The sequence below is a fragment of the Aythya ferina genome (genome assembly GCF_964211825.1).
Source record: "Aythya ferina genome assembly, chromosome: 5".
Taxonomy (NCBI): domain Eukaryota; kingdom Metazoa; phylum Chordata; class Aves; order Anseriformes; family Anatidae; genus Aythya; species Aythya ferina.
In genome coordinates this window covers 31,968,701-32,475,426 of record NC_140301.1, presented here as the reverse complement: position 1 = coordinate 32,475,426, position 506,726 = coordinate 31,968,701, and the positions used below count along the sequence as shown (strand labels likewise).

At 42.6% G+C, this 506,726-nt stretch overlaps 10 protein-coding genes across 36 annotated transcripts in view; 7 read left to right on the top strand and 3 right to left on the bottom strand.

The window, feature by feature from the left end:
- Positions 1–12,086, top strand: part of NUSAP1 (nucleolar and spindle associated protein 1) — a 12,698-nt gene extending 612 nt beyond the window's left edge. Inside the window, exons 2-12 of one of the 4 annotated variants that reach the window (XM_084521019.1) lie at positions 845–910; positions 1,980–2,165; positions 3,198–3,357; positions 4,956–5,045; positions 5,688–5,800; positions 6,491–6,553; positions 6,747–6,934; positions 8,807–8,982; positions 9,793–9,903; positions 10,461–10,572; positions 11,040–12,086. In XM_084521019.1, the coding sequence (XP_084377145.1) occupies positions 845–910; positions 1,980–2,165; positions 3,198–3,357; positions 4,956–5,045; positions 5,688–5,800; positions 6,491–6,553; positions 6,747–6,934; positions 8,807–8,982; positions 9,793–9,903; positions 10,461–10,572; positions 11,040–11,127 (1,353 nt within the window). In that variant the 3' untranslated portion in view covers positions 11,128–12,086. Of the gene's footprint in view, positions 1–844; positions 911–1,979; positions 2,166–3,197; positions 3,373–4,955; positions 5,046–5,687; positions 5,801–6,490; positions 6,554–6,746; positions 6,935–8,806; positions 8,983–9,792; positions 9,904–10,460; positions 10,573–11,039 lie in introns of all 4 variants that reach the window. The other 3 variants (XM_084521018.1, XM_084521021.1, XM_084521020.1) reach the window with 3 other exon arrangements.
- Positions 12,087–12,985: 899 nt separating this feature from the next.
- Positions 12,986–18,144, bottom strand: NDUFAF1 (NADH:ubiquinone oxidoreductase complex assembly factor 1). Its single transcript, XM_084521025.1, has 5 exons — positions 18,007–18,144; positions 17,176–17,797; positions 15,187–15,372; positions 14,958–15,032; positions 12,986–13,420 (listed from the first exon to the last, which is right to left on the bottom strand). The coding sequence occupies exons 2-5, from the start codon at positions 17,683–17,685 to the stop codon at positions 13,280–13,282; spliced, it is 912 nt and encodes a 303-aa protein (XP_084377151.1). The 5' UTR covers positions 17,686–17,797; positions 18,007–18,144; the 3' UTR covers positions 12,986–13,279.
- A 234-nt stretch (positions 18,145–18,378) lies between these two features.
- On the top strand, positions 18,379–47,496 carry RTF1 (RTF1 homolog, Paf1/RNA polymerase II complex component). Its single transcript, XM_084521017.1, has 18 exons — positions 18,379–18,549; positions 20,777–20,887; positions 30,111–30,258; positions 31,758–31,962; positions 34,607–34,721; positions 36,246–36,357; positions 37,211–37,346; positions 37,860–38,037; positions 38,991–39,073; positions 40,521–40,608; positions 40,694–40,801; positions 41,378–41,455; positions 42,584–42,705; positions 43,057–43,114; positions 43,689–43,766; positions 44,877–44,972; positions 45,259–45,370; positions 46,690–47,496. The coding sequence occupies exons 1-18, from the start codon at positions 18,472–18,474 to the stop codon at positions 46,794–46,796; spliced, it is 2,013 nt and encodes a 670-aa protein (XP_084377143.1). The 5' UTR covers positions 18,379–18,471; the 3' UTR covers positions 46,797–47,496.
- Positions 47,497–68,052: 20,556 nt separating this feature from the next.
- On the top strand, positions 68,053–97,087 carry LOC311437365 (carbohydrate sulfotransferase 8-like). 7 transcript variants are annotated; one of them, XM_084520535.1, is made up of 7 exons: positions 68,054–68,248; positions 73,091–73,263; positions 87,414–87,505; positions 87,757–87,812; positions 89,766–89,877; positions 92,186–92,333; positions 92,766–97,087. In XM_084520535.1, exons 6-7 carry the CDS (start codon positions 92,240–92,242, stop codon positions 93,614–93,616), a joined length of 945 nt encoding a protein of 314 aa, XP_084376661.1. In that variant the 5' UTR covers positions 68,054–68,248; positions 73,091–73,263; positions 87,414–87,505; positions 87,757–87,812; positions 89,766–89,877; positions 92,186–92,239; the 3' UTR covers positions 93,617–97,087. The 7 variants fall into 7 exon arrangements, with proteins under 7 accessions (XP_084376665.1, XP_084376661.1, XP_084376660.1 ...); XM_084520539.1 differs by lacking the exon at positions 73,091–73,263 and having other exon boundaries at positions 68,053–68,248; XM_084520534.1 differs by lacking the exon at positions 73,091–73,263 and having other exon boundaries at positions 68,054–68,244.
- An 11,994-nt stretch (positions 97,088–109,081) lies between these two features.
- On the top strand, positions 109,082–148,266 carry ITPKA (inositol-trisphosphate 3-kinase A). The gene is made up of 7 exons (XM_084520533.1): positions 109,082–109,817; positions 133,440–133,536; positions 135,423–135,636; positions 137,318–137,522; positions 142,059–142,160; positions 143,208–143,279; positions 143,966–148,266. Exons 1-7 carry the CDS (start codon positions 109,314–109,316, stop codon positions 144,167–144,169), a joined length of 1,398 nt encoding a protein of 465 aa, XP_084376659.1. The 5' UTR covers positions 109,082–109,313; the 3' UTR covers positions 144,170–148,266.
- A 2,055-nt stretch (positions 148,267–150,321) lies between these two features.
- Positions 150,322–305,982, bottom strand: LTK (leukocyte receptor tyrosine kinase). Of its 8 annotated transcripts, none has more exons than XR_014693936.1 (31): positions 305,702–305,982; positions 256,998–257,124; positions 205,730–205,843; positions 201,215–201,370; positions 200,322–200,544; positions 193,809–193,948; positions 191,733–191,870; positions 190,689–190,841; positions 189,507–189,607; positions 187,540–187,706; positions 182,725–182,819; positions 177,590–177,691; positions 175,529–175,706; positions 174,867–175,017; positions 172,636–172,767; positions 171,929–172,085; positions 170,900–171,082; positions 170,275–170,373; positions 169,595–169,747; positions 168,790–168,900; positions 167,952–168,138; positions 167,022–167,112; positions 164,361–164,425; positions 162,688–162,817; positions 160,200–160,297; positions 157,516–157,608; positions 156,807–156,908; positions 155,184–155,318; positions 154,733–154,823; positions 152,371–154,014; positions 150,322–151,930 (listed from the first exon to the last, which is right to left on the bottom strand). XR_014693936.1 is itself a non-coding variant. In XM_084522220.1 (30 exons), the coding sequence occupies exons 2-30, from the start codon at positions 257,074–257,076 to the stop codon at positions 153,238–153,240; spliced, it is 4,401 nt and encodes a 1,466-aa protein (XP_084378346.1). In that variant the 5' UTR covers positions 257,077–257,124; positions 305,702–305,982; the 3' UTR covers positions 150,322–153,237. The 8 variants fall into 8 exon arrangements, 6 of the variants coding, with proteins under 6 accessions (XP_084378346.1, XP_084378347.1, XP_084378349.1 ...); XR_014693937.1 differs by having other exon boundaries at positions 150,322–151,926; XM_084522220.1 differs by having other exon boundaries at positions 150,322–154,014.
- Positions 305,983–307,775: 1,793 nt separating this feature from the next.
- RPAP1 (RNA polymerase II associated protein 1) lies at positions 307,776–349,503 on the bottom strand. 3 transcript variants are annotated; one of them, XM_084520064.1, is made up of 25 exons: positions 349,362–349,503; positions 345,055–345,272; positions 343,974–344,116; positions 343,317–343,409; positions 341,784–341,964; positions 340,237–340,413; positions 337,734–337,940; positions 332,977–333,092; positions 332,434–332,532; positions 331,869–331,970; positions 330,156–330,323; positions 327,642–327,824; positions 325,961–326,095; positions 325,609–325,788; positions 322,792–322,949; positions 321,296–321,475; positions 320,265–320,466; positions 318,271–318,380; positions 316,663–316,858; positions 315,548–315,697; positions 314,932–315,074; positions 312,966–313,770; positions 311,234–311,410; positions 310,377–310,433; positions 307,776–309,597 (listed from the first exon to the last, which is right to left on the bottom strand). In XM_084520064.1, exons 1-25 carry the CDS (start codon positions 349,475–349,477, stop codon positions 309,442–309,444), a joined length of 4,452 nt encoding a protein of 1,483 aa, XP_084376190.1. In that variant the 5' UTR covers positions 349,478–349,503; the 3' UTR covers positions 307,776–309,441. The 3 variants fall into 3 exon arrangements, with proteins under 3 accessions (XP_084376190.1, XP_084376191.1, XP_084376192.1); XM_084520065.1 differs by having other exon boundaries at positions 341,784–341,958; XM_084520066.1 differs by lacking the exon at positions 349,362–349,503 and adding an exon at positions 345,473–345,597.
- Positions 349,504–361,043: 11,540 nt separating this feature from the next.
- On the top strand, positions 361,044–380,168 carry LOC311438222 (transmembrane protein 151B-like). 3 transcript variants are annotated; one of them, XM_084522378.1, is made up of 3 exons: positions 361,140–361,203; positions 362,022–365,250; positions 365,370–380,168. In XM_084522378.1, exon 3 carries the CDS (start codon positions 377,145–377,147, stop codon positions 378,540–378,542), a length of 1,398 nt encoding a protein of 465 aa, XP_084378504.1. In that variant the 5' UTR covers positions 361,140–361,203; positions 362,022–365,250; positions 365,370–377,144; the 3' UTR covers positions 378,543–380,168. The 3 variants fall into 3 exon arrangements, with proteins under 3 accessions (XP_084378502.1, XP_084378504.1, XP_084378503.1); XM_084522376.1 differs by lacking the exon at positions 362,022–365,250 and having other exon boundaries at positions 361,044–361,203; positions 377,112–380,168; XM_084522377.1 differs by lacking the exon at positions 361,140–361,203 and having other exon boundaries at positions 361,581–365,250.
- A 4,046-nt stretch (positions 380,169–384,214) lies between these two features.
- Positions 384,215–423,913, top strand: TYRO3 (TYRO3 protein tyrosine kinase). Of its 4 annotated transcripts, XM_084521462.1 has the most exons (20): positions 385,796–385,898; positions 386,496–386,751; positions 387,363–387,511; positions 389,687–389,787; positions 393,960–394,130; positions 397,169–397,255; positions 401,355–401,470; positions 403,953–404,130; positions 404,612–404,754; positions 406,023–406,167; positions 410,109–410,238; positions 410,382–410,482; positions 411,366–411,461; positions 413,751–413,831; positions 415,556–415,648; positions 416,057–416,178; positions 416,483–416,592; positions 417,984–418,143; positions 418,857–418,993; positions 421,487–423,913. In XM_084521462.1, exons 3-20 carry the CDS (start codon positions 387,408–387,410, stop codon positions 421,860–421,862), a joined length of 2,451 nt encoding a protein of 816 aa, XP_084377588.1. In that variant the 5' UTR covers positions 385,796–385,898; positions 386,496–386,751; positions 387,363–387,407; the 3' UTR covers positions 421,863–423,913. The 4 variants fall into 4 exon arrangements, with proteins under 4 accessions (XP_084377590.1, XP_084377587.1, XP_084377589.1 ...); XM_084521464.1 differs by lacking the exons at positions 385,796–385,898; positions 386,496–386,751 and adding an exon at positions 384,215–384,505 and having other exon boundaries at positions 387,314–387,511; XM_084521461.1 differs by lacking the exons at positions 385,796–385,898; positions 386,496–386,751 and adding an exon at positions 384,259–384,505 and having other exon boundaries at positions 387,328–387,511.
- A 7,155-nt stretch (positions 423,914–431,068) lies between these two features.
- Positions 431,069–495,032, top strand: MGA (MAX dimerization protein MGA). 4 transcript variants are annotated; one of them, XM_084521688.1, is made up of 25 exons: positions 431,069–431,398; positions 441,436–442,577; positions 448,078–449,008; positions 449,351–449,438; positions 449,581–449,676; positions 453,319–453,447; positions 454,431–454,529; positions 455,454–456,097; positions 456,597–456,954; positions 458,166–458,389; positions 459,217–459,357; positions 459,771–459,903; positions 462,449–462,969; positions 464,467–464,764; positions 466,490–467,122; positions 467,729–468,040; positions 469,488–471,160; positions 480,761–480,885; positions 482,305–482,356; positions 483,999–484,181; positions 486,039–486,150; positions 487,340–487,573; positions 488,600–488,776; positions 489,207–489,359; positions 490,425–495,032. In XM_084521688.1, the coding sequence occupies exons 2-25, from the start codon at positions 441,514–441,516 to the stop codon at positions 491,708–491,710; spliced, it is 9,666 nt and encodes a 3,221-aa protein (XP_084377814.1). In that variant the 5' UTR covers positions 431,069–431,398; positions 441,436–441,513; the 3' UTR covers positions 491,711–495,032. The 4 variants fall into 4 exon arrangements, with proteins under 4 accessions (XP_084377814.1, XP_084377813.1, XP_084377816.1 ...); XM_084521687.1 differs by having other exon boundaries at positions 483,996–484,181; XM_084521690.1 differs by lacking the exons at positions 480,761–480,885; positions 482,305–482,356.
- Positions 495,033–506,726: the final 11,694 nt, after the last annotated feature.

Genomic DNA, 506,726 nt, shown 5'->3' with positions numbered 1-506,726 from the left:
GGCTGTGAACAGTTACTTCTCCTTTTGCTCAGATGGACCAAAAGGAACCTGGCCAGGGAGACTTGTCTTTGTGCCCCCGTGGAAAATACACATTGCATGTTTACCTGGGGTCTTAAATATGCTCTTCAGTTAGAATTGTCGAATCTTAGGATATCTTGAGTTGGAAGGGACCCCAAGGAGTATTGAATTTAATTCCTGGCTGGAGGAGAACCACCCAAAAATCAGACCACGTGTCTGAGACTGTTGTCCAAACAGTTCTTGTACCTGGTGGGCGTGGTGCCATGACCACTGCTCTGGGGAGCCTGTTCTGGTGCCCAACCACCCTCCTGGTGAAGAAGATTTTCCTCATATCCACCCTGACCCTCCCCTTCCCAGCTCCATGCCGTTCCCTCGGGTCCTGTCGCTGTCATCAGAGAGGAGAGCTCAGCACCTGCCCCTCTGCTCCCTTCGTGAGGGAGCTGCAGGCTGTCAGGAAACCTCCCCTCAGCCTCCGCTGTCCTAGGTTCAACAAGCATAGTGACTTCAGCTGCTCCTTCTACGTTTTGTCATTTAGATCCTTCACCGCCTTTGTAGCCCTCCTTTGGACACTAATAGTTTCATGTCTTATATTGTGTTACTCATACATGCACACGATACTCAAAGAGAGGCTTTGAGTAGAGCCAAAGAGAGAGAGCAGAGTGAGACAGTCGCTTCCCTCCAAGCATGCCTTAATCATTCTCTTGGATTCAGCAAATATTCCATTTATTTGTTGGATTGGTTTGTAGACACTAATTGGGTTTATGCAGTTTTTGTTTGGTGACTTAATGCAATGTTTGGTTCATTTGTTGTTTTGATTTCTCTCCAGGGAGACAAACTGTTGAAAGCACTGAAGCAACACTTTCAAGGAATAAAAGAAGAAAGTGAAAATATGGTAATAGATGATAAAACAGCCATTCTTATTCAGAAAGAAAGATTTAACTTTGTAACTAGTCTAGCACAGCATGTAGTGAACATTGGTTTTAGCATGATGCAAATGGTAATAAAAAAAACACACTTCTTTTTAAATAGTGCCTTTAGTTTAATGTGCTTGCACTGCTAGAAACAGCTGTGTGAATACTTGAAGTGGCCTACTATATGGCTGAAAGCTGGCTCCCTTCCAGCTGTTAATTTAATGATGTATTTTCTAGCCCTTCCACCTGTTAAAATTAACAAGGTATTTTCAGCATGCATACAAAATTATTCTCTATGAACAGTAATGTTTACATTCCACTGAATGAATCTTAATTTTTCCTGTTTATCTCCAGACACTAGTCCCTTTCATTTAGGCATGCAAAATGAATTAAAATACGTGCTGTACTGACTAATCTCAAAGCATTTTATATATACTACAGTTTACTTACGTTGACATAACAAAAGCAATACAACTGTGATGTTTACTTTCCATGTATTGTTTTTTTTTCAAGATTTCTGTGAACTAAATTATTTCATTGCGTGTGTGTTTTTTTTTTTTTAACTTTTGATTAAAGAAGTTGGTAACCACTTCTTCTAAACCAACTATTTTTAAATATTTCGCTTATAACTTGCCTCTCTAAAAATCGCGAGGAAATGGCGTAATCTTAGCTAATTTTTAACTAGCATGGAAAAGTCTCCTTCTTACCTCACCCTCTTTCCTCTCCTTATGTGTGTACCTTTTTTATGTGATAATCTTTACAAATTTGGGAAGGGCTGCAGTGTCATTTCAGTCAGGTCTCAAATATTATTTGTTTTTATTTTTCATAGTCTCTGACTGAAAAGAAATACAGTTTCATTCTGTAGCATTTTAAGGCTGGAAAACAGCTGGTGTTAAGGAATTTAGATACTGCCGTTTTTCTAATTACAGTGCTACTTAAATGTATACTACTATGTGAAATGCCTTTTCCAATGGTAATGTTGAAGCTGTCTCTTTGGAATATCTGATATATATCAGATATGTTACAAGTCATGGTACTTATCTGATACAGGATGCTGAAAAAAGTGCATCTGCTTCCATGGACACTGAATTGAGCTGTCAGAAAGAATTTAAACCTGATCCAGTGTGTTTTGTCACAAAAAGATCTAAAGAAAAGAAAGCAACCAGAAAAAAGAAGAACTCCAGTGAGAAAATTAAAACCAATGAAGAAACTACAGGGCTCTCTGCTGAGAAAAAGGTGACTTGTATTGCATGGCTTTGTGTGTGTTTGTGTGGGAGTTCCCAGTAAATGATAAGTGAAACATGCTTGTTTCATTCTACTACCATATTAATAGGTAACACCTGAGATTTTTTATGCAGATGTACTAGTGCTATTAGACTAATTTAGTCTACTTTTACCATGTGCTATTCCATAACAAACAGAGATAATTTATTTTCTTGTACTAATGACATAAGTTAAATTCGTCAGAGAGATACCATCCCAAACACTGGAAGTAGGATTGCTTTCACTGGTTCATCATGGTTTCTGTCTGAACATTAGACTGCTTGCACAATTTATCTAAAATGAAGCAATTGGCATTTTTTGATATAGAAAAGATTCTCAGAAACTGGATGATTGCCCAAACTTTTTTTTTATTCTTGTTGCTGTCAGTGTTTTAATGCAAGTGTATGTATATATTTGTGGGTTGTATGACTGATGGAGGAGAGATTTCAGGGTGATATGGGGTTAGAATTATTTTTTCTCTATTATAATGTGCAAGTGGTGGGTGAGCTCTGAACTATGTGAAAAACATAACAGTACAGTTAGAGGGAAATGGGAAAATGAGAGGTGTTAATCTTTCAGCAGCATGTCTAAATAAGCAAAAGCGTACAGTAACCAAAGCTACAGAAATAAAAAGCAACATAGCCAGTGAATTTATTTTTACTTGCAGATAGTTGTACTTTGTCAACAGAGGCAATTTATGCTAAAATGTTAGAACTGTGTGGGTAAAAGCTTTCTAATATAGATCCGTTTGTGCAATAACAGAATAAGTATTTCCTAGGTTAATTCAGGTTGGACTTCAGAAAGCCTCTTGCTCTATCTTCCCCTGAAAGCAGGGTCAGCTATAAAGTTGGGGCTTTATCTAATCCTGTCTTGTAAACTTCTCAGGTTGGAGACTATACAACCTCTCTGTGCAGCTTATTCCACTAACCAACTGCTCTTAGAATGAAATCTTTTCCTTATATCCACTTGTAACAAACAGTTAAAATGAAGTATGCTTAACTGTAGGAATATTCTGAAATGAAAGAAAATGAAGTCCCCCATGGTGGGCAAGAAAAGGGACAGATGGTATTCCAAAATGAGGAACCAGTAATTAAAAAGAGAGCTATTGAGGATCCAGGGATGGCTACTGGAGAGAAGGAACAACCGGAGAAGACTTCTACTAAAGGTACTAGAGAGGAATGTGAGTAATAACTTCCATAAAAGTAACTTTAGTCATTCATAGTAATCCAAATACATTTGCTGGTTATTTTGTTGTCTGCGAATATATATATTTTTTGGTGACATTTCTGGTGATCTGAACCTTTTTGAGGATGCCAGAGAAGAATCTGACGTTTGGGCCTGTTTATTTAACACATCATAAATAAACTACACAAACTCTCCAGTCTGGTAGTTCTGCTAATTTTGACTTCAGAAATCTGGACCAATGAAATATTTTCAGTTAAGGTGTTCTTGATGGTCTGAGTGTATTCAATTCTTGTGCTTTGTTTAGGATCTGTGCTTTCTGGAATACCCTTAAGATGCCACTTTTTAAAGGAACTGAGTAGCAAGAAAGGGAGAGTTCCCTTCCTCGTGCTTCCTTCTTTTTCTACTCACAAATGGGTTTTATCACTTCCTTTGTGGGAGTAATACGGGTATTAAAAGGCATAAAGACAGCCCTTGTTAGTTTGTTTGCCAAACGTTATCTGTGTGTGTTATGGTGGACCACTTTTATATCTGGTAGCTTTTTTAGACCTTCAAACATGATGCTGACAAAATATGGACTTGTTTTCCCGCTCCTTTGTGCATGCAGCTGACCTAAAGAGGAAATAAGTGTCTTCCCAATTTTATTTGACATATTCACAATAAGTTTTCAGATACATGCCATTATTTTCTCCTGTTAGACTAGATGTAAATAGTCATTGAGATGTATTAAGTATAACATAATCTTGCTGTTCAATAGTACTTAAAGAACATTCTTATTGGAGGCTATTTCTAAATCAGTTTAAAAATTACAGAAATGAGAGTTTTCAATTAAGTTTCTTATAAAAGCAGATGCAATAAAATGTGTAGAGGATGCTTTGGCTGAGGCAACATTATAATGAATTTGACCCTGACATTTGGTATAGTGCCTGTCTCTTCCCATAACCATAAGTATCCATATTGCTTTGACTTTTTTTTTTTTAACAGTAATTTCAGACAGCAAGAGAGCTGTGTAACAGAAAAATACTATTGCTACATTTAGTGCAGTTTTCTGTATGTCGGCTTTATGGTGTGTTTATGCTAAAAACCAAGCTACTGGCAAGATTAAAAAAAAAATAAAAATAAAGCAGACCTGAGGGCAGAGATAATCAAAATAGCTTAGGTTCTTGTGCCTATATTTAAGGCAATGGCAGAAAAGCTGGTCAAAATTTTTACAGGTATAAAAACTTCAAGTATTAGGCTCTAAATATTTTTAGATAAAGACCTGTGGGTTGTACTTGTTTACCACAAGCAGAGTTTGCTTGTTAACTCCTTCTGTAAAATACTTTACTAATGAAAGTAATGTCAGGCTATTTTCTGTCAGACTCATTCTGGGTTTGTAGTATGTCATGACACGTTGTTACTGACATACAATTTAAAAAGCTTTTGAGAGTCTTAGGATGTACCTATTCCAATTGAGATTGTGATTTCTAAAAACCTAAAGCTGCTCTGAGGAGGTAAGGTATATTATGGAACAAAGGTTTTAAAGACATTTAAAGTATTTCCTATTAGTTCTAATCATTTTGTCTAATCTTATTGTGCCAGGTGATATTCATCCTGTGGGAGGGAAGATCCCTATACATGTAGGCCGTGCATCGAGGTCTGGGAAAACAGGAATGAAAGCTACTACACCAAGTAAGAGAATCTACCACCTTTGTAAATAGAACGTACTGCCTGTGTGAAGGGAGACTTACAGGTTTTACGAACCAGACTTCCATTTTTTGCTTGAACCAAGAGACCACCTTCTCTTTAAAAAGCGAACAAATGAAAATGCCAGAAGGTTACGTGGAGGTACAGCTTCCCACTTGTAAATTCACAGCAGTAAATGATTTAAGTATAGGTTATAAAACTGGCTTATGGAGTGCTTTGGTGTCTTCTGGATGTTATACTTGCATTCACAGTTTTCATAACAAAGAGTAGGAAGACATGCTATGACTCCTGCGTATTTAGTTCTCATTTTATAGTAATATCGCAACTGTAGTATTTATAGGTTAGCTCACTTTCATTACTTCATAAAACACGTTAACTTAAAATGGTTGGATTACTAGAAAGGCTTTGGGTTTTCTTCCTTCTTTCTAGAATTCTCTAGAGCAGGTACCATGTGACTATGTAGTTGAAGTAGATGCTGTCTGAACTGTTTAGGTACCTGTGGATACCCAGAGGGATACTTTCTGGAGAGAAGTTGTAACAATAAATGTTGCAAGCTTTTTCTGTTAGGTAGCAAGTTTCCTTAGGAGCTTGTCAGATGTATGACTTATCATTTTTGGAATTTCTTAGACTTTAAGAAGTTACATGAGGCTCACTTCAAGAAAATGGAGTCTATTGATGACTACTTTGAGAGGAAGAGAAAGAAGATTGAAAACTGCAGCAGTTCACTCAATGAAGTCAAGGTAAGTGCTAACACAGGACAGACATCCATTGTTCTTGTATTTGTTTATTTCCAGAAAACCTCTAAAAATTCCTTCAGGGTCTCTAGAGCAGTAAGAAGCTGGTTATGTATGCATGCAGTGGAATATCACAGCATCAGTGAGACTTTGAATTGGAGTCCTATATAAGTAGTTCTATAAACTTATTTGCATATAAGTTCTATAGCAATGTTTTTAATATTAAAGTGTATATTAATGGTGTATGGTTATAAATGGCTGTAGAAACCAATAAACAACTTGTCATTTTTTAAGTAAAAATAACTGCCACAATTAATTTTTTGTGAAGGATTTCCTAGAACATTTGTTAAAGTGTCTGAATTGCTGCAGAGCCAAAGGTGATGGATTGTTCTTCAAAAAGCAGGGATTAAACAGTTTGTGCCTTAAAAAGCCTTTGTCCAATGTCTCTGTACGACTCCTTTAAAATACTTGTAATGTATATTACTTTCAATGTCCCTGATTTTTGGTTCTTACATGTGAAAACTACAAAGGGGCCTCTTCCAGGATGTGGCAGATACTATAAGAGCAACTACAATGTATCAATGAATGCCAGTGTATAGATCAAAACGTAACACAAACGCCTGAAAGTTGCATTTCTCCTTTCTGTGGCATATGGTATATGCTTAATGCATGCTTCAGACAAATTATTTTTGGCAGGTGCTGGCCAAAAAATCAAATCTTCTAAGGGCATCAGAAAAAGGCCTTCCACATAACTCTAAGGTATATGTTTTCAAACCACTTTAATAATATAGAAAACTGTGTGTAAAATGTCTTTCTCTTTCCCACCCTTCCCACTTTAAAAGCATAAAAGACTGTGTGCTTCTGAGTCATTGTGTATTTTCCCTTCCTCTTAGATACATTCCTGACTAAACATTTAATGGAGTATGTTAACTTGTGATTTGCTTTTCCCTAGAAACGTACTGCTGGCAAAACATTCTTATTCAGCCCAAATCCAGAAAGAGGTAGATTGTCTGCCACCTGCACTCCCAGTAACCCGCGACGCTCACCACGTAGTTTGCTGAACACTGCAAGTCAAAGTATTTTATCTAGGAAATCTTCATTTAATGCTTCAGTCCTCTCCACAACCAAAATGAATGTCAGGTAAAAAGAACAATCCCAAGTTATCAGTGAGCAATTTCATATGATACACTTATTAAAATAATAAACATTGACTGTGATTTGACTACTATATTTTTGTTCCAAGCATGACCTACACAAGATTAATTCTGATTTCTACCTTTCGGCCTAACTTTAGGGCTGTTTTAAACTTTATTATATTGATGTTATTTTGATTCTTCATCTTGATACCTGTTAATCAGAGTAGGGCCTCATCTTGTAATCAACTAACATAAGCAGACTTGTTCCCATCTGCTAGAAGCAAACTGACACCAGAAAGTCACGAATTGCTAAATGAATGAGCTCATACTTGATGCTATTATATCTGATCTCGTTTCCTTTTAAAATGTTACACACACTTCATTATTCCTACACAGTAATCTAATACACAATTATGTTAATGTCTTCTGATTTTTTGTTATCAGTAAACTTTATTAGCTTATTACTAATAAGCTAATAAGTCTTGAACAAAAAAAAAAAAGGAATTGAAAGCATAGTCCTTAATGGTATTCTATTGAAAAATGTTCTTTTGCCCAGTTTTCTCTCAGTGAAATCATTCTATCTATTATTTTCTTTGCCAGTTACCAATTGTTGATGCTGGCTTTCCCCCATTTACCTGACTTTTCACAATAGCTGAAGTTCAGGTTTAGATATTCTAAATTTTACCCTTGTCCTTCTCACCCTGCTAATAGTATCAGGTTAATCTTGTGTCTCTGTTGCATTACTTTGCATTTTTCTGATAACACTTACTTCTTAACACTTGTGTGCCAAGTTTATAGTTGCTGGGACGCTTTTTGTCTCTGAAGAAAGGATTTTTTTTTTGGTTTCTCCCTTCTGCCCTATATGTCAGTACAACTAATAAATAACTATGAGACCTGTAATCTTTCCATGATGGTTCTTTTGCTTCTTGGAGATCAAGACTGAGAGTCCTTTGCAATAACTACTTCATTCTTGCTGGCTTTATTTCTATTTTGTATGTGACAATTTTGATTTCCGTGGTTTCCTTCTATTAATCCAATCTTGTTCTCTGTTGAAAAATGATAGTGTAATCATCAAGTGAAAATAATATTCTACCTTTTAGTAATTGCTTACTTTTTTCCACTGTAGCCCTACTTGATTCTTTAGCACTACGTAAAATGTAACAATGCTTTCAGAACTTACTTCCATTTCACTTGTCCAAAAATATGCTGTGCTAGATCTTGCAAGCTACACTTCATCCATAAACTTCCTAGCCCTCAAAATATAGGTCTTAATAATAAACTTTTGCAAGATATGGAAAAAGCAGTGCTTTCAGCTCAGTAATGTTATTGATGAGACTTATTAATTCATGCAAGCTTTTGAATTTTCTTTCACATGCTCACACATTAAGAAGTGTGTGAGTATTTACACACACAGACAGCATACGTGTGTCTTGGTATACAGGTAGCTTGTGTTTTGACTAGAATTTGTTTTCTCCTCGTGGATCTAGAGTTCTGTTATTTTTTTAACTTCTGAATTTGAAAACTCAAATTAATAATGTTTATAAATCATAGTGTTTTACTAGAGAAACTAAAGATTAAGTAAGCTGCATAGGCTGGTAAAAAGATCTAGCTTATTGCACTCAAATACTTTTTCTCTCCAAAACAACAGTTAGCTCTAATAGCTGTAAGTAATAGTAAGAATTTTAATGTTTGATCACAACCTGAGAATTGTCAGCAAAGGTATTTTTAGTGTAATTTGTGTTAGCTGTGAACATCTTATATATAGAAAAACTTCCAACGTATAAAATGCAACTTTTGCTCCTTTTGCGTTCTGTAACATGGCTTACTTTCCTTGTAGGTGACTAATTTTTGTCCTTACGCTTCTAATAACTTCCAGGTTCTCAGAAGCCACAAAAGATAATGAGCATAAGCGCTCTCTTACCAAGACTCCATCTAGAATGTCTCCATACTTAAACGAGTTCTGCACACCTGATAGCCAGAAGAGCTGCGAACGCCTAAGTATGAAAAGCAGCAAGAGGGATACAAGAAATAATGATCTGGCTGCATCAAAGGGTAAAGTGGATGGCGATTTTGTTTTTTGCATCAAGACTTATTTGTACCGAATGGTTATATAATTCTTATAACACAATATAATGTAGGTCCATGTTTTAATTTCAATCTCTAATTTATGACTGATTCTTCAGAAACTGCAGCAGTTTATTTCCTTCAGTTTCCAGTATTTCAATTTAAATGTTTAGCTGCTAAAATCTAAACAGGTAGTAAGCATAAAGACTTTGAATGCCTAGCTACCTACAGAAAAGCCTGTGGGGGATAGAAAAAGTTCTGGACCTTTATGGATCACATAGGAGAAGGTTGACATAACTCATATGGGGAGATTCCTATGGTGGGAGGTGTTTCTGATGCCTTCTCAAAGGTCTCATTCTCCTTGTGGGATGGGTTTGCACCAGTTATCTAGCTGTGTTTTAGGACAACCTGATATTATCAGCCTCAGCAACCTTAATTAGGTCAGGATTCAGAACCCTGTATGTAGGAAAGAGGAATTCTTCTGATCATTCGTACTCTGCACCACCACAGCTCTGCTAACAGTTGATATGATATCCTGGCATCACCAGGTACATCAACTCCAAGTTCTTGACCTATGCTACCTATCTTGCTATATGATAATTCTGGTATTTTTTGGGGTGGCAGGTCCAGTGAGCTGCATCTGTACAATATTGATTTCAGTGGTAGCAGAAGGTAGCATTTAATGGCTCTTTGGTCTTGAGAGTTGTACCGTGGTCCTCACTGATCTATTTACGTAGCAAGTTGTAAAGTATGTTCTTGCTACAATTAATAAGTACAACAATTCAATGTTTTTTGTAGTTGTTACCCCCTTCAAGTTTGGAGTTCACTCTGCAGAGCCTACAAGCACAAAGAAGACATTTGATCTCAAAGCAAGTCTCTCAAGGCCACTTCGTTATCAACCACATAAAGGTACAGTGATCCTTTATTGGTCATATCACTTATTAAATGCTCATAAAAATAAGGCACTGAGCTACTTTGCTACATCATGTTGTGTATTCATCTTTTATTTATTTTCCCTGTCCCTTTCTCTTGAGATTCCCAAGTAGTTTTTGGGCTGTTGTTAAATTTCTACATGATGCATGCTTTAAGAGCCTCATTACTGAAAAATAGCTCAATGAACAAAATCTCATGAATACAGAAATAAACATCCATGTATTGCACTGAATATGTGTATGCACAAGGAATTTGAGATAAAAACCTTACTGTGTAAAGGATCGTTTCTTTATTAAAAGTGCCTATTTGTGGGAGAAGCAAAGCATCTGAAATGTTCTTTGTGTGATTACTGTTACTTGGAAAACTACTCATAAGAAATGGGCTGCTGAAACTAATAATACAACTGAAGAGGCATTTTGTCTCGCAGGCAGGCAGCAAAGAACAAACTAGCTAGTATAAAATTCACAGTAAGTTAAGCACATAAGTACTAAACTGTAGTAATTCAGTAACCTGTCTTTGCCTCTGACTTGTAGGACGATTAAAACCTTGGGGAGAAAGCAAAGAAAATACTGTTATAAATAAGTCTGTCAGTAGCAACATCTCTTCACGTAAGAAAGATTACAAACAGCCACGTCTCCAGACAAGGTTAGTATAACATTAGCTCTTTATTAATAGTGTTATTTAAAATAATGTGATAGCTCACTTACTTTTTTAGTATTAACATGTACAGTTCACAAAAGAATACTTCTGTATTCACTTTGGCCTCCAGTACCTGTCCAGTAACACAAAGGCCAAGGAAGATGCAACTCTGAATCTGATAGATTTTTATTCTATGAGAGCTTCCAATTCTAGCATTTGGATACTTGCCTTCATCTCAAAAGAAAATGAATATTGACAAGCTGTGACCTTGAATGTTAGACCTGTACATCTAAGCAGAAGTACTAGTCTGGTTAGATTTGATTGAAAATGGAACTGTTCTCTCTGCACATGGTTAATGTGGCATATTGGTTAAATAGATGTCAAGCCTTGGTCACCTTCATATTCCTTGGGTTGCTTGTGTCTCTGCCTTTAACATAACTTGATGTGGTCTCATTCTTTTTTTTTTCCTTCAGGGAAGAAAGGCGGGAGAAGCATGAGCAGGAGAGAAAAAAGAAAAAGGCTCAGGTTCTTGGAAACCGTAGAGGATTATCTGTAGATTAAAAAGAATCAGAAAAAGCCAGGATCTGACTGTAAATACTGTCCCTCTCGTGTAAATATTTGTCTGTACTTTAGAGTATAGGTCAGGTTGCTTATTAGTAGAATCCAGAGAGCTTTGAATGAGACCTTACAATGCATCTGAGCATAAGGCTTTCATGATCAACTTCTCCAATGAGATGAGAGTTCTAACCTTTTAGGACCTTAGAACCTAATAATACTTTAATGTAAATAACTCTCTTAACTAAAAAAATGTTAAAGCAGAAAATATAAGTGGAAAAGAGATGCTCAAGGAGCCTCCTTGTGACTCAGTATAGACTTCTCCACCAGGATGCATTTATTACCCACTGGAGTGTATGCTTTGAATTGCAAATGTTAAAATGTTCCACTGGTAAATTGAAGGAGATATCTGCATGCCCTGTTCCCCAAATCAATCTTTAAATCCTGTAGCAACTGGAAGAGCCAGTTGTTCTGTATTCCTAACTGCAGCTCCGTGAAATAGTAGGGAACTTCCAGAAGAAAAGTATTCATGCTTTCTGGAAAGCTACAAAGCTTACAGCATAGCATAGTTGTGAAATACCCTTTTTTAAAAAAGGGTTGTAATCAAGAAGTGGCTTTACAAGTTAACAGCTCTGTGCTTTGAACAGTTAAGTTTGGTTTTGTTCCTTTCTATGGTAAATAGCAGATGTTAATTTTTTTGTTCTCTATGATGCTTAAAGGATGTGGATGTAGTGCTGAAGACTACTCAATGCCTTGTATTCAAAAACTGATGTTACTTTAAAAAAAAAAAAAAACAACAGAAAAGCTGTCTGGATTTGTTATGGATGAAACAGTGACTGGAAAGGTAATGTAGCAGTTGTAATCTCAGCTATTCTAGTGAGCAAATACTGAAATGAATTTAGTATTGTCATGCTGAAATGTCAAGCTCATTTTTTATAAATAACTATAAAGATATGTACAAAATATTTGTGATCTACTGTGTATAACTACCTCTTCCATGTAGCATGTTTTGTTCACATTTTTCTTTATTACTCAGTCTCTCTTTCTGTAAGTGACTAGTTTTCCTTACTGATTTGCCTGCCTACCCCTTCTTGAATGCATGTGTCTAATACCTTTAGAAAGGATGAATGTTACCATTCTTCTGCTCTTAAATGATCTAATTCTGTGCAAGAAGATAAAGGATAGTACAAGACAACTTCAGCTTGCATATTTGTGGTCTCTTCCATATACAATATAGCTATGTTCAGCATTTTTAAGGTACATTTAAGTAACAAGGAAACTCTGAAGGATGTCAAAGCTTTGATTGGGCTGTTTGTGACATCTAAAACAACAATTGAGCAGTTGTTCTTTAAGAGTTATTGAAAGTTACTGAAAACCAGACTTCTCAAAAATGTTTTACAATACACATCAGAAAAACATCATCTGCCTACTCCCCAGTAATGGTGCTAATTAAGCTAAGGTATGAGTTTGCAGGCACCAAACACTAACAGGGACTTCCCCTCAAACCACCACTGGAGTTTTCACTGTTGTAGAGCTAAAGGCATAAGGCTGTCATCAACAGCTCTAAAATAAGAGCTAAATCCAGTTCATAGCTACTCTTTCAATCTTGGCAGCAGCAGCAGCTTTTTCTTTTTTTAGTTATTCACAGGAGCCAAAAGCTAAAGGTTAAAATACTTTTAGTCCTGCTCTCTGTAAGTTTCAGACTGCACCATCCTTTAACCATTGTCCTTCACTGTATTAATTCCCAGCATAGTTTTTTCACTTTAAAATTATACAGTTGTAATAAACCTAGACAGTTGCAAAATACTTGGGTCTATAAACAATGCAATATAAAATTAAATTGCTGTGTACTGAGAAACAACACTGCATTCATGACATTTTTATTTCTGTGAAGGTCAGAACAGAAGTCAAAACTCAGCCAGTCAATAGTTACTACTTTGTAACCATGTATTGCAGCTCCCCTTGGGCTGTGTAGGTGCAGTCTCATGAACTCTGTATTTGGCAGCTGAAAGACACCAACAGTTTGCTACAGTCAATGCTTCGTGCACTTAACTTTTTAATGTTTCAATAGAACCTTCAAGTTGTTAGAACCCACACCTGAAGTATTCTATAAAAATTAACTAGGCAGCTGAAGAATGTTCCAAAGGACGTGAGCCGTTCAAATTTGAGGGTTCCTATCATATATTTCATAGGCAAATTCTTCTGTATGAGCTCTATCATTTATCAGGCCAATAAAATCAATTTCCAGCTGGAATGGACCATTTACTTTATCTCCCAGGGTGAATCCAAGGGTACTAACCTAGAAGATACACATATTAGAGTACTGGTTAAAATAACATTACAATTTAACAGTTATCTGCTACTTGCAGCTTTTACAGTTTGCAGCCATTCACTTCGGTATTTGCTTGAAATGCAGCAGTATTTCTTAAGCTGTGAGGGCTTTACCTATCACATTTTCAATACAGACTCCCAAGGGGAAGCTATTTCACATTTGCTTTTCTACCACCATGTTGAACTGTGCATTACAAATGGTCTGAGCCTAGAGCAACACTGTGACTTTAATCTTTTAAGATTGCATAGTGCCAGTTTTGTCACAATTAGGTGTACAAACATTTTCATCATGTCTGTTACAGTTCTAGTGTGAGCAGGAAATAAAAATGTAACAAAAGAGGGAACTTTCATTCTAGAGCAAGTCATAGACTTGGCATAATGTGAAAGTGCACCAAAACAGAAATTTTAAAACATAAGAAGCTTTGTTGCTGAGTTTTATATTTCAGTAAGTGACCTAGACACATTTTCCTGTTTAAAATAATGTTCTTAAATAGAATACCCCTCGTTCCTTCCCCACTGCTACGCTAGTAAAAACAACCAACCATCACCACTGTTTTATTCCAACTGTATTAGTAAACTCCATAAAATCCCTGGGGCTCAGGGATGTTTCCCATTAGCCTATGGCTGAAAGCTTTCTCAGCTCTTGTATGTCAACAATCATCTTTCAGAGACTCCAGCGTTATCACTTCTCAAAACAAGTTGGGTAACTAGTGAGTCACCTATTAAGCTCTCAGTACCCCTAAACTCTGCTAAAAGTGCAGCTCTGATCTGTACTCATGGTTATAAGGACTGCTGTACATGCAGAAAAATAATGCCTGGGATGTGTCAGATTAAGGGTGAATAACTGTAGGCTGAGAATTGAGGATAAACATACATTGCAAACGCATGCTATATAAGTAAAAGAGCAACGCTAAAGTGATTAAATGGATCACTTCATCACTCCTCTCAGATTGATCTAGGGTTTCAACTACTTTATCTTCCCCAGAAGCAAGCTATAAAGTCAGGCCATTGACTTGCAGAGCCTGCAAAGGTTTTAAAGCTACATCTTTCTGGTTATGGATTATTAGAGGAGTCACCTAAACTGTGCTCTGAAGAATTTATCCCTTTGTAAGCCCTAGATACATTGTTTATGATATGTTTGCTTTTAATGTTTTTGGCAGTACTGTGCCAACTTGTACACTAGATTTCTCAGCCATCACTTTGATCATTCCTCCAAAAAAAATATTTTTGAACAGCCAAGTAAGTAGTGAGCTGTTTCTTGGTTATCTAAATATCTTAAAAATATCTTTGGAGCTACTTTGAAGTAAACTGACACTGTAATCACAAAGCAGGATAATTTAAATGAAAAGGGTAAGCACACAAGAATAATTAACTTATAACAGGAAGAGACCCCTCAATTTCAAATTCACTAAAATTAAATACCTCAAGGATTTCCAAGTCATTTATAAATGACAAGTATTCATAGAAAGTAAATTGCTGACCGATTAAGCCTACAGAAAACTTGCCTTGTCTAACCAGATAGGGTGCTGGTTATCCTGGACTCTTCCTCGACTGGAGAGAAAGAATTTGGAAAATGGAATCTGACAGGAAAAAAAGAACAAAACCAACAAAAAACAGACATCAGTGTCACTAGTATATAGAATAAAAACTTAGTAAATGAAGTCACACACTACATTTGGTTCCAGCACTGTTCAGGTGCTTACAAGTGGCACAGAGAAAAGTTCATGAGCTTACCCTTATTTCCTCCCAGTATGGCCCTCCTCGGGTGAACATGAAGTAGTTGTACAGATCGTCCTTGTGATGAGAGAAGTAAGGGTCTGTATAAATGTTTACCATCCAAGGTCTGCCATCACCACGGACACGTAAATGCAGACTGTTGAAGTTCGACCAGTCGTAATACTTCTTCCTAGCAAAAGATCCCTACAAATTATTAATAAACAGAATTATTCCTCCTTCAGACTTGAAGGGAAATTTCCATTACAAAGAACAGTGCTACTGCTTTGATCGCTGCCCTTGTTCTCGCTGTAAATACTATCTCCTGTGACACGCTGGAAATGAGGTTTCTCTTTCATCATACCAGGCACTGATCTCTATGAACTTCCTTCAGCACTGTACGAGAGCCTGCAAAACCTACTATCACTGCTCTGAAGACCCAAGCTAATTATAAATCACAGCCTCATAACTATCAGAAATGAGATCTCTTTCCTCGGACCAGATTCCCTACCAGGCACACACACACATGCTACAATGGCAGATCAGGCCTGTAGCTCATTATGTTTAATATTCTGTGGTTGGTACCAGGCTACTCAGAGGAGGTTACAAGAAATTGCATATGTGGAATAATTTATCCCCTGTGGTAACTTACTTCCCTTACTAAAGACTGACATGATCACTGAAAGCATTTATATGCTTTCCAACACTTTTTGTCATTAACTGTGCATAATGATCCAGACTACAAGCATACTGAATCCTCGAGTGCATTTTTTCCAAAGATCTTAGAAGCCCCAACGTTGTGATTTGCACATGGGCTGACCAAATAACCTTCAGAGAGTTACAGAGGTCGTTGGAGCCAGAGGGGGTTGCCAGGGCTATTCGTGACCAGAACTGCTCAAACCAAGTCAAAATTAGCACCAAGAAGTAAAGGTTTCCCCTTTACTTTACAGCACCACTACGGCTACCTATTAACCTTTCTTCTACGAACTCATCTTGTAAGTCACAGGATCAGCAGATAATCAATTTATGGTTTTGCCAGTTTTGAGCATTCTTACTTATATAAAGTGGAGCCTTTGTATTTATGTTTTTACCGTCTAATCTCAACCTGTATTATAAAGATGGACTGATGGACCCTTCACTACCTCAGAATTAGGAAATGAACATTTGAACCACATTTGCACAAGTTCGTAGCAATCTTGGGAACTCCGGTAAGATTCAACCCCCTGTTCCATTCCCCTGACCTGCTGTCACCAATGTAAGCAGTGTTCCTCTGCCTCTCATTTGCCCATTGATTTGGCTTGCTTAAGTCCTCTGCTATCCAAGTTGCAAATAACAGAAGAGTCTATAAAGGGATTTTTTTTTTTTTAACACACTGACTCGAAGTGTCACTTTGCTTTTTGAAGATGTTTAAATATAAGAAATGAAAAAAGCAGTACCTATAACAAGCACATCAATTTCTGGTTCTGATTTGCTCAATTTAGATCTATCAAATATTTGTCTCACTTTTTCTGATACACAGTAGGAGTCAGGCCTTTAAAACAAACATTTCAAAGCATTATTTTCTGTACCTATAAGGAAAAAAACAATGAGCTTGTTCACCTAAACCAAGTTTGGTGAATAGGCCAATCTAAAGCCCAGAAAATTTGCCCTTACAACACATTCAATTAACTTCCAATTTAGAGAGACTCATCTATTTTAATTGTACCAATTTTAGATCTAACGGTTCATTACAGATCCTTCACTAGTAAGGAGGCAGCAAACAGGGCTGTCTTAATGACGTCCTATTGTACATTAGCAAATGATCAAACGTATTGTTCCTTTTCTAAGAAAGGAGAACAAAATCTGAGTAAAAGTTACTGCCAAGCCAAAGGACACAGCAGCAATCACATCTGAGAAGGAATGTCTAATATTCCTGAAGGCAATCAGTTACAACTGCAGTAAACCACAAATCACAGAAAAATGCTCTCTGATTAAATAACAGATGCTATGATAGCACAAAGCTGCACTTACCACTGGTGGTTTGGCTCTCATGCTACAATATCCACTGTATTTTGTCTCCCCATCACGAGGTACTTCGGTATTGAGAGTTCCATACAGCAGAGCAGCCTGGTTATTCCTACCCAGTTTTAGGTAAACTTCACTTTTCCCTCCGATCTCTACATCAGAGGAAATAACCCATTTATTTATATCTTCCTGGCTCCGAAACTCCCACAACACCTTCGTCTGTTGCAACAGGTACTGATCAAACCCACGGCCTTCGGGTCCTCTTAAGTGATCTTTGGTCTCCTTCTTCAGCAAGCTTAGCTGAGTCTTTAAGGCATCGATGCCCTTCTTAAAATTGAAATCAACCTTTTGCCAAGACGGCGTTTTCTCAGGCTGCGACCCTGGCCTCCTGTAACTGCTGTACAATTTTGACGTGGGATCAGCGAGGATTGGTCCAAGCAGGGGGTGCAGGACCTTGTGCCTGCAGCATCGGCCGCGTAAGCCAGCGCCGTTCAGCACCGTGGCAGTCAGAGCCATCGCGGTAAGGCTGCGGGATGCGCCCCCAGCGAGGCAACGAGCGGGTCTGAAATCAACTCATCAACAAAACCGGCATCCAGCGCTATCCGTAGCTACCGTAGTTTATCTTCACCTTCAGATGAAAAAGAGAAAAGGCAAAAATTAGAGTTTTACAAGCGTGATGCGTTCATTTTTAAACGAAGCTTTGAAAAAGAAATCTCCGCAGCACTGCTGGCCCGAGCAGCTGCAGCACACCGCTACCCCCTGACTCCCCGCGGGAGGCCGCCGATCACCCCCAGGCTCCCGGCAGGTCGCTCCTCTCCCTTCCCTTCCCCTCCCCACCTCCTCCTCCCCGCTCTCTATCGCGACAGCGGCCGACAGCGCAGAGCCCGTGCAGCCTCCCCGTGCTCCCGGCGCGGCCGCCTCACTCCTTCCGGGGCAGGCGGGGCGGGACCGGGGTCCCCCCGCGCTGTGCCCGGCGCTTCAGCCCCTCAGCACCGCCACCGGCAGCGAGCCCCGAGCCCCCCCCGGCGTCTCCCTCAGCCGCAGGGCCCGGGACCAGCGGCGGAGCCCGCGGCGCTGCCCCCCCCTTTCTCTCCCTCCCCCTCCGCCCCTCACCTCCCCTCAGCCGCCCCTCCCCGCTTCCCGCCCCGGCGCGCTGCGCATGCGCCGTGCCCTTTGTGTCCCGGGCGGGCGGGCGGCGCGGGGCAGGCCGGGCCGCTCGAAGCGCCGCGCCGCCGCCGCCGCCGCCGCCGCCGCCGTTGGCGGGGAGGGAGGGCGGGCGGTAGGGGGGCAGCCGGCACCGCCATGGTGAAGAAGCGGAAAGGCCGCGTCCTCATCGACTCCGACACCGAGGACAGCGGCAGCGAGGAGAACCTGGACCAGGTGCGCGGGGAGGCCCGGGCCTGGGCCCTCCGGGCCGCGCGGGGCTCGGTGCCGCCATCTCCCCCCTTCCTCCTCCTCCTCCTCAGGGCCCCGGTGAGGGGGGGCCCCTCCGGCGCTGAGGGCGGCGGGGCCGGGCCCTGTGCTGCCGGGCGGGACCGGGGGGGGCCCCTGGAGGGCCGGGGAGGTGCCCGGGGGCCTCCCGGTGAGCCCCGGCCGTGCCTCAGGCACCTCCCGGGGGTCCGGCACGGGGCTTGCAGGAGGAGGAGCCCCCCCCTCTGTGGAGAGTGCTCCCCCCCAGGGCTGCAGCTCTGGGCCGGGCAGGGGTTGGCGATGTGCTGCATGTGGTAAATGAGGGCGGCAGGGCTCTCAGGGCAGCGCCCGGGCTGTGCAGAAGTTTGTCTGGCTAACTGTGCCTGCACGGCTCAGGGGGTGTAGTGCTGGGCCTGCGGGGCGTGCAGCGGAGGAGCTGGTGCTGCGTTGCGGAAAAGTAAAAGCAAAAAGCCACCCACAAGCACTCCAAAATGTTTTTGCAACGTGGAGCCTTAGAAAACTCAAGCTGTACACTCCATTAAACCAATACAGAAATACACACAGCAGAGCATGCCCCTTGCGTCCCTCTAGGGTTGCCACCTTCCTGCCATGCATGTGTTCGGTCTGAAAACACGAGGAGCTGAGCTAGCCCCAGAGTGGTGGTGGAATAGCTGCGTGGTTCTGCATCTGTTCTGTTACATGCATGAATCACATGCATCTGCTACCCTACCTGAGTTGTTTGGGGTTGTTTGTAGCCACTGTAACATATGTATGTGCAAGGATGAAGGCTGGGTAGCAGAGCAGTGATGTTCTTGACATGTGATTTCAGGAGGAGAGCATGCTGAATGAGGCCCTTGTAGGTTAAATGTTTGACAGCTTCCCTTAGTGACCTGAGCGGGTTGAATCTAAAGGAGCAGGAGCCTTTCTCCTGTAGTGTGTTGGAAAAGAGAAAAAATGAGGGTAGAAAGAAACAAGGCAACTTGCTTGCAATAAAAGCCTTAAATATTGACACCGAGGTATCACGCAGGAAGGTAATCTGGGTTCAAGTATACTTGAAGACACTTGTGAGAGGGGGAATTTCAGAAAGTTATTGTAGAAAACATCAGGAACTTCCTAAGGAGAGCCGTTTGTTGTTCTGTTGATGTTGCATGTCGTCTTCAGAAAACGGTTTGTAAAGTGCCATTAATAACTGAAGATTTCTTTGTTGGTAAGTAGCTTAGGCCATCAGTTCCTGCAATGTTTATGTTCTCATATGAGGTACTAAATTCAAATCCCTCTGCTGTGGAGATAATCTTCCAGTTTTGAAACTAATGCAGACCAATCCAGTATTGTTTTCCCAAGACTGCAGAAGTTGGTGTGGCTTTATTTCTCTTCACAGCTAAGATTCATCAGCCCCAAAGCAATGTTTTTAAGACTAAATTATTTGTCATGGATTACGAAGACAGTAATGCAGCTTCAGAAATGATTGCTTTAAACTACTGCCTCCCTCTGTCATCTGAACAAGCTGTGAACAGCAAATGATGAGATTATTTGCAAGCCATTTAGCTCTTTCTGCTGGCCTGCGTTGCCTTTGAGGGTGATTCCACTAGAGAACAGCTCTACTTAGTTTTACAGCCTTTGAGCTTGGTGCCTGCTCTGTGTCTGTCCAAAGCTTTAAGTGCGTTCTGTGGCAAGTAGGAATGGTGAAAAGGAATTGAACGGTCTTACTAAATACATCAGCCATGATATTTTGGTGATACTCAAAGTATTTCCTTTGTAAGTGTATAGTTGCAAATGTCTTCTGAAAGAAAGGAACTGATCAAGTATTTATTGTACTAGACTCCTTAGTGGCATTTGGCTTTTTGGGTTAGTGCTACACAATGTAGTTTTCTTTTTAATTATCATCTAATTATGTTGTATATAAGTACCAAAGACCTGGAAGTAATCTGTTGTATCTTCTTTATATCAAGAAAGTGATGGCAGTAGCATTTTCTCTTTATGGCTTGTAATTTTAAAAATCCTTTCATAATATTCAGCTGTATTACGCAGAGTTTCGTGTATGTATTTATGAAACATGGTAGACTTTGTTCTCTAGGTGGTAGGGATAATTGTGTTACTGGGATGTGCTCAAATATCACAGAGAAGGTACGTATGCGTTGACCTGAAATGGTAAAACTAATAGCGATGTTTTAAAACAAACATGTTTTTTTCGCACCAGGAGCTCTTGTCATTGGCCAAACGGAAACGCAGTGACTCTGAAGAAAAGGAGCCACCTGTGAGCAAGCCTACAGCATCTTCAGACTCTGAGACGTCAGACAGTGATGATGAGGTGAGTAGGTTATGTTGTCAGTGAATTTTCTATGGGTTATTTATCTGAGTGTATCTATGTGATGGACGTATGGAAGATATGGATGTATCATACAGTATGTTTAGCTTGCTGATGTTACAAAGTGGGACGAGCTGTTGATTAAACTGATAGAGAACCATTTTGCCCAGAGGTTATGTACTCAAATTCTTCTTGGTTTCTTGTAATTAATAAGCTTAGAATTGTAACTGCACACAAAATAGTCGGTATGGCTGTAGAAAAGTTTACTGCCTGCTCGTAAGGTCTGAATCCTTACGATCCTGTGTTCATAAGGTCTGAATGATTTGGTGATCTGTCTGCTTAAAACTAGTGTTCTTCCTGTGTGAAGTTTGTGGTTGAAGTAGCAATGAAGTTGCTGAACCTGGACTCTTGAGTTCAAGGGAGTGGGTTTTGGCTTTGGGAGAGAGCTTTCCTCCTCGGAGAGGAGGAGGGTAGGTGGGACTATTAAATGTTAGAACTTCTACTTTGCTACTTTGAGTAGCAAAAGCATATTGTGAAGTAGCTTGTCTGGCCATTTGCACATAGAACAGTGTGTTTTTATTGGCGTTTCTGAAGAAAGTGAAGCAACTCAGAGTTTAGAATTACTTTTGTTCTAGGGTTTTCTCAACTTATTGCACAGGAGTGCGTATCTGCTAGATCTGTTTTTATTATTTGGTCTTGGTGCTATGTTCTAGAGCTGGTTAAAAGCCTCTGCTTCCATCTATAAGCAAAAATTGAAATTGATGTGTTAAAACAGAAGATCTGACAAACTGGTCGTGTAGCTATTTGAATAAGATGATCTTCTTGTAGTGTTGCAGAAAGCTTGCGAAGACATCTGTACTATGTAGAGGTCTCTTACTCCATTTGTTCTTAAAAACTTAGCTGTGCTGCTTCCCTCTGTTCCCTGATGCCACAGCAAGAGTTATTCATTGTGGCAACTCAAAGACGCGCAGGGTCGGCCAACGATAAACTGTTAAACTGAAGAGAATTCAAGATTCTGGCGAGAATTCTTCCAATACACATGAAGAACGCTCGCGTTCTAGTATGTTCGGTGGTTTAGTATTCTTACTGAGGTGCTTCTGGAATAAATATAGTTTGAACGCTGTTTCAAGCGCTTAGTTTTTAAAAGAGAGATAATAGCAACTGTTGTATCTAGTGTGTGCTTCAGACATAAGGGATGAGAAAATTATGAACAGACTATAGACATTACGTGTGTTATTGGGTGACCACTCAGCCTGAAACTTTGTTCTGATCTGACAGCACACTGCCTGGGGACCAACTTGTCTGGAAATGTAGACTTGAGTGTGGAGAGCACCTTGATTATAAACTCTTCCGTACTATGTTTATCTCTGAAAACAGACATATTTAGCATATGTAACTACAAATGAGGTCCACCTTTCTGTTAAATGTGGAGTATGGCAATGTGTATCTTCATGAATGCGCTAGGAAAACGTGATTTTGAAGTCAAATCTGATATTTATACCCACAGACTTGCAGATGCAGTAATATCTCTGTTGCAGGGTGTGCAATGGAAACTTTCTCATCTGTGTATCATTTCTTCCTGATACTGTTCTCTTTGGCTTCCATGTAGCAAGAGGGAAAGGTTTAGAGAAGAGGTAATTAGGACACTTGCTTCTATTCCTGTGCCTAAAATATGCATTTTGAACTGCTCCTTGTCGTAGCAGGGCGAGATGGGCTGGGTTATGACAGTTTTTCTTCCAGCCACTCGGGTGTGTGCATCCCTACACTCAACTCCCCGCCTGGTGTTCCTGCATGAGTGACTTTGGTTTTGCTCAGTATTCTTGTGGTTGGTCTCAAGTTTGCTCAATCTCAGGCGTTAGGAGCAGGGGTCTAAAAGTTGAAACAGTTTTACTGGATTTCCTGTAAGATGAGGACTTGGAGGCAACAGCATGGAAATTGTTGCCCTCGGCAAATATGCTTAATCATGCATTTGCTTCCATGCAGGTATTGTAGCGTGTGCATCCTTTGTGGTTCCTGGCAAGCACAAAATGTTCTGGGATAAGCAGTATGTTGCACGTACAGGAAAGAAGTCTAAATCTCTGCTTCGGAAGCTAAACACTGCGTTTTGTTTTTCTGTAGGGAGGAAAGTTTGGGGGAACATAGTGTAGAGAGAGACGATGCATTTTTGGAATTACAGAATAAGAACTTGTACAAATTATGCCATGTATACAATGGTGCCTAAGGGATTTCATGAGACCTTTGTCACCATTGTGTTTTTAGTGCAAATGCACTTCTGTGAAATCTCATGGCCACGTCAGGTGTTCATGGTGCAGATACTGGGCTCTATAACATTTCAAAGACCTGTGTTGTGTGAGTCAAATCACCTAGCCAAGGGACTGAAGGTGAGTTGCAGTCAGCAAAGTAGTAGGTGTGTACTGATCATCTCCTGGTGTCTGTGGAACACGCATGACCAAATTGACTGAACCAATGTTCAGACAACAGATGAGTAGCAATGACTGCAGGCCGTTGCAATAAGAAGTGCCACCTTCTCAGAGACATGGAGACAGACTGCTCCTTTATCTGTGGAGCAACATGTGGCCATGACCACCCCAGGGCCCCCTGTCCCAACTCGTTAGCTTGCGATGAGTAACCAGTTTGTGTAACCAGTTTGGTGTTAGCCAAACTGCTGCTGGGTCTACTGTGCTAGGGACGTGTGTGTCAGCAAGCTACCCTCATGGCATCTTGAAGACATTGTATGGATGGTATTCCTCAGTTGTGGTAGGCTAATTCTGGGTTCTTGCTCTTCTTTTTATCCCAGCAGTGTTGATCACAGTAAGAGGATCCTCTCTGTTGTGCAGTGAAGCCTGGATGACCGTTGAAACAGCTTTGCTAACATCAGTGTAGATTAGACAGAAAGCAGCAATACACTTTCTCCTGAAAGGTTTGTTGTTGGCAATGCTGGTATAAGACTGTGTTCTTACACACTTATTCTAACGTAGTGAAGGGTTTGTCTGTGCCTTTTAACATCTGTAGGATGACAGCGGAAGGTACCTCTGGGACATGAAAAGTTAGATCACGAATGCTTGTTACTAGGTTGGAGTTTACTGATTATCTGGTGTTAGGCCTTTATTTGCAAATGTGCAGATTCAGAAGGAGGTGGCATGGCTGAAGATTTTTCAATAGCTATGGGACAGAGGAAACAGTGCCTAGAGTTTGTGCAGGCAGTAAGTCAGTCCTGAATAGCAGTCTGCCTGGAGGAGGCTTTGTGCCTCTATTATTAGGAAAGGAGTTGAAAATGTAGATCTTCCTGCATTCAAGTTTAAGCACTTTGGTAAACCACAGATTAGCAGAAATCTACATGTATTCCTTCTGTTTTGGGGGTGTCTTTTGTGGGTTTATAGAGATTACTGTGCTAAATGTCTTCCCTGTGTGCTTTTATTTCATAACACTGCTTAATTAGGCCTCCAAGACTGAGTGGGTTCTCTAGTCTGGTGGGGTCTTTGCCATACGTACATTTTTCAAGCTTAAAGAATCTGAAGCAGTGTGTGTTTAATCTTCCTGTACACAAGTGTCCAGGCTGTGTGCTTTGTAATTTTGATTTCCTTGGAGACAGTTTTCTTTAGCTATTAACATGGAGAATAATAAAGCTTTCCTTAAAGAGGGAGTTGCTGCTGTTAGCACGCACACCCCAAAATGTGCAAGTGCAAATCTGGATCGTGCGGACTAATTGTGTGGAGGCTAACATACACACACAAGTAATGTAAACCAGCTGGGAACAAAATAGGTATAAAGTTTGGTCTGCAAGTAACTTCAAATCCCAAGCTAGTGAGGGAATAACTTCTGGGGGTGTGGATTACAGGGTATGAGAGTCTGCAAGAGCTCAGAGGTGGAGCAGGGTGCTCCAGATGCGGGCTCACATAGCTATTTGAATTGAATATGTGATTTTATTTATTTAATTTTCAGAGAAGGAACTTCTTCCTTTGTATCAAGAAAGCAAATTTTTCTGAAAACAATCCATTCATGAGGCACTGTCATATCTAGAGCAGTGATTAAGCTTTTTTTGGTCTGGATGATGGTAGCTTGGTGACAGCGGTGCAATGCTTGCTGTCCAAGTATTTTATGGCTGTCACCATCTCCAGCTGTTTGGTCCAGGTTTCTAAAATAAAACTTCCTAGTTTTTTACAGGTGGTAGCATCCCCAGGTTTGTTTTGATTACGTGTTATGTGTTTCTTCATTGGCATTTGGGATCTACTATCTCCACGCTGTTATTCAGTAGGTCTCCATGTTTCTCAATACATGGACATCTCAGAATAATTCTAGAGTAAATGGTAACTTGCAGCTTAATTTAAATTAAACCCATTAAATGTATACTTTTTTTCTTAGTTACCTTGTTGTGAGTTGATTTGAGTGCTGTTCAGACAATAGGGGAGGACCAAGCGAGTTGTGAACCCTGAAACCTTCATTCAGCCAGTTCCTGGCAAAACCTCTTCTGTGACTTGAGAACATCTTTCCTCTGCCTGCTTGTGTCTCCTTTTCCTTTTGGTGTTGACATCTCAAGTCTCCTCTCCCTGCCTAGTGCAGCCCTTTTAAGTTTCCTAATTGCCGGACTGTTGTCATTGTGGAGTTGTTTGAGGCCCCCTGAATGACAGGTGCAGGCTGAAAGGCAAGAGAAGTAATGGGGGTTTTCTATTCACTTTTTGGTTTTAACAATAGTTGCAGAGAGCATTTTCTTCCTTGTAGTTCTTGGAATTCTCCAGAGATCTCCCTGCTTTGAGAAGCCCTGAAGACAGTAACTGCTGCTGTATCGTAACATCTCAGCTGTCTGCTGTTGTCTGCAGGCTGGAAATGCAGTGTGATGGCTTGCATGGAGGACTGCCTTTTTTTTCTTCAGGTATAAATGGAGAAGAACAGATAAGAGTTCGTAAGCTGGGCTAACGCTAGGTACTTTCCCACACATAAGCTGTTGTGTTGTCATGGCGTGTAAGTTTATCTGGCCAAGAAAGGAACATGTTGGTAAGGGATCTGTTTCGTTTTGAAGTTAGGGCTTATAATTTGCCCTTTATAAAAGATGTATCTAGGAGGGAAAAATACAGCAAGGACAGGCTGGTGATATCAGTTGTGCACCTCTGCTCAGTTTGATGTAAAAAGCAGGGAGAATACCTGCTTGCAAAAGAAAACTTCAGTGGATAATACATCTGGGTACTGTGTGAATAGAAGAGAATAGTGACTATCTGAGCAGCATCAGTAAAAACACTACTGCATTCAGGCTACTGTACTGTCAGAGCTCACTTTTTTTTCCCTCACCTCGATCTCATTTCATCTCCCTAGTGGAAATGTGTTCTAGGTTTGCTGAACTATAAATGATTTTCCTCAGTCATCTTGTGTAGTTGCTTTTGTAGAAGCTAACTACTAAATCCAGTGGATTTCTAATGGCATTTTGTTATTGACAGTCCATTCTGGGTACTGTGGCTTGACTTGGACAACTTGGGGAAATATGTGAGTGATTAGCACTGTGAACCTTTGAAGCAGGAGGAGAAACTGAAATGTTTTCTGGCTGCTTCCTGCGACTGAGCCATAATGTTCTGTTGTTGAGTTGTGCTGAACAATAAGCAGAAAGCAATGTTACAGCACACTTCTGCCTAGGTTTATTGACTTGCTGTGTCTGGAACCATGGAGGGTTCCAGCTGGTGGCCGTGGAGGCAGTGGTGACCAGAGGGGCTGTGCAAAGAGGTATGGCTGTGGACAGCATGTGAGGAGCGTTGACTGGCTCTGCCTGATCAGAGCATAGAAGAAGGAGCCTGGAGAAGCTGCAGCAGAGGACAGATTTTTGGAAACTATGGTTACTGTTTGCTGTTTGAGATGGAGGGAAGAGAAGCAGAACAACCAAATGCTGCCGACTCTTAGCTGGGTGTGCATTTTTACTTGATGTTACATGTGAACGTGTGGCTGCCTTTCTGATCTCTGCAGGTGTGCCTAGAGCATGAGGAAGGGGCTCAGGACTTTGGTTTGGGCTGCAAGCTGCCAAGCAGCTCATGGCTTTCCTGTACTGCTTTTTCTTCTTATTTCCTCCTCACACCCCCTGACCTGCTAAACTTTGCTATCTCTTCCTCTGATGTAAGAAGAAACTTGGTGTTGGCTAGTCCTATGCTGAATAACACTGAGTGGCCACTCAGTATCCAAATGACAACTGATGGTTCCCGAGTCTGCAGAGCAAACTGTGAGCCTAAAAGAGCCCTTGCACCGAGTACGTCCTGGTTTAGGTGACTTATTTGTCCTCAAGTTTTGATCAATCCTTCTTTTTGTCCTGTAGTGGTTGCAGGAATAACCAGGCATTCATGAAAGACCGGGGTAGCTGAAAAGCCCCTGAAGTGTCTGAGGCAGTTGAGGAAGAACTTGGCTTTATGGCAGCACTGAAACTGGCAGGTTTTGTGACTTGTTATTGTAACTTGAAAGATGCAGTTGTCACTTGCACAGCAAGTTAGTGTAATCTCCAGGGTCTAATAGAAACCAAAGTGAAAATTCCTAGGTGAGGACAGATTTCTTGATGTTGCTCAGAAGTTGACACCCAGTTTTCTCTTCAGTTCCATCTCTTAGGCCCTGAGGTCTCTCCACAAGCCTGCTTGTGAGTCGAAGGCTGAGAACAGCACTCTGTAATGCGTGTATCTACAGCTATTAAACATTTTCTTAACTACTGAAGTCCTGCTGTTTCCATCTGATCTTAACTTCTTTCATCTCAGCATGACCTCTCAAGGTCTTGATATATCTGTGTGCGTATAATATGGCTTTCTGTGTGCTTTTATTTTTACTTGCTAAAGAGCAAACTATAAGTCAGTGTTGGAACACTAAAAAAGTGACAGAGCTCTGGGAAAGAAGCACCTCTGCATCCCTTGTTCAGAGGGCTCTGCTCCTCCCTAATGAATGCTCAGTCTCACTTTCTCACTCTTGTGTTTTCATCGGTCTGCTAACAGTAGGTGAGCTGTTGAACTAATAGTCAAAATGCACTTATCCTAGTCCTAGGAGGTGATTCCATGATGTTGGGATCTGAGCGTGTTTGCGTTGTGTACAAGCTTGGTCTTCATTGATTTACTTGGGCATGATTGACCAGGAGAATTATTGGCAATACTGGGGAAGCCAGGCAGCAGCACTGGAACACCGAACAAGTGAAACCTGAATATGGGAGCCAGTAAAGACTTAAATGCAAGCTTAGGCTGATATAAAGCCAGATGCTTTGTGATCAGAGTTTCTCACCTGTCCTGTGGAGCATAATGGATTGGGGAACAGATTGCAATCAAAGGCTCACCACTAGGTAGCTCTGCTTTTACCACAGAAAAGAGAACTGCTTGCTCTTTGGCAGATAAATTTGAATGCATGTCTGACACTTAGAGGTGATGATGACGTCTGGAGGGGAAGACGTACGAGGAACGGCTGAGGTCACTGGGCCTGTTCAGCCTGGAGAAGAGGAGGCTGAGGGGAGACCTCATCACAGTCTACAACTTCCTCGTAAGGGGGTGTCGAGAGGCAGGAGACCTTTTCTCCATTAACACCAGTGACAGGACCCGCGGGAACGGGGTTAAGCTGAGGCAGGAGAAATTTAGGCTGGACGTCAGGAGGGGGTTCTTCACAGAGAGGGTGGTTGCACACTGGAACAGGCTCCCCAGGGAAGTGGTCACTGCACCGAGCCTGTCTGAATTTAAGAAGAGATTGGACTGTGAACTAAGGCACATGGTCTGAACTTTTGGGTAGACCTGTGCGGTGTCAAGAGTTGGACTGGATGATCCTTAAGGGTCCCTTCCAACTCAGGATATTCTATGATTCTATGATGAAGTGAGCGCTAATATGGACGGTACAAAGCCAGTTGTGAGTGTAATCAAAAGCTAGGAAATTCTACGGGTGCTAAGAGATGAGGTGGTAGCTTCTGGGTTGAGTTTTATTTGGAGAACCCCAAGGTTCAAAACAATCTAAAGGTGGTGCATCTTCAGAAAATAGTAGTCAAAGGTGATGGAGCCTGAGGTTTGTATGCAACAGAGGTCAAATGTAAAGAATTTCTTTTAACTAAACTATTCTTCAGTGCAAGATTTCAGTAATGCAAAAGAATCTTTGCTTATTTAAATTATGATTTTTTTATAATTTTCTTGGGGGGGGGGGGAGTAGACTGCCTGCTTGAACAGGTGATGTGCATGAAGGGTGAGAGTAATATACAGGTATGAAGAAGATAACATTCAAAGTAGTTCACTTCAGAATAAATACCTTATCCCTGAAGAGGGAATCTAGGCTCCCCCTAGAAGAATTTCTAGAAGTAGTGAGGTGCAAAATATTGTAAAGCCTTAAAATCATGCATAAATAGTCTTTACTGCTTCTGTTCCCTTCTGGCTTTACCCAGGTGGTTAGGACAATGGAAAAATATAACTAGGAATTGCATGGTAAAGTGAATACTGCCTCCTCTCCTGGGACTCTGGTGTTTAAAGTTGATGCCTGTGCATATGTGCTGGCATAAAGTCTGAACTTGGAAATTGCAGCCTAAATTGCAGATGTGATGTTAAGACAAAATTAGAATTAAGCCTAGACTTTTTTTTTCCTAACTGTGATTCTGATTTGATTATTGACTTGTGCGCTGTACATAAGGTGCAGAAGGTGGCAGTACTGTCTGTGAATGAGTATCCTACTGGTTTGTTGCATTAAGGATTACACAGGTACTGTGAACTCCTGCCAAAACTGAGATTTATGAAAAACTCATGCAATTGGTGTGCATTCATGTAATCTAAATTTTGCCCTTCAGTGAACTAATTTTGGAAACACATTTGTTGCTTCTTCCATTTCACAGTATTTAACTGAAAATAGCCTTTACAAATACAGTTAGACTCCTATTATTTAAGTTGTTTTCTTAGGAAAACGTTTTCAGTAATTTCTTTCCCCAGTGGATATTGCAGACTGAACTCTGAAGTCTTCATTGTTTTCAAAAGGACTCTTCTGCCAACTTATGGGTTGCAGGGCTAATTTATATTAAAAAAAAAAAAAAAAAAAAAAAAACACAACAACAAAAAGCCACCATAAAATGCTTTCATTTAACAAGTTACCTGTTGGCATTTTTTTTTCCTTTTTGTGTGATTGATTTGTTGCTGTCAAGTATCAGACTGTTTTTCAGTCATTTTTACTCCAATGTTTTTGGGGAGGGAGGAAAGAGTGATAGTTCTGTCTCATGATCTCTTTCTTGTTTTTTTTTGTTTGTTTGTGTATTTTTACCTTGCAGTGGACTGTTGGAGGTTCTAAAAACAAGAAAAAGGGAAAAGCGGGTAAGGCAGAGAAGAAAGGAGCCATGAAGAAACAGACAAACAAAGCTGCCTCTTCAGGCAGCTCAGATAAAGACAGCTCAGCTGAGAGCTCAGCACCTGAAGAGGGTAAGATAACACCTCTGCACCTACTTAGAGCATAATTCCAAGTGAAGTTACCTCTTTGCACACACTGAAGAGTAAAAGTAAATGGTTATGTTAAAGACTACCCTCAGAGAGCTTTCTTTGTGTTCCTGGTAGTCTGGATGACTTGAACTTGCCACGGCTTGAAGTACGTATAATGTAATTCCACATTGCATTGCTGTAAGTGCACCATTAAAAAAGCACTGCCAAATACTGCTTCAACTGAAGAGTGTACAACATACTTGATTACTTGACTTTCTCCTGGAGAATTCTCTTCTTATTTCAAGCTTGTACCATCTGTAGTTTGGGTAGCATTTTCTTCTGATTGATGTATTTTGCCTTCCCAAAATTGTGACAGCAAGGAGAAAGGTGTATGATACATAATGCAAATAAGAGCTTATCTTACGTTTTCTCTGAATCAGAATACTTGCACGCTTATACTGAAATTGAAGAAGAGAAATCATGACAACTGTCATTTTTTTTTTTACGTGACTGCTGAATCTGTTCCTATGCTAGGCAGACTTCCTGTGTTCTTTCATGTTTTTATCGTGGCTATGACAGTTTGCAGGTGGTTAGTTACGATTTCAGTTGATACTAAAAAGTAAAGTTAAGACTGTAAGATCCTTCACATGCTTTAAGTATATTAATATTAAGCACAGTGGAGACAGACCAATGCATGATGTGACTGAACCTGTACCTATAAGCACATGTAATCAAAGCTGTTGACAGAGTAAGGTTACAAAGCGGGAAGTTTCCAGAAATACTGAGGCTTGAATGAAAGCAGAGGAAAGAATTGTAGTAACTGTTTGCTTTTGGGATTTGGTGTAATGCGGTTGATTAGGTGAGATAATCAAAGTGTTTGGACTTGGATCAAGTTTAAAGGTGGTGTTACCCAATATTGTTGGGGACTCAGCTGTTCCGTGTGTAAATGGGGAGGACTTCTTAGCGTGATGGAGCTAGCATCGTGACTTTGCCAGTTACAAGAGTAGTGTTTTTTAACTTCATCTTGTGATGTAGCAATTCATATTGTTGCAGTCTTCAAATGACAAATTTTGGCTCCTCAAGTTGTTATAAAATAAGGAATATTGGTGGTGTTTTGTACTGGCATTTGAGGTGCACATATGCACTTAAAAGTTATGGGTGTCCAAGCAACTGCTAAGTGATGTAAGTATGTAGGCATAGAACTCTAACCTCCAGACCTTAACACTAAACAAAAAAGCTCCTAGAATCTTTTTGTTCTACTAAGAGTTTTTACTTAACATTTTCTAATGTTTCTTTTTAACTACTTGTTTCATTATTTTTTGTAGCAGGTATGTCTTTCAGTACTAAAGTGTTTTGTAGGTTTAATTTTCATGATACGCATACTTTTAGGATAGAAAAAGACAAGCACAGAATTCATTCTCAATACCCTTTGCTAACATGCTGCACTGAAGTGGTTGGGCTTTGCCCCAGCTGAATTTCACTGTCTTGTGACTTTGTTTTAGGAGAGGTGTCTGACTCAGAAAGCAACAGCTCCTCATCTAGCTCGGATTCAGATTCTTCATCTGAAGATGAGGAATTCCATGATGGCTATGGAGAAGATCTTATGGGAGATGAAGAAGACCGGGCTCGATTGGAACAAATGACAGAGAAGGAGAGAGAGCAGGAACTGTTTAACCGGATAGAGAAGAGAGAAGTGCTAAAGAGAAGGTAAATTTGTCTGTCGGTATTTGATAGTAAACTCATACAGGGTGTACTGTAAACAGCTCTGAATTAAATCCTTTGCAATGTACTGCTCAGTTAAACAGCTGAAACTAAATGCAACACTAACAGTGATATATAACATATTCTGTGTATTTCATATTGTACAAAATGTGTATTTTCTCATTTCTATGAAGTAGACATGGAACTCTAACTCAAATTTCTGTTTCTGTGACTTGCAGACGGCCTATTTAAATGTTGATTGTTGTTTTTTTAACGGGGTGGGGGCAGAAAAATGGGGGAAAACAGCTAGGCAACACATCAGACTGCAAGCAGTGGAGTCTGACTAACGTTTGCATAATGTCAAATTGTAAAGCAAAGAAACTTTGTGTGTTCATGTGAAATTGCTGTTCCCCGCATTGTTTTTCATAGTTATTGCTGTATAGGAAACTGAGATGGAAGTGTCCAGTGTTCTAGGATAAATATTCTCCAGCTGAATGCTTGTTCTATTTCTCTACAGACATCTTTTCTTTATTCTTAATTTGGACTTTGCTGTATGGAGACTGTGCTGACTGGGCTCTCGTGTTTGGGGTTCAAGCATTCAGCATGCTAAAGCAAATGATGTTTCATGGTAGATTTTCATATCAATTGTCCTTAAGGCTAGTTTAGAAGTGTGTAACAGAAATCCTGCATGTTCTAGGAAATGTCTGTTTCTGGAAATTTCTTAGGTGTTGAATGGGTGCGGTTGCCAACTACTGTTCTAGCTGTGTATATACCATTTTAGACACTAGGTGTCTAAACAGAATCAGTAGGACTGCTTTCTCTTCTGTCTTTTCTGTATTGGCCATCAGATGCTGATACTTTAGAAATAGACAAAGCATAAGGCGCGTAAGAGCTTTGGCAATTTTTCAAAAGACAGTGGTGAAGCACGGAATAGTTTTAGGGTTTACCTCTTTGTGGATATGAAATTGGTTGGAAGACTAATAGAAAAGAGAGGGATGTTGGAAGAAGAGTGAGTGGTGTTGGACGTCATATTCAAGGGGTCATTTGTGGATTTCTACCATAGGTGTTGTAGTTTTATTTGTTACTATAATATTGCCCTGTCAGGCAGTTTCCTTGTAGTATTTTTTCCTCCCCATACATCTAACAAAAGATTTGGTGAAACTGGGGCAAGTCTGGGCCAATTTCTTCCCTCTTCAATGACTTCTTTCTATTAGTTGCTGAGAAATTTCCCTAGAGGACTAACATCTGTTATGTGAATCAAGCCAGTACAATTAACTACTCATTTGTCTAAACCATAGCTAAAGCACTGTCTAAATATGCTTCTAATACTACTTTCAGCTTCTTCTCTAGTCTGCTGCCCTCCTCAAAGGGATTAAAATAGGTGAAAGGTTGGACCTAAATCAGGTAAAAGGCCACCGCTTCTCTGATTCTCATTCATAGGTCCATGGTAACAGAATATTTTGGTTTTAAGATGACCACTGGAGAAAACTTGATACAAATGAGCTAAACAATTTAAGCCTGAGTTTCTGATTTAATCTTAAACAAGTTTGTCCTGTTCTGTGTAAAGGAGTTGGCAGGTAGAAATAAATGGAGGCTGGGAATGACAGCAATTTCACTTTTTATAAGTTGAATCTTTCAAAATGCTGCCTATATATATGTCTTCCTGGCAGTTTATTGGGATTACAGCAGACTTTGTATGTGGTACGATGCCTGTGCCCTGTGTGTTATGCTTCATGTTTAAGGCATAAAAGGGCAACAATCTCATCTGGCACTTCAGTTTCTTGTCTACAAAATCCAGTTGTAAAGGACTGAAAGGAATGCACCATGTAATGTGCATGTGGATAACACATTTGAAATTTCAGTTACTGGAAGATAAGTGGTTTTTGTTTGTGTTTGATTGTTTGGTTTGCTGCTTTTTTTTTTGGTGTTAGTTCACGTGCACACTTCGCTAAAGCAACATCCCATCCATGCTGCAGTAGAATCTGTCATAGGACGGTTCCAGTGGAATCACTATTTTTCTGAATACAGGGGCTGAAAATGAGATTTCAGGATGACAAGTTTAGGGAAGTTAGAAATGGAAGTGCTTAAATCACAGAAAGAAACTTCCTGAGCCTGATGGAATGTGCTGTAGCAGCTGAAGGAGTACTCACTATGACTTCTTTTTCTTATTCAGACCAAAGCCAGTAGAAAGATCAAGTTTAAACAGGAAAAAGCTAGCATAATAATGGTTTTAAAGAACCAAGTTTTTAGCTGTTAAGATTCAAGTTACATGAAATAGCCAAATGTTTTTATAGTTGGAGGCAGCATGCAGTGATCGTTCTCCTGGCAAAGATAAAGTATGGGTTGGATTCTGGGGATTCTGTTACGTGATCTTCCCAGCCCTTCAGGTTAGCTCTCGCCTTTGGTAAGCCTGCATCTTTCTGTGGTCAGCTTCTCTTTATATTATCTTGCTTGAGGAAGGGAGGAGATAGAGATGGGGAGTGGGGAACAGCATAAAAACCATCATTCCTAGCAGTGGAAGTGTTCCTTGAGGTTTACTAACCATATAAGATAGCATAAATTGTTCACATAGCATCTGAGTGGTATTTTGCTCACTCAGGGAGGGAGTGTTCTCTCATGTACTCTTTTTGTTTCAAATATCTGCTAATAGGTTTGAAATCAAGAAGAAACTAAAAACGGCAAAAAAGAAAGAAAAGAAAGAGAAAAAGAAAAAGCAAGAGGAAGAGCAGGAGAAGAAAAAACTCACACAGATACAAGAATCCCAGGTAGGAAATGAAACTGCCTGTAGTAATAAACTCTTTTTTCCCTTGGCAGCAGGGGAAGGGATGCTGCCTCTCCTTACCCCTGCCATTTTACCTTTAATGTCATACAGCAAGGTAAGCAGGTCAGAATTTGGTTCATTTAGATGCTTGAGCTATCTTTAGCCTTTCAGTTGATTTAAAGAGATTAACATCTTTGGCCTGCTGTGGAATGCACTGATAACTTAATGGAAAATGCAAAACAAAGAAGTAGTTGTGACTACATCTAAAGTTCTTGGGACGAGACCTGTTATGTGGTCTGATTTTTTTTGCATGCAGGCTTTTCTACAAGTCAAGGTTTGAGAGAGCAGGCCAGAAATTTCTCAGCTTTTTAAATGATGTGTGAAGGCAAAGCTCGAATGCTAAGGAAGTAATTATAAGAAGTAATACTAAGTAGTAATTCTATAGTTTTTCCATCTGTAGCATAAAGGGGACGATTGCTTTTTTGGGGGAGGGGCTGGGGGGTGGGTTGAGGCCTGTGTAATTGAACTATACTTTCAAATAGCTGAGTTTCTAAGTTGAGATCCCACCCTTAACTTAAAAAGTCTGGGCAGTTACACTCCCAGAATAGGATGGGATTCATCTTGCCTAACTTGCAGTCAACGAACTAGTTGTTTGCATTTGTCACTTGTCTCTGTGCAACAGAGGAGGACATCTCCAGAGGGCAATTCGGCGTACATTATTTTCTAGTGAAATAGGAGTTTAACACTTAAATAAGGTTGGATAAGATGAATTTTCCTTCAGGCACATATTAGGTAGAATGAGTCTCATCTCTGGGCACCTCTTAGCTCCACATATGTATGTGCATATATATGTACACACGTATAATCCATATATATGTATACATAGTATGTAGTGCATGTGCACACATACAGATCTAAATATAAAACCATTGTGTGCAGGGTTCTTTTACGGTGCCTTACAGAAACGACTTGACTTAAATGACTGCATCCTATACTCATTATAGAAGCTGCATTCTGTGTTACTTGCTTTTATTGACAGACCTGTAAGAAATGGAAAATATTAGAAGACTTGCATTGTTTCTGATTTTAGTACTCTTAACAGATGTTTTGTCTTCAGGAAAGACAAAAGAAGTGCATTGGCCTTGCAGAAGTAGTAGTCAGTGAGACTAACGTTTATCCAATTTTTCTTCATGATTTATTAGTTATGGAATTAGTTCAATTTCGTTTCTCTAGTCCTTTTTAATTATCTTAAGGAGGAGTTTGGGGACTAAAACTTGGTGGCAGAAATGTTGAGGAATAAATGTTTATTATTTTTGATACAAAATACAAAAAAGAAATATGCTTCAGATCAATTTCCCCTTCTCTAGACTATGAAAAAACAAACTTCAAAAAAGCCCCACAGTTTTAAAATTGAGTTTGTTGTTAGCTTCCATTTTAAGTTTTCAAGGTCTGCAAACAAGCTGTTCTAATTCATTTCAATTTATGAATTGCACTTCAATGTGGAGTGACTTTCTGTGCGTGTTTTTAGGTCATGTCACATAACAAAGAGCGGCGATCAAAGCGGGATGAGAAACTAGATAAGAAGTCTCAGGCAATGGAAGAGCTAAAAGCAGAAAGAGAGAAAAGGAAGAACAGAACAGGTATGAAGGCTTGTTGCATTAACTATTAATTTTTGAGACCTTATTACAATATTTTGAGTGCTACTATCTGTTCCTAACTAATGTAGTAATCCTGCGTCTTGGATGAATGAACTCCTTCTCTGCATCTTCCTTGGTCTTTTGACCAACGTAATTACCTAGGAAATTACTTGGCACCTTTGGCTCTTTATTCATATTGTTTTCCCCTGTGCGGAATGGTCTGAGAACAAAGCAAACTTTCTTAGTAGTCCACTGAATGGCACTTACTAAGTTATATCTAGTTCATGTGTTTGAATTGGCTGCTTAGCTTCTCTTATTTAATCTCTGAATAATCCAAACCATGTTTATTGTACTTAAGCTATTTTGTATACATTTGATTATTTTTTCACTGGCATGTCATCTTGTCCTTCTTGCCATGGACTTTTAACATGACCTATTTTGTTTTACTGCTGGGTTTTAATTGTGGTCCACCCCAAATATTATACACAGGAAAAAAGTCTCATAACAAAAATGTGTTCAATCAAGATAGTTTTAACTTGTATATATTCAATTCTTATGCCTATCTTGTATGGCACATGCAGTTGTGTTGGGAGGCAGAAGATAAATATAACTGAGATCTAAGATGCATTTAAATTATTTTAGTTTCTCAGTTTGAATATATATAATGGCATTCTTAGCCTATCAGTGACTTTAATCATGTGGCACTTAGCTGTCAGTTTTATATTTGATATATCTGTTTTACTGCTGCTTTCTAAAATTCTTTAATCAATGAGGTTTCATCTCTAAAAGAAAGCTTTCATCAAAAAAAAAAAAATCACACCTTGCTTTTCCTTGTTCTCTCTCCTCCCTTCCCCAGCTGAATTACTTGCAAAAAAACAGCCATTAAAAACTAGTGAAGTATACTCTGACGATGAAGAGGAGGAAGAGGATGACAAGTCTAGTGAGAAAAGTGATCGCTCATCCAGATCGTCATCCTCTGATGAAGAGGAAGAGTAAGTAGTAAATGCTGGACTGTGATTATTGAGTGCGTTCATTAACACAGGTAATTACCTTATGTAGGTACATACTACTGTGATACTACTTTAGAGAATTGATTGGGAGCAGATCAGTGTGTCTAAGGTGTTGCCTTGAGCCCCATTTACACTGTTTACAGATTTGTGTAGTCCTATAGTTCAGCAGCTACAGAACCCTGGCATATTAGCAGATAAGAAAGATATGCTGACTTATTTTAAAGCATTAGCTTATAAGCTGCCTTGGTGGCAGCTAATAAGTCTGTTTTGTGGTAGCAGAGGTAGTGGGTAACAAGTGTAGTCACTAGGACTTAGTATTCCTTAAGAAAAGTTTAATGCGAGATTCATATATCTATGGTCAACTAGAGTGTGGTGAATTACTTCTTTTACTAGTAATTTTATTAAGTAGAATTTACGCAGCATCTCGCTCAGGGCTCCTTTTTGAAAAAATAGAGGCATAATCATCCTTCGTCCTTCTCAACTTTACCAAATCAGGAAAGAAGAAATTCCTCCTAAATCCCAGCCAGTGTCCTTGCCTGAAGAACTGAACCGAGTACGGTTATCACGACACAAGCTGGAACGCTGGTGTCATATGCCCTTCTTTGCCAAGACAGTCACTGGTTGCTTTGTCCGAATTGGTATTGGAAATCACAACAGCAAACCTGTTTATCGGGTGAGTTCAGTTCCAAAGGATTTAGTTCTTTTTCTGTAATACAGTATTTGCAGCTTAGCATAAACTGTGGTACCTATGGTTGCTTGGGTGGTTAATGTAAAAAAAAAAAAAAAAATTAAACGTTTATAACCAGAAAGCATAATTGGTGCAGGAGTAGTGGAGACTGCATTAAAGGTAAATAAATCAATGGGACCAATGAGGCCAGTAAATTGTTTCCAAGTTTTCACCTTTAAATCAAACTAATTGATGACAAGACATATACATGTGTGTATGTACAATGAGCATGGAGCACTAACAAAGCCTGTTCTTTCAGCTTTGGTTCATGCTGTCTTATCTCTTCATTTGTATTGCAAACTAGAGTTCAGGACTCTGTTTGACTAAGTAAGGATGAGTAAGAGTCATTCCTTATTTCTGGGAATATTCCCAAGTTATTGTGTGGTCTCAGTTCTCACTTTACAAAGGGTTTCTAGTACATCAGTGAGCTGCAGAATAGAAGGTGATTTAGAACACAGTTTTGTTTTTCTGCTTCATTGCTCCAACTGCACAATCATAGGATGCAATAATATCATCTAAAATCGCATTAAAATGGTCCCCAGAAGGGCTGCATTTAGTATGTGGATAGCTATGGTGTATTTCATTTAGAACACTCAATTAACCCTAGTTTAGTTTCCTGTAAAGAAAACAGGAAGGTGCACATCATTTGGCTAGAAGTTAGACTGAAAAGATACAAAAATGCATCAAGCTTTTTATAGAGCCTTCCAACTGGAAGGTGATACATGATGAGCTGATTCAGTACCTGATAATGTACACTGAAAAGTACTGCTTTCTTTGATATAGTTAGAATTGTTGATAAGAATAAGGTTTTTGATGTCTAGTGAAAAGGCTTAAATGTGTCAGGTATGTTCTAGGAACACACACACAAAAACCTCTTGCATCCTTTCTTTTGCATCTAGGTTGCTGAAATAACTGGTGTGGTAGAGACCGCAAAGGTTTACCAACTTGGTGGTACCCGGACAAACAAAGGACTACAGTTGCGGTAAGAAACCAAAGTAACCGTCATCAGTTCATGAATCAGTGTCCTTATAGCATTCAGTGCTCCCTGGGTGGTTTGGAGATGAGAGCTAAAAAAACAAATCGGGCGGTGCAATGACTCTTACTGTTAAGATGCTTTTTTTTGTGGTTTTATTGCTTGTTTTCTAACACGTATGCATAATTAAATCATAAAAAATCTCATGCAGGGACTTGTGTTTGTGTTGACAGCCGATCAGTTTATTTGCACTAGTAACCCATGATTGCTCATATAGGCCTATTGAACTTTGCCATATTCTTTCCTATGTTTTCATATGTTTTCACCACCATTGCTATAATCAGGTTTTAGAAATATGCTTCATTCAAAAGGCATACATGATGAGGTCTGGTGTATGTGTTACGACAGAAATAGTACTTTGTAGGGAAGAAGCTGAATACAGTATAATATTTCTCAGTTGTTCTTACAGCCCTTATAAGGATTGTGTGATGAGGTTTAACAGTTCCAATACAAAACATCCTGGTAAGATAGGTCAAGAAGATATTAACCATTTGGGAGAAACATAAGTATGTGGAGAATAGATGTGGGTGCACATGTGGAGTAACAAAAAAAAGTCTTATCTAAATCCATCATGACGTAGAATAGCTTTTTAGGCTACCTCAGGAGAGAGCTCGTGTTTTGATTGAAATTTACACCATGACAACTACGTTTAGTACTGGTTAGTAGCAGTATGGTAGTTCAGCTGGTAGTGCTCCACAGAATGTAGTCTCTAAGGCTTACTGGCCCTTGATTAGCCAATGAATGAGAAACTATGCAGGGATTGGCTCCAGCAATGTATAATTCAGTACTGCTTACAGGGGATTTCTACTGGTCCAAACATGAAATAACTTTGTGTTTCCTAAGATCATGTGATAGGTCACCAAACAGGGTACTTATCGTCCAGGTGTGAGATAAGTTGAGGATGATAAAAGGGCTGGAACACCTCTCCTATGAAGACAGGTTGGAGGACTTGAGGTTCTTTTATTTGGAGAAGAGAAGGCTTTGAGGAGACTTTACAGCATCCTTCGATTACTTAAAGAGGGCCTAAAAGAAAGCAGGAGAAGGGACTTTTTGTCAGGGAGGGGGGTTGGACCTAGATGATCTTTTAAGGTCCATTCCAACCTGACGCATTCTATGATTTTAAGTCTGCTTCTCTTTACTACTGAGTGTATTACTTGCTTAACTGTTTCCTGCAAACTTGCTGTCAAGTATTCCTTTGTATTACTGTTTGGTACTAAGAGCTAACTTAGGTTCCTGAACTCTGTCAGACCTTACTGAAGTTAAGAATATATAGCACATGAGCCAAGAGTAGCCTTAAGTGTCTGTTTCAGGACTTCATGGGTCAATTTATTACTTAAAGATAAAATATCACAGCTCTGTACCATAAGAAAAGGATGTTGCATTTTTCTTGTTGCAGGCATGGCAGTGATCAGCGTGTGTTTCGTTTGGAGTTTGTCTCAAATCAGGAATTTACTGAAAGTGAGTTCATGAAGTGGAAGGAAGCGGTAAGTTTGCCAGACTTTAATTTCTTCTAAGCAGCCTTCCACCAAGGGTATTCGAAGTGAAAACTAAACTTGTTATTGTATTTAGATGTTCTCTGCTGGAATGCAGCTACCTACACTAGATGAGATAAACAAGAAGGAAGTGTCCATCAAAGAAGCCCTCAACTACAAGTTTAATGACCAGGACATTGAGGAGGTAAACAGTGTGTTGTAGTGAGGCTCTTGCAATGCTTAAAGGTGGAAAGAACGTATGGAGTAGAGCACTAGCTCTTACGAATCACAATTATCGTGGTATCTTCTTCCTAAGGAGAAAACTAAATTGCATAACTGGATAGAGTAGCTTGGTGATCCAGCTGTTGTTTGGTTCTGATTGCTGCTTTACTTCATCCTTTGTGCCCTGTTACCTTCCTCCACAACTTGTGTTGCAGAGCTTTCAACTCCTAACCCAGGTGTGGCAACTTAGTTCTCATGTTCTGGAAAGCTAATAGCATCGTCATAAATGCATTTATCACAGTTTCTGCAGCTTGATATTTGCTTCATATTGACCGAATGTGATTAGCATCAGATTTTTATAGGTTGTAAGTGTGGGGAATGGAGCTGTAACTCATTACCAACTCACAAATTAAAAACAGCAGCAAAGAAAGAGCATGAGTAAAATTCTGTGGCAGTAAGTACATTTCTTAGGTGATACTGATCTGTTGCTTCTACTGTCTAAGTATTAAAGTAGATGTTTCATACATGCATATCCTTGCTGTTTCTTCTGGTCTTACAGATTGTGAAAGAGAAGGAAAGGTTCAGAAAAGCCCCTCCAAATTATGCTATGAAGAAAACTCAGCTGTTAAAGGAGAAGGTGAGAGATGAGATGATGCCTGCAAGCTTAATGCAGTCTTTGATTTAGAAGAACTGGAGCTCATCTGGATTTTGGCAGAAGTCAGCAGTAAGCTCGACTTTAACTATGCAGTTAAGAAGCGGCTCTCAAGGTTCACTGCTGGGTTCAGAACACTTAGAATCCAGTTTAAGCTGTTGCATTCCTTCATTAAGGACAATTGCCAACGATACTAGCTGATACTAGAAGTTAAGTAGTTCTACTTCAGGATCTAATTTTAACTTTTTTGTAGGGTACTCACTAGTAACACTCAAAAGTTACTAGGCTTCAAATCTAGTGTTAAATTGTTTTTGCTCAGTGTTGACTGAGTTTTTACTTTGTTATGACCAGTAATTTGTGTTGAAAAGAATACACTGAAGGGTTTTACTTGCCCCTAAACTGTTTTATGTGTAAACTTCCTGGAATGCATAGACCTAACAGTTCTGAGAAGTCAAAGCCCAGAAGACAAGTAAACAACCAGTCTTAAGTATCTCTGAGGACAAAGATATAAAGCATTGTTTTTGTTTGTGCAGACCTTTTTCAAGACCCTTATGCTTCATGCAGAGTAAAAACAAAGAATTGTTAATCATTAGTCCTATATTCTTTGACTTAACTGTAGTGTTTGGTCATTTTTTACTCTGCATGAATTTGTAAACAGTTTGACAGTGCAGAGGAGTGCAATTGCCTCTTGTTGTCACAAGGTGGCATAATAAGCTACTGTTGGCTGGCTGATGTTTTCGTAGGGGACCCTTCAACTTGCTTAAATAAGTGGCAACTCACAATCGAAGAAATAATCGGTCTCTTCCTGGGCTGACGAACAGCAATATTAAAACTTAATCTAAATGAGTTGTCCTAGTCATGCTGAGACTAGTGTTCCTAAGTTGTCTTTACTTTCAGGGTTTTCAAAGGTTCACGGAATTCTTCAGAATGAGAGGGCCAGGTTTGCTTTAAGTTGAAAGGAAATTTTAGCTCTCCACTATATTCTTAGTATATGGGGTTAGAACATTTTCAACTGGAGTAGGGTTAGCTGGCTGATCTGTGCGTCTATCACTCATTTCTCTGACTGGCACTGTGGTAAAGAGTAGTGCCTAATGAATTATTGTTTGGTTGAAGGCCATGGCAGAAGACTTGGGGGACCAAGATAAGGCCAAACAGATTCAAGATCAGCTTAATGAACTTGAGGAAAGAGCAGAAGCCCTGGATCGTCAGCGAACAAAAAACATTTCTGCAATCAGGTAAGAAACAGTTATTGGGAATTTTCTTTCTAAAATAGTATCAGCCAACACTCACAGAGAAATCAGTTAAATCAGTAGTGATCTGGCTGTAAGGCTTTGTTTTCTTTTTTGTATAGTGTATTCATGAAGCTTATATCATGATACTTGTGAATTTTGCCTCCACTTCCTTTTATGTGTCAGTTAAAACTGTCAAAAATAAAAACTCATAACCGGGATAGCAATTGTGTTGTGTAAGCGTAATTTGTAATCGGACAGAGTTGTAAAAACACTGCTGGGCGTTTTGTTTTATAGAGGTTGATAAATGAGCCACTTTCTTTTTCTTTTTCCCCTCTTATTTTTTTTCTTCTGCAGTTACATCAACCAGAGGAATAGAGAGTGGAATATCGTTGAGTCTGAGAAGGCTCTCGTGGTAAATAATGGCAAATTAATACTTCTGTGCATAGAGAGATGAAATGACGCATAGCAAGATAATTGCATGATGAAATTACTCGTTTTTAATGATCTTATAACACCTTTTATATAGGCAAGTGATGTGATTTTTTGTTTGTTTTAAGCTAATTGCTTTATCTTTATGATCAACTCAGTCAGGAGATTACTGACTATAATAGTGACTTTGCACGTTCTGTAAGGGGGAAAAAATTGGAAAGGAGACTTCAGAGAATGAAATAGCAGACAAAATAGTCAATTCTCTGTGGTGACACTTCTATTAAGAATAGTTAAGCTTCTTAACGAATACTTAAGCCTCAGTTACCTTGCAAGTTAGGTGGCTACATTCTGTTGTATTCAGTAAGGACAGTTTTGCTCTGTGAAGTGTAGGACTGTGGGTGTTACACAATCTTTTTGGTCCGTAATGCTGTTACTATTTTTGTCTCTCTAACCTTGATATTATATATTGCTGGTGAGTACTTGCATGGGTGTGGTGCTTTGGGAGGATTTATAACCATGCAAGTAGCTAACTGCAAAACAATGTGCTTCTTCTTCAGGCTGAAAGCCACAGTATGAAAAATCAACAAATGGACCCCTTTACTAGGCGGCAGTGCAAACCCACAATAGTGTCTAATGTGAGTGCAATATTCAAGTTCAACTGAAGCAATATGCGGAAAAATGGTAACCAATGTAATGCAGGGATTAGGAAGGAAAATGTTATTTGTATTCATTCCTAACTGCCATATGCTATCAATGCTCAGGGGGTTCCAGGGTGAGATATAATTGAGTGAAATCCTAGTCTCACTATGCCCCAAAAAGGAAAAAGCAATACTTTTTTTTTCCTCCATAAAACTATAAAAGACATGAGTGATATGAGCATGTACATGGAGGTGCAACTCTGCCTTGGATTTTTGTAGCAAATTCTTATATGTAGAATTACCCATTACACGGATTTAGTTAGCTTTGGCAAGACAGCTTGCTTTAGGTGTGAGTTTTGCTTCTAGTTGGTTGAGATTTTCTTTAAAGATATGTGAAAGGAAAGAAGGGACTAGACATTTCAGGCCTGTGATGAATAAAGTAGTTTAACACAAACTTCTACTGCGGTAGTGGCAAAACCTGCTATTGTAATCCATAGCTGTATAAATGATGGATAACAAAGTTGAGTGATCAGCTCTTACTTCTAAATGATTTGACTTGAAGCATGTTCAGAAATAGTATACAGTTCTGGTATCAGTACTTCAAAAAAAAAAAAAAAAAAGTCAAGTGAGATCTTGTTGGTCTCTACAAATTAACAAGGAAATAGATTTTATTGCAGGGCCTGAAATAAATAATTATTAGAAAGAAGAATCATAGTTGTTGAGTAGATTTATTATGGTAGACAACTATTACCATGTAAAGAAAAGTCTTTTAATAATTTCATCACTAGTAGAGTGTTTCAGCCAGAACTGTAAGATAAAAGCAATGCTACCTGAGGACAGTTTTAAGACCAGTCACAGGGTCAGATCACATCAACAAGAAATGTGGTATCTTCTCAAAGAAACACTTTCTGAGGAAATTTTTAGTTTAGTAGTACCAGATGCATTACATAGGTATCAGGATGTCTTAAAATGTCTAAGATCCTGAAGACTGGGCTAACTGATCTAGATCTTCTTTTGGTTTTATATTAATGGATATGAGTGCTGTCTCAAAAAATGGCAGTATAGTTTTTCACCACTTTACATACAGTGTTTTATTTTCCCCTGCAGTCCAGAGATCCTGCTGTACAAGCTGCCATCCTTGCACAGCTAAATGCAAAATATGGATCTGGTGTACTACCAGATGCTCCAAAGGACATGAGTAAGGCAAGTTTCATTTTCTGATTCTGTTTCGTGTTCCCTCCTACCATCGCAGCTTTGCTCTAGAAGCTTATGACTAATAGTAGATGTGCATGCTTCAGCTCTAGAAATAAGTATGCTGCAAAGCATTATTATAGAACAGCTCTTTCTTCTACAGGGAAAGAAACTTAAGTTTCTCCAGCACTGTGAAAGCTAAACTAAATATGTTTGTGGTGAAAGCTGGAGTGAAAAGTATTGTCATTACCTTTGTCTAGACACATAAGGGTTGGAAATTTACTTATTTTTCTTCCAGGGTCAAGGGAAGGATAAGGATGTGAACTCTAAATCAGCCAGTGATCTCTCGGAAGATCTTTTCAAAGTACACGACTTTGATGTAAAGATTGATCTTCAGGTTCCCAGTTCTGGTACGTTTTCTAGTTGAGTTTGGGGATGTGATTGCCCAGATCATTATGGTAGAACTTGACTCTTTCAGAGTCAATGGTGGGCTTTTGAAAATGGGAGCAAAGGACCTGTGTTTGTCTTCTTTGCAAGTATCTTATTTTTGAGGAGGAGAGGTATGTGTGCTAGTGACATTCACTGAGAAAACAAGAGCAGCTGGATTGTGTTACACTGAAAGCCTGTATATACTTGTATCCTTGCTCCAAATGCCTAGGGAGAAAATGAGGTAACAAGAGTTTGTCTGATATATTCTTCCAGTATCTGTGGCTGCTGTAATCCTTGAGGAACATCTGAATGTGTTGTATTTAATAAGCTTTGATATCTGTTCTGGTACTTACTCTACAAATTTGTCTAGTCCCTTTTGAAACCAGATAAGCTATGGGTATCTGTAATGTCCTATTCTATAATCTGTGTATGCACTATGTGGATCAAGTATTGGTAAAGCAGCAGGTTCAAAAATCAAGCTGCTGTTCACTGACTTTTGTATTCCCCATAGTGTTGAAGCAAAACTTAATGGGGACCAAAATATTGGGAAAGGGAATGAAGGTGTACTTAGACATACATTTAAAATCTTATAAAGAAGGGAAAGTAGAAGATGTTGAGTCTTTCCAAACTAGATCAAGATTGGAATTCTGGATGTAAGACTAGAATTTGGTAGGGTGGCAAGAATAGGAGTGTGAATGCGAATTATAAACTTCAGGAAGCTGGCAAGCAGATAAAGGCTAAGCACAGAAGAACACTGAAAACTAGAAAGGAGGCTGAAAAGAGTATGAGAGAGAGACAATACAGATACAGGTTTAAGTATGGATGGTGTTTTTGTTTTTGACAACACTTTTATCTTGTTTAGTGCAGTCTTCTTTCATAATGGAAGAATGGGGATTATTTAAAGTGTGTGTAAGGTGTGTGTTGTAGACATCAGTAGGAAGTCTTACTTCCATCTCGTTATTTGTCTCTTTTGTGCTTGCTATTCTTATGGGATGGTGATCTATCAAAGATCTGAGCTGGAAGGCTCCGTGTGTATTGTGATTTCAATATGTTGCAGAGTAGTTTTCTTAAGAAATGAAAGTACTTTTCATGGCAGAAAGCAAGTTAACAAATGGAGTGAAATTTGCATGTGCTTTACCTTGGAAGATAAGCAACCAGATACTGGCTATGTTAACTTTTAACCTGATGCATACCAGAGAAGCCAAATGTGATTTTGTGGTGAAGTTGTCAGTAAAAACAAGAAGTAAAAATCTGTAGTTCTCATTTATTTTAGTCCTCACTCTTCTCTTATCCCCAACAGAATCTAAGGCGCTGGCCATCACCTCCAAGGCTCCACCAGCAAAAGATGGTGCCCCTCGGAGATCGTTGAATTTGGAGGACTACAAAAAGAGGCGGGGGCTTATTTGAGCATGCCCACTCTGCTGCTTCTGATCCTGCATGCTCCATGATGATGTCCTACCTTTTCTTCCTCCCTTTTCAGTTCTCCCTTCTGGGTTGGAGCAGCAATGGAGCTGGGAAGAGACTCTTTAAAACTGCCAGTCATCTGTAACATAAACCATTCAACTATTTACTGTATAGACCTCCCTTCTTGCCCTTTCCTCCTGCCCCCTCACAAATGTGGATCTGTGCTATTTGGGGTCTTCCCATTTCTTTTAGTTTGAGTTTTGTTTTTTTATTTTGTTGATGCAGCTCGTTGGTCTACTCTGTGTTCAGTATTAGCCTGAGGTCTGGATTTCCGTAGGAATCTCTTGGTGGTCGCAGAATCAGCACTTGGTGATCTCCCCTTACATACCACCACAGGCACAGTGAATAAACATTGGCGCAAGACCTTTGTGGCTGGAAGGTCATCTGCACTTTCTTCCTCCTCTTCCTCCTTCATCCTAGCTTTGGAGAAGGGAATCTTCAAAAACTGGCTTAGGTTCAAAGTGTAAATTTTTTTGGGAGGGTTGTGTGACTTTTTTTCAGGTGTTTTTTATAATTTTTAAGCTGCAGTACTATTTGTATCCGTCTGTCACAGTTTACGGCTGTTTTGAATTTCTACCAGCTGTACTTGAGCATCTGAAATTGCAAGAAAGAAACTCATTAAATGTGATTCTTCTTACTAAAACGGCTTGGCTGATATAGCTGTTTAACTTCATGTTCCCTTTTTTACTTTCACTTAATTGATGAGAGAGAGGTACACAGCTCTTGATGTGGGACTTGTCATCTGTACCACATCTGGAGTCTCCAGCTTTAGCTGAGTGGAGTAGCTCTTTCTGGGATGCCCCTGGGGTGCTCATTGGTTGGGCTTTAGTTTCTTCTCCAAGCCTTCAATATTATGCATTTGTTAAGTCATCGTGTCTTCACTGGGCTCTAGCTCATGTTTGTTTCTTGCTTTGTGAACCATTTAAACCAGGCTTCTATGAAACAAACAAAAATTTAAAAAGTAAAATCACTTTGTGTGAAAGGGGAAGGACACAGTAGAAAGGTCAGTGGGTAATGTATGAGAGGTAGCTGATGTGCATTTTTCATATCTAAACTGGTACAAGTGGAGTGCAACACTAGCACGAGAATTGTATGGCTTTATGGAATATTTGACTGGACACAAAGTGACAGCTCAATTATCACTCAGGTGTTTTAAAAAAAATTAAAAAAAAATAAAAAAAAAAAAGTGTAAATATAAGTGACATTTAAAAAGAGCTTTTCCAAACAAGATACAACTGAATATATGGAGCTAAGAACTAAATTAAAAGAGAATTAGAAGTCTAGAAGGTTAGAGGCCCTCGTTCAGGTAAGCGTGCAAGCACGTGTTTGTTCCTACTCAGGCCAGTACGAACATGCTAACTTAAGCACTGAACTGGATAGGAATGTTTCTGGGGGACCCCGAAGGAGGAAAATGCTGATGCTCTTTTTGTGTCAGAGCATTACTATTTTTCTGAAATCATACACTGGTTATGTCTGAACCTGTGTTTGATACTTTCTTGTTGGATTCTTAATGAAACTTTAATCTAGTTCTTATTTAACTTTCTCTTATTCCTTTTTTAACAGTAGCTTTAAAGAAACATCATGTAATTGTGTGCAGATTGATACTATGAACTGTGTATAAAAAGAAAATCGACCTATGAAGCAGCTATAATCTACCATGTAAACAAATTTGGGATATTTCAGTACTTATTTACTGAATAGTCCATAGTTCCAGCACACATGGATTATTCTGTAAATATGTAATCATAGACTGCTTTATTTGACGGCCTTTTTTAGCAGCTTCTCTGGAGTTGTTGTAGGCTCTCACGTATATGTACTTTTAACTTTTTTAGGAGTGGATTTATGGAATCCATGGAATACCGTGATAACTTCATAGGAGACATTGTGATTCACTGTGTAGATATGCATTTGACATGATTTCATTTTCTCAACAGTTTCAATGATGTTAAAGATTTGTAATAAAAAAAAAAAAATCAAAACTTATTTTGCAATAGCCAGTTTTCAAAATAATCACTCTCCAATGCTTTGCAGAAATAATTGCAAAATCAAGCAACTCAGAAATTGGTTTTCCCATGGCAATGCCTCAGAGCTCTGGGGTGCAGTGAACAGTGGTCTCTGAAGGTAATGTTAACTCAGATTCAGTATTTTTAATATGCTTGCCCTTGATGCATTGGTATTAGTGAACTTCTACATTTGGTAACACAAAAGTAGTCTGTACTGCTGTCAAAAATATCACTGAGACCTGACCTGTACAGTGTTGCGAGAAACTTTTAGTGGAGACAAAACAGGAGATGTAGGGAGTTAAGAATGCAGAAATGAATGATGGGCTATGTCCTATTTATCTGCAACTATCAAACTGCCACTTACCCTCTCAAAGTCTCTGGATGCTGCTGAAATGCTGTTTTTGAGAGAAGCAACAGTCAGCAAAGTATCATGCAACTCTCTTATATTGAGGATAATACATCAAGAAAGTACTCTGAATAGTTACAGAACTGTGTATGAAAGCTGTAATCTTTTTTCCTTTAAGTGCATGTAAAGGTGAGTGACTACACCTCCCGCTCATTAGGGAGAGATTTGTTTGCTTTGTTTCATTGGTGTCCTAGCATAGTTCATTACAATTGTACAGACTTCTATAAATAAACTTGGTTTGTTGGTTTAATAAGGTTGATTATGTTTATCCCTTGATCGGAGGTGCTAAGAGCTTCCTGTTTGTGGAAGTTTGATTTTTTTCAGAAACAAACATTTCACTGGAAATTTAAGAAATAAAATACTAACACTGTAAAATAACTAATGAAAAACAAGGCCTTTCTTTTGCAAGAGGGGCTGTTTACTCCTGGATCACTCCCTGATGACTGGAGTTGCTCCTTACCACTAGAATCAAACGGAGCCCGTTGGAAGGTCAGTTCACTTGCATTTCTGCTGCATCTTGTTAAATATACAAACTTTGCTTGTCTTGTAGAAATCCAAGCTATTCCTGTAATCAAAGCTGCTAAAGCATGTAACTGAGCTTAGAAAAGCTACTGATTGAGATGGAGTGAGGCTATACTCAGGACTGTAACGGAGACTTGATTAGCTAAGTGTTCCTTTGATGTACTTGAACAAAATGCATTTTGAAGTTTTCCTCCTCATGAGCTTTTTTTAAAATGAGTATGCTTTTAAGCTGCCATGCCAGGTCACAGATTTTAAAGAAATCTTGGCATAAACAGTCTTGTGGGTGGGTTGTTAATTTTTAACTGGCTTTGGAAGGAATAGTCCCTCAAAGGAAAATAAGGGATGTACTCTTATCCCTCAAAGGAAAAGGAATTAAATTTCTGTGAGGAGAAACTGCTTTAGTAGAAGGTGAGAACTGAAAATTAGGGGCTTACAGAATACTTCACTAGTTTTACGTACTGGGGAATAAACAGACGTGTAGAGGTCATCTTGGATTTTGGCTTTTTGCCTTTTGGTTTATTGGTAAGCCTCTGTCAGCTTGTTCTACAGAAAACAAAGGGTGGATAGGGTATTTAACTTACATTGCAGGTGTAGTTTTAACAACTGGGCAAGGTTACTTGTTTCAGATGATATTCGTAAGTACAACTTAATGCTAAGTAATGTACACAGAAGCAAAGAATATAGGTTATTCTCTGTCACGAGGCTGTAGTCATATAATGACCAGAATATGAGAGGTCTGCCTTTGCAGACCATATAAGTAAGATCATTGTGACTTGTTCTATGGTGCAAGGTGCAGTAAAGAAATCCTAAGACGTTCACTTAAGAGTGCAGGAGGGAGAGGGGGATTTCAACAGCTGTAAACATGCCCCAAAATCAAACAGATAAAGCTTTATCTGAAATCCCTGATTATTGTGACTTTGTGTTTTATGAAAGGACCGTTATAGAATCATTTGTTTGCTCTCCTTCATGACTGCAGATAAATGTGTAATTGCCATATGCCCCAAATGGGGACAAAAGTGTATTGGACTCCAGTGCAGCAGCATAAATATCAACTTCATCACTTCTTTGTAATTCTTGGTGGCAGGTCTGCCAACAGGTAATTCACTAGCATAATTTATCAAAGTGAAATTGCTGTATAAAAATAATATTAATAAAAAAATGAGCTCCTAAAACCAGATGCATGGCTATCAGTTTTTAGGCCTTCCACTGGAAGCTGTAGTGGAGGAGTAGAAGCTGTTGGGAAGCAGCAGCCTGAATGTGAATGACTCGGCAGCTCACATGTGGACACTGCTCGAAGGTGGCAGTTCATCCTCAGCTCCTTACCTATCCCAGGTATTTCTCATTTTATTCAAGCAACAACTGATTTATTTTGATGTTTGGTAGTATGACAGAACAAAAATGTTGCTCGCATCCCAACTATGCTTTGGAACATCATGATAGAAAATAAGATCTTATCCCAAGAGTGTCCCTAATGCAGTGATGACTTTGGCTGCAGTTAGCCCAAATACATGCTCAGCAGTTGGTGTAACACTGTAGACTCCCCTTGGTTTGGGGGAAAAATGACCTCTGTGACTAGAAAAGTAGCTTGTATGTAACATAAGCACTAAAAAAGCAAAAAGTTTTTTATTTCTTTGGCCTTGAAGGCATACCAGTCATGAAAAACAGTAGATATTTGTGTAATGAGGTTCTACACCAGGAAGTATCATAACAGGCTATAGAGGCAAATCTGTTTTTCCATTATCACGGCAAACTTGAAGATTTGAGTAAATGCATTCTTCATCTGAGAAAGAATAAATGAAGTTCAAAAACAGCAATCATTTTCAGTTTTGTATCTGGATTAGTTGATCAATTCAGTTGCTTTTTTAATTTCCATGGCAAAGTTTCATCATATTTTGTGAAGTGATCAAAGATAAGAAGCTGAGGATAGTGAAGTAAATAGAGAGAATGGAGAATATTTTCATTTGCAGGTGACCTGAATTGCAAAGTCACAGTTCAAGACTGTCCCTTGGTGCCTGTTTTGTGCTGTTTACTGGAAGCTGAGACTGAGGTCTCTGCAGACTGCCCCATGCCAAAATTTTGAATGGTGAGCAGAGACAGCCTGGGTGATTTCTCTGGTCCTGCTCTCTTCAGGAAGTGATTCATAGTGGGATCCACTGTTACCCAGCATAGAATGGGTCATAATGAACTTAGTGACGCTTGGTTGTTAACTATAAGTTATGACCTCAAATTTAGAGAGCATTTGCATTCTGAAGGCTGCTTATTGCCCCTTTGTTTTTTTCTGTTCCTCAACTTCCACCTTGAAACCAACTGTTTTATCACATCCAAAAAACTGGACTAAGGGGAGAGCCTGTCAGTAATGCAACTTTTCCAATGGTCCCCTTGTCCTGTATGCCCCTCTGTGCTGGGGCAGCGCTGGGCTCCATGAAAGCAACGTCTGTGGTGCAGGGAGCATTGATCCAGCAATACTGGGGCTGCAGTACCTGAGTCACAAGGAGAGTGATAAGCAGCGTCTCAAAGGCTGACCTGTAGAAACCTGGGAACTGTTCTTCTCTAGCTCCCTTGACTTGTTTTTCCAGTCACCTGAGTTCAGGAGGATGAGGAGTCAACTTTTGCTACTGAATATGCTGAACAACTCCCTCAGCTGAGTGGTGGTTTCTAAGCACCCCTCTCCAACTGCCTTCACAAGCTTTTTGGCACTGGTTTGTACAGAGTGCACAGCTGTACCTGATTAGATGCTGGAAAAAATGGGCTTGGATTTTCCTATTGCCTTTGGTTTCTTTATAAAACTATATGCATATTTTTGCTCTTAACTTATTACTGTAGCTGAAAATTAATCCTGGGAAAAAACCAACATGGTATTGTAGAAAATCATTCAGTATTAAAAAGAATCGATTTGTCAAGCTGAACCTGACAAATCAGAGGCAAAGCACCGCTCAGCCATGTCAGGTAGCCTTGGTAACCATCCACCTGGGCAACCACACACAAAAATGTCACTTTGAGGAGCCTGTGGGGCTTTGCAAATCTTTTTTTTTTTTTTTTTTTTTTTTTTTTTTTTTTTTTAAATGAGTAATAAATGGCTACAGCATGCACATCATCCAGGAAATCGACCACATCGCAAGCCTGTAGGTTCTTCAATAAAACAATTCACATAAAGTTGATGAAAATGTCTTAGTGTACTTGTGTCTATAAATGGAAGACAATGAAGGCTCAGTATTTAGAACATCGAGTGGCTCTGGTCCAAAAGTTCTGTGGCTGAAACTACTGCTCAAAAAATTTGAGACAATAGAGTAGGTATTAGTAAAGAGGAAACACACATGTACAAAAACAGAATCAAGGGAGGACTACTTTTTTGAAGGTGAAATGAGCCACATGATTTGACCAATCTCCTTTAAATGGATTAGCACTAGGGTTATTGTTATAAGGCAAGGTGCTTTAATGCTGACAGAGGACAGTGAATGGTCAGCTTTTGAGGGGATTTCTCTTGGTGTGGGAGGACTAAGACTGCAGTCTCTGGACGTGAGTGAAATCGTTCCATTTGCTTGCTTGGTTGTGGAAGGATCTGTTGGCTTTCTTGCTGAGTGAATTAGACTGACGCTCTAGCTTACAACCAAAGAAATGTTTAGATGTTTTATTTTTGTCTCTGTCTCGATCCTAGGCTTTACCTTCATAGATGTGAACAGACCTAAGAAAAAAACGTAATTTAATCAAATTGCCACTTCTTACATTATCAAGAAGAAAAAGAGTAGGAATGCTTATTTGTTATTGTACAACACTTACCAAAATCTAAAGATGAAATTTTTGTTTCTGGGCAATAGCGGATTGTGAAGGGAGAATGCTCTCTGCTATAGAGAGCACTGCATTCAGTTTCCACAAATTAAGCATGGAGAATCTTGAAGCTGTTAATCAGTCTGGAGGGTCAGAAGTTTTGCAGAATATTCTTTCTGGTCTTTAAATCGATCCTTGTAAGGATCTCTCTGAAAAAGTAAAGAATTCCTGTAAGGGACAGACATACAGCCATCATAAACGTCTCACCAGGCTGTAAGAGACTGATTTTTCTTTTCTATCAAGGGGCTGGATATTTCACAGGAAAATTTTGTGGTGAGGGAGAAATAGAGTAGGTTTTCTAATAGATTACCAACAGGAGGGACTTAAAATCCTGCAAATCAGTCAAGTGGAGAAAGAGAGATGCCAGATGGGGAAGGGCTCCCACAAGAAGGCAGTTACTGTCAGAAGTTTTGCCAGGGAATATTCCATCACTTTTTTTCTAGTGAGAAATAGCATTCCTCTTCTAGGTGGGGAAGGGCAGCAGAGCCACGATGCTGAGTCTAATCAAATATCCCTTCAGGCCGTTATCCTGTCTAGGGCAGTGTTATAAGAAATAGGGCACGGAGTTCTCTTTCCCCCTTAATATCTTACTCCAGCTTCTCAACATCCGCAGTTCAGGGGCATCCGGAACAAGAGGTGGTTTTGAAATGGTTTACACTTAATCCCTAATGGACCAAGCTTTTCTGGGTTTGTTCAGTCTCTTTTGGAACCAATATAAGAGCAAGTGACACAAACAACTGCAGTTTTCCAAGTGGGTAGAAGCCAAGAGATGAGAGAGGAGCACTCTAAGACTCACCAGTAAGAGCCTATGGGAGGAGGAGCAAAGTGCAACAAGAAACTGTGATGGTGTTCATTGTGTCCAACATTTGCAGAGGAATTGTGGGATGGGTTTGTAGACTTTAAAGAACCTGACTTGTTGCTAAAGATCTTGATGTTCTCTTTCTTTTGCCATGCAATAAATGCCTGAAGAGGAACTAAGAGGAACAAAGTTTCTGGTAACTGGGGGAAATGGAAGTTCAAGTATTTCTCAGTTTGGGTAGCCCGGGTATGTTTCTGGTGAGCAGATGACAGTGATAGTTTTCAAAGTCTGCACTTCTTATTGGGAACAAGACAGCAAACTGCAATGTGAGCAGCGTACGGGCTGAGCGCCTGCCTGGCCATCAACCTCAGCCTGGCTGCTTTAAGCTTAGCTGGCTGCTGGCCTGAGCTGCTTGCAGAGGTGTGAGCAGAACCAGTGCGGGGCTTTTGCTGATGTGGGAGAACGAGCACCATTCCTCTGGCAGGTAGTTGTGTTCACCAGCTCCTGTGCTGCCGGGCTGGCTGAACTGTGCTGTCTTGAGAAAAGATTGTGGGGAAATGGTTAGAGAGCCTGTCATGCTGTCTGTGTGACACTGCCAGTTTCTTTAAGACAGTTCTGTTGGGGATGTGTCATAAAATCTCATTTCTTGCAGTCAAGCTGATAATGTATGATCCCTTTTTTGTTTTGATTCCTTTTTTCTGGCATGTACTTTTCTAAGCACATCGAATGTGGGCTATATGCCTTTACTTTCAAGGCTCTCTGCCACTTATCCCCACCCCACTAATCATCTCTCATTAATGAGATGCTGACTCCTGCACCTAATCTATGGCCGGTTTAAATGTCTTTCAGACAAGCTCCTTCATGCTTTCTGCCCTGCTGCTTCTCAGGTTTCAGTGGAGCTTTGTGCAAACTCTCTCAAGGGTTCTGAAATCACCCTTTGGTTTCTTCTGCTGAGCTCGACTGCATCTTCATGCCCAGGGGCCTCAGTCCCATACCCTGCCACCTCCAGCCAAGATCTCTTCTGTTCACCTTCCAGCCTGTTGGGCCCAGCTTTCTGCCCTGCTCCACCCTGGGCAGAGCAGCTCAGTGCAGGGGCTGCAGCCATCCAGAGGAAGCAAGCAGCAGTGATTTTCCACAGTGTTCTCAAGCCTGCATTCAGCAGTGGCACTACCTGCAGAGTCAGCCCAGGCTCCTGCAGCCTTGTGTTTTACAGGCAAACCAAGTGTCAGGTTTTGATTGTTTTCATGGTTAAGCACACTGTGTTCCATTAAAATTGGAATTTTCCTGTGAAGTTTTCTTTACTTTTTTCTTGTTTTCAAGTATTGCTGTTTCCTTGCAGCGCTACTACAGTGCATGAAGGCCAGCTTCAACTATATCTTGCCTGTGTGGAAAAACTAGTATGGAGAAACCTCCAGTATTTGTTCTTTATCCTCGTTCTCTATTTGCTTTTCACTATCAGTGTTTATAAATCAAAATACAATAATATAATTAAAATGTGTAATAATTTGGTTTTAGTAGAACTATTTTAGTGATAGACACAGATGTTGTGGGCACAGTGTCAGAAATTGCAGTGCTATGGATTGTCTATCGGAAAGATATAAAAAAAAAAAAATAATACTGGCTTTAAATATTTACTTGTCCTAGGATATAGATTTATGGTTTCTTAAGGTGATATCATAACTTTTTGTCTATGGTAATAAAAAGAGTAACCATTAAGTTATTTCAGGTTGATTTGTTCTCATAAAACAGCACTACGAGCTCACCTCCTGGGAGCCATGTGGCTGTGCAGGCTGGAGAAGCATCTTTCTGCTCCACCAAAAGTGCTTGAGCAGGACCTTTCTGAATCATGTAGGAAAAGATCAAGCCCTTTCCCTCCTGAGCTACAACAGGGTTTTCTGAACAATTCTACCGAAGTGCTATTTCCTGGACATCCCCTTGAGCAGTTGGTCTCAGCTTACAAAGATGAGCTTCTGAACCCTGCAATATTCCTATGGGCCTGTGCTGGCAAATGAGAGCAAGGCTGTGGCTGAGGGGAAAAAAACAAAATATACTATGATGTGAATGCCAGGAATCTGCCGATTTCAGGATGACTCTATGCCCATACTGTTCAGCTGTTAGAAACTGATGTCCCCGTTCCATGATCACTGTAATATTCACTATGCTAACTGAGGCAAGTAGGAGGCCTTGGGACAAGATGCCAAAAGTGTGCTTCAGGCAGTCTAGGCCAAGTTTAAGGGGTTCCTCTCAGAGGAGTGAACGGAGGATTGTTATTCCCCATCACAGAGCACCATAGGCAACTGTGTTCTGCACAAATGCAGCAGGGTAAGAAAATGTTCATGAGTGGCACTTATTTATTGAACTATTTTTATTTAACTCTATGCATCCCATATTCTCTTTTCAGTCTCTTCTGGGTAACTACATGATTAATTGTAGCATTTTTCCTAAAATCTCAGGATGCTTTAAAACCAGAAATAAGAAAAATATAAGAAAAATGTCAGGATCTCATTAGCGTAGGAACTGGTGGTGTAAATTGGAAACATTTCCTTTTGTTCACATCACCCTAGGCCCCTTCCTGTGAGCACTATCACTCCTTCACTGGGCTGCTGGTAAAACTCCCCATCATAATGTGCATAACTTTCTGTGCCATCTTCTCAAATATCTTTCCTGCAGAATTGCTTGAGCCTCCTGGGAGAAGAAGAAAAATGTTATATCATATGAATGTACAATCAGGACAGAAAATTCTGTTCTCTTCTAGACTATTTATACTTACTGGAGTTTTTCTTCTCATGCTCTACAGGAAAGACTGCACAATGTGTGCAATGGTGCTACGTAAAGGTAGCTAAGAGGGATTGTCTCTTATCTTTGACACAAACGTTACAAAAGTCTATTCCAAAAACCTGAACAGCACAATACTCCTTCAGTAAAGAGAAATGGTTTGGTATGTTCACATATTTATTAATATTTCCCAATAAACTAAAAGGTCATAGAGTTCTCAAATAGTTAAACAATGGTGTACCTCAATGGTGATTTCATCATCTCTCTTTCTTCAAGTTTGAACATGCTTTCAGCTTATCCTCCTGGTCTAAATGAAGACATTAAATTTATTAGTGTTAGGACTGAATATTTTTGAGATGCACAATTTGAATTTAATGGGAAATAGTAAAAGGAATAAATAAAGCTGTTCTGTTCTCTACAGTGAATCTATCCTTTTGGATTCAAAAAGAGCCTGTTGTCCAGGTTTATGATAATAAATTTAAACTGGATAATAATTTAATCCAGAAAGAAGGAAAATGGCGTTACAGAAAGATTTAAATTTCACTGAGGAGGAACTGGTTTGCCAATGTTATAATCCGCAATAAACTAGTCTCTGTTTACTCTGGGCAAACGCTGCTGGTAAGCAGTTTCTGTCCTGCAGCCCTGCGGGTCCTTTGTCTATTCAAGGAGCGTGTCCCATGCTCCGCAGCTTGCTTCATCACCCAGCACTGTTGCCTTGTGGCTGGGCCTTCTTGCCAGCCCCACCACTGAGAAACCAGGGAAAGATGCAGAGATGGGGGGCCAGGGCTCCCCTCACTTACTAGAAGCAGAGTTTGGTTTCTGACTTTGGTTTAGGTTCAACCTCTAAAGCAGCTCTTAAAAAAGTTGCTGTATCAGAGGCAAGATATTTGTCAAAACCTACAAGCTAAGTTGAGAAAAGTCAATCAGGTGTCAAAGAATATTGTATTTCCAGAAGGAAAGAAATATAGGTACAGCCTTTAAAAATAAAAAATGAATAAAAAGATGTTGGAGGAGGGTATCTAATCCAAGAGCATTTTGCAAATGGATGTGGACATCTAAAACTGAGGAAAATATGCATGCATATTACACTTTTAAAAAAAAAAAAAAAAAGACACAAACGTACAATGAAACTGCATCAGGATGCAAAATAAAACCATTGAGGCACCACGTCTTGGAAGGGAGAAAGCCTATGTTATCCTGGATGGTATTAAACAGCAGAATCAAAACAATGAGAGTGGACAGAGGAGAATAGAAGTTAAAGGACGTTAAAGGAAGTTAAAAGACACTAAGTACATACATTTTGTACAACACAGAAGTTATTTTGAAGACAGGGAGAGCTGTTTCAGGGAGTTAGAACATCTGCTTATTGGTTGAAATCTTGACATGCATTTATCAGGTGGTGAGGCATAAAGTTCATGTGTGCTAATTAAAACAAATGAGGATAGAAAAATTTACTGCTCTTAAACACAGTTCAGAACGTAATGCAGGGAAACCGTTGCCCATGCATAAGTAATTTAGATAGAAAGGTAAAATAAAATAGAGTAAATAAATAGCTTCTGATTGTTCTAGAGATTAAAGATTGTTCTGTGCTTATAAACATGGCAGGGCGTGTCAGGAGGATGGGTAGGTAGACAGGAGTTCACAGGTGTGCTGAACAAATATTTTAAAGGTGTGAGAAGGAAATTGCTTGATATAAGATACAGTTACACTGCAAAAAAAAAAAAAATAAATTCTACAAATGTAAACCAGCATCTTTACTGCTTCAGCAAAAACTTAGAGAGGAATTTGCTAAATAGAACATTAAAGAAAAGCCTACTAAGTGGCTGAATTCTGTAGTAATTATGGAAAATGAAGGAGTAAAGGTTTGCTTAGCTTTAGCTTCAATGAAAAAAGCCATATAAAAATGGCTCAAATTGTAAACTATTGGCTTCAAATGAAGGTAGATGTAGAAGTATATCAAAGAATGTGTAACAAAAAAAAATCAGAAATGCCAAAGAAATGTTTGCCATGACAGTTGTGGAAATTTAAGATCTGCAATTTAAAATGGCCTAGATTTTCTTGCATGTGCCTGAAAGAAATTCTGTACCAGTCTGGATTGTTTTCTTTGGACATAATTCAGAGTTCAAGTACTAAATCTGTAATCTTATTAAAAAAAAATTATAGCTGGTACGTGGCATGCTAAATGTGTTAACAGCCTACCAGTTGTAACCAGTAAAGAGTGGGTTCCCCATTTCATTTGTAAGTTCAATGTTTTGCAAAAGGATATGACTATATGTATTTTCTATTGAGTATAGAGTATCCACAGTCAAATAGTCTTGGGGAATAAAGAACAAACATTTTAAAAGACTAGAGAGTTAAGCCCAAACTGTTAACTGTCATAGCTAAAAATCTTTGAAACTAGGGAGCTTTTAGTAGAAAGCTGAGAACTGAGCTTCTTTACATTAATATAGGCAGTATTAAAAATGTGAGTATTGTGATCTGTTACATACACAAGGGAAGAATAAAACTGAAAATATTCTAGGAAAAAAGGAGACCTGAGACAGTGCAACAGCAAATAAGGTAGAAAAAGACTAGGCTTTCTGTATTTTCATTGAGGTCCTACAAGATGGTTGTTTAACGTGGTCAGGTATATAAAAGGAATAGCTAATATTTCCATTCCCACATAAAAATGAGAAAAGAAAAAAAGAACTAGTTATTTCCAATTAAAACACAACATAGGCTGTTAAAATTTGAGAGTATTGGTAGGTAACTGTGAGCCAAAGACTGAAGAGAGTAAACTTTAGGAGCTGTTTTGGAGTCATGAAATGAAAAGACAACTCAGAGAAACTTTGAGGATGAGTGGTATATGCCTTATGTGACCTTTTTTTTTTTTTTTTTTTTTACTTAAGGCAGAGATGTAAATATAATTTTCCCTTTCTGAAACTGATGTGAGCAATCCAAATCAGCTGTTGATGTGGGGCAGTATTAGATACACAGGATTTCTGTCACTACTTCATTCCAACCTGAGCTCCTCTTTTACAGTCTCTTAACTTTGTTAAAAATCACTTTCCTTACTAGTTTTAGGTTCAGAGTGCAGAGGTTTCAGTGTGATAGATAAGAGGTTGCTATGTTGTATACAGAAAGTAAATTAAGGAAGACCGTCCGGAGTTTAAAATTAGACCATGTTTGTCTAATTATATTACCCAGTTACTCGTGGATTGATCGTAGCAGCTTGGTACATGCATTATTTCTGGCTTAGTTATTCACACTGTCCTTTTTTTCAGTAGAATAGTGGGAGTGAGGCATTGAACAAATAAGACAAGGAAGAAAAAAAAGATTTTAAACTTGAATTGCTAACTGAACATTTCAGAGGATTAACTAAAGGTCTGTTAGAAGCTGAATGAAAAGAAAACATGCAGTTATGGCACAGTGGCATGATTATTTCCATTCACTGTTTATCTTTCTTCAGCAAATGAGATTAAAAATACAATGGTAGATATGAAAATTTGTTGAGAACGTTGCTTTTCAAAAATGATTAACTCCAAGCACACAAGAAAAACAGAGCTGTTGGGCATTTCATTGGAAACCAACGCCTTGTTATCTCATCCGTATAATAGTTTAGCACTGCAAGGGAGATGGGTGCATGAGGTGAACATGGTGTGAAGACTGTTGCAGCCCCAGAGAATTTGCATTAACTGAGGTTTAAGTGGGAGAAATGTTCAGCTCTGATACAGATATGGGCTCTCCAGTGCCTGGACATCAGGGTATTCTCATAAAAGGAGGCCGTTCCATCACCCATCCTTTTTTTTTTCCTAGCGTAGACAGAAACAAAGAAGCATGTGGAAAAATAATGTATACTGGCAGGCTTGTACTAGGTGAAGTTGATTATTACCATCTAGTTGATAATTACCATCTAAGCTGTAAATCTATCTGGTGATAGAGGCCCCGATAAAAAAAAAAAAAAAAAAAAAAAAAAAAAAAAAAAACACGCACTTAGAGGATGAAGAAAATACCATTCCTGGAGCAATGTTGTGCCTAGAGCACAAAGACTCACTGAAGGGCTGGTACCTTATGGATGCTTCAGTTACAAGAACAGATGTAGAGGAATTACATTAGGGGAAGTAGGATGGCCAGAAGCAGGGTTTGGGAGCTGCTGGCTTTCCCCAGTGCTCATCCAGTCTCCCTCACAGCCATAGATGTGAAGAAGCTGCAGCTCCTCAGGGGAGAGCGGGAACCTACCCGCTGCCAACACCAACTGGCCTGAGTGAAAGGATCGATTTTAAAGAACTTTACTGAAAATTGTTTTTTTCACAAAGTGCAGCAAGCAATTTAAAAGATATTAAGGAAGACTGGCAGCTGGCCATATCTCAGGTCCGTAGCTTGCTGTAAACACCAGCTGAGCGCTTGCTATGGACCAGGAGTGCCAGGCCTGAGGGCAGCACCGAGCCCTGGCAAGCCTCACATGGGGCCTCCCCACAGCCATGGGCCCAAGGCCTCTGTTTAAGCTCAGCCCAGGGCCCTCAGTCCCTGCTTGGGCTGTATCGTGCTGGAGGGCTGCTGGCCCCTGGCTCAGCTGTGCCTCTGGTGCCTCTTGCTCGGGACCTCAGGACGCATCCCCATGTGGCCTGTCCCTATGGCTCTGACTGGAGCTGGCCACAGCCCCAGCCCCAGCCTTAGCCCTGTGCTGTGAGTTGTCTTTCTGGCCTGGCCTGCCCCAGCACCGTGACGCTGGGCCTGTTTGGCCTGGGCTTGTGGTGGGACATGGCCTCCATGTCTGCCAGGGGGTGGATGGGCAGGCCCTGACGACCCATGGAGCCCCTGATGGTCTGGAGGTGAGAGCTTCTCTGCAAACACAAGCTTCATGCCAGAAACGCTGGCCTGAGGAGAGGTTGCAGTTTTATTATCTAATCACCAGTGCAAAGATGTGCGGCTGTGAATAAGTAAGGGGGTGAGTAGTTGTATTTAATTGGTTCCTTGTTTCTAAGCAAGACAGATGAAAACTTTGCCTCATATTTGTTTGTGGTCACTTGAACCACCTAACTCATGTCTGGGGTGATTGCTTGCAATTCTTAAATCCCTTTCCCACATAGCTTATGCTAAAAACCTTGATTTGTAAATTCTTATATATTCTGTACTTTTAAAATATGTTTTTCTTCTGCTTTGGTGGTTCCTTGAACATTAGAGTGCTTTATCTGTAATTCTTCTTCTGTTTTGTTCTATTAAAACGTATCCTTTTCTTCCCCAAACAGAATCCAATATGTTCTAGATTAATAAGGGAAGGTTTAAATCTAACACTGCAGAATCTGTAAAAATTCCTGTCCTTGGTTGTCTTATACTAGAAGATCCAGCTCACCTTATTTATAGAAATGCCTGGCAAAATGACTGTCTGAGATCAGCGATCAGCAGAAAGCCTCACTGAAGTGTGACAACTGCTTCTCTAATTCACTGCCTTTTTAATAATAGAGTGCAGAACTTGCCAAGATCAGCGAAACACTCAGCAGAAGTCCCATTAGTCAGTTCTGACCCACCTTCATAGACAAATTCAGATGATTTAGTTACACTACAAAACTTTAAAGATATTATACTGGCTTTCTTGACTACACATAATTTTAGATTTTATAGGATAGCTAAGCCAGGAGAAACCCAGATACTACAGCTTTTGAGCACATCAAATTCAGGAATGATCCTCCCCCCTCTCCCTCTTTTTTTTTTTGTTACAGACAGATGCCAGCGTTGAAAGTTATGTAGGAGGGAGAAAAATTGGCAGAAAACGTAGATATGCAAATTGTCTAATTCTGTGCATAAAGATATCTGTCATGCATTCCTGAATAAATAAAAACTAAGATAATTTTCCATTTCACAGCTAACCTCTTCTTGGTAGGCACCTCCAGTGTTGTACTACTTTAGGATTTTCCTTAAGTGTGGGGGACCTATGTTTAGGGAAGACTTTCTCATCTCTTCGCTTCTTTTTTTTTTGGCTGCCTTCACAAAACAATATTCAGCCAACTTCCTGCCAACAGAGTCTGAAATCTCTATCAGATGTGGTTTCTGTTTTTTTCTGGCTGAAAACTTCTTGGGTGTCTGGTATCTCTCTTAAGCAGAGTACAGGGATTAAAATCAGCAATGTTTAGCCTGACTTAGAATTACTGTTCTAGAGCCTCCTTAGTATTTAGGCATGCTTAAAAATATGTGGTGATTGCTCAGATCCTCCGTATTAGTTTGTTTCTATTAACCATAGTGCTTCAAATTAGGATAGTACAGAGACAGTGCTTAATATCAGATAAGGTGATGAGTATATTATATTGGAGTATGGGGCCCAACCCTCACCTTCTAGGACAGTCTTGAGAGCAAAATAAACATGTTTTCCTCCTCTAGAAGAACAACTGGGACTAGATCTTCAATTTTTCTGAGATTTCTGACAGGAAAGCCAAGACTATCTTCTTGTAAGGGTGCCTCAGGGTGCCTTTTTCACCAGGAGTACATATGGCAATAAAAATCCAGTTATCCATGTGTGCTTGCAGTAGTGATATCAAGGAAGAAAAACAAGATAAACCAGGATCTCTTCTTGCAGTAGTCACAAAGTCCTTTCTATCAGTGCTTGATGTTGCCAACCATGTGAGGACCAGTGAAATTCCTACTGGGTTATGTGTACCAGGCTGTAGCAGGCACCCTGAGTTCAAATGCTTCTCAGCAGCATAGGTGCAGCCTTGATTTTTTTTTTCCCCCAGTCCTCCAGACATTGTGAACATGAGTAAAATGATGAATTTCTAATGAATGCCCAACAATTTGTGCTTTAGGTGAGGAAATACTAGACTTTTGGAAAGTCATATTTGCATCTCAGTATAACTGGGAGGTGTGTCTACAGGGCTGTTATTTTACCTTCTTATGTGGTGTTAATTATACAGAAATCTGAGCAAAAATAGGGCACAGGAGGAAAGAACCAGCAGTTTTTTGAGACAAGGCTCTGTTCTTGTGAAGAAAAGGGAAATTATATTGAATCAAAATGACCGAAGCAGCACAGAGCTACGGTGCCCTGCTTGCTAGCAAAGAATTTTTAGCAGGCAGTTATATTAAGCACATAAGAAAAACATGCAAACTTCTGATACTAATGGTGCTGCCTCCATAAGCCTTGAAATGATCATGCTAGCTAAAAGCTTCATCTTAGCTCTGTATTGTGTCCTAAAAGGACAATAGTTGATCTTTTAAAAAAAGGGCAAAAGAAATAGAACTGGTTCAAATGTTGCTTCCACACTATAGTCAGTGGCTAGGAACTTCTTAAGCTGAAGATGATGCCACTTGCTCCTTCAGAAGAAGAAACTTGTTTGTTGCTTCAAAGGAACAGCAGGTGACAGCCATGCTTTATTAGTTTCACTATGGGAAGGAAAGATTTATTTTTAAATACCTGAAATCACTACCATTTTCAGTTGTTTTCCGAAGTTTATTTGGGCATCTGCAAGGATGTTTTTCAGGCCATGATCTGATAGGAGTGTCTGGAAAAAACATAATACTTGCAGGGTACTTGCACTTGTTTGAGCCACGTCCCAGCTCCACTCTGCCCATTAGGCAACCTTGTTAGAGGAGATATTTGATCTTTCTGTAGGCACAAGTGTCCTGTTTTATTTAATAGGATTTTACAAGTTCGTTAATGTTTGTCGAGCATGTCAGTATGAAGTGATAAACAGTAGTAAAGGTTGTCCTAAGCATTCATATACATTGAGTAGGTAAATTGTTGTTTAGTTAAGTACTTCAACAAATTCTGAAGACCTCAGATACAATCTTTCCAAGCTGTGGGCAAAAGCACATCCTATTTTGTGTTATTGGTGTAGGAAGATACTTTTTTTTTATTTTCAGTCATATATTTTCTTTCTTTTTCCTTACTTACCCTCTTCTCCAATTTCTCAGACAATTGCTTATGTGTTATACCGCATGATACTGGTGCAAGTTCCCATTCTTCTGCAAAGGTTGAAGGCCTGTTTGTGGCAGCAGAAAAAAAGACTACTGTTGTGAAACATGGGTGATAAAAAGGAAACGTTCTCTGCATCTTTGAAGGGGTTCCTGAGCTACCTCCCTCCTTTAACACGCTGATTTCCAGGCCAGCTCTGAGGTGACAGTTCAAAGTATATTAGCTCGTCTTCTCTTCGAAAGCAGCCTGCCAAGAGCACTCTCTGTCTCCTCAGAAAGCTCCCTCCTCAGACTGTTGCCAGCTCCCATCAGGACTACTGGCTGTGCATACCCAGCCCTTGATTTCACTGCTTCTCCTCACTATCACCAATGGGATGTGGCAAACCATTCTCCTGGTAATTAAGTTGGCTTAATCAGCTTCCTGGCACTCTTGGAGGTGCCGTGTGTGGGACCAAGGCAGCCCCTCTGTCAGGCTGCAGGTACTTGATGGCTATGCTCTGTGGCACATTGGCTCACTCGTCTCAGGAGAAGGTGTAAGATGGTGAGGAAGGGCCACCCTCAATGCAAACACCAGCTGCAGAGTAGCCAAGGGACTCTATCTGGATATGGCAGGCTCGTTCAAGATGATCTGGGCTTCTCAGCACAGCCCATCAGGAAGTGTTTGTTTGGTAAAGTGCTAATGGGCCTCAGTAGTAAGCACTCTACGCTTTCAGTGCTGTTTAAGGCTATAAAACCTTATCACTGGTGCTGCACAATGTACATGCAATTTGATTTAACTCATTGGTTTGTTCTCAGACGTACAACAACCAAAAACCACCCTTCTTTTCTCTTTTGGGACAGGTGGAGGTGGTCAGGAGTAAAGGCTTGGGTGACTATTACCAGAGATACTATTGCACTGCTTTCCTCGTGTATTAGGATTATTGGCAAGACTTCACTAGGCACAATGCCTTCCTGAACTTGCCTGAATCTAGTGAGTGTGCACTGATCCCTCCTCAATGGGATAACTGACTCTAAGTGTTGGGAAAAACTTCTCATTAGCAGTTTCCAAACCCTCTTGCTGACAGCCCCATGGTCTCACTGTCTTTATTTTCATTGAAGCTGACACTTCTACTAGGAGTGAAGCCTCATCTGTGACCATTCATGAGGCTTTAACTCATAATTTGGAACAATTGTTTAGGCTGAAACAATAAGTCCAAGCAGAGCTACAGGCTGGGAGAGGAATGGTTGGAGAGCTGCCAGGCAGAGAAGGACCTGGGAGTGATGGTGGACAGTCAGCTGAATATGAGCCAGCAGTGTGCTCAGGTGGCCAAGAAGGCCAACGGCATCCTGGCTTGTATCAGGAACAGTGTGACCAGCAGGGCTAGGGAGGTGATCGTCCCCCTGTACTCAGCTCTGGTGAGGCCGCACCTCGAGTACTGTGTTCAGTTTTGGGCCCCTCACTACAAGAAGGACATCGAGGTGCTTGAGCGAGTCCAGAGAAGGGCAACAAAGCTGGTGAGGGGCCTGGAGAACAAGTCCTACGAGGAGCGGCTGAGGGAGCTGGGCTTGTTCAGCCTGGAGAAGAGGAGGCTCAGGGGCGACCTTATCGCTCTCTATAGGTACCTCAAGGGAGGCTGTAGCGAGGTGGGGGTTGGCCTTTTCTCCCACGTGCCTGGTGACAGGACGAGGGGGAATGGGCTTAAGTTGCACCAGGGGAGTTTTAAGTTAGATGTTAGGAAGAACTTCTTCACTGAAAGGGTTGTGAGGCATTGGAACAGGCTGCCCAGGGAAGTGGTGGAGTCACCATCCCTGGAAGTCTTCAAAAGACGTTTAGATGTAGAGCTTAGGGATATGGTTTAGTGGGGACTGCTAGCGTTAGGTCAGAGGTTGGACTCGATGATCTTGAGGTCTCTTCCAACCTAGAAATTCTGTGATTCTGTGATTCTGTGATTTATTACAATGAAACAGACTAAATAGCATTGTCTAATATTGCTTAACATCTTAGTACGCCTTGTTGATCATTCAACACAAATACGAACTTTGTTCTAAGATTTTATGACAGCAATGATAAGCACACAGATAATGCAAACATAAATGTAGATCCTCAAAGATGAATTTTAATTGGCAGTTCTCTTCTTCCCATCTGTTGTTTTTCTGAAGAAAGACAGTGGTAAAGTGTATGCCTTCTAAGTCAGAATAGTCTAAAGTCCTAAGTCCTATTCTCAGTAGCAGACAGTGATGCTGACATACTGGGATCACAGCCGGTATCTTGCGCAGTGGCTTGAAACACCCGTGTGCTGTAACACAGACTACGGAGTAGAAACGCCTGTGTCCAGAACAGTGTCCAAGGGCTTTTGTCTTCTTACCATTAATACTTCTTAGTGCAGTGTTCCCAGTGAGAAAGCACAAGCACTGTGAGCTGTATCGCCACTAGAAGAGAGGAGCAGCAGGAACAGGCAGGCAGCAGTTTCACACCTTAGTCTGCCCTTGTGGTGGGCGGTAGGCCAGGTACCCTCCTGCAGCACCTTCTAGCTGTCCTTAAGTTTGTAAGATCTTGGCCAGACAAAGCTGACCAGATCTGGCGTTGGTGATTTACCACTTCAAGTGGTGGGTTGGACTAGGTGATGTCCAGAGACCCCTTCTGACCAACCTTTCTGGATTTTTTCTGGTGACTGCATAGTCTTTGACTTACTGCCTATCAGCACAATGGCAGGATTTGAACAGAGAATGCAATATTCCAAGTAAATCAAACAGGCTATTGGAAAACTTTGATCTCAGTTTAGATAAAATGTTTGGATAGAGTTGGGACAATGAGAAGTTTTATTTTCTTCAAATAAAAGAGGACTGGCTTTGTGGGTAAAGAGCTATAGTGCTTGGGATCCAAGCACTGTTCACCTACACTACAATCATACTAAGTAGGTGGTAATAAAAAATCGCTCTAACTGCTGACAACCACACTACTGATTACTGCATTTGTCACAGCCTGTAGAGCACTATAAGAAGCTTTCTGATATGCCCAGCACTTTTTGCAGTTCAGCCACAGCTGGTGGAACTTCAAGTTCTCCTCCCCTCTCACTGCTGGCCAGCCAGTTCCAGAGCGGTCCAACTTACAGCAACGAGAGAAACCAAATTATAAACTAGTGCTTCACTACAGTGAGCTTCGGCTGAGCTTTTTGTGGAATTCGAAGTGGTGGCTGCAAGGCAGGTACAGATTTATTTATTCCCAAGTCTTCTGTGGCATTCACATCTTGCATATTCTGAATCTTCTGTCTTGTTAATGCATTCTCTTTACATGTTGTGTAGCACAAACTGGAGTATATTCATGTCCATAGAGTTGTGTGATGAGATAATCCTCTTGGCATGCTGACGGGTGATGTCTGAAATAAATTTAATTTATTTCATTTATAACTTAATTGGGAAAAAGTTGGGGAAAAAATCAAAGATATATTTTCTGAGAGATTAATGTGTGCCCGCCAGACTTCTGGAAGCACTCCTCTAGCAGTTGTTGGCCTCGAGGATGACAGGCATCCTTTCTGACTGTCCCTGGCCACTGCTGCACACGTGGTGCAGCATTCACTGTCAGGGGTGAAGAAGCAGCGACCCTGGGGGTGCGAGCTCTCTGCAGCAGGGCAGAGCTTTGGTCTCTGTCGTAGGTTAGGGGGCAGAACAATTCTCCGTGGGGATGTAACGAGGGTTCTCCAGACAGCTGTGCTGCAGCTATGTGGCTGCATAAGCTGTGGGGCTGAAAACAACGTGGTCTGCAAATAGAGCAGACCTAAAATTGTAGAACGTGGCAGGAAGACATGCAGGTTGACTGCCAAACTAGCTCCAGTAGACAACGGATCTGCAGCAAACTTGAACGATCTTTTGCTGGGCTTTACGAACCTCATCACTCCAAGTTTATTTCTAATATTTAACTTTTTTTTTCCTCTGTAGTTCAGACCCATAAATTTATCTTCTTTCCAAAGGTCAGCGATCTTTGTCTTGACTTGTGGAACTGCTTTTTATAGCTCTAAAGAGGCTGCTTGTTTTTTCATCTCAGTCTTGTCTTTAAGCCAAACAACCGTAACTTCTGCAAGCCTTATCAAAGGGCCTTTAGACACTTTAAATCATTTATAGTTCTCTTATGACTTCTCTTTAGCATGGTTTCTTTCTCAAAGTACTGTGTCCGATATTGAACAAACCATATCAGAACATCAGTAAATGCTGTCTTTTTGTTCAAAAACAGCTGAAGATCATGTTTCTCAGAACTTTATAATTTTCAGCCACAATGATAATTATCAGCTTGTTGTCCCATGCATCCCAATCCATGAGCATGGTGCCAGGTTCTTGTTACTATAACACAGAACCATCGGTGTATGGCCTAGTAATTCAGTACTGTACTGAACCTCCATCCTTGTTTGTTCGTGACCCAGATGTTGAACATAAAATTATTCCACAACTGAATATGGCTTCCTTGGCCTGCCTAGACCAAGGATACTTGGTCTGGAAAAAAACATTAGTGTAACATCCAGCAAATGCACTGAGCAACAGTGATTATAAGATAAGGTTAATTTTGTAATTAGTAAGAACTGTTTAGACTGTGAAATTTTGGTGGAACTGACCATTATGTCAATAGCTTCTCCCTCTGTCCTTTTCCTATGGATAATGAGCCAGGTTATTAATTTATCTGAACAACAGAGAGAACACTTGTGCTAACATTGATACACTGAAACTGCTGCTTGTTCATACGCTGCAAAATACACAATCCTAAGGACACTTGCTGTTCTTAGATTACATTTCCTTCCTTTATATGAAGCTTGTTCCTATTATAGTGTTATGGCTAAGATTTTATACGAATAGAATTCACATATATATTCCAATGAAGTTTACAGTTAGTAATGCCGTGTCTATGAATGTCCTCTGGCATAAAATCTATTCATTGTAAGTGGTGCAGAATGAACCATACTATAATGGCTTTTTTGTGACACCTAAGTTGCCTTTTTGCAGGCCTAAAATTTACCTTTGAGAAAGTGTCCCAGGGTTCCCCATGTCAGAGGTATGTCTGCAGGGCAAGAAGTGCCTATTCTAAAAAAAAGTGTCACGATAATTTTTCTAGGTGTTAGACTCAGTGTACAAAACATTTCCAGAATGATGGCCAACAGAGTGAAAACAGCCAGAAAAAAAAATCAGTAAAAACTGCTTTTTAGATTGACTAACTCTGAAACTCATCAAGCTTTATTGCTTTTATCAGCTGTGTAGTAGAAACGTTCACCTATTACTGAATAATATGGAGAGTTTATGAGAGCAGTGGCTTCTCCTTGTAATCAGTGGTGACTGACCAGAGCTCCACATGGATGCAAACGTCCTTCAGGTACACCTGAAGGATCTGTGTACAGGAACAGGAAATTATTTTTTGTGCTGAAGACGACCAACCCCATTAGTGAATAATAGAGCATTGTGTGTTGTTTCACCAGTTCAGTGAGCAATCCTGAGAAACGTAATAAAGGAATCCACAGAGTGAAATACATTAATGTAAAAACCTTTCTCACTTTTTAACTAGACCACTACAAACTTCCCATTTTGAACAAAGGGAAAGTATTAAATTATTACAAGACTGCTCTGACAAACTTTAAAGGGTTTCTGTACATTGGTACCTGGTGGTAGAATTTGGTACATGTAACGTGTGCTTTGGTCTAAATCAGGAGTCAGCAGTTAGACTCCTGTCCACGGACATAATACAGGTGGTCATTAATTGCCAGTGTTATGTGAGCTGAGTGCCTGCAGAGACATTTCTGTATTGTGTTGCTAATGCCCTCAGACAATCATATCTTGAATTTATATTATGTTTAGCTTATTTTACAACTTAAAAGTAAAGACCACTAGATTTCAGAATTTCACAGTAAAAATGTCTTGATTTCTCTGTAGAAAGTCTCTTTAATCTGTAGGACGTTTCTTGTGCCCTCTCCCCATGAGAGTGAGTAAATGAGTAAAGAAAATGTACGTTTTTTCCTTTAGAAACGTCAAAAAGTATTCTTGAACTGTATGAAAAATAATTTGAGTACACACACACATACATATAAATGTGTACATATAGCTACAAACTAACAGGAAAAACTACAAGAACAAATTTATTTCTCCTTCATTATTGCAAGTTAACATGAAAAATTCTTAAGCCTTAAAACAATGTTAGAATATAAAACAAAGGTTTTATCGAATGACTGGAAGATTAAAGTTCTCCTTGCAGAAAAAATGAGTAAAACACAGATTTGAACAAATTTTCTTAGCCTGTAAGGATTTAAGTCTGTAACTTCTTCAGACGTAACATTCCTGGACTTTTATCTGAAAAGAAAACAACCCCTAGCATATGATTAAGTTTATCTGATAGTTCCTGCTATATGCTTGGCACTATTTCTTGCTCTACCTGTTTAGTAGCTACCCTAAAATATATGACCTCTTTTACAAATTAGTTTTTTGATACATACTTAAGCTCAGAAACATTCCTGTAATACAATGGCATTAAGAATATCTTTTGAGGAATCTTAAAACATAACAGAGTTGAATAGACGGAGCTGATCAAATGGATGTTGGAAGGGTCATTTTAAAAGCACACGTCAAGCAAAATCATAATTGCCTATGGGAGCATTGTGTAAACACCTAGAAGGGCAGAAAAATGAATTTTAGACGTGAATTTCTTAGTTCTTGGGGAAGTTTATTTTCAGGATGTAAAATTTGCTATATCCAGGCTTGAACAAGGTGCTTGTACATCTACATGCCAATTAACAAATTCAGTCGATGTACAGGTAAACAAGCAAAACAGTTCATAGATGTTCTTTTGAAAATCTATGAACTTCCATCTGCGTCAGTTAATTACTGGTGCTGTTCATCAGCACATTGTAAAGGAGTAAATGGGCCACAGAGGTTACGCTTGTCCAATGTTCAGAGGGTCAGTTCTTCCAGAGAAAGAAAACACCCGTTAGGAGAGTTTTACCTCCAACTGCCAAGGCTGAAAACTTTGGTGCCATTAATTCATCTGTTAGAGCATTTCATATATTGAAAGAATGAGGTCCTCTGCCCTACCCTGTTCTGCCTCTCTCTGGGCCATAAAGAAAATGCCTGTGCCTTGTTTGCTAATTTACAGACTTTAGCCTCTATTAAGGAATAAATTCAAAACAAAGGTGAAATATCTCTACCTGATCAGATGCATGTGTTGTTCTTTCAGTATGTGTACACACGGAATGGCAGAACTGTGGATATGGGGATATTACTCCTGTGATAATCGTCATAAACACACCAAATGGTTTTAAAGATCAGCAAAGCAGAAAATTGGAAATGGAAGCTTGTATGATGGGATTTAATAGTTCAAATGAGAAGTGGATTTTTTGTTATTTTTTAATTATTTATGATTTTTTATATATTTTTTTTCAACCGAGGCAAAACACTTCAAGTATTTGAGTGTGAATCTGGGGAACACAGACTTTTTCCCACATTGAAAATACAATTTGGTGACTTGTCTTTGAAAAGCTGTGGTACTTTGGAGAATGCATTTGACTTTTTGATGTATGGAAACTGCTCGCTTTGGTCGAATAAGCGTTCGAAGAAATGCAGCTTGCTTCTCAGCAGGGTTATTTGCTACCCAGACCCTAGCGTGCGAGTTCTTCCAGTGCCTGTGGGGAATGGGTCCTGCTCAATCCACCCACTCCGGCCTGTTTCAGATCATGCCTTTACGGGACTATCAGTTACTCTTCTAGCAGATACTGTACCTGTATTCAAGAAGGGTCAGGAGTGGCAGTAAACTTGATCCAGGCAACAATGGGGCCATTAGTCTGACTCAACAGTGTGCAAAGCTTTAGCACAGATCTTAAAGGAAATAATTAAGGTGGGACAATAAAAGGGAGCACACATTTTTCTGGAGGGTAGATCATGCCGTACTGATCTGGTATCTTTGATAAGAGAAACAATCTATTTAAGAGAAATGCTGTGGTTTTAATTTCTATTTAAGAGAAATGCCATGGTTTTAATTTACCTGGACTTCAGAACAGCCTGTAATATATTATCACTCTGAAAGTCTTGCAGCTGTGAGTGCTGAGCTTCTGATGATACAAGCACGAAGACACACAAGGTCTTCAGAGCAAAGATGAGCAATTGATGTTCGGTGTGACTGAAATGTGGGATGGAAAGGAGAGGCACAGACAGAGTGGACGGGACATGACAGACTGTTGAATTAGTGACTACAGCAGGGTAAGATTGAATTTATCAAGGCCTGAGATGAAGCAGTATTAATAACTGATGTGTGAAGGGCAAGAATCTGATTAGGAGTTGTTGGGGTTTTTTTTGAGCTGTATTAACTACTCAGATAACAGCTTCTACTCTGAGTTACTGTGAAGGCTTTTCCGCATATATTATGTTTTTATTTATTTATTTGTTCTTTAATATAATTGATTTGTTTGTCTCTGGCAAGTGTATGTCACTTTTTCTCCTCTACTCTATCAGGAAAGAAAAAAAAACCAAACAGATCAGGGCATCAGAAGTTTGTTTGTTTTTAAGTCTATTGAAGGACTTTTATCAGAAATTAGCCCAAACCAAACTTTATTTTGCATTTATTATGTAAATAATCAAATATAAAGAATTTTAATTATTGAATTATTGATGGTGAATCAACCACGCAGAGACTAGCAGAGTTTATGCAGAGAACACAGCCCAGTCCCTAATCCTGCCATCTGTTTCCAGAGGTCTTTCCAGCCTTTTAGTAGGCAACCCTATCATTTCAACTGTTTGCCACGGCACTCAAACATATCAGTAACACACACAGGTATTATTGTAATTTTATTTTTTTACATGGAAAATCTTATCCCAAGATCAAGTGCTGAAGATCACCCTATGTTTGACTGTGACCAGGATTTCTCCGTGCCAAATGTTTGTTTGAGACACACCTGCACTTACAAATCTATCTCCAGTAGATTTTAAACATATATCACACATTTTCATTAGTTTAGTTTGGACAAATCATAGACCAGTTTGTTTGTAACTGATATTATTCTTCTGAACTACAGTGTGAGTGCGTACAGTAATGTTTATCCACGTATGGAGGTAAAGGGTACCATATAGAGACACTCCTGGTTTTAAATGTGTGCAACTTTTTCCATTGGTAAGAGTTTCAGTTACTTGTATTCTTTTTTCCCAAATTTTGCTGTTCAGATTGAAAATGTTTTTGATTTTTTTTTACTTAATACTTTTTGCAATTAAATGTAGTATTTGTGTAATATTTCCAAAGCAAGATCAGGGCATATTATGGTGCGGATCATTGATTTAAAAGATCAATGATAGAAGAGGCTAAAAGCTAACGCCTGCTACAAGCTCTCTTATGACAAGAGAGTGTGCAGCCAGCCCTTGAGGCACCTGTGTGTTACTTGTCTGGAAAATGCTGCATTTCAAACACTGACTTAAGAAAGCTGGATGTTTTCTCTGTGCTACTGCTATCTGTTCTTTCCTGATGCCAGCTCCGGTACAGCTGTTGGTTCTTTATGGAAGTTGTTGAAGACTTGGAGAATCATAAGAATAACCCAAATACTTGAAATGTCTTTATAATGAGTGCGTTTCAAAGTCATCCAAGCTGTTCTTGGCTTGTTTTCATTCCTGTCTTTGTCCCACTTCACAAACCTGTTCTGTTAATGACAGAACCCTGTTCAATCTGGTTGGAGAAATATTCTAACACAATTCTAGGGCTGGTGACTGAGTTTAGGGCAAATTCAATCTGGGAAAAAGGTGAAAATGTTTACTGGAGGAGATAATAAGAGTGGTGGTGAGATGAGATAGAAGAGCTGAGGAGACAGATTCTGTATCGTGTAAAAACAAAAACACTAAAGACAACTAAACAAACAAACAAACAAACAAAACAGCAACAACAAAACAAAAACCATTTTACTCAAGCTTGGCAGCCTTTCCGGAAATAGTTGATCATCCACTAGTAGATAAATAATGATGAATACAATGGGGAGTGACTTCCAGTGAACTTGGGCTGTGTTTTTTTTCTTGTTTAAACAGACAGTAGTCAACAAGTACAGAAGAAAGTGTAAATGTTATCAGGAAAACCATTTGCATTATTGTGTCCTTCACAGGTTATCATAGTGCTACACAGTGTTACAGGAGCAAAATACAGCAGGGTCATGCTGCAGACTATGTTCTTGGGATGTTGCCCTTTTCTTTGGACAGGTATCAGCCATGCAGGTCTTCCTTTGTGCTGTTCGTCGGGTCTAGTGACACAGCCTGGTTTTCATAACCCGAACTAGGAACCAAACTTCATTGCTGGCTGAGGAATCTCAGTTTTGAGGTAAAACGTGGAAAGGAATGAAAAGACAAGCATTGGCAGAGCTGCAGCTCCAGAATTACAGGGAGCTTCTGTGTCCTGAGTCACACCTAGAGCTTTTGTGAGCCCAGCGAAAGACTGAATTAGTGTCAACAGGTACTGAGTCAGGCTCAGGAAGTCCAGCTTATCTTGTACAATTTTCTTCCTGCTCATAAAAAAGATGCAGTCACAGTCTGCGGGATGCTATTGGTAGGACTGTTCATTTTCTGTTCACATCTTTATTAGAGCTGACGGGGTTGTGCTGTACATGTAGTATGCAAGGGTACACCTTCTTTTTATTTGAGCTAGGGCATTAAGTAAACAGAAGGCAAACTCAGCCAGAGCTGTGAAAGCTGTATCCGGACAGGAGGCTTCAGAGGCAGAAAATGTAGAGGTACTTTGTCTTCTTTTTTCCCTTACTCCCCTATTTCTTTAGAATATTAGTATTCTTCTCCCCTTTCCCTCCCTCCTCCCCCCGGGTGTTTTGCAAGAAAATTAGAGCAGTTGTATTCTTATTTGTGTTTTAAAACATATTTTAAAGTGAGTTCTGACTTCAGGTTTAATGAAGTCAAATGTAGTTGACTTTCAACAATATCTTCTCAGATGTTATTTTGTTATTTTTTACATTGCCTTAATTGCAATGAAAGGAAAAGCATGAATACACATGATCTTATCTAATCTCTTTGGTTTCTTCTTTGATATCCCCCCCCCCCCCCCATTTTTTTTTTTTAAACAAAGGATAGCTGTAAAACCTTTAAAAAAATACTCTTACAGCATACAAATTTTTTGCCCTTTCAAACTTCTGAAATTCTTAGCTATCAGTGGGATGTCATAAAAACATTTTTGTACTAGTGTAGGGACTTTTGTTCATGAAAGTATACAGAATACAGAAGTGCAAACAAGTTTCTTCCTTCACTGCCACTTCATTATTGCATGTATTTTCAGAATACTCTCTCCTTTTACATTCTTGCGTATCAAAACCTGAAACTGTTTTGAAAATCCTCTCACAATAAACTTCTAAACTTTTGAGTAATTTTACCTGTAGCATGGGTACGATGCAACATTCTGGAATTAGTAAGCTGCCTTAATTTTTCAGCTGTTGCGGTATTTCAAAGGGGGATGTTAAGGCTTATGGAGAATACAGATTAATTACTAGTTTGGTTTTCTATTTCTCTTTCTCTGCTTTATTATTATTTTAATTTTATATTTTGAAAAATGCCAATAGTTCTAAACATGAAACAAAGAAAATCAAATTGAAGGATTTTTTTTTCTTCCTCGCAGGCTATGTGTGTGCTAGGAGTGCTTCAGTGGCTAGAAATTTTTGTCAACTGCATTCGCAGGTTCTCAGAGTAAGCACATAAATGTAAAGCACAGACATGCTTCATACATTTAAGCATTCCTTTCCTTTGCAATCAAGCAAGAGACACTTCTAAATGTGCCATTTAACTCTGACTGAAAAGTGCGTCTGCCATTTTCCTCCCTCATTCGTACAGATATCCACCAGTCTGCTAAGGTGACTGCGCCCCAGCCCTTTGTATGCCTAGTTGCAGTTGTACAACCCATATTCTTGCTGTACAACATGATAACATGTCTCATTTTTAAAATAACTATGAATAGTCCCATTAAAGGCTCTATTTTCATTGTATTGCCACATTTTGACTGAACTGGAGTCTGTGGACAAATCAGTGAAGCATTAATAATTTCAAAACTAATAAAGTTATAACTGTTCAGTAATGACTACTGTTAGGTAAGAGAAAAAAAAATAATACTTTTGTTTGTTTGTTTGTTTGTTTGCTGACCTTTCCAGAGATTATTAATGCAGGGCTCCATGTAGATATATTTTTCCAGGGCTACGTTATTTATCTTAAACTCAGACACTGCTATTGCTTCATTTCGTTTTGGAGGAGAAGTTGTGGGGAAGCTGTGATTTATCTTAATTATTACTTAGTTTTAGATACTGTTGCTACTAATTAGAATGGTTTAAATTAATACCTCTCATCTTTGCATCCTTATAGAATACTGATATTATAAAACAGTTTACAATGTCACAAAATCTCTCTTATCTGAAAATATCATGGGCATCATTTATCCGCAAATAACCAGGACCTTCCCCTCATTATAGTAATTGTTCTGCATGCTGGAACTTAGACTTTGGAATTTTTAAGTTTCTTTATATCCAACTTACATTTTATTACACCTTAATTTCACTGGAAGATGGGCTCAGGAGCACAGCTATAATGGCACTTGTGAAGCTCAAACACTGATATTGCATGGTGAGTTTAGATGGATGCGGTTAGTTGAAAGGTCTGTGCTGAGGCAGGAACACAGACAGACTGCCGTCAGATTGAAGGGTATTCCCTCTCTGTATAAAGTTTTAAAATTATATGGAATACAGGAATGCTTTAGTTTATTTGTTCCTTTACACAGCTTCCTTCTCAGACATATCCAAGGTGCAATACGGACCAAAGTTTTGATTCAGAAAAGTCTGAAAAGTTTACCTGGTGTAAAACTGTAGGATGGTGAATTTGTGAAAACAGTATTTCCATTGCATGACTCTGGTAGTATTACATATTAGGTAAGCCTGAGCCTCATGCTAGCTTGTACATTACACCGATTTTAAAAGAACCAAATCATCCCGTGTATTTCAGACAAATGCGGTATTCAGAAGAAATTCAGAAAGTCAGAAAACAGTATCAAATATATGTTTTCTGATTCAAATATTTTATAAAATGTGAAAAACATAACTTTTCTGTTAGCCAAACTCCTTTTGGAGGCCATGTTTTTTTTTTTTTAATATAAAATCACTTGAACATGTCTACATAAGTGAATTACAGAGACGAAGCGGGTAGTGACTAACACTGGTATTTTGCTGGCAATGGAGTCCTAGAAGCTCCAGCAGTGAATCAGTACAACAAACAGCCCTCTGAGATTTGATTTCTGATGGCCATCAATATGATGTGCTTTGGCCAAGGACATCTATACATTGACAAGTTAGATCTTTGGCAGAAGACAGGCAAAAGGAATTTAATCTATTCTGCCAAGTGAATATACTTTATTAAATTAATACGAACTTGGAGTTTGATTAATATAAAGAACAAGCACGTGGAAAATTTGAGATGATAAAGCAGCAATCTGATTCTTCAGCCCTCTAACAAAGTATATCTCTATATTTTCTGCCCACATGTCACTTCACTCCATTTAGCACTCTTCCATGTCTCATCAGTCTCATCATCGTAAGTGTCCCCTGAGGCAAATGTGCTCTGTGTCTTATTAGTGGTTTGCAGCTTAGCTCACCAGAAAGGTAGACTTGAGCAGCTGAGATTATTTCTCTATGAGACTCCATTAGGAGTCCCCGTGAAAGAGATGGGCACACTTGTGACATTTGGAAAAGCTGTGCACAATCACTGAATCTCTGACGCACTCTGGAAGACAGCAGTCTTTTTGCCACAACCCTCCGCATTTCTTGAGAGCTAAAAGGATGTACTGTACAAAAAAAAATAGAGAGAGGTGGTATCACGCTAATTTTGGAAGAAGTGTTGCTGGTTCTCTGAGTCCCTATGTCAAAACACCAATCTGTCTTGCTATAATTTAGCATGAAAACTTGATAAATTTATCTAGTCTAGAGAGGTAAGATAAGGTTTCTAAATTATATAGCTGCATCAACCACACAGAAAAGGAAGCTGAAAAAGACCTCAGGACGTTATCTTGTGCATTCTGAAGCTCCAAGACAGGATCAGTTGTACCTAGGAAATGAAGGAATTATTTCATTATCTTTATTGTTAATAAGATTTTCTTGATACATAATGTAAACTTCCATACCACTGTTTTTTAAGCCCATCACTTCGTATCTACTACAGATAAAAACAATTTTATCCCCACCTCTTTATGAGTGACTTATGTAGATGAGCATTTTAATGTGTTCACTTGGCCTTTTGTTCTTTAGACCAAGAAACCTCAATTCTTTAAACCAACCTTCCTTCCATCCTTCCTTCTGTCCTCCCGTCTTCCTGTCCGTCCTTCCATCATTCCTTCCATCCTGTCCTGCCTTCAGACACCTGCCCATTTTCTTGACTTTCTGCTAGCCAGAAATATAATAGGAAGATTCCCTACTTCATCTTACAAGCAAAATAGTTTATCTTCCTAATATGCAGTTTGCATTCTTGTAGCAGTGTAACATTACATATTAATGTATTTACTACTCCTCCTTTATCCCTATTTGGCAGAATGGCTGCCTAATTGCTGGTTAGCAATCCCACATCATTACAAACTATTGTTTTGACTCAGAACGTCCCACTTGTAAAAACAAGTGCACTGCACTGTTTTTTTTCTCCTATAGTTTTTTTCTCTTGTCAAGAGCATTGTGAATTTAACATATCATGCAATGTGTGTGTTATTCATCTAGGCTTTTTAGTATCTACAAGGTTCCTTTATCCAAGTCCTTAATGAAAAAGTACCTGGTCACATTACATTTTTTTGAGTTTAAAGCTAAATTATTAAAACCTAATAATTTTTCTAAGTAGTTTTGCACTCTATCTAAAGTAATTTCACTTTTTCATAATTTACTTACAAAAATGTTAGCCTTCAATATCAATAGCATTAAAATTAAAATATATGACCTGCTTCTCCTCTACCAGTTTATGCATATTTTCTTTTGTTACTTATTCCAGTATTTTTCCAGAATTGTTCTCTCCCTGGTTCCTTGGCTTTTTAAAGATGAGCACTCTGTTCAGCTCTTCTGTTTTCTCATGTGACTTCTGTGAGTTTTCAGAGAGGAAGCTAACAGCTCTGAATTTGCTTCACTGTGTTCTCAAGGTATCCTCATGTGCACTTACTCAGGCATAGCCTTTGCTATGGATAAGATTAATTTCACCTAACTTTAACTACCTATAAAAGAGCCATCTGTATCTGTGCTGGGGTTTAGGTTCCTATCAGAGTCGAGGGAGACTTGGTCAGTACAGTCAATGACCAATAGAGAGGCCTTCTGGAGAAGTACTGTAGAGACATACCTGAGGATGAAGTGATCTGCAGTCTCAATTATTGTCAGACCTGTTATTTTCCTATTTTAGGTGGAGTCTATCTTAACTGAGTTTAGTTATATGATTACACATCACCCTTTTTTGAAAAGTGATGCAAAATGCACTTTAGCCTTCTGCAAGAGATTTATCACTAGGTTTTTCTTTTCCTTAGAGATATGTTTTCTTGCTATCCGTTATGCCCATTGTTTTTTGCAGTTAAATTCATGCTTTATCCTTTCTGACTTTTTTTCAGCATCTTGTGCTATTCTTTCATACCTGTCCTTAGCAGTTTGACCTGGTTTCCACTTTCTGTACATTTCCTTCTTGTGTTTCAGGTCATTGAAGACCGTGTTGCTTAGCCAAGTTGGTCTCTGACCATACTTCCTATCCTACTGTGTGGGATTGTTTGTGCTTGTACCCTAAGCATCATTTCTTTAAGGAACTGCCAACTCTACTGAATTCCTTCTGCCTTAGCCATGTTTCCCATGAGAACTTACCTGCCGGTTCCCAGGGTTTATTGGAGTCTACTTACAGAGAGTCTGTTGGGTTTGAGTTGCTGCTTCCTCTTGTTCCTCATCTACAGAAATACACGTTATCACATCACAGTCGCCCTCAACCAAATTACCTTTACCCTCATATTCCCAACCATCCTCCCTCTTGGTTGCTTAGCAGGCAGCCTCTTGGCAGGCTGCTGTTGAAGCACTTGGCAGGCTCCGACAGCTCCTGTAGACCATACACAGGGAGTGGTTAAATGCTGCTATTACGCTCAGAGACAGACACAGCACATTGCTTTGTGATGTGCAACAGGAGATGCCCACCTAAACATTCACAGGGAAGCACTTGCATCTTTTTGCCGGGCATTCAATCAAAAAGACAACAAATCCTGCATATGCAGAGTGTTTCAGATGCTCCCCTGGGAAGGCAACTGTGGGGATGCAAAAACACTTTGCCCAGACTTGAAGTTCAGGTAAGGAGAGGATAAAACCTTTCTGCCTTTCCTTTGCAGACCCAGCCATAAAAGGAATTAATATATCTCTTTCTTTCTCTGAATCTTTGTTTTCTATTTTTTCATTCCTCTGAGTGGTGGTAATCTCCACTGAGGTTGTCTGATTGGTAAAATTGGATTGTCAGTAGCTTTTCATGTTACCTTCATTTTCATAGTGTAGCTAAATCAAAAAGGAAGATTTATTTGATTTTTTTTGGTGTGTAGTGGTGTTTTTTTTTCATTTATGTGTTTAGAAATTGCTATTGAATCTCAAGAAATAAATTGGGACATTATTATTTAGCTTTTGAAATCATACCATGATAAAATGAATCTACAGAGGCATTTTGGCAGTCTACTTTTCATTCTTTAATCTCTCCAAAGAACAGGAGTGTTGAACACCCAGCTAAAAGTTAATGCTACAAGGGTTCTGGTGTCTGAAACTGAGAGAGAGGCTCTCATTCGATTTCTGGCTTTGCTATGGTCAATGCACATCTTGATTCATCTCATTTCAATACAGTTTACAGCTGCATAGGATTCTGTCAAATTTCAAGTGTTTAAACAGAAAATTTCCATGCTGGATATCTGCCTCAGGATATTATTTTTTACAAGCCTTTCAGCAAATATATTTTATAGATTTTTATACAGGCTGTTTTGGAAACTGTGATCTTTTTTATTTTGTCACATTGAATGGTTCTGGTGACCTTTCCCCTGAGAATTCCAGGTCCTTTGCAGGCCTTGGAAAAAACACTTGAAAATGAGGTTAAGGGGATATTGTATATTCTCAGTGAAACCTCTGCTTAATTGTGGTGGCACAGAGAAGTAAACTGAGAAGTAAGCCACCCAATTTAAATAACAAGGCAAGCATGAGCAAGATGTTTTTGGAAAGTGTAGGGGATCACTGGCAAAACAGATTGAAAGAAAGAAATCAGTGGAAAGAAACTGCCTTGATGAGCAGTGTGAAAATTGATGTGGGAGGGAATGGAAAGGAAAATGTGTCAGTGTAGTTTGAGAGGTACTAAAATTGCTAGAGGAGCTGGAGAGCAGAGCCTGGAATGAGCTAAATACGGGAGCAGCAGCAGGGCTGTGTGGGAGGCTTGGAAGAGGAAGGAAAGAGAGATCTGATGAGCAGGGCTCAGAATTGCGGTTGGTGTGGGGGGCTGTGAGACTGACTGAGGAGATGAAGGGAGGAGTTTGGCCGGGGGAGCCAGCAAAGACCTGGCTCGTGCATGGGGAAGACTGAACACCGGCATCAGGGTGAGATCTGACGGGTGTCTGGGAAGCTGGAAAACAGGATTTGCTGGGCAAACTGACAGGGAACGATACGAGGGTGCCTTTTGGAGGTGAGGATCTGCTGGAGACTGGGTTAGAAGCCTGAGGACTCGAAACAGGGTCTGGGGAAGAAGGGGGCCCCACCTGGATTGGGGGCTGATGGAGAAGCACTGGTGCCCACACCAATGCATGTCCAGTAGGAAGAGAATGCAGTGTTGGAGGGCTGCTGGGGAGTGGGGTGCAGGGAGGTGGCACTGGGGGTACTGGGAGGGGAAGACTCCAGGCAGGCCACGCTGATGGCAAGGGAAGCAGGGTCAAGCTGTGCAAGGGACCGCTCTGCACCAGTGCCAGCAGTGGCATCCAATGCCCCTGAGTCCTGCCATTTTGTTACTTGTCAGCAGACAATTCTGATGAGCTTGGGTCTCACCCTTGCCAACACCAGGTTTGTTCAGAAGATTACCTGCTGCCACTGTGTTGGTTATTCCATCAGAGTGAGTATTACAAGACTGGTCAAGGGAGCTAAATGATTCACCACTGACAATGATTTTTGTGCATGTCGTTACGATGCTGCATTAAGACATTTTTCAGTAGTTTTTCAATGCTTTTTTTTTTTTTTTTCTCCAAAGAAACAGGGTATTACACACAATGTGACACACCCAGTTCACAGGAGATGGATGTTGCTCTTGAGGTGCTATAGGGCTGTGCAATAGGATCCTTGCTATCTGCAGCAGAAAAAGGAAGTTGTGCAATGAATCAGGCAAGAGGTTTTATGATGAGAGTTTATCTGCCAGAATATTCCCATATAGTGTGAGGCAACTATCTTTTCATTGACTTTTCTCCATTTTCTCAGTACTGAAGCAGATTCCAGAAGCAGATTTGCATGTCTTTTAAGCATTCATATCTGTAACTAGATCAGAAAGACTATTTTGAACTTAGAGTGTACTGTAACGTTAAATACTTTGAAATGTAAGGTCTTTAGTTTCAAGATTGTGATGCTTAAAGCCAGTAGATACTTCATCTTATGCTTTCTGTGATTCAGCTTGCACACTACTTTAACCCTACTATTTCCTAACTTCTTAATACTTGATGCTTCGTGTGCCATAGTGTAAGATGTAGGAACAGGTTTCCTGGAAACAGACTAAAACAATCTTTCTGACAAACATCTTATCCTGCAACACAAAAGAGACCAGAAAGGAAAGGAAAAATAGGCCTAGATTCTTGTAGACAGAGACAAATGCATATACACAGTTTTGTCAGGCTATTTCAGGAGAAGAAATTCTGTTAAAGTGTAGGCACCAAACATGAATGTATGGATTTGAACATGATTCCTGTACAGGAATCTTGGGGGAAGAACAAAAAGGAAAGTTGGAGAACATGAGATTAGAGGTATGGTTTTGGTCAAAATGGTGTTGGAACCTGAAAGTGAGGATACTACACTCGAATGACAGGCACAGCTGGAAGAGATGGGAGCAAAAAAAAGAAAAATAATTTTAGCAGGGACACTTTGTATGCACTGAAGAGTAGAAAATGAGAGATCATCACTCTCATCAGTTATGGCACAGGGATACTAGTGGAGGGAATACAAGTGGGATATAACTAGATGAACAGCAACCGGGAGGTTGCCAGGGGCCCATGTGTTAAGCAACAGGAACTTGTGAATAAACTTCAGTCTGTGAGGAATGTTTTAACAATTCGTGTCAATAAAGAACAGTCCTGTCTGCCTCTGGGTCCTGCACTGGCAATTTAATTCTTGAACCACAGATGCAGTGTGTCCCAGTCTCCCCCTCATTCTAGTCAATTTATCAAGTCTTCAGAAAATACTCCTCAAATCTATGAACCTGTTTGCTTTTGTTATTCTGAACTCCTATTTCTAACAGTTACAGCCTTTTTTTTTTGTCTTCTTCGAGATTGACTTAACACTGCTATAGTGTTAAGTCTATGCTGTTAAGTCTATATAAGTCTATGCTGTTCCATGTGAAACAACTGGAAAGAGTGAATCAAGTTTACACAGGGATGTGAAAAGCAGGAAGGGAGAGGTGGGTAGACCTGAATGACAAGGAAGACATTGCTATTACTGGAAGTAATTGAGAAGATAAATATGAGAGGGAACTGTAAGACGTGCAAGAAGCCAGAAACCTAGTTAATGATACAATAAGAAAAGCAGAGGGATTCTGAGGCCCAGTGTCCATGAAACAAGAGTGCACCATGTTCTAAGCTTTTCTTGTGTACTTTTTTCTCCCTTTCTTCATCCTTAGCAAATTTCTTAGGCACATCTAAATTCCCTAGGAGAAAGAGTGGTGGAGGTTGCTCTCCCATGACTGGTATTGCAGTGGTTTCACTGGCAGTTGATATGTGTTTAGGATTTTGAATTAACGGTTTAGATAAGAAGGCCCTGCAGCCATTTCCAGGTATAACCACACAGAAGGGGTGGATTTTGTTCTCATAAAGAGAACACAAGCAGGGCCTGAGAGCACAAACGGGGCTCTGACTAACCCTGCCCACCCGCCGGGGCTCCCCAGGACCCCATGTCAGCCGCCAGGGCTGTCAGCTGCTGCCTCAGCAAGGTGCAGCAGGACCGGGCTCCAGCTCCCCACCACCCTGCCCGGCCCTATCCCCACCTGCAGGCCCATGTCACCACAGCCTGCCCTGATGATCTGGTCTCCTGGTTGAACTGGCCACCATCTCCAGGTCTTTGCTGTTCAGGGGTGGTGGGGATGTGTTCAGGCCGGTGAGGCCCTGTCATGCTGGCCATCTTGTTACTGCACCTGGCTCCCAGCTGCCCATCCTACAGAAAGAGCCATTCTTCACTGTTCCTTCACTGGAAATATCTATGGGAAGTGGCCATACTTAAATAAATAAATCAAAACCCCGTGACCTTTCTGGATACAAGTACAGGAAGTAAACAAAAGACAACTCAGGTCTATGGTAAGGTGTGTGTTCATGACCACAATGCACTTAAACTCATTCCTCTTTAAAAGTCTGTGGTAATTTATTGGATTGTTTTGCATATTCTTTTATGTACTAATTTCCTTGTATTTATTCTGAATCCTCACTGAACTATTCTTTTTGTCTCGTCCACTCCTTTTCTCAGCCTTCCTTTCCCACAGCATCATATGAGCAAGTTACACTGTGTTTCTATTTCCCATGGCCCCAGCTCCTCCGCTCGTCCTCAGGTTACAGTTCCCTGCCTCTCTGGGAGTTTTTCTGTCAGACTGTGCTGCCTTTTTGCATGTCCTCTTTTTCTCTCCTTGCTTTGGTTCTTTTCATCCCCCAAACGGCTCTTCTTTTCACTTGCTCTTTTGTGTGCCAGTTGGTAATAGTCTTAGCACATTGGCAGCCGGACTGGTGTTGGCATCTCAGAAAAGCAGAATTTTAAGGAGTGATTTTAGGTGAAAAATACACTAGATTTGTAGGCGCTTCAGAAACTCCTTCTAAAGAGGGAAGGTTGAAGGGGAAATAACAGAAGTTATTTGATCTTTAGCAGGGAGTAGCACTATGACTGATTAGAAGTTAAAGTTGAACTTTTAATACTGCATGAGAAATTACAAGTAAAGAAAAGCCTTTGAAGGCAAGACGGGCAGATGTCAGGCAGATTTCATGGGACAAAATGGAGAAGAAGCTAGAAGATAGACATAAAATTGTGACGTAATGAAAATAATGAAGAATTTAATGCTGGCTGTGAGGAAGGTAGCACTACAGTTCCTGAGGCCAGAAAGAAACCTGGTGTGGTAATGGAAGTCTGAGAATGACCATGGTGGTGAATTAAATGCCTCACTTCAATGAAATGTGCGTCTCTGTAGGATTTTCCTCTCAGACTCTTCCTCAGTAGTCCCCAGTCCAGGTCCTACGTTACTCCTCACACGTAACACAAACAAATGCTGGCTTCTGCACAAGAGATGGTGCAATTCATGAATATGCCTACAGACTGGGAGACAAGAGGCTAGAAAGCAGCCCCATGGAAAGGGATCTGGGGTTTCTGGTCAATGGCAAGTTGAATACGAGTCAGAAGTGTGCCCTGATTGCCAAAAGGACCAACAGTATCCTGGGGTGCAGCAAGAGCATGCAGCTTTGCTAACTGGTCAGGGGAAGGGATCATCCCACTCTGATCTGTGCTGGTAGAGCCTCAACTCGAGTGCTGTGTAAAGTTTCACGTGTCACAATAAGAAAAGCCTAAATCTATTAGAGATTGTCCAAAGGAGAGCAATAAAGATGGCAAAGGGTGTGGAGGGGATGATGTATGTCACTTGGTTTGCTCAGCCCAGAGCAGAGCAGGCTGAGGGAAGGCCTCATGGCGGCCTGCAGCTCCCTCACGAAGGGAGCGGAGGGGCAAGCGCTGAGCTCTGCTCTCTGGGGACAGTGACAGGACCTGAGGGAACGGCATGAAGCCGGGACAGGGGAGGGTCAGGCTGGGGGTTAGGGAAAGGTTCTTGACTGCGAGGGGGTGGTTGAGCACTGGAACAGGCTCCCCAAGGGATGTGGTCATGGCATTGAGCCTGCTGGAGTTTAAGAAGTGTTTGTACAACACTTTCATAAATGTTTTGATTTGAGGGTGGTCCTGTATGGAGCCAGGAATTGGACTCGGTGCTCCTTTGTAGGCCCCTTCCACTTTGGGATATTCTAGGATTGTAACACCTTTCGGCCCTTGCTGCTGCTGCAAGTGAGACTCTTGTCAGCAAAATGACCCAGATGATGTTGATCTTCATGCAATGAGCCCTTGGCTATCTGCAGCCTGCTGAAAGTTTCTAATCCACTAATTATTTTCCTCTTCATGGAGCAGGGAAGCCTACTTGCTGAGACTCCGGTTGCTGGCCTCTCCTTCCTTCCTGTCCATCCATGAGTTCGATGGGAATGGGAAGCCTGTGAATTTGGGTAAGCAAGTGGTGTTTCACCATGTTAAAACAGTATGCTCAGAACTTGTTTTTCCTGTTCATTTTTTATATTGGCTGTTCAGGGGGTTTCTGTACGTCATCCCCTCCTTACCTATTATGTACCCACATACGTACTGGTATGCATATATTTACAGTTGTCTTTTTGAAGGGATTAACAGAGTTTAAGTAGAGAATGTGGCCCAGCTTATGAGAATGTTATCTGTTTACAGAGATTTTCCCTGCCTTCCACAGGGCTGCCTTACTCGTACCTGTTTTCACCTCTGGCTTCAAATGTATCAGGAACACACGTAAGTATTGTTGCCATTTCATTCTTTTAATCTGTAAAGTCCAATTTATCATTGCATTGGGTAGAGTGCAGACACTCACACATATGCTCAGCTGTAACCAAGGTCTGCCTTTGCCAAAAAGGTGTCTTGAGACACACCTTTGTAAGTTTATCGCCAGGAGACTTATCAACCTACTTAGTTGGTTTACTTGGAGCAAATAATACGCCAGTATAACTGATATTAATGGATTCCTGAGCTATATGTATATATATGTGTATATATATACTTATAAACATACATATAGTTTAAAAATGCACACCTATAAATATACATGCACACACACAAATATTTGCATAGGTGTATTTCTATACTTGGGTAATTGGGGCCATACATGTTGACTTAATGTTATGCAGTATTTCTAATTATAGGACTTCTAATTGTTTGTAAAAGTACCACAGTGATGTTTTCCACACTGTTTTTTTTTGTTTTGTTTTGTTTTGTTTTTTTAAGACTGAAAAAACCCTTCAACTTTCAAAACTGCAGATTTTTCAATTAAAATGGTTCCACAGTTCCAGGAGAAGAATTAGGGAATGCTATTATAAATCAGTTTTAACAGTACAAGGATGAGACAGGATATCATTGATACCTGTTACAGGCAACAATCTACTCCTTCAGTGTCTGTACCTAGGAATAAGCCTGCGAGGCAGGAGGAAGAACTTCAACCTGTGTGCAATATGCTCTGTCAAGTATGCATATGATTATAGGCTTAAGGCCTTTGTCTTGTCCTACCTGCAAATGCCATGATTAACACTGTTTTCTACAGTAATCCGTTCCCCATGTGCTACCACTCTTCGCTTGAACAATTGCTCTGGTTGTGCTCTCATAAAGACTTTGTGTTGTGCAAACTGACTTATTTTTGTTTATTTTGGTTGTTTAAGGTGATGAAATTATTATAGTAGACTTAGAATTGTATAAAGCATTTGACTTAGCAGCATGTTTTGGCTAAGCTACAAAGTGATAAGTTAGCTGGATGTGTGTGGAAGAAATTAAATGCTGGTTAACTGACAGGCCTCAATCTCATAACCTGATAGAAATGCTTCTGAAATGGTTTTACATTAAATGGTTCTGAGGATCATTCCCCTCACTACCTTGTTTACAGTTTATTAATGTCCAAGAAAAAAAATAAATTAAAATTCTAATGAAATCTGCAGACTCCAATAAGACATGCAGAGCTCAGAACAGTAAGCAGTAGCTAGCTATGTATGGTGACTTACAATGATGTGATCTGAAGAACAAGCAAAAACCAACTGTGCAGTGTAGGGCTGTTATAAATTTTCTATCTATTATCTATATATAAAATGTTATACTTTTCATTAAAAACAAAATTAAAAAAAAAAAAACACACTACAGCATGTAACAAGGTCAAACCAGGTTAATACCCTGTTTTTATTTTTAACTATATTCTCATCTCATCTGGGATATGTTAGCTCAAAGAGGCATTTAGATCTCTGACTTCTTGTTGTTAATGTTAAGTTAGAGGACATTTCTACCTTTTTTTCAAGTCCTATAGTACTATCTTTCTGCCTCGCCTTTGGTGGCCCATCCTGCTACCCTTTGGGTACACCAAAACTAGGGTATTTGTTAAAAGATGTTGTGTTGATATATTCACCACACCTTGGCTGTGGACTGCCTTGTAATTACCCATTTACACTTAATTCAAGGCAGGATGAGGTAAAATGCAAACAAAAGTATTCATTCATTTCCTCTTACAACTACAAATGTAAAAGATGTTAAGTGAAGTAATTGGAGAAAAAGTTCATCAGATCTACTGACACTGTGAATGCATTACAAAGTTTTTTTTTGTTGTTTGTTTTGGTTTGGTTTGGTTTGTTTTTTTCCTTTTTAATTTCCAGGTTATTTATCCCTCTTCTGACAAAATGGTTCTCATAGTTTTCTTTCCTTGTTATATCTCAGGTTTTTCCTTACGTATTTTACATCATTGAAGACCTTGTGTTACACAGAACCCCATACTGGGATCCTCCATCAGAAAACACTTTGAGAAGTGGCCTTCGGACTTCACCTTCAGGTAGCAGCTTCTCTGAATTGTCACACTGACCTCACTCACTTCTTGGTGGAACATGATAGCTATTACAACTAGTCTGCATTTTGAAGATTTCCAAGTGGTCCAGACAGATTTAGTCTGTCACTTTGGAGCTCATTCTATTCATCCTTATTGTCTGGCCATTCTCCTGAATAAGGATTCTTTTGCTTCCACAAATATGCTTAAATGTCTTAGAGGAGTTGTCTACTGGGTTTGATGAGCTTCTTGCCTCAAGGAGGTCTCTCTCTCCCAGTTGCCTTTGATAACTCACTGACATGTTTCAACATGAAATGTGCCTTCTGGCAGATCCTATATTCTGTAACTGTTGCTTAACATCTATACATGATAAAAATATCTAAATATGGTAAAATTTCTGATTCCTGAGACAAGTATGATAACAACTACCCTGAGGTGACAGTATATCGGGTAACTAAAACCCAACCTTTTTCTCCTAAGCATACTCTAAGAAGGATTCCTTGTACAGAATTATTTAGTCTAATTTATTTTAGTTGCTACATGGTGTGAAATTGTAGATGTGGTCTTCCACATCTATACCACTTCTGGGAAAAAAAAAATCACTTTGTCTTGGACCTGATAAGGTCAATGACCAATCTGACTGACTTCAGCAGGCTTTCAAAACAGTGCTTGATGCATAAGAAACCAGTAGATCACATGGTAAAGGGAGAACTGACATACAGTGAAGAAAAAGTTAAAGGAAAAGATCAACACCTACATTTTCTTGTAGTCTTCACAATGGTCTTTTGCAAATAAGAAAATGCAAAAATATTGGCTAAATGCCATAGTGCGTAAAAATACTGTGTTCATTTGAATGAATATTGTAACAGTTTAATGTAGACACAAGTATAAAGTTAAAATATGCAACTGCAGATTTGTTCATGTTGATGTATACAGGTTAGAAATAGTGAGTAGTTATCCTTCTTCATTTCTAAGGTCATGCTTACACATAGAGAGAATTAATGATTAGTAATGCTGCTAAGTGTATGAGTCTGAAGATAATCCTGATATTGATGTGGGATACAATAATCACCCCTCAGCCCTGAAAGCGTCTCTGTGTGCAAGTGCATTTTCAGTGCTATAATAACCTACTATTACTAGTAGATGAGCCTACTGCTGTCTCAGAGCACACAAGGAACCCATTTCCATTTTGGCAGCTGGGGTTTATGTACATCAACACTGCAGGGGGGACCCCAAATAACTTCCAGAGTGGTCCTGTTGCATCTTTGTAAAACAAAAAAACCTGGAGTCGTAGCCTCAAGAAATCAGGTGAGGATTATTTTTTTATTGCCAGCAGCTTAAGGGTAAAAAAAATCAAAAGTCAAAAGAAAAAAAAAAAAAAAGACAATATTACTTGACTTTTTTATGATGCACTCTTTACAGGACAGAAATAAAAAGTCAAGTTTGCAAGCAGTTATGGTTTTGCACTTATTTTCGCTACTTCGAATAAAAAGTAATTAAAAACATGCAGATGAAGAGATTTGTAAGGGAGCAACACAGTAAGACTGCATGGAGAAATTTAGAGAGCTCTATCTCCAGGACGTACATGGGGACGTAACAAATGAGTAGAGTAGAGGAAATACCTTGAGTGTTGCACTGCATTGGCCTTCCCTCCTTCTACATACTTCCTGTCATGATGCACCATTTTGGGGGACTTCTGCTGCAGCAGCAACAGCAGCACATGCATACTCTGCAGTCTCTTTAGGAGAGAGAGAATGAGAGAATTAATCAATTGTTAGTAGTTAGAATTCTCTGCTGGAATGTAGAAGAGTTTCTGCTGCACTGAATATTGATTTATTTTTATGCATTGGAAGCTTCAGCGGAGAGGAAGACTCTCATCCTTAGATTTGCAGTTAGGCCTGTTGCAGGTTCCAGAAAACTGTACTCCCAGACTCTTAAAAAGCAAGGTTTTTAAAAAAATAACATTTCTAATTCTAAATTATTTTATTACTTTTGCACAGTGTGAAGGGGTAGATGAGTTTAGTTAATGGGAACACCTGCTTTAAATCATGAGAAATGAGGAGTACTTGCTCATGCACAGTCCATTGTTTTGAGAAAGGAGGAACTCTTTTTAATACTTTTAAATGGTCATGCTATTTGTTTATTAGGTTTGACTGTGTAAACATGAGTCTTTTTCTTTACAGAATGCTTACATGTTAGCAAGGCGTGCGTTAGTAGGGCATAAAGGTTCTTCTGCTGTCTTAAATTGTGTATGAAAATATCACATCATCTTTTTTATATGTCGTACAAAATATGTATTTTATTTCCTTGTTGACAGAAAGGCAGATTTCCAGTTTAGAGATTACGTCGCCCTCCTTCATCTGAAAAGAATATGAACCAGAAGGCATTAGTTTTCCTTCTCCCAAATTTTATTTTTGGGATAATTATTTTTGGATTTTTCAGTCTGAAACAAAAAAATCTAATGGGTAAGTAAAGAATTTATGAACTTAACCATTTCTAGAACCAGTTCCACCCTTCTTAAATGTGTTAGAAAGTGGCTGTGATGACCAGGTAAGAAAAACTGTTAAAATATCAAAGGCTTTGTCACTGTGGTGGCTGTCTTAGTAATGTACTAGGAGAAGAGTATTACAAAAAGCATTTGATATTACAAGTGTTTGAACATCCATCATTCTGAGAGTAATATTGCTAATGTTGACAGTTTTCATTTTAAAGAACTTTTCACTAAGCAGGACATTTTTTTGCATTTTTTCTGCAGTAGTCAGGAGACAGGAAACAAAAAATACTTACTTGTTTTGGCATGCAGGGAGATAGTTCGAGTTCTTTGGTCATCACAAAGAGAAAGAGAATTATCTAAGTCTATTTCACACAAACAGTTTAAATTTCTTCCTTGGTTGCAGATTCTTTTCATGTTCCTACTGAAGATTGGCTGGCAATTCAAAATGATCGTAAAAACACACTGGCTTCTGTCTGCCAGAAGAACAACCTTCTTAAACTAAGAAGCAAATTGGATTCTCTTGTAGCAAGCCAGCTCTTTGTGGAGCACAAACATAAACTTACCTACTGTGAGGTGCCCAAGGTAGGCTGCTCCAACTGGAAGAGAACCATTTTCATTCTCCAAGCAGGCTTGGAAGTGGAAGCTTCTGAAATTGAGCATGACCACATCCACCAGACCTCACTGATCAAAAGGATGGCTGCTTACCCTCCCCCTATACAAGAGGAATTTCTGAGCAATTACACCAAAGTGATGTTCACCAGACATCCCCTGGAACGGCTGGTTTCAGCTTACAGAGACAAGCTTCTGCACTCTGAGCCATACTATAGTACCACTGTTGCTAATGAGATTAGGGCAATGTTCAGGAAAAACAAAAATTCTTCTGAAAAAGTGAGTTTCCAGGAGTTTGTCAGCTTCATTATAGCAAAACCAATGAATGCTCTTGACATTCACTGGAAACCAATGTTTCTTCTCTGTGATCCTTGCAACATTCACTATGATATTCTGGGCAAGTATGAAACTCTTGGGTTAGATTCTGAGCACGTTCTGAAGGCAATTGGTGCACCAGAGAGCCTGCAGTACCCCAGCCTGAAGAGGTATGGCTCAGAGAAACGAACTAATGGTGATATCACCTTGGAATACCTCAGACAGTTGAACTCAGAACAAATTGAGAAGATCAAAAAATTGTATGAAATGGATTTTCTCTTGTTTAACTATACTATGAAATATGAGGATTATTTTTCTCTGAAAAGCTAATGTAGGTTAAACAAAGAAGAACATTTTCATTTGTACAAAATGGGCTGAACTTGTCCTCATGGGTACTTAATAGATGGGTTTACTGCTGCTGAGATTTTACTGGCATTTGAAAACATGGTTTTATTCATCCTAAGCGCTCTTGTAACAAATCCCTGCCATGATCCATAGTACAGTGATTCACCTATATGAAGAGATTTTTGTTCTGTTAATCATTATTGGGATATGTTTGCTTCATGAAGACTGCTTATAAATGATAGACTTTGGTCTGTTGGTAAGAGAAAGGAGAAGAATGAAGAAAGTTATTTTTCATATTGAGAAATTTACAACATCATTTTTATATACATGGTTTAAATTTTTTATTAGAAAAAGACATATAAAGCAATATATAATCTGATTTATCATCAAACCACTCTTTGCCTATAAAATCCTCAAACATGAATCCTGTAGGAAAGAAGTAAATAACTTCAAATGTTTGGAGCTGCATTACACAGAACTTAATGCCTGATTCCATTCCTCTCTGGCAGTTCTCTCATCATAGCTCACCAGCCTCTTCCCTCAAGCAAACATAATTAGCAGCAATGCAGCCAGGGTTTCCCTTAGGTCTCTCCAAAATTTTCTGATTCTTTTTACCACCTTTGTAAGTATTGTGGTCTGATCGAAGAGGGAAGTTCTCAAAAAATATCTTTCTTAGAGAAGTAATTAGAGATATCTTCTAGACTGTACAATGGGTTTGGTGCAGGTTCTAAAATTGTAGTGGAAATGTAGCTCTTACCTATTTTCCAGAAGCACTTACAACTGACTGACTGGCTTGGGCTTTTCTCATTTGTGCCTGTTGACGGCCAGGAGCCTTGGGGACTTACCTGAGTGTGGTACTTAGGTGGAAGTGAGTAACCTCAGGTAACAAATTTGTTCTACCTGTTGCTTTCTCAACTCACTGGAGGATGAATGCAAATTAATTGCAAAATTATGGTGAGGGAAACAAGGAGGCATGTGGGAGAAGCCATTCAAACCATAATCCTTCTCTTCTATTCTGAGTTGGCTTTGGTTTTAGATCACAGAGGTAGTCTATAATTGCTACAATGTTAAGTAGTTTTGCCCCAGTTTTTTAAAAATAATCTATGGCCTGGTCCCATTGAAAAGTATTTACTACCACTTTAATTGTAGCAGTTTTTAGAAACTATCCATTAATATTAACACCACCTTTAGGGGATGTCAGTCTCTCAGGAGCTAACTTGCTGTCTCTCAAATCCCACTGTCAAATGCAGCTAACTCCTATCAGCTGTACTTGCAGAGCATAAGGCTGGCAGGCTAGTCCTGGATCCAGAGTTGGCTCACAGCTTCTCATTACATAGAAAAAGATGAGGACAAAAATAATTTAATTGCACTGCAGCCAACTACCTGTATAGCCATTCCTGCCAGCAGCATGGTCAAAGAACAGGGAAAAAGAGATTGGGGAAATTGGATGAAATGGAATTTGAGTCAGAGGATTGCGGGGAAAGCTCCCTGTGTACACAGTAGGATTCAGGGATGATCTACCCCAGAGGGAAGAAGTGATATATAACCATCAGCTGGAAAGAATGAGTCCATGGTGACAGGTGGAGCCAGAAGAAACTGTGTGCATCCCTCCTTGATGGCAAATGGTACATGAAGCCAGGTTTACCTTTCAGTACATCTGGCAACTCTTGTGTAGATGAGTATTCCGTAAATGAGACAGGAAGGGATCCAAAGTGAAAAGACCAAGCAAACACAGCAAACTTGTATTATTATTTTTTAATTATTATTTTTTAAAAATAACTTGTGATTTTCTTCAGAGTGAATCATTGTTCTAGATCACCATATTTGGTGTCCCCACAGTTCTTCTGTCCGCCAACACTGGATTGCTCATGCCTCCCTGGAAACCCTGTGCTCCACATGGATTTTTTTTTAAAAAAAACTTGAGCTGAGGCAGAGGAAGCTGGAAATGATTCCCATCAAAATGAAGGCTATGCAGAGGAATGTCATCTCTATCTCTTTCCTGAATTAGAATCAGTGCCATCTGCAGCTATGTGCTTCTTCTATCTTTTGCCAGATCATACAGAGAAAGAAGAGGGAGAATAAGATTTGCTTGATAACTTGCTTCTGTATAATAGATCCCTATGGAGCTGTAAGCTTCAGCAAAGGTTCTTTAATTTTCTGGCACCATCAGCCTGACTACGAAAGGTCTGAAGAAGTGATACTGACCATGTTTGATGTGTCTTTACTTGTCCGTACTCTAGTGTTAACATTCCCCACCAGTTTCTTGCTGTTATGTGGGAGTGGCTTTCTATTCTTATTTTCTCTTTCACACAGGATCAAATGTTCTTCCTGCAGTGGTGACAGAAAGTTGATGGCTAATTCATTCATCACAAACACTGATATTCTGTCAGTAACAGAAGGCTATCTGTTGATACAGGAAAAACCTCTGTAGTTATTCATGGCAGACTTTCAGAGTTCACATTTACCTATAGGAAACTGTATGCAGCACACTTCCATGAACCACTGGCTGCTGTAATGCTATTTAGCTGGTGTGATTCTCAACAGCAAAGGAAAAAACGTGAAGGACATACACATGCAACATCAGATGTTTTAGAAGTAGTAGCATACAAGAAGTATAGGTTGTGTATTACCAATGCTAACAAAATGGGAATACTAGTTTATCTGTTGAAAAATAGAGAAAAAACGTTTGGTTATCACCTTATAAAGGCTCTTATAACATTTCACTGCAAGCATTTTTTCATGTTCAACCCAGTTCTGTGAGCTTGATAATTCACAACATCCTCCCACCCTAAGAGCTGCGGTGCAGAATACAAAAGAGCTCTGCAATGTTCCAGAATGAACAAAAACAGTGGTGACTGTTATTTGCTATCAGTGGAGACTATGCCACCTTGTCTAGCCCCCAAGTGAACCACAAAGCTCGTTTCACTAAGCAGCTTTGTAAGTTCTCCAATGAAAGAACTTACCATTATTTCACCCTTAATATTGCAACGTAATAAAAGCTGACAAAGGCTCGAGACCTTATCCTAATTAGCCTGCAAGAACTACAAGACACTTCTAAACTTTGTGGTGGAAGTGAGAAGAGAATTACCTCCTGATAACCTGGAGAGACATTTTCTGTATTCTCTTCCCTACAACTGTATTATCCAGAATAGAGGCTCTGAGCTGAGCTGGCCTCCCTCCTGCCTTTGCCTAGAGAAGAACCTCTGGGAAGCTTCTTTCATTTGGGTGCTAACACTGGGTGATATTTTCCTGCAGGAAGGTGGGTGTTTGCAGCTGGGAGCAGGGGTGGAGGTGGCATGGCAAAGAGAGGGGCTCAGGCTCCAGGGTGGACTAGAATGGGTGGGGGAATGCCAAAATTTATCTTCTGATTTATTATTATATTTGCCATTATATTATAACCATTGCTGTGTTTTATTTCTAATTACTATAATAAACTGTAGTGAATTAACAAATTAATGTATTTGTTTGTCCTTCTCAGTGACATCTGTTTAAAAGAAATGCTTAGGACTGTTCCATCAAATCATAGTGTAGGCCACAAGCTATTAGACAACAATAAACACAAAGTCACTTGGCTCTGCTTCAGTACATTAATATAAAGCTGTCTCACAGGAATTTTAAAGAGTTGAAAGAATTAGCAAGGATTAATGAATGTTCCAGCTTGGATAAAAGATGAAGCTAAGCTGGGAAAGAAGCAGAAGCAAAAAATCTTGTGAAGTTAAACTTGCTGCTGTCCTACAAGTCTTCCTATTCACGGTGAGGAAATATGAGAAAACTTCCCCCTTCTCATAGATACCCACACACCCTCTCAGGTTAAATATTTGCAAACCTGACATAGTACCTTCTTTGTGAAGGTATAACAGATCCAAGAGTTGATCAATGTATTTCAGTAAGGAAGATCATTTCACCAGTTGTTCCCTCAAACAGACATTTCCTCCACTTAAAAAGAATAAATAAACAAAAAAGTGATAATACTGCCCTTAGAAGTCTTAAATTTTCATGCAGTTTTGAATGTGTCTTGAAACAACAGGCAACCCTTGATTAGTGGTTTCTTGTTTAGAGAACTTCCCAAAGCAGGACTGCTGTCAACAGAATAAAAGGTGGTTATAGAATAACAGATGAGTGATGGATGAAACTTCAAGTGTTGCTGCTATGTAGAAATGTCTTCTGACCAAGGAGAAGACCAGGGAATTCGACCTGTGCAAGTCATTGCTTGGGTGACAGCTTGCATCTAGAAGGTGATTCTATTTCCGTGTTCAGACTGTTAATGCATCAAAAGCTATAAGGTCTACAATCTGCAGTTTTCTTTGCTTGTCCCTGTCATAGCACTCATCTCCTTCCCAGAATTACATTCTAGATCATGTTGTATTAATATATATATATTAAAGCTTACATAAATTCATGTAAACCAAACTAAATCAAAACAGGCATAGAATTTACCGGGATGGAAGTGCCAGAAATTGCAGGAAGTTCTCGTGGAAGTTTTGACTGGGTATTGAATGTACACAGGTGTACAGTTACAATGCTGCTTGCAGTAAGAATTGCTTTTAAAGGAAAAGGTCAAGTGTTCATAAATTGCAGTCAGTACACTGATTACAATTACAGTGAATCATCAGATCCAAAATGAGTGACACATAACTGAATCAGGTCAATGAAGAGTAATGAAACCAGAGCTTACTACAGTTTCAGCACTACCCGTGTGCGTGTCACCTTTGCTCACGACTACTGGCACACTTGGTGTAGCATTACGTCCCCAGGATCCTTCTGTAACTCCTCTTGGAGGTGTACCAGTGCTTAATGAGATGAAAGGGCTTTCTAAAAAATTTCTGTTATCTCACTTTTTAGGCATATTGTTAACAAGCTTAGACATTGTGTGTGGTGTCCCACCAAAGGTACAACAGTTCCGCAGTCGCTGGAGTTCAGAGCAGAACTTAGCATGAGTACCTGAAGCCAGGTAGGCATACTCCACTTGATACTTCCATGACTTAGCAGAAGTATGGGGAAAGTTTTTATACTTACAAACCTATGACTAATATCCCTGCTCCCATGTCACTTGATCACATTGTCCCCCCTTTTTCCCAGACTCCTCCTTCAGTATTCACCTGACTTTCATGTGTGGACTCCTGCTGAGTTCCCGCAGTTGGGGGCCACCAAGCAGGTGCTGCAGATGCTGGCTTAGGCACAGCTTGTTGCCAGGTGCAGGTTGCTGGATGTATCACAACTATTGTAAGAAAGCTTTTTGTGTAGAAAGTTGGTTGAGCACCTGCTCCACAAATGAGATATATTAATATAAGGTGAGATGTAAATATAAAGCAAAGGAAGTTTTGAAGACATGTCTTTTTCCCTGAATATAGGCTAATCTTCCACTCAGATAGGTTTAGTGGCTTAGAGAGAAAGCTTATTTGGGGCTCATTGACATCATGAAGTCTCAGAGGCCTCTGTAATTATAAACCAAGAGAGACAGGAAACTCTCCTTCATTAGAAGCCATCATTCTCTTGCAGGTTAAATTTCATTTACCCCCAGAGATTTGATAAGACTTGTCCCTACATGGTAAAGAAGTCCCTTGAGGAGCCACATCTAGCTGTTGTTAGGCATGGAAAAGCAAAGTAGTAAAGCAGGGTTAGAATTCACCTGACAACTGGCCATTGAAAAATTGATTCTGGGTCCATCTTGTTCTAGGAAAACAGTGTATGTAAGAAAAACAAGGGAAAAAATCAATCTAATTAATATAAACACATTATTATCCTGAAGATTTTTGGTATGGCTTAGTAACTGAAACATATGCAGTGCCGAAGGCCATTTTTTGAGTTTGTCCAATTATGTTCTTATCTGGACGACAGAGATTATGGTTTTGGCTTCTTTGTTTGTTTGTTTTTGCATTGCTGCATAGCAACTGTTGCTACAGGTAGAGCCCTTCAGGTTTTCTGTTCTTAAACAAAGGGTCATAATGATACTTTTATAGGCAGTGATATTCTTCATTGCTGCGCAGAGCCAGACACCCATTGAGCTGTACACCCCGTCAGAATTTGGATTTGCTCCATAAGTTCCCGTTGCTCTTGTTTACATGCCACGTGACTCTCAGGAGTGCCCCATCTCCCTGCTGGCAGCTACTGCGTGCTACGTGTTAGGCAGCTAGTACAGCCTCTGCCAAAGCTTTTCATTCCACTCAGCTTTTTCAGTGTTGTTTGTGTCTATCTGAAACAGGTTTTGCCTCCATGTTCTGCAAACCACAGGTTTAGGAGTTGATGAGAACGTTTAGTATTTCTAAAGCTGTAATAGTATAAATAAAAAACTTCTCTGAAATAGCTATGTTAACTACTTATTTTGAACGTGAGCTGGTCTATAAATTCTTTATATGAAGTCTTGCAGTCTTAGTAAAGACCATGTATTGCAATTCCTCTTTGCTTTGCTTTATTATTTTTTTTTCCTAATTTATTTTCTAATATGTGTTGGCTTTTATGAGTTTAAAAGGTCCTTCCGTCATTTGGAGTAGCACTGGGAAGTCTGAGTAGAATCAATCCACTTACTGAAGTGTGCAAGAATCTTTGGACACCAGTGAGGAGCAGAAATGAAGAGTTAGGAACCAGAAAGCTGGGGACGGCAGCCTAGCACTGTGCTATGGGTTACCTGGAGGTGGGGCTGATTTCAGCAAAGCCTGGCTTGTCAAGGTCTCTTAAATTCTGCCCTATATATATTATAGTTTATATTCACCTGTCAAATGACAGATGTCAAAAGGCCTTGGATAGCAGATACACTGCACATTATCTTTTGCTAGAAGGAATTTTGTTGAGATTTCTGCAGGTGTTGAAATCAGCATTCAGTGCTTTTCCACTGGTACATGCAATTGTTAGCTCCCCTGAATCTTTCTGCAAAGGAAACTCATAGAAGTTGTAGAAAGTGAGCCTGAAGTTGACCTCAGGAGTCCATCTGTGCCAGGATTTATTAGCTTTCCTTTGTTGGCTTATGGCACCTGTGTCCTACACCCCTATTAAAGTTCTTGATTCTAATTCAGGGTCCTGCCACCAATACCAGTCGCTTCCTACAGCTGGCCAACAAAGCTGTTTTTCAACAGCTTAGCAAGCCACTTTTCTCAGGCTTTGCACCTTGGCTGTGTTTCACAAAACTTTTGTTCATCTTTGCTGTTCTCATTTGAATTCTCTTCGGTTCCAGGTGTTCTCCATCTCCTGAAGCATGATACCAAAAGCTGCTTGCAATCCTATGACCTTACAAGTGCTGCATAGATTGAAAGAATGAAATCAGGTATGTCCAGTCTTATATTCCCATTTGAACTGTAAGTTTATTATTGTTACACTAGTGCATCACCTCTTGCGTTTCTAAGACTGAACCACGGTCCTGCATCCAAACATCCTAGGACTTGACACCTGAATTCTAATCCAAGCTTTTGAACCTGGAGCTGTTCAAACTCTTCAGCTTCGTGTAGCTGGACTTTGGGAGTTGTTTTTGTTTGTTTGTTTGTTTGTTTTGTCACCTAGTAGCCTTGGAAATACACAGATTCAAACACGCATAGGTCTTTGAAGCTAGTAACCAATTATTCATCCAAGTTCGTATGGGGCCATCTGGCGGTGATGTGTGGGCTAGGCAAGAGTGAAATATCCGAAGAGGTACATGACGTCTCGTGTGTTTCAATCATTTTTTTTTACCTGAAGTCTTGTATCTCAAGATTCTCATACCTGTTCTACTTCTCTCCTCCTCTCCTTCTGATTCTCTCCCTCTTTCTTTGGAACAAGAATTCAGTTCCATCTTGGCCACAAGTGGTTGTCTTGTCCCAGTACTTTGTTCATCAATTTGCCACAAACCTTCCTCCCTAACAAATGTAAGGCTGCCCAATTTGTGACACTGGAAATTAGCTTGTCCCACTACAGCAAGAGCTTGTTTCTGTGTGGCACTTAGCTTCTTCCAGAGTGCAAGCCGTCTCTCTCTTTCTTTCTCTCTCTCTCTCATTTTCCTGCAAGTGGGCAGGAAAAGATGGGATATGACATTATGAGTTAGACTTATCAGCTCCTTCATTAAACTCTAACAACAACATGGTTCAATGTTTTTCATTTGCACAGATTTGAAAAGGCATTTTGATTTGCGTACTTTGATTCATCTCTACTATTGTTTCAGGAAGACATCCATTCATCCTCTTTGAATATCTCTTTATGACTTTGATCTTTATGTAATTATCTGGAAAATAAGGTGTGTTATACAGTCATGTATGAAGATACAACCTGCCATTAGGCATTTTCTGAGTAAAGTGCTTTAACATTGCTTTCCAGGAATCCTTCTGCATATATATCAAAGGGAGGTTTTCATGAAAATGATCAAAACCTGCCTGTGAGGGAAATGCAGTTCCCAAAATGAAAGTCAATACCTGAAAACAACTCCCCAGACACTTCATTTCAGTTTCCCTTTATCTTCTCAGCCTGGTATTTCCATTTCTGAATGTGCTTGTTTACTCATGAGGCAATTACTCAAACCCTTTGGTGAGTACTTGAATAACATTTAAGTGAAATTAGATTCATTATTCTTCCAGCTGATGTACAGAAAAAAAAATAATTATGTTCTAGTTAGTAAACATGATAACTAATTAATAGTCTTCCTTCCCAACTAATAAAAATAACAACAACAACAACAATAAATTATCAAGCTAAAATCAAAGAGTGCTCTTCAAGTTGATAACAGTCTCACTGGGGAAACAAAGCTCTTCTCCATGCAATTCCAAAAAAGATGTGTTCTTCCCTGCTTCCTTTCCGGTCATCAGGCAGCTTTGCAAAATGGTAAATAATATATTGGATACAGGGAGGAAATATCCTTGACATTTTCTGTTTGTTTTGATATATTTTTTCCATCAAGTTAACAGTTTTTTAATGTCAGTAAAAGTATGTGTTTGTTTTGTTTTGTTTTGTTTTCCTGGTACTTCTGTGGAACTATTTGGTTATTACTGTTTATTAGGACAATTTGTGCAATTAGTCCCTTCAAAAACAAACCTGGGGATGAAACAGTGGAAAGCACTGTGGGCGCAGAAGGGTGCAGGTATGCCTGATTGCTGACATGCCTATTCTATCAGAGGAGTCAGGAGAATGCATTGAAAGATTGACCACTGCTGGGTTATAATATATTGATGCAGTTTCTTATGAAGAAGAATAGATGGTTTAATGCTGTCTTGCTTTCTGTGTCTTTTTTTTTTTTTTTTTTTTTTTTTTTTTTCCAGCAATTTGCTGCCTTAGAAAGACAAAGAGAGTTGGAAAACCAACCTTATCCCACTTACTGAAGAGAACGCCATGCTTTAGCCATGGCCTAAACACCAAAGAGAAGAGCCTGATCTACCCTGAGCGCACAGGTATGGCAGCACTAGTGTTTGCTTTAGGGTTCTGGGTAGTTTATTGTCATGTACAGGACTGAAGAAACCTATCAGAGCAATGGTGTATGAAATCTCAGAATTTATCCTGTAGGCTGAAGGAGAAGAAAATAAATTTAAACTCTTATTTGAAAAAAAAAAAAAAAAAAAAAAGGAAAAGAAAAGGCAATGGCTGGTCCTGGCCCTAGGGAAAGCAGAACTTATAATGGTCCCCGTTTTTTGATTTACTTCAACAAAAATTGAGGGTTAACATTTCTTTAGCGCAGAAATCAGAAATTGTATTCCTTTCAGCTACTACCTACTTTACTTTCATAATAATAATAATAACAACAATGACAATGATGATGATGTAATTAAAACATCATACACTTTATGACAGAAAAAGCTTGGAGAACCAGCTCTTAAGCATACTTTTTGATGTTCCTTTATCTACCTTTCACACTGATTTACTCTTGCAACATTTAGAGCATTAGGCTGCCTTCTGGTTGGTCACACAGCACCAGTGGTTATGCAGCATCATTTAGGTTACCACGTTATCATCGCTTGCCTGTTGGAAGCGTCCTATCAGATGCTTCTCAGAGACACAATCGGCAGTTTGGGGGGCTTGTGGGTGACGACAGAATACGAGACACCTGCTAGGGAGAAAGATGTGGCCAATGTCACCCAGGGCGAGTACAGCGTGTGGTGGTGGTGCTCCGAGCATCCCCGCAGCCTCCCGGGGCCGGCAGCACCCCGGGGGCGGTGTGGGGCCGGGCGCTGCGGCGCTGTCCGCGGTGCTGAAGCTCCCCGGCGGTGTCAGGGGACAAAGAGCCGAGCCCGGCGAGCAGGGGTCGCTGCCCCGCTCTTGGACCTCCCGTGATCCAGTCTGCACAGCTGGGAAAGGCCGTGGGACGACAGGCTTGCTGGGAGCAAAAGTGGATGTTGTTGTAGGTGGGTCGGCACTAGTGTGCTGTTAGGTCGTGCTAACAAGCACCTCTGCATCCTAGAAAAATAAAATCCATTCTGAGTAATTTTGCATAAGCACAAAATAGACTTTCCCATTACTAAGCAATGCTTGCTCATTGCTTAGTAATTATTTCTGCTTGCCATTTCCTTAAAATACGCTCATATGGCATCATTACTATCTTAGAATGCAGCTATGACCTTACAGGGTGCACTTGATTTTTTTTCTTGTCAAACAATCTGCCAAAGCAAACTGTGTGGACACATAAGTCTTTACTCACATAGCTATTCAATTGATTCACTAAGAACTTTTAAGAGTTCTCCAGTAATTTCCAACCCCTTAAAGGGAAATAAAAGCCTGTGACTGCTGCAATGTAAACTTCAGACCACATCTGTGTAATAACATCCATCATTAAAAAGACCATTTTGCTTCAGTTACCATGCCAGATTCATTGTTGGATAAGTACTACTAGTGATGCTTTCTGTGGAAAACATCAGATTCTGCTTTAATCTTTGTTTAAATCTAAACTAGTGATGCTATTTCAGACTCAGTTTTCTCTGTAATCTGAAAAAAGTTTTATGTGTTATACTTTTCATCGTGTTAAAACTGGGATAGCCCCTAGCTGAGATGTCTTTTAATTTCATCTAATAGTGAAGTAGCGTGATTTGTTCTTTAAATACTGCTCCAGGCTGCAGGGTGAACATGTGAAATTAAACTTCTTGAAACAGCGTGTGTGTATATTGAATGAGACATATCCCACTCTTCTTTACACTATTATAAATCAGGAGTAAACCCCCAGAATTTAATGTAATCATTACTGTAAGCATAGGCAAAAAGTCCCCATGTTCTGAGGGGCTCATAAATGGCTAGCCAAAAATAGCAGCTCTGCTTACTTAAAGCATAAAGCTCATTAGCGATTTTGCTGGAGGAATTATCTTTAAATCAAGGCTTCATACTGCACTTCTTTGAGTCAGTTGACAGGGAACTATGGAGAATGTGGTTGTTACGGTGAAGTCTTCCTCTAATCGTCTCAAACATACAACAGCAAAACTTCCTCTTGCTTTGTCATTACAATTTCATGTGGATTTTGCGATAAAATTACAGCCATGGAAGCAGAATCTTTCATTTAAGCTGAGAACAGGCAGAACAAAAGCAGAAACCACGTGAGCATCTCAGATCCTCTTCCACTAATGTGCAGCCCTCCGAGGAGGGAGCACACAATGCACTTTTCAAGCAACAAAGGTGCACTGCTGCTGCCACTTACTCTGCTGGCTTCACCTCTCGACAGACACTTGGGGCCTTTCCTCCTCCCATCCTGTTCTGGTGCCTGAATACTGGCCCTAAGGCCAGCAGCAGACTGCTGCAAGTCATTTTGGTGCTGTGTACACTCCTTCCTTCTCCCTGGCCTTAATGTTGCATCTTTTCTCACCACCGTGGCTCTCACTTGATGATCTCAGGCACTTGCAGCCCCTTTTCCCAGGGGCTACTGATGCCTGTGCTTGAGAAATTTTCTGTCCCCCACGAGCTCCCACACTTAAAACTGAGTGTGCTAGGTAGCTGAATAGTTCTGGTACTTTTGTTCAGGAATACGATTTGGAAATGTAATTTTAATTTCAGCCACGAGGGGACCTCCACAGCTTACTGCTGCTGTCCTGACGGTTATCATACTGTAAGTTCTTCTAAACCTTACACTGAGATCAACACCACCACGCTCACTTCCACCAAAACTCTACAGCCCCCTTGTAGCTGAGGGCCTGCTCAAATCCCAGTATCCCCTGCCAAGTCATCCTCACATCCTTGGAATCTGCATCCAAAACAACTTTTTTCCAGCTCTTAAACCCAGCAGCATCTTCCCAGTGTTTCCCCAGCTGCTTGGGGTTCTTCTTTTAGGCCCCCAGCTTTTCACAGCCTGCGTGTTGCCCAGGAGCAGTACTAGGGGGCACTGACAGCTGAGCTGACAGCAGGGCTGGGGAACACAGGAACGGGCACCACTTGTCGCTTCTCTTCTCCGGGGAGCTGTGCTCGCGGTTTCCACCACTGGGGGGAACCTCAGGGCTCATCACGAAGAGCCTGTGAGCAAGGCAGCATCCTCCCTCCGACAGGACGGGCTGTCAGGCTCGGGTTCCTCTCTTCTAGTCCCTAAAAAGGGCCTTTGTATACGAAAGCTGACCCACTATTTTATTTTATTTTATTTTATTTTATTTTATTTTATTTTATTTTATTTTATTTTATTTTATTTTATTTTATTTTATTTTATTTTATTTTATTTTATTTTATTTTATCTTTTCCCAGTTATATTGGTTGGTCCTGAGAGAGATATCATAACTTATGAACATTATCTTGCTTCTATCTGTTCCAAAAGCAACACGTGAATCACAACTTTCGTCTGCTTTTGAGGTCTTCGTAGGCTATACTCAAGTTGAAGTTGAACCGAAAGATGGGGTGTTTCTCAGCTGCCATGCTTTTAGCTCAGGTGGGGAGTGAGGTATTTTATAAGTGCTAAACAGGCTAAACTAAATCCAAGGCTCCCCTCTGGATCATGTTTAAACTTTTTTTCTACGTGAAATCACTCAAGTCTGCTAGAAGCATCCGTAACATATTTATTGCTTTTGTATTGTCAAGGCTTAGACACCCTGTGGGAATGCAAACTAAGAGGAAGTAAAAATAAGCAGTGTGTTAATAATAACAATGTTTAGAAAGGATTTAATGGGAGTGAAATAGTCTCTCTCTCTTTTTTTTTTTTTTTTTTTTCTCACATAGATAAAGGCAGAAGTTGTTTTTTGTATCAGGACTGTATGAAATTTGAAACCACAGCAGTAAGGGTAATATCAATATGAATCAGAATGGCTGCAATAGACAAACTTACCACCCCTGGAGGTGGGAACGTGATCTGGCGGTTAGAGTAGCAGGCAGCAAATCTGAAGTGCCCTTTTCTGCCACTGACTCACTATATGCCTGCAGTCAACCCATTTGCTGTCTGCATATCAGTTTACCCATCTGTAAAATAGGGACACATATTTGTATCTTATCAGATTTAGCTCTTGCCAAGCATCATTAATGAGTGCTGACAGTCCTTTGCTCTCAGGAATGCAGCATTTCACAAGTGGAAAATACAAGTCATCTCCATTTCACCATCAGGTCACAGTCACCATTCCTTTTCTTAAAACGGTTGTACATCGATGAGTTAATGCAGTGATACCTGGCTGACTGAAGAATTTCTTCATCCTCCTGCTAGTGTTGAAAGACTTCAAGTTAAATCTTACCCACATTTCAGAGATCAGTATCTCTCCAAAGCTGATGCATTATAAAAGCAGCTATCATCTAATCCGATCCAACCATTTGCCAGTAATCGATATAATTAAAACGCTGTTTTTCTATTTTATACATGTATCAATTGATTAACATTGTGTTGCATGTATTTTGTACCTATTTTTATGAGTTAAAATTAAAACCTTTAAATTATATTTTATAATTGTAGAATGAACTATGTAGGGTGTGTTGGCGGTCTCAGGACAGTTGCGAGAGCTAAGGTTTCCTAAATAAGGAAACCATGTAACCGGCCGGTTTCCTAATCATGGACCCCGCATAATCCTGCAATTGCAGAATCAGCAGAGTGAGCCGCGGCTCGCTGGAAGCTGAGCTGTCCTTCCACCTGCAGAAGGGCTCCCTGCTTAGCCTGTGGAAACCTGCACCTACTTCTGTCCTCTGGATAAACTCTTTTTCTATCTTGCTCGTCTACAGACAGCAGCTGTCACAGCTACAGAAATGAGTTAAGTGGGCCCAGTTTGTGCATGTGTAATCTTCCACAACCATTTTAAACTGGATACTGTGTTTTCTGCTGTAACTGTAAATTTTTAACTGCGAGTATTCTTAGAAAGCCATCACTTCACGCTTTCAATTAAATTATGACTCTCAGTATGTCTGAGGCCTAGTCATACTTTAAGACTTTCCGCACTATAAAATTTGAAATGACTTACGCAGTTTGTAATAAAAGTGATGACTCTATCTTCTTTCAGGAAGAACTCAAAACTATTCCTGTCTACCTTGAAGGAACAAGTGACTACAGTTGTGCTGGTTTTGAGCCTCTGTTAGTGAAATACTGCACTGCCAAACATTTTCTTCTGCACTTTACTGGTAAGTGTACATAATTTTGGGGTAGCTGTCACCCCTGCCTCACCCACCGCGTACCCCTTGGCAGCACCTGCTTCTAGAAAAGTCTCTAAAGATGCCTGAATTTTTGCTCGTGGAGTTCCCCCACTGCCTTTGGGTGTGCTCCAGGGCATTTGCAAGCTCTGTGTTTGAGAGCAGCTCAGCAGCCACCTCATGGGAACACACTCTGTGTGGAATATCTGTGAGATTGGGCTGTGAAATACCCAACGGCAACCGAGTAACCCAAATGCAGCAAGGTGGGTTATCAAAAGCTTATCTGCAGCATGGCAGGGTCCAGGAGCCCAGCCACCGCCGTGCCATATTATGTGTGGAGCGAGCGCAGCCCCTTCTTGAGGAGCTCCCAGCCTGAGCACCAGGCAAGAGACAACAGATGGGAGAGACAGATGGGAGAGAGCAGGGAAACAATGAGATAAATGAGCAAAAACTAAGTTGAAACTTTAGCAGTCGGTTCCAAAATTATTAATTTTACTAATCATCTCAGCTGATGTAACCCTGCGGCAGGACGCCGCTCCTCTTCCAAGGGCCTTAATACCTACAATTACAACACATGTCGCAACCCAGCAGGGTTACGTTTTAGGCAGAGTGGGAGTCAGGCGGGCAAGAAGTAAAAAGCCTGGGGGGGGGAGTGCGGTTATTGGAAAAAATCCAGCCAGGGAAGGCGGGGGGGGGGGGGGGAATGTCACGGGCGCCCGCCCTGAGGGGGGCTCGGGCCGGGGCTCGCGCAGCCGCCGTGCCCGGGGAGCCGTTGGCCGTTGGCGAGCGCGCGGCGGGGGCTGAGGTAAGGGCGGGCCGGGGGGGGCGCCCCGCGGGGCCGCCCTGAGGCGGCGCCATCCCGGGGCGGCCCTCGGGGAGCGGCGGGCGCCTGAGGGAAAGCGAAAGCAAAAGGGCGGGGGCGAGGGGAGGCGGCGAAGGGCCGGGAAGGCGAAGAGGCAAGGCAGGGGGCGGGCGGGGGCTCCCCGCCGCGGGGCTCTGCTCGGCGGGGCCGGGCTCGCTCCTCCCCTCGGCGCCGAGGCGGAGCGGGGCGGCGGCTCCGCGCCCCCATGGCCCTGGCGGCGGGGCAGCGGGCGCGGTAGCCGGGCTGCGGCTGCCTCGGAGCTGCCCAGGGAGGGCGGGCTGGACATGAGCCTCGCCGCCGGGCTCCGAGCGGCGGCCGGCGACTGAGCGAGCGACAAAGAAGTTTCTCCGGCGGCGGCGGCAGCGGCGCTCCCTCATGCACGCCCCCGGCCGCCCGCCCTGGGGCGCTGCCCGGCCGGCGGCCGGCGCCGAGCGGGCCATGGAGCCCCGAGCGGGGCTGCACGGCAGCCCGGAGCTGAGCCTGGCCCCGCGGCTGAGCGTCGGGGAGCTGCGCTCCCTCTTCGAGGCTCGCTGCGCCGCCGTGGCCGCCGCCGCCGCCCGGCAGCTGCCCGACCCGGCCAAGAGGGGCTGCCGGCCCCCCAACGGGGTGCTGCCGCCCGTCATCCCCCGCCTCACCGTCACCCCCGAGGAGGGCGAGGAGGCGCAGGGCAGCCCCAAGGCGCCGCCGTCGCACGCGGAGAGCGGCTGGCTGAGGACGGACAGCTCGCTGCACCTGCAGTCCCGCCGCCTTTCCACCTCCTCGCTCTCCTCCACGGGCTCCTCGTCCCTCCTCGAGGACTCCGAGGACGACGTGCTGAGCGACACGGAGGGCAGGAGCCAGGGCATCGTGCACCTGGAGCACGGCGAGGAGCACAACCAGGTAGGGACGCCGACCCGCCGGGGGGCTCTGTAGCTGGGAACAACGGCGGCGGCAGCACGCACCGGAAAAAAAGAAAGAAAAGAAAGAAAGAAAAACTCGAGAAAAGGCTTCTGAACCGCGCTCTGCGTGCGGGGCTTGCCCACGAGTGCCGGCTGCCTGGGGGTCGCCAGGCAGACCCCCATTGCAATGAGGCTTGTGCCTCAGCTGGGGTGAAACTGCTGTTTGCTCGTCCACACAAACTGCGGGAAACTTCTGTCTTGAGCTGGTAGCAGTGCACTGCACCATGCAGCTTGCTGCTCTTATTTTTAAAATGCTTTTGTGCGTTGGCCCTTCTAAAACCTCCTCAGGTGTGTTGTATTTCCTGTGAAACTGTGCTTGCTGTCCCAAGAATTCTTGGGGGCGTTGTTTTGCTCGTGGGTAGGGTGGTTTTTTTTTGTGGTTTTTTTTTTTTTTTTTTTTTCTTAGTTCCCCCAGTCTATTTTGTTAGATCTTCAAAATAACATTTTTTCCAGGCATTTACCAGCAGGTATTTCTTTTTTGTCTCTTCCAATCCTGGAGTCTGTGGCTGTCAGTTTTTGAGCTGCTTCTTGCTGTGAGCATGACAGGAGATGGGGAGGAGCTTGGAATGGGTAGAATGCATGCTTTTGTCCATTCTGGCAGTAACACATTCTTCTCAGTAAATCCCCTCTGTAATTTGGCAGCTTTCATCCGTGAAGTGAGCTTTTAAAGGCATCTACTTAGCTGTTTTTTTTTGTGATCATTAACATATATCTGCCTGACTCCCTGTAATGTGTTCCTTGGGGTTTTGTAAATGAAATACATTGCTTTAGCAAATTCCCCCTCCTACATTTATTGAGAACATAACTTAAATTGTTGTTCTGCTGCCAACTCATTGGCACTGAATTGTTTTCAAGCAGAACATATGTTTTGAAAGAAATATGTATAAGCAAGAAGTAATGCTAGTTGTAGGTGATACCTCCAGCTGGACTTTTCTCAGGGTAATTGTGGGTTTACTACTTTAGAGGACACATAGTACAGAAGCTAAAATGCTGTGCGCAATATTGGTTTTGTTTGCATCAACTTGTGGCCTGGTTTGGGGGAAAAAAGTTTTGTACTTTGTTATATTGCGTTCCAAGAAGCCTGTAATAATACTACTTAATTTGTACTTTCTATCCTGAGATAGAAAGTGGTATATAGAGGGAAGCAATCACTACTCTCACTGTTTTCCTTTCTTTTCTGAACTATGTGCTGTGCAAGTGGAGATTTTGTGAAAGTAGCAGAAGAATAGAAATTGAAGATGGAAAAGGGCTGTTGGATCCTTTGACTCAACATCCCTGCTGTTGCAGTGGGCGAGTGGGTGGGATAATGAACTCTGTGGAGGTAAAGCTGTGAGGCGTATGCGTGGTAAGTAGGGAACAAGAATTTACTGATAACATTAGCAATGCAGAGAACTTTGGGATGGCATTGTAGCTCCTGTTCCCAGACAAGTTAGCACAAAGCAAAAACTATTCTTCAGGTGAGAAACCGTGCTGCCTTCAATGTTTTGCTTTTGCACCTTGGAGTACATTGATATTGTATGCAATATTGAATCTGAAGTTATTTATTAGAACTGTTTCTTTCCCTCCAGTCTGACCTGTGTAAGTGGATGTGAAAAACATCACTTTCTTTTACATTTTAGGAAGTTTCTAGGCACTGTGCAAAGTCGATAAAGGCTCTGTTCACCTTTTAATTACAAGAAAAAGAAATAAAAAAAAAAACACAAAGCTTTACAAATGATTTATACACAAATAAGAATACATGTAGTCACATTATGAAAGTTTTCAACTCTGAGAGAACATCCTATTCATTTAGGTGCACGGGGAGAACTTTGGGCATTGAGAACTTCAATAGTATTATGAGAATTCAATCTTTTTATAAAGCTTTTTGCAGGTTTCCCAAATTCTGTGCAGCTTTGGTATTCTTCAATGTTTCATTAATTAAGTAGGTACTCACTCACCTGGTAAAATGTTTTCAGCAGTCAAGTTAACTTCCCACACCTGTGGGTGGCTGGGATAAGCTGTCCACCAGGTGCCTGCGTTTTGCTGGCCGTTAGTTATCTCATTGCCACTTGTGCAGCAAGGTGGCAAGCCAGAGCTGGGGCTTGTATCTAGGACTCTAAAATGGCAGCACTAAGCATCAACAAGTTATGACATTGCCTAATAAATAAAATGAGCCAGATCTTTCATCTGCTTGGTGCATGCTTGTGTAGTTCATCCCTCCTTTCCTTGCTGCATTACCCACAGAGAGCTTGGATCCTGGGAACCTGTACTTTTCCCTTTGGCACTGTGTGCTGCCCTCCATCTCAAGTGACTGCCCCCGGGCTCGTTGGTACCTGGAGGTGACCAGGACAGGCTTGTTCTTTTGGTACTGGGCAATACTCTGATACTAGCCAGCCCCAGTTGTCCAGTCTTTACAGATGCTGTTTCTTTACTGAAACATAGCATGCCAAGCAGAAGTGTGAGCCTTGAATCTCTGTGGGTTCAACTTTACAGGATGTTATCTTTTCTGCTAATTAATCTTGAGGCAGGATGAGTAGGTCCCTGTGGTGTGAATGGAAGGCTTTAGGCTCAAGGCAGACATGTACATATGAAAATAACTAGAAATTTTAGGATAACTTGAGGAATATTTTTGTATTTTGAAGGTAGTATTTAGAGGTAAACATGCATGTTTGATTCATATTTATTGGTTTAGCGTGCGTATTTTAGAAAACGAAGGTTCATTTTCAGAGCGGAACACAGACATTAGAGATTTTCTGTATGAAATTGAAATCAGAAGTGGAACGAACTTGGTGTTCCCTAATTCATGGGAAATTGTTGCATTTTGAAGCTTCTCTTGTATTAGAATTTCCTCAGACTTTTCTTTGGAAACGTTAGGATTATGGAGCCTGGTACCTCACAACTAAGCTCTGACCAGGGCTCACAGGACTGCTGGACTGTCAAGCCTACCAGGCTCCCCAGTGCCTAGCAGGAACCTTGGAAACTTGCCCAGGTCTTCCACTGTGGGAGCAGAAGTTCTGATAGTGTTCCTGTTATCAGGGCTTCAAGGCTGCCATCTGCAGACGCAGGAACTTGAGACCTAAGCTGAGGAAGGCCCTCCCAGGCTGCTCAGCTAGAGGCCTCTCTCATTGACCTAGAGGTCAAAACCCAGTTGGGTCTTCAAAAGCTTGCACTTCCCCTGTGGGCCCAAGTGAAACACAGAAGACTGCGGAGCTGTCACTGCACACAGGGCTTGCTGCCCAGGAGCCACCAGGCCTTAAATGCTGCGGCAGTAAGCCTCGCGGTGCTGTGCCCGCTGTGCGCCTTGGAAAACTGCTCTGCCTGGCAGCGCGCTGGGCCGGCAGGCGGTTGTTCAGTTAAATGATTCATGGAGCCTTCTGGCGTGGACGAGTTGGCACATCGTGGCAGCATTAAATTGTGTTTTGTTGCTGAGCGCGGTACGTGGGTATGTCCCTGGAGTGCTGGGGCCCTTACTGAGGTAGCGAAGCCTTGGGGTTGGTGGCTGATAGTTGTGGTATAGCTCCAGCCTGGAGCTGCAGGGACAAAGCACTGTTTGCGTCTAGGCAGGCACACAGCTGAGAGAAAGTTGGTGGGTAAGCGTTTCACTTCTTCATCACAAATTCCATGCTTTGTTTTGTGATAATTCATAGCAGCTTTGGAAACTGAGCTGCCCTGGCTCTCCCGGAGGAAGGCCCCTCCGACAACCAACAGCTAGAAGTGTGAGAGAAGCCTGATCTGCTGCTACCCTGTGAGCTGAACTTGTACTTCTGTGGAAACCAGTTGCTTGTGTTGGTGTACGTGTAATTTGTAACATCATATCCGGAGCTTCACAAATCTTGGTGGTTAACTTAAAAAATATTGGTTATTTTTTTAAGTAACAAATCAATGGGACAGATTTTACCCTATGACAAGAGTTCACGTTCCTGCCTTTTCTTGTGTTTAGATGGGAAGTGTGCTTTTTCTGCCGCTGCTTCACACCATCTGGAAAGTGTATATACGCAGTTGAATCTGTCAGTGAAAGCCCCCTTGGTCCATTTATAGTAATGGAGAGAGTGCAAGAGATGTATTTTTGTCTTCATTATGTGAGCGAGCAATTTTAAGAACTATGCAAGTCTGGTTAGCGCCTTCTTTGCTGGGACAGAGAGACTTTAAAAAGTGGTTTTCATAGAGGATAAACAGCATGATAATGTACAGCAGCCTCTTGTCCCCTTGATTTGGAGAATATTTATTTGGCATGTTTCTATCTAGTAAATAACATACTCATTCTCATAACTGTGACCCGTCGTTGCAAATTCCTAGATCAGTAACCATGAGAACGGCTGACAGCTCGCTGGAGAAAAAGCAGTTCAGTTCTTGCACGCAATGATACCAGTCCAGAAACTTTGGGGGATAGCCATTAGGAATGCTTCTTTGCTTTTACCTATCTTCTTGCTATTATTCTTCGTAACACCAAGCACCTTAAAATGGACAAACATATAGACACATTCGCATAATAAATATGGCCTGAAAGTTTCAAGTATTTCAGCTCAGGGGTGGATTATGTAAGCTAATGCAGTGGAATAGGATTGTTATTTTTAAATGAAGAATGGGAATGAAGGGATGACATAAGTAAGACTGTTAATGGGTTTTTAGCCCACTTTCAAAGGAAAGAAAGCTTGTGTAATCACTCTATCAATTTAATTTTAACAACTTCAGTAGATTTCAGCCAAATCTGACAGTGGGATAGGCATCCCAAAGTTTTCTTCAAAAGGTCTTTAAAATTTCACAAAAATCAGTCTCTGGGAGGGGGAGATGAAGTCCCAGGCAAGTTCACACCTTTTCTTCTTGGGGGAGAAGGTGAAGCATGAGTTCAGCAGGGGGCTTCTGTTTCACTTGTTAACCAGTGAATTGACCTGTGCATGCTGGCCAGGTGATCTGTGCTTACAGGCTGCAGCAGGTAATTAGTGCCTCTTGTCCTGAGGGTAATCACGAGAAAGTATGGGAGGGCCCACACAATGCTGTGGGCTGGTGAGGTTAGGAAATGTAGAAAACACAAGGGCAGCTGAGGGATCAGGATGAAAAGGTAAGGGAATTGTGGGGAGATATGGAAACGTGAGAGGGATGGAAAGGTTCCTGGCACAAGTCTATAAGGAAGGGACAGTGACAATTTGTTGTTAATTTGAGAAGTGTGCAGGACTGTAGGATACAAGTCCAGCACAGACCAGGACTTGTCGTTGCTGCTTGTGGATCAGCTGCTTTTAATAGAATATCTTTTTGTGTGTGTTTTTTTTTTTTTTTTAAAAGCTGACTTAGAATGATATCATTCTTACTGAAATGTTCCTGTTATACACTGAACAAACACGAGGTGAACAGCAGTAGGTGTTTCCATGTCACTCAGTTACTGGGTCACAACTCTGAATTGGGAGCATTCTCCTAATTTGAGGATGGCTTGTTCACCACTGTACACTCAGCTGGTGGAGCGTATCCAAACACCAGCAGTGTCACTTTTAGCAGTGACTGTTTATTAGTAATGTGGCCTCTCATCAAGAAGGAAATGAGCTAGGTCTTAGTCAAGTTAGTTGTGAGAGAGGCAATTAGCTAAATGTCTTATCAGATAAGACTTTCTCACCCTCGATACATTTGAAATAATGACTTACAGGTTACAAGATTGTTCTCTCTTGAATCAAGTCCCCTCTGATACTTGTCATTTTTCATATCTTAAGTGACATGTTGCTTGGGCGTACAGTTTAAAATTGGAAGAGCTGTATTAGATTATTTTTTTTTGTTATGGACCTGTTGGATTAAGTATACTGTAGAAGTTTCTCCTTTCTCTGTATGTGCTCTTCTACTGTTGAAACCTCCTTGCAGTGCTTACTGCACCTGGAAAGCAGGAAAGGAAGTAATGATGACTCCTCATCATCAGGTGATGTGCTTGTATTTAAAGAGGGCACACTTAAGCAGATTTTTCCCAGGCTATCGTCAGCTCAGCAGAGTTGAAGATTTATTTGTGAAAACCCATGCCAACCTGAAAAGGGATAAGGGTAGGAGCTGGGGCAATAGTTGGGGAATTTAGCATGTCTATGTATGTTTTTGGATTCTGTCATTCTTAACCTGTTAGAATTGTTTGATGAAGCTGAACTCTTTATTTATTGAACAGGTGATAAATGCAACAGGTATCACAGACAAAAAAAAAAACCCTCTCAACTCGCATCTAACGTTTATTATAAATAGAATGCGTTAAAGTGAATCAGTTTTATTAAATTGTCATGGTGTGGTGCAGTTCAATACAGCTAATGTTTCTGGAAGCTAAGAATGCACGTTATATTTATGCATAGTAGATTGTTTAGGAGTGACTGAGAGAAGAACTGAGGTTCATCAGACACCTCATTTTGTGGTGATTATCTATAAATTGAGATAGCAGAAAAGGTAATAATACTATTCTCGCAAGCAAAAAGTGATCTCATATACAGCACCAGTAGAATCACTGTCTCTCTTCTACTTCCTCTGTCAGTGTCGTTTTTTTGCAGAGAAAGCTGAAGCTGAAGCAGAAAGAATCGACTTGTCAGTCCTTGTTAATTTGGATCTTGCATGGTGTAGGTTTAGATTTTGTTTTTAAAGTGCTCCTCTAAGCCTTTTCTACTAACAGAGTTTCTTCTAAAACTCTCATGAGTTAGGTGTGATGGCATTGTCTGTCCATAGCGTAGCACACCTTGGGGAAGACTGCATAAAAAAAAGTAGAAGTTGTACAGAATTAAGTGATGCAGACTAAAATCAGTAGGGAAAGCACTGGGAAGGAGGAGAGGTGACCCGTTCACCTGGCATCAGACTAGCAAACACAGTGGCGTATTGTTTCCAGTGCCTAACTGATTCTTTTCTGTCAGTAACGGAGAGTGCTTTGGGGGATAGCACATAACAGTGTTCTGTTGTTTTTACATCTATAAACTGAATTTCCCCCAAGGAATGAAATTTTCCGTTCTGAAACATGAAGCAGCAAGACCGAGAGTAGAGAAACCCATGCTGCACCTATCAGGCCTGGCTACAGTTGCCTGTTGCCAAACTTTCCATTCCCTGGGAAGATTGGGATGAAATTAGCCAGACCAATTGGCAGCTCATTTGAAGCAATGTCACAGACCTGGCACAATCCATATTCGGAGCCTGGGACAGAATCTCCACGCCAGTTGGTGACTGTAGGAAGCATGACACAGATGCTGCTTTGTGGGAGCTTGGCTTTAACCCAGAATCCAGGAACACTCCTTATCTACAGGCTGAAATATCCAAGTAAGGTGGCGCAGTGAATGCAAACTCCTTAAGCTGTTTACCCGAGCCCACTGATACCACCTTTATTTCACTCACGTTCAGCTTTAATCTGCTTCCTCGGCCTTCATCATCCATACTTGAACCACTGTGATAACAGAGGCATGGTCAGTGGAGATAAAGACTGGGGATAGACGTGTGGTGTGTCTGTGTGTAACTGGCACTGCAGTCTGTATGAATCATCGGTCCACCTGAGGATTTACCTGCTGGACAGGAAGCGGGGATGTAGCAGAACTGTGTGAGTAAGAAAGTCTTAGCTCACTTGTGCTGAGTGGTGTGTCAAAGGAGAATGCAAACTACTGTAGTGCTGATATGTCTTTCATGTGATAACTGGTATCTCCTGCTAAATTATATCGAATGTTCATAGAAAGAAAATGTTTTTGTTTTCTAGTGTTGGTAAGAAATCACAATTCATCATTGGTAAAGCTGCTTCTGTTCTCTGGTCTCTGCCACGTCCTGGCATAAAATGACCCAGCCTTAGCTGTAGCTGCCTTTGTTACTCTGAGCTACAGCAGAAAACACAGCTTTCTGTCTTAGCTCTTTTTCAAGCAGCTCCATATAGCTGAGAACACTGCAGTGGTTCCTCAGTCATGTTCAGTGTGGACAGCATGTTGTACCTGTGCTCTACTTTATGCTTGCTGCCAGTGGTGGAGTGCTGAATCAAATGTGGGTTTCTAGTTCTCCTCTTTGAGGTGCCTGAGCACCTCAAAGTCTATGCAGGGCACAAAAGTGATTGATGGAGCTCAGCAGTGAAGAGTGCAGTCAGCCACCCCACTCTTCAGACACACTGGAGCTTGAGCAGGCTCAGTTGTGCACAAGGCAGCTGTGTCCAAGGCTTGCCCAATACCAGGGGGCCATCTCACAAAGATCCTCTCCAAGCACAGCCCTGCTGCAAGAGCCCAGGGCTCAAGCACAAGCACATGAAACGCAGCAGTCATCTCCAGCGCTCTGTGCAGCGCGCATTTCAGAAAGGAAGTGAGGATGAAACACTACTGTCACATGCCAGCACCTTCCACTATTCAAAGACGTTCAGATGCAGGATTACATTTGCACTGGAACCTTAATGTTTTGTAAATGCAAAATTGAATACTCAAAAATTATTATTATTTTTTTAAGGAATTTATCCTCTTCATGTCAACTCTGTATAATTTGTTGTACATTGATGGATAAGTCTTTAACTACAGAACAACATACAGTAGTTACCATTCATTCAGTGTAAATGCACTATTCCCAACTCTACAAAAAGCATTTTAAAAATTTTTGTCCTCATTGTAAGCAAAAACTGCCATTTTTACTTCATTTATTGGAAATCTACTGGAAAAGCAGTTAATGAGTTTGTGTGGTACTTTACCACATTACTCCATCACTGCAGTAACAGAGTGCTTTTGAAATTTTAATGAATTTATTTTCACAATCTGTTACGCAAGCTACTTTAGTCATATCTTTTGGGGGAAAACACTGGAGAAAATATTGTTAATGTGAAAAGCGTCCACTAATTTTGAAAGCCTAGTTTCAGTTGTTTTTTTCTGCTAATACCTAGCACTATATACACTGCTGTTTCACAGTGCTGACCAGTGTTGTAGAGGAGCTCTCATTAACTTTTGTTGCAGGCACAAACATCCAGTTTTTCTGCTAATAAGACCCATAGTCTCGAGTTGGGCAATGGAGAAATACGGTTAGTGATTATGGTGAAAGTCTGCATAAATAACCTGCCTAGTCTCTTACAGGGGCACTGTAAAGCGAGCAGTTCTCCTGATAGGCATTCAGCTATGTTAAATCAGGAAGTTGGTCTTTCTGTCCTGTGATCTTCTGCCTGACTTGTTGCATACCTATCTGTGAAGAAACTGAAATCCTGTAACATGTGGCTTCACTGTGCAACCATAGCTTGTCCTTTGAGTCGTGCTGAGATATAGAAGAGCTGCTTAAAAAGAGAGTCATACATTGTGTGCATCAGGAACTGTACCTGCTTGTAACTAAAGACTGCAGGATGTTGTTATGCCCAGACTGCAGTCACTTTAATTCTTCTATTTCATATACCTGTTCCTGTCCTGTAGCTACCATAACTGTTTATCTCCCTCATCTTCAAAGTTTTGCTCTCAGCTAGCTCATGTTTGAATCCTGTAGCGACCTGCCACAGTGTCTGCCCATAAGCTAGGTCACTTGAAGGCATGAGAGGATGACTCCTCGTGCTACATGTTCAGTGAATCTCTGAAGATTTTTGGCAGAGGTGATGATTTTCAGACCATCTGAATATGCTTGAGTAGTGGAAGGCACTGGCACGTGACAGTTTCATCCTCACTTCCTTTCTGAAATGCGCGCTGCACAGAGCGCTGGAGATGACTGCTGCGTTTCATGTGCTTGTGCTTGAGCCCTGGGCTCTTGCAGCAGGGCTGTGCTTGGAGAGGATCTTTGTGAGATGGCCCCCTGGTATTGGGCAAGCCTTGGACACAGCTGCCTTGTGCACAACTGAGCCTGCTCAAGCTCCAGTGTGTCTGAAGAGTGGGGTGGCTGACTGCACTCTTCACTGCTGAGCTCCATCAATCCTTTGTGTGTGCTGTGCCCACAACCTTCTCAGAATGTAACTTGTACAGTTTCGTGTCTACTGCAAATGAAGCTGAGTTTCTTACAGTTTCACAAATTCAGTCAGGTTAACTTTGGCTTTTCCCATGGCTTGTTCCTGCTTTGAATGCTTTCTTCCTGCTAGACTTCAGGCTCCTGCCTCAAAATTAAAGGATAAAAGGATTTTCAGAGGATTCGTCAGAGATTTTGTAGTGTGATTTTCAAATAGTATCATTTTCTAGCCTTGGAAACAGTTGAACTCTTTGTTGGAAATGTTCAGTCTGAAGCAAAAAAAATAATGTTGCCCTTCTTTGATGTGAATAACTTAGAGCAATTCTCAGCAGAATGAGACATGCAGAAGCAGAGAGACTACTTGTACATTGCTGCTGTACTGGCTGTACAGGAAATCTGGGGTTTGAGACCCTGATCTTCTGAAAGAGGCAGAGCTAGAGTAAGAGTTAAAAGGTGGTCTCTGTGCGCTTCTCCTTCTCTGTATGGTTACATGCATGATGCAGTGACAGGATAAAATCTGTGTGAACAGCGTTCGTGCATGCAGATTGGCTGTTTATTATCTCTTTGTGGGGTTTGAGTGGGTTGTTGGCTAAGTGCGCTTGACCTGAATGTTCTAATCACGATAAGCTCTGCTTGCTGTGGGCTCCTTCCTCAGCCTTTCTCACCCATGCGAGTTCTGCAGGAACAGCAACACCATCTCCAGAAAGGGTCAGCTTTGTTCAGAGGAGAATGTAATCTGAGGAAACTGGAAACCTTCCTACGCTCCAGCTTTCACTTCTCATAGCGCAAAATGCTGAGTGTTGGAATTTTGGGCTGATAATTGAGTATAGTTTGTATTGTCTCGCTCTGTGGAGTTCAGATAAGGAACTTCATTGCCTTCCTTGTCCTTGTTTCAGGCCAGATCGTACCGTTCTGATGAAGGTCCTGTAAGAGGGGATTAAGGCGGGGATTCCTGACTTCTAGGTGCTTTTGCCTATCACTTGCTTGTGATGCCACCGTGACTCTCAAAGACTCTCAGTAGGAAATTTATTAAGCCATATTTTAAGTACATTGGGAAGAACTATCTCTGGAGTTCTTTGCTGTGATCTGCATGGATTTCAGTACTCATCAGGCCCCTCTAGCACTTTCATAGTTTGTTTTCCAAAAGTTCAGAGCAAGACCAGAGAGAACATGTGACTGACTTGCTTCAGCAATGAGATCAGGGAGGGAGGAAGTCCTGTGCTATCATCTCACAGCACTGTGCTTGTTCGTTAGTATGCCAGCGGTCTACAAATGCTTTTCCAGCAGTAGGAATGGCTGACGTCCCAACCATGGTCTCTCATTCCAAATGTAAAACTGTAATGACAGTAAAATTAATGATGTTTTTTCCACTTCTGTTCATCCATGGGGATTTTCTGCATTATCTCTAGAAATGCGTCTTCTCCCAGTGCCATAAGTCTGTCTTGATCTCAGTCCTCTGACTGTGTAGATGGCAGTCCTGTCGGAGACGAAGGATGGCTGTGGAACGAATGTAGCACAGACGCCAATTCTTTTTATGTTGCATTCCTCAAGAAAAACAGCAGACAGGGCAAAAAAATCAGACTGCTTGTGAAGTAAGTTTTTCTGCATGGTCTGTCCCCATGCACACTACAAGCAATAAAGCACAAGCAAATTATATTTCAAATGTTGTTCGTCTTGTCGTTGTCTGCTGAGCCCTGGTGTACTGATGTTGGTCACTTTTGGGTTCTGCTGTCTATGTCCAATCTGGCACAGAAGCTGCTGCTGGTTCCATATTTCAGGAGGCTGGTGTAGGTGGTTGTGCAAGATGGAGGAGTATGGCTTGCAGTTCTGTTGCTAGGATCCAACAGCATGAAATTCTTAAGCTCATGGGTTGGTTTTTGTCTCTTTTACTGTAAGGTAAAAGTTTTGGTAGATAAATGGTCTATGTATAAGCTACACCCTGTTTATTTTTAGTTGGGTTAGCTTCTTAATAATTGGCAATTGATGTTTGTGCTTCTAAAGAAGGTGGGATCTCCAGGATCTTGATTGTAAATGCGTTTGTTTACCTTCAGGGCAGAGGAAACACACTCTGTACAACACACTGACTATTGTTCAGACACCCACAACTCTTCAGGATGGCAGATGCCTTATTTCAGTCTTAGTTGAGTCACTCCTGCTTATGTAAGGGCTGAATTTGACTCTCTTTCTTAAGGCTACGTTATGGAAATGAAAACTTTAAATAATCCCTTTTCTGCTGGGACTACCTGCTTCTGATATGGAGGAGGAATTCAACTTGCCTTGTGCTACTCCATTACCAGAAATTCTTTTTTGATCCTGCAGCTTTGCTCAAGGTGAAGTCATCCTCTTCCCCAGATTCCTTACGTAGCTCCCAGTGACTTGAGGCAGTAAGAGTTCTGCTAATCTAAGGTTTGCTCCAAAAACAAACAACTATCTTGTGACCCAGAAGGCCCACTTGCTCCTCTGAGGAAGGTGGAGGCTCCCCATTTTCATCTAATTCTGTGTTTCTGCATCATTGTCACGTTCTGCTTGCGGGCTCCCATGTCATCAGGGACAATGGCCTCACTTGTGTTCTCATGCACACCCAAATACAAGTGTGTGTTTTTTGTTTGTTTGCTTAAAAAAAGTATTAAAATAAAATCCTTTCAACACAGTGGTTTGGAATAATCTCACAGTTACAATGTTAAAGCTCAGAGTTATTAAAGTGGTTGCTGAAGGATGTGGCTTTCCCCTAGGTAAATACCACACCCCGCTAAATAACAGTGCCCTATCGCCTGTTGACACTTGCATTCCATTCCAAAGGGTGGGCCTTATTTGAACAGTGGAGTCTGCGATAGGCGAAGCAGTAACTGTTTATGCTGCTTTAGAGGAAAATGGAAGTGTGGGTTTGGAGGCGACAAAGGAGGAGAGGAAAGGCAGAGTACTGGACTTTGTCTTGTGATAGATTAGAAGAGCAGATGGTAAACTGTTACCAGTGCGTCTGATCTGTTTTTTACATGACGTATTTTTAGACTCTAATATTGCTTTTCACTTAACACTGTACAGCTTCTTGAGTACTTGCATGTCTTACTTGAGTGCCTATAATGTAATTTACAAGCACTAATTACTTAAATTGTTCAGCAGTGTTCTGAAATATAGCTGTTGGCGCCTGCAGTGGCAAGAACTGGAGCAGGGAAAGGGCTTGTGTCTGCAGCAAGATCCTATACTGAAACGGTGGAGTTTCCTCAGTTCTTCTGCAAATAAAAAAATAAAAAATAAATGCTCGTCAGTAACATCCTATGTATGTGCATGCATATGAGTTCAGAAACTTGCTTTGCAGACAGGTCTTGATGTGAGAGGTGTAATGTTTTTGTAGTGAATGCTTCAGTACTTCTTAGGACACGGATCTAAAGCACAGAAAAGGATCAGGTAGCTTTATTCATGACTCTGTAGAATATCAATATCTTGTGACCACTGATGAACCTTCTTGGTGCCTGTGACTAAGGACTCCTTTTGGAGTGCTGCAGCTCACTGGCACTGGGATCAGCTCAGTTCTATCTTGGTGGCAGGTGACCCCTGTGAGTTACAGGTATTTGTCAAGTTTGAGAACAGCCTTCAACAAGGGAAACTGACTGATAGCCCTCTTCGGATATCTCACTGGAACGTCTTATTTTTGTTGCAAATTAAAGCCACTTGCATCCTTTCCAGTAGATAAGGAGAATAATTGACTGTCCTTGTGCTTTCTTTTCTTTCCGACAGGGAAAAAAATGTATTATGGCACAATAGTCTTGCTTTGTAGGGTTAGAACCTGTAAGTATCACTCATACCTTTAAGGCAGAATCTCAAAGGTATGTGGGATACAGCTTCTGTGTCCCATATGTGAGGATATACGATGGTGTGGTAACCTCTCAAGAAGTGTTCACTAACCCAAGCTGCTAGGGATAGGAAGAGAGGAATCTTTGACCAGTTAATAGAAGACAGTTTTGCAATTTCTGTCTGATAGCAGTGGTTTGTGACTGGTGTGTTAGTGGCAAATGGGGAAGTATAATAAAGGATGTCTTTTTCTCTATCTGTTCAGACTAGAGATTCTCCTGTGGCCACTGAATCACTGGGGTGATAAACTGGTAGTAAGCTTAGGCTGGCAGGCTGGAGCTGCGTGTCTAGGTTACAGCCTGCACCACCATAGCAAATAAGATGAAGTGCACGCTCAGCTTCCTTCCCAAGTGCCTGGAGCTCACTCAGGGGAGATTAGCTCCTTGAAGTTATTTCCTGGCATGTTGCCGGAACGTAGTCTTACTTGATGTTACGCAGAAACCACACCTGATTGAAAGGGGTTGGCACTACTCGTAGTACATTGGGATTTGAGGTCATACGCAGTTCAGAAATGACACTTCTGTGGCTTGACAAATTGTGCTCGTGTCTTAGGCTGGACATCTTTTTTGGCCTATGTATGGAGAAGTGTGAATGTGTTCGTGTTTTAAGTATTCTAAGCAGGATGAATGTTTGGGAACTGGTAATTGTGTCCTCCCTGGTAGGATGTTAGGCTCATTTTCTTTCATTTAAAGAGTGTGGTCGTTCTAGATGTCCCTGTCTCATGACTGCTGATGTCAATCAGTGACCCACAACAAGCAGGGGATTAACAGAGGATGGTCAAAGATCTCTAAAATTGCCAAACTGGCATAGAAGATTTCTGAGAACTTAAGCTGCAGTTGTTTTGGAGGTTAAGAAAGATTTTCCTTCTGCTATGCCATCTGCTGAAGTGATGTTTGATTTACCACAAAATGGTTCTGGGTGATGGACAGCCTAGATAATTTTCAAATGCCTGTGCTTTGAAAGTACGTCAATTTTCCTATAGTGAGGAACTTTCCATGTACTTTCTGGATAACAACACTTCAGTTTCCATTGAGACCGGTGTCAGGCAGAGTGTCTCTAGTTCAGTTTCCCTGAGCTCAGCAGGACTGAGTGGCAGAACGCCGTCCTGTCAGGGAACCAGCATCTTTCTGAGCAAGGCACAAGCTGTCCAGGTGGAGATGATGGGCCTGTTAATGCCTGCTGCCAACAGTGGACGCTTGAGTGTCCCTCAAAACATCATTTGTTGGCTTATTAAGATAAAACCTGACTTTCAGTTATAACTGTACTGTCCCTTACAACATCAACTTTTACAGAATCTCTGAATGAAAAAGTGAATGAAACCCTTGTGACAGTGCTGCTTCAAAGCCATCTAATTCATTGACCGTTTTGCCTTTTGGCCTGGGAATGACACAGATGGTAAATATTTTACTACTTAATGATGAGAAGCAAAATGCTGGTGTTGATTCCTACAGAGCCGTCAGCTTGGTGCTGTTGGTAGAATGACAAGCAATGCTTTTACGTCGTTGCGCTTCGTTCGCCCTCTGCTTTGGAGAGGTGCTCCAGAACCCAGCTGTGAAGTGGGATCTTGTGCTGCCAGCATTTCAGCAGTCTGATACTCACCAGTGGTTTCTCTTTCCTTCGCTTCTTCCTCAGCCCAGAGATAGCAAATATCAAACTTACCAGGTATCCTAAAGGGCAGTGAGCCAACGAACGTTTGTGTCTCACTGCATAAAGCATGGCGAGGCATGACAGAGGAGAAAATACAGGAACCTGAGGCTTCTGTCTTGCAGCTTTGTTTCTGCTTATTGCATTAAGTGTTTCTCATGAGTGAAGGATCAGCCCAGCCCGTCTTGCCTGCGGTACAAACAGGAAACGAAAACCTTGCAGTCAGAGGATACACCTGCCAAAGGCTGGCTGAGCAGCTGCGGCCCTCACCCATGGCTGAGTGCAGCGCCGGAAGCGTGGAGGGCTAAGTGCGGGCTGAGCGCCGTTTCTTCGCAGAGCTATGGGGGCTGGATGGTGGAAGAGACAGAGGGAGAGATGAAGGTGTAGTCACAGTGTGCCTGGCAGCCTGATAAGAAGCGCTTATCAGGAAGTTGCTCACGTAGCGTGTGAACTGCCGTTCTTCTGGAAGAGCGTGCGTTCTGCCTCGCTGTTGATCATCAGTCCCCTGGGTCCAGCTGGCACCCTGCTGCAGGAAGATCAGCAGGTCCTATCAGCAGATACCAGGGTGGTCAAGGCTCCCAAGGAGCCTGGCACATGGAGGCTGCTCGGTGATTTCCTTGATCGAGGGCAGAGTTAGGCTGTTTGTGTTCCTTGAGTGGCAGCTGACAGCGTTTGAAGTCACGCAGCTGCCCTGGCGGAAGGCCAGTTGCAGTGATTTGGACAAATTATCAATTGATGTTGGTTGGCACAGGGCCTCTCTCAGTCTGAAGAATGAGTGGTGGTGTTGCACATCAGCTTGGGCACAGACTTCTCAAAGCGGATACTTGTATCTGTGCTGGGCTATCTGGTGGTGCTGCACCTCATCCTGGAGCAACATTTTGTTTCCAGGCCTAAATACCTTTTTGTCTGGTGATGAATGATTGCATGGGGGAATGCTGTGCAGAGTAGTGCTTATTGCGTGGGGAATCTGTTCACTGCCCAGTGACAGAAGATGAAATGTGGTAATAGAGGGGCTAAGTCATTTGCTGTAAGAGCCTCACCCTGTTTTGGGAGCTAAATAAAGTGTTGCACTCAAACTTAGCTATAATGGGTTGTGTGAGTGTTTGCTTAATGCGCTCCTGTCTGGGCTTGCTTGGGGAGATTCTTCTTGTTGACTTGCTCTTTCACCTCCCACCCATTGAGAGCTCAATTCGTGATTCATGTCTGATTCAGCCAAGTGAGTAGTACACTTGGCAGCAAGGAACTCCTTAGTTTAAGGATTCCAGAAATCTTTAATAAGGGGCAAAAGCACAGAAACTGGCTGCTGAAAACAACACAAATGCCTTATGTGACGGAACCAGGTTTGTGATTTGTGGTGCTTTTGTTTTAGTTGTTATGGACAAATCCTTCACCTTGCGTCCCTACACAGAGCCTGTGTGGATATTGAAGCTGTGTTTCTTCCAACAAGTAAGGGAAAAATTAATCAATTCTCAATTTCTCCATTGCAGTATGATGTCTTGTTAGGTCTAAGTTTTTCATCAAGTGCCAAATAATCCTAAGCTTAGGAGTTCTTATGGTTTGGACAACAACAGCAAAGTAATGGAATTTTGAAAGACTGCGATGAAAAGCTTTTAGTAAATGCTTTAGATGGTTTTAAAGAATGCACGTAGGTGTATATATATGCCTGTACACGGTATTAAAAGAGCAAGGAAAATTATTAGTTTATTATATTAGGCATAAAAGTATGCATTGCTCCAGGATCTGAATCTAACCAAGTCAGCTGCCTGCCTCTTTCAGGTCTGCAAAAACTACGGTAAGCCTTCCCATGAAAGAGCTCAAAACCAGACTCCTTCAGCAGGCAAGTGCTGTGGCATGATAACTGGAATGATACCATGGTGCTCAGCAACTCTCACTATTTATTTTATTTTTTTTTAGTATATATTAAATGACTCAGATCACCAAATCTCTCCATGAAATGAAACTATATGGTTGGCTGTCCCAGAGCCTCACGCTGCTGAAACAGTGAAGCCCCTCGTAACCTTTGAAGCTGGTGGCTATGAAGCAGCACCTGTGGAAGACCTGTTGGTTTGCAGGGAATTATGCTGTTACTGACTTGTCTTGGTAGTATAATGTGATTCATTGTGGAAGTGTGATCTTTTATACGTTATTCTTATAGTACTGTAGTTATTGATTACATTCCCAGGGAATCGTATCTAATTGAAGGGTAATTGAATTATGCTAGTAATTGCTTTGGTTGTGGTCTGCTCAGAATTTCTTATGGAAGCATTTTATGGCGGCTGCAGTGAGGCAGATGGAAAGCATGGTTTTGTTCAGGCTAGCTTTAGTTCAGCGATGTAATAGGGTTAGTAGCTTTGGACCTGTTTGAAGTTACTTGTATGTGTGGGTCCAATATGTCAGGTCAAAGTCAATCCAAGTAGTGATAAACAATACTGAAAATAATGAACAAATCATAACATATTAATTTCATTTTCCAAATTAGATTAAATAATTGAGTGAAACAGCATAAAGAATTAAGAAAACAAACTAGTTTTCAAGCTGATTTATTTCAGTTTTAATAAACTAAGGGAAGTAAAACAGTTAAGGATTTTGTGGATAATTAACTCAGAGTTTTAAAAACTTCAGAACATTTTATTGAGTTTTTAAGTAAATGTACATACTATAAAATGTAGAACTGAAAGTCATGAACTGTAAAACATACACAGAGTTTAGAGGGAACAAATATTAACAGAGGAGTTTGCAGGATTAAACTCTACCATATGTTGACATTGCCTACGAGAACTTCATGTAATCTTACGAACTTTGTGAGGATTTATTATATCACTAAGAAATAAAAAAGGGGGTGCTACTGTGTGACTGAGGATGGAAGAAGTAAGAGATGAAGAAAATCACAGAAAAAAAGTGAGCCACAGAGGAGCGAATAGTACGGTACACGGATAATACGGAACTGGCACCCCATGTAGCAGCACTTCCTTTAGCCTGGGGCCCGCTCTAGAAGGTAGTTTCAGCTACTCCTGATGCGTTCTCAGGTGTTATTTTTCCAGTCACTACTGTTAGGGTTACTCTGTCCTCTAAGAGGCCAACACCCACCATCTTCTCACATGCTTGCTTACAGAAATACTTTGAAACACGTGTAATAACTTTCTGATAGCTATAGTTTTTTATACTCCTCATAGTCCCTGTGGAGGAACTTTGTTCCTTCTAGGAGTTGGTGAGACACTGAGTAGGCAGTGGCAACCAGCAATACAGATCGAATTTCAGCCCCCATGTCCCAGAGCTGCAGAATTTAGCCTAAATGATGCAAAGACTTTAAGAGAACAGTAGATTATGATGACTGACAATTAAGTATTCTTTCTTTAAGGCCTTTTAAGGAAAAAAAATATTACAAATTTCTCACTATCCTTTTGTTTCTTCCTGTCATAATAGTTCTCTGTAGTCTTGCGTAGGCTTTGTACTAGCACAGAGATAAAAGACAACAGCATCTTGGATAAAGAAACTACTGAAATTGTCCTGGAAAAAGGATCCAGGGGTCACCGTTAACTATTGTATAGCAGAATTTCCATGAGAATTCAATGGTGCAGGCAAGAAACTACCCTTCCACAATGCTGATAAGGGGAAAAATGAACTTTTTTAGGGCATTAATAACTTGTTATTTAGGTATACTTTTGTCTTAACTCAATATAGTTTCAAGTATACGTGCTAGTATTATTAGAACTGACCGTTCTTTTTTTCCCCCTGAAGAAAAAGGTTTTGTTATCCCCTCTCCCATCCCCCCCAGCTCGTTTAGATGTACTTGGAATTTGTAATAATTTTAGTTGCTTAATTTGGACTCTGTTCTGCAGATTCCTAAATTACGTTACCTGCTTGTCAGTGCTTGCCTGAGGGTAGTTATGTGTATTATTTGTTCACGAAACTGAGATCTTTGTTTCTGTTTTTCCTTTTAGTTAAGGGAGAGATTTTATTTTTCCTCTCAAACAACGGAGGAAGGTTCAGGTCCTGTCCCCTGTTGCCCTGAGGCATGAGAGTAGATCTCTTCTCCCTGGGGGATGTAGTATATGCTCAGTGAGAGATTGCAGTTGTTCTATGCAGCCCTTAGAACAGCAACAACTAAGAACAAAACCACATAAAATCAGGAATACCCTCAGTGGTCTCCAAATGCCTATTCATGAGTTTGGCTGTTAGGATGCTATAGCCCTTGTCCTGAAATAGTGTGAGGGTTTCAGGAAGATTAATTCTTGTGCACAGTGAATGCTGAGCCAAAACCCCCCAGAGCAGAAGAAAGTGCTCCTGGTGAGTGCAGTGGGTTTTGCTCAGCCGTGTCCTACTGGTGCATCGAGGCAGGATCATGCTTCTGCACGCCAGTAGCGTAGGAAGTTGTGCTCTCATCATGAGAACAGACCTGGAGGAGGCTGCACACCCAGGAACCGGTGGCTCTCAGTTGCTGCTCATCTTTCCTGCTCCTTAGTAGGATAACCATCATGGCAACCCCTACCAGTACTGAGGGTTGAATAAGCTGGAGATACCTCATTTGCCCAGCATCTTGTTCATGCATGTCAGTAACATGCAACACCATGTCTACCACACCCGCTGCATGGAAATACGATTTTCTTCAGTGCTCTGCTTCAAATTCAAAAGAGTAATCCTGATAACATACTAGTGGCAGATTCCAAGCCGCAATCCTCTGAATGCCTTGTGGCTCTGCTGCAGGAACTGGTTCTTCCATTCTGTTCCACTGGGTTTTTACTCTTTCACTGCCTAGACGCTGATCTGGCATCACAGCCTGTCACACACCCCTTGGCAGAAAGCTAGCTTTTGTCGTCTTCGGCATCCCACACCTCCTAGTGCTCAGGGAGATAGATACATGTAATGTGTCAGCTGCAGTTCACATCCAGTAATTTATGCGCTTAATCTACCAATGTTAATGTTTCTCGGGTTTGCCTTTTGGAGTGGCTTTCTTTTTGCTATTGGAAAATTCTTGAGTCTATTGATCTTAAGAGGCATATAAAACAACATCAGCGATGTCAGCGGTGTCTGATTCTGGCAATTCTGATACAGAGATATCTGAACTTGCTCTGTGTGTATATAAATAGCATAAAACACTGAATGGGAATCTGGAAGAAAGGGCTGAGAGAAACCCAGGGAGAGCAAAAGACTGAGGAAGACGGAGCAAGAATCTAGGAGAAAGGGGGCCTGAGGGAAATCTGGACTGCAAATACACACGGGCAATGGCATTAGTCCTATTTGCCATGGCAGCATGAAGCAGTGATTTGAAAAGCACATAATACCACTGCTAACAAAGAGGAAAAGATCTTGCTTTAGAAATAGATGTGAGAAAGATTCCTCCCACAGCAGGCGCACAAAGTTTTCATCTTCCCACTCACACCAGTGCTCCAACAGCATGCAGCCCTGTTTGCATCCTGGCAATTTGCATCCTGAGCTGGTTGAGGTTGGGGACTGAAAGATGCAGCAAGGCAGAGTGCGTCTGCTGAACCCCTGTCCATGGCAGTGTGCTCCACTGGGTGGGTCTGGAAGTGATTCTTTCATCCTAGCTTGAGCCTTGCGCTTTCCCTGTCTTAGGGGAAGAATGTTTGGGAAGAGATTTCAAAAAAAAAATAATAAAAAAAAACCACTGACAATTTTTTTCCTAATTTTTTTTATTGTGTGAGTGGCTTGAGCATATTCATCTGAGGCAGCTGTAACCTAAGCAGTCAAATTCCACTTGAGCTGGGGTTGAATTTGGCCCATTGTCTCTCCTTCACACCCACAGTACAAATAAAAGCTGCAGCTTCTGAGGGCTAGGTGGGAGGGAGGGGGTGGGAAAGCCACTAGAGTGTGGTGGTGCATTGACAGCTGACATGCATTCCTTGAAAACCTGCGCTTCTCATCACTTCTGGGTAGAGCAGCATGACAAATCATTGGGAGACATGACACACTACGTTAGGAGTGGGACATTGTTACAAGTATAGGATCTTTACGGGAGGGATCTAGAGTGCTGTTGATCCTGGCGTGGGGAGCCAGCAATGCAATCCTGAAAATCTGACTGGAATCTCTAAAAACTTAAATTTTGGCAGAACTTACACTCAGAGGGATCACTTCAACTCCAACTGATGTTTACTTTCAATTGTTCTGTAAATAACTATGGGCCCTGCCTGTCTGGAGCAGAAACTGAGCAGAGTGGACTGAAGGACTTCTGCTGTCAGCTGAATCTGGTGAATAGACTATACAATAGTCATTTTTAATCTTTTCTACTTGAACAACAATATTGACATTGTTCTTTCTTCCAGAAAGAGGCTAGGGACACTTACAAGTGGTGTGCAAGAGCTGCTTTCATCCTCACTGTGTAGCAGGTAGCCCTGTGATAGAGCTAAGCTGCTGGTTAGCAGCGCGCAGTAGCAGTTTGGAATGGCTTGAGGCAAATAATACAGAATATGAAATCCCCTGCAGGGCCCTTTAAAGCTGCAGAAGGGATGTATTAAACTAGGGTTTAGTTAGTGCTGTCTGGGGAGTTGCAGTAAGCGCAACCAAGTCTTCTGTGATGCATGATTCTTAAGCATCCAAGGCTTTCTTTTCTTGCTTTCTCTTACTAGCACGGCATGTCTAAAAAAGCATTATTGCTGCATGGGACACTTGTATCAGACCAACAGGGATTTCAGCTTGAACTGCTTTCAAAACCAAGCTATGTTAAACAGGATCTTATTTCAGAATAAACATGCCCATATGGAGATTATGTTGTTATGTCACATCAAATTGCAGTATAGTTTAAAACTTTCACATGAAAATAAATCCCCAAAGGAAAGATCAGTTGCATCTGCGAGTTCACATATCCTCTTGGTGTGTTCAAGGCCTCACAGGGTTTCACCCTCACATGGTGACCAACACTGCTAGATAGAACCATATAAAAATCCTGGTGTAATTGATCAAATTTGGGGAAGGGTGACCAGGTCAAAATGTGATCTGGAGAGCAACCTTTTGCCTGTGTCTCTTTACCTGCAATTTCACTTCACGTCTTTCACTGCTGCAGAAACACAGTGTAAAATACAGTAAAAATAAGGTACTTGAAGCATCTAGTTCATCACGTTGATATTCCTGCTAGAGAAGACATACTTGTTTTGTAGGTGATTTTTTTCAGGTGTTCAGCAGCGACCTAAACTCTGTTTTAGTGAAATCAATGCCTCCCATTGGTTTTGATAATGCCTACGTAGGCCATTGATAAGCACTTCTGTAAATCCAGCCTAACTTCCAGCTGTACCTGATCTCAGCACAGAAAACGTCAGCACTAAACTGTTTTGCACAACTATTGCACACCATTACCAGCTCCACAGGGTACTGTGTCCTAGCACTAGCAGATGAGCCTGCCTTTGTTGTTCATAACTCACTCTAGGGTCCCTCAGCATGTAATGTGCACGCTAGCAGGCTGTGGTTCATACTTGCCCAAGTTTCATTGCCAAAGCATGAGACTCCTTCACTTTCCAATTGTATTATTTTCACCTTTCTGCCGTTGTGATGGAGCACTCAGCTGCGGTTTGGGAGCAGCTGTTGTGTTTCCCTGTCTGCCTGGAGCGCTACCCAGACAGCTGCACTGTGGGACAGCCAAGGTGGCCGGAGCTATGCCCAGCTTCGTTAAAAAGTAACAGGGTTGGGTAAGAGGGGAGGGAGCAGCAAAATCTATGACCTGGAATAGATTCTACAGCTTGCTGGCAGTGAGTGCTCCAAAGGAACTGAGTGAGCTCCAAGCCTGATTGGAGATGCGTTTACTATGGATCCGACACAGTGAGACTCACTTGCTGCCTTGGTGAAAGCTGTTAGTCGTGAGGGGATGCTGAAGGCCTCTGGGAAAGGAAGTATTGCTGACAGCAGCAAACTGCTTGTGCTCGTGTCTCATGGCAACTTAAACATGCGTAAGTGTAGGTTCGCCGTCTGGTCTCGGCATGACTCAGACGCCGAGAGGGTCAGGTGTGGCTCAGAACGGGCGTGTGATGTGCTTTTTTTTCCTTTTCTTCCAGGTAGCTTTCTTGTGGATGGTAGGACAGTATGTTTAACTATGTGTCTGTTCCTGGTTTTATGAGCATGTTTTTCCAGTGATTATTGTAGTGTTTGTTTTGTGGTTCCGCTTTTGAGCACTTAGCAAATTATGGAGGAACAATTCAGTGTGCTTGAAGCTAGGTGGTAGGTTTATGGCATGTCAGGATTTCAGATTTTGCCCAATTTAACGTTTCTTTCTTCTGCATTCCAGAAAAAGGCATGGAATACCATTAAAACCATGGTGAACTTACCAGTGATCAGCCCCTTCAAGAAACGCTACTCATGGGTACAGCTGGCTGGGCATACAGGTGAGATGAATATAATATCTTCACTGGGTTTGACTCTGGAATGTGGTATGGGATCATCTTTATTGACCAAGTAGCCGATATGTTAGCTCCCTAGCGGGAAGGATCACTGTATTTGCCTTTTTGTACCTCAGCAATGACAAGGACAGGGTTTCTAGTACCAACCCCAAACCTTCCATGTGAATGCAAGGCCTTGGGAAAAGAACAAATATGGTGACAACTGACTTGATGGCCACGTGTTTGCCTAGTGAGGCTTGTCATTATTCACTGTGTGCGTGCAAGGAGCAGCTCAGTCAGCTAAGTCTAATTTTGCGTCAGTGGAACTTAACAAGTGTGCTCCTCATGTAAGATTAGTTTCATTGTTAAGATTTAAAAAAAAAATCACACACACAAAAAAAAAAAACAAGAAACCAAAGAGAAATCATTAGGCTTGCTTCTCTCATGCTTCATTTAATTCCTATGTAGCCTTTGTTCCTAAAGTGCTGGTGCGGGGTTTATTAGTACACATGTGGGCAGGCACCTACGCTGCATCGTGCTTTAATGCAGTACCTGAACCACCTCTTTATATGCTAATGCACTAATATGGTGCATTGCAACGCCGTGCAGAGAGATTTATTTTGTCCTAGAAATGGAGTAGCTGCATGTGCACAGTGGTGTTGGTGGGACTGCCGTGTAGCACACAGTGCCAAGACAACCCAGCCCTACTGCAGTTTCCATCGGTGTGTGTGGGGTTAGCTCGGTCTCTGTAGAATGGTGTGGTGGGCACATAATCATAACCCTTCTGGGGGCTTGTATAGGGTGGAAGAGGAGAGCTGAGAAATTATCAGAATCTGATTAGGAGAGAGCACTCCGGTGTGCGTCAGTTAGTTTTCTGTGGTTGCATTTAGTCCACCATTTTTGCAGCTGTTCTCTGGTATGACAAGTTCTTTCTAAAGTAAAACCTGGGCCATCACCACCCTAGCCCTTGTGCTGAGGCAGTGCCAGTTCTAGGATTTGTTGACAAGGAACCAGTTTGCAGTGGCCGAAGGATCCTGCTGTGATAAAAGTGTGGTGCTAGCCTCAGGTTTAATGAGGCCCTACTTTGGGGCCTATTTTATGTCGTGTAGATTAAAGGGTACCTCTGAATGAAATGAGTACTTTCCTCAGATGTTATTGGCAGGCTGCAGGACAGGAGAGTGCCTTCCGCAGCTGGAGTGTGATTGCTGCCAATCTCGGCCTGTGCAGACTCTGTCCTTTGTACTGTATGTCATTCGGACCCAGGGCTGTAAAAACAATCGCGCTGCAGGCTCTACCTGCAGATTAGCAGGGCTCCCCAGAGCAGACGCAGTGCCTGAGGGTACACGCATGTGCAGTCACAGCGTGTGTGTAGAAAGGGCACTGCTTGGCTTCTGGCCTGTTGGAGGCTGTTTAATGATCGCTGACCGCACCGCTTTTGTACGTACACAGTCAGCACGTATATCATACGCAAGGATTAAGGACAAAGCCAACGCTGTCAGTGGTATGCAGCTTTAAAATACCCTGTCAGAGCATTAATGAAGTCTGGCCTGTGGCTTTTTCCTGTGCATTTTAATGAGTATAGCAATGTTTGATATCCTAACAAAGAGTTTAGCATGGAGAAGAATAAAAAAAATGGCCCGGAGCAGCTGCACTCCTTAAAGCTATAAATACTGATACGGGAACATAATCAAATGGACTTTCACACTTTCACAGCTAATGGCTGTGTTTGTCCGCAGTGTTTTATTTTTCGAGAAGCATGTTATCTTTTTTGTTCAGGGAAAACCTTTATCTGGTGTCGTGCTGCTGAGGTAGATGAGGCAGGAGTAGTGGGGGAAGGCGTTTTTCCCTTTTGCAAGTCAGGCTTTTCAGCATGTGTTTGATTTTCTTTTTAGGAAGTTTCAAGGCAGCTGATAGCGGGAAGATTCTCAAACGCTTCTCAGAGAATGAAAAGGAGTGTTTTGAGCGGCTGATGAAAGACCCGCTACGCTCCTGCGTCCCTTGCTTCCATGGGGTGGTGGAGAGAGATGGAGAGAGCTACATTCAGTTGGATGACCTACTTACTGATTTTGAAGGGCCGTGTGTGATGGACTGTAAGATGGGGATCAGGTGAGACATGAAAGAGAATTTGCTTTCTAACCTGAATGCATTTGAAGGAAGTAAAAGGAGGGGTCATGTGTTAGTGTTTTGTCTGGAGGAGCTTAGTAACTGTTTTAGAGCATTGAAATTCAGTCCAGACAACCTGCTGTTGGTTTGACAATTGGCTTGGACAACCTGAGGAGAGTCATGTCCTACTGGTGCCTGATTGTACCTGGATTCTGGCAACCGAGTGACCTATAGGCTCAAAAATGACCCACATCAAGATATTTTCAAAAGGGATTTTGGATGAGGTTTCTCTAAAATGGCCTGAAAATACATGGGGAAAAACGACATGATTTGCTCACTGCCAGTTCATTTAATCTTTGTGTATGCAGTGACTCAAAAAATGCCACCAAGAGTAATTCCTGTCTGCAAATGTGAATGACTGAATACCAGTGAGAGAGCTTTTTTCCAAAGCTTGAGTGAGTCTTCAGTCATGCTGATCTTCTTGGTAGAGAAGTGTTATCATTTGCCCAGTACTGACTGTGTTGTTCCCTGCTCTCACATCTGCATGATGCTATCATCTTGTTCTCCAGATTCTCACTTTCCTTAGCTTCTCTTTTTTCCTTATGCATGATTGAGAAGAAAAACTCAAAAATGTTATCTAAGCATGACAAATAGAGAAGGAATCTGCTGAGAGCCTGAAGTAGCAGTACAGAGAGGTAGAAATTGTCATGTGGTAATCTTTTGGGTGCCAAGTCAAATGCTCAGTTACTGAGATAAATGAAATACTCAACTTACAGGAGTGCAAATAAACCTTTTCAGACAGATGTAGATCCTTAAGTGAGCTGTCTACTAAATCAGAGCAGAAATGTGTAGTGCTGGTATACCCAGAAGAAAGAGGAGAAAGGTTTGTCAGTAGTACATTATTGTATTCAAAGTAGTTGACACTCAGATAATGGGTGACAGCAACTCTTAAACAACCCTGTTTATTTTACATCGTGGTGAAGAAAGCACGCTCCAGGCACTTCATAAAGTGCAAGCTTTGTGAAGAGAGGCAAGCTTTAGGAGTCCAGTAAACGCTGAGAACATGGATAGTGCCTTTGTAGTGGCTGCCAGGTTAAAGGGTTTCATTAAAGAGTTTCCTTTCCTTCCTTAGTTGCTTCTTTGTGTTTGGAGCTACAGTTCCTCAGATAGATAATCTGCTTTATTCTTTCCCTTTTACTAAATGAGGAGCGATTCTGTCTGTCTGATACATTTTGCAAATCTTAATTGCTTTCCGAGGCCTGATGAAAAAATAGCACATAACTGAAGTTTTTCTCAAGGAGAGAGAAGACAGTAAGACTTCAGCAGGCCTCTTAGCTTTTGATTTCATTGCAAGTCATTTCTCTTAACTGTCCTCTGAAAATACAGTTGTATGTCATGGCAGAATAGGTTTCAGCTTTCTCCCATTCTGTAAGCAGGACATCACAATAGCAAGTAACAGTAAGTAAAGGTATAGTTAGAACAGAAGTGAGTGACAAATCTGGATGCCCTCTACGGTTTCCCTAAAGAAGCCTGTGCAGTCGTGAGTCCATGCTTTTTAGTTTCCTTATAGGAAAAACTGGGATAATGATAATACTTCTCTGGCTGACCTCTCCTGAGGCCTGAAGCTATAAAAAGAAAGGTTTGAAAGTCATTGCAGCTTTGTTGGGATGTGATGTTTTTGCAGGACATACCTGGAAGAGGAGCTGACTAAAGCCCGTGAGAAACCAAAGCTGCGTAAGGACATGTACAAGAAAATGATTGAAGTGGATCCTCTTGCTCCCACAGCTGAGGAGAATGCCCAGCATGCTGTCACCAAACCCCGATACATGCAGTGGAGGGAAACAATCAGCTCTAGTGCCAACCTGGGCTTCAGAATCGAAGGGATTAAGGTAATAATTATCCTTTTGCCTGTTCTTGGTGACTGAACTTTGATATGTTGATTAATTAAAACACAAGTGTGCATCAGTAGCTGGGTTTTCCTAAGGATTACATAAAAATGCATTAATTGAATCCACAGAGTTCAATGTTTTGTGGCTTTAAAGCATCAGTTGTAATTGTAACAGAGTAGTGTCAAGGACGTTGAGCATCAAATGTGTATCAGCCATGCTTGGCTCAACCACAGAGAAGTTGCAGGAAGAAGCCATGCAGGTACACAGTGTATATACAAGGACAATCAAACTTGTAAGGAAGAATTCAGAACTGATTAAGTAACTGCCTCTCCTCATGTAATATTTTTTTTAGTCTAGAAATATGCGTATTTATTCCAAGTGAATCACAGTAAGGAGGCTTTGTTCCAGTTATGCTTATTTGCAAGGCATGTTAAAACATTAGCTAGATATTCTTAGGATAGAGGAAACCCCTTTAACTTTTAAGTACATGACATTGTCCAGTATTGATGGACTGAAATAAAGCCAGAAGAAAAAAACAGAGATAAAATTTATCCATCAACAAAATCCTTCTGCTGTTCTTAATGGATGAGTTTGTGCCCCTAGACCATTCCTAGGATACTGCCTTACAGACACAGAAGAGCCTTTGCCATGTTCTTTCCTACCCATTAATTCTTTATATTTGTCGTGCCCCGTGGCAATAGCAGGTACCTATCCAGAAGCCCTTAGGACCTACACTTAGAATATCAGCAACCTCACAAAGTTACTTGGATGTAACAGAAGTGCCTTCTGCTTGCATGGGTCTGTCACAGCTAGCCTGTGCTTGGGTTCTGATAGCGGGATTCCTGTAGCAGCACGGGGCGGGGTGAGGGCTGCCCAAACCCGCCTCAGCCCTGGATGAATGCTTGCTAGCTGAGGCCCATGGCAATGGCTGTGAAGATGTTAGTGTGGGTTACCCTGTGTGATTTCAGGGTGGTTATCAGAGCACAGCTGTGCCCACTGTCAGCATATATGTTTAACTTAGCTGTGTTTGGATGCAGTAAGTGATATTTGAATTAGTTTTGCTTCTGTTTCATTGTTCAAGCACATAGGAAAAAGAGAGTTAAAAGAAGGTGAGGCTCATGAGCAGAGCAGAGGCTCTTTAACCACCCCTTTCTTCTCTGCTTCCCTGTGTTGTCTTTTCCCTTCCCCATTCACAGATTCTCCTGCTGTGATACAGGAACTAGTGCTTCCAGCTCATGCTGTGCTGGCCCCCTGTACACTGTGCCACCCACTCCTGACTGTTAGACACAGGCATTCTCATGCGGGAACTGTCTGGGTGGAGATGATCTGGCTCTAGTTCAGCCAACACTCTTTGTGTCTTACCCTTTAGCCATCTCATGATGTATCATGGTACCTATTTTAATCCTGTACCACTTCAGCCCTTCGATGCACTCTGTGATGAAATCCGAAACCCAGATGATCTCAGGACCTTTTGCATATGTTCAGAAGATCTTTGATCAGTGTAGACGTATTTATGTTGAGTTCTGAAGAGTGACTGAGCTAAGGGAGTATAAGGGAGCTCCAGTAAAACCTCCTGTCTTGTTCTTTGTGATTTGGCTGTCTGTCAGAGGTGGGGAGGAGCACTTGGCACACAGACTGCATGGTATTTCCCTCTGTTGAGACAGTGCTGGAACTGTGTAAAACAGGGCACAAATACTTAATCCTGTTTTAAGCACAAGAAATACTTTGGAGTACTCCAGTGCATTAACTTTTCGTCTGTCTTTCTGTGCTGTCATGAGGGATGTAGGCATCATTCTCCTATTTTTGTATGTGGAGAAGTGGTAACAGTTGTTGTTCAAGCAACACAGCTAGTCAGTACTCCCAGCACTGTTTCACGGGAGCTGAACTGTACATCCCGTTCTGTATATTTGCAGAGCAGCAAAGCTCTGCTGTGGACGTCCCCATTTTGAAAGGAAAGCCTTTAAGGATCTGTAATGCCAGTGACTGGTTCATGGGAAAAAGGGCTGTTCTCCCTGAGTACACTGATAATTCCTGGAGTTAGGTCAGCAGATACGTTGAGTGGTTGTTCAAGAATATTCCTGCCCTGTGGCTGCTGGGGTAAGAAGCAGAAGCAAAGAAGGTAAAAGTACAGAAGCTTCCATGAAGTGGCTCCCTGTAAATGAGATTCAGAATGCAGGTTTCCTCTTAAAGGGACTACCTGAAGGCTTGGTCTCACAAGCACTGTCTCTACAACAGTAAACTAATAATTTTGAGGAGCAGAGATGCGTGGGGCTGAGAATCAGGAGTTCTTGCCTCCCATTCTGTCAGTGAATCTCTGTGCAGTTTTGGAAATTACTTCTCCCTTTGGTATCACTCCTTTAGATGTCAGCCAGGATAGCCCTTTTCCCAGAAGGACATCAGATTTGATTCATTAATCTTTGTGAAATCCATTTAGGTCACAACTTTAACAAAGAGCCCTTTAAGGGAAGTCTGCAGAGTAATCTGAGCAATACCGCACAGGCTAAGATAGGCAGCGATATCCTGCGGAGCAGCCAGACCTGCTGTCCTGCCAGCCTTGTCACTGCCACATCTGGTGTGAAGAGCTGCAGGCAGCCCCCAGCTGGGCTGTGCAGCAGCGTGCTCCGCCGTGCAGGGATGTACCTGTGGGAGCTGACAAAGGCAAGGCTTCAGGGAGCAAGTTGGGCAAGCACCTCCTGGGGGTCACGTACACCCCGAGCTGTTGCAAAGGCCTCATACAGAATATGAGGGATGGTGCAGTTCCAAGCCAGGGTTTATGTTTACAGCAAGAAAAGACAGGCAGAGATTATGTTTCCTGCCAACCACTCAAAGCAACAGAAAAAGTATTTCTAAACAACAAGGAAGGAAGCAACTAGTATATCCATTTAAAAAAAACAACACACACACACAATACAGGAATAGAAGGGAAACCACAGCAGCTCTTCCAGACTTTGCTCTAGGATTTAGGGCATGCAGAGAGATTATTTTTAAAATAACCTTACTCTTGAGAAGAGATACGAGACATCAGACTAACCTCCAAATTTCTATGTTCTGTTGAGTATTACCGTACATCAGATCAGATGGCTCCTAACTGGTACTGCCTACCTGCTGAACTTCTCTTGCATAACTTACACATCTCATCAGGCTGTCATGCCACACTTGTATCTGGCCCACAGCCTTGGAATAAAATTCTGTTTATTCTCCTGCTAAAATGTCTGGTAGGTGGGAGGCTGTTCTGCATGGCTTTGCCATTCAGACAGTTCATTCTTTGCATGATAAATCTGGAAATTTAGTACTATTGGATTTTTTTTTAATATATGTACTAGAGGTCCCAGTTCTGCTGTGGAATAAATAATATTTCACCTGCTGAGACCAGAGCTGAATTTAACTAGTTTTGGTGCAGCAACTCTTAACATGTAGAAGGGAGCGTATTTTGATGACCTATTAATTTACTCCTATAATGGAATTATGGAAACTATGAGGGATTATGAGTGATTATGGAATTATTGTGGATTGCATTGGACTGATACAACAGAGAATAATATAATTTGATAATTTTGCAGACTTTTGGTGGGTAGGGGCTACCAGCTGCAATAATTACAGTATTTTACATGCATGTCCTAAAGCTTGTATTAGTGTCTTTCGACACAAGGCATGTTCTTGGAGAAGTGCATACTCACACAGTCTGTGTTGACAGATGTCTCAGACTCACGTGCTGCTCTTAGGTACATGTAGCCTCACAAGCACAAACTGGCCACTGCCAGCACACACACAGACTTGGTTCTTTTTTCAGTAGCAGGATGCTTCTGTATTGAGCTGTACTGTTAGCATAAAAATACTCTGAATTTCTCCAGGACCTAGCCAGGTACAGGCATGCTCACACACAGTTCTTTGCCAAAATTCACACACCTGCCTCATCGCTTCTAGCATTTGTATCACTGCTTCCATTGCAAATCTTGAGTTGTTCTTGTCTAGAGCCTGCTTTCGATTTTTGTGACTTCTAGGTCATATTAATGTGCAAAGGAACCGAGTCTTAACCACAGTTCTTTGGTTTCTACACTGAAAAACAAAAACAACAAAACCCAACTAAATAGACGAGGAAAAAAAATAAGTAAAACTGGGTTTGAAAATGTCCCCATGCACCTCCCAGCCGGGGTTTGGCTACACCAAGCTAGATAGCTAGCTGAGCAGACAACTAAAGAGGTCACTGTGGTTTGCCCCATTGAACTTTGCACTGCTACTGCTACTACTGAGATGTGAGGAAAACCCTCCTGCAGGCTGGTAGTATCATGAGTTGTTTGGTTCTGTCTTTTTTTTTTTTTTTTTTTTAAACTGCACTCAACAGGAAATGAAGTGCCATTTAATGTTGTCCAATCAGCTTTTGTATCTTTTCTCTTCCACCTGCTTTATTTTCTCTCTTCCTGTTTGACTACTTACTTTCATCTGGTTAGTGAGAGCTTTGCTGCTGATGGTTCAAGAGGATTGACTGACGAGAGGAGTGATATGTGTAGTAAAAACTGTCTCTGTGTTTTTGTGCAGAAGGCAGATGGAACATGTAACACAAACTTCAAAACTACAAAGACACAGGAGCAAGTTCTCCAAGTTTTTGTGGAATTCATCGAGGGCAACACAACTATTCTGGTGAGTCTGAACTCTTCAGGTTGACTAATCTTTGATCAATTCAACTTGCGTGATGGCCATACTTCCATTGATATGAGCAAAATGGATTAAACTACCAAAGAGGAAAGTGATTGGACTTTTAGTCCCTCTCAGCGGATAGACTGGGCATGGAGATGTGGTTGGCTGAGGCCCATCCTGGCAGCTCTTGCCATGCCAACCTCGGGTTCCTCATGCTACCAAACAGTCAGAAAAGCTAGCGTGTGGCTTGCCACCAGTCTCCACCCTGAGTGTGAAATACATCAGAAGGACAATGCTGTCCAAGCAAGTACTGGGGCGTTAGAAGAGCTCGTGACTTGGGAATTCAGTTTAGAAGAGATAAAAACAGAGCATGGGGACAGGAAGTGAGACTGGTGGCTGGCAGTGCTCCAATGTGTGAGGCTTGCCTCAAAGAGCAATTTGTGTATTCAGGAGTTCATGGTTTTTCAAGGGAAGCACAGCAGGCGTGTTATAGATGGCATAACGTGTCTCCTGTCTTCAGAACTTCAAGGGTTGTCACAGTGTTTTGCTGTGATGTAGATGTCATTAAGAGGGAAGACTCAGGAGCAGCAGGCTTGGTAATGCAGGGCACCATTAATAATGCATGCTAGAGCTTTATGCATTGAGTATTCCCCCATATTCCCTCCCCACCCCCCCAATATGTTTGGAGCTCCTTCTCTCTCACTATGGTAGGTTGAAAGATTTTTCATTGCTTGAAACTTCTCTTTTTTTTTTTTTTTTTTTTTTAAAAAAAGTCTGCTCTGCATCCAGGTGATGTATCCATGCATCCAAAGCAAGACAGATAAGTACATTTGGTGTAATTGATGCAGCAGAGGAACTCTATTCTGGTCTTTCACTATGGAAGCCTATTGAAGTGTATTTTCAGATCGACTTTCAAATGGTGGCTCTGTTTTAAAGGACTTCTAGCCTAAAATTAGTGTGATCTCTTCATTATATTGATTCTCATGAGCAGGGTATCCTCATTCATTCTCTCCCTAACTGTTTATATATTTTTCTCTCCTCTTCCTCCAGAAAAAATACCTCAAGCGTCTGCAGGAAATTCATATCATTCTTGAATCCTCGGACTTCTTCAAGCGACATGAGGTGCGCAGTGAGTGTAATGCTCCGTTAAGGTGCATTGCTGCTTCATTTTACCATTCAGATGTACTTCAGAATAGCCCCTGCATTACTAGGAAGGAGTTTGTAGTAGAAGAAAACTAATCTGTGTTAACAGTACAGGTACCTCAAAGCCTCCATCACAACGATACAGAAGACTAAACCCGTTGAGGAATAATAAATCCTCCAACTTTATAACATCCCAGCACTTAGAGCTCTGTGCCACAGTTGGGAATGGTTTATTAGTGCCAGTTTCCTGTGGTTTCTCTAATTTCAGTATGTTCCAGTGGGAATGCTGTATTTTACCTTGCTGATTTCCACTTGTCACTGGAGGCAATTTTATTAATCATAGGTCATGGTCTTTCTTTGAAAGTAGTTACTGGCTTTTGCTGAATCGCTCAAATTGAGATCTGCTGCCAAGTGAGCTGGCAAACTGCTTTTCTCCCCTCTGTCTACTGGCTCCTTTTTGCCACCAAGGTGCCTGTTTATGTTACTGATCAATTTTGTTATGCAAATGGGGCATGCAAATTGTCAATGTACAAGCAGTGCAGCCCCAAAGTCTGATGGGTCCCAGGTGAGAAGGTCACCTGAGGAGGTTGTCTTCTTGGAGGCGTAAGTGTCAGGGGGGACATAAAGATGTGTTTTTAACCACATCATCTCAATCTGCCTTCCAGGTCGTTGGAAGCTCACTACTTTTTGTACACGATGGCAGTGGGAATGCGAATGTGTGGCTGATTGATTTTGGGAAGACCACCCTTCTCCCTGATGGGCAGACACTGGATCACAGGATCCCCTGGCAAGAAGGCAATAGGGAGGATGGGTACCTGTTGGGATTGGACAATTTGATTCGCATCTTGGAGAGCATCACTGAAAGATGAGTTGAGAGTGGCACAAAACTTACAGGGCTGCTTTGTAACTTTCTGCTCTACTGGAATCACTTGGAAGGAAACCTCTTTAACTCCCTCCAAACTCCTGAGATCATCACAGTGCAGAGGGAACTGCTTCCAGAGCCCAGCAGTTAGTTATCAAAATGACGTTTGCATCAGCCCTCTGTGAACCTAAGTAACTAACTCCAGATTGGTCTGTATCGCACCAGCCTGACTTCTGGCTGGTCTTCAGAGAATCAAGGTCTCCATACTCAGGAATCACACCAGCATGAGTCAAGAGGTCTGTATGGTAAACCAGAATGATTCTGATTTCTGGCAAACAGGTGGGACTCCAGATTACCTCTTAGTAAACAAGAGCAAGTGACTGGGGATTCAGGGTAGGAATAACATTTTTTCAGGGAACTGCGTAGTATTGAAACCAGCAGGAGTGTTTTTTCCCCTAATTCCAAGTCTCCTTGCTCTTGTGTATACTATAGGTTGGACCAACAACAGCTGCTGCATTGTGTTATAGGTGTGCACAAGGTAGAGATTGGTGATAATCAGAAGAAACCTGGAGCAAAGGGAGACAACAGTTTGTAGTGGCTGGATGTGGTAACTGCTGTCGATCAGTCCTCTCCCCACCCTAGCCTCAATTCACTTCTGTCCAAGAACAGCCTTGCTTTTTATGTAGCCTCTCAGGAGATTACAGATACTCTAGGGAGAGAATAGCAGACTGTTGTCTCCAAAAACATTTGACTTTCAGACTGGGTGGGCTGCTGGAAAAGTGCCTAGCTTGGCAAGTTTGGCCTCTTGTGGCTGAACTGCAGTTCTGAAAATCAGTAATAACACTCTGGCACACAGACTGGGGAACCAAGGTTTTTTTTCAAGGCTGTTTATTTTTAAGGTAAAACCCTTACACATGCACACACCTGCACGCACTAGTAGCCAGCAACCACTGTGATCCCTTCAGATCATAGTTTGACTGTCTTCTAATGCACATGAAAGAGGTGACTTCTTGGCCATGTTCCTGTTCCCAAGTATGATGCTGTCACGTAAGTGCACAGACTGGAGCAGTGATCAGGAAGGTAATGTTTCTGCATTCACAGCATTACACTAATGACAATTCCCAGGCATCCTTTCTCCAAGGTATCAGCTGTTAACTCAGGGCAGTTTGGGAGGAGGAATGTCAATGCATCACATCCCCTAATCCCTGTCTGGAATCACAGGGCCACTTGTGCTTAGTTTTTTTTCACTGTGGCCCAGGCACAACCTCAGTGTTTAGATTAAAATCCAGAAATACTGAAATGATGCATTTTCTTTTAATGGCTTCACCTACCATTGCTGTTGGTTGCCTCTAGCCACTTGAACAGTTTTTTAAATACTAGCAGTATAAATACTATCAGTATTCACCTGTTCACTCACATTCCAGGTTTTAGTATAAGTAATATGAATAAATAATATGATAATGCAGTTTCCAAAATGAGGACAAGACTTATATTAGTATTTGATTAATTCCCTGTTAACATCTTAAGCTGGTAATGCATATTGATCAGAAATTGCTCTCTCTTGCCAGTGTCCTGTCCTCGGATGCGATTCCAAGAACTTTAGGATATATGAAGGTAACTCCATGCTTTGGGAAACTGCTTTCAAGTAATTCATGACTGTGAGCATAAAAAAGAAAACACACCTGTACAGTCCAGCTCTGGAATGAAATGCAGCTATAACATTTATAATTAAAATTGAAGGGCCTAAAAGAATTTCTAAAAAAAATTAAAAAAACAACACAAAAGAGTTACTTTAGATAGCACACTACTGTAGTAAGCGATCAGCTCTAATACCTTTTTCATCACCTCTAAACAAAACGGCAGTATTAAAACTCGATCTTGATTGTGGCCTGAAAGTTAGAGGGCATAAAGTGGGTATACTGTAGGAAATAGTGAGGCATGGAGACATTGCATCCTTAAACAGAAATTGTTTGAAACAGATAATTTTGGCAGTTCACTGCAAATACAAGTTTCTTCTGTGGCCTCCCAGAGTCCATCTTGGGTTTATTTTCATGATAGTATGCTAATGAATTTTCCACTTTTTCAGGTTTTTTATTAGCTGTTTCAAAGAGTTAATGCATTTTTTTTTTTAAAGTTGTGGTGAGCCTTCGATAGCAAGCACGCATATTAGCATTCCAGATGCCTCCTAACTTTGAAATTGCTATGAGATGACAAATCAATCTGTGATGACTTTCATACGCTTAATTAAAAAACAAAACAAAACAACAAACTTCCTCCTTTCCTGCAGTCAATAGGTAAACAAACCATCAGTTAGCAATACTTAAAGGGAAAAGGAGGTAAATGGGTCTTACAGGAGAGGACTTTAATAACAAGACCTTGTGTATAAGACTGCAATTTCAGAGAGGGAAAAAAAAAACTAGAGAAGTTAGACATGAGACTGTTAAGGTGATACAATTCATTAGTGGTCTGCCTAATTACCCTTTAGAGATGAATTCTTTCTTTTTTTGTTATCACATGTGTGAACCTTTTGTACCAGTACAACGTATTTTTGGGGGTGGGGTGTGGGAGGAGGATGTAGAACGTAAAAGTTGATGCTCAAATGCTACTTGGGTCTTTGAGACAAACTTTTAGAATTAATGTGCAGTTTTAAAAGAGAAGTAGAAGCAGTATGGTACCAGTAGCTCCAAAAAAACTGACTGCTGCTAGCACCTCAAAGGATGGTTTGCAGTATATAGTCTTGGGGGAAAACATGGCAAGTGCTTTATTGCTGTGCAGTAGTTGGAGAGGTCAGGAAAATAGAAAACCTCTGCTATAGCAGTCCCTGCTCTGGAAACCCATTCTAGATGCTAAATAGTTTTAGCAAGTTTGTTTTGAAAGGGCCCTTTGGCTTGTCAAAGGGTTAGAAAGGAAGAAACCACAATCTAACATTCTGCTGCTGTTACAGGAAAAGCAAAAAGGAGGAAGCTTTTCATTAGCAAATGCCAAGTGTAGGACTGCAAATGAGGACTGGAGCTCTCAGGGGCTGGAGGCTAGGTGCCTACGAGCAAATTATCGCAGGGTAAGTTAGATACCTTGATTCACAGCAGAAGTCCCAGTGTGTACACGCATGTGCTACTGTGAGGAAGCAGCATAGCTTTCTTTTACTATGGGGTAAGTTGCCTTGAACAAGATTGTATTTATGGGAGGGTCAACATGGTGCCTTTGCACAGGCATTTACTGTATAAGAGCTGATGCATGACAACCAAGGCACTTGCTCACATACAAGTCTAGAACACAGTTCTTTAATGCTTCTGCTGAGGTGTTGCCTCACTCTGGAGACACTGAAATCACATGCGTTTCCACAGCATGGTAAGATATGCTGGTCCATAGGCACCTTGGTGCTGAGCAGCTAACCTCTGAGTTAGGCACCAAGGTCATTAAACTCAGTAGTTAGATGCTCAGTACTTCAGATGTTCAGTACTGTAGCTGCTGCATGCCTGTGTGAATCTAGCACTAGGACTTCTCTGCCCCAGCTTCGACAATGACTTGCTTTTTGGCCTTGGATAACTATCCTAGGTCTCAGTTTTGTTCCCATTTTACAGATGGGAATAGTATGTACTTACCTCACAGGAATGGTGTGAGGCTGTATTTCATTATTGCTTGCAAGATGCTGTGAGATTCTTTGGAGGAAGGTGCAGTATAGAAATAAACAAACAAATACATCAGATAAGTTTTTAAATGATAGGTGTTAAGTAAGGTTCCCCCAGATATAAATTTGGATTAAATTTAACCAAAGTGATACAAGATAAATCCCTCTTTATTTAATACATGTGGAATATTCACTTACCATCTGATCCAGTTCCTGTGATAGGGAAAGATTTTGATGGGAGTTGGACCAAACCCTTAAGTATCTCAGAGGGCTCTTGCTATTTTTTATTTTTTTGTATTGCTGTTGTTATTATTTGTTATGGTACTGAGATCAAATGGCCTGTATCATCCACAGTGCATCTGTTCTGAACACTACAATGCAATGCTGACCATGGTCACTTTTGACATTGACTGTATTGACTGTTTGTTACTCTGAAGTGTGTATGCTAATAAATAAATGAGACTGAAGGAAAAAAAGGGCAAAGACTGCTTCTAGTCTTTAGCATCTAATATTTCCTAAAACAAAACCGGTTCTAAGACCTTTAGAAGCTAACGTTGGAACTTGGTTCCCAATGCCATTTGGAACATGTGCTTCAGAGCCCTGTCCACACTCCGTTTGACAGCTTCCATGGAGGTAAGTTCTGTCTCAAGAATCCCATTCCTCCAGTATATTTAAAAATAATGCGGCAAAAAGCACTTTGCACACTCAGGGCATTTGTTTCCACAGGGTAGTCTTGTGTGGCAGCAAGGAGCAAGCAGTGCTCTGTTCCTGGAGTCAGTCCTCCTGGACTGGCAACATTTCTCAGCAAGACTGGGTTCTCTCACCTGTGTGCAAAGTGTATTTAACGTAGAGGGAAACAAGTAGTCACCACTAGTCTCTCTTTATTTTGTGTTGCAAATATAAAGTGTACATTTGTCCAACTTTAAGTTGCATAGAAGCAGGCTTGTCATCTACCTGTGTACAGTAGTCACCCAAAAAGGTAAGTTGTCAAGAAGTACGGCATTGTTCAGAGGTAATAACAAATCAAAACCAGTTCATTTCAGTGAAAATGTCATGTGATGAGACTGACATGTTAGTGATACCATGCCTAAGGTGTCTGCATCGGATTGGAAATTGTAGGCAGCCAGGACCCCGCGTCTTCAGGGTCTGGCACAGCTCAGCTGCTCGAGGGTCTGCGGAAGTGTGAGCCCTGCCTGACACAGCTGAGGAGATGCAAATACTTTGGGGAAGACCGGACTCCCAGCAGTTCTCTTCTCTTTCAGGTAAGGAGGGGAAGGGTCTTGGAGGTGGAATAAGTTACACTTGGAAAAGCCTGTAACTATTTAATTATACTTGTGAAGCTGTCTTGGGCAGTTGTGCACTATTAGGAAATTAGGAGAGAACTTACGTGTACCTCAGGAAAAGGGTATGAACAAGTGGGACACCTTAAATCTGTGCACAGTTAAAAGTTCTGTCTGCTTAAAGGGAAAATGAAGATGCAAAACACTTGAAGTAGATGAGAAAAAAAGCTAAAGAAATGGGAAGCAAGAGTATCAACAAATGTGCAAAGAGAAAGGCAAATTGAAATTTGCAGTATTATTTCATCTTTTTCCTTATACAGTCCTCTTTAAAAGGTAGTAGATATGAGGCTGTATGAAGCAACATAAAGTACTAACATCCAAAAGAAAAAAACACCTATACATACACACACCTAAAAATAAACTGTTAGATAGAGTATGTTAAAACACAGACACACAACAGGAAGAAAAAAATACTATATTCCTATAGATGGCTGATTCTCTAGTGGGGAACTGTTGGAAGACTTCTCATATGGAGTACGGGTTAATCCCAGTCGACAGCTCACGTCACTTCTCTAGGAAACAAAATTGTTTTTTGCTTTCAATTGAAAAAGTAATCTACACTAACCTTGACAATATGGATTCAGCTCATTCATTATGCACTAGGTGTGTCTCCTAAAAAAACAATTTGAAGCAAATGGTGTTTTGAAATGGTAGAATTTGGACACTATAAAATCTGTGATTGTATGAACAGTCAGTCTCAGAATTGTAGGAATTGAAGGCTGTAGTATAATATGGTTTGGACAGCATATTGCATTTCAGCATCTCTGTAGGAGCAATGTTATTATTTCCTTCACTATCTTCATTAAAAATCATTATTGTGAGGGTTTTTATAAAGTAGCTAAGAGATCAGATACAGAAAAACTGTTACGGGTCAAAGGTTCATGGCAACTATACTGACCAAAGTTTGTGTACCTTTATTTCCATTTGAGGGAGTTAAGAGCATATAAAAATGCAGGTTGCTAATGTAATTTCTTCTAAAATTCCCAGCTATTTCGTTCAGTGCCCATTTAGTACGTGAAGATCGATGTTCTGTCTTGTTGCAGGACATTGCATCTGACTCAGTACATCCCTGAGCTGCATGCTGTTGTAAACCAGAAAAGTACGTGTAGGAAATAATCACTACACGCTCATTATACATTTACAGTTGCCCTTCAACACCCCCACTGTTGGTCAGTCTCAGAGATAACGTACTGGGCTTGATGGAGTTTTATTGTGGCTCAGCACAGCTTTTTCTCTGTTCTTCCTGTAATTAAGCACATTAACTCAACTATTCAGTAAAAACATGTATGTTGTCTAAAGTGCTGGACTGACAAACTCAAGTTTTATGAGTAAAATTAGGAGAGTGACACACAAATCTTGCACATCTACTATTCACATTGGTGAATAGTAGAAAAACTGTAGTTCCAGCTTTACTATCTTCTCACTTAATTTTTCAATATCTTACCTCATTTTATCACTGTTTGCCTTTCTAAATTCAATTAAGTTGAAGCAAATTCTGCGTATGGAGAAAACAATGGTAGCTCAAGGTGGGTAACCATGTGGAGCAGGGATCTTACCTGCTTCCTGCTGGAATCCTAGGGTTATTGTATAATAATTTCCACATAAACGTTTAAGAAATGTCTATTGCCTGCTACCTTATAAAAAGTCTACAGGAAGAAAAGGTGGTACAATTCTCAACTTCCTATGACTTCTAAACAAGTCCATATTTCACTCCACCCCATGGTGACTGCTAAGGAGAACTCAAAGCAGAGTTGCCACTCATCTGCAAAAGCATGGTCACGGCCACCAGTGCTCTGCTCAGAGCAGAGCCTGTTACAAACAAGTGCTGGAAAGCGATCTCAAGTCACATCCATTGCGGCTGAGCTAGGACCACTGCGCTCTGCTGCAGTCTTATCTCATACGCAGGGAGAAAGGGCCCGAGTTGCTGGTGCCCACTCACAACAGTTGGTGAGTTTGATGGCTCACCCTTGGGTGAAAAACAACTACAGCACAAACCACGTGGCTAACATAAACCGAAAGGTAAGGTTGTTGAAGATGAGCTGGTGTTAATCCAACTAGCTAAAATTAGGTCTATTTATTCTTGACAAGCAGGTTGCAGAGGTGGCCTTCCTGAGATACAACCAAAAATGTTAGCCTCTGCAGGGGGAAAGAATGAGTACGCAAATTTCCTGCTAACTCTGCCTCATCTAGCCTGGTTGTAGCAGCTTCTGGCCATTAAGACAGGACAGGCAATGAGCCAAAAGGGTAAGTAGCTGCCCTGGCCACCCGTCACTTCACAACATGGATTGGGGATTTTTTCCATACCATACAGTCATTGTTAAAAGGGTACCATCATCACCAATCAGATCTGGAAATGAGAGTATACAAAACTACTCATTCTAAAGCCAGAGGTATGTATAGAACTATAGGAAGCTAGGAGCAAATACAAAGCCAGACAAAGCATGAAACCTGAGCTGAAGGTGTGCACTTCACTGACAAGAGGTGGATTCAGACTTCACTCTGTGCTGTTCTGTACCACACATCTACAGTGACCACCCCCGAATGATGCAGAGCACATGAAATCTGTGGTCAAAGCAAACTCCTGCTAATCTTCATCTTCAGACCGTGCATACAGCTATCACCACACATGACGCCTGCACCAGGGCACCTCTTCCCTCAGAAGAGAGCAAGACAGTCTACAACTGACATTGTGGTATACAACTTGATTACCTGTGAAGGCAGCACGTAATTTGCCATCGCAAGTTGGTAGTGCAACCTTCAGGAGTGGGATGAGGACAAAATGCTTCTGAGACTGTTCTGGCTTAAACAAAATGATTTACTTTTTCAGTCTCCTTGTTCTGCAGGCATTAACCAGTAAACATCAGTTTAGACCCTAAACAGCAGAAGAAAGCCTTAGAAATCATCTTTCTTCAGAACAAACAACAGCTACCTTAACCAGCAAGTCAAAGGCTAGAAGAAATGACAATCTGCTCAGGTGTGCGAAGCCAAGGCATGGCTTTAGCTTTCTCAAGTGGTTGAGCTATTCTGTCTTGCTGTGGAAGGAGCACTGTAAGGTAGTGCTTGCACTAAATGGGTTCCCCTTCACTCTACCCCCACCCCCTTGCATTACCCCAGTTCCTACCTCAGAGGTGTACGGATTACAACTCCAGCCTGCCAAACACTGCTCAGTTACCCTAGAACTTCAGCTTAATGCTTATCAACATAGCACAGGAAATTACTGCTGTATATTGAAGTACTTACAAAAATGAAGTTCATCCCAAGAAAAGTCCATTAAAGATAATGACAGTCATTTTTCATCATCCCATGCAGCTCACCCTTTCTTGGAAAACCACCTGCCCCTTCCACACCAGGAGCTGTGAAGAACTCAACACCATGAGGTAAACAGCATATTTTCTTCACTATTCAAATGGATGCCATCAACTCCAACTATTTTTTTTTTAATAGTAAATGTATTTTCCTCTTCATCGCTTGATTTCAAAACACATGCTCAGAGGATCCTGGATTTTTTTTTCATTCTTCCTGCTGCTTCCAATTTGAGCAGTAGCTTCATGTTTTTCCACATGGTCTGCTAATGAAACAGATGCAAATGTAGCTGCTATTTATTTACATCCCTGTTGCTGCATGAGCATCATTAGCAAGTCATCAGGATGGCAAAAAGCTCTAGGGAATATAGAAGCCTTTGCACGGTGGTTGCTGCTGGCACAGCATGCGTTTTTGGTTTCATAAGTCAGACAGAAGGGCAACCTCTGTTGGTCATTGTTTCATCCAAACACTGTGGTTGGATGATAGGTCTGTTTCTTTTCACCTGAGCAGATTGAGGAGGAATTCTTCCATTAGGTGTTGTATTCTGAATCAAAGCAGCAATGCCGTTTGTCCTCCATAGCTAAGCTGGTCCAGTGGAACACTCTTGATGGACAGAGATAGAAATGCAACTGTCCTTAGTGATTTGGGAATCTGGCAGGTAGAAGAAAGAAGCAGATCATTGCTGATGTTGAAACATCACCCATCTGAAAGAAATTAAATGGAGGAAGTAAGTAAAATAGGAAGCAGTTCAAGTTCGCTCTTCCTGACACGCATGTTCCCTGATCTTTGGAAGAATCTTTTCTGTTATACTGGTGTAACATTCAGGTCATCTGACAAAGACAGACCAGAGTCCCTCTCTCTTGCTGTTTTCTCTGTTTTATACAAAGGCTTCTCATCTGTACGCAGACTGGAGCTCCTTAGCACAGCTGCTCTGACCCCTGCCAAAACTGATGGCTGGTGGTCAGTGCTATAGCACAGATCATCGTAGGCATAATTTACATTGCCACAGGGGAAAGTCTGGAGTTTCACCAGTTCAATCCCACCGATATCCAAGTGAGGGCAGTTGCTTCGACTTGGAGATGCTGGAGATGCCCGAGAACTAGGAGAAGAGCTGCAGTTCCCATCAAAGCCTGAATCTTCTCGCTCTGGAGTTGCTTTCAGCTTGGAGGTGGGGCTCAAGTGACAGATGTTCTCTAGCACCCATGATCCATAGGTTGGGTTCCAAAGGTTTTTTGTTTTGTTCTTCAGTCTGTGGGTTGGTGGATTGCTGAGTTCTAACTTCTGGTTTGAAGTCTGCTGGATCCAGGACCCACTGTTGAAATCACTGAGGCATGGCAGGCTGGGTCCTCGAGCAGTCCGGTTGCTCAGGTTCTCCACCAGTAGCTCTTGTGGACACTGTACAAGTTTGTGCCCGGCATGGTGGGAGTCCAGCATTTTAGGTGTTGTCTGAGGTGTGAGAGAAGGGCTCACCAACAGGGGCACCATCCCACTGGAAATGTTTGGGCGCATGACCGTGCTCCCTTCATCCTCTGGTGCTGGGCTGCACTCCACGGGCAGCTCGGTGTTGATCACATCAGGGTCCTAGAGGAGAGAGGATTGCACAAAAAGTGTTACCATTTGAGCACCTTCAGGGTGACTGACACACCTGCATTTTCAGAGAAATAGCTGTGAGAACAAAAAAAACAACTTCTGACAGAGACTGACATCAGGTTTGGTCAGTATTACTGCACATCATATAAGCTTGCTGCGTGCTGTTAGGACATGCAAAAATGCTCTCTTGTTTATGCGCTTCCTTTGAACAGCAGCTGTACTTTATTGAAATCAGCAGCTAGGCTGGGGGTCACCAGGTCTGTATTGTTCTCTGGCAGGTTGGATCCAGGAGTCTAGCTGTAAAATGCTACCAGATGGTGAACTCACTGTGCCATCTCCCCCTCACCCCCGTACCAGTTCAGCCATGGCTTTCAAGCAGCACTAGACAAGGTCAGAATATGGACCTTGAAAGACATGAGTACCTTTCCGTCACAAAATGAAGGACATTTTGCTCCTGAACAAGCTGAGAGCTGGAACTAGCCACTTGCTACAATATACATTCATTTTGGATGCATTGTAGATGGGAGAGCTAGGATACATTAAAACATAAATGAAAAGAGCAGGTGAGCCAATAGCACCATCACAGGTGGGAAAGCAATTAGATCGGTCTGTCAGGAGTCATAATCTTGTTTTAGTGAGCTAATACTGGTGTCTTTGGGTGCCTGGCACTCTGTGGGTTATCATCCATATGTCCACCATGGGCCAATACCTGTGTGCAATACTTGATTCTTTCCAGGATGGTGGAGAAGTTTGGCCGGTACTCTGGGCTGTGCTGCCAGCACTGTGTCATGATCCGGTACCTTAAAATGAAGGAGGAATAGAAAAGTATCAGTTAAGAAAGATAATTATGAAAAATGTGTTTCAGTATGAAGTGATCATGGGTCCAGAAGAACAGCACTCAGTACATGGCTCTAGGGAGGAAAGCAAAAGTAGATACATCATTTCTGTGTCCTTGGATCCCAAGTCATTAGGGGACCACTACTTATGCAAATCCTGCAGTGTTCTAAGTTGTGTACAAGAGGCAGTGGCTCAAGAGATGTGCAGTAATACCTGAGTAGTAGCTGGGGCAATCACCACTCCCTGACCGAAGGTGTCTGGCTGCCTTCTAACCTGTTTGGTATCCACTATCCCTTAACTTGAGGGAGTGAGGAAATACTTACACTGGCCCTGGACAGTTCTTTGGTGGGTCCATTCTTCCTCCACTGGTGACAAACTCCAGCACTTCCTGGTTGGTTTTGCAAGGATAGGGCATGTAGCCCAGAGAGAAGATCTCCCAGAGCAGCACACCGAAGGACCTATGTCAGAAACCAGCCAACAGTACCAATTAGGTTTCATTTGTACTCCACAAAGTAAAATGACAGCAACAACCTTTAGAAGCTGTAGGACAACCATAGTAACATGCAATTAACATGATTACAAGCCAACCTTGATATAAAAAAAAATGATCAAAACCCATGCTCAAGCTCCAAAAGCAGCTTTGCAGAGGTTTCAGCATATTTCAATAATTCTGAAGTTGCTCTTTCTGCTGCATTTGTTATTTCTAGAACAGAAAATGCCACAACCCTTTGTATGGTGTAACTGAAAAGAAGTTACATTTGGCATGGAGATTCTTACCTTACTTTGAAAGACTTAAGATGTTTAAATCAGTGTCTGGGGAGAGGGTGCTCAGGAATAAAAACAAGAGTCAGAGTCCTCCAAGACCAAGTTGAAAGGCAGCAGTATCTATTTTTTATGTTATGGTATCGTAGCTCTCCTCTGTTTGTTTGTTTGTTTGTTGTTTTCCTCCACATCTACAGGTCAGTTAGGCAGTGCCACAGAAAATAACTTACAGTTTAGACCCAGGGAAGTTAAGAGGGTTCTGCAAGGACTTCAGTAGGGACAGAATTTTACAAGTCAGTATTTGCTGCAAAGGTGGATGAAATTGTCAGTACATGCACATTGCTTCTAACAGCCTATTACAGGAACTGTAGCACCTTCCTTCAAAATATTTAGTACTGGCTGCTCACAGTTATATTCTGATACACAATCCCTTGTCTTCTGGCATCACCAGCAACTTCAGGAAACTGGGTCAGTGTGGCATTTAAGGTAATGTCTCAGTTCAGTATATTGAAGAATCTACTGTAAAGGAAGAGAGGCGTTCTTAAGCAACTGGAAAACTTCCATCGCCAGCACCTTGGCATGAATGTGTCACTGTTGAGGGGGAGCTCATTTTAAAGAAAGATCAGGTTGCATGAGGAGTCAGTATATAAATATTGTTTCCCCAGCAACCAGCAAAGACTTCTACTTAGATCTGCTGTCACTTTATATATAACAGAAAAAAAATGATACAAAAGAGTAATGCTGCATGGTATAGAGAGTATACAAGAGGCATGAGTGGGCCTTGCCACCAATAAAAACTTGAGTGGCAGATACTAACAGCAGAGGGAAGCATGTGATGGTATTGGCCTGTATTTTATGCATTTGTCTGAAATTTTAACTGAGACTTCTTGGGACTCTAAACTTTCTTCTCTTTGTACTTCTTGATTACCCTTCTATGACACTCTGCATTTACCTATGGCTGTTTGTTGTGCCCTCCATTTACATTAGATTTTTAAATTCTCACATGGAATTTTTTAGCCATACTTAGTGCAGAGGGAAGATATCTTTTTTTTCTTTTTTCTTTTTAGGACATGGGAAATTCTGATATCTTTAAGGGTTCCTGTTGAACAGACATTTTTTCTTAAGCAGTAAATATCTGGACCCTTATCAGTGAGTAGCAGAGTTCAATAATAGACATTTCTTACCAGGTGTCAGTCTTGGAGGTGAAAATACCCTCTAGAAAAGCTTCTGGTGGCATCCACTTGACAGGAAGCATAGCTCTTCCTCCTTTGCGATAGTAACTTGCTCTGGAAAAGATTAAATACATGCAGAATGTCACACAGTCTGAAAGGGCTGAGATGTATAAAAGATCCTATCACCACAGCAACAGGAGCTGGAGAGAGTGGCTGCAGCAACATGGGCCAAATGAGAAAGAGACATCAACACAAATAGTACTTCTGAGCAGCATTTTATACCATGGCTGCAGCTGTGGTGGAGACTGAGGATGTTGTAGGTTCATAGCTGAAGAAATCAAATTTCCTGATGCTTTGCACAGGGCATTGATACAGCAAATCTTCTTGACATCATAAATTTAGAATTATGAATTTATTTATTTATTTATTAGTTTAAGATGACATGTGGTCAGCTGTCCAATAAATTTGCCTGTGTTTAGTTTAGCCACCACATGTGTTTGCAGTGTTCTCTATGGCTCAGTCTGGAATAAACCAATAGAAGTGCATTGGCCAGTAGGTATAAATGTATTAATTTACAGTCTGTTAACTCCAGTCAGTTAACTGGAAATCAGATTCAGACATGTAACAGACAATTCAGCTGCTTCAAATTCCATGAGGCAATTCAAACCATTGAAATTGATGATTACTGAGTTATTCATAGGACAAACAGCCTTTCACTTACCTGTAAATATCCCTGGCCATCCCAAAGTCACCAATTTTGGCTATTCGCCCTGCTCCAGTGCAGGTCAAAAGGCAATTCCTTGCAGCTATATCCCTTTAAAAATAAATAATTAATTAATTATAATCCAATTTTAAACTCTTAAGTAGCTAAGGGAATAGAGAAAGAATATTAAACCCAGTCCTGCAAGTCTCAGTTGAGTCATCCTTACAACAAATGAAGAGAACCTTATTAAAAATAAGAACTAACGCTAATTACTTTATTATTTTTGTTAACCACAAGCATTAAACTACATTTGCATTACATTTTCTATTCAGTGTTCTCTGAGCATTACCCACTACCACCTTCTTTCACTAAGGCAGAAAGCAGGGGCAGTGTCAGAGAAGTTACGGATCCAACCTCTTTTGCTTCAACCCCATCATGACAACCCCGTTATGACTTTATGCTCTATTTTTTTTTAAAGAGTGTTTTTCAATGGCATCTCGGCAGTGCCTCTATCAGTGACAGATGTGATGCTATGAGAAAGTCTTCGTAAACTGCATGAAAAGTCAGTGTGGGACCAGATTCAGTAAATTGTTGCTTTGTTGCTTCTGGCAATCTCCCATGGAACCAAACAAGGCTACATATGGGAGCTGCCATTTGCTGGATGCAGGTTTAGCTTGTGACGAACAGTAGGGATGACTGCATGGCCATGACTGAAGGGTTTGTATTCATTTTAAATGTGTGTTCTGAAAAGGGACTCATTAAAAATCATAGCACTGTGGGGGTCCTGTTGACTGCCAAGAAAAATGAGCTCCTCAAACAACTCACACGTTCCTTCCCACTGCCAGCGTTGAAAATTCCCGCAGGATTTGGAATTCAAGCTTAGCTTTCTCTTTCATCATCATCTGTGACTCTTACGTGACAAGACCTGCCTTTAGTGACATCTCCACAACTCCACTACACTATGTTTCCCCCTGCTATGCCTCTTACCGGTCCTGATAAGCTTCCCTGGATTCTGCGTCCATTAACTCTTAAATAATACTGATAATGCTAACAAATACTGATACAAGATCTGAATGAAATTCCTTCTATACCAGTTTGCTGAACTGTTGGCTAGAACAAAGTGAGTCCCTTCCCAGGTTGCTTATACTAGAGATCTAACCGTATAAAACTGAGTCTGGTTACCTCCAGTCAGTCTCAGGCCAGATCACTGCCAAATTAAGATACACCCTGAAGTGACCCTCATAAAGGCTCTCTAGCATTGAGGCCCTGTGTTCTCCAGATACTTGCCCTGGCCTTCCAGCTTTCAGGGACCTGCACGGCCCCTTCTTCCCGTCAGCCTTTACTCGGAAACCTGTCAGCACAAGAGCTCTGCCGGGCAGCCCGACGCACAGAGCTTTCCTATACACGCCGCACGCACTGTCCCAGCCAACCCCCTGGTTCACCTGAGATGGAGGGAGGAAGAGAGGCCCCCTGCCATCACCTCTTCAGCTGTGCCCAGACAAAATCCTTTTACATTGCACTTTTCTTCACTTACACGTACTACTAATCACTACTGGTTGAGAGGTTCTAAATCTTTACCTGCTAAACTTTAAACTAACTATATTCTTATGCCCATTTTAATGTGTATGGAATTGAGGCACTTGGGGAGGAGGAGACTCAAGTCAAGACTTGAGGCCACATCCCAAGCTTGTGGCAGACATGGCAAAAGATTTCACATCTTTCAGTTGCTGTCTCAGATCCTCTCATTATAAGTTCATAACATCCCATCTCTCAAGCTCATGGCTTTTTGCTCTCAGTGCTGCTTGTCACTTCTTTCCCTCCATTTCTCCAGTCTCTACACACCCTTGCCTCTGCTCTGTACAATGTCATGTGTACGTACACATGGTTGTTTGTGGGGGTGAATCAGTTCTCTGCTTGCATAACTCCGGGCTGCACATAGGTTTAGTTGGAGCCTGCACAACCCTCTGGGGTGGAGGCCTCTCCTCTCCTTTCCTTTACAGAGGAGGGCCAAACTCAGCATGGAGTTCACGCTTAGGAAGGAATTCAGTTGCATGCTATGCCTGAGAACAGCTGAAACAATTCTTAATCAAAAGCAACAACAGTCCAGCATCCAACAGGGAATTTTAAAAAAGCTACCTATAAAAACCTTTACCTCTTCTATATTTTATTCATACTTGAAGCCTACCATATCAATGTTTTCTTATTGAACAAAGGAGGGAAAAAGGAGCGAACAGACAATGTTCTCCTCAAAATCACACAGCAGGCCAGCTGTTGGGAAGGAAGTCTTTGAGTTCTGGTATTTCTCCTCCTGTTCTATTTTACTGTAGTAAAGTAGTACTCTACTTTACTCCTGCTCTACTTTGCTGTAGACAAAGGCTCAAATATTATGGGTTGTCCTCTGCTGATGGGACGGGCAGATCAGAAAAGAGAGAAATGATACCTTATTCTTTTACAAGCTAACAGAATGACACTACCATCTAGTGGACTACAGGGATAATTTCAAACGTGTCTACAGTGCAGGCACCTGAAAATTGAAAAAACTTGAACCACCTGAAAACATTCACTGCAAATAGGAAGACCCCTTTCTCTCCAACAGTGCTAAGAATGGTGCAGAGCCTAACTCCTACCGAAGCACTACAAATTCCAATAGAAATTAGCACACTTTCAGGGGATGTATGTCGGAAGGGACTGTTTCTCCTCACCTGTGGATAAAGTGATTCTCTTCCAGATATTTACAGCCACAGGCAATATCCCTAGCTATGTTCAGCAGGTCCTGCATCGTTAGTGTGGATGGTTGATTCTGGAAAAGAAAAAACAAAATGGTAAGGGAATAATAGTAGACGAGAAGAATGTAGTAGAGGCAGAGGGTAATCAGAGAGTAGCAAAGGGAAAGGGAGAGAGATACACAGACATGGTTGGGGAAAGGCTGGATGAGTCAGGAACAAAGAGGAACACAAGCAAATTAAAATGAAGAGTTAGATAATTAGTAAATTTTTCTGAAGATTTCAGTTCTCCAGAGCACAGTGCTTGAGTACAAGCTTGTGAGAGATTTATGGTCTGGCCTGAATAGCCGAGTAAAGAGCATGGGAGAGAACTGTTCCCTAGTGGTGTTGGGCTTTATGAAATCAAAAGATAAACAGGCTTAAAAAGATAAATGGGAGGGAAAACAAACAAACAAACAACACTTTTAAAGAGTTAATAAATTAGCAAATGAACTCGGAGAGAGGGAGAGTAAAGATGCATAAATGCACATCTCTGCACCAGCAATCAGCATTCATCAACTTATCTGTTCTTGTGGGAGGGCAGACAATAAATACCCTCAGGGGCAGTATGCAGAAAATGGAGAAAACAGATGCTTTATCACCGGACTCTGGGACTGGTACTAGCCCTTCACAATCTACATTTCCCTAACTAACAACAATAAAGAAATCTCTCTCCAGGAGCCCTGCTTATTTTCATACATTTTCAAATTTCCCTGCAGGGAAATTTCCTTGGTGTTTCTCCAAGAACTTCTGTATTGCTCTTGGGAAGGGTGGGGAAAAATTGTTCCATTGCTCATCAAAAGCCTGAGAGATACCAAATAAATTGTTCTTTTCAAACTGTTTTTGTTTCTGGATGTTGTTATCTCTGTAATTTCTCATGCTTGAACCACACTACAGCCACGGAGCACTATTTTTATTGGCTAGGCAAGTCATTGTACAAAGCTCTTGGACATCTGCCAGGAAGAATTATTATAGTTATAAAGCAGGAATTTCTGCTGAGGAAATGGGGAGGAAATGAAGGAGGAGATACAGTACCACAGGCTTCGAGACCTTATCTCTGCTCTGGGATCCCTCTGTCAGAAGACTGATGGACATGCATTTTCTTTGCAGCCATGGAAACTGGTAGTGAAATACTTTAATGATGGGGCTAGTTCTGTTTTCAGAAAAGCTGCACAGGGTCATTTGTTGGTGTACTGAGGGGAATTCAACTATTATATTTGCTATCTACTAACATAACAGCTAACATAGTGGCAGGTTTGTTTTCACATGATATTTAAGAAATAACAGTTCTTCATATTACAGCTATGCTTTATATACAAAGAAGAGTGTTTATTATTCTGTTTCCCCCAGACTTTATCTACTCACAGAAACTGTACCACTTTCACTATAAATGGCAGAATTAAAGATACACAAACTCCTCTGCGTGGGTGCTGTTTTACCACTGTAAGTGTGCCTAATTAGTATATTTACTGCTGTATGAGGAAGGGATTAAGCTAGATCTTTTAACAACATATTAATATTGGCATAGGATTATATACACATGAAGCTATACATTGTTGTAGCTATTTGGGGTGTATGTGTGCAGAGGAGAAGCTGTGTAACTGTGATGTGGGAGTACAAGAGGCACCAGTCACTTCTCCTTCACCTCATAAATAAATACATACATACATAAGAAAGAGAGAGAATCGTGTCTAGCTTTTACTTTTAAGTCCCCACTCAAACAGAGATAGACACTCATTTCATAGAAGTGTCCAGGAACACACTGTTAAAAAGCAAGAACACATATCTGGAATTGGCTATTGATCATTCATTCCAAATACCCACTATACTTGGTTGACATCAATAATACCAGAAATCAGAGATAATTTGTGACCCCTCCCCTACCCCTCTTTTTAAAAAAAAAAAAAAACAAACACAAAGATTTGACTTGGTAACTTCATTTACATTGATTTAAATCCCTGTCACAGTGCTACATGTAGACACAGCTCTTTAGGGAGTGTAAATTTGTATATCTATATGATGCTGATGTACACCTGCAGAGGACCTAATGCTGCAAATTCCCATTACTGGGTATCAGTGTTCTGACTTCAGCTCCTCATACACTATCACAGTGCAGAGAAAATAAGGCAGACACTGAGGAAAGAAAGCCCCTTTGTTTGTACTCCAGTTGACACAAAAACTCTGGAATGGCAGGACAGGACTTTATTCTTCCTGAGTTACTTGTAGACTAGAGTTCTGGCACTGCTTTCATTTTCTCTCACTGCCTTGCTTGCTCAATTCAAGCAAATGGACGTGTGTCTGGGGGTTTGTAGGAGCTGGGACACAAAAACAGCCCTGCTGGGCTTCTGTGCCTTTATATAATTCATAAAGATAAGTAAAACCAGCCATACTAAAAACAACCACAAGCTTAGCAGGGAAATTATCTTACCACCCTGGGTCGGTTCTGCCGAAGAAAACTCTTCATATCTCCTCCAGCCATAAGCTCAAGCAGAATGAAGCGAGGCAGCGTCTGTAGGCTAACACCGATGCACTGCACAATGTTTTGGTGATTGAACTTGCTGAAAGACAAGATCACAGCAACAGGAAGAGAGACAACATTAGTACGTGGCCAACATCCATCACGTTCACTCTGCCTTGAGCTTTGATGACCTGACTGAAGCAAGTTACCAAATAAATTCTAACTTTAGATGCCTCATGCCTCTCAGATGCCAAATGCCTCTCTAGTTATGACGAAACCAAGATTGGGGTTCTGCCTGGCTTTTCCTATGAAAAACATTCAATAGAAGGCATAAAAAGCTGAAAGTAAAGGAGAGATTTCTGTTTGTGAAGACAACTTAATGGGTACACTGACTGGAGAATGGGGTTAGGTGAAGGGGGAATGGAAAGCAGAACTCTTCAACTATCCAAATATTATTGGCATGTGTGAAACAATACCCTGGCAAGTGGGGATTTTATTTCAGCATTGGTTATTTTAAATACATGACTGTCCAGTTTGGTGGACTCAGTTCAGTATCTGCAAAGGAGAGGCTCAGCTAATACCTACTGCAGCAGCTGCTCAGGGAATGGCTTTCTGCCTCTTACAAAAGAAAGCTGAGACGGTCAGGAAGCTCAGCAAGACTCAGTCATTAGAAAACAGGATCTTCCTTTGGACTGTCATTACCCAGAAAATACAGGAACTAAGAATGAAAAGAAAGTTAGGGAAGAGAAAAGGTCACATACTACTACATGAATCAAAGCATTTTATAGTTGACTGAAACTGTGCTTTAAAAAACATCAGTCTTACCTTCTGTTCATCTGCCACTCAAACTTCTTTCAGACTTTAGGAAATGGCACTATGCTATGAGATTTGTTCTTGAATCATGCTTCAGCAGCAGAAAAAGAACATTTAGGTCTAAGTTGGGCCATGTAATGAGAAGAGGAACTTCATCTTGCCCAAATTTAAAATGGACAAATTCTGATTATTTACAATCACCCTTGAATATAAAATTATTTTTAATTTTGTTTTAAGCTTCTGTATTTGAGTTAATGAAGTAAATTCCAAGACTGGAATACCTGAAGTATGTAGGTAGTGGGAATTTAAGTCCTAGCATCCAAGTATAAAAGGTTACCTCCCTGGCACAGGGTCTGTGTTGTACTATCCCTAGTGGTCTTCTGAGTCACTTCACGGGTAGCTCTAATCTTCAGTTTTCCTGTCGCACGGTCAGCTTTCCATTTCACCATTGATAATTTGTTTTAGCAAGGACTTTGGTACGTGACTTGTACTAAGTAAAAGGGCAAATGGATTCTTTGAAAAGGAAAACATTTCAAACACAGAACGTGTTTGTACAAAAACATTGTGCCTTTTTAATCCTCTGCACATGAGCAAAAGAACCAACCAGGAATTTTTGCTGAGACATTCAACAAAAGAAACACAGATACCTTGCTCAAGAGGAACACAAGTAGCTGAAACCAGTAACTCATACACTCTAAAATGTCATCTGGTGAAAAATAAGACTGGATTTTCTTTTTTTCCAGACCTAAGCAGCTGGACTAATAATTCTCATTAACTGCATTACTCCTCTTCCCCCTGTCCACCACCAGTCTAAGAACCTTAAGCTATACCTGATAATCAGTGCTTCCATCAGGAAATCCATCTCATCTTGCTCAGAGCAGACTTCTGGCAGTGTCTGTTGAGAGGTAAGGAAAGTGAGGACCATCCCACCCAAGAATTGGGGACATTTTGGGGAAGCACAAGAAAAAAAAACAAAAAAAAAAGGAGCATCAGATAACATGAACATGAAAGACTTCAGGAAGCCGAGGAAGGCCTCATCTTTTCAGTGCCCAGTTTATTAAACTGCATGTGTCAGTTAAAGGAATAGGAAATGGGTGAGCTACTTGGAGGCTTTTTTTGTGTGTGTGCGCATGTAAACCATGTGTAACTCTGTTTGGATCAAAATAACTTCAGGTAAACATTAAGAAAAATGTTGGTAAACACTTTAAAGCCACAGGTGTGAATTTATTCTCCCTTTGCTATATGTCCACACTGCAGCACATGCTTCCATGTCTTACGACACATGGAGCCATGATTTATATAATTGTGTCACATGGCCTTCTCTCCTGCCAGCAGAATGGGACATCATCTGCCACTGATAAAAGTGAACTGAGAGCGCAGGCATCAGGAGCTGCCCACTGGAGCATTATAGGGTGATTTGTTCACAGCAGTGTAGTTCCTGTTGCCAAACTGCACTCAGAAAGTGGGGGGTGTGTTTGCTGCTCAGCGAGGAGACCCCGTGCTTGTCATTGGCAGTTTGGGCTACAGAAGACACGGTTGCATTTTGCTATATGAAACAAGTGATTGCTTCACACAGGACAGTGCAGATGGTCTATTAAATAAATTGGTGGAATACCCACAAAACAGTATGTGTAGTATTACTGCAAATATATTTTTTTTATTGATAGTCTGCACCTGCTTCTTCTGTAAATTCAGATTAAGGCTGATGCTCTCTATTATGATGCAAAATGAGCACAGCCACATTTTGGGCCCCATGGGTACTCTCTGTTACCAGCAGGAGAGAAGAGCAGCCTTTGGTGATCTTCAGGGCATCCTTTACAGGGAACTGGGTGAACAAGTGGGGAGACAGCCCCTTACAAGTGGCCATCACTGCTGAGATTTGCAAAATTGGTGACATCCTCATGGGCTTATCACAGCTGAACAACACACTGACCTCCTTCTGTTGGGCACCGTGCTGTGGTACTTCCTCCAGTACGGACAGTGAAACTGAGTTGGGCAGTTAAAACTACTTGTGTCTGTTCTTGGTTTTTATACATGTAACGCATGATCCATTTTCTTTTCTCTCCTTTTTTTTTTTTTTTTTTTTAAAGAGGTTTTTTGAAAGAGTGAATAACAATAGGACATCTTTTTGTTAAAGAAAGCTACATTTTGGGTTGAACCCACAGAAGTAGATTTAGACCTCTGAGTCACAAACTTATAAAAGAATAAAAGGAGGATAAAAACATCCTATATTTCTGGGCTGAGTAACTGGCAAATCCTGAGGCAACAGCAGTAATTTCACAGAAAACTAGCCTGTTATCTCTTGCCATTAATGACATGGAAAATTAGGATGATATCACACTATATATTCATAGCAGCATATTTAACACTATGCAACACTAAGAAACTGCCTGCAAGCTTCATCTGTGGTAGGCAGATACTACTCCCAGTATAAAAGAAATGTAACAGTGCAATAATACAAATTTTGTAATACAGTAATGTCAAATGAAAAACTTATGAGAAAACACTTAAAAACTGAAATGCAGAAGCAATAATATACAAGCATTACTCTAAATATTTATTGTTTCCTGTCAGACAAACGGTTCATACTAACATTGACCAGGTTTGCTTTTTTATATGCAGGATTTAAAAATCCTTTTCCAGCTGTTTGGTGTTAGACTTTTTTCCCCTGAGTTCGTTCTTTCTCTCTTTCTTTCTTTCTCTCTTTCTTTCTTTTTTCTGTCCCCCAGCTATTTGGATCAATAAATCATTGTGGCAGAAAAGCACAGGACAGCAGCTCTATTGTCCTAGTGGAAACATCAAGGGCTCTCAGCAACCACCTCAGAAGGACTTAAATTTTTGGGGGCAGACCAGATTCTTTGCTGGGGTGAACTCAAGGTTCTGTGTTGATTTCAAGGGAGGTATATTTATTTATGATGATTGATTATTTATTTTATTTTAACTAACAGTATAAAGCAGTCTAATTCACACAACCTCTCATCTGTGGGCATGGCTTCTCTCTCTCCTGAGCACAGAATCATAAAGTTTGGAAAAGATCTCCAAGATGACCTGGTCCAACCATCCCCCTACCACCAATGTCACCCACTAAACCATGTCCCTAAGCACCACGTCCAACCTTTACTTAAAACCCCCCAGGGACAGTGACTCCACCACCTCCCTGGGCACCCGTTCCAACACCTAACAGCAACAGTGGTATAGGCTACAAAAGCGATTGCCCTTTTTAGGTTCTTATCCTAGTTAGATCACAACTCATGGGAATTAGGCATACAGTGAACAAGATAGATGCTTTACTTTCAACCTGCTGTTGGTGCCATTCAGCTAAAAAATCAAAGTTTATAACTCTCAAATGTAGCAATGTGTGGAAACATGCATCATATACGCACATCTGCCATTATACAAGTAATGAGCGTGAATCACCAACTGGAATGGCAGTAAGATAATATGGCTCTTACTGGTTATTATAGTTGTATACAAAATTTGTGGGTACTGACCTTGATAGCCACTTGAAGAGGATTGGGATCTCCTGCAATGCCTACCACTGTTCCCTCATAAACCTCACCAAATGCACCATGTCCTAGCGCCCTGGGAGAAAAAGAGAGAGAACAGATATTACTGTGCCCCTGCACCAAGCGTTGGCTGAGCCCTTCTTTTTGTCCAGTCCAAGAATAGGTGTAGAACCTGCTGTAAGAGATAGAATCAATAACTGTCTTCATCTCAAACCTCTAAAAATAACTTCTTGCTATCTTCTGGTTTTGCTGCTAAACCAGGGAGGTTGGAACCTCAATGGTTCTGAACAGGTCCCTTCCAACCCAAACCATTCTATGCAATAAAGCAGTCCTCAGTCCCAAGGCCCTGACACAAGGTGTGAAAATAGCAGGACAAGAAAGAACTGGAAAACAACATATAACGGAAGCTGCAGGCTGATCTCTTCAGGAGATGGAGAAAGACAACACGTAAGAATGATCAAGATTTTCCTTTCCTTATAGCTTTAATCAAGATCATCTGGACTGTATAGAACAGAAGAGTAATCTAGTGTGTATTTTCTTGTGACAGGAAATGCAGAAAAAGAAATACCACTATAGATTTGGAAGGGAGCTACTGCCAGGTGTGAGGTGTAATCCAGGACATCACACAAGAACAGAGAGGTGAAATACCCTCTGCTCTGTATGGGAGCATTGAACAGAAGGCTCATTAACTCATACCTGCGCTTAAGAGCTTTGTGGAATCAAAATATTTTAAAGAACACTGAAAGTGTCACACATCACATTTTTCCTTGCCTGGACTAGGTGCTTCCCAGGAGGCCCTCAGTTTCTTGTTCTGGGTGCTTGACAGTGAATAAAACGTGTGTGAGCTCTACCTCTGCCTTTGGTTCAGGGTGCCTTTCTTCTGTGCCAAAGAGCAGCCCCTGCAGCAAGCCTTACCGCAGCAGAGAGATGTTCTTCCGTGGGATCTCCTTCAGCTCACTCAGAGAGGCAGCCTTCCCTGCGAAGCAGTAGTTAGGGTTGTAATCTGTCATGATGGCTGATGTGCGGATTTTGCTCAGTTTATATTCTGGGCTCTGCAGTCGTGCTCTGGCTCCTTCCAGCTGCTGTTTCTTAAGGTGATAAACTGAGGGTGGGGAGGCAAATAAAATTACACAAACAAGATAAGCACTTGGAGAGAAAATGCAATACTAGCCACACAGAACAGAAAGAAGAACCCAAGTCAGTAACTACAAATGCTCAAGAAGTATCTTTAGCTTGCCAGCATTGCTCTGTGTGTGTGTCATCCTGTAGTGATTTAATACTGAATATATGAAACAGTCCCTGCAGAGTCCTAATCATGGAGAAACTTAAGTTTCCTCTGCTTCTCTGTACATTGGCCGAGAAAAGGCTGCTCCACAAGACACCTAGCTGTTATTGAGTTCCAAAAGCCATACCACTCCCCTGAATGAGTTATATATTTAATCACAGACTGTGACTTCAGTCTATATAGCAATGGCTGCTAAGAAAGTGTCTGCGAAGAGGGCTTTCCAAGCTTTCCTCTGCAGCAAATACCAGGCCAGAGCAGTCATTAGCCTTTGGGATTATGCTTGTGCCTAACTGCAGGGTAGTAATGTTTCCTATCGTTCCTTTCTCTACGTCCCTCTGATCAACCTGGGAGACCAAAACACTGGCTCCAAGTATTAGAAGTAGCAGCATGTGGCTGGGTGGTCCCCTTTTGTCTAATTTAGTTGGGTAAAGCCAAATCAAATGTTGATAAGAAATGAGTTTTTCTTACTGATAGAGAGGCTACCACAAGTGAGGATCATTCCAAGCACAACAATCACAGCCACCACAGCTAGGAGGAGTGGAAGAGGCAGGTGTCCCTCTGGGATACGAGTCTGTGGCACTGGAAAAAGAATAATAATGGCGGATTAATCAGGAAACAACCCAAGCTGCAGGAAAGAATCCCTGTCAAGTTTCCTTCTATTTCAGAAAACAGTACAGAGATCATGACCAGACCATCTTATAAAAATTACACAAAGTCAGCCCTGGAGTTTGAAAAAATACCTAAATCATTTTTAAAACATTGTTAAGACAGAAATCTAACTGATAAAAGACAGGTTTCTTTTTTTCCATTCCTCAGTTTTTTATTAATGGATGACATCACTGCTAACAAATTGAAACTCTCTACAGTCTTGATACTTTGGAGTTCTGAGAGACTGTGTCAGAAAAACATAATGAATACCAGGCATCAGCCGAACAGGCACAGTGAGAAACTTCTGTGGAAGGAAGTAATTTGTGGCTTAAATATCTCAGCATTAGGTGGTATATTATACAAGAAAGGTATTTACTCTTAAACATCTGATACACTGTGCCCATTCAAGAATTTTCCACTGTGTCCCTTTACAAATATTTCACCTTCCACCTAACCCAAACCAGAATTTTGTATATCATGATAGATATGCAGCTCAGCATATAAGGGAAGGACATCAGGAATTTTCAGTATTGGGTATTTGAATATCAAAAAAGCCACAAGGAGAGATGACACAATGAATACAAACATTATCCAATTAGGAAAAAAAAAAAGTCCTACATCTTACCAGTGCAGGTGACATTGTCGTTGGCTAGCACAGCCCCTATCTCACATTGGCAGACTGGCAGGTTGGTGTCAGGATCCCTCTTACAGTTGTCTGAGTGGCAGTGGCTACAGTTAAGATAGATCTGAACCTCCACCTCACCATGACTCTCCATGGCTGAATGAGGAATCAGAAAGGACAGTTTTATCTTAGCTTTTCTCATCTTTTTACAGTAGGAAAAGGGGGCAAGGGGGGAGAAAAGGAAAAGGAAAAAGGAAAAGGAAAAAGGAAAAAGGAAAAAGAAAGAAAGACTATACACATACAACTCCTCTCCCTCTCTCTGCAGGACAGCAGATACTGTGGACACATGTCAAAAAAAATGATGGGATCCAGGGTGGGGAAGAAGGAATTGTGTCTCTCAAGCAGAGAGGTACTGAAGTGAATTGACCTGAAAATGTCTGGGACTGAGGATGTGCAGTTAAACTGGATGACTGGTGCCTCTCATGGCTTAGGAGATTGAGAGGGAAAAGGTCCCAGAGCAATACAAATTTAAAACAATAACCACAGCTGAGGAACTGGCCGGCAGAGTGAAATATGCCTGAATTAAATGCATAAAAGGAAAAGGCAGGAAAAAAGGGAGCAGGAAAGAGGAAATAGAGAAGGGAAAGAAAAGGAGGAAGTAAAGAAATAAAAGTGCATTGTACCTGCCAGGGGATGCAAGAAGATCTCTCCAATGGGGTTCACAAAAGAGATGCCATCCTGCCCACCAGCCAGCATATCATCGCTGTCAGAGGCATGCCCCCCTGGAGAAAGAAGAGTAAGGCTAGCTGATCAATGCTGCAAAAATGTGATGCCTTTAAAGTGTCACATTTCTTCCTGCTTCTAAATAAGTGCAGTCACTCTGCAGCCTTTCAGCGGTATTAGTATGTTTAACATCTGTGATGGATAACACTCATTCATCCCAACAAGTACGAAGATGAGTGAAATGACTTGTTCCAGTGTAGGTTTCTCAGTTCAGCAAGGTTAAGATGTATTTGCTTGAAACACAAAAAATAAATGGAGCATTTTCCCTGGGCAACTTAAGGACAAAGTAAGGGATTATTCAGCATATCTTCCAAATACTAAGTCCTGTAGAAACACTTCTGCAACCTTGACTTCCACAATTAACTAGAGATGGAGTGAGGTGGGAGCTCATACAATTCAGGTTGAAGTGTCTGTGAATTATCTTCCTCAGTAGTGTACCTCTGCAATGAGAGCTCTAGCCTCTAGCTGCAGGTGCTCTGAATTGTATAAAAATAGACAGTATGACTATTTCTTCATCAGACCTACCTCTGTAGCCTCCACCTCCTCCACCAGAAGTACAAGCTCCTCCTCCCCCACCAAAACCACCAGAGGTGGCCCACTGGAGTTTGGCTAGCGCTTGGGGACAAGCTTGCCCCCCTTCTCCACCTTCCAGAAGGGACTTTCCAGCTTGAGGAAGCAGAGTCACATCTTGCCAGCCACCACCTCCACCTTCACAATCAAAGAGTGAAACGTGAAAAACAAGAACAGGTGAGGAAAGCACAAACAAATAAAAGTTAATGTGTTAAGAAGTGCCTGCATTCAAGTTAACTGTTTCTTAAAGGCTAAGAGAATATACAGACAAGCTCCTTGTTATAGATAATAACAAAGTAGAAATATAGTGGATTATATGGGGTACCTGCTGCAAAACCAACACTTTAGCACCAATTTCTAGTGGTACTGGGGAAATAAGGAGCCCACCAAACTCCTTTGGGATAACTGATTAGGGCTTTCAGCCATGCTGAGTTCCCTGGGAAATAAAAAATAAACTGGATTTCCTCGTCTCATTCCAGTGGTCCCTCCATATAAGGACACTACACAGCAAGAGATGGAGAACCGCTGAATTATTATTATTATTTTGTCTCTTAGGAATGGATACTAGGCACATTTATTACAAGATTATAAATAAGCTTCCATTTCTAGGATAATTCCAGAAACATTCTTGTTGGTAGGTTTACAGGGGAGTAACAGGGAAAAAAAGTCTTCTCTTCTAAGGCCATTGTTACAACGTGGAGGAGTGCGCTCCACTCCCAAAACATCATTTTCACTCTGTGAGTCTTTACAGAGAAGAGAGGACCCCTTCTATGGAAACTGGAGCACTCATCACCTGTCTGTGCATTCTATTTTATATAGGGACACACCATATAAAAGACATCCTTTAGGGTCTACCAGCATAATTCTAACCACTGCTACCACAGAAGAATTCCAAAAGATCAAGAAGCTCCCTCGCTCCTTGCCTACAGACATCTTGTGCATTCAGCCATCAGATTCAGACCTTGTATGGTTTTAGCATCTCACCTGCTGCCCCAGTCCTCCCATTGACTCCAGGTACTGCAGTGCTGTTCTCAAATTGCTCCAGTGGTACATCATCCAGGGAGTTGTCCTGAGCCTTCAGGTAGGCTTTCCTCCTCCTCCCTGCTGCGATGAGCAAAGGTTCGAAAATCCCATCCTTCTGCTGGAAAACCCCCCATCAAACATCAGAAAAATTCATGTCCCTTGGATATGTGAACTTACACAAACTCATCAAAAAACATGAAAGCAACCCAAAGAAGAGTGGCCAAATGCCAAGGTAATACTACTGATCGTTTCCTGACTGCGTTATAAAAATGCTTTACACAGTGTTTCTGTGTACAATAGTAACTGTCCAATTGAATACTAGTGATTTTTTTTTTTCTTTTTTTTGGAGGACTTCTGCCAGTATTAAAATAGGACCCTGGTGTGATTCCCGGACCTGAGGTGTCAAGAACTGAAGAACCAGTTCAGTTTCCTTAGTGACAGTGACAAATATGATTAAGGATATGAAAAGGGATGAAGAATTTCAATTAAAAGGACAAAAAGACAGGGAGAGACACAGTAAAAGGTGGAGGGGACAGGGGGAAGAGAAAAAGACGTTCCTTTTCCATCACTTTCTTTTAAGAACTGAGTATCATATGTCACGATAGATAGTGAAAGATAGTTGCTCTGCTGGACGTTGCTCAGATTGGATGGAAAGAGGGAATACTTACTCTAAAGACATAGGTTGCTCCTCCTCCACCACCCCCTCCTCCAGCCCAGTCCTTCAGGTCTTTTCTTTTTTTATATTCTTCTTCAATGAGAGATGACTCCCCTAAGCAGATCTTCTGGGTTTGAGGATTGGCCTGAAAGGAAACAAGAGAGACACTCATATATTAGCAAGGCCCAGTTCTTGAGATTTATCTATCTCAGTATAGTAATACTGTTTGTGATGCTAGTCAAACACACATAAATCAGTATATATATTATCTGTATGGAAGATGAGCTCTTCTACAAGGACCAACAGCTGAGGGATGGAACTGTTACCTCTGACTTGCAAACTTACGCCACACATGCAATTAAAAATAGAAACGCCACAGTTAGAAAGTATTACAGCAATTAACTCATTATTGATATCACATAATTTTTTCCCGCATTTTTAGAACATCATATATCCAAAAACATTAAAACGTATTTGAATTATGGATTAATTCTCAGATCTTCCTTATTTCTATACTTGTTACCTATTTCTCAAGGTCACAAATGCATAAAGCAGACAGAGGTGACAGGAATATAGTTAACAGTGAACCAATTACACATTTTGGAAGAGGTATCTGGAGTCCCAGCTTTTTATTCCTGCTAAGTACTAGATGACACTGAAAAGGTTGAAAAAGTGAAGAACCTTTGGCCACCTTAGATTATTTTTTTTGTGTACACTGAGTTACATGAGTTGCAATGACTGCAAATCTGCCCAACTTCAGTTAGATGATAAATTCTGAATGATTTCAGAAACTGTTAGCTTAGCGCACGTGAAATCCCCGTGTCTGTAGATCACGTCACATATCTAGGCCAGAAGCATGGTGCCAGAAGCATGGTGCCAGGCCACTGTTGCCTGTGTCCTCTCATTCAAAGAAGAGGACTAAGGATGGCAGCATAGCTGGAGACCAGGGAAAAACAATTGGGGCAAATCTGAGGATATAGTGAATGTTTGTAGCTGCAGAACTTCTTCATAGAAAGGAACAAGCACATCAGTTACTAACATACACACTCAGCAGGATTTCCAAAGCCAGAAACAAAGTTGGGCCAAGATGGGAAAACTTTCCAATAGCATCTTCCAAAGGGAGGTTGTACTGGGATATACCTTGCCATTTCAGGAACAATTCACGAAATATACATGTAGGGTAATAAAGGAATCTCTGAAGACTATGACTTAAGCCTAGATAGTCCACTATCTAGATTTATCAGGGAACTTCAGATATACAAATGTATGTTTTATTTAGATAGATGTAATTATTGTACTACCTAAGGTGAAGAAACATTGGTTTTAGAATCAGTTGCAGTATCTGGGAAAGACGTCATATGCTCTGGGCAAGATTAATGGGAACTTTGAATGCCTCCAAGAATAACATACACATCCCCAAAACTTCATAGTCTATCTGAGAGGAAATGAGAAAACTGTCTGCACAGTAGTCTATCTGTGAGGAAAAGAGAAAACAGTCTATCTGCATAGTAGTCTATCTGTTGGGAAAAGAGTTCCTGGGCATGGGCTGGCAGATCACATTTCTGGAAAGAGGTAATAACAAAGAATCCATGGTGAAGATGTAGCTTTTGAGCCTAACTGATAACCGAATCTGGTGTTAGCAGACACATGTATAACCATTTGTGTCATCAATTTCTGTTCATCATGAGTAGTTTTCTTTTGCCATTACATACATTTAATTCAGGGGCTACTGTAGATAGCGGAAAGATTCCCACTGGTTTTGATAGGCTTTGGATTTAGATATTTGTCTCTAAGCTTAGAGCATCTAAGAAAGTGCAGCCACAATGTTGTTTAGGGCTTGTAGATGCTTCCATAAACAACAGAAAATTATCTGAAATCCTGGCAGACAGAAAGAAATCCAGGCTGCAGAAAAATAAGAGGGAGCTCACAACTCTTGCCTAGTAGCTCCCCTTTTAAAATAAGCAGAAGAAAACTGATGAAGAATTTAAATACCAGGAGCTTAAAGAAAAGTTCCTGTGGGCTTTGCATTTGTTTGTACATTTTGGAGTCGTTTCTCTTTTCAGAGTTCTTTATATTTGTTTTGAGATTCTTTCTAACTTGGTTTATTGGTTCTTCCCAGTCCTGACTGGATTTCATTGCTGGATCCTGGGATTTCTGCCTTTCATCACCAGTTCAGCCAAACCCCAAGCCACCCACTGAATCTCATCTGCAAAGTCTGCCCACATGTGCTTGTGCAGCCCTCACCCCAGGACAGGCATCTTCCCCCTGCTGCCCCACTAAGATGTACAGCAGCTCGTCTTTCTCCAGCTGGAAGGTGGCCGAGATGAAGACCCCGTGGGACCTCTTATTGTGGTTTTTGGCTCCCTTCCCTCCAGCTGCTCCATAGGCAGAAATCCTGAAAGAAATGGGTGTAGTTAAAGAGACAAATCTTACGCTTCTCATTCCCCAAAGCAGCTCCATCTGTGAGCTCTCCCCAGCCTGCACTCCCAAACAGGCATTGCTCCAGAGCAGGCTCCTGCTGCAGCATCTCATGGCCATCCTTTTTTTGATACTCACACAGCTGAAGCTGCTCGAGAGGATTGATCAACTCTAAGCCAGAGCACTGGAGACAGATTTCAGAAGCAAACAGCATGAGCTGGCATGGCCAAATCAAAAACACCAAGGCTTTGGGACTGAAATGATGGTAGCACTTCTATTTAATTGCATGCCCACAGTCACTCCTGTTCTAATCTCCCTTAAGTCACTGTTTCAACAGTAGCTCAGACGCAGATCCTTTCAGCTAACTATGTCTTTTTTATGTTGATGTTCTCTTCACCCCCTCATACACATGGTCTCCCACTTATGCTTGCTGAAACTCCACAACCACAAAGTAGATAAATGTCTACCTCTTCAGCATGGATATGTACCTGTATCGGTTTGTGGCTGGCACTCTCCAGACTTGCACTCCTCGAAGCCTGCCCTCTTTCTCCACCGTCACTGACACATTGCTGTTCTTATAGGCATTGTCACACTGAGCTTGAGTTGGCCCATGTGGACCACTAGCACCACATGTTGTGAACCACCAGAGAACAACAGATGTGTCCCCTGTAAGCAGAACAGCCAGAGTTAGGGCAGGTATGAGCTTCCCGGTATTTCTCAGGCATGTGCAATAACTCACAGAACTCTAACTAGAGGTCAAGTGCCATCCAAATAAGCAACTTTTCCTGTTGATGTGTTTTCTTTGTGATTCTTTGATAACAAAATTCACATCATTGTTATTCACAAAGGACATTAATGATTTTTACATAAAAACTAGGTGATTGTGAGAAAGATCATGTTGCAGCACTATTGGCTATGTACAGGGCTTTAAAACTGAATAGGTCAATTTGATCATATGCTTGTGACAGTAATTATACAAAAAGAGATACTTAAATTTACATTTGCAATGCTGAGGACTTCAAAAATGATACATGCTATAGATAAATTTAACTGTTCAACTTTAATGCAGTTCCCTCATAATACAATTCACTGCGATACTGTCCTTAAGATCACAAAATGCTTTTACCACATTATCCTAGCTTTTTTCTAGCCACAGCACAAATAATGCTCTGTTTATGGTCACTACTCTTTTTCTCACACCTTATTTCCTGCAAAATACTTAATAAATCATGGACTGCAGATAAATGCATCACTGTGGGGTTCAGAGGGGATTCTGAGGGGGGTTATCCAAGTGCCTCACAGGCATTACCAAATTTTTCTTTTCAACGCCCGTATGAAACAAGGAAGTATTATTCAGCTTTCCAGGTGAGGGCTGAAGCATATACACAGAAATTAAAGTCAAAAACATCTGCCATTGCAACTAGTGACCATTGATGAAAGGTAGTAAAAGTTTTTAAAACTGTATGATATGCTGCACACACAAGGGTCGGAATCAAGTGGCACAGGATTTACCAACACGGAACTGTTTAAGAGCTGAATGATTAAAAGAGCAGTAAAAATCACAAGCCTTTTAAAAATAAAAGTCTAATCTTATTTAAAGGAAAAGGCAAGAAAAACTATCCTCAACAGATGTCACCCTGCCAACACACAGATGGATCGGTGGGGTAAGAATGTTAGCTACACTACAGAAATCTCTGCCACATAAGCTAACTAAGAAACTGACAGCAATACAGATTGTCACATCTCAGGTGAACACAGCTATTTGTTGGCAGTAAAACAACCTCAAAACACAGGAATCTTACATTTCATTGAAGGTTATGGGCTAGAATATACTTTCCTGAATACTTACTGGTTGTGTTCCAAACTTAATATGTCCTGTCTTGTCACTTCCTCTTGCCTCTTCTCTATGCCTGGCTCCTCAGGCAACCCCAGCCTCCTCTCCTCAGGTCCTCCTTCAGACAACTCTAGTCACCCATGCAGCTGTTATCTGTCCTCCAGAGTGGCACTTGACTGCTATCAGTAAACTGGTCCCTAGTATCCCCTGTCCTCCTTGCTTTTCGTCCAGTTTCTCTCCTCAGTGGATTTCCATATCTATTTCACCTATTTCCCTCCCTGGAACTTCATCTTTACACCTGTATTATCCCACCCATTAGGTTCAGCTTCACTGCTCACTAAGTCCCAGTAGACTTCTGTCTATCCCCACCTTCCTGAACTGTCCTACACCCTTTTCTCCTGGCCTGGCTTTTGTGTGTTTTGAATTTGAATCATGTAGCTTCTGTTTTTTCTTAAAGCTTTTTTACCTAAGGATTCTGGTTTTCCTTTAAAACATTTTGTTATTTAAGGACTGCGGAGTTGCACTTCAGGAAAGTGCTGTCCTATAGCAAGCAGAGACTGCCTGACGTGGTCTCCACAACTTTGGGAAGGATTATACTTCATTGCTCTGTTGCTATAGGTCAGGCAGAGCACACTCAGGCTGATCACATATGGGAGATGCAAAGTGACCCACCTCTTACAGCCAAGAGACAGTTTTTCACTACAGAATCATCTACCTGGGAGGGAAGGCTCCTCCAGGGGGTTCAGAAGATGCTCATCGGGGATACTAATCTCCCGTGGGTACTGTCGCTTCCCACTGAAATGATTTGTTTGTCTTCCTGTAATAGTTTGTAGAATGGATGAGAGGGACAGGAGGATGGTAGAAAAGAGAGAGAGAAAATTTAAAAACCACATGAACGAATGAAGTGCAACCATTTGGTTAAAATAAGTAAAGAATACCTTTGACAGAAAACACCCAGCATTTTTTTCCATTCTTTTGGGCCTGTATTTTGTCTTAGCTACTTCTATCTGTGCTGAAATCAGTGGGACTTAACATGAACACAAACTCCCCGTGTTATCCTATGGAGGCTTACCTGCAAAATAAGCTCCTTGGCCAGCAAACTGCACTGTCTGCAATTACAAGAGACTTTGGGAAAACATGGTGTGGGAGAACAGGTAAGTACTGATGCTGTGCTGGTCAAAGGAGCAAATGACAATTGTGGACAGCCAAATGAGTGCACGTGTAAAGGACAGTGATATCAAAAAAACAAGTCATTTTCACTTCTTAACAGTGTCATAGTAGGCAAACCAGCCTAATGGGTCATTCTTCAATAACCAAACAACTTTGAAACCCCCAACCTTGCATATAGAATAAAATACTAAATAAAATGATGTCTCACTAGAAGACATAGTTAAGAAACAGCAGTATATCAGTGACAGGAGCCATAAATCTTTGGACAAATCTTTTTGAAAAAACAGAGCAAAAGGTAGCATTTATGAGCAGTGAAATAGACCTTCAAAAATCAGCTCTATCTCAGAGAGAAGGGACTTCAAAGTAGCTGCTGAACCAAAGCATCTGAATGCATTGAGAACATCATGTATAACCAAATAGAACAGGAAAAAGTAGTAACTGAACACTTGCTTTATACTCTGCAGGCATCCTATTTCCAAAGTTAAATTACCCATTTTTAGGCAGATCTATTTTGTGATTAGGAAATCGTGATAAGAAAAAGGAGAGACTTCCTTCCATTTTATGAGCCCTCAGTTAATTTAATATTGAATATTTTTCATTAGTTGAAAAACATTACAAATATTTCAATTTGTTCCAGTTGTGAGAATCTAACAGCTGTTTGATGCTCTATTCAAAAGAGAATTCAGTTCCAGCTGGACAATTATCTCTGCTGCAAAGACACTACTCTAAATAGCAATAATTAACACCCTTGTTAGCTGTGTCAGAAAGGCCAAATAACTAATTGAAGCACGGTGACCTTGCTGTGTTTGTACTCCTGTGAATATTTCCCCTAGGTCTGACTGAATGCACATTGATGGATGGAAGTAAAAGGGAGCTTTGTACTGACACACTCTGTTCATACTGAGATACAGAACTTCAATGGATGGAGTTGTCAAGCAAGTGAAAAATGAAATTAACCCAAAACAAATGATCTGGATCAAAGGCAAGAAGGAAAACCAAATGAAAAAGACAATGCATAGCCAGAAAATATGCTTGGTCTCTCAAGGCCTGAACTGAATTATGAATCCCATAGGTCAAAACAGTTTTAGATAGTTAGAGACATACAAGAAGTCTGGTTATGTTTGCCAGAGTGATGGAATGTAAATCAGTCCCCAAAATACAGACCCGGTCTGTGTCTGCATGGATTTTTTTTCAGCATCCCAACTGAGTATCCTGAGGCAATGCTTTGTTTCCAAACAAACAATCTTTCCTCCTTTTCCAAACAGTCTCAAACCCTCACATGCTGGAAGAAAGCTTCTGTCTCCTCTGTTTTCAGTACACAAGCTGCTTGACAGGCTGAGCATCAGCCTGTCCACAAGAGCTGTTAACTCTTACGAGGATGATCCTTTATGTGCTGCCAGACATGAATTTGTAAGGTGGCATTTTTCTACAAATATATTGTAGGCCTGGAATCCAGAAGCTGGTGCTCTAGTCTGTTTTAGCTTCTACTTGCTCCTCTGACAGACAAATTATTGACCTTTAGGTGAACAGAAAGGAACAAAAATTCTTTATGTTAAGGTGTGCTTATATCAGAAAAATAGGAAGAACACACAACTCCATTACTCCAGGACTTAGCTCATGCTGTTGACTCACAAACCATGGAGGGACAGAAGGAAGTGTAAAGGAGAAGGGGAAACTTCTGCAGGCACAGAGCTAAAGCAAGTAGCTCTTCTCTGTCTCTGGGACTGTAATGGGGGAAAAAAAAAAAAAAAAGAAAGATGTAGTGTTTTGGGGGCAGGAATTAATACGAGGTGCCTTGCAGTATCCCCAAATTGTGCATGATCTCTTCAGAGATCCCACCTCACAGATACAGGTGGAGTAATCCTGGAAGTCTCTCCAGCTTGTCCTGGAGTGGAAAAGAGAATGAGGAAGCTCCAACAGCCTCCCCATTCCCCAGCCTTTTGGCTGATCCAACTGTATTTCTAGTCAACACCTGACTGAATAAATCAAATGAGGTAGTGCTGAGTAGCTTGAACCACTCACCTCCATTCACCTCAAGCAATGAGACAGGCAGGCCAAAAAGGGCAGGTTTGCTGGATTGGGGATTCCAAAGTTAAAAACTAGAGATATGCCATACAAAGCTCTCTTTGGACAGTCCTGTCACATTAAAAACAGCCTTCTTTGAAAGAGTAAATGACGTGCAGAATGAAATGTAACCCCTAGGCCAGGGCAGTAGAGTGCACTTTGACAGACCACAGAGCTGTGATATTAACTGGAACAATACCATGCTCAGAGCACTAAAATGTAACAGTAAAAGCAGTGACCACATAAGCACTGAGGAGAACAGCAATGATGCAGATGCATTCTATTCACTATGCCAGCTCACATTTTCATGTTTAGACTGTCTTCCTTAGAACCCCATATTTAGCACTGGCTAGCTAAAAGGATAAAATCTTTCTGTTTGTTCCCTAAAAGTTCTCACAGTATATCAGACTCATGTCACCTGGTCTGTCACGCTGTCTTACACAGGGTGATTTTATTAATCAGAAGGTGGTTTCATTTTGCCTTTCTCACAGGGAAAGCACCTGTCCCCACCAAGTATCTGCCATCCAAAAAAATTGGATGTTTGGTTTTAAGTCCTTATTGATATTTCGTGAGCTGCTCTCACTACTGTGTGTTTTTTTCCCCTCCTAAATATTACCAATACTTCCCTCCTGGTGTTGAGGGATACCGAAGACCCCACCTTCTTTCCTGGCTTGCATGCATACAAGCAAGGCTTTCAAGGTCTGCACTAGGTCTTGAAGAACAGTTGAACTACAGGATTGAAATAGATGAAGAAATTAATATTTACATGCTAGCAAATGGCATATTCTTCCTTCCTGTCATATGTCCTTCCTGTTGCCCTCATGCAAAGAATTCACTGCCTGGATCTTAATTGGCTCCATCTCTGACATCTGAAACCTCTCCTTGCTAGGGAGAAATAATTTCATTACTTAAAGCACAGCAGAGCTGCTGGGCTTCTCCGCAACCTAACTGAATTAAAGTCATGAGAAGACAAATGCGAGGGAGTTGATTTTAGAGGCGAGAAAACGTCGATTTGCAAAGAGGATTCAAGGAACAATGGCAAATACAAGGCTTCCGAGAAACATTTCCTTCATGATGTCTGTCTTCTGCATGAGTCACATAACTGGGTCACACCTTCAGATAGGGTAAGAGGCTGCCACTCCTGGACATTGGTGTGATTTATAGCATTTGAAATTGAGGAGTAACTGGGGTGTGGGGGTGGTGGTGGGGGTGTTGTCTAATGGACAAGCTCTGATAAAACTGTTGCAGTAGCATTTATACCCCACCTCTTTGCCAAATACTATGTCCCTACGCCAGAGACAGCAAAATCTCCGCAGGTACACTGCTACCTGTATTTGCTGTTAGGAGAGCAGTAAGCTACAACATCTGGATGCATGGCAGCTGGCTCAAGAGCATCTGGAATCACTCTCTTCAGTTTCCTCAAAAGATTTCCTCAGATTTCAAAAGAAAGTGTTAGTGTGAAGGTCCCAAAGTGTTTGGGAGCCAGGGGTGTTAAGTAGCTGGAGTGGACAGATGACTTTACCCTAAATGAGCATCTCTGCCTCTTAATTTCAAATGAAAATGTGCATGCTCAGCATTTTATACAAGGGTGTCCTCAGTCCCCACAGAGCAAAGGGACAGAGTAGATGACACCAAATCAGACGAAGGTGGGAAGTTAAAGGGGCTTTTGATAATGAAGAACTTTTAACACATGCCAGTTTTAACATAAGCCTTCCCACATGGTACATTAGGCTACAGCCAGTCTCTTCAGGGATATGTTCCTGCCCTCATTGCTGACATAATGGATGTGGTGACATGTGAAGGGTAGCACAGGACATTTTGTCTGCAACAGAAGTCACAATTTAAGTGTTTCATATTCTTTTGTTATTTTACTACAGACCATATGGGTCTTTTCTCCATGGACAAAAAGAGGGCAGTTTCTAATATTTCCAGATGGTTCAAGTATCCAACCTCACTCCACTCGGCTGCTAAGAAAATTCAGCTCTTTTGCTAACATGTTCTGGAGTTGAGCACTGGCTCCATCTTCAGTGGAATACATTGTGATCAGTCACATTAGCAGTAACGAAGCAAAGGAATGCATCTATTATTTATCTGGCAGTGACATTTGATGCACCTTCTTGCAGAGTAAAATAGACTTGTTTCAACAACCTGAACTTTACTGTCAGAGAGACACTTTATTCCTCCATTTTCCTCCTTTTGTCTCTTAAAATATAGTGGCTTTCCCATTTGTTTTCAACAAATTCACTTGTGCTATCAATTGTCAGGGTGTGTGGGTCATAGAGGACTGCTGAAGAACAATGTGATGTAATTCTTCCACTTAAAGCTCAGGCATAAGTCAAGTGTTTATTGCCAAGGCACGCAGGCAGGTCTCTACTATGTGATATAGGATATCCCAGATTAGAGAAAAGAAAGAACGCTAGGGGATGAACATACTGTAAAATCACCTCTACTTTCAATCTTCAGTAGATCTGAGATAAGATGTCATTCTACTGTAAAAGCTAACACAAATGAACCATGTGCACTCCGTGGGTGAAACAGAACAAATGTCTCCTGGATCAGTGGCATGCTGATTACACCACCCAAATTCTTTAAGGGATTCCGTAACGCGTGACTTACCGTCATTGAAGCAGTCCAGTCCAAATGTAATATTGTCGATAGCGATGTCAGCCTGGGAATTCCAGCCCCAAGTTGCCAGGAGTTGCAGCTTAAACCTTTTCAGTAAGACAGAAGTTTTAGAGAAGACAGAAGGTGTTTTTTTTTGTTTGTTTGTTTGTTTTTGTATATATATATATATACATACATATATATATACACACACACACATATATAATGTTCCCTTATCAACCAATCATGATAATCACAGTTTAGAGTGTTTCCTTCAGACAAGACCCATTGAGCAGCCAAAAAGGCTTGCTAGATAGTATCTTATCCACATACCAACAGCTAGTAAGGACCAACCAATATTCATATAATGCCACATTTCATGTGGAACAAATATGAGAACCCTACTTCTTCTGCTATCTGCACACACACGTAGAAACACAAGCTACCATATCTCACTAATATTTATAAGTGTACAACCATTCTTATTCAATCATGGTAACAGAATTTGGCACATGCAAAAGGAAATGAAAAAAAAATCTCCTTCTTACTGTCCCCAAGCAGACTGTCAAAATAAAAACTGAACAGAACAACAATATCCAAATAGACAGAAATCTTAGGCATCAGCCTTGGACAATATAACTCAGCATAACAACAAAGTGACAAATTTATTTCAGCTGAAGATCAAGCCATTATAAATTTCAGCCACAACTCACTGAAGTGTTTGCATTCTGGGCTATATCACTTTTCCCACCATGACCAGGTGTTAGCTACTTATCTAGGAAGTCTGTCAAGCCCCATGTGCATTGCCACATTCTGAATTCAAAAGGAGAAAAGAAAATGGGCTAAAAAATCACCTTCTAGCAGATAGGACTAAATTGTTTTTCATTAAACTTCAGAAATAAACAGATGTCTGATGTCCAGTCCATTTACAACTTATTAAAAGCATATGGAGCGGACCTCTACTGCTGTCACTACCAAAGCTCAATTGCGATTTATGAGAGATCAGTCGTTGACCTGCCTAACACTTTAATCTTGCAGCCTAGGTACATCTTTGTTCCAAATTAGTGGCAATAGAGCATGCATGCATATTCCACCCACCAGCCCAACGTTGGGCCATGTCGCAGAATCACAGAATGGTTGAGGTTGGCATCTACCTGTGGAGGCCATCTGGTCTAACCCCCCTACTCAAAAGCACAGCCATCTGGAGCTGGTTGCCCAGGATCATGCCCAGATGAATTCCAAAGATCTCCAAAGAGGAAGGCTCCACAGCCTCTCTGGGAAACCTGTGCCGGTGCTCAGTCACATGCACATCCCACATATTAACATCCACAGTTAATATGATGTTGCACAGTTGAATCAAAATCTTTAGGGATAAGCTGCTTTTATCTCAACTCAGGAATATCTCCTCGTGCTTAAATGAAAGCATTAATACCTCCAGAATCTGAACCCTCTGGAAATAAGTGTTGGTGCAGCAAATCAAGGGTACCTTGGATGACTACCCCCTTAGAAGTACCTACCACTGGATCACCTTCCTACATAAGCCTGTTTTATTAGCAGGTTTAGCAATATTTCTGCATTTTCAGACCTTGCACAGTCCCAGAACATTTGATGGAAGAGAAAGTCACAGCACCTTGAACCCAGGATTAGGGCACTTCTAGGATCCAAAATTATAGTACCACAACCTACTCCTTACTTAAGACACCCGTATCAGCATCGCTTTGGTCAGCTCAAGCCAGTGCATCCAGTCCACAGACTTGGAACAAGAGAGGGGCACTGTGCTACATGACAGACTTCCACTCTAGCTGAGTACAAGCGGGAGCCTAGGGAATGACCCTCATCCCCCAGTGCATAAAAACAGACATCTCATAAGTTCTAGGTTCTTTATGCATCCCCTTCCTTGTAACTTCAGAAAAAGGGGAAGAATTTGCCTTTTGAACTCTGTGCTGCATTAGCCAGAGGGGTTTCCAGTGTTCCTTTTCATTGAATTCATTTTGCTGCTCTAACATATTACCCTTTACAGCTATCTGCTGTCTAGTCTTCTACCTGCCTGATTTTCTTCTGATAGCAGCTTTTTTCCCTTTGTATGTGAACCAAGTGAGTGAATATGCCGATTGATCACCAGAAACAGTTTTTCAAGTAGCTAGGTGCCCAGCTGGGAGACTGATCAGCAAATTGTTTATTTTGTCTTCTTTCTTTCCTAAGAAATAAACTAGTATGGGGAATCTGCTGCTGAAAACTATGTAGATATCCTCCTCCATGAGCTCCTTCTCCTACTTGTCAAGGCTTCTCTTCTTCCAGTTTGCTACTGGCTGTCCCCCAGCATTTTCTCCCATAACCATTCATTGTTTTGCTGAATCTGGGCAAACAGAAGAAAGAACTTGACTGAACTGATTTACAGAGTGAACAAGGTGGAATCTTGGAGAAGTTGGAGAGCTCCCTGGGAATATGACAGCAGAGGAGTTTGAACATAATGTGCAAGGGATTTGGGCCTGAGTTCTTCAGACAAAAACAAGTAGCCCATGGGAGCAGAAAGACTGGGAATAAACCTTGACTGTAAGTTTGGGGTCATCTAAATAAAAGAGTACAAGAGATGACTAGGCAAAGTAGGAAGCAGAAGAGCAGGGAGTGGAGTCAGGCTTTGTATAAAGCCACATAGAGACATAGCACCTGCCGGAAGAGAGTGAAGCAAGAACCAGGGAGGAAGTCAGAGACAGATTAGGACTGGAAGTGTGAGACAGGTAAAACATGTTCACAGATGAGAGCTTGGGGGAGAAGGAAGAGAGACCAAGTGTACAAAAACAAGGAAGAGTGCTGACTGAGGGCTAACAGAAGGTGAGACAGGGCAGTAGCAGCATGGCAAGAACAATCCAAGAGGCTTGGGATGCAACCAGGTGTCCTGGGAGTACAAAGACCAGGGTTTCCTTGCTTGGGTCAAATAGCTGCAAAACTTTCCAGCAAAGAATGTAGAACTTAGTAGCATGGTTTGGTGGTGGACTTGTCAGTACTAGCTTAAAGGTTGGACTAGATGATCCTAGAGGTCTTTTACAACTGGAATGATTCTAGGATTCTATTTCTGTTAGAGATCAGAGCACTAAATTACAACTTATTATGGTTTTCACTCACCTCGTTAGCTCAGGTAGCACAGGCCTGCTTGCTAGATTGAACTGTTCCAGCCCTACCCATAGCAACTACCACTTTTGTGTCACATGGTAAATTACCCACTTCTTAAATTTGCTTGAAAATGGCATACAAGAAGGTTACATAAGGTGAAACAAGATTTAACTATTTGAAACAGACTGTCATAATACATGAACACATGACCTAACTCTTTCATTTTGTCTGAGTGCTCAACTCTTTCAAACATAGCAGTATTTGAATTTCATTTTATTCTCATGGAGTTCTGGCTAGTGCTCCCTAAAACCTGTGGCAGGATGGAAGGGATAGCAAGAGAAGATCTGTTTCCCTTTAGAACTGAGGGCTGATACAGAAATCAGTCTTTGCAAACAAACATAAGAGGCCATTTATCAGAGGAGGCAGAAGCTCTTTAACAACTCTGAAGAGCCCTTAAGACTCTGCTCTGGTTAGGTCCAGATGAAAAAGCCTGAGGAAAAAAGCTATTCTGGACAAATTCACTGGTCAAACTTTAAATACACAGAACTAAACATATGCTTACCCACAGGCTCCAGACTGCCAGACAATAATATTAATTACACTGCCAGCTTGCAGACCTACCCTATTCTGATGGAATAATTCATGACAAAGGTGCATATGGTGAACACTTGGTAATGTTGAGACCAAAGGTAATAATGAAATTAAAATAGCAAAAGGGTAGAACAACATTCTCCCACCCTCTCTCCACTTTACTGCTGCTTGGATCTGAATTGTTATCACTCCCAGACCCAAATTTTTAGCCTTTTACAAAAAGATGTGGGAAACATTTGAAGTTACAAGCAATCCTTTTATACCTTCTAATCCATGAAGTTTTGAGACCCTATTTTATTGCCAATATTAGGTAGATCTTTTTTCATTTATAGTATTCACTGCATACACTTTGAGACTGATTATTTATTTTTTTTGGGTCTAAAGTGTCATGTGAGACAGGCTTTCTTGAGGAAGATGCAAAAAACAGATTGCAGCAATTTAAAAATCATTTGTATTGTGAAAAATAACCTGCTGCCAACATTATTTCATAGCTTGAAATTGACTGGCATGAAATGGAGAAGAAATACATGATTAAAAATCAATTGGGTAGAAATTCTTGAAATCTTCAATATTTGACTTCATTTGATGTTGTGCTATATTTTTACATCCAAAATTGTGATACACACTCTTGTGGAAGTCTGATTTGGGCCACAGTCTTTTGCTGAGGTTGTTTCATAAGTGATGTAGCAATGAACAATCTCCGTTTCGTAGGCTGCACTGATACAGTCCCGAGACTAGACAGCTGTACTGGCTGAACTGATTTTACCACAGTCATGTGGTTGCTTTTACTGTAGGAGTACAGAGTGCAGTTTTTGCTAGTTTACCTGTTTCCCTACTGGGTGCACTTAGCCTGCACAACTGTGTATTCTATCAATCTGAGAAAGCACAACCTAAACATAATTTGAGAATGCATGGAAGTGCTGGCCTAAACTGTATGTGTCTGTGAAGATATGTAAATATGACAGAAGACTTCCTCAGCAAGCAAAATTGCCGTACTCCTCTAATTTTGTCATTAGAAATGGTCCTAGAAGAAGGCAAGAATTAAAGTCATGCCTCTCAATTAAGACACTAATAATTTACTAAACCTGTAGGGATATCCCTGGGTGCTGCTGCTGGTGTTCTTACCGATTTTGAAGCACTGGCATTGGTAAAGTGACTAGAAACCAGTGATCACTCCAGCTCCCTGCTCTTTCCCACATTGGCAAGGTTATTGGAGCTCCATTTATCTCTTCACTGACAGAGAAGGAGACAGTACCGTTGTAGCTGCCAAAAATATGCACTGAGAACTGGATCTGTAATAGAGGAAGAACAGAAAAAGTATGATATCCTCTGATAAGAAGGAAGCAGTATTTATTACTCCCCTCCTTAGGGATCTGAGACACCAAACTTTTGATCCTGAGTCAAACTGTTTAATAACACACAGTAAGGCCCCCAATGCTTTTGTGTGACTCATCACTGTTCCTGGTACAGAATTTTCTTAGTGGAGACCCTGACTGACATTCCTATTGGGCAGCTGTTCAGCAGATACTAATGTCTATATTAATGGCCTCAGACACCATCTGGGTGACTGTTACTTCCTTCAGGAGCAACAGGCAGTAGAGCAGAGGAACACAGGCTTAAACTCAATAAATGCTTTATCATTAAATACTCCTTCTAGAGCTGGGTTATTGCAGGAAAGCAATCCTAAGCACATTTCTCCTCAGTATTCCCACCAGCCTAAAGTTTCCTGTCAAAGGTATTGACACAGTTCACATCTTTTAAGGTATCCATTTTAACCATCCATCCTAATGTGTGGCACTGATGTGGCTCAATCCATACCCAGGCACTACATGGCACAAAACCACTGTAAAGGGAGAGAGGCCCTGCCTCAAATGCTCAGGAAATGAGCAATTAGGCTGCCTCCACAGACAAAAAACTCCAGTCTATATACTTTCTCCAAGCCACAGACACCATCTGAACCATAGCACCCATATGGAAGGTAAGCAACTTGGTTACCAGATCAAAGAGTATTTTGAAGCAGAACTCTGTTTCTGTAAGGCAGCACTGCCATTTTGCCGCAGATAAGAGATGCCATTTCCACTGCTGCTGTGAGCACTCAACTGCTGAGAACACCAGCAAGAAAGGGAGCACATGCATGTACACAACCAAGGGAAGTTCCTTGCTCCTGAAATGCGCATTCAAATCTTTGTCAATGAAAGAAAGGATGATTCTGGATCTCCTGTATGACACCCATAACCAACAGTAACTGTTCCTGGTTGTGTAAACCTAGCTCCAAGCACATTTTATTTTGTTGGAACTACCCAGCAAATGACCTGGATTTATAAACAAATATAAATGCTGAAGCTACATTTTTGGCACCTGCACTGTTTTTCTGTTGCCAGCTCTAATTAGGAGGCATCAAAGCTTTCTGTTTTCCCCTAGCAGGGCCGGACTCCAACTCAAACTTGCAACTTAATTTTCCTAAGTGTTATGAGTTCAGTATTATTTAATATTTTTAATTACAGCATCTTGAATCTCCCCTTATACTTTGTAGGGATCTGGGCTGAAGGCAGGATACGTGATTTTATACATGCCAGGTTGCCTTCATGTTCTGAAATTTCTGAAGAACGTGAACAGAAGTTTATTAGCCCCATCTATTCCTGGAAGGTCTAATGCCCTGCAAACTTCATGCTCCTGTTCTCAGGGAAGCTGTCAAGTTTGTTAATTCCTAGCAAAGTGGTACAGAATTTAAAAAGAGAAGTCTCATCAGCACGTATACTGAATGGCTCAACACACGCAGATAGCAAACTCCCTCTCCTATATACCAGGGACACCCCACACAATTCAGGTGCTGGGTTCACTTCAGAGGAATGGTCAGTACAACTAAGCAAGGGAGTTTTTCATATCTAGGAGTTGATTTAGCACTCCTGCTTTTACTTACAGGGAATGCCCCTCGTGTCTCTTTTCTGTCATTCTACAAGTAGTGAGCTAGGCAGAGTCTGCTCTTCTGCTTTCCATTGTTTTATGCATTGGGCAGAGGCACAGGCATATTACACAAACAGTGTGCAGCCTGAGGATTACCTACACAAAAGCATTTAGACAGAGCAATATACCTGGTAATCTTCAGTGGCAATACTTGCTGGTAAACTGGTACTGTAAGCCTTGGCCATACCACTTGTGTGATTGCTCTCTGCTCGCAGGTAGAGGAAGTGTCCTTTGAACAGTAAAGTGAATTAGAAAAAAAAAAAAAAGAAAAAAAGACAATGTTTTGCTTTATAAAAAGACAACATAAAACCCTCTTGTAAAACTAACATCATTGTGCTGAAGCACTGTGTAAGTAGGAGAGCATGGTAGAAACATGTCTTGAGAGCATATTTATTACAATGAGATACAATGAACATTCATTGTGGATTTCAGCAGTACAAAAGTAAACTTCCCAAACCCTTCCCTGGAACAGGAGTGCATAAACCTCAAAAACCATTCAAGTATATTCCCATACAAAGATCCTCAGCAATCTACACTGTGCTCTTTAATCAACCCTAATTCTTACACCATTTGCATCAATGACTCTTGCTGAGACAAACTGTGCACTGGAACTACCTACCTAGTTGCGGTCTTTGTTCGTAGGAACAGTTTAAACAAGCCCTCAAGAGACAAATGGGACAATCATGGATGCCCTTCACTTTGACAGGGAACTGTGAACCAAAAACTCAGCTATGCTGAACATTTGTGACTTCAAACCTGAACATGTGAGAGTCTGGCCTCCATCCTTATTTACCAAACTGATGGTTCTGAGATTTTTATTTTTTTTTTTTCCCTGTGGTATTCTACAGCACAGAATATGTATTATCACTTGGTCCTGGGATAGATTTACATGTGATGCTCCTTCTAACCCACTGCCAGAATCTGACAAGAGTCTCCAGAAGATTTGTGTTTCTACAAGTTGCTTAGTTCTGTCGGTCAATTTTTACTTTGTGATGCAGCAGCTATCATGTTGCTGCTGAAGTACACTGCAATTGCATAGCTCATAAGAGAATAGAGAGAAGAGGTATATATAGAGAAGAGTAAATTCACGTAAATTTTTTAAAGGTGAAGATAAATCCTAGACTCCTACAGATTCATATTAACTTTGCTGCAGAACATTTCATATTAAGTTCCAAATGATCAAAAATTAATTTTAGCCACATTTAAAATTAGTCTAAATAATACCAATGTTAAACTTGATTCAGGAAGGGGTGGTGCCAAAAATTTTAAACACACGCGGGCATATTGAGACCGAACTATGAGGAACCTACCTTCAGTGGTTTGCAAGGTAGACCCTACAAATGAATGACCTTGAACCATTTCAGTAAAGCCCATGATAGCCCAAGGAGATGCTGCAGTTTCGTTCAGCGTCCAGCTACATGGACCCTCTTCAAAAGAGCAATGTGAGCCCTCTGGGAGACTATCTACAATGGAGAACAAGAAAAAGTAGGAAAATAGGAGAAACCTGATTATGGTAAAAGACAAACTGTAGCAAAAGTCAAAATTCATTACGGATCTCTAAGCTACCCCATTTATGCCACAGTGTTTTTCAATGTTAAAATATTAATAGGTCTCATTTCCACAGACACCATCAGGATGTCAACACTTTTTGTTACTGGAGATATTTGACACTTCACAGCTCTGTCCTGCTCTAGGTACTATGGAAAACAGCAGCTCCTGCAATCTAGAATGGCAAATCACTCCATAAATATTTAAAGACCCTGCTGCATATGAAATTGCAGACATTACAAGGGTTTCTGTGTTCAGTGAAAGTTGGCCAATCAACAGATTATTCTAGATCTCTGCCACCATACTTGCAAAAAAGCTAAATGATGTTTCTTAGCATCGCATGTACTTATACTTAGTCAGGGGATTTCTTTGTAGTGATATGCAAGATGAGCTCTGAATGGGGATCTTGGAGGGACAGATTTATAACTGATTGTGTCGGTGATTGGCATGAGAATAATGATCAGTGCCTTCCTGATTGGGGAGGTTTCCTCAAAGGGAGGTTCAGACCTCGAGCCCATAAAGAATTTCTCACCCAGCTGCAGATGTTTATATAAGATTTACACATATGAAAGGCAGGTCGCTGAACTAGTTACTGCAATATTAAATAAATAAATAAAAATTATCCAATATGGAGTAATTAAAAAAAAAAATAGAATTCTAACATCAAATTAATGAAAATAGGCTAAATTATTTGAGGAGGCAAAGTACTGAATTAAGGTAGAGACAGAATCAATTTAACATATTGTTCTAAATTGTTTGTTCTAAGGGGATGAAGGTTACCATGAAGTGCCACGCCACATACTCACCACACCTCACTCCTTCCACTTCTTTGGCAGGGCAATCACTGATGAATTCACAGATCTGTAGGTGGCTAACACAGCCTCCATGAAGGCAAGGGAAAGCTGAACCTTTGTCATACAGAGAAAGATCTTGGTTTTCTTTATCTAAAGGAAAAAGGAAAATGAAACTCAGAGATGAGCTGGCAGAATGTATATGCTCCTTCATGTGTATCAGCCTTCACATGTATGAGCTCAGGAAGTGTCCTCTGGGTGATAAATGATACTTACCTGTACTTTTTACCATGCAGGTTTCTATCCAGCATGAGATTCCCAGATTGTCTTGGCTTTCCTGTAGACCAAATTCATTGTTCTTTTTTCTTTCATGCACACATTGTCTTCTGCTGTTTGTGCTATCTTCAGATAGTCAATTTTTTATTTTATTTTTACTAAGGATCCTGCAGTTTCCTACTATGGTATGTTCCTCGGTTCTGCACACGTGACTGTGCATCTGTCTGACAGCTTTAGCAGGCTGCATGACACTCTGCTGCTGAAGGCAGTGATACCCACTTAGCTCCGGTCCTGATGGACACATTGTTATACCCTTTTGAGAGTCACAGTTAACTAATACTTGTGCTGCTGGCACACTTCTGCACTGGCTTTGTGGCATCCAGCCCAGCAGTCTGGCTCAGTGGATAGGACCTTTATTCATGCACCTTAACTAGCCAAGTCAGCTACTTGAGGTCTCTTCCAACCTAGAAAATTCTGTGATTCTGTGATTCTGTAATCTAGGAGTATTTAACTGACTGCACAGGTACCCAGCAACAGGTTTAAATACAATTTTTAAGTCTGATACTTCCTGAAATCATGACTCAGTGTAGCCAGCCTGTCCTGTGGATGTGTGCGCACATATCAGTTGTTGTGTGCAGGTCTCTTCTGCGCCTGCTCCTGTTTAGCAGAGCTCTGCGCAGAAGTTCCACCAGGATTGTTACTGCTCTGGAAATAATGTGAAACTTAAGAGAAACCAATCCCAGAAGGTATAGAGAAAGAGACCTGAAACAGTATTTCCTCATGTCACTGTGTTGTGCTGGGTATGTGTCATTTTATTTAGGGATTGTTTGAAGGTTAAGCATAGTGCTTCAGGCTGTATGCATCCCCTCAAAAACTCCATGACTGTCAAAAACATTACATTAAAATTTACTATTTGTTAAATCAAAAGATTGACTGCAGTAAAATTAAATCGCTCTTATACTCAAAACCAATCTCATGATACATAATGAAACTGTTCTGTGAAACCAGTATTCTCCTGTAACAGCTGAAGCTTTTTAGATTTTACATTCAGATTCAAAGATATTTCTACTGTGTCTGCAAAACAGAAGCAGTAGCATTATATTAATGGATGAAAACCAGGAAGTGGAGATGATTATGTCTCCAACCTGCAAGCTGCCTGCACCAACAGACTTCCAAGAAGCCTAAATGACATTAGCAGGGTTCTGCACAGGTACTGAGGATCATTTGCATGGCACTGGCAACAGAATTGAAAATGCCAAGTAAAACTGAGTGTTTCTGAGCTGAGCACTCAGTACTTTGGAGAAAATAATTACATTCTAATTACTTTCATTTTGGACAGAAATTCTCAGCCAGGCAGTAGCAAACAGACCCCACAGACGGCAAGATCAATGTTTCTTTTCTTTATAAATTTGGAAGATGAAGCCCCAGTATGGAAAAGCCTTCAGTGACACAGGATACTATTACAAATGCTATTTAAAGAAGAAAAATAGTAAATACTAAAATAATCTAGGCAGATATTTTCTCCATCCCTGTTGCAGGATGCAGCATGAGCCCTGTTACTTTCTCACACAAATATAATATAAAGCAAACCTGAAAAGCAGTTCTACAATTCTGCACTTCAGCCCTTCCTTCTGAGCACATGTACACGTGTGTACACACACAAAACACATGCAAATATAACTCTTGAGAGGTAAGCACTGCCAGAAACTCTAGAGGTGATTCTGTTTTCACATATGTCCTATCTGACCGACTCTGATCACACCAATCTGATCACACCAACTCTGATCACACAAACCTGACTGCATTGCAACATACCATGAAAGCAGTTTCTGAGTTTCAAGGAGCCTACTGCCAGCAGTCCAACCTCTTGTGCTCCACAGTTTGAATACAGCAAGGTGATTTTAAAAGGTCTTTCTATACGGCCAACCTGGGCCATCACGGATTTCCATTTCATCCTAGAATACAACAAAGAGCTATCAGATGTACACAGAGCATGCTGGAGTCCATGGAGTATCTAGCATATATTCTATGCTGTACCAAATACAAGCAATGGTATTCAGATGGGAAAGGATCAATAAACAAACAGGAGTTCATTTAAAACAATTGATACTCAGCGTAAGAAGCTCATATTTAGTTATCCTTGCCTCAAATTCTACTGTTGCAATTTGCATTTCCTCACAGAACAAATGTTGTAACTCCTAGACAGCAAAGGTTTCTCAACTGTAATGCCCTTGTGGCAGTTAAGAAAAAGATTGTGCCACATGCTCTAATTGTAAGGATAGTTGTTAGACATTGAAAGCTAGACAGAGACACCTAATAGGAACTTTGAAAGTACCTCACTCAAATCAGTTTGACAGGAGTCAGGGTACCCAGGTGTCAATAAAATAAATAAATAAATAAAATAAAACCACAAGATTCCTAACAAATTTTTTTAAACACACAAGGAAACAAACAAAACAAACAATAAAAAATAAAATAAAATAAAATAAAATAAAATAAAAAAACAATAAAACAACAAAGAAAACCACCCTGCCCTTCCACTTCATGGTAGCAGGAAAATAAAACACATTTAAAACACTTTTGTAAAGGGGTTGTAAAAGGATAGGAACAGAGGAATCCCTGCTGTGAGCTCTCTTCTGAAAAGAGTACCGGACAGACACATTTATCTATAACCCACATGTTGCTGATGTCGCTGCTGGCACCCTGGATGACTGTCACTAAGTCAGTGCCAGCAGGGTGAGGAGGCGGCACCAGTAGCTGGAAGGAGTTCCCCCCGCAGTGTCAAGATATGTTGCTAAGTATGTTGCTCTGCTCCTGATATTATTTTTTCATTTAGGAAATGCTTTCAGCTGCCATGAAATGATCATCTGCCCTCACTCCGCACCAGAAACAGATTAGAAAGCAACTTCTGGATGACAACAACCAGATGTCTTCTGGACACAATGTGAAAATTGCAGACCATCTAATTGACAACTTGCACAAAAAATTAAAGCAACTTGAATTGTTTTTCACCTTCTTCACTTTTGCTTGTAACTGCTTAGTCACATTACTCAGTCATTCCACCACAACCAGCTGTCCACCCTTCTTCTGGGGAGAATTCCTTACTCCCCCTTCTATGGCCACCACTTATGTTCCACTATCACTCTTGTACACACACACAAAAACCCACAGATACCCTAAACTCAACTGAAGTTGAGCTCCTCTTATCAAGGTGACCCTGGTTTTTCCTGTTTCCTGTCCCATCATATCATATTCGTTAGTTCAATATAATTTAATTCAGCTTCAGAAACTTCCAGTCCTGAACCACAACTGCATTATCTCTACTACCCAGCAAAGGAATGACTTTTTTTTTTTTTTTTCCATTTTGCATTCTTTAGGAATACTCAGCACTGAGACACAAAAATATATCCCCCCTGCCATGCTCTGGCACAACATCCAAGAGCATTCAGCACTGACCCAGAACCGTATCATTTCTGCTCCACGACAAAGCTTTGTTCATCACACCATTGCATCCACTTGGCCACAAAAATCAACGGGCCTTAAACAAACTGATTCAACAAGCCATTGAAGATAAGGTCACTTTCTAAATCTTTTGAATCTACTTCTTAAGCATACTAGCCCTTTTAAGCACTGAGGCATTGTTCTACTACTGCCACTAAGCTCCAGCTCCGCCGAGACACCACTGTAGCACCAACGTTATTGCACCCCTGAGTTCAGGAAACCTTAAACCACTACTTGTGTGAACTGGCAGCAGCTATGAGTCAGAGCCCTAAGGTTCCATGAAACATTCCAGTTCTACACTGAAAGATCTCTAGTACTGAAATTTTACTCTGTTTATACTACCTTTGGAAAAGTTTTAAAACATCCAGAGACTGCAAAAAAAATGACAAATAGCTTTCAATCACCCAGAATACTTAGGTCTTGTCATCATCAAGGAATCCCCCTCAGAGAAATCCTCCACCTCAAGATACAACTGCAGCAAGATTTCTAATACTATAAATAATCATACCCTCTTCGCTGGGTCCCAGTATCCAAACAGGGGCTAGTCAGAGCCAACTTAATTTTCTTAATGGAATCAGGAACAAAGCCCGTTGTAGATCCAGCAGAAGATGGATCATTGCAGCAGGGTTTCAGATAAGCCAAGCTTGGCAATATCTTTACTATTGATTTTATGTCAAGCCAGATCTCAACTAACAAGATAATATTACTCTTCTAAATACAGATATTAAAACTGCTCTATATGTATAGAAGGGTTGTCAGAGTCTGACATCACTTTGAGAAATTTGCATAGATAAAATGTTTGGAATTGCAAGCAACCTGATGCTTAAGGCAAATGGATTCAAGATTCACCCTGCAAACCTATAATTTCAATGTTTGATTTTCACTAGCCTCTGTGTCCTCTGCTAAACAAGTCTTTCCCCCTCCTTACCAATCTTTTCTATGCCATGACTTTCCATCTCCAACATAGGTAACTGACCATGCATTTTAAGACGACTTTAATATTAAGAACAACAATTTCTTCATTAAAAGTGACAAATTCAAAAAGGCTAATAAGAAAGCTGAAACCTTTTCTGAATGGGGGGCTTCACTACACAAGTTATTGCAGAAAGGTATTCCAACTGCTTCAAGGCTCAGCCAGTGAACATATAAATTAGAAGCTTTACTTTTTTTTTCCACATATAGCTCAAAAATCTTCACAAACATCCAGTTTGTGAAAAGAAAATAAAAAAAAATCCAGTCATTGTATGCAAAAACTGATAGATGAGAGAAGAGTACACATCTGCAACTCTTGCTCTTACCAACCACCTAGAGGGTCAAGATCTTTCTTACTTGGTCCAGTATATTTTTGGGTGCACTTTCAACATAAGCAGGAAGGGCAGTATATCATAGCCCCAGGCTAATGTTCAAAATCAGTCATATAGCAGCTGGGCAGTCTCTCCTTTTGTAGCTGTATTTTTTAATTTAAAAGGCTGTGCTTGTTGTCAGTATGTATTAGGCATTTTCTGAGGATGCTTACCAGACTATTCCCTTTCAAAGGCTTATGTTGTTGGACACCTAACTTATTAATCCCAAATGACCTTAGGTGTTTCTAGACATTCAGATCAGCTATATGGCAATGCTCCTATTGATGACAGCACAAGTTAAATAGCTTTTGTCAATGATAAAATCCAGATTAGGAGAATGGAAGTCTCAAAAATGGTAAGTTTCTACAAGTGTCTCAGAAGCTGGCAGGGCATCTCAGCACCACCACCCCACAAAGAAAGAGGTGGCAGTGGGGGAACACAGGACAAACTAAGTAATAATCCTTTTGTGTGGTTGGCTAACTGACAACCCACTTGTGCATGTGGTCTTGAACTTATTTTTTGGTCTACCAAGACCACAGTGGCCATTGCTTTATAATTCAGATTCAGAAAGAAAAGAGAACAAAATAAACCTGGCTTATTGATCTCACTCTACCATGAAAAGGGAAAATATTATCCCAACCCAAACGATTCTTTTTTATTTTCATTAAAGTTTGAGTATTTAGAGCTGAAAGAAAAAAGCTTCTTATTAAAACAATTTTGGCTGACAACACTGAAGTAATTGTGGTCAACTACAAAAACAAGGATGTGAAACCATTCAAAACAAAACCACACAGGACTCGGAAGAATTTTCAGCTGTAACTAGTTTTTAGGTTTGCATGGTAAAGAGGGAAAAAGTGGGATAAGCAAAGTAGTCAGAAAGACATTAACTGTGATCTGAACAGGCACCACAGCTATAACCATAGCAAAGTGAAGACAGCTTTGAGCCAAGTGCCAGATAAAGAAGGCTTGGACCTGCAAGCAAAAATACAGACTCCTGATGCTTGATCTTTATTGAGATCGTTAGAAACATAATTTTATACATATTTCTGTAAATATATAGAATTCCAAACACCTCACTTCCCCAGTAGATCTCCCTTAAACAGAGTAACTGAGAATATCCATGTGGTATATAATAAATAATATAAGCTTGTCCTACTTGTCCAAAGGACTTGGTACCTGAATTTTTCTTTTTTCTTTTACTACAGTACATTTGTGAAAAAAAATGAGCAGCAGGGTCAACACAACAGATTTATTGATAAAACCCAGCAATTAGTAAGGTGGACAGGAGAGTAAATTTTCCTCATGAGTGACATATCCCTTAAGCTTTTGAGAACTGTGTAGCTGATGAACCCTGAAGTAGGAAATACAACCAACATATTTCTGGAACCAGAAAGAGGACAGATCACTGAAGTGAGCTGGTGCAACTGGAATTCATAGTGAAGTGTATCTTGATATGGGAGTTGAGGTGACAGAAGGGACTGAAGCAGGATTTGCTGGAGTGCCTGATTGCCTGAAAAAGCGCCAACTACCCTTTTTTCTATTTCTACATTTCTACTCTGATTTCAAGGTAATCCCTCAGTAGTAATTAACAACTAAAATACATACTACACATAGGCATCTATCTCAAGGTCATTTCCTCACTGACCTCCTTGTTCTGCTCCAAATTGTGCAGCTGTGATTGTATAACACATAAAAGCTTGTAGAACTTCCAATTCCATCCTGAAAGTGGGAATGCTTCAGGATGGCCTCTGTTCTTAACAACCAATACTGTTAAAATCTTAATCACAGAAGGAATGTTCATCTCAGACTATCTGCCTAGTAAGAACCAGCCCAAACACTGTAGAAATAAATTTTGTTCTGCCTGCACACAGATTTTTCTGGAATTGTGTAGAGATTTTAAAGACCTGCCCCATAAAGAAGGGGTAAAAGAAGGATATTTATCCTAAAATAGTTCCTAATAGTTCTATTCTGTCTTTGTTCCTTCCCCTTCTTTCTATCTTTGTTTAAAACAGTACTCAGTCACCTTCCATCCTCTGAATTCTTGAAACTAAAGCCACTGGGTTTACCAGTGCTTCATTTCCACCCACTAGGAAAAAATAATACCAATGGTCATATTCTAGCAAAGCTAATTCCATTCTACTATGTCCAAATGCCATCATTTAGACAGATGATAATTTTATGCAAATTTGTTTTGTTGTGCCCAAATAAGCTCTTTAACAATGTCTATGATTCATTCCAGAGGCACTGCAACGACTGTGATCAAAGCCTGCTCTGGGCAGCTAGGTACATCAGAAGGGTTGTTTTATGAGTTAATATGGGAGAACTGTGGTTGCATTTGCTTAGGCAAGTACAGGCTTGTCAAATATTTAAAGCAGAAAGGACATTTATAGGTGAAAAAGGACGTTAGAAATTGATCCCAGAAAACGTAATAAATTCCTTGTGAAACTGGTAAAAAGAAGGGGAAGGAGTATCCAGGAAGGAAGTGAGCAATAGCTAAAAGTAGGAGCAAGAGAGGGATCTGAGAGAGAGTAAGTTTTTTTAGTCAAATTCTGCGTTCTTCAGCTGACCAGAAGTCTTGGCTGCAGATCTCCATGGCAGCCTGGGGAGTGCCAAAGAATTCAAAGAAAACAAGAACTGGGATCTATTGCTTAAATTCTCTATGGGAGTCAGTCAGGTGGTGGAAATAGAGAGCTCTGTTGTGTGCCTGACCCAGGTTCTTACAAGGCAGATTGCAGCAAAGGAAAAAACAAGCACATGGAAAATGGCAAAATCAGATGCCACGTGGACTTTTCTCCTTTTCCTGTTGTGATTCATTCCCTTTACCCATTTCTCCTCCTTACTGCATTCTGCTACATGCAGGAATGAAAAAAAAATAAAATTTGGGGTAGATCAAAGAGTAGAAAACACAGGACAAGATCCAGGGTCCCTGATTTTTATTTATTTATTTTTTTGTCTTCACCTCTTCTCACCTCTCTGGACTTTACAGATGAAGCAAAAGAGGATGCTCCTGAACTTAGCAGACAGAAGGACAGACATTACGAAAGAGACAGAAGTAGCCCTATCTCCAAAATGTGACCCTTTCACTCCCAAAGACAGGACCTCTTGAATACTTAGAGATATCAGTCATTTTGCCAAGGCAGCTGTTGGATTGAGTGCACTTTAAATCCATAAGCATCATGATGCTAGCATCCATCTTGCTAGCATGTGCGCAAGAGCCTACCACTCTCGACTCTTCTTATTGCAAGGGAGGAAGAATGACTTCTCACCAGGAGCGTTCTTTGCAAAGGCGACACACAAAACCTGGGTCTATTACAGACATCCTGTCAGGAAGCTGCACACTTCAGTCCTGACAATTCTTCTATTTTCTGCTCTAACAGAAGTAATGATCTCAAGAAGGAAGATGACATTGATAAATAGTGGCCTGGAGGGACTCCATTCTACCCTGCAATTCAAAGTCTAAACAGCTGCAAATTAATTGTCTTACCCGGTATCCTTCTCATGGCCAACTCTCAGAGAAATTATTATATTTCTGTTTGTGTCCACATATCTGATTTCAGCTGTGAACCTCTGGAGGAGAGGAACAGCATCCTGTGAATATATGGCCAGTTCCAGCAAGCAAGAGTCCACGCTCCCAGGCAGGATGGGGCTATGTAGGCTGAACTCACATCTATCTGGTAGCCTACTGGTGTTCAGGAGGAAAATGTCCCCTGTGAGGAAAAAAAAAAACAAAACAAAAGAAAAGAGACACACAGTGTGGATGGAAGAGCAATAATAATAAGCAAATGGATAATGAGTTTGAGGAAAGAAATCACAAGAAGGAAGCAGAGGAATATGCATAAAAAATAAAAAATAACAGAAAGAAGAAAAAGACAACTGAAGTAAAAATGAGGGAAATATATAAAGAAGTGACAGAAGGAATGAGAAGAGAAGAAACCAAACAAAGCAAAGTGAAGACATCCAACAAAACAAAAGCCAAAGACTTTGCAAGTCAGACAGCAATCATGAGGAACCAGTCCTGGCTTGTAAAGGATTGAGTTTCCTAAGAAAACTCCAGTCTCTAAGCAAAAGTAGCTTATGCTAAAACAGGGATACGCAAAGGGAGTATATAAAGGGCCTGGCTGCATACAGGGTACATGTGTGTACAACCCAAGCAGTACACATACAGGTGATAATCATGGTATTGCTCTTACTGACTGATTCTCTTGGGCACAGACAATGCACCTACGAGCTGCAAACCAGAACCAGCATATGGCAGTATTTTTAGTGATGTGTAAGCAAGGTTTCAGCCTGACAACTCCAATTGCTGCTGCCCACAGATATTACTGGTGCTGGGAGAAAGCAGGTGTCCAGTCAGGGGGGAACTGTAACTTTGCCTACCTTCAATATCTCCACGGGAGGAACTGTTTTCCAGAAGCAGCTGCTGCCTGTCCTGAGACACCAGGACACCAACCGAAGATAACACCCAGTCTGGTTTTCCAAAACTGTCTGTTGACGTCACCCATGAGCAGCTTGAGCCGATGATACAAGAGATTTCTGTTATGAGAAACAAAAGCTTTCATTGAGGCTTTTCCCATTTAAAAAGGCAGGGCTTATGTGGGGACATGAATGAGCAGATATACAGCATGTGAGGGCTCTCTGTCCCACGAAATGGAAGAACAGAAGGGAAGAAAGAAGTTTACCTTGTGCAGTAAAAACAGTTTCCGCACTGGGCAGGTGAAGCAACATGACTGAAAGAAAAACAACTCTGCAAATTCTTAGCAGGTGTAAATCAGCATCTTCCCACCAGTATCAACAGTGAATTTACCTTACTGGATGGTCTGCCCACATGTACATAAAATCCTGAATAGGAATAATAACTAGTGCAGCAGGGATACTGAAAATGTATGGATTTAGCATTTTGGCAGAGAGAAGCAAAGGAAACTCTAGGGTCTCAACCAAAATAGCTGAGCAATGAAAGCTTTATTCCCCCCCCATTTTTTTCCCCGAGCAGTTTTTTTCCTCCAGCAGGATAGATGCCCTCCTAACAAACTCCAGAGCCCATTTGCAGCACTGAGAACACTAGATCATCCTAGCCAGAATTTTTCATAATCAGCATATTATAAACCAGACAAGTAATTCACTGTTCTCTCATCAATCTAATATAAGCTCCCCGAAGGGATGTTAGCTGCACAAAGCTCTCCCATACAGAATGGAGCTGAATAGATATAGTAAGCTGATATTAACCTGCATTATATTTATTTTCAGTACTAATAATAATGTCACAGTAATAATTTGAAGACCCCCAGGCCATATGAAAAACAGTAAGAGTGTAAACATTCATATTTGGGATGCTGACATTCAGAGAGTATTCAGACCTTGCACACAAGAATGACACATCCTTATCCCTTCGGTAGCCCTACTCCAGGGAAGAAAAAAAGACAAGTATTAAGAACAGAATTAAGGTCAGGAATATAACAAGAACTGGTTGTTGCACAGGCAACACAAGGGGGGAGGAAATACAAAAAAAAGGCACCTCCAGAAGATTAATTGGTTTTACTCTAACTAAACTTTCAGGGGAAAAAAAAAGTGAAATGGAAGCTGCCACAGGGGAAAAGGCACCTTTCGATTGCAACAGACAAAGTAGACAAGTTTTCCTGATTTTTAAAGTTAACTATAACTATGCTTTTATGCACACCACCCAGTGTGCATAAAAGAAACATGGGTGTTATGGTTGCATATCACTGGGGCTTGGAACAGGCTGTGATCTCCCACCTGAACACACACATCCTCTTCCAGTTCCTCTGCATGGTCCCCAGCCCTGTCTCACCAGCGCACTGCTGGAGGTTATTGCCTTTCTCAACCTATCAGCTGGGACAAACACCTGAAGTGCTTCTCGGCCCACCTCACCAAATCCATACAATTTAGCAAAGGTCTACTGCGTGGTTCAGCCCATCATTTTTAAATGCAAACCACAAGAAGCTGAAGTAGCAAATTGTGCCTGTGCACATGTGTGTGCAGCGTTTACTTCCACCAGGGCACAGGAAGGAGGACACCAGCCACTCTCCTGGCTTTGGTGGATCCAGAGGAAGATGTCTGTGCACACTCTCAGGCTATGGTTTGATGATCCATTAAAATACCTTTAGGGATCTCAGTAGCAGGTCAGAAACTCCATGCTTGTTTGAGACAAAGAGAGACCTGCTATATTGTTTAAATTTATTAAAGTTTGACAGGTTAGCTCAGTACCCACAGAGTTCTGGCAGTAGTAGTAATATTTTTTATCAGTTAAAATCTGATTGGTCATAAAACTCAGAAAACAATTTTGTTCTCTTGCAGTGTCATGCTGTTGAGAGACACGTAGGAGTCTGGGAAAGAAAAAATTTTATGCATATATTTAACAGAGGATTATTGAAACTAATATTTATGACAAAGTAATCTTAACAATACCCCCACTTGCAGCAGGAAGGACTGTACCAATGCAGACTTAATCCTTAGAATGTGCCTCATGTAACAAAGCAGTATACAGCTGTCGTGGTTTAACCCGGCCGGCAGCTAAACACCACGCAGCCGTTCGCTCACCCTCCCCCCTCCCTCTCTGGGATGGGGGAGAGAAATGGAAAATGAAGCCTGTGAGTTGAGATAAAGACAGTTTAATAAGACAGGAAAATAATAATAATAATAATAATAATAATAATAACAACAACAATAATAATAATAATAACAATAATAATAATACAATGATGATAATAGTACTACTACTAATAATATGTACAAACAAGTGATGCACAATGCAATTGCTCACCACCCGCTGACCGATGCCCAGCCTAACCCCGAGCAGTCCGGCCCCCTCCCCCGGCTAGCCACCCCTATATATTGTTTAGCATGACGTCAGATGGTATGGAATACCCCTTTGGCTAGTTTGGGTCACCTGTCCCGGGTCTGTCCCCTCCCAGCTCTTACTGCACCCCCAGCCTGCCTGTTGGCAGGACAGAGCGAAAGGCTGAGGTGTCCTTGGCTTGGTATAAGCACTGCTCTGCAACAATTAAAACATCGGGGTGTTATCAGCACTCTTCTCATCCTAAGCCAAAACACAGCATTCCACCAGCTACCAGGAAGAAAATTAATTCTGTTCTAACTGAAACCAGGACAACAGCTCAAGTAAGTAAACACAACATTCTGCTTCAAAAGCAACTCATTCCCATACTCACTGGACTGTATAATGCCTCTGCCACAACCTATGGCCTGAGAGGATCTGAATGCCCATAAGAAGAGTTTGAAGTAAATCAGGAAAGTTGTTGTTATCTGGTGAAAATGGCCTCTGAATTTTTGGCAATAGACTGCGTGCGCTGCTTTGCAATGGAAAGATCTATCACCGAGAAGCTAATGTTTAGCATAAATCATAGTGCAAAAGAACTGGGTACATTCACATGACCGCAGCGTAAAAGAACACCAGAAGCTGCAACCTCTAATGCTACCGTGCATCACCTTTCAGATGTCTCATATCCACCTTTGCTTAGCACCTGTGAAAGTGGGGAACTTCAAACGCAGGACCCCAGAAAAGCAAACTGTGACAGAAATGAGAAGGAAAAATATAAGACAGAAATGTATCTATATTACTACAATCAGCAAAGAAGATATTTTCAGGTAGTACAAGTGTGATTTGAAAAAGCTTAAATTGAAGAAATCTCATGAACAATCATAGGGAATGTCAGGAAGGTGGTTCACATTTTAAAAAATTAAATACCATCTAGACCATTGGGGACCTGGTAAGAACAAGCTGTCCTTGAGCCAGCAATGCACCCTTGTGACTCAAGAAGGCCAACAAACAGCCTTCTGGGCTGCATAAGGAAGAGCATTGCCAGCAGCTCAAGGGAGGTGACCCTTCCTCTGAACTCAGCACCGATGAGGCCACATCTGAAGTGCTTTGCCCAGCTCTAGGCTACCCTGCACAAGAAAGATACAAATTTGCTTGAACAAGTCCAGCATAGGCCCACAAAGATGATCAAGGGACTGAAGTATATGTGAGGAGAGGTTGACTGAGCTGGAGTTGTTCAGCCTGGAGAAGAGAAGGCTCAGGGGGACTTTATCAATGTGCCTAAACACCTGATGGAAGTGAACGAAGAGGAAGCCAGACACTTCTCAGTACTGCCCAATGACAGGACAAACGAATATAAGCACAAATTAAAAATCAGGAAACTCAGTTGGAACACAAGAAAACATAGTTGTGCAGTTTCCATCTGCAGACATACTCAGAACACAACTGGAGGTGGTCTTGGGCAACCTGCTGAAGGTGACCCTGCTTGAGCAGGCAGGTTAGACTAGATGATCTGAAGATGTCCCTTCCAACTGAAATGATTCTGTGATTATTTCCCTAAATGGAAAGGTGTCACTTCAATTCACACATTTCCAGACCACAGATGGCAACTGGCTCCTTTCCCTTGGGTGTTTATGAAGTATGACATTTGCTCAATTTATCCCAACAACACAGTAAGATCAAATTCATCACACATGCATTTTGTCCAGCTCAATAGACTTTTAAAATTCATAGAAAAAGGAAATTCTAGTTGAAAAAAAAAAAAACACTTCATTCTGTATCAGTAAAGCTACTTTGGTCTACAGTTGCTAGACATCAGCTCCACTAATTAGAATTGTTTAAAGAACTCCCAAACCCAAATGTGGTGGATTTCACTGTGCTGATAGAGAAGATTTTTCTTTTTATTATTATTATATATATGTATTTTTTTAATAAGGAAGCGAGGGATTCCCTTAAGGTTACACTGGACTTTGAGTTATTGTCCCATTTCCAGTAAGAAGCCCAGTGGCACATCTTTCTGGTGAAGGGTCCTTGTGACTGCCAGCATCTTGCACTTTCAGAAGTAGAAACAAGGAGGGTGTAAGGAACAGGATTTGTGGTACCTGATTTAGAAGGCTGATGCAATGACACCATGCTATTTCTTATCAGGGACAGCTTCTGAGATGGATTTGGTGAAGAAGAGCTTTCTTCATGTGATCCAGCACAGAAGACAACAACTATAACAAAACAAAAACAACAAGGGAAAGTTGTATGTTTTTACACAAAACTGTGCTCTCATACCTTTAAACCTAAACATGTATTTAACAGATCTTATTTACCTTAATGTAATGGGGCTCTGTTAAATATACATCATCTGTATTTAATCTTTATTACTCTTTATCCACCCTTGTTTTTATCAGTATATAACCCCTAAAGAGACACTATTCCAGCAGCACCCATGTTGTAACAACAGTACATCTTAATGGCAGGCACACAGTTACTTGCCAATGACTATACCTTTTTTTTCTGAAAACACATGCACAGGAGAAATACAGAACTTTGGAGCTATCTGCACTCAGAGAGAGGAGATGTTCTAACTTATTACTTCTTCCGCTTTCATGGAGAAATATCCCTTGGAGTTCACAGTCCAAGACTTATTGCTCTAATGCAATGGAAGAAGAATTCAACATGCTATCTACAGAATATGTGACACGGATTTAGCAGCAGTCTTCTGGCAGGACCTGCGTAAGTGCTCTCATCTTCAGCACACAAGAGCAATGCCACATTTGAAACTAACATTGATGAAACCTTTGAATCACTCATACTTTCAGAAAACAGATTTCTTCCTTACTGCCACACATGAAGACTGTAATTTTCAAAGTAATCAGGTAACTTCCTGGTATCTGGTATCTAGTAATATGTAGTCTCTTCAACACCCTTTAATTCACCTGCACTGCTCTATCTCAAGGATAACCCTCTGTCACATGCCTAAAAAGCACTGATAACTGTGACATTGGACTATATTTATGACACCAATACATATGTATTTGTGCATCTTTATTCAGATCAAATCATGGAGTCATATTATAAAGTCTGATTTTTTTCTGGAAAAATGACCAAAATTTCATATAAAAGGCCGTATAATTTTTTTTTTTTTGCTTAATTCTTGCTATGATATAATGGGAATATTAAACCCAGCATGCTAAGATTAGCTAGTTTTAAACTGAGATGTTCTTCTGAATCACATTTATGTTGTTCAAGGAAAAACAGATCTACCAAAATTATTATTCACTGCAGTACTTCCAACAATTAAATATTCAGTACCTTCTGACTTCTCTTTGGAATAATTCATACCACAATGGCATGTTTTTTTATTTGAACCCGTTCATGTGAAAATGCATACATACCTATCTAAATGTGTAGTAATCTTTATTTAAAATTCTTCCCAGTCTTTTCGTTTCCAGGAATCATAAGCAGGTTGTCCAAAATAAAAATATTTGTTTTCAAAAGGTGTTCAAAGTCAAGGAAATGCAAAATGAGTTGCCTTCAAACCTCAGCCATGTGTGGATTATGAATTCAGCAATATAAAAATGTGAAATCATGTCAGAGGAGACAGGAATCCTACTCACAGGAATTACAGTTGAGGCAAGGATGTATATCATACCACTGACTATAGCTAAGCTATTCTAAACAGGAATAGTTTGTACAGTAGTATTATGAAAACGTACAGAAGGATCTGGAAAAAGAAAAAAATCTTGAACATTTGTTCAATTTTCTCAAACTTATCACTGCTTTTAGTTTTTCAGGAATATCTGGTCTGATTTTAAACGGCTACACAACTATTTTCATTGTCATAGATATGACAACATGCATCACATGGTGAATAAACTACTACGAAATGTTTCATATCGTGACAATACTATGTTGTTGTTCCATCTTTTCTTATAGTACTAAAGAACAGCCATCAGTCTCCACATGCTACCAAGGATAACTTTAAAGCAGAAAAGCTATCAAACTGCAGCAGACATCTGCTGTACCTGATGATAGACCTGTGGTCTCCACAGACCAACTGTCCAACACTATGATTATTCCTGCCTTTATGTTCAAAATATGTAGGGACATTAACATTTGAAAAAACAATTCCGTACTGTATATAAAGCACTGAAACTGGTTTGTTAGGAAAGGTTCAATAATGGGAAGAAATTTACTAAACGAATGTGAATTCTTACTTGGTGTGTATCTGGCCAAAGTCTGTGAAGGCTTGCTTTATGAAAAGCAATCGTGGAATCTCTTCATAAAGCCATTAAAAAACACCCATGCTATGCCAAAAATCAATCACATATTACAAGCAAATCTATTCCACCAAATGAAAAGAAATTTTGCTGTGGAAAGAGAACAAGACCTTTTAACAACTTGAGTCTCCTCCTCCCAAATTATGTTGTGTCTTTGGAGATGTGGTTTAGTTTTGTACCTTTAGAGCTTTGTTTAAGCACTGTTGTAGCTTCAGCATTTGCTTCCCTCAGGGTTTTCTGTAAAGTCTGTTCCACCACTTACATTCCAAGCTGCTCATGTATTTGGAAATAACCTGAACATCATGGGACTCACAAAACATAGTAAAGTCATGGCAGATGTTTTGCTAGAGACAGTCCTCATAATAAAACTTAACCAAAACATTTGACTTGCACCACTCCCTCTCAATCACATAAACACCTTTGAGTTTTTCCTCTTCTTTCTCATCAGCAATCAGGCGTTCCAGTGGCAGACTACTAGGAACATAGGCCTAAGCTACTTGAAACATGAATTTACTGCTTTAGCATGAAAAATAAATAAATAAATTCAATTAACATTGGTAATAGCTAGGACACAAAAGGTACAAAATGGTTTTGTACAGTTGAGGTAAGTGTCTATCAAGTTTGCTGGTCTGGTATTAGGATATGCTAAAACTTGAGTACTGCTTTGTCACAGAGCAATAAACCAAGTTTATTAAATACATTACTCACGATGCAGACTCTCAGAAATATCCTGTTAGAGGCTGGCAAAATCCAAAAGGGTTCATTCAAATACCTGGTAACAATCCTATTCACCAACTCTGGGATAATGCCACTTACTGCACTGGGCATATGAGAGCAAGGTAAGGCAGTCATTACAGCTGAGTTCACAGAGAGACAAATATGCATGGACAGAAGACCCTAGACCCAGTGACAGGCAAAGAATTCTTTCATATTCACCCACAGGAATGCGTATCCATACATTTATTTTCTCACAGCAAAGGATTTCTTGCCAATAATGAGCTGAAGAGGGCTCACAGCATGATGAATACATGCATGAGATCTGGATAGTAGTTTTGTAACATTCCAGCCTAAATCCTTACTTTACATATCAATCACTTTCATGCTCATTCAGCCTCTCTGATTGAACTGAAGATCTAGCACATACAGTCACTTACAGAAACTTTTCTTCACTCTTCTTTGAAACTAGGAGCTCCAGAGGTACTTTCAATAACCTCACATCATATCCTCTCAGAGATGCTTGTATGCAATTTATATATGACATGAATGCCACCATTAAATAAATAAAAAAGACCATCCTGTACTAACTGCTTGATTTCTCTGTCTTCATCAGCAGAAAGCAATGACTTAAGTGAAAAGAAATAAAAGACGGAGAGGAAATCTGTGGTTACAGGTTAAGTCTACCATTAAGTAACATTGAAGTATCAAGAAGAACCAGTAAATATAATGATATTCAACTGTCACAGCAAAAATATGGGATCTTTTAACAGCACGGCACAAATCCATTGCTTTTTTCTATAATAGAACACAGTAAGACCAGAAGCCTCCAGCACTCAGAATGTAATTCCATTTCTTTCACTACCTCACTGAAAAAGCATTCAGACACCTGCAGGGCTGAAATTTTTCCTGAATCCTATGCTGCTTTGCAGAAGAAAAGAAAATTACAGAAAATACTTATAGAACTCATGATGGGAAACCAATTCCAGATCACCCAAGCCGTCTTCTTGCCAAAACAGGAACTTCCTTTAGAGCATTTTCTAGCATTTTGTTCTTTGCAATATCAAAATAGCAACTCAATATTTCTCACTGATTCTTTTAGAAGACAGACTAACGTACAGACTAATAGATCTGACTGTCAGGAACTCAGACTAGACAAAAAGAAGACTCTTAGTCTACAACCTATCCCAGTATTTTTCAATTACTCCCAAACCTTCCACTTTCAATTCAATAAATAATCTCCCTCCTTCATGAGTATTTACAGCTTTAAGTTGTTAACCTTTCACCTTAAAAATGTCACTGGGATCTCTGGCTGCCTGCTGTTAAACTTTCATATTGTTCGCTCATTAGTTGGTCCCCATGTCACTCGCTTACTGCATTGCTCTTTTTGTACTCTGTCCAGATACATTGCTGGTACTGATCAAAAAGGGGAGCAATGTGACAAAATACAGTTTCACCAAAGCTTATCGCATGAGGCAACACCTTAGGATCTTAGAGCCCTCTTCAGATTTTAAGGATTCTTGCTCAAAGGCAGGTATCAGTGCACACTCATGCCATGCAAAGTAGAATGACCATTCTGCTCCCTCCTGAGATCTCCCTGCCCTGTGCTACAATCACATCAGTCATTTTGGCCCAAATCCTTTCTCTTAATTGATCATCAACCATGGCATTAAGTGTTTCCCTGGCATATTTTCTTCTAGAAAAGGCATTCTCACCCCCTCTGTCTTCATTCTTTCCCTTTCAGATAGATGTTTTTACTGTGCTGGGGAGCTAAGGACTCTGCCTTATCACTTCATATCTTAATTTTTATGTTATCAGCAGATTATCAATACAGTTTTCACATTGCCTTCTGACTCACTGCTAGAAGTGTTAATTAGCACACAGCCCAGAATTGACCCTTATAAGCAGAGTTAATTGGCAATTATTCCTATTTGTACTTTCATTTTAAACCTACGTATGACATACTGATTTGTACCAGCCCAGGTATGCACAGAGGTACTATCAAGTGTTACCAATTTAAGTATTTGATTGAATTTGGAACATCCTATATCCACATTGTGACTTTTGTCAAACTTGTAAACTTATTAAAAAATGACACTGCAACAAGAAGTCTTATCTTTGATTGACAAGCAATTATAAACCTTTTTTCAGTTCTTTGATCCTGTATCAAGTGTTCTGATATTTTTACTTAGACTGATGTTAAAGCAGCAATCTTCATACTATCAAGTCTTATTCACACTAGTAGAGTATATGTAATTAAATACAGCCATCCAGCATATTTCATTTACCCTTTTTAAATACTAATGCGACATTAACTTTCTTCCAGTTCTCTGGAATTACTTCAATATCTCAACACTTACTGAAAAATTCAACACTGATTGCTTTTAAAAATCTTTAGTTAATTCTTTCAAAATCTTGAACACAAGCTGTCTTGACCAGTTGTTTCACAAACTGAACATTTTAACAACTGCTTTTCCACAAATCTGTGTTGTTATGGAAACACCTGCATCATTGCTATGGGATGATGAAACATCATTTGCTGTTTTTTTTCCTAGACATTAAATATTTGTGGAACTCTTTTTGTCTCTGCTATTGACAATCCTACCTCACACATCTATGACCGATTAATATAATTGCTAAGATGTTTATTCTATGAATGCAGTTGAAAAACTTCATTAAACTTCTTAATTCTGCTGCTGGTTCCTTCTAATGCTAAACTTTCTACTTTCCAACTTCCTTTTACTGCAAAAAATATAGCAATATAGTTTTGCTTTTGTTATTTTGTTTGTTTGTTTGTTTGTTTTTGTTTGTTTTGTTTTGTTTTGTTTTTTTTTTTTTGTTTTTTGTTTTTTTTTCCTCCTCAATTTTATACCACCTTTATACCCCCTTCCTCTGCGTATTTGCAGCTTTCTAGCTGTTTACACATACAACCCAATTCTTACCTATATTTTTCTGCCTACTGTCTTTCTTTCAACTGAGTTAGCATGGCATTGCTTTAAACTTCGGAAGATTTGCATCTTCTGGAAGTATCCAGATACAGCAGCTCAGAAGTTATTTAGGCAACAAAGAGCATTTATTTGAATACCGGGGTCCAACTACATTTCAGACCTCTTCAGATTTTATTCTGTTTGCAAAGAAGTGTGTATTCAAGTCACAATCACTTTCAATTGCATAACACCTGGTTTTAATTCTTAGCTCAGTTCTTTATTTACTGAGGTCTAACATGATATCCTAATATGTGATATGAGGATTCCCATTCAGATACCACAGTCTATTCAACAGCCACAAAGATGTTCTCTTACGGTGACAGAATGCAACCTCCAAAATGCCGTTTGTATTGAAGGCTTCACCCACCCACCCACAAACAAGAATTTTTTCCTCTCCCTACACATAGTAGATTAGTTGTTATTTTAACCAGGACTCTAGTTGGCAGTCTATAGCAGTCATTAGCATTTTTTTAATACTCAAATGTTGATTAGCATCAACATTTGTTTTGAGTATTAATCAATCCTTTGGCCTTCTAAGTCATTTGGTTGAATGGCTGGGGAAAGAGGAAATGACATTTTTGCCGTGTAATGCTGTTCTCAATCTATTTCTGTCCTTTGATTTCAACCACAGGAATCTTCCTTCCTAGTCTGAGGAATTTCAGCTTATCAGCATTTAGATTTAGAAATAAATAACCCCATTCCATTTCCACTTGGCTATTAGCCAGCTTCATCACAATGGCAGCAGGCAATTAAAGAACTCCTCTTTCAGTCCTTGGTGTCTTGATTAATTTTATTCTTGACACTTTGACTCTCTTCTAAAAAAATGACATTTATTCTTTTTTTTTTTTTTTTAATTTTTCTCTCTCTCTCTTTTTTTTTTTTTTTTTTTTTTTTTTTTCTTTTCTTCCCATCATTTGCCTTGGTTGCTAATTTAATACCATCCAAACAAGTCTGGCTTAACAAATCTAAGAAGTTGCTTCCCCTTTAGCAAGCTGGAGGCCAGTCAAATCATACAGCCTCTTTTTCCCAGAGAACATAGACATCTGTTTCATAAATCTGTAAGTCTTTTACAATATATCAGGCTAACAGAATACTTACAGACTTTATTTTTATTTTACTTTCTGTATTGTTTCATGTGCATATAAGATTGTACCTTGGACAGCTTTCTTCTCTGGAACCACTAGAAGATTTCCAAATTTATTACATTCTGTGGAACTAAAACCAGTCATTTATGCTAGTCTGAAATATCCCTGGTAACTCCTTGCTTATTTACTTCAGAAAACCTATTCAGTTGTTGCAATCCCATCTGGTATTCCATCCACAAAAGACAGAACGCCACCTCCTTGCCCACCTGCACATTGCTGACACGAATCTTCCTTGAAGGGTGGTATGTGAATCAAGCCTGAAGAGCTTTTCACAACCAGGCACTGAGCAACTCCCTGATACAATATTCACTTGGATTGTCAAAGATCATTGGCAGTTTCCATGACATACAGAATGACTAGACATTTACAGTTGTACAAAAATTCCTGTAGTCCTCTTTCCTGCTGCTCACAGTATGCCTGCTTCCTGACTGCCCCAAGTTACACAAAACGTTGCTTTGTTTCCCATTTCCTCACTTTCTCTATTTAGTCACTCAGTGGCCAGTTCCTCCCCAGAATAGTGATGTTTCCTGAATCATGTTGTCCAACCACTCTTTTTTATCCTCGCCAATGCTCTGTAGAGTATGTACTTATCCTTTCAAACATCAAATTTTTGTTTCTAGTAAAACCAGTAAGCTTTACTTAAAAAAAAAAAAAAATCTTTTAAACTCAGTCACAAAATACAGTACACTGCAGGTTGCCACTATTGTGCTATAGCTATTAACAGAACTCACACAGAGAAAGTATGCCATCTACATTTTTCTTACAAAATTTACCTGTTAGATAAGATGCAAGATGGATGCCTTCGGTCCTCCTCTTGATACTACTTCCCCTACTTGGCATATTGCCCTTGAATTAGTGACTTACTAATTATGCCTTCTTATTCAGTTTTCAGTGTACATGTACATCTACTGAAATAGAGCTGAATGACTATTTTCATTATAGTTGAGAAATAGCATGCCAAAAACACTTCTTCAAATCCAAAAATATGCCATCTACTGAGTCTTCTTAATCTACTAATTGTGTAGTGTATACATGCACATACTCATGCCTGCATATATTGTCACATTAACTTAGAAAGATTTCTCTTTTTATAGCACAGCTGTTCATTACTCATATGTCTATTTTTATAATACTAGCTGCTTATTACTCACAGATAATAAGGGCAAGGTTTTGCACTATGTCTCACCTCTATTAAAGCTGCCAGGAAGCATATATATGCTACTTAAAGTGTACAAAGGCTTTTCAAGGACCTTTGAGATAACTGTACAGGGGAGCTCCATTCTGCTCTACCACTTCTATTTCTTTTCTCTCTTCAGGCTGGGGTGACTGCTGGCAGAGAAGGCATCCAATCCATTTCTGCTAGCTGTGTACAGATATGACACTGACAGCTAACACAGATTGTACCAGTGCTTGTTGTGAATAAGATTTATCCATATGACCTAAAGCTTCGCTGGCAAACAATTTCTGTTTTTCTTGGTAGAATGTAATTGTTCCGAGCTACAGCCTTACATATGAAAGTTGACCACTCCTGGGGTGATGGCTTGTAAAAAAAAAAATTAAATTAAAATAAAGAATTTAAAAAATGAAAACAAAATAAGCCTCCTTCAGTTTCCTGTAGTAAAAGTACAATTCTTAATGAAAATTCTCGTTTCTCATTGAAAGCTGGCTTTGTCATTAGAGGCTGTGACTGGTAGCTTAGGGTCCATGTGAAAATGGACCCTAAGCTACCAGTTTTAAAAGAAGCTGCCAAAGTAGTCTCCATCACAAATAGAGCTTAGCTTGGATGACCAGTTTATGTTAGATGTGCAACTGCAGTGGATAATGTTAAAGGGGAACATGTCCAACTCTAACAAATATTTTCAAGAAGCCTCAAGAAAGAACCTGAAAGGAACACACAGCAAACATATATTTTGCCTTCCAAGGGAACAGCACTTTAAAATTGTTGTGTTCTTAAGCATAAACTTAGAGGAAGAAATATGATTGTCATATTCCTTCAGAACAGTACTCATAATAGGGATTTTCAAACACAGCTTAAAAGGAGATATGTATGTGTGAATTCACACATATACATGTAGATGTAGCAGGTATAATTAGGCACAAGCAGAGGTGAGGGAAGGTATAAAGCCTGTAGATGCAGACAAAGTTACAAAGAGAAAGAAAAGGGCTCCCTCAAAAATTACCAGTAGCCTCACTCTCTCATGGTGACCCCACAACATGCTCAACAGTGACTATTTTCTCATACTACGAGTCTATGTGAGAATCCCAGTATCATTACATTAATGGGACATACTAATATCTTCCAAATATTTACATGGAAATCATTGTAGCATTTTGTTACTGTTAAAATGTGTCATGTTTACTCAGTAATCTGCTCCAAGTTCAAAGTTTGTAACATTAATGAAGTAAAATGGTGCGATACTTAGCTGAAGGAAAATGTTTCCATATAATCAAAACAGACCTTTTGCCAGTCTGAATAACTTACTTTGATTAAGTCAAAGCATAAATTTGGAACAATTTGGTTTGTGAAAAATATTAAGGTTTTGAATCTTCATCTTAATTAGAACAGAAATAAGATTCTTAAAGTCACAATCTCCCACGAGACAGAATATTTAGTTTTAAACAAACTCACACACTAAGATGCCAAAAAAAAAAAAAAAAACCTCTGCAGACTGTCCAGAGTTACCAATAAAATTATGCAAAAGAGAAACGGGAGACATAATTGCTAGAGAGCTGCCCTTTCACAGATGTTCAACAACCAGCTTCGGGATGCCTCTGTATTTTGTGGCCCGTGGCAGAAGGTCTGTGGCCCTACCCTCCAGCTACCATGGCACAGCACTGCAGCATTTGGCAGCAAAAGAGAAATTGTGTGCCAGCAAGAAAGTGAAGGAAATATAATTTTCAGATCCAGGTTTTGATTGAATTATTACAATGGATGTGGAATTGATCCCATAGAATTCAATTTTGTAAAAAGATAATGATTTTCAATTGCTTAATTTTACACAACATAGCTTAAGTGGTAAGGACAAAAGTGACTTTGAGCTGTCCTTGAGCTCCCTTGATCTTTGAGGTTACTTAATTTGTCTTTCCATCCTTGTTTTACTAGGAACAGCCTTAGGAATGCTCTAAATGTATGTACTGCTCCAAGAATCCCTCAGGGGCTGCTCTGCTCACTGAGGCTATCCAAGCACAAAGGCACATTTCCTGCACCTCATTTTCTTTGATCCACTTTTGACACAAGGATGACTGCCAACAGCTCTTCATCATCTAAGGATTCCCCTTAGAGAACTTAACCCTTGCATAACAACATCAGTCGGTCAGCTCTAAAGATACTCCATGCACCTTTTGAAGCAGATTTATTAGACACACACCCTTCTCTGCTAACTTTTCCTAGAGTGAATCTTGCAAGAGGCACTGGAACAGAGGTTTCACATCCCAGTAGCTTGTCTAGTAGAGAGTGCTTAGGAACGCTGTGTATAGTAACACAGACAACAGCATCCATCTCTTGGGGAAGGTGTTTTCACCACATGAAGGGAAAACACCACATGAAGACTTGGTTACTGTTGTTATCAACCCTCCTGGTTCACCTACAGTAGGTGGAACTATCATAGCCAGCACAAATGTCCTTCTCTGGCATTCTTATTGGGGCAAAACGATGTTGGAGCTACAAGTTTTTCTCCAGCATTTAGCTTCTGTGTGAATCTGTTAGGAGGTTTATTAAGGGACCAGAAACTAATCCATACATGGCAGACAATTCCCTGCTTTTGCAGTTTCATATCAGAAACAATGTCACCTCCTATCTTCACCAAATGCTATCAAAACCCACTCTGATGAAGAGCACAACTACCAGTGGATTCTGTGACACTGAGAATACCAGTAGCAGAAGTGCCTAAAAACACATGTGCTGCCAGACCAATTCCTTCTTAATACTCAAGGCTCAACACACAAACTTCATGCAAAGTGTTTCTCAACACAGTTTTGCCTTGAAGAGAGCATGCACAGTTGTGCACTGTGCCCTCACACACAGATCATTTGCACAACAAGCTGCCCAGCAATGAAAAAAAAATAAAATATCTTGCCACACCTATTTTTAATACTGAGAAAACGCTCAGATATTAAAATAAACACAGGACATATAAAACTAGTAGCTCAATAAATACAGTTGTTTCCAAAATATGACAGTAATAAAGGTAGCAGAAAAAAGAAATGGAACAACCACTTTGGGAAAGGACTGGATGCCATGTTTTAAGATTAAAAAAAGAAATAGCTTTAAGTCAAAAACGAAACGGTCAGTCTAATGCCCATTATGCCATTTGTAAAGAGTGCGTGCCCATTTCATTCGACTATACCAGTTATTTAATAACTCTGTTCATGATTCCCTGCTATTGGACATACTGTATTTTCTGTTCTAAATCACAAAATCCTCCCTGGGGAATCATTAGTAAAATTTTAACACTATGGTTTTCCTCTTACTCCTGAAGAATGACAGCTTTATTAAGATTAGACTATCCTTGCCCTTACCTATCCTCTTTAAATCAGGCTCTGCTCTCAGCTTCCTTTAAACATAAAACAAAGAGGGAAGTAGAAAGACTTATGTAATCCTGTAGAAAGGCATGAGACTAAAGAGCCTGCTAGTTAGTTGCTTCTGCTACAAAAGCTGCCATTCTTTCCTTCCAAGAAAGTCCCAGTAGTAAAAAGTTCATCTCAATCCACAGACGAGCAATGGATTAGAAAAAGTCTAAATAAGATTATCAAAAAGAAAACACATGGGTATTGCAAATCTATCGTTAAAATAAATTTTAAAAAATAAAAATAAATAAGCAAAAACCCAAGAAACTACCCCCATCCCCAAACGAACACCAACCAACCAAGTAACCTACATAGAACTTGAGCAGATGAATTATTAAGGTAGGGAAGATGCAGAAGTACCAACTACTTGATTTTTTTCATAGGAGACTTTGTGGAAAATGTTGTTAAGCCATCAGTTGTGTAAGGACACACACAGCTAATTGGTTAATTCTAATGTGCTGTTACAAGAAGAGTATCTATTAAGAAAGCAAAATTTCTTGCAGCATGAAAAGTTCCCAGTCCTTCCACTCCTAGAGTTGAAACAGCCTGGTATCAGAAGCGTCATGTGTGATTTAAAGCACTGATCTGAGTATAGAAGTGTCAAAGTGATGCCCAAATCTCTAACTCTAACACAGCAAAAATACTCTCACATTAGGAAAAAGCATCCAGGCAAGGACTCAGCAGTAGGTACACAACTCAGGGTATAAAATGTAGTAGACTTGCTAGAACACTGATATTCCCTGTTGTCCTTGGTCTGATGCTGGTTTAGACCAGAAATGGTACCTCTTATTACCAAGCTGCTATTCGTACCATTTCTTCTGGAGTTTCAGAGCAATAACATAGCAAAACAATGTAAACTGCATTTTGATCACTATAGTTATGGCTACAGCTCTCACTTCTGTTAATTAATCTGAAAGAGAATTTCAAATGCATCATGCTCAGCAAACTGCATAAATAACACGTAATTTGATCTGATAGTTATTGCAACATATCATTCACTGCTTACCATTCAGACTCAAAAAGAGAGAATACAATCATTACTGCCTTTGCTTAATGTCTTTACACCTAAAGAGAAATGAACAGGGAAGGAGGTAAGATAATAACACTGGGAAAACAGAACACCAAGACTTCACCATGAATGTCAACCAATTACTCAGCTAGCAGAAGTGAACATCCAAATTTCCAAGAGAGAGTCATAGCAAGCTTTACTGGGTAGCAACTGTACAATTTGCATGAAGAGCAGGTGTCTGGAATCCCTTAAAAAAGAGTACAGAACCAAAAAAATCTGAAGTAAAACCAACGACAGGACAGATTTTTTGTTTCCCCTGTAGCATCCAGAATGCTAACTACTTTGTGATACAGGGTGATTGAGACAGTCAGTCAACAACTGCCAAAGAAAACCCCTGTCAGCAAGGGATAAAGCCCCCAGCTGAGCTGGAAGGGGTCAGGACACAAGAAACTGAGTGATTACAAAGTCCACAGATAATTGTTGGCTCAAACGTGTAACAAGGCAGACTCACATGCTGCTTTGTCGGGTCACTTTCCTGATTTCCCATCTTGCCCATCTCATTTTGCATACTACAAAAAGGGACCACAGTAGTCAGAATGATAAATTATTTGCATTGTTTTAAAAAGAAAAGAAATAGCAATAATCTGTAGGACTAGTTGTTAGAAGTCTCTTTCATCTATCAGGCTTGCTGTCCAGGACTACAATAAAATGTGGGCTTTTCTCAGCTGTTTCATGATATTTCGCCTTCATCTCAGCTAGAATCACTGGCAAGCTTCCTACTTCTCACAATAGCATCAACAAGAGTTTGAATGCAATATCTGACTTCAAAATGTTTCACTAAGGTACAGCAGCACTGTTAGCCCTTTTTGTCAATAGGGAGAGGCATATCAGAAAGATAGCATGTCCTAGACAACTAACAGAATAAGGAGTGCTAAAGCTCAGGGAAAGAAAGAGATGTGGGTAAGGATAAACTTGTTATCCAAACGTTTGTTTCCATAACCAAGAGAGGAATGTAAAAAACAACCAATGTTTCTGTTTTATTTACTTTTCTTCACTTTCCTACTTGGTCACCCTCATGTGAAAATCACTCTGGGCTCTATGACTTCAAAGGACAATGTCTTGTACACAAGGAAAGATACCTTCACCATTTGAGTTGTAATGTAATATTATGATAATGTTTTCTTTTAATGAAAGAGAGGAGAGTGTTTATTTGAAAGCTGGCTGCTGGCCACCTCTTTTAAAGCTATATGAGATCGTGGTTTCTTAAACCTGTGTCAAACATCTTTTATGAAATTCAGGAGGAGAAAGCAAACCCTCAAAGCTGAAACAACTGGGCCCTATTTTCAGCTCTTCCACCGATTCTTTGCAATTTAGGTATGGGCAGCTCTGATCAATAACACATTCCCTATTGGTAACATTGATAAACAATAGGACCAGGCTTTACCCAATCGAGAGGAAAACAAAATCCCAGCCCAGAAGAGCTCACACTCTCAGAGGAGATGAAAAAGAAATGTAATAGAAAATAAAAATGCATGGAGAGAAGAGGAATAAACATATACAAGGAAAGAAAGGACAGACATAACTGATTTCCGCTAGAACACTAAATGCTTTCTTTTTCATTATTTTTATTTTAAGAAGTTAGAGAAATAATCTATCAATATTAACTAGTGCCCATTGTTTTGAGAGTACATCCCTGGGCTTCCAAAGAGAGCATTCAGCTGCCACAAACTGTGCTGTCAATTCCTGCTTGACTGAGCAGAAGACTAACTATGGTACCTCCTGGAAATTACAGAAGATAGTGACTGAAAACCACTGCCAAAGATACACAACTGTTAGCAGTCAAGTATACTTAACAAACCTTGCCAATATATTGTAGAAAATCTATTTTAGGTTTTTGTTTGTAAGCATCTAAAGGCTGGAGCCAGATCTTCACATCTAAGGGAGTATAAGACCTGTACTTTTGTAGAAGATGATGCATTTATGTTTTAGCATAAAAAAGTGACTTCCTCAGGATTATTTTGCTCAGAAGCCCCATTCCCTACCTTTTATTAAACCACTGTTAAGGGCAAAATAAACCATGCTGAAATTATGTTGTGCTTCCATGGGAGAAGGCAGCATCTGAATATATACAGATGCTTACAGTTCACAAAGATTACCACAGCCTTTATCTCAAAGTACAACTTTACCACTGAGGATGCATGTGAATGTGCATACGTGTGCCTGCACACACTACTGACTGAGCCCTGATAACATTTGTTATGTGCATAAAAAGATTAAGTCATGAATATTTGCAGTTATATGATCAGCTCTTTCCTAAGTGATAAAACAGATTTTTCTTGTGCTGATGCAATACTTTTTCTGCAGTTTGAAAAGCCCTACCAATCATTTTGTAAAAATTTCAAAACCATTTTTAGGGACAGAAACTTAGAGCTTGAACACATCACTACCACTTAAGTCTCCCTTAGAGATCAGGTGACAGCTTCAGGTCTCCTCAGCCATTTCCATACCACTCGTGCAATCCCCACATCCTTGCAGGCTGTTCTACTTCCATGTGGCCCCAATGTGCCCAGCAGGCAGACTGCTGAATATATGTAGAAAAAAAGCTTACTCCTGTAAAGGAAATAAGCAAAGATGGAAAAAGAACAGACCAAAAGTTTAAATATGAATACCAAGGTGTAATCAATCACTGAATTCTAGAAATTTGTATCTTTACATGTGAGGTTAGGCTTTATGTTGCAAAAACACATTTTAGAAGTTACAAGCAGAAGAGATGGGGAGGATAACACTTTTTCTACTACATATTCTCCTTAACTCTTGCTCTTGTCCACTCCAAAGGGTTTACCCACTTTTCTCAAAGGGACAGAGACTGAAACACTTTCTTATATGAAATAATATTTTCTCCCCAAAAAGCACCTTTAACAGAGGCTTGCCCAGATCCTAACTGTAGGAAATGAAGCAGGAATATGAATAGCATAGTCCAGAAGTACTGTGCAGCAGTAAAGAAGTTTTGCTATGACCTTTGAACTATGACAGACATGCTCTAGCCTAGGATATGTTACCCTAGTTCTGAGAAAGGGATATCTCATTAACAGGAATCTTGAAGAAAAATTATCTGCACGCAAAATACAGCCATTCCAGGTACAAATAACATTTCTCTCCTTGACAGAAGTTATGACCAAAGACACTGAGAATCTGCCCAACACCACATACTAAAAGTGCTCAAGAATACAAAAGGAGAGCAAATACACAGGATATGCTCTGCTAGATCATGTGAGAAAGAATCTCCCAATTTCAAACCCAGTTGTGAAAGTTTGGTTTAGGCCATAAATAGAAAAAGACACTAAAGCTACTTGACTTGAAAAATACAGTTATTTTTGTTAAAGGAAAGGATACACATTTTACCCCCTTCTTCAATAGACAATTTAGTTCTTCCTTTGGGGCACTGCCTGTAATTCCTGCTGCTAATGCCCATCACATGTCAACAGGCCAAGAAGCTCTCTAACCCTCCTGATAAGGGCAACCCTTGTTCTGCCCACATTCCCTGAAGCCATAATACTTTAGACTGATTGCTCTTCTCTCTTCCTTTTCTTCAGGATGTTTCTGAAGTCACTCTACAATCTATACACACTGAGCAAGCAACCCTTCCCAAAACGTGATTGTGTGAAAAGCCACCACGTTATGTGTTAGGCTGAAAAAAAGTTAGGCAAGCTAGATTAGCCCCCAAAACACTCGAGCAAGTTAGCAATACCTTAAAAGCTTTATTTCTTAATTAGTTGTTTGTTTTTCCCAAAAGACACAGAGAAGACAGCAGTTAGCTGTTGTTGGTTTTTTGTTTTTGTTTTCCCCTGAAGACAGGAAAAGTTACCAGATGTAGCAAAAGAAAGGAATATAGAATTGGCTCTGTACCCTGTCTTCTCAAAAAGAAGTGCTCTCCCAACTAGCTGGTGAGCTCTATTGTTGTGAATCGGCAAGATTTGAAAACGTCCTGGAGCCTGTGATGGAAAGCTTTCTGCACATCTATTTCATTCACGAACAGCAGAGCATTAGATGGATTAGAAACACTGGAGGCCCATGCCTTAAGACAAAACAGGGTAAGTCACAATCCCTAGGTGTCTGTAAGACTTCACTAGCTATAACAATGACCCGCCTTGCTGGTTTTTGCAGTTTGACACACAAGATGAGACTGAGCAAACTGTATTCTGTCCCTACCTCTTCTGCCAGTGCCAATAACATGGCTATTTGAGACTGGGGAGGAAAGAAACAGATCATTGAACATCCAATTGAACTTGCAGCTCATATTAAGGGAATCATCAAAAACCCTAAAACCATACCTCATCTTTTCACTGTGTTATGCCATTAGCAGAAACATGATGGGAAATACCGTCTACTGGAGTTAGAACCTAATTCAGCTCTTTCTTTACAAGTCAGTTTAATGCTTGAGCTTCAGAGGAGCAAGGGAGGATGATCCCAATTCCTTTATTACCTCAAAAAATATTACCTAATCATGCTGCATGGTTAGTACTTCATTTCTTTGTTGCATGGACTGATACATGGGACAGTTTGCTTGGAAATTTTAAAAACAGCATTTTAGAAATTAAGCTAAGTCATTTCCTTTCAGCATTTTCCATTAAACAGGAAGAATATTAGCATGGGGGATACTGTTATTGAAGCTGTTCAAAATTGATTTCAAGGATTTAGAGATTAAGCTAGTGAAAAGGATACATTATATTTTGCTGCTTCCACAAGCATTAGAGCACATGTTAAGTTATCCACTTTGTTTTGATGCTCATGCAATATTGTAGCAGCATTCATAATATAGCTTGAACCAAGCCATTGTTTAATGAGGCAACCACCTGTTTTAAGTGGAATGATGCAACTGGCATATGGAACAGATCAAACATAACCCTTGGTTTCTATGCTTGGCCTGGATCAGAAAGCTCCTAAGATAGCTCCATTCTTACAGATTTGAGAGTGTTGCATCACAGTCAGCTCTTGCTTTTTTTGTCTTTCCAGCACTGTGACCACAAGCGGAATGTTCTGTGGTAGCTTCCCATCTAAGTTTTCAAGATAGGGCTGCCTGGGACTGGCAGGCTGTACTCAGTGACCCAAGGGATCCAATTGGTCCTATGTTTCTTGCAGCATGCTGGGGTGCTCCAGTAAATCTCCTGTCACTAAGTCACACATCTGATTCCTCCTTGCCCTGGCAGGTTATACTACTGTCACTCAAGTTCAAGTAGTCTGGTGTAAACACCAAAACAGAGGGAAAGCCGTGAAGATATAAGGCTATAATGCTGCTTTACCATCAGTGACACAGCAACATTCTTCAAGGTGTTCTAGATATTCTCAAGCAACAGAGCGTGGATGCATCCTTCTGGGCTGTGTTAGATATTTCATACGCTTTCTGTAGAAAAGACTTTGATGTGTACAAGCCTTTCACCTCTCTACTGAAGTGTAGACAACACTCTAGTGTTGTTTCCCACCTGCAGTCTGACACTATTGCAGCCTTCCTTCTGTTTATCTCCAAGCACGCTATACACACTCACAAACATTTCAGGATTAAATTTAACAGGCTTCTTTGGTGAAAATCAGTTAAAAGCTTTTGACGTCCACCCAGGTCTCTGAATACATTAATATGATGAGTCATTTCAAACTCTCTTATTATATTTGGAGATAGATTTTGCGTTTTCAGGTGTTTTTGCTTTTCATATTTATATGGACATTTCTGTTAACTCAGTTCATAGTGCAGTAAGGACCTGGTTTTATGGTCATGAACTGATGTATTGAAGAGGCTTGCTGAAATGAGCCAATAGCAGTTTGTAGATAATTGCCTGCTATTAGTTCATTTGGGATCTTACAATGAGCAAACTGTGACTTATGGGGTGATATTTCACTGCTGTTTCAAGTATTGTGCAATAGGTGGGAACAAAGAATTTAATTTAAAGAGAGTGAAATATCTTTCAAATACAAAAGGTAAAATACATTTTTCCTCAAGGCTTCTGGGTTTGAAACAATAAAGAATATACAAAACACATCTGTGCAGTCTGCATAGATGTTATTTCTAAAAATCAGCAAGGATATATTAAGAACAAACCAATGCATTATTCGGACAAAATTAGTTTACCTTCTCTAAACTAATTAATATTTAACTATAGTGAAGGTCACAAAATTTCTGATCAATAAATTAAATGGGTTAATGGTGATGTCTTAAAGAATCAAATTCTGAAATCATCAAAGGAATGCAACAGCTAGTAAAATCATATCACCAGGTTAACACAGAAAGAATTGTTTTTCATCAATCCTTTACCAAGAGATTGAAAGTGATGTCTGCTTGCCTTTGATCTGAAGCTGCTCCTCAGTTCATTGCATGTCTGCCAGTCATGGATTTCTGACAGAATTGTGTCCTCTCTGGACAGCCTAGGTGAGATGAATCCCAGTGTTGCAGGACTGAAGTGTTACACTGATATGACAAGTGTTTTCATCTCCCAGCCACTCCAAAGCAGACAAGATACTTTTCTGCTCAATAGGACTGATAAACCATGAGAAAGAGATCCTCTTCCTAATAGCCATAAATTTTCTTTAAAAAATAATAATACATAAAAAAAGGCAATGCTGGGATGGACTTCCACTGACACAGGGATTAAAAAACCTTGTTATATCGGAAAACCAGTTAAATGACTTCTGCTTCCTAGAAACAGCCACTGTGGTCTAAGTCTCTTTTTTTAAGACACATACTTTTGGACATCTCAGCCAAGGTTTTTAAAGTGCATTTAAAACCAATGAAACCACAGTACTTCGGCATCTGCCACTTAAAACTTGGCCTGTGCCACCACGGACAGACCTGATGCGGTCAAAAAAGCACAGAGTGTTATGAAAACATGACTCAGCTGGGGTGAACAGGAGATAACGTTAAAAACTCTCCTTTCATCCTTTCTTTAGCATAATGGTTGGACAGTATAGGCAGCATGGATTTTGTTTAAAACACTCCTTGAATCTTCCTATCTATAACTCACAGTTGAACCATTGCCTTCCATTGTCAACTCAAACTCAGAGTTTCCTAGCAGCTCTTAAAATATACACACCTGTATAAATATATACATACACACAAACGCACACATTTTCACAGACCAGTTAACAACTATCCTATCGCTGCACCCTGAGAAAATTAGGGAGATAGGTAAAGCCTCATCTGAAGGATCTCATCTGAGAAGAAAGCCTTGTCTGGACTACCTGAGAATAAACGTTGCCTTTACTTTTTTCAGTGTGTCATTTAATTTATGAAAATTTAAGTTTACCCAGATGCATTTGGTTAGGAATTATTCCTATTCAATTGCACATAAACTGGAGTAACAGCTAATAAAAGGAAATCTTTCCTGCTTATTTCAAGTAAACTAACACCAACTATGGGCTAACACAGCTAGGAATTTAATGTAGTTTCCTGAATTGGCTACATATTTCTTAACTTCAATATTTGCTTATAATGGCAACAGCTATACCGACAAAAGTTAGAAGCTTCAGTAGTAAGTTGAACACTGAAGCAGAGATGGGAGATTTCTGACTGCATGATATATTATGTTTCCACACAATGGTATGCATTCTTTCATTAAATATTCAGCAATTCAATAGTGCTAGGCACATTACATTTTTATATTTGGAAGTTTTAGGACTTTCAGTTAGCCAGTTACATAAAAATACCCTCTTCAACTTCTATATCAGATCATCTTATGTTTCTCATGGTGCCATTTTCCCCAGAAGTGTGTGTACTGCTGGAAACAACTTTATTTCCAAGTCTTCTATTTAAACTTGTTGTTTCCATCATTCAGACATTTATTCTGCGAGGAAGAGGCAGGCCTATGGGTGGGGAAGGGAAGGATGGGGCATTCCCCTTACATGATGCTTCTGGAGCTAGAGGGCAGCGTAATCCCTTTCAACAACAGCAATTCAAATTTACATTAACCCTTCATTATTTAATAATGTATCTGTTTTTCAGCATGCTTCTAAGAAAATTTATGATCTCTATTCTTAGAAGGTACTTTTGTTACATTACATAAAAACAATGTTATGCATAAAGACCTTCTGTGCTCTCTAAAACCATTCTTTATGGAATTGTAGATTATGACAGCCTAAGAACAAATTTACTTGGATATGTTAACATGCGCTGCAGTTATGTCTCCTCATTTTAGGGTCTTTCTGCTAATAACTGCTTTCTAAAACTCTGCTTCCATGTAAACTCTATCTGTTTTTGTGACAGTGCTGCCACAAAGTATAGCAGGTGTTGTCTTAACTAATCCAGGTCAATTTAAAGCTTTCTGGTGGCATGCTGCAGAACAGAATTCAACATTCACTTGCTTCACATCAGGCAAGAATCAACATCTATTTCCATGTTGCGCAGTTTGTAATGATCTGACACTCAGTACTTTGTTGCACCTCAGTGGCTGTCACAATTCCAATATCTACTTTATATACATATAATAGCTGTAAGCACAGAAAAAGGACAAAGCACTATCTGTCAAATCTACCAACATTTTGGATTAATCCCCCAGACATTTTCTTGTCTGATACACGCACAAAGCTTCCTCAACTTATTTTAAGGAGTCACAGTTGAAGCTTATACTCTCATATGACAGTGATACATATCAGATAACCACAAGGCTGTAGATGAGCAATAAAATAACCACAATACAGAAATAAAAGAAGTGAATGGATGTTCTCTAATACAGAGAAGAAAGAGAACCTGAGGTCATACAGCCAGGTTAGAAGTATCGAATTATTAACAGATATCCAGTGAACTGGTAACTGGTATATCTGTCTCTGTAATTAGCTCCTGGGTACACACCTTTCCAGGACACTTGAGGTATGAGGCAAGCTTCTATGACATTACAAATCTGTTTAGGCTGGATAAGATGAAAAAGGATAGTGAATGACAAGCAATATTACAGCACTGCTACCTCAGTTCTGCATGATTTGAAGGCACATGGATTAACAGATTAAACAGCACAACACGAAGGAATCAATACACAGCCATTTACTAAATACATATCATAAGGTTCTCAATAATTATGTTGGAAAGTCAAATATTCCATTAACATTAGATTCTGTATTTAGGAGAAACAGAAAAAAATAAATAAAACAGTACATGTATGCCACATAACTATGTAAGAGCACTACCCTCTCAGGCATAATAAACAGTTTAAAATCAAGAGTCCTGGAGTGAGAGAGAACCCCAAAGTCCTTTGCAAACTGACTGATGGTACTTCTGCCCTAATGTTCATTTTAGAAAGTGTTGAAACACTGAAAGCTTCTGAAAACGAAAAGACAACGGGGATTTTCTTGATGTTTAAAAGTGGTAAAGAGGGAAACAAATGGTATGCTGGATCCTGATTGGAATCTTGAGCAAAATAGTGGAAAACAGCACTAAATTTGATTAATTAAGAATAGGAATACAGTTAAAAAGACAATGTTTCATGGAATAAAAGGTCCTAAACTCACCTCATTCTCTGAAGACAATAACAGCTTTGTCCACATGAACAACACCTATAGCTCCTGACCTCTCTACAGTCTTTAAACACCCTAGAGTTGCATCCTACCTACCAACTTACAACAACACCTGCACAACGACATACTTATAAAAACACATAAAAACTATATAGAAACTATATATAAAAACACGTTCTTCCTTTGTAGGTTTATTATTATTATTATTTTATTATTATTCATTCATTATAGAAACAAACAATCATAATAGTTGGAAATAAATCATAAATCTTGGAAAAGACCTCCAAGATCATCTGGTCCAACCATCCCCTTACTTAGTTTATTTGTTAATATTGCATACTTTACTATCCACTGCATGTCACAGATATTAAAGAAGACACCAGGTTTCCAGGGAGCAGACCAGGAAGTGTTAGTGCAGCAAGCTCCTTATTTTCCCAGTGACATTCAACCGATGCATGTATAGTAAAAAAGACTAAGAAACTGATGTTTTTGTCAGGGACCTTCTAGGTCTGTCCATGGCCAGCAGGTTTCAGAAGCATACAACCTTTGCACTTTCTGTTGCTTCTGAGAGGACTCATTGTATCTGTGATTACAACAATCTGATTTTTATGTATGCTTGTTTACAGTCTGTATGCTAGGCACAGTTTATTAATAGGTGTGCCACTGATTCTAATATCAGGGAAATGCAGTTCATACTGACCTTGCAAACTTCCCTTCCAGTGCCAAGCCTATTTTTCATAATAACATGCTTCATCCTACTTTTCACCCTGACCACCGATATTTCAATTTTTATTTAGCTTTTTAGTTAACAGATCAGATTTATGTTGTATCAGAGGTTGTGGTCTTGTGGTTTTCCCCTGTCAAAAAGAGTTCTCTCTCTCAAATTATTTTCATACGAAACCACAAATACAGGTTTTTTTTGCTCAGCTTCATCTATGCCTACCACCAGTGCCTTGGCAGTAGCTGTTGTGCAGCAGCATGGAAGATTCCATCCTCTACAATTTCTCTTCAATACCGCCAGGAAAATATGGAAGTACTGCCACAAGTCTTCTCTCAGTATCTGCCAAGTTCCTTTCCAGGAGAGAGTCCAATTCCTTCATGCCAAAATTTAGTTTTCATGGGCATAAGTTGTGAAAAGGTGGGATGCACAAGAGTACTGTTAAGAGATTAAATTATTTCTTACCATAAATTGTCTAGTAAATAAATAAGAGTGGGATGTATGACTTCAGCCAACTAAGATTTGGTTGTTAAATCTAATCTAGTCAACAGAGAGAGAAAAACACGATAGGAGGAGCCTAAAAGACTGACTTAAACTGCTCATCTACTAAATAGCTTACGTTGGCCAAAAGGAATCCTATCACCAGCGCCACATGGTGAATTGGTTTGTCACCAGTCCATTTTGTACCTCTGAACACTTGCTAAAAATCTCCGACATGGCAGTAATAGACTGTTGTATGGATCAACCCTTCTGGATAAACCAGGATGGAGAAAAGCACAAGACTAAAACCTTTATCTTCTGGCATTCTTCATGATCGAGACCCTGGACTAAATTGTATTACAAACACACTCTGTGTTATCTGGGGTTTATGCAGTTAGTGCCAAAGCTGCCATCTGTATAGAGAGTTCAGAGGAACCTACCCCTACACTGGCAGAGCCAACAAAGGCGGAATTAACAAATCTGGAAGAAAAAGAGCTCCCTTAACATCCATTCAAGTAAGACGGGGTTGATCACAATGTTAACTGCAGTGAAAAGTGTTTCCAGGTAATCTGCATTGAACCCTAACCACTACCCAGGACATTCCCACTTATTGAATGAAGAGACAGGGGTAGAAAGGATGTCAAGGAAAAGAGAAACCAGGATTGTGAAACCCAATCGTAATAATCAACAGAGAGAAGTGAAAATGCAAATGCTAAGCACATATGCATAAGCGAAAAATCAGAAGAACACAGATTCCCTAAATCAGACATCTACTTATTTTTTTTTTTTAAGGAATCCTGCAAGTTAGGCTACCATATTCATCACTATTCACCATGATATGTGAATTGGAAGGGGGTGGAAAGAAAGCATGAAAGATGAAAAGAGGGACATGTTTTAAGTTTGATAGGACTAACTAATTTTCCATTTTTTGTGTGTGTGTATATATACACATGTATGTACATATCCATATACACACATGCAAGATTCCTGTGAGCCTGTGGGACAGCACAACACAACGATGCAGTTCTAGATGGTTTTGAGGGACTAAAGAATAGGTAAGGATAAAGAAAACACTACAGACATAACTGTTCCAAATTGACTACAATCCTACAGAAAAAAGGAGTCATATTACTGGGTCTCAAAGTTACCTTGTGAAAACACAATGATGACAAGCAAAGGTCTACAGCAGTTCTTAGCAAATTCCTAGCAGACACAAAATGGAGTTAGAGGCCTACTAGATGGTAGTTTTACATCATCACAATACACACTTTTAGAATTAGAGTATGAATTAGAGTCTTAGAAGTAGAGTATTAGATCCCAAAATATTAAGGCTGGTCCCCATGGACACTGTGAGCTGCAGCCCAGAGAAATAAAAGATAGACCCAGAAGAAATTAAAAAAACGGAAGCGTCAGGGTACACAAGGTGCTCTGTGCCACGCTGCTATGGCCTTATTCTTGTGGGCCCAACTGTACCATGTAGAAGAGAGTAGGTCTGTGCCTAGCTACAAAACAGGCTACAGAAGGCAGTTGCAAGAGACAGCAATTAAAGTAGCACCAAATTAGATGGCAACCTCAGGACACAGAGACATGTAAAAAAGGCACTTGGTAGGATACGGTATGTACTAGGCCTCATGAAGTTGGCAAAAACTGTTAGGAAAAAAAAAAAAAGAAAAAAAGAAAAAAAAAGAAATATCAGGGACCTTGAGAAAAAAAAAAAAAAGAGAGAGAAATACTTGTCATCAGGAAATGAATCCATGCAGATAGTGTTAGGATGCTAACTACAATCACAGCACCAATATTAATAATCTTCTTAATAACAAGACTATTTAATAAGTATGGAGCCCTGATGGTACAGTGAACATTAAAAAGAGTGATGTTTTCATTGCTTACTGTTTCAGACGAGCATGAGAGCCAAGCCTTTGGAGGGAGGTAAATCTGCAAGTTCTCTTATGGAAAGGATTAGGACTAAGCTTGCTAACACTGTTTTGAATATTTACTAGTTGCAAGATTACTCTCCTATACGAATACCTTAACTTGCAGCCAGCACAGTGTAAGAGGTGCAGAGTCTTTTTTTCAAATTGCAGTTGGGATTGCCACTGTGAGGAATGAACTTGGTAGAACGAGTTCTCAGTAGGTGGGAGGGCCTTTGTATCCACGACTTCCTGAATGGACTAAAAGTCAGGAATAAATTAAGCTGCTGTTTGGCAAATGATTTCCTTCTTTTCAGAGACATTTCTGTCACTTGTGCACAGATTTTAACCTTATTTTTTGATCCAAAAAAATCACCTCTGGGTTGAAAAAAACATGACACAGTTTTTGCTCATGGCCTGGAACAACATAAGCAAGATTTATGAATTGCACCAGTCCTCTTTTGGTAGGAAACCGAACTTCTGCAAAAAGAAAAGTGATCACTGCCATTTCATTTTTTTCATTTGTTTCCCTCCCAGTAAGGATGCATAAAAGAAAGTGGAGATGATAGCCAGATGATCCCACTGTAATCAGAACACAGAAAACAACAGACAGCAGGTTGTGTTGTAAAGAACAATTATGTCTATAGGGATATTTCTTTATCTTGGCTTTTCATTTTACTAATTTTCTTGATTTCCAGAGTGACAAGCTCCTTGGTCTACCATACCACACTTCCCAACTGGAAAGCAGTTAAATGGGGATATTTCATAGGAAAGCTTTTATTTTACTTTTGACAGGAAGTCTTTAAATATAATGACCCCTTCCTTTCCCTTAGAAGACCACTTTGAGTTCAGTGCCAAATACTAATGACAAAATTTCCATACTAAGGAAGAGTGTCTCCCATTACTACAAGGATGAGCTTCATGGTTTGGCAACTTTATGAATTGTCCTAGCACACTGGCACATCCAAACATGGCTATTTTGATACTCTAAACACACACTCAGCTGAACTTTGAAATTACACCACAAGTCTCATACCCAGACAATGTTATGGATGGAAATGAGTAGCAGAAAACTTAAATGACTGATTGCTAGATTATAGCAGCACTGATCTGGTCCATTTTAAGACAAGAGGGCCTCTCTTTCATTTGTTTCAAAGAACCTTCAGCCTCTTTTAACTTCATGCTGAAGATGAGAACATCACACAAGAAAAACACACTAGTGTGAAATCAGTGCAAGGACATCAAAGTAAGGAAACACAGAATGAACATCTGAAAAAAAAAAAAAAAAGCAATAAAAGAAAAAAGCCCTAAAACAACAAAGATTCTTGGGAAGTTTTCTGGTTTCCTTTCAGACCATGGATAAATTGATTCAACATTAATGGACTATTTGTGCTTGAAAGAAAATGACTGAGGACAGTTCCTCTCACCAGTCCTGAGCTATTTCATTTGCAGGCAGTAGTATCATTTCTGGGTACATCTGGTAAGTGTCCATGCACAAAAGAGAAAGGCATACAAAAAGCACTGGTGGCAAACACACAACATGAGGAAGCTGAATTCTCTGGATAGCTCAACTCAAGCTCTGTTGTTTGTTTCAAGAGAAAACAAAAATCATTTTTACTAGAGTTAATGAAACATTGTGGCTGCTGGAGTCTAGACCTGCTCCACTGTCACTTCATAAGTACTACTTTTGGAGTTATGAGAAGAGCACCCACTTTCTGAATATGATTGGTGGAGAAACGGTATGAGACCATCAGCTCCCTTCAGTAATTACTCACTTTAACCAGGTCTGTATCATACAGTTATGAAAGATGCTACATATCCCAGCAAAGAGTCCCTGAAGATCATGGACTGACTGTTGTTGGCCTGCAGCTGAAGTTTCTTCACTGGCAAGGAGTCGCTATAGATTAGTCCACACAAGGGAGAAAAATAAGGTTTCTACTCAGCCCTTGAATGAGTGAGCTGAGATGAACAAGCAGACAGAGCCCTAGCACTTTGCTCCCAGTATACCAGCCAGCACATGTGAGCCAGCACAATGAGGAAAACAAACAAGAAGTCAAGAGCTTGTGCATTTTTCTTTGCTGTTGGCCCTCAGTAACTGCCTGAATCACAAGTCCTAAAGCAAGCCTGGCTCTGCCCACAGTGCAGTATATCAGTGTGGAATCCTTTACATAAGGGAGCTTGCAAGGTGATAAAATGCCTCACAGTGATATGTAGCTTTCAATGGTTAACACAGACACCGCCTGAAAATTCTTCAATTCTGCACAGTTTCTACACTTTGTGTGCTCTCTTTCAAGACAGAAATAAGCTATCAGACCGTAAATGGGTTCTTTGGCTCATTATCCCCACCAAATACAGCACACCTGCCAGAGTTTCTGTACATTTAGATCCTGCTCAGACTTCAGATGCTCACCCAGCACCTTATTTTAACCGTTCAGATGTAAAGAGCCTGCAGCTGTAAAAGACCAAATACATGTTTCAGTAGTACATTTTTTTTTCTATATATGATTCTCCAGAGTTCCCACTGCCAACCTGGTACTTCACCAGAAATTGTCCCAGGGAAGGGGACAGCAATATGAAAAAAATCACTAACGTCATTTCAGTCTCTCCTCGGTGCTCAACCAGAGCTTCTTCCAGAGTTCTCACAGTATCACACATCTCAAACCACTGTCCTGTCTGTGCCAGCTCCCCAAAGCAGCCTCTGCATCAGGAAGTTGTAAATGACATGTTCTGTAAATAACAGAAGCTCCCCAATGCCACATCAATAGAAGATCCAGCTTCTTTGAAAGTAAAGGATGAACTCCATTTACAGTAATGAGAAAGTGACAGAGCATGCACAACAGACACACTCTGAGAGAGCTGCAGTCAATAGCAGAGACGATATTCTTTTGGAAGCAGATGTTGAAGTATTTGCATTGCCCTCTACCTAGGAATGGCTTTGCCAAACACTTGCATTTTGTATTAACAAAAAGAGAGTCACATAACCTGTTCCATAACCCTATCTGAAGTATTCAATATAGAAACCGTTACTGCATCTTTTGCTATCACACCATCTTGGGAGGGCTGGGCAGACAACAATTGTTGGAACAGCGAATTCCTACTTTACTGCCTTCTACCCAGAGCAAGGCTGGACCTTAAAGCTACTCTGAGGCACGATGAAAAGCCAGTTCGGTTCCCAGGATGTTAATAAGGCCTCACTGACAGAGCCCTGCAAGGGAGCAAGCTGCAGCATGCTGGGCAGAGAGGCCTGCACTGGGATTTGAAGGCAGTTGTGGTCACTGCTACACCACCACATCAACGTGCTAAGAGCACGCAGAGCCTGGGCCCGTGCCTCTGAAGAAGGGATGAAGTTACCTGGAAGGTGGACAAGCACCTTTACCTGCCATCATCTTCCCAGCATGGTCCCATCAGCTCCAGGCAACAGTCAAACACCTTGCAAACATCTTCCTCACAGCCTCAGCTAGAAATTGTTGCCAGGAACCTCAACTTTGCCAGCAAGCACATTGAGTCTGCCAGTGCCAGCTGAGATTCCCAAATGGGCTTCCTCACAGCTGAGCCTCTCATCGCCAGCTGGACTCCAGATGAGGAAAGCAGTCAAACAAACACTCAGAGGAAGCTAAGAAGGTGGAATTTGAAACCAAGCACAAATTTCAGTAGGGAGTTTAACAGTTCAGTAGCCAAGATTTCAAACGTCTTATTTGCATCATGGCTAGTGTTCTCTGGTGCTCTAAGCAATGCTCACCTCCAGATCACACTCACCCTGAGTAACGTGTGCTCTGTTCTTTGCATGCACTTGTCTTTCTTTTTTATGCACCTGAGAATCTGAGCTTTGGAACTAAAGACATAAAGACATCATGAGATTGCTTTGCATTCTCTCAAAGTTCATGCCACATGTAAGGGAAACACAGATACAAGCTATGCACTTCTAACAAGACCTAGAGACCCCAGTGCATCCTTCACTGAGCTCAGCCTGCCAGGTGCTCCTACGCACTATGTGGAAGAGATACCAAACCACAGGAGAAAGAGCAAGATGCAGTAGGGCTAAAAAGGTGTAGGGGGACCAAGAATGGCTCTTCACAGCAGGCAAAAGAGTCAGAAAGTTTCCAAGACCACCAAAAACAGATTTAACTTAAGAAAACTCATGATGCTTAAAACACAGCTTTGTCAAAAAGATTAATGTGTATAAAATGTATAAAGAATGTATATTTATGTATAAATAATGTATAAAGAATGTATATTTTCTTCCAAAGCAACACATTTACATCTCCACCAAAATTGTGTTATAAATTCTCCTTAGTTGCACTTCATTTAAAAAAAAAAGAGCTAATAAATAAAAATAACTCTGTACACTGGACTTATTTCAAGGAATCAGAACATACTGTTTTATGTGTCATCACATCTGAGTAAGGGAGATAAAATAGGTAAAACAAGTTGAGGATTAAAGCACCAAGACTAAGTAGCCTTCCCCAAGCCATATGCAAACGCTAGTGGCAGAACACGAAACCAACCCTAGGAAATCGAAATCCTTTATCATTTTGTAAAAGAGTTAAAAAAATATAAGCTTCCAGTTCCAGTTAAAGTCACATTAAAAGGAAAAAATGGATTTATTCTGTACATTTGCTTTTAGTAATACATTAGGACAATTGAAAGAATGACAGATGCATCCAGTGCTGCCAGTGCTTATAATTCTATTCTGAACCTAGTTCTCTACAGTGTTTTTCTTAAACATGTAGTTTCTGGAGCCATGTAATGACATGAAAATTACAGCAACAAAAATTGCTTAATAGTTACCCAGGATAGAAAACACAAACTGGAAAGACTCAGAAACCAGATGGCTCATAAATATGTTTGTTTTAATTTGATGATACTTAACCCTATCTTGTGATGTGAAACCTGAGTCTGTAGAGGTCAGGTACCAGAAAACCTGTTCATACTATGCATCTACCCTTTGCCAAGCTCAAAAAGACTAAAAGCATGGCTCTTTCAGCTGTTACTTATCATCAGTTTTGTTCTTTGTTCCTTTGTGTGTTTGGGTCACTGGGAATAAAAATATATACTTAATAGTATTCTTAAATGTTGTTGATTTTTTTTTTTTTTTTTTTGAAAATTCATGTAAGTATTTCTGTGCACATTAGAGTATATAAAACATTTGGCATGTAAAATTTAAGCCTGGTCCCAAAACTATTTTGCTGTCTCCCATTTGTACTATAAATGTAAACTAGCTCTCTATCTTCAGAACAGATTCAGTCCTGCCCCCAGTCATTTCAGAGCACCTCTTCTACCAACAGTCCGTACATGGTTTGGGTCAAAGCTGAAAGCAGATTATTTTGCCTGATGAGCTAAGGGGAGACATGAACGCCACACAACAACATGGCACACCTCTTATTCCTCCGTACTGGAGCATCACTGATCTGATTCAGTCTACTAATCTGAATTGTATGTCCCCTCAATTGTTTGAAGTTTTGATAGCTGAGAAGCTAACAAAGTACAAAATTACAAAATTTTTCAGTAACAGAGCCAGGTAGCTAACAACAATGCTTTCTGTTTAGTAGAACAGGATTGTAGGTATTTTCACAGTGGTACAAATTCATACAGGGATGTCAGTTCACCGACACCTACCTGACAAGGGTGACACCTAGCACTTGTTTCTCTGCAGTAGAATGGAAAGCTTACATCACTAAACTAGGTGAGGGTGTATTCACATCATCTAATTTCAGGTACTCACACTACAGGTTACTTCCACAGGACACTTACTTCAATGACTAGGAAAAAAAAAAACAAACATTGGCTTAAGAGTTTCACAAAACAAGCGCCAAACAAGCAGCACTGGCAGACCAACTCTCTTTCTGTCCTCATCCAGCAGTCATCATCTCCTCAGTTTTACTGGCACAGTGGTCCCAGTATAACTGGACCAGTGAAATGATATATAAAAAAAGAAAGTTAGCTGTTAACCTAGATTGTTTCAAAGCATGCCTACAGCCTGACTGACACAGATAAGATGAGACCAGATTGTGCCTTGGGGATTGGCAGAAGAACGAGAGAGAGCTGAGCTAATCCTTGCCTGAGTGTTGAACTTTTTCACATTCACTCAGTCTCAAGAGTCCTAAGAAAGCCAGCAGAAGAATCAGCACTTCTACATTCAAAACTCTACATTTACTTGACTTAAGGTACCTCACACTGCTCTCAGGGGGGGCTGTTGCTTCTTGTCAATTCTCCTTTGTGCAGTCACAAAGCAGTTTCTATCAGGAATGAAAGAACTTCTCTAGCTTACTCTGCATGTACGCTGGTACTGCCATGCATGGAAATTCCACTGAAGCTTACTTTAAAAATAGCTATTAGGTGGTATTGCCATAGCTGATAGCCTATACAGTCAAAAGCCACAAAAGTGCCTGCAAAATGGTCATCTATATATTAAAAATATATTTAAAACATTATTACAAATAGTCACAAGCAACCCCTGGTACTATACAGTTTTGGATAACTGTATCCACTGACAAAAATGTGGGATAGAGATTATTAAAAGCAAAGCTTTTTTGTATACTTTTTCAGGTCCTAAAATAAGTGAAAGAAATTATTCTCCATCAGGAAAACAAATATTTTTCCTTTCATTAATCTTCATGCACATGTGCATGAAGGCACACAAGAGGAAAAAAAATGTTTGCAAAGTACAAAGGAACAAAAAAATATGCTTTATCAGAAACTTATCAACATACCAAAAATGAAAATAGCTTTTAGAGGGGAAGCTAAATGCTTGTGTCTAATCAGAGCAAATAAATTACAGCTTCGGATGAGGTGAAAAGAGCTAGATCTTCATAAGTCTCTTATTTTTCTATCCTGAATAGCCAGAACACAAGTCCTTTTGAAGTAACTAAATAAAAGCCAGCATGGTTTATTCACCTCCTTTTGCTTATCACTAATTCACAAGGCTATATTTGTAAATTTTACTGACTTTCATATTTCTTCTCTGGGACTGCAACAGAGCTACAAACACAATCTGTCAAACTCTAGAAAAGTTTAAACTCAGCTAACAACTCGATAGACCTTGAAAGGCCAGGAGGCATCTGGGACTTGAGGAAATTTGACAAAATTGCAATAGTTGGTATTCTGCAATGAATATACCATTGGGGTTTATAAGAACTGGAAAGTCCAAAGTCTCATTAAAATCTAGGCTGAGTTGCTAGCCTGCATGGGGTTAAAGAAAGCTTCTTCCAGAGATTTTAAATGCTATTTGGGCTCCTGTAGTGACTGTAAACACAGAAAATGCTCCTGTTGCGAATTACAGACTTTAAAAGTGTTACTAATATAAAAAGATCTGGATTCCAGCATATATTCACTACACATCAAAATGCCATAGAGCAGACTCCAAAAACATGTTAGAAGCCAAGGAAATTTCACGTCAGTCATCCATTAGCTAAAGTAAAAGTGGCAAAAGTGTATTAATGACTTAGAGTGCAGTAGGAAAAAAAATTATAAATAACAGATACTCGGAAAAACAAAATTGCAGTTAAACATAACAACAGAAATAGAAAATCAAAATAAAAATCAAGACATCTAAGACATTAGACGTGTATAAGTATAATCATCCATGCTCATTGCATTACCTAAAACATTAGTCAAGACACCAGGTACTGCAAGACTGCCAGATGAACCATACAGGGAGGCAAATCACTTTTCGAGTTCCATTCCAGTTTGAATTCGGCTTTGCCTGAGACTGTTCAGGTTCTGGCTGACAACCATCTCCAACCAGCTCCTAACCATTTTCTTTCTGGTAATGCCAAACCACAATGGTTGGGCTCACCCTCTCCACTGGAAGAGAATTCCTACCTCCTGTCCTCTCTGTGTATCCATAGTTTCCTCCTGCCTCTGAAGGCCAAGAGCTACAAGGGGGAACGGGGAATTACTGCCCTGTGATAGAGGAGCAGGAGAGGGAGTTAGGCATGGCAGTGCAGAAACACAGACGCCACTACACGAGCAGGAGGGCTGCGCAAGTGCCAAAAGCCAGGTCACAGGTCTAGCAGACATTTACAGAGCACCCCTGGGATAGCTCATATCCAAAATACTGCCCATCCCCTCCCCGCAGGGCATTCAGAGTTCACCCTCAGCATGTAGAAAAAGGTCCTGGTCACAGCTGCAGAGCGGTTCAAACCAGATGTGTGGAAGCAGGAACTTGTAAGGGTCCTGTGGGAAGGTAGAAGCTGGATGCAAAACTACTCAGAAGCCCAGGCAGTTCAAGGTCGCTCCTGTGCTGATGGCGTCTCTGCTGTGGGAAGCAACATTTCAGTGACCTGTGAATGTGAACCAGTAGTAACCCGTTTGGCTCACTTCACGTTTAAGTTCCAGTAAGACTTCAGATAGTCGGTCAGTTCTGACTCAAGGGGTACAATGTTCCAGTTGGGGTTTTGTAGGACTCCTGGATGGCACAAAAACTCTTCATTATGACAATGCAGTAACTGAAATTTCTTGCCCTCTGCACTTTTATTCTGCTCTTCAAAACACTATCACATCCCTTTGTTTCACCTCCTAGATGGCTCTCACGCAGTTACTTTATCAATCCTATGTTCTCAATGTTTAAACATCTATCTCCATAAACACAGAGACAGTGGGGAAGCGTGGGTGCTTTAGCCCAAGAAAGTTTGTCTGTCTCTACCCTCAAACACACACTGTACCATACTCTGGAAAAAGAAAATCCCTAAGTGAGCAACTGAAATGCAAGAATAAACACATAATTCTTGGCTGATTTGCCAAAGCTTATGGGATTTCAAATACCAATTAACTGAAAATCTGTGATGTCTTATTAACAGACACGGCTCTCCCATTATGTAGGGAAAAAGTTGAGTTGCAAGGATATATCTGTGCTTTTTGGAAAAAACTTCAGCTTTTTATTTTATTCTTTACTCTCGTTCTCAACTACCTTTATCTCCAATGAGCTGCTATGTCAATAGGTGTCTCTTCTTCCTTTAAACTCAGTGCCATTTTCAGGGAGTTTCTTTCCCTGATGTAAAGCCAGTTAGAAACCTTAACAAGCTTTTCATTGACAAGTGGAAGAAAACATTGTACAGAATCATGTAACATTTTACATTTTCCAAGCCAGCTTCATCTTAAGGTAGCACACACAGAGAAACAGCCTGAACTTCTCCTACAGAAATAAAACCTGACCTGTGGATGAGTATCTTACTGAAATACTGAGCTCTTTATTTCCACAGCATATGTGGCAGAGTTGTTTTTTCTAGGTGAGGAAGACTGAATGGTCATCTCTGTTTCCGTTTATGTTATTTCTTTTTGTTTTTGTTATTCCTCATTGGCCCGACAATTGTGCTGGTATCATACACACTGGAAGCAGCAGCAGCATGGAGGCACAGCAGCTCAAGGAAAGCACTTAGATACAGCATAGCTCAGGAATGCAAATGCTTTGGGGACACTGCCACTTGCTTGGGAGCTGTTCTCCTTAGGCCACACAGAGACCTGGGCTGGCCCTGGTGCCATTTCCATTTGCTCTGCTATAAAGGTCCTATAGCTGGAGTTCTCCTCTTGCACATTGGGCGTAAAAAGGAAGGAAGCTTACATCCCCCAGGCACAGCCCCTCTGACCTCTAATGCTGCTGCAATTGTTACAGTCTGAATAACGTAAGAGGCAAATAGGAGATGCTCCTGTGTGCACACAGCCACTGGTATGATCTGCCGCCTCTCTCACACTGGATTTCAATTCTCCCTACTCCTCACTCAGAGCACTTCTGTCAGACCAGCTGCAACTCACCTCTATCAAACACCTCAACTCACTACTTCTGCAAGCTGGCTTGCTCTCATACCTGCCATGGGTGTCATCTTCGTGCACACAGACATGCGGGTCCTGTCCTGCTGATGGCAGGCCACATCAAAGCACAGGGTTTGTTATACTCCAGGAGAGGATTGAAGCAGGGGAGCAATTATAATGGAATGAGAGGAAGAGGAATTGTGAGAGGAAGAACTGATGCTGAGAGACAGGAAAAGACTATAAGGTTGATCCAATTAATTAACATAATTAATGTCATTATTTTCCTCCTCTGATTTAAGCATTCAGTACAGAAATCATGCTTACTCGTAAGAGTCTTGGATAAAAGTCTCCAGACACAGAAGGCAAGATGTTCCATGCTGTAACTGTGCTCACATAGAGATCTATCAATTTGCATTAACTAAGAACCCCATGGATTCCTTCCTCTCCATTTATTTCTGAAAGAGCTCACCTGCCTCTCCTCTCAGCAGCTGCTTTGCGCTTCTGCTTTCACTAAATGTTTGCAAAAAAAATCATGTTATCTTTGTTTCTTTACATTTCTGAGGACTTTGATCCAATAAGAAGCATCAAGGTACAAACACCAATACCAGCTGCTGTGTATATGTGCAGCAATGAACATCAGCCTGAGGACAACCACCTGCATACACAAATCCAGGTACAAATCAGTATGTGCTTTTACAAGATAACTGAATAGCTTTAATACAGGATTTTCCAAGTTACTGGCAAACCAAAAGAAATTTTAAAAATAAAATTAAATAAAACTGTCACAGGTCAACCTGAAAAATTTTCAGATGTTTTATCAAACTGCAAACCCAAGCACATTTCAGGGAGCACTGAACTACAGTACTTCATGTTAAAACCAAACATGTGGTACTAAATCATGTTTTAAGATTTTTAAATAAAGATTTAAGATTTTTATATAAAAGCCTTCTATAAACAAAAGTTTGAATAAGAAAATACTAAAACAGTTTGACTCATTTGAATCTCTCAACATGAACTAACTGGTGCACACATAAACCTCCTATATATAACAGCTCAAAACCTAGCCCATTTTATAAAGCATTTTATTGTTACCTCATCAGCATTTTTTCACTAAGATTAATGCAAGATGAATACTTCTCTCTAGTCACACATCCACCATAGATTCAGTTCTACACACCAGCCCAGCCAGTGCACACCCAATCTCACACACAAACGGGCTGAAGACCTGGGCCCTCTGTGTCTGTTATGGGCTCAGGGGGTGGGAGAGGAATGCTTCTGAAACATCACTGAAGAGGGACATCCTTTGCTCGAACTTTGATCTGATGAACCAATTAGGAACTGTAAATCTATGTAATACTGACAGAAAGATGGACTTCTATGGCTGACCACAAGACATTATCTTCAGCTTTAAAGTAACAGTACACACACCTCACTACATGATTTCTTCCTTTACCACTTCCGTCCTTCCTCTTGATGGAGTTTACTAATTCCCAGCGCTTGCCTTCATGTCCCTTACTACTGGACTCCCATACATGTATCCTCCCATTTTTCACTGTATTTCAAAGGATCCTCAACATTGCAACGTTTGTGACTTAAAAAGAAGTCACAGCCTTTTCTATTTCAAGATACCTCCCCAATGCTTGGCTTTCAGAGTTCGTTGAATTGCATATCCAGACCGGGCACAGTATCTGTAGATAAACTGTAATTTGCACAATAAAGGACCATGAGCCTATCTTCCAAGTCAGATTTCAAGGATCATTTGGTGCTATTCTGGTTGGGCCTATTTAAGTGAAAACACTGAAAGCACTGCTGTTTCTGTATGCTACTTTAACCCAGCAGAGTTAGGCACAAGACGAACAAAAAAGTGAGTTCTTCCATGAAGAAGCAGAAGAGAATGCAGCCCCCCTCCCTCCCCTCCACTCTTGGCATGCTCTTTTCTAGACAAAGGGATACACAAATCAGTAAAGGTTTGCGTAAGTGAGATAGATGTGTTCGTTTATTTTAAGGTCCATGAATCTGTTCTCAGTTGGTTTATGACAAAATGAGGTATTCATACATGTGTCTTCATGCATGTGTAGCCTGATTAAACTTCAACCAGCTAACATTCACTTTATAAATCAGGCCAGCTCAATCTTGAGATGTAGACAAACTCAGGGAGAGGGAGAAAATCCTTCTGGACTTCTGAAAACAGTTTGTTGGACAAATGCAAGGGACACGTAGTAGCTAGGAATGGGGCATTCACCATCACCATGCTGATACACCGTTCCACGCCCACACCCCACAAACATGCTGGCCATTTTACTCCTAAACCTGCTATCAGCCTTCCCAAAACCATAACTGCTTCTCCAGCTGAAACTAAACATGAGCTATCCTATCCCATGACAGCTCTACTACAACTATTAGGAAGGGCTATAAAGAGAAACTTGACAAAATGCCTCTACTAATAGTATCTCAAGAACTGTAGTTATACTCTAATAGCTGAAGTTCTGAGCAATGACATAAACATGAGTGCTCTTCAGAAAAGAGGCTTGAGGTTTGCTCAGGGTGTATGTTGTGCTGTCATTTTGCAAATAGTTTGCACTCCACACCCAGAGGCAAGAAGAGCACAACATCCGGCCACACACAACCCAGTTTTTCATAGGGAAGAGGCCAGTCCTCTTCCTTCCATTAAGCTCAAGTAATCAAAGGAGAATAAGCCCATATGAAGACTCAAAGCAATGCTGGTGGTTAAAATGAAAATTCCCCCACACATTCATCTGGTGCCTTTTTTTACCATGTTCCTAGCCATCTCCCAAGAACTGAGGCTAGGGTGCTACCTCAGCCTCAGAATGACTGTGACCTGTGACATTGCCCTGACACAGAACAACACACATTGGTACACTGAATTCTTCTCTGTTGTGGTGTTGGTTGATTGTGTGCTGATTTTTTTCCCCCATTTTCTCTAGCTTCCTGAATTTTCTTATAGAGTCTTGATTTTTACTCCAAAATGAGTTCTGACCTCATCCAGTGTTTTGATGTGCCTAAAATTCTCAGTAGATGGGAACTCTCAAACTACCTTTTTAGGGTACTGCTCATTAGAAATGCATATACCAGCCAGTAAAACAAAAAAGAGAGAAGTGAACCTGTAAATTTCCTCATCATCAGGACCTTGGGCTTTCCAAATAAAGAAGGAAATACAAAGCCACTCTGAGAATCTACTCCAGGAAAGCTTCCTCAGTGGAAACACAAGTAGTTTTTAAAATAGTTGACTGCAGAGCTGACCATAATAACCCCGTGAGATGAACCACCCCCATGTGAAGATCATGACAGCAGCTACACAGTTAAACACTCAGTATCCAAGTCTCTCCCTGGGTGATTGAGATTATTTTTGGCAGAAGACTGGACTGAGATTGTAAAATGTATGCTTGTTTTCATCTAGCTCTTTTCTTGCTCTCTGAAACACACCTTTTATTTTATATTAAATCTCTGCTCTAATACAATCATGCTTCAGATTACAGACTTCGAGATACAGCGATTATAATGACTGTTCCTTACACTAACCTTATTCCCATGTTGAAAGTCACTCCACCAAAAGCACATGGATGACACTTAGCAGCTCTCGATGAGACCACATGGCACAAGAACGTAGGCTGTGGGCACCCATTGCTCTGCTTTGGGACCCCCTTTGGTGGTAAAGCACCCTCCTCCCAATGGGAGTAACAGGACAGAAAAAGCCTGAAACCAAAATCTCCATGCTATGCCTTAGCATTCAACTGTAAATAGAATTAAATGACAAAACCTGCTTAAAATCTGATGTCCCAGCATATCTTAATGTAAACTAAAATATATACATGTTCAGGAAGAGCAAACTCTAGCTCCCAAAAACCTGTTTGTCTCATCTCTTCCTCTGTCTGGAAGCAATATGATTTGTTGCACTGAGAAATACAAAAGTGTCTTCTGATCCTTGTCAATGGATCAAGATGATGTTGTTCCTTGTTCCATGTTCCTTGCTCTGCACTGGGGTTACTATTGTAACTTCACTTCTCTGGGAAGTTCAGCATGTCCTAGTAAGGATATAGGATATGCAGATTTTTCTCTCCTAATTTTTATAACAAGATTTTCACCACGGTGCACATAGAGTAAGTGTGTTCCACTCCTGCCTTCCCTTAATGCTTGTGTGCATGCTGCTGCTTTCCAACTTCTCTCCTACTACTGCAGCTTCCTTCCTAATATCTCCCTCCTTCTCTCCTCCTATGATTTCATTCCTTTTGCTGTGTTTCAGAACCAAAACTGACGATGACAAACAGAGCAGCACGCAGATTCCGTTCAAAACTCAGCCTGAGCACCACTGTTTAGGTGGGATATCTTTCATAGTCTTGGTATCTTCTTTCCCTTTATCCATCTCCCTTATCCCTCTCCTTAGAGAAAGTAACTCCTCCAAAATACACCTTTTCCAGTAAGCAACCTTCATGACTCCTAGAGCATTACTTTCTCCCATCTCTTCAGCATAGTCCCAAAGAAAGCAATCCTGTAATCACAGAGCCAAAATGGTACAGGGGTAGAGCTGTTAATTTCACACTGAACCTTAATACAATGACAGAGCCTGATTCCAGTATAAGAGCCTCGGTCAGCTCAAGCCTTTCTAAAACTACAGATCACCTATTCATTTCAGAGAACAACATTTACTTAGAATCAATAACCATCAAAATTTATCTTCCCACATCACCCACTTTAGGGATGTTTGATACCGGTATTTTCCTCCCCAGCTCCTTTCTCTGCACAGTTTTGAAATCTAATGCTTTCCCGTTTTAAAAGGTAAAAGAGAATGGGCAAAGGAATAAGTCAGAGTCCCCCGGACATCAGAGGGAGTTTGTACCACAGGGAGGTGGGGGCAGAAGGAGCAGGGTACTTACCCACTGCGGCGACCCACAGCCCAGCCAGGCTCATGGCTGAGCGGGGCCGGGTGCGCGGCTCTTTCTGCCGGCTCCGCAGGAGCTCTGAGGTTGGGCTCGGGCTGCTTCGGAGGAGAATTCCCACCTCCTGCTCAGGAAGGCTCTCATGGGTCCTAGAGCCGTCGCTTTCTTCCACCCGCCCTTTCCCTCCTCCTCCTCCTCCCTTTTTGCATACCGCTCCTGCACGATCAGCAAATCCGTACGGCAGTTGCTTCAGACATGAACACATACATCTATAAATTTTTTAGGCATTAGTATTCACTAGGAGAAACCGAATTCAGCATCTTCCTGGGCTGTTCCCCCTTCCTAGGCTCCCCTTGCGGCTGCCTCGATGATGCCCAGAGACACCTGGACCAAACTCTGTTGTACTTAAGATCACAGAAAGGCGTGAAAGGCCGTTCACTGACTGCTCTGAAAGACAAATTGGACCCCGTTACACAAGGTGGATAGCCATACCCGCACCTCTCTTTCCTTAACTTCACTCATTACCACTTGTTCCTGAGCAAGGCAGCCTCAGTCAGTGAGAGACGCAACAGGGACCTGCAGCACAGCAGATGTAGGTGCTCTGCCTCAAAGCTTTCTGCGTTCCCTCTTTAATCACTTTACTTGCTAAACTCCTTTTTCCTCTGGTCCATCAGCATTTCAATGACATTAGTTCGCCTTCAATCTGTTCACATGTTAGTTCTTCCTTCGCAGCGAGTTTATTTTAAAACAGCTATTCTTTTTATAATCAGAATATATTATATCTGATTTAATTCTCCGCATAGACACCCTTGATCTGGATGAGGAGCGCTGTAGTCCAATTTACTGTGGACGTGGACTAAAATAATTCAGATTGGAAACTTGTGAATTTAACAAGGAGTACCTGAGTCTGAATAAAAACCATTCACACTGTTGGCACTGAAGAAATTTGGAGCTGACATGAATTAAACCCCCTGATAGACCAGTATGTCTGGCACTTTCAAGGTAGAGACCTGCTTTCCATTTTTAGTTCTGATTCATAGATTAAATTACAAATTTAGTGAATTTATTTAACCTCCTGTGAATCTTCCACTGATATCTATGAGCACCATGCATCATTCAAGGGTAGAATTTGCTTTTGTACTGTAATCATATATTTGGATCTCTAAATTTGCTCTTTGTTCAGCAATGCATTGTTATCTCCAACAGATGTAGAGAGGCATATTTCTGAACATGGCCTGGGTGATTTGGAGGAAAACATCATTCTGAGGCTCTCCCCTGCTGCCACACCAATCACAAAAGTATAGTAACAAGGCAGACAAACATTATTGGTTGTTTATTAACTAAGTTGGCACGAACTGTCACCCAAGCAAAGCAATAGAGCAAGAATAGTGTATATCCCTAAGACAAATAAAATAAAATAAAACATTAAAAATAAGGCTGCCAGCTTTCCATCTCTTCATAAATAACCTTCTTGGCTGAAGCTCTGGAACTGCAAAGCAAGTAATTTTTTACTCCAATTTGTACAAAAGTAGAGGCAACTCAGGAATTTCTAGTTTCCTAAACTCTCCTATGAACAGGAAGGTAAAAAAATCTGTATCTGCAAGGAACTGCTAGCAGCAGAGACAGACAAAATAGCATTGTTTCTGACAATACTCAGTTTTAAAGCAATTCATATTTTCCATGGTTTTCAGTTACTTTGGCCAACACACATGAATTCTGAGGCTCAATTCACAAATGTGAGGCATTCTGTAAAAGTGAAATAGATGCATGTGATGCTTTTAAGCAGAGAGTAAAACCAGAGGAGAAGGTGACTAATCTAAGAGCAACTGGCTCATTAGCCAATTTTGAGGGTTTGAGTCCTGTCTCAGAAAAGTAAACCTTGGTCTACTGGAATTCTGCAGTTAATCCTTGGCAAGGTTAGTCACATTTGTCAAGCAAAGGAAGTAAACCCAATCCAGAGAAAAACTGGTATTAAAGGGAATCAAAGATTTTAAATATAAGAACACGGCATGGAAAAAAAAAAAAAAGCTGCACAAGGAAAAAACACAAGAAGCTATGTATAGCGCAAAGACAATGAAAGTCAAACCAATGCCCAACATTTGGAAATAGGTGTGTGAACTACTGGCAAATTTTGACCAGCTTGCAAGTGGTCAAAAGCATGTACAGCAAGATGCAAAAGCCACCACCATAAAGGGAATGATAGCAACACCACTAATTCAAAGGAAATCTCTGTAGAAATAATTAAGAGCAATGGACAATGCAGCATCAGCAGAGAACTGAACTGTCAGTCTGAAAGCAACTGTGACAATTACATGCTTTTAAATTGGGCACTGATGCACAACGTAGAGCACTGCCAGAATCTGGATACTAGCAACTGAGAAAATGTACAGATCTTAATTAATGACCATCTCTGGCTCAGCAAACCAGGAACAACCTACCGGAGCTCAGGAGAGGGAACCTGGTATGCTTATCCCATTCTTACGTTCTTCTGAAGACATCCGTTATCATCCACTGTAGCAAACACAATGCAGAGAGCAGCACTGAACTTTGATCTAACCCTGAAAGGGTGTTACTATGTTTTTAAGATTTACAATAACAGAGTTATCTTCTATAACAATGCTAAATTCATCGATACTGGGGAAGATGCCTTTGCACAAACACCAGATGAAGTTATGCCATTGTCCACATAAAAATGTGTCAGGTCCTTAGAGACTCCAAAAGCATGCACTCCCTTGCCAGTTATGGGTTCAAAACAACTAAAACTACTGAAAAGATGTCAAGACCATTCAGAACTGAGTTGCAAGTTCCACATGGTGGGGACAAGACAAGTTCTAACAAGACACTACCAAGAAAATTCCACAGAACTGAACAGAGATGAGGTGGAAGCATTTAAACCCACAGAGCAAGCAGAGCTCCAGCAATGGCATCTAGTCACTGCCAAAAAAAAAAAAAAAAAAAAAAAAGGACGGAGTTTTCACTTAGTCAAATTTTAAATAGTGTAAATTATTCCCCATACATCACTGGACAGGTGATTGATAACAAATGTATTTCTACTTGGGATGAAAAGCAGAACAAATGCTAATATACATGTAGCTTGAACACCTTCTTTGGGAGATGCTGTTCTCATATGGGCTGTATTTGATACCAAAGGCACTTCAAAGAAAAATACAGCACATATCAGAAAGCATATATGGTACAAAAGTCTGTATTGTGACATTTTGATCAAGGAAAAATATGAGAAAAATGCAGAGACTTCAGAAATCTTGCATGGAAAGCAAGCTGTAGGGCAAAAGCTAAACGAATACCATGCAAATTCCTTATGATGGAAATAAAATCCTGCAAAACAAAGCCAATGTGGCAATATGATCTAGACTGGCCACACTAAAATAAAGGAGTACAGACTTACGTGAAACATGAGGTATGTAAAGAAATGTGTGATCAGTCAACCTGCCTCAGCATCCCGACTGCTATTCTACAAAACTGTCTAACAGACATAGGCTTTAGCTCTTACAGAAACATCTGGAAAGCTTAAGGCATTAATTCAAAGATGGCCCAGCCTAGAGATACAATATCTAAGAGCATAATTAAGTTGTCCTCGGATGATTCTACTGAGAATACTGGTAATTATTTCAGTTGTATAGTCAGACTTGGAGAGCACTCATGTAAAAGAAATTGGGTGTTAGTGTACATAAATAAAGAAGCTTTGGCTTTACTCCACAGCCATTAAAACTTCACATCTTCATGCATGGAAGAACTGTGTGAGCTGAAACCGATCATAAAACTCTTTACAACCTAAGGGACCTGGCAATTCTCACCCTAACCTTTCCCACAAACAAAAAGACTAAAAAAAAATATTTTAGTTTCAAATCTATGATTGCAATGTTGCATAAAAACTAAGTGAGATGTGATGATCATTACAGACATTCTCTAGAATACTTGATAAAAAAAAAAAAAAAAAAAAAAAAAAACAATGAAGCAAAAATATTCAGAACTAGATTTTATATGTTATAAACACAAGCTCTTAAAAAAAAAAAATAAATCTACCTGGTGTCAGACTGAATGTGAACTTTGATTTCCGGTGATATTGCTGAAGGCAAAAGCCTGCATAAAGTAGTTGTTGCCACTGCCACAGATAATGCTAGTTGCTTCAAATGGTAACAACTAATACAGTGGCTTTACCCCTTGAAATAATAACAGTTAACAAGGAGTTAAATTTAATTGTTAAATAGGATTTTGTTTCACTGCATCAGAAATCCTCTGACATTAGAGAAAAAATATTTAAAAGGACATATCATAATATAAATATATCATAGTCTAAAAATATTTAAAAGCACAGAATCATTTAGGGGTTTAAAATCTAAGAGGAAGACCAATGGTATTTTACAACAGCTTCAAATAACCAGAAAGTTTGAGGAAATTGTTAGAGGTTGTTCCACATGCCAGAAGTATAGGTAAAGATGTGGGTGGCAAGGGGTGGGAAGGAGGTGGGGAGGGGAGGGGCAAGATACCCCCAGAGCAAAGTAAGCAGAGTTTTGCCACTGCTGGCTGGGATAAAAACAACTTACTTGTGTCCCAGACTATTGAATTCATTCCCACATAGAATATAACATACCTGAACAGTCATTTGTGCACGTCAGTACCATCCTTGCTGTATTTTACAGTACCTGCATTAGTAATGTCTGACAACAAGACACCTTTAATGAACATGAGTTGCAGCAATTTGCAGTGAAGTACGTATGAGGCATGTCACTACAGCTCCCCATTATTTCCAGTACAACAGGTCGGTAGAAAGCAGCATCAAAATAATAAAGCACCTACTAATGAAAAACGACAGAATCCATATTCAGCACTGCTAAATCAGAGCATGGCACCCGCAAAGCATGGTTTGTCATGCACTGACATTTCCTTCAATGGAAAACTGGAACAAGAGTGCCTGTGCTACTAGAAATGGATGTCAAGAGCCCTTGGGGACTTGCAGGTACCTAAGGAGACAGATGAGGAAAAACAGTGATCCAAAAATGACTTGGAGTACCTGGAGCTCCTGGCATTTGCTCAAGACATAAAGCTTGTAACCATGAAGGCAAAACAGCAGAAAGTCAGCCTAGACAGTTCCACAGTCATGGGAGTGTGTCACACAAGAAAACCAATGAAGAAAAAGGCCACCCTGTGAGTCAGTTTCTTAGCCATATAACAATGCCAGGAAATTGCACTTTTTGAATTGCCTGGTGTATACAATTGGAATTAATGAGCCCATCAGCATCTGACAATATATATGACCAAAACATACTAAGAGCTTGCGGATGCAAAAGTGCTCTTCTTTCAATAGCACCTTAGGCTTTCAGACCACCTGAATGACACACCGTTTCTTTCTGAGGCCCTGGATTTAAATCACAGCTCATCTGCCATGGCAGTGGCTGGACCATCTGCTCTTGAAGCAACATCATGAGATTGATATGGGAGGAAAGAAGGCACCTGCTGCTTCCTGTGTAAAAGTATTTGTGCTGATTGTTTTTATCCGCACACATCTAAAATAGAATAATGCACTACCTCCTTGAGTGTTCTCATAACAGCCAGAAAAAGTAATTAAGAACATACAAAATCATAAAGAATATGCTGCAATTAAATGGTATTAATATTGTCAATACATTATTGTTTATACTGATAAATGTTAATTCTATCTGTGGAAGATTCAACACCATCTACAAATTAATGAAAAATGAGAATGAATAACTACTTCCAGCTTACTGCCTAGGACATGTATGCAAAGTAAGCAGTAGATAAGCTATCATTTGACCTTGAAGCAGCAAATACATCATATTTCCTCATTTACCAAAAGAGTGTCAGAGTTAAAGACTTCAATTGTCAGCTTTACATACATGCAGATGTTGAGGTACATCCCTGAAGATGGTTATCTTAATACCCTGCAGTTTAAAAGGTACTGAAATACTTCTCAGTAATTAAGATGTATTTTCATCATGTTGGGTGAGCATACCTTAGTTGCAACCCTTATGGTTGTATTTTTTATTTTTTTTTTTAAAGAAAAATGAAGATGAGGAACAATGGAAATACTTTTAATGCTAACTGCTAGTTATGTGTCTTTTGTTGTTGTTATTTGTTTTAAAAGAAAAAGTCAAGACCTGTTGTAAAACCATTTAAACAAGCAGACAGTGGCTATAGTGACTATAAACAAAATTGGCATTTGATTAACAACATTGCCCAAGTGATCTTATTGGCTGATGATGTAGATTATGCAGATTAAATGAGTTCAAAGAGAATTCTTATTACATTTTTTCCCCATGATATTGTCACAGAATTTCATGCAAGTGTACACTGTTATTCAGTCAGTCATTTCTATAACCAGTCCTATTCCTCTTCAAGTATTTCGCGTACATCTCTGACAGTTGCAGATGATGTAGTGCCATCACCTTCCCATGTTAATAATTTACTGGAAGGGGGGATTGCATATTTCCAACATTCCAACCCTCTTATCTTATCTATTGTTCCAGCTTTGGGTATTCTTGAATTGAATCCATATGTTATTACTTAAGCAGGTAAGTGTCATTCTTTTCAACTAAATTCCAGGCTGGTAAATGTTAACACTGTGCTGGCTTAAACATCATTTATGCTTCTCTCACAGTGTGCTAAAAACATTCTTTAAATTAATCCTAAAATTAGGAAAAAAAAAAAAAAAAAGAAGGATCTTGTGGGCACTAAAGTTCATGACATAATGCATTCTTAGACAGGTAAGTTAAATTAAAGATTAATGGGAAATTGGTTTTATTTTTTAAAATAGTTTAATATTCTGTCTTCAAATTCTAGTTCAGTTTAACTTCAGTAATTTATTTTTAAAGAGAATAAAATTTATTCAAGATGATGTTTGCCAATCTAAAAAATAAATTTAAGATTATATTTCAATTCATGTGTTCAATATTTATACCTGAAGGCAATAAAAATAAACACCTGAAAAATAAATATTATGCTAGATGAATTAGTGTATCCTTTAAATACTCTTCATGGTATAACACTATGTTTCATTTCTTGCATGTTATTTCCACCACAAACTTACATCAGTCCCTTATCCTTTAGGAGAATGTTAACACAGACTTTAAACCCCTTAGATGTCTTATTTTAATATGTTTTTATATATGCCCATGTTTTTAGTCTCAATCTATTCCTTTAGGTCTAAAGACACATTCAGCTCCTGTACTGAAAAACTCAAAAGTTCTTCTTGTTCACTGATGGATTTTATTACATATTTTTAAAAAATCTGATTAGAAAGACTTTCCACTGATGGAAAAGGACAAAAAAAGGACAGGAAGAGAGAGAAAGGATTTCATAAACTTGATGCTTTGAACTGGTCATGTGGCTAAGTGGTTTGTAATTGCACACTATTCTAATAAATCAAGGCTTACACTGATTTTTTTTTATTATTTTTTTTTTAGTAATGGTCAATCACTACCATTCCTGAATTCCCACACAAATTCTTCTGACATTTCATTTCTGGGCTGTGAGAAGGCAACAGGCCACTTCACTCTTAGGTGTGTGGCTCACTACTTGTAACTGAGTCATACGCACTCAATCTGCTGCCATGCCATTATGTTCATTGTTGAGCCAGGACACAGAGGTGGCACATCATCTGTATTCACTGCTTGCTTTGCTGAGGATCAACATACAGCCTAGCAGAAAATAATAAGGACAGGGGCCACTTAGCCTTTGCCAGCTCCTTGCAGCTCCTACCTCTGGAGTGACAGAAAAAGGTCTAGCAGTGCTGCTCACCTGGTACTATTTATTTATTTATTTGAGGGTGCCTTTGAGGTGGCTCCTGGAGATCTCTTGAACATTATGCCTCAAACAAGTTGTTGCAGCAGCTTTGCAACACACACACATGCCTCTAGGTCCTTACAAGCTTTTCCCTCTAGAGTTTGTTAATGCAACCATTATTACATTAAGCAGCTATCGTAACAATAGCTGCTACTCAGACTGCTCATTAGTCACCTCCTAATGATATTATAGAGTCCACTGCATAAACATGAAAACATGCATTTTTAAAGATCTCATTTCTTGGCTGGGATCTTTCAAAAGCTTTTATTTCCTCTGTTTCTCTTCCTCCTAGTTCTGACAACAGGAAGAAATATTTGTAGTCCTTAAGAACTTTGGCATTTAAACACGAGGTAGGAAAATGCACTGCTCTTTCTTGCCCCTTAGAAGGAGAACCTGAAGCACAGAGAAATAAACAGCCAAGTTTTGAAGGCATTTACACACCTAGACAAATAGATGACTAATTACAGATGTAGTCCCATAAAAATGTAGTGTTTTTTAATGACCTCCACAGATTAGTATGGTCATGAAAATGCTTCTTCTATATTATTTATCCCTTGCAGAGACAGTCTTGAATCTTGTTGTCTGTGGTCTTGGCTTTACCAGACTTCCTTGGGGTCATCTAACTATCTAGGCTGTATGAGCAGATACGCAAAATTGAATAAAATGCATTTGCGATATTTTAAGATTATTTTCCATTTCTAACTGATAGAAACACTAATCTTGCACAGTGGTATTAGGAGATTTAATCTAAACACAGTTAATGCTAGCAGACCAGATCTTATCCTGTTGACATGTAAAACACCATATTTTATAGAGGGCAGATGAAAAAGGCAATCCTGATGCTATTTTTGAAAAGAAGAAAAAGTGCAATCCTAAGAGGGAGACATTTGCTAAGGATTTATCTGGTCCAATCTTTCCTATTTCATTTAACATGCTTTTAGTTAATTAGCTCAGAATGTCTAGTAACATAATGGAAACTATTGAACCAGTTAGCATGAAATGAGTTTGAAATGGTCTACACCACAATTAAGGGAATCCCATACAACCCAGCTGTTGCCATTTTTTTGGTCATATTTATTTTTACTTCACTGAAACTCATGATTTGTTGTTGTTGTTTTCGTTGTTTTTCTCCTTCTTCATCTATCTTATTATTTAATTCTTATCACAGTCTTATGAATTGGTGTCAATGAGTACAGACTGCTAGTCTTTACCCTGGACTTTGAAATACCCCAATCTTTAGCATTCAAAATATTACCACATGAAACATCTTCAAAGTAACAAGAGGCTTGATGATCACAGAACTGCTACAGCTTTTCAAAGTCTTGGGCAAGTCCCACGGCACTGATAATGAGATCTACTCTCCATGTTGTTTCTAATTCAAAGAACTGATGCTTGCAGTACTTTTGTTCTTCCATTTCAGAAAGAGGTTCATAAGCCCAGAAAAAGCAATGCCTTACAATTTTCTTCTTGAAGTTTTACAATGAAAAGTATCTCTACTTAGTTTCAGCTTATGACTATGCAGATCAAAGGAAATCCTGAAGAACCATATAAATATAGAAGAGAGGGTTGATGTTTTACACAGACTGACTTCTTTTCAGATAGTGTACAATGGCAGGACACAAAAAATGTTGTGTTCCAGAAGCTGGATATAAAGGTGACAAGGTTGATAATAAGGTAAAATGCATCTTTTACTTGACCAAATTTAAACCTTAAAAAAAAAAAAAAAGTGATTCTATTTGCAATGAAATATATTTTCAATGCTTTTCATCTCCATGAGTTTGGGACTGAATCAAAGGCCTTCTTGCAGGCTAACCAAGCAGTTCTTAGGTTCTTTTTGTGCACTCAGAATTCCTCTTAACACAGCTTAAAAAGTGATGCTAAGTTGTCTTGCACAGCAAATAACAGGAAACTCACTCAGTTCAGTTCCCTACTAATTATTTTCCCCTGTTCCCTCCCCCCCCCACCCCAAATTCTGTAACATGCAGTCTCTCTCCCATTTATTTATATATATATATATAAACATATATATAGATAGATAAAATATAGTGTTGAGGAGCCCTAGACTTCTTCTGTGTTATCTGTTATACAGACAGCTTTTTCTTACTTCTTTCTTTTCCTAACCTCTTCACCATTCCTTGCTTTTTCGTTTGAAATATTTTAAACAAATTCTTACACTCTCAATTCAAACAAAGTAACATTCTATCATCTACCTAATATCTGGTGCTTTCCACTGAGGGAACTCAAAATATTTGACAAGCATGCGATCGTTTTTCTTCTCAAATATTCCTTGTGTGCCACAGAAAGAAATTTAGGCAAAAGCCCTGGTACTGTCATAGTGGTCTAAAAGATTCCCACTGATTTTTATTTGGAGCAGGACACCTAATTTCTACCTAGAAGCAATTTTGGAGCCAGTTTTACATTTTCATCGTGACATCATTCCTTCTTCACAGATGGTTAGTTATTATTTTTGTAAATCAAACCCCACTCTGGAATAAGCATTTTACAGAACAGTCTGATGTCTTTAGATGATACTAACTGACACTGCTGCACCAACAAACACCATGGCAATTTACATGAAGCCTTTGATGATCCCACCCCAATAGAGTGGCACCTGCAACTCTGACTAGGTATATAACAAAATTAGACAGAAATTTTGGATTAAAAGCATGAGAACTTAGGAATTTCAGGACAAACCATGACACAGAGAGAAGTTCCTGTTTTGAACACTGAATTATTCCAACATAATAGTGCATACAGAGAAACAGATTAAAGAAATAAACAGGAATAAATGATGCAGGGTAGCATGATAAATTCAAGCTAAGGAATGCAGCCAAAACCAATAACAGCTGCTGCCATTCTATCTGTCCACGTTCTGTTCAGTACACAGGTACACAGAAATTCATTGATTTAAAGAGGTAAAAGTGGCCAGGCAGCCACCAAGCAATGCTGTGCTAAGTGACGTAGGAAAAAAATCCAGGCTGCATAAATGAAGGCCAGGTACATCCACCACAGATGTGGTGTAGCCCATCACGTCTGTATACACAACACTTGAATTACACAAGATTTCATGTAGTTGGTTATCACAGAGCTGTCAGTATTTCATTGACATTGGACTGAATGACACAGATCTCCAGATGGACGTAGAATAGCTGTTTTTACAGCTGTTGAGAACACCTATGTTCCCTTCAATGAGAAGCAACATGTAGCAGCAGTCTCTAGAAAACTACAAGCTGTATCCCATGACTCTATGCTAATGCTGTTAAGAAAGAGCAAGTTGCTCAGTTTCAAGATCAAATTCTGAACTCTTTTGCTCAGCTTTATACTTTGGTGTTATTAAAACTCTACCAAAACCTTGTTTATGAGCCCCCCTCAAGGACCTGTTTCTCACTTGGGAGAAACTGCCCTATCTGAGCATATATTGCCTGTGAATCCTGATTCCTGAGTTCGATTATGCATTTAAAAAAAAAAAAAAAAAAAAAAAAAAAAAAGGAGAGATAGTTTATTTAAAATAAATGTAAAAATGAAGATTGAGATGGAATATAAATGACTGACAGTTGATGCATCTGTCTTTGGCTACACACACAATTCATTCAGTGGAAATTTTCAGGCACTCACCTTCTTTTCCATGACAATTCTGTAATTGCCAGCATTCTTTAGGTGAGCTGCAGTCACTGACCACTGTCATCCTGCACATAGCAGGCCTTCAGCTTCCAAAGACGGTGACATTGGCTGTATATCTTTCCTAAAACAATGGAGAAACATAAAAATGTGTGGAAAATTGGCTATTAGGACAGATTATCATTACATATTCCTATGGTAAGTCATTACAAACAACCTGGCGTCTTTCCTGGATTATAAGAGACACCTGTAATTACTCTTGTATTTCAAGTGATTAGCAAACATAACAACATATGTTTATACTTTACATGTCTATTTTACCAAAATGAGATGCTCAAACTCAATAAAATTCCAGAATTTTCTATCATGCCAGGAAAAGACTTAAGTGTCAGAAAAAAAATGTAGCTGGCCATAAGGCCAACTTCTGTTGTAACTTCTGTGTTGTTTTTTTCATGATTTTCTATTCAATTTCATTTTCAGATAATATTGTAGGAAATGTGCGTTAAGGCTTGTTTTTGCTTTGCACAGAATAATCAATCACAGTCTTTCTCAAAAGCTGTGAATTTAAAGCAAGAAACCATTTGGCCAAGAGTCAAATACTCAACAGGTCTATCTCCTCAGAGAGCAAGACGCCTTGCACAAGACATGCTTTGGCATAGATTCCAGCTATAGCCTACAAAAATTATTTTTCAAATTTGCATAATCCTGACTTTGTAACAGAGTTACTGTGTTCTCTTTAGAAGCTCAGAAGAATGCAGAGCTACATACTGTCCCCCCTGCCCCCTTTGAATTTTCTCATAAAGCAAAGATTGCTCTTCCTGCATTGTTTAAAAAACAACATTCTGCATATCCGAAAGCGTTATAGGGGTCTGTATTGTAAAATTCTTTTCACTGCATTTACAGACACCTGCACTTACAGTACCTGGAAAAGATGACCATCTGATTAGTGGGATGCAACAAACTTGTTAATGTAGAGGAACCACAAATAATAGCTTTATCTTAAAAATCTGGCTAGTGTAGGTAGGCAAGGTGGGAAGCTTGGCCATTAATAGGCAAAGACGGTGCTGTCTTCTAAGTCCTCAGATGCTAGGAGAAGCAGTAGTGGTTGGGAAATTCCCTCAGAAACTCTATTTAACTGCTTAAAGAAAATTTCCTCTCAATGATATAAAGCACTGGGTTAAGTGCTCCTTTAAATGCTTATAAGCTTCTTCAGCATTCCAGTCACAAGTGCCCAGCATTCAAAACCCATAACTTCTTGATGACCTCGCCACATGAAATAGACAGTGTTTGAGATAAAGTATAGGTATTAAAGTGAGAAGATTCTTAAGTATACCATATTGGAGGCCAATTAAAAACAACAATTTGTTATTCAACACCATTTAATAAACATCCTTATCAAATTCACAAACGCCAAACTCTCCTTATTTATTTTGTCTGTAAGACAATGCTCCACAGTGAAAGCCTGAAGATGAGTACAGTCAAAAAGGGAAAGCGCTGTCCACAGAAATTATGTCTATGGCCTGATTCAATTTACCAAAACCAGGTCCTCTGTCATTGCAGATGAACATTTCCTTTAACGAGGTGTTTGAATGCATGTTTAGGATGGATGGCATCTCATTTTGTAAGGACTGTTCTTACTCTACACGTTTATTCATAGCAAAGGCTTCTGTTCTGAAAATGACTTTGGTATTTGGGTTCTGTCCCTGTAAACCTAATAATTGCACAGCCAAAACCTGGCTTCAACAAGTGGCCATATTTCTTCCTCAGCTCTTCTGACAGCTTCTACATCTGTAAGCTTTTCTTTTCTCACATTATAGTCTCACATCTTTTGCAGCAACTCTTGCAGTAACACATCCAAATCTCACCTACCACTTAGAACTGAGCTCCAGAGCTTTGAACTCCTGATACCTACTTTAGTCTCAGGCTGTTGGTGATGGTGGTTGTGTGTGTGTCTGCATGTGTGTTTGCCAGTAAATAAATCAAAGAAAGCAAATTAAGGTTATACTAGAAGTTTCTCCAAAATCCCATTGCAACTTTTGCTCCTTATGCCCCCCATTTCCAAAGGCCAAATTTCTTTCTGATGCAATTTTTCTACAGCTGACAAGAAATCACACCACAGATGTACCAGATCTGCCTTATTTTATCTCGTGAGTGGCATTTGTGGGAACTAAAGGGAAGCAATTAGACTGTCAGTTGTTTTGTTTCACATCAGTAGAGGCAGAAGGGAAGAAGTTCTCTTACAAGAGTACACCAAATAACCCATGTAACAACTATGCACTATAGGACTATACGCTGAAATTATTGAACGTCACATATCTCAGAAGCTTTGCAATATTCAAAAGTTTAAGGTGGGTACATCGTTTTAACACATTTATACAGACATGCACAAAATCACACAGTTGATAATCAACGTTTCCCAGCTCAAGTAACAGCTGACAAAAGGACTGTAAGAGAATGCAGAAATAGTGACTTCCAGAATCCATCTGTAATTTGGTTTGGGCATCAGACTCCAGCTCACCCTTACTGCCACGCACCCTGTGTAAAAGCAATAATAACAGGAAAGACATGAAAGCTCCTGTCAGATACTTAGCCTTTCAGAGTTTTCTAATAGGAAGTAAAAACTGTGTTGAAAGAAATATTTTGCGTTGCCTTTTTTATTATTATTATTAGATAGAAATAAGTGCAAAGTTTATAAGCATTGTTTTTAGGTGAGAAAGGTGATCTGGTCATTTCTTTCTTGGTCATTTTCCAATTAATAGCAAAATTATAACCACATGTTTTAAATGTTTAGCATATGACAGATGGTTCTACTTTAGCTGAATCCAACTCAGTCTTGTCCAGAAAGGAAGAAAAAATTACTGCTTTTTCTTTTCCTTTCTGCTGGCTCCAGCTTTCTCTAAATTTCTCATTGTTGAACAACAGCAACACACTAACTTCCACAAATCATTAGGCTTGCTGTTTAAGAAATGCTTGGCTATTTTAAGATCCTAAACAGTTTATACATCCAAATCCTAAATGAAACATTTGTGACAGTTCTGATGACTTCCATTAATCTTTGTAAATAAAATAATTTATTTTTATGTGCTTTTTCACTTAGAAGTAAAAATACTATGAGGAATGTTCTGCTTGCAATACTTCCTGTTTTACCTGCATCAAGAAGTACTGGGTACCTCCCTGGAAAACCTGTTTGTGCAATCAGGGCAGCCTACTTTACATCTGAAAGATTCACTTGTGACAGATATGCTTCTAATACAACTGGAGCCTAACAAGGCAGCAGCACGTGAAAGAACTTTCCTGGCAAAGAATGTCTCTCTTGCAACGGGATTCTCAGGTGTAACAAGTCCATAAATGCACCCTTCTGGTAGTCCAGGGCTTTTCATTGCTACAGCATTCAGATGCAGCTGTCTGTATTTTCCTAGACTGCAGAAGTTTGGTGCCAAGGGCTAGCCATCCTGATGGAGAGCTCCAACTCTGAGGTTTCCTAGTCATTACTGAGACTCAAAAAGAGAGCACCAGCATAGTCCCAAAAGTTGGTGGAGAGCAGTAACACAGATACACACAGGGTGGTGGCTCCAAGGGTACATCATAGGGAACTAACTTTGGTCAAAAGAATATCACTCCCCTCTTTCTCACTTCTCTTCAGAGAAAACATTGATTCTGAAATTAAACGTTTATTTGTTTAAGAAGAATAAAATATTTTGTACAACTAGATACAAAGTGGTTGGCTTTGATCTGGGGAATCCCTTAACAATTTGTGTACTTTGTATTATCTTCAGCAACAGCCAAAGAACCTGTGAGGAGGAGACAGCTTATTTCCTCCCCCTAACATTAGAGAAATAATGAGAGAAACAAAAGTTGAATGTTTTGTACAATGGTTGGGGCAACACTCCTGAGACAAACAGAACCATGCTTTCAGAGGCAAATATAGGATTTGAACTAAGGTCTCCAATACTTCAAAAAGTTGGGAGAGACAATGCCACCACCTCCAGCAATTCCTCCTTTTCCCACTCTATCCAGCTTAATTCTTTATTATCATTATAATTATTTTCTTTTATTTATTTATATTTTATTTATTACCTTTGTTTTTTAATCTGCCTTTTTAGATCAAAGATGGTTAGCGAGTTGAGCTACAATTTATGGAAAACTAAGCCATATTCCCAATTGAATAAAATATTTGATGAAAAATAAAATCACTTCAACTAATGGAACAAGAGGAAATGACTGAGAGGCTATTCAAAAAAATATGGGAGGAGAGAAAGGACAGAGAGGACAGCCCTGAGAAAGGACGGGGAAAACCTTCATCCTTATTCAAGGTATTACTAATCAGCATAACTTAAAATGTAGCTGACATTCAAGTGCACAGGTATAAAAAGAGATAACCTGCTATGTTTTTGTTAGTTCACAGGCAAAATTAAATGTGTGACACTAAAGATACTGAGATGCTGTTGAGAAATTTTACCAGGGAATAAGCATGAGTTTAGGTTGTATTAAAAAAAAAAAAAAAGCAAGCTCTTAAATTCTTCACACCAAAGATACAAAGAGCTGGCACTGTTTATTGTTTCTTTCTGAGGAGATAGCCTGAAAGGGTTAGTGTTAAGCTAATCAATACTGCTGGGAATGGTCCCTTGACAACATTCTCCCTTTGCCCCTCTAGATTCCCCTTCTGGACAGTTCAGAGCACTGACAATTAGGTGTATTAGTGTATTGGTCGCAGACACACAAAAAAAACCATCACTTTTAATCACACTCAAAACAGACATAAAAGAATATAGTAGCATGATGGAAAGGACAGGGGAAAACTGTTCAGAGCTCTAAACAAACTTTGATTTCTTTTAACGAATTACTGTGGTACACATGAGTTGCGCAACTACACCCATCCGACACTAAAGTCAGATTATGGTAACAGTCTCAAAGCAGAGTCTGAAAAAGAGGACTACAGTAAGTATAAATGACAGTAGGTTTAAAAGATCACTTCAGTGTCAATAGGCACTGAAAAATGTACTAGAAACACAGAATAGATTTCCATCTTTGTGGGCTTAAAATGTATCCCTTTATGAATGTGGGAAATATCATCTCAATCTTTCAGCTATTTTCTTACCCCCTTTCTCAGTTTCAAATCAAAGCTGGTATTTGAACCCACAAACCAGGAATCTGGGCCCTGAAGTTAGAGGAGGACCCCTGAGGGCTTTGAGCACCAGCAGCTTCCAGGCTTTACTAAAGTAAGATCTTGAATCCACATGAGGGGTCCCAGAAACCTGCAGCATGCAACTGCTCGTGAGCCACATACACTGGAGGCCGTGAAGTTTCCTGAGTCACTTTCCTTGCTTGTTTGCCTGGGAGAGCGACAGAGCTATGGCTGCAGCACCCAAGAAAGGAAGGCAAGGTGACAGCAGCACTGGGTTCACCACCTCTGAGATACAGAAGTCCTAGCCCTGGATGCTGTGCCTGCTGCTGACATGATGGAAAACACTGCTAACAGCCCTAAGCTGAGGTGTAGGGAGGATGTGAGGGAAGATGGGGCCAGGAGGCTGCAAACTAGGCTGTGCACCATATACCAAGAGGCCATTTAAGCAGCTGGGAACAGGCAGGGTATCAGGCACCTCATTCACCCCCAGACAGGTTCTCTCTGCCTAGTGCACATGGAGAAACAATGCTAAGTTTGGGGAAAAAAAGTTAAGGTAAAAGAAAAGAGCACCATCCTGTGACAAGAATACAGCAGAGCCCCAAATGACTTGGAAATCCATATTAAGGTCATACATAGCAGAGGGACATAAACCTTTGGCATCTAAATCAACTTCTGTGGTTCAGGTTTGAACTTTGGCTATATCCAACCAGTAACTTTAGGTGCATTTTCATTCAATGTCTTAAATGTGCTTCACAGACATGAGGACACCTACAGGTGAAAAGCACATCATCATTCTCAGTAAATAGGAGACAAACTGAAATTTTAACCCATCTTTCTAAATAAGCCTCCCACCTTTTTTTCATTTAATGCATACATTTTCCATTTACTTTTGCTGTACAGTGGCATTTGCATATGAAGTATGCAATTATGAGCTCTGAAGAGACAACTGAAACCATCCACTAACTAGAAATTACTCGAAAATGTAGCTCTCAAAAATATACGATTATTAGTGTAAGGTACATCCAGATTGTCCAACATCATTATAGAGCGATTTCCTATACTGAACATTAGCCTTTTTTAAAAGTGTGTTGAATTGCAAAGAATTTGTGCAATTGATACTATTGCTATCCCACTGGTCCTCATTGTAGTGGGAATTTGTCTCTAAAGCAGAGATGATGCAGTTTCAGGTGTCTCATTGCTCTGAAGAAACTTAATGGATCTTTAATAACATACTGACACTGTTTTTCATGCAAAAGTCTTCCTCTTTTACACTAATATCAGCCTGCATTAAGTGGTAGCTCCTAAAGCTTCATCCATGAACCATTTAAGTTTTCAACAGGTATGCAGAGCAAACATCTCACCCAAATACCTTGCAGAGAGCCTGTGCTCCAGAGATGGGAAGACAGTTGTTTTTCTACCAGCTCACGTGGAACTTCATCAGAATCTACGGAAGTTCAACATCAAACTAAATCATAAACTAAGTTCATGCAGTGAAAACCAACATTTCTACCTGAGGATACTTTTTCAGCCACAGATCTCTTAGACACTTTCATTACAAATCCTTACCAACAAAAGCAGTCCTAATGAAATCAGTTCGCTTCATTGGAACATCTGTAGGGAATAAGGACTTAAAATCTCCTTAATTTAAAATCCATTGTTTTCTTCAGGACAGTTGTCAATACTGGACCACATGCTCACCGCACATAACTACTGAAATCAATAAATCTAATTCTTACTGCTACTATTTAAAAATCCAGTTAACCACATTTAATCAAAGTCAGATACACACTATCACTCTTTACTGAAATATGGCCATCAAATTTTGAAATTGTGCCATTGTTTCCGTTTCCTTGGGAACCACCTGTGATCAGAGCTATATATATATATATTTTAATATTTTATTTGTATCAATATTTCATAAAATGTTACCAATATGTCCAAAAAGGTTCTTCAAGCCGAAGACGGAAAAGAGCTACATGTAGGATACAAAACCTGAGCCTTGCCATGAGCCACCAGCTTGCATACCATCGGTGGTTAAATGCATTAAGAGAGGAGCTAGCTCCCCTGCCACGGTACACAGCAGTAACTGCACTGGCTGCTATTCCAAACCCTGAAATCAGCCATCATTCAAAATGCATACAAAAAGAGAAGGGGGTTTCATTAAATATTTTTCCAATAACGTTTGTGCCTGTAGAAGAGACTGAAATACCAGACAGCTTGATAGCAAATAAAGATACCAAATAAAGCACAGCACAGTTGCCTGCAGAAAGTAAATCTTCACCTCAGATATTTGCCTGATGCTCAGTAATATCATCGGAATCGGAAATGGAGTGCTTTATCTGCTACAAAGTGAAGTTCAACTCAGTGCAATCGGCATGTTCAGGCAACACAGTTTGACATTTGTCCCAAAGGCACACAGCAAATTGGTGTCCAGACAAATATAAAGGAGGTATTCCACCTTCTAGGTAGACTGTGCATCAGCTATGTTGATACTTACTCCTAGGTGCCCATAATCAAGCAATCAGTCACAGGATTCTCATCTGCTCATCGAAAGCACACATTTTCCAGACTGCTACGTTTCAAATGCTCCTCTTATGCCAACTACTGCATCCCTTGTACATTTTAAACACAGGGATCTGGATCTGTGGATCTTTGAAACTTTTGCTAGAAGTACTTTATCTACAGCAGATATTTGCCACGCGGGTGCATATCTCAAATACACTTCCAGAAAGGAAATTTACTCCATGCTAATTTTAAATGAAGATCAAGAATTTTTCAGCCTTTGACCTGGTTAGCATTTTGAGACTGAAACAGCTCTCTGTACTCCTGCTGCAGATCCGGCTAAAACCGATATATTGTTTTCTACACTGAGTATCATGCAAGGTTTGACAATGGATATGCGTATACATTTAAAAAAAAAAAAAGACAAAAGTTTTTATGAAAGACTGGGTCTCCCTAAAATTGTATTTCTAAGATGGTGCTGTGCTCAATTAGCTAGTTACTTGAAAGGTTATGTATGCTGTTACTTTAGCTCTTAACACTAAAAGACTGTCTCCTGTGGGCTTGAAATGTCAACTCTTCCTAGCAAATACCAAAATATTATCTCTGTCATATACTCATTTAAGACTTACTCTTTAGCAAGTCTTGAAATTAAGCAGTTGCTATACACTGCAATAAAACTGCCTTCAGAGAGACACACACTCATAGGCACGTGTATGACTTCACCCTTTACAAGATCTTTCTGCTATTTGTCCAAATCCCTAAAGGCATCCTCATGACAAAGAGCGATGAGCAGTGACATTTCTCAGAGGTTTTATTCAATTAAGAGGAATGGAGTTTTCCTCAAATATGGGTTTTATTTAATACTTGATGTATCAATTGTTACATTCTTCACAGAGATCTTTAACCCACTGAGTAAGAGCTCAAACTGCACGTAAGTTGCTTAACAGTTTTATTCATCCGGACACAAACCAGCTCCCTTTATTTTCTTGGCAACTGAACAATTTTAGGAAACTGTAATGAGGAAAATTGAGAAGCTTTTAAGCAAGCCTCAACCCAGCCTACCTACTGACCCTTTTTCTGTCCATACAAAGCTCCCTGCAAAAAGTAATTAAGCTAAAATTAGAGTTGAAAGGACACAAAGAATCACAGTGGAGCTGAGTGAGTTAGAAAGGAATCACAGCATCTGATGACCTTTTGGAAATTAAGTTAAATAAAAATTAAAATTGATGTAACCTATGTAAAAAACTTTGTGAAAGATTTTTATTATTATTATTATTTTTAATCAGGGAATATTCCTGATGATCACATTAAAGAGACATAGATTTTAAAATTGACATTTGTACCACCTGTAGGCTTTAACTTTCATGTCATATTTAAGAAGATCAGTGCTTGATGCAATTGTTCGATTACATCACAATGTAATGCAGGCAGGAATACTTTCCAAACATTCATCCCATGCTACCAATTATAGACAAAGTTAGTTTACATGTAGCTGCAAGTACTGCCGGTATTCCATGCTACTGCCTTTCTGAAAGGAAGAAAGCAGTATTGGATCTGAAATGCAAAGAACCAAAAGGAGACTGCTTGCCCTGCTTCTCCCAGGTGTAGCTTCCTCTTCCTTCAGCAGTGTAGTAAAAAAAAGCCAAACACCCAGCACCTCCACGCACCCTTCCTCCTTCCCTTTACAGCCCTGGCAGTGCTGGGGCCAGTGGTGCTGCCATTAAGGGGGGTGATGGTGTTACCAGGCTCCTCTGCCTTCTTGAGGGTCACACGTGGATCTGATGGGTGGGTGCCTGCTTGTTGCTCCCTGACTGCCCAGGGAGCCAGCTGAAAACACCATCACTGCAATCAGCTGGGCTCAGTGGACACTTCTAAGGGCCACTTTCTACAGAGTTGTGGAGGCACCCATTTTCCCTAGTCTTTCACCTGGACAGACTGAGATTCCTGAATCCAGGAAATTTAAGAAAGAATAGTTTCCTCTTGCTCTTCTACTATTGCCCCCCAGTGACACAGCAAAAGCAGAACCATACTTAGTAAAGCACAATTCTTTTAACTGGCCAGGGGTCTGTACCTCAAGCACCATGTCCTGCTGTTCTCCAGAGCAAGAAGCTCAGGGAGAGGTAGAGAAGAGATGAGCTGGCAAGGTAGATGTTTAGCACCTCATCTCAGCTGTCAGGCAGCTCCCAGAGAAAGTGGGGCAGCAGCTGAGGCGTAGAGCTGTGCCTTATGCATGCTGGGTCATTGCTCAGATTCCCTTGATTTGACAAGTGAACCCAGCCTGGATGTTAATGGGGACATAAATTAGCAATGTTAATAGGATGCTACTCTCCCTGATGTTTTCTCACTTGCAGAATACTGTCCTGTTCTGTCTTGCTTTCCTGCTATGCAAGTGGAAAAAAAGAAAGTGCTATGAAGCTTGCTCATAATAAATATTATGAAAACAAGTTACGAGGATCAGTAGCATCAGTCTCTGGATTTAATGAAACAGAGCTTACCAGCCTAAATTGAAATGCATGGTCATACGCTGCCTCCTGTGTCTGTATAATGGCTCTAATCTTGCCTGATCAGCTTTTGCTCCTAACCTAAATGGGAGCTGGACCCAGTTTATTGCTGGGCTTTGTGGCCTGAAACATGCCCATGGCAGCCTATGGGAGGAAAATATGCACGTCCCCAGTTCATTCCCCAGCAGTACAGCCGTACGTAGAGGCAGTGAGTCACCGTACTTGGCTTACCTGGAGGCTTCCCTCACCTCCAGGAGGCGCAGAGTAGCTCAGGCACCTGGTTTGGTGACCGTCCTGAAATCCCACCCAGCCATGCAGTCACCTCAATGCTAGCAGCACGTCAGATTGCACTCTCAGCCAGAGCTGACACAATCTCATGGGCTTTATTAGTTTACACAAGCAGCAGCAGAGCAGAATTTAATTTTATATGCTGATCATCCACAAGCAGGCCAAGACCTAGCTGCATTTTGTGGTGTACCAAGAAGCAGCAGTGTAGAAAAGATTAAATGCAGCTGCTAACTCTCTTTGGCAACTGGTCAGATTGCCCACTCAGTGGGAACGGCCTTTTGCCACATTCTGGAAAATGGCAATGGCACAGCTAAAATGGAGATAACATTTTATTTTTTTTTTTTTTCTCCTGAGGGGTGCTAAAACTGATCTCACATTTCCCAGTGAGAGTGGAAACCATGACTGCACATTTTCCTGCACGTGAGAATAGATATGCTAAATTTTCAGCTCTTAATATGGATATTGCAAGAGGCTGAAGAAGAACATCGGCAAATATAGGTCTCGTTGTCAGCTAAAGATTTCTTTCCCAGTTTTCATCATTACTTTCTTCCCAAGACAGGCAGATACCCGGTGACTTCTCATCCTTGTACACCACAGAGGGGTGCAATAAAAGGAGAGGTCATCTCAAAATTTAGTAGCATATTTCAAGATTCTTCTTTATGTTGAGTATCCCCATTAAACGCATCACAAATAAAGCAAGGATTGGGCTTAATCAATTCTATACCATGTAAGAATTTAAAGATAACTCTTAGCAACTGGGACATTTTCCACACACTGATGCTCCAGAGGACATCACAGCCCGTGATAACCTGTCCTGCATGAGCAGATAAGCATACCAAAAGGATGAGAAACAAGCCCTACAAAGCACCACACATCACGGCACCATGGCCAGGAGCTGCACTGCCCGTTTCCTTCTCTCTTGGCCATCCTCAGAGCACTGAGAGAGAAGGGAAGTGGGGCAACAGGGAGAACGCAAAACAGCCAGCCTGACTTACTTTCTCTCTCTCTCTGTCTCTCTCACATTCCTGCTGCCTCCACTCTATTTATCATTCTTTCCTTCCTGTCATTTTTTGTGCTAAGAGCCCTCTCTTCTGCATTTCCAGCTATAGGAAACAGATCTGTTATGCATCCATGCTTCATGACGATTGTCCCATTCACTGGTAATCACAGTGGGAAATCATTCTCTTCTTGTCCTAACCTCTTCCTTTTGTAATTTGAAGCCTTTATCAAAATCTGAAACTATTACTGATGTAAATAATCCCATTGATGCAAATGAAATTACCTTGCTGCAGATAACTCCTGAAAATTGGAGGACATTTCCTAATCATTTAACACTTATGTTAACAAATTCTATGATTTTTCCCTCTTTTGACAATGCATCAAATGCAGTAGTGTGCTCTAGGAAAAGAAAATAGAAAGACAAGTGAACCACCTCTGGCATTCTCTCAAAATTATAATAATCTTTAAGCTGCTGGAGAAGGAGCTATAAGCAGTTAGGGTAAGGTACCCCATTTTACATAATTATCTCTAGGATTTGTGCCAGGTTTTTCCACAGCATATTTACCAGTATTTGAGGACATTAAATACGAACAACCAGATTTAAAGAAAATAATATCAGTAAGTTTCACACCACTGTCAGAATCCTGAAGAGGATTTTGCTCAAGGATATAGAACAGTTTCTTCTACAAGTGGGACACAAGGTTACATTAAGTTAGGGTGGCCAAAATGACGTCTGAGGGACCTAAGCAGGCTCCACTCAGCCTAAAGCCATGTTCAGCTCAATAGCAGTGCCAGCTCACAGCATCCATGCAGTCCTCGCGTGCTCTCTTCAGTTCCTAGAATTCGTGATAGAATTTTATTCCAAGACCTGTGCTCTCTCTAAAGAGTTTTTTTATGCTAATGGGAAGAACTGTGAAATCTCTTATTTATGAAAATCAGTACAGCCAGAAGACTCTGACAAAATGCAGCTTGCTTTGTCTTTGGATAGACAACTTTCAGGGTGCCCTGTGCTAAATGAATGGGAAAAACAGCTAATGGTAATAGTAATAATAAAATAACTACTTAACACTGTTTATGCATGCCTGCCCTAAAGGAAGACATTCTTTAGAAGAAATCTTGTTTGCAAGCTCTAATGCCTTGAAAATACTCTTCCAGCATTCCTGACCACTCATTTAAGAGAACTGGAGATTTATTTGTCATGAGAAATATTAACTAGAAATAGTGCACTCTAGGACAGGAGTTCTAATTAGTTCCAGGCTGACCACAACTTGTATTAAACAGTTTTTAATTCCTTAATACCAATTCTTAATTAAAGACCTCTGGCTGTAACCATCTATTTTGCATCACAAATGCCCCGCAATCTCTACTGTGATCATCTTCAAAACATTTCTGCAAGGCAGCCAGAGGAACAGAGCTTGTTGTAGAGTAACTGAGCGGAAGAACTCTGAAATCCTAGAGAGCTGCTTTATCCTTAGACTGTCTGTCCCCTCCACCTATTAGATACAGAGCCAGTCACTAAGCTGGATGACGTTCCTGTGAAACACAGCCTGTTAGCTGTACTTAGCAGCGGGCAGCATCAGAAGTTTCTCGGCTTCATGTTAAAGCACCTCAGACCTCACCAAGGGAAAGAGCCACGGAAACTGAGGGTGAGAGACTCGGTGCCCAAGGCCAGTACAGCCCCTGCCATCAGTGCCAAAGCCAACCATGAGAACGCCCGTCAGTGGAAACCACTGTCTGAGACTGCCTGGACACACGACCGCCGCAAGCTAACTGGCCCTCCAGATCCCCTCACGCTGGGAAGTTGTACTAGCCAAGAAAATGACACACCTCTGCTTGCTCTGTTGCTGAACTATTCTCTTTTGCCTGCTTCCCCGATCAAAGCATAGCTCTCCTCTTGCCTTAAAAGAAGCAGCTTCTTAAAAACTGACCTCATAAATATACATAGAAAAAGAGTGAGCCTCTTTCTCCCAGAGATCTGGGGAATTCTGCTTTACATTTTAAGCTACTTCCCTTTTGTCTGTCTGCAAAAATCCTCCAAGCTGCTTTTGTCCTCTTCTCAGTTTCTAGCCACATGTCCCATACTTCAAACATTAACTACTCTCATTTGATTGCACACCTTAGTTGTATTTATTCTGTTTTTGCCAGGCCTTAAGTGCAACACTGATGCATAATCAATCAGCTTTTCAAATTTGCTGCAATTTCTACAGTGGTGGGAGTTTTTACAAAGCAGGACGGGGGAAAAAAAGCAATAGTTCATCAAAAAAAAAGTGGCTTTCAGCATTTTGATATAATTTTCACATTTTATGATCCCATACAGCTAATATTCTGTCCTTCAATTGCAGTGGAAGACCCTAGGAAAGGGAAACTATTGCTATGTGGGCAGTGAAAGGGAATTGTTCTTGGTCAGGGCACTAGCAGCAGCACCTCTACCCCCAATATCCTCTTCTGCTTGATGTCCATGCTGCAGGAGGCGAATACACCATACATAAAAGTAGAAACCAACAGCAGCATTTCAATCATTTTTGTAGGTGTAATTTGAACAGTATCATTGAGCTATCTTGCTGCACTTGGTGGATGTGATGATAGGGCAGACCAAGATGGTGAGGGCCTAAACCTCCGATGACATCTCCATTACAGTGATTCATGTTATCATAGGGTTAGGTCACAATAACAGGGCTGCAAATGCCACTGTACTTGTCAGAAGCATCTCTTGATGCACCCTCCCTGAGTGGTGCCAGTGACACATACAGTACTTGTTCCATGAGACTCCAAGTGTTTAAAGACTAGAAAATGACACACGGCATAAATGGACATCCCAGGGGATCATTAACAGGCTATCAGGCTTTCACTTCATTGTTATTAGCTGATATCCAGGATGGGGCAGTGACAATAACGAGCTCTTTCTATCGAGCCCCTGGGTAACAGGTGCAGTTCTGACTGGTTACCCAAGGTACAGGGAGGCACAACACAAAAAATGGAGTTTAAATGGCAAGCACAGTGGAATCCAAATTCTGAGTAAGGTAGTTCATGCTCCAGACTTCCATGCTTTGTACAAAACAGAGTGAAACTTTCTCTGTTACATGATCTGTAAAACTTTTGTCATGCACTATACACTGCCACCAGAAAGGAACATTTAGAGAACAGGGGCCACAACTGAAAAAGGGAAGTAATGTTCACCAAACATGATCAAGCATCTTTTGGTTCCATCTTAACCTGATCCATCCCTTGCACATGCTCCCCTAGGTACTCTCCAGCTTTTACAAGAAGCACGCGAGTTGTGCTCCATGAGAACGCACAGGTTCTCCATTCCCCTACAGGCTTATCCAACACGTAGTGCATACGTGCAGGGTCTTAATTCACATCTGCTACATGATGAATTAGTAAATATGAGAAGGCAAAGAAGCCTTCAGAGACACCTGTAACATGAGGGTGGGATGAGAGGTCTAGGGAGGACTACTGAAATTACAAAAACTATGTGGGAAAGAAAACTGAAGCAAAGCTGAGTATCAGAAATAGGCAAACACATCCCTCTCTCTATCCAAACAGCAGTGTACTTGCAAGAAATACAGAGTGATACATATGTACACAGCAAAAAAAACTCCAGGAAAGTCCATCCTTGCACAGCCAGAACACTTGTTCTCGCAGTCTTGTAAGTGCTGCAACTACCTGCCCCCTGCCCCCCCCCCAAAAAAAAAAAAAAAATATATATATATATATATATGTATGTATGATATGTATGTATGTATATATTTAAAGACTCTGTTTTTTGAATGGAGAGACAGCCCTGGAAATTTTACACAGAATAACAGGGACAGGACAGAAAAGCACACAGCAGACACCCACATGAATTGAGCAATCAAAGTGTAACCCCCAAAGGAAGGAACAGTAAAATCACCTCTGCAGGTAGATCTCTTCACCTCTGCTACTTGATCTCTTTCTCCATGACCTACAGGAGAAGCTGCTATTACACCTTCTCCATAATGTGAGCTGCTGGTGGCAAGGTCAAGCATCAATAATTCAGCCAGTTTGCCCACAAGAAGAAAATGAAGATCATTATATTGCAGCTTTCATCTGCTGGTGTCTGTTGTGAGGTATGTGGTAACACGTGCTCATCCACATACCGGCACTCTAATCAGCCTAAGAAAGTTAGTTCTTCATCAAACACTAACCCAAGAAGTGCAGCTACATAGGTGGCTGTATGTCCCTTGCACAATTTTTGTGCATTCCTGTAGTACGTCCAAACACCTAATCCCCTGCATATAGTTTCTCTCTGGAAATCATTATTCTAGTGATGGCTAGAAGTGCTTGCAGAGCTCCCATGCTGAGCCAAGAGAGCTTCCTTGTTTCTTGTTCAGGCAGTTTTAGTGATTGATATAGGGTATTGGGGTACCTGTTGGGTTAAGCTGGCCCAATGAGAGCTATTGGGAAAGTATTAAGTCAGGCAGCAACAGGAGGCAACAAAGTATGGACAAAAGGTGCAATAAGAGAAGGCGCAACCTCTTCCAGGATTTTTCCTTTTATTTTAGATATTCCTAAACTGCAAGATAGCATGAAGCAAACAGAGCTAAAATCAAGGGACTGCAGAGGAAACAGGTGACAAGTAGCTGTCAGAGCAAACAGCAATGAGGCTGTTCAGGAGGGCTATTTGTCTTTTAAAACAGATTAACAACTGCAGTGTATTACATCACTCTTCCTCAATTGCTTTACATTAACATTCCTCTGATTTTAGGTTCATTGGAAGTAACTGAGGAAACTGCTCCTGATTTACTAATCTGTAAGGAACAGGAAAAGCAGCATACAAGCAAGGCAGAGCAGCGTGGCTTTACGCAACCATTAGGATGAGGTCAGCAAGCCTCCTCACAGCACACATCACATTTGAGTGAAGATGAGGCTCCCAAAGAAAGTTTAGAACTACGGTGTAGTAATCCAGAGGTGCTTAGAAACACAGTTCTGGGGACAGCATATAATTTGCATCCAGATCTCCTTGATCCAGAAGATCAAGTTGAACCTTTGTCTCCGATTCTGAGCAAATACCTGCACTATTCAGACACCTGATATGAAATATTCCTGTATCAGGCAATTCAGTGACATACCAAGTTTACATTTCACTGGCTTTTACTGTAATTATCTGGAAACAACCACACACACCTTTCTTGTAAATGAACCATTCCATTGAAGAAAAATGAACATCCTTCTGTTTCTAGTTTTGGTTGGGAAGATTAAAAATAAACACTACTGTGGTCTGGTGTTTGGCTTTGTGAGCCTTGGGATTTGAAAAGAGTGTTAATAAACAGGCCAACGTTTATACACCCTTCTTAGAAACTATAGGATTGCACAGAGTTAACCGCAAAACAGCACAGACACCAAAGGCCATTAACCAGCAATAAGCACGTTATCCTGCCTTGGCTTCCCGTGAGCCTTGTAGCTCACAAGTTACAGAGGCACCACCTAACAGAAGCCAACTGAATGACCATAAGTAACATCAGAAGAAAAAAATGTTAGGTCTAATATTTCTTTTGGTATTGCTGTAGCTCAGCATTGCAAGGGCAGGGGTCACTCTTCAGTCAGTGTGCATATTCAGTGCCTCATTCAGTGCCCCACACACGTTTATTATTTATGGACTAGCTGGCAACATAGAAGATAGGTAGATAGTTCATGCTGTGCATGTACTCACTGTAAGAGGCAAAGGAGCAGGTAGCACTGCCAACTTCTGTGTTACCCTCTGGAAACATGGTTTGTAATCACTTTTGGCTGGTGATGGTGGCATCACTATCATTTTTAGAAACCTCTAATGGACAATCACTGAGAACCAGAAGCCGCTAGGGGAGATGCTCAGGGCACAGGTACATAGAGTTGCCAAAAGCTCTACAGTAAGCAGAGATGTGGTGGCAGCATCCTGCTGTGGCACAATCAAGGGCATCATCTGCCCACACGCAGGTGTCCCCTCTCACCCCACAATGCTGTGCAGTACAAAATGGTGTGCATGAGCCCACAGGCCACCTTGGGTTATTTCAAGATGAGCCACCCACCATCTTGGTGCTATTTTCAGTCCTGGCAAGAATACAATGGGAGGGTAAAAAGGAAGAAGCACGAAGGCTGAGGAACACGCTAGTCATTGGCATGAGCAGGATTTGGCTTCCACTCTGCTGCCACCTGGAACGAAGAGAAATTGCTTCCACTTCACCTCAGGCTTTTCCATAAACAAGACACAATTATATATGAAACAGGCTAGAGAAAACAAAGGCAGCACTAATGGTGCTCTAAAAGGGTTTTGTTAAAGTGGAGAGCATGAGCTTAGCTGTTGATAGCAAAGCCACTGGAAACAAAACGTCAGCAGATTCACAACTGTCATTTGCTCTCCCATCCAGTGCCCCCCCCCCAGCCCCGATCCGGGGGAGGCACAGAGTCAGCAAAACTCACAGCACAGGCGCTGAGCTTAATTCCCCCGGGCAGCTGGGGCCAGGCACTTCCACGAGTCCTTCCCTCACTCTACCTTTTTCTCCGCTCAGCAACGAGGTCTGCCGGTGAATGTTATGCGCTTCCGCAGGAGAAAAGCTCTTCTCTACTTGCTCTCCCAGTGCGAAGGGGAGAGCCTGAACAGCAAGAGCTGTCGATTCCTATCTTTCTTTGCCACTCAGCTTATTTCCTGATTCCTAAAATGAAGCTGCAGCTGCACTGGATGGATGTGCTTAAATGCAAGCCTCCGGAGATGGGGAAGTGCTGACTGGTGAATTGCCTTCTTTCACCTTGTTCTGATGCTATCCTCTACACTCTCAACTTTTCTGCCCTCTCTCTTTCCAAGGGGGAATCAACAACCTGTTTACTGTTATTTTTTTTTTGCACAAGTTGTCCCTGGTGAATGCTCCCCCATATGGTTCTCTAAACTGACACCTGCTTCAGCTTTCCTGAGCTACGGGACTTGAAAGTCCAAAAAATAAGACCTTGTAGGTATGCAGGTAACTGTTTCTACCATTCCCACCCCATGTCAAAACGCCCACAGTCTAATTATTTCATGTTCTCTAAAGAAGGCACTTATTACCGTTGCTACAAGGAAGGGCCATATTAACCCTTTTCCAGGCTCTCAGTGGAAAACCTGTGCTCTCACAGGGACATGCCAGCTTCACACTGAGCTCAGTGGCTAACAGCAAAACATTTAGCTGATAAGATAAAAAATTTAGTCCCATTAGAATGAACTAAAGGGATTGATTAAAAAAAAAAAAAAAAAAAAAAAAAAGACAAAATTCAAGCCCCAAGAATCATTAAAATTAATTTTCTCATCCCTTGATTTTGGGGTAAGTGTAGGATAGGAAACTTGACATACCAATATCTAATCCTGCCAGGTAATGGTCATACCTGAAGTCCTCACTCAGGATTAGACCCACTATGGCAGGAAAGAGTTAGTCTAAGACAGAAACACCATAGGAATAAAATCAGAGCAAAAGCCAGGAAATCCACCGTGAAGGATGCAGTCATATTGCTGCCACAGTCCTTCAAGACACCTGCCTTCAGACCAGAGCCTAGCTACTATCATACAAGGGACCCAAGTATCTAAAGTAGTAGGGATTTTCACTCTGACATTAATGCTTCCAAATGATCTTGCTTGTATCTTATTTGCAGTTGTATGATCATGCAGCAAAGGGATAATATTAGGTATTTATTTTTAAGCAGAACAAGAACATTTGTCAAGAATTTCTGGGAAAAACAATCAAACTAAAACCAAATGAACTATGAAAAGGAAGTAAGAACCCCAATAAATGTTTTTCAGAGCCTGAGTGAAGAGGGAGAAACAGAAATTTGGTCAAATCCACAAATCTTTAAATGAAAACAAATCAGGTGCTTTTACACCACCTTCTCTCCTGCCACTTTCTTACATGATTAAAATCATGCATTTAAACAATCTGTTCCCTCTTCCCTCCCCTCTGCCAAAAAATATAATTTAAAGGTTTCGACTCCTAGCTGTCCAAACAAAACGTTGCACAGCAACAGCCCCTACTGCTATCACTGATCAAAATAGATCTGGGCCATGATATCCCAGATTTGAGCTTTTCTCTTCTTTTTTTTGCATCATATGGGTGAGAAATTCGGAGTCCACAGGTCAGATACAGATACCACTTCATTTCAGATAGACTCAGAACCAACATGGTAAAAGTGAGCACCGCTATTTCTAGGATTTTAATGAGAAGAGCTCGGTCTATTATGTGTATTACATCTTCAGTATCTGCAAGGCCAATCTGGACTTCAGTAAGAAGCAATCTACTGCCCTTATCAAGTAATCAGTCCCCCATCCTCACTAAATACACCCACCAAATCAAAACACAGTTTGCCAGTGCTACAGCCAACCAGTTCAACCTCCATAAACAAGCATCGTTCTGCTTACAGCACCAAGCCATCCTAGCCCAAAGAAACAAAGAGACCACCCCCTACCAAAAGCAGCTGCCAGCAAAAGGGTGAACATAGCTAATGAACGTGCCTGTGAGCAAACAAAACCCCGGGGCATCCCATTTCCTCAACCCGAAGCAGAAGGCCTTATGGAGCCAGACCCCTCCCTGGGCAGCCGTGTGATGGGCTGTCACTGGAGCGGACTGATCAGAGCGTCCTGCCAAACGCACCGTGAAGTCATGTCCGATTAGCTTTTTGCCTTGGAGCTGCAGGGTGCCAGCCTCTTTTCCTCAAAGCACAGTGAGGGACGTTAATTTTGTGAGTCATGCTGGAACATTTACAGCATCTCAAGCTCAAAAATGAGAGGTTAATTAATGCAAAAAAAAAAAGAAAAAAAAAGGGGGGGGGGGGAAAGAAATAAGCTGGTGAGAGAAACCACTATGACAGTAAAACTGAGCTCTACAATCATGAAGCTGTGCTGGGACAAAAGGAAGACTCCTACCATCATGTGCTGGGAGCCATTTAACTGCAGAGGGCACAGCTCCCCTGCTCCTCCATGCCCACTCCTGAGGACTGCGGAGGTGGCAGACCCATGCAGAGACACCCCAGCACACTTCTCCTCCCTCCCACCATTAAAAACGCCCATTCTGCTTCCAGCGAAATCACCCCCCCCACCTTGTACTTACACACACAGAGCTTTGCTCTTTTATGAGTTTAAATTTAGCTTCAACCTATAATGCAAAATGCTCTGTGAAAGGGCAGAGCATTGTTTTTCATCTCTTCCTACCCACCTTTCCCACTGCAAGATTACACAAAGATTTGCAACATAACTCAAAAAAATCATTTGATTCTCGGTGTAAATCTGTAATTTTGTAAACATTTGAAGATCTTCAAAGTTGAAAAAACTTTAATTTTTGCATTAAAAAAAAATCCTACTTTGAAAAAGCACAAAGCCATAATCATTCAAATTTTCTTCAGCTTTGGTTCCCTCTATAGTGAAACTGAAGAGTCTGGCTTGGCAAAAATAATGCACGTAAAAGCTCTAAAGACTAGAAACTAAAAAAGCCTTACACAGACAAAATTCTTATGTACTCTCAACAGAGGGTAAGAGCTACAGCAGCTGACACATAACGTGCCCTGAATAGCCTTCTACTGAGGAGGAAAACTACTGTACCCAGCCCCGAGATAAGCATACCCAACCAGAGAAAAACCAAATGGAATAGGCTTACTTCAGGAACCAAGTCTCCGTAATGGCTTGATTGCATTAACTGAATCCAAATGTTTGGAAAGCCACTTAGAAAGTTAGTATTTGTGCTGGTGGCACTGGCAAAAGTATGTGATTGTGCCAATGAGTTAAAGTTCAGAGGTTTTTTTCTTCCAGCTCTTGTGCAACCAATACTAGCTGCACTGTAGCAACATCAAATGGAGAGATCTGACAAAAGCATTATGTAGATGAGTACACAGCTAGTTTCAAGAAAATTACTGGGAAAATATATTTGATTGCTACCGGTACTGCTTAAACTTCTCAGAATTTCCAATCACCTTGCAAAGAGGCTGAAAGAAAATACTGAAGTGTCCAACTCTCATCATCGTGTTCAAACTTCCCACAAAGCCGACACTCCTTATTCATATACTCCGCCATCATCACACAAGTACAGTCTGCAGCCAGAGGTTACAGCCTAGGAACCTTAATTAATATACATGAAAGAAAACTGAGACATTCAAAATCAAGAAGGCAAGACAGCTCCCAATGCCTTTTGGAGAGCCTGTATTCTAGTTCTGTTAAGAAAATAGGAGGTTCAAAGTTAAACTAGATCAAAGTGAACACTGAATTCCCTGTTTAGGAAAAAAGAAATCTCCCAAAACCTGTTCTTTGTTCATTCAGAGCAAGCTTTGGATAGAGCAAAAAGTCATAGAAATCACTATTGCAAGTAACTGGGGCTGAAGTTTTAAGATGTAACCAGAGCTGCCATTCCAAGAGCCATGCCAGTATTAGCAGAGTTTCAAACTCATTTCCTGCCTAGAGAAGATACAAAATGTCTTCAGATGTATCGGAAGCTGTCATTCTACAGAGGAAGAAAGGTATATACTGTAAACAGAAGCACAGGCCCTGTGACTTAAGAGACCTCAGAGTCTGACCCAAGCAGGCCAACCTGGTATGCACACCATGTATTATCAGTAAGGAAATTCTCTGAACCTCATTTCCGAGGCCTTTTCTTGCAGAAAGTCATTAAGCTCTAATTAATGGCTCTGTGAGTTGGAGGGATCCGCTTTGGCATCCATTAGGATGCTCAAATGTCAGACCAGCAATGGCATTAGGCAGACTCTGGCATTTTGCCCAACGCAGGATTTGCATTGACGCATCCCACATCCTTTGAAATGTTTAGCCCTGTAAGAAAAGCTGCAGGTTTTCTCTCTGCCTGTGTGATGGATAACATCTCTAAGTGATCTGCTGCTCCATTAGCAGACACCACCTCTCCACCCCAAATGAGCAGGAAGAAAAGACTCCAGCCTGCAGCCCTCCTGGAGTTCCTCTCCAAAACACAGGAATAAACCAGCCACAACCTGGAGATGCCACAAGTCTGGGAAGAGCTCAGCCTTTACAGGGAACCCTCCCTGCAGTTTGGGAGCAGGCTGTGGAGGTAACAGAAGAGGCAAGGGGCAGAAAACAGTCTAAAAGCCAGGACTGAAGTGCTGCCCTGCCAGCAGGGGCCAGAGGTGAGCAGTTAGGAAGCACCTTTCTGCAGGGAGGAAGGGGAGCATAGAGGAACCACAACTGTCTTTGTACTCCAGGTGGAGGCAAGTGGGCTGTTGTAAAGGCACTGGCTGTGAACAAATCATCCATCTGATGTTCGTTTTCACTGAAACCAAGTGGGGAGCTTAGAGAATGAGAGGGTCTAGGACAGCCTGACAGAAACCACTGTTAGGCAAGGTACCAAGCCAGAGACTGGCAGGTGACCCTTTTCCATGCCACCAGGCTCCTTCACTCCCTAGCTGCCTTGCCTGTCTGTCCTCGGTCTGCAGCTCCCCCAGTCCTTCCCTCTTCCTAATTTCATTACTAACTCATCCACTTTTAATGAGAAAGCCTGTTCAAATTTGCATATTGGACTAACCTAAGATACCAAGTTATCAGTACTTTTCTGGCTCTTTCTTTTCTTAGATGCATTTTCCCTACAACTGAGATGCATCACTAAAAGGTGTTCAACATAACTTCTGCAACATCTTGCTCAAACAGGTTTTGCTCTTAGGTCTGCTTGACCCTTTCCCTCATCTGTAGAAAGGTGGGTCTACTGAGTGAAGTAGTACAACCAAATTCTGGAGAGAGAAAAGAGTTGCAGGAACTATATACTGCTGATCCAGTTGGGTCGTCATTAATTAAACCTCAGAGGAAGTTCTGGCCAGTCATCCTGAGACAATGATGAAATAAAAGCCAGCCTTTGTGAAAGTTATAATACCTGACTTCAGCTATCTTCTCCCTTGATGATCTCAAAGTACTTCATATATGTAATCTCAAAGCAACTCTGAAATAGCATAGAAATGTGGAGTAATGTGCCACTTTTCCACACAGAAACAAGGCATGGAATGAGTGAGAGCTCTTTTCTTCAGACAAAGAACACAAGTAGGATTTCCAGTGCAAGTTATATCCAGAAGTGTAGATTCCCCATTTGTCAACAAACAGTCAAAGCAGGAGCAAAACTCCAGTCTCCTGATCCTAAGTTTTATGTTTCAAGTCCTAAGCTTCCTTCAGGGCTGCAAAAACTAAATTATTAGTTTAAAATTCACATCAACTGAATCATCTGAGAGTTAGGGAGTTTTACTTGCTTCCAGGTTTCTGACTTAATTCAACTTCATGGCTGTCACGTCATCTTTGAAATAAAACTCTTTGTACCTTCATTTTCCCACCTGTGAAAATGTGCATTATCTTCCTTCTGCTTCCAAAGGCAACTACGAGAGAGCAGCATTTTTATTTATATGTGGGGAGCAACTGAGAAAGATGCCTATGGCAACAAATACAACTATCAACCTCTTCTAAACTAGCTTCTTCCTGGGGGAAGCTGAGCACCCAGCCTGTATGGCTATGAAAGAGCATTTGACAGCAGGGAAAAAGCTTCTCCTTCCCCCCAGGAGGGGACGTATCAGTAAATGCACACACATTTTGAAATCCAGTACAGTCAGTCTGGCAGCCTCTGTCTCAGTCAGTTGTTTCCACATAATACTTCACAACTGCAGAATCAGCTAAGTAGATTATCAAATTCAACACCAGGCAAGTATACAGCGGTACAGACCTAGCAAGCAAAAAAAAAAAAAAAAAAAAAAAAAACAGAATATATTTTCCCACTGTTCATACCCTGTTACTATGTAGGCCTCTTCCTTGCAAGCACAGAACCTCACACCTTATGGAAGGTTTCTATCCCTGCAAAGAGCACGCTGCCAGTGACCAAAATGAGGCATCATCCAGCCTCATTTATTTCAATTATTTCTCTGTCCTTCCCTGATTCACCACCACCGAGATTAGACGAGGCCAGCAGTGAACAGTTAGACAACTGGCCCTCAGATATGCATATGCAAATGCCAGGCTGTGCCAGCTGGTTAAGCAAATAGATACTGGCTCGCAAGAGAGCTGTGGGGACCAGGAAGAACGATCACTATCACACCCGGTGCCGATGGCCCCTCACTCTTGTGGACCCCAGGCAACAGAGGGATGTGAAGTTTAACTGGGCAGGAAGGATAGCAATTTCTCAAACTGCTGTTTGGTAGGTGTTGGCACAACTGTGAGAGCAGCAAAGAAGTGAAACAGCCAGCAAACCAGGCTTCTTCTTTTTCCCCCAAAAGGTGCAGGTGGAGCCATGGCTGGGTTGTTGGTGAAGGGTGAACACAAACCCACGCAGCCACCTCTGTCACCTGACAGGCAGTAACTCTCTTCCATGCCAAGAAACACCAAAGGAAGGTACAAAAATGTCTGCCTGTGGTCCAAGCTGGAGGACAGCTGCAAAACTAGACCAAGCTGCTTTACAACTGTACTTAAAGTAAAAATAAATAAAAAGGCTGTGGAAATGTTGGGCAACGTTTGACATTACATGGTAGAAGGTATAACCTTCTGGCCAGAAGCAGAATGACAAACAATGCTCCACCTCAGTCCAGGCATTCTGGGGGCTTGCTTTGGTTCTGTGCATTTCTCCTTTGCTTTGATTTCTTCCCTTTTCTATGCCTCTACTTCATACCAGTGTCTGGAAGTGACTGACAAATTCAGCTGTGGAAATGTTTCCATCTTGCTTTGTGAAACAAAGTAGAAGCAAAGAAGTAGAGAAAAAAATTACTAACTAGAAGGAATTTCTGAAATATGCTTGATATTAATTTGAGCAGCCATCAGCTTGTGATTGCATGTGAATATTAACATGCAGAGCTGGAAAGCAGATCAACAGCAGTGGGACACAAAGCCAGGAAGAACACAAGAAGTAGAATTATATTAGAAAGAATCAACATAAAACGTAAGAGCTAAACAGAGCAGGCAGAGACCAGGGGGCATGGAAACAGCAGCTTCATTGCACAGCTTTACAAAGCAGACACAATGAGTTTATGTGACATGCCAAAGACTGCACAGCCAGAAAAGGCTGAGGACTCGGGTGTCTGCAGCCCTGTCCTGGCATCTTTATAGTCTCTCATCTCACCTCTTAGCACGGCTTTCCCCTCCCAGAGAAACACGGTTTCAAACTTAGAAGGACAAATGCAAGAGAAGCCCTGTTGGGAATTAGTGCTCTCAATTTTATTCTGCTACACAGGGGCAGAGGTTATACATGTATTTAGCTTATATTTTGCTCATTACTGCAAGGCAGCAATATAAGCATGTGAATGCAATCTATTTTACAGCCATTGGAGGCTGCAGCATGCATTCTGTATAGGGTGAGAAGATGTTCACGCACTGAGGTATCCCACATGCTTGAGGCTGGGTGGTAATGAAGTGACCTAGGCCTTGTTTATGAATGGAGTACACACTGAATTTGCAAACCCAACAGCGGGGCAGCCTTGTGCATGGCATGAACACCTTCATCTCAGCTTGAAGCCATCACAAACGCGCCTGTCAGCAAGCAATGCTAGGGTTTCTGCTGCCCAAGAGAATAGCACTAGCTTTAAATTAGCGCAGGGCTTTGATTCACAAACCCACGCTGATCTGGCTCTGGCGATAAGGGCAGCAGTCCCCAGTCTGCTACTTCACCTCCCTGCCAGTGATCACCTTCCCCAGAGCAAATCCCACAAAAAGTTTAGTGCATCCCTCTTCCAATCACTGGAGTTCAAAGGCCAGCAAGTGAAGCCACCACATTAGCACAAGCAGCTGCAATAATAATTGGGAGATGGACACATGAGCGTACTGTCAGGTGGTCAACTCCAGCATGGAGGGGACACGCCGTGAAGGCATAATCTGGAGCCTTTAGCTGGGGCAAACCTTTGCTTTTCAGTCTCAGTAGTTTTTATTGTCTTTATGTTGGATGCTATGCATAATATTTGTGAAATCAATAGAGATATGCCTGTAGCTGCCTGGAAAAGCAGTAAATGAGGCCGGCTGTAATTTCAAGAAGTCAGAGTCTGGACTGATTAACAGCCCTAATGCTCATGTGAGATGCATCGCCATGTCAGGATGGAAGAAGCTCTGCGAGTTTCTGAAAACAGACCAGCATACTAAGTAAATACGTGGTCCTCTCATCATTTTCATAACTTTACTTCAGTACACATTGTACATGCCTGTTCACAGTTCACATTTAACAGACATTTCAAGCAGCTCACCTGAAGGATGGTGAAGATTATTATACAGGAACCCATGAGGGCAAGAAAATGAAGGACCCACGCACTGCCCTGCTTGCTCCAGCTTATAGAAGGCTTACTAGGGGCACTGGAGCAGGAAATACCACAGAGACAAAGAAATCTGCAGTCAGTCAGAGACAGGTATTCATGGAATAGAAGTCACGTAGGGAGGTTGCCTTTCACTAATGCTCAGCTTCCCTGCAGTTTACTTTCCCACACTGCATAATAAAGAAAATGCTTGAAATTCAGTCATATCTTGCTTAAGAAGGTCTTCACTGACCTATGAATTGCCTTACGGGAAATGAGGTGTGGGGAAGAAAGTGGCAGGTGGGTAAATATAAGACAAACATAGCTTTCCAGTCTTCCTGTGGCCCATACTCTCTCTGCCTTGTAATCTGCCCTGCGTTTGCCCCGTTCTTTCATGTTGTGTTAGCTACCAGCATGCAGAAGCCTCTGGAGACAAACAAATCCATCAACTCTCTCACTTGCCTGTAGTTAAGAGGCTGCGCATCTGAGCAGTTAGTCCTCTGAACTGATCGGTTCGTTCAGTTCTCCATGAGGATAATGGATGGTATCCAATATTTGAATGCTCCCAGCGAGCTAAAATGGAGCTTCCCAAAGGTGTTGCAGTGGAGGGGATGGGCGGGAGGCCATTTTGTACTGCGAGACTATCACTTGGCTACTAATTGTTCAGAACCACAAAGTCTGAAGCATCTGGGCCACCATGTTAACAAGCCTGCTTTGGGTCCGTACCCAAGAGAAATATCCAGAGTGCCATGGAAGCCTAGTGGCTAACCAACAGATCAGTCATTAGCCACAGCAGAGTATCGGTGGGAGAACAGACAACACACAGCCCACTGAGTCCATTTTCTTTTTGAAGAGATGAGCAAAGATACTGAATTACCAGCTTAAGCAGCTCCATGATTATTATTAAGAAACAAAAGCAATTTTCAAAACCATTTCAAGATTTCCAGCTCTACACTGAGCACAAAAATCAGCCCATCACATTTTTCTGTCTCCTAACCTTCAAGCTATTAATGCAGACTTGCTGTGACTCGTGATGTAGCTTACTGTGCCATACCCCGCTATAAAATTAATCTTTTTATTTTTGAATAGGAGACACTGAGCTGCCCAGCAGCTCTGCAATACACATACTCATTTGGGGAATGGCTTCAAATTGTTAAATGGAAAAAGCTGGTTGCGAAGTACAACCATTTTCCTATGGCTGTCATAGCTGATACTGCCTGATCTGCTGCAGATGGGCCCAAGCGAATGCCATCACATTTTTATAACTGTGCAAGTAAAGATGATATGCAGAGATCATGTTCTCTCTATACTGGCAAAGTTACCTGATCTTTCAAAAAAATTTTTTTTGAACTTGCCCATTTTCATGCAAATGCTGCATACAGCTTCAACTGCTGCTGTTCAAAGAATATTTGTTATGTTTTCTTACTGGAAGTAGTTACACGCTTGAAAATGTATTAGTTTAGCATACAGGACAAAAGAGATGAACATTATGCATCAATTTATTTGTTTTTTGCTGATCTAGCAATTCCAAGCAAAATCAACTCTTTCAGAATCTGTTTGCTATTTGATGGTAGAAACTGTCTGACCTTTTTCCTCAAAATTTCAGAGGCAAGGACTCCAATAGACTTTGGGCCACTCAAAACAGAACCACAAAACAACTGGGGATGAAAGATTTCTGGAGTCAACTGATCCAACCTACTCAAAGTAGAACAACAGAGATAAATGAGATTCCTCACAGTCTTGCCCAAATGATTTTTGCAATTTTTTGGTAATGGAGAATCTGTCATCTTTCTGGACGCATGCCGCAGTGTTTTACTCCTCTACAGCATTTTTTGAACATGATTTTATCCTGTTGGAATTTCTTGTTTTGCAATTTGTGACTGTTGCCTCTTGATCTTTCCCTGTATACCTTGGAAAAAAAATCTGTATCTTCTCTGACAATAGGACAAGTATTGGATTTGCAGATGATAACAACCTTTGCAGATAAGCAAATGCAGCAATTAAATTTTCCCCTCAGACTTCTCTGTTCTGGGTTAAACAAGCCCAATTCCCTCAGCATCTTATCTTGCATCACATGCTTCAATCACCTGACCATCTCAGGGACCCTCCACTGGACTTGGCGGTTTGTTAATGTGGTTTGTTAATCATTCTTGTGAGCAGAGACGCCCCAGACTGAACAGTGTTCCAGATACAGCCTCATAAATGCTGACCAGGGAAAATCATCCTTTCCCTTGACACATCAGTAAGCCCTTGCAAAAGAAACCTGCTATTTGGTTTATATTCATTGCCAAGAGGGCACACTGTTGCCACATATTCTGTTTTTCTTCACCAGGACACCAGCTCCTTTTCCACAGTGCTGCTCACAGGCTAGCCAGACCGCCAGCAGCATCTGAACTGTTGCCTGGGGCTGTTTTGTTACAAGCGAAGGCTTTCCCCTTTGTCTGTCATTGCTGAGCTCCAGGAGGTTCCCATCACCCCACGGCTCCAGCCTGGCTAGGTCCCTCTGAGGGGTCCTCCAGCAGGGTGCTGGGAAGTAATGTGCAGACCACAGCCTGTAGCATCCCATGAGGAGCAGCAGAAAAGCAAAGGTGGAGCTGCACTATAGGACAAATGGTCACATGCCTCTGTTTTTACACATTCCCCTTTACATCCTTCTGTAGCACAGATCCATTGAAGAATCTTCTGCCTCATCCATCCCCTCACCTGAGGCAGGTTGGTGTGCCAGAATCACTGTAGGCAGATGAATGTCTCCCTGACACTTAAAAACCTCAGATTTCAGCCTCTCAAGGTAGCTCCCCTTCTAGTGTTATCTTCCTAACCGTACAAACAACTTCCCCTTAAAATCTAATTCAAATCTCTTCTTGCAAATGTTACTCATTGCATTATTTCTTCCCTCACTATATACAGAGAACATCTGATCAGCATCTTCACTGCAACTACCTGTCATAAGTTAACAAATTTTAATTCATGTTCTTTGTTACCCAGTCCTTTCCATCTTTCTACACAGGTCAGATTTTCTAGAACTCTGATCTCTCCCCCATTTCTCTATCACACTCAAATTGCAGTGCCAAAACTGTATGCTTGTGTATTTGTGTATTTGATTTTTCCCTTTTTTAACCACTTGTCTTTATTGAGTTTCATTTGATTGGATTTTACATCGTTACTTCAATTTATCAAGATCATTACAAATTCTAATTTTGTCCTCCAGAAGGCTGACAGTCCTTCTGGCTTGGTATTATCTGCAACTCCTATATGCGTACTTGTCCTCCAGTTGTCAAGTAACAAAAAAAACTACTGAATAGTACTGGACCCAGGACAGATTTCTGATGGCCACTCTTGGATGTTCTCTGAGCTCGACAGAAAGCTCTTGATAGATTACTCAGTCTAGTTTTTCCAATGACTGTGCCAACCTTAGGTGGATTTTCTTTCCTGAGTTCACGTAGCAGAGTGCCATGCAGCACTGTGCCAAGCCTTACTAAAAATTAAGGCACGTCACAGCTGCCACTTCCACTTGTCCATTGGCTTGGCTGGCAACTCGAACATGGCTGGTTCAAGCTTTGATACTAATTAAGAGATAACAGATACCAACTTGACTATCATGTCCAGAGTTTATCAAAAATTATTACTCACACAAGTACACCTGTGTCAGCTTCTCAGTGTGCTGTACAGCACTCTTCATGCCAGAATTTCAATCTGTGTCTAGCAGGGGAGGGTCCTGCACCAGACTCATTTGCTTCCCCACTGTGATGGGGGCTTGGCAGCTCTGGTAGAGCCTCTGTGCTGGGTCTCACATGCTCCGAATTGCTGGCAGTGGCTAAAGGCTGGACTCCCACTGCTTCCCACTTCAGAATGTGGGAATTCAGAATCAGGTACCCATAAAGCTTATCTAGCTGGCAAAGTTATGATGGGATTTTGTTATTTCTGTGGATTTGTTTTTCTTAAAAGGAATTCTGTTGTGTCTCTAGTGTTTTCTGACTTCCTCTCTCCAGCCTGTTGTGCAAGTCTGTTACTATTCCCACACTTCCAAAAACATAATTTTGTCCCTTATTGCTTCAAACACTCTCCCTTCCTCCCCTTCTTCCATCTCTTCTTGCTTTCCTAGTAATTAATTTATCCCTCAGCCTCTTAGTCATGTATCTCCTGCCTGTGCAGGCTCTGTCCCTTACTCTGTCCCACACAGCACCTTCTTACTCCAGACCCCACCAACACGCCTCTCGCCTCTCCCCAGCACATCAGCTCCGCTCCCTCTGCTTTTCTCAGCAGCCACCAGAAATGCAAGATATCACAACAGGCACTGCCAATAGCTTTGGGACTTTAAATAGGAACTTTGGGGCAGAATACTTGCAGGAATTGAAAGATGCTGTGATTCAAATCTATGTTCCTAAATGTGTCCCATCCTCCTTTACAGTTGCCACAGTGCCTCTTACACATTAACCGTGAGCATAAACTCTCCCCTCTTAAGTTTAATTCTTTAGGGATGTAGCACAGCAAAAGCAAACAGATACAGAGTTAAAAATAAAGTTTTTCAATTCAGTTACTATTTACTTAAGGGAAAAAGGAAAGTTAATGCAGAGAGTGAAAACGAACAAGTGATTTCAAATCAGTTCATCTTCCTTGGGAGTCTCAGTGTTCAGATAAGCAGAAGAACCTCTGCTTATCAAGCTCCTGACAAGTAGTTCCTCAGCCATTTTCACTGCAAAAGCGGAGGGAAAAGCAGGGCAGCTTCTGGCCCAGGTTACCTCAGACCCTGCCAGGAAACCTTGTGGCCCTTTCCCTGATAAAGCAAATGGCAATAGGTGGATGCAGTCCCTTATCTAGGATGGTTCAGCTTCTGTCATGGGGTACCTCAATTCACAACCTCTGTTGTATGATGTCGCTACTGCCTTAGGCATATAGGACAACACAGAAAGAAAAGGGAATGAAAGAGAAGGCAAAGAAACCAAATATTCAGATGGACTTGGGTACTCAATACACGTGCAACAAGAATCTGACACCAAGGAGAAGTAAATAGATACAGGAAGACTCCTGAGCTGGTGCAAGCTGCCAAGGATGCTCTGGTGTCAGTGACTGTCTGCCATGCAGGTGTAATTTCAACAATTCATGGCACTCCACAAAGAGGAGCGGCTGAAACCACGGATACTTAGGAGGTTAACAAACAAGAGTTTCAGTAAATGCATGCTCCAACTTAAAAATAGGAGAATTCTTTGCACTGCAGACCCCACAGTTCACCGTGGAATAACTTTAAAAAGCATAATCTTAAATCTCACTTTTCCATACACGTATCTATTCACCCACTTCAGAGTCCTGCCAGGCACCAAGTACAGCTAAAGGAACCATCAGTGATTTCCAAATACAAGCCATATGCTCAACCTTTCTGACCTCTGTCAGATTCTGCCTGGTTTTTGCTTCAAAATTGGATGCGGATAGTATTTGCATGTAAATTATGGTTCATCCCAAAATAGGACTGCATTGAAAATGGGGTCTAGGGCTCTCCAGAGATGGTTTAAATTTAAGTGAACATTCAGATGCACTTTACAGATGGCCTGAAAAAATGTCAATTGTCTTAAACATATCAAGTAATATTTGCAGTTGCACACCCTCAGCGTGTGCTATTTCCTATCGGAGTTCTGCAAACACTGCTGTAACCTGACATTTTTGTACATGAAACTGGCAAGTTGAAACTGGTGGGTAATTTGATTTGTAACAAAATGCAAAGCCAGCTGAACTGGTTCTGGCTTCATGTAAATATTGCATGTGCCTGGTTACAGCTTAAATCACAATACGAAGGCAGTCACATGGCAGCTCCTCTTCATTGTCACCTGCCCCCAAGTGCAAGTGCCCTGGGTGGAACTGATGGGTGAGCCACTTGCCCATCCTTTTTATTTTGTGCTTGGTTCCTATGGAAACTGCTGTAGAGTCACAAATATTAAATCAAAACTTTTATTCTCTGAAAGTAATGGTCTGTTGTTTTTCAAAACAGGGAGGAAAATGCAGAAAAATACGAGACAATTTACAATGAGGTTTTATGTATTCAAATATCTTTTTAACCTTAAACATGGTAAACAATAGTGATGCCATAGTTTTGAAAGAAATCAAAGACTTCAAATAATGTATGATGTAAGCTGAATAGAACTCAACTGATGATCACTGCCCCAGAATATCCTTTAGAAAATCTATTTGCTGACACTGCAAAGTGATTCCTCATTGGAAGAGGAAGGGGGGGATTTCTTCTAGTCACACTCTTGAGTACTAGAAGACAGCAGACAATTAAGATTATAACTGCTGTTGATATTCTAAATAATGTTAAACTTTAAAATCATATTCCTAGTACTCACACTGGGGCAGAGAACAAAAACTAATCTGAAAGCATTAGCACACTGTAGTAAAAATATGTGCTTTAAGTACAGACTTCAGTGGGTGGAAAAAAGCCTCTCAAAAGAGAAACGTGAGGACATCCAAATGCCTAGCAAGAGCATCCAATACTGAAATAAAGAAGCACATAGAGATGTTGGTGAACAGAGCAACCTTATTTTTCACAAGAATGTGGTCACACCAGTGCCTTGATCCATCCAAGCCTGCTTAGGAGCCCCCTTGCTCTCCAAGCACAGCATTGCCCCCACATCCTGACTCTTCCCAAACTTCTTTCCTTAAATCCCTTTTCATCCAGCTCTCTCTCCCCACTTTTCAACCACCACCCTCTCTCTCTCCCCCTCCCTGAGTCCCCCCACCTCTTCAGCTGTTCCCCACAGCCACAACTCCTTCCTTTCAGCTGGCTGAACTTTGCCACCCATCTGAGCAGATGCTTATCAAAACTGTCCCACAGCTCCATTTTTCTCTATCTTGTCCCTCCCCAGCTTCTCCATATTTTGCTCTGGGAAGCCAGGGCTGCTCCCTCCCTTCTGACATAACCCTTCCTGGGCAAGCTCCCACCCACCATGGGCGAGGTGGGCTGCTTTCTTCTGGCCACAGCAGCCAGCCAAGCTCCCCTGACCCCTGGATCTCCTGCACGTCCTGCCCGAGAAAGATTGTGCTTTGCTGTACGGGTTCCTGAAATCCCTGAAAACCCATGCACCTGACTGCCTCCAAAGGCAGGAAAACCAAAATGAATGGATAGACACAGAAAATACTAAAAACAAGCCTTAAAAATCTTCGCTGTACATATAAACTACAAAGCATCTATTAAATACATTTAAGATTATGAGAGAGAAAGAGGGGAGAGGAGAAAAAGAGAAATCCCCAGCTAGGTTTGAGAGGGGTTGGGAAGGGGGGGACTTTTTCCCCATGAGCAGGCATTTGCAGCTTTTAAATCTTCTGCTGATTGCAGACCCAGGGTGACATTTCCACTCTCCATAAACTCCTGTTAAAACGTTTCCACTCAGTCTAATGAAGCATGCCATGCTTCCTCTTCCCCTTCACCCCTCGCTCTTCAGCTGTCACCTTCTATGGAAACTAGTGAGGTAGCTGGCCCCAGTTCCTACACATGTTTCCATAGGAAACTCTAAGCACCTAAAGCAATCGTATACAGGTGCTGTGCCAGAGCATAGCATCTTTGAATGGGTCAGAGGGTCCTGAGATGACAGTGTTTGTACACCCTGGAATTGAGTATCTGCGTCTCCGAGTTTGTATTTGCAAGGGAATACGTGGGGAGGAGCACTCTGTGCTCTCCACATTCTTCTGCTGCTTCATTTGCCTTCCTAAGCCCTCCCCTCTACAAAGTTCCAGAGGATGGAGTACAATACAGGGCTCGTTACTGCCACAGGACTTCTCCCAAGCCCACACACAAAACACAGCACGTGGTAGGGCTTGTGGCACATCACCTACACGTTGGACCAGCATTTCTACAAGCCTCGCCTCTTCCTCGCCTCTTTCTGGGAGACAGGGACCAGGCAGGAAGGTGGTCAAAGCTTTGTGAAACTGCCAGGAAGGAGCCAGGGAAGAGCAGCAGATTTTTTGCCTGCTCTAAATCTCCTTTTGTAGCTCTGGAGAGACTCTTTGGGAGATTAATTCATGGACGTGACTGTGTTTGTTTGAAAACTCTCCCAGTGAGAGATAATTGTTTCCGCAGCCTGAAAAAGGCAATGTAAATTAATCAGGCATATAACTACTTAGTCCTTAATAGAAGCTGTTGCAGAGGAAAGAGGAAAAAAACCCTAACTCTTAAATCATTGTGTTCATGACACGAGATTGCATGAGTGTCCCATGCTGTAGCCAGTCAGATATTACGCTAGAGCAGTGCTAATGAATTTAATTTCTTCCTTCTTCAAAATGAAAATATGAAGGGGCAAACAAAGGAGAAGTATTTCCAATGATTTTTTATTCTTATTGTGTATTCTTTTAACACTAACATAACATTATCTTTCTAAACTACTACACTTTCCAGCAATCTCTTTAAACTCCTGAATTCTTAATGGAGCCAACACCTATTTCAAGCCAGAAATCCAATCTATCCATGCACACGAGTACGCTCTCATGGGCCTGAAATGACAGATACGTAGCCCTGTATAGAATCATGTACAAAGGTACAGATATGACTGGCACCCATTACCCTAGCGGTTCTAACTGCAGTTCTACCAGGAAACCTTGTGAACACAGCCAGGAGGCTGGTAAGATTTTTGGCCATACCACTCAGGTACAGCACAGACACTCCTGAATGCCCCTTGTAGATGGAGCCCAGCCTGTATATAACAAGCCAGAAGTGAATACTAATACCAGACCTCATATTATAAGTACATATTACACTGCTCATCCAGATGGACGAGAGCATGCCAAAAATAGATTGCTAATCTTGAATCACAGCCAGACTAAAAGCTTCCCTCACAATTAAATGAGAAAAGGAGTGTCTTTTAATTAATCCAGACTTTGTACTGATCAGTGTGATCTTACAGCAGATGACAAAAGCTGCTGACAGGACGGACAGTAACATCCTGGGAGATGACCTGTGCTTGGGATTCACCTTTTCCAGTTGATCTCAATCATGATCCCATGTTTACTGCTGACTGTCTGAATTCTTAGTATGTAGCAGCAGCATTCCATCTTCTAGAATAAAGAGCTGGAGCAATGGCCCTGGATAGACATTCCTACCAAGACTGAATGGTAGCCAAAGCTGGGGCAGAAGAGAATTGGAGGAAGAAGGTAAAGTTAGTCAAAGCTATTCTTTAAGGTTCTTGATTTGCGTTACTTGGGCTGTACAGAAAAAACTTCCAAATATGTGTTATCTTTCTCCCCTTTCTTTACTCCCCAGTGGTGACCTGTCCTGCTAGTGATGACCCTTTCCAAGGCATGGGTAGATCATGTCAATCCATTCCCTTCCTCTGTTCTTCTTCAGGGAAGTCCTGGTTCAAACTTCAAGATAACTGATGTGTCCAGGCCTCATAAGTGTCAGGAAACCTTGTTTTCCCCATGCAAACAGGGCTCCCATAAACATCTGTACATGTCTTAGAACAGACTGCACAGGGAAACAAAAGGTTTACATTTAGGCAAAATGTAAACTGCATTTTCACTGCCCTTTATCCTTACCACCATTAATTTGGAAAGAGGGTTTGGGGGCTCTTCTTTCCCCCTCCCTTATAGTACAAATGGGTCAGTGAACTTCACAGCTTGAAACCTTGACAGAACCATCTGTTCTTCATTAAAATCCATTAATGACAATGATAATGGCGCTAATTAGGCTGCGTGCAAACATACACACGCTTCAACAGCTACAGAGCTACAGGCAATCAAAGGCCCAAATTGAACCAGCTGCTGTACAGTGTCAATGAACACTAACACCCCTCTTCATCCCTACCCCAAAGTACAGGGACATGCAGCCAGTGTCAGCTGGACACATGGAGCAGGTGCTTTTGATACACACAAGAGTCAGAGGGGTTTGCCTTTGTTTCCTTCGTCCTTCCACCATTTCCTCTTCTTTGTGCTTTAAGAATGATTGGGAAACACAAGTGCAGTCTGTGAGCACAGGTACTTGGTCACCATCTGCCATTTTCAGTTCTCCTAGGGGTAGCAGTGAGCATGTATGCAGGGCTTGAAGAAGCACATCTTAATGCCACACCTGGAAACTATTCCCAGCACTATGATATCCTTGGGTTATCCCTGCCTAGAATGTGGAGATACACTATTACACATTCTCTTTTGATAGTGCAGCTAGATCATGATAATCAAAAGATCAAGACACAGCCCTCTTCCCCCCCCCCCCCCCCCAAAGGGCTGATTCATAGAAACATCATCTATTGCAGCAAGGCCTGCTGGATCAGTGATAGACTTGCAAGTAGAAAACTGGAATTCTAGGCCTGTCTCTGATCTCATCTTCCTCTGACACCACATGCAGGTCTCTGCTCTGCTCTTAGCTTTGGGAATAAACGTCTGTAAAAGAGGGGATAATGAAACTGACATCCTCTGTAAAATGCTTTGAGATCTATTCATTTTGTGGTAAGAGTGCCGTAGCAGTATTCCTGGGAATTATGTCCTCGCCCACACTCCCAACAGACTTCCAGTGTTGTTCAGATATATATACTTCAGGTACCGAGTTCAGGTTTGCACAGTAATGAGTGAGGAACACACCAGTTGCAGCACACCCATCCTCTGTGCACATTACATGTTCAGAGCCAGCACAGGCTGCCGAGACCCTTCAGACAGGGGTTACTGTAGATGCAGAACTGCCAGAGAGAATATGCCAGGGCAGCACCACTACACAGCTGGTGGGAAACCAGGTGTTTCTAACTGGGCTAAACCCAGCCCTTTTCTCTAGCTTTTCCTGCTTATTTTGTTGTCTCAGTCTCCAGACAGGAAGTCTTAAAGGAATGGACTAATCCATTTGTACCACTCTTCCATCACCATGTAGCAGCTAGGCTTCCACAACTCTCTTTTCACTTTCAAAGAAGAAATAAGTGGATCAGAAGTGCTTTCTTGACACTACATTATCTGACAAGCAACATTAGAAAGGCTCAAAGCATCACTGAACTAGTTTGCAGAAATGTCTAGTAATGAGACACCTCTCCTGTATAACAGGCTGCCGTAGAAACTGCAAGACACATGCATTTCTGCATAAAAACTATGAAGTATCTGGGCAATTTCAAGAGTAATACATAACTATATTTTTGTGCTGCATAGAAAGAGTGTTGTGTGGTTTTGTTTTGATTTTACATTTTACTCTTTTCATTGTTTTCAAACACAAAATGCATCATAAACAGCATGGGAACTCAGCACGCACAGACTGGTGGTGCTAGAGGACAATACTGCATGAGTTTTGCACGCAGAATATATGAGCTAGAATAATGCCTGCTTGATGTGAAATAGAAAGCTCAAATAAAACAGATAGCTTGGTTTGAAAAATCTTCATGTTCTGACCTCCAGGCAATGCAAAATAGCTTTTATATTTTTATTTAAAAAAAAAATCTTTTAGGTTGCAAGAGCAGAGCAGTGTCACAGTATCTATGTTGTAACAGGCTGTGTTTCTCCAAAAGTATCAGTGTCATTTATTCTAGGGGTAAATTTGTATGCCCCTGTGCTTTTTTGAAAGACAAAGTGATGAGCCTCCTGAATCTGTTTTCACCATACACCATCAGCTCTGCCCCAACCCACAGCAATATTTCTTTATAGTCAGATGTAATAAAATGGTGTCCCTCCCTAGAAGCGACTCATTACCCAAGCGAGTTGAAGGAGGTTATCGGGAAGGCAGCACAGTGACCTGTGAAGGTTGTTAATCCCAGACAGGAGATCATGAGAAGTACACAGGAGGAGATGCCTGCATAGAGACAGGCCTCTGCTCTGCTCCTGGCAACACCTGCTTTTGAGCGATTTTGTTCCTCAGTTCCCTTCCTTCCCCACAGAGGCGGGGTGAAGCTACCTGACAGGCTGTAGGTGGCACCTTCCTGCAAACCGCAGCATGGAGTAAAAGAGCAAATTCCCCACTGGCAGCGAAAGGTTAGGTGCGTAGGCACAGAGACTGGAAGTGCCTTGCTGATAACATCCAGGTTGCAGGAGTAGCAGGACTAATAATGATGTTATGAACACTGCAATTTATTTTTTTCAGTGACTTCCTTATTCACAAAGGGATTCCGCACAGCTGAACTCAGGTCTCAGTTTATCAAGTTTCCCACTTTATCTTTCCCATTCTTCTTCTCTCTTGTTTTGCCTAGGCCACCAGCTCTTCAGAACAAGAGCTGCCTCTTCCCAGCCTTCTCCATAGCACTGTGTGCACTCACCACATTTAACCCAGAGGGCTCCTGATTCTGACAAGAGTCCCCAGGCACCTCTGTAATTGAAGTAACTTCGTTAAGCCACACAAATTAAAAGGCAACAAAACAACTCCCATTCACGTTGCAGAGGTTTGAACACACTGACAACATAGATCAAGAAAGATCAAGGTGTTAAAATTCTGGTGGCAGGACTGACTCAGTGATTGCCTCCTATAGCATGTACGTTTTCAAAACAAGATGTATGCAGACTATGTTTAATAGGAAAAGCATGGATAGGAAGCACTGCCTAAGAGTAGGAATCCTTTCAAGTGTACATGGAAGAAAAAACCCTGTGACACTGCCCAGAGTTCCCCTAAGCTCATGTGGCATTTGGGAACACCTCGCCCAGGGTATGCCTACAGCTGGCAGACGTTGAGCTCATTTTTACTTGCACTCTGAGACGACCCAAAAACTTGGTAACTGCATTAGCACAGTGCTGAGCTTGAATTAATTACCCCAGCTCAGACTTTTTAAATTCAGGTTCTGGTTGGCAATACAGGAAACCTGAATTTGGGGTTCCCAGCAACACGTTAGCAGGGGCACAACTGCACAATACAAAACACTGAAGAGGCGTGCTCTCTCCCTGCCAGCCCACACTATGCTGCCGAGACATCGAGCAAGGCTGGGAGCATAAACTACATAGACTCAGGCTCACAACAGTGCCATAATTCATCCCATTCAGAGTATGGGCAGCACGCGCTCGCTGCAAACTGAGCACTATACAGACACTCCCCAAAGCAGTGAAAAGCAGTGCCTCCATTGCCTTGGACAACTTTCCTCCTCCTGGTGGGACAGCATGACTATCCTCATGGAGTTTGATGGAAGTACTGGAATAGAAGGGTACTGGTAGAAAAAAACGATTGCAAAAATCTTATCTCCTATAATGGATTAGTGCTGTCCTGAAAAGCATGCTGGGCTGAGCTTTCGGCCCCTTTCTCTTAAATATCTAGGACAGTGTTGAAAAATGCATGTGCCACCATTGCTGAGAAATGGACAGCTTCTTTCCATTCCTCTTCCATTTGCTGGGTAAACAGGCCAATCGCAGAGTCAGCAGCCACGGCAATTTCTGAATCAATATTTATCAAGCCCTTCTCCAACTGCTATTTCATGCCTCATTGGTCAGAGAGCATCCTCTCCAAGTGAGCCAGAAAATCCTGACCTTGCAAATGACAGAGGAGCTGCTTGAGGATAGCAAGGTAGAGCAGCTCCTCCAGCTAAAAAAAAATTAAAAAATAAAAAAAAAATCACAATTCACATCAGCATTCTCATGGCATTACATATTCTTCTTCTACCTCTTCCCTTTATCCCGTCCCTTCTCACAGTGGTAACCCTAGAAGCAAAAGCTTCATTTAAGAGCACTAAACAAATAGCTTGTTCATTAGCAAAAATCAGGCTACATGAAAGGGACATTAAAGCCATGGATACCCGCAAGGGATTGCTGTTGGGTTTTTTCCCCCCTGTACTTTTAATGACACAGAAGATTGATTCCTTCCTGCCCCTCCCCTAGGCATGGTAAATGCATTCTCAATTATTCCATCAAACAAAACCAACTGCAGCAATTAGGGGGAACAGACTAGCAGAAAGAAAGAGATGTGGGGGCACAAGGATGCTGTCCTGTATTCTGGTACTCCACAGTGGAGACTACAGAGGGCAGAGAAACCTGAGAGAGACTAAATGCTGTAAGATCACCTCTGGAAAACAAATTGCCAAAAATCAACCATCAGCCTGGGGACTTCTGACAGGAGAAAAAAAAATAAATAGCCCTTCCAGTAAGAGATAATAACGTGTTATAAAAACAAACATTACTGATTCCTCGAAGAGATGAAGCAGCGTCACTTACTCGCACTCCCTCTGAGGGCCGGGGGATGCCTCCAGGACCCATTCAGGCAGATGAGCATTGGGTGTGTGCTTTAGTCCTGGAAAGAAGCTCAGTGCCACACAATCAGGTGGCACAGCGGGTCTCTGCTGCAGCTTGGCACGTCTGCAGTTTTCTGGGAAATTACATGTGTACCTGAACACCCTGTCAAAATATACACTGAAAGCTGAAGATGAGGGATTGTTCCTGTCAGAAGTGGACTAAAAAACACAATCAAAGTGCAAATGTGAAAGATCAGAGAGGAGTCATCACTCATTTCTTTTGCAAGCAGAAGAGAATGCTTCCTGGCATGCAAGGAAATTGGGTCTTCAAGTTTGCTCTGGAGCCTCAAGCTAAGTAGAGGATCACTGCAGTGTAGGTGCCTCAGGCCTTCTCTGTACAAGTCCATTATTAAAAACAAGGCAACAAATAATAGGCATGATTTCTGTGCACATTTCCTCTCATTACTCCCAGTTACTCTTCTGGGAAGATTTCCCCCCCCCCCTCCAAGGCTCTAGCAATACTCTATTTGGTCCTTTTCAGTTTTTCTAAACAGATCCTCCAGTCTTCAGTGCCAGGCTCTTTTCTGGGCTCTACCCAAAAGATCACTCACTCTGTTTCAATATTACACCACACTCTGCATTTGAAAACTGCTCTCTGCTTGCACAGAGGGTACGCTTGTTCAAGGGAGTTTTGCCATGGGACATCCCTCAGATGTCAGCTCCAAGTCACGTAAAGTAACACAGCTCTTCACCACCTGCTCCCCGAGAGGAGGCTGCTGCCTCTGTACACCCAGCCCACAGACTTTAACCTGCACTGAGGAGCCCAAACTGCCCTTTCTCTCAACATCTGGTGCACAGGTTTGTTTCTCCACTTAACCCATGCTTCACACTTTCCTCTCTTTGAACTCTGCTGTCTTTCTAATTATCTAATGCTCACACTTTCTGCATTTCTTTCAGTCAAGCAATCATCATCATATTTTCTTTATATGCATATGTATTACAGATAAAGCACTTACTGAAATGCAAAAAGAAAACTAACAAAGAAGCTTATTCCATAAGCAGTGGAATGGAGGATGCTCAGGTTCCTGTACGCTGTTTCCTGCTATGTTCTTATCAAGTAAGGACAAGTATGTTCTTACTTGGGATGCTCAGGCTCCTGCTGCGCCTCTCCTTGCTTTACCTGGTGGCACACAAGAAGGAGGAGATGTGCCACAGACAGCCCAGACCCACAGAGCTATTGCCTGGCCAGCTGTCTCCTACCAGACAAGGACAGAAATAGCTGAGCTCTTCTCGCAGCAGAGGCACTAGCAGATACACATCTCTGGTGCTCAGCCACCAGTTCTCTACTACTCAGCCACCACTAGGCTAAAACCACATTTGCTCTGCTCCACACGTGCCTGCACTTGCAGCGGCAGTCATTTAGGACTCAGCCCTACTTGCAGATGTGCCCATTCAAATCCAAAAGGCTCAGCAAGAGCTGTCCCTGCAGTCAAGCTCTGTGAGAGGTCAGAGAAACATCTGAAATCAGGCTGTGCAAATTCTGCTCTACTGCATTGGACAAACAATATATTTTAAAAGGTGAGAGCGTGTGAAAGCATTTAGACAATTCAAATCGGCTACTGTTTGGGTGAGATGGCACCAAGAGACCTTACACAGGTTTCCCATCCTAACACATGCTGGCAAGTCCAAGAGCCACAGGGTAAATCTTAACAAAAGCAATGAGGTGGCCTTTGGTCACGGTAACAGGAGAAGAAAAGGAAAAGAATTGCATAGGGGTGACTCTTCATGTGTCACACAATTCCAGCCAGACCTTGGGCAAGTACCTTAGCCTACGTCCTGTGTCATAGCTTTCTTATCTGTCAAACAGCAGAGAGAAACCGTCTACTTCAGGCAGGCATCAGACTGCTTAACACATTAGTGTTTATAGACTGCTTTGAGATATATTAATGGGGAAAACTTATTTATTTATTCAGAAGGTCAAATTTTGAGGCATCAGCTTTTACCAGCACGGTGCACAGGCAATAGAGGCATGAAGTGAGCTTTCCAAGTTTGCTGTGCCAGCTCAGAGCTCTGGGACAAGATTTTTCCTCTGAACAAATAGGCCTTGCTGACTTACCTTCCCCAGATGATTCAGAAACACTGACTGATGTGCAATACCCACCAGTGATTCTTTTTGCAATTGACTTCCTTCTCCACCCACCTCTTCGGAAAGGACTGATTTGATCCTACACCCCACTACCAGCTCAGGCATCTCATTTCACTGCCCCTGCCAACCAAGGCCTCAAACAAGGCTCCTGCATTTGACCTTCACAGCCCATGAGTCAAATGGTACGCTGCGACCAACCTGCAGCCCACTATTCATGAGCACATTAGTGATGAGGTTACCCAGACTGCCAGCCAACCAGATGACTACAGCATCCTAAAGAGCTTCCAAATCAAATCAAGGGTAATAATATTCTGGTGACTCAAGAGAGAACAGGCTTTTGTCTCTAAACAAATTTCTTTCCTTCTGAAATTAAGACGTTCTGATTGCAATTTCACCTCCTCTACTGCTGCTGAAATGAAGCTGCTAAAAGCACTGATGACGGGCAGCAATGTCCTCTTTGGACTAAACAAAACTTTATTATAAACAGACAGAAGATCTTAGCACAGCTCAGTCCTTGGGCACCATGAAAAAGGAGAGCATTTTCCTTTGTCCATTTTCTCCCATCTCAGATAACATCTGGCTTGGGCAGAGAGACCTTACTACAGAGACACGTTTCCTTGCTGCAGGTCAAACAGACCCCTGGAGGGAACCACGCAAATCCACACTTTTGTGCTACCAAACAACACAGCAGCAAGAACAGCATGCAAATCATATGGCCATGTATGAATGTGTGAGGGAGGTTGGAATTCAGATGGCCACACCATAAAAACAGTGAAGTTGGGAACTGGGTCCATACTCCATACTTCTGCTATAAGTAAAAACACACACTAAGTTAGACATCATATGCTAAGAACAGTTGGGAGGGGGAGCTCCTCTAACTTCCTACCACATGCCCTCCTCAGATCAGAGCTAGGATACCAAAACGCTTTGCATTTAAGATTCCTGGAGGCTTTTTAACATGTGTATGCATGTGCGCACAAAACATAGTTAATTGTGAAACACTTAAAAACAGAACTGTTATAGTATATGCATTTTCTCCCTTTCTGCTGCTTGCTATGGTCACGGTTTTACTATGTGGCAATGAGGGGATTTCCAGAGGTGGCTGTCTAGACAGGGAGATGAGCTCCCCCAGAATAAGCACTGGGAAGTGAACACCCTCCTGAATGTCCCAGGAATCAAATGCTTTTCAGGCCTTGATCAGGAAACAGTTCTGCACATGGCAGCAAGTTACAGAGGTACAAACTGGAAAATACTCTTTGCAGTCTCACTTTGGCCTGCTGTGAAAAGGAAAAAAAAAAAAAATCAAAAAACCATCAGAATAAAAACCTGTTAGAAATCTCCTCAGGCAAGGAATATGGCAAGGACTAAAAGCTTTGATGGCATTTAGACTCCTGGCAACACAAATCTTTTCTAAAATAAAGCAGTCTCTAGAATAGATAGCCAGATCAGACAATGACAGATCAGTAGTTATAAGTTCATGATCTTTCAGATGAGACATAAAACTGGGGTCCTGACCTTGTATGATCATTAAAGATCTCATAACGCTTTTTGCGAAAAGAGGGTTGTTAATCCCAGTGGTCTGGAAACAATCCAATTTAGATAACTACCTCAATCAATCTTACAGATTCATCTAAATACAGTACCCTCCTCTGTTCCCCAGGCTAAAATACTGCATGGTATTTCTCTGCGCTGTAAAACGTGACGAACCGAGTCCTCCCCATCTCAGTGCTGGGTGAAGCGATCTTTGTGCATGCACTCCTGCAAGGGGGCTAGGAACATTAATATTTCACAGGAACTTGGAGAGGCACAGAGCAACAGATGAGAGATTTATTATGGACTCTAATGTAGCAAGGGCTTCATGAAGATTGAACCACATTAGAGTAGTCAGAAATTGGAGATTTCCAAATTTTGAGTGTTAACAGATAAGCATTCTACTCTTCTCCATTTGAGGTTTGTGCATTTGCCACTGAATAAATCTGTCCAACAGTATTCAGAAAAAGATAGAGACAAGACCAGAACAGCTTGATATTGTTTTAATTATGGCCACTGAACACACAGATGGCCAGCAGGTGAAACTATAGGTGGTCAGACCTGCAAGTTTTCAGTCATAAAGATAGGACTCTTTGCTAGGCATCAAGGGAAACACACAGATTCATTCTAAGCACAGTTTTGGGCTTACACCCAGGGTGACTCATAAGCACATCTTACTTTCAAAACTTCTTTACAATTAGCCTCACTGGGGGCCCCAAAACTTCATGGAGTTTGTTAAATACGGAAATCCATAGGAGTGAATGAGAGAGCAGACAAAAAACATAACAGAAGCTTCAACTGGGCTACTTAGTGAATGGATAGTCTCCCAATATAGTCAGTAATTACCTCTTAGAGGAATAAAGCAGCAATGAAATCCTGAAAACACACACAGCCTGATCTACAGAAGACATGAAATGCAGGTGCAGTAAAAAAAGCATGGGATTTTTACTTTTAATAAAGTGTAAGAAGACAATCACATCTGTCACCAGAAGGATTAAGCTTTGAAACAGTGTCTTGACATGAGCCTGCCTGCAAACACGTAAAAGAATGCCTGGGCCAGGGTGTGCCTTTGGGTGCTAACAGCAAAGGCTGACTTTGACTTGAGCTCTCCTATCATAACTGTCTGCCAAGGCAAGTACATTGTTATTCTGCAGTTAGATGAAAAGGAAAGTTCTTCATCAAAGAAGTGAACAATTACAGTTACTTACAACACTCCTCACGATTCTTTGGCATTACTAAACAGAAGCCACGATTCCATTTCCATGAAAATCCACAAATGGATTCCCTGGGGAAAGATCACGACTAATATGCACATGATTTCAGGGATGCATCTAACCAAAGCAGAACGTCCAAGTTTCCTTAACCTGGAAAGCCTACTAAGCTATAATTTTCCTGGTCTTTCCATTTACCACACCCGTCTCACTATCTAACCAAAAGCCAAACGCAACTTTTTAAAAAGGATCCAAAACCAAGCAGTTCCTCATTCTGAACCTTGCTTCTTTGAGGAACACACAGAAGCAGAGCATGTGACTTGCCTTTTTATGCATGCAGCTTCCCAGTAAAATTTTGTCCACTGCAGCCAGGAGATCGCTTCCCCCACAGCAGGACTCTCTCATGCTCACTCATTCCTGATCTTCTCACACTGGGAGCAAAGCTGACAAACCAAAAAGGCACCAGTGAAGTTTACCTTACAGTATGCAGTAAGTAGAATGGGGAAATATTTTCCAGTTACCAATTTAGTACAATTTGCTGCATCAATATTTAGTTTTCTTGAAAATAAAGACTGAACTGAATTACTACCTCCATTTATCACACTCTGAACACCTTGTTCCTATAACAATCAATTCCTCATAAATGTTCAGATGAGGATGAGCCAAGCCAGAAAGCAGGAATTTGATTTTAGGCATGACTTTTTGACACTGCCACATTTAAGTTCTATGTAACATGACCACAAGGTGGAAACATCAGTTAACTGGGAAACACATTTTGCATCAGATCAAAATGTTAGCCCAGTAGCTGGGGTGCTCTGAGAGGGATCTCCTACATCATGAGAGATTACCCTAACCTCACCATACTGGTGTTTCTAAGGTGCATCAAATTCTCTCTCTAGTTTGGACCAGAAACTGCATTCTGGAGAATGTTCCAGACAAGGGTTTAATGTGACTATAAATTTGTATTTTCTGTTTAAACGTACGCCAAGAATTCCATGCTAGCTACAGGGCTTATTACTTCTTTCTTCCATCTGCTATAGCTATGACCAAAATAAATATTTACAGAAAGGAGTAAGCAAAGACTGCTGGTTCAAAGGAAAAGATAGGTTACAAAATTAAGAATAGTTTCTTAAACTCTAGAGTAACTTGGTAGCACAAGAGACTCATGTAAGCAATCAACGTATTGTTCCTGTGAAAATATTGACAATTACATGCTAACTCTAGAGGAGCTCCGCAAAATACATATGGGTGCACCCGTTAACCTTTCCAGCAACATAATGCTGGGCTGTTGGGGCACCAGTGCACGCTGACAATGAAACCACTTGACTCCCAAGGAGCTGGAGTAGTTATCCAGTCACTGCAGAATACAAATACCCAAGTTCTGTTTTTCACTTTTAACTTGCAAATTGTAATTTTATCAAAAATCCACCACCACCAAGTCTGAGTTTCAGAGACTGCAAAATTTGCTGATGAGAGTGCTCATTGCAAAAAAGTGTGGTAAGCATGCCCACACTCTCCTCCATGAATATTTTAAGTGTTCATATAACAGCACTAAAAAATAAATTAAAAAAAAAAAAAAAGAGGAGAAACACACTAAAAACTATACTTATATTTCCCTTCCTCCCACTCCTTTTAGCACTGGACAGACAGCAGGAGAGCACTAGCAGCTCCTGCCCAAGTAACTTCATCAATCCAAACCTGATCAATCTTCCAGAAGACAGTACCAAGAGGAACAAAAATGAGCCACCATCTGTGGCGTCTTATGGGTGGCAGCACAACTACGATTTTGTGAGTGAGCTGACACGCATGTCAGAGATGAGAGATGCACGATGCTTTAACAGAAACTTTTGTATCACTCTAAATTTATTTTTGATAATCTATTTGAAAGAAAAATTGATGCCAGGAGCAGCAAGCTGCTTTTTTGTGTAGAATGCTAACAACTTATCTTGACAGTTGCTGCATGGCACACTCTCATGGCTGTCATTGTATCTTCATGGTGTGACACAAGCTAACCCTCCCTGAAACTACAATTCACTACTGGCAAGCAGTACCTGAAGGTAATTCAAAGCTCTTATATGCCCTGGTACACTGAGGAGATCAAAGAACCACCCTGAATGCACACAATGAGGGAAGCTGCTAACAAAAGCCTCTATGCACTCAAGTAGTCCAGAATATTGTTTTGGAGATGTGTTCATTGATTTTCTGAGGTAAAAGCTTACTGTGGTGGAAGTGATAATGGTGAAGAAAAGTCACTTGATACACAAGCTCCAGCTTTCCCTTCAGCAGACAGATCCAATTGATTAATTGCTAGAGTGTTGTCAAATATCCGACACATCAGACCCAAACGGCGCAGTGCATTTGCACATTCTATGCAGCAGTCAATCCAAATCTTAAAAAGTAAAGTTACAGCTTTCAGTGTTGTAAGGTTTCCAAACAGGCACATCGTGCACGTTATTCATCGACATCTGCCCTTTAGATGAGGAGCCGCGAGCTTTCACCTGAAACTCAGCGGCAGCATCTCATTTCTCCAGTTAAACTATTGAGTTACTGGCTGTTTCTGCAGACAGCCAAAAGAGTGAGAAAAGATGAGAAAGAAGCTGCAATTAGCAATGAGGAAAACTCAAAATAGACAGATTGGGAGAGAAAGAAAGCCTGGTAAAGGAAAACCGTGACAGGAAAGAAGATGCCAGAGAGCACGAGAGGAAATGAACACCAGAAAGAGCAGAGGATCCGCAGCCTCAGCTCAACACGAGATGCCCAGGAACAATGCAACCAAAAGCTGAGCCGCATGCCATGTTCACCTGTTCACCATGCCCCACAGCTGCTAGGACCAGGCTTCTCATGCCAGAGGGTCCCAGGGCCTGCCAGAGCCCCCTCCACACACACCCCTCCACACACTCCCCTCACAAACCACCCTGAAGTGAGCTTTCCCCCCCCCCCTCCTCCTTCCCCTGAGGGGTACAGGCAATCTCAGGTAGCCCAAAAACACATTTATCACCTCAGCAGGACAAAAGCCCCCACAGCCCCTGTGAGAAGGCACAGCTAGCCTCCTTCTTGCCCGGCAGGCACACACCAACCCACACAATGCACATTTACAGCACTCCTGACCTGGTTTATAGTCTCCACAGCCCATCAGCCACTTTACATGACAGAAAATGGATAAAAATTGAAGAAACTTGTTGCTTTCCTCCTACGGCTGCCGCTGATCCTTCCACAGCTCACTGAGGGCTGCTGGGCCATGCCCAGGTGCCCCCCTTCAGTCACCTGCCCCGGCCACAGCTGCCTCCCCTCAGCTCCCCTCAGCGCAGCTGGCACCCCTCAGGGAGTTCTAGAAAATTCCGCACAGCCCCCTCAGCCCTCCTGGGCTGGCTGCTCCACAGGGGGCCTGTGAAGGAGTTTCAAGTGGGCACAGAGGTTATCAGGGCTCACGGGCAAAATAAAAGATGCTGTTCTGGTCTCTGGAGCCACAGGTGTCACCAGAATCTGCTGATAACACTCCAGCAGAAAATAATTTTATCTAAATGTGGGCCAGGTGTCGCTTGGTCTAAAATGTCCTTTGTTTGTTCACAACCTGCACAAAACACCTGCTCGGAGTCAGGGCTTGCTGAAGGGATGTCTCCACTGTGGGTTCTCCCTTCAAAGGAAAAATAAAAGTTTTTGAAAACTAGGGCAAAGGCTGGTAAATTGTCATAAAGTTATTTGTACAAGAAAAATCAGAGGACTGTCGCTGTGAACGGAGAGCTTCTGTAAGCAAAAAGAAAACATGTTTTGCTCCCCAATTTGATTACAAGCTGGAGGCATCACTTCATTGCAGCGATCTGCAAGGAGAATGTTGTACAAGTAGGAAAGAGCAAAAGCTGCCTTGCTGCTGTCTGACACCAGAAACGTGTCTGATCTGTTGTGTATTTATACATCTGCACCTTACGGCTTCTGTCTGTCCATGACTTTGTCAGTAAAAGGTGTTCAGGGTTTACCTGATATGAAGTAGCCAGACAGAAGGTATTAGCCAAGAAATGGATTTTTACATTCCCCCATCAAACTGAAGTAGTCAATAAATACAGTGGGATGCAACTGCATTAATCACACAAAGCTTCATGTGTATATTACTGTTGTAAAGGTACCAAGTGTAGCCTTCTTACAGTGGGGTTTTAGTCCCATTTTGGTTTCTTCCTTGCCTCTTTATTTTGTCCTGCACCACTTAGTCCTACCCCTGTGTGGAGTAGAGCCAGCTGCCAAGGTGCTTGTATCTCCTTTGGGAGCTGCTCTTGTTCAGCACAAATGGGCCACACACACCACCAAATGCAGATCCCAACCTAGCAAATTCAAATCACTCACAGGGTAGAAGGGTCACACATCAACTGTTTCTTCTAGGAATAACTCTTAGCAACACATCAAGTAAAACTTAGTGAATTCTCCATGTTTCCTCCAAAAGTATATTCAATAATAATAATAAAAAAAGAGGCAGAAAATCCAAACTAGGTTTAAGGGTTTTGTTGTTGTTGTTGTTATAGTTCTGTTTGTTTTTTTTTTTCCCTCAATTGCATCGCAGCTGAGAAAGTTTGCTTTTAAACTAGATAAAGCAATGCCCTCTAGTGTTCTGCAGAGAAATCTGGAACAAGGTTGCCCAGAGCCTTCTAAATCTCAAGGTTGGGACTGCTGTACTGTCTCAGTCACAGCCAAAGTTTTGAGAGCTTACAGCTGATGCACAACACGTGTAAAATTTCTGCACACAAGTATGGCCTACAGAATTGTTTGGGATCTTTTTTTTCCCTCTGTTCCTGCTGCTTGCAGCAGAACTCCATGCCAGAAGATGGAAGTATATTCTGGGCATATATTAATTGCTTGAGAAGCATCTGGGAACAAAGGGGGCTTTTCAGAAAGAGACAAAAGCCCGATCCTTTCCTTCCCAGATTTCACAAAACAAATGAAATTTACCTCCTCTCTTACCACCTACAGATATCGTCTGTGGATAGTTTTTTTTACTGCATTCCCAGCTGTGGCACAAGTCACACAATACTCACCCTGCACCTTTGCCATGTATACACAGCATTTGATACCCTGTGTTACTGGCCCACCATACCTCACAGCATGTGGCATTCCCAATGTATTGATAAATTCCACATAGAACTATGCAAAGACAAGAAAGATTTAAATAGAGAGCATTCTCATTGTTAAAAAAAAATACACTAGTTATCAAAACATTTATTTACACTCTGTATACATTTAAAAACTCAATTTTGTATTACACAAGAGATTTTTGCAGGTCATAAAAGCAAAAGATGAAGTCCTTGATGAAGGCAGTTCTTAAATGGCCAGCTAGGAGTTCTTAACTTTTACCATGCATTCATTGTTCTTGAAAGACAACTGCTGGGACTCTCACCATCTAGACAGAATAGAAACTTGAATACCTTTGATTAAACTTTTACTTTCATCAAGTACTTTTAAAATAATTAGCAACAAGGAAAATGACTGTTGACCACTTTCTGCTTTTGTAGTTTTCCCCAGCTGCAGATCAAAAATTGCAATAGGAAAAAATAAAAAGAAAGATCAAAATGAAACATCAGTTCCACCTATGTCCTATCTGAAGTAAGAGGACAAAAAAGGTGAGACAGTATCTTCTGGAAACTTAGGGGGTGCTGGTAGACTTAGAAAACTTTCTGCAAGGTAGAAAGGGTCTTATGTCTCTAGGCTAGGCATCACCCTGCACCTCCCAGAGGTATTTGTTCATAAGAACAAAGCAAAATAAATAACTTTATCAAGTTTTATTCATAAAAAATATTGAAACAGAAGTCTGTCAGACTGACTGTAGTTCTACAAAAACTATTGGATACAAATTAAACATCCACTTCAGTGAGACTACACTTAGGGTAAATGCTGGGCTTGACCTGGCATTTGTGATGAACACTTTAGGACACTACGTTTGTAGCTCATGTGTTGGCAGCTGCAAAATAGAATTTGGATGTAGAAGTGGGAATCAAATAAGAGATTTTTAAAATGAGGTCTAAACTTTGGAATACTACTTGAAAATTTAAATTACATTCCCTTCTTCTCAGAAGACAATCAATACATGTTCTACTTAAACAAGCAGATACGTTTTTTTTCTCTAAGGGGGAGTAGTTTCTGACAAGCATTCTCACTGCAAATAAATTATTTCTTATCTTGTTATATATGTAAACAAATAAGGGAGAAAATAAAGCAGTTTAGATACTATCCAAAAGACAGACAAGGTAGGATGTCAACTGCATTAGGAGCTATTGTTTCTTAGAGATCCGGCTCCATACATCTGTGACTGGTCAGAATATGATCCTATATATGGAAAAACCGTATGTGAAAAGATAAAAAAAAAAAAAAAAAAAAAAAGTTTACAGGATCAGCTTCTTCCCTGCAGCACTGTCATTTTATTTGCAGGGACAGTAGGGGAAAGGGACTGTTCAAAACTCACGTTAAAAGAAAAACAAGGGAAAGATCTGGGGAAGACAGACATCGTCATGAGAATTCACAATCTCCAGCCTGAATGAACAAAATGGCTTTTTCAGTTCTTTCAATTTATTCAACAGTCCAGTGCCTCTTAGACACATTTTTACCTCCTCCAGGAAGAAGTAGAACAACCTGAAAGAGAATGTGGGAAAATGCCCCAGCATTCATAATGGAGAGGCCACACACACATTGACATATCTTGAGGTTTGCATTGTACTGCAGGGCTGGGAGCATTCTAACAGTGCTTCACTTTGCTGAGAGTGTCCAAGCAAGACACTGTAACTGTTTAAGTTGTACGTAGTCTCAATAGTGAAGCATAAACTGAGCTCTTCTATTCTTCTCTTGAGCCCTCCTCTTCCACAAGTGTTTTGCTATGAGACTAGCACTGGTGTGTTCTCCTTGTTTTCTTTCTGTATCACCATTTGCAGGTACTTCAGTCGCATGGGAGGGAGTTGCTCATAAAGGTCAAATCCCAAAGGGCTCTCGGCATTCAGCAGTCTGTAGTAGAGAAGGTGCTTTTTCAGGGTCTGAAGAAAGAAATTGCAATCATTAAGCATGTCTTAAAAGTAAGAATCTAATCATTCCTATCTCCAACACAAGATAGCAACCTGCCAGACAATACAACTCCACCATGCCCAACATATTTAACTGCATCATCTTCAATAGAAGAGCTGTAAAAGGTGAGTTTCTTCCAAGAAACTCTCTTGATTTGCATGAGTTTTCCACTTCTGAACACAAGTCCACTGTCTCCTCAACAACCCCTCTCAATGATCTCTTGCCAGATGCCAAAATGGGGTTTTGAGAGGGAACTAAGAATTTACCCTAGACACGAAACATAAAGGGCCAAACGACTCAGCTCTGTTACAGAAGTGATAGACTTTGGCAAGATCTGTTATGATAAGGCAGGAAGGAAAGCAGAAAAGCAGACACCTCACATTTGTTTTGTTCTTTTGTGGGGAAAGCATCCAACTAAGAGTTAAGGGAGGTCCCTGCTGGCTGCCTGTTCACAGCTGTGCTACAACCACCCCTCACTATCCAGATAAAATACTGCTCTAGCAAGAGGCTCAGAAATACAGTACAGGAGATTCATCTGTGTTGCAGTGCACTGAGTTCAGTTATAACAAGAACTGCATAATACTCCATATAGCCACTGCATGTTAAAATCCTTCTGCAAATCTCTCATTCTCAAGTTAGCAATGTAGACAAAAGCAAATTTCAGACTTCAAACACAAATTTAAGTCTGTAAGAGTACCACACCTGAAAAACTCAAGCCCCAGTACCACACGCTGATCCTTACAGACCCTACCTCATCCACCAAGAGCCAAGTCTTTCGCAACATGCTTTTCCGTGCAGCATCAGCCTCCTAAGAACAAAACACATACTTAAATTAATACGATACAACACTAGCTTTGCCCACAGGCCATGCAGCACTCTAGAAGGATGCTCTGCTTATTATGATGATGGTCCAAAGAGCAGCTTGTTCCATCAGAAAAGCCTTGAGGTGGCAATCGCTTGGATCCCTCTCCTTTTCCTCCTTCCCCTGACCTGAAGCCCATCTGACATGTATTGATAGAATAAGTGGTAATGGCTTTAAACTGATAGAGGGTAGATATAGATTAGATATAAGGAACAAATTCTTCACTCAAAAGGTGGTGAGGCACTGAAGCAGGATGCCCCATCCCTTGAAGTGTTCAAGGCCACGTTGGCTGGGGCTTCCCTGCCCACGGCAGGGGGTTTGGAACTGGATGATCTTTAAGGTCCCTTCCTAACCAAACCCTTCTATGATTCTATGACACCTTAAGATTGCCCGAACAGAGGCTAAGTCTATTACAGGCTATGGAGCTAATCAGCTCCATCATTTGTGCTTCATTCTTTCCTTCTGTACAATAGCCCGCAGTTCCTGACTTTAAAGGTTTATACAGGATTGGCTGCCATTAGTACAAGTTTCTTATTTTATAATGAATAATGGTTATCATCTGCTCTCTCCTATGTGGATTCCAACCTTCAGACCTCAAATAGCTGCACAGTCCTCAACATGTGCTTACAATCTTTGTTTTCAAGCTCTGGGTCAGTGATTCACCAACAAGCCACAATGGACTCTTGGGAAGAGCAGGTGCAAAACCCAAAGCTTCCAGCCCTGAGGCTCTGCCATTCATTACCTACCTGTGTCGTACTGTCTTGGGAGAAAATAAAGCTGTTCACGTGAGCCACAGCCACCACATAAAGAACAGGGCACCAGGTGTGGCGCAGTGAGCCAGTGACCAGCGTTCGGAAGTAGAGTCGCAGGAGGTTCAGGTTATCCTCAGGAGGGGAAGTGTATCGCTCAAGAGGCACGGGAAACTGCAAGAAAATCACCCAAAAGCAACATTACTTTGTGTGTCGGGATCTAAGTAGTGAGGGGAAGTTCAGGATTTTAGTGTCCCCTTCCCCAGTTGTTTTGGTGCACACTCCCGTGTAACACAATGCACCTCAGTGGCACAGCTCCTAGTTGGAGCAGAACTGTTGCCACCCACACTGACTAATGTGATGTGCCTTTGTCAAAGTGCCCTCAAGACCTCTTCATCTTTATGAAGAAGTGTTTTACTGGTCAAGTGACTAGTTGCTTTTGGGCACAGGTAAGAAGAGGTGTTTCAAAGTGAGGAGACAAAGTGCTTTCAGCAGCATCTCCTGCTAATGCATCAGAGAGGCTTACACTGACCTATGCATTTAGTGAGAAAAGGAAAGCAGGTATTTATGCCAGAGTTACCATTGCTATTAAATGAAGTTTCCAGCATTTTGACTTCACCTTCTAGCTTTGAAAAACAGGTCATAAAAGCTTTTAATAACAACTTCGTTCTGTTTGCTTCTCTGTTCTCCAGAAATCCAAATTTTGTTCTTCTCCGTTTTTACAGACGTTTTCTAGAACCAGCGTTATGTATTTCACTTTGAAGCATCTTCTTTGCAAGACTTGAAGACAATCATTGACTACACTCAATAAGTCTGCAGTGACAACATAGCATCTATGCCAAACTTCAGTCTTTGGCTACGAAGACTGTACTACTAAAATTTTTACTGCCCTGCCCGCTAGGGTATATTTAACTTACATTAAGACAAAAGAAAGGGAAAACACACCTCCCCCCCAAATGATTTTGCTCAGATTTTCCAATGCACAATTTGTTTTCAAGCAACAAGAGAGCTTTATGACAAGAAGCAAGCCAGAGTATCTTGGCTTACTCGGCTTAAGAAACAAAAGGCTCATCTGGCCATAATGATATAGAAAAGCTGGCTGCAGGGCTACTATATCCAGAACAAAGGTATCACAACCAAGTGATGCTAAGCATTGATCTCATGTAAACTGCTGATTCACAGTTGCTTGAATATTTTTTTTTTTTGGAAACATTGTTTTTGTATTAACAAACTTTAGGCAAAATCAGGTGTCAACTATTATTTTGCAAGAGACATAGAATTTAAAGAGAAATTCCATGCCTTATGCTCTGCTCATTCAAAAGAAGTGCAGTCCTGCACTTGGCAGGTCAAACTTTCTCAGTGAGCGACCCAGTAAAGCACAACTCCAGTATAACCAATTGTGGAAACACAGTATGAGAGGAAAAAACAAGTGTTTGTCCATGCACTGCACAGGAGAAGGTTCTCACCAGACTTAAGGGAAAGGTAATGTATGTCAGAAGAGCACTGGGTGCAGAATAGCCCTTGATACATAGAGGCCACAAATGAGGAGCTTCTCAATCACTAGACCAAGCAGAGCACAGGACAGAAAGCATTACTATTCTACTGGATGCTGAGGGATGAGGAAGAAGAGGAAGTGCTGGGAGGATGCCCAAATCAAGGTTGAAGAAACACGCAAGAGCCCAGTATCCCAGAAACGTGCAGTGACAGGTAACTACTAAGCCAGGATTACCTGCTGGAGCGGCACTCCCAGTGCCCGCAGGATGCTTGTGTGCTCCCCAAAAACAGAGAGACGCAGATGAACATTGAAACGCTTCTGCAGAGGTAGAAGAACAAAGACTCCAAAGAGTGGATCTCCAAAGGAGACGCCTTCAAACTGTTCCAGCAAACTTATATAGAGATCGTGGAAAGAAGCCAAACCAGGGAGTGGAGCATCCAAGTTTAGGGAGTCTAGTGCCTTGGGCTGGCAGTAGATAGAGAGAAGGGCAGCTGTGTAGCAGTGGATCGGTGCTTCTAGAAAGAGGTCACCACCTGTGAGGAAGACACACATAAGTCGTGCAAGTTTGGCAGCAGTAGGGATGCTCTGAAGGGTTTTAGCACGCCAGGTTTCCAGCAACGAGACCCACTGAAGGTTCCAGGTCACAGTGTTGACTAGATCAAGTGGGAGAGAGTTCAGCACAGCCCCCCGCGTCTCCGCATTAGTCACTTTGTTGTAGAGGCTGATAAGAGGAAAGAAAGGCCAGTCTGAAGGCAGGATGGGCCCTTTGACCTCAGGAAGCAGCATTGATTGGATGAGGTAATTCCGTCCTTCGTAGGATGCTTGGGAATGCACAAGGGCAGGCTGCAAGTGAACAAAATGAGAGAGGTAGCAGGAGCGGATGACAGGCAGATTCTGGTATGATTCTTTCAGCAGGGCACCACGTGTAGGCTTTGAAGATGCTGCTGCTGCAGAGCCAGGCTGTGCCAGTTTGGCACTGGTACCCAGATGCAGGATATCAGAAAAGTCAGCTGCTTCTGGCCCTCCAGTTCTCCCTTCACTGTAAGACAGAAATAAACATCAGTTAAAATTAAACAAACAAAAAACACCACACACACCAACTGCCAAAAAATGAGCAACACCAAAATTCATCTCTATGATCTCCCTGGATCAGGGAGATTAGTAGTACACACAGCAGTTGCAAAACTTTCTGCAGCATTCAGTTATATTAATACTGTGTGCCTGTAAAGCATCAGCTACCTTGATATCTACAGGAAATTCACAGAACTATATCTGGAGTTAGAAACATGAAGGTATTGCATTAAAAATCTCTGCACAATGTCTGCACTCTGGTTTGGAGGATGAATCAGTAAGACAATTCCCACTACAGTAGCTTTGCTGCTTGCAGTTGCAACTATACAGACTGGTAAATTGAAATGGAAGGAGGGGTGCTGTCAAACCCATTTGCCATGATTTCAGATCAGAGACTGACCATTGTCTCTGATTACTTGTCAAATTCTTGCAAAACAGTGCCTCTATAGCAGATATTTGCAAGAAAATACAATTTAAAAAAGCTTTCCTTTTGAAAGGCAACTTTTCTGGAGAAGTATGGTATCTCTTTGCAGTGTATTTGTCCAACCTCCTATATGGATACACCACGGCAAGTTTCAAAGTGACTGGGATGAACCAAAACTGCTGCCATCTTGGTTAGACATGAAGGCTTTATATTTGAGATGCTCAGATTTCTTCCAGTACAAGTACTTCATCATTGTCAAATCAGCAAAAGTTTATGTAAGGAATTGTATAGTAAGGGTTAGAGAAAGACTTAGTGAGCTTTTCAGAGTAGGTCAGGTTGCAATGCGTTTTGTATGCTCACTACTCTCAGCACAGTAGATGCTGGACCTTACTGAAAATCAATTCTACCATGAATCACAGGACTCTGGCCACAGAGGAGATCAAAAGAAAGTGTTCATATTTCTCTGCATGGCTACGCTGGAAAGAAATCTGCAGCCACGCTGTTGGTCTGACTGGAAAGCTCCATGACTCAAGTCAAGTCATATTCTCAAGAATATGTCAATGAGTATCTACAGTTTGAATACAAGCCCTATTAAAGGCAAAAAATTATAACCAAATGCCAGTGCCAACCTCTGCTTTTTTAATCTTTCCCAAATCTTCCCACGTACCAGATTACAGAAAGAAGGACAAAAAATGCAAAGCTTACGGAAGAAACTCTGGATTAAAGGCAAGATCCAGTAGGACTTCGTAAGCCAGATGCTCGCTCCCTGGTAACAGACGGCTTAGCAATGCCAGGGCGACACAGTGATGGAGCGAGGCATGCTGCCCGTAATCTGGACAAGTGCCCGCCTGTATGGAAACAAAACACCAGGTAAAAACTCTGTAGCATTTGTCATCAGGGCAATCAACAAGGATGGGGGCAGCTGAGGCAGCTGGAAAATTAGAAACTGAGGCACCATGAGCACCATCAGCATTCATATGGACATTTTTCTGCTTCCCCTTACTGCCCTAGAAAGGCAGACACAGTTTTCAAGTGTGCTGTTAAAGAAGTTGTTCTCCCTCTAGCCCAAGGACAGCCAAAAATTTAATTTTGCCATCCAAAGTGTTTTGGATCTAAATCCCCACATCAGCAACTGTAAAGTGAAGATGCTCTTTGCTAATGGGGCAAAACAGTCAAGACAGCAGAAGAGTCACCACACCTAAGCCAGCTATGTGAAAGAACTGTGATGTAAAGGCCAGTTGCCAGTCTGACACACTGAGTTACAGAAACCGAGGTGAAGTCAATTCCTGGGGTGAAAGAAATGAAAGGACCAGCAGAATACCATTCTCTTAGCCAACGCCAACACAAAGTACTGCAGATGATATTCATGGCGCAGCATCCACGCAGATGAGGGAGTTACAGAGGGAGGTCCAGTCTGCCAGCTTTGGTGCAGATAATCCTTCAGGCCTCCAAAGCTCAGCACAGAGCTGTACTATAACGGAATCAGAAGCAGAGACAGATACTACTAATACAGTCCATGCATGGAGGAAAGTAAAACAGTCCTCTCTGAAGCCTACCCCCCCTTGCTTTCTCCCATAAGAACTCCTGTTGGCTACTGCAAGAGAGACATTTAGAAAAGGCCTGATGCCTTTCTGCCTTGGGGCTCACCTTTTTGCCTTGGGGCTCACCTGCATCCATCATGACCACCCCTGACCTCAGGTAACCAATAGTTACTGCCTACATTTTCCATTTTGCTTTGTAAGCCAGGAACCTTAACCGCTGACTTTAAGTCAGCAACTTAAAAGGTTTTTCTCTCACCTAGCAATATACTGCTATTAGTAACTGATCAGCTAATTAAACATAAGATCACAGAGGAAAGCTCTGAGAAAGCTTATGCTAGGTACTCCATCTCCCTAGGATGCTGCCTTTCCTCTTCAGAGTTAGCACTCTTCCATGACTCACTCTTATTCTAACAACTCAGGGCAACAAGAAGTGGGAAGAAACCTTTCCAGCCACTGTAGCTTTCATCCTCTCATTTATTTTTATCCCATTTTCCTTTGTTCTATATCCTTCAACCACCTCTTTTCCCTCCTCTGAGGCTCAATTATTTTGTTTAGCCAAACAACAGTTGCTAAACCCTTCTAAATATTCTTCATAAATCCATCCTTTAAGCCTCCTTGTCATTTGACACTCGCTTTATAATCCCAGCTTCCCAGTGTCAATTGGATATTTGAGTTCAAAGGCAGGATATTTTTCAGAGGCTTGTTTCACCCATTCTGAAAATGGGGGTATTTCTCTCTATAGTACTTTAATACTTTTAAATTAAAAATATACAACAATTCTATTTTAATCATCTTAGTAACATCATTCTTAAGCCTGGGAATACACAAACACTAACCTCCCTCCCAAGTATACTACCATTCACACAGAATTTATAGCCAAGAAGTCTATTCTCACCTTGCTGATCAGCCCTTTATGAATGTGAGTGATGCTATTGATGAGAAACAGGAGGGCAGTGAGGAAGGGGAAAGGGGACTTGGAACCAACTAGGTTCAAAGGAGGTTTGCCTCCAGTACAGCTCAAAGATATGATGCTCAACACAGATTCAGGTCCCGGGGAACAGGACAGAGGATTGCACAAAGCAGAACATGGCCTGTGTGAACAAAGAACGAGAGAGAGATCAGATCAAAAGCACACATCTTTAATTCTTATCTTCAGTTGAATAGTACATGATGTACAGAAATATTGATACACTGATACATCTCTGATTTCAAACATTTGAAAGCATTGGACCCTTGGTTTAAAAAGAAATATATATATATATATATAAATTTATAAATTAAATAAAATATAAATTTATAAAATATGAAATACAAATTTATAAATATATATATGCTTATATATATGTGTGTGTGTGTGTGTGTGTGTGTGTGTGTGTATATATATAAAATATATATATAAAATACACATTTCCCCACAAGGACGTAAGCCAGACTAATAAGGCTGCCCACACATTTGGGACATGCAAAAATAAACCGTCAGGCAAAGCCAAAAAGCCATCTTATATCTAAAACTGACATTGCAAAAATGCTGCCCCTTGTGTTGGACTCTTTGGTGCTAGAAGCTTCCAATTTTTCAATCATGAAAGAACATGGGCCAGACAGTTTGGTGACCATTCAAATGCCACTTAAAACCAAAAATTTCAAGTGCCCCTCACATCAGACATTGTTAGAAGCAACTAGATATTTCCCTGGCTACAAGTGGAACCTTTCAGGTTCCCCCTCCTCAAAGGATTGATTCACAGGCTGGTAGCAAGGCTCCCTCTACAGCAGAAAGACAGAATATCTGCAGCGCTCAAGAGTCCCCAGAGCCCATGAGAAAAGTCACGTTACCCAAATGTCTGAAAGGACAGTTTGTCATCTGGCCTTTCACTTTCCTGCAGGGGCTTTCAAGTCCCCTGTGGAACTCTGCAGGAGCTTGAATTATTTTATAAAAGAAGCATCATATAGAGCGTGTGAACTGCACATGTACTCCCCCACCAACATAAGAGGGACTCAAACTGATGTTATTTTCTTGTTGTTTTTAAATCAGGGAAACCAAAGAAGAATCAAAGCCAAGAGTGACTACCATTGATTCGGAATTAATATAAAACACAGCTACATGAAGGGTAGAGATGCGGGCACTGCAGCAGTGCCAGTAAGCAAGGAAGAACTAGAGAACCTCTGCAGCCATCCTGCTTTTTGGTATGAGCAGAGAGGACAGAGCAGGGTGTAGTAGACACAGCCCTACTACACTCTAATTCACCCAACTGTCAGTTGGGCACACAGGGCACTTAGGTACAGGGTAAATAAATGGGAGGGGGGGAAATATTTGAAGCAGAACTGTGCTTTTATATATTCTAGGCCAACGTTAGAGAATTTCTTTGTTCTGAGTGGATTCTCAGTCCCTGAACCACTGAGCTTTGTCCATTCCTGACCACGCAGTACAAAGGGCTCCCTTACGTAGTATAGCAATGAGACTCCCTTAGCTTCAGGCAACTGTTTCTTAGCAATGGAATGATTTTACCTGAGTAAATCCCACATGCTGTGTATGGCTGGCTGGCTGAGAAGGGGCTGTAGCACCTCAGACGTCAAACGTTCCAGTTCTTCTAAGCAGTCAATTGGATTGACTGATGGCTGCATAAAACATGGGAAAACAGGAGAAAGCAGAAAAAGACAGGCTGATTTAACTTCTCTTTCTTTTGTTAATTACCTCTTTGAGACAAGTTATCATCTACATACTGGTACCGCTACAGGTTAGAGCTGGCCTCACCACTCAAGGTGTGGAAGCCAAGAGCTGGCACCTCAAGGTGTCCTCAGTACTCAAGTATTAAATGCATCATAGAGAATTCTTATTTAGCTGGAAGTAAGGGAGTGAGATTTCCTAAATGAAAACTTGCCCTAAGTGGCTAACCCCACCCTCCCCATACTATCTATGTGCTGATCTTCCCATTTAACTTGAAGAAAACACAAAGGTGATCAGAACTACCTTGAGAAAGCAGAGTGGCATCATGAGGGTCTTGAAAAAAAATCAACTGTATAAAGTACATTTGACCTACCCATCAAGACATGGCTGTGGATGAACACTGCATAGGGGAGGATCTGTGGCTTTTAGAGAACCATCCGAATTCTTCCGACCCTAGTAAGCAATATTCCAGGTTGAAGGAACTTGCTGGCAATTTTTTACTCTACTTTCCCTTCATTAGTATGCTGCTTTAGGATACAGAGATACTAATTTCCATAACAAAATCTGATTTTCCCTAGGTGAAAACTCCCTCCAGAAACCAGTCAGCAAAACCTAAATGAAAATGTTAACCTCAGTTCTTAGTCTAACAAAAATATTCTGAGGTCCCAATATTCACGAGTCTAGTTACCATACAGGTTGATTTTTTTTCCCTAGCCCATTAAAAATAAAAATAAATTGTATGTAGCATGTTTGATTTTTCAAATCAGACCAGCTAAACACAGATGGATGATTACGTTTTTTTTTTAATGGAAATAAAAATTCTTATGGTATAGTTCAAAGATCTAAGAATTATTTAGGCATCGACTCTTCTGGTATATCTATTAAGGTTAAAAAGGAATACTAATCTCTTTAAATAGTCATCCTGGTTCCCTAACACTCATAACCTAACGACAGCAGGTGAAAGGTGCGAATGACCTTTGGGGCATTTAAGATAGCTTTTAAAGATCCTAGCAGTTTCCACGCCAGCCATGGCAAGCAAATTCAATTGTTTGGGGCAAATTTCAGAAGAGTTGCAGATGTCTGGATAACTATGGGCATTAAATTATCCCCACACCTTGAAGACAGCTCTCCCAGGTCAGAACCTGTGCACATCAGTTGGGCAGTAAAGAAAAAACTTGCACTTATCTTCAGAACATGAATCTTTGAGATAGCTTTAAGATAAGCATAAAAACAACACACTGATGTATAACCTTTGATGTATAACCTTCAGAAAACTCAGTTTAGAAGATGGTCACATACAGTGACTGGGTTACAAAATTTGACTTAGAATGTCAGTGGGGCAGCAAATAAATTTATCTTTATTGCCTCTTATCCAAAGTTCATATGGTATGATCCTCAGCGCTCAATCTTCCAACCAGGTTATTGCAGTAACTGTCCACATGTAAGCTCTCAGACCATAAAAAATGCAAAAACATTCAGCTTAATTTAGCCCACAAAAAGAAAGGACTGCCAAACTATATTAAGTCATATTTGCTGTATGCTATGGTTTTCTGCAGTAAATCTAAACAGTCAGAGTATGACCACATACTTTGATTGAGACTCCAAGCCCAAAGAAAGAAATGACAACAGTGATATTTTGCATTGTTAATCTGAAGGATCAGCAAATTCATTTGACCCTAAATGCCACCCACTCTAGATATGAGGTGTGGTAAACAAAATCCAGTCCTCATTTAATGTTCTTCAATGCCTTTCTTTCTTTTTTTTAGGTTTTTAGTGGCAATATACAAACTGATGCCGGTGAGATTAAAAGACAGCCTATATATTTCAGGCCTTACCTGTTGGCTGCAAGCCCTGTAATAAACTCCCAGGTAGATCATGTAAGTTGTGGTCAGAGGCTGGAGAGTTTGCCAAGTTTCTGTCTGGGATATCTCCTGCAGGATTTTTTTCAGACCGGTTTCAATGAAAGGGTGTAAGCCCGACACTTGATTCCATGCTACTGGAGGAGGCGGAATCTGATCACTACCTTCTGAACTATTGCTGAAACACAACAGAATAATGACAGGATAGTGAAAATCTCTCAAAAAACAATTCTCTCCAAAACATCATTTGATCATAAATCATAAATTATTTGATCAAAACATCATAGTAATATTTCCAGTTCCATGTAGCCCAGAAAACAGAAGCCTAATGACAACCACTAGGGGAAAAACGTATTTGCACATTCCCGCAGACCAAACCAAACCACTCTAGGCAGAAAGGTCAAATGCAGAATCTACTAACTATAGCAAAAGTTTCTTCATCTGTAATATTTTGTCCTTAAGTTATGCTCTAGATTTACTGGACATGTTACCCCAGTATCCAATTTTCGTTAAAATAGTCCAGCGTTTCTTGCTTTGGACCAGAAAATGTACTTGTGTCTTCAGCAACTTCTACTGCTTTGACATATACCAAAACCAAATCCACTGCCAACTTCTCTCTATTCTGACCCACCTTGGTCTCTGCAAAGAGGTTCTTTCCTCCAAACCTCAGAGGTTTTTCTTTTTCCCAAAGGGTAAGTTAGAGGAGTTTCCTAGCTCAATTCAGCAGTGCATTTTGCTAACAGCGCCCTTGTAACCCACTGCTAAATGCACATCTTCACTCCTCCCTCTCATCAGGCTATCAGGCATCCAGCTGTCTACCAATCTAGATACCCCCTTCTGACCTCATGTCAAAGGGAACACACTCTGGCATGAAGGGATTCACACGTGGGACGATACACCACCCCAAAACAAAGAAACAGAAGTGAACAGCCAGGTCTCCTAACCAAAGAGAAGTAATACGGGACACCAACTGCTCAGACAAACGGCAGTTGTGACAGAGGGGCTACCTGCTCAGCTTGGCCTGCAGCTCCACCGTGCAGCCTGCTGTTTGTGTCACGTGCATCAGCAGAGTAATCACTGCAGTAGCTCGCTGGACAGACAACTCACGCACTGGGTTCTTCTCACGGCAAGAGCTGAGCAATTCAGGCAGGGACTGAAGTATCCTCACCAGCACAGGGTAGAGATCCCTAGGAAGAATCACAGAATAAATGATATTGGAATGGAGATCTACAGATCATCTGCAGTCAAACTCCCTGTTCAAGCAAGTTTGCCTAGGAACATGCGTAGCTGGGTTTTGAGTATTTTCAAGGATGCAGAATCCACAATGTTTTTGAGCAATCTGTTCCAGTGTGAACACCTTAAAAGTATAAGAAAACTTTTTCCTACTGTGAAATAAAATTTCTTGTATTTCAATTTGTGCCCATTGCTTCTTGAACTTTCTTTGCATGCCATAGGAAGCTCCCAGCTCTATCTTCTATGCACCCTCCCATCCCAAGTTTATAAGGATTACTAAGATAAGATGATGAGAACAAACACCACCAACATAATAAAAATAAACAGACATGGGAAAAAGATGACAGAGAAGGACTTCTGTCATTCCCAACTCGACTGAATGGAACCTACCTTGCCTCCAAGCATTGTGAGCAACTCTTGAAAAATGTTATTTTACTCTTGTTTCTCTAGTTCTCAAATGCTCAAAGTGTCTTTGGTTATAATCATGCAAATTTAAGGAATCTTCTGCTGCTTCTCTTTCCTCAGCATTATTTACCACGTTAAAAATTATATACTTTTTTTTTTCTATTAACCAAGACAGATGACGGGGCTGGAGAACATAAAATGCTGTTGCAAAGACAGAACCTCCCTTCTGACACGTACTCCTGGCTTCCTCTTTACTCCTTTTCAGGGTGACTCCACAGGCTTATCTGTGGTTTCAAGTCAGTGTAATTACATGAAGAAGATTCAATGCTTGAGATAGGTCAGACTTACCTCAGTGCAGACCTTGAAGGTCAAGTACAAGAACTTTAATTTTATACTGAACTGAGAGTCAACGCAGACTGCAGTTTGCTGGCATTAGTCTGCTTCACTTAGCATGCATGCTGGTGACTGCTGCTCACATTGCCCTTAGCTCATCAGATTCAATGCTGGGTGTGCTGCACTCACTGTGTCTTGATGTTATGCAAACACAGATTATTCATGCCTGCCAGGGCAAAAAAGATGTAGCCCTAAAAAGTTCAGGTGCCCTCCCACAGTACAGAGAAGTAAGAGATTACCAATGATTAAATGTGGGAGATAAGGGAGAGAAAGAAAAATATAAGAAAATAGTATGAATAGCTTTAGAAATTGAGTTTTACTGCAGGAGACCAAAGAAAGGGAGGTAAAACTCCCTTGAAGGAAGTAGCAAGTGATGCTAGAGATCCCAAATTCACTCCCTCTGGAACAGGATGTCCATTTCCTTTTGTGACCTCCACCCCACTGTTCCCATTCCTCCAGCTTTGGACTGTACCTGTAGATATCACAGGCCTGACCATAGCCAGCAGCCACAGCCCACAGCCGGAAGGCTTCAGTGCTTAGCCTGATGGCTTCTTCCTTTGGCAGAAGCAGATCCTGTGGATCTTCAGCTATAAATCGAATTAATCGGCTCTTCATTTCAAACTTGTTAAGCTGAAAACAAATAAAAAACAGGAAAAAGAACAAAAATGACAAAGGAATAAGAGGCTTCACTCCCATGCATCATGACACTCATTAAGCTGCAGTGAAACCTGTAGCTTTGTTGGTGCATTGAACTATTCTAAGCTCCCTTCACGCTGTTCAAATCTGTCTTTAGCATCTGTAATCTTAGGGAGCGTATTACAAAGAGTCAACAAATGGTTAATGGCTATTAAGATAGAAGTATTCCTGGGAGGGATGTCTAGGTATTACCTAATCTGTTCCTTACACAGATCAAGCACACTTAAATCACTCCTGGCGGAGGTTTGTCTAGCCCACACACACTCTTGTTTTAGATGCTCTCTGCAGCTTTCAATTGACTTTTAAAATATATAATTATCCTTCTTTAACTAGTCATAAGCAGAACTCTATTAGTCAAGATTACACAGAGATTTATCTTATGAAGACACTGTATACAAAAATACTGAATAGATGCTTACATTTTTCTTAGAAGGTCACACTTAATGGCTTTCGGAGGTCGTACAACCTGAATCTTTCTATGATTCTGTTCATTTCATGAAAAGGGTACCTTCCTGCCTATTACTTTTATACAATTATGGAATTTTGGTGCCTTGAAAATGTTCTCAGGTTATTTTAGTACTGAATTAAACATGATGTGACTCATCTGAAGTTCTCTAGAAATAATTTTTATCCTCCCCAACAACTGGGTATTTTTGCTTAACCATAAAAAAGAGCTTCTCTTTCCTTCTCCCACACATACAAAAGCTTGTGTGTGCTCTGTCTAAACAAATGAGTTGACAATGTCTTTTTCACAACACAATGACATATTATAGATAATTTAAAATTCAAATGCTTTAGAGCCATCTTGTAGGGAAATCACTGCACACCAGTAGGAAAGCAAAGGAGCTGATGAATCAAACTATGAATTTTGACACCCCTCCTACAGAACAGAGGGCAAAGTTATATTTACTTTCAGAGGAGGAAGATGGAAGAATTTTGTTGCTCGGTAAAATAAATTCCTACATTGACAGTATTGATTTGGGTTTTGATTACCTTCAATTCCCATGTTCAAGTGCATGCAGTGAGACATATAGGAGCACAACAGAACCAAAGCCTGAGTAGTAGGAACCTTGTAAACATTTTTTGCATACCTTGAAACAGCTGGAGTACACAAAGCACAGAAGAGTAAAATTTAGAGATTTTCTATTATGTTCCTACCACCACCTGCAGCCCTTAAATATCCCACTATCTGTTATCAGCATATTATTCTATATATCTTGTAGCACAAATTAGTACTCTCGTGCTGATGCTAGCAATTTCCTGTATGGTAATTTATTAGATGCTATTAAAAATACTGAACTAACAACCCTAAGAGGTGCTCATTGCTCTGTAATGTGTGCCGCTCTGGGTAGATCTTGTGTATTTATAGCACTAGTGTGATGACCTATATGAGTGAACACAATTATCTCTGAAGTGGAAAACCCATCCAGAAGTAGCTAAGAGGGGTTGGAAATACTGATAAATAACCTTAGAGTTATTAAGAGAAATTCATGGCAGGAAAAGTTCAACCAGGGCTGTAAAAGACAAGGATACAAATTAGATCTCTGGCTTATGAAGTCCTAAGCTGCCAGGACACGGGAGAGGACAGAGCACTATGTGCCAACGTGTGCTCTAAGCATCTGCTATCGATCAGCATCACTCAGCTGTGCTATTTGGTTTTGCACAGCTGCACTACACAGAACAAAAAAGTAGATACAAGCTTGAGACAGCTCCTCTACTGGCACGTAACAGAAGATAGCATGATTGCAACACTGTCAGCAACTCCTTCCAAACATACACATGCACCTTCTTCACAATGATTATTTCAGCTTCTTTATTCCAGCTCACACTCTGTCTTCCAAGATTTCTAAGGTTTGCCTGCAACTGGCAGAACAAATCCAAAGGAGCAGAGATGGTGCTGTTAAGAGCTACGCTGTGCTTTAACCATAGGCAAGTGTATATTCATAGGCTCATAGAGTCACAGATTAGTTGTTGGTCAGAAAGAGCTTCTGTCAATTGCCTAGTCCAGTCCTCCCTGCTTAGAGCAGAGTCAGCTTGAGAAGGTTGTTCAGAGCTGGGTCCAGTAGAGTTTTGAATTTCTTCAAGGATAGGAAGTCCACAGCCTCTCTGGGCAACTCATTCAAGTGTTTGACCACCTCCACGGTAGAAAAAAAATCTTATGTTTATCTGGAATGCCCTTATTTCAACTTGTGCCCATTGCTACTCATCAGTATATCCACTGAAAGGGTAAGAGTTTTGCTCTGTTTTCCTCGGTCCCTCCCATGTAAAACATCACACACAATGACAAAACATACTACAACCTGAACTTTTTCTTGCCAATCCTAAACAATTACAGTGCTCTCAACTGTTCCCTGTATATCAGATGCTTCAATTCCCTAACCAACTTAGTGGCCCTACTGCTTCTCTTTACCACAGAGTGGGACTGCGACAGGAATCCTGACACAATCTCTCCCAGTTTCACATGTATTCATCAGGCCTGAATCAAGACCTTCAGCTCAGTCACCTCCAATGAATTGTCTATCTTTACTTAAGAAGCAAGGCACAGAGAACAACAGCAGCTGCCATCAGAAAAGCTCTTGTAAGAATCACTCACCAGCCTAGCTGTTGCATTTCTGCCTCCAGATGCCAATACTCTGATGAACTTCATAGCAGCGGAGCAAGCAACTCCATGGAGACTGGTGAGTAAACACCCCGGTTCAGCCACATGAGGATCCCACTGAGTAGGGATAAATTCCCTAACAATGGTGTCAATCAACCGAGGACAGTCAAGCAGCTGCAGAGAAATAGCAGGCAACACAAATAACTAAAGAAAAACAATTCCAGCAGCAAGACATACAGAACACCCAGGTTTGTCTAACTCCTTGCCATAACTTTGTGTGCTTCTTTTTTCCCTTTTTTAAACCTTTCCTTACCATTCCTGAACTCCTGTACAATGGGAAATTTACCTGGCTGCATGCTTCAGAGGAATGCCTCGCTATGTGGGTAAGGATGTGCAGGATATCCAGGACTACTGTTGGAACAGGTCGTACCACCTCAAGAATGTACCTCAGCCGGTGCTGGATCCGTGTCTTCAAAAGTCCCTAAAAGGGAAAGAAACAAAATATCTGCTATACTCCTAATGGTAGCTCTCTGAACAGCGGAGAAGCTCGCTGAACGGTTGCTGAAAGGGAAAAGCAGACTAAATTAAATCTTCTGCAAAAAGGATCAAAATCACCACTGGGCCAACAGGGAGAACTTTTGGACTGAATAAGACCACCAGCAGGGTTTTTGGATACTTCTGTTTTCCAGAGTATGAGACTGCAAGTAACAGTGAGTACCTCCCCTATAAAGGAGTACAAAAACATAATGTGGCTGAAAAGGGTTCTCTTGCTCTTTGATTCATTTTTGCTAGCCACCACCTCTATCTAATGCAGTATTCTGTCTTTAGTGCTGATAGTCTCTGTTACATCAGAGAAAGCTGAAAGAAGCAGAAAACAGACACCAATTCCTATTTTGCAATAGGAAGAGAAAGATGCAGATAGATGATGTGATTTTGTATGGTTCACAGAGCAGAAGGCCATGATCAGTGACTGTGCTAGGAAACAAATCTTCAGTATAAGTGACATTGTTATGCATTCCTAGTTCCAGGAAAAGGCATACCACCTGAGTTCATAGAACTGGTATTTTTTAAAAAGAGTTGCAGTCAGGCAAGGTTGTGGTTCTAGGCTTGAATGAATTCAGCTGCTAGTTTCAATATTATTTTTCCAACATGTGGGGTAATTGGGTTGTAACAATTAGCAGATGTGAAATGGATTTCACAACAGCTGGAACAGGGCAGAATTTGATCCCAAATCTCTTCTGAGTTCATGCCACTTGGGAGAAGTTAATGTATTTTATGCTGCACCATGTAACTGTTTCCAGAATGACAAACTAACCTCATCGTTATCTACACCTCTTTTATTAAGCCTTTTAAACAGCGTAACATAGTAGAACAGATCTGAAATCATGAAGTCACTAACTGAGACCAGATGCCCAAGTACAGTAATTCAATTGCCCACTGAGTTTATAAGCAAGTGCCATTCGGATACAGGCTAAAGCACACGGATTAAGTGATGTGATCACAGATATTAGCAACTGCTGCAGGCAAGAGAATTGCATCAGCTCCCCCAGGATTGGGTTTGAGATGACAGATTAATATTGTTAGATCTCATATCAGGGATGTGGGATTGGGTTTAAATATATGTAGAATTCCTTCTAAATGTTACAACTTTTTTTTTTTTTTTCTGAGAGAGGCAAACATGAAAAAAAATACTGGGGAAACGATAAGTAGCCACCCTATGTCAAACACAAAAGGGAATGTTGTTGTACAAATCTATCTAATTCAGATCTACCCATCTGCAATGCTCCTGCTTAACTTTACAACAGCACATATAGACACTTCAATTGTGGCTACAGCCATTTCACTTTTAGCTCAAGTAAATGAGCTTGAAAATCATGTCTGCATGCAATCTTTCAGCAGGTTTAAAAAAACAGTTTTGTTTGGAACATTAGCAGCATACACAGAAGGGAACACATTTCAACAGCATGCCTAGCTACCATGCAGAGACTGTTTTCCTAAGAAGATTTGAGACCTAGCTCTGTGCTTACCTTTACAACATCATATCGGGCCACATCTGGATCTGGCTTGTTTTCATCTTTTAGTTTTTTATTCTGAGATTTCTCTGTTCCAGTTAATTCTTCCTCTTCCTCCTCTTCTTCCTCCTCATTGTTGGGGACAAAGGGGAATGCAGCCATCCCTTGGTACCATGAGAAAGTCCAATCGAGATATTTCTATAAGGAGAGTAAAAGCACACAAAATTCTCACACAAAGATATATCATGGAAGACAAAAAAAAAAAAAAAAAAAAAGATCAAATCAAGAATGCTTTACTGATTTCCACCTAACCCCAGGAAAAGAGAACACAGTAAAGGTACTCTAAGCACATACAAGTGGGATGAAATGCTTTTTCAGGGAAGTGATTTTTAACCTATGACCTACAGACACTTGGGAAACCATGAAAAGCAATTACTGTGAGGTAAATTAAATTCACTAGACAGGGAACAGAAATGCAGCTTAAGTGGAAAACATTTAAGATAAAAACTAAATAAAATAACCACTGAGGGGTCTAGAAATTAAACTGGAATTTGGCATTTATTGGCTCTATTCCCATTTCTGGACTTGTGTGGAAGTCTGGTCACAAATAACAGAATGGCCATGTAAAAATTGTTATGTTAAAATAAACACTACCCAACATGTTTGTTCATGCTTGTCTAGCTTTCTGTTGAATGACCACCAGCTTCAGCAAAGGAAAAAAAACATTTTTGTTCACAACCAACAACAGCATCAAATACTCCCAAGTTCTATGGCAATACTGCAGTATACTGCAGCTTTCGATTCTTTGGAGAGGAGATTGTGCCCACAGACCTACTTCCCCAAAAATGTTTTAGAATATAAAAGACAATTTAAATTGATCCTTGCACTACTTAATAACTGCTTTAAATTTCCATTTCTTGAAGCAGCAATCAGAAATAACTACCACATTAGTCAGAAAAAAGTGGTAGACTTGAACTGAACCTTGAGTCCTTTTTGAAAATTTTCAAATTAAAGTGTAAGTTATTATCAGACATTAAAAAAAAATAAAAAGCAACATGAAATAAAGTTGGTGAGTGAGTGAGTGATATGATCAGAAGAGGCCTGTCTTTACTGGACGAGGCTATAGGCCCACCCGGAATACCAACTTTGTCCTATAATCTTCATTCCAGCAATAGAAGGAAAAACACAGTATCTGATTCTGGTCTTCAAAGGAAACAAAGAAGAAGGTGCTTCCTATAGACACTGATGAATGAACAAACCATTTCGGTAGTACAATATTTATACATTTTGTTCTTCTGTGTGTACAGCAGGGATAAATCCAGTTTTGTCTTATAAAATCTGAAGCAGCAGGCTAGACTTCCAACCCTGCCACTTCCTCGAGGTCCTTTTGAAATTCAGCAGCATGAGACTCTAGGAAGGACCCTCCAAACAGGAAAATACACTGACACAACACTTACAGTACTGCTTTTGGCATGAAGAGATTTAGCAATTCCCACATACACAAGACATCAAACCACAAGTTTTGATCTTAGAATCACAGCATTGCAGACATATATAAGCCAGAGTAATGTCAGAAAAAAAAAAAGTCACATTAAGAAGATGTTTTATAGCATTAATCACCTAACACAGGTGGGCAGCACTCAACTAACAGAACACCATTATGCTGATAACTCAGAAAAAGAGCAAGAGGTGGAGAAAGCTACCCAATCCTTCATTTCCCTTGCCTTTCCACTAGGGATAGCTCTGATGGAATGGAGAAGTTATGGTGGACTTCTTGAGATCTAATCACTCTTCTCTAACACCAGGCCCTTTCCAGCATGACAGAAGTAGCTCTCATGAAAGGAACTTGAAACACAGGCCATAACCTGCTCTGTTCATAATGATCTGCTTCTGTCCAACCAGGAAGACATTTTAATCTTGCTGCTCAGGGCTGTCCAGTATCTCTGAACATCCAAAAGAAGTTTCAACTTCCGAACAAGCGAACAAGCATCATGGAGAAAATAAAACCCATAAGAAGGGAAAATAAGGTATTTATCAGTGAAAGAAAAGTATGAGAGAACAACAAATAATGGACAATGAGTGGGAAAGAGAACAGGACTACTGTGAGGCATGAGGGAAAGCAGGGAGAATATTTAGTCACTAATCTGTTCAGAAGCAGGAAAACTACACAAAGAAGCCGACAACGTAAGAGGCCATATTACAAATAAAAATAGCAAGACTAAATTGTACACTTTCATTAGTAGTGACATGATCTAGATTGTAAGGGTGTCAAAAAGGAAGAGAAAATCCCTCAGCAGCCGCACTGAGTTTAATCATAGGCAGAGCTAATTCAAACACAACAGATGACTGAATGGCTCAGACTTGGTAACACACTCTCTTGTTTGTCACAAAGCACAGCAATAGCGTTCTACTGACAGTTGAGCTAACCCATCCAGCAAGACTTTGGAACTACTTACCACGACTTTTCACTCTGATTCCTGTAAACAGCTTAGTATGAAAACAAAGTGGAGCACGTAATGATTTTCTCACCTCATCATCGAGTGACACCAGGAGAGCCCGGAGAGCGCCAACAGATGCTGCCATGACATTATCCACTGCATCGTCTAGCGAGAAGCGCAGCAAGAAGAGAAATCCAGCATCAAGCAGCAGACGCAGAATACTGCCCTTCAAGGATGATGCAAACTCCCCAGCCCTAGCCTGAAAAGTACACCATACAGAGCCGGTGTTAAAGCTCTTGATATTTTGCATGTTTGCCTCTTCCCATTGCAAATTGCAATTGCAAAGCAGCTAAACTGCGTGCAGTCAGCACAACAGGCTGCTCTGCTGGCTGTTCTCCAAGGGAACTTCAGAACTACCTACTGGGACAGGTAATTTTTGTATCACCCAGTTCAGTGCAGTGATATGAAAAGGCAGACAAAATGTGTAGGACCTCAGAGATCCTGAAAGACCTACAAAGCCAGCAGTGCAGTAAACTCTGTGTAGATACTATGAAACTGGGCACCTGAGCCACATTCTGACCACCGGCTGTTATCACTACAGAGTTAGGAGTCTTCCATGCAACCTTACCGTAGGACATCACTGACTGATACAAACTTCCCACAGTCCAGGGCCTTGCTATGCAGCAAGGTAACACAAATTGGTAAGTACTCATAAATGTACACGACAGAATAGAGAGCCTTTCTAGGGAACATTACCTACTGATGAATGGCTCCTGTTTTTGCATTGTGCTTACTCTTCCTCTCTGCACACGGGGAGGGAGGGTCGCACGCTCCCAAGAGCGGAACAGGAATCCACCAGAATGCCCACCCTGTTTAGCATGCTACAAACATCTCTTCCCACTTACAGTTCTGTGACTCAAGGGCCAACACAGGAAAAAAGAAATGTTCTAATTGAATAATTTCATATTCCAATGATATTTCAGCAACTTGGTGGTATACTTCCCATCTGGTTTAGAGGACAAGAAATCCTCTTCTGCTTAGGTCAGTCTTGGGCTACCTTCTCTGAGTAGTCCACAACCATAATAATAATAATAATCAAGGAAGCGAGTCAGCTGTTTCCCACAGAAGAGGTTTTAAGAAAAACTGTTCTTTATTTTCTCTTCCTTTCATCCTATAGAGAGGCATAACTCCAATTCCTTAATCCAGAGAAGTCTGAACCCATCTTTCTGAAGTCTGGACCCATCTCACGACTTCATCCTGTTCTGCCCCACCTTTCTTCTCAAAACCATACTGTTTCTTCTCTGCCTCCACTGCTGTTGGAGGAAAGGTTAGTACTTCCCCCAAGAGCGTTAAGTGGGAAGGTGCATGGAAGTAAATATTCACTCTGCTTTATGCCCGTCACTGTAAGAGTAGGCTGGTTCATTCCCACCACCTACAGAACAAGCACATCATGTAGCTGGTTCTGGCAACAAAAGTGAAAGGGTCATTGCCAAGGATAGCTTTTATCACAGAAGTAACCCCAAAAAAACAACTTGTGTTGAAAGAAACAAGGAATTGAAATTTCAGCACTGCTGCTGAGCAACATCTGAAAGCAACTCTCCGCAGAGAAACCTGAAACTTGGTTTATCTGCCAACACTGTAGGTTTTCTAACAGCGAGATCCTCAGGGTAAAAAGAATACTCTGCAATTGATTTTGCTCACCTTCATTAAATAAAAGAAAGCAAACAACTAACACCAGAGAACATGGACCCTGATCCACTGCAAATCTGAATTATGGGAAGAAGTTCCATGGAAAGTGGCTTACCTTTTGAACAATACGACCCAAAACCTGTAGAGCCAGCGTCCTCTGTTGAATAACTTGGCTGCGAGATAAATGAAAGAGCTCTTGGAGAGAATAACCAGCCCTCTAAACAGGGAAGGAAAAGAACAAAACAAAAACAAAAACTACTATAGGCAAAAACAGGCCCCTTAAAATAAAGTAAGATGGGCTGTAAAATAGTGCCTAACAGGAGACAAATTGCAACTCAATGTTGTTTGCTGTTTCACATCAATCGTGGAACAGATTCTGATGGATTACATATGGAAGAAAACTGCTTCTTAAGAAAAGAAAGTGCGTGCACCTTTTTCTCCACACCACAGATGGCGTTAAAGACAAAAAGTACTAATGGAGTTAACAAACAAATGCACAACGCAAGTTAATGCAAGCACACCCAACTTCTCTTCAGGAGCTTGTTTCAAAAGGAAACCATACATCCACGCTTTCCTGAGGGTTTTGTCACTAAAAAGCATTGACACAAAAGGAATCTGACAAATTAAACACAGAAAATGGAAATGGGTGTGCTCCTTCCTTTCTGCTTCATTACACCTACCTCTGCCTCTTCTCCATGGTGATGCAGGCCTAGATGAGTAGGCAAATCAGCGTCTGCAGGAATCAAGTCTCCCTTTAAGCTGAATCGAGCTTGCATTCCCTAATATAAAGGAAGGGTGCGGGGGGAGAGAGAAGGATTATTTCTAGTGCCTTGTACTCTATTCACCATTTAAAATTCCACTTCTTAAATCAAATTCTGGAAAGTGACACCTCCAACTCCCCAGATCAGACCTCAAATTCTTTTTAGAAAAAAAAAAAAGTTCACTCAATTTTCTTTCCTTTTTTTTTTCTTAGATTTCAGACCTGTTTCATCACAGATGACAGTTGCTAGACTCTCACTTTGTAGCTCTCTTGAGCACTGCAGACTAAAGAGAGCATGTATCATCCCACCTCATGAAAAAGACTAAGTGACCTCTCATTCTTACAAAAATCTCTCAGATTAAGTAACCAGAGGAGTGGTTTATGAAACCTTCAGAACTGTTATTGCTGAGAAACATGAACCAGACACCTCAAGAACATGAAAAATCAGTTTCTGCTTTTAAACCTTTTTAGTTTTCTTCTGTCGGGGTGAAGGCAAATCTTTCATCCACTCCAGCTTCTCAAATTCCACATTGTCCATGTGGATCCATTCCTTCTTTGGCTTCACAGGCAGATCATCATCTTTGGGGGAAAAAAAAAAAAAAAAAAAAAAAAAGAAGCCTTACATTTGAAGCAAGGATGAAGAAAATACTACTCCCTCTTTGCCAAACTATTTGGCTTAAAAACCTGATTTGGCTGCATCAAATATAGTATTCATGTAAAATAAGAAAACAATTTTCAACCTGACTGTTGGCTGATGCATAAATATCAAAGATTTAAAGCTGTTTTCATCTTCCAGGAGAGCTAGAAAAGGAAGTAAACAGCACTGTAATGAAATTAACAGACTGCTAATTTGGTGGAAAACTGAAGTCAGGATACAAATTAAGCAAAGTGATCAGAACCAGGGCAGAAAATAATATCAGTCCTACTTTGAAGAAAGCAAATGAATATCATTCAAGGAAGGGAGTGTTAGGGGAGATGTGAAATGATTCAAAAGAAGTAGTAATGCAAGTAGCTCCAGGCAAATTACTGCTCTGTTGTGAAGCATGGTTTTAAAGATGCCAGTACAAAGTCAGCCTAGATGCACCAGCGGGAGCACCAGTGCTAATACTCATGCTTCCACAGCACCTCCAATACTGCTCTTCATTCTGCGTCTCTCTCTAAAGACTTGAGGAGATCAGCTTGGGAGGGAAAAAAAAAAAAAAAAAAAAACACAGAACAAGTGAAAATTTACACAGCTTGCCTGAAAAACAGCTCAGTGGGGAAACTGGGCAGTTGAACAAGAATTTCAGAGGTGCAAGCACTAAAGGAAGAAACTACTGATTTAACTTGTTAAGGAGCTTTGACCAGAACAATTTGAGAAACAAGACATTTATGCTTGTCATCACAAGAATTGCCCTAGGAAAGAGACAGATCAGCATGTGGAAGGATCTCCCAAGTGAAGGGACAGGAGAGATTTAATTGGGAGTTATCTAAAAACCAGCAAAGGTAATGCTTTGCTAGTAGGAAACCATCCCATACTGCTGTGAGAAGAATGAACTAAGTCTTTGCTATCTCAAGAGAAATCACATGTGGACAGAAACAGGCAGACTGAGGGCATGAAAAGCAGGATCATCATTCCTACTGCAGCAAAACAAGCCCAAAATTAATTTGCACTGCAGCTATTAATCCTAGTGCTCTGGTCTTCTGTTGCAAGGAAATCTCTGAATTGGAGAGAGATGGATCTGAACTGTGGACCATTCAGATAGGGAACTGGGTGGATGGCTGCATCCACAGCTGTCACCAGCTCTACGTTCAGGTGGCTGCTGCTGACACATGGTGTCCCTCAGGGGTCTGTCCTGGGACTGGTGCTGTTTATTTTCTGTATGATACAGACAGTGGGATCGAGTGCACCCTCAGCAAGTGTGCAGACACCACCAAGCTGAGTGGTGCAGCTGACACAACAGAAGGAAGGGACGCCATCCAAAGGGACCTGGACAGGCTTGAGACAGGCTCACATGAACCTAATGAGGTTCAACGAGTCCAAGTGCAGGGTGCTGCACCTGGGTCAGGGCAATCCCAGCCAAGAGGACACACTGAGAGAACTCACCGAGAGCAGCCCTGCAGAGAAGGAGGAATGGTTTTAAGCTAGAAGAGGAGAGATCTAGATTAGATGTTAGAAAGAAATTTTTTACTTGGATGGTGGTGAGGCCCTGGCACAGGCTGCCCAGAGAAGCTGTGGGTGCCCCATCCCTGGAGGTGCTCAAGGCCAGGCTGGATGGGGCTTTGGGCAACCTGGTCTAGTGGGAGGTGTCCCTGCCCATGGCAGGGGGTTGGAACCAGGTCTGTAAGGTCCGTTCCAACCCAACCCATTCTGTGATTTTATTAAGGAATAGTAAGTCCAGCTGAGATGCTCTTCTTTCATCAGATCTTTCCCTGCTGATAACTGGCCCCAACCCAACCTTTTACTTCACACCAATTAGCAGATAAACTTTCAGGAAGGGCACTTATCATTTTTTAGGATGAAACTTCACCCTTATGATCAATGTGGTACTGAGTCAGGCAAGGAACCAAGCACAGTGTTATCTTCTCCAGCCAGAAAGCTGTTCCACAGAATTTCAGCCAAAGGCTCAGCACACATTTTAATTGAAGAGACGGAAAAAGCATCTGAAATGCAAGTAAGTGGAATGGTTGTGGGTGGTGGGTGCAAAATCAGAGGAAATAAAATCAACAGAAAAAAAAAATAAATCTATTGACATTTGTAATTCAATAAATTGTTTTCTCCTCCATTAATCACTAAATTGGATAATCATTCCATGATTAGCTAATCATTCTATGAATAGGATTACACATATTACCATCAGCCCTTAGCATTATGATCTTGTCAACAAGACAGATATATTCCAAGGCATCAGCAGATTGTTCAGCTACTGAGAAAATCCTTTGGAGAAACACAAGCTGACAGTCTGAATACAACATTTGTACTGAACTTTTTCAGAGTTGCATTAAATTAAGGGCTACCAAACAAATTCTTCCTTTTCTTGTTTGCTTTCTCTTTTGTCTTGATGCCAGGATTTGTTTTTTGATTTGATAAGATTACAAGTTGCTAGATAAAGGCCTCACTATCTTGTTTATTAGAAACAGTGGCCTTTTGTCTTATTAGAGAGGCAAGTCTGAGTTCTGAGCAATTAATTGTGTTCTTTTCTATTATCCTCCTCTTCCTGAGGAAACTCAGGATGACCATTTCTGCTGGGTTGTTCATGACATTTTTATGTCTCCTGTTAGCCAAGATAGGCTGCAGGCATAAATTCAGGTGCTAGAAAGGCTTCCCTTTGTTTTATAACGATGTTCCTGCTCGTGCTTTCTTTGTTATTTTGAATATCCCAAGAAAATTGTTTCTTCTTTCCTCTGCAGTCTTCCTTGGGAAGCAAAAGATACTGTCAGGACGCAATGCTCTGAACACCGAGCTATTCCCAAGAGCACCATCACAATTTTGTTCAGTCTTTACAGCTGAACAACCCACTCCTCTGATTGTTCCCAGGTGAGTAAAGGAATGTCACTTAAACAGGTGCTACTTGTGCACCCAACTGTTCTCAAAAAAGCATTAAGAGCAGTTCTTTTGATTAACATGGATTGGTGAAAAAGTAAAACTTGGGGAAAAACAGCAAAAGGACTGCTCAGTGAGGTGTTTTCTTCAATAAGAGGCTAATCATCTTCCCTTGTCTTGCACTTGTAAACACACTCATAGATTCATCCCCCTCATCAAGGAAATGGTAAACAGTTGTCTCTTGCAAACATCAAGCTGAAATCCAAGAGTGATTCAGAGACCTCCTTCATCAGTCCACATGTTGCACTGGGACACAAAGAATGCATCAGAAGCCAAAGATCAACATGAAAATGGGGAAAAAAGCGTGCTAATGAAGGAGAGATGTCTCTTTCATACATGCTACAAACAAAAGCATTCAGAATTATGAGAATGGGAGTCTAAAATCATGACAAAGAAATGACTAAAGAAAAAAAAAACCTGCAGTGAGGAAAGCAACAATAATAGCAGAAACATAAGGAGGAAAACTCTTTTGTCTGCCATGAGAATATAAGGGCTGCTTTAACTGCCTGGGATAAAGCAGCTTTCTTCTGATGCAAGCACAAAAATTGCAGAAGTAACACAGGCAGCATCAGTGCAAGCTTCCTTAACCTGCCTGGAACACAGGGACAAGCCAACACTTACAAGCAGGTAATTAAGCAAGAGGTAAAACTTTCCCCTAGTGGCCCATCAAAGACTCCTTACGTCATTTAGAAAGGGAAATAAGAGATGCGAACAACATGCAGAAATTCACAGGCAGGCAAGTTCAGGGGACCCAGTTCTGATCTGAGTGCACACACAGACTTAGGTCTCTTGCCAGTTTGAGGGCTAAAATAAAGATTTCCATCAGCAAACTTTCACATCTTCATTCTTTTTGACACACTACCACTCTCTTGCATCACCAAGATATACAAGATAAAAGAACCAATGGCAAAATTGAGTATTAAAATGTTCTGCCATTAAAGGCAACAGCTCTGTGCAATTCTTCCAAAAGAGCAGAACTCCCTACACCTTAATACCTCCTTCCACCTATGGCACACAAAGGAAAACTTGGAAATGACTTCGTGGGCTCTGTAATACAAGCCAAAGAGTGAGGCCACCAGGAGCAGTGTCACGATAAGACATTTGCATGCTGTATGAGCAATTTCACTGAGATTAGATTGTCATCTTCATGCTATCCTGTGAGCACATCAGTGATTCTTTTTAAAGAAATTTACCCAACAACCTTCTGTTCCCACCTAGTCCCAGTTAAAAGAAATTATTCAAGCAGCAGCTGAATCTATCATACTCTTCTGTTTCCCTGTTTACGTGACTGAACAGAAAAGCAATGACACTTACTGTTTAAAACACGTTTTACTTCCAAAGGAAGGTAAGAACAGAGATCTCAGAGCAAATTCCCAAAACAAAGCAAGATCTCCCACTGCATAGCTCACCACCTCCATTACATAGTGTATCATGCTTCTAATCTACAGACCTCAACTAGAAATGACAAGGATGCTCTTTCCTTAGCTCGAAAAAAAAAAACTCCTTAAATATCATGATAAATTTCTGATTTGACTAATTAACAAAGTGCCAAAGAACTCCAATCTGGATTGACGCAAACTCTATATAGACTTTACATTTACGTTTAGAACATTAACAACATGTACTTTGTTTCTTACCTGTCATTTCCATTTTCATATTTTCTTCCTTCCTTACAGATTCTTCCAGACCTGACTCCTGTACGGAAAGAGATGCTCCTACACCATGCTGAGGCACAGTCAGAGATTCCACAAACTCCTCCGGTCTGTTCTGTTCCTTTTTTAATTCGTTTTTCTGGCCTACATTAACACCACGTCGTGACTTTAAGAAAGCAACTAAACTGGGATCTGCAAGTATTGACAAAGAGAGAGACAGAGAAGTGATAGAAAGTCTCAAAATACTTGATAACGCCTATAGGTCTTGCTATTTATCTTAGTCTTTCCATTCCCATTCCACATATCCCCTTCTTCTGTGCCAGCTGTCATTTCTTTTCAAATTGAGGCACTTAACTGCTTTATGACCTCCTGAGCATGTAAACTGGGGACAACTCTCTGGTGAGGTGACACCAGAGAGAGAGATGATAAATGTTTTTCAAGGTAAAGCAGCAACAAAAAAAAAAAAATAAATCTGTTTATTCTCCTGACTTACAAACAAAACCAGAATTGTTTCTTTCCCCCTCACTGCTACTGAAAAAGGCACAGCCATACAAGACCATTCATTACAGAGAGAACTCTGGTCTGTGATTTATGGGAGGAAGCCAGGTCTGACAGTTTGCCTACCCTGTCTGTGAATTGTTCAGTTCTGAATGCTATGAGAGTACACAGAACAGACACCACAAAAAGAATTACCTGCTGTACTGAATTGCACTAGAACTGCAGTGCACAGTCTACATATTAAGTTAGGAGAAGGAGATCTTGTTCATTCTGAACTGATTCCACATTCTGAGACTTAATTATGGTCTAATAACATCCAGAAAACATAAGTGATCGTTCTCTTCATGCTTTGAAGAGGAATGCTTGGGAGGCAGGGGTGTTTTGAAGGACAGCTAAGATTCCTCTCTCAAACAAGAAAGCGTCAGGAGACTTTTATATGTTACTTTCAGATCTGCTACAGATATACCACATCGTTTTTGATGAAGTGCATTTTCTCACTCTGCAAGATGATTTTCCATCTAGAAGATGGTATTGGGATGTTTATGCCTGAGACAAATAGCAAGAGCCTGTGCACTACCTCCCTAAAACACACAGAGACACTTTGATAAACCATGTCAGGCATGTGTAAAGTAACAAGAATATATCTTCCATTGGTTATTTATTCCTTGGAGGACAAAGGACAAACAATTCAGTTCTCTGTACGCAAGAGAGGTCACCCCCCAAAAAAGGAACAACTGCTTCATCTCTTGAACAGTTTGAAGAGGATGCAGGGATCCATCCCACACTTGTGACTGCTGCATGCTCTTCTCATGAGGCAGTATAAACCTCCCTCAGTGAGGGAGAGGCATTCAGCCCCATCTCATTAAAGCATCCATATTTTTTTATTGAATGCAGGCAGAGCTCTCACTTTCCCACACTTTACTGTATGCAGCAATGAAGAGGCTATATTCCCTATTTCATAGAAACATTAATCAAAAGTCACCAATTATATAAATCTGTGCACAATATGGAAAAAAAAAAAAAAAAAAAAAAACTATTTCTGCACACAGTATCCATAGGTAAAAACAAACTAGTGACAACTGTAAGAGTTTGAAGACCCTACCCATCCTCACAATCCACCCCATGCAGTCTCATTTACTTCATGCTTAAGAGGTGAATTCTGAAACTGGTCAGCAATAAACACCCACAAATTATTCTTCCTCCATATTCAGCAGTCAAAGTCTCCTGAATCCACATGTCTGTACCTGTCCAGTTCCCAAGCTCATTCGCAAGCAGGCAACTTAGTTTAGGAGTTGCTTCATTGTGCATGATTTCCTGGGCACAGATATTTTCAGAATACCAAAATAACCCCCAGTATACTTCAGGCCTCAAAGACTGAAAGATTTATAACTTCAACCCATAGGGTACATAAATACATATGTGGTTTAAAAAAAAAAATAATTACTTGTTGAAAAATACTTAACATATACCCTATCCTTTTTTAAATCCTGAAGTGTTTGCTTCACTAATACCCTGACAGGCTGAGTGGTGGGTGCAAGGAGCAAAGGCAACAAATCAGTCACAATAAGAATGTGTACGAACAAGGTATTTTTCATACACATGCTGTTGTTACAAACAGTGAAGTTAGAAAAGCAAGATTCTGTCACCTTTTTTATAGGCATCACAGAATTACATTTTAGGACCCCAGTACATGTACATGTAACCGGGTATCAGGTGTACAAAGTACACAGCAATCCCACAGCAAAGGGGAAAGAAGAGGGTGTTAGTGTAAGCCCCCTCTCACTGAAGAATAAGCACTCTTAAAGCTCCTTCACACTTGATTCTTACTCATAAGCTACTGACATGACACAGAAGTTAAACTACCCCCATGTGCAATGACTGGTGATCCTGAGCTCCCATCTTTGATCTGCATATTTGTTGAGACTTCGAGAGACCTACAACTTCAGTAAACTTCCATGCCTTGAGGGAATTCACCCTGGGAAGCACATACCCAGCTGAGCCAGAAGCTTTTCCTGTTCCTGCAGGATCTCTTCCTGGGACATGGACTGCAGCTTCTCCAAGTTCTCTTTGTGAATAGCCTGAGCTTCCTGCTCACTCTTTTGGCTTCCAAGACCCTCTCCCGTTATGATACAAGGCCGCTGAGTGGTGAAAAAGTCATCAGCTTTATCTAAAAGATCCAGCAAAGAAAGCAGTTAGTGATTTAAGTCTCTGGCATTATAAGTTCATTTAAATTTTGTCATTACCAAGCAGAATCCACATACACCTGTTTTTTTTGTTTGTTTGTTTTTAAAGAAACCTTGGTAGCCAAGTTAAAACAGGAGGAAAGTTTAATTTATCTTGAAACAAAATATTTGGGCTTTCAGGTTTTTGTCCCACGTGACAACAAAACACCACTTCTGCCTTGTTTCATTAGGAGTTGGGGAGGGACAAGAGAGAATTAATTTAGTTTCTGTAAAGCAAAGCAACAAAAGGTGAACTTGAGCATAATGTTTATTATAAGAAATGGAGCTACTCCGCTTCTCCTCTTGCTTCTAGCAACCCTCTCACAGAAACCCTTCCCCGGCAATCTTATAGAAGCTAAGCCATTTCCTGATCTCTCTGTTGTGTTACTACATTTATAAGTGTTCTCCTGCTTCAAGGGGATCACAGCCATGGGGCTGCTGTTTCCCTTTGGTATTTCTCAGACAGAAGAACACTGGCACAATTGTAACAGGGTATACAGCAAACAGCAATTGACCTGGGTGGTGGATTAGTGCAAACACCGCACAGCATGCTGAAGGTTTTCTTACCAATTATTTGACAGGATCCTTAGCCAAATGGTGAGAACCTTTACATGACATCTAGCATCCATTCCAACGTGAAAAAGAGGATGTCAGGGAAAAACCCAGACATATGGTAATCCTGTGCAGAGGGGACTGCTCAAGATACACACGTGCACGCGCACACAGAAGCCTGGAGCTGCAGGTACCACCTGAATTGGTTTCCTCTTTCCTTGTCACATTGCTGTCAGACAAATAACTGCTGGAGGTGGCACTGACTCATCAGCGCTGCCTCACAACACTCCTTATAAAGCAAAGCCACAGTCTCATGGCAGAGCATCCAGGGATGGAAGACTGAGCTTTCTACTTCCAGGTAGTAGCAATGGGAACCTTTCTCAGGGGTCCTGAACCATCATGGTGCACAAGATGGACCCTTCTCCAAAAATTGCAAAAACTACTGATGAACTAATAAATGCTATACATGTGACAGACAGATAAGAAAAGGAGGGCAAGAACCTTGAAAAATAAAACTATTTGGCCTTGTGTAAAAACAGAAAAGAAAATTAGTGTGAAAGCTGACCCAATTTTTAGAACGTTAATTTGGGTCTCTGACCATTTCAAATCCTTGCCATGCCACAGACATTCCAAGTGACTTTGCAATGTCTGAACTAAGGACAATAACGTTTCCCTAATTTAAAGATAATAATATCATAAAACCAGTGCACCTTAAGGCTATATAAATATAGTAGACCGGATAAGCAGAACCTTTTCCACTTACCATCCCTGTTGCCAGGGCGAGGTGCCTCTTCTGTTGATCGCTCAGGATCCAGGGCATCCCGAGGAGCTGATCTTACTTGCACGCACTCAGCAGCAGAGGGAGCTGTTGCTTCCTTTTCAGCAGCCCTTCTTGCTGCCATCTTTTGTGCAAAGATGCTTTTTCTTCCAGATCCCACCTTCACCTGCAAACAAGGAAGCCATGTGTCACCATCTCAGACTCCCCCGCACACCTGGCACTAAAAAAATATGTAAATCTGATCCTAAAGACACCCTCGGATCAGACTTTGGGACACGACACAGGAGAAGCTGCTGGCAGCCACCTGCCCTTTTCTGTGCGTGTGCTGTTCCGTTTTTTAGCATACAATTTAATGCTAGGACAGAGAGACAAAACACCTGAATGTTTTTTCTACCTAGGGAGAGAAGATGATTAATTATAACTCAGACCAGGCAAGTACACCTAAAATATCACCAGACATAACAGTTCCAGCTTTCCTGCTGCTTGGAAACCCTGCATAGCTGAATACTTTGCATTTCTGAGGATAAATGGGGCTGTACTGTGCTCACCACATGCTTGGAACAGGCTTCTTATAAGGTGATTAGAGAGCAGCAGGGTGAAGAGATTTACACAGTAAGAAGTGGGCAAGTGGTGCTAAAATAATCCTGACTAAATTACTGTTCTGCCTGCCTAGGCGATGGAAGGGCAAGGCTCTGAACAGCTTTTGATACACGGGAAATCCAAAGAAGACTAAGAAAAAAAAAACACAAAACAACAAAAAAACCTCTTGCATGTCCCCAGTCCAGAGAAGGAGCTTAAAAGGCAATCTTAACATTTAGTAGCTACTGTGTACTCCTGCATCAGGTAAATAGAACTGGTAGGTTTAAAAATTACTACTTCCTCTCAAGAGAGCTGTCCTTCAAAATCAACCCTCTCTTCAAAGCAACCATAGCTATCAATCGCATTCCATTTCCCAGTATCTGACACTTACTCAGCTAGCAGCTCTTGCTACTACAACAACTACTCTGATGATAGCAGCCGTGGCTTCCAGCTTTACAGTCTCAGAACAAATTTTATGTCAAAATCTAAGAAGCTGCAAAAGATAATCTGAGCAACCGCATTCAAATGTCATTCCAGGAAGAATCAGGGGCAACTTAAGTACAGACTTACACAAACCTGATGGGCAAATTCACAGAAACTGTTTCTCAAAAAAAGCAAGGCAGAACACACTGTCTTACAACAGGGCAGATTTGATCCTTCTCTCTAAAGTTAGCTGAAGGGGATTGCCTTTTCCTAAACTGAAAGAATTCCAGTGTTATTTAATTGCAGGGTATGGACTGCCTGTTTGATGGCAGTTTGGTAGGAGAATTTTCTCCTGTACCAAGAAGGCAATGCCAGAACGATGCTGAGCCAACTCCTTATCTCCAGCATGCAAAGTCACTTATTTGGAGCCCTACCAGTCACCAGGCACTGCACTTTGTTGTGGAGAAGACTTAATAGTTAATGAAGGTAGCAGAGAACAGTTGGTCCCACTCTTACCTCACTTTTTATCTCAGAACGGTGAAATGTCCTGGGAAATGGGTCTCCAGTAGGCACTGGCATGGTCACTTCTACTGCACTCGTGTCTCGCTCCTGCAGCAAAAAAAAATCCAGTGCTGTAGAAACCAGAAGAACAGCCCCACATGTTTATGCTGTTTAGCTAAGAGTGGCCTAAACTCTCAGCTCTGCAGCTCACAAGCTTTCTGTTACGTAGCTGTCAGGCTCAGAACACCTTGTGCTTACTTGAAGCCAAGGTGAGGCTATCTTCCAACAGGCTGTGTTACCACGCTCCACAAACCACCCGAAGATTCAGATGTAGGGAAACCTGGGCCAATGCAGAGCAGTAAGAACATCCCCTTCAGAGAATCCAGAACTTCACCCAAATCTACACTAGAGCACAAGCCTGTACGCATGCAGCATGATCTGTAGGCACTCTGGACTGAACAGCAGATTTAAACCCATGTTTAGCTGACAGCAAAAATATACCCAAAGAGGTTTTTTTTCCCCCAGGATGCTTCAGGACATTGGTCTACGCTGCTACAACTGCTTCATTACACTGCAGAAATAAAAAGCAGCAACAGAACCCTTCATCCCTGTGCAGTGCACAGTTCATAGCACTCAAAAACCACTGGACTATCAGGTGAAGGCTAGACATACAATGATTTTGCTGAAGACTGCTGTAATGTGTCGATCATGACTCTCAAGTCTTTCCTCTGGATCTTCATCCTCAAAGTGGACAGAGGCACTTTTGGACTTTTTCGGAGGACCAGGAGTTAGAGCTGGGAGAATATCGGGAAAATCTGTGGAGAGGAAATAAAAAAAACAGACAGATTACTCATGTATAACTACTACACAATAGGTATCAAACCAAACTCTCCCTAATAGCACCCATTATTGCTATGATGAGAAACAAACCAGATGAGGAAGCAGTAAGACAATTAAGAACCCTCCGTCTCTGACTTGCACTGGATAATGGAGAGCAACATGCTTAAGAATTTTATTATTTATGTATTGGCATCAAAGTTTTTTCAAAGAGGTGCATAAGCAGAAAAGGGTAATGAGGCCTGACTGCAAATCTTAAGGGAAGAAAGAAGGCTGTACAGAAACAACTGGTGTCCTTGCAGGTTGTGTTCAGGCACAGAAAAGCACAGTTCCACTTCCAGCTCCAACAGTGAGTGATTAGTATGATCACAAGCTAGCCAGTCAAGGCCTTCTTTTCACTCAAAACTGGGATCGCATTTCTTACCTAGAAGCAAGCTCTGAAAGATTTAAATTGTTGCTTTTAAGAAAGCACCTTGAGCTTCTGAGACTATAAGTGCATGAGAAGTGTTACTACTGGTGGAGGAAAACAAAACCACAAGAAGAAAGTTTATCAAAAGAGATCTGCCGGCTGAAGTTTGGAACTGCTAGCAGAGCTAAATCTCAGAGACAGTGAGAAGAGGGCCTGGATAGATGGCAAAGTAAGCACCCAGAGTCCAATGAATACACATCTCATTGCAAGAGGTATTTTCTGTGATTGGCAAGGTACCACAGACAGCTGATAAATGTGGATGAAGACAGTGTGTTGGAAAGGTGTTTCTACTGCACATAGTAATGTTGGACAAGTGCATTTTCAAACAAGGCCAAGAACAAATACTACAATGGGGATACATGCAGGAAAACAACAGCAAGTTCAAAGGGAAGAACTGAAAGCCAGAGAGAAGCCAAGCAATTCAGGGAGCCCCACAAGGGAAATTACCATCCAGCATCACCACATCCTTGCTGTCCTGCAGCGGGGGTCTCTCAGCATCTGTGCTCCCTTCCTCTCCCTTTCTCTTGTCTGCTTTCTTCACAATCTTCACTGCAGGTGAAGCTCTGGCTGCCAGGAACTGGTTTTGGAAGTGTATCAGGTCTGCCTCGGACTCGCCAGGCTTTGGTCTTGACAACATCCTGCCTTCTTGCTCCTGCAGGCCGGCCCTGTGTGGTGTTCACATGGAAGACGTGGAAAACGGGTTAGAGGACTGGTGTTCCTGGGGAAAGCACGAGGGCAGCAAGCAAAAATTACACATTTCTGTCCTGCTCTGTTGTTTCTGTACAAACTGCAGCTCTTCAGGATCTACTTCAGGATCACCCCAGGATACAACTAGTTGTACCAGAGTCCCAGACAAACCGCTCACCTTGTTCTTCACTGCCAAACACCGTGCCACTAGGCAAGCCAACACCTGCTCTAGCATCCAGCTGGGAGCAGAATGGCATCCATCCAGCACAGAACTGGCCAACAAGTGTATCACTGCCAGAATGCCAGCCACACGGCCTTGGATTTGCAAAGCCACAGAAGTACCTGTGCCAAGGCAGTAGGGCAGTATCAGCAAACAAGAACGTCAGAGGGGGAGGGACATGCACACCTCCTGCCTCCACCATACCGTCTTCTCAAGATCCTGCCACCAGCATCTGTCAGGATGCAAGACTCCGTCCATGTAGATTTTGGACAATACACTCACTGCTATCACTCCCTTTCTCTAATCTCCCAACAGAAGAAAAAAAAAGGTTTTCCTCTTTATCTCACCCTTCTTCTTCAGTTCTCTGTTTCACTGTCCTTTTACTGGCACAATTTATGCTATTCCCAAGCATTTTCATTCACTGCTCAGACCAGTTTTCAGATGAGAGATGGGTGGTATTTATAAACACTTGTATCTCAGTCTATATCAGAGCTTACATGGAAAGAAACTCTTCCACCTCCCATCTACTGGCCATGAAAATACTTGCAAATACTACACCTCTCATTCCCACAGCCTGGGACCATCAATCTACTTCTCCCAGGCAGCGAGGGTTTGCAAATACCTAACACTTGAATTGAATTGCTGATCGGAACTAGTGCTGCAGACTTGACACCCTCCCATACCCAGAATTTTTAAATGTTTTGTACACATTTGATCTCTTCTACTTCTAACAGATGATCAGGACTCAATGATAATTTACTTTGAAGCTGGAAAGGGATGTAGATGTGGATTTTTAAAGCTTTGTTCATCTCCCATATGGACAGGCTGTATGCACTAGAAAATGCAAAGCTTTGAAGTGAATCTGTCAATTTCTGACCAAAACAAAGTTCAACCCCAGTGCAGACACAGCCTGCCTTGAAACCAATGTTTTGTTTGTCTTACTCTGTTACCACCCTTTTCTGTGAAGTACGTGGGCAGATACCTTGCGGGAAGGATGCTAGAAGACACAAGAATTACACAAGTATTACCTCATGCAGTATTTATGGCCTACACTTGGAATATTTCTACCATTTTTAACGATCTCATTCTTGACCAATGCCAATTAGATATGATGCTGCTTGCTCCATCATCTCTAAATGAAGAAGAGGCACAGGCAGTTTCACAGTTTTGTGTTGCTCTTTGGTTTTGGTGATTTTCTCTCTTTTTTTTTTTTTTTTTTTTTAAATCAAGACCTTCATGTAAAAACAACAGCCAGACCAGATCAGCTGAAATACTTCTTCCTGCCCCTGCTTTTGTGCAAAAATTGGACTAAAACCATTCAGATTTAAGAGCTTTGTGCGCCAATACAAAGTGGATTTTCAGAGGTTTTGAGTTTGCAGGGACTACATTCACTGCAGCACTCAGTAATGAGGAAACAGGCCTCTTCATCTGATGCCAGCATCACGAGTTAGTTGCCGATTTCAGACATCTCAACACGCTGGTCTTAATGAAAGCTGTCAGCTCAAGAGTCCCAGAACAACAACTTCCATTTACACCAAGCCTACACATGGCATAGGCAGCAGCAAGGGGAGCTTCCTCGTACCCTCTGAACCATAAAACCCTCCCAACAGAGGGAAAAGATGCCCAGCCTCTCTGCCAGACAGCATCAAGGATGTCTGCTGAACACGGCCACCACTGGGGGCAACTTCCCAGCATGAAAGTAGGGGAGGGGAGCACACTGCTACCTTGCCTCACACACCTGGGATGTCACTGTGGCTCTGACTGATGCTGAGCAGGCAGAAACGCTCCCAGTTCCCCTCCAATTGCACAGCAAAAATTGCAGCTCCTGCAGACGGCTCCTTTTTTGTGCACTGCTAGCATACGCACGCCTACTTGCGGTTTATTTATGGACCTTTCTGCCTCAACAGGGGCTCCAGTAGTCATACCTCAGTAGATAGGTCCCCCTTTCACATGCATAAGCAGCATCGCATGCATCAAAAGCCAAGTGTTTCATGCCCTGTCATCATGGGCTTCAAAGCCTGAGCGAGGGTGATGCTAGGATTAGCAGACACAAAACGCCTGGTTCTAAGCAAAGCGTGCTGCTAATCTTTCCACACTAAGCCCCTTCCACACACACCATTGTCTGAGTCTCTGCATATCACTTACGTTATTCAAGAATATATGGGGCCTTGAGGCTGCCTTTAATTGCCTGGAGAATTGTCAGGCAGAAGCAGCCAACTTTGCAGTCACTGTCTAAAGAGATGGGACAGAAACGTGTCAGGAACCATTTCCTCAAAGTCAGTCCTTCCTCCATATGGATATGAAAGACACCCAAACAGTTACAGGGTGGTAATACGGAGGTGGGGCATTAGTCTGGTGTGAAAAATAGATAAAAGACTTCAATGTGTTCTTTCTGTTTTCTGAGTCTAGAAATTTAATACAACCAAGGCCTTTGACTTGGTCCTTCTGCAGTCTAATGGGCAAGAAGTTGTTTAAATACACATGGTACTTGCAGACAGACTGAGGTAAAAATAATTTACTTTGAAACAGTACCTCTTTCCATGCCTTCTGGAGGCTATCTAGGCACTTTAGCAACACTCACCTGGCCATCACAAAGATCAATTCTCATCCATCAGCACCCAGAAAAAACATGTAAGAAAAATAACTAACTGTACTGATCATCAGCACTGCCACCAGCACCACACAGCCTGATTATCTGCAGTCTCACAACCTGCAATTTAAAAGCTACCTGCTCAGAAGCTGTCTGTCTACAGGGACCACCACCTAGCCAACACGCAGCCTGCTGGGGACACCTTGTCCTAGGGATCAGAAACACAGTGAAAGGCCCATAAGCACCTATACGCACCACAACACTGTGATTGTTATGCAGATATGGGATCATCTGCTGGTGTATCCTCTGTCTGGACTAAGAATCTCAATAAATATCTTTCTGTTATGCTTTGGACTCATGGATATGGACCGTGGATACGGTTGCTTGAAAAGCCTGTCAGCGCTGCAGCTAGTTTAACAAACGTGGTCGGGACCAATGGGTGAAGTTGGAGTAAAAAAAGGTGCAAAAGGACAGACGGCGATGAAGTCTCTGAGTGCTTCAAGTGCAAAGACACGTTTTTGGATTACCCAACTTCAGCTCAAGTGTCACCCTGAGGAGGAAGGCTGGTTAGGGCAGTAGGGGCCTCCAGTCACAGCCTAACACATCACTGGTGTATCACAGAGGGTGGCACTTATGTTACAGACACACTGAGGTTTGCAATACTCCTGCAACACTCCCCTGAAGCAGCCCTTGAGCTCCGGAGGCACGTGTTACTCCTCCCTGCCACCTCCCCTACCGAACACAGAACAGTACCCAAATCAAGTGCAGTTTTGTACGAGCAACACACCACGCTCCTGCCCAAGATGTGTAGTTGCCACCGGGCTACAGAAGACCACACTCGGTGCAATCCCCTGTCACAGCGACTTTTATTCTGCTCTAGACCACCTGCATTTACTTGGCGTTGTTTCTCCTGCAGCAGCAGAGGCCCGCAGAGCCACAAAGCCGCACACCAGCCGCGAACTGGGCACGGGCTGGCCCTGAAGGCCCTTTCCAACCTTAATAACTTTCTGCGCCTGTGATTTTACGGCTCTACAGGCCGCAGGGCTGCGTACAAACAAGAAACCGCCTCAGGCTCCGAACAGATTCTGCAAGTTACCAGCATTTCACCCCCGTCCTCAAGTCTACAGCGTTATATTGGTTTATTAAAGCTGCCGAGTTTGAAATAAAAGAGAAAAGAGCGCCCAAGGGCCGCAGGCAGCGCCTCCCGGGCCGGCCGGTAACGCGCGGGGCCCCGCACCCGGCCCCACCACCACTCACCTGCGCTCGGCCCGCACCGCTCGCCGCCAGCACTTCCGCTCCGCCCTGCAGCGGCTACTTCCGCCCGGTAGCGCTACTTCCGCCCGCACTTCTCCTCCACGGGGGGGCGGCGCCATTTTGCCTCCCCTCAGTGCCCGGCCTTGGGGGTCTCACGCGCACCTTGCCCTGCTCGGTGATGAGCTCAAATCTTTCCCCCAAATCTTTCTTAGGTTGCACAGCACAAATGCGCGCTCCCCCAGGTGTAAATATAGGGCAGCACCTCATAATAGTAACATATGCCTGCCAGTATTAAAACACATTTATGTAAATCTCTGATCTGTCCATTCTCTTTATTAGAGGTTGTTGGTGTGCCTGAGACTATAGGTACTTCAGGAGGACGGATATATAAAGCTACATGAACAGAGCTATAATTTATTATTCATGCCTAATTATTCATGTATTATTCACATACACCAAGCTTTATTAAAGAATTCTGGAAAGCAGTCGTAACTTGCAGAAGCATTTATTTTAATAGTGGTCATTAGTTTTAGTGCTTAATCAACTTTGAGCTTTATTTTTATTTTTTTTTACCAGAGGTGAACTCAGTGGGCATGAGTAGGGATGCAGGTTGCAGCTCTTGGGCCAGGTGGTCCCCCTGTTTGAGAAGGACTCACCACAAGTGCCGCAATACCATAAGGAATGCAGTGCGTTCCTATCTGCTGGATCTCATTAGGCTTTTTATTCCTTCAGAAAACTATGCTACTGGCAAAATTGCAGTCAGATTCAAGTTTGACACTTAATTCTCTATAGAAATTAAGATAAACCCTTACCCTGACAACAGTGTCTCAACAATGTCTGTGAACCAGTTGTGATTAACTTGTACAAAATGGAACTTCTCAGTGAAAATACTGGGCAGAAAACATCTCCCTCAGCTGTCATCTGATGCTTTGTGCTATTCCTGAGATAGTAAGGTTGAAGATTGCGTTGCTTTAGATCATTAAATACTTCTTAAAGCAGAAACCAGCAAAATCATTTGAAGATGACCAACTAAGTAGCCAAGAGTGAGCCCAATTCTAGGCTTGTGGGTGGACAGTTTTCTACCTGGTTCTGGCACAGGTGTTTGAGCAGTTACCACTATTATGTCTGTGCTTATAGGTGACCCTAGCAGGAGGAATAAAATTACATTTGGAGATTCTCAGAAGAGAGCCTTAAGAGTGTTTGGAGTGCCTCCCTGGTGCTGCCATGCCAGACTGCGGTTCATCAGCTGGCAGAGCTCATCTTTGCACTCCTTAAAGGAACTGGAATCAAAGTCAAACCTAGTTCAATAATAGCAGTGACTGTTTAGAAATGTAAGGTCCAATTCTCCATTCCACTGAAATCAGCTGTTAGCCCTACCCCCACCATCTGTCATTTAATTTTGTCATTCACAGATTCTGCTGGTTTGGGATGCAAGAAACACTTTGAAATAACTGTTCAGGTTTCTTGCAGTTAAGCCTCGAGAGCACCATTTTCTAGTCCCTTCTCCATGGAACCATCTGACACTGCTCTTGGCAACAGGAGTCCGTGGCTACCGCAAGAATGGCACCTGGAAGCAAGAAGTTTAATGTTCTATTTGGTGCCTTGTTGGCTTCTGCGCATTTTTGTGCTTGTGGGTCTGTTAAGGTTGTGTAGAGCTGCTTTAAAACCTATTGAAATCAATGGATTATGTCTCTGCCTGAGGCAAAAGGTGGAATTTGGATTTTAGTTTATTGTGCTGTTCATCTTTAGACCAGACAAGAGAGCATTGATTTTACAGAAGGATTTGGCAGATACATTGGTAGGAGTAGACCTTTTTCACTCTGAGGCTTTGCTGGCGCTAAACTTCTGAACAATTTGCCAGGACATTTGGGTTCTGTTACCTGGATAATAAGGCAGAAAAGCTTTAGCACTGGTTGCATTGGAATGTATTTCAGTTAAGTGTTGAGACTGTTTTAATTGTCTGACAACTGCTCATGAAGTTGACTTGTTCTGAATTCAGAGAATTTAATAACTATTTGTAAAATCACTTTGACCTTACCGACATTGTTAGTATAGAAATGAAGTAAATGAATTACTATACATCCAATTAAAAAAAATATATACCCTAAAGGTGTTACAGGATATTTGGTCCTATTTATCTTATACTGAATCAATTCAGCAAACTAGATAGCCTGAGACACGAAAGGGCATGTATGAGCTACAGTTCTTAGGGGTGATCCGCTTGTCATCTTTTTGTCTTAAGCCCAGGAAACATGTATATGATATACATAACCAGTTGCTAGCAGAATTTTGCTTTGCCTTAGTAGTTCTCTGATGATGATGATGATGATAATAATAATAATAATAATAAACATGTTAACTTTGTCTCTTGCTTTCTTCTGAAGTAAGCCTGCACCTTTCTGTAATACTTCTCATGTTAATGATCTGCACTGAACTTAAGAAAGCTAGCAAGTGTTATCTGAGTTATATCTAATCTGAAACTAATCTGATGGCAAACAAGCGTAACTGGTCAATATCCACAGATGGTAATCCTATCCTGAGAGCAGTGTGGCATTTAAACTGAGCAGCCATAAGCATTTTTCCTCCCTGATTTCTCTCACACTGGCTGCACAAGTTCTACAGCCACACATGGTGATTCTTAGCAATGCATATGAAGCGAACAAATAATCTTTTTTTTTTTTTTTTTTTTTTTTTGACAGAAAGATATAAAAATATGCTCAAAATGTTTTTTATTTTAATTACTGCAAGACAGGAATACTTCCTGTCAACACTCCTGGAGTTTTATGTATCTTTTCTTCATTCTATTAATTATTTACCTTTTGTTTTAATAATACAGCTAAGGACACTATATATAGCTGATGCTCTATCAATAAATCATGCTTGTGCGTCTTCATATTTATCCTATAAATTATAAGTATCTACACACTTGCGGGGATCTGCTGAGCTCTTCTGGCAAGGAAATTCCCACCAGAGCATCTATAAGAGTCATTGGAGGTGAACTCAAATAATTCCTCACTTAAGGAGAGCCGTTTTATGATATTTTAAAAGCTCATCAGTCTTGTCACAGGCCCTGATGTTCTCCCTCACCCCCTTCTTCTTGCTTGCCACAAGCACCACTTTCTGGTGGATGTTTTTGATCTTCCAAAGCAGAGAAGCATAAGAGCCTACAACCAAATGCTTTCTCACTAGACTGTAAAATCCAGAGGATCAGAACAACAAAGACAATATGGCAGTGGCCTTAGTGGGATTAGAAGGTAAATCTGTAAATGCAACAATATTATCTGTGTTGCAGAGATGGAAAATATTTGGATGAGTTGCCTAAGAAGGAAATGGCCACGGAGACAGATAATCCTAGAGTTTTGTTTCCAGAAGACAAAAACCGAAGTCAATAACAGAGTAGGTAAAGAGCAGGGTGGTGAGAAGTACACAGGTTTGCTGGGGAATAGAGAACTGGTAATAATACGGGATAGGTCCAAGATACAAGTCCTTACGCATGTTCTTTGTAAAAAGGAGTTGAGACTGGTAGAACAAAGTGTTCCGTGGCACGTTGTCACCTGAGCTATAGGTTCAAATCTGCAAGGATTGGGCCTTGAACTTGAAAGGAACGGTAATATATCATGCCTCAAAGGAGTAGTTGCACTGCACATTGACACCAATCTCTGCAGGAATCCGGTTGGAAGAGAAAAAGCCTGAACCAGAAGGCAGGGAAGTACACACAGCGGTGTCACACAAAGCACAGCAGGAGTCCCTGTGGTATTGAAAAAAATACACGTGTTCTTGAAGAAATGTGCATGCGCAAGAGCAGAACCAGATTGTGAGTAATCAATGGCAGCTTTCTCGCTGGTGGGAGAACAGGGTAGGCAAACAGAGATGGAGCATAAGTCTGAATGTCCTGAGAGGTCCATCTGCAGAGCTTTGGCTTTTTCTGCAGCTCTCTAGCCAACTTTTGGGTTAAACCCTGGGATTCTGTGAGAAAAACACTTCAGGCTGCTGTGGATTCCTAGGACTAGGTAAAGCAGGAATATTTTAAATCAGACCTCTACTCACTCACCAATAAAAAGCACAGATCCATAATCAATGTAAATTGATTTAACCATGTAGTGAGGGGGAGAGGTTGCATGTTTTAAAAGCCCAAAACAACAGAGTATTTACTCATCTCTAGCAGTGCATCTGCCAAACATTATGTTGGTTCTTGACAGTTAGCATGGGATTTCCTCTTGGTTGTTTGTTTTATCAATTGTTTCTATAGAAATGCCATTTTTATCAGACTAGATGAAAATATCCTGAAATAAAACACATCTTCAGCAAATAACGATATTTCTTGCTCAGTCTGTATAATGTATGCCTATCACACTGGGACTTCCTCACCGCATTACAACATCAAAATAAAATCCTTCTAAAAGAGAAATGACATACAGCTGAGACTCCAGAGGGCAGGCTGCTGTGGAAATTAGAAGGGGCAGTCAAGCAAATGCGTTTCTCAAGTCAGGTCTTTCAAACGCTGCATCTGAAGAGTATTGCAGGTGAAAATCACTGTTTGCACAGATGGTGAATGCATCATCAATGACATTCACTGGTTCACAGAAGGCTTAAATGGAAATAGTCTCTGAGCTGACCCTGCCTGGCAATGCTCTCTGCCCCTAATATCACCAAGGGAAGCAGCATTTCTGAACTTCAGCTTCCCTGGGCTGAGGACAGTGTCTCTGATGGCTACTGCTGCTGGATCTGTCTGCCAAAATTTGAGCAATGTAGTGGATGCAATCAAGTCTACTGTCATAGATTTTAAAGGAAGCCTGTCAAAGTGCCTAAGCCTCATATTTCACACAATTTAAGACAGTTTAAAGCACTGGCTGTGCTCAGATGATTATCCTCTGTGGCAAATCTCCTGGAGAACTGGCTGTTTTGTTGGCAGTTTAGGATTTGTTCCTTTCTTCAGATTATTTCCTGATGTATCTTGTGGAAAATCTTATCCTTCTGCATCCCAGCAGGATGAGAGTGATGCATGCATGCTTCATCCAGATCCCACCTGTACCAGCAGAATGTGCACCAAAAGGAGTGCCCAGGGAGGCTCACTTTCCCCAAAATCCAGCTCTGGCACCTTGGGAACAGGAAAGGTGGCCTTTGCTATGCTCTCAGTTTGGGGAACTCAATATTCAGTGCGGATGCATGCTCAGCAGCTAGTTCATACTGCCTGTACACCCAAGCCTGAAGTATTTAATTGTCAATAGCTATGCTAATGCTGCTAGATCTGCCAAGAGTTTTTAACAGTGATGATCGTGTTGTCCTGATGATTTAAGTGATCTGGCAGAACTAACTGCAGTAACACAGAGTTGGGTTTTTGCCTTTGTCTTTGAAAATGTAAAGGGCTGCAGTGGCTGGCTCTGCCTTGTCAGTGTGAGGACTCACCCATGGAGTCTTATTAGGCCCGAGCTGGTTTCCCAGCTCCCCGGGGGTGACATGAAATGCTGTGGGTTCCCAGAGGAGCATGCTGGTGGTGTGCATTTCTACTTCTTGGGAGGAAAACACACAGCATTCACCAGCTGTCCAGGTAGGGAGAGACAGGCAGTGTGGTGATAACTATCTGAAAGGACTACCCAGCACAGTGGACGTGGTGTCTGGAAGAGGGGTTTTCTAAGGAAACAACCATGGTATCACATGGGATATTTAACACTTATATGTGGTACTGGTACTAAATCACTTCTGAACTTTTTTGAACCATGCCTAGCACCAGGACAAGACTGTTCCCTCACTGGTGATACTTGGTGAGGGAAGCAAAATCATCAGAAGTAGGCTCCAGCTGCCTGCACTTCTCTACCAGGTTGATGTGGAAGCATTTTTCTAGAGTGCTCTCTTATGCTTTTTGTTTGCCTGACAACAAGTTCTCTTCAGTGTTTTGTGTTTGTTTATTATTATCTATTGTTATTATTTTCAAGGGCATTTATAGCTATTGTGATCTCTTGTGACAATTACCTTCATGAGGAGAGAAGAAGTCGATGGCTCCCAGAGGAAGGCCCGCAGGCAGAGAGCCCCCCTCCTGCTAGTGGCAAGCGGCACCACTAGCAACGCCAACACTTTGAAGCCCTTTTCTTCTGTGACACAGATACAGGAGAAACAGCAGAGATCTCATGGTTGCACAATGTCACCATGTTGGAGCACCGACTGCTCAGATGCATGTGAGCACCTTTTCATGTTGGTCTGTCACTGGGGTCCACGCATTTATTTAAAAGTCTGTTTGGCACTAGACAGCAGCCCTGGGGGCTGGCAGGCTGCCTTCTGGAGACATACAGCAGCAGTGACTGCCCAGCTTTTTTCCCATGGGAAAATACTGGGAACCCGCCAAATTATCAACTTGGCTCTGGGATGTCACTGCCCAGATGGCCGTTCTGCATCAGAAGGCGTGAGACACGGAGGTCAGTGTGTACATCTGGGCTTCTGGGTTTAACTTTGGAAAGAAGTTGGTCAAGCCATGTGATAGTTGGGTGTTTCCTGCTGAGAACCAGAGGCACCTATCTGCTCTTTCCCTGACCATGCACCCCCTGTTTTGGTGCTTGGAGCCACAGGTGAATATCCCGGCCTAGAGTTGCTCTGAGGCAGCTGTAGGTCCTTCACGCTGCCTGCGGCCTGTTGTGTCCTGCCTAGGGCTGGGGGGAAAGTGTGTGACAGCTCTTGGTGACAGTGATTGGGACACAACTAGGGAAGGTTTGTCAGGACTCAAAGACTGAAAAAGCTGGGAAAGAACTTGTGGGTGATGGTGGTTGTCCAGGTGTTGGAAACAGCACCTCAGAAGGAGCAAGATAAGGGAAAGAGAACTAGACAACTGGTGCCAAATTTGAAAGGCGCAAGCTAGAGGAATAGATGAGAAGGGAGAACATTTCATTCTGAGGGGAAAAAGCAAATGTCAGTGCAAATTCTGTCGTATCTGCACAAGTCAGCAATGGTATTATTAAACCTAGATCTTGAGAGTGGGCATCACTGCAAGCAGGAAAGAGATTGTGAGAGGCAGGGCAGAGACATCTGAGGGAATGGGAGGGAGGCAGTGCAGGAGAAAAGAGCCTGGGATGTAGAGATGGACTGAGAAGTTAAGAGAAGATGGTGAGCAGTGCCAGGAGGTGACCAGGGCAGGAGGTGACAAGGAATAAAAGGAGTTCTTTGCTCCTCTAGCGAGGGCCCTTGTCTTGGGCCTCACATCTCTATGGGTGACAGCCATGCTGTCCAGCCATGTTGTGTCCCCACAACCCACTAAATTTTGTCCATTAGCTATTAAAACCCAGGCTCCTCTGGACAACAGCAGTTGACAACAGGGGTAGCTACATACCGGGCATGGTACCAATGCCACCCAGCTCATTTCATGCTGGTAATTGGAAGGGCACCACACGACATCAGGCTGCTGGTTCATCCCACTGTGCTTCCTGGAACTGTGACCGTCACCCTGACAGCCATGGATATTATTTGAGTCAGAATGAGGCATCCTTTGTCAACATCACTATATTAGAGAATGCAAAGACTTTACAACCCAAGAGACAGTATTGCCTTTGTCCTCTTTTTCTCCAAGAAGGCAGCAAACTACAAGCACCAGAGGATGTAATCCAAGTGCTAATAAATTATTGATGTCTCCCTTCAGCTTTTTACTTACTAAAAGGATATCAAAGCTCAGTTTGTGAATGGTCCAGACAGATTCTCTTTTTCTATATCTACAATTTAATTCACAAATATTGCACTAAGCTTTAATATTGACGCAATGTGGTGTTCTCCCTTTACAGACTTTGCAAAGGCTAATAGACGTGGTTTGGATTATACAGGCTCATAAACAGATACAGTGAAGGAAATGCCACTCGTGACTCCAATAGAAATTTGAATTTGTAATTAAAAAAAGAAAGCTTGGTATTAACTAGAAATGCTGTGGTTGGGATTTGTTTGGGTTTTGTTGTTGTTGTTTTGTTTTGTGGTTTTTTGTTTGTTTGTTTTAACACATTAAGGGCTGATCAAAAGCCTGTTGAAATAACTGGGCTTGCTCCTTAGGGATAGGCTGTCTAGTTCTTTGGCACCTCACACAAGTCGTAGGACAGTATGACGTATTTTATATTTAGCAGTAGCTCCTCTCTTCCAATATGTCTATTTGCATAAGTCAACTTACAAACCATCTGTATTGGAAATATTCTTTCCATTACTTTTAGCTTTTGGGACAGCATGTGGCAGTTTCTTAACAGCATATATTAATTTACACTGGTTTTTGGAGCAGCAAATAAGTAATTTGAAGTTGTCATACTGCAGTTTCCCTGCTAGGAATCTCCCCTGGACAGAAGGCTTAATGTTTCTCTTCCATTAAAGTGCTCTGTGAGTTTTGATGGCCATAAACACTCAGGATCCTGATAGCTGTCTCATCTGGAAGACAGGCAACAAGCTCCTATGTATACCTTAAAAAGGTTTCAGACCTTTGCAAATTTAGCCCAAATGCTGTGTCGCACTAAGGAGCAGAACAAAATTCTGCCTGTTAAATCGGTGCACCGGCCTGGCCGAGCTCAGAGAAAGGATTAGCAGCGTTTTAAGAGGCATGCTCTGAGTGACAGGGGGCTGATTTCAAACCAACAGTGACTGCAGTTCCTGACTGCACCAGTTTCTTGGTGCTCTGAATAGAGGAGGCAGCACCACAACCCGTGTTGTCTCTGTTCTGTTAGCCATTTAGAAAGTGTGAGTGACCAGGCACAAAGCCCAGAAACAACAGCTAATTTTTACAATATGGTATACATATTTTGCAAGCCAGCCTGCAAACTGCTTATGACATTTTTGGTACTATATATATAAATATTCATAATTAATCTATGTTAGAATAGAGGGAAAAGCTTCTAAAGAACAAAAATAGCCCCTTCAGGCAGCTTACACCAGTGACACTGATCCCCTGCATTTCTGAAATTAAAAAATGAGCTTTGCACAGATTTTTGCAGTACTTTCTGGAATTCAAGCTTCTTTCTTTCTTTTTTTTTTCCTTTTTTTTTTTTCCCCTGTTTCTTCAGGTTGTGAAGGCAGCCTTGATAACAGAGATTGATGCACTGAATCTGGAGCTAGAGAGGTGGAAATAAAGGCACCGAGTGAGATATGACATTTCCAAAGCTTCAATCTCAGGGGCAGCAACATTCATTTTCCCTTCTCCAGGTCTGCTTCATCTGCAGGCTTTTCCCTATGTTTTTCAGGTGCCACCTGGATGCTGACAGCATGTCAGGTAGGAAGATATACAAGCCTGTGCCTTTCGGATCAAAAGCTTGAGTTCAACTGGGGGCTACCTAACCCCAAGAGACATCTTCTTCCCTTAAAGGTGGAAGGGCTGATTATCCAGTCCCTGGCACTGCTTGTAGCTGTAACCCAAGCACCAGTCAGGATTGGTTTAGATTAAATAGCTCACAGGTTATTCAACATCAAAAGCTGAGTGTCTGTGGAAATGAAAATAAATTAAAAACCTTCATGAAGCTGTTCAGGCTGCCCCAAAGCCCGGTGGGTATTAGATGTATTTATTAAACAGAGGTGACTATTCGGTATAGGATGACAGACAAACCTGAGCTCTGCCAGGTCTTTGTTTTCTGTCCTTGTGTGACTCAGCTCTTAAATTTGATTCTCTTACTCCTTGGCTGCTCGGCTGGCCTGGCTGACACCTCCCTGACGCACAGCCTCTCTCTCCCTGCTGTCTGTAAAAACGGGGTCCCTGACTTCAGAAAACTGCCCTCCCCTTTTGCCTTACCATATGGGGAGGCATCTTCTCCACTGCCTCGCAGCACACCAAAGCCCATTTTTTCCACCTCCCTTTGTTGCCACTGATGCCTTTGACTGCTGCTGTTCAACAGCCCCCACAAGGAGAATTTGGCACAAGCGTAATGCTCAGTTTGGGTTTCTCTGTGGACAATTCTCTGGCTGGGCACATTTCCCCTCTAACCACAGCCCCATCCTGTCCCGGCACCGCTACCACCACCGTTTTTACAGTGTATGTAAGGTCACTGAAACTGTCCAGACAAACACGCACGAGCTGACCAAGCAAAATGGATTTTAAATTTCTCTCTTCCCCTATAGGTCCTGGCGGGTACAGCACAGGCACTCCTTATGCATTCTCTACTGCTCCTTCCTGCGTCCCAGATGTGATCTGCTCCCTGCCCGTCTGCTGCCCAACCTGTCCCCTAGAGATCCTTCCCCGTTGTGCCACCTGCAGAAAGGAAACAAGGTATTTTAAATGTGCGTTTTCATGTGGTTTAGAGAACCTGCATTGTACTGTCTGCCACTGAGTGCTTCTGGCAGCTCCTCTGCAGGGCTGGCAGGAGCAAAAGCCAGACTACTCTGTGCATATGTACTGGGTGCAGCCAAGCAAATGCCCCTCCTGGCAGGAGGAGATGAGCTCTGGGGAGAAAAAGGCACCTGCGGCTGTAGTTGCAGCAGCAGTGTGTGCATTGCTGTTGGTCCAAAGCCACAGGAGCCAAAGGGAACTTGTCCGTTGTCTCTCATGGATGCCCTTCTCCTCCAAAGCTAGGTGGGTTTCCCCCTCTTGGATCAGCCAAGATTTGCCCAATGCAATCCATGCCCTGAAATCCAGATGTAGCAGGTGCAACACTTCTGGAAAACCCTAGCTTTGGGGCTTTTCTCCCTGTACATCCACACACCAAGCGCCGTTCCCTGCTCTGCAGCCCTCCTAACCAGCCTGGTACGCAGCCCGAGTGCCTTACGCTGGAGTGGAGCTGTACAGAGCAGCACGCCTGAAAAGCAGCAAGCATGTTGGAGCAGGAGTTGAGGTGCGAATATTAAAGCTAGGGCTGATGCCTCAAGTCTGCTCACTTGCCCGTTTGCAAGATTTTACAGAGTATTTAAGATATATACTGCTGTAGGGCACCGAGAGAGAAACAGATCAAATGAGATGAGCCTCACAAGGCAAAGAGTGTAATGAAACATGAAGCAAACATGCCGGGGTAAGATGGTGCAGCACACCAGTCCTGGGCAGCAGGAGAGCAGATAATGACGGGATGCACAGGATGCGGGCAGGAGGGAGAAATATTGGCGGTGTGGGGAGGTCACGGCAGGCTGCAGCTCTGGGGGGGAGACCTGAGCTGGGGGTGGGTGAAACCCTAAAGAGGAAGGGACAGGAGAAGCGGGGCGCTTCCATTTCCTCGGGGGGAGGGAACTGGGGGGGCAGCAGGGCCGTGCAGCCCCCTCCTGCCGGGCCGGGGCAGCCCCAGGGCTGGGTGCCGGTGCGGCCGGGGAGAGGAGCGGGGAAGTTTGCCCTGGCTGCTCCGCGCCCCCCTTCCTGCCCCGGCCGCGGTGTGAGCTTGGGGAGAAGCGGGGAGAGGCACCCGGGGAGGGAAGGAGGGATGCTCGCCCCCAGGGGGAGGCGGGGGAGCCCCCGGGCGGGGCGGGGAGGGGACCAGAGGGGATGAGATGGGATGGGAAGGGGAGGGAGGGGACGGCAGGGAGGGAAGGACCCCCCCGTGGCTCCCAGCCTCCCCCAGAGGCTCCCACCTTGGGGGGGCCGGGAGAGGCTGGGGCACCCCCCTCCGCCTCGCCTTTCTCTCCTCCCCTCCGCCGCCTCCCTCCCTCCCTCCCTCGCTGCCCGCCTGCCTGGGATGCTGGAAGGAGCCGGGCGGACCCGGCGGGGCGGCTCTGGGAGCGGGGGGCGGCTCGCAGCGGCCCCGTTACCGGCCCCGTTCCCGGCAGGGGGGCGGCCCGAGGGGGCTCTCCGCCGTCTCGGGGGTCCGCAGCCCCCGCCGCCCGCCGGTGATGGCCAAGGATGTCCTCGGAGGGGGATGCCGAGGCGGCTGCTGAGAGCGGGCCGGGCAGCACCCCCGCCCCGGGGGCGGCCGCCGCCGAGCGGGAGGAGGTGAGCGGCCGGGGATGGGGAGGGGGACACCCACCCGAGGGGGGTCCCGGGGGAAAAAAGGCAGGGGAGGGGGCCGGGGAGCGAAGGAGGGAGCCCCGGGGGGATGCCCGCAGAGAGGGGAGGCAGCCCCGCAGCCTGGCTCTACCTGCAGCCGCCGTGCGGGGTGCGGAGCGGTGCGGGAGCGGTGCGGGGAGCGGTGCCCGCCGCGCCCTGCAGTGCCCGGGGCGCCGGCGGTGCGGGCGGGGTCCCCGCAGCCGGGAGGAGGCTGCAGAGGGAAGGATGCAGGGGGAGAAACGGGGCCTGTCCAGGGGAAGTTTGTCCCGCCCGGCACCTGGGGGGCCAGGGGTGCCTGCTGCTGCCCAGGGGGCGGAGGTGGTCGTGGGGTTGCAGCTCTCAGGCGCTGGGATAACTTGCAGGCTGGGTTTGCAGTTTGGGGCTTGGAGGGTTTCAAACGCTCGGGCCACAGGACTGAGGACATCCTTCCCATTTTGTCTCGGGGCCTAGGCACTCTTCTTGGCTGATCTGCAGTAGAAAACACCGTAGGAAATAACAGCTTAATGTGCTTCTTCACATCAGCTGCGAAGCCCTCGCTGTGGCCTTGCAGATCACCGGCAGGGAATGACTGATGTGTCTGAGCGGTGACACAAAAAACACTGAGCCACAAGGCACCGGCCAGACAGAGCTGCAGGGCTGTGTGGCAGCCGATGACAATATGCTTACAGACCTGTACATTTGGGACAGCGAGCGGTCCGGTGTTAGGAATGCCTGAGGTTTCCTTCTAGCCGTAATGTAGCCTTGGCTCCCGACTGTTTTGACAGGTCTGCCACTTGCATTGCGTAATCCGTGTGCAAGTCGTGGAAGTGGCTGAACTTTCTTCATAATAGTTACCAGCAAGCATAGATGCTCCTGGGGATGCATGGAGCAGCCTCCAAGCGGGCAGAGAACACTGCAAACAGGAGCGAAGGCAACCCCGGAACATTTCTGTGTGCAATTTGTCTGCTTACAGCTTCTCTTCATGTTTACATTACTCGTCAACGGTCTCGTGGTCCTATGGTCGTAATCTCAGCAAAGCTTATGTGGAGCTGCCAGACGCTTGGGTTAAAACCAAGCAACACTTTTTAAAGTCCCTATAATAGAAAATTGACTTCTCAGCTGAGGCTGAAAAAACTATCCTCCGTGGGTGAAAATTAGGGTTTTGTCCTGTCCAATTGCTTTTTAAACACCTGCGATACAGTTCTCCGCTACGAGCTGTGGCTGGGCCCAGGATACAGCCGCTGTTCGAGCGGTAGAGCTCCCCAGTGTAATTACAGCCCTGCAGAAGATCAATAGATGGTTAATGCTGGAAGGGATTTTTTGATTTATTTGGTCAATGGCCACAAGCTACAGAAGGCTTTCCAATATATTAAGTCCACCATAAAAATATCTAAGCCGTTTCTAGACATGAGAGCACTTGATCTCTCTGCTAAGCACATTATATCTTGCTTCAGTCATCCTCTTCTCAGTTTTTCTTCTGTTCCAATACAAACATTTGCACGTTTGAGTCTATATTTCAAATGCCTGTAACAGTGATGTCTTAACCCTGCAGTCCTACATCATCGGTCTTTTCCTCTTGCTTCCTCCATCTCCATGTAAATAGTGTTGTTTTTTTTTTGGTGCTGGGACCTGCAGTTGCATTGAATTGCCCTGAATTAAATAGGCATTTCATGGTCTTCTATATTAGTCTTGTCATTTATGGATTTTACTTGGATCAAATACATGGACTTAAATCTTAACAGTGACTTAAAATTGTCTTTATTGGGGAATAAATCAATGTGAGGTAAAATCCTGAGTGAGTGGCAGAGAACGCGCCTCAAGTCTGAGTTTTTATTCATGAAAACAGGACAAGCGAGGATGCAGCTGCGGAGGAAAGGAGAGCGGCTGCTCGGTCCCTGGCTGCAGCCCTGGCCCCGTCCTTCCCAGGGCCACCTGGGTTTTCTGCTGGCAGTGCTGAATGTCAGAGCAAGCCCTTGGATTACCTGCCACTATTCTGCTGTTTTGTGGTTTGGTGGCTGTTTTTGTTGTTGTTGTTTTTCTGTTGAGATATCGATTGCTAGAGCTGGATGATCTGTACCAGTCATGCTTTTGGTGGTGGTGTAGGATTTTACCACCCCATCAACATTTGTGAAAAAGAATGAGGGTCTTTGAGGTGAGGGAATGGAAGGGACATGGTTTTCCAAAAAAAAAAAAATCAGCAGTTATTGCTGTCAATTTATTCTCTGGACATATTTTCCTTCACTTTCCTCCCCACTGCTCTGTCCTGCCCTGGTTAGGCTGTGGGCTGGCTACTTTTCTTGTCTTGCTTGTTACTGTGACAGCCTACACCTACGCTGAAGAGCTGATAGTGACTTTTCTGCATTTTTGCCAACTTACACCTCAATTAGGAAATGGTCTGAAATATTTTTTTAAAACTTAGCTGATTTTTTTTTTTCAGGAAAGTGAAGCTGGTGAGTACAAATATCATTTATTTGCTACCAAAGCCAACTAATCACTGAAGGAAGCTGAAAGCAGCAGCCACTTGACATTTTGAAATACGTATTTGTCTTGTCTGTATTGGCAGAGTCAAACAGCAGTTGCCCATGACTGGTTTTGTCTTGTCTCACATATCTGAGGACTCTAATTGGTCATGACATAGCACAATCAGTTAGTCCGTCTAAATAAAAGAGGGAAAACTTCATGGGTAAACATTCCTGAAACCCATGGTCACCAGCGTGATGATGTACTTAGAAATGTTGCAGAAGAGGGAGACCACTCAACGCTGTCTCATCTGCTTCTTGCTGCCCATGCAAGGCCCATCAGGAGTTGGTTTCAAAAGTGCTGCTTGTGGCCACAAATAACTTAGACTTGGTAGCTTTACATTGTGCCCATCTATGAGCAGAGTCGTACCCACATGGATGGGAGGTGGTGGAGGGACCAGGCAGGCGGCCCTCACAGGTTTATCAGCCCTGCTGTAGCTGCACCTTCCTCATCAGGAGCCCCCCTTGCTCTGCTGAAGCCTTCTCCCTTGCAGACCCCCTTGTGGCTGTTGGGTTCCCACTGCCTCTGTGGCTGCCCCTGCTCCTGCAGAGGCTCACTGTCCTTGCTGAGGCTTCTCTGCTCATCAGAAACAGAATCAGGAGCCAGGGCTGGAAAGGAGAGCGGGCAGAGGGCCTGTGAAGGAGGTTAATGTAGGTCTCTGCCATCTTTTAAGCAGAAGCTCAGAAGGTACCAAGCATGAAATGTGGGACCTAGGGAAGCACTTTTCTTCCCCTCGGCTCTTCCAATCCTCTTGCAGAAGACCTACTCCAGTAGCACCCTGAATAATAGCTACTGGTTGGCCCAGTGGAAGGCTGTCACCGTCCCAGGCAAGTATAATTGACCAAAGAGGTAATATTTGTATGGTGCACAGTATTGCCCCTCTTGAATGTGGGTCAAACCGTGCTAGCCCCTTTCCACCCCTCCTGCCCAGTCATTCAGCAAACACAAATCAAGGAGAGCACCTCATTTCTTGATTCAAGTCATCTCCCTCATAAAGACAAAGGAACAATTCCATCAATAGTGGCAATGGAAAAACAGGAAAGCTTATTTTTCATGATCCTGCAGTTCCAGGAAATATTTGCGTTGCAGATCCTGTCAAAAGAAAATCCATGCTGAGGCATCACATCTTACTCTGCTTTTGTTCTTTTCTGTGCCCCACTTTATCTTCTGCTCACGTGCCTGTTCTTGGTGCCCTGAAGTTGTCTCTTTTCTCTGTACTTTGAACCAGAAGCTGACAAGAGTTTAAAAAAATAGATAGGAAACAGCAGATGGATGTGTCTGAGCTCTGAGTAGCAGCCTGGGCTCCAGCTGGGGGGGCTTCCAGGGCCAAGGTCCTCCGTCCTCTGCAACAGAGAGAGCTTCATCACAGCTGTGGCTGAGGCTGAACTGCGTTGCTCCTCCTGGCTGGTGTTCCTGCTTCCTTCCAGCAAGAGAATTGTTTCGGGGGAGTGGACTGGGGTGACTGGGGAGCTTGTGGAGCTCCGTCACTGGAGGGTTATGAGGACAGCTTTGGCAAACAGCTGCTAAGTGCACAGATGTTGCCTCGTGGGAGAGGAGAAACAAGGTGACCAGGTGCCGTCCAGGGCTGGTTGCTAATGCTGTGCCCTCAGGAGGACAGCCAGCCGGCTGGTACCAGTGGAAGGCAGGGGGTCTGCACACTGCTTTGAAGCCCTAAATACACTCCCTGTTCTCCCTTTCTCACTTCAGAGACCTCAGAAGATAATCTCCCCCAAGAGGGAAGAGTGGTCACCAAGGCTCCTTTTCACTCAGTGGAAGCCACGGCAGCGATGAGGTAGAAGGTGTCTTCTCCCTGGGAACAGTATGGGGCTTCCTCTCCTTTTTTTCCTGCACCTTGAAACAAAATAGCTCACAGCTTTGCTGGTGACCAGGGACACTAGAGGAACAGAGATTTAGAAGAGTGAAATGTCCCCAAATGGTCCATATTTGGTGGGGCTTTGTTCTCGGTGTGTTCTGACACACAGCAGTGAGTTAACACCAAACCCAGCCGCTGCCGAGCTATCAGCGCCGTAAGTCCCTGCAGTTGTTACGGTGACACTGTTGTGACACTGCAGATAAGGCTCTGTTTGATTTCTCACTTATAGCAGGAGCTCCAGTTTCCAGAAAAGCGTGGTTAAGTAGTTAATTAGTTTTTAAGTTCTAATCATGAAAAATATAGTTCACTGAAGGGTTCGCTTTCAGACTATAATCATTCATCCGTCTCCTCTGAGCTTAAGAACTACAAAGTTAAAACTAGTGCACTGTGAAACTTCGCCGAGGTCATGGTTCTCGTAGCAGTGCTGCTAACTAGCCAAAACCCAAGGGGCAGCGCTGTCTCTAGGCGGGTTACAATCCCTGGGATGCTGCCCATGCTGGACCCTACACAAGCTGCAGCCGCCCTGCCCACAGCACATCTCATCCCAAGACACAAAATTAAGGAAGAGAAGTTCCTGGGCCTGACTGCTTAACAGTTTGTGCTTTCTGCTCTTTCCCTGTACATCCCGGCCCTGGAACAGCTACCTTGGCTCTGCCCCAGCAGCCTCAGCCCCCCGAGCATGGAGCTCCTGCATGGAGCACCACAGAGGCTGGGTGGTAGCATCCATCAGTAGGGTCCAGCAAGCATAGGGGACCCAAAAAGTGGAAAACAACCCCTTGGGACTGCCTGGAGGTGAGGAGACCAGCCAGAAGTGCAAGCACCTGGTGGAGGAAGGAGGCAACGAGGGCATGTGGTGAAAAGGTGTGAGTGGCAGTCTGCCTGCAGGTCTGAGGTGTGCCATGGAGCTGGAGCAGCCATGGGTCTCAGCAGGGGCCCGTCCTTCTGCAGCCAAGGCAAGAGGCAAAGCCCGTGGCTCTCAGCAGCAGGAACATGGAGCAGCAGGGTGGGACAGCTTACACATCCTCCAGGAGAGTGCTGCTGCGATGCTCATGTAAAACCACTTTACAAATGCTGTTTTTCCAATACCTTCAGGAGGTGCAGAAAGGTGTGATGAAGCCACGCCATGGTCAGGTCAGGAAATAAACCCCAGGTGTCCTGGCTCCCAGGAGCTCTCTTAACCATTAGGTGTTTTAAATGAATCTGCAGTGAAATTTTCACATGCTGTCACAGGTTATGACAGAATGTTTCTCTGAAAGAAAAAAGAGTAGCAAGAGAGAGAAAGGAGTGATATTCATCATGAATCCTCTTTTCTCACTGGGAAGCATAAGCTGCTGGGATGCTACCTCGTCTTAACAAGAGCACCATTATAAAATCTCACAGCACCGAGGTCCCAGCTGTGTTCAGAAAGGTGCAGGGATGGGGAAAGGCACTCTCTGAGTCTGGCAGAGCAGTGGTAGATCTTATTGCAGGGGAGGCTCAGCTCAGCAGCACAAGGGACCAGGCACAGCCGCAGCCTGAGCCCAACACCGTGGTGCCGGGAGGTCTTCTGCTGAGACACGGCTGGCCCATGGGAGGTCCCACATGGGAAGTAAGGAGGATGGAGACTGAGACACCAACTCACTGAGCCACTTTGTTCTGGTTTTTCTGGTTACCACTTAGGTAACCAGCTTCTATCCCCCATTCAAATCTCAGGGTGTTCCTTTAGAGTAAGCGAAGATTAAATGGCATTAATAATAACAAACTATTTTTCTCATTTGCAAAGGCTGTCTAAACCGGGGCGTTAGACAACAAGGCTGCCGACAGCCTGTGAGGAGCTAGCAAGACGGTACGCCTGGCTTCCTGTTGGATCCAGCTGGAAGATGTCAACCACGTGGATCTCTCCCCTTCCCGCTGTCCCCGTCTCACCAGAGGCTGCCTGGTGGAGCCAGGCTTTCTGTGCCTGCCAGGAATGGTCGATATCCAAGGGGGAGGCGTAGGGAATATGACTTTGTGGCACTGCTGAGTCAAAAGCCAGTGGCAGCAATGTCAGTAATTTGGGGGGGAAAGGGATAATTTTGTTAGTGTAGTATTTTGCGAGCTTGTAGGAAGCTGTCACTGAAACAACCCTGACTTCTGTTTGCAAATGGTGACCGCTTTGTTGCTAGGATTCCCTTGCGCCAAAAATGTACCTGTGTGGCTCTCCTTGCAGCAGCTTGTGAGCTGGCTGGGGCCGAATGCTTCATGCCCCTCACCTTCCTCCCCTTACATTTTAGTGGGCAGCTTTCTCATCCCGATGCAATGTGCTGCATGGATACTGGCTGGGATCCAAATGCCTTTCTTTTTCAGGATTTCCTTTGTTTATGCTTGAAGAACTTAAAAGTATCCTGCAAAAGCTACCTCTGGATCTGATGTTTTACAGGACTGGAAGCTCCTTCTGTCCTGACCTCTGCTTTCCTCTTCTTCAGACAGTGACTTTTTAATGCTTGAATTCATGAAGGTGAATGGTGTGAAGTAGCAGGCTGCCTTTCTACAGTACTTCAGGGGGGTCCTGTTGCTGATATTCAGGTGGATCAGCAAGATGTGTGCCTTTCTGTGGTTTGTCTTGTCCTGTGATAGCCTCTGCCGGGGAGAGAATTGAGTGCCTCCGTTTTGTGCACCTTTCTGCCCTCCGGTGAGGGAAGGAGGAGATTAAATCTCTGCGGGGCTTTGACCAACCAGAAGCCCAGCCATCCCCATTCACCGCAGGAGTACAGCTGCTGAAGCGAACGCCTCCGCATTGGTGACACAACCAACATGTGGCATGCGCGCAGGTTGCTCCTGTTAAACCAAGTCACAGAGCTTCTCTGCTCGGTGCTGGCGTCACAGCCCCTGCCTGCGTGAGGTTTTCACTCCGGCAGGAGCTCCATGGCAGAGGAGCAAATGGTGCATTCGAAATGTTCGAGCAGAACCATACGGCGTGTTCAAGGACCGAAGGGAAACTCTCTTTGATGCTAAATGGCTTTTTCCGTTGCCTTCTATTCCTGATATTTCCCTTTCCCTCCGTGCTGGCAGCCATGCTGAGAGCACTTTCTATTGGCTCAGCGTGAGCTGGGGGTAATGGGCTTCTTGTAGTTCAAGATGGATAGGAGGAGGGATTTTATTTCAGGCTCCCCAGGAGGGAATTTATGAGATGACTGTTGTAATATCTCCCTTTTCCCTCACCAGGCCTTATTATCGATGCCCCATGTGGTGCCCAGATTGGGTCACATGGTGGAGGAGTACTTCTAACAGTCGTACACCAACATCTGGTTTAGCACAGCCCTGCAGGCTCCTTTCTTTCTGTACTAATGAGCATCTCACCTAGGAGTTCACTTGGCCCTGAAAGGCAAGAAGAGGTTGTACTCTGACTCTTCTCCTGTCATTGTCTTCTCCCTGGTCACCCCGCTCTCCTTGATCCTTTCACCAGGATCTCCTCAGGACTTGGAGGCTGACATCTGCACCCAGGTCAGTGGTGGCTAATTGGGGAAGTGGGGTAGAGATTTCCTTGTCCTCATTGAATCGTCCCTGTCTCACTGGACACATGCAAGGCCTTTCTCAGCAAACCGGAGGCTGGTCCTGGCATCAGAGCTCACCTCAGTTACGGTCAACAGCACAATTGAAAGCTCACCTGGCAAGGACTTGCTGGTCCTCTCTGCATTACATCCTGCCACGTCCATCAGGAGGTGAAACATTTTCCACTGCCCTCTCCTGATCAGGATGGAAGAAGCCTCATAGTCAGAGACAAAGATCTGCTTTCATCCAGGCAGGTCGCCACCTGCCAAAGTGTGTGACTTGTGGTTATTGATTGTTCTTCCCCTTTCATCTATCTCATTGGGATGTATTTGCCACAAGTATAAATCCACAGAGGCAAATGAAATTGTGGCTGGCATTAATTTATCCCCCATTTTCAGTTCTTTCTCCTCTACATCTATTTCTCTTCTTGCAGTCCTATGTCAGTGTTTCTCTTTTTCCCCTATGGACAGGAAGACTACGCTTGCAAAACTAAAACAAAAACAAAAGACAAGATTGACTCTACTCACATGAGCAGCCCCGAGCTGTGGGGTCACTTTGCTGTTGAAGATGGTGCTCAGGTCACCCCACGGTGCTGGAGGAGAGCAGGAATGCACCAAGACTCCGGGTGCTGCCTCATGCCTCTGCTCCCAGGGCCCGACTCCCTCCCAGCCCAGCCCAGGCTGGCAGGTCCCCATCCTCACCCACCACAGCCCCTGCCCCAGTGACATTTGCATTTAGAGCATGTCTAGGCCACCCTGTTCTCTCTTCCACCTCTTCGCCTCCCTCCTCCTGTGTTTCCTTCTCATTTCTCTATTTCCATTCAGGCCACGTCTTCACCACCCTCTGTTTTCTCTCATTCTTTCATTTCAGACATGATAGCATTTTGCTTCAGCAAAATTGCAGCTCTTGAGGTCAGCCACCAAGGGCAAACACGTTCACACATAAGGTTTCAAGGGACAGGAAACGCTTTTGGCATGATTTCCCCGAAGGAGAATTTAAATGCTTTTGAAATTGGGGAACCCAGATATCTGACTGCAAACCAGACACAGGCAAAGTTGGACCCCAAACTGTCCACAAAACAAACACTAGAATAAATTCCTGCTGTTGCAGCATATTTTCTGCCTATCCAGCTCATGATGGAGTTTTCAAAGAGACTGAAGTACTGAGTCTGGCAGAAGAGGAAAAAGCCATTTTGTTGTTACAGAGCTACAGAGAAATAGTAAACATATGGCAAAATAATATACAGGGTGTTTTTTTAAGGACTAACTCCAAAGCAGTGTAAACAGCTTCCTTTGAACTTCACAGGCCATTTCTCCACGTCCATCAGGGTCAGCTTGGTAGCCTTCAGTTCAAATTTATTCTAGCAGCCCGGATTGGAAGTGGACAAAACAAGAGGTTTATAATTGTCACCATAACCATTTGCATGCCATAAGCAGCACAGAAAAAGAAGTAATGCTTCAAGCCCACACTGCCATACACCTGCTTTTGGAGTAAAATGCAACTACTGATTAATAGCGTGTGACAACAGCAAGCTAGGTAATGACATGCTCCACCGAAGCTCTGGAGGGTTTGTCTTAGCATTGCATCTAGAGCTGCTTGCGGGATTACCCCCGGCAGTCAGCACTGGAAGTGTGAGGAGCACCTCGGTGTGCACACAACACCCACAGCCTTGTTCTAATGACTGACACTTGGCTTTATGAAGACTTGTATATGTAAATGGGGTATTTAGCCATTAGATTGGCAGAGTTCTGGAGGAATAATGACTAGATTTGACACTATCCATTGGATTTAAGCATAAAATCACTGCTGGTAACATTTACAGTTGGCACAAACATTACCAGGCTGTTCTGTTATGATGAGATGAGCACTGTCCTACAGAGGGATCTGCTTCATTTAATAATTTGGTTATTCAATCCAAAGCCAAATCTGAAGTTACTCATTTCAGGGTGGAGAGTGCAGCCAAATCTTTAGCTATCTTCAAAACCATGACTCAAAAAATACCTAGGAGCAGTCAGTGGTTGAATTTACACACCCAGGGTGGTGCTGGTCCAAAATCTACTAATGCAATTTTTGGTGATATTAAAAAGGGAAAATGTGTGGGAATGGGAGGTCCTTTTATGTTTTGGTATGAAGTCAGTGAAATGAATGCTGAAGTCCTGTATCCACTTGCAGGGTACACATTAAGAAGGATTTCAAGGTGCCAGAGAGAGAGTGGAGTACCAAAGGGCAGGAATAAAAGCTGTGCAGTGAAGGACATTGAGACCTTGACCCATTTAATATGTCAAAAGAAGGCTTAGAGGTGTCAAAATTAGCATGGAGAAGCACCTTCAGAGAGAGAAGGAAGCAGTATGAAAGAAGTCTTTCATCACATGGAGAATGGGCATCCCCACTGCCATCAGTGGGGACTAAAGTGAGACAAAATTACAATGGCAGTGAAATTTCAACATCAGAACAAATTGCAGAAGGGATTGCAGGCCCTTCATTTGCTTTTGTCTATAAATTAATGCAGTGTGTCTTTATGGAAGATGAGCTTTCACCAGCCACCAGTTACTGGAATGTACATAGGACTGTAGAGTGAAATTGCACTGCCCGTGAGGTATAAGAGCTAAAGAGAGAAGGTATGGTGTCTCCTGGTCTTAAGGTGTAAAGGTAGCTTCGATCATAAGAGGAGCTGAACTTTTCTGACCCAGAATAGTCTTGCAAAGTTGATAGGAGAAATCCCTATGACTACCTGTGAGGACTAACGAACTTTAGTTCTTTAGTGGCTCTTTACTGTATTGTAACCATCCCAGCCATCACCTAGGACAGCCATGTGGTCAGTGAGTGAATCTGGCCATCAGATAAGCTGGTGTCCAGAGGTCAGCAAAGGCAGTGAGCCTTCACTGATAAAACTGAGGCACCTGAGGTTCAAGGTAGGCACCCAAAATCCTGTGCTGGTGGAATCAGTCTGGGCTTCTTTGCGCATCCCTTCCTCCACATGCTAATGGGGAGATGCTTGCTTGTGGGAGCAGGGGCATCCAGCCCTCCATGACCTGCACCCCAGGAAACTCATTCCTGGTTATGCACCTGTCACAAGGAAGGGACCCAGGGACACAAATCATCCAGAAATATTTTGTTCTCTAGCATAAGTCTTAAAGTTCAAATGTGCCTTTTAAGGAGAAATCAGGGCTCGGTGTGTGTCTGTGTGTGTGTTGGGCTGTGTGTGTAATTTTTTGCCTTCTTGGCCACCTCGGTGCTGTTGCTTGCAAGCTCACGTAGGATGGTTACCAGTTACAACCCAGCTGCCTGCATCTTCATGCTGGTCTCACAAACAGTCCAGAGATGGGTGAGAGAGCCAAAATCCTGGTCACCCGCCCCTCCAGCCCCTGGCCACACTCTGCTCCAGCTGCCAAGTGCTGGGCCACACGCTCCCCCTCTCCTCTCTCCCCAGCCCTTTACACTAGGCAGGATTAACAGCCCAAATTTGCACGCTGTTACAGCACGAACTACTTTTAAATGATTTTAATTATTGTTGCTGCAGCCAGAAGCCGAGCTGGCTGCTGCAGAGCTGGGGCAGGAGCAGGGTGGGTGTGCCGGTCCCTGCATACCAGCGTTTGATCTCCAGCATCCGCCATCCGAGGGTGTCTTTGAAGGCAATTGCCCTTTCAGCCACTGCCTGGGTGCTTTATCATTTGCAAACTAAGTTCTGCACAAAGTTTCTTGAAGGAGAAATAATCGAAATGCTGCTAGCCTGGAAACTCCTGTCTGCTGTAGGTGTCAGTTGAATTTCCAGTTTTCCTTCAGCAGCTAGGGCTTTCCAGACTATTTTCCAGCAACTGTGGCAACAAATTAAATAACATCTATCATTTAGTGTCTTGGAAGACTCCACGCCACCAGACAACAAACAGACCATGGGAGAACACGGACCCGCCTCTCCATTTTGTGTGGGATGCAGATACATCTCTCTGCCTGAACTTTTTTTGGAAAGAATGAGCCAAAAAGCCCCAATGTAAAGGTAGAGTGGGGAAGGGCAGCTTGGGGCAGGGCTACCTCTTGTTTTGGGTTAGTGACCCAAATCTGTGGGCCCTAGTTTGCAGGGAAGGTGCCTGGTGACTGAGCTTTCGCCTGTTCTGGGACAGTTGCTACTTGGCCTTGGCTTTCTGAAGGGCTCGCTGACCTCACTTTCTTCAATTACATTTCTCTGTTAACATTTTCCATGGGTTATGGTTTTGCTCCACATCAAAACGACACAGAAGCCACAGCATTCCCCAGAGAATGCAGCCCTCGGTTGCTGACTGGCCCAAGTTATCATGGAAATTATTAGTTTTCTTAAGCATTTATTGTAGTCATCCCAAAACACAAGCTTACCCCATTTCGATCTGAAACATTGCACATGGCAAGGAGAAGATTCCATGTAGTACCACAAACACCATGCTTGCAAGAAGGTGGTATGTTAATTAATAAAGTCTGGGAGCCACTGGTTTAACATGTTAATGAATTTGTTATGCAAAGATAGATGGAAAGATATATTTCCTTATTCAACTTTTGAATGTCTGATGCTTTTGTTGTAACTATTTATTATATTTCCTGTCTTTCTTACAAACACACTAAGAGTGTTTCTAATATTATAAGGAGAAATAAGGAGATACAGGCCAGGTGAACATAGGTAGGACGTGAAATGAGAGGGACAGCCGAAGGGGCAGACCCTGCAGGAGAGATCCTTTTCTACCTGAGGACTGCAAAGAGTGAGGTCTGGTTGGCAGCAAAGGAGGGTATGAGGCGGTGGGTCAGAAGAAAAGAATCATGGTTTTCCCAATGGGTTCTGAGCACAAAGGCCCTGTGGAGCTGGACTGATAGGTGTGTGTGCATCCAAGAGATCTGCCAGTGGGCATTATGGCTGCATGTCCTCAGTAATGCAGGAAGGAGAAAAGCTGAATTTCTTACAAGCTGCAGTGAAAACAGTGTAGGTACCCCAGCTCGGGCAGACCCAGCCCTCTCAGTGCAGGGGTCTGAAGGCCAATTTTGAGGTATCTCCACAGGACACATCCAGAGACCTGGACCTGCAAGCCTTGGAGCTGCTTCCAGCTCAGGCCTGTGCTGCTTTGGGACTGGTGAGATTGCAGCCACCCCTTTCCCCAAAGCTGGGGTGGCATTTCATGGGGCTAGGCATGTTAAGAGGCATTTGCCAGCTCTCAGGCTCCATTATGGCCACTGATAACCCTAACCAGCAGGGCTGGTTGAATCAGTCCTTGGGTAGGAGCCAACCTGTGGGCTGCAAGTTGGAATATAGAGCTTCAGAGAGCAGAGAAGTTTATTAGGCAAAGGGAATGGAGATAAATGAAAGGTGGGGATTGCAGTGCCTTTGGCGAAGAGTGCCTTAACTGACATGGGACAGCCCTTGCATGGCCAGGCTGAGAGTGCTTTCAGTGGGTTCTGGAAAGGATTGGGGTTCCTGGAGTACTGAAGCACACACCTTACATTACAACTGGCTGCTAGACATCCTTAGCTGGGTCCTCAGCGTTTCTGCAGAGTATTAACCAGATGCTGTTCGTGTGAGATGTACCTATGGAAACAACTTGCTGAGTGCAGACTTCAATTCCCATGACAGAACCCTGCCCCACTGTCTCCTTCTGCTCCATCCCAGAGATTGGAGTAGAGAGTTTCACTCGCAGAGTTTTCTTCACCTCAGTAAACCTTCAGGGGAAAAAAGGCTGGAGGTTTGCAGTTCTTCATTGTAGTCCATATTTTTGCATTATGACAGCACTCAAAAACTCTAGTTCCATGTAAAGTCAAGAGAAAGAACAAAAGACAGAGATTCCTGGCAGAGTCCCCAAGAGCCAGGACAGCCAGCATGCAGCTGGGGAGAAGGCTATGGCAGAGCAGTAATGGCACTGGGACAGAGCAGTGGGTATTTGACAAGAGTTTCAAGAGATGAAACTCTTCATGACTGCATGTAGACTCAGGAATTCATCCCCCAAACTCCCATAGACAGTATTCAGCTGATTTGGGTCTGCCTGAAGCCACTTCCTTGCTTTCCACAAGGCTTCCTGCCAAAGGCTAGGAAAAAAAACAGCCTTATTCTTTCTCATACTAAGGTCTTTTCTCTGCCCTACCTGCAGAAAAGGTGTTATGTACCATGCCCTGTTTAGCTCCTCTGCACCCATTCTGGCCACTGTTTCAGTCAATGGCCTTAGTAAAGAGAACACAGTCCAAAATAATTATTCTTCCTTCTGTCACAAATATACACAGAAGGCTTGGGATCAGAATAGAAATTCTTTGTAGGTTTCTTCTGGATGCATCAGGAAGAATCGTGGGCCAAATTCTGCCCTTAGTTGCTGAAGATGAATGGTGTAGCTCCCTAAAATAAATAAAATTACTCTGCACTTACACAGCATCAGATTAGATGCTACAAAATCAAAGACCTAACCCTGTGTAGTCTATTTGGCAGTGCTCAAAGCGAATCATAAAAACCTCTACAGTTACTTAGAAGTGGCTCTCTCACAGGAAAGAAAAAAAAAAAAAAAAAAAAAAAGGCAGTATTAAATAGTATTAAACCTGATCTGATAGCCCTGCAAGGTTAGGTGCCAATGCTTCCATCTCATTGAGAAAACAGTCAATTCTTTCTAGTGGTGCCGCGCTATTATTTCCTGAGTCATAAGATGCTGGTTCTTAAACTCTTCGCTGGTTCAAGCTTACTTACTGAATCCTAACTGCTCTGGGTCTGAGCAAGCTATATTGGGTAAGAACTTTATCTCTGGAGAAAAAGAGAAGACATTTCTCAAACCTAGCATCTGCTGGTGTCAATGCAGTAGTTTGATGCACGGTGGCCCCTTGAGAGAAGGAGTAGCAGCATGCTTCTATTTTTGCATAAAATCAGGCTCAGCAGAGGGCATGATGATGCACGAATATCAGCGTGTAACTGCTTTCTCACTGTCGTTTTCTCAGAGTTAGGGGGAAGTGAAGGATGGTGGTGACGAGAGAGATGCATTCAGCCCTCCACATGTCATGTACTTTCTTCGGACCAGCAGCTGCCAGCCAGGAGTGTAACCCATGCTGCTGCTGCTGCTCTTTGCAGAAAGACAACTCTGTTTCTGCTAGCTGCTTGGCTGGATTTGGTCTTTTTTATTATAGCCCAACATAGCATGACAATGCAGCTGATTCGCTGCAACATCGCTAGGGTAAGGACTGCAATCACATCGCCTCAGCAAGCACAGCGGGAGCACAAGAATGCAAACTCCCCCTCCACTTCCAGCCTGACTTTTGTGACTTGAAAGACAGGGATGTGCTGCTGCATTTTAGATGTTCACTCATACACCCTTAGCTCTAACACTTAAACCACTCAGGTGTTTTAGGTAGGAGCTCATCTTCTAACCAGCCTGCAGCTATCCTGCACTGTGCTGTAATTCTGACATTTTTTTTTCAAATAAATGTGCTCGAATCTGGTAATTTTCCTGATGGCTCGCCTCCAAGAGAATGGTGTCGATCACTCGGTAGGTTTCAGGGCTGGGGCTGAGTCAGCTCTGACTCAGGCAGCAGCTCCGGCTCCGCCAGGCGCTGGTCCCCTGTGCCGTGCAACCCAGGGGGCTGTGGTTCCACCAAGGACACTTCTCCCTGCCCCCCCAGCAGTGTGGTGCAGGAGACCCCCAAATCACAGGGGCAAGCCCACAGCCCTGTGCTTTCAACTGGTTATCAGCTGTGAAGCTTTCTTGGCCTCAGAGGAGGGTGTGTAGATGAGGGCGGATGCTGGCTCCTTGCAGTGAGAAGGGCATGGGGGCCTGTCTTGCCCCCACGGAGGCCCCGGTGTTTCTGGAAAAGCGGTTTATATTCCTGTTTCTGTGAAGTAGGGTGGTGTCGCAGTCCTCAGGCAGTTGAGAGTGAACCCAGACACAGTCTGGAAAGCAAAAGGCACCATGTGTGTGCTATGTAAAGCAGTGTGACTGACAGGTTCCTCTCTTTGTCTTTCTCCCCCCATCCCCGGTGGTGTGATTCGAAGCAACGCCCCGTGAAGCAGTCCCTGAGTGCCTGCATGTGCAGAGAGTCCCACTGGAAATGCCTCCTCCTCTCCATCCTCATGTATGGCTGCCTGGGAGCGGTGGCCTGGTGTCAGCTGGCCCGGGTCACCAAGCTCAGCTTCGATAGCTCCTTCAAGGGCAAGTCCATGATCTACCATGACAGCCCCTGTTCAGACGGCTATGTCTACATCCCACTGGCCTTCCTCTCCATGCTCTATGTGGTTTACCTGGTGGAGTGCTGGCACTGCCACGTCAAGAGAGAGCTGCAGTACAAGGCGGATGTGGACAGCGTCTACGAATGCATCAACCGCATGCAGCAAGCCACTCCGTGCATCTGGTGGAAGGCCATCAGCTACCACTTCGTGCGGCGAACCCGGCAGGTGACCCGGTACCGCAACGGCGATGCCTACACCACCACGCAAGTCTATCACGAGAGGGTCAACACCCATGTGGCTGAAGCTGAGTTTGATTACTCTCACTGTGGGTACAAGGACATCTCCAAGGAGCTCCTGGGTCTGGAGAGCTACACAGCCACCAAGCTGAGGTTCACCAAATGCTTCAGCTTTGCCAACATTGAGTCTGAGAACTCTTACCTGACCCAGAGAGCTCACTTCTTCACAGAGATTGAGGGTCTGGATGACTACATGGAGGTGAGGGAAGGCATGCAGCTCAAAAACGTGGACTTTAAAGAGCTTATGATGGCCTACGGGGACCCGGATCACCTCCCATGGTATGTGTCCCACTACGCTTTCTGGGTGGCTGCCATCCTGATGATCTCGTGGCCGCTCAGGGTACTCATAGAGTATCGGACTGCATACGTTCACTACCACGTGGAGAAGCTGCTGGGCCTGGAGTACACGGCACCCACTGCGGTGGAGGAGCCCCTCTACAGGTACCGCATGCCCCGAGACGCCACGCAGGACAGCACGGAGCTGGAGTGGCACATCTGCACCAACCGGCAGCTGATCCCCAGCTACTCGGAGGCCATGCTGATGGACCTGGCCGACTCCCCGGCCTACAACAGCTACACCGTGTGTCGGTACAGCGAGGCGGCCCACGGCTGCGAGCGCTGCAACCGCACCTCCAGCACCTCCTCCATCTTCTCGCGCCACGCTTTCCACAGCTGCAGCGGCAACTCCCGCCTGTCCCTCAACACCAGCCGCTTCTCCCTCTGCCGCGTCCACGGCTCCCACAGGACAGGCCTCTGGAGGAGCCGCAGCAGCAGCATCGCTGACCGGGGCTGCCACGACGAGCAGTGCTGCTCCTACTCCAGCCAGCTGGCTGTCAACGAAAACCCCCCAACCTACCACGACGCCCGCTTCTTCCCCGTCTTGATCGTTCACAGGCCAGAGGGGCACGACGGACGGCCCTTCTACGTCAGACGCTCCTCCTGTCTGGAAACGTCTCTGTGATGGGCCCCTGTGGTTTCTCGGCTCCTCTGCCCTGGGACAGATTAACTGCTGTGGTTGCAGAGATGCCACAAGCCTGCAAACGTCAGTCTGCAGGACGAGCTGCGGATTTCAGTTCAAAACCTGCCATTGCATGAGGATATGGTCACCCTGACACGTGGCCAACCTCATTTCCAAAGCTTATTTTCCTCTCCCATTGGTCTCCCTGTTCATTTATCCCCTCTTCCTTTCGCTCTTTTACTCCTCACTATTTCTTTGTTCCATGGGTCTCTGCCTCTTCTCCCATCCCACTCTTTCTTTTACTTTCCAATCACAGTCTTTGACAGCTGTTTCCACGGGAGGATTCATAAAGCCCGTGTTTTGCAGTGCATTTGCCCTCTTGGATGCCCTGCAAGGTAAGAAACTCAGAGACAGCAAGGCCAAGCGAGGCACTGAAACGCCTGTGGCCAGTCAATGTCAAGTCAGGAGGAGAATTCAGATCTGCAGGCTCTGAGTTACCTGCAGCAAACCCCAAGCAAAGCTTTTCAAAAATTTATTTTCACCAGTCACTTTCTTTTCTCTCTCTACCCTTATCTTCCTGTTTCGTTTTTCTCATTTCTGCTTTCCAATTTTTTCACTGGGTCTTTCTGGGGTTTTGCCAGGTATCTTTCAGCCTATAATTGGCTTCCATTGCCCCCAAATTAGGTATTTGCAGCACAAATTTCACTGTCCACTGACACAGCCACAAGATATGCCCCTGAGAAGTGCTAAAGACTTTCACCACAGATTAGTGAGACACATGAATAAAGCAAAAAGCATGCCCTTTGCTAACCTTGCCCTGCCTGGTCTGTGGCAGAGATGCTGCTGCATTTCCAGCTGTAGTTAACCTCATTCAGCTCCACCAGTGTTAGCAGTCGTCGAGAGTCGTAATGTAGATCAGTGCCCTGTTAGTGCCACTATTTTTAGGACTGTAGGTCAGGTTTGTGGTTATTTCATTCCTACCACTTGCTCAGAGCTGCAAGGGCTGGCAAAGGGGAGAGGGGCCAGGGAGGGAAAGGTAAAGGTGGTGCTAACCCACCACAACCCACCCACTGCTAGTTCAGAGGCTCTTCCTGCACAGCTTCCCCATGAGCAGGTGCAGAGCCTTCAGTAAGCTGTTAGATCAGCCCAGCAGGGTCACAGCCAGGAGGTGACCAGTCCTGGCAGAGCCAACTGAGTCCTCCCAAGAGCCAGGGACTGACCCAGGCGCTCCTGGCCATGCCCAGGACCCATCAGGGACCCCTCAGGCTGCCAAACCTCTGTCCCACAAGGGACAAGCCATGCACTGAGCAAGCTCTGTACCATTTCATCGCGTGGATGGCAGAGATGGGCATCAACCATGACTCGCAGGGGAACGCAATACAATCGCAATACAGTAACTGTGAAAAAAAAAAGCGTTGTAACTCCCTATGGCAAGTAGGTAAGGAACCAAGGGGCTGGCAACAAATGCTTCCTCCCGAGTCAGTTCTGTGTGTATCTATGTGTAATACGAGATTTGTAAAGTCATATCGGTATGTGTAGAGTATATATAACTGCATACTTCTATGGTGATTTCTTATGGCATTGACTGTTGCACCATGTTAAATATATTTTGTTTTGGTTTGATGACTCCGTTTTGATGCACTGTGTTTTATTTCAACTCCGGAGATAGAAACATTGCTTTCACGTCGGCAATACCTGGCCAACCTGCTGTGAAGGATGGCACCATCAGAAAGGTTTAAATTTGTATGAGTCAATCTTTTTTAATGTAAATACTTTATGTATGATTTATGTGACATTTTCATTCTGACAGCTTGGCATTTATTGCAAAAGATAGATAACACATACGATGTGTTAGTTTATCACCTCTAAAAAAGAATAACCAACCCAGACACATGGAAGAATCAGGTTTGGGCTCAGGGTAATGATTATTGTTGGACTGGGACCAAAATCCTTAACTGGATAAAAGTCAAATTTAGGAAAGAAAATAAAAATTAAAAAAAAAAATCCAGACTTAGATCCACCCCATAATGACCAAGTCAAGAGTCTAGGAAGGAGGAAAGGATCAGACTCGAAACTCCAGGCTCAGACTCATCTCTGATTTACTTTTATTCTGAAGATGGAGTAAATGCAAGTCTTTCATATGGTTCCCTCCCCTTGTCTTCACTCAGACAGAAAGTTTAAACCAGCACATATGGAAGGTTTGAGAGCTGGAGGAGGCTGAAGCTTGCTTCAAGAAACACAGAGGCTGGAATATTTCAACACTGCTACTGACTGAAGGAGGTGTTAGGGAGGGAGACAAGAAAGGAGAAATGAAGAGATGGTAGAATAATATAAATTAAAAGAGAACAGAGTTCGGATGCAGCTCAGATAAATCTCAAACAAGCAGCAGAACTCAGTTATGGCAAGCTAGCCCCGGGCAGAGTCAGGGTGCATTTCAGTCTTCTCAAGTAGCTGCTGCAGCCACCTGCAACTTTAAATGCCATGTCCAAGGTCTTGGCATAGCCAGCTGGGTCCCATATGTATTTCGGGACTGAGTGTTATATTTGGGTCCTCAGAAGTGGCCACGTTAAACAGTGTTATTATCCGACATGAACAAGCTCTAGCAATCCCATTATTATGATGGGTAGGGCAGAGAATGAAGACAGTTTATGCCAAGTTTAACCTTTGCAGTGTCCTCAAAAGGAAAAAAAAAAAAAAAAAAAAAAAAAAAGATCCTTCCGCTCTCAAGCTGTGTTCTTGTCAGTGTTTGAAAAGCCCGGAGGGTTTCTACTTCCTTGCTCCTTGTGATCTGGCCCAACCTTGGGGAATTTATTTGAGAAGTATTCCCTGAGCTGCAAAAGTCCCCCCTTCCCTGCTGGAGCTCCCTCCTTTTACTTGCTGTAGCCACTGGTGATGATGACTGGAAAGCTGGGAGCAGCTCCCATAGTGACCTAGGCCTGAATAAGCTGATTTCGATAGATGACCCCCTCAGGAAACACCTGAGCAGTCATCCTGGGACACCTACCCAGCAGGGCAGGGCTGCTCCTGCCAACCCTCGGACCTCATGTCATTGCCACTCTTGCCATTGCTGCAGCTTCCTGACGTGATGGATCAGTCCCCTAATGATGGAGGGAATGCTGCTGCCCTTTAAATCCTGAGGCAGAGGACAAAGAGGACAGGTCCTCAAACCTGGCAGCGCTGTGGAAACACCTTGCACAAAACAAGAGGATTTTGTGTCTAATTGCAGACTGTTTTGGCAATGGAGCAGTGGCACAAGCAAGCCACTTTTGCTGACCGTTTAGGTATGGGTGTTTTGGAGCACTGTCTTGCTCTGAAGTGAGAGGGATGGGCCAACTCATCCTTGTCCCAATGGGTTTCAGTAACTAGAAAAGGCTGAAAAGCGGAGGTAGATGAGGAAATCCAGCAAATCCCACCCTGCCTCCTTGCCTCCCTCTTTCCCTTTCTGCCTTTTTCTTTCTCCCGTGTCTTCAGAAGCCTCTTAGTATGGGGATTTCACCTCCTGGTTACTGTGTAGCTCTTAGGCATATTCTCAAGCATGCCTACACTGCCCAGCAAGTCTGGTGAGAGGTGGCAACACACTGTCACATCAGCAGAAGTAAGAAAAAGAAGAAAGCACCAAATTATTTGTGAGCCAATGCGTTTGTCCTTTGCCTGTTCACAGCAGCACTGTCACTGGTGTCACAGCTTGCAGAACAAAGCCATGCCACTTAATTCAGCGACACGAATGGCCAGGAGAGTTTATTTTTCTTCAGTTCCTGAAAGCATTTCAGAATCGCCAGTTCCTTTGATTTCTGCATGGCAATATAGCACTCCTCTGTAAGTTTTCCCACAGCAGTTTGCACTCCAACTGGCAGTACACGCAGGATCTTGGTCCAATTTTCATATGGCTCTTCCTGCCTCTCGCTGTTGACATAAAGCCCTTCTCAGACGAGCTGAAGCCAGATCCCCTGCTAGTGAAAATTCCCATTGTTCCTCTGATTCCAGCAAAGCTTTGCTGTCTTACACCAGCTCAGTGCCTGGCCTGTATCATGCTGCAAGAAGTTCCCATCTCATGCTCCCCTTGGCAGATAAAAGCTCCCTTTCCCTTCTCCATTCCCTTCCCCTTCAGCCTTTGGAAGGGTCACACACGACATTTGGGCAAAGCACACTGTGCCCATTGAGATCTAGGCGTGGAGGCCAGCCTCCCTCTGCCACTGCCTCCCCAGATGGTCTTGGCCAAGTCTCCACCGTTGCTGTTGCCTCCTTGCTCCCGGTCACAACCCAGCACATTCCCTGTGCCCACAGGGCCAATGTAGTGCCGTAAGCCTCTAATTGTAAAGCTGCCTGAAACCCTTGGGAGCACAAAGCCGTAGAAAAGCAGCGTTGTTGTAATGGCTGGCCACTGTTTTTCTCACGAGGCAACTAAAAGCTGAAGAAGGAGCTACTTTCTAGAAGGCGCTCTCCATATGAGTAAGCGCCGAACCACGCAGTGCACTTCGACAGATGGGTATATACGGATACACGGGGGAGAGAGCAGCGACAGCGACTGCGCGTTAAGCTTTTAGCAACCACCTGCACAGCACCTCTGAGCCCCAGCGCCGTCACGGTCTCGATGAAGGGGATGTCACTGCCTCCCATCCCCAAGAGCACCCAGGCTTGCCGCATGCTCTCCGGGGGCTGATTTGTCAGTGTCTCCTCCTTGCAGAGCGAGGAACTTGGGAGGGAGTGACATTTTAATTCCAGTCATGAAATCCCCTTGGCCCTGCTCCAATATCCTAGGAATTCCTATCAGAAAGGCAAACGGCTTTGGGGAAAAAAACCAAGAAGATCAGAGCCTATGACTCGGGAGGGAAATACGCGACCTTGTTGTGCCTCAGTTTCTCTATTCGCCTAGGGGGAATAACGCTATTTCCTCACACTCCTCTATTTATCTAGGTTTGCAGAGTATTGCGGGAGCCGCTAGGTAAGTGTCGTACGCTGGTTGCTGCTGCGGAGCTGAAAACTGTGTTGTAGCGACATTGCTCCTTATGGTGTCTTTCAACCGAGATCCTCACCATAATTCCTACAGAAAGACAGTGCCAGATATATATATATATATTAATTGCCAGTGACTTTTCCCACACCATGTCAGTAACTTTGTAAGAGCGTAGATCTCCTTCCTCAGACCTCTCCCTGCTCTTGCTCCAGCAGAAAGGAGGACAAGGGGACATGGATGCCGCTGGAGGGACGGGGTTGGGATGGCCGTGCACCCTGTGGGGCTGGCTGGCGAGACCCGGGGGCAGGGGAGGCCGAGGGGTGCTGTGTGGGTGCCTCGGGGGTCTGGGGATCCCCCCAGAGCCCTGGCTGTGGGGGCCGGCCCCAAGCCCTGCTCCCCTCGAGGGCAGGCGGGTGCGTGAGGGCTCCTGAGGAGCCGGGGGGGGGGAGATCAGCGACCTCCCGCGTCCCCCCGCCCTGAGGCACCCGGGGCTCGGTGCTGGGGCTCGGTGCTCGGGCTCGGGGCCCCCCCTGCCCGCAGCCCCCCTCGAGGCTCTGCCCGCCCGGGGCCGGGGGCGGCGGCGGGGCGGCGACTTTGTGCTCCGGGGGCCGCTGCTGCATATTCATGAGGTGATGTCAGAGGGGGAGCCCAGCGCGCCGCGGCCGCCCGGCACCGCCATTTCCTGGCCGAGGAGGCGGCGGCGGCGGAGGGACGGGCCCGGCCCAGGAGCCGCCGAGCGGCTGCGCGCCGGCAGGGGGAGACCGCCCGGCACCGGGACCGGCACCGGGACCGGCGCCCGCAGCCGCTCCGCTCCGCTCCGCTGCGCTGCTCGCCGCCGGAAAGAAGTTGGAGATTCCCCGCAGCCTCCCGGGGCAGCCCGGCGGAGCCGAGGAGCCGGGGGACGATGGTGGTGCGGGAGCGATGGAGCTGAAGCGGGGCATGGCTCTGCCGCGCCTCCTCTTGCTGGGACTCTGGGCTGCGGCGCTCCGGGACGGCGCCGCCGCCGCGGCAGGTGAGGCGCTGGCGGCCCTCCGGGGACGAAGGGGCTCGGGGTTGGGCTACAGGTGGCCGCGGGGCTCGGCGGCCCCGCTGTGGTGCCGGGCACGGCCGGGAGCTGCACCTCGGGGAGCTGCACCTCGGGGAGCCCCGGGAGCGGGGCAGCGGCCAGGCTCGGTGCCCTGCCCGTGCACGGCAGCAGCGATCCGCTCAGCCCGGGGGCGAGCCGGGCACGGTGCCTTCCCCAGCCCTGCGCCCTCCGAGCCGCGCTGCCCAAGTTGGAGCCCCCCGGGAGGGCTGCGGAGGCCGGGCAGCCTCCTGCCGGCTGCAGCGGGCGGCCAGGCCGGGGGCAGGAGGAGCAGCAAGGCTTCCCGCAGCCCCCTCTGTCCCCGCTCCCCAAATAACTTCACGGGGTCTCGCTCCCAACCTCCCGAGGTGGCAGGAGCGAGGAGGTGAGACGCGCCGACCCGCTGCCTGTCGCGACAGGCGGTGCGCCCTGCCGCTGTCGGTGCTGCCTGATAAGGAGCGCGATACAATCGCGTCTCCGAGCGGCCGGCTCACGGCTCGGCTCCTGTGGCTGCTCCGGGGAGGCTTGGGGGAAGCCGCTTGGGCTGGCGAGAGCGTTAGCGGGTGGGAAATCGTGAGTGGGAGAGCCCAAGGGGGAAAGGTGGACGTTAAAATCGGTGCTGACCTCCTGTGCGCTTCTTCCAGATACCTACAGGAAGGGATGCCACAGCTAAAGCTGAGTTTTGTCAAAAACTTGTGAATTTATTTTAAAAAAAAACCTGGTTTGTGTTTCTTCCCTTCAGTTGATCTTGACAGAAGGCTTATATTAGGCAATGTGGAGAATTACAACTTAGGCTGAACACTCCTGCTGTATATTAATTTCCTCCAGCATTAATTTGTATGGGAACTGAAACCATAAAAGGTCTCTAATGACACTTCATTGTTTAATTTGTGGTTAACTCTTCGGCAGAGCAGTCTGAGGAAAGCCAAGTAGTTTGCCTTTCCATTAAGGCACCTGTAATGAGAGTGTCTGTCAATTTACATGTGCCTTTAGCAACCTGGCTGCATTAGTTTTCTGTAATACTGAGAGAGCTGCTGTGAAGCTTTCATGTTTTGTTCCAATATTGTGAGTGGTGGAAGGGAGGATGCTTTCTGGCACACACTGGGACGTGTAATTTGTGTTACAGATGAGTTAAGTAATGCAAGATTAGATCATCCTCACCCAAGGTGATTAAATCCTTAGCCCAGCAAACCAGCTGCAGCAACTAACCTAAAACGATCGCCTTACCAGTTTTGCTGTGCCTTTTGTCAATGCGCTGAATTAACAGCAGCAGGCAGAAAGGCAGAAATACCGATCGCTGGACACCAGCTGGGAACAGGCTGGGGAATCTCATTAGAAACAGGCACGAAGTCTTTCTGCCGGTTCGGGGATGCTCCCGGGGTGCTGGTGGCGGGGGGAGCTGCTGTCCCCGCAGGAGGGTGGCGTGTTGGTGGGGGGGAAGCGGCACACCGGGCGTCTCCGTGTCTGGTCACTGCTCAGACTGTAACAGAGTGCGAGAGCAACAGGGCTGCTTACTTGGTGCTCTGGCTTTCACACGTGATGTTGTGTAGGGTAGCGAGGCGTCCTGTGAGAAGCTGACCGGCCAGTGACCGGGGCGAAGCTGGAATGCACAGTGGTGATACATGGCTGCACCAGAGCAGTGGAGTGATGGAATTGGGGTTTTTGTTTTGTTTTGTTGTGTGTTTTTCCCTAAAATATGCGGAAGCTGCTGCTAGGGCATAATATTAAGCTGGGCAAAACCTGTTCTGGTCTGTCAGTCCTGTGCCACGGCATAGGAAATGGCCACTCTCCCTAACAAAACTAGCTTTACATTTATATTCCACGTTCCTGCTTTCCCACGGTCTCCTTTGATCCTCCGGTTCCTCCTTTATTTGCTGTCTTTCTAAAATGCGCTTGTACAGCTGGCTTCCGTGTTTTCTCATGGTAACACATTCCATAGATTCACTTCTGCTTGAGGGAAACACTCCCCATACACCCACACGTACAGCAATGCTCCGGGCCGGATTCCGATCGCATCTGTGGCAGTGTGGACCTGAGCAGCTCCCCTGGTGCTGGTCCTGCTGCTTCGGGGTCCTGCTGCTTTGGAGTCGCGGCTCCGTGGCTCTGAGCGCAGCGTGGTCCTTCGGCTGGACCCAGGGAGGCTCGCTGGAGCGCACGCCCACGTCACGCGACAGAAATCTCTGCTCCTCGGCGAGGTGCTGTAGAACAGGCTTTGCTTTCACAGGTTCTGTAAATTGCAGGGAAGCTTTCTGTAACGCAGAGGAACCGTGTGCGCTGAATAACGTGGCATAATTGATTCTTTCTCGTGTCCCAGCTCTTTACAAATGCATACAATGGAGCAAGCGTGATGATTTCTTAGCGGTGCGAGAGCACCGTAGCTGAAATGCGAGAGGGAGGTGTGGTACCACGTTGAGAGCGTGGTCGGCACGGCCGGATCACGCGCACGGTGAATCTCCCAGCCTTTGTGGTGGGCTCTGCCCGGGCGCTGCTCTGCAGAAGCTCACCCTGCTGCTCCATGAGTGAGCACGGAGTTGAGAAAAGCCCCCCCGTGCAGACTGAGCCGCCACCGCTCTGCAGTTATTGCGATTTCAGAGCTTGCCTGTGATTATTGCTTAGCAGGCACAGGTGGGCAGAGGCGAGGTCCACAGACCCCTCTGCAGCACATGCCGTGCCGGTAGGGTGTGTAATTCCAGACCACCGACTTGGAGTAATTTGCTGTACTCCAACCCCCCTTCTTCCGGGGGTGGGGCGGAGTAGTATTTTTCTTTTAGGTATGAAATTTACAGGATCTCCAATCAAATTAAAGGTGTCCCAGGGTCAACCCGTCAAACTAAATTGCAGCCTCGAGGGAATGGAAGATCCCGAGATGTTGTGGATCAAGGACGGAGCAGTGGTGCAAAGCGTAGACCAGGTGTACATTCCAGTAGATGAAGAGCACTGGATCGGCTTCCTCAGGTACAACAGATGCGGAGAAGGAAGAATATCATGGAATCTATTGCACAATTTTCTGCTGTCAGCTATAGCTATGTAACTGCAGTGACCTCTTTGTGGCAGGGTCCTCAGGTCTGCAGTTCAGTGTGTGGCAAAGCCATAACTGAGAGCAGAACTGAAGCCACTGAGGGCTGAGATGGTGCACTAGAGCCTTATTGGTTTTCTGACTACCCTGGTGACAGGTGCTTTGCTAACACTTGTGATGCTTGAGATGCGACTGCAAGGTGAAAGGATATGCTCTTGCCTTGTTTGTTCATCTTGCTCTGCTGCGCAGCAGGAAGACTAAGGTCTGATGTGTAGGTTTTCTCTCTCGTACTCTTTCTGCTCTTTTTCTCTCTTGAGCTGTCAGTCTGCCTGAGGGATGAGGCTTGCTAATTGAAATGAGACTCCCAGGACTCTGTCCCCTTCCCTTCTTTGTGAAGGAGCATTTGGCACCTTAACCCATCCCCGAATTATTTTGCAGAAACTTTCCCTATACGTTTATGCCAAGTTATATCAAGTCTGCCCTGCTCAGGGGCTTAAAAACTCCCTTCTGCAGAGCAGCTCTCTGCCCTTCCTGCAGCAGAAGGTGGATGTCGGTGAGTTCTGGAAGTACCAGGTTAAACAAGACCCAAGGTTCTCCTCTGGCTCTTTATCTACGTGTAAAGAGAGCTTGTACAAGCAAGCGTGCCATCGCTGTGAGGGCTCAAAACCATTGGCTGGCTGAGAATCACTCTTCTGTGAGCTCAGGCTTTATCTCCTCTTAGGTCTCTTGGCTTGCCATTGCATGGAGTCTCCTATTCTAGCAACTAGAAGTCTCTGTCATAGAGCTTGTCTGTAATAAATGTTCTGGTAGGAAAAAAATCGGTGCCTAGCAAAACTGTTGCATAACGTTATGTTGTGGAAACAGTTTGTCTTAAATCTATACCATTTACTTCTCCCTGTTCTGCTTTGCCACTGTCAATCTGATCTCTTCTCACGTCTTATTTTTCTCCGCTGAGAACTTCCTGCAGCCCCAGGGCTAAGTTAGGGTGTTAAATCTAGATGTGTCCGTATTTCTCTTTTTCCTTTCTCCTACTAAAGTGATCATTTCTACCACCCGCTGTGTGACTCTCTGCTGCGATCGCTGTGTTTCTGAACATGCGGCTGGATGGGCAGGACAGCTTATTCCTGTTGAAGGTACAGCTCTGAAAATCAGGCTGTAGCGGGACCATTTTGTGCATTTCAGCAAATGGTCTCCCTTTTCAGTCTTCCATCTGAGAAATTCCTCCCCTTCCCCAAGATGGACTGCTAGCCTTAGAAAAGCCAGCTTCAAACCTGCTGAGGATCTTGCATGACAGCCGACGCATGGCTGTGCATCCCGGGGGGGCAATTAGCACTTGCACATTGGTGGGCGCTCAGAGTCACACTGGTGCCTTTGGTAGCTGAGACCTTACAGTGGTGGAATGAGGAAGAGAATTTATCTGCTGAACCACTCAGTCCCTGCAACTGCTTTCCCTTGCTTGGATGCACCTTCTCAGAAGGAGAGTTGTTGCTGAGCAAGGGAGAATGGAGAATGGTTTGTGGTGTGAGGCCCTGTGCTGGAAGCCAGCATAACCCCTTTGAAATCACCAAGCGAAAGGCCCAAGTAGTTTTGCGGTGCGAAATGCTCTTAGGGTAAGAATACACTAAGCATAGTTGAAATGAGAGGGGAAGTCTTCTGACCCATTTATTCCCATATGAGGCTGTCCTATCACCTAACCAGAGGAAAACATTCGGGCTCGTTGGAAGCATGTGATTTGGAGTTTCCCACTAGCTCAGGCGCCGTAGGCTAAGCTGCCACTCTTGAAGACCAGCTAGAGTCACAACTCAGAGTCAAGGAGATGAGCAACCCCTTCCTACTCTCAAAGGACACAAATTACGGGTTTCCTGCGAGCACATTTTGGAGGAAGGCTGTTTGCTCTGCTGAGGATTCTTTCCATCCACCCTAGGGAGGAGGCTCCTTTCTCCACTGTTTTGCTGCGTGCTTTGTGCTGGCTGGCTTTGTCTTCCTCTCTAGGGCTGGCAGCATTTCAGTGGGTGTTATCCATGCATCTGGTTTGTCAAACACTGGAGGGTCCTTTGGGGCAAAAACATGCTTAATCCACGTAAAATATCGATATGGCTTTTGACTTTTTTCAGCTTGAAATCCGTCGAGCGGACAGATTCTGGGAAGTACTGGTGCCAGGTTGAGAACGGGGGGAAGAAGGAAGAATCACAGCAAGTGTGGCTCATAGTGGAAGGTAAGGAGTAGTAGTAGTGCTGGTTTCCTTTCAGGGTTGACCCACGAATATACCATAGGTGGAAGTGACAGGCCTCTTAGCTCTGAACCTGATAACTGCAGTGAGATCACTATAGGGCAGATAAGAAATGATAGGGGAGTGGCTTCAAGGAAAGGAGCTGTCCGTCTGTTAGCCTTCTGGTTTTATTTTGGCACACTGGGAAGCAAGTGAAAGCTTATTTCATAGAATGGCTTGGGTTAGAGGGGACCTCAAAGATCATCTACTTCCAGTCCCCTTGCCATAGGCAGGGATGCCACCCACTAGACCAGGTTGGCCAAGGCCCCATCCAACCTGGCCTTGAACACCAACAGGGATGGGGCATCCACAGCTTCTCTGGGCAATCCCTTCATGCACACACATTTCCTTCCAGCCCCTCAATCCACTGTTGCTTTGGTATTCATAAAATTACAGGATGGTTTAAGTTGAAAGGGATCATCTGGTCCAACCCTCTTCTCAAGGTAGGGCTACAGCTGTTTCTATGTATTGGGCAAAGTACGGCTTTAGCATGATTTTGAGAGTTTCAGGAGAAGTGTTATACATCGGTGCCTCACAGCCAGGACTGTTCATGTTGCACTGTTTTGCTTAGTCTTGTCTGATAAAGAGGAAATTGTAGGTGGTTGTCCAAAAGTTACCCAAGGCAGAGTGGATTGATGGCTTCTCATTGTCTCTAGTTTCATTTCCCTTGACCCATGATCATTTTAGATCCTCAGAAGCTGGTAGTACTTACATAGTATAATATTGAGTGAGGCAGTTGAGAGGGACAGTGTATTTGCAGCAAGAGCTGGATTTTTGGATGGAATTGGTAATATTCTGGGCCCGAGCTGAATTAGTACTCTTTAAGAGGGGACACGGGTTGTGTGTCTCAGGAGGTGGTATGATTTGGGTGACATTTTTATAGCACAGGTCTCACTCATCCAGAGCCATGGAAATATTTGTAGCAGTCCTCGTGGAAGGAGGAATGCTTACCTTCTGTCTTCCATGAGTTCCAGGGTTTCATCCACCTAAAATTTCAGGTGCAGTTTCATCTGGAGACCACTGTTTACAGCTTAAAATTTTCTTTTGTGCAGGTTTCTATTTCTATTCCAATACCATGGCCCACTCCAGAGGTGGCTGCATTTGCGTGTTGGGTGCATTGGTAGTGATTGGGTAGCTCAGTGTGCTAAGCAATCTGAAAAACAAAGGAGCCCTTCTGGGTAGTGCAGGCAAAAAAATAACAAAGTCACAAAAAACAGCTGCAGCTAGATAAGGGGGAGTTTTGAGAATGAAGGCCAAAGCTTACAACAGAAGAACCATAAGTTAAAAATGTAACCGGTCATTTTTAAGAGAAAAGCAAGTATGACAGAAGCTAGTTAAACCTGAACTGAGTGTGTAGTCACATGAGATGGGATTCAGTGGGGAAAAAATAAAAATTAACAAGTAGTGATAAGGGGTGGATTAAAAAAAAGCTATCAGCAGTTAGTGTAAGAAAACTAGGGACTACAAAAGCCTATCAGTCCCACTGGCACTGTTATTTCTGTATGTATTTCTTCCCTGGGCACACCAGCTTTGTCTAGAAGTTATTTGCTGTTTTTGTAGCAATTGTTCTCTTTGGCTGAGAGGGGATGTTTACCTTCGTCTCCTGCAGCCCTTGGGAGGTGTTGACACCCTTCAAGTATGCCGTACAATGCAAGCGTAGACTATTGGTATCGAACTCAGAGAGCTAGAATGGATTTCTTTGCTATCGAGTGTCTGTGGCTGGAGATCCAGTTAGGTAGTCTTAACAAGCAGAAGTTGTATCGATGGTATTTGAACTGTGCCTGTGATACCACTAAAATGTTTGATATTATGAAGAACTCTTCAGAATTTACCCCCCAAAAAATAGACTTTGAAACTCTTTCTGTTTTAGAAACTAGATTCTGGCCTTACCAAGAACATGATAGTGTGTTCAGTGCCTGGAGATGTAATCCAAGAGGCATGCTGTGGAGTGTGACCATCTGAAAATAAGGATTATCTCTCTTACAGAACTTTCCCTCTGAAATTACACCCCTGGCTGTGGGGCTGGCCCTTCTTGTGGCTACAGAGTCAGCACACCAGCCCAACCCACATGGACACGTCTCCTTAACGTCGTCTGAAAACTGAGCTGTAGAAAAAGGCTGTCCTTGTGGGAAGGATATGAAACAGGGCTTGGAACAGGGAATACACAGGCTCATTTCCCTATTTTGCCACTGCTTCCCTGGCGGTTGGCAGCTCACTGCTTCCGTGGTACATCTGTGAGGTGTGGGTGCTGGCACTTGCCTCTTGCACCAAGAACTAGGAGGGTAAATGTGCCACAGACTGAAAGGTGTCCAGGTAACATCCTGACAAGTTCCTCAGCTGGATGAATCAGCTGCACACCCTGAACTACAAGAGTTTTTAATTGTGGTCTTGTCTGATCTGGTTAGTTGCTCCCAAAGTGAGAAAACCTGCCAAGCTGGGCAGGATCCTCCTGAAAGGTTACCTCGGGTACCATGGCAAAGGGACAACAGGCAGGGATCCAGCTCACGGGTAGAAGAGACGCTGGTATGTTCCCTTTGGGCCTTCCTTAGAAAAGGAGGTCAAAGCAGGTGGAGGTGTCACAGCTGGTATTTGGAAAGTTTGTTCACTTTTACTGTTTAAGTAGGACTGCAATAAAAAAATAAAGCAAAGCATGTAAGCAGAAACCAGTGGTGAATCATGATGGATATATCTGTCCCAAGCGTTAGCCTTTGTACAGATAGGCACTGTCATTCCTGGGTGACCTGTTTCTAGACCTATGTTAGCTTTTTTTCATTTACCTGCCACTCTAAAGGGACAAGAGGCAAGGAAGAGAGGAGGGCACAGAGAAACTGCCACCTAAAAAATACAAACAAGTGACGAGCCCCTCAGTAAAAGACTGAGGATGCCGTTTCCAGTCAGAGTGCAGGGGGAATGTCAAGCTTTAGGCTCCTAAATCCATGTTTCGGCACCAGCCTGCTTTTGGGGGTGCTCAGCATGTGCCATGCCAGCTGGAGCCACTCGGGCCTGTCATCTCTGCGGCCAAGGGCAGTGTGACTGAAGCATGTGAATGCCCAGTATTGCTGGTTCCTCTTTCTGTGAGGTGGTAGATCAGCAGTTTCCCAAACATTTTCTCCAGCTGAGGTTATCTTATTTCTTGTTTTGGCGTAGACAGTCATTGGCAGCTGTGCTTGAGTTTAAAAGGAGCCCAACACTTCTCCAGGCCTTGGTTCCTCCAGCAGTTACCAGAAGTGGGTGTCAACCGGTCTGCATGATCAGCACTGATACTGATGGCTGCTGAAACTTTGTGCAACTAGGTGGGAGCGCTGAAACCACCAGAGGCTTGGCATTGCCTGTAAGAGGAACCACACGTTTTGATGTGCTGAGCTCCATTAACTCTTACCGGTTGAGAGTAGACCTGAGGTAGCAGCACTGCAGCTCCCTGTGGGTCTGATCCAAGGCCTGTTGCACCAAACAGGAATTTTGCCACTGCAGCAGACAGATACTTATTGAGAGAGCTGTGTCCGTGTTAGCTCTGTAACAAATTACCCCTAATTTCAGGGCAGCCTGGTTCTCTCGGTGCCGAGCATGCTGGGCGGCTTCTCCAGTCAATTAGATTGTGCAGAGAGAGTGTAAGTGATCCCTGCCTCTCACCAGGGGAATTCTTTCCTCATTCATAGGTTTGTCACAGCAGCTAGTTCAGCGTGTTTACAAAGTTCAGTTTTTAATGCATGGCAAGAAGTACCTGCAGCCGGGTTAGGTGTCCTTTAAAAGTGGTGGCAGACACGGCTACAGATATTGACTGCTTCCTCTTTAAACCCCAATTTCTCAGCTGAAACGTTGGGCAGAGTCTACTGTTTTAGGCTACTTTATAGGGGAGTTTTTGAAGGACACTCAGTGAAATAGTCTTTTCAAAGGCATTTTAGGAAGAAAGCACTCTTTTCTCGCTGACTTGTAGTGGGAGCCTGTGGCCATTCACATCCCGAGGTAATCTAGTTTATTTTGTGAAGGGCTTGGACAGAGTCAGATTAGGTATGGGGCAGGACAGATGGGTGTCCAGTGTTGGGCACTGGTATTAGTGGTAACAAACAGAGACAGGAGGAGCCTCTCAAGTTATTATCACTTGTCTGTTGCTTTTCTAGGTGTACCCTACTTTACTGTGGAACCTGAGGATGTATCCGTGTCCCCTAATGCCCCATTTCATATGGCCTGTGCTGCTGTTGGTCCCCCTGAACCAGTGACAATTGTCTGGTGGATGGGAGACTCTAGAGTGGGGCTTCCAGACATCTCCCCCTCCATCCTAAATGTGTCAGGTAAGGCTACTGCCAATGCAGGGGATCACTTTGAGCATCAGAAGTGTGGAGAGGGAGAGCTTTTTTCTGTACGTGCCTAGTGACACTGGGTAGCCACATAGTGTGAGAACAATCTTTGACTGCACCTTGAAAGCTGAGAGACCATGATCACACGAGAACGCAGATCATCTCAAGGGGTGCTTGTAGCCCAGTGTGTTTTTTCGCTGGCTTGAGGCACGCAGGCTTCGCAGAGCTTGGGTGGGGCTGGCACTGTGGCAAAGATGCTACTGGACAGGTGATGCATTGGGTCCCTCTTTTGTTATTCCACCTCATGGGGAGTGTTTATGGCTTCAGCAAATGACTCTCTTGGTGACTTTTGGCTTAGAAACCTAAAAGCATTTGCATGTAACAGATGCCACCTCCTCCTCCCATGCACAGCCACATCCCACACTGCTTTCTGCTCTCTTCCCCTGCTCTGGTCTTGTAGGCTTGCTGGATGCTCTTATCACTAAAACCTGACCACCTCTTGTAATTGTTTGATGCTTTTAGACTGTTTGTATTGGTGCTAAAGTGGGCTGGTTGATATTCTCAGAGACTGAGGTTTGTCCCAGAGTGGGTGCTAGCATGTGATGGTAAGACTGCCTTCCCCCCAGCCATCAGCTGGAGACCTCAGGAGGCAGTAGGGGTTTGGGCTTCTCCTCAGCCTGCTTTCAGGGAAGGATGACATACACCTACTGAGAACTGACTGTAGCTATTGCTGTTGTTACCTTGTAAAGGTAACAATTCTAGTTACTTCTCCAACAGCTTTGTGATATTTCTTCTCTTTGCTGCTATTATTCTCAGCAGCTGTGAGTCAAACTTGAACTAGCTAGGTTTTACGACTCAAATTCATCTCTGGGGCCTCTTCCTCAGTGTTAATACAGTTACACCCAGGGGGAGTTTCTTTCTGTAAATCTCTGGCCATTCTTCAAGCTATCCAATTCTATTAAGCCTTCCATTTAAACCTGATTTGTATGTAAATCAAAACTCGGTTTGTGATTTGCGATGGTTTTATCATCTGCTCCCTCTCTTACGTAGCCACTGGGTGCTGTTCAAAGTTGGAAATGAAAACTGCTCCCTTATGATAGAATCTGCCAGTTGAAATGAAAACTGAAAAGATGCATAATGGAGAGGGGAAAGATGATAACAAGAAAAAGTCTCCCTTCCTCCCCTCCTCCCCTGAACTTATCCCACAGTGCCTCACAAAACTTTTGTCATTGTAGAGCAGTGATGTGGGGGCCTGAAGAAGGGCAGCTGCTCCTAGCGACTCTACAAATAGACTGGTATTAAGTATTTTCCTCACCAGCACCTTTGTTTGTCCTTTTCTCTTCCACTCCAGATAGACAGGAGCCCTTGTTGGTTAGGGATAATATTGTTCTGAGAATTAAGCTGGGTTGTGTGCAGCTGTTTGTTAGTGACAAGAGGACCTGTGCCTCTCTTGTACATGGCTTCAGCAGGTGCTGAGGGAGCTGAAATGCTCAACCCTGTCTTGCAGGAGAGTGCTCAGCTTTAATGCACTCAGGTGCTGGCATTTCATTTTATTTAATCAGGGGGAAGAACACAAAATTAATAGTTTTCTAGCATGGAAACTCATTTCTGGGTAACCTAGAAATTTAACTCCATAGTGCTCTTTGGGATATTCCTTGGGTGGGTCTCGCAATAGAGAACATGTAGGAGAACATGAGCTGCATGGTCAGATTGCCAAGGCGTGTCAAAAAATAAGGTTGGTCAGGCATTCCTAGCTAAAGAAAGTATCAAATCCTGAAGAAAATGGTAAAGTAGTAGCCAGAAAGCAAACCTTTGTTCAGCAAGCAGTCAGTTTGGTAAAAGGGCTATTGTGCTTGGAAAGCAGTGCTGACAATAGTGCTGGACAGCAAGGGGGTCTTGGTTTGTGGTGTACTTCACATTTTCCTCAGGACAGGACTGTGTTTGCTTCTATCTTCTGGGAGCGTCTCATGTGTCAGGCACTCCTCTGCTCTGCTGCCTGCTGTCAGAGTTTTCCTCTGGTTCACTGGGGTGAGTGGATGGAGCCAAAACATTTTACTCTTCCTTTTTATGGCAGTCCCTCCTCTCCTTCAGTACACCTTCTTTGCAGTGCAGTCAATTGCAGGCTCTTGGAAGATGAATTGAAAGGCAAAGATGGACACTGTGCAAGCTGCTTCGTGCAGTTCTGAGAGACCTTTTGCCTCCTAGACTGCATGCCCATAGTGGGCCAACCCTTAACTTTTATCAGATAGAGCCCTATAAGGCAACAGAGTGAAATCAGATGCTGGCTACACCTCTCCAGGCAGCTTTGCAAATGTGTCCAAGACATGATTGATTAACAATGCCAATGTGCACCTTGGAGCAGCAGGGCATCAGTATGATGCCATATTCAGGCCCTTCAGAGGGACAGATGCTTGTAAAAGTGAGGGTGCATAGCTGTCCCTTGTACTGAGTCACCCTGGAGAGTGCCTCAGCGTAGCTGCAGTAGCATTTTGCTTTCATCTCCTTTTCTTGCCTCCAAAAGTTGGATGAAAGGCAAGGGACAGGTGGGCATTAGCTCCAAGTCTGCAGCATTTGGTTGGAAGTCTGCCTGGGCTCCCAGCCCAGTTAGCAGGTGGCTGTGCTTCAGGTTACAGAGGTGCTCAGGTGGCAAGCTGAGCTGCAGGGTGCTGATGGGTTGTACAAACCTGTGGTTCTGCACCATCCTTGCTCCAAGGAAGCGTGCCAGCATGCGAGAAAGGGACATCTCCGTACTGAGTGCTGTGATCTGCTGTTCTGCCAGGTTCATCCTTCTTTTTCAGTGCTTTCTCAAGCTCCAAGGGAAGCTCTTCTACATTGCCACACACTCTCCATTAAAAATGTGGTTGGCACATTAATTACATTGAAATCCACGTGCCTTTGATTGGCACCCAGCTCAGCCCTCCAACTGCCTGTGCAGCATGAGCTGGATGTCACGCAATTGAAATTCTGCCGACGGTTGGAGCTGGATTATATAGCTGTTTGTGTTTCCTTTCCTTTTCTTGGCCAACCTCCAGGTATTAATCAAAGCACAGTGTTCTCCTGCGAAGCTCACAACGTAAAGGGATTGTCTTCATCTCGGACAGCCACTGTTCAAATTAAAGGTGAGAGAATGGGCACGGAAGATGGGTTTGCTCTGTGGGGAGGGAAGGAAGGGCTCCCTAATGCAAGGGGCTGTCTCGAAGCTGCCAGCAAGCAGCACTGGCTGGAGCTGCCAGCAGCTGAAATAATGCTTTGTGCTCTTCTGGCAACTCCTGCTTGCTGTGCGGGGCCGTATCCCAGGCTGCTGGAAATAAAACGCATCTGATACAGGAATGGAAACATGATGTCAAATAGCAGTTTCTCCTTGAAATGTAGAGAGTTGGAGCACTCAAATTGTTCGTGAGAGATGTAGCTGGATATCATCTAAACCAAAGCTGGGGAAATCTTTCCTGCTTGGAGATGGATGGGTCTTGTTAGAGCTAAAGAGCCCATTATTTCTGCTCGCTTCTCTTGGCGTCACATTAGATGCTGAAAAAAGGAAAGGAAGGCAATCACCAGTGGCTAGTAAAACCTATTCATCTACGCTGTTCTTTATGGATTTTATTTTTTTGTTCTTTCCCCTTTTGAAACTTGTTCAAAACAATCCCTAGCACTTGCATGGGCAGCTGCTGTTTGGAGTCCCTAAGCTGCTGCCACATTTCTTCCGTGCATCCAGGCGACTGGAACGGGGGGGTAATCGGAGCAGTCAGCTCTTCCCCTCCTCTACATGTTGGGATGCTTCTGCATTTGAATTTTTAGTCGTGCTTTAATGCGCATTAAATGATATAATTATCAGTTCCAGGAAAGAGACGTGTCACAAAAATAATTTGTTCCAAGCAGTAGCTTATTGCTCAGCCTGAATAAGAGCAAACATTTATGTCTATATCAAATTCAGAATTGTATTAGCTAGTATAAGGTATAGCTTAAAACCCAGCTGTAGATCTACCATTCCTACGGTGTGTTTTTCTTCAGGACAAATGTTGTGGTTACTGCTATGCCAAGAATGCAGTGTGCTGGACTAGTAAGATTTACAACTTAATTTAAAAACATTTGGAGTTGTTGCCTTAAAGGCTTGTCTACGCAGGGGAATTAGTTATTGTGGAATATATCTTGTATGGATATTTTTATCCTGGGATAGAGTTTAGTTCGCAAAGCTATTAAGCTTTAAAAATTGCATAAAGCCATAATTTGAGATAATGTTTGGCATGAACAAGCTTTTTTTTCTTCTTTTTTGATGTTAACACATTTTTAATCATTAATAAGATGACAGGATAAAGGCCTCACAGTTCTCATATCTCCCAGCAATTACATTTTGCCAAAAGTCCTCCAAATGCTTCAGGGGCAATCTGTCAGGTAATGAATCCACACAACCTGTCTGTGAAGGACATACCACCAGCATACGCCTCTGTGTGCGCACACGCTTTTGAGCTGAGGAAAGTGAATTTAAGTGATTTGGCAGATGTTTCACCAGTATGTGACATCTTCTGTAGATATAAAAACAGCTTTTAAATGTCGAGTCCAGAGCAGTAGTCCTATTGGTTCGAACTGTAATACCTCAAAGATAATGTTTTAAAAATTAGTTATGAGCTTAGGGAAGCGATGAGGCTCTTTTAAATAGAAAAAAAAAAAAAAAAGCCTTTAAGGTCCAGTACAACCTCTGTCAAAGCTCAGGCAAAGCTTCCCAGTAAGAGCATCAGCAGGAACAGGAGCAGACGGTGATAATGTTCATTTAGTCCTTGATCCTATAGACGTGGAATTGAATGAAATGACTCCTGGGAGCAGTTGTCTGTACGTGTGTGGTCAGGGCCTTCCTCTCTTGCACAGATCCATCTGCTAATGAGGAGACTAAAGTCTTTCTACAATTTATTAAACAATTTGTTTCTTCTGTGTTTTCAGAGGCAAATGTTTTTGCTAGGGCATTTACAAACTGTTAGCATTTCTTCTTCTTTGCTGCTGTTGTTGTTCATTATCTATTCTCTGTAGTGCCCACAATGTGCTGGGTGTACTCCAAGCAGAAAATTACTGTTATTGTAGCCCACAGTCCCCAGCGGTGTACAAAGCCCCATTGTTCCAGGCACTCTGCAAACACAGAGGAAGTTAACTCACGTTATCTTAACACTTAAGCTGCTGTTTTCAGACTGGCTTTGCTCTCCTCTCCTTCGTGTGTGCAGCTGAGACTTTGTGGGTCACATCCTGTGTTTCACAGCACAGCAGAAACCACAGCCACTCTGGTTTTTTTTCCAGCATGTGATGGGGAAGTGCATCCATCCCTCCTGCCTATTGCAGAAATAGGGGAAGGTGCTGGTCTCTTCCGTGCCTGTTTCCATCACTGCTTGGATATCTTAGCAGCTGATTATTCTTGCTGGTGTTACAGCCCATGCCTCCTTTGGGTAAACAATCCAGTGTTGAAAATAACATCGCTGAACCCAAAAGTTATGGGAACGTTAGCTAAATAAAGACTTCAGGGCAATGTTTGGGTGATATCCAAGCAAGCAAAAAACAGCCTTCTTTTCTCCTCAAAGAGCTTATGAACCTGAATGTCCAAGATCAAAAGGGAGAGAAACCAAGACATGGAAGAATCTAAGGTAACTCGCAAAGAATTCATTGCCCATCTTGTGTCCCAGCCCCATGCTCTGCCACCCCACGTGTGCATGCACACCCATGTGTGCACTGTTCTTGCCTGGGTGGCAGCCCCCTGCCCTTGGATCCTAGTAACTAGTTACTGGTCTGCAAAGGCTTTATAGGGTTAATCTGTGGCATCAACTGCCCCATCCTCTCCTCAAGGCTCTTTGGAGAGCCTGGGAATGGGCTTGGGTCTAAGCATTTCTCCTGTGAGGTGGCCCCATGTGGAGGAGATGCTGAGGCTGTTCTCAGCATGGTGAGAGATGTAGGAGCTCTCTGGCAGAGTAGGAGCTGCAGCTGGAGGAGTCCTGGTTTGCAATTACTTTTCCACTTCTTCTTTTCACTGAATATAACCCAGGAGAGGTGGAAAATTTGATCTTTATGTAGAACCTTGTCCTGAGTCCCCTTGGGTTTTTGAAAGAGGGCTCCTGAAGGTACAATTTGTTGAGGAGCAATAGAAAAGAATTTCTCAGTACAGCAGCTGTGATTTTAAGAGAGGCTCAAAAGGTCGGAGGAGAGGTTGGTGTCTATGAAACTGGTAGTTTTTCAGGAGTGAGATGCTTAAATTAAAACAGACTCAGGAGTGAAAAAGAGATGATGAGGAATATATCAGGAAGAATATGAAGTAACTGCGTGAAATTACACTGGGAGAAAAAGAGAAGGCAAATGGAAGTATTGAGCATTATAAAAGGGAGCTGATGAGCTTTTGTTGACGCAAGGAAATCCTAGAGGCCCCTGCACTGATGGAGGTGTCTGGCCAGAGCGAGCAGAAGAGCCGTGCTCTGGTGCTGCTGTGTGATGGTAGGGAGCACAAACATCTGATTAAATGCCTGTCTGAGAACCCTGATTTCGTTCCTGGCTCAGCCATTAATTGGTAGTGTGGTGCCAGCCACATGATAGGCGCTCCCTTTGCCTCGAAGTGCCTCTCTGTCAAACAGAGTGCCGTTGAGTGTATTAACTCTGAGGCTGGAGGAGCATGGTTTTCCATCCAGGCCCTGTCCCTGGGCGCAGCAGGAGGCTCAGTGGCAGGCACCTGGAGGCGGCACTGTCACGGCACCGAGCAGGTTGCTGCAACCCCGACTGTGGGGTATTGGGGTCATGCAGCAACACACCCTTCTGCTGCTGCTGGAAGAGCTGGTTTGGGGCCGGACTGAGAGCTGGGGGAGGGATTTTCAAGGCCTGATTTGGTTCACAATGCAAGTCCACAGGCAGTTGTGTAATCAGGGCTGGGTCATGCTTTGCAATGGAGGGGGCAGGGGAGAGGGCCGCATAGTGCAGGTGTGAGCATCACCCACTGGTGCTGCCATCAAAGAGGTCAACCGCTGCTTCTGTGCATTGAGCAAGGGTGCTGGACTATTAAAGAATGGATGAGAATAGCCTGTTCAATGCTAAGATAATAGATTCATTCACAACACTCAGCGATGCTCTAAAGATGTGATATTGTACCGTTTCTGCCAGCAATTTCATTGCATAATTTCTAGCCTCAAGCCTCTGCGCATTTCCATGTGAATACCTGCTCAGTTCTGTGTATGCTGAAAAGTGCCTTTGTTTCCTTCACAGCCATGCCTCTCCCGCCTCTCAATGTGACTGTGAGCCAAGTCACCAGCAGCAACGCCAGCGTGGTCTGGGTGCCGGGGTTTGATGGCCGCGCTCCTCTCCACTCTTGCACTCTTCAGGTACGGCCTCTCTGCACCGTCCCCTCTGAGTTTTGTCCCCTGCCCTGCGTGAAGAGTGGGACTCCTCGGAGCCACCTCCCTGAGGAGCTTGCAGGGCATGGGATGGTACAGGAAAAGAGGCAGATGAGGGAGGCAGGTGACAGGCTGGGCTTTTTTTTTAGACAAAGCTAGGCATGTTTTAGAGTACTATTAAGCACTACCTCTTATTCTTGATTAGCCTGGTGTCAAAGACCACTTCTGCCAAGGAAATCAAACGTGAAGGGTGCTGTTATCAGTGAGCTCCAGCTGGTGCTGAGTGCTCAAGACCTTTTTAAAATGGGACCACACCTGTTAGCTTCATGGAAACAATGGTACGAGCCTAACTTTGGGCAAAGTTAGTTATGCACGTAACTGTAAAATCTGATCAAACAGTAACCGAGTGGGCGAGAGAAGCGGTGGTTTCTTGAGCAAGTGTGCAAACACAGCTAGGCACGTTCCCCATGGTTTATCTGTCAATATAAAGGGTGGGCCCCTTTGCTTTCCCCACCTAACTGCAGCAGTAATATGAGCTGGAAAGGAATTTCTGTGGGGTGTTGCCAACTATGTAGAGGAGGAAGGATTTACAAACGCAAGGTATGCTGGAAGCAGTCTGGCTAATTTCCTTACAGTCAGTCCTCTTTCATTTGGGGAGGTGGAGAGGAAACCAGAGATTTCGTGCTCTGATGTTAAGAAAAAGAAACCATCCTTCTGATTTAACTCCCTGGCAGAAAGAATGCTTGAATATAGCTGGCCCCTGTCTCTGGTTTTTGTTGCTGCTTCTGTTCTTGTTCACAGCTGAAAATGGCTTTCTTCCTCTCTTTTACAATGCTGAGCTAGCTCCAATTGGAACAGCCTATTCCCTCTGGTTTGCATGCTCATCAGCTTCAGCAGTGCTAATCACCCCGGGTTTTGAGTTCCTCCTCGCGCTTTTGGCAGGGGTGTGAGGGGACAAGGACATAAGGAAAAGAGGCTGAATCAGAGCAGCTTGGTTTCTGTCCACTCAGCAGTCTCCCACCCTCCGCTAAGCCTTGCAGACTTTTCCTGTTCTTCTGAGGACAAAGTCGCTGCATCTGGATCTGGGAGCAGGTTAACTTGGCGGTCGTTCTCTGCTGACAGAGAGCTGCTATCCCTCTAAGGGTCTTCGGGGGCAGAAATGCCACAGTTCATCTTCCCTCCCTCTCCCATGGTTCTGATTTTGTGAGAGCCGCTGACCCACATTTCCATGTGAAAATGCACACGCTCCTGGCTCCCAGTGAGGGAGCGATTGTCCTTCTGCTGGGAACCTTGTGGGGAGGGGAGGGGGCGGGCAGACAAGACTTGGCCCTGGTTTTCTGGCACTCTGACATTGCAGCGGGTGCCCTGAGAGCACCCTGTTCAGACAGGCAGATTGCTTCTGGAGGGATGGGGCAGGAAACTGACGTACTCGCACACTGTTAACACAAGCCGTGCTCCAGGGAATAAAGGGGGCAGATGCAGGGGGCAGACCCCCTGCTCTTCCGACTAGAGAACAGAAACACTTCATCAGCACGTCAGGGTTTTGCACAAAGGTCTGATTGTTTTTCCCGTGCTTTGGAGGACACTGATAATGACAACAATATGCTTTTCTATTAAGGAAACGTGAGAACCATTCTTTTTATCAACCAAATAAAGCAGTGGGCCAAAAGTGTGTTTAGGAATAAGTGGAAGGGCAGGGAGGAAAAACTGCTATAATCTTAGAGAATGAAAAGTCCCCATGAGTGTTTTGCTTTCATCAGTGTATCTTGCTTTTACTCCTAGCTTGCTGTTTTGTATGCACTTGAGAAGACAGGCTGAGCCCAGAAGCTGTGCAGAGATTTCTGCTATTGTCAGTACAAAAGCAAGTGGGAGCATTGAACCTGTCTGTGCATTAAAAGCATACTGATACCAGATTTAAATTAACACCCATGTTGCTTAGAAGTTCTGAACCTGGGGGAGTGGGGAAGAGAGGGGCTTCAGGAGTGATAAAACTCATTCTTTGATTTGAAACAGTTCAGTTGAACCAAGCCAGCAGTGTCTGCCATGTCTCTAATCAATGACAAGACTGAAAATCTACAAATTTCTGAAAAAGGACTCAAGGAAGAAGTGACACAAGGCAACGGGGAAGTTGATTAACAGTTTTCATTGCCCAAACTTAGACAGCTCAGAAGCAAGCTGCTGGCACCCAAAGCAACAAGCGCTTTTAGTTTTCTCTAAAGGAAATAAAATTCTGTGGTTGATTATTATTTAACATAGGAAATGAATTAAAATGTGGAATTGCTGGTGGAAAAACACTGTTGCTACAGCTAGGAGTGATGTTACTTAACCAAATAAAGGCATGGCTCATGATTCTTATTTGACAGCTCCCTTTCCAGTATTTTGAATGTTGCTGATACCGTATCTGTATCCCTATGGAACTGTTTTTCATATGCTTATGGTAACAGACTGCTCTGTTTCATGCTTGGCACAGGTAGCTGAGTCACCAGATGGCCAGGAGGTTTCCACTGAAGTTGCCCCCGTGCCTCCCTTTGCCTATGGTGTGCAAGGTCTGAAGCACTCCACCAACTACAGCGTTCGCGTGCAGTGCAGCAATGAGATGGGCAGCTCTCCTTTCACAGACAGGGTTTACTTCCAGACCCTGGAGCTTGGTAAGCAAATAGCAGCCACGTTCTGAAGATAGTTCTCAAACTGAAAAGGAGAAGAGGATAAACTTGACCAAAGTCCTTGCTAATTCCAAAACGCAAGGGAGGTTATGCCGTCAGATTTCTTTTCTGCTCTAAGGGCCTCTTAACATAAAATAGTAATACATAGTCAAATGTGTTTAACAGCTGTGATATGTGAGAAACAAGTTGATTCAGCCACAGGGCACCTGCATGCTGGGCATGTGTCCCACTGGCTCCCCAAGGTCCTTGGGGTTTCAGAGAAAAACAAGAGACAGTGACTAACCTTATCTCCTCCACTTGAAGCCACCATACTGCTTGGTGGCTTACAGAAATGGTTTCACTCCTCACGTGCTCTCTTCTGACTGATCTCAGGAAAGAGGGTGAAGCTGTCTTGTCAGAGATTTTTTCAGTGTGGATATTGCCTGAATTTCCTGCACAGTGACTGTATTCTCTCCTCTGCCTTCAGCTCCAAGCAGCACCCCACAAAATATCCATGTTATCCAAAGAGATCCTGGCTTGGTTTTGGAGTGGGAAGGTGTGGCTCCAGATGTGCTAAAAGAAAATGTCCTGGGATACAGGCTGGAGTGGATTCAGGATAACATTACTCAGGTAACAGATCCAGAGGGGAGCTGAGCTGTTGGGCACAGAGTTGGAGAATGGTCAGATTGCATTTTCTGAACACTAGGGTGCCTCATCCCTTATCCAGACTAGGATAAGGGATGCTGTCACTGCTTTTCTATAAACAGAACTATTCTGATTTGTAGCAACTGATAGTAACACCTTAATATTTGGGACCTGTTAGTGCAAAGTTCCTTTGCTTGAATGCTTCTATGTACACAGATCACTTCCCCGCTGCTCCTTGTAGAACAAGAACTGTGAGAGGATTTGGTTCATCTCTGCCCCTTCCTAGTTCTGTCCCAAAAGCAGCTCAGACAGTGCAGGATCTCTCTCCTGTGACTGGACTTGGTTTTTCAAATCCTAGCAGCAAAGGTGTACGTAACAAGTGGATGAGTTGTACTGTAAATTACAAAAAGAAGGTTGCAGTTTCATTTACAAGGTGTAGAGAGTTGAAAGGACCCTGTCAGGGTAGAAGGCCTTTCATTTGATTCTCAGCGTTGACCTTTCCCAGGTATCTGCCTTTGAAGTTCACAGCATTTCTTACGGTTTCTTGTTTCTTAATATGCATTTCATCAGCATCATTAATGATGAGTAAGCCTGTAATAACAGAGAGCTAGAGGGAAAAAAGACTTATTTCCTTTTTTATGATCCATTTCATGCTAGGTCAGTGTCACTGACTTTCTAAGTAGTAATATTGTGAATCCCCATTTAATTTACATTGTGTAAGCAGTGGCAGCCAAGTCTTTGTGTCTTTACTGCAAATGATCTGTAAGAAGATCCCCAAAATTGCTGCAAATATGTTGGCCTTGTCTTCCAAAGTGAAAACTGGCCATAAAATTTAGTTGCAATTTGGGATTTGGTTAAGAAGGCAAACCAGACAAGACTCCTCTGAATCAAAATTGTCAGATGCTTTGCAGCGTGATAGTGCATCTTTGTGTCTAAAACAGATGAAAGAATTTTGTCTTTTAACAGGAGAAAATAACATTTCTATGGCAACTTTCATAGAAAGATCTCAAAGAACAGAATCATTAAACCTGCTGTCTTTCTTACACCCTGAGAAGCTGTTAGCATTTTTTGAGAAGAGAAACCCAAGATGATACCCTAAGTTAGGGGCAAAACTGAGACTGGAACAGAGGAATCACAGCTCCCAACCCCTGTGCGTTGGTGCTGCACAGCAGTGATTTGTTTTGAAGGTGACATTTTAGATGTTTTAGCTCCCTTTTCAGGCAGCTTACAGCTCGTTACTGTTTACTCTCAAGGGGGAGATGATTGTGCAGGACACAAAAGCGAACCTCACAACGTGGAACCCTCTCAAAGACCTGATCATCAGGGTGTGCGTGCTGAACTCTGCCGGCTGCGGGCCATGGAGTGACTTCTTCCTGCTCGAAGCCCAGGAGGTCATGGGTGAGTGTCCTCTGCACCCCTTTGCGTGGGAGGAGAGAAGTGACTGGGACTGCTGTGACCTCTCTGACACCTGTTCTTTTGGTGCTAATGGCTGGCTGAGCCACATGACATTGTGCCACAGCACATTTTATCAAGCAGAATGGAATCAAATAACATTTAAGGAGCAGGTATTAGCAAAACGGCTTCTGGCTGCTGCTCTGTCTCTTTTAAAGGCAGGGCACGGGGAGTCACAATAGCGAAAGTGCAAATCTCTTTGGTTTAATTTGAGGCCATTCCAGACTTGTTTAAGTTGAGCCTGAATTAAACTATGGCTGCATAGCTTTTTTGTGGCGACTTTACTGAATGTGTTTATGTTAAACCCGCGTGGTGCTTACCATGGAAAGACTGAGCTACTGATAAAAGAGGGAGGTAATGGTACAGCAGCCACGCTGGATGGCCTGGGCCCTGTGCAAAGGGTGTGTTGGGAGCAAAGAGCATGCAAGATGCAAGTGCAGAGTGCGTTCCTAGTGGTAAAGGGCAGGTTGGCTCATCACTGCTGATTTGCTTGTCACTTGCATTTCGCAGTGAGTGAGAAATAGGAGTCAGGCTATGGAGAAGGGCAGGACAGTGTGCAGGGGAGACACGTTGTGTTCTGTTTCCAGCTCCTGTTGCGGGCCAAGACATCGGTCTGTAATCTCTGGTGCCAACCCACGTGCTGCTGCTTTCTTCCCAACCCATGTATCTTTTGGGCAATCATATGGACATGGATCCCTCTGGGCAGAGGAATGGCAGGGGGAACTGGAGTGGGGCTCCTAGGCAGGCAAGAGCTGAGGGAGCGGGGCAGAGTAGCTAGGGGAGGAGAACTGCAGCCCCACTTGATGCTGGCTTTAATGTGCAGGTTATTCAAAGGCCCCTTGGCAGCCTGGTTCTCATGATGAAGGCAGTACTCAAGGGTGTGTGTGAACACACTCACTGTGGAATTGGATTATTGAATTATTCAAAGCAGAATGAATAGGTGCAGAGGTCCAGGGCTGGCTCTACTAGAGGTTAGGCATCTGCTCCATCATGTTTCTTCTGCTGTTGTCTTCTGTGGCAGCCAAATACAGAGAAAAGTACCTGAAAGGACTAGAAAATCCCTCCAGAAAGTAGCCGGCACCGGCAAGAAACCCCAGGGAATGTACAGGATTTGCATTTTATATGAGGCTGGAATGGGATAATCCTGAAAGCACAAAATGTTTGCTTGTTTTTATTTACCAAACCACTTCAAAAAAAAAAAAAGTAGCGTCAGGAGTGGTGCATGTTTTGGCCAAGTGCTGTCTGAAAACACATAATTTGTTCACAAGCATAACAGCCTGGAAATAAAGGTTCACTGTGGAAAAGCTGACAGGCCGTTTAAACGGCAGAGCTGCAGAAAGACTGCAGTTTTGTTTCAGGCCTGGTAGAAAATATAAGTTGCTTCCTTTCCTAAAATAGCAAGCCTGGCACTGGTTGCTTTCTGTGAGAAATGCCAGGGGTGGTTTCTGACCAGCTCCCAGTGCGGCAGTAGGGATGACTAAGCTTGTATAAACTTTAAGGCGTATTTGTCATCACAGCGAGCTAGTAGGAGCTCCACCCTGCCTATGCAGAGATTTTGTGCACTATTAACAAAGGTTGTTTTAATATGTTCAGAAGCATCCTCTGTAGAAACCTGTTTCATTGCGGCAAGGAATAGGGTGGTCTAATAGCATTTTTTCTCTCTGTAATCTTCATGATGATAAGCAGGAGAGGTCTCCTGGATTGTTTTTTTTGTACACCTTTGCAATAAAAGACCTACTACAGAAATAAAAAGCGTTCTTATCATCAAAGGGCTCCTAAACACTCATTTAAGCTCATCTGGCACTAGCACCTTCTGTCTGCCTTGTGCAGTTGTAAGGCATATGCTGCTCGGAAGAGGGGAGAGCAGGAGCTTTGAGAGCGGCAGAGCCGGGGGAGGAGAGGCAGCTTGATCTTCTCTTGGGCTGCAGCCATCCTCCTTAGCTCAGTGGCAAGAGTGGGAAGCCAAGATCTGTGGGGCAGAGCAGGAGAAACAGTGAATTTCAACTCTCATCTCTTTCTGACATGTTTGCTGTAAACTGTGGGATAGGCTCCTGACTCCTGGCAGTTCAGAAACAAGGAGTCGCTTTGTGTTTTGTTTTCAGCTGTCTTCCTTGTGGAGAAACCCCCCTTAAAGTGACCTAAGTCTTGCTCTCTACCAGGCCAGACCAGGCAGAGTAGACAAACAGTCAGAGAGAGACTTGTCTCACTGTGGGTGCAAGGAAACCTTATTGTTAGCTGTCAGAGAGGACCTTTTACCTCAGTGTTGTTACCTGTTCCTCCCCTGATTGTGTGGCAGAAACAGTCTGAGTGATTGGCTTGGGAATTGTGGAGAGGGTTGGAGTTGCCTTGCATTGTATTTTAGTTGCAGTTGTGTTTCTGATCCCTCTCCCTCCTCATTAGCAGCTTTGAAGGCCAGGTCAAAAGGAGCAGCAAAAAAGGGGCATCATAAAACTCAAGAGTCCATAAAACCTTCTGGGTGGGAAGAGAACATGAGAGTCTCTGAAAAAGATAAGATGCTGATGAATGGGTGCTAAAGCTCTGATAATGTTTTGTAAGAGGAGAATTCTCTAGAGCTCTGTTTCCTTAAGCCCTGCATGTTTATTAGGCTAACAGTGTTTCCTTGAAAACTTGGGTGATAAGGCTTGACAATGAAACTAGCAAACGAGCTGCAGAAGCCCTTTGCTTGCCAGGGCTCTGCCTGTAAGAATGTCTCACGCCTTTTCACATACATCTGTGCAGAGATTCATCCCAATCTCAGCCCATTACCCTACCATCTCTTTTAAGGACAGATTTACTTACACTCTCATGGCATATAACATAATAGGATTATTTACACCATTTTAGATGACTCTTCCTTGGCTTCTGGTAAAGCACAGTCAACTGTTGAAGATGTGCAAGGGAGCAAGATGAAAAGTGCTTAGGGATCTGTTACCTGTACTTATTTGTTCTTAAACAATTAGAAGATACGACGGCTATCAGAGATTTTAATAAACCTATTCAAATTGGCATTTAATCTTCAGCAATTGTATTTGGAGAAGAAATCTCTCAGGGAATTGGATTAATTTATCTGCTGTTTGCCAAGCATAGATAATATTCTTCTCTTCATAACCATACTGGTGCAGAATCTTCCTTCACTGGTAGCTTACTCAGATTGGCAGCATGTCCATGTCTTCTGTGGAGGAGAGTTTGTAGGCAAAATATGCATAATCTGAAAGCAAATGCTGGACCAGAATTGTAACCTGCATGCTGGGTAACTTCTTTCTTGACTTGTAGGGAACTTTTTTTTATTATTATTCTACTTCTCTTTGGCAGAGAGACATTGAGAAGTTAAAACCAAAAAACGACACTGGGAGATTACAGCCAGTACCAAGTCCCACAAGGTGCTTCTCTTTGTGGGAGGGGAAATGTAGATGGCCTTAACCAGATAGCCACAAGGAGCTATTGTCTTTCAAAATGTTATCTGGATGGCTTTCGGGCAGTACTATGTAGCCTGGTCAAGCCTCTGCTGGCTGCCACCAACAGGACAAAGTGAAACTTGTATGCAAAATCCTCTTACTAAGTAAGGGTTTTAACATGAGACTCCAATTTAAAGTGCCCCAGATCATGATGTCATATAAAGTAGTATAATCTGGAGCATTGCCTCTTACTTTTTAAGTGCTTCAAGCTAAGAATGGGGTCTGATAACTGGATGTGTTTGCACTGCCTTTGCTGCGTCAAACAGCTAGAGTAGTTGTTTATGCCACATTCCAGTGCACGATGTTACCCTGTGTATATCAACCTCAGCAAGATGATTTTTCCGTTTAAAAACAAAGATTATATATCCTGATATGGTCTGTTTACCATTGGCATTCTTCTGTTTGCTGACTGGTGTTTTCTGCATCATCTAGGTGGCCAGAGACAACCTCCTTATGGGACATCTTGGGTTCCTGTGGCATTGGGCATTCTCACAGCGCTGGTCACAGCTGTTGCCCTGGCTCTTATTCTGCTTCGGAAAAGAAGGAAGGAAACACGGTTTGGGTAAGGAAAGTTCTCCTTGTGCTGCTTAGAGACATCTTTGCTTTTTCTTCCAGTGTGGTTTTCAGACTGATTATTTTGCAAAAACATTTGTGGTTTGAGTACAATCATGCATACTGTCTATCACACCCTTTTCTGCCTTCTAGCCATGCCTTTGGCAGTGTGGTTGGCCGAGGGGATCCAGCAGTCCATTTCAGAGCTGCCAGGTCTTTCAACAGGGAGGGCCCAGAGCTCATTGAAGCAACGTGTAAGTAACATGACCTGAATTGATTCTATGTGAGAAGTTGCATTCATGCATATACTGTGCTCTGTGTTTTCCCTGAACCTGATGTTTTTGGATCAAGAATATGGGAAATAATATACAACAATGCTTAGGCAGTCTGTGGATGATAGCAAAAGTGAAAGGCCAGAGTTGCTGTTACCATACCAGTTACATAGCATCATTTACTTGCCACTTAAATTCACGATGACTGAAACTTAATGCCTTACACTCAAATGCATCGCTCTTCTGCCCCAGTTTTACACTACAGGGACTCTTTTAACTGTAATATAATGTAACAGTGAAATGAGTATGGCTTAACAATATTAGCAGTATGCTTTAGCTCAGTTTTCTATAAGCATGAACCAACTGATCAGTCCTGGGAGGCCAGGAACTGGTAACTTCTCAAACAGCAGATTGAGTCCCAGGAATGGCCAGAGTTCAGATGATCCATTTCTGCCTTCTGATTCAGCCTGGGCACAGCTCTCTGTATCAGCTCTGAACAGCTGGGTTAGGATGATGCTCCAGCTGTCTTTGACTTTGCTCCCAAAGATTTAGAGATCTTTTCATTAGTCTAGTGAACATAATGTTGGACCTTGTTACCCATTCAGCCAGGTATTGTGAGACTGGTACTGTTCTTAAAATAGTCTGTGTGCCAGTCAGACTATTGAAAATAGGTACAGCTCCATCAATTTAAATGAAGTTGGATGAGCTGGTGTCCATCCAGTGTCCCTTCTGATTGCATTCTGTACTCTCAGCTATTTACAATAGTTCCAATCAGATTGGAGATGAGATTAGAACAGGTGACTCTTGATGTTGTGACAGAACATTTAAGTACCCATGATTTGACCCTTCTTTTGTTTTCTTTTAGTGGAGAGTGTGGGGATCAGTGATGAGCTGAAGACAAAACTCAAAGATGTCCTAATCCAGGAACAGCAGTTCACCCTGGGAAGGATGTTAGGCAAGGGTAAGAACCAAAACCTGAATAAGAATTTACAGTAAAAGTCCACGTGTGTTGCCTTTACTGCTGAGCACAGAGAAGCAATTACAAGCAACTGGTTTTCTGTTCTTCTGTATGTAGCTGGCAATTTAAATGACACTTTGTTCCACTGGGGTAAAAGATTTCAAAAGTTTTGAGTGACTGAGGGAATATTAGCTAAGCCATACCTATAGTATGGCTCTACAGAGTCACAAAATGTTCAGCTTTCCAAAGTGCTGTTGATTCACTGGGGTGTGAATTTCTTTCAGAGGTTTAAACAAAGGAATGTTCACTTAAGCTTCTCTCCTTTCTCCTTACAAAGGGATGATACAAAATTCCTTCCATACCAGCATACATTCAAATATACTAAGACAATACAGAGACAGATGATGTACCACAGGCACCACAATGCCTCACAAATACATTGATTCAATTTCATGTGTTCTCAGCATGTCAGGTGGTTTGGCTCCAGATTTTGGTTTGGGAATTTGGAGGCACATTTGGAACAGGTTCTGAATTTTGCTGGCATTTGTCCTCATTTAGGTTCATGGGAACTCTTATTGTAGGTTTCCAGCTGGATCTCCCACACAGGTGCTCTTACCATTCCTCTGAAATTTTTAGGTCAAGAGGTATGGGCAGAGTTAAAGTGGGATGCTTCTCACCTATCTTTAGCTAATAGACTGGCCCAGGAACTCTGTAAAAAGATGGTTTTGGGTTTAGACTTCCAAAATTGCAGGCTGGTTAGTGTACTAGTTGTTGAATCATCCTACTTTTTCAAGCCGAGGGCAATCTCTTAGGAATAAGTGAAAGTGTGTAATGATAAAGTGAATAACTAAAAGAGTATCATAAATCAGGGGTCATAAGCAAAAGGGAGCTGGAGTGTTTGGCTTCCTTTTTCTTTATAAGACTAGTTTTATTGAATTCACTTTAACCCTGGCCCACTGGGAGCTTTCTTCCGCTCCATCCCTCCCAGAACAAATCTGTTTCTGAAGGCTCTTTCAGAGCAGGAAGATGACCTTCCTGCAGAAGGTCAGAGGGCTGAACAATGCTAACAGTGTCAGCTCTTAGCCAGTTTCTGGGATCCTGCTTTAACCCTCCTGGGCTGTCCTCGTAACAGGTAACAAAGTGGGAATTGGCTGTATTGGGGCCCTTGGTGGAAGGATGCCAGCTGGCAGGATCTGCTCAGTATTGTCAGCCCCATTCCCCCAAACTCATGCTCAGTGTGTGTGTTAGAAGAGGGCATGGCTGTGTTATTTTGGGCTCTGCTGACTCTGCAGCTGAGAAACAGTTCCAAAATACAGGAGCAATATAAAATTGCTGTGATCCTTACCTTTTGTCCTCTTTGTGGTCTGATCCACTGCTTGTGATTATTGTGAAATAACACATGCCAGGCAGTAGTCAAGGACACTGTTGAAAAGATAGTGGAAAGATGATGCTTTTGGGGTATGTGGCATGGTACCATTCTTGCCTTCTTCTCATCAGTAACACATCTTGGATGGGGTAATTAGTTACCAAATTATGGAGAGCAAATCTAGAGCCAGAATTAATGCAAAGAGGCTGTTATGCTATGGTATAAAGCTATTTCAGGGTAAAATAATCTTTAAGGGATTTAACTAGTTGCATTTCCTGTAACCTCCCTTTGAGAACACACAAGGCTGAACTCTTCCTTGTATGAATTAACATACCATGTACACACAAGTAGGTGTTGTATGTTTTGTCTGGCCAGCAATGATTCATGCAAACTGTTCCCTGAATTTTGAGAGATAAGGCCTGATTGTGTCTCAACTGACTGAGTCCTGGCACCATTACTGGACTGTAAGCTCTGACAGCTGTCACCTCCAAAAATGGTCAGCACTGAGCTTCCTCAGCCAGCTCATCCACTCGTCTCTCCAGCTAACAGTCCTTTCCCTGACCAGAGTTTTGCGTAGCTGCATTTCTCATGATGTGTCTTCCCCAGAAATGCCTGCCTGGGATCCCGGTTTATGCTCTGACTCTGCGTTGTCTGCCTGGTAGAGGATTGCTTTCTTTGCCTGTTGCATTCCTTTGCTTTCAGGACTGCCAGAACAGTGGCGTCTGTCTGCTGGTAGTGCTACTTCTAGGCACGCACATGCTGAAAACTGCCGAGTGGAGCTGCAGAATGGAAAAAATGAAGCTGGTAGCTGCATTTCTTGTGCTTGCTCAGCTTCTTTGTCAGCGACCCCTGGTGTGAACCTGCTGTGAATCATACGTTCTTCAGTAGAAGCTGTTCCCTCACTGCCTGCTCTGGTCATTTCACAGGGGAATTTGGGTCAGTTCGAGAGGCACTACTGAAGCTAGATGATGGCTCTTTCCAGAAAGTGGCAGTAAAGATGCTAAAAGGTAAGTGGCAGTAGGGCTACCTGAAGTCCTTAAGAGAAAGAGAGCTTAAAAAGATTAAATGCTGTCTGTCCTGTTCTCCAGCAAATGTCTCCTGACGTTCTTCCTTCCTCTTCTCTGAGCTTCCCACTCAACCCCTCTACGAGTGTTTTCTCCCACTGCTTTCATTTCAGTCTCTTTGTAGTAACTCTTCTGGGAAGGACCTCTGCCACCTTAGTTGATTGTACAGCATCTAACAAGCAGTGATTGCAACCAAATGCAAGTCATAGCTACAGCTTTTGTGTGCACAGGATCTTGTTCAGTTGCTTGATTCGACACAGTACTACATCATGCGGCACAGACAGCTCAGGCAGGTCTGCTTTGCAGTAACAATCCAGCAGTGAAAAACACATTTCTCCAAGCATGTGTCCTAGAATAAACAGAAGAGTGTTGGGACTGAATGTAGGGGCAAACTAACTCACCTCCGTCAGGAGTAGGTGACAGAATAGTCTAACTGCCTTCCAGTCGCTTGTTTGAGGAGTATACATAACAAGGTCAGCTAACGTTCATCAGGTAGAAATGTGTGACAGCAAAAGCAATTAGCAGGTATAAGTGAAACAGTGTGTGTGCATTCCTATATATATGTTAACCTATGTTATTTTAGCCCTCGTGCCTGTAAGGCAAAAATTAACTGTGACTGGCTGAAAGCAGAGTCACGCTTGCTTACCTTTGAAGTTAAAATTGGCTGCCACAGAATGCCAGTCTGTACTAAGTGTGCTGATACCAGTTAGTGTGAGTTATATCATTTTCTCCAGTTTCAACAGTAAAATAAATCAGTTTGCAAGCAGTTTTGTGAATAGTCAAACTGTCTGTGTTCAGCCATCTAACTTGAACTCTGTATCACCTTCCAGAGGCACCTTTCTTTCTCCGTTGGCCGTAGAAAGGAAATCCACTTCTGTCTTCTGAATCATATTAAAATGCTTGCCTACAGCAAATAATGTGAATATTCCTGTGTAGGTCTGAGTCTGATCTTGCCAGCAGTGCTGGAGGGCTCCCGCTAAATTCAGCAGCACCAGTGGGGGAGGTAGACTGCTGGACTAATTCTTGATTATATTGATGCAATTCCATAAATCTCGGGTAATAAGTGAGAAATATTTTACTTCAAATTTATGCTGATGTATGTCATTGTTGAATTTAGTCTGAGCTCTCCACTACTGTGGCTATTTAAGAAATCTGAGCTCCAGCACATTAGAAGACTCACTTGTGCTAAGAGATGCGAAAGTGTGGATATTTCATGCCATCCTCATCAAAGATGAGTTGATTTCTGCCACTGTAGCTCGGGGCTCCAGGCCATCTCCTCTGTCTTAGTGTCTTCTTTAATTCTGTGCGCCATCTCCTCTCCCTGACACTGTAATTTAGGTCCCTTTAGCTAATGTATTCTTAACATCTTTAATCCACACGTGATTTCTGTGGCTTCCAAGGAAAGTTGTTGCTGAGAAAAGAGCTGCTAATTGGCAGGTCTTTCCTGTGCCAAGAAGCAATTTACCAGATGTCCCTGATGTATGCTTACTGCATTCTGTCCCAGGAGAAAGTGTTAGGCTCTGCTTTTGTTGTAAACTGGCTCATCTAGCTGTAGGTCTGAGAGGATGTGCGAAACATCCTCTACGAAAAGCTTCTGATAATCATTATCTGCAACGTCCCTTGGAGCCACCCACTGAGGAAAAAACTCGGTGATTTTTTTTTTCTAGCGGACATCTTTACCTCGACTGACATCGAGGAGTTCCTGCGAGAGGCTGCGTGCATGAAGGAGTTTGACCACCCGCATGTCACCAAACTGATCGGTAAGCCAGCAGTGCTGCTCGTGGTGTCATGGAGCACTTCTCATTCCTGCACTATCCCCCTCAGCCTCACGTGCCCACCTGTGCTGCTGTCCAACAGCAGTGGTGGTGCAGCCACCCCTGTGGTGCTGTAGGGAGCAAGCACGTGCTCCTGCCCAGGCCTAGAAGAGGTTGAAGTGGGTGTAGGTGCTCAAAACAAATGTGCAGCCCTTGTACACCTGCAATAAGAATCTCACTTAAGCCATTCCTCCCATTCTTGCAAATACTACAGGAGCATGCAAACGAGCTTAGAACCTATCCACCAAAAATGCACGTCTTTTTCCTCCAGATTTGTAAGTGAAAAGCCCAGCAGCCTGTAAGATGGTCCTGATCTGTTTGTTAAAACCTCTTTTCTTTGTGTGTGCTCTCCAGGAGTCAGTCTACGGAGCCGTCCCAAGGGCCGTCTCCCAATTCCCATGGTGATCCTGCCCTTCATGAAGCATGGAGACCTTCACGCTTTTCTGCTGATGTCACGGATTGGGGAAAACCCTTTTGTAAGTCTTTTTTATTTAAAATTCCTTTAGGGAGGGTGTGAATGTTCAGAGAACGTGCAGATCAGTTTGGGCTTGGTCTCCCAAAGGTGTTGATAGATGATCAGATTCTGATACCAGAGAAAGCTGTGTTTGGGATAAGATGTTGAAGTATTTAATCCCATGCACATTGAGGACCAACTTGTGCTTTCCATTCCCTCCCTGTATCCACATGTTCTGGCTTAGTAAGCTAGCAGTAAATCTTGCAGTCTTGCCATAAGTCATTGAAAGTGTCCAGGAACAGACCTCAAACTATTATTTCTTTCAGAACTTGCCTGTTCAGACACTCCTCAAGTTCATGATTGACATTGCCAGCGGGATGGAGTACTTGAGCTCAAAAAATTTCATACACAGAGATCTTGCAGCTCGGAACTGCATGTAAGTGAACCATGAGCTTTTAGAGAATGACCAGAAGGGATAATAGAGGGATGCACAACAGAAGTGGGGAGGGATCGTCTCCAGGAATGCTGTGGGGGGCAATTCTTAACCTTCAACTTCCAGCTTGTCCCTATTTATAAGGACCCATCCCATCATTGGTTTGAGCATATATTTTCACTGCATTGATTACAATATTACAATATGTGCTTGTAATTAGTCATTCTAATAGCTGTGTGTCAGCATGGGCTATTTGTTCCGCCTTATAATGTAACCAACGGGAGAAAAAGGGTTTGGCTGTGTTAGGAGAAAGGAACTTTAAATATAGCCTGAAATCTGTATTCTTTGCGTTTATTTGGAGGACTTGATTTTCACAATATAAGAAATGTAGAATTTCCTGGAAAGCATGTGAAGAATGGCTAATATGGAGAACGCCTTTAAAAATAATTGCATGGTGAACACACTGCATGATCCCACATTGCTGTTCACATCCCCAAACTGCCTTGCCTGCTTTGAAGGGAAGAAAAGTCTGGTTTTTGTCCTTTCCTCTCTGCTTCCTCCCTGAGAATGGGGTAAGGAACAACGCATTCTGGCAGACAGAACTCTGCCTCTGAACAAAACCACCACAACCAATAAAATCAACAAGAAGACACTGATTTCTAAAGGCATCTAAACGTCCAGATGTACAGACAGGAGCCTGATGGTTGTAATGAAAAATGAGGAGTTAGTCTGCTCTAACACTTCTGAGAAACCCATGCTGTTTTCCTGTTTTTAAAGAACAATAAAAAAATAGCAGACTTCCTTCAGAGGAAGCTGAATGCCTATTTCATCACATCTTGGGGAAAGTAGGAGAGTCCATTATGAAACCGAGAAGCATAATATCTTTATGGGCTTCACTGGTACTACCTTCTAAAGTGCCTTGGTTTAAGCAGGTTACGGATCAATTCAGAAAATTAGCCTGGCCTGATCAGAATGGCTTGCAGATGTAGTTCAAGCAGTTGTAATGTGCAATCTAGGCAAGCACTGTGTTTTTTTGATCACTTACACAGGGTACAGGTCTCACTGACAGCAATGAGCAATGCCAGTGTCGTTTGTTGATCTTTGAGCCTGCAGAAAGTATCCGAGTTCACTCTGGATGACAGAGTGGATCATCTGAGCGTGGCTGTTTGCTTACTTCCTTGTTCCTAATTGTCACCCTGTTAGTCTCAAGGAACTGATGTGAGACCACTCAACTATTTCACATTGGTCATCAAATAGATGAAGTCATTATCCTTCTGGGTAATACTTGATGACTACATACCTCAGTTTCCTGGCCAGGAAATCTTGGACGTACCTCTTTTCTTGCCTGAGGTAGCCATTAAATGCTTTTCTTAGTCATTAACACTTTCCCGTAGGTTGGATGAGAACATGAATGTGAGTGTTGCAGACTTCGGGCTTTCTAAGAAAATCTACAGTGGAGACTACTACCGTCAGGGCTGTGCTTCCAAGCTGCCAGTGAAGTGGCTTGCTCTGGAAAGTCTGGCGGATAATCTGTACACAACACACAGTGATGTGGTGAGTTGCTTTGGTGTGTTCGGGGGCTGCTTGTATTTCTGCAGAAGTGGAGGAATCCTGTGTTCGTGGAGGATGGGAAAACTCCCTAGTGGTGGGAAAAGGGACTTTGTCTGGTAGCTTGTGTTGGAGGGACAGTGCCACCTCTGCCTTGGGTATTCTCAGAGCTTGGGACTAAAAATACATGAGTGACTCATGTCAAGAAGAAGAAGAAGTGAACTCTTTTCTCCTTTTCCTGTTGTCCTTTGGTCTTTCTTCATTCTTCAGTTGTTATCCCCATCGTCTCCTTCACGTTTTCCCTTATCCTCCTCATTTTCTTCTCTATGGACAGTCTCTTACTCACTCTTTTTTCTTACTTTTCTGCATTAAAATTTGAAGGTGACCTAATCTCAATTGCACGTAACCCATACAGTCATGTACATGTGTAGCAATGATACTCCATCCTACAGAAAGCACTGATGGAACTTTGTAGCAGGAATACATCAGTGCTTAGACATTCTTCCAGATAACTTCTCTCAATCCTCCGAGATTTTTGCTTCCTTTTCCCTTGTTTGCTTGTTCTGTTTTTCTTTTCTGATACCTTCTCCCGTATTCCTTGCTGCCTTCTGACTGGGTTTTGCCTTAGTTTTCTCCTTCAGGCCTGTGGACTTGCCTTCTCATTTGTCCATGTCGCGCAAATGGGGAGCTCACCAGTTCTCTGTGTTGTTCCCTTTCAGTGGGCGTTCGGGGTGACCATGTGGGAGATTGTGACCCGAGGGCAAACCCCTTATGCTGGCATTGAGAACGCAGAAATCTACAACTACCTCATCAGCGGGAACAGGCTGAAGCAGCCGCCGGAGTGCCTGGAAGATGTGTGAGTACTTCCTCTCCCTGCTGACTTGTGCTTCCTTGAGAGGTTTGGCTTATGGGACGGAAACGGGGGCAGCTGGCTGAGACTGTGACCTGAATCCATCCACTTACCAGCACACAGAGGCATTCACTAGAAAGTCTCTGGGTTAGCTATCAAATTTGCTCTGCTGGCAGAGCTCCCTGGAACCCGTGGTAGCTCCTCAAGCAGCTACTTTGGCTCAAGAGCTTGAACAGTATTAATGCTAGAAGCTCTTGGCTTTGTGGAAACCATAACTGCATTTCCAAAGCTCACTGTTCCCTGCCTTCTCAGGCCAGCATCTTTGAAGAACAGTCTAGCAAGTTTACAAGGAAACTAGATTGCAAAGGCAGTGGACTGCAGGTGCTTTTCAAAGCTAGGCCTCCAGTTTTCAAACTTGGATCTACTACTCGCACAGAAATCAGGATGATAAAGGCACGGGAGACAGGATTTAAGGTTCTGTAGTTCAGTGTCCCACCTTAAACTGCAGGCTAAAACAAAACCAGGACAGCCTTGTGGATATCGGTTTCAGGCAATTCCAGACTTGCAGGAAGGAGTCAAGTAGCCTGCTGCGGAGCACAGAACTGCACATTGCAGTCCATGCTCCTGCTTTAGTCCTGTGGCATATCTACAAACGCTGGCTTTAGTGGCCTTTTCAAGCCATACCCAGTGTGTGAAAGGGTCAGCAAGAAGTCCCCGTCCCTCACGCTGTGATGGTGCAATATTCCACATAGTTTCCTCTCCCCAGACTTTTTTTTTTCCAAGTAAATGAATAATCTGTACTCCTTACTGAAGCTGTGCACTTTTGTCTTTTCAGCAGCTCATTTTAACTGTTCCCAAGCTTAAATGAAAACATTCTTATGCCGCTGCTTAAATTCATTATGTCTGCATCTTGACTGCTGTGAGTAGCGGTGGTTCCCAGTTGTGGAGCTTACGGCCATAGGATGTTAAAGATGCCAAATGTAGGGAAGAGATTCAGTGAGCTGCCTGGCACTGAAGAACAATTCATCAAAAACTACTGAAAAAGTAACCTCCATTTTGAGAGGCCTTTGAACTACAAGTGATTGAGACCCAAGGAAATATGCCAGAAACACCTTATTATATGCTCATCCTTGGCTTATGTGCTTCTTCTGGGCTTCTGTCAGTGGCAGCTGCTGTCAGCGGCAGCATCCTGAGGCAAATGGGCTTTGGGGTTGATCCACTACAGCCAATAGTTCCTTACCTTTCTTTCGAATGAATTCCTGGTGTCTACCCGGCAGGGTAAAAGCATGTATTTTAATTTGGTGTTGCAGAATAGGAAGGTTCTGTTTTATGCTCAGCATTTAGAGTTGTTTTGGCCACTTGAGAGGGACATAATTCAGGATTCAGGCAACTGAGGCATTGAAGCTTTCTGCAAACCTAGTGTGAGATCCAAAAGAGGCTCATAAAGCCAATGGCAAGTGAGGGACATAGTAAAAGCTATCATGAATTGTTTAATTTCCCAGTGAGGGCCATATCAGATCTTTTCGGCTTACAAGCTTAACTGAGGCTTGTTTGTCTGCAGTGTTCTCCAGTGCCAGCGCTGTGCTTTGTCCCTGCTCCCTGCAGAACTGGTGACAGCAAACAGGAGCACAGCTGCTGCTTTGGGGGGCAATGTGTGAGGAGGAGGAGGGGGATGATGGCTCTGGCCATGCTGCAGCCAGGCTGGTGTGAGCCGAGGGGCAGAGCCCATCACCCCCCGTCCCCTGGTGCCATCTCCTCGCACCAGCACTCAGGCAACTGCTGCTTTTGGCTGGCGTTTGGCCGCAGGATAAACACCATCTGCGTGGCAAGACAGGGCCTGCAGCCAGTAACAGCACCAAACAGGTGCTGAAGTTCAGCATCCCTTGGCAGGCCTTTTATTACTCTCTAAATAATTATTTTGATTAAAATGCTTTTGAAAATAGGAAGGAATGAGTTTAGATCCATAATACCTGCCCATGTGCCATCACCTGTGCGAAGCCAAAGCCAATGAGTTTTGGAAAACTCTCAGTGCTTTTTAATTGTGACTGCAGAAATAAATGCCTCGCTCTAAATGTATTTAATACCCTGAGGACGTACCCAGTCTAATTTAACAACAAAAGTTATGCAAATTCTGTGCAAATAAACACACACTGAAGCTAAAATTCTTGCTATTCTCTATTTTCTCCGCTCAGCAAAGCCACTGCCTGGAGGAGGTCAGAACATGTTCACCCATGTTGTAGGTTAGGGAATTTGGATGTCTTGAGGTAGTGGTACCTCTCCAAGGCACATGCCGGAGCAGTGCAGGGCTGCACTAGCTCCAGTGTTGTAGAGGTGGGACGGAGCCCTCCAGCAGCAGGTGAGGAGCTGGCTCCACTCACCTCCTCTGCAGGCGTTCCCCTCACTTGATGGCTGGGCAGAGCTGCGCTGTGCAGAGCCCCTGCTGGGATGTTTTGGGGTGGCTGTGTGGGGTCTCAGTGCTCTTCTCTTCCTCTATTGCAGCTACGATCTCATGTGCAGATGTTGGCATCCCGAGCCCAAGCTACGCCCGAGCTTCGCAATGCTCCGGTACCAGCTGGAAATGATTCGGGGGAGGATGTCCACGCTCTCTGCCAGTCAGGACCCTCTTTATGTCAACATTGGGAAGGACAAAGAGGTGTCCGGCAGTGACCCTGCCCTGCACGCCTCCTTTGCAAACACGGACGGTGATGAGACCGTGGCTGGGGCAGCTGCTGCTGTCACGAGTGACTATCGCTACATCATGAGCCCCTTGTGCCTTGGAGATGATGCCGAGGCTGCAAGGCATCCAGATGGGCAGGAAGGGGAGGACAAAAGCCTTCTGTATGAGCTGGAGACAGAAGGAGAGAAAAGTTGTTAGTCTGTACATAGCAGTGACACTCTGCTTCCCTGGGACGGGATGTGTGCAGCCACGGTGCCGCGTCGCTTGGGGCTCCGATGCCGGATCTGGAATGGCTTTGAACAACGCCGGCCGGAGCTCGTGGGCAGCTGTGGCAGCTTTCACCAGCTGTGTGGGCTGCAGGTGTGGACAGCTTGGACGGACCACAACCCTCACACCCCCTTGGATTTGGGGAGGGGGGGCGGTAGGGTGGGGGGTTGATCACCTCCCGCTGAAAGAAGGTCAAAGCCGAGGTGGGCAGTCAGTCTGTGCTCTGGTCCTTCTCACTGACAGCTGGAGCAGAGCTGAATGCACCCTCTGTGTTCAGTCAGCGCTCGCTCTCGTGTAGATGTTGTCTTCGGTACTGGCTGCATGACTTGGGACTGGTACCTCTGAAAACACTAGTGGGTATTTACGTTGTCATTCAGGACACCAGGGACAATTCCCCTGGTGTTCACCCAGCAGTGCTGCCTAGACATGTTGCCTACCTCAGTGGTTCTCAATCTGCAGATCTCCTTTCACCCAGCATTGAGTTTGAACATCTGGTACACTTCATGCGGTAACACTTGCTGCTCCTTCAGCCCAGGGCTCTTAGGAGATTCAGATGTTTCAATGAGTGGTGAAATTAGGAAGAAAAAAAAAAAAAAAGAAAATCCAGCATCCGTCTTCACCCCACACGCCTCTTTTATATTTTTTCTTCTGTTTGGCATCAGCTCAGGTCTGACCAGACTTGCAGCTGCCATTCAAAGGGGAAGGAGGGAGAGCAGCTGGCGCGGGTGAGGGCAGGATCTACCTTCAAAGGGATTGAGAGGACTTGCCAGCAGTAAGGGGAAGCAGTGCCAATTAATGCTAAGCTCTGTCCTCCAGGAGGGGAAGGAGACTGCTTAGCTGCAGAGTGGCAGCCTTGCATCACTTTCACCAGGAGCAGGATTCAGTATTTGATTTAGAATGGGTTTTCTTTAATCTTTCTCTTTAACCATTCAGTGACTTTTTCCAATAACCCAGTGCTGTAGCTGCTGTGGTGAAGGTGTGAAATCAATTCGGGGAAGGTGTGCGTGTGTGTTGGGGGGAAGAACAGGGAGATCTCATTCTAAAGAGAGGGAGTCATCATCACAAAAAAGCTTGAGAACCACTGGCCATTCTGTTTAGGAGGTCTTTTGGCACGCTGTAAAAGCCACATCAGATCATAGACCTGTATCACTGCAGCCTTCCAGACAGGGCAAAATTAATGGTTTTGCTCTTTGGATTTTGTTTTGTTTTTCAATCAGCATGTCTGACTCACTGTAACTGCAAGCGCTTCTGTGGTTTTTAATAATTTAATATTTTAATGTAAAATCAGCATTTGCTTTGTGCAGTGGTTCCCAGCAAGGAAGTGCAGTTACATCTTACTCTAATTATCCTAAATATTTGCTAGATCTTGATTTCTTTTATTTCCAATGCGCTGAAAACTCGGCAGAACCACAAGACTTAGGATTCCTCATTGCTCTTCCTTGGAAACAAATACCACCGCTGTCATCACTTGCCAAGTTGGCCAAGGTGGGACCAATGAGTCGAGTTAGACTGCAAGGCTCAGTATCGGGACACCCCATTGTTCAATGCCAAGTTCTCAGTTATTGCAAGCTTAGGGGCTCGCTACAAAGTTTGGGTCTAGTTTGATCCCTTGTGGAGAGCCCTTTGTAAGGGAGGGAAATTCCAGTCTGGGGCTTGGGCATGGGTCCTTTCTGTGAGGTTTCCTACCACAATACAGCCTACAGCTGTCTCCAGAAGCTCCGTACGGTTCCTCGGTCACAGATAGGAACTGCACAACCTTACAGCCCAGGCACTATGGGGGTTTCTCTTCGTAAACGCAGGTGAGAAGATAACACCTAACAAAGGGTAACAGACGTGTGCAGTGCACACGGTGGCAGAGGGCAGAAGGCTATGCTCCCTGCAGCTGCCTGGGAAGCGCAGATGTACATATAGATTCTAACTTTGGGAAGCATGTCATTAGTTTTTATGCATTTTTTTAATAATAAAATATGTACTGTGTCCGCGTCACGGCCTCTTCTCTGTGGCAGGGGCTGAGGATGCTCTGAAGGGGTCTTCTCCCTTGCTGCGTGGGGTCACGGGTAAAATGGGCTCAGCAAGCCTCAGCTAAAAGCCTTTCTCCCTTCCCAAGCCATGATTAATCTGCTCCTTGGAGGCAAGGAGCTTGCTGCATCCTACCCCTACGTGCAGCCTCTGCTCCAGTTCCTTCCCCCTTAAACCTGCCTGCACCCAGCTGCCTGCTGGCAGCACTCTCTGGGGAGGAGAGGCTTGGAGGCAGCGGGTGAAATTGGGCTGCTGAGTCAAATGTTCCCAACACAAGATAGAAGAGCCTCTGGGTTTCCAGCTCACGGAGAAGAGCAGGCTCGCCTCGTGCGTTTGTTCTCCATCAGCTGCACGCCCTCTGCCTGCCGGCTCGCTCCGAGAGGACGAGCGATGGTGAACGGCGGGAGTGCTCACCCCCCATCTGCAATGCAGGAGAAACAACTTCCGAAGTGCAAAGTGGATGCTGGGGTTAATATTTTAAGGTTCCAGTGCCCAGTGCTGTCCCTTGGATCTGGTTCAAAGGATGATTTAATCCTTTTGCACGCAAGCCTGGTCAGAGCAGGTACAAACGCAGCTGGGCCGTGGGTGGGAGAAATGACAGCAGAGGAAGAGGCAGTGAGGGAAGGAAATTGGAAGATGGGCAGAGGTCGGGTGAGCTGTGAAGGCAGCTACAGAGGGAGCTGGACAGCAGGGCTGGAGATTTCAGTTTGTGAGGTGCTGGAGCAGGGAAGGCATTTACCCGGTTTTCCCAGCTGGGTCCCAATTGGGGGGGGCTGGCTTTGCGTGCTGGTACAGGTTGCAGTACTGCTCTGTACCAGGAGCACTGGTGCAGGCACCCTTCTGGCAGGCTGGTTTCCTTACAAACCCAAGCAATTCCCCCACAACCACCCTTATTTGGCTGTCATGCTCGGTAGGTTGTGCGTGAGGCCAGATGCGTGGCTGTTCTCGTGCCTATCACCTTCCTTCTTGGCCTGTGTTTGGGCAGGAGCCTTGCTTTACTGGGATTTACCCAGTCCAAACACCTGCTGGAGTCAAATGCAGTTAATTTTGGGTAAAAGTTTGAGTCTGTCTGAGCACAGCAAGAAATAATACTTTCATGTGCATCTTTTTTCCTGATATACGTTGCATTTTGCTGGCAGAATTCATTCTCTAATGCTTGGCTGGCAGCTTTTCCAAATGCCCCCCCCCCCCCCTTTTTAACCATTAACTTCTGTCGAGGCAATTCTGTGGGGGGCCCATGTACAGAGTCCCAGTTTTATAGGGACTTGTTAACGCCCCTTGTGCTCTGTTGGGACACCTGGAGCAGAGCCAGAGAAGCTCTCCCCAGCTGCGGCGCTCACCATGGCTTTGCCCCCCGAGGAGCCCAGTGGCCAGCAAAATCACCGAGTTTCTGCCTGACAGGAAGGCACTGATGTGGTGTCTACGGCCTGCCCTGAGAAAGCTTGTAAGGACTGCATCGTCTCCAGACCTCTACTTTGCTGTCGTTTTGGCTGCAATGAAGCAATGGATTCAGAAGCTTTTAGGGACAACACGTGCGGGCTGTGATCAGGAAGCCTTGTTACCAGGGGAAACCGGAATCGATCGCTCGGCCCAGGAGCAGAAATACCGACGGACGTGGGTTTGATCGCATGGGCTCTGTCACAGCAAGGAGCTCGGCGTCGGCATGAATCAGCCGCCTGTCACCGCGTGACGGTCTCGTGACAAAACCGAGACGATGGAGCCCTCGGTTAATAACTGCTCTGAGGATCCTCCGGCTCGAGGCATGCTGAGCCAATGCGTTCCTACATGTGGGCAGGCTGGGGAAGCATAAAATCCCTTGGCTGTGCTGACGACAGCACCAAAATGCAGGGCTGGGTACTTCAGCAGCAGTAGCTCCTTGTCCAGGGCTGCCCCAGCCCCAAGGGCAGCCGCCAGCGGGTAGGTCCAGTTTCCTCCAGTTTCTTTTTGGTGGCTTAAAATTGATCTGAAAGATAGGTCAGACCTCGGGAAGTGGCATCTCCGCCCATGGCAGGGGGTTGGAAGCAGATGCTCTTTAAGGTCCCTTCCAACCCCAGCCATTCTGGGATTTTATGGTTCTGTCATGTGGTGAGTTCAGTACAGATTTAATGGGACTGGAGGAGCTTCCAGAAAAGTCTTTATAGGAGCTGACTCTCAGCTGCCTGCTGTGTGCGGTGATGGGAATTTGTGAAGAGGAAGGAGGGTTTGCATGCAGGGAAGATCGAGTTGGGAATACAAGACACTGCCCGACCTGCTGGAGAACACGCGTCAGTAGAGGTGACAGAGTGGGAGTGGAGAGAAACCGCAGGGCAGGCGAGAGCGGCGCCGTGCCCATGGCAATTAGCGTGGCGAATCTGGGAGCTCGCTGCCTCGCGGGTTAATCTGCGAGACAGCGATCCCGGGAGCTGCCCTCTCATTAACCAAGCTGCGTGGGAGCGCGCTGCTGCCACCTCCTCGCTTCTGCGCAGCCGGTGCGTGCCGCGGCTGCAGCTGCTGTGCCTGCACACTGCCGGCTGCAGCAGGGAGCCCTTGGTCACTCGCTGCTGCTGCTCCCTACTTCCCCTTATTAAATCGCACTAAACCAAGCCACAAAGCCCGCCGAGGTTCCAATTGCTGAACGGCGTAAGCCAGCATGCTGCCACTAACACCAGGCCTAATTAATGCGTTTCCCAGTGTTAGCTGTCTGCATCATTCCTCCTCCTGCACAAAGATACGTATGAGTAGGAGCAGAAGCATTTTGCAGGCATGTGGCTGGGTGCAAGAGAAGGGACCGAGCTGTAACAGCCTTTTGGTACCTGGTACCCGGGCTGCAGGGTGTGCAGGCAAGGGAAGATGCAGGGGCTACACCGTGCACCCCAATTGTACCCCAAGACAGAGCAGGATCTGATGCGGGTGCTTAGCTGCTCACAGGAGCAGTATCAAATCCTGGCATCGAGGCTTGGACAAGCACTTACACTGAGCGCTCAGCTAGGGCAGCCCAAGCCCCATCTGCCCTGTATTTGCTCATTCCCCCCTCCCTGTGCTGCAACGTGGGATCCCGGCGCTGCTGACGGTAAGGCGAAAGAAAGACGGCAGAGGCTGCAGGCAGGAGGCTGAAGCACGGGCACGCGTCTCCAGCAGCGCCGCTGCGGGGGTGGAAATCTCCGGCAGAGCAAGCAGCCGGTGACTCCGCACCCCTGAGTGACGCCAGCCCGGCTGCCAACGCGCCCAACTGCGCCAGCGCCATCTCACCGAGGCTGATGCACCGAGCGGGACCCGGGGCAGCAACCTGGCTGGCTGCTTGAAGGGTTTTCTCTGCTTTCTACCTCTCGATGGGTTTTCTGTGCTTTAAACCTATTGATGGGGGCTCTCCGGGTCACTGCTTGCACTGCCCAGGGCTGCTGCCCGGCCAGCGGGCCAACTTTTCCTGCAGGCATAATCAGGCAAAAATCCAAATGAGAAGAGCTGGCCCTATTTATAGCAGAAAATAGCCTAGCTTGATATTATTTCTCTGTTTTCTTTCTTAATACGCTCAGGAAAATATTCCCAGCCTGCTGAGTCCTGCAAAGCTGTAGCTGCAGTGCTGGGAGAACAGACAAGGGCTGGCCCACAGGGGCTTTATTTGGGGATTTATGCTCCTGCATTTGGCAGCCGCTGTATCAGCAGAGCAGAACTTACAAAGGCCGGCTCCCTGGCACGGCAGTGACACAGCTGAGGCAAGCGCATAGCCTGCACCCGGCCTGCCTTCACTCCATGCCCCCACACCCCTGGGTGAGGATGTTTTTTTCCCCTCCTTGTGCTCATGCAGCTGCTGAGCCCTGCTGAGCCCTGGTGCCGGTACCGTGGTGGGGCAATGGGCGGCTGCTTGCAGAAGTCCACGGGATGATGCCTTCGCAAGGCTGGCATGAGCTCAAAGTCGTGCTTTGCAGCCTGCCCGTTTCTAGATGATTTTTTTATTGGCATCAGAAGGCTGTGCCTGTAGAAAATCTGTGCTTGCCTTCGTTCCAGGAAGGCTCTAAAATTTTATTAGGAAAAATAGTGGATTTCTTTATTTTTTTTTTTCTGTAAATATCTTACAAAGGGTGCAGGCGATAGCACATCACTGAGCATGAGCTTTGCAAATACAAGCACAGATGTCCTCAGCACACTGTTAGTGAAACGAGGTGAAATCCTCAAGAGGACAGGGCTTTCTGCTTTCTTTCCACGTGTTTGCAGGGTGATGTTCAGCCCTGGTTCCCCGACAACTGGCTGTCCCCAGAGCCGATCCCCCAGCTGGAAGCAGGGCACTGGCTCGCTTTCACCACATGTTGTGGCAGGGCACAACATATCTTTGCCTCAGTGTGGATGAACCTGCAGAAAACATTGTGTTTTTTGTTCCCCCCCCCCCCCCCCCCCTCGAAATTCTGTTTACAGGAAGGATGTCATGAACTTCTGCTCAGTTAGATTGGTTTTGCAAATCTATGGGAAGAAAGTGAAGTCAGAATTTGTCCCCAGACTAGCCCTTTTGCCTTGTATTGACATTTGGCGTGCAAAATCTGAAGAGATTTCTGGGTGTGCAGTTAGGGTTGCCCCTGCAAGGCCCACAGTGAGACTGGGAGAGCAGTGAGGAAGACTCTGGCAGCTGCCAGCCCCCAGCCCATGCCGGGCTCATTTCTGTGCTGTTCCCTGGGATATTTCTGCAGTTTTGTGATGTGGTTGTGCTGCTTATAGGTAGCATCCATGGAGAAAGCGTTTTACGTATGACTTTGCTTTTGGCTGGTTGCATTGTCTCTGCCATTTCTGCAGCTTCTCGGGGCGCATCTCAGTGCAATGCATAGTGTGCAAACGGTGCCTTTGAGTGGATGCCTTAAGGTGGCCCTGGTTCGGATGAGGGGCAGAGCCCTGGTCCCAGCCTTCCTTCTGCCTGCCTCCCTGCACTGGTGCTGGCAGGATGGGGAGGCTGCAGGGCACGGACACAGTTTGTCTTTTAGCACCGTTTACACTCTTAATGTCGATCAGGGCTGCTGCAAATGAGGATGCTGCAGCATGAGAACTACAGGCTTCACCTATCTGAGGAATAATCAGCACTTCTAACGTGAAAGGAAATAATTCTGGGAAGCAGCCGGCAGCTGGGGCACTCACTGAACAACAGCCAGCCAAGAGCACTCCAACGAGCCGAGCCGAGCCGACTGCTTTTGCACAGAGGCTCACGGACACGGGTAAGGTGCTTTGTGGCTGGTGCTTTCAGCTGGCCCCGGGGGCAGCTCCTGGCTCCCTCGGGCTGGAAGCCAGCAGCAGCACAGAGGCCCCATTCGGATCCTGCTGCATCCTCTGTGCATGTGTCTGCGCTTTGGGAGGTGAGCAGCAGGCAAGGGGGGATCAGCCAGGGCCGGGCCCCTCGCAAAAACAGAGCTGCTGAGCCAGCCTTGAGCTGTGAAATGTTCTCTAAAGGGTGTTTTAGGAAAGGTTTGTTGTCCTCCCCACATTTATTAAAAGGTCTGAGATTTATTCTATTGAGATAACGATCTGCCCTCAGGGAGCTGCCTTGCAAGCAAACATCACCCCCCTTTGCAGTTTTGCTGGTGGGAGGAAGGTTTAACCCCTTGCTCTCAGAACCACCCGTTATCCTAACAAAGGGACAGTATCTGCTCCCGGGAACTGTTTTCTACCCTGTCCGGGCAGGGAAGGGTTTCTTAGGTCGTGGTCCCTTCCAAATGGGAAAAGGATGAAACAATACTGGGCAAGACTTGTCACAGCTGGAGATGCCAAACCTCCAGTGGCTACAGCAGCTGGGGCTCTGGCTTGCTGCCCCCTCGGGGAGCACTGATCCTGAGGCAGATCCCAGCTTCTGCCCCTCAGGAACTGGCCCCAAGGAAAAGGCCAGCTTGAGAGGGGTTCCCACAGACATTTTCCTGGGAGGTTTCTACCTAAGATGAGCACCAACAGGAGAGAAGCTCACAGAGGGGAGAGAAGAGAGGCTGCTGGGGAAGCAGGCTGGGAGCCCCAGCGAGTAGCTGCTGGCTTTTCCTGGGGCCATGAAACTAAAACAGCGAGGGGCAGGCCTTCCACATCACCCCACGTTGTTCCTTGGGGGAACTGTTTTTAAGAAAATCTGCTCAGCCCTTCTGCCCAACCTTATCTTTTTACCCCTAGCAGTTGATCAATGGCATCAAGCTTTGGAAATAAAATATGTATTTATTTTTGCTGCCCATTTACACATCATGACACAGTTTGCAGCTCTGGCAACATCCAGCACGTGCAGGCTTAAATCATGATGATGATGTGAAACAGCAGTGGCTCTGAGACAACCCATCCTCTTCTCAAAAGGTTTGCCCAGTTCAAGCACCATGGCGGCATCCTGGGGAAGCAGCCACCAGCAGCGCACCCCTCCCACACCTCCTGACAAGGAAGCCCTTATTTGGGATGCAAAATCAACACGGGAAGGCTTAGCAAGTGGCAGCTTTACAATTATCTCAGCAATCTTTATCTGGCTGCCGCGTGCGTGAGGCTGATTTCATTAAACATCCACACGTTGTGTGGTTCAGATGGCCCTGACTCACTGGGAGCGCAGGAAGGTGCATCCTGGCGTTTCGCAGGCTGCGTGATTGATCCAAGCCTGTAACCGGCGCGCTCCAGGCGTGAGGGTGGTGGTGGTTGTGAGAAGCAATTAACTGTTGTTTATGCGTAATTATTTCCGTGTTACGACTAATTACAAACGGGCGTCATTAATGGGAGAAGGTTTGTTGGCGGGGGCTGGGGCTGGGCAGGCACACCCCCGGTAACGGCTCTGGCAGCCCCTCGCCCCTCACAGCCCGCGTTATCCCTAATTAATTTTATTTAAAACTAGGGGAGGCAGCGCCCGTTTCCGCCCGCTTTTCGGGGCGCACACGCCCTCGGCTTCCACAAGCCCCTCGGCTCTCCAGGGCGCGGGCCGCCGGCTCCGTGGCGCGGCCGCGCGGGGCGTGAGGGGGCGCGGCGCGGGCTCCCTGAGGGCGGCCCCGGCCGCCATTTTGTGCCCCCTGCCCGCCGCCGCCCGGCCGCGCGCGCTTCCCTCGCGCCACGGCGGGGGAGGGGCGGCCAGGGCGGCGGCGGCGGCAGCAGGGCGGAAGTGCGTCGGCGGGCGGCGCCGGCCAATCAGCGGCGCGCTGCCGGCGGGCGTCGCGAGGCAGCTTGACCGCGGCCGCCGCCGCGCTGCGCTCCTCCCCCCTCCCGCTCGTCCCCCCCCCCTCCGAGCCCCGGTAACGGCCGCGCGGCGCCGCAGCCGGCGCCCTGCACCCGCGGGGGCGGCCCCGGCCGAGGGCAGGCGGGAGGAGGAGGTTGAGGTGCTGGGGGGGGGGGGGAGGCAAAAACGGGAGCGGCCCACGTGATGGGCCGGCGCAGCCAATGAGGACGGCGGGAGGCTGCGCGTGGCACGCGAAGGCCGCAGGAGCCGCGAGCGGGCCGCGTGGGCCGGGGCGGTGCGCGGCGCCCCCGGAGCCGGCGGCGGGAGGCAGGTAGGAGGCGGCCGGGCCGGACCGTGCCCCCCAGCACCGCGTCCCCGGGTCCGAGAGCGGCGCTCGAGGAGGAGGCGGCGTGAGGCGTGCGCGTCACGTGAGCGCGGCCGCCCAATCACACGTGCGCGCTGCCCGGGCCGCGTTTGAGGCGAGCGGGCCGGGGAGAGGCGGCGGGAGGGCGGCGAGCGCTCCGCACACACACAGCCCCTCGGGGGTCGCGGCACGGGCCGCCTGCACCGCGGGAGGGGTGTCCCGGGGGCGGGGGTGTCCTGAGGAACCGGGTGTCCCGGGGGAGGGGGTGCCGGCCCTGAGGGGCGGCGGGGCTGCCCGCTGCCTCCTTCCCCCCGCCGCCGCCCGGGAAGGGTCCGGTGCGGCCCGGCCCCCAGCAGCTGCCGCCTCCCGGGGCCTTGCCCCCCCCCCCCATCCCTTTCTCCTTCCACCGTGCCCGGCGCCTGCCGTCACCCGGCCTCGCCCCGGCCCCGCGGGCCGCGCCCGCCCCCTGCCGAGCGGGCCCCGCTGAGGGGCTGTGGGGGGGCCGAGGCGGGGCGTAACGGCTCGCGGGCGGCCGTTGGCCCGCGGTGCCGCGCGTGCGCCCCGGCACGTCGCGTGAGGCGGCCGTTGGGCAGCGCCCCCGCCCCTCCCCGCCTGTCCCCTCCCGCCCCGCCGCTCCCTCTGCGGGCGGCCCCCGCCGCCGGGCGCTGCCCGGCCCCGCCGCGGCTTCGTGCGGGGCGAGTTCGCCGCCAGCCAGCCCCGGGCTGGCGCCGCGGGGAGTCCCCGGGTGAAAAGGGAAGCGGGGAGCGGCGCTTGTGGCCGGGAGGCGTGAGGGTTTGCGGTTGTCGCTTCAGCCCGGCAGGCGGAGCGGCTTCCAGGAGGCTTGCAGTAGCGCGGTTTGTGCTGTTCGCCTCGTTCCTTGAGCTGTCAGAGCTCGTGCGTTCACGCTGTGACGCTGTTGGTGCGTGGCTGCTGCTGAGCTCGCCGGTCGTCTTCTCTCTTGCTTGGCAAATCTCCCTGAAGATTTGAAGACGCTACAGACTGAACGCTGAAGGTCTCGTGAAGAAGAAAGCAGGCTGCTAGGGGAAATAGCGATCCAGGGCGCTCTGCCCAACGCAGCCGCTCAGCACGCTGCTGCAGCACCCTTTTGGTGCCCTCAGGCACTGGTTGTTTTGTCTGTGAGTCCATTGAGAACCAGAATGGGGAATTGATTCTTCTTGAAAGTCTTGCTGTGAGCGAGCATTTTTGTGCCTATGTATGTGTTTGTGGGAAAATAGCATAGTTCTTACTCCTGGCAGAGATGGCAGAATTATTTCACTTACCTATTGTGTCAGGCAGCACCAGCTATTACACTCACCTAGTGTTGGTGCACATGCTGCTGTGTCTGTCATGGCAGGTTAACATGCAACTGGATGAAGCCAATGTTAGTCCCACGTGTTAATAAACTTGCTTGGTTGTCTACCAGGAAAAAAAATAAAAGAAATATTTTTTTTTGGAAGTCCAAGATGCTTACAGACACGGTGGAAATAGATCTTTGCTTTAGAGGAGTGAGGAAGAGCTTTCACTTGAGAACAGCCATTTGTCCATTTGCCGTTGCATAGGCAGCAGAGGATCTACAAAAAAAAAATGGAGACGTAATATGCAAGTAGGCAACAGTCCCATTAGCTGCAATACCAGCAAGACTTTCTTCTTGAGGTCTTGTTCTTCAATAATTAAGGATGTGGTGGGATTTTTGTTTGGTTGTTTTGTTTTTAAGTACTGTGTGACTTTAGAATCCAGCATCAAATTATGATGGCAAAGATTCTCTCTTCACAATAAGATGGAATATTCTTTCCTTCTCTGATGGATTCTGGCTGTTCTAGTGCCTATGGTAAATCCTTGATGTGTCTTTTTCTGATCTGGATAAGGAAGAATGAAGTGAGAACAATATGGGTGAGAAGAACGATGAAGGCTTGTCATGAGAAGAAAGTAGCCAGAGGAGAGAGTCTGTTTAACAAAAAACAAATGAAGGCCCAAATAGAAAGGCAGTAAGGGATATAAACAATAAAGAAGAAAGAAGATGGAATGTGGAAGCCAGATAAAATATATCTACAATGAAAATGTTTACGTTCATTGCTACAGTCTCTATCTTCAGGAAAAGCCAATTTGGAAACCAACAAGATCGTGACCTAAGTACAGTTACGCAGATACTTGGGATGATGGAGTTGTGCTGTTTTGCTGACTGCAGTGCTTTTTGCTAATGTTAATGTTGTGTGGTTGGCCTAACCGCAGCATAAGTCAGAAACGAAGATGGATATGAAACTTGGAACCCATCACCAACAGTGTGGTGCTTTAAATGCAGTTACTTTCCTTTTATTGCAACTTAACAGGGGAATAGGGTTTCCCTGATGGTTACAATTTGATGCACTAGAGCCACTGGCGACTCGGTAGTAATAAGCATCTCTACAAAGCAAGAGCTGAACAAGTAGCATAGCCCTGAGCTGAGGTGAAGTCTTCCTTAATTTCCTGACTTGCTCTGCTGAATGTTCTTATTTTTGGCTCTCATTTTTTTCTATGATGTGGAGAAGATCCTCAACTGAAGATTCGTACATGCGGTAAAAGTTTTGTGATGGCTGTGAAGGGACTGAAATTGATCAGATTGGTGGTGTTGATTATGGCCAGCGTTGCGTGGGAGATAACATACAAGCTTGGTTTCTTGTTTTATCTTGTAGCTTTCCATAGTTGGAATAATAGGATATTAAAAAAACTCAGCATTATTAATGATGTTATGAAGAATAGGGGGAGTAACTAAAAGGCTTTATTTTAAACACTGAAATAATAGCACATTGTAAATACCTACACAGGTAAAACACTGGTTACTTACAGTAAACACTGATGTCCCTCCCTTTCTTCTCCCCAGTGGTTTATAACTAGTATAAAGGGGTTGTGTTTCCATTTTGTAGTGTTTGGTATTTGGGAGGATCTCTGTGTATCCCCAACGCTCAGTAGCTCCTTAGAGACCTGGATATCGCACACTGCGTTGTGGGATTAATGGTGTCAAACAAAACACTGACGTAAAGGGGGGCTGAAAGCTGTGACACGCTTGGCAGTTTTTCTATAGGAGAGGCCAGTGCAGGTATTTCCTCCCTCCCCCAAGTGTTTGCCCGCAGAATAGAAACAGCAGCTTTTGCAGGGGTGCAGCTGTCAGTCTGTGAAGCACTTCCTGAGCTACCAGCTAGTCAGCTGGGAATAGTCAGGGCTCCGGGTGGTGCGAAGTGAGTTGGGTTTTACTACAAAGTCATGTTCTGAGCTGAAATCTGACGTCTCACAAGCTGTGTCATTCCTGCACGTTGGGGATGTGAGTTGTCTGTGCAGGTAGGGCATGTGTTTCGGTATGTTTGCATCAACAAGGAAACCACAATCTGGAAAAACAGTTTTCTTACTGTATTTTCTTTTTTCTTACTATTTTCCCCAGCAACAATCCATTTCTTAAAATAAACTGTCTTTTTTTTTTTTTTTTTTTTTTAATCTTAGGCCACAGCTAGGTTCTACCACGACTTACACCTGTAATCTTCTTGACATCAAATTATACTTCCTCACTGTAGCTAAAGGAAGAGCTTCAACTACTTCTCTGTCACAACTAAGTGGTGTAAACCATTTCTTTTTGTTAAGTAGTTTTGGGGTAGGATTTTGTTGCCTAAGCACAGGGGTTGAGAGCCATTATATACGATGTGACATCTGTGTACAGCAAACGCTGAGCTCTGGCAGGCCAAAACTTCAACTTCTGGAGAAGCAGTTGGAGAGCAGTGGGACAAGTAATGGTACAGAAATGGGACTGTATACGTTGAGAGGAGCAGTTTAATCCAACATGGAGTTTGAGAATTAACAGACTTTCTTGCGGCGTGCTACTGCGTTAATCATTCTCCCAAGTGGCAAAGCATTGGCTAAAGAAAGTGTATTTTTGTATTTTAACCCCACTAGTGTACACATTGCACAACGCTTCTTGCTATTTATAACATCACTGGATTTCCAGGTCTTTATAAGTGTTTTTTGTGGCCACAACTTGGGACTTGGTATGGGTTTCAGGGCCACCTGGTCTTTGTTACTGGCAGACTTGAAGACTAAGACTCTGCTGACTCACTTGTGCTGGGTATTGGCACGGTTGTTTTGGTAGCTGTCCTTTCCAGCTAGCGAGTGTAGTTTCAGCTGCTGTCACTTTTAGCTAGTGAATGTGAGAGCTGAAAGCCCCCGTTCTGCTCCAGTAGTAGTGCCTTTCATATACCATATCTGAAAGTACGCCATCTGACACAAGTCTGGTGTATCTCGACTTGTGCAGTAGGGTTCTCCGTATTCAGACTGAAGAGATGACTGCTAGCAAAAAAACACCAGCAGCCCATCAGCACCTCTTTTGTGTTTTCCGCAGGTTTGCAACCGTTGAAGTTCTGCCTATGTGTCTGCCTGCTGCCTTGCTCTCCCCATACCCACCTAGCAAAGCCTGGGCCTTGTGACCCTCCAGCTGGTGGTCTGCTATGGAATCTTTTTTTGTTTTGTTTTGTTTTTTTTTTTTTGGTTTTCAGTGCAGCTCCAGCTAGCAGTCTGTGGCCTGCTGGTTGCTGAAAGTTACAATGGCTGTGTTATTTGTAGTGGCGAGGCTGGGAATTGGTGCTGTGTGCTTGCAGGCATTACTGAAAGAAGGCATGTGGTTTGCATGACACACGCTCAAAATACCGTGTTTTGGGAAATAGTGTTGGGAAATGCAGCCTGAAAAGTTTGTAGTTTATGCTTTTGAGGCTCTGTGAAGCAGGGAGAGCACTGCTGGGTGGTGAACTTCAGAGTTTCTGATATGACCGTTACGTTATTTGTTACTATCCAGCGACTCCACTGATCGTGGAGGGCAGTGTGGAGTTCGTGCAGGCCGGTTCCTTTCTCTGCTACCAGTTGGTGTCTAGCACAAGCAAGGCTTAAAACTGCTGTTGCTACTGATCAAAAGGGACAGTTCTTTATTGCAGTGCTCTGGTTTCTTGTCAACTGTAAACTGCTCAGAACGGGGCTACTTGAGCTGGTGGAACTTCTCTGACCTGTACTGGTGAATCTGCTCTGTCGATAAACACAGGGCTCTCCTTCTGTTCCAGGCAAGGCTTACTGTACGAGTTAGGTACATTGGTAGCAAAATCCCTGGCAGCATCAACAGTCCCTGGTGTTGCTTCTCTTATCACGGGAACACGTGCGGTGTGTCTGTGGCCCCATCTGCCTCTCAGTGTAGTGCAGCTGCTCTGGGTGAGTGTTTGTTGTAAATGGCCTCTTGCTAAAGGTGGGCGGGGGCACAGACTTCCTTCCTATCACCATTCAGAAATGTGTTGCTTAACATAAAATTGTGTGTCAGTGTATCCTGTGGCCCCAAAATGTGATGACCGCTATACCTAATAAAAGGAATACACGTCTTTGTCAGGATCACTGAGCAAAAGTAACTTCTCTTTTGGAGTAAGGTCTGTGCAGCAGTACCACGGCAGCTGTTCCTTCAGCTCCCCACCTGGGCATGCTTGGGTCTTGCCCAGAAGATGCAGTTTGTGCCTTCCACTTTCTCTGGCGGTGGAAAGTGCACGATCACAACTTCCTCTGTAGCCTTGCAGTGTAGGGAATGCTGGAAGCGCTCCAAGTTTTGTAACCAGCAAGCATTTTTTTGGCATGCTTAACAGGGAGGCTTACAGTGATGAGGTTATAAACCAGGTGCAGATAACTTGGTGGTAAAACCACCGAGCCCTGCCTCTAACAGTGCGCCTCTGTGCATCCCGCCTGTGAGGCTACCAAGAAGATCGGTGCAGGGGAAGCCTGTGCTGTTGGTCCTTAACGTCTGTGTGGAGTCTCCTGGGGGTTGTACGAGTGTGTCTGTACAGGAAGGGTGTGTGGAGATGGGGAGACCAGGGCAGAGGAGGGAGGACAAAAGGAGAGAAATGTCCAGAAGTATGAAATGTGAGATTTGAAAATGGTGTTTTTAGAGAAAATGGGATAGAAGGGAGAACATAGAAAGGAAGGAGAAAGCATGAGAGAGGATTGTGGACAGCATCTGGGATTCAGATATTGTACTTGGGGGATTCCTAACCCAGGCAGTTAAATGAAGTGTTTACAAGTTGAATTACAATAAATGCTTTCGATGTACAACTGAGCTGAAATGCTTTCCTGATTCCTTTCTTCCCCTGGCTTCCCACTTGCTGCATGACGTACAGAAGCACTTGACTGTTAGCCTTGGCTTTTTCTCGTGCTGAGGCACTTGAGGAGCTTCTCATTGAGAACCGTCATGTGAGGCTGCTTCAGAGCAGGGCTGAGCATGACCTTAGCGGAAAGAACACAACCTCCTCGCGAGGGTTGGCGTCTGCCTGCGCCTTCCTCTGAGCCTTTCTTCTCTCCTCGCTCCCAGATCTGCGGTTGGCAGCGTTTGGGTGTGACCCGTCCGTGTCCGCACCCAGCTGAACGCCTCCCTCTGCCTCTCCTGCGGGTACCAGCCCAGCCCTGCGTTGTCCGGGGTGTGCTTTCAGTCGGTTTCTCTGCACGGAGCCTTCCTTTGGTTCCTCGCTCGACATCCTTCAGGTTGCCGGGAAGGAGCTGCCGGGCTCTGCCTCCCACACGCCCGCGTGGCGCCTTGCTGCACGTTTCCCCGGTGCCTGCGCAATGTGGTTGCCGTGCTGCGAGCCCCCGGGGGCCCTCCCCCGGCTGCGGCGGGGGGGGCTGCCGAGGGAGGGCCCCGCCGGGGGCCCGCCTGCGCCGCCGCCCGGCCGTCGTGGGGCAGCGCCGGGGGCGGCCCCGCGGCCCGAGGCGGGGCCGTGGGGAGCGGGGCGGGGCCGGGAGCCCCGCGGGGCTTCGAAGGCGGCGGCGGGCGGGGCGGGGCCGCTCCCGCGCAGCTTCCAGAAGGTTCCGCGCGCGCACGCGGCGCGGGGCGGCGCGGCCCCGCGAGCCGAGCCCGGCGCTGTCGGCGCGGGCACGTGACGGGCAGGCGGGAGGGGGGGGGCGGGGGGGAGCCCGGCGGGCGGCGCGCGTGCGCGCGGGGCGGCGCGGTGACGTCAGAGCGGTGCGCACGCACGTTGTCCCCAGCTGGCGGCCACACGGTCCGCGTGAGGAGCAGGGCAGCGCCGCGCTCCCCCCGCCCCGCCGCTTCCCGCCGCACGGTAACTACGGGCAGCGGCCGCGCGGCCCCCTCCTCCCCTTCCTCCCCTCCCTCCCCTCCCTCCCCGCGCCGCCTCCGCGCGCCTCCCGCCCCAGCTGCGAAAATTAACACCAGGCGCCGCCGCCGCCACGAGGCGCCGCCCGGCCGGGCCCGCCGCCGCCGCCGCCCCACGAGGCCCCGCCTCGGAGCCGCCCCGCGCCGCCGCCGCCGCTTGCCCTGCCCGCACCGCCCTTGGCGCCGGGCGCTGCCCCGCCGAGGGGCGGCCCCGCGGGCCCCGCACGTGCCCCCGCCCCGCCGCCCGCCCCCGGCCGAGCCTTCCGGCCGCGGGGGGGGGGCGCTGGGCTCCCGCCGCCTCGGCCGCTCGCTCGGGCGGGAGGCGCCGCTGCCGCGCGGTTGAACGGCGGCGCCCGCTGCCACTGGAGCCCGCGCCCGCCTCCCGTCGGCAGCGCGGCGGCGCCCCGGGCCGGCCCGGCTGGCAGAAGGGGTCCGGCTGTGTTCCTGCGCTGCTTTTGCCCGGTTCGCTCCCTAGGGAGCTGCCTCTCCTCCAACTTGAGGTCTGGGCATGGCTGAGAAACAGCCGATGCTGATCAGAGCTTGAGGCTTCGCAAGTGCGCACGCTGACCCGGAGCAGAAACTCTGCACCCTAATAGAAGGCGTACTGAAGCCGCATTACAATAGAAGTGGCTACTGTGTCTGACCAAGTGTAATAAAACATGCGAAGTTGTTCTTGTGATAGATGATGGTAATGCTGAAGGAGCGTAGCTCCTGGCTACTGTAACTGCTTCTAATCACGCTGCAACCACAAGCATCTCAGACGTGCTAGATAACTGTGAGCGCTGCTTATGGCAGAAATAACTTTTAGTGCCATGTAGGAACTTTAAATATTGGAAAGCAAAAACTGGCTCAGTAGTTCTTTGTACGTGTTGAATTCTGGCTGAATGCATGGCTGTTGAGACCTCTTGAATTTATTTCTGGCATGTGTAAGTTCTTCCTGAAGTGAGGTTAAAGTTGAAGGCTTTCTGTACATCTTAAACCAGATTTAAAATCACACAGTGTATATCCTCAATAAGCTACTACAGTTTTGCTGTACGGTGCAGAGCATTAATGCAAACTCACTTTGTGATCCTACGTTCAGTATACATACGAACGTGTGTGTGTGAAGAGAGATGGTAGGTCGGTGGGAAATCACATACAGCTTAGAATGTGAGTGCTTTCTCTGCCCTCCCCAGACCTGTCATATTAATAGACATTTATTTCTCTATTGTTTTTTTTTTTTTTTATAGTTTAGAGCTTTTGTAGGGAAGCCTTTTTGGGGACTGCGGAAATGCTCTATTGAAAAAGCAAGGCAGCATTAGTAAAACAAAAGTTATGACGCCTGTTTTGCACAGCTAATTAATTTTGTGTTCCTTTCAGTAGTGTTGTGTGTGTGTGTAAATATTTCCCCCTCAAAGTAAAACTGAAAGCCATGTCTTGTAACTTCACAGGTCAAACCTGTGGAGAAGGCTTTTTTGCCCCTCCTAATTTAACTTTTACATGAAATTCTAAAACGTCGAGTTGAAAGAGTAGAAGCAGGTCTCTTGTATTTCCTAGGTGTCGAGTCTGTTCATCACAGGATATAAATTGCCCATCTCCTGAGTTTTGAGGTCATTTCCCATATACATGTGGCTGCTGGCTTGGACAGCGTGCTTCCTCCTACAGTACTGTGGTCCTAACAAAACACACGTGTCTTACTGAAGACCTAATTCACTTAAAACTTGTGAGCCTGAGTTAATTATCTGAGCAGAAATCTGATTGCTTTCAACCAGCTAACTCCTGGTGCTGGTGATTCACTCCTGTCTCAGGTTTCTGGTTCCCCCCAGCTATGCATTTGATACAAAAATGGGCTGTTCTTTTTGCTGTGGCGTTCCGTATGTAATCGTGTTTAAAATACAAATATCTGCGTGGGGGAATGGCAGTCTTGTGAGGCACTGGAACTACTTTAAATGTGCCAACCTGCTTAAGCAGTATATATTTTTTATTGTCTTAGCATATTGATAAAACACTCCCATGTGGGTTAGACGCAAAACACTGGAATTATGTATATGCTGGTAGAGGAAACTGTTTAGTTTCCTAAGCAGTGATTAGGATAATCATATCAGTACCAATGTTTTCTTACTTTACTTCAAATATTTTCATAATTTAGGAAACAGAGGTAGCTAAGGTTGCCCAGTGCTTTTCATTTTTCTATTTTATCTTAGCTGCATGGCCTTTTGGGAGGTTAGCTGGCCTATTTTTTCCCCGAGCTTAGTCATTTGAAGTGTTTTGGCCCTTCCATTCTTTGTTTCTGTCTTGAACAAGCTTTTAGAAGATCTCAAGTTTATGGGGAGGGAAGGGATCCCGAAGAAATCCCGACCGCACAAACTTAATCTTTCTCAATAAAGAAATTTGAGGAAAACAACGTTTTTTCTTCTCCCTTTCCCAGAGGAGCGCTGGGACCTCTTTATTTCTGGCAAGAGCAAATGACTTCTGCCTTTGTGTCAGAAATGTGCTGTTTGCTCTCCTGAAAACTTCTGCACGTTTGCTAAATGTTGTTTCTTAAGCAAACCTAAAAAGTTGAGCCAGTATCAGAACAAAGAACGCTTTGATGCACTGACCAAAGCAAAGAGCCCTGTTGTGGCAAAGCATTACATGAAAATGCACTTTAAGGATGTTGTACCCCGCATCTCTGAGGCCTGAAGTGCATATGCACAAGCAGACTTGACTTGATACGTCCTAATTGTGCTTGATTTTAGAGTAGTGATTGACTTTTAAGTTCTTAATGTGGAGAACTGTTATAGACAGGATCTCTCATGAGACTTTTACACCTTTTTAGAAGAGAGAATGTATTTCAATAACTTCAACTGGCTTTGTTTTTTTTTTTTCTCTACAGAAAGGTGACCACATGTAGACGATTATCAGAACTGCACAGAAGTTGACTTTGATTTGAGAGCTTATAAAACTGCTCATCATGGAGAAACAGCAGATCGTGCTGGGTAACCGGGATGGCGGGGCAGTGTTCGGTACAGCACCTGCTTTCTTTGTCATCCTGAAACAACAGCAGGGGAACGGGAAAGCTGACCAAGGAATCCTAGTGGCCAACCGCGATGCCTGTGCTCTTGCCAGCAGCGTGTCAGCTCCAGTCAAATCCAAAATGAAGACCTGCCTCCCCGCTGACTGCGTCTCAGGGGGCATCACTGTCACCCTGGATAACAACAGCATGTGGAACGAGTTCTACCATCGCAACACCGAGATGATTCTGACGAAGCAGGGGAGGCGCATGTTCCCGTACTGCCGGTACTGGATTACAGGCCTGGATGCCGGCCAGAAATACATCCTGGTCATGGACATCTCCCCCGTGGACAATTACCGGTACAAGTGGAACGGCCGCTGGTGGGAGCCCAGCGGGAAGGCAGAACCCCACGTCCTCGGGCGAGTGTTCATTCACCCACAGTCACCTTCCACCGGCCGCTACTGGATGCACCAGCCGGTGTCCTTCTACAAACTGAAACTCACCAACAACACCCTGGACCAGGAGGGTCACATAATCCTGCACTCGATGCACCGCTACCTGCCGCGACTTCACTTGGTGCCTGCAGACAAAGCCACAGAAGTCATTCAGCTCAACGGCCCTGATGTCCACACGTTTACCTTCCCGCAGACTGAGTTCTTTGCAGTTACGGCCTACCAGAACATCCAGATTACCCAGCTGAAAATAGATTACAATCCTTTTGCTAAGGGATTCAGAGATGATGGGTTGAATAGTCGGCCTCAGCGCGATGTGAAACAAAACAGTAACTTAGAACTGGAAGGAAGTAATGTTTTTAGCTCTGCCAGCCTTCGTGGTCGCCCTGCTGAAGTTGATGCCTTAGGTTTGCATCAGAGGAGTTTAGATTCTTCATTCATTGGTCAGAACCCATCGGACATTGATATGGAAAAAGAATCCTTTAATGCAGAAAGGGACTTCATGGGTTTCCTGGACACTGACCTGGCTTCGGGTGATATGCCAAAGCTAAAACAGGAAGCCTCTGAAAGGTGAGTTAACATTCTGTTTTTACAAGTACTAGTGGAGCGGGGGAACTTGGTAAAACATCAGGTAATGGGATGGTCATTAGACAGATCTTTGCAGCTAAAGTTTGCTTGACCTGAAATGATGGAACACTTAATGTTAGTAAAAGCTGCTCTTTGCCTTAAACGGTCATCTATCAGTCTGGATTTCCTAATGCAGAGTAATGAGGAGTACAAGAGTTTGGCATTTTTTCCTGTGTTGCTTTAACTCCCTTTGTAAAGAAATATTGAAGGGTTTCTCTTAACCTTCATAGTATTTTAGTAGAGTAAATATCATGTTTTAAAGTTTTAAACACAGTGCATTCCAGCCGTCAAAACGTTGCCTTTCTTTTTAGGGTTGTTTACAACCATGCTGTCTGTTTCTTCAGTTCTTTCCATTAGAGGATGGGTGAGGGTGTGTGGGGTGTAAGGGTATTTAGGTTGGGTGTGTGTAGGGATTTCCGCAAGGCAGTTGTAACTGGCAGCATGCCACTGTTTTGTCAATAACTGCTTGTGTGAATTCTTCGAGCCCTGAGGAAGAATGAGGTTAGCCTGTCTTTGGGTAGTCAGTTACTTCATGTGTGCTGGGATGTGAGAGAATCTGCACCTAGGAAAGTACTTCTGAATGACTGTGCCACTGCTCAGACCTTAAATTGCTGTTTGATAATTCTGTGCTACGTGCTTATCCGGGTTTGACTTTTGGAGCCATTGTAACTTCTCACAAATAGCAGTAAAGCAGTCCAGCGTACACCGAGAACCTCTCTGTAGCATTGAACCTTTGGGTTTCTGCTAAACAACAAGTGTTTAGGTTTGGCAAGCAAGTCTGGCCAAGCCTATAATTTTACTACACTTTATCTTACTTTTCAAAACGTAAGTAATGGAACAGCAGATTTATTGAGTAATTAATTTTTGTCAAGAGATGTTAGAAGTACTTCAAACCTGAAGAAACAGTTTAAAGAAAAAAGCCTGTTTCTCTCCTGCCACTTCAGGTCTGTCTCTGACTTAATCTCTCAAAGATTGAGTAACAAAAGCATCCTTATGTAGATCAGTATGCCAAGAAATGATTTAACTGCAGGTAACTACTTTATCAATGTAATTAGGCTATTAGGGTGATGGTGTAATTAGAGGTCAGTTCTTGGAAGAAAAATGTGGTACTTATGACATAATTATAGTTTGTTTCAAAGGCTGTACTACATTTAGTGTGTTTTAGAGAGAACAGAGGTTTGCTGGATTGTTTTTTTCTTGCGGGAAAGCTTGTTCTTGACTCTTGAGTAACTGCAAAACTGAATCACAAAGACATTCTCCATTCTTTGAGCCTTTCTCGTTGTAATTATTCTTACAACCATGGGAATTGCTTTGGGGTCTGGTGTCCCAACCTTTCTTCTGCAGGACCTCCCAATGCCATTGTATTAGAGAAGAATGCTTAGATTCTCAAAAAGTGGAAATTTTAGAGAAACACATCTTGAAGACTGAAAGTAAACTGATTTCAGACAGGATGGGCAATCTTTAATTCTAAAAAATACAGCATGGAACAGTGTTCAGATAACTTCACGTATTTTAAGTAAACCAGCAAATCTCTGAAACTAATGACTGAAAAGTTAGTAAAATTTTATCTTAATATCGATTTTTACTTACTTCATAAAATAATTTTAAGGACTCAAGGACCTCCTTTTGAAGAACTGGTGACACAAGTTGGAAGGCTCCGTTTCTTCTGGTTCAGAGTGTATTAGTAGCGTTCTCTAGTTTCTCATCTAAGACAAATTTAGAATCATAGACTATCCCGAGTTGGAAGGGACCCATATGGATCACTGAGTCCAACTCCTGTTTACCTCTAAATTCACCTATCTACTCCAATTTACTTCTAAAGTTTGCTAAAAGCTTCACAGAGGGAGCCTGTACAGGATTTTTCTCTGCCCTGGGCTAGGAAGTATTTATCATTTGATGAATAAATGTTACCACATTCCTAAAACAGACCTCAAGCTTTGTCCAGCCTTTTGTTTTAAGCTTTGTAATCTGTGTGAAAAAGCCAGGTTCTGTACTTGAAAACAGAAGAAAAGATCTCACCTCAGAACTGGCAGAACTCTGTTTCTGTGCTGGAGTTTTTTGGGGCACTGGTTCTCCTTGGTACCTTCAGACCTCTTCACGCGGTTCTCATGCAACACAGCCGAGATCTGTTCATAAATACAATAACCTTTCAAGGAAGGGGTTGAGAAGAGGCATTTTTCTTTATCAAACAACAAATATAATTGTGCTTTTTTTTTTTTTTTTTGCAGGCAAGCTCTTACCCATAAGTTGATGGGTGCTATCTTGCCTTTATGCAGGGTAGTGATTTGGGCTGGTTCATGTGTGTTGAAGAGTTAGAAGTTGGGAGCTGCAGCCTCTCAGACAACTCTCCCCAAGGAAGTGGGGTTCCTAGTGCCGTGGGGGGTGATAGTTCCCCTGGTGTGCAGGCTTGCTGACCAGAGGCTTTGTCTTGCTGCGAATGGAGCTGTGTAGGATGGTGCATGTACCTGAGGATAATTATAATTTGGAGTTGGTAATGCACTTTGCAAATAAAGGATTCTTCTCATTATACTAGCTGGTGTATTTTCTTCTGTGTTGTGGTAGTGTGTTCAGTTTCATCAGATGCACTGTAAGGAAAAGAAATGTTTAATTTGAATTGTGGGCACTTGTAAATGAATGTTTATGCCTGCAGCCTCTTGGATGCTGGGGTTATAGAGGGAACCCCAGGCAAAATTCACCAGTTCACAAATCTTGCAGGCTGGTTCACCCTTCTTGTTCCAAGATCTTTTGAAATTCTTGGTTTAAAAATACAGATTATTATTTTTTTAATGTTCCTATAGACTTGTTTGTCTAGTTTAGGTGTCTTGTGTTTAGTTTGACAGTTCAATTTTCTTTCCTCGTTGACTTCCTTTGGAAGAATGCTGTAGTGATCACCCATCAAAGCTCAATCACAGATTGCTACAATTGCTGGATTAATTCCAGATAATCCAGATACGTGTTCTGCGGTGTGCTTTAGAAGTATCCACTTGGAAAAACCCATCTATGTCAGTACTTCCAGTAAGAGAGCAGCTAAACAGATGAATTTAGTAAAATGCAAGACAACGATTTCCCTGCTTTAACTGTTTAGTTGTGAGGTACCAAATAATATATTATTTGGGGGTATAAATATGCTTAAATATGAGCATTTTCCCACATCAGGCCAAGAAAAAGGTAGTTCAGACATCATCTCAGCATTTCTACCTGATCTCTGATTAAGCAGGGGATTTTGAGAGGACAAACCGGTGTGGCTCATTTTCCCACAGCATGTAGGAAGAGCCTATATAAGGGTATTTCTGTGGCTGCTCGTGTTGGAAATAGTGCACATCACAGGTGAAGAGCCAAAACAAATTACCACTAAGAAGAAACTTCTGAATTTCAAATCTAAACAAGTGCTGGTGAGCATTCGGGCAAGTGTTTGATCTTCTCATACGTACACACATGGATGATAGCTCACTCTTGTCTTCATTTGGCTCACAGTCTGCAATATGCAGACTAAAATAGCATTTGTGCATACACATTTCTTTTTTACAGCAGGGCTTCTTTGTTTTGGGTACTCTCCAGATCCCTCATAGAAAGGTATGCATCTTGCCTAGAAAGTAATGCATCTTGCAAGGGATAAAGAAGAATGTCTGGAGAAGTCCAGGCTTTACTGGGCTTCTAATTGGAAACAGTGAAACTCAGATAAGAAATTTATTCTTGGCCAGCAAGCTCATTAGGTTTTTTGTCTTTTTATTTTAGAGAATGTTCAGGTAGAATAGCAGATTAATGAGATTCCTTAATTCCATTCACTTTGACAGTGGGTTTGCTGTACTGAACAAACCTCTGTATTTGCTGTGACAGAAATTGGAGTTGTCCAGAACCTCTAAACGTATCATCTTGCAGTTTCTCTCATGGTAAAGTCCTTGAAGAAGAAAGTCTTACTAATCTTATATTTGACATCCTTAATGAAATGAAAGCTAGAAACACTTTATAGAGAACTTGATGACCAGATAAGATGGTAAACAAAACAGGAGTGGTATGCAACTCTCCTGTAGCACGCCATTCCCTTTCAAGGCAGGTTTTTGCTTCCAGCTTAATTCTGGTTACTCGCTGACCTTCTGAATTGTGGCAGATTTTCTAGATAGGTTCTGTCTTGTTCCTAGGAATGTTATATGTAAACATATCAAGCTGCATCCTGACTGTCTGCTCCCTGTTTTACATACACCACAGCCTGTCTTTGTGAGCTGGAGACTCGCAGCTCCATGTTGTGACTCTTATGTGTCCTAGCTTTTCTCCTGTATGTCCTCAGTCTGTGGAGGCGGAAGCACCCTCTTCCTCCTCTTCCCCTTCCTCTATCCCAGTCTGGGATTCGGCTGAGGGTGGTCATTGCATAGGGAGGGAAGGACACGTATAAATCTGTATAAACTCTATTAAAAAAAACCCACAACATTCCCTTTATATAATGTATATAATATATTACTAAAACTGTTAAATTATTGAAATTGTCAACATTAACACAAATATTGATACATAAATAATACTTGAGTAACTACATGATGTTAATGCAATTTTAATAATTTAACATAATTTTAATATATAATGCTGTGTAATACACAGAGAATGTTGGAATGCCATCTGACATCTTTAGGAATGTTTAGTGCTCTGACTGTTACTTTCTGAGGTTCGTACTGGGTTTGAATTTCTGGTTTCATATCTTAGCTTTCTCTTATGATGCTGAGGAGCCAGCCTTTGATGCTGTTAACGAAACTGCTGACTGTAGTTTTCTGACTGATAGGGCTGTCACTCAAAGCAACCCAGCACTTGGGAGTGTGACTGCAGTGTCCAGCGCATGCTGTGTCAAATTCTGGTTCGGTCAGTACTCAGATGGAGTGTGGAAGATGGAGCATGGTTCAATACCTGGTTAACATTCTGTAGATGTTTTCAAAAAATTGTTTCATTTAGGAGTTTTCTGCATGAGGTTTCAAGATAAATTAGCTAAAATTTCAGTTAAATCATGTAAATTGAAGTGCATTAAACACTCACTTGACTTCTTTTTTTCAAGTACAGTGGCTTTCCTAAGGTGGCAATTAGATATACAGCAAACTAAGTCCACTTCTAAGCATTTAAAACATCATAACTTAGCATGAGTTCATATTAAGCCTTAAATAGGAAAAATGCGAACGTTAATCCTGATATTCCTGGGGAAGGAAATCATGCTGCTGCCTTCAGATAAGAAGTTGTATTGTTTTCAGTGATGCCTTATGTTGTTTTTTGTTTGTTTGAATGCTTACTGCTTAAAACGAAAGCTTGTAAATGACAGCTTCTTTAGCAGACTCATGCCTGGGAGTATTTTGGAAGTTCTTTATGATACATACAGAGAGGGTTATGGGAAATGGTAGAATTTTGGTGGAGGAGGAGATTTGATACACGTCTGTGTTTACTTTTTTTCCCCTTTCCCCCTGCACAGTCCCATTACTAGCAGCTACAAAAGCAGTTCCCGAGTAGCATCCCCAGTGGACCCAAATGGACACTTCAACGTAGTCATTAAAGAGGAGCCGGTCGATGATTATGATTACGAGACAAGTATTTGCACACAAGGAATAACTGTGAAACAGGAAGACACAGATGAAGAAACTGATGAGTATTCCAACACTGATGATGATGATCCCATCCTACAAAAACGCCTGAGGAGGCGCAGTGAAACAGATGGGAATGATGGAGAATTCAGGTCTAGGAAGCGCATGCTAACCAGTCCTTCAGGTGTTGCCAAAGCAAAAATGTTAAAATTGGATAGTGGGAAGATGCCTGTAGTCTATTTGGAACCGTGTGCAGTCACAAAGAGCACAGTGAAGATCTCTGAGCTGCCGCAGACCATGCTGTCCTCTTGCAAGAAGGATAAATCCCCTTTGAGTGCAATACTGGATTCTTTGCCTGTTTGTTTTGAAAATCACAAAGATTCCTGCACAGATGCAGCCCCTGTAACTGAGGAGATAGCTATGAAAAAAATATCTCCTGGGAGTAAACTGTCACAGAAATACTCGTCAATCAAAGAGGCCCAATGGGTTCTATCTAAATCACCTAATTTTAATCTCAGGGGCTCTGTAAGCTGTCACTTTTCAGATAAAGAGATCTGTGGAAGAAAAAAGCCTGGAATACTGAAGAATCCTGTGTCCATGAAAGGCGCTGGTAGCAATCAAAACGCCATGTCATCAGGTACAACTAAAAGAGGAAGGCCGCGGAAACTGAAAATCTCCAAAGCTGGTCGGCCTCCTAAAGGTCTAGGGAAACCTGTAATAACGAGCAAGAACAGCCCTCTGGGGCCTGGGAGCATCCTTCCGGATGTTAAGCCAGACCTTGAAGATGTCGATGGCGTCCTCTTTGTGTCCTTTGCATCAAAGGTAAGACCAAACTGGTTTGAGTAAAATTCAAAACTCTTTAAAAATGTATCATTTTCAATCTCTTCGTACTTAGAAGTAGAAGGTATGTTCTCTTTTAAAATGAGTTGTGAGAGTTATGGCCTCCTTCCAGAGCTATTATCTTGTCCCTAAGCTAATTATGACATTGTCTTACTTAATGATTTCTGGAGAAATAGTGGGATCTAGGGTTCTGTATAAAATAATGCATACTTATTTGTCTAACAGTCTTGAATTTGGAATATTACAATGATACTTCATGTGGCTTAGTTGGCATCTAAGTCAGTGTTTTTGAGGCATCTTATTCAAGGCTCTTTATGTGTGTAGGAAGCTCTTGACATTCACACTGTTGATAGAGCTGGAGGAGAAGAGTCACAGAACCTTCAGGCTCCCTTGCTGACTACAAATGATCCAGGTACTTTTTTTTTTCTTTGCAAGTGAATGTTCATCACAGTAAGGGAGCTTGTGAGGGCACACTGGAAATGTAAACATTTAAGTCATTTTTTTTTGCACATTAAATGCTTTTTACACATTGTCTCATTTTACTTTTTGAGCAGATTGCCAAGCAAGAATACAAGTACTGGAAAAGGAATTGATGGAAGAGCTGAAAACCTTAAGGCATAAGCAAGTAATACATCCTAGTCTTCAGGAAGGTAGGTGTGCAGTGTGGATGCTGTTGCAGCTGGTTGTGTATTACACTCAGTCATACAGAGTTGATAGTTTCCTACTGGATATAATACCATGTATGTCTAATATCATTCACATCTGGTGTTGGTTATTTTTTTCAAACACTGGTTGTTCAGCAGTGTAGGTGGGTGTATGTACAAGTAGGAGAATATAAAAGGAAAACTGTCTGAAACTGCGGTCAGTTGCCCTCTTGCTGCTTGTGGCTATGACAGAAAATCTAAAATATCTGACCCAATTTTTTCTTAGAGGCTTTAAAAGTGGTTTCAACCAGCCAGTAAAGATATTTTTGTTTTTCACACATTTATGTTGGTAACCAGAAGAGATGGAGGAGGCAAAAGATGTTTCAATCTCATACACATACTGCAAGAGGCTTCATGGTATTATATGCCTCTTGTAGAAGATGGTGAGCCTTCAGACTTCAGGCCATGCCTATTTTGTAAGGAGTTTGTCCTTGTAGAGAGGAGATGGAGCTAGAAATCCAGAAACACTTAACGAAGACAACTTTTCTGCTGTTGGAGTCTGCTTTTTTGAGTTGCTGTAGATCTTGGTCCACTAGTCACATAGAAGGGCCAAGCAAGGTACTTGCAGTTTGCGGGCTCTCTTATGCTGTTTTGTCCTGAGGTCAGATAGGAGAAAGTCAGGGATCTACACAGCAGAACTTATTCTCTCTACTGATGATGTTGAAAGTCTTTGGTGATGCCAGTCCTGAGACTGATGGCTTTGGCATAGGCATCAGAGCAGCTGGTGAAGAAACGGATCCAAATTGAAGCAGCATGTGCCTCGTGCTCTGGAGGATCTGGTCCTGAATTTCTCATGTATAATTATAATGCTGTAGGAATTGTGACTCCAAATACTGATCTTGACTCTGATGCTATTTATTTTGGGTTCTGACAGAGTTTCTACTCTGAAGAACTATGGATTGTCTCAAATGGTTCATGCACGTGTATGGTGACATCAAATGCGTCAATTTTTGCAACTGTTTGCAGGGGGGGTGCCTTTGCTTCTTGCTAGTGTTGAGCTGATGTTCCCTTCTTCTACCTTTACAAAGCCATCAAGAAGAGCAGTAGAGAGCTCTTAGAGGTCTGCCCTGGATGTAGTGTGAATGAAACAAGATCATAGAATCACAGAAGGGATTTTTTTGAGCCAGGAGAGGTTGGAAGGGACCTTAAAGATCACCCAGTTCCAACCCCCTGCCATGGGCAGGGACACCTCCCACTAGATCAGGTTGCTCAAAACCACATCCAGTCTGGCCTTGAATGCTTCCAGGGATGGGGCATCCACAGCTTCTCTGGGCAATCTGAGTCAGTGCCTCACCACCCTCATAGTGAAGAACTTCTTCCTAACGTCCAATCTAAATCTCCCTTCTTCTAGTTCAGAGCCACTGCCCCTTGCCCTGTCACTTTTTTTTTTTCCATTTGCTGAAAATGGAACTGATGAACGTAGTCATCAGATAGAGAAAAGAGAAGTACTCCAGGTTTGCTAGGAAACTGTCAGTACTTCCCATAGGGACTGGCATTAAGATACAGGATGGATTGCAGCATGTGTTGGAAGAGGTGGTCCTAAAGATTTTGCCAGGTATTGGGACTGCAGGAGGAGATGCTTTGAAAGATGGGAAGGCAACTGTAGCACGTTAGGAGGAAAGCCTCTGCTGGAGTACTGCCACTTCAGCATGATGGGTTGCCTCTTCTCTCTGAGCTAATTTGAAACCCCTAGCACGTTCCTGAAAATCAAAGGCGCTGTTGTCTGGCATCATGTTTCAGAGTTAGCAGCTGCCACTGATGAAGAGAGGAGACAATTATTAAGGAGGAGGTTCTTAATTTGCTACTATTTGACTACAGCAGCTGAAACTTAGCAGTACTCTGGGGATGGCTTGAAAACGATAAAAATGATAGTTCACCTGTCATGTTCGGTGCTGTCCATACAGACATACACTTACTGTTAGCATTTATTCTCTTCAGGCTGTCAGTGTTCACTCCATGATGTGCTTCATGTTGGAGTCATTCTCTGTTTTTTGTGTGTGTTTTTTTTTTTTTAATTTTTTTATTTAATGACCCTAAACAGAAATAATCCCATTTTGTGTATGCGTAATGCTTTTATTTTTGTTCAAGTGTTAAACAAACCTAGGCCTCTTGCTGAAGGTGACAGAATAATTCAAATGAAATGTCAAGAAACATAAACTGTGTACTCTTGCCTTTTTATTTTAAATTCACTCTGAATAGAAATAGATGCCATCTTGACATTTGGCAGTTGACATGTTTTTATACAAAACGCTAGATTGACTTGCTGCTCTCTTTTGCTATGTAGATTTGTGCATCTCACTCGACTGTCTTTGATAAAGATGTTCATTTTTAACTGCCACATCTGAGACTTGTTCCATGTTGATTGTTTGCAGGCTGCCAATAACAGGTGACTGTGTTGCCACTTATGAGCGTAAATGTGCGCTACCAACACAAGGTTTCAGCAGATACACTCTGCATGTCTTAAGCGCTGTCAAGTCATACATTTTTTTATTTCAAAAAGTGCATATTTAGCACAATAATTTTAGACTTGTTGGCAACAGAAGCAACCTCCGTAGGTTTCTCTAGCTAAAAATCTAAATAAATATTCTTTACTCCAGACTGAGCTGAATTTGATTGATAGCAGTCACTTCTTGAATTCACCATGTAATAATTTTTTGAAAAAGGTGCTAAGTCAAATTTTACTAGCTAGTTCCCTCTTCCCCTTCGTGTCCAGTGTTTCTGTATCCTTACCGATTCATAAAGATACCTGTTGTGGCTAAGTCAAGTCTTTCAATTTAATCATTCTGGGGGAGTCGATGAAGGAAGATATCAACAGGCAATTAAGTGTTTGTGGTGCTAATCAACAAGACTGTTTAGTTTCATTTTCCCTGTGCTTCCTCCCCCCCAGTAAGAAAGGTGATTTATTGCAAAGTGCTGAGAAGACAGGATACCTAATTTCAAGCTTATCTGTAAGGATGTAAGGATAGTGTGGGGGAGAAAAAAAAAAAAAAAAAGGGCTACTGAGGTCCTGAGAGAGTTGAATACTGAATATGACTTTGTTTTTATATCGTCATCTCACGCCCCACCCATTTATTCAAAAGTAAAATGTGGTTTACTCTCGCCTCTCATTGCTGGTTGAAACTGAACTGTGAGTGGTGTGTGGCATGTACTTTTGCACAAAAATAGCTCGAATAGTCAACTGGTTTTGTTCAGGGAGTAATTCTAGCGTTCAAGGCTGTAAATGGTGCTAACTTTCTAAAGGCAAACAAAAAAAAAACAAAAACAACAAAAACACGTTTATTTTGGAAATGAATAGAACGTTGTTATTCTGGTTGCTAAATTTCCACAGAAACTTCAGTAGCAATCAAAAAAATATCAAGTCATTCATTTTTTTTCTTGATTTCCATCCCTGTAAAATGCTCTTTGATTCACACCTGCTGCAAATCCATGATAAGTAACAGCTAGAGTCACCAATGGTCTTTCTGTATCTCTTAAAAATGGGTGAATGCTAGAAACCAATATATAACTTAATATGTCATTTTAATAAATATCTTCACTTCTCCCCCCCCAATATCTTGTTGCATTGACACTAATAATTGCCTCCTGCAGTGGGACTGAAGTTGAATTCTGTGGACCCAACAATGAGCATTGACTTGAAATACCTGGGTGTGCAACTTCCTCTTTCCTACTCAAATTACAATTTGTGGAGCTATCCAGGAACAAACCCCAATTCTCCAGGTGGGTAGAATGCTAAGAAAACCCATAACCAAAATCCTTTAAAGAACATCTAGTTTCATATTTAATGATAGTTATTTGTTACAAAAGTGTTGTCAAATTGCGCTTTAAAAAAAATAAAATCTTAGTATCCACACATTTCTCATTATAATGCAACTTTGAGTCTAATACTGTTGGTAGATAACTGTTCTTAACAATAAACTTGTTTGTTGGACAAAGTGCAGGGATGGTTAATTCCTGTGTCTCTCTCTGATTACTGTACTGTACTATCCTTTCTGTACTGTTTTTGGAGCCGGTGAGGGGCAGACCTTGTATCTCAGAACTGCTTTCACTGCAAAAGAGGCAGACTCTATTCTCAGTTCAGTGTCAAGTGCAATTATTTCTAGACTAACAATATACGCCCACAATGAACCCTGGTAGTATTTCTAGGTGACAATTTAACACCCAGAGCTGATGGATAATTTGACAGCTGTCAGTGTTTACCTTTGTGATTATTCTCTGTGTCTACCACTAACTGATATTGTGCTTAATCAGACATAACAGCAAGCATTGAATGAAGTTTCTGCAGCTCCTATAAGTCATTTCTGTATTGGGGGGAGAGAGACTCAAATCTTTCCCCATGAGCTCGAAACTTACATGTCCTGTTCTAAGCCTGGTAAATAGCTAATTTGTCTATTTGCATTTTGAAAGCAACTGCTTATACCATGGGTAAGGGAAGGCGAATAAAATTGAAAATACCAGGGAGGATATCTTTTGGATAGGATAGAAAAATGTATTGTTATGACAGATCTGTACAGGAAGCTTGCCTTTGTTAATTACTTTGTAAAAACAAACAAAAGCATTATTCTGCCTTCTTGATTTATTATTGTTTATCTATCCCTGAAAATGAATAATTTATTTGGAATAATATAAAGGAATAGTTTATTAAGACACTTACTACAATCAGTCTTGATTTACACACTGAGGCTAGTTTTCTTCTTTTCCAGATACTGGATTTCCTTTTGTTTCCAGAACAGGAAAGACAAATGATTTCACAAAGATCAAAGGCTGGCGAGGGAAACTTCATGGTGCTTCTAGAAATGAAGGTAGAAATATAAAAAGGAAAAAATTAATCAGTGAGATCAGTGCGTATATTTACAATGTGTGGCCCCTTTCTTGAACTTGGATAGATATTTCAATTTGATTATCATGTGTATCTTAATGAGAGATTTATTTTTGTATTTTTAAACTGCTGTGAATGTAGAATTTATTGCTACTAGTTCTGTGAGTAGCCAAAAATGGATGCTTATGAAGGGAAAATTGAAACTTACTGAGTATGATTTAATAAAATAAAAAAAAAAAAGCAAACAAAACCCCACTAAACAAAACCATATTCTGTTTTACAGAGGTTTGAGTGAAGATCAAAGCTGTAATAGTTTTGCTTTTGATCATCAGTTTTGGTTTTGTTTGGGGAAGTATGGTAATTTCAGAACTCTACTGCCTTGGGGACCTTGATGGCGTAAAGTAATCTTCATTTGTATTGGTGGTTTTTTAACTTCAGTTAGAGTAAATATGTCTTACAGAAATAATTACTTCGCCCTGTCTTAGGGAGAAGTGGGTATTTGACAATTTACCAGTTCCTACTGGGAATTCAGATAAAATACCTGTGTTGTACTCTCTGCGCTTTTATGCTACGTTGTATTGGGGTATTCCATATTGATTCTGGTGTTAGTAGCTAGGCTAGATGTTTAGGACAAACAGAGTAAGTTGTATAGAAGCACTGCGTGTTGAAGACTGACTCTTTCTGTGAACAAATGCACATACAAAATCTCTACAAAAACAGTTGTTCACGCAGTTGGCTGTGTTTCAGAGTGAGTTATATTTGGTTTTTGTGTGTTGTACTCTTAAAGGAACTGTATACATTTTTAAGAGGTATTTACTTGTTCTATATCGTTTAATTGCTCTATGTGCTTTCCTGTCTGTCAGTGTGCTTTCCTATGAGGTAGTTAATGTGGTCTTGGTTCATTTAGGTGGCAGTTCAGAAGGTTCCTTGAAGAATCGCTCAGCGTTCTGTAGTGACAAGCTGGATGAGTACCTGGAAAACGAAGGGAAGCTGATGGAAACAAGTATGGGATTCTCTTCTAGCACGCCCACTTCTCCTGTGGTGTATCAGCTTCCCACCAAGAGCACCAGCTATGTGCGAACACTAGACAGTGTTTTAAAGAAGCAATCCACCATAATTCCATCCACATCTTACACGTTCAAGCCTGTTTCTATGTCATCTACCTCCAGGAAGTCAAAGACTCAAAACAGACAGACATCAAACAGAGGAAAGTCATCCTACAAGCCCATACTGCCTTCACCTTTTTCTGCCAAGCAGAAACAGAACTTTTCAGCATCAGGGAAAACGAGTGCTAAGTCTCTCTCAAATAGCACTTCGTCTAACCAAGGAGATAGTTTCCTGGTGCCGGCTCTGGATGAAAATATACTGCCAAAACAGATAAGTATTCGCCAAGCACCACAACAACAACAAGGAGCTCGTCCGCCAGGTTTGTCTAAATCTCAAGTGAAATTAATGGACTTAGAGGACTGTGCTCTCTGGGATGGCAAACCACGGACCTACATTACAGAAGAACGAGCAGACATTTCTCTGGCAACCCTGCTTACAGCTCAGGTAGATCCTTAGCAGTTTCATTCCTTTCTGTACTGTTGCTTTTCCAGTGCTCTGCACTTAATGAAGCTGCCTATAGATGCAGAAAATAAGACCAAAGCTGGTAAGAAGCGGGATAAAGCATGATGTTCCTTTGTCTTGTGACCTTTTTATTGAAAGCTGAAAATTGTTGCCTTAACATATGTGAAAATACTAAATGTACTAATAGCATATTGAAATGAATCAGTAGTTGTTAATTACCTCAAAATTTCCCCGTAAAAAAATCTGGTTAATGCAACTGCTATTCAGTAACTGCACTTTCTTACTGTTAGTCACTTTTTTTCAATAGGACTAACTCAACTCCCACCCATTCTGTTTTTTCCATATAGCTGACAAATTTTCATAGATAAATCATATAGTTGTAGGCCTTACTCGGAATGAACTTCAAATAGCAATTTTGCATATGCTTGACTTCATCTTACTAAAATTTCAAGTGTATACTTACTGTCTAAAACTTTTTTAGGCTTCTCTCAAAAACAAACCCATCCATAAAATAATAAGACGACGAGCACCTCCTTGCAATAACGATTTCTGCCGACTGGGCTGTATATGTGCCAGTCTAGCACTGGAAAAACGTCAGCCTACCCATTGCCGCAGGCCAGACTGTATGTTTGGTTGCACTTGCTTGAAGAGAAAAGTGTTGTTGGTGAAGGGAGGATCAAAACATAAGAAGATCCTGAAAAAGGCTGTGCGTGGAAGTCTTGTGTTTTATGGAACACAAGAAGAACAGCAAGAGGATGAAGATGCAGCAGAAGAGGGCGAAGGAGACGAAGATGAGGTGAAGCAGAAAGATAAGAAGAAGAGAAAAAAAGTGGAATACAGTGAGTGTTGCTGGACAAAAGCAATTTCTTTGCTTTGCTGAAATTATCTGTCTTGTCATGGAATTTATTTAGGTCATGGTAGTAGTCCCATTACTAAACACAGAAATGGGAGCAAGCTCTGAGACCTCTGCAACACCTGTTTTGGTATAACTGACTAGCAGGAAATCACACCTTTTCCCTTTATTATTACACTCTTTTTGGTACTACTGAGGTGTTTATCTTGTAGCTATACAAGATAAACAAGATAACGTTTATCTTGTATCTATAGCTAGCTTTTTTTTTTTGATAATTTAAACTCTTGTTCAATTCTTTAAACATCTTCAAAGACTAAGGGTATGAGGTAGCTGATACTATAGCTGTTGATAATCTTCACTGTCTTAGGGCTCTTTCTCTCCCTCTTACCAAATGAGCATCTATAGTGCCATATTTTCGATTCCTGTATACAGCAGCAAATTTCACTGACTTGTGGAAATATAATAATTCGTATTAGTTTTAGATCTAGCCTTAGGTTTGCTCAGAAAAATGTTAGAAACTGACAAAGTACATTTTCAGTTTCTTTCTAGTAGTTATTTTAGCACTGGAGTAAATAAACTATTTTGTAGAGCTGTGTTATAAGGTATGTTTTTTGGATGTTTGTCTTTTTTAAGCATTTCCTGTCAACAAGGATCACCTATTTTTTAGTGTTTTTCCTTATCTGCTATCACAGTCCTCCTGAGAAACAGTGGTTACTCTAGAATAATTCTAATTTTCATTTCCTCTTATTTGTGGACAAATTCCTGTCACTTTTGACTAGAATTTGAGACAGGAAAATACACCAGTAGTGATAGCACAAGGGATGACAGCTTTAAACTGAGAAGGTAGATTTAAATTGGGTATAAGGAAGAAGCTCTTTACTCAGAGGCTGGTGAGGCAGTGGAACAGGTTGCCCAGGGAAGCTGTGAATGCTCCATCCCTGGAAGTGTTCAAGGCCAGGCTGGATGGGGCTTTGTGCAGCCTGGTCTGGTGGGAGGTGTCTCTGCACAGGGCAGGGGGGTTGGAACTGGGTGATCTTTCAGGTCCCTTCCAACCCAAACCATTCTGTGATTCTCTGTTTTTTTGACATTATGAATTAGTGATTGGTACATGGTTAGGCCTTAGATTAATACTAAAATTTCTGTTACTGTCCTGTTGGATTATTTTTGACTTAATTTTTTGTTTGTTTGTTTTTCTAGCTATCTGTGACTCAGAGCCAGAAAAGCCAATCAGGAGTTGTCCATTGTGGGTGAAAGTAGAAGGCGAAATAGATCCAGAACCAATTTACATCCCAACACCATCTGTTATTGAACCAGTTAAACCTGCAGTACTGCCCAGCCCAGAAGTCTTGATTTCTACCAAACACAGATCTTCCAGTGGAGTGAAAACAGGAAGAGTGTATACTCCTAAACCCAACCCAGTGGTAAGAAGGGAAAAAAGATTTGTTGGATTTTTATTTTTATTTTTACACTGAAAATTTAAACAAACGCTGCCAAAAACTTCTGTACATTTTAGATAAAATTAAGATGGAAGCTTAAGATCTGCTGCTGGTAGGTGTGTTGATAAGTTAGGATGAATTGACCGTGTTTAAATTATAGCAATCTTCTGTTGGGAATTGAATGTGGCAATATACAGGTAGCAAAAGGTGATTGTGATTTGCTAATAACCTCATTTATTTTTTTTTAAATGCAGCAATATATGCTATTCTGGGAAAATGATTGCTTGTCCTGTAATGTTTGTATAAGTGACTAGCTGCATAATGTAGTTATCTAATTAATTAATTGAGGGAAAGAAATTGTGATACAGACACAAAGGGTTCAGTGAAGTTCTAGAGGTTTATTTGTTCTTGCCACAAGCTTCATTGTGTCGTAGGAGTTTGTTTTTGCCTCTCCCCTCACCTTTATCTAACAAAGGCAACAATAGCAGTAGAGGAAGAATAGAAGTAGGGTTGAGTCTAGTTATGTTTAAAAAACAAATATATCAGAGTTGCTATTTAATGTATATTAGTTAAGCAAAGTGTAATAGTTAAGACAATCTCCCCTGTTTAGAAAAGTATCTAAATGTTGTTTTGTTTTTACTGTTTTTCTTCCCCCATATAAAAGAGTATATAATTTGGGAGCATGATGTAGTCTGGTCTATGATACTAAGGAAGAAGAATCCGCTTTAAATGCTAGAACTTTCTTTTGACATTTGCTATTGAAGTCTTCTGCATCCAGAATGGAGAGGTTTTCTTTCTTTTTTTTGGGGTAGATTCGAGAGGAGGACAAGGATCCTGTCTACTTGTATTTTGAAAGTATGATGACTTGTGCAAGGGTCCGAGTATATGAACATGGGAAAGATGAAAAAAGGCAACAAAAAGACCAAAAGGAATCACAGAGTTCTTTTATAAAGGTAAAAAGTCACAGTGTATCCAGTGTGTATCATTTAACAGGCAGAGATTGGGGAAATGTGAAGAATTTTTCCTCAGGAATTCCTATATGAGATGAAGACCTGGCTTTTATTTAACTGTGATAGAGCTGTGGAATCTAAATCACCATGCAGTGCTGGTAAACTTGTCTTGTTACCATGATAGAAATTGTCTTGTCTGTCAAATTGACATTATTGCATTCACATTGTCATGTGAGGCTTAAATGCTTATTGTTCAAAGAGCCATTCTAAGATGAAAGTTGTGTTACTGTCAAAGGTAAAGTATGCTCTGTGGTTCTGGGTGATAGTAGATGGACTGGTTTATGTTGTGATGTGATTTTATTGTGGAAGAGGATACACAGGATGAGAATTTTTCTTACATTGCTTTTCTTCCACAGATATATGAACAAGGACTTCAGTCTTCTAAGAAAGAGTCTTCAAAGAAAGAATTACCTAAGAAAGAATCTGTTAAGAAAGAATCTTGTAAGAAAGAAGCCTGTGAGATAAACAAAGAACCAGATAAATGTGGAGGTAAGAGCTGAGTCTTGAGTATAATTCAGCCTCTTGGTAGTTCCTTGCTTTAAAAAAGTAAAACTTAGTTATTGATGAAACAGAAGTTGATTTGCCCAGGGGAGTTACTGCAGCAGTTGCCAATAAAAATCTTACATTGTGCTTGTAGTTTCCTGTTTTCTTAAGCAGTTGTATGTGTGTCACATGGGAGATACAGCAGGCTAAATATCCAGTACTCGCTGTTGTTGTGAGGTTAAGATGACCACTATTGCAGTAGCTTGTTTAGCAGTGTAAGAGAGTATTACATAGCAGACTTGTCGTCGAGAATGGTAATCGGAGGCTTATGAAGGAATGGAGACCACAGGGTGCAGGGTGTTGGATGTTGTTTCCCGTCCCCCCTCCACCTACATTACTTTGTAGTTGCTGAAAGATTAATAAATATCTAAGTGGTGTTGTGAGGCTGGGACCTTTGTGTTCTCCACCTAGAAATGTATGGGACAAGGAAGTGTCTACTTTTATCTGGAGTTGCTGGGTGTTGAATTCTTTTTAGCTCAAGCGGAAAGCTTGCATTGAATTTTTGCAGTACATTAAATGTGATCTATATAAAGCTGTTGATGTAGTCTACTTGGGCATCAGCAAAGCCTTTGACACGGTTTCCCCCAGTATTCTCCTGGAGAAGCTGGCAGCCCGTGGCTGGGACAGGCACACTCTGTGCTGGGTTAAAAACTGGCTGAACAGCCAGGCCCCGAGAGTGGTGGTGAATGGAGCAAAATCCAGCTGGTGTCTGGTCACCAGTGGTGTTCTGCAGGGGTCGGTGTTGGGGCCCACCTTCTTTAATATCTTTATTGATGATTTGGGTGAAGGAACTGAGTGCATCCTCAGTAAGTTTGCAGACGACACCAAGCTGGGGGGAAGTGTCGATCTGCTGGAGGGTGGGGAAGCCCTGCAGAGGGACCTGGACAGGACGGGTCGATGGGCAGAGGCCAATGGCATGAGGTTCAACATGGCCGAGTGCCGGGTCCTGCGTTTTGGCCACAACAACGCCATGCAGCGCTACAGGGCTGGGGGAGAATGGCTCAAAAGCTGTGCAGAGGAAAAGGATCTGGGGGTGCTGGCTGATGCTCACCTGAACATGAGCTGGCAGTGGTGCCTAGGCAGCCAAGAAGGCCAAGAGCATCCTGGCTTGTATCAGGAATAGTGCAGCCAGCAGGGCCAGGGAGGTGATCGTCCACCTGTACTCTGCTCTGGTGAGGCCACACCTCGAGTGCGGTGCTCAGCTTTGGGCATCTCACTAAAAGAAGGACATTGAGGCCTTGGACTGTTTCCAGTGAAGGGCTAGGAAGCTGGTGAAGGGCCTGGAACACGAGTCCTGTGAGGAGCAGCTGAAGGAACTGGGGTTGTTTAGTCTGGAGGAGGCTCAGGGGAGAGCTCATTGCTCTGTACAGCTACCTGAAAGGAAGGTGTGGGGAGCTGGGGATCGGCCTCTTCTCACAGATAATTAATGATAGGACTAGAAGGAATGGCCTCAAGTTGTGCCAGGGGAGGTTTAGGGGGTTCAGGTTGGAAATGAGGAGACGTTTCTTCTCAGAAAGAGCAGTCAGGCACTGGAATGGGTTGCCCAGAGAAGTGGTGGAGTCACCGTCCCTGAGGGTGTTCAAGGACAGGCTGGATGTGGTGCTTGGGGACATGGGTTAGTAGGTGACATTGGTGGTAGGGATGGTTGGACCAGGTGATCTTGGAGGGCTTTTCCAACCTTAATGATTCTGTGATTCTTTATACTGAATTTAGTTTGTAGATCATAAAGAAGTAGGTTAGACATCTGTGTCCTCTTTCGGTCTGAAGTAGCCCGAATCACATTTCAAATCTTAAAATGAGGCATGTACTCCAGGCGTCGTGTCATCCACTAATGAAATATAGCTGCCTTTTTGAGCTGATTTGGTTTTTTTCACTGTTTAATGTATGCAACAGCACTCTGTGTTTAAGGATGGGAATGGAAAAATAATGCAACTAGTTGAAAATGCTGATGAATTGGTAGGTCAAAATGAAAAAGTCCAGGACACAGGGCTCAACATCCTTACAGTTTTGAAAAAGTAATATTGGATCTCTAATGACAGCCAAAGGTCATGCTTCGGTTACACATCTTCCACAAAAGACAGTTCTGCTCACAGCTTGTTTGCCCCTAATGCCCTTATGGGACACTCGTCCTTTTCTGACTCCAACGGAAATGTGCCATCTCTTGAATAACCAGCAATGCTTTGTGCTGCATGTTGGTGTTGCTTGGAGATGTTACATCCATATGTTGAAACAACCCAGCTTTGTTTAGCTTGTGAGATGCAATGGGATACAACCTAGTGTGGCTGCAGGGAATGAACTGTGAGAAATAGTTTTAGTTTTGCATTTTTTGCTTGTTTTGAAGCTCTCATCTGGAAAGAGATTCTTTGAGCATATTTTTTTTTGTTGCCCTGCAGCTGAGACAAGGGTGGAGGTGGGCAGAATAAAACTGTTTGAATATCCAGGTGATTAAAATGCCATAGTATTGCAGAAACCTATTTCAATTCTTTCTCAGAGAAAAGCTGGTGGTCTTCCCATAGTGAGGGGGACTCTTCCTCCGCCTCCTATGTTCATCACACCACTCCTGGTGGACCAACCAAACTTATCGAGATTATCTCTGACTGCAACTGGGAGGAAGATTGCAATAAGATCTTGACCATCTTATCACAGCATATCAACAGTAACATGCCGCAGTGCCTCAAAGTGGGTAGCTTCATTATTGAATTGGCTTCGGAATACAAGGCCCAGGATGAAAACAACCCTCCTGTGTACTCCTCCAGAGTGAAAATTTCAGTGCCATCCTACCAGGACACAGATGAAAAGCCTGAGACACCTGTCTTGGAGACTCCCGATAGTGGAGTGCCGTCAAGCAAAAAAACAGAAAATCTAAAGTTCTTGCGGGCAGACACAGTGGACGAGCTACGGGAGAAGTTGCATGGGGGCAAAGGCTTGCCTTTTTATGCAGGGGTTTCTCCTGCAGGAAGGCTGGTTGTCTACAAACGCAAAGATAATATGAGCCCCACAGGCTTGATTCAGGTGGGTCCCTCTGCCTTTACTGTGGAGATTAGATTCAGTTTCCTCCAGTGTCCTAGAACCCCTTAAAGGGGAGAGAGAAAAAACACTCCTTAATTTGTCTACATAGTCTTTTGCCTGCCCAAACAAGGTTTCTTCATATCCAGTGGCGTTTCTGCCTTTCCGTAACTTTGTCCCTTTCAAGATTAGCACAGTAACAAGAAATCTGATTGCGAGTCTGAGCTTTGGTGATTTAGGGAGGCCTTTTGGCCATTTGGGTCTTGGTGACCCAAGTACAGAATTTTTCTCAAGATCTTCTTGGAGCTTTGGAAAACTCCCTGCAGGTGCATTGGCAGATAATTCTTCCAAACGAGTGGCTGTTAGAAGCCACAGAAATAATATTTTCAGAGGAAGTTTGTACACTGGGACAAAACTTTAAAAGGAAACTGTAAACAGTAAGTTGCTTTTTGCTACAGTTACTGTTAATCTTCCCTAATAACCTGCCTCATCTTCGAGGATATGTTGGTCATCAAGAGATTTCATAATCCTAAATTGAAAGTGAGTCATTTCTCTGCAGTTTGATGCTGCCAGCTTGCTGTTACGAATTGGTGGTAGGAGCTGTAGGGCTAGGATGCCTTTCTTTTTCAGAGATGTTCTGTGGTTATGGTAACACCACTTTCACTGGAGGCATATGAATCAGAAAATGAGAATAAAGAGAAGCTTAGGGAGAGATTTCCTGTTTTGTTTGTTTGTTTGTTTTGTTTTTTGTTAGTTGATCAGTAAAAAGAGTAAGGACCTTTTTCATTACAGTGTGTTAAATAAATACCTTTGGCTTTTAGAGGGTATTAGCAAACAACCTGAAACTAAAATGCAACACTGCCAACCAAATCAGTGTGAAACTTCCCATTGACAACTGGGCTTGCAGCCTGCCATCCAGGAAAAAATAGGTTCTTCTTTCCTGTGCAGTCAGTTACGACTACAACTCTGATATGAAGTTAGTCAACTGTGAATACCTTAATTTCAGTATCAAGTGACAGTACAGATGAGAAAAAAAAAAGCTGACAAAATTTTTGCAAACTTTAGAGTTTTGTCCCAGTGTATATGACATAAGTATTCTTTCTTCTGTAAAGCTAGGTATTGATTAGGTAGGAGAATTCTATCTAAAATTGTCCTTGAATGTGGAAAAACATTTTTACTCGGGACTTTAGCATAAGTAAAGGACAAGAAAACGATGTGCTAGCTTCACTGTACTTAGTTTCAGTGATTTCTCATGTTCCTTTGGACTCTGTGGTTCTATGAGAGTCCAAGTAGCATCTAATAACCTGCAGTACAAAGATAATAACAGAGTTGCTTGAAGTTCCCCTGGGCAGCGAGGTATTCAGGAGTTCCCATTTTGAATTGCAATGTTTTTTGTTTTTTTTTTTGAAAAGGACACTCGGAAGTCCCCTGGATTGAAACGCCTCTCCAGAGGCAGTGCATTAGCATTCTTTTCACAAAATTTCCCTTTTCCACTTTTTTCAGGTTAATGATAAAAGGTATCCTCAGGCCAAACTGCTTTTGGGACAGATGGGGGCATTACATCCTGCCAATCAGCTAGCTGCTTATATCACAGGCAGGCTGCGACCCACAGTACTTGATATCTCAACCCTCAGTACTGTGATCTCCAAGGTAGCATCCAATGCTAAAGCAGCTGCTCCTGGGACACCATCAGTCCAGGTGCCCACAGCATCACCTCCCAAAACTACATCTTCCACCAGCACTACTTCAACCCCCACTGTGACGACTCTGAAAGCTCATGTCCCAGCACAGAGACAGATAGGTAGGTTGGAACTTATTACTGTATTTTGAATTGCGTGAAGCTGAAATAAAAAGCGAGTGTACAGCGTTGCTGTTGATTTCTTTGCAACAGTGCCTGCTGCCTTTGGCTGAGTTGCCACCTAAACTGCCTCTGCAATAAATAACCTCTTTAAAGCAGAAAGTTTTGTTTTGACTTCAGAATAAGACCGCAAATGTTGACTTTCAGTGATTTTACTAATACTACTAGAGCGTATTTTCAAGAGACAAGGAAGAGTGGATGCAGATACACAGTGCTAAACTTGGATTTTTGTTTTGAGAGTTTCCATACTGTGATTTTTAATTGCTTTCATCAAACATTGGTTGAACTTAAAATGAAGGTTAAAGTAAAAGGATCACTCTAATCTGTGGTTCTTCGCTGTTTGTTTTTTTGATGTCGCACTTACAATTGGAATTCATGTGACCAGCAAAGATGCGTGAAGCAGCACAGTGAAAGACAAGAAGGTCCAAATCTGGATTAGCAAAAGAACAGGTGTGCAGCCGATAACCACACTGACCTGTAATCTCATTGGATTTCACAAGCTAAACAGGGTTGGACTTAGTCAGCACTTTGAGTTTAAAAAAAAAAAAAAAAAAAAAGGAATATCAGAAGAAGCATCTGGTACTTGTGTCTGAGTTGGTACTGAAATGGTTACCCAGCATGGCAAGAGAGGAAGTTGCTCTTAAATACTGTGTGTAGCATGAGTTTAAAAAAAAATAAAGTAAGTGAAGATCTAGTGCCCATCAGCCCATTCCCACATCTTCATTAAAGATCTGAAGAAGCTTCACAAGAGAAAAGGATGTTACCTGTGTCCTGGCAAAATGTTCATTTTGATGAATTATTCTATTTCTGCCTAGATGTTCCTTGCACTGTAAATGGTTGTGTTGTTTTACTTTTCCTGTAAAAAAAACTTGTGTTAGGTATTTATGCAGTGTTGGAAAGGTGGCTGCATTTCATTGATGGGTGAAGCGATCATTGCATGTGTGATTTAAATGTTCTGGCACAGCCTGAGCTAAAGATGCTATCTTTACACAGAAATAACTACAATACTTAAGTTGGGCTTGCCTGATAATTTCTGCGTTGTTGTACTGTATATCCAGCTTCTACTCCTCATCTGTAGGCAGCTGGAGTGTGATGGAGATGCAGTATTCTGATGCCTGGAGAGCAAGGGATATGGGGAAGGAGCTTCCCAATAGTGGTTACTTCCAGTTGGTTGAATTTGTCCCATCCACTCGTTAGCCGCACAAATGTCACTGCGATGAGAAGGGGAAGTGGCAAACCTTCTCTCTTCCCCCTTCCTCTGTGGCTGTGTAATGCATGGATACAGTTGAAGGGGGATGAAAATCAAGAAGCGGTGAGAACAGGAAGATCATAAAAACTGTTAGGGGAGGAATTTGACATTTAGAAAGTAGTTTGAGCTTGTGATTTTGCCTAGCAAGTTGTTTGTTCCTAGTTTTATGAGAATGTAATACCTCAGGACCTCATTCTGGCCAGGAGGAAATGTAACAGCATGCTGTAGAAGTAAAATAAAGCAAATATATTTCTAATATGTAAAGCATATTCAGGACTCCCATAAGGGTTTCAAATTAATTACATTTTACTCTTAAGGAGAATGGAGACCCAAATTCATGCTGAAATGACAATTATAGCACCTCATGAAAGGCAAAGAGGGAGTTATTAAAATTTTGACCTGCAAGTTTTTATTTGCAGCTCCTCGACCCTCACCTGGTGGTGTGTTCACAAAGTTCGTGATGAACAAAGTTGGAGCTCTGCAGCAGAAGATTCCTGCAGTGAGCACGTGCCAGCCTCCATCAGGGCCGTCACAGAAGTTCAATATCAAGCCGACACCAATAATGGTTGTTGCTCCTGTGGTTCCCTCACGGCCGTCTCCAGCTCAGTGCACTGTCTCTCCCGGGGTCACTACAGCCATCACCACTTCCCCTGTAACTGTAGAAAGCACCAGTGTGGCAGCATCTACTGTGACTGCTCCTAGCCAGACAAGAGCTAGTGAACCTGCCTCCTCTCCTCCTGCAATTACAGTTACAGGTGCTTCTGCAACACCCGGAATCAACACTTGTACTACTTCCTCCCCTGCCACTCCTACTGCCACTGTGAATATAATAAAAGCAACTGCCATTGCTGCACCGGTACCAACAGTGACACTCGCTACTGTAGTAACAACGCCAACAATCACCTGTCCCGTCGTCACAACATCCACTTCTACAGTTGTGCTAACAACTGCAGTAGCTACATCAGTGGTGACCACGCCAACTTCCTCCATCAGCCCTGTTCCCATTATATTATCAGGAGTTAAGCCAACTCCTTCACTGGCTCCAAAAAGAGGTAAGGCTCGGGTGCTTTGGCCTATTCCTGCAAACGTTTGCTTTTTTCCTGCCTGGCTCATAGTTGGAACAGTCTGCAACTGTAAAACCTACGTTAAATATAGATTCACTTGCCTCACCCTTATTTCCAAAATAGGATGAGAAATGTAATCTCTTAACTTGCTTGTTTTATTCCAGCCTAAGCCAGTAGAGAAGGAAAAAATGTAGCTGTGTAGTCAGTGACTGCTATGAAATGAGCTGGAAGCCTAGCATCATTTCTTGTCCTGTAGAAATGTGTAGTGCACTTCCCGCTATGACTGCTACAGTGTCACTGTTGGTGTAGAATCGAAGAAGTAGGTACGGAATTACCTTCTCATCTTTACATGGAGGTCTTCTGATTCATGGTTGAGAAAGGTGGACAGAACTGCATGACAAAGTATGTTCTGGCCTGGTTTGTTCAGTTCAGAGTGTGTTCTGTGGATAGACATACAAAGATACTGGTATAATGTGCCTTCACGTGTTCAAAGATCCAGTTGCTTCCAAAACATCTGTGCTTTCTTTTTTGAGGATGTCTGATTTGTAAGATGTTTTCTTAACCCGATTTTATGTAACTTTTCAAAACATTCAGAAGATGCTACTCCACAAGCTCTAAATAAGACGCCCCCAAAGATCTCTCCTGGAACAGAGAAACGTGTAGGACCTCGATTGCTGTTGATTCCAGTGCATCAGACGTCTCCTACTCTGCGACCATTAAACAATGTGCAGGTTCCTCAGAGGCAGAGGATGATCCTTCAGCCTCTCAGGAGCCCTGGTGGAGTGAACTTGTTCAGACATCCTAACGGACAGATAATTCAGCTTGTCCCCCTGCATCAGTTTCGAGCTCCAGGTACCCAGCCCAGTGCCCAGCCCAGTGTGCAGCCAGTGATGTTCCGCAATCCAGGTAAAAAGTCTGTTTTCTTTCTCAACTGAGTGGTGTTACCCAGAAATACCGTGTAATATCATCTCTGTGATACTCATTTCTCCTGCGAAAACCAATAGAGTCTGATTTGGTTCTGTGTGAGTAAAAACATTAAGTGTATTTATTCAGATGTAATGCAACAAAAATACCGTGTGTCTAAGACGCAGAAAGCACGCTTCACAGCTAAGTTGCCAGCATTTGGGAGTTGTGTGGGAGCAAGTTCCACACGTGGCAAAGGAGATGCACACACAGTAGCTGTCATCACTTAAAGGAAATTCTGTGGATGCGATAATTCAAAAATCACACTTGCTGGAGATGCTTTTAAAGAGAACAAGGTGTTATTTAATGTCTTTTTAGATGTGCTGCCTTTTTTTGTTTGGTTTTGCATTTTTTAGCGCGTTCACAATAAATACCCAGATCAAGTGTTACAGTAACAGTATAAAATCACTGGCCTTTTTCCTCTCTAGAGTGCAAGAGGAAACTGATTTTCAAATTTTTCTCAGGGCATGGTTGAAGGCAGGGTTGGGAGAGTTAGAAATTGCAGGTGTCCAGCAGAGAATAGGTAGGATGTTTGTTGAGGGTACTGTTGTACATACATTTTGCAAATAGAACATTTATAAATACGGGATTCTTTATATACACTTCATAGTAGATTTCTTTCTCTGTTCTCCTTTATGAAGAAGCATATGGGGGAGAAGGAGGCAAAATGGTGTGGGAAATAGAGATGTGAGAGCAAGAGCAGTAGATGACAAAACTGGAGGGAAGAGTGAAGATAATCCTGTGCCTTAGCTGAGGTCTGAGCATGAGTTGTGAAGAAGAACCAGCCAAAAAGTGCATTGAAGATCCTTTCTGATCTGGGGTTTTTGGTGTTACCAGAGGCTAGCTGCCAGTGGTCATATTTTTCCGCTGTGTTTTAAATGGAATTCCCAGTTGGGAATCTAATAAAATGCACTAAGGAGTTCATTAAGGTGAAAAAATATAGGGGTATAATCATATAATCTTGTCATAGTTTTTCTTCTGTAGAAGTCTCTTTCTAGGAGCGAAAAATATAATTAAGCAGTATTCTCTGTGCTTATTTAAGAAAAATCCATGGTTTCCCTTTTTTCCAGTAAATGGGAAAGAATGAAATGAACGGAGCCTCAACTAAATGCAGTGCTTTTTTCATTAAAAAAAAAAAAAAAGGCGAAAACTTAATAGTAAGTCTGTTAATTCTAAAGTAGCCACCTCATGTATTTTATTGGGGTGTTCTGCATAAAAATTCAACAGTTTATATTTTTTTATTCAGTACTGAGAAAATGTTAAAACACCTCATTACATTGTCATCCTTGAGAAGGCTGGCTACTTCTGGTACAGCATCAAATGCTAAAACTGAAAGAAAAAAATGATGTGGGGAAGTATATGTTGATACTTTCTTTTCTTTTCTTCACAGGATCTGTTGTAGGAATTCGGTTGCCTGCACCTGCTAAGCTGCCTGAGTCACCTCTATCTCCTTCCTCTGTGTCTTCCACTTCTCCTGCCACAAATCCAGCTTCACAAACTGCAGGACCCAAGTTATCCCCTACGTCTAATCTAGTCACTCAAGCATCCTCTGTTCTTCCTTCAGTAACAAGTTTTGTGTCACAAGCAGGCACTCTGACTCTGAGGATCTCTCCTCCTGCTGCCAGCAACGTGACAAATCAAACAGCCTCGGAGTCAAAAATAACGTGCAGCTCAGGTGTTCTGCCAGCTTCAACTGCTAATCTCATCCCTTTACAATCCGGTAGCTTTGCTTTACTTCAGCTCCCAGGACAGAAGACTGTGCCAAACTCCATTCTTCACCATTTTGCATCTCTTCAGATGAAGAAGGATTCCAAGAAAATAAGCCAGAAAGATGACTCAGGTGCTGCTCAGCAGAAGGAGACGGGGAAGCCTTTGCGCTCAGAGGAAGTTGAAGTTACAGAGTCTGAGGTCACAGTGTCAGATAGCAAACAAGAAGAAAATGAGGTGCCAGTAAGCCAGCCAAATAATGTTGAAGAGCCAGTGTCTGGCACAGTCACACCTGGTAAAAATTCCACCGTGTTAGAGACAGTGGAAAAGGATGCAACGACTCTTGAGAGCTCTTGTGATGAATCTTCTCTTCAGCATGATGTTTCCACAGATGTCATATCATCTGACCATTCGTACATCAGTGAAAAGCCAAACGACGAGGAAAATGAAGTAGTCACTGATGAGAAAGATAGTTCTGTCCATTCTGAAACTGTAGTGGAGACTACTTCAACTAACTCTGAAACCATCTGTGGATCATCAGATCGGTCTGTAGTTGGTCCTCTGGATAGTGCACATCCACAGGGTCTCAGTAACCAGGAGACTGCGCAGCTGAAGAACCATGGTAAGGCACAAATGCCTGCTGAACAGGAAGAGAAACCAGTTAAAGAGCAGGAAGGTGATGCACAGATGAAGGAGAGCAACAAGTCAAGTTCTGGGCAGTCGCGGAGTCAACAAGAGCAAGATACACAGCTGGAGAACAAGAAGGAACAGAGAGGGACTGAACTGCCTCACAGTAAAAAAGAATGCCAGCGTGATGCTGTACAGCCAGAAATGGAAAGAAAGCAGCACAAGGGCTCTACAGAAGCAGAAAGCTTAGGAGCGAAAAAAGGAAGCAAGTCTGAAACGAGTTCTGCAAAAGAGCAGGGAGAAATAAAGGCAGTAAATACTGAGGAAGGCAAAACAAACACAGCCACGCAGGAAAATAGCAACAACAAAGAACAAGGTGCTGTTGATTCTCAGGAAGAAATGAAAATGGTTAAAGACATTGTAATACATGCCAACAGTTCTTGGAGCAAAATATCCAGCATTGCACCTGCTTTAGAAAACAAAAGTGAGGCAGACAACCAAGCCGACAGATCAGATAAAGGTGACTTCCTGACACCAGAACAGAGGGCACAGGAACCCAAGCGTCACAAAAAGGGTGGAATGCCCCCTATTGATACACCTGCTGATTATATGGAAGAGGAAGAATACGAAGATGATGAGGAGGATGAAAAAACTGATGATTCTGCTGATGAGATTCTGGATGGGGCTTCTGATTTCCCAAGTGAAGAGGAAATAGATGTTGAAAAAGTGGTAAGTATTTAACTATTCATGAAGGGATAATTTTTTTTAATTGTCCATCTAACATGTCTAAATTCATGGATTTCAAAGAGGCAATGTGATGTGTTCTGGGCTTTGGTTTCTTTAAAAAAAATAATCTTGAGATGGGTTCCAAGCAAAAATGTTTCTTCTTTCTTCTTACTTGCATATTTATATAGGTAGCATTTTAGTGGCCTTTCAGAAACTGTTTCTCAGATGACATGAGTTACATTGAAAAAGCTGTTAAAGAACTGTTCATATTGTCTTCCTATTGTATTGACTCAAGAAACTTGGTTCCTCCTAATATGACATAAGATTCTAAAATGTAGTTGCTAGTCTAGTAGTTCTGCTATTTTGAGCTGTTTCCTTCTATCTAATTTTTTTAGCCCTTAATAGTTAGTGTTTGCTTTTGGAAGGAATGTTTGAATTGCTCCTTAAACTCCTCTTGAAGTTTAGCAATACATTTAGGTAGTGTTGAAAGCTGTTGTTCCATCTTCAGTAAAAAAAAACGGCTGTAGAAGTCACAAAATGAAGGGTAATATAGGTAAGATGTCTTTAGACTTTAATGCTTGTAGAATTTCCATCAAATTTCACCCAGAAGTTAAAAGAAAACAATCGTGCATGTAACTACTTTTCTGATATATTGGTATGTGGCTTAAGAAACAGTGCATTGTTACTAAAACAGTGTGAAGGTGTGATTTTCTAAGTGATGCAAATGGACATAATAAATATTTTCTTGGGATAAGATAAAAGTGGAAAGAGAAGGGTAAAACTGGAGATGAATTGAAGAGCAAATGAATTGAAATAGGAGAAATTATGTTAGTGTCATCAGAATTTTGAAAATAGCGAATTCCTTTAGTCCTTTTCTATTAATTCCTCTCTCCTGGTTGGAAACCCAATTTGCCTTCTTCCTCTTCTAACCATGTCCAGATTAACTCAGTTAAGACAGCACCCATGGCTTTTAGAGAATACATTGTATTTAACTTTTAGAAAAATTGACTAAGGAGTTGATATTCCAGCTCATTAATTTCAGGCAAGATGATAACATTGCAGCTGCATGACGGTGAGGAAAATTAAAGCAGCTGTGATTTGTGGAAGCTCTTGCAAATTACAAAGCTGAGCTGTTGCTGTCTTGGTTAGAGATCCACAGTTAGTATGCGCCAGATGCCTGATAAACTTTTCAGACAGGGTAGTCTTAAGAATCTGTGGGTTTACCAGCAGAAGATAATAATAGGTCTTGGTCACAGAATAGCCTGTTATCAGGGTTGATGTTTTAAAGACTTTTCTTCTATCCTGCAAACGGATGATTAATTATCAGAGCTTCTCAGAAGCTCTTGTTTTGCAAGTAATTTGCTTTGTAGGTTTTAGAAATGATTAATGCAGTTTGGTAAAGGCTATGTCTTCACTATAAGTTCAGAGAAACTTGACTAAGCTACCTTTGTTTCTGGAGTGGCAAAGCAGAGGAACGAGATCTTGAAGAGGACTTTAAAACCCTTCTGGAATTTGGGTGAATTCTAGGTTTGTTAGCGTATGCTGCCTGTAGGTTGGGTTAGCATGTCAAATGTCTAATAGAGAATTCAGTCGTCAGTCTAAATATGTAAGTCTCTAGTCTTTTTCACTGGGAGATGACTTGAAAAAAAGGAGCTTATTAGTAAGATCATGTTTTTCTCAAAAAGGCTTGAAGCAGTCGGGAAGCCCTCAGTTTGAGAGGATTTTAGGTAAGCAGTTCTTTACTGAAGATCTTCCGTACGAAGATCTCTTCAGTAGATTAACAGAATGAGGAAAGTACTTCTTGCTTGACTGCTCTCCTTCCTGTGCTCCTAAGGTCTGCTGGTTGTTATTTCATGAGGAGGATGGCCCATTGCTATTATGATCCATTGCATGTAAGAGGAAGAAACAGTGGGTGTGTTAGTATCTATCTTTGCTCTCTTCATGTTATGTCCTTGAGATACCAACTGCCTGAAACGCTCCCGTGTGCTGTGACTAGCAGAGCACTGAAGTTCACCACCCAATGGTTTGCTTGCTTGGAATAGTTGGGGTGCAGGCACATCGCTAGTGAGCGGCTCTCTAATTTTTTGGTTGAGAGGTTTGTCTGGTGAGTCAGCTGGGGAGCGAAGCAAGTTCTCTTTGCTTTTTTTCCCTTGGAACCTTGAGGTGATCCTTACTGCTTCCTTTCACTCCCTTCCTTAAGTAATGGTAGCCCTTACAATTAGGGAATTATGGTTGGAGCCAAGGAGTAATGAGCTTTTCTGGTCAAAATTAATGGAGGAATTAGCATACTAAATGTATATGATCATGGAGAAGTAGAAGTTTGTGTGGAATATGAATAGGATCAGGATGCAGACTGTTAGCGTGTACAGCCTGGCAGTTGTTATTAGTGGTATGAAAACACTTAACTAAAGTAGGAACAGACTATGAGAGAGGATTATTTTTGAGCCTTTTTCATTTGTGTCTGTGGCACTGCTTCTAAGATCACTCTGGCTGAAGGACATCAGAAGAGTTGGAGCTGTTCAGCGCTACGAGTTATTCTCAAGCTTTGTGATTAATATGACTCGATGATTGGCAAGCGTAGAGAAGATTTCTAAGGAGCACTTTACAGATCTGAGCAAACATCTCCCTCAACAAAAAATTACAGTAATTAGAGGAGGCAGTCCCATGACAATGAATTGCTAACAATTGTTAGGCAGCATTTACCCTGATTCTAATGGTTGCAAGGACCCCGTATTGTATTCAGAGGAGCAGTCCACTACAAAGGACTACAGATGCCTAAGTGCAGCCCTTGTTAATGAGAAGATGGCTTTTCAAACTACTTCAGTGTTCCTTTGGGAGAGAGGTGCCAGGGTCTTTCTCTTTCAAGGGAGAAGTACACTAGAATACTATTATCCAAAGTGGAGATCAACTTGAGGATCTTCAACTGGAGACCTTCAGGCCATTCAGAAATAAATGGTTGAAGTGCTCCTCTGACAAGAGGTAAGGTATCCAAGAGCATTCTCATCGTTGCAGCGAACCTCCTGATGTTTACCCATGCTTGTTGGGAAGCTCTGGGTAGTTGGGTAGCAGGTGCTTGTTCTTTGGCTCAGGCTTCTTATCCCCTCTTTCCAAGTTGTATTAAATACCAGCTTGTTTTGCATAAAAAGGCTTACTGGGGAGGCACTGCTGGAAAGGGAGAAAACGCTTAGGGAATTTCCTAGAAACTCCCAAGAGAAGCAGGTTGTTTACCAGGCCTTTTGAATAGGAGAGAACCCTCAGGTTATCACAGAGCTTCAGGTAGTGCCTGAAGCAACGGTAAGAGTGTGCTTTGCTTGTAGACCATTTGCACTCTTCTATCAGCATAGTGCTTACAAGGCAGGCAGCACTGGTATTGTCTGTCAGACTGGGTGAAGTCAGTCCATACGAACAGATTATTAGCAAAGTTTTTCTGTTACATTAGGCTGGTACCAACACAGAAGCGAAGTGTGAATGCATGGCCACTAACACTCTTATTTGGTAGAAATACTGGTGACAGCTCTTTCACTAGTTTGGGGTCTGGACTGGTCTCAGTTGCTCAGGAAATAGCCATTGAAAAAACCAACCAACCAGCCAAAAAAATCTCCAGTGAGTCAGGATAATTGCTACTGATCTGTATAGTACTTATTACTGTGGTTTTGGCTTTTTTGTTGTTGTTGTTTTGTTTTATTTTATTTTAAATACCTTACTCCATGTGGTTTTCACTGCAGTGGTGACTTCCTTGTATTGCACGTGATGCTCTTTGCATCAACTTCTTACTTGGTGCTAACTTGATGTACTTAAGAGACTCCTGCACACTCCTCCTCCATTCATCAAAAAGAGGTCCTTAAAATGGTATCTTTGCTCTTTTGCACTTCCTCCCTTAGACTGCATCAAGAAAAGCCTAGATCCTCTGGGGTTTGGTTTGAATAAAATCTTTTTAGTGTATCTGTGTAAGTAAACTAATCGATGTCAGAACAAGTTCAAGTGGATGGTTGGGACGTGATGTTAAACTCTTGTTCTTCGAGGCATAAGAATTGCACACAAAGGGCCTGTTGGGAATGGCTGCTTGGCCTGGGCTGTCACAAACTGAATAGTTCACATGAGTACTTGGTGGCATGAGCCAAAACCACGTCAGGGGTTGTTTTTGTAGTTTAATGCTACAGATAATAGAGTCCTATAGCCTTCTTTAATTTGCTAGTCTAAACATAGCTGCTGTGTCTGGCAAGTTTCTTGCTTTCAGTGTTGTTGAAACTCTGTGGTTTTCAATCCTTCTTTTTCGGAGCTGAAAGTTAAAATTATGACGAACCATTATGAATGTTTATAACACTGTAAGTTTAATAAGGTTCAAGTGACGTATTTGTGGGTGATGTAAGTTTTAACAACCTCTAACGTGTTCTGAGCTTTTGATACAGACCACATGTGAGATCTGCAGACACTGCAGAGGGCAGGGCTGATCCAGAAACGAGGCATCTCCCAGGGTAATCTGTACACACATCTGTTGTTATCTGCCCTCCTTCTTTCTCATCTCTGTCACTGAAGACCCTCTGCCATCAGGCAGTTTGCTCTTCAGGAACCAGTAGTAGGGATGTAGACTGCCAGGAACAAACAGATGAAGAAGAGTGCTTAGAAACAGGCACTGAAGTGCAGAGAGGGGAAAAATGCTGACATTTCTGTAGCAACTTTGGATTTTCATTTTAGTGCAGGATTGTTCCTTTTGTGTCCTCATTCCTTAGGGTATTTTGTAAGCTCAAAGGCATTTAGAAGTCTTGTAATTACTGGAGTGTGTTGAGGATAGCTTCCTAGTACAGGTGATAGAAAGCCCAACTAGAAGAGATGCGTTGCTGGACTTGTTGCTCACCCAAGCAGAAGAACTTAAAAGAGAGGTCAAGATTGGAGTTTTAAACTCCAAAGTAGAGGAGTAGATTTCTAAATACTCCAAAAAGAGGGTAGATTTAAAGCAGGTATTAGAAAGAAATTCCTTACTTACAAGAATGGTGAGGCACAGGAACAGAGAGGTTGTAGTTGCCCCATCCCTGGAAGCATTCAAGGCCAGGTTGGATGGGCCTTTGAGCAACCAGGTGTCCCTGCCCATGGCAGGGGGGCTGGAAATGGGTGGTCTTCATGGTCCCTTCCAACCCAACCCATTCCGTGAGTCTGCGAACTGCAGGACTGCGGAAGGACCGGCATCAGAAAGGTGGGGCTTCCACAAGCACTTCAGAAGTTGAAACGTGACAAGAAGTCATGCTATGGGCGGGGGGTGGCCTATGAAGGGTTGGTAGGATTTGTGTAGGTATAGCAGGTCTCAGTGCCTAACTTAAGAAATGGACTTCAGAGGTTCTACGCAGTTGTGATAGTTTTTGTGTTATCAGGAAGTCAGAAAAAGGTGAAGGGGGAAGATTTGCCATCCTGAAGAATTTTCCCTTTGTTGTTAGAAGTCAGAAGGGAAATGAAGTGTTTCTTGGTTTACATCTGTCCACATGCAGGATTTGTAAACTTCAAGATGTGAAGTTCTTGGGTGGGCAGTGACTTTTTGCCTCAACTTTTTACCTCAGTCTTTTCACCTGTCTTCTACGAAAAAATATACCGTGCCTCAGGCTTTGAGTACCATTTTTTTTAGTATGGTAACATGTAGAGAGTTCTACCATGAGAACAGCTCTAGCTGGGTAATGACATATCACCCCTTTGATTACCCCAGGGTAACCTGTCAGTGCTCAAAAGCTTGACCAGGATGGTGTTTCTAGCAGAAGTTAATTTCCTGTTTCTTCTGTCTTCGGAAGTACCCTGTGATATGCCCTTCCTGCAGTGAAATGATGCCTCGTGTACGTTAGGCAGAGGAGTTCTTCCCTGTTAAGGGAAACTGTTTGTATCTCTTGCCTGTCAAATCACAGCAGTGATGCTCTATAAAATGGGAGAGCTAGAGAGGATACCAGGAGGCTTCCAGCAACAGGGGAAGCTTTCTGCATGACCAAGGAGCAAGAAAGAATAAGTGCTCTATGTATCATGAGATAAAACTGTGTTGTTTTAAAATGTGGCCTGTTAAAATGAAGTTAAACCTCTTACACTTCTAATGTTTTCAACATAATGTCACTGAGTTCAGTAGTTCTGTAATTTAAATAGCATTTTTGTTTGTGTAATTTTTGTCCAGCCAGTTCTTTCCTTTGGCTTTACGATGGTGAGGTTTTCCTTCTCTCATCAGGCCCTGGGGAGGATAAAAATAAAAGCTGTGGAAGCAGCTATGCTGCCTGTTCACATCTCCTGTTGGAGCTCCGCAGAAACTCTACTTCTGAGGAGACAGTGTAATTTCAGTATCTTCCAACGTGTTAATTGGTTTTTTGTGTGTGTTTTTTTCTTTGCTTGCCCTTCCCTCCCCTATTCCCAGTTAATAGACCTTATATTCAGTTTCAAGTTCGTGTTCTTCTGTTCTGTGACCTTGTACAAGTGAGTCACTTGGCTCTTCAGTGGGGAAGCTGGCTATGTAGTTCTGGCTTGCTGCAGAAATGACTTAAAGGCAAATGGGATGCGTCTGCCTTAAGAACGAAATGACTTGTTTTGAAGGAAAAAAATTTAAAATGGTGGTTCTTGTTCACTGAAACTGGATATTGAAGTGTGAGGAGTTACTGAAAAATTGCTGGCTGCTTGGATAAATGATAGTCTCCTAGTGAGATTTTTGTATAGAAGAAGTTAGTTTCTGGAAGCACATAGACCCACTCAACAGACATGAAACTAAGCTGTGTCTTGTTCACTGCCAATGTCTGTAAGTTGCTGAAATACCTATGCTGAAATGCAATGGACTTTTAACCTTGGTTACAATTTCCACGGATGAGTTCTGGATCTAGACTGCAAATGGATGTAGACAAGCAGTGTCTGGTGGGGCCTCCCTAGGTCCCAGGCATGCGGTGTCTCAAGGCAGCGGTGGTAACGTGCAGCTCCTGACTGGCCTCTCAAGTTCAAAGTGGTGTACTGCTTCCTTGGTAAAGACGGTTCTTTTTCTCTGTGCTCTGCTTCGTCCCAGTACTAACAAGTCTTGTTTTGTGGGTGGATACCTAAAACCTGGAACAAGTAAGGGTTTTATGGGCTTTTATGCATAGAGAGAAACAGTAATTCCTTAAGCTTCTGCCAATGCCAGTACCATGCTTCCAAATTCAGATCAGAATTTGGTTTACCTCCATGCTGCTCCCTTTATAACAGGAACTGTCACAGCGTTGTACAGATGTGTAGCTGCTCTGTGAAAAAGGTTACAAGAAACCCCAGCAGTAATAATAAAATAACTTCTTTCCAAGTACTGAACCCACCAGGTACCAAAGGTGCTTTCATAGGCAGGGACAAATGGTGTCTTTAAATTCAGTCAGTGCTTTGGAAAAGAGATTTTTGAAAGAATGCGTGAGATTGTTCTCTAAGACTAGTCATTTCTCACCCACCTTCACTCTCCGTGCGCTTCTCTGGTTCAAAGGTAAGATATTTTGCAAGCATAGTGATTGATGACTGGGGAGTGTGCACAGCAACATGTAAAAGCAACAATGCTTTTCTGTTCGGATCTGGAACAGCTATAGCTGCTAAACTGAGCATCACCTTTCTTTCTTTCAGCAGTAATATCTTGATACTTCTTCAGTACAGGAGGAGGTGTCAGCTTCTCCAGAAGTGAGTAGTTTAGAAGTTTATAACTCCTTCTACATAGGCTTTATACTACCAACACTTCGTACAACTCCTAATGACATCATCAGTAGAAGGTGATGGAAGATTTGGGAATATTTGAGAGTGATTTCATGGCAGGGGATGTTATGTGACTTCATTCAGTTTAAAAGACTAGAAGATTCTACAGGCAGTAATGTGTGCATATCTGTCGACACCATTATATTTGTACTCTTTATATATACACACACACTATATACTTTACTAAAGGCTACATCCCCAGCATAGCCTTTGGTAAAGGAGGGCAAACTTAGTTTTAAAAACTGATGCTGTTTTCTATGGCCTCTATCACACAGCCATGGCAGATGATATGTTATTCAAGTTTGGTTTCTTAAAAAAAAAAAAAAAAAAATATAATTTTCTCTGGCAGCATTAATTGACAGTAGTGGTCACTCTAATGTGTTGTCAATAACTAAGGAGGCAGTTTTCTTGTAGTTCTTTGCTGTATCACACACTGGGATATTAGGGATCCTGTTCCTCTGTCAAAGAGGAAGTGACCAGCAAAGAGTTGCTTCTGGTGATAGATTGAGTCCCTTTCAGTTAACATAGCTGCAGATTTCACAGGCATAATTTCATGACTGATAATTGGAAGGATGCATCATGAATACCAAGTTAGTTATGCTTGTGTGATAATTTAGGTTGTTCTTGTCTTTTACTGTTTTTGTTACAGTGCTGTATCTAGCCTTATCTGTGGCCAGCTGAGTAAGTGCAACGCTTTTTCCTTTCTAATAAGAGCTTCTTAGAACAGCAGTGTTACTGTGCGGTATCACTAATGAGTTGCAGATAATGATCAGTACCACAGAAAGCATTTTACTAAAGGCCTTCTGCTGGTACAATATTGCATATTGCCTTTTTTCATGTTCTGCACTCTAGTGTTTTTTTTTTGTTTTTTTTTTTGTTTTTTTTTTTTTTTATTAACTGTTTGCATCAATTTCAGGTAAGTATTCAGTTCAGAGAAGAAGATTGCAGCTCCCCAAAAGAAAGAAAGAAAAGACAAAGAGAAGGAAGGAAAGACAGAAGAGAAGAATAGGAGGAGGACAAGATGGGGTAGTTGAGGGAACTGGGTGAAATGGAGTACAGAATGGAGGTATAATTACATTTTTTTTTACTTCGGAAGGAGAAGGAGTTCTGCATTTTGTAATCAGTGAAGCAGTGTAGACATTATAATATTAAAAAACTTTAATAAAAAACTATTAAAAATTGCTTGGGTAAGGCTTGATTTGTCTGGGGGGAGGATAACCTGGTACTGCACATGGCCACAAGGTTGATATTTAACTCATATCACTGCAGTGGTTCTCTGTCTCCACAGATGATTAGCAAGTTTTCTGTGTCAGGAGAGCATAGAGAAAAAAGACTTTCCAAAATGTCTTAAATATTTGAAATAATTACAGGTCAGCTTTTTGGAAAGAACTGAAATTGCAGTCTTTATCATGTAAGCAGTTTTCTGTCTGACCCAAAGAAACCTGGTTCTGTGATGTCCTGTCTGGTGCTGTCTTAGGTGTGAGAGACCATTGCCAAGGTGGTAACTACTTCAACTCATGACGAGATAATGTTAGTTAGCCAGTGTACAGTAGGATATTGTAAAGGGAGTTAAATCTTGTTTGAAAACATAGGCAGGAAAGCTCTGCCCTGTGAAAGCTTCTCATCAGACCAATAGTAAAAGCGTCAATGGCAGATTTGCCTTTACTGAAATTCGCTTTGCACAGTTGCTAGTGGGAGGAATTCCTAGAGGTGACAGTTAAAATAACCACCTGCTTTAGCACTGTTTATTGGCCAGTATAGCTGGAGAGGTTGTTTCTGTAATGGTTCTTAATGTTATAATGTAATCTCTTTTGAGACTGAAGTGAAACTGTTTTGGCCTGAGCTCTATTGCTAAGCAGATACTCATTTTAAAAAACAAAACAAAAACTGTTCCAGGATGCGTGTGAATACAGTGAGGATGACGAGCAGGTGGACATTGAGACCGTGGAGGAGCTTTCAGAGAAGATTAACATTGCCCGTCTGAAGGCCACAGCTGCTAATATCCGACCTTCCAAAGAGAAGTAAGCATCCCTGGAGAGCACTACAGTTCTGTATTTTATTGATGACCTGACACTGAATGAACCCGTTAACAACAGGTTTAATGTAATGGTAAGATAAAGCACGGATTGCGTCAGGTCTTCCTGAGCACTGGTGCTTTCCAGTGTCTGTGAGGATGGGGCTGTCAGAACTAAGAATAGATTTGAGGTTTTAGCCTTTTTTTTTTTCCCTTTAATTAATTTGTTCATAAGGATATGTGTCTTGTAATGTAAAATATTGGAGTGAATTGCCTCCCTTCCCGCAAACTGAATGCGAGCAGGGTCACATTGGTCTTAAATGTGATTTTTGCAAGCTTCTGTTTTGTTTATTCTGGCTGGTAGTTTTGTTATTTCTAGGCAGGAGTGGTCATTGGCTTAATCCCTGATCCTGTAAAATGAAAGCTTTGACTTTGGGACCACTGCCGCAGCAAAGAAAGCCTTTTCTTATTTGTATACAGTCTGCCATGGTTGGATAGCTTGGCTCTTTATGGTTCTGTTTTTTTGTTGTTGTTTTTGCTGCTGCTGCACTTGCATTTATAATGAGAGAATGAAAAGTAAAAGCATCGTTTACTTAACGTATGTAAAGTTGGTCATAGCTCTTTCTCTATTCTATTAAAAAAAATTGGGATCATTGTGTCCTTAGTTACTGATGTTTGAAGAGCTTTTTTTGGTAGAAACTTAAAAAAAAATAATAATAATCTGGTTGGTGCTAATATATACCTCCCAACCAGATGTTTCAATTTTTTTCTCCAAAGATACAGCTCAGCTTTTATCTTAGAGAGCTACTTTGCTGTTCTTTGTAAGTTGTCAAGATCCTTCCGTGAGAAGAGAAAATTAGATGTTTTGTGAAAATAATTCTTTCAAATGTGTATTGTTCTTTGTTTTCTTCAAGCTGCTGAGAAATAATGCAAGGAAGCTGTTTTTATGTTTTAGGATAGTAATAAATGTGAGGATTTTGGTAGGTTGTTTTTGGTGGGGGAGGGATTGCTCTGTCATCTGTACTGAATCTATGTTGGTTTGTTTTGTTGTCTTTTTTTTAATTAGCTAAACGTGCTAAAATGATAAAAAGCTAGAACACTATCCAAAATCAAAGAGAGATGCATTCTACAATTAACAGTCAGAGGCAGAATTTACTGTTTGACACATAGTGAAATAGTTTGTTGCTTGCGCTGTGGGATAATTTTATAGCTTTCAGAACAGCTGATTTTTTTTTTCCAGGATGATGGCATTGAAGCTAGAGTTCGCTTCCTTGAGAAAGCTCAACAGTATCCTGCTTTCATGTAGTTGCAAGGAAAAGTTAATTTCAAGGGATAAAAATGAGCAATACTAGGCTGGAATATACTTAATGAGGATAGAGTGCATGAGATGAGTAGTGTTGGGAAAAACTTTTTACCTTTCTTCCAGATACCATGCTCCTAATTCTTCGGATGAAAAATTATCAGAAAGTCCTATGAAGGTATATGCTCTCCTCTTTCCTTTTGGTATCACATCTCCATTTTAAAGATAAACTTTCATCTCAAGTGCGACTCTAATGCAATTTATTTATCTTCTGTGTATTTATTATTAAATGCAAGAAACGAGTATGTATAGATGGGGGAAGGGGCTCAGTCCAAATCTCTTTTTTTAAAAAAAAAAAAAACACAAAACTAACGACTGCCACTGGCATCAGTGGGTTTTGCATTCAACTCTATGTCCAGGAGGAACATCTACCTCTTACTTACTACTACGTTTTCTTAAGTGTTGTGTTCTTGGTATAAATAACTTCTACAGCACACATGAAGTAATAAACAAGTGAGAAATGCTTTTATGTGCCTAAGAAGCCAGTATGTAGGTTTATGTAGACTGCAGTGCTGGGCAAAGGATTTCTGAAAACAGTAGTTTAAATGATGTGCTCTCAGGCAAGTTAAAGACAATGCAGAAGCCTTTCAAACTCAAACTCCTTGCAGTCCTTCTGAGGCTTGTGCTGTATTTTCGGGTTGCTTTGAAGCCTGTTTCACTAACTGTCCATGGTAACTAACAGTGATGTAGTTGAAATCAGGTACAGAGCTACCTGCTGGGAGGGTGGGGTGTGAGCCTGTTGTACACCTTGTACATTGGAGCGGGCCGGTACGTATGTTTTTGGCTGAGATAAAGATGGGTTACAGGATGCTCTGCCTGCCTTGCTTTCTCCTTGTACTCTCCTCTTGAGATTATGGTATGAGACCCTTCCTTAAAAGGAATCTGACACCCAACAGAAGAGCTGATGCACTTAGAGCCATAATGAGCTCATTCTGCCTGTGAGGACAAAGTAGGTGTCAAGAGCCAGGCTTCAGGAGTCAGCCTTGAGATCCCTCCTGAGTCCAGCAGGCTCAGAAGTGTTATCACTGGACCTGTGAATGATGTCAAAAACACATTAAGACTTTTTAAGTAATACTTTGTCATGAAATAAATACCATAATAATACAAAACCTGTAAGAACAATTATGAAATAACAAATCTTCTAACCTGTAGAAATTAGTAATTATTACCTGTCAACCTTTGTGGACATTTAAACAAAGAAACTTGACATCAGAGTCTGTCAACACTTCTGTTTCTTGGTAGATGTCTGTAGTGATCAATATCCATGGCGTCTTTTGTATCTGCAATGTCTGTTGGCCTCTATTTATATGTACCCATGAAACAAAATAGAAATGAAAACAGTTTAACTCCAGGGAAAAAAATATGTGTCCTGTATTTGATGAAATCATTTCACTTATTAGTAGACTTTTTTTACAAAACAAAAACATTGGGCTCAAATGTGTGATTTTGCTGTAATACTGTGGCTTAACTCAGTAGCTTTGCATTGCAAAACCTGAAAGCTCATGAATAGAAAGGGCTGCTCATGATCTTTTCTTTTAAGGTTGATGTGATTATGTTGGTCATTTCTTGTGGGTCAGCATTTCATGCTTCTTGCTTGTGCTTCTGACACCAAGCTTTCATGAAGACCATAGCTGAATAGCACAACATGAAATCTTCAGGTGTCTGTTTAAACATTGCAAATCAAGCATGTGTTTGAATATTGTGTGCTGTTAGATTACCTTTGTTCTTTAAACTGGTTAATATGGTTGCTTCTCCAGCAGAATCCTCAAATCTGGAGCAGAAAGCAGAAGACAGAGGAAGAAGCCTTTGCTCATTACCGCCAGACACACACAGCAAATGAACGCCGGCGACGTAATGAAATGAGAGATCTCTTTGACAAGTTGAAGAGAGCTCTGGGGTTGCACAATCTTCCCAAGGTCTCCAAATGCTACATTCTCAAGCAAGTAAGTATTCTGAGTTTGCCTAGGAGCTCCTAGTTCATCCATGCAGGCATCCTGGCTTTTTTGCCCAACTACCTCTTTATTAGACTGCTCTTGAGCTTGGAGGAGGTGATCCTTGAATATTAACCAGCTTTCCTGAGCTCCTCTACCCTCCTGGGCCTTATCCTATGGGACTCTTTCAAGCAGATCTTTAAAGAGGTCAGAGTCTGCTCTCCTAAAGTCCAGGGTTGTGAACTTGCTTTTCATACTCCTCCTGTGATCGGGATCCTGAACACCACCATCTCATGGTCACGGCAGCCAAGGCTGATTTGACCTTCACATTCCCAACAAGCTCCTTGTTGGGGAGTATGAGGTCCAGCACAGCACCTCCCTTTGTTGGCTCTTCTGTCACTTGGAGAAGGAAGTTACCCCGTAGTGTACAGACCTTTAAGAGAGGCACTGCTGCATGTTGAGTTCCTAGAAAGGGGGTTGGGGAATTTCTCCATAATGGTGCCTTTGTAGGAACATCCTTACCTACATGCAAATGCTGGAGGTGCAGACACCATTTAAACCCCATTTTGTGATTCCTCCCCATCACATCCCCCTGTGTCCTTTGTTCAGCAGCCCTGTCCATGATGCACAGGGCTGCTAGTTACTTGCTGTTTACCCCTTCGTTTTCAGATTAAAACCCTCCTTATTAGCTCAGCCATTCTGCTGGCAAAAATGTATTTGTGCCCCTTAGTGAGGTAGATCCTGTCTATTCCAAGCAGCTGGGTTCCATAGTCACAGATGCCAAAACCCTTTTGCTAGCACCGGTTCTGAAGGCAGTTACTGATTTGTACCATCAGTGCTCTCCTCACAGCCTTTCTGCTTACTGGCAGGATTGAAGAGAACTCCACCTGGGTTCCCATACCCTTGCCTGCTGCCCCCAGAGCTCTGTGGTCACTTCTGGTACTGTCCAGGTTTTTCCTAGCAGCATTGTGTGTATCCACATGGAGTTAGGAGCAGGGGCTATTAGTCAGAGGGCTGGACCAGCTTCAGCAGTTGCTCCACAGTATCCTGGATTCGTGCCCCCTGGTCAGAAGTCACCAGCTTCCATCCTGCCCTCTCTCCAGCAATTACCTCAACACTGGGGGTGGACACTGCCAGCTTCTCTCCTTCAGCTCTTCAAGTCACTGTCACAGGGAAGAGCCTCTCATCTCCCTTTCACCTTCTGTGATGCTGTGCAGCCTGCAGTAGTCAAAGCTGGTCTGAAGTCTTCGAGTGAGTCTGTGATATTCAGCAGAGAACTTCAGGCACCTTTACAGGACTGTAGAATAAAACAACACCTGAAACAACTTGTATTCTCAAAAGCTTAATCTTGGTGTCACAGATGCATGTGTTCAGATTAGCCCTTTCCTTGTATCCTTTGTGAATTTATCCATGGAAGTTTACATCTTAATTCCCCAGTGGTTTACTGCGTAAATCCAGGCAGTTTTGAAATATGCAGAAGACATCTTGGTTAATGCAGGAGAAGATAACATTTCATTAAGTATTATACTGACATGCATAAAATACTTAATTGTAGAGATGCAAATGACAGGAAATAAAACATCAGTTGTAGATGTATAATTATGCTTATCAGCTGTACCTTAAAATTGTGGCATAAAAGTTCTTTTTTTCTTTAAAACGGCAGAACTTTGGAGGAAGGATGACCAAGATGTTTATCACTTTTCAGCCTGTGTTTAGGGAAAGCTGTATTTACATGGTCTGCTTTTCACATCCTTTCTCGAAGTCTTACTTTCTCATGATAACGAAAATAAATTTCATAAAGGTTTCTTGGAAGGAAAAATATTTTATTATTTTGTTGGTTTATAAATTATTTCCCTGACATTTTTTTAGGCATTTGATGAAATTCAGGGGTTGACCGATCAGGCAGATAAACTTACTGGACAGAAGAATTTACTGGCACGTAAACAGGATACTTTGATTCGGAAAGTATCCACGCTTTCAGGTGAGACTGTTTTTTGGGTACAAACTAGCTAGAATAATGAAATAAAAAGGCTTTGAAGGGTGAGAGAGAGTAATTTTCTGTGGGTCTGGGTGAGTCATTAATGTTCACTTAAAATTTAGACTCTTGACGCCAGATGAAGACCTGCCAGGCTCTGACTCAGCGATACACTCATGCTGATAAGAAATGCTTTTATTTTCCTGTATGCCTAAAGGAAGCATAGAATGATCTCGGTGCTGCAAACCACAGGCTTGGGTTCCTGTGTGTAGGGTACATTTTAGTGAGGAAAAAAACTTCATTACATCATTGGTCACTTCCTTAAACAGCTTTTCTGCTCAGTGCTTCAGAAGGATGTACAGTTATGTTCTTATGTTTCAGTTTCAAAACCTCTGACTCTTTGATGAACGTTGCAAATAACTTTGTGTGGTGTTTTTCTGAAAAATAGGGCCAGTAGTGTCCAGATGTAGGAGGCAGCTCTGTCCACAAAACAGAATTGTGATAAATTCTGAGCTTCTGCTCATGGGGGGATTTGAAGACCCATGTGACATTTATTTTGTCTTTCTGGGAGGTTAGGTAAAGGTAAACTTAGTTAAAGATAGGCCGTCATCTTAGAGTCTGAACTCTAAGTTGGAAACAAGTCAGTGCAGCTGTTTCAACTTCAGTCATAACAAATTGTGAGCATCTACAGGAAACGTACAATTTGTAAAATCTTGTTTTGATACAAAAATGGTGACATTAAATAGTGGTAAACTGTAGGCAAGTTTTCTTTTAAAGTAATTGGAGTAACAGGGCTTATCAGTCCAAGAAATTTCATACAACGTGAAAGTAACGTTTTGCCTGTTAGTAACACTTAGCATTAGGGAAGATGTGAGATTTTTCTCCACAGTTGTGGGTATTTTCAATAAGAACAAGTGCTCTTCTAAGCTGATTTTTGCTTATCAAAGTTGTGTTTAAGTTATTCAATGCATGGATGCTTCTGAAGGGAAAAAAATGTCTTGGAATAAATACTTTTTTTTTTTTTTTTAAGTGTGCTATTTACAGGAGGGGGCTTTCTACTGTATAGTAGTTGGATGGTGTCAATGTGAGATTTTCAGCTCTTTAGCTTTGAAGATAGATTAATACTGATGTGATGATCCTTGTGGGTCTCTTCCAACTCGGGATATTCTATGATTCTATGATAATTTTTATGTAGGGAAGACAGAAGAGGTTGTCCTAAAGAAGCTAGAATATATGTACGCCAAACAAAAAGCCATAGAAGCACAAAAAAAGAAGAAACAAGTTCAGCCAGCAGAATCTGTTGTAACCTCAACTGCTACCACACAGCAAGAAGCATCTTCTCTTCCATCCAGAGACCTGGGCAAAGTGGCTATGACAAATAGAAGAGGCAAGCCATTGATACTTGCCAGAAAAGGAAGCCATGCCACAGGTGGGCTAAAAATGATGTACCTTTCATATAAAGGGAAAGCAGACATTGCAGGAGCATCCCATGGGAGGGCAAAACAGTTAGACTGCTTCTGCAGGCAGCTTACTTCTTGAAGCAGAATTAAGTAAAGGACCAGAAAGTGTCTATCCAAGAGGTATGGAAAACATTTGCTTTCAGTATATAGGAGGCTAGTACCACTGAGGTCTTCAGATGAACACGACTTTCAGAATGATGAAAAATGCGTTGCTGTTTAGTTGTTCTTCAGCCTCATGGAGTTTCACTGCAATCCTGTAGGAATTGGTGGTTCTTTACTGCTGACTCAAAGACGGAAGCTCAACCCTGAGAATACCGCAGCTGCTGGAATAGATTTAGCTAGTTATAGAGGTGGAAGAAGATTTGCTTTTAAATTAAAGGATAGAATTGTCAGACACTTGAGAAATTTTTGGTGCTGGGAATTTGCAGAGAAGTAATTGATGTTTACAGAGACTTTCTTGCCTAGGAAGGCACAAAAGAATTGCAGATATCCAACCTTTCGTATTATTACCACTGTAAGACTCTGTAGCAATCTGGTGATGTTTATTTGTTTTGGTTATCATAGATCTTGAAGTGGTCTTCAGCTCTCATAAACAACTGATTGTTTTGGTTTCCCAAGCCTTGTTTTTGTCCAGTCCAGGGGAAGTTTGGCATCAGAATTTGGATGTGGTGTGAGAATTTCTTTCCATTCTTTGACTGAACAAAGTCCCCTTGTAATTTCACCAAGACTGCTGTGATATTTGATCAGGATGTCACTCTGAAAGGTTAAGATTATGTTATAGTGTATGAAAAGGCAGTACAGACTGGTTCTAGCTGCATAGATCAGGTTCCTGAAGCCTGTGTAGCTTCTGTAGCAGCTTTCTTATCTCGGGCTCGCAAACCTTCTAGTCGGAGCATCTTGCACACCTGTGCTTGATGCTGGATTGCGGGATGTTGTTTGCCATCAAGGGTGCTATGCCAAAATAAATTGCTGATTTACATGTTTCTTTTTTACAGAGGACACCTCCTCCTCGCTCACACTGACTGCTGCAAGCCTAGTGATGACTCCACAGGGGCAGGTGCTTACGCTGAAGAGCCCCCTGGTACCAGGGCAAGTAGCAGCTGTTCCTTCCACACTCTTGCAGGCTGAGCTAAAGCCTCGAGCTGCCAACACCACTGTGACAGCACAGCCAGGTATGATCATTGAGAACATGCTAATGAAAATACCGGGCTATTCACTAATGTTTACAGTTTACAAAGTAACTTGTTCTTTAGTTTTTCTTTTAATTTTTCATTCTTTGAAACCTAGTGAGGTAGAACCTCATTGATAAAAGAAACTTGAAACGATTAAGTCAAATGGCCAGTTTATCAACAGGTAAGTACAATCTGTTCAGTTTTTACTGAAGGAGGTGGGAACTCTAAAGAAAGTCGAGGCAAGAGGAAGAACATAGGGAAGATCTCTTAATTATCTAACCACTTTGTATTTCTATTTTTTACCACTTTCAGGTGGTGTTACAGTGTCAAGTCTTGCATAGAATTGTAAGGCTTTTATTTCCAAGCTTGACTGAGTGTCTGAAAGGATCTTGTTTCCACCCCATTCCCCTCCCCCTTTTTTTTGGATAAGGTATTGCTTCTGTGATGATTCAGCTGCCAGGATCAACAGTTCCTGTCCAAGTAAAGGGAATCCTTACCAACTCTACCATTCCTATTACACTGTCAGCTGTTGCTGGAAACCCAGTGCCCTCAACAGTAGTGTCAGCTACAGAGCCCCATTCAGGTAGGCTCTTTGTGTTTTGTTTTTTTTTTTTTTTGTGGATCTTTTTGCTTTTACGTAGGGAAGGTTGCCCTTGCAAAAATGAGGCTAAACTGTTTTTTCATTAGGAAGTAATGATAGGTGTCACTGTCTGGGTTTTCAAAGAAAATCACTATTCAATGTTTTGAACAGATCAGAGGGGCTTTAAGGGACTGAATATAAAACCAATCCTCCCCGCCCTCAACAAAGTAAGAGGAAGCGTAGCCTGCAATGTGTGCATGGTCTAATGCATCCCAGTGGGGAAGCTGCAGTAAAAGAATAGTAGAGGGGCTGTTAAAAATGTTTGCCTGTTACATCCAGGCTCTTTCTCTGGCGCAGTCTCTTCCCATACCATGCTGCCCCTGCTGCCAGTTGGAGGTGGCCTCTGAGATCAAAAATGTTTTTCAAGACCAAGTACTGTATGTTGGGTCTAGGTGTGGAGTGGTTCCTGCCAGTGTTGCTCTTGCTGCTTGTCATCCCCTGTGTTAGAACAAAGCTGTTCATGTTCTGCTTCATTGTAGTCATTTCAGCATAATGAATTGTCAAAAAAATGTGAGTTAACTTCAGATGTGGGGCTAGGGAAAAATCTGAGTGTTAAAAATGAGAAACTGCTGTGAGGCAAAAGTAAATCATGTGGTAGGCCATGAAATGCCACTGTGGTATTGTGCACAAAAACACTATTTCAAAATAGAAGTGTAGAAGTAAACTGAGAAAACGGTGAGGGAGAAAATTACCATTGTTTTCCTTTGTGAATCACTGTAAGAGTTGTAGGCACTGCAGTTGCTTTCATTTGTGCCAGCCTGCTGAAGAAAGGGACTGGTCAAGTGTGGTGGTGGCTGAGTTGTTCTTTTGTCTGTTTGTTTGTTTGAAGTTGAAAATTAAGCTGTTATTGTTTCAAGGCTTCACTTGACCAAAACTGTGCAAGTGGTTTAAATTGTGAATAGTGGCTTATTTGAGGAAGATGTAAAAAGTGAGTAAGTTAAATATAATTAGAAATTATCTTGTAGTTGGCATGGATTCTGATGGATTGTGCTTTGTTCGGTTTTTCAGAAAGTGAAGATTCATTCATGATGCCAAAGATTGTTAATGTAACATCACTGGCAGCTGAAGGAAGTATGAATCTGAACCCAAACAGAAACAAAAATTCTAATGCAATGACAGCTGCAGCTACTCAGGCTTCTGAGAAATCCTTGGTAGTAGCACCTCTTGAAAGTAGGAAGAGTGACAGCATCCTTTCGGAAGAAAAGGCCAAACAGTGTCCTGGAGACAGTGGAGGAGATGGAAGAAGTACCACAGGTACCGCCAAAGGTTTCTTTGAAAATAAAGATGGTTTTCCACAGATCCGGAACGTGTCCTGTACGAAGGAACGCCCAGAGTCCTTTGGCAAAAAGCTCTGCATTGGAGAGTTTGTAGGAAGCCAAGCCAGGAAGAAAGACAGCGATCCTGGAGGAGAAAGATTAAAAATGAAAGAATTGCCATTCCGCAAGCTGCAGCTCAAAGATTCGAGGATAGAAATGGAACTGAGGAAGGTAGCTTCTGCAATGGAGGAGGCAGAACTGGATACAGGTGAGTTACTGAGCAGCATTGAGGAGAGTGATGACACTGATGAGACCCTCACTTCTCTGCTCAATGAGATCGCTTTCCTCAATCAGCAATTGAATGATGATGCTTCAGGTATGTCAGAGCTGCCCAGCACTCTAAACTCAGATTTCTCCCATGGAGATGCAGAAGCTCGCCGGGGAACAGCCAGTGATCTCTCCGCTGCAGATGGTTCTTCCTTCCAGTTCGGCCATTTGGGAGGCAGTTTTAAGGACCTTTCCGAAGTTCCAGAGGGTGGTGGCTCTTTAAGTCCTCTCCTGCTGCACCTGGAAGATGATGATATTGCCGATGGAGACAAGAACTCTGGGGAGCCTTCATCCGAAGCAGATGTTCTAAAGATAGTGATAGGTGCTGAAATGAAGGATCAGCTTCCCAATCTGTCCATAGCCAGCAGTGGGAACAGCAAAACTGCAGAGACCACCAGTGTGACTCCTCCGGTTTTGCAAATGAAAACGAATCCAGAAGCTAGCAACACTGACACTTTGTGGAGGCCCATGCCCAAGCTGGCACCACTTGGCTTAAAAGTGGCGAGTCTGCCAGTGGACTCAGAAGGGCAGAGTACTAAAGTGATGCCCTTATTGGCGCCTATAGTTGCAAAACTGGCACCCACTGGGGTAAAAACTTCTTCTGTAACTGTTCAAGAAGGACAGGATAGCAAAGTAATGCCCGCGTTAGCACCCGTGGGCACAAAGCTGAGTAATACTGGGACCTTACCTTCAAACTCAGCAGGCAAATAAATGTGTGTGTGTTTTATCAGACTGGAATGGAGATCTGGAGCCGGTGTGAGCCAGTGTCTGAGTCTGGCAACCTCCCTTGTCTGCAGCGCTTTGTTTTCTGTATGGCATCAGCACTCTGTTCATCCGAGGGCAGGCCCCAAATTGAGAAATAAGTGCTATGAAACTTTCCGCATGTTGACATATTTTTACCTCACTGTTGTATTCTGGGTATTCTCCTTCTCCTTCACAAAGCGTGGAAGATGATCTATCTATAACCATTGCTGGGCACATGGTATCCTTCCAAAATTGGGTCCTTCATGGAAATAGTTTGTAAAAGGACTGAGAAACCTAGGCTTATTGACAGATATTTATTTTTTCCCAGTAGAGAGGCACCTGTCTGTTGTTGAGGGAAAAAAAATAAGGTTCATTTGGTTTTGTACCAGGCAAACTATCTATGCAGAAATGGGATTGTTTCACATGTGCTGTTTCTAAAGTTTTGCAGAATATGATGAATGTGCAGAAACGAGATTGCAGTTACTCTTAAATTTGTTACCTAGAGCAGCAGAAGGGAAACTGGAGACTGTGCAAAGGGTTGAAGTGAAAAGCTTCTGTTCTTTGGTGCTAGATAGTTCTCTGGCAGAGACTCCTTTTAGGAGCTTATGCACGGAATATTGTCATAAACATCTAGAAGTCTCACTGCATGGGGGAGACGATATTTCCCAGTGCAATTAGGATAGCATGTGAGCTTCAAAACAAGTAAACAGAAAACAAACAAAAAAATATATACAGAAAAGCCCCCCCCCACTTTCACTTCATGGCCCTATACAAGTAACCCCTCCTTTGATGGTTAGGGCATCTGTAAGGGAGAATCTCAGTAGAAAAAAATGTGGGCACCCCCTTTGCTACACCTTTAAATACACTGCTGAAGTAGCTTGAGCGTTTTCCCAGTTCTCTTCCTCATTCCTCCTGTTGTTTCTCAAGATGTATTTGGTGGATAGGATGTTAATAGAAAGTGTTGTTTCATAAAAATACAGAACACTTTCAGACTGTTGTAGCCTAAAATAAATGAGCAAGGTGTATATGTGAATGTATATATGAAAATATGTGTATATCTTTCCAAACCTTCCATTTCTTTATAAATTCAGGAAAGGTACTCAGAGGTTTCTCACTGCGTTTGCACAAGATGTGTATAGCAAAAAAAAAAAAAAAAAAAAAGTCAACAAAAATGCTCATTACCAGGGAAATAGGGCAGTATTGAATCACAAGATGTATTTTTTATTCTTCTCTGCCACTGCTTACTCAATAACCTGTAGGTGCTCTTCACTGTTCAGCTGTTGGATGTGAAGTGCCTGCAGACTGTAAAGATATTTATATTTTTGTACACAATTTTTGTTTTCATAGTTTTCTTGACAAATGAAATTTTCAGCCTAAGAGAGATGATTTGTTAATGAGTGTATACACAATCTTTTCCTATCGAGTTTGTAAATAGGAATTACGGTGCGCTTGAGGGGCTTCTTCACTGCTCCTAAAGGGTAAAAACCATGGCCAAGAAACAGATACAGAAAGCGGGAGGTAGACGGTGCGTTTTGCTTTATGTTTAGGAATGTAATCCTGTCTTACTGTCCCAGCAGCTGCAGCTGGGGTTCCCGATCTTTGGTGCTGCACTAATGCAGGAATTTCATCTGTCCAGCACTGAGGCTGTGCAGGTGCTGAGTGATGTTCTTCCACAGTTAGGTAGCAGTGTTTGCTGTACACGCCGTGCAACCATACGCCCTATTCAGTGAGCTGCAACTTCTGGAGCCGTGTTGAGGTTAGGTCCACCAGGGATACGTATTCTGTGGGTGTTGCCTTGTCTTTTTAATGATTTTTTTTTTTAATTATGCTGCAGAGGAGAGAAGCCCCTATAGTTAAGTATGCAGGAAGTTACTCCAGAGTCTACGTGTAAAAGGTGTCTTCACCTTGCCACTCTAACTGGTGTGTTTTAAAGCAGTTACGTATAACTTACTGCCGTTTGCATATTTGCTATTTAAATATTTGATACAAGCCCTATATTCATTCTTTGGAAGAGAGAATATAGGTCAGCCTGAGAGTCGTGCAGGGTCTTACCGTTGTCACTGAATGCCTTAGAAAAGGGAATAAGCATGTGAAGATGTATGTATGCATATTTTGCTTATCATTAAAGGATTTTAACTCATTTTAAATCAGTGGAAGTCTGGAGTAACTATATTAGTTCAGTAGCACTATATTAGACTTAAATTTATTTGCCTGGGAATTGGGTTCTGAGCATTTCTAATAGGCTGCAGTTGCTTTTTTTTAATTTACCTATGGCAGTTTGCTTTGCCAAGAGTTTTTATGCCCCTTGTGTGTGAAACAGCAACTAAAATTGTGCTGTGATTCCTTTCAAATCCCTAATCACTGACTTCCCTTTCTGCACCTCATCCTTTAATGGTCCCAAGTGGCTAATTTTAATTACAGGATCGTGCTAATCAGTGTCTGAATACTTTTTAAAAGGCGTGTGCTTTGCACACTTCTGTAAGACAGAAAGCTGCAGCATGAAAGCTGTTCAAATGTTATCTAAGATACCTGCTCTACTATTGCGGATGTTTTGTCCATTATCAGTGTAATGGAAAATGCTTGGATGTTTTTACTGCTTGGCAGGGGGGAGTAAGGACTTTTTACTGCAATAAAAATGAATTGTGAAAAGATGACAGTAAAAAGTTTTTGGTTCCTGAATGTGATTACTGAATGAATTAAGACCCCAAATTTGGCTGCAAAAGGTGCACCTGGTGCAGTTCCCAGAAGGTTAGATGGTGGCTTCTACCAGGCAACAAAGCATGTTCGAAATGCTCTCAGCTTCTGCTTCTTGTTCCACCATCTCTTGGCTGCAGCTTAATATTTTGCTAAGAATTTAAATGATGACTTCCCCGTCTTTTTTCTTTTTTTAACTCTTCCCTCATGTTCCTGTTGGTTTGAAATAAACCTTTTAACAATGACGTATGCTGTCTTTGAGGCAATAATGCAAGAATGTGACATGTAATGAAAAGATATGAGAATAAGGAGAAGGAAACCCCTGCAAGGCGCACATTCTCACTCTAGACCAAGAGACCTGGAGATTTTCTTTGGTTTTTTACACATCTGTAAATAGACTGGAATGTTTTTAAGAATATAATGAAATGTCAGATTTAGCTTTTTTCCTTTTATATATTAAAATATATCTTTCCCTCTTTTCTGCTTTTGAAAAATGGATATTTTTGTAGAAATCTAACAGTACAAGACTCTTAAATAACTGTATGTGAGGGACAAAGTGTAAAACTAAAATAAACCAATCAAGCTGAACTAGAAACTGGCTTTGAAAGTTTTTTACAGGGAGGGAGAGGGAGGAGAAGTTCTGTGGTGGTGCTGTTTGTGGCATGTAGCGCTGTACCTGAGCACATGACAAATGTATGCTCTGAGGCAGAATTTTTGGTAACACAAGCACTGGTTTCTCTTGGTTCAAGTAATCAGCTCAGAAGAGATGAGTCTTTTGATTCAGCCTTCAGCAGTGCGCAGGACATGCTGGTGGTTGTAAAGAAGGATTTTGACTTAACGAAATGCAGGAAAGTTAACAAAGGGACTTTTCACCAAAATGCAGGTGAAAAGCAGGAAGCAGGAAGCCTGCTTATGGAGTCAATGGGGTTAACATATGGTCACGGCATAAAAGAAAAATATCTCAAAGATTGTCTCCATAAAATCACCCTCCATGTTCCCTCCCTAACCCCAAATACAGATTAATCTTTTGTATCTGTTTCCTTTAGAGATGTTGTACAACACAGCTGTCCTCATGGGAGCGAGCCCGAAGATCTGTCCCCAGGTGAAGTGTCAGAGGAGATCTTTTAGAAGAAATAGATGAAATGCCTGCTACAAATCAGCACCTATCACTGCTATCGCTTAACTTCCATATTCTGTTAAATGGGAGATGACACGCTGATACATGCTTTTTAAATAAATAAATATATATATATATTTAACATCTACAAATGAGCAAGTTTGACTTACAGCCCTGAGAAAATACAAAATACAATGAAGCAAGCAAGTAAGGGTACGTGATGGACTGGGGAAAAGGTGACGCAGATCTTTTATATTTATTTTTAAAGATGAACAGATCTCATGGGAAAATTAATAAAAAATATGTTATAGTATATTTATGCACTATATATATACACTATATAAATAGTGCATATATATACTATGTACATTTATATAGTGTGTGTGTATATATATATATATGGATACTGGTTATATATTTATGTATATACACATATCCTCACCAAGATCTTTCTGTGGCTCTTTATTTTAGGAGGGGGTAGGGCTATTTTTTGGAACAGAAAGGATTATTCCATCATGTTTGCAATGGAAAGAACTTACCGAGAGAGTCCCGTGATGACGGATGCTTGGTTCCTTTGCATTGCAGTGTATCGAGGGCTCCTCAACTGTGTCACCCTGCTGGGGCCAGCTCCAGGGAGGAGGAGAAGGGAGATGTTCCTGTCAGGCTTTTATAGGTGGTTTTTGACTTCCAGGGCGGTGGGGCTGAGGGTGCAGCACTGCAGGGCTCCTGCCTTTCCACTGGCCTCGGGCCCGTGTAGTTCCCCCATCCAACACGGAGGGGTGCCCCTTGCAAGCAGTGCAGCTCGCTGTGCCTTGTGGGCTGAAACCAGGCAATTAAAGAGCAGCTAAAAAAAGATGCAACACAAACACGAGCTGTGCACCATATTTAGTGGTTTTCCGTTTCGATTAACTCCTTAGGCAGCAGCTGTATGAAGAAACTTGCCTGGCTCATCTGATTTTCCTGAGCAACTCCTCTCTGGCAAAATCCTTGCTGGCTGCAAACCGCAGCACATGCAGCCCCAGTGCATAGCTCTTCGTGGGCACAAAGGTTTGGGGCAAGGTCTGGGTGGCGTGGGTCTGCCAGGCTTGCATTAGCACCGGGCTCCAGTCAGTTGAGGCTCCTGAGCGTTGCAAAGGTATAAATAACTTCACAGCCCTGAGGTGCTGAAGGACCTTGAAATATCTTGTGTGGTGGTGAAGGTGCTCAGGAGAAGCAGGCAGGGGTGGGGAGTGGAATCTGGGGTCCTGTTGTGTATGGCTGTTGCTGGAAGAAATGTTAAAAATAAAAAATCCACACACAAAAAAACACCTCTTAGTTTAATAAAGAAGGGCCAGAGTTTGCCTTTAAATTGTTCTAGATCCAGTCTACAATGAAAGCTAGATGGGAGGATGAGATGGGTGATGAAAGCTCACTGGCTTCTGGAATAGCTCCGTGAGTTTTCAGCCCTTGGGGGACCCACGCTTTTTGTGATGGCAGAAGGCCGTCTCGAAAAGATGATTGAGACTTGTTTAATTTGAAGCATTTGACTGCTGGGGTTAGCAGGAGGCCCATCAGCAGGACTCTAACAGCTTGATGGGTGTTCTCAAGAAAGCAGTGACCAGAGAAAGGGGAGGCTGTGTGGGAGGAGATCAGGGCAGGGTGGCTGCCACAGCCCCCCATAGGAGCTGCAGGAGCTCTTCCCAGCCCCAGAGACGGGTGCTCCTCCTGACTTGGGCCAACTCACTCAAAACCAGAAGCAAATTCCTCCACGTAGCCCAGCTTGTGAGGTGAGGGAGCCCTGCTCCCACATCCTGCCAGATACCGCCCACGAGCCAGAGCTTCACCTGAGAGCTCTGCAGCCTGCTCCAGCCCCTGCCCTGTTGTGCCTGCCCTGGACCTCGCTTTTGGGCTCACCTTTGCAGCCGTGGATCTCCTTGTGGCAGGGATGATTCTAGGGATCGTGGCGTTCCTCAACAAATTGCTTTCATCCTGAAGGAGAAATTAAAGGACGGTGACCAGCCGTCTGGTTTCTTTTGGTATCAAACGAAGCGTGGGGTTATTCAGGTAAACAGCAGCTAAAGACAAGTCCTCCCACAGGAAGAAGCCGCTCGTTGCTTGGCACAGACAGAGCTGTGCAGTGCCCAGCCAGGAGAGCCTGTGGCCCTCTCCACACGGGGGCACAGCTCTCCATCCATCAGGAAGCTTCAGCAGTCCCTGCCCCAGCCTTGAGGCACTGGCAGTGCCGAGCTTTGAAAACGCGTCGGATAGCACGAGGTGGATAGCATGACAGATAGGCTTCTCCTGCCCTGGTTATCTTGACACTTCTCTTTTTTTTTAATGGTGTAGATCTGTTGGGCTCTTGTTACAACTTGTGTTCAGGTGACGGGCTGCAAAAGCGTGAGGGGAAAAAGGAGGTGCCTGCGAATCTTTTGCAAGGAGTGATGATTAACGCCTATTCTTCTGCTGGCAATTTCACTTCTAGGTTACTCCGAGCCTTTGGTTTTAACAAATGAGACAAGCAGACTTTCAGCTCGTGACTGCTTTGCAGAGCTTTAGAATTGCTTCCTCAGCTTTTGGATGTCCATGGCAATAAAAAGAAATAACACAAAACCGCAAAAAGTCTTCCTGCAGAATCGCACCCCACAAAAGTTTTGCAGCTCTGACGTACGGAGCACTGAGCTGAACCGGGAGGCTCAGTCTCCAGGAAGAAATTCCAATAAAGGGCTCCCATCGGGCGAGCTGAACTGGTGGCAGCCTCAGTGGGAATTGTTTACTACCGTGCTCCAGCACAGACAAGGCCTCATTGTCTGGCTTTGACAGGGAAAATGTCCAGTTTCGCAAACTTTGCTGAGCAAGGGAGAAAATAATTATATTGCAGATCGGCTTACAAGGGGCACATTCATGTTTGGAAGAAAACTTGATTTTCATAGGGCAAGAAAGAGAGGCACGGCCGCCAAAGGGAAAAGGCAGCGCGCCGCTGACCTACGAAGATGGCCTCGAGCCAGGAGCTGTTCCTGGCCAAGGGGGGTCCTGGGGGTCCTGGTCCTGGCTCTGGCCGGGCGGCAGGCACCAGGCACACCAAGGGCAGCAGGAGCAGCGCAACCCAACCCAGGAGGTGCCTGTGCAGCCATCAGGCCCCGAAGCATTGGGGACTTTTTGCCTCATGTGTTTTTACTTAGGAGGATGACAGGGCGAGTATTTAAGGAAGAGGTTTTACAGCGTGGAGCTGGCTGCAATGAGCCATGTGCCGTCGGTGTTGGCTGTGGAGTGGCCGCCTTCCCCCAAGCTGGGAGCATCAGCTGGAGCCATTTTAGCTGACTACCCAAGGGGGAGGATGCAATTATCCTCTTTTCGCAAGATTGCATGTAATTTTCTTTCTTCTATCTTAAAAAAAAAAAAAAAAAAAAAAAAAAGAAAAAAAAAAAGGAAACAAGCAGAAATGAACAGTGTAACAAGCTGATAACCCATTAATTTTTTCATCAGGTTGAAAGCAAAGCTCAAATGAGTCTGGTTTTATTAATCTTGCTCTGTGAATATTTCTCTCAAGACTGCGTGTGCTCTCCTCCTTGCAGGAAGCTGCAACATCCAGCATAAACCCAGTTTGTTGTCATGGCAATTTCCTTGGCTGCCTTATCTGTATACCCAACTGCAGGCACCCAGAGGTTCCCACAGGAAAATTCAGGTGGGACAGGACCTCTGGAGATGTGCAGGCCACCCGCTGAGGGCCGGGCAGCTGTGAGACCATGCCGTGTTGCTTAGGGCTTTCTCCATCCGGGGTGCGAAGACCCTGAGGTTTAGGGGCACAAGCACATGCATACAAACCAGTAAAGCCTGTGCTTGACTTCTCTTCAGATGGATTCTCGGTCCATCCTATTTGTGGTCACCTCTACAAAGTGCACTGTCCTAAGGAAGAGGGAGAGCATGCGTGCGTGTGTCCTTGTTCTGAAGGGCACCCCCTTGCCAACTCTCTTTTGACAGGATTGTTTCAGGAGTTTTGTGTTTCATCCCTCAGCTTGTCTCATATTTAGTATGCCGTGTCCTGAGGGCAACTGCTGTCCAAGGTTTGTCGTGTTTAACTGAATTATCGTTGCCATGGGTAATGGAAAGGTCAAATTTTATTCTGCATGGTGAATTCTGCCAGCCAAGGTACATTACAGAGGAAGGGGGAAACCAGGCTCCCAAAGTCTGTGTCAAGGAGTCAGAGGGTGAACTGAGCGGGATTTTAAGAGGAGTTTACAGTAATTTGTTGCCCTGCTTCCCAAGGAAATGCAACTGGAATTGGGTCCACTTTTAGGCTTATTGGAAAGCCCAGCTTCACAGCCAAGTTTCACGGCTCTTTTTGTGTCTGCCTCCATGCCTGCTCGCTGCTTTCTGGCCACGGCCTCCTCTGGAACAGTTGTGCTTCACCTCAGATGCCTACCAAGGTCTTCACAGTGAGGATTTCAGGGAGCCCAACACGGGTGAAGGGGTTGGCACAAGCCACTGACTTCTAGGTAGGGCTGGGCTGGCACGAGGTCTGGAAAAACTCAAGGAGATGCAGTGTCATTTGTTTGGATACCAAATGCACTGGGGTCGTGCTCTTTCTGTGGTGCCAAAGCCTGCCTGGGGGGAACTCCTAAAGTGGAGAAGTGTCTGTGTCCCACTGCATCTGCTGGCAGAGCAGCAGCTCAGCTGGACCCGACAGCCTGTTTGTGAAAAATTAAAAAAAAAAAAAAAAAAAAGCATCTAACAGGGAGGACATGGGCATGTCATGAGAGGAAACTCAGAACATCACTGCTGTGCTAAGTGTGGCTGTAGGAGACATAATGAGCAGCTGTGGAAAACTGATACAAGCAGGTGGGTTTTGCAGCTTGCAATATAACGCTTTGATATTGCTTACCGTCAGATGGATTTTTTTGTTTTTGCTTGCTTGCTTACAGTTCTGCTGTAGTTCCTTAATTTTGCTAATCGCAGGTAACAGTAAAAAGCATCTGTGGAGGCCAGGCAGCTGTACAGCACATTCAGTCTCAACGATCCATCGCGCTGCCTTCTTCTCAGGGCAAAGCCCAGTGCTGGCTGAGTTTTGGTCTGCTCTGTCAGCTTGCTGAGCATCACCAAGAGCAAAACTATCTCCAGCCAGGGCACCATCTACTGCGGACTTGCAGAAGATATTTGCAGTGCATTGTTCTCCTTAATGACTGCTCTCTGGAAATACAAAGCATGGGATGAAGGATAATGAAACAAACAGGCTTATTTAGGTCAATTACAAAAACGCGAGCTAATTGTGAACAAAGTGGTAAAGCAGGAGCAGACGGGGCTCAGGGGCAGACGATGGCACCAGTGACCTACATACCGCTGGCGGCAGGCGGTGGGGGCGCGCAGCTCAGCACAGGAGGGGTTTGCACGTTCTCTCCTTCCAGGTCCCCGCGGGCACGCTGTGGAGCTGTGCAGAACTGGTCTCTGAACACAGGAACATCCAGGGAGGTGATGGCCAAGCCATGCAGGGGCCTCCTTCCTACGCGGTGTCCAACCCTTGGGAAGCTGCAGGACCTCTTCCCCTCAAGCCTCAGGGCAGACCTGGAAAAGAACAGCACCTTTTTTTTTTTTTTTTTTTTTTTTTTTTTTAATATATATATATTTCCCCTCCTGCAGAACAGCCCTGGAGTGAAAATGGCATTGTTTGTATGCTCTGCTTATCCTGCCAGGGGGAGGACAAGAGAAGGAAGATTGTGTCCTGATCTGTGTTTGGACATGCTCAGGAAAATCTATCCCACGATCCCATTCTGTGCCTGTAGCTGTCAGGAGCTCTCTCTTACCTCACCTGACTCAACGCAACCTAACCAGACCCAACCTTCCTCCAGGAAACAGGCCCTTAGAGCAGAAAGGCAGCTCAGGGAGCCCTTGCGAGTGCTTTCAAGGTGCTTGTGAGGCGTGGTTGTTCCGGGCTACCTCCCTCAAACACCCTGATCCCCATTGCCAACAGGATGAAGTGTGTAGGTGTCAGCAGCTCTGCTGCGAAATATTTCAGGGTCCCAAACTGGGAAGGGTACAAGGTGACTGCCCTAAGGGAAGCTGTTATCGCTCCTCAAGGAGTTCAATGGTAAATTCATCCTGTGCTTCACATTTCCAGGGAGCAGTAATTAAGGAGAACAATGGAACAAATATAACTCCTACAAAAGGGAACAAAGACTTGGCATCCACCAGCTCAGTCAAATGCTTTCCTACAATGTGGTTTTCAGCTCTGGGTGCGCCTTGCCTGTATCCAACATCCCATCTCTGTGTGTGCCTTCCAGCCCCGGGCACCTAACTGGGCAAGGAGAGAGACCCCTCTTTTTATCTGTACCTGGCTGGTTTTGTCTCTGCCCAACCCTAAGGTCCTAGCTGATCCCTCAGTAAAACAGAGGTCAGGCAAGACTGAAGCACATGTTCCCAGCCAGCAGCTGCGGCACTGCATTCCCCACAGCAGTGATTCTCGCACGGGGACAGCTCAGAGCACGTGCTGCTGAGGTCCTGCGCCCATTCCTCCAGCCTCCAGTCACCTGGCCCAGGCTGTTTTCTATCACATTTATTACTTCACGGCAAGCTCCAGAGCTTGCTATGCACCGGATGCATGCGTGCCTCAGGCACCAGGTGAGTCAGCACAGGGCAGATGCATGGCTCAACAGCTGAGCAGACACATGTATGTGCTTTGCTAATTACATTAAGAGCATTTTTAAATGAGGACATGGGCATAGTTGATCCCTTGAGATACAGGAGTGAGACATAAGTGGACTTGTTCACCTGAGTTAAAATTTAAATGGATTCATAATATTTTCCTTCAATTTAGATCTCATTTTTCTAATTTGGAAAAAAAAAAAAAAAAAAAAGGCTTGGCTGTACTTGGTATTTCCAAATACATCTGTGCACCTTTAATTTCACTACAGTAATTACCCACCCTTGGTGTTACAAGCCTTTTCTAAGTAACATCTCCCTATCTTCGCTTGGGCTTTCCATACAACACATTTTGTTCTTACTCCCGTATTTTCCCTAGTTCCTGTGTAGCTGTTGGTTGGAAACTAAACATTTCAAGTCAGGCACCAAGACCCAGACTAAAAGACCCAAGATTGGGTTGGAAATAACTTCCAGAAACTCATTTTGCTTGTCCCTTTTAGCTGTGACCATAAAGGAGAGGAAGGGACAAAGACCAATGGGGGAGAACAAGTCAACAAAAGCAACTGACTCTGGTTGGGGTTCACCACCTGGCATGCCATACATTTTGTTTAGAAGACTTTTGTATTTCCTGTGAAGGATCTTGTGTGCTTTGTCTGGGCAAACTCATTGCTGAGTAAGAGGTTAGTAATGAAATGATTATGAAGTTTGCAGTCATTTTCCTAGCTGGAGGAAAATCACATCTAAAACATCTTCTATATACAACACAGTAGCTGCTTTTCCTCTTTTGCCCCTTATCTTCCTATTGTCTTACGTATTTATTTCTATTCTGGAGTAGACCTAAGCTGTTTACCTTCCCTCCTCCACCCTCCCTCCCCACCTGAGTGCCTGCTGTTTGCTCTTCTAATAACTCACCAGGTGCAGAAAGAATTTATGACCCTGCAGAGTCAACATCATGTGAGGCTAAGATGGTAGACAATAGCCTAACTGGAAACCAGCGCCATGGTCCCGTGGAGGTGGAAGTTTCAACAGCTCTTACAGAAGACTGAATGCTCTTCCTCCCAGGTATTTCAAAATCTGTGGTACAAAATATGTACTCTGCTCTTCACTTGGCCTTTGCTAAACCAGATGGAAAGCTGCTCAGGATAGAGGCAGTGATGGTGTGGAGCAAAATCTGTCCACACAATTTTAGCAGACACACGTGAGCAAACTCAGCCTCTGCTCTGTGCTGTTTGGGAGCCCTTCATTTGCATTGGTGTGATGCCAATCCTTGACTAAGACACCTGGTCTCCAAACAGGCTTCAGTTCCTCATGCCACCTGCCACGACTTCCAATTTGGAGCTCCTTCTAGTAACAGGATTGTCTGCTGGAATCTAAAAAATAAGAAATGCTGTCTCAGGTCTGTTTCTCTGAGAAAGAAATCAGTTTAAAATAAGGCAAAAGCAAGCTGATCAGGCAACCACGCTGGGTCACAGCTGCAGTGTGGTAGCGATGCAGCAGGGGCTTGGAGGCACGTGGCACCTTGCTGCCCCTGTTACGCAGAGCTCACGCAGTGCTCGGCAAAGACAGCGGTGGGACCACGAGTGTCCTCATCACATCAGCAGGGTCAGCTGCAGAGTCACCTCATGTTCCCTGCCTGACTGCTGGTGGTGGGAAGAGCTCGGGGAACAAGTTCAAGGAAAGGTTTTAACATTAAGAGGGCTCACGGAGCACTCCTGCTCTGTTGCTTCGCATTTTCTTTTACACGCCTTTTTATCAAGGCATTTTTGAGAAGGAAAATCGTTCTGATTAAAGTCACTTAGAAAATGTTCCTTTTGCTTTGAGCCCTACAGAAGGCTTATGGGATTATTTGCAAGATGTTATTTCTTAGAAAACACAGAGGATTTCTGCAACAGAGGAAAGCGTTTCCAGATAGCTAATTACCTAGTGCTTAAAAATAGGGCATTTCATTTACGAGGCATCTGGTCTCTCTCATTATTTATGGCACACCTCAGAAGACTATGTTAAGAGCATCACTGAAGAGTAAATGCCAAAGGCAAATTATATAATTTATTCATGGTAGATTGGCTCTTCTGGAAGGGAAGAACTCATGACCTTAGAGTGAAGCTTAAAATCCTGCTGCCTCCTCTTATCATCAACTGATCTCAGTCAAGGTGCTGACCTTGGGAGTGGGTGCTACAGAAAGTAGAAGTTTTTTCTTTCCATTTTGAGTTATTTGGTATTTCCTGGAGGATAAGGTGACAGGGAGAACTGAAGCCAAGCAGGTTAGCATCATCTACTCCATTTTCACCCAAGCTAACACTTTGATAGTTGTAGAGTTAATACATTTTGCACTCATTTTTCATAAATGTGATGTTAGAATTGGAAAATCAGGCCCTTCTAATGTTGAAGTGTGGAATAGGACTTATATTAAAATGCTTAGAGGAAGCTGGTGATTCCTGCTTGTAATAATAGATTTTTAAAATGTTTATATTAATAAAACTGTAGAAAAAGTTTCTTTAAAATCATTGGTAAGACCTTTCTCTTTAAAATGAACTGGAGGAACTGTGACATGTCATTCCATTTTACCTAATAATTACAAAGGGGGTAAGTTTTACTCAGAAAATCAGAAGCATCAGTTGCCTGTCCCAGTTCCTTTTCAGTGAATTTCAAAGTCCAGTGATGTTTCAGACATAGTCTGTCTCCTCAGTCGCTTCACAGACACAAAGAATTGTAATCACAAATCACATTATGCTGCGCTCAGCTTTCAAGAGAACAACGCTAGCTGCATTAAAACAGCGTCTCCCAAGCAGACATCTCAGCTGTCCCTTGTTTTCAAAGACATCCCTCAGTTCATTCCCAAATGTATGCATGTTTCTCACAAATGTGATGACTCTGATGTTTTACTGTTGAACAGCAGAAATTTAAGAACTATCAACTGCTTTCTCCCCCCTGTGCAGTATCAGGTCTCCGTGGTGTACAGGATGGTGCATGTTTTTAACTCTGCATGTAATCTGCAGGTAATTAACCCATGTAATCTGCAGGTAATTAACCCATGTAATCTTTATAGAAGAGGGATTTTACTTTTTTTTTTCTTTTTTTTTTTTTTTTTTTCTTTTTTTTTTTTTCCACCAGCTCTGTTTTCCTTCATGAATCCCTACTCACCCTGTGCAACAGGGCACTGCTTTCCAGCAAAGTGGCAATAGGTAGGAACGGACAACACCCACATTTTCTGAAAGAATCCTCTTACGTGACTCTTCTTGGGCTGCAGACCATGTTTGGGCGTGGAAGCTAAGATACTTTTGTTCCTATCTCCCACAGACTTCAATTACTTTTATTTAAAAAAATAATTGCGACACTGCTGACTTGCAATTTAATTGTAAATTCAAAAAAATGTGGTATATTTCTGAAAGCCTGGAACCACTCTGCTTTATGACTCCTAGGTGTGGATTTCTTTAGGGCACATATGTATGGAGACTAAAGACTAATGAAGATTAGAAACTGACATTTTAAACACACTTCTTGCAGGTTACTGTGGCATGACTAGAGCTCATAGAGATTGGAAAGATGTCCTGTGTTATGCCTCTGGGTGTTTCCTTCAATATACGCAGGTTTCTGACCAGCCAAGCCTTAAGATCATAATCCTGGCTGTTCAAAATCCCTTTTTGAATGGAAAACAACCTTTTCCTGAAAAACAGGCAGTGTGGGGTCACGTAGTCACAAGCTGTGACGCTGGCAGTGTCAGGGCCGCTTTGGTCACCTCAAAGGGCAAGACCACGGCCTGTGTGGGTTGACCACCATGGGAAAGCTATGCCTGAACTTTCAGAACACAGAAGATTTTAATGGGAGAAGATTTTCATGGGCTATGTTTTTGGAACGGTCACCCCCAGTTGCAGTGAGAACTCTGGGTTTGAGTCAGTTGTGGAAGAGGGGATGGTCATCACTGAGGGGAAATTGGGGAGCAAGCAGCAAGGAGCCCACAGGGCGCTCTGAGGACGGACTGAGAATGGCATCCGCCATCCCTGGAGGTGTTTGAGAGACTCGTGGACGTGGTGCATTAGTGAGGGACTTGGCAGTGTAAGATGGCAGTTGGACTGATGTTGAGGGCCTTTTCCAACCCATGGCTGTGCTAAACAAGGGGGTGCCGGCAGGTTTTTTTCATAGGTTGGACCCTCACAAACGCTGCTTTCCTTCCCCGCCTTCAGGCCAGCCTCTAAACTCCCCCAGAGTTCAGCCTGGAGAAAAGGAGGCTCAGGGGCGACCTTATTGCTCTCTACAGGTACCTTAAAGGAGGTTGTAGCGAGGTGGGGGTTGGTCTGTTCTCCCATGTGCCTGGTGACAGGACGAGGGGGAATGGGCTAAAGTTGCACCAGGGGAGTTTTAGGTTAGATGTTAGGAAGAACTTCTTCACTGAAAGGGTTGTGAGGCACTGGAACAGGCTGCCCAGGGAAGTGGTGGAGTCACCATCCCTGGAAGTCTTCAAAAGACGTTTAGATGTAGAGCTTAGGGATATGGTTTAGTGGGGACTGTTAGCGTTAGGTCAGAGGTTGGACTCGATGATCTTGAGGTCTCTTCCAACCTAGAAAT

Excerpts from the sequence above, each read along its gene's own strand:
- NDUFAF1 (XM_084521025.1), bottom strand. The coding sequence starts at position 17,685 with ATGGCTCTGACTGCCACGGTGCTGAACGGCGCTGGCTTACGCGGCCGA. Across the intron at positions 15,033-15,186 it reads CATACTGGGAGGAAATAAGG|ATTCCATTTTCCAAATTCTT; the intron begins GTAAGCTCATGA and ends TTTTCCTGTCAG. Across the intron at positions 13,421-14,957 it reads ACCCTATCTGGTTAGACAAG|GTTAGTACCCTTGGATTCAC; the intron begins GCAAGTTTTCTG and ends TGTATCTTCTAG.
- RTF1 (XM_084521017.1), top strand. The coding sequence starts at position 18,472 with ATGGTGAAGAAGCGGAAAGGCCGCGTCCTCATCGACTCCGACACCGAG. Across the intron at positions 30,259-31,757 it reads GAGCTCAGCACCTGAAGAGG|GAGAGGTGTCTGACTCAGAA; the intron begins GTAAGATAACAC and ends ACTTTGTTTTAG. Across the intron at positions 41,456-42,583 it reads CTCAGCTGTTAAAGGAGAAG|GCCATGGCAGAAGACTTGGG; the intron begins GTGAGAGATGAG and ends GTTTGGTTGAAG.
- LOC311437365 (XM_084520539.1), top strand. The coding sequence starts at position 92,240 with ATGAACCAGAAGGCATTAGTTTTCCTTCTCCCAAATTTTATTTTTGGG. Across the intron at positions 92,334-92,765 it reads GAAACAAAAAAATCTAATGG|ATTCTTTTCATGTTCCTACT; the intron begins GTAAGTAAAGAA and ends CCTTGGTTGCAG.
- ITPKA (XM_084520533.1), top strand. The coding sequence starts at position 109,314 with ATGCACGCCCCCGGCCGCCCGCCCTGGGGCGCTGCCCGGCCGGCGGCC. Across the intron at positions 109,818-133,439 it reads ACGGCGAGGAGCACAACCAG|AAAAAGGCATGGAATACCAT; the intron begins GTAGGGACGCCG and ends TCTGCATTCCAG. Across the intron at positions 133,537-135,422 it reads ACAGCTGGCTGGGCATACAG|GAAGTTTCAAGGCAGCTGAT; the intron begins GTGAGATGAATA and ends TTTTCTTTTTAG.
- LTK (XM_084522220.1), bottom strand. The coding sequence starts at position 257,076 with ATGTGCAGGATGACAGTGGTCAGTGACTGCAGCTCACCTAAAGAATGC. Across the intron at positions 193,949-200,321 it reads GGCCATGAGAAGGATACCGG|GATGAAATGGAAATCCGTGA; the intron begins GTAAGACAATTA and ends GTTGTATTCTAG. Across the intron at positions 164,426-167,021 it reads CTCTTCAAGTGGCTATCAAG|ACACTGCCAGAAGTCTGCTC; the intron begins GTCAGTACCCAC and ends ACCTCTCAACAG.
- RPAP1 (XM_084520064.1), bottom strand. The coding sequence starts at position 349,477 with ATGGCGCCGCCCCCCCGTGGAGGAGAAGTGCGGGCGGAAGTAGCGCTA. Across the intron at positions 341,965-343,316 it reads GTTCTGAGATAAAAAGTGAG|GTGAAGGTGGGATCTGGAAG; the intron begins GTAAGAGTGGGA and ends CCTTGTTTGCAG. Across the intron at positions 321,476-322,791 it reads CAGGCCTGTGATATCTACAG|GGATCTCTACCCTGTGCTGG; the intron begins GTACAGTCCAAA and ends GATTCTTCCTAG.
- LOC311438222 (XM_084522376.1), top strand. The coding sequence starts at position 361,114 with ATGTCCTCGGAGGGGGATGCCGAGGCGGCTGCTGAGAGCGGGCCGGGC. Across the intron at positions 361,204-377,111 it reads CCGCCGCCGAGCGGGAGGAG|CAACGCCCCGTGAAGCAGTC; the intron begins GTGAGCGGCCGG and ends TGTGATTCGAAG.
- TYRO3 (XM_084521461.1), top strand. The coding sequence starts at position 384,415 with ATGGAGCTGAAGCGGGGCATGGCTCTGCCGCGCCTCCTCTTGCTGGGA. Across the intron at positions 384,506-387,327 it reads CGGCGCCGCCGCCGCGGCAG|GTATGAAATTTACAGGATCT; the intron begins GTGAGGCGCTGG and ends TTTTTCTTTTAG. Across the intron at positions 401,471-403,952 it reads TCCACTCTTGCACTCTTCAG|GTAGCTGAGTCACCAGATGG; the intron begins GTACGGCCTCTC and ends TGCTTGGCACAG.
- MGA (XM_084521687.1), top strand. The coding sequence starts at position 441,514 with ATGGAGAAACAGCAGATCGTGCTGGGTAACCGGGATGGCGGGGCAGTG. Across the intron at positions 458,390-459,216 it reads CTCCTAAACCCAACCCAGTG|ATTCGAGAGGAGGACAAGGA; the intron begins GTAAGAAGGGAA and ends TTTTTGGGGTAG. Across the intron at positions 467,123-467,728 it reads TTCACTGGCTCCAAAAAGAG|AAGATGCTACTCCACAAGCT; the intron begins GTAAGGCTCGGG and ends CAAAACATTCAG.